Source organism: Amblyomma americanum, unplaced genomic scaffold, assembly GCF_052857255.1.
Source record: "Amblyomma americanum isolate KBUSLIRL-KWMA unplaced genomic scaffold, ASM5285725v1 scaffold_37, whole genome shotgun sequence".
Lineage (NCBI taxonomy): Eukaryota > Metazoa > Arthropoda > Arachnida > Ixodida > Ixodidae > Amblyomma > Amblyomma americanum.
The window spans coordinates 237,246-726,910 of NW_027526509.1; the positions used below are offsets into that span (position 1 = coordinate 237,246).

The following is a 489,665-nucleotide window of genomic DNA, read 5'->3' on the forward strand; positions in this document are numbered from 1 at the left end:
GGGCTTCGACGAACGTCTTGACCACAGCTCCAGATCGCTGTCATTTCCACTTCCTCTTTCTAAGGTGGCGCGTGCTTCAAATCAGCGCTAGGCGAAGATTCCGAATCGCGCGTGAATCAGGGAGATCACAGATCACTAGAAACATAAGCGGGCTTCGACGAACGTCTTGACCACAGCTCCAGATCGCTGTCATTTCCACTTCCTCTTTTTAAGGCGGCGCGTTCTTCAAGTCACCGCTAGGCGAACATTCGGAATCGCGCGTGAATCAGGGAGATCACAGATCACTAGAAACATCAGCGGGCTTCGACGAACGTCTTGACCACAGCTTCAGATCGCTGTCATTTCCACTTCCTCTTTTAAAGGCGGCGCGTGCTTCAAATCACCGCTAGGCGAAGATTCGGAATCGCGCGTGAATCAGGGAGATCATAGATCACTAGAAACATCAGCGGGCTTCGACGAACGTCTTGACCACAGCTCCAGATCGCTGTCATTTCCACTTCCTTTTTTAGGGCGGCGCGTGCTTCAAATCAACGCTGGGCGAAGATTCGGAATCGCGCGTAGATCACTAGAAACATCAGCGGGCTTCGACGAACGTCTTAACCACAGCTCCAGATCGCTGTCATTTCCACTTCCTCTTTTAAAGGCGGCGCGTGCTTCAAATCAGCGCTAGGCGAAGATTCGGAATCGCGCGTGAATCAGGGAGATCACAGATCACTAGAAACATCAGCGGGCTTCGGCGAACGTCTTGACCACAGCTCCAGATCGCTGTCATTTCCACTTCCTTTTTTTAAGGCGGCGCGTGCTTCAAATCAGCGCTAGGCGAAGATTCGAAATCGCGCGTGAATCAGGGAGATCACAGATAACTAGAAACATCAGCGGGCTTCGACGAACGTCTTGACCACAGCTACAGATCGCTGTAATTTCCACTTCCTCTTTTTAAGGTGGCGCGTGCTTCAAATCAGCGCTAGGCGAAGATTCGGAATCGCGCGTGAATCAGGGAGATCACAGATCACTAGAAACATCAGCGGGCTTCGACGAACGTTTTGACCACAGCCCCAGATCGCTGTCATTTCCACTTCCTCTTTTTAAGTCGGCGCGTGCTTCAAATCAGTGCTCGGCGAAGATTCGGAATCGCGCGTAGATCAGTAGAAACATCAGCGGGCTTCGACGAACGTCTTGACCACAGCTCCAGATCGCTGTCATTTCCACTTCCTCTTTTTAAGGTGGCGCGTGCTTCAAATCAGCGCTAGGCGAAGATTCGGAATCGTCTTTGAATCAGAGAGATCACAGATCACTAGAAACATCAGCGGGCTTCGACGAACGTCTTGACCACAATTCCAGATCGCTGTCATTTCCACTTCCATTTTTTTAGGGCGACACGTGCTTCAAATCAACGCTAGGCGAAGATTCGGAATCGCGCGTAGACCGGTAGAAACATCAGCGTGCTTCGACGAACGTCTTGACCACAGCTCCCGATCGCCGTCATTTCCCCTTCCTCTTTTTAAGGTGGCGCGTGCTTCAAATCAACGCTAGGCGAAGATTCTGAATCGCGCGTAGATCACTAGAAATATCAGCGGGCTTCGACGAACGTCTTGACCACAGCTCCAGATCGCTGTCATTTCCACTTCCTCTTTTTAAGGCGGCGCGTGCTTCAAATCAGCGCTAGGCGAAGATTCGGAATCGCGCGTAGATCACTAGGAACATCAGCGGACTTCGACGAACGTCTTGACCACAGCTCCAGATCGCTGTCATTTCCACTTCCTCTTTTTAAGGCGGCGCGTGCTTCAAATTAGCGCTAGGCGAAGATTCGGAATCGCGCGTGAATCAGGGAGATCACAGATGACTAGAAACATCAGCGGGCTTCGACGAACGTCTTGACCACAATTGCAGATCGCTGTCATTTCCACTTCCTTTTTTTAAGGCGGCGCCGGCTTCAAATCAACGCTAGGCGAAGATTCGGAATCGCGCGTAGATCACTAGAAACATCAGCGGGCTTCGACGAACGTCTTGACCACAGCTCCAGATCGCTGTCATTTCCACTTCCTTTTTTTAAGGCGGCGCGTGCTTCAAATCAGCGCTAGGCGAAGATTCGGGATCGCGCGTGAATCGGGGAGATCACAGATCACTAGAACCATCAGCGGGCTTCGACGAACGTCTTGACCACAGCTCCAGATCGCTGTCATTTCAACTTCCTCTTTTAAAGGCGGCGCGTAATTCAAATCAGCGCAAGGCGAAGATTCAGAATCTCGCGTGAATCAGGGAGATCACAGATCACTAGAAACATCAGCGGGCTTCGACGAACGTCTTGACCACAGCTCCAGATCGCTGTCATTTCCACTTCCTCTTTTTAAGGCGGCGCGTGCTTCAAATCAGCGCTAGGCAAAGATTCGGAATCGCGCGTGAATCAGGGAGATCACAGATCACTAGAAACATCAGCGGGCTTCGACGAACGTTTTGACCACAGCTCCAGATCGCTGTCATTTCCACTTCCTCTTTTTAAGGCGGCGCGTGCTTCAAATCAGCGCTCGGCGAAGATTCGGAATCGCGCGTAGATCAGTAGAAACATCAGCGGGCTTCGACGAACGTCTTGACCACAGCTCCAGATCGCTGTCATTTCCCCTTCCTCTTTTTAAGGTGGCGCGTGCTTCAAATCAACGCTAGGCGAAGATTCTGAATCGCGCGTAGATCACTAGAAATATCAGCGGGCTTCGACGAACGTCTTGACCACAGCTCCAGATCGCTGTCATTTCCACTTCCTCTTTTTAAGGCGGCGCGTGCTTCAAATCAGCGCTTGGCGAAGATTCGGAATCGCGCGTAGATCGGTAGAAACATCAGCGGGCTTCGACGAACGTCTTGAGCACAGCTCCAGATCGCTGTCATTTCCACTTCCTCTATTTAAGGCGGCGCGTGCTTCAAATCAGCGCTAGGCGAAGATTCGGAATCGCGCGTAGATCACTAGAAACATCAGCGGGCTTCGACGAACGTCTTGACCACAGCTCCAGATCGCTGTCATTTCCACTTCTTCTTTTTAAGGCGGCGCGTGCATCAAATCAGCGCTAGGCGAAGATTCGGAATCGCGCGTAGATCACTAGGAACATCAGCGGGCTTCGACGAACGTCTTGACCACAGCTCCAGATCGCTGTCATTTCCACTTCCTCTTTTTAAGGCGGCGCGTGCTTCAAATTAGCGCTAGGCGAAGATTCGGAATCGCGCGTGAATCAGGGAGATCACAGATCACTAGAAACATCAGCGGGCTTCGACGAACGTCTTGACCACAATTCCAGATCGCTGTCATTTCCACTTCCTTTTTTTAAGGCGGCGCGGGCTTCAAATCAACGCTAGGCGAAGATTCTGAATCGCGCGTAGATCACTAGAAACATCAGCGGGCTTCGACGAACGCCTTGACCGCAGCTACAGATCGCTGTCATTTCCACTTCCTTTATTTAGGGCGGCGCGTGCTTGAAATCAGCGCTAGGCGAAGATTCAGAATCGCGCGTAGATCACTAGAAACATCAGCGGGCTTCGACGAACGTCTTGACCACAGCTCCAGATCGCTGCCATTTCCACTTCCTTTTTTTAGGGCGGCGCGTGCTTCAAATCAACGCTAGGCGAAGATTCGGAATCGCGCGTAGATCACTAGACACATCAGCGGGCTTCGACGAACATCTTGACCACAGCTCCAGATCGCTGTCATTTCCACTTCCTCTTTTAAAGGCGGCCCGTGCTTCAAATCACCGCTAGGCGAAGATTCGGAATCGCGCGTGAATCAGGGAGATCACAGATCCCTAGAAACATCAGCGGGATTCGGCGAACGTCTTGACCAAAGCTCCAGAGCGCTGTCATTTACACTTCCTTTTTTAAGGCGGCGCGTAATTCAAATCAGCGCAAGGCGAAGATTCGGAATCTCGCGTGAACCAGGGAGATCACAGATAGAAACATCAGCGGGCTTCGACGAACGTCTTGACCACAGCTCCAGATCGCTGTCATTTCCACTTCCTCTTTCTAAGGTGGCGCGTGCTTCAAATCAGCGCTAGGCGAAGATTCCGAATCGCGCGTGAATCAGGGAGATCACAGATCACTAGAAACATAAGCGGGCTTCGACGAACGTCTTGACCACAGCTCCAGATCGCTGTCATTTCCACTTCCTCTTTTTAAGGCGGCGCGTTCTTCAAGTCACCGCTAGGCGAACATTCGGAATCGCGCGTGAATCAGGGAGATCACAGATCACTAGAAACATCAGCGGGCTTCGACGAACGTCTTGACCACAGCTTCAGATCGCTGTCATTTCCACTTCCTCTTTTAAAGGCGGCGCGTGCTTCAAATCACCGCTAGGCGAAGATTCGGAATCGCGCGTGAATCAGGGAGATCATAGATCACTAGAAACATCAGCGGGCTTCGACGAACGTCTTGACCACAGCTCCAGATCGCTGTCATTTCCACTTCCTTTTTTAGGGCGGCGCGTGCTTCAAATCAACGCTAGGCGAAGATTCGGAATCGCGCGTAGATCACTAGAAACATCAGCGGGCTTCGACGAACGTCTTAACCACAGCTCCAGATCGCTGTCATTTCCACTTCCTCTTTTAAAGGCGGCGCGTGCTTCAAATCAGCGCTAGGCGAAGATTCGGAATCGCGCGTGAATCAGGGAGATCACAGATCACTAGAAACATCAGCGGGCTTCGGCGAACGTCTTGACCACAGCTCCAGATCGCTGTCATTTCCACTTCCTTTTTTTAAGGCGGCGCGTGCTTCAAATCAGCGCTAGGCGAAGATTCGAAATCGCGCGTGAATCAGGGAGATCACAGATAACTAGAAACATCAGCGGGCTTCGACGAACGTCTTGACCACAGCTACAGATCGCTGTAATTTCCACTTCCTCTTTTTAAGGTGGCGCGTGCTTAAAATCAGCGCTAGGCGAAGATTCGGAATCGCGCGTGAATCAGGGAGATCACAGATCACTAGAAACATCAGCGGGCTTCGACGAACGTTTTGACCACAGCCCCAGATCGCTGTCATTTCCACTTCCTCTTTTTAAGTCGGCGCGTGCTTCAAATCAGTGCTCGGCGAAGATTCGGAATCGCGCGTAGATCAGTAGAAACATCAGCGGGCTTCGACGAACGTCTTGACCACAGCTCCAGATCGCTGTCATTTCCACTTCCTCTTTTTAAGGTGGCGCGTGCTTCAAATCAGCGCTAGGCGAAGATTCGGAATCGTCTTTGAATCAGAGAGATCACAGATCACTAGAAACATCAGCGGGCTTCGACGAACGTCTTGACCACAATTCCAGATCGCTGTCATTTCCACTTCCATTTTTTTAGGGCGACACGTGCTTCAAATCAACGCTAGGCGAAGATTCGGAATCGCGCGTAGACCGGTAGAAACATCAGCGGGCTTCGACGAACGTCTTGACCACAGCACCAGATCGCTGTCATTTCCACTTCCTCTTTTTAAGGCGGCGCGTGCTTCAAATCAGCGCTCGGCGAAGATTCGGAATCGCGCGTAGATCAGTAGAAACATCAGCGGGCTTCGACGAACGTCTTGACCACAGCTCCCGATCGCTGTCATTTCCCCTTCCTCTTTTTAAGGTGGCGCGTGCTTCAAATCAACGCTAGGCGAAGATTCTGAATCGCGCGTAGATCACTAGAAATATCAGCGGGCTTCGACGAACGTCTTGACCACAGCTCCAGATCGCTGTCATTTCCACTTCCTCTTTTTAAGGCGGCGCGTGCTTCAAATCAGCGCTAGGCGAAGATTCGGAATCGCGCGTAGATCACTAGGAACATCAGCGGACTTCGACGAACGTCTTGACCACAGCTCCAGATCGCTGTCATTTCCACTTCCTCTTTTTAAGGCGGCGCGTGCTTCAAATTAGCGCTAGGCGAAGATTCGGAATCGCGCGTGAATCAGGGAGATCACAGATGACTAGAAACATCAGCGGGCTTCGACGAACGTCTTGACCACAATTGCAGATCGCTGTCATTTCCACTTCCTTTTTTTAAGGCGGCGCCGGCTTCAAATCAACGCTAGGCGAAGATTCGGAATCGCGCGTAGATCACTAGAAACATCAGCGGGCTTCGACGAACGTCTTGACCACAGCTCCAGATCGCTGTCATTTCCACTTCCTTTTTTTAAGGCGGCGCGTGCTTCAAATCAGCGCTAGGCGAAGATTCGGGATCGCGCGTGAATCGGGGAGATCACAGATCACTAGAACCATCAGCGGGCTTCGACGAACGTCTTGACCACAGCTCCAGATCGCTGTCATTTCAACTTCCTCTTTTAAAGGCGGCGCGTAATTCAAATCAGCGCAAGGCGAAGATTCGGAATCTCGCGTGAATCAGGGAGATCACAGATCACTAGAAACATCAGCGGGCTTCGACGAACGTCTTGACCACAGCTCCAGATCGCTGTCATTTCCACTTCCTCTTTTTAAGGCGGCGCGTGCTTCAAATCAGCGCTAGGCAAAGATTCGGAATCGCGCGTGAATCAGGGAGATCACAGATCACTAGAAACATCAGCGGGCTTCGACGAACGTTTTGACCACAGCTCCAGATCGCTGTCATTTCCACTTCCTCTTTTTAAGGCGGCGCGTGCTTCAAATCAGCGCTCGGCGAAGATTCGGAATCGCGCGTAGATCAGTAGAAACATCAGCGGGCTTCGACGAACGTCTTGACCACAGCTCCAGATCGCTGTCATTTCCCCTTCCTCTTTTTAAGGTGGCGCGTGCTTCAAATCAACGCTAGGCGAAGATTCTGAATCGCGCGTAGATCACTAGAAATATCAGCGGGCTTCGACGAACGTCTTGACCACAGCTCCAGATCGCTGTCATTTCCACTTCCTCTTTTTAAGGCGGCGCGTGCTTCAAATCAGCGCTTGGCGAAGATTCGGAATCGCGCGTAGATCGGTAGAAACATCAGCGGGCTTCGACGAACGTCTTGAGCACAGCTCCAGATCGCTGTCATTTCCACTTCCTCTATTTAAGGCGGCGCGTGCTTCAAATCAGCGCTAGGCGAAGATTCGGAATCGCGCGTAGATCACTAGAAACATCAGCGGGCTTCGACGAACGTCTTGACCACAGCTCCAGATCGCTGTCATTTCCACTTCTTCTTTTTAAGGCGGCGCGTGCATCAAATCAGCGCTAGGCGAAGATTCGGAATCGCGCGTAGATCACTAGGAACATCAGCGGGCTTCGACGAACGTCTTGACCACAGCTCCAGATCGCTGTCATTTCCACTTCCTCTTTTTAAGGCGGCGCGTGCTTCAAATTAGCGCTAGGCGAAGATTCGGAATCGCGCGTGAATCAGGGAGATCACAGATCACTAGAAACATCAGCGGGCTTCGACGAACGTCTTGACCACAATTCCAGATCGCTGTCATTTCCACTTCCTTTTTTTAAGGCGGCGCGGGCTTCAAATCAACGCTAGGCGAAGATTCTGAATCGCGCGTAGATCACTAGAAACATCAGCGGGCTTCGACGAACGCCTTGACCGCAGCTACAGATCGCTGTCATTTCCACTTCCTTTATTTAGGGCGGCGCGTGCTTGAAATCAGCGCTAGGCGAAGATTCAGAATCGCGCGTAGATCACTAGAAACATCAGCGGGCTTCGACGAACGTCTTGACCACAGCTCCAGATCGCTGCCATTTCCACTTCCTTTTTTTAGGGCGGCGCGTGCTTCAAATCAACGCTAGGCGAAGATTCGGAATCGCGCGTAGATCACTAGACACATCAGCGGGCTTCGACGAACATCTTGACCACAGCTCCAGATCGCTGTCATTTCCACTTCCTCTTTTAAAGGCGGCCCGTGCTTCAAATCACCGCTAGGCGAAGATTCGGAATCGCGCGTGAATCAGGGAGATCACAGATCCCTAGAAACATCAGCGGGATTCGGCGAACGTCTTGACCAAAGCTCCAGAGCGCTGTCATTTACACTTCCTTTTTTAAGGCGGCGCGTAATTCAAATCAGCGCAAGGCGAAGATTCGGAATCTCGCGTGAACCAGGGAGATCACAGATAGAAACATCAGCGGGCTTCGACGAACGTCTTGACCACAGCTCCAGATCGCTGTCATTTCCACTTCCTCTTTCTAAGGTGGCGCGTGCTTCAAATCAGCGCTAGGCGAAGATTCCGAATCGCGCGTGAATCAGGGAGATCACAGATCACTAGAAACATAAGCGGGCTTCGACGAACGTCTTGACCACAGCTCCAGATCGCTGTCATTTCCACTTCCTCTTTTTAAGGCGGCGCGTTCTTCAAGTCACCGCTAGGCGAACATTCGGAATCGCGCGTGAATCAGGGAGATCACAGATCACTAGAAACATCAGCGGGCTTCGACGAACGTCTTGACCACAGCTTCAGATCGCTGTCATTTCCACTTCCTCTTTTAAAGGCGGCGCGTGCTTCAAATCACCGCTAGGCGAAGATTCGGAATCGCGCGTGAATCAGGGAGATCATAGATCACTAGAAACATCAGCGGGCTTCGACGAACGTCTTGACCACAGCTCCAGATCGCTGTCATTTCCACTTCCTTTTTTAGGGCGGCGCGTGCTTCAAATCAACGCTAGGCGAAGATTCGGAATCGCGCGTAGATCACTAGAAACATCAGCGGGCTTCGACGAACGTCTTAACCACAGCTCCAGATCGCTGTCATTTCCACTTCCTCTTTTAAAGGCGGCGCGTGCTTCAAATCAGCGCTAGGCGAAGATTCGGAATCGCGCGTGAATCAGGGAGATCACAGATCACTAGAAACATCAGCGGGCTTCGGCGAACGTCTTGACCACAGCTCCAGATCGCTGTCATTTCCACTTCCTTTTTTTAAGGCGGCGCGTGCTTCAAATCAGCGCTAGGCGAAGATTCGAAATCGCGCGTGAATCAGGGAGATCACAGATAACTAGAAACATCAGCGGGCTTCGACGAACGTCTTGACCACAGCTACAGATCGCTGTAATTTCCACTTCCTCTTTTTAAGGTGGCGCGTGCTTCAAATCAGCGCTAGGCGAAGATTCGGAATCGCGCGTGAATCAGGGAGATCACAGATCACTAGAAACATCAGCGGGCTTCGACGAACGTTTTGACCACAGCCCCAGATCGCTGTCATTTCCACTTCCTCTTTTTAAGTCGGCGCGTGCTTCAAATCAGTGCTCGGCGAAGATTCGGAATCGCGCGTAGATCAGTAGAAACATCAGCGGGCTTCGACGAACGTCTTGACCACAGCTCCAGATCGCTGTCATTTCCACTTCCTCTTTTTAAGGTGGCGCGTGCTTCAAATCAGCGCTAGGCGAAGATTCGGAATCGTCTTTGAATCAGAGAGATCACAGATCACTAGAAACATCAGCGGGCTTCGACGAACGTCTTGACCACAATTCCAGATCGCTGTCATTTCCACTTCCATTTTTTTAGGGCGACACGTGCTTCAAATCAACGCTAGGCGAAGATTCGGAATCGCGCGTAGACCGGTAGAAACATCAGCGGGCTTCGACGAACGTCTTGACCACAGCACCAGATCGCTGTCATTTCCACTTCCTCTTTTTAAGGCGGCGCGTGCTTCAAATCAGCGCTCGGCGAAGATTCGGAATCGCGCGTAGATCAGTAGAAACATCAGCGGGCTTCGACGAACGTCTTGACCACAGCTCCCGATCGCTGTCATTTCCCCTTCCTCTTTTTAAGGTGGCGCGTGCTTCAAATCAACGCTAGGCGAAGATTCTGAATCGCGCGTAGATCACTAGAAATATCAGCGGGCTTCGACGAACGTCTTGACCACAGCTCCAGATCGCTGTCATTTCCACTTCCTCTTTTTAAGGCGGCGCGTGCTTCAAATCAGCGCTAGGCGAAGATTCGGAATCGCGCGTAGATCACTAGGAACATCAGCGGACTTCGACGAACGTCTTGACCACAGCTCCAGATCGCTGTCATTTCCACTTCCTCTTTTTAAGGCGGCGCGTGCTTCAAATTAGCGCTAGGCGAAGATTCGGAATCGCGCGTGAATCAGGGAGATCACAGATGACTAGAAACATCAGCGGGCTTCGACGAACGTCTTGACCACAATTGCAGATCGCTGTCATTTCCACTTCCTTTTTTTAAGGCGGCGCCGGCTTCAAATCAACGCTAGGCGAAGATTCGGAATCGCGCGTAGATCACTAGAAACATCAGCGGGCTTCGACGAACGTCTTGACCACAGCTCCAGATCGCTGTCATTTCCACTTCCTTTTTTTAAGGCGGCGCGTGCTTCAAATCAGCGCTAGGCGAAGATTCGGAATCGCGCGTGAATCGGGGAGATCACAGATCACTAGAACCATCAGCGGGCTTCGACGAACGTCTTGACCACAGCTCCAGATCGCTGTCATTTCAACTTCCTCTTTTAAAGGCGGCGCGTAATTCAAATCAGCGCAAGGCGAAGATTCGGAATCTCGCGTGAATCAGGGAGATCACAGATCACTAGAAACATCAGCGGGCTTCCACGAACTTCTTGACCACAGCTCCAGATCGCTGTCATTTCCACTTCCTCTTTCTAAGGTGGCGCGTGCTTCAAATCAGCGACAGGCGAAGATTCGGAATCGCGCCTGAATCAGGGAGATCACAGATCACTAGAAACATCCGCGGGCTTCGACGGACGTCTTGACCACAGCTCCAGATCGCTGTCATTTCCACTTCCTCTTTTTAAGGCGGCGCGTGCTTCAAATAAGCTCTAGGCGAAGATTCAGAATCGCGCGTGAATCAGGGAGATCACAGGTCACTAGAAACATCAGCGGGCTTCGACGAACGTCTTGACCACAGCTACAGATCGCTGTAATTTCCACTTCCTCTTTTTAAGGTGGCGCGTGCTTCAAATCAGCGCTAGGCGAAGATTCGGAATCGCGCGTGAATCAGGGAGATCACAGATCACTAGTAGCATCAGCGGGCTTCGACGAACGTTTTGAGCACAGCTCCAGATCGCTGTCATTTCCACTTCCTCTTTTTAAGGCGGCGCGTGCTTCAAATCAGCGCTCGGCGAAGATTCGGAATCGCGCGTAGATCAGTAGAAACATCAGCGCGCTTCGATGAACGTCTTGACCACAGCTCCAGATCGCTGTCATTTCCACTTCCTCGTTTTAAGGTGGCGCGTGCTTCAAATCAGCGCTAGGGGAAGATTCAGAAGCGCGCGTAGATCACTAAAAACATCAGCAGGCTTAGACGAACGTCTTCACCACAGCTCCAGATCGCTGTCATTTCCACTTCCTCTTTTTAAGGCGGCGCGTGCTTCAAATCAGCGCTAGGCGAAGATTCAGAATCGCGCGTGAATCAGGGAGATCACAGATCACTAGAAACATCAGCGGGCTTCGACGAACGTCTTGACCACAGCTACAGATCGCTGTAATTTCCACTTCCTCTTTTTTGGTGGCGCGTGCTTCAAATCAGCGCTAGGCGAAGATTCGGAATCGCGCGTGAATCAGGGAGATCACAGATCACTAGTAGCATCAGCGGGCTTCGACGAACGTTTTGAGCACAGCTCCAGATCGCTGTCATTTCCACTTCCTCTTTTTAAGGCGGCGCGTGCTTCAAATCAGCGCGCGGCGAAGATTCGGAATCGCGCGTAGATCAGTAGAAACATCAGCGGGCTTCGACGAACGTCTTGACCACAGCTCCAGATCGCTGTCATTTCCACTTCCTCTTTTTAAGGTGGCGCGTGCTTCAAATCAGCGCTAGGCGAAGATTCGGAATCGCCTTTGAATCAGGGAGATCACAGATCACTAGAAACATCAGCGGGCTTCGACGAACGTCTTGACCACAGCTCCAGATCGCTGTCATTTCCACTTCCTCTTTTTAAGGTGGCGCGTGCTTCAAATCAGCGCTAGGGGAAGATTCAGAAGCGCGCGTAGATCACTAAAAACATCAGCAGGCTTAGACGAACGTCTTCACCACAGCTCCAGATCGCTGTCATTTCCACTTCCTTTTTTAGGGCGGCGCGTGCTTCAAATCAACGCTAGGCGAAGATTCGGAATCGCGCGTAGATCACTAGAAACATCAGCGGGCTTCGACGAACGTCTTGACCACAGCTCCAGATCGCTGTCATTTCCACTTCCTCTTTTAAAGGCGGCGCGTGCTTCAAATCAGCGCTAGGCGAAGATTCGGAATCGCGCGTGAATCAGGGAGATCACAGATCACTAGAAACATCAGCGGGCTTCGGCGAACGTCTTGTCCACAGCTCCAGATCGCTGTCATTTCCACTTCCTTTTTTTAAGGCGGCGCGTGCTTCAAATCATCGCTAGGCGAAGATTCGGAATCGCGCGTGAATCAGGGAGATCACAGATCACTAGAAACATCAGCGGGCTTCGACGAACGTCTTGACCACAGCTCCAGATCGCTGTCATTTCCACTTCCTCTTTTAAAGGTGGCGCGTGCTTCAAATCAGCGCTAGGCGAAGATTCGGAATCGCGCGTGAATCAGGGAGATCACAGATCACTAGTAGCATCAGCGGGCTTCAACGAACGTTTTGAGCACAGCTCCAGATCGCTGTCATTTCCACTTCCTCTTTTTAAGGCGGCGCGTGCTTTAAATCAGCGCTCGGCGAAGATTCGGAATCGCGCGTAGATCAGTAGAAACATCAGCGGGCTTCGACGAACGTCTTGACCACAGCTCCAGATCGCTGTCATTTCCACTTCCTCTTTTTAAGGTGGCGCGTGCTTCAAATCAGCGCTAGGGGAAGATTCAGAAGCGCGCGTAGATCACTAAAAACATCAGCAGGCTTAGACGAACGTCTTCACCACAGCTCCAGATCGCTGTCATTTCCACTTCCTCTTTTTAAGGCGGCGCGTGCTTCAAATCAGCGCTATGCGAAGATTCAGAATCGCGCGTGAATCAGGGAGATCACAGATCACTAGAAACATCAGCGGGCTTCGACGAACGTCTTGACCACAGCTACAGATCGCTGTAATTTCCACTTCCTCTTTTTTGGTGGCGCGTGCTTCAAATCAGCGCTAGGCGAAGATTCGGAATCGCGCGTGAATCAGGGAGATCACAGATCACTAGTAGCATCAGCGGGCTTCGACGAACGTTTTGAGCACAGCTCCATATCGCTGTCATTTCCACTTCCACTTTTTAAGGCGGCGCGTGCTTCAAATCAGCGCTCGGCGAAGATTCGGAATCGCGCGTAGATCAGTAGAAACATCAGCGGGCTTCGACGAACGTCTTGACCACAGCTCCAGATCGCTGTCATTTCCACTTCCTCTTTTTAAGGTGGCGCGTGCTTCAAATCAGCGCTAGGCGAAGATTCGGAATCGCCTTTGAATCAGGGAGATCACAGATCACTAGAAACATCAGCGGGCTTCGACGAACGTCTTGACCACAGCTCCAGATCGCTGTCATTTCCACTTCCTCTTTTTAAGGTGGCGCGTGCTTCAAATCAGCGCTAGGGGAAGATTCAGAAGCGCGCGTAGATCACTAAAAACATCAGCAGGCTTAGACGAACGTCTTCACCACAGCTCCAGATCGCTGTCATTTCCACTTCCTTTTTTAGAGCGGCGCGTGCTTCAAATCAACGCTAGGCGAAGATTCGGAATCGCGCGTAGATCACTAGAAACATCAGCGGGCTTCGACGAACGTCTTGACCACAGCTCCAGATCGCTGTCATTTCCACTTCCTCTTTTAAAGGCGGCGCGTGCTTCAAATCAGCGCTAGGCGAAGATTCGGAATCGCGCGTGAATCAGGGAGATCACAGATCACTAGAAACATCAGCGGGCTTCGGCGAACGTCTTGACCACAGCTCCAGATCGCTGTCATTTCCACTTCCTTTTTTTAAGGCGGCGCGTGCTTCAAATCAGCGCTAGGCGAAGATTCGGAATCGCGCGTGAATCAGGGAGATCACAGATCACTAGAAACATCAGCGGGCTTCGACGAACGTCTTGACCACAGCTCCAGATCGCTGTCATTTCCACTTCCTCTTTTAAAGGCGGCGCGTAATTCAAATCAGCGCAAGGCGAAGATTCGAAATCTCGCGTGAATCAGGGAGATCACAGATCACTAGAAACATCAGCGGGCTTCCACGAACTTCTTGACCACAGCTCCAGATCGCTGTCATTTCCACTTCCTCATTCTAAGGTGGCGCGTGCTTCAAATCAGCGCCAGGCGAAGATTCGGAATCGCGCCTGAATCAGGGAGATCACAGATCACTAGAAACATCCGCGGGCTTCGACGAACGTCTTGACCACAGCTCCAGATCGCTGTCATTTCCACTTCCTCTTTTTAAGGCGGCGCGTGCTTCAAATCAGCGCTAGGCGAAGATTCAGAATCGCGCGTGAATCAGGGAGATCACAGATCACTAGAAACATCAGCGGGCTTCGACGAACGTCTTGACCACAGCTACAGATCGCTGTAATTTCCACTTCCTCTTTTTAAGGTGGCGCGTGCTTCAAATCAGCGCTAGGCGAAGATTCGGAATCGCGCGTGAATCAGGGAGATCACAGATCACTAGTAGCATCAGCGGGCTTCAACGAACGTTTTGAGCACAGCTCCAGATCGCTGTCATTTCCACTTCCTCTTTTTAAGGCGGCGCGTGCTTCAAATCAGCGCTCGGCGAAGATTCGGAATCGCGCGTAGATCAGTAGAAACATCAGCGGGCTTCGACGAACGTCTTGACCACAGCTCCAGATCGCTGTCATTTCCACTTCCTCTTTTTAAGGTGGCGCGTGCTTCAAATCAGCGCTAGGCGAAGATTCGGAATCGCCTTTGAATCAGGGAGATCACAGATCACTAGAAACATCAGCGGGCTTCGACGAACGTCTTGACGACAATTCCAGGTCGCTGTCATTTCCACTTCCTTTTTTTAGGGCGGCGCGTGCTTCAAATCAGCGATAGTCGAAGATTCGGAATCGCGCGTAGATCACTAGGAACATCAGCGGGCTTCGACGAACGTCTTGACCACAGCTCCAGATCGCTGTCATTTCCACTTCCTCTTTTTAAGGCGGCACGTGCTTCAAATCAGCGCTAGGCGAAGATTCGGAATCGCGCGTAGATCACTAGAAACATCAGCGGGCTTCGACGAACGTCTTGACCACAGCTCCAGATCGCTGTCATTTCCACTTCCTCTTTTTAAGGCGGCGAGTGCATCAAATCAGCGCTAGGCGAAGATTCGGAATCGCGCGTAGATCACTAGGAACATCAGCGGGCTTCGACGAACGTCTTGACCACAGCTCCAGATCGCTTTCATTTCCACTTCCTCTTTTTAAGGCGGCGCGTGCTTCAAATTAGCGCTAGGCGAAGATTCCGAATCGCGCGTGAATCAGGGAGATCACAGATCACTAGAAACATCAGCGGGCTTCGACGAACGTCTTGACCACAATTGCAGATCGCTGTCATTTCCACTTCCTTTTTTTAAGGCGGCGCGGGCTTCAAATCAACGCTAGGCGAAGATTCTGAATCGCGCGTAGATCACTAGAAACATCAGCGGGCTTCGACGAACGTCTTGACCACAGCTACAGATCGCTGTCATTTCCACTTCCTTTTTTTAGGGCGGCGCGTGCTTCAAATCAGCGCTAGGCGAAGATTCAGAAGCGCGCGTAGACCACTAAAAACATCAGGAGTGCAAACTGCTGGGCTAGTTGGTTCATATTGCATAGAAAAGGAACCAGCGAAAATAGACGCAAGACAAGAACAAAGGAGGCACACACCACAACGCTGGACTTACAACTGATTTATTGCGATGAAAAACGCTCATTTTAAAAGGAATTTCCTGCCTGCGCACCCACCCTACAGACAATACACTTCGCGCACCACATGATGACATGCCTACTATAACGATAAAAACTTGTATTCCTTTTCAGTGATAATCACAGACGGCTCGCTGACGCATTTCTGCTTATTCTTTCTGATCATGAATGCCTCCAATAGCTCACGCCCACGTTTAGATTTCCCCCGCCCGATAATGCTGGCAATGTGAAAACTAGGAGAACATTTGCAGTCCTTTACATGTAAGGCTAGATTGCTGCCTGTGCCTGTGCCCAAAGTTGTGCGATGTTGCCTCAGGCGCTCATTCAAGCATGCTCCAGTTTGGCCTATGTAGATTTTCCCGCATGACAATGGGATTGAATACACCACGCCCACTGCGCATGTGGTGAACATAGTCTGGTGTTTTGTGTTGCAAACACCAGTTCTGCGCATGTCTGCAAAGGTTTGGGCGCACAAACCGGACAGTTTGCAAGGAGCAGAAAATGCCATAGTGACGCCAAACTTCTGAGCTACTTTTTTTAGACCATGTGAAGTCTTGTGGAAGTAAGGCATGACTTCCAACTTTCTTGTTGGCACTTCTACTGGCCTGGCATCCTTTGAAGATAACTTCAGTTTTTTCCCCAAGGATTCCGCCACCGCCATCAAAACCGAGGGAGGAAACCCAGAACATTGTAGCCGTTCAACCTGCTCCGCCAGACTTTGCTGCATCACATGAGGGCAACTCTTCTTTAAGGCATTCAATAAACATAAGTTTGCAATGCTGCGCTTCACTAACTTAGAATGGGCCGAATCATACGGCAACAGTGCCTTCTTAGACCTGGGCGCATATTTCCAGCACACGTGTTGATTGGGTAAAAAAGTCAATTCTAAATCCAGGAACCTAATGGTCTTGTCAGAAGGAATCTCATGCGTAAAAACCAAGTTCTTAGAACAAGTGCTAAAAATATTTAAAATCTGGTCTGCCACAAGGGTAAGCTGGTCAGTTTCGGTTAAGTTCAAAATTACTAAAAAATCGTCAACATATCTAAAAACCCTTACAACACGTGTGTCGTTTAGAGATCTTTGTAGCATCGAGTCAAATTTTGCTAAAAAAATGTTGCACAGCACCGGCGCAACACAGGAGCCGATACAGATTCCATGTTTTTGCACAACATACTCATCTTCATGCTGTGCTATCGTAGAATTCAAGTACACTTTTAAAAGTTCGAGAAAGGATTCTAAAGTGATGCCACACTTATTCTGGAAGGAAATTGTCCCAGATCTTTCAATGAATTCGCGCACAGCAATAAAAAGTTCGTCATGGGGCACAGAATAAAACAAGTCCACAATGTCCACCGAGAAGGCTGCATTAGCGTCGGGGAAACCGCGATTGAGGCACTCCACCAGGCTCATCGAACCCTGCACAACAAAAGGATCCGCAGGCACCAGGCCCTCGAAGGAACACTTTAGGTAGTTTGAAATCACTTTTTGCCATGAACCTTCTTCCGTGACGATCGCCCTGAAAGGGTTGTCAGGCTTATGTGTCTTTGCTGTGAAGAACACACGCAGGGAGTCTTGCTGGCATTTACGAACTTGCTTCTCAATGCTGCCCAAATTCAACCTATTGAGAAGCCTTAAGGCCAACGCCTTGGCCTTGCGCGGTTTTACTTCTGCCTTTTTGAAGTTCTTTTCCATAGCTTCGGCCGCTTTCGTCTTAAAAAGGGAAGAGGGAAGCACCGCGAACCCACCTTCCTTGTCAGCTTGAAGGAGACTGAGGCCTTCTTGTTGGCAGTGGGCGACCAAAGGGCGCAGATCCCTGCTTGGTTGACGTCGGCCCGTCCAGGTTCTCATGAGACAGTCAACACCCTCTGAGACGCAACGAGCTTTCTCCTCAAAAGGGGCCTTGTCAGCCACTCTGTGAACCACTGCCAAAAGCTCGTGCTTGCGGGACCTTGGTTCAAGGGAGAACTTAGGTCCGCGCTTCAGGATGTCGTCGAAAACTGAGGGAAGAGAGGCTTCGCCCAGGTACGTGACAGCTGTACCAGTTGCTTTTTGTATCCTTTTCCTGGGCAGAAATCGCCGAAAGTCATTCCAGTAGGCTTCAGTGAGTAGTGAAGCGAGACGAAGATGCTCCCGAAGCCTACTTGCAGCCGCCCAAGGTTTTCCGGCTTGAAGGCACATAAGTCGCATCCATTCCCTCAAGTGTCGGACCTGCCGGTAGAGCTCCGATTTCAAGATTTTGCAAACACGCTTCCAGTGTCCTGTAGAAGGTTGCAGAGGTCCGAAAAGCTGGCATACCACTAAAAACATCAGCGGGCTTAGACGAACGTCTTGACCACAGCTCCAGATCGCTGTCATTTCCACTTCCTTTTTTAGGGCGGCGCGTGCTTCAAATCAACGCTAGGCGAAGATTCGGAATGGCGCGTAGATCACTAGAAACATCAGCGGGCTTCGACGAACGTCTTAACCACAGCTCCAGATCGCTGTCATTTCCACTTCCTCTTTTAAAGGCGGCGCGTGCTTCAAATCAGCGCTAGGCGAAGATTCGGAATCGCGCGTGAATCAGGGAGATCACAGATCACTAGAAACATCAGCGGGCTTCGGCGAACGTCTTGACCACAGCTCCAGATCGCTGTCATTTCCACTTCCTTTTTTTAAGGCGGCGCGTGCTTCAAATCAGCGCTAGGCGAAGATTCGGAATCGCGCGTGAATCAGGGAGATCACAGATCACTAGAAACATCAGCGGGTTTCGACGAACGTCTTGACCACAACTACAGATCGCTGTAATTTCCACTTCCTCTTTTTAAGGTGGCGCGTGCTTCAAATCAGCGCTAGGCGAAGATTCGGAATCGCGCGTGAATCAGGGAGATCACAGATCACTAGAAACATCAGCGGGCTTCGACGAACGTTTTGACCACAGCCCCAGATCGCTGTCATTTCCACTTCCTCTTTTTAAGTCGGCGCGTGCTTCAAATCAGCGCTCGGCGAAGATTCGGAATCGCGCGTAGATCAGTAGAAACATCAGCGGGCTTCGACGAACGTCTTGACCACAGCTCCAGATCGCTGTCATTTCCACTTCCTCTTTTTAAGGTGGCGCTTGCTTCAAATCAGCGCTAGGCGAAGATTCGGAATCGTCTTTGAATCAGAGAGATCACAGATCACTGGAAACATCAGCGGGCTTCGACGAACGTCTTGACCACAATTCCAGATCGCTGTCATTTCCACTTCCATTTTTTTAGGGCGACACGTGCTTCAAATCAACGCTAGGCGAAGATTCGGAATCGCGCGTAGACAGGTTGAAACATCAGCGGGCTTCGACGAACGTCTTGACCACAGCACCAGATCGCTTTCATTTCCACTTCCTCTTTTTAAGGTGGCGCGTGCTTCAAATCAGCGCTAGTCGAAGATTCGGAATCGCGCGTAGATCACTAGAAACATCAGCGAGCTTCGACGAACGTTTTGACCACAGCTCCAGATCGCTGTCATTTCCACTTCCTCTTTTAGGGCGGAGCGTGCTTCAAATCAGCGCTAGGCGAAGATTCGGAATCGCGCGTAGATCACTAGAAACATCAGCGGGCTTCGACGAACGTCTTGACCACAGCTCCAGATCGCTGTCATTTCCACTTCCTCTTTTAAAGGCGGCGCGTGCTTCAAATCAGCGCTAGGCGAAGATTCGGAATCGCGCGTGAATCAGGGAGATCAGAGATCACTAGAAACATCAGCGGGCTTCGGCGAACGTCTTGACCACAGCTCCAGATCGCTGTCATTTCCACTTCCTTTTTTTAAGGCGGCGTGTGCTTCAAATCAGCGCTAGGCGAAGATTCGGGATCTCGCGTGAATCAGGGAGATCACAGATCACTAGAAACATCAGCGGGCGTCGACGAACGTCTTGGCCACAGCTCCAGATCGCTGTAATTTCCACTTCCTTTTTTTAAGGTGGCGCGTGCTTCAAATCAGCGCTAGGCGAAGATTCGGAATCGCGCGTGAATCAGGGAGATCACAGATCACTAGAAACATCAGCGGGCTTCGACGAACGTTTTGACCACAGCTCCAGATCGCTGTCATTTCCACTTCCTTTTTTTTAGGGCGGCGCGTGCTTCAAATCAACGCTAGGCGAAGATTCGGAATCGCGCGTAGATCGGTAGAAACATCAGCGGGTTTCGACGAACGTCTTGACCACAGCACCAGATCGCTTTCATTTCCACTTCCTCTTTTCAAGGTGGCGCGTGCTTCAAATCAGCGCTAGTCGAAGATTCGGAATCGCGCGTAGATCACTAGAAACATCAGCGGGCTTCGACGAACGTCTTGACCACAGCTCCAGATCGCTGTCATTTCCACTTCCTCTTTTTAAGGCGGCGCGTGCTTCAAATCAGCGCTTGGCGAAGATTCGGAATCGCGCGTAGATCACTAGAAACATCAGCGGGCTTCGACGAACGTCTTGACCACAGCTCCAGATCGCTGTCATTTCCACTTCCTCTTTTTAAGGCGGCGCGTGCATCAAATAAGCGCTAGGCGAAGATTCGGAATCGCGCGTAGATCACTAGGAACATCAGCGGGCTTCGACGAACGTCTTGACCACAGCTCCAGATCGCTGTCAGTTCCACTTCCTCTTTTTAAGGTGGCGCGTGCTTCAAATCAGCGCTAGGCGAAGATTCGGAATCGCGCGTGAATCAGGGAGATCACAGATCACTAGAAACATCAGCGGGCTTCGACTAACGTCTTGGCCACAGCTCCAGATCGCTGTAATTTCCACTTCCTCTTTTTAAGGTGGCGCGTGCTTCAAATCAGCGCTAGGCGAAGATTCGGAATCGCGCGTGAATCAGGGAGATCACAGATCACTAGAAACATCAGCGGGCTTCGACGAACGTTTTGACCACAGCTCCAGATCGCTGTCATTTTCACTTCCTCTTTTTAAGGTGGCGCGTGCTTCAAATCAGCGCTAGGCGAAGATTCGGAATCGCGCGTGAATCAGGGAGATCACAGATCACTAGAAACATCAGCGGACTTCGACGAACGTCTTGACCACAATTCCAGATCGCTGTCATTTCCACTTCCTTTTTTTTAGGGCGGCGCGTGCTTCAAATCAACGCTAGGCGAAGATTCGGAATCGCGCGTAGATCGGTAGAAACATCAGCGGGTTTCGACGAACGTCTTGACCACAGCACCAGATCGCTTTCATTTCCACTTCCTCTTTTTAAGGTGGCGCGTGCTTCAAATCAGCGCTAGTCGAAGATTCGGAATCGCGCGTAGATCACTAGAAACATCAGCGGGCTTCGACGAACGTCTTGACCACAGCTCCAGATCGCTGTCATTTCCACTTCCTCTTTTTAAGGCGGCGCGTGCTTCAAATCAGCGCTTGGCGAAGATTCGGAATCGCGCGTAGATCACTAGAAACATCAGCGGGCTTCGACGAACGTCTTGACCACAGCTCCAGATTGCTGTCATTTCCACTTCCTCTTTTTAAGGCGGCGCGTGCATCAAATAAGCGCTAGGCGAAGATTCGGAATCGCGCGTAGATCACTAGGAACATCAGCGGGCTTCGACGAACGTCTTGACCACAGCTCCAGATCGCTGTCAGTTCCACTTCCTCTTTTTAAGGTGGCGCGTGCTTCAAATCAGCGCTAGGCGAAGATTCGGAATCGCGCGTGAATCAGGGAGATCACAGATCACTAGAAACATCAGCGGGCTTCGACGAACGTTTTGACCACAGCTCCGGATCGCTGTCATTTCCACTTCCTCTTTTTAAGGCGGCGCGTGCTTCAAATCAGCGCTCGGCGAAGATTCGGAATCGCGCGTAGATCAGTAGAAACATCAGCGGGCTTCGACGAACGCATTGACCACAGCTCCAGATCGCTGTCATTTCCCCTTCCTCTTTTTAAGGTGGCGCGTGCTTCAAATCAGCGCTAGGCGAAGATTCGGAATCGCCTTTGAATCAGGGAGATCACAGATCACTAGAAACATCAGCGGGCTTCGACGAACGTCTTGACCACAATTCCAGACAGCTGTCATTTCCACTTCCTTTTTTTAGGGCGGCGCGTGCTTCAAATCAACGCTAGGCGAAGATTCTGAATCGCGCGTAGATCACTAGAAATATCAGCGGGCTTCGACGAACGTCTTGACCACAGCTCCAGATCGCTGTCATTTCCACTTCCTCTTTTTAAGGCGGCGCGTGCTTCAAATCAGCGCTTGGCGAAGATTCGGAATCGCGCGTAGATCGGTAGAAACATCAGCGGGCTTCGACGAACGTCTTGACCACAGCTCCAGATCGCTGTCATTTCCACTTCCTCTTTTAAAGGCGGAGCGTGCTTCAAATCAGCGCTAGGCGAAGATTAGGAATCGCGCGTGAATCAGGGAGATCACAGATCACTAGAAACATCAGCGGGCTTCGGCGAACGTCTTGACCACAGCTCCAGATCGCTGTCATTTCCACTTCCTTTTTTTAAGGCGGCGAGTGCTTCAAATCAGCGCTAGGCGAAGATTCGGAATCGGGCGTGAATCAGGGAGATCACAGATCACTAGAAACATCAGCGGGCTTCGACGAACGTCTTGACCACAGCTCCAGATCGCTATCATTTCCACTTCCTCTTTCTAAGGTGGCGCGTGCTTCAAATCAGCGCTAGGCGAAGATTAGGAATCGCGCGTGAATCAGGCAGATCACAGATCACTAGAAACATCAGCGGGCTTCGACGAACGTCTTGACCACAGCTACAGATCGCTGTAATTTCCACTTCCTTTTTTTAAGGTGGCGCGTGCTTCAAATCAGCGCTAGGCGAAGATTCGGAATCGCGCGTGAATCAGGGAGATCACAGATCACTAGAAACATCAGCGGGCTTCGACGAACGTCTTGACCACAGCTCCAGATCGCTGTCATTTCCACTTCCTCTTTTAAAGGCGCGCGTAATTCAAATCAGCGCTAGGCGAAGATTCGGAATCTCGCGTGAATCAGGGAGATCACAGATCACTAGAAACATCAGCGGGCTTCGACGAACGTCTTGACCACAGCTCCAGATCGCTGTCATTTCCACTTCCTCTTTTTAAGGCGGCGCGTGCTTCAAATCAGCGCTAGGCAAAGATTCGGAATCGCGCGTGAATCAGGGAGATCACAGATCACTAGAAACATCAGCGGGCTTCGACGAACGTTTTGACCACAGCTCCAGATCGCTGTCATTTCCACTTCCTCTTTTTAAGGCGGCGCGTGCTTCAAATCAGCGCTCGGCGAAGATTCGGAATCGCGCGTAGATCAGTAGAAACATCAGCGGGCTTCGACGAACGTCTTGAGCACCGCTCCAGATCGCTGTCATTTCCACTTCCTCTTTTTAAGGCGGCGCGTGCTTCAAATCAGCGCTAGGCGAAGATTCGGAATCGCGCGTAGATCACTAGAAACATCAGCGGGCTTCGACGAACGTCTTGACCACAGCTCCAGATCGCTGTCATTTCCACTTCCTTTTTTTAGGGCGGCGCGTGCTTCAAATCAGCGCTAGTCGAAGATTCGGAATCGCGCGTAGATCACTAGAAACATCAGCGAGCTTCGACGAACGTCTTGACCACAGCTCCAGATCGCTGTCATTTCCACTTCCTCTTTTAGGGCGGAGCGTGCTTCAAATCAGCGCTAGGCGAAGATTCGGAATCGCGCGAAGATCACTAGAAACATCAGCGGGCTTCGACGAACGTCTTGACCACAGCTCCAAATCGCTGTCATTTCCACTTCCTCTTTTTAAAGCGGCGCGTGCATCAAATCAGGGCTAGGCGAAGATTCGGAATCGCGCGTAGATCACTAGAAACATCAGCGGGCTTCGAAGAACGTCTTCACCATAGCTCCAGATCGCTGTCATTTCCACTTCCTCTTTTAAAGGCGGCGCGTGCTTCAAATCAGCGCTAGGCGAAGATTCGGAATCGCGCGTGAATCAGGGAGATCAGAGATCACTAGAAACATCAGCGGGCTTCGGCGAACGTCTTGACCACAGCTCCAGATCGCTGTCATTTCCACTTCCTTTTTTTAAGGCGGCGTGTGCTTCAAATCAGCGCTAGGCGAAGATTCGGGATCTCGCGTGAATCAGGGAGATCACAGATCACTAGAAACATCAGCGGGCTTCGACGAACGTCTTGGCCACAGCTCCAGATCGCTGTAATTTCCACTTCCTCTTTTTAAGGTGGCGCGTGCTTCAAATCAGCGCTAGGCGAAGATTCGGAATCGCGCGTGAATCAGGGAGATCACAGATCACTAGAAACATCAGCGGGCTTCGACGAACGTCTTGACCACAATTCCAGATCGCTGTCATTTCCACTTCCTTTTTTTTAGGGCGGCGCTTGCTTCAAATCAACGCTAGGCGAAGATTCGGAATCGCGCGTTGATCGGTAGAAACATCAGCGGGTTTCGACGAACGTCTTGACCACAGCACCAGATCGCTTTCATTTCCACTTCCTCTTTTTAAGGTGGCGCGTGCTTCAAATCAGCGCTAGTCGAAGATTCGGAATCGCGCGTAGATCACTAGAAACATTAGCGGGCTTCGACGAACGTCTTGACCACAGCTCCAGATCGCTGTCATTTCCACTTCCTCTTTTTAAGGCGGCGCGTGCTTCAAATCAGCGCTTGGCGAAGATTCGGAATCGCGCGTAGATCACTAGAAACATCAGCGGGCTTCGACGAACGACTTGACCACAGCTCCAGATCGCTGTCATTTCCACTTCCTCTTTTTAAGGCGGCGCGTGCATCAAATAAGCGCTAGGCGAAGATTCGGAATCGCGCGTAGATCACTAGGAACATCAGCGGGCTTCGACGAACGTCTTGACCACACCTCCAGATCGCTGTCAGTTCCACTTCCTCTTTTTAAGGTGGCGCGTGCTTCAAATCAGCACTAGGCGAAGATTCGGAATCGCGCGTGAATCAGGGAGATCACAGATCACTAGAAACATCAGCGGGCTTCGACGAACGTTTTGACCACAGCTCCAGATCGCTGTCATTTCCACTTCCTCTTTTTAAGGCGGCGCGTGCTTCAAATCAGCGCTCGGCGAAGATTCGGAATCGCGCGTAGATCAGTAGAAACATCAGCGGGCTTCGACGAACGTCTTGACCACAGCTCCAGATCGCTGTCATTTCCCCTTCCTCTTTTTAAGGTGGCGCGTGCTTCAAATCAGCGCTAGGCGAAGATTCGGAATCGCCTTTGAATCAGGGAGATCACAGATCACTAGAAACATCAGCGGGCTTCGACGAACGTCTTGACCACAATTCCAGACAGCTGTCATTTCCACTTCCTTTTTTTAGGGCGGCGCGTGCTTCAAATCAACGCTAGGCGAAGATTCTGAATCGCGCGTAGATCACTAGAAATATCAGCGGGCTTCGACGAACGTCTTGACCACAGCTCCAGATCGCTGTCATTTCCACTTCCTCTTTTAAGGCGGCGCGTGCTTCAAATCAGCGCTTGGCGAAGATTCGGAATCGCGCGTAGATCGGTAGAAACATCAGCGGGCTTCGACGAACGTCTTGACCACAGCTCCAGATCGCTGTCATTTCCACTTCCTCTTTTAAAGGCGGAGCGTGCTTCAAATCAGCGCTAGGCGAAGATTAGGAATCGCGCGTGAATCAGGGAGATCACAGATCACTAGAAACATCAGCGGGCTTCGGCGAACGTCTTGACCACAGCTCCAGATCGCTGTCATTTCCACTTCCTTTTTTTAAGGCGGCGAGTGCTTCAAATCAGCGCTAGGCGAAGATTCGGAATCGGGCGTGAATCAGGGAGATCACAGATCACTGGAAACATCAGCGGGCTTCGACGAACGTCTTGACCGCAGCTCCAGATCGCTGTCATTTCCACTTCCTCTTTCTAAGGTGGCGCGTGCTTCAAATCAGCGCTAGGCGAAGATTAGGAATCGCGCGTGAATCAGGCAGATCACAGATCACTAGAAACATCAGCGGGCTTCGACGAACGTCTTGACCACAGCTACAGATCGCTGTAATTTCCACTTCCTTTTTTTAAGGTGGCGCGTGCTTCAAATCAGCGCTAGGCGAAGATTCGGAATCGCGCGTGAATCAGGGAGATCACAGATCACTAGAAACATCAGCGGGCTTCGACGAACGTCTTGACCACAGCTCCAGATCGCTGTCATTTCCACTTCCTCTTTTAAAGGCGCGCGTAATTCAAATCAGCGCTAGGCGAAGATTCGGAATCTCGCGTGAATCAGGGAGATCACAGATCACTAGAAACATCAGCGGGCTTCGACGAACGTCTTGACCACAGCTCCAGATCGCTGTCATTTCCACTTCCTCTTTTTAAGGCGGCGCGTGCTTCAAATCAGCGCTAGGCAAAGATTCGGAATCGCGCGTGAATCAGGGAGATCACAGATCACTAGAAATATCAGCGGGCTTCGACGAACGTTTTGACCACAGCTCCAGATCGCTGTCATTTCCACTTCCTCTTTTTAAGGCGGCGCGTGCTTCAAATCAGCGCTCGGCGAAGATTCGGAATTGCGCGTAGATCAGTAGAAACATCAGCGGGCTTCGACGAACGTCTTGACCACAGCTCCAGATCGCTGTCATTTCCACTTCCTCTTTTTAAGGCGGCGCGTGCTTCAAATCAGCGCTAGGCGAAGATTCGGAATCGCGCGTGAATCAGGGAGATCACAGATCACTAGAAATATCAGCGGGCTTCGACGAACGTTTTGACCACAGCTCCAGATCGCTATCATTTCCACTTCCTCTTTTTAAGGCGGCGCGTGCTTCAAATCAGCGCTAGGCGAAGATTCGGAATCGCGCGTGAATCAGGGAGATCACAGATCACTAGAAACATCAGCGGACTTCGACGAACGTCTTCACCACAATTCCAGATCGCTGTCATTTCCACTTCCTTTTTTTTAGGGCGGCGCGTGCTTCAAATCAACGCTAGGCGAAGATTCGGAATCGCGCGTAGATCGGTAGAAACATCAGCGGGTTTCGACGAACGTCTTGACCACAGCACCAGATCGCTTTCATTTCCACTTCCTCTTTTTAAGGTGGCGCGTGCTTCAAATCAGCGCTAGTCGAAGATTCGGAATCGCGCGTAGATCACTAGAAACATTAGCGGGCTTCGACGAACGTCTTGACCACAGCTCCAGATCGCTGTCATTTCCACTTCCTCTTTTTAAGGCGGCGCGTGCTTCAAATCAGCGCTTGGCGAAGATTCGGAATCGCGCGTAGATCACTAGAAACATCAGCGGGCTTCGACGAACGACTTGACCACAGCTCCAGATCGCTGTCATTTCCACTTCCTCTTTTTAAGGCGGCGCGTGCATCAAATAAGCGCTAGGCGAAGATTCGGAATCGCGCGTAGATCACTAGGAACATCAGCGGGCTTCGACGAACGTCTTGACCACACCTCCAGATCGCTGTCAGTTCCACTTCCTCTTTTTAAGGTGGCGCGTGCTTCAAATCAGCACTAGGCGAAGATTCGGAATCGCGCGTGAATCAGGGAGATCACAGATCACTAGAAACATCAGCGGGCTTCGACGAACGTTTTGACCACAGCTCCAGATCGCTGTCATTTCCACTTCCTCTTTTTAAGGCGGCGCGTGCTTCAAATCAGCGCTCGGCGAAGATTCGGAATCGCGCGTAGATCAGTAGAAACATCAGCGGGCTTCGACGAACGTCTTGACCACAGCTCCAGATCGCTGTCATTTCCCCTTCCTCTTTTTAAGGTGGCGCGTGCTTCAAATCAGCGCTAGGCGAAGATTCGGAATCGCCTTTGAATCAGGGAGATCACAGATCACTAGAAACATCAGCGGGCTTCGACGAACGTCTTGACCACAATTCCAGACAGCTGTCATTTCCACTTCCTTTTTTTAGGGCGGCGCGTGCTTCAAATCAACGCTAGGCGAAGATTCTGAATCGCGCGTAGATCACTAGAAATATCAGCGGGCTTCGACGAACGTCTTGACCACAGCTCCAGATCGCTGTCATTTCCACTTCCTCTTTTTAAGGCGGCGCGTGCTTCAAATCAGCGCTTGGCGAAGATTCGGAATCGCGCGTAGATCGGTAGAAACATCAGCGGGCTTCGACGAACGTCTTGACCACAGCTCCAGATCGCTGTCATTTCCACTTCCTCTTTTAAAGGCGGAGCGTGCTTCAAATCAGCGCTAGGCGAAGATTAGGAATCGCGCGTGAATCAGGGAGATCACAGATCACTAGAAACATCAGCGGGCTTCGGCGAACGTCTTGACCACAGCTCCAGATCGCTGTCATTTCCACTTCCTTTTTTTAAGGCGGCGAGTGCTTCAAATCAGCGCTAGGCGAAGATTCGGAATCGGGCGTGAATCAGGGAGATCACAGATCACTGGAAACATCAGCGGGCTTCGACGAACGTCTTGACCGCAGCTCCAGATCGCTGTCATTTCCACTTCCTCTTTCTAAGGTGGCGCGTGCTTCAAATCAGCGCTAGGCGAAGATTAGGAATCGCGCGTGAATCAGGCAGATCACAGATCACTAGAAACATCAGCGGGCTTCGACGAACGTCTTGACCACAGCTACAGATCGCTGTAATTTCCACTTCCTTTTTTTAAGGTGGCGCGTGCTTCAAATCAGCGCTAGGCGAAGATTCGGAATCGCGCGTGAATCAGGGAGATCACAGATCACTAGAAACATCAGCGGGCTTCGACGAACGTCTTGACCACAGCTCCAGATCGCTGTCATTTCCACTTCCTCTTTTAAAGGCGCGCGTAATTCAAATCAGCGCTAGGCGAAGATTCGGAATCTCGCGTGAATCAGGGAGATCACAGATCACTAGAAACATCAGCGGGCTTCGACGAACGTCTTGACCACAGCTCCAGATCGCTGTCATTTCCACTTCCTCTTTTTAAGGCGGCGCGTGCTTCAAATCAGCGCTAGGCAAAGATTCGGAATCGCGCGTGAATCAGGGAGATCACAGATCACTAGAAATATCAGCGGGCTTCGACGAACGTTTTGACCACAGCTCCAGATCGCTGTCATTTCCACTTCCTCTTTTTAAGGCGGCGCGTGCTTCAAATCAGCGCTCGGCGAAGATTCGGAATTGCGCGTAGATCAGTAGAAACATCAGCGGGCTTCGACGAACGTCTTGACCACAGCTCCAGATCGCTGTCATTTCCACTTCCTCTTTTTAAGGCGGCGCGTGCTTCAAATCAGCGCTAGGCGAAGATTCGGAATCGCGCGTGAATCAGGGAGATCACAGATCACTAGAAATATCAGCGGGCTTCGACGAACGTTTTGACCACAGCTCCAGATCGCTATCATTTCCACTTCCTCTTTTTAAGGCGGCGCGTGCTTCAAATCAGCGCTAGGCGAAGATTCGGAATCGCGCGTGAATCAGGGAGATCACAGATCACTAGAAACATCAGCGGACTTCGACGAACGTCTTCACCACAATTCCAGATCGCTGTCATTTCCACTTCCTTTTTTTTAGGGCGGCGCGTGCTTCAAATCAACGCTAGGCGAAGATTCGGAATCGCGCGTAGATCGGTAGAAACATCAGCGGGTTTCGACGAACGTCTTGACCACAGCACCAGATCGCTTTCATTTCCACTTCCTCTTTTTAAGGTGGCGCGTGCTTCAAATCAGCGCTAGTCGAAGATTCGGAATCGCGCGTAGATCACTAGAAACATCAGCGGGCTTCGACGAACGTCTTGACCACAACTCCAGATCGCTGTCATTTCCACTTCCTCTTTTTAAGGCGGCGCGTGCTTCAAATCAGCGCTTGGCGAAGATTCGGAATCGCGCGTAGATCACTAGAAACATCAGCGGGCTTCGACGAACGTCTTGACCACAGCTCCAGATCGCTGTCATTTCCACTTCCTCTTTTTAAGGCGGCGCGTGCATCAAATAAGCGCTAGGCGAAGATTCGGAATCGCGCGTAGATCACTAGGAACATCAGCGGGCTTCGACGAACGTCTTGACCACAGCTCCAGATCGCTGTCAGTTCCACTTCGTCTTTTTAAGGTGGCGCGTGCTTCAAATCAGCGCTAGGCGAAGATTCGGAATCGCGCGTGAATCAGGGAGATCACAGATCACTAGAAACATCAGCGGGCTTCGACGAACGTCTTGGCCACAGCTCCAGATCGCTGTCATTTCCACTTCCTCTTTTTAAGGTGGCGCGTGCTTCATATCAGCGCTAGGCGAAGATTCGGAATCGCGCGTGAATCAGGGAGATCACAGATCACTAGAAACATCAGCGGACTTCGACGAACGTCTTGACCACAATTCCAGATCGCTGTCATTTCCACTTCCTTTTTTTTAGGGCGGCGCGTGCTTCAAATCAACGCTAGGCGAAGATTCGGAATCGCGCGTGAATCAGGGAGATCACAGATCACTAGAAACATCAGCGGGCTTCGACGAACGTTTTGACCACAGCTCCAGATCGCTGTCATTTCCACTTCCTCTTTTTAAGGTGGCGCGTGCTTCAAATCAGCGCTAGGCGAAGATTCGGAATCGCGCGTGAATCAGGGAGATCACAGATCACTAGAAACATCAGCGGACTTCGACGAACGTCTTGACCACAATTCCAGATCGCTGTCATTTCCACTTCCTTTTTTTTAGGGCGGCGCGTGCTTCAAATCAACGCTAGGCGAAGATTCGGAATCGTGCGTAGATCGGTAGAAACATCAGCGGGTTTCGACGAACGTCTTGACCACAGCACCAGATCGCTTTCATTTCCACTTCCTCTTTTTAAGGTGGCGCGTGCTTCAAATCAGCGCTAGTCGAAGATTCGGAATCGCGCGTAGATCACTAGAAACATCAGCGGGCTTCGACGAACGTCTTGACCACAGCTCCAGATCGCTGTCATTTCCACTTCCTCTTTTTAAGGCGGCACGTGCTTCAAATCAGCGCTTGGCGAAGATTCGGAATCGCGCGTAGATCACTAGAAACATCAGCGGGCTTCGACGAACGTCTTGACCACAGCTCCAGATCGCTGTCATTTCCACTTCCTCTTTTTAAGGCGGCGCGTGCATCAAATAAGCGCTAGGCGAAGATTCGGAATCGCGCGTAGATCACTAGGAACATCAGCGGGCTTCGACGAACGTCTTGACCACAGCTCCAGATCGCTGTCAGTTCCACTTCCTCTTTTTAAGGTGGCGCGTGCTTCAAATCAGCGCTAGGCGAAGATTCGGAATCGCGCGTGAATCAGGGAGATCACAGATCACTAGAAACATCAGCGGGCTTCGACGAACGTTTTGACCACAGCTCCAGATCGCTGTCATTTCCACTTCCTCTTTTTAAGGCGGCGCGTGCTTCAAATCAGCGCTTGGCGAAGATTCGGAATCGCGCGTAGATCAGTAGAAACATCAGCGGGCTTCGACGAACGTCTTGACCACAGCTCCAGATCGCTGTCATTTCCCCTTCCTCTTTTTAAGGCGGCGCGTGCTTCAAATCAGCGCTAGGCGAAGATTCGGAATCGCCTTTGAATCAGGGAGATCACAGATCACTAGAAACATCAGCGGGCTTCGACGAACGTCTTGACCACAATTCCAGACAGCTGTCATTTCCACTTCCTTTTTTTAGGGCGGCGCGTGCTTCAAATCAACGCTAGGCGAAGATTCTGAATCGCGCGTAGATCACTAGAAATATCAGCGGGCTTCGACGAACGTCTTGACCACAGCTCCAGATCGCTGTCATTTCCACTTCCTCTTTTTAAGGTGGCGCGTGCTTCAAATCAGCGCTTGGCGAAGATTCGGAATCGCGCGTAGATCGGTAGAAACATCAGCGGGCTTCGACGAACGTCTTGACCACAGCTCCAGATCGCTGTCATTTCCACTTCCTCTTTTAAAGGCGGAGCGTGCTTCAAATCAGCGCTAGGCGAAGATTAGGAATCGCGCGTGAATCAGGGAGATCACAGATCACTAGAAACATCAGCGGGCTTCGGCGAACGTCTTGACCACAGCTCCAGATCGCTGTCATTTCCACTTCCTTTTTTTAAGGCGGCGAGTGCTTCAAATCAGCGCTAGGCGAAGATTCGGAATCGGGCGTGAATCAGGGAGATCACAGATCACTAGAAACATCAGCGGGCTTCGACAAACGTCTTGACCACAGCTCCAGATCGCTGTCATTTCCACTTCCTCTTTCTAAGGTGGCGCGTGCTTCAAATCAGCGCTAGGCGAAGATTAGGAATCGCGCGTGAATCAGGCAGATCACAGATCACTAGAAACATCAGCGGGCTACGACGAACGTCTTGACCACAGCTACAGATCGCTGTAATTTCCACTTCCTTTTTTTAAGGTGGCGCGTGCTTCAAATCAGCGCTAGGCGAAGATTCGGAATCGCGCGTGAATCAGGGAGATCACAGATCACTAGAAACATCAGCGGGCTTCGACGAACGTCTTGACCACAGCTCCAGATCGCTGTCATTTCCACTTCCTCTTTTAAAGGCGCGCGTAATTCAAATCAGCGCTAGGCGAAGATTCGGAATCTCGCGTAAATCAGGGAGATCACAGATCACTAGAAACATCAGCGGGCTTCGACGAACGTCTTGACCACAGCTCCAGATCGCTGTCATTTCCACTTCCTCTTTTTAAGGCGGCGCGTGCTTCAAATCAGCGCTAGGCAAAGATTCGGAATCGCGCGTGAATCAGGGAGATCACAGATCACTAGAAACATCAGCGGGCTTCGACGAACGTTTTGACCACAGCTCCAGATCGCTGTCATTTCCACTTCCTCTTTTTAAGGTGGCGCGTGCTTCAAATCAGCGCTCGGCGAAGATTCGGAATCGCGCGTAGATCAGTAGAAACATCAGCGGGCTTCGACGAACGTCTTGACCACAGCTCCAGATCGCTGTCATTTCCACTTCCTCTTTTTAAGGCGGCGCGTGCTTCAAATCAGCGCTTGGCGAAGATTCGGAATCGCGCGTAGATCAGTAGAAACATCAGCGGGCTTCGACGAACGTCTTGAGCACAGCTCTAGATCGCTGTCATTTCCACTTCCTCTTTTTAAGGCGGCGCGTGCTTCAAATCAGCGCTAGGCGAAGATTCGGAATCGCGCGTAGATCACTAGAAACATCAGCGGGCTTCGACGAACGTCTTGACCACAGCTCCAGATCGCTGTCATTTCCACTTCTTCTTTTTAAGGCGGCGCGTGCATCAAATCAGCGCAAGGCGAAGATTCGGAATCGCGCGTAGATCACTAGGAACATCAGCGGGCTTCGACGAACGTCTTGACCACAGCTCCAGATCGCTGTCATTTCCACTTCCTCTTTTTAAGGCGGCGCGTGCTTCAAATTAGCGCTAGTCGAAGATTCGGAATCGCACGTGAATCAGGGAGATCACAGATCACTAGAAACATCAGCGGGCTTCGACGAATGTCTTGACCACAATTCCAGATCGCTGTCATTTCCACTTCCTTTTTTTAAGGCGGCGCGGGCTTCAAATCGACGCTAGGCGAAGATTCGGAATCGCGCGTAGATCACTAGAAACATCAGCGGGCTTCGACGAACATCTTGACCACAGCTCCAGATCGCTGTCATTTCCACTTCCTCTTTTAAAGGCGGCGCGTGCTTCAAATCACCGCTAGGCGAAGATTCGGAATCGCGCGTGAATCAGGGAGATCACAGATCCCTAGAAACATCAGCGGGCTTCGGCGAACGTCTTGACCACAGCTCCAGATCGCTGTCATTTCCACTTCCTTTTTTTAAGGCGGCGCGTTCTTCAAGTCACCGCTAGGCGAAGATTCGGAATCGCGCGTGAATCAGGGAGATCACAGATCACTAGAAACATCAGCGGGCTTCGACGAACGTCTTGACCACAGCTTCAGATCGCTGTCATTTCCACTTCCTCTTTTAAAGGCGGCGCGTGCTTCAAATCACCGCTAGGCGAAGATTCGGAATCGCGCGTGAATCAGGGAGATCACAGATCACTAGAAACATCAGCGGGCTTCGACGAACGTCTTGACCACAGCTCCAGATCGCTGTCATTTCCACTTCCTCTTTCTACTGGAATCTTTCAACCTCAAGAACGTTATCAATGTGCCCACTAGAATTACACAACACTCTGCAACAATTATTGATCACATCTTATGTAACCGTGATATGGATGCCTGTGCTGGTGTTTGTAACCAAAACATAGCTGATCACTGTTCAACTTTTCTGTTCTTGCCACGGTCGGGTATCAATTGTACTTGCCCTACCCATACCAATGTATTTTCACGGGTGGACTACGCGCATGTCAGGCTTTTGCTCGAATCTATTCATTTCGAAAATCTGTGTCACAGTGACGTTCACACTGAATTTGCTAACTTCGTATCTGCTGTTTCCGATGCAATTACTAAGTCTACGCTGAAATTTTCTCGGCGCAACTATAAACATGCCATATGTCCTTGGACTACTGAGGAAATACTCACAGTATTGAAAAAAAAGGATTCATACTACAATAAGCTCAAAAACAACAGAACAAATGCTTATTACTTGAAGCAGTTTAAGTATTACAGAAACAAATCCGTGGCGCTGATGAGAAAATCAAAGAAATTGTATTATACTAATTTGGTTAATCGTCAAGGAAATGACACTAAGCAAGTATGGAAGATTGTAGGAGAAGTTACGGGAACAGTTAAAAGAAAACAGATCGTTCCTGACAACTTGTCAATAGAGACTGCAGACCAGTTTAATCAGTTATTCACAACCTACGGTCAGAACAGTGCGCAACCTACTCCCTTAGCTTCAGTGACATCCGGCGTACCTCGATGTATTAATAATGAATTCAGTTTCTCGAACATTACTAGCGATGAAGTTGCAAGTGTAGTGGCGAACATGCCCACGAATAAAGCGGCCGGGCCAGACGGCATAATGGCTAAGGTAATCAAGGACAACATTGATTTGTTTTGTGTTCCTTTGTGCAGAATATTCAATCACGCGATACACTTTAGCTTATACCCCGATACTTTAAATGTTGCAAAAGATGTTCCGATATTTAAAACTGGTGACCCTAACAACCCGTCTAGTTACAGGCCAATATCTGTACTGAGTGTCGTCAATACCATTTTTGAAAAATTAATTGCTTTCCAACTGAAAACCTTTCTTGATGCTAATCATATTATTTGTCTTCAGCAACACGGATTTGTTTCTAGCAGGTCCACGTCCACGGCTGTAGTTACTCTATCACAGCTTATCCTATCTGCTCTTCATAATCATAATGTTGCTGTAAGCGTATTTATAGACATCAAAAAAGCTTTCGACACAGTCTCACACTTCATTCTTTTAATGAAACTGGAAGCATATGGTGTGCGTAGCGGGGCACTTGAATTCTTCAAAAGTTATCTTTCTTCACGACAGCAGCAAGTTGTCCTCAAACAGTTCAAGTCTGCATACCAAACTGTTACGTGTGGTGTACCCCAGGGGTCAGTTCTGGGACCGCTTTTATTTTCAATCTTTATTAATGACCTCCCCAATGCAATACATTTTTCTCAAATTTTGATGTATGCGGATGACACTGCACTTATCTTTACTGGCAACTCACTTGAGTCAATAGAAAATCCTATTAACAATGAACTCCAACGTATTTCGACCTGGTTTCGTAATAATCTTCTAACTTTAAACACTGAAAAAACTAAATATGTTATTTTTCGTTCAAAACAAAAGTGTATTGAATCAAGTGATTTTTCTATATGTGTTGACAACAATGTTATTGATAGTGTGTCTTCTTTTAAATATTTAGGGGTCATGTTTGACTACCACTTGTCTTGGAAGGAACAGGTGCACAATGTGTGTAAAAAGATTGCGTACGGTTGTTTTACCTTGGCTAAGGCACGGCGGCACTTTCCACCTGCTATTCTTAGATCACTGTATTTTTCATTATGTCACAGTCATCTCAGTTATTGCAGTGAATCATGGGGAATCACATACAAAACGTATTTAACACCATTGCTAAGACTACAAAAACGTGCCTTGAAAACCATGGGATTACCTTCTTCGAATAGTTCTAACAATAACATTTTTGACGCAATGCAAATCATGTCATTCACAACCCTACGCGATTACAAAATAGCTCTTATGGTTAATAATATTATAAATACCAACTACCCCTTACCTCTTGGGGCATTCAGTATTCCCGTCCGCAACACTAGACAAGCCAGCAATGGCAATTTTAACCTTCCAATTTGCCATAATGCGTACGGAGAAAGACGAATTGAATTTACAGGAGCGAAAATTTGGAACTCGTTGGCAATTGAAATAAAGCAAGCTAGGAATTTCAAACTGACATGCAAGAAACATTTTTTGGGAATGGAAGCAAGGCTACAAAGTTAGTTTTTCTTCAATGTGTTTGTGATTGCTGTCCTATATGTTATTTAGTATTGGACCGCTTACTAGCCTCATTGGCTATCGGTCCAAATATCTGTGTATACATTTTGTTTGTGTTACTCAATAAAGACTTCTTGACTCTTGACTCTTAGACAGGCAGAGCAGATCGATGGGTCTTAAAATTAACATGCAGAAAACCAAGATAATGTTCAACAGCCTAGCAAGGGAACAACAGTTCACAATCGGCAGCGAGAGCCTAGAAATTGTGACGGAATACGTCTACTTATGGCAGGTAGTGACAGCTGATCCGGATCATGAGAGGGAGATAACTAGAAGGATAAGAATGGGGTGGAGCGCATATGGCAAATTCTCGCAGATCATGAGTGGCAGTTAACCTATTTCCCTCAAGAGGAAAGTGTACAACAGCATAATCTTACCGGTACTCACCTACGGGGCAGAAACGTGGAGGCTAACGAAAAGAGTTCAGCTTAAGTTAAGGACAACGCAGCGAGCCATGGAAAGAAAAATGATAGGTGTAACGTTAAGAGATCGGAAGCGGGCAGAGTGGGTGAGGGAACAAACACGGGTTAATGACATCCTAGTCGAAATCAAGAGAAAGAAATGGGCTTGGGCAGAGCATGTAATGCGAAGGCAAGATAACCGCTGGTCCTTAAGGGTAACGGAGTGGATTCCAAGAGAAAGTAAGCGGAGCAGGGGGCGGCAGAAGGTTAGGTGGGCGGATGAGATTAAGAAGTTTGCAGGCAAAGGGTGGATGCAGCTGGCAAAGGATAGAGTTAATTGGAGAGACATGGGAGAGGCCTTTGCCCTGCAGTGGGTGTAGTAAGGCTGATGATGATGATGATGTACTTATTTGCATCATTTTATTTCCTTCCGTGCTTTAAAATTTTGTATCTTTATTTGTCGCATTTATGAGATCTCAAATCCTTTTCTAGACGAATAAAAAGAAAAATAGATAGTGGTTCGGATTTCTCTCTATATATTTCTTGGATTTCACAGCATCGCTAAACCCTTAATTTCGCAATTAATCTTTTGATTTTAATTGGGTTTATCGTCCGAATGCAATGCAGACTATAAGGGGCGCCATAGTAGGAGGTTCCAGATAATTGCAACCACTTGGAGTTCTTTAACGTGCTCTGACATCGCGCAGTACGCGGGCCTCTAAAGATTTGCCTTCACCGAAATGCGACCGCCGCAACCAGGATCGAACACGAGTCATTTGGGTCAGCAGCTGAGCACCATAACCACTGAGCCACCGCGGCGGCCTTTCTATTGTTAAGTATTTACCAAAAGAGAAATACGGCCAAATTAATTCATGTAATTGGTGTCTTCATGAAATTCCTGAAATGAAAGTCCTGTGGAAGATACTTAAGAAGAAGCCCATCGTCTTTTTGTATGCTTAGAGCTATGCTTTTCTGAGAGGAATACACAAAGTAAAGCAGTGTCGACCCTGCAGGATATAGAGCACTATCATCTGATATATATGTGTAGTAACTTTACATTTTTCGCAATTCTAGCCGACCATTCACATAGTCGATGTCACAGTGGATGTAAATTACATAGCTGAATTTATTATTTGGGTCAGAGCATTGTTTCTCAAAATGTAAAGGTACTTTATTAATCTCAATAAGCTCAACTGCGCTGCTAGATATTGAAGAGCCGTCGGGACTGCAACAGAATCATGGTTGCTCGGAATGAGTGATCAGCAGTAGCAGTGGTGGCGTCAAGGCTTTCAATGCCTTGAATTCCTCAGAGAAGCAGGCATTGACTTAGAATGGCATCGCGGTCAGTGCGCGTCTGCTATGCGGCCGGGCTGGCGCGAACGCATCGGGCATGGAGGAAGGCGCAGGGCCACCACAGCCAGTCTCGAGGGGGGCGCGCGTGCTCTCCCTTCGAGAGACCGGCCGTGACTGAGCGTCCGGTTAACGCGGCGAGTGCCACGAGGCGGCGCTGGCGACGTGGTCGCTGCTGGCGCCACCATACCAGCGCACGGAGCCCATATTCGTGACCAAAGAACCTTGACCTATATTCGTGACCAAACGAGCAAAAGCAGCGCGCTAATGCAGTCTTATTGCCGTTCAAGCAGTGCCGGCTACACTGGGACTATACTTGTGTTCACAGTAAATACACACAAAAAATGAAGAAAAAATCAGCGTTGCCAAGTCTAATGGAAACGTTTGGAACTACTTTGAATGCTGTCGACTGTATTCGAGACGGCCATGCCGGCGAGCAGACGATACAGCTGAGGAGGTGTGGCCTCTCGGTCGAAAATAACAGCGAACTGCAGTGTGGACCCGCATCGCTCTTTCACTTATTTCTGTGGTCTTATTGTGGTAGACAGCTTGGGAAGCGGTCTATTTTGGCGTTTAAATAGGTACGAAAGCCAGTGTATTGTAGTTTATAGAAGAGGTCGTGATCAAAACAAACGCTCCGACATGTCGAAGCCGCAGTCGCGCATAACACAAATATTTAAAATGGAAAATTTGCGACAGTTAAAATCACAGTTAAAATCCAGCCAAAGCACTAGTGCAATTAAAAGAATCACTGGATTAACTAATTCATAAAGGTGGCGGTGACGTCCGCTTTCAGGTTGTGTACTTTGCAGGCTTCGTACAGGGTACGAATACCAGTCACTCGGAATGCCTGTCTTTATGTCTGTTGTTTCCCTCTGCGCCTCCGTTTTCCCACCGCATTCGCAGTTGTGCACTTGAGCGACATGTCGCATCGACAAAGATACACCGCCACCTTCAAGCGACAAGCGATTCTTTCTTGCACAGAACTCGAACAGTTCCGCTCAGCGTGAATTCGACATAAATGAAGTTGATTAGGGGTTGGCGGAAACAGCGGGACCGACTGTTTGTTTGCAATGGGCGGCGTTGTGCTTTTCGCGGGCCAGCAACCGGGAGGAATGAAGCTCAAGAAAAGGAACTGAGGCTTTATGTGGAAGAGGAGCGTGTGAAGGGTCTCCAGGTGTCATGCGATGACATACAAACGAAGGCTTTCATGACCCAGACAACATCGCCACAATGAAAGTCATGCCAGTGTCTCAAGGTGCCGCAGGCATTCGTCGACTTCTGGGCCTCGTTAACTGCACTGGATGCTTCCTACCTCGTATATGAAAAGCAAAAGCACAGATCCGAGCTTTGCTGCTGATGGGAGTGGACTCAAAACCACGCTGAACAATCTGCCTTTGCCAAGCTTAAGAAACTGCTCTGCTCGTACTTGGTACTACACTGGGATCAAGACAAAAGTATCAGCCGAAGGCAGCTCCTTCGGCCTTGGTGCCATCCTGTAACTGAAGCAGCCTTCCCGTGAGTGTCAACCAGTTTTTCCATCACTCACAACAAGAAAACGTTGGCACAATCAGACAGAGACGGAGGCTCCGGCAGCAGGCTAGCCAGTGCTTCGCATTGATGAGTATGTCTGTGGTCTAAATTTCTTCCTTGAGAAGAACCACCAGCTACTACTGGCAATAATGGGAGCATGGATGTCTGCTTGCTACCTCCGCAGATTCAGCGGTTCTGTCTGAAGCTGATGCACTTCCAGTGCCAGGTGCCATATGTACCCAGCAAGCTGTTAGCCACTGTGGACATGCTCCGATGTGCACTACCGGATGGCACACTGCCCAGGCAAGCTGATCTTGTTGAGCTGCTGAAAGGACTCTTTGCACACTCGTAGGTTTTTCCTCCACTCGCTCCACTAAGACTAACGTGCAACCTTCTGCTCGAGTATTGCACCAAAGGTTGCGAGGCAAGAACGTGAAGGAGGGGAGGGAGGGGGCTGGGCGTATGGGGCTGTCTGGCCACACTGGGTTTGACCTTATAGTCTGGCAACACTCAAACCTGGCAACACTGAGAATTGTGTAGTCTGGCAGCACTACAACCTGGCAACATTGGAATAGCAGACGACGGGTACGACTCACGAAACCCTGCCTAGGCGGGCAGGCGACTTCTGCACAATCGCTTGAGTTGGCTGCCGCCGACAAGTACGCCCCGCATAGCCATTGCTAAACGCAACCAATGTGGCCTAGGGACTGTCAAGCTCTAGGTTCAATAAGTTGAGCAGCTAAAAACGCTAGGCTCAACGCGCTAGGGACACTAGAGGGCTGGTGTACCTAGGGTGTTCCGCAGAGAAGCGTTTGCGGGTCGGTAGGCTGGAAACGCCGATTGGTCGATGGGATGCCTGTCCACGTGACGTTTTTTTCGCTTCGCCCTCGTTCTCAACCGGATGTGGGGTCTCCGCGCCTCTCTCGGCCTGTCCCTAGAGGGCCTAGGGAATCGCTAGGGCCGGCCGGCCGGCCGCCGGGCGTGCGTGGTCCGCGGGCGTTCCCTTCGTGAGCCTAGGCGACGGCGCGCGCATTTCGGGAGCTGTCCAGGTATCGCTTTTTTGCGTGGTGCGCTCGTCGGCGACAGCCAGCTGAAATTTCTGTACAGTTCTCGCTTCCACGACATTACGACGACCCGCATAAAGGTACGCATTTTATCTCAAATTTCGCTTCATGTAGTGCTGTACCGCTTACCTACATGCCTTGCGCATTCCAGGACCTCGTTTTACTGCTGCAGGAGCACGTGGCTAGTGTCGTGCTGGTGTTCAAAGTTTTGCCACGCCATTACGACGACCCACATAAGGCGCGGTTTGAGTACCGCCGGCGCCGCCACCTGAACCGCCGTCTGCCAGTGCAGTGCAGCTTTGTTTAATTCCTTAGAGACTTCTCGCGCTTTGTTGAAATCGACGGCAGCCGTGAAAATTTACATATTGGACCTCGCTACGGCATTATCCCAGCGCAGAGCGCCTTTGTTAGAAGCGCGTTAGAAGCGCGCGCCGTCTCTCGCTTTGTCCAAGTCGGCTCTAAAACTCGCGCTAGGCCTCGTTGCCGGGTTTACAAAGTGCCTGGCTTTGTTCCTTTCAATGGCAAGCCTCTGCCACCACAGTCGGCGCCCTTAATTTTATGATCGCTGTCAGCTTCAACAGCAAGACCAAGAAAAGTTATGACGATCGCGCGGTGTGGAAATCGGCGGTAGAGACAAAAAACTCGTGCTTGTAGCTACAGACTTACCCAGCTCCAGTGCGCCTTTGTTTATTTCCGTAGCGACAATGCTGATTCTTGGGCTAGTTGGTACTGTTCTCTCTCTCTCGCTATCTCTCTCTCTCTCTCTCTCTCTCTCTCTCTCTCTCTCTATATATATATATATATATATATATATATATATATATATATATATATATATATATATATATATATATATATATATATATATATATATATATATACACACACTCTCTCTCTCTCTCTCTCTCTCTCTCTCTATATATATATATATATATATATATATATATATATATATATAGAGAGAGAGAGAGAGAGAGAGAGAGAGAGAGAGAGAGAGAGATTTAAGAGAAGTGGGCACTTCTACAGCGACACATTTATTTATCAACGTTTCGACCGCGGTGCGGTCTTTTTCAGGACTGCAGTGGTCTCGCGTCAAATGGACGTTTTAAGTTTGTGAGCTGCAGAGGAGGGCAAAAGGAGTGTAACAAGCAAATAGCAACAACAGTTCAAGAAATTGAACAGAAAAGTAAAAATATAAACATAGGGGTGCGGGGAGCAGACAGGGACAAAATTGGGGAGGAAGCAAAAAATAGAAAGAAAAGAAAAAAGGGGGACTATTATAGTAAGAAAGGATGGGGTAAAAAAAGGAGATGGCGAAACGAGAGAAAGGGAGAGGAAGACGGTGCCCGCGACATGGGCAGCGCGGCAACCACAGGCGTACGAAAGCAAAACGTGCAAACAAAAGACACAAACAAAATGCACAAACACAAAGATGGGCGCCGCTGCGCAAGCAGCAACGAACAGGCCAAACCAGGCGCCTTTTGGAGGTCTCACTAATTTCCGGTGAGCCGAGGGCTAGAACGTTAAGGAAGGAGTGGGCTACGTTAACGAGCACATGTGTAAGAACTTACTCAGGGGGTCTGGGTTTCACTGAACGGTGCACCCCTCTCCCTGGGCGGGTCGTCGAACCTACTTCGTCGGGAATACTTGTTTGTAGGTGTGGAGGGCTGGGCTAGCTGTGTACAAAGATTTCAAATGGTCGGAAAAAAGTAAGGAAAGAACGTCAAAGCTTATCAATACTGCACGAGGCAGGATAGTGTAAGTAAGGAGGGGTATGATTGCCTGGGATATACAGTAGGAGTTATAAAGGGTATATCTGAGTTAGCCAATTAACGAGAGGTGTAGTATTATTTTGTTTGGAGGTCGTGAATAAAAGAAAGGATACCAGGCTTTTCGTTAAGACCTTCTTGAATAGTATTACACTTGTGGATAAAATAGAATTCACGTTATTCACGTTTTGTCTGTTTTTGAAGCCCCCTTGAATAATTGTTACTTTTAGTTGGTCAAATGGGTGTCCTTCTGAGTTTACATGCTTGGATAGGGGAAGATTGGGGAGAGACTTGGTGTGTGCGCGGTGATTGTTAAATCGAATGCGGAATGCAGTGTTTGTCTGTCCTACGTATTGCTGGTTACACACAGTGCATTAAAGGAGGTAAATAATGTTTAATGAGTCGCAGTCAAACTTGCCGTTGATTGAATGCTGGAAAACTGACCTCGTACTAGTTGCGGAACACGTAGTCTTCATGTGCTTGCAAACTTTGCAGCGACCTTTACCACAGGACTGGCATCCATGTTTTGGGGTTTTGTGTTCCTTGGAGTGGACTAGATGGTTCTGAATGTTTTTGGCACGCCTGTAAATCACGCGGGGTGCGCATGTAAATATTTTCGATAGTCGTTGACTTTGCTGGAGAATATTAAAGTGCTTATTAAGAATTCTGTTTATGTTCGGCGCGTTACTGTTAAATGTGAGAATAAGGTTTGTAGTGTAATCATTTTGGTTATCTCTTCGGTGCCCCTGGAGTATTTGAGTACGGTTCAGATTTGAAGCTCTGCTTATGGCGTCATCAATAAAAGAACGTGGATAGCGCTGCGTTAAGAGCACGTAAACATTTTTAATGCTTTTTTATACGTATATGTAAACATTTTTTTCCTTGAAGTGCGTTTGTTGTGTAGTGCCATTTCAGAGGCGCTTGGGCCCAGTCAAGCTGCTTTTTAGCAGCTTTTAGCCCTTGCATCTCTCTAGGATGTAACTTACATTTTGTAAAAATGAAATGAAATTGCATTTGGAAGAGAAAGACAAGGTTTCATTTTGCAGTGTAAGCTTGCGTCTCTAGAATGAACAGAGAACGTTGCCTCACACTGCTTGGGCCTGTCGTTTGACCCCTCGTTGACCCCACGGAAAAAAAGGACGTCTCTAGGAAACTATTTGCGGGATCTTTCCTCTGCTTCAGGAGGGGTGGGGGAGGGGAAGGGGGTTGATGGCCTCCCCTTTGTCGGGTTCGCCGCGACACGCGACGCACGACGGACAAGACGACGAAAGGAAGCGGGCAAAGCTGCCTTTCCGAAATTAACCGCGACTTACAGGTGCCTATAGCTGTGTTTGGATTCCAGGGAAGTAGCAGCCGACCTCTGAACCCCCCTCGCCCATTCCCACGGGGCTCAGCGTGGCATGTCGCCATGTGCGGTGAAAAGAGCAGTGTGCAGAGTTTAAATGAAACAAGTATGAAGCTATACAATGAAGCCAATTACAGACAGCTAGAGGAATTTCAAGAGCATGCTGTGTGATGCTAGTTATCTCAGTGAAAACTAATGCAGCCAAATATTATTTCGTATTTTTTTTGACCCAACAGACATGAAAGGTCTGAAGATGAATTAATACCAAACACATCGGTGCATCAGTTGTGATGCCTGAAAAAAGTTGTGCCAACATATAAATGCCCATGTCGTGATAATCATTAATACCGAAGAATTAAGGAAATAAAAACATTTTTTGTTCGGGCTCACACACCTGCTACAAACATATTTATGCGTAGCGATTTAAATGACTCTCTAGGAAGCTTTTTTGGTAAAAAGTACAGTATGGCAGAAAGGAGTCTTTAGGAAATGCACTGTGTAGAAATAGCCATGCCAATTCCATGTCATCGTTCGATAAATTAACCAATACCATGCAAAGAAGCTTGCTGCATAGTATAGTTGCAAGTTACTGGTTGCAGACCGCTCTGAAGTCACTGGACTGTGATTGTGTATGCACTGCATGACAGTGCGTGGATTGCAGGACAGTTAACCAACAAAGAGCTGCTTGTTCATATCGTTTACCACACATATAAACATCATCAATGAAACAGGACGCTATGTGTAACTTTTTGACATGTTCCTTTTTGGCAGCCTCTAGAAATGTTTCCGCATAAATGAGCTAGCTTGGTTTGCAGCAATATAACCACGGAACTGCTGTAACTTGCCACATTTTCAAAGTGTGTGAAAATTATTGCATGTGAGGGGTCACAACTCTATCCTGTTTCTTGAAGGTCCCGTTGCTTCGTTGGCAATGCTTTGTCAGCTATGACCAGCTTTCTGCATTCATGCGCACAGGGTATGTCCATTACGTGCATGCCTTTCTACCTATTAATGGCTTACATTGCAAACAGACAAAAAAAACACATAGAGCACAAGTACAGATAGTGTTTGTAGTCCACACTCTTCTTCTTCTTCACCTCAGTAAATATGGCACATACCCACGCGGGGGGATTGGCCAAGGTACAGTGGAGATTTGCCAATGAAGTATTTGCACGGGGAAAAAAGACGTGAGCGGTGGCGTAGAAGACTGAATCAAGATAAAAATAGGGAAATTCAATTAAATTTAAGAAATATGAATTACCAGGAATAGAATCAAGCATTTTGAACATGAGACAGAATTTTGTATACAGCTAACAAGGTAACCGATCAGTTGCACTTATGTAATCATGAAGGTAGCCACAAACAATGCCAAACGGGAATTCCTTGGCGCTCGCACCGAAGGAGAGAAGAACTGGAAGAGACAGAGGGAGTCCTAACCTCGAAAGAGGGACCTCCAAATACTGCTTTCTCTGAACTGCGAACCGCCGGCAAGAGAGGAGAAAATGATCTAATGTTTCAACTTGCCCACATGAGACACAAAGGTTTGTCGCAGCGAACCCGCATTTGCGTAAGTACAAATTTAAGTGAGAATTTTGTATCGCATAAGTGTCATGGACACTTCACAACGCCTTGATTTACACCGCCGGACATTCCATGGGTACTCTAAATGGTGGAAATTCACAGTATTGAGCAACGGATCACTCAAGCTGGCTGAAATATTTTGGAAAAGCTGGAAACGTGAAGTTTCGAACAGAATGAGGTGAGGGACGGCATAGATTACAGGAGCGCTTAGAGCTAACCTTGCCAATAAATCAGCCACCTCGTTAAAATAGACACCCGAATGCTTCCTGGTACCCGAACAAAGCGGATCTCACGTACTTGGCACGGAACAAAAAACCTAAGCGATCGATTCAATAAAGATTTTCCGGAATTTTGGAGAGAGACTAGAACTGAAAGGCAGTCTGGAAGAATAAGAACCCGTGCTATATGCCTGGGAAGTTTGAGAAGAACCAAACCAATAGCCAAAAGCTCTACGAAGAATATAGGAGTATAATCAGGGATACGAACGGAATAGCTCCAAGCCAGATCTTGCGAATATATCCCAATCGCCGCCTTCTCACAGCTGCCGGAGGCATCAGTGGAGAGAACAGTATGGTGAAGAAAATTCTGTAGGGGTTCAGAAAGAAGACCGTTTAGGATATTTGCGGGCATATGTTTCGCATGGGACGGGCAAACATGGTCGTAATAGAAGACGGGGCTAGCCTGCGTATCAGCAACTAGTGGCAAGGAGATCAGATCAACCTGTAGCGGAGCTTGCGCGAACCTAACTTGTGGAAGCTGATAGCGTGGCCAGTGCTTCTTCTTCTTCTTCTTCTTCTTCTTCTTCTCCCCTGTGCCTTTCATGCCTACTGTCTTTTTCTTCCATGAATCATGACAGCATTCCGGCTCAACCCTTTCTCCATGCTTACACAGACATTTCTCACAATTAGCCTGAAAGCCGGCCGTAGTATGGAATGAGTTTGGGGAAAATTACCTTTTTAGTCGTTTTATCTGCACAGCTTAGAAGTATGTGAAAGGTACTTTGGCTGTGAGTGATTTGTCCTTTCTCTCTCATAGTCTTTTTGCGAACTGAAATGGTGAAATATATATTAACTTCTTCATTACATATTGTGCCATCATTGTCGCAATAACAAAAATTGGGCACATAGTAAATATCTGCAAGCATTGAGGATTTGTCTTTAAACTCTGACATCATTATGGATGAAATCAGTACAAAGTAGAAGAAAAAGTATAGTGCAGCACATATATGATTGAAAGTGAAAGACGAATGTTGTTGATATTGTTAGCCTATCAAAAGATGGCACATACCCACACTGGGGGATCGGCCAAGAATCCGGTGGCTATTCATCTGTACTCAATTAATAAAAAAGAAAACCACGGGGGAACGCAACACTGGCGGATGTGCTGAATTTCAGGAACAAACCGTTCAACAAGTAATAAAAATATTCCTAAATCAGATTTTACATTGCATAATGAACCATGACTGTACCAAAGCAATGAGACATAAGTGAAGCATTTCATTCCTTTCGTGACATAAATGAGTTATGAGGTTTGTTGAACAATTAAAAAAGTGATTTTTCATGGCAGCCAGCATGGGTCATTTCAAGTTATAGCTCAAGATTACAATCACATCTGATATAGATGACACGCATGCTATGAAAGCAAGATAATTTTTTTTCCTTTTTTTATGAGAAATGCACAGGCAGTTTCAAGGTTTGCTTCACAAAATTTAATTTCTGACGTATACACAAAGGCAGGCCTATAAATTATTCGTGCGTTACACCAGAACCAACACTACTTAAGTTTGTAGATCATGTTCATTACCTGTGTGTCATTAATAGCATACATATACTAATGCTGCTAATGTTATAGACGGACAAACCGCGGTTTTATGAAGACGTTAAGTAATACGTGATAGTGTTGTGTCCATCAGGTAATGAACTGTGCGGCAGTTTCAGTTTCTCTTTTCTTATTTTCAAATTCAATTCTTTTACTTTCAGTTTCTCTTCTTCAGAGTTTCAGTTTCAGTCACATGCATGTTGCTTGACACCACGTATACGTGACGCAGGAAAAGTAGAGGGGGGAGGGGGGGGGGGCGGTCGGAGGAAACTTGGCGTCAGCATGACATCGCTCGCTCCGGTGTGTCGTTCGATCTTGCATCTACAATACAACAACGTGCCGACGAGGTGAACCTTTACTATGAGTTTCACGGGATCTTACGCCCCCTCGTACATTCCTGGGAACCCCGGGCCAGCCACCAATACCATGGAACCAGTGGAAGGCACTGTTTTCTACCTACTTAGAGGCGTCTGGCGCCTGAGTTTCCTGCATCCCGGCGCAAAGCTATAGATGCCTCTGCATTCGCACGGCGTCTTAGGTCAGCGTCGTTCCGGAACGCCTCCCGCCATGAGCGCAATTTTAAAACGAAGGAGACCTTAATTAAGTGAAGTTACGAAACGCGAAGATGCGTCGAAGGTGCCTCCGACCGCCTTCCGTCGCGGAGACAAAAAGAGGGCTCCTTCGTAAAAACTGAGAGAGAGGGGAGACTAACAGAAAGAAAATGGGGAACGAAGGCGCGAAATCGCCCAAGTGTGCGTTATTGCAATGGGTTACTGCCCTATATGGAGCATCACGCTCTATTATCTGCAAAGCAGGAAAAAATAAATAAATAAAATATATAAAAAGTTGAGGGGGGAATAGGCGATATGCTTTGCTGTCACAACTGTTTTCTCTGGTCATGAGCAAGAAAGAATGGCAGGGAGAGGAGAAGGGAGGCATGTGGAAGCAAGCACGCAAATTGGCATGACCTCAGGCGATGCAGTTGGGGTGCTGTGAATTTCAGTAGGGCTAGGACACTGACCTCTGAAGTGTGGAGAGAGTACCAGTGTTCTCATTCATACCGGCCTGCACATTATTAAATTTATATATAAAGTATGATTCTTGTTGCTCACGCTCACGGGTACTTTGGAAGCCGCTCTGTAGCAGCGTAACTTTTAGTTTGTGAAAGTCGTGACCTTCCTGGGAAAGATGTTTCGACAGGGGGAGGAGAGAAAGAGATCTGGTGTGCGCGCGGTGGTTGTTGAATCTAATTCGGAAGGAATTCTCGGTTTGGCCAATGTATTGCATCTGACAATCGCCACACTCGAGCATGCATACTACGTTACTACTGTCACAGTTCAAGTTTTCACGGATGGAGTGTTTGAAGTTAGAGTGTGTGCTTTGAGCTAGTGTTGTTGTCCGCATGTGCTGGCAAACTTGACAGCGATTCTTCCTGCAAGGTAGGCAAACCACAGGCTTTCCCTTATTGACAGTAGAGTGAACTACATAATTCTGCATGTTTTTTGGTAGTCTGTAGGTAACCCGTAGAACTGTTGGAAAAATTTTCGACAGTCGATCGTTTTGTTCGATTATGTTGAAATGTTGTTTTTTTTAGAGTTTTGTGGACATTAGGAAGGTTGTTTGCAAAGGTTAAGACGAGATTAGAGCGGTGTTCATTTGCAGTTGCTCATGGGGGATCCCCAAACATTTCATTACGATCTGTTGCTTCCGCTTTCGTAACGGCATCATCAATAATAGAGGCCGGATAGCATTGGTCCCTCAGAACCTCTCGCATACAGCTAGAATTTTCTTCGAAGTCTTCTGGTCGTGAGCAGATCCGTTTGAATCTGATGGCTTGGGAATATGGAATTGAAGTTTTGCAGTGGCGTGGGTGGCAGCTCTTGTAATGAAGGTACTGTTGCCTATCCGTGGGCTTCCTATAGACACTGGTGATTAAGGTACCCTTCTCGATTCGAATTGAGACGTCCAAGAAATTAATTTGACTGGTGGAGTAAGGGTGTGTGAAACAGATGTTTGGTTGTACGTTTTTAAATGCTGAAATAAACTGGATGAATTGGTCCTCTGTTTTCGTCCATACCATGAATATGTTGTCTAGGAAGCGTTTGTAAAAAGCCGTTTTTGTTGGGTATGAGCGGATAAACTCCTATTCAATGCTATGCATATATATGTTGGCATAGTTTGACGCCATTTTCGTTCCCATAGCGGTACCACTCGTTTGTAGGTAAAAGGAGTTGTTGAATTAAAAAAAGTGGAGCTTGAGGACCAGATCAGTAAGTGCAGCGATGGTACTTTGGCTAGGAGCATCAGCGTTTTTGTGTTTTCCATAGGATGCGACCAGAGCTCGGATGCCATCATGCGGTATGTTGGTGTACAGAGACACTACATCAAGGGTAACTATATATATATATATATATATATATATATATATATATATATATATATATATATATATATATATATATATATATATATATATATATATATGCAAAGTTGAGAGACGCTTCATTTAGACAGGTTTATTTTGAGTCGACGTTTCGGACAGAGCCTGTCCTTTCTCAAGACTGAAGTTACAGCGATCTTCCTCCCGTTCTTGAGGAGTTGTAATTGGCACACATGTCCGCCACATGAAAATAGCAACAAGCAATCGGGTGCTGGAAAGAAGATGGACACAAAAGAAAAATACTAGAAAAGGGAGAAAGAGTAATAAATACAAAAGGAAAAACGCGCTGTCGCACCCGGTCCACCGAGAAGCCGCTGGAAGCGTGCAGAAAAAAAAGAGAAAGAAAAAAAGGAAAACGAGGAGCGGGAGGGGAGATTGGTCGCCCCTCAAGGCAGAGCGGCGGCGAGTACAGAAACAGACAGACGGTGGCGGATTCGCGGAGATGCGTGTACTCGCGTGCCGCCGGCCAAAACGAGTAAAAAAAAACAGAATAAAGCGCAGACATGGCAGGACACTTCCCTGGAGCCTCTTCGGCTGGAATAGTCAATGCGGAATCAGCGGCGCAGTTAGCTTAAGTAGAGACACGTGCACTGCGCATGCAAAAACAAACACACAAAATAAAAATAAAAAAGGCTACAAAACATCGGAGTTCGGGAAAGTGTCGTGGGGGAGGGGGGGGGGGGGGGGGGTAAACGTGAATGGCGGGAGCATTTAGGCAAGGGTTCTTCAACTGCACCCCGCTCGGCAAAGTGGTCGAACTGGGTGGGGTGGAGGTAAAGATGCGCTTTTTTATCCCGCGCACGCTGTCACAAACGTGGGGAATTCCAAGAAAACTCCAGGGAAAATGTGTCTGTCCCTAACCGGATATGACGCCATTAAAAATCACGTGACCATGACGTTACAGTCGTGACGTCACTTTTTTGGACCAATCAGCGTTTCCAGCCTACCGACCCGCAAACGCTTGTCTGGGGACCGCTGGCTGCCAGCAAGTATGCCCTGACAGTGGGCCTCTTCGATTTTCTACGCTCGGGCAGCCCGCTGGCTGCCAGCAAGTTAGCCCCTGACAGGAAAACGCGTCATGGTCACGTGAGCTGGCAGCCACCGGAAACCGTAAGGAAAGTTTCGAGCAGCCGGATAGCGCGTCGGCGTCGTCTGCTGCGTCGTCTGCTGATCACTTTCATCATGTCGAGCGAAGAGGTAGCCGCACTTGCTGCGCTCACCGATTCTGTTGACCGGAGTGAGACCGTTGACTGCAGCGAAGATGACGACGGTGACGAGTGCGTCGTGCTTGTCTTGGCGGCTCATGTAGAGAGGCAGGACCGCCACAGGGTCCCACTCTATGTGGAGCGAGTCGTTCCCACATATTTAGAATTTGAATTCCGGAAGCTCTTTCGTGTTTCGCGAAGCTTGTGCGCAGATATCACTGGCGAATTTGAGGCATCGGCCTTCTACCCGCAAGGATGTCGAGGACGGCGCCAGGTGTCTGCTCACAAGACAATGCTAATCGCCCTGACCTACATCGGAACTCAAACAACGATGTACCAGATCGCCGACAAATTTGATGTCAGTGAGTCGACGGTACACGCGGCAATAAGCCGCATCTTGGATTTCTTGTTTTCGATAAGCAAGAGGGAGATATGCTGGCCGGACCCCGACGAGCGACAGCGCAGCAAGGCAGCTTTCTGCCAGATCGGCCGTCGCGGACGAGTGCTGCCGGACGTCATCGGGGCCATCGACGGATGCCATGTCCGCATTACTCGACCCTCGGAGTCGGAGGAAAGCTATTATAATAGAAAAAAGTTTCATTCGATCATACTCCAGGGGGTCTGCAATGCTGACATGGTCTTCATTGACGTCTTCGTCGGCTTCCCCGGCAGCGCGCACGACTCCAGGGTTCTCCGCGAGAGCTTCCTTTTCAAAGACGGAGAGTCTAAATGCGAAGGTGAGTTAAAGAACTTCTTATTGTTACATCACTAATGCGTGTTTAATACATGCATTATGCGCGGAAGAGAGTTCAGAAAACTGAAAGCGGCGCGCGCATATATGCAAGAGATCGATCAATCGTCTCGATCGTTCCCGCTTGCTTAATTAATTTAACCAAGCTGAACTGCGAGCAACAGCTATAGATATATTGATGCTCGGAATTACGAGTTTGCAGATATCTACATATGCTACGGTCGGTCATATACGCCGGAGATTCTCGTTAATTTTTATTTCTTACGTACATATAATATATGTGAATTAATTCGCGCAGGAGGATACCTTTTGGGCGACGCTGCTTATCCGTTGCTGCCGTGGCTGCTGCCGCCGTACCGTACCGCCAGTCCACGACCAACTGGCAGCCTTGGATGACGGCATTTAACAATGCGCACAGTCGGCAGCGCGTTGTTGTGGAGGGCAGCTTGGGCCTGCTGAAGGCGCGGTTTCAGCGGCTCCTCTACATCGACGTCGCAAGGATAAGCCAGGCGGTGCACATTGTGCTGGCAGCTTGCGTGCTGCACAACAAGGCAAGAAGGCGCGGCGACGCGATGGAAATGCTGGAAGAGGTGGACAGCGGAACCAACGTGTCGCCAACCGAGCCTGCCGACGACGACGAAGAGTGTGCTGTCTCGGCAGGAACTTTGCGCGACAGCGTGGCTCAGAGACTGTAATCGTGAAGTATATATGCCTCCTGTGTATGCCTTCCTTCATTTGTTTTTTCATTGCTTGAGTTTATATTATAATGCATGCATTGTGAGCTTCCATCACTCTTTTACATTTAAAGATAAAATTAAGGCTGAAAGCATAGAAATTGAATTATTTGCTTTCAGCAAAAATATATGTTAGCGTTATGTATATATATGTTGTCTGTTGGGACTATAAATGAAGCAACGCAATTGGCACTGTGATGATTGACTTGCAGCCTTTCAATCTTTTCTTTAAATGTAATGGAGTGGTCTTCCAAGATTTTTTTGCCAAGAGTATTAAATTTTTGTCCTTTTCATTTCTGTACTTTTGTATTTGCATGCCATTTCTGTTTTTTTTACATTGAAATATTTTTAATATACACTGCAGATAGATGATGTGGTGAAGAATGGCGTATTGTTAATTGCAACTGCGCTTAAATTAAATGGCTGTGACCGTTCTTTCTTACTTTATATCAAAAGATATGGTTTTACCTCATCACAGTAATATCCCAGGTGTTGATTTGCTAATCGGAATTGCTTTTTCTGTGGTTTTATTTGTCCCAGAAGGAACAGTTTTTTTTTTAGTGTATATATGGTCCTAATAGGGCATCAGCTGATTTTGTGCTGGGCTCATCTTCTGGTCCGTACTGCGAACTTCTGGCTGAAGTGGGATTTGCTAGCTCCTGCTCAGAACTTTTTGTTGTTGAATTGTCAGCCTTTTCTGTCGTTGATGTTCCTGAACCGTGCACTAACAAAATTTTTTAGCTGAATCATGATTTTTCATGCAATAAATCGCATAAATAGTACTTAATTTGAAAAAAAACTGCTTATTTATTAACCATACTCCACTAACACCTGTGGCCTGCCCTTAATGAGGGAGTATATCATGAGCCCATGGTAAATGAATGTGAGCTGTATAAGTTTCTGATATATGTTGTGTGTATTGCAACGCTTTGTTGTTGGTGGACCTATGTTTGCTCTGTGTTCTCACTATAGGCAAATCTAGCTGTGTGGTCCTGCAGGATGACACATTTTAGTGTAGGTTAATTTTTTCTGTTCTCTTCAGTTCTTGGAGTATGCTACTGCCTGCCACCTGCTTAATGTAGCAAGAGATATTGGTACACAAAATGATGTTCATGTGTGATGCTTGTGAAATAAATTTTCGTGCGTAAATCATGCAGAGTAGCCTTTCAGTTTTGTCTCCATATATGCTTGCATTCTTCCCCCTGGACAGTAAATGACAAGAGGCAGTGTGTAAGCTAAACTGCTGGAATATGAGACCGGTGTGCGACAGAGAAATTTAAGACAGTTATGCTCTACAAGTAATCAGAATGTATATTCAACTAAACACCGAGATCTTATTACATATGGTTGCAGAAGATGAAGCATTAGGATTATTTTAAGTACACACATATTGAAATTCAATATAATTGAGGATAAAAGACTAATTTACAAGTGTGCGTATACACGTGCACTTGCAGCCAATTAGTGGAAATATATGGAACCATACAGGTTGAAGCATGCATACAAAAGCAATTAATGAAAGTTATAAAAAATGGCTACTGCTTACTAGACGGAATAAAAGAAAAACTATGCATTAGTTAGGAGGCTTGGAGAATGATGGGAGGAAGAGGTTCATCGCTCAATTGCTCCAACCACCCCATTAAGTGCTTCACTCCCCTAGTGAGCAGCAATCTTTCTTCAATGGCCATCCACTGCTTTGTGTGTTAGCTTCGGGCACCGTAAGATGGCTGACAACATGTTCAAATGTGCATTGTGTCCTCTGAACAGTAAATGACAACAATAATGAGAGCTAAACTGCTGGAAGGATGGTGTGTGCTAGAAAAATTTAGACAAGTATGCTCTGGAAATTTTGTTGCCATCCAATTTATTATCAGTACACACAGAAACAAGTGATCAGAATGTCATTGCATGAAACACGCATGCAGATCTCTTTTAGAGGGTTGTAAAATTTATTAAAGTATGTACACAATATGAAGTGCAACCACGAACGAGATGAATATACGTGTGTCTAAGTGTACACACGCACACACACATACTACCTCAATGAAAAGAAAGGCGAACAACCCGGCGCCAACACGCCCCACTGTTGGAATTTCTTTTCATCGCGCTTTTACCTGGGTAGTACGAAAAAGACGTTAGAGTTGTCCTAGAATGTATCATGAACGAGTCTAATGTGTTTTTGCTGTCAGCGAAGTAAAACTGCGGTGAAAATAAATTTAAACAGCGGAGCGTGTTTGCGCTGGGTTCGCGTTTCTTTCCATCGAGGTAGTGCATAGCAACTTAGCGGAAATATACGGAACTGAACACAAACATATAACCAATTATCAATGAAAATTAAATATAAAAAGCGCTGACTAGACAAAAAACGAAACATTAAAACTAAGCATTATAGTAAGGAGGGCTTGGAGAGCGGACTGGAGAACGGATTGGGGAATGAATTGGGGAATGAGCTGGGGCATGTATCGGAGAACAGAGTGAGACAAGCTCGCGCCGGTCAAGTGCTTCAGCCACCCGCTCAAGAGCTGCAGTCCTCCCCTCTTCAGCAGCAACCTTCCTCCCTTCAAGAGCCATGTGCTCCCTGTGCCGCTGCTGTCTTTTAGCTTCGGCCACCTCAAGATGGGCGACGGCACTCTCGAGCACTGCACCAGAGGTGTCTGTCCTGGGCCTCTTCCTGGCTGGGCCTGGTTGCTGTTGCAGGGGGCTAGGCTGCGCGGATGGGCTTGGGGGCTGCGAGTCGCCAGCAGTAGTGCTGCCCCTGCTCGTGCTTGGTTGCGAGCTGCCGGGAATTGGGCTCGCTGTGGCAGTTACCCTGCTGGGGCCAGGCTGGGGGCTGGCTGCAGGTTCAGCCTGGCTGCTGGTGGCAAAACAATGCGACATCATTATGCACTCCTTGCACTAAAGAACAGAGACTTTGTAGTGCATATGTGTTATCCCTACACAAAGGGCACTGTCATTCATTTTGTAGTCATTTAATTTCGTACATAATTCTGCTGGCAGCAAAAGTCAGCTGAGAAACTTTGGTTTGGAGCCTCTTTCACACCATTTACGAAACAGGAATTAAAATTATATCAAAGGCTTTTCAATTTCAGTTTAGCCAAATAAATTATTTAGCAGTGCAGGTTGTTTTGTCATTTTGTTCAAAAAGGTCTACCCTATGAAATTAATCTGTCAAATTTATTGTTGTGCTCTAAAGAGCCATTAAAAAAATATAGGAGGAACTTTGTAATGCGCACACCACAGTTTCATTTACAAATAAGCTAGAGCACAGAATTTTTCAAGAAGTGCAAAGTAATTTCAACAGCTCAATGTCATTTCAAACGTATCAAGGTCTATTTTCAAAAAATTAGACCATTTAATTCCCAGTAATTCTCGATTGCCGTCAGAGATGGCACAATATCGCTCAAAACATGAAGCCTTATATATGTGGTGCCATTATGTTCGTAATGTATTGGGCCACTATTTCACATGTTGGCCACATTAATCAAGAAAAACCACTCATTTGTAGACAAAGTAAATTTTTTCAATGCATGTGACCTTCCATGTGCCCTTAAACCAGCTGTTTATTGCCTGCCATATCATTCTGGGCGAGGTTCAGTGGCTTCCCTACACACACCCTTGTTTCTCTGAAGGCCCTTCCTTAATTTGTAGTGAATTTGTTTCATACCTAACTGGTGGATGTAACTACTAGGAATGTGGCTGAGAATGTGCCATATATTTGTGGCAGTCCAGTTATTTTATTACTAGGAAACACACAGATATATAAGTTTTTAATTGTGTCTTCAAGTGGCATGTAGGACTAGAAAGGCCCATGACTGCAACACTCATGACAAAGAGTGCCAACAATTGCTTCCCTTTAGACAAGTATACAAGTCATATATCAAGAGACAAAGGTAAGGAACAAGGACTGCATGAAATGTGTCCAGAAACGGCGCAGTAGCTCGGAATACTAATAAACCTTACAAGAAGAAATATCGCTGTCAGTCGCCTATCAAAGACTTGTTAAACTATGCAAAACACGCATCTTTGCTCTGAACTTAACAGATCGAGTCAGTAATTAAACACACACACCAAGAAGTCATGTGCATGCTCAACACTACGCACACGGGGAAGGTGTACATCAGAGCTTTGATATCAGCCGTGATGATTTCTTGATTGCTTTATAATTATTGAGTGAATAGTCGGACAATGCGAAGAGCCTGTGCTTGTACATATTTAACCAACTGTGTGTAGCAGCCATAAATTTTGCTACCTAGATGTTTCAGTGTCATGCAAATCATCACGGCTGATATTAAAGCTCTGATGTACACCTTCCACATGTGCGTAGTGTTCAGCATGCACATGACTTCTTGGTGTGTGTGTTTAATTACTGACTCGATCTGTTATGTTCAGAGCAAAGATGCGTGTTTTGCAGTTTAACAAGTCTTTGATAGGCGACTGACAGCGATATTTCTTCTTGTAAGGTTTATTAGTAGTCCGAGCTACGGCGCCGTTTCTGGACACATTTCATGCAGACCTTGTTCCTTACTTTTGTCTCTTGATATATGACTTGTATCCTTGTCTAAAGCGAAGCAATTGTTGGCACTCTTTGACATGAGTGTTGCAGTCACGAGCCTTTCTAGTCCTACGTGCCACATCAAGACACAATTAAAAACTGAAAAATGACTACCGCTACTCCCCTAGCTTCAACATTCCCCTGATTTTATACTTGGGGAAACCCCTGGTAGTGTTTGATTTCAAATATGTTTTGCACGACGTGCACTGTCTTTTTCAAAAGCAACCAAGCAACTGGATTGGTTCTTTCGGCATGTAATGGAGCACATTGCACCCCTTAAACTTTAAATCTTTAAGGAAAACATTCCTCACTATCTGAGGCCATTTGCTGTGTAGTGGTGCCATAAGGATTCCGCTATATGGCTAGGAGGCAAACCCAATTTACTAGTTCTTATTTCGGCAATGCCTGTGCTACAGTGCATGTAAATTCCCTGTCGCACTTGTCGTGTGCAGAAAAAAAAATGACCCACTCTTGGACGCTCCGGACGAGTCCTGGCCCCAGCAGGTAGGGTGGGTTGATGCTGTGAGCTTTTTCAAAAATTTCAGCGAGCTCCCTGAGGACAAAAAAAAATTATGATCCATTTGACACATATATATGACATCACTTAATATGTGTACAAACACATTATTTCATGCATAAAGCTTGACATATCTACTCAGCGACGCAAGACACATGTATAGCTAGCTTATAACCATGGCCGGCAAGCATAATGCCCGATAGTTGCCCAGCAGCAAAGCTGTTGACATGAGCACAAAGTCCGGGTTCATGCCTCTCAGCAGCTGTATGCAACTGACAAAAAGACAGTCAATTTATCTGCCCAAATGTTGCTGTGTAATCTATAACACCCTAAAATTACAACAGGAATTACATTATTTAGACAAAAGATGTCCAAAATTGGTACAGTTAATTATTCTGTCACAAAATCTACCTGCACCAAAAAAGTAAAAAATGCTGCAACATTCTTAATTCACAGGTTTGTGGAATGACTAAACTGCTCCAGGGGCAAAAGTCACGTATGTAGAATCAGGAAGACAAAGTTTTTCATTCAGTAGAAGTTAATTATCTCTACTGAGATCATGTTCTACGTATACTTACTCTTCAAACTCGCATGTTCTCCGGTCCGCCCCTGACTGGCTATTATGCTGTCGCACCATTTTATATTTTCTCTCTAGATTTCTCCACTTGTTCTCAATTTGCGAATGGGTCAAATGGCAACCGAATTTGGAATTCACTAAATCTGCCAAATTTTCCCTGAGTTGTCTTTTAGTTTTTAGGCGTTTAGAAGGGTCTGATTTGAAATTTTTATATTCTTGAATCAGGAAAAGAACTTTGGCCCGAGGCCTCGGGCTCGATGGTATGTGGGACGGGGGCTGCCGGCGCATTCAGCCAAACCTGCACGTTGTCTGCAACCAAAGGAGAGCATATATATGTTGCGCATTAAGTACTGATCAAATATTGCATATATACATACAAGCGAGAAAGGTACACGTACGTACGTACCTGCTGTCGCATAAAGGCGCTGGTTTCCGTGGACAATGGGTGCACCGGTGTCGTCGACTGCCTCAAAAATTTCTCTCTCCACACCTTCCAAGATGATTCCCAGAGGCGCGGCCATCTCCTCCAAAATGAACGTATGAAGTGAAAGCGTTGGAAAGGAGGTGACGTATAAATAAGGGCCGAAGAAGATGCAAAAGATAGCATGCAGAACGAATGACTCCTGCTAGACATACGTAAACCGCCAAAGAAACAGAATAAGATACTACCCGTAAGCTTACACGCGCACGCATGCATGTCGGCACCAAAGTGATGCCGCACGGGTGCCGAGCAGAGCTAGATGCCGAAGTGCTGTCCGAAACAGAACGATATCGCTCAACCTCTGCAAGAGACGAACCAAATTTAAGATATGTTGATACCAGAAGAGAGATATCGATATCGTAGACGCCACAAACTAAGAATTAGATACCACTTAAGCCAGCAGCAAAAAGCGCTACAACGCATGCACGCCGGCACATATGCTTGCATGCACATCAGAGGAGCGCGCCGACACGCGCGTACATGTGCTGCAATAAAACAAGACCGGAAACCAACCGCGTGGAGTTCACGAGATAACGGGTGCATATCGTATATGAGACGCCCGTGTCTCATATATACGATGCATCCGTTAATTATCTCGTGAACCGCGTCTCACGAGTGTGTACGGGACGCTCGGAGCGCGCATGCCGATACGATCGAGCCGAAACCCAGAGGTGCGAACGAAACAGGCGTCGTTAGTGGTCGCTGAGCCTGCAAGAGAAAAAAAGCAAATATATACAATACAGCTGTACCCGCCGCGCAAACGAAAAGATATAAGCGCGCTAACGAGTTTGAGAGAGATAACGGCGCGCCCGTCTGAGACGCCACGCAGAACTGCCGAAATTTGCGATATGATATCCGAAGCGCGGCCATCGTCGTTCGAAAAACAAATCGGGAGCGTCCGCTGAACCTGCAAGACACGCAACAAAGATAAATACGGCTGATTCAAGAATAGATATATCGTAGACGCCGCAAGAAGAGAAGGTTACCAGCTGCAAGCCAGCGTACAAGAGCACTCACGCATGCATGCAGTTTAGAGAGATGCCGACGTGAACATAGTAAAATAAAATACGACCGGAAACCAACCTATCTTCTCAAGTAATCAAGAGAGGAAACAACGCTTCGCGCGAGACGCCGCGCGGAGATGCCGAAATAGGAAGCGTCAGTTGAAACGAGTAAACAGGATGCGGCTCGGAGATTCCACTCGAAATAAGATACGGTTAGGAAAACAGCACAGATACGAACGCGAACGCCGTTTCTGCGCCCTAGCTATTAACCACCCAAGCTGTCGCGAATGCGCCTCCCTCCATTTTGCCGTCTGCTAGCCGCAAGAGCGGAGAGCTGTGGAACTAGCAGACGACGCTGCCAGCACAAAATCGTCCTGGCGAGTCTGGCTGCCAGCTGGCAGCCCGAAACCGCCCAGCCAGAGAAAATCGAACGCGTTCTGGGTAGCCACCGGAAGTGGGCGGAGCAGCCCGAGAAAATCGAGCGCCTGGCGGCGCGCTCTGGTAGCCCGCGGGCTGCCTGCGGGCTGCCAGAGGTGGATAATCGAAGAGGCCTAGTAAGTCGCGTCATGATCACGTGGACTGGCAGCCACCGGAGACCGTAGAGCAGCCGGCTCTTGCGTCCGCGTCGTCTGCTGATCACTTTCATCATGTCGAACGAAGAGGTAGCAGCTCTTGCTGCGCTCACCGATGCTGCTGACCGGAGTGAGCCCGTTGACAGCAAAGATGATGATGACGAGTCTGTCGTGCTTCTCCTGGCTTTAACTTTTTCCTCCCCAGGAGTCTCTGTTATGTCTTGGGCACCTGTTGATAATGCAACAATCAGTGATCATCTACCGATTAGTTTCAAGTTTGCGTGTAAATTAACTCTTCCTGAGCGACATCAGCGCACGTGAATATATTACAGTTGCTTTAAAGACACGCTAAAATCAGCCCTCCAAATCACTTCAGACACTTGCGCTCAGAAAAAATGCCGAAAGCAAGGCTGCACATCTATGTTCAGTACTGAACCATGCAAGGCAAAAGTCTGAATTTTTGGTTAAGAGAACCAAGGGTGTAATCGCGAACAATTGGTGGAATGCTGAGTGCACGCGTGCATATAGACGACGGAAAGCAGCTTGGAAGAAACTTCTCATCAATCAATGCCCAAAAAATTGGTTGGATTATAAGTATGTTGCAGCAACATTTAAGCGCACCGTCGCCCGTGCAAAGGAGGAGTATAATACAAATCATCACGATTTTCTTTCACAATCAGGAAATAAACGAGCTTTGTTTAATTTCATGAGGTGCAACAAGGTGATTCCACCGGCTGCCAACATTGAATCCTTCGTTGAGTCCCCTGCTGACATCGCAAAGGCCTTAGAGGATATTGCGTGTGGCTTAGAGCTTCGCTTTACATCTGCCTTACCTTCTCCTACTATATTCACATGCACCTCAAGTGATTTCACTGAGGTCTCTATGCCTGAGCTGTCGCAAATTGTTCTGCGCTTATCCCCAGCGGCTCCTGGCCCCGATAAGGTCACTTCATCTATGATCAAAATTTTGTTCAATGAATCTCCTGCAGACCTGTTGGCTCTAGTTAACCATTCTATTAAAGCTCCTTGGATACCGCATGAGTGGCGTCTTGCTGAAATAGTTCCACTGCTTAAAAAGCAAGGGGAGGGCTTAACTTCAGACAATATACGCCCTATTTCCTTATCATCGAACCTAGTGAAATTGGTGGAAAAGGTCCTACTCAGCCGTGGAATGTCATTCATTTCAGAAAATGCTATATTGAATCCATGTCAAATTGGTTTCAGGCCGGGTTGTTCAATTTGGTGTGCTCATACTGACCTAGAGAGTCGTATTAAATTAGCTCGCAATAGAAAACAGTTTGCTGCGCTTGTCACCTTGGATGTCAGTAAAGCATACGACAGCGTTGAGCACTCGACTCTTACTAAGATTACAGGAACTGAACTTCCGAAGCTATTTTGTAGCCTAGATTTCTGCTTTTTTGAAAAATAGAGAATTTTACTGCTGCCAAAATGGTGTTTCCTCAAGGAGATTTCCACAGACAAGAGGCGTACCGCAAGGATCAGTTCTCTCACCTGTTCTTTTTAACATTTTTCTAAGCTCAATTCCGTGCATTCAAAATGTGAAAACTTATGTGTACGCTGACGATATTGCATTTTTTGCAACAGCAGGTGACGTTCACACTCTTTATCGAAGCCTGCAAAATTACCTCAATGTTCTTGACAACTGGTTAGGTAGAATCCATCTGTCCCTTAATGTGAAGAAATGCGCATTGTTAGTATTTCCAGTTTCTGTTCCTGTAAATATCTGCCTGGTCTATAGAAATAACACAATACCTCAAGTTCAGACGGTGAAGTATCTCGGAGTAATATACGACTCTACTCTTTCCTGGCGGGCACACATTGAGCAACTTTCTGCAAAAGGAGTTCGGGCCATTGGCATCCTGCGTAGGCTTTGTAGTGCTAGCTCAGGCATGAGAAGGCATACACTTCTAATGATTTATAAAATGTACGTCAGCCCAATTTTGCAGTTCGGGTGTGTTTTATTCTCAGGAGCTCCTGCCTATAAACTTCGCCCTCTTGTGCTGTTGGAGCGTAAGGCGTTGCGCCTTTGTCTAGGGCTTCCAAAATATGTCGCCAATGCTGTTCTGCACCTTGAGGCGCGAATGCCATCGTTATCGGCTAGGTTTCGCCTTTTAACAGTTCAGACATTTTTAAAATTGTGCGACTCACCTCTTCACGCTTCCAGTATATTATTTCTTAGTCAACCTTCCGCCTTTTTTAGTGCTGCCTGGTCTCGTTTTCATACCCCGCAGATATGTTACGTGCAGTCCCTCCTTGATCCCATAAATATTCATTTCACAGATATCCGCCAATTGTATATCAACTCATCATCTGTCCAGATTGAATTCGATGACATTTTCCTATCGAATGCAAAGCTGCAGCCCTTCCCGCTTCTTCAGGGTCTGTTGCAGGACCACCTAAGGTCCTTTCCCTCTCATGTTCTTATTGCTACCGATGCCTCGCAGGATCACGAAACGGCAGGTGTGGGAATTTTTTCGCCTTCACTGGTTTGGTCTTTTTCTCTCCGTCTTCCTGACTTCACTCCCAATTTTCTGGCTGAATTATTAGCCGTAATCTTAGCCTTACGAAAATTAGAAACTACCGTTTCCCAGGTTGTGGTTATGACAGACTCTCTGTCCATTTGCTCTTCCTTATCCTCACCCACTGAGTGTCGGGCATTACACCTCTTTAAGTTCCTGATTCCGCTCCATCTAAATTCGGTAAGGTTGCTTAGGGTACCAGGCCACATGGGGTTTCACTTAAATGAGGTTGCAGATTCCTTAGCAAGAGCCTCTCTCTGTGGCCCAATTGGTGCTGTCCTGCCAACGTGTGCATATACAGCTGCGGTGAGGTTTCGCAGCTACACAATATTTCAGGAATTTGCTGCCTCGGCTCTTACATCATCTCCCGAATATCAGCATCTTCTGCATCCTTGGAGTAGAAAAGACTGGCGCTCACGCAGACTAGAGGTCTCTTTCACGCGCTTGCGTTGCCGGGTTCCCGTTCTAAATTTCTACCTTCACAGATCTGGCCTGGCGGCTTCCCCACTGTGCCCTTTTTGTGCCGAACCTGAGACAATAGATCACTTCCTGCTGTTCTGCCGCCGCTTTTCTCATTTGAGGAAGCGTCTTTTGCAAATTCCATTTCATCAACGGGGCTTGCCTGTGTCCTCCGCGGTTGTTCTTTCCATTGGCGCTTCTTTGCTTGGAAGAAGCGACAGGAGTGTGCGCTCTGCTGTGCAAAATTTTCTTCAAGAAACGCAGCGCCTCCCATTCTAATTTCTTCTTCCCGCTCTCAGTCAGTACGACATTGAAAAATTACAGACATTGTATACTATTTTGCACATTAAGCCATTGTCCCGTCTTCGATCTCCAAGTTAACAGGACCCATGTGCTTCCGTCTTCCAATCTATCAGGCTACATCCTATTACCATTCCTTTTCCTGTCAAAACTTTCCTGTAACCAGCAATTAACCGCCTGTGTCTTGGGCACTCCCCCGTAGTGGGTATGTGCCAGCAATGTCTGAGGTCTTCCTTCCTTTCTTCTCCTGGCGGCGCATGTAGAGAGGCAGGACGGTCACAGGGTCCCACTCTATATGGAGCGAGTCGTGCCCACATATTTGGAATTTGAATTCTGGAAACTGTTTCGTATTTCGAGAAACTTGTGCGCAGATCTCACTGGCGAATTTGAGGCGTCTGCCTTCTACCCGGAGGGATATGTCGAGGACGGCGCCAGATATCTGCCCAGAAGACGATGCTCATCGCCCTGACGTGTACTCAAACCACGATCGATGTACCAGATTGCCGACAAATTTGGCGTGAGTCGACGGTCCACGCTGCCGTATGTCCGGTATTAGATTTCTTGTTCTCGATAAGCGAGAGAGAGAGATATGCTAGCCGGACCACGACGAGCGACAGCGCAGCAAGACGGCTTTCTGCCAGCTCGGCCGTCGCGAACGAGTGCTGCCGGGCGTCATCGGGGCCATCGATGGATGCCATGTCCGCATTGCTCGACCCTCGGAGTCGCAGGAAAGTTATTATAATCGAAAGAAGTTTCATTCCATCATACCCCAAGGGGTCTGCAACGCTGACATGGTTTTCATAGACGTCTTCGGCGGCTTCCCCGGCAGCGCGCACGACTCCAGAGTTCTCCGCGACAGCTTCCTCTTCAAAGACGGAGAATCTAAATGCGAATGTGAGTTAAAGAACTTCTTATTGTTACATCACTAATGCGTGTTTAATACATGCATGATGCGCGGAAGAGAGTTCAGAAAACAAAGCGGCGCGTTAATTTTTATTTTTTACATATGTGAATTAAATCGCGCAGGAGGATACCTTTTGGGCGACGCTGCGTATCCGTTGCTGCCGTGGCTACTGCCCCCGTACCGCCTATCCACGACCAACTGGCAGCTTTGGATGGCAGCATTCAACAATGCGCACAGTCGGCAGCGCGTTGTGGAGGGCAGCTTCGGCCTGCTGAAGGCGCGATTTCAGCGGCTCCTCTACATCGACGTGGCCAGGATAAGCCAGGCGGTGCACATCCTGCTGGCAGCTTGCGTGCTGCACAACAAGGCAAGGAGGTGCGGCGACGCAATGGATATCTTGGAGGAGGTGGACAGCGGAACCAACGTGTCGCGAACCGAGCCTGCCGGCGACGAGGAAGAGAGTGCTGTTTTGGCAGGAACTTTACGCGACAGCGTGGCTCAGATACTTAATCGTGAAGTATATATATATGCCTCCCATGTATACCTGCCTTCATTTATTTTTCGTTGCTTGAGTTTTATGCACTGTGCGCTTCCATCACTCCATTACATTTAAAGCTGAAAGCAGAAAAATTAAATTATTTCCTTTCAGCAACAATATGTTACCTGTTGGGACTATAAATGAAGAACGCAATTGGCACGTACGATGATTGACTTGTAGCCTTTTCTATCTTTTCTTAGTTGAGTGGTCTTCCTAGATTTTTTGCCAAGAGTTTTTATTGTCCTTTTCATTTCTGTACTTTTGTATTTGCATGCAATTTTTCAGTTTTTTACATTGAAATATTTGTTATGTACATTGCAGATCGATATGTGGTGAAGAATGGTGCATTGTTAATTGCAACAGCGCTTTAATTAAATGGCTGTGACCGTCCTTTCTTACTTTATATCAAAAGATATGGTTTTACCTCATCATAATAATCTCTCAGGTGTTGATTTGCTAATGGGAATTCCTGTTTAGTGCGGTTTTATTTGTCCCAGAAGGAATAGGTTTTCTTTTAGTGTATATATGGTCCTAATAGGGCAGCTGGTTTTGTGCTGGGCTCATCTTCTGGTCCCTACTGGGAACTTCTGGTTCTGATGTGGGATCTGCTAGCTCCTGCTCAGAACTTTTTTTGTTGAATTGGCAGCCTTTTCTGTTGTGTGGTAATGGTGTTCCTGAACCGTGCACTAACAAAATTTTTTAGCTGAATCTTATGATTTTTCATGCAATAAATTGCATAAATAGTGCTTAAGTTTAATGAAAAACTTTGCTTAATTATTTATCATACTCCACTAACACCTGTGGCCTGCCCTTAATTAATGAGGGAGTATATCATTAACCCATGGTAAGAGTTTGAATGTGAGCTGTATAAGTTTCTCATATAAGTTGTGCATATTGTAACGCTTTGTTGTTGGTCTTGTTGACGCTGCTACATTTCAAGCTCTGTGTTCTATGGGCAAATCTAGCTGTGTGGTCCTGCAGGATGACACATTTTAGTGGAGGTTAATTCCTTCTTTTTTCCTTACTTCTTGAAGTATGCTACTGCCTGTCACATGCATAGATTGCTTAATGTAGCAAGGAATATTGGTACACAAAATGATGTTCATGTGTGATGTTCGTGAAATAAATTTTCGTGCGTAAATCGTAGAGAGTAGCCTTTCAGTTTTCTCTTCGTATATGCCTGCATTCTGCCCCCTGAACAGTAAACGACTAGAGGCAGTGTGTAAGCTAAACTGCTGGAATAAGGGTGTGCAATAGAGAAATTTTAGACAATTACGCTCTACAAGTAATCAGATGTATATTCAATGAAACACCGAGATCTTATTACGTATGCATGGTTGTAGAATATATGGAAAGGTGAAGCATTAGGATAATTTAAAGTACACACATATTGAAATGTAATAGAGGATAAGAGACAAATTTACAAGTGTGCGTATACACACACACACATGCAGGCAATTAGTGGAAATACGTGGAACTGAACAGAATGAAACATACAGAAGCAATTAATTAAAGTTATAAAAAATGTCAACTGCTGACTAGACGGAATAAGAGAAAGCATTAAAAACTATGCATCAGGAGGCTTGAAGAATGATGTGAGGAGAAGGTCCATTGCTCAAGTGCTGCAGCCACTCAATTAAGTGCTACACTCCTCTAGTCAGCAGCAATCTTCCTTCAATGGCCATCCACTGCTGTGTGTTAGCTTCAGTCACCATAAGATGGCTGACATGTTCAAATGTGCATTGTGTCCCCTGAATAGTAAATGGCAACAAGCATGCAAGCCAAACTGCTGGAAGGACGGTGTGTGCTAGAGAAATTTAGACAAGTATGCTCTGAAAATTTTGTTGCCATTCAATTTATTATCAGTACACACAGAAACAAGTCATCAGAATGTACATTACATGAAACATGCAGATCTCTTTTAGAGGGTTGTAAATTTTATTAAAGTATGTACACAATATGAAGTGCAACCAAGAACGAGGGGAATTTACATGTCTCTAAGTGTACACACGCACACACACATACATAGCAACTTAGCGGAATTATACAGAACTGAACACAAACATATAACAGCAATTATGAATGAAAATTATAAAAATAAGCGCTCACTAGACAAAAAACGAAACATTAAAATTAAGCCTTATAGTCAGGAGGGCTTGGATAGTGAATTGGAGAATGAATTGGGAAATGAGTTGGGGAATGAGTTTGGGCACGTATCGGAGAATAGAGTGAGGCAAGCGCCTGCCGTTCCAGTGCTGCAGCCACCCGCTCAAGAGCTACAGTCCTCCTCTCTTCAGCAGCAACCTTCCTCTCTTCAAGAGCCATGCGCTCCCTGTGCCGCTGCTGTCTGTTAGCTTCGGCCACCTCAAGATGGGCGACGGCACTCTCGGGCACTGCACGAGAGGTATCTGTCCTGGGCCTCTTCCTGGCTTTGCTTGGTTGCTGTTGAAGGGGGCTTGGCAGCGCGGATGGACTTGGGAGCTCCGAGTCTCCAGCAGTAGTGCTGCCCCTGCTCGTGCTCGGTTGCGAGCTGCCAGGAATTGGGCTCGCTGTGGCAGTTACCCTGCTGGGGCCAGGCTGGGGGCTGGCTGCTGGTGGCAAAATAATGCGACATCATTATGCATTCCTTGCACTAAAGAACAGAGACTGCAGTGCATATGTGTAATCCCTACACAAAGGGCACTGTCATTAATTTAGTCATTTAATTTCGTACATATAATTCTGCTGACAGCAAAAGTCAGCTTGGAGCATATCTTTCAAAACATTTAGGAAACAGGAATTAAATTGCTATCAAAGGCTTTTCAATTTCAGTTAGCCAAAAAAAATATTTCACACTGCAGATTGCTTTGTATTTTTGTTCAAAAAGGTCTACCCCATGGAATTAATCTGTCAAGTTTATTGTTGCGCCCTAAACAGCCATAGAAGGAACTTTATAATGCTCATACCACATTTACATTTATAAAGAAGCTAGAGCACAGAATTTTTCAAGAAGTGCAAACTAAATTTAACAGCTTTAATGTCCTTTCAAATGTATCAAGATCCATTTTCAAAAAGTTAGGGCATTTTATTGTCAGTAATTCTAGATTGCTGAGAGCGATGGCACAATATCGCTCAAAACATGAAGCCTTACATACGTACCATAATGTTCTTGATGTATTGGGCCACTATTTTACATGTTGGCCACATTAATCAAGAAAAACCACTAATTTGTAGACAAAGTCAAATTTTTCAATGCATATGGCCTTCCATGTGCCCTTAAGTTGTTTACTGCCTGCCACATATTCTGTGCGAGGTTCATTGCCTTCCCTACACACCCCCTTGTTTTTCTGAAGGCCCTTCCTTAAATGGTAGTGAATTTTTTTTTCATACCTAACTGGCGGATGTAACTGCTAGGAATGTGGCTGAGAACGCGCCATATATTTGTGGCAGTTCAGTTATTTTATTAGTAGGAAACACACAGATATACTCATGTCTTGGTTTATATTTCTTGATTAGTTTATAGTTATTGAATAAATAGTCGGAGTGTGCGAAAAGCCTTATACATATTCAACCTTGTGCTTGTACATATTCAACCAACTGTGTGTAGCAGCCATAAATTTTGATACCTAGATGTGTCAGTGTCATGCAAATCATCACGGCTGACATCCAAGCTCTGATGTACACCTTCCACGCGTGCGTACAGAGTTGAGCATGCACATGAGACTTCTTGGTGTGTGTGTTTAATTATTGACTCGGTATGTTATGTTCAGAGCAAAGATGCATGTTTTGCAGAGTTTTACAAGTCTCCGTTATGCGACTGGTGTTGAACAGAGATAGTTTTTTTTTTTGTAACGTTTACAGTAGTCCCGGCTACTGCACCGTTTTTGGACACATTTCATGTAGTCCTTGTTCCTTACTTTTTCTCTTGATAAATATGGCTGGTATCCTAGTCTAAAGCAAAGGAATTGTTGACACTCTGTCATCAGTGTAGTGCTGCAGTCATGGGCCTTTCTTGTCCTACGTTCCACATCAAGACACAATTCAAAACTGAAAAATAACTTCCGCTACTCCCTACTTCAACAACTTCCCCCTGATTTTATGCTTGGGGAAACCCCTGGTGATGTTTCAGTTCAAATATATTTTGCACGACATGCACTGTGTTTTCCAAAGGTAACCAAGCAACTGGGTTTGTTATTTAGGCATGTAATGGAGCACATGCATGTCACCCCTTAAACCTTAAATCTGTAAGGAGAACCATTCCTCACTATCTGAGGCCATTTGCTGTGTAGTGGTGCCATAAGAGCTCCACTATATAGCTGAGAGGCAAGCCCAATATACTAGTTACTTATTTCGGCAAAGCCTGTGCTAGCTACAATGCATGCAAATTCCCTGTCGCACTTCTCGTGTGCAGAAAAAAATGACTCACTCTTGGATGCTCCAGACAAGTCCTGGCCCCAGCAGGTAGGGTGGTTGATGCTGTGAGCTTTCTAAAAAATTTCAGCGAGCTCCCTGAGAACAAAAAAATATAGGATCCATTTGATACATATATATGACATCACTTAATATGTGTACAGCTCTTTGCAAACACACTATTTTATGCATGAAGCTTGACTTATCTATTCAGTGAGACAAGACACATGTAGAGCTACCCTATAACCACGGCACGCATAACGTCCGATAGTTGCCCAGCAGCAGAGCTGTTGACATGAGCACAAAGTCTGGGTTTATGCCTCTCAGCAACCGTATGCATTTCACAAAAAGAGGGTCAATTTAACCACCCAAATGTTTCTGTGCAATCTATAGCACCCTAAAATTACTACAGGAATTACATCATTTAGACAAGAGATGTCCAAAATTGGTACAGTTATTCTGTCACACAATCTACCTGGACCCAAAAAGTAAAAAATGCCGCAACATTCTTCACAGGTTTGTGGAATGACTTAACTGCTTCAGGGGCAAAAGTCACGTATGCATGATCAGGAAAACATAAGTTTTCCATTCAGTAGAAATTAATTTACTCTTCTGAGATCACGTTCTACGTATACAAGTAATACTTACTCTTCAAAGTCGCATGTTCTCCGGACCGCCCCTGATTGCCTGTTATGGTGTCACACCGTTTTACATTTTCTCTCCAGACCCCGCCACATTTTGTTCTCAATTTGCGAATGGGTCAAATGGCATCCGAATTTTGAATTCACCAAATCTGCCAAATTTTCCCAGAGTTGTCGTTTAGTTTTTAGGCGTTTAGAAGGGTCTGATTTGAAATTTTTATATTCTTCAATAAGGAACATAACTTTGGCCCGAGGCCACAACTCCTCAGGCCCGGTGGTAGATGGGACGGGGGCTGCCGGCGCATTCAGCCAAACCTGCACGTTGTCTGCAACCAAAGGAAAGCATATATGTTGCGCACTAAGTACTGCATGATCAAATATTGCATATACATACACAGCGAGAAAGCTATATACGTACGTACCTGCTGTCACACAAAGGCGCTGGTTTCCGTGGATAATGGGTGCGCCGGTGTCGTCGACTACCTCAAAAATTTCTCTCTCCACACCTTCCAAGATGATTCTCAGCGGCGCGGCCATCCTGTATCTCCTCCGAAATGAACGAATACGAAGTGAAAGCGTTGGAAGGGAGCTGACGTATAAATAAAGGACGAAGGAAGTGCAAAAGATAGCATGCAGAACGAGTGATTCCTGCTAATCCGTAAACCGCCAAAGAAACGGAATAAGATACTACCCGTAAGCTTGCACCAACACAGGCGCACGCATGCATGTCCGCACCAAAGAGATATATCGCACGGGTGCCGCGCAGAGCTGCCGAAGTGCTGTCAGACAGAACGGTATATATCGCTCAACCTCTGCAAGAGACGAACCAAAGATACGTTGATACCAGAAGAGAGCTACGGATATATCGTAGACGCCGCAAACTAAGAATTAGATCCCCCTTAAGCCAGCAGCAAAAAGCGCTACAACGCATGCACGACACATATGCGTGCATGTCAGATGGAGCGCGCCGACACGCGCCCGTATAGGCTGCAATAAAACAAGACCCGAAACCAACTCCGTGGAGTTCACGAGAGATAACGGATGCATATCGTGTCTCATATACGATGCATCCGTTATCTGCCGTGAACCGCGCGCGTCTCACGCATATACGAGGTCGACGCTCGGAGCGCGCGCGCGCATATGCCGATACGATCGAGCCGAAACCCGGAGGTGCGAACGAAACAGGCGTCGTCAGCGATCGCTGAGCCTGCAATAGAAAAAAGCAAAGATATACAATACAGCTATAGCTGATACCAGAGGCGATGATAGACGCCGCGCCCAAACGAAAAGATACAAGCGCGCTAACGAGTTTGAGAGAGAGATAACGGCCGGCGTGCCAGTTTGAGACGCCACGAACTGCCGAAATCGCAAAGCGCGGCCATCGTCGTCCGAAAAACAAATCGGGAGTGACCGCTGAACCTGCAAGACACGAAACAGATAAATACTGCTGATACACGAATAGAGATATCGTAGACGCTGCAAGAAGAGAAGATATATAGTACTGATGTCAGCCGATGCAGACAGGATTTGTGTTGACCTCTCTGAACTAAAGTTCGTGATGAGAGCGTCTCCAAATACCAACTGTAAAGCTGATCATAGGAAGCTTTCAGGAAGCCATCATGTTTTCAAAATTGGGTGCAAGCTCAGGATTTTGGTGCCGACTCCTCACCACCTTCAAACACCGCACAGCAGGTACCATTACCAAAGACTGCCCTGTGGTATAACCTCGACACCAGAAATTCTTCATAGGAAGTTCACGCAGATCTTGGAAGGAGTTTGATGGCGTTTTTAAGGCCGAACAAGACTTTCGCCTGCACTAGGTGCTAGGCTTCATCGTGAAGCGATGACGCTAAGCAAGGCAAAGTGCTGTTTTTCGGTCCAAGAAGTATTCTTCCTTGGCATGGTTTTTGGCACTGCGGGTGTGCAGCCACATCCTGAAAAAGTGTGGGCCATCACAGAATTTCCCCGACCACAGAACATAGCAGGCGTTCATTCTCTTCCGGGAATTATGAACCATTTCGCTAGTTTCCTACCAGATGCAGCAGCAATGAGTGCACCTCTACATAGCCTTCTATGCAAAGACCACAACAGGTCTTGAGGACCACAATAAGAGCAAGCATCCTGGTAGACCAAGGAAGCAATCAGCTTGGACAGGTGCCTCACCAAGTACCACCCCTGTTACGGCACAATAGTCTCGGCAGATGCTTCATCACATATATGGACGTCTTGGTGCTGTATTCCAGCTATCTGGGGAATGACGACCGGTTACATATGCCTCGAGATCGTTGACAAAGACGGAACAAAAATACTTTCAAATTTCACCACCTGGCCGGCGCACTGATGAGGGCAGCTGAATGTTTTTACGAGTTTTTGAAAGGTATCAAATTTTTTTCAAAATAGATCACAAGCCTCTAGTTCCGTTGCTAGGCTGTGATCCTCTGGACGCCGCCGCCACGGATCCAAAGGTTGAGAATTAATGCTTCACACCAGCACACGTTTTAGCCAAAAACATTGCAACTACAGACACCTTATCAAGACAACGACAGACCCGCGCTAATGATGTACTGGCACCTTGACTGAAGTTAACGTATCAGCTTTTGTCGACAGAAAGAAGGCATGCTTGACATCATTCGAGCCGAGCAACGAAAAGATCATCAGTGCTCATCATTGTTTAAACCCTGCAAGCAAGGGTGGCCATGAAAAGAAAAGCTACCAGCAGTTCTGGAACAGTCCTCTGGCCTGCCCGTGGTAACATTTCAGTTTGCAACGAACTATTGCTAAGGGATGCTTAGATTGTAGTTCCGTGAAGTATGTGAAAAAAAAATGATTGAACAAATACATCAAGGACACCAATGTATCATTCGATGCAGAACAAAAGCAAAGGAATTAGTTTGGTGGCCAGAGGCCGTATTACGGGACTGTAAAATAGTAAACTTGTCAAAAACGGGTCAATTAGCCACGCGACCGGCGGCCATATTGCGTTTTTGCGTCATGGGTGGTTGCAGATTACGTCACGGATGTGACAGAAGTGGTGATGTTGCACACCTAATTATGCAGGAGCAAATTGACAGTCTTTTGTGGCAGCCCCGAGGCGGTCAATTTGACCGTTGCGTTTGTGACAGAAAATGGCGGTGATGTACACGACGATACGAGGCAGCTGCGCCAGCGCGAGCAGTGGTGAAGGAGAGCACACGAAGACACGCGATGTTTGACTTGCCGGACAAGTTGTTTCGACGTTTTTTTTCGACTGGAGAAGCAGACTGTGAAGTGGCTGTGCGACGAAGTCGCCGATGAACTGGGAGGTGCGCGTGCGTTGTCGGTGCGGCGGCAGGTGTTGTGTGCACTGCGGTTATTTGCAATGGGCGGCTTTCAACCTGCCATTGGTAACGAGACGCACGTTGGCATCGCACAACCGATGGTAAGCAAATGCGTGCGGTAGGTGTCGGTGGCAATCTGCTAAATTATCACGCAGAAGGGATGGGCTCCTGCGGTCACCTCTGCGCCACAGCTACAAATAATTTAAAACACGCTTATGCTGGCAAAGCACTTTATTTTTCCCAGCAATCGCACTTCGTGGTCGTCTTCTGTTTCCCAAGGGAAAAGAAACAAACAACCGCACATCACATACGGCAACGTCTCACCTTTTGGCATTTTTGTCATTGATCGAAAGAGCCTAACAACACAGACTTCAACAAGTGGTCTTCGTCGATTTAGTTCCATGCGCTCCTTGCAAGTTCGCCCGGTAGGCACGTAGCCTCCACTGCATTCGTTCAAATTAATCTGCGCACTTCGGTCAACCGCACAGTAGCTTGATTTCAGACGCCACGTAAAAAACAATAACACGGCGTGGAATCGGCTGCTCTCATGCAAAGCGGCTTCACGTTTTACCGCCGTCAGCGCATCCCCGCGCAGCAAAAGTTATCCACCAGCAAATTCAAAAGTACATCTTCGAAGGCTTTTTGTTTTGCTTAATATTTTACAACTTTAAAGACAATGTTTTGGCAAAATAAAATATTAGTTACTTTTATTGCTGCGTATTTCTGAAGTCTATTTACAAAAATTTGGCAGACGGCCCCTTGCCGTGCAAATAAATGCTCTCAAGGTGCCGCCCTGCTGTAATTGGCTGATTCCTCGTTGCGTCAAGCGGTGACGTCTCTTCGTTTCGTCATTTTGACGTCACTGTCAATAACTTTTGACAGAATTTGTGACAGTTGCGTAATCCGGCCCCAAGTAAAAATAACGCCGGCCAACGCGTCCAACGATGGCTGTAGGTGGACGTGAAGAAGCGTAAAAGCAAACTTAAAAAGTAAAGAAAAATATGCTGCAAACGGTAAAAATGCAGTCTAAATGAAAGCTACAGTGTGCAAAGAAAACAGCCCTAAAAGACATTAACATAACCCACTTGAAATACCACGTCATAAATTAAGACGACGCTTTGTAATGTAGTCGCTCAATATAAGCGTTTTGTAACAAAGTTACAATAATATTAAATGTTGATCATACTAGTGTATTATTTTAGGGCAGTTTTCTAAATGTTTTTATTATTTAGTTTATTTTCAAACGTGAACCAGTTTAACGCTCTACTGTATTTACGATATGCTGACTAGCATTTCGCTTCGTTCCTGTGCATATAAGCTATCACCTAATCCAGAAATCTACACCAGCCTGTGAGAGCTGTGGTTGTGAGGAGACCATCGCTCATCTTCTCTGTGAGTGCCCTGCATTTGCGAGTGCAAGACATACACTGTGTTGTGCCCTGGACCGCCTCGATCCTCACCCATTATCAGAGCAAAAGATCCTCGGTCCGTGGCCACAGCAGTCGACTGCCCTCAAGGCATACAAGGCACTCTTTGCCTACTTGAGAGCGACTGGATTGAGGGACAAATTGTGACAGCATTGTGCGTGTGTGTATGTGTTATGCCTTTTTTTCCTTCTCTCTTCCTCCTTTTAGTCCCCTAATCCCTCTTCCCCAGTGCAGGGTAGCCAACCGGAACCCCTTTCTGGTTAATATCCCTTCCTTTCCCTCCTCCTCTTTATTTATCTATCTATCTATCTATCTATCTATCTATCTATCTATCTATCTATCTATCTATCTATCTATCTATCTATCTATCTATCTATCTATCTATCTATCTATCTATCTATCTATCCATCCATCTATCTATCTATCTATCTATCTATCTACACCAGCATGTGCGCCGTAAGGGTTTCAATTCTTTTACAAATGGCCCATAAAGCCCGCGTAACACAAGTTCGGCAGTTCTTTGGCCATTTCACGCTGGTACCTCTAAATATTTCGCGTTCACGTTTTAAATCTTTCACATGCTGTACCTCAAAGCCAATATTATATTTTTTTATTCAAATGAACATGTAAGCAGCAGTTGATAACTGAAAAGGTGCCTCTATACAGCGAGAGCTGTAATAGCTTTGTACAGGCCATTTAATAGAAGCAATTTATGTGCCGATCGAGTAATGCGTTATACGAAACACGTTGGCTGGACACCACCGCCACGTACTTTAAAGTTCGACTATGGTGTCCACTGATCCAGTGAGCCAGTTGTGCGCCTTTTCTTTCCTCAAAGCCAACGGCGGGCTTAGACTGCAAATAAGACAGCACTGGGAACTAGACTGTTTGCTTCGTGTAGGCGGGCCCTAGATTTGTGTGAAATGTGCCTGAAACGCGAAAGATCGAAGACCGCAAGCGGAAGAAGGCCGGGCATGCACATGAGCGTTAAGACACAAAAACAGGCCTCCGAGACGTGGGCGTGTGGGCGTGTGAACAGCATCGTGGCACGGTTGCTTGACAGCATGCGTTTGTTCATGCAGATAGCGGGATATCTTCAGATCTACGTGGCATCGACCGCTCCAACAGACACCGCATGGATTGCACCTGCACCTTATTGCTGTTATGCTTACCTGGCTTCATATGACCCGTCCTGGCAACCCTCTTGGACCGTGGCTCCTTCGCAGAAGTTCAGCTCATCGCCTACGACATCACCATTTCCTCTGGATATAAACGAACGCCAGCGGCCCGCGCCTTCCAGTGGGCGTGTGAACAGCATAGTGGCACGGTTGCTTGACAGCATGCGTTTGTTCATGCAGATAGCGGGATATCTTCAGATCTACGTGGCATCGACCGCTCCAACAGACACCGCATGGATTGCACCTGCACCTTATTGCTGTTATGCTTACCTGGCTTCATATGACCCGTCCTGGCAACCCTCTTGGACCGTGGCTCCTTCGCAGAAGTTCAGCTCATCGCCTACGACATCACCATTTCCTCTGGATATAAACGAACGCCAGCGGCCCGCGCCTTCCAGTGGGCGTGTGAACAGCATAGTGGCACGGTTGCTTGACAGCATGCGTTTGTTCATGCAGATAGCGGGATATCTTCAGATCTACGTGGCATCGACCGCTCCAACAGACACCGCATGGATTGCACCTGAACCTTATTGCTGTTATGCTGACCTGGCTTCATATGACCCGTCCTGCAACCCTCTTGGACCGTGGCTCCTTCGCAGAAGTTCAGCTCATCGCCTACGACATCACCATTTCCTCTGGATATAAACGAACGCCAGCGGCCCGCGCCTTCCAGTGGGCGTGTGAACAGCATCGTGGCACGGTTGCTTGACAGCATGCGTTTGTTCATGCAGATAGCGGGATATCTTCAGATCTACGTGGCATCGACCGCTCCAACAGACACCGCATGGATTGCACCTGAACCTTATTGCTGTTATGCTGACCTGGCTTCATATGACCCGTCCTGGCAACCCTCTTGGACCGTGGCTCCTTCGCAGAAGTTCAGCTCATCGCCTACATCACCATTTCCTCTGGATATAAACGAACGCCAGCGGCCCGCGCCTTCCAGTGGGCGTGTGAACAGCATAGTGGCACGGTTGCTTGACAGCATGCGTTTGTTCATGCAGATAGCGGGATATCTTCAGATCTACGTGGCATCGACCGCTCCAACAGACACCGCATGGATTGCACCTGAACCTTATTGCTGTTATGCTTACCTGGCTTCATATGACCCGTCCTGGCAACCCTCTTGGACCGTGGCTCCTTCGCAGAAGTTCAGCTCATCGCCTACGACATCACCATTTCCTCTGGATATAAACGAACGCCAGCGGCCCGCGCCTTCCAGTGGGCGTGTGAACAGCATAGTGGCACGGTTGCTTGACAGCATGCGTTTGTTCATGCAGATAGCGGGATATCTTCAGATCTACGTGGCATCGACCGCTCCAACAGACACCGCATGGATTGCACCTGAACCTTATTGCTGTTATGCTGATCTGGCTTCATATGACCCGTCCTGGCAACCCTCTTGGACCGTGGCTCCTTCGCAGAAGTTCAGCTCATCGCCTACATCACCATTTCCTCTGGATATAAACGAACGCCAGCGGCCCGCGCCTTCCAGTGGGCGTGTGAACAGCATAGTGGCACGGTTGCTTGACAGCATGCGTTTGTTCATGCAGATAGCGGGATATCTTCAGATCTACGTGGCATCGACCGCTCCAACAGACACCGCATGGATTGCACCTGCACCTTATTGCTGTTATGCTTACCTGGCTTCATATGACCCGTCCTGGCAACCCTCTTGGACCGTGGCTCCTTCGCAGAAGTTCAGCTCATCGCCTACGACATCACCATTTCCTCTGGATATAAACGAACGCCAGCGGCCCGCGCCTTCCAGTGGGCGTGTGAACAGCATAGTGGCACGGTTGCTTGACAGCATGCGTTTGTTCATGCAGATAGCGGGATATCTTCAGATCTACGTGGCATCGACCGCTCCAACAGACACCGCATGGATTGCACCTGAACCTTATTGCTGTTATGCTGACCTGGCTTCATATGACCCGTCCTGCAACCCTCTTGGACCGTGGCTCCTTCGCAGAAGTTCAGCTCATCGCCTACGACATCACCATTTCCTCTGGATATAAACGAACGCCAGCGGCCCGCGCCTTCCAGTGGGCGTGTGAACAGCATCGTGGCACGGTTGCTTGACAGCATGCGTTTGTTCATGCAGATAGCGGGATATCTTCAGATCTACGTGGCATCGACCGCTCCAACAGACACCGCATGGATTGCACCTGAACCTTATTGCTGTTATGCTGACCTGGCTTCATATGACCCGTCCTGGCAACCCTCTTGGACCGTGGCTCCTTCGCAGAAGTTCAGCTCATCGCCTACATCACCATTTCCTCTGGATATAAACGAACGCCAGCGGCCCGCGCCTTCCAGTGGGCGTGTGAACAGCATAGTGGCACGGTTGCTTGACAGCATGCGTTTGTTCATGCAGATAGCGGGATATCTTCAGATCTACGTGGCATCGACCGCTCCAACAGACACCGCATGGATTGCACCTGAACCTTATTGCTGTTATGCTGACCTGGCTTCATATGACCCGTCCTGGCAACCCTCTTGGACCGTGGCTCCTTCGCAGAAGTTCAGCTCATCGCCTACATCACCATTTCCTCTGGATATAAACGAACGCCAGCGGCCCGCGCCTTCCAGTGGGCGTGTGAACAGCATCGTGGCACGGTTGCTTGACAGCATGCGTTTGTTCATGCAGATAGCGGGATATCTTCAGATCTACGTGGCATCGACCGCTCCAACAGACACCGCATGGATTGCACCTGCACCTTATTGCTGTTATGCTGACCTGGCTTCATATGACCCGTCCTGGCAACCCTCTTGGACCGTGGCTCCTTCGCAGAAGTTCAGCTCATCGCCTACATCACCATTTCCTCTGGATATAAACGAACGCCAGCGGCCCGCGCCTTCCAGTGGGCGTGTGAACAGCATAGTGGCACGGTTGCTTGACAGCATGCGTTTGTTCATGCAGATAGCGGGATATCTTCAGATCTACGTGGCATCGACCGCTCCAACAGACACCGCATGGATTGCACCTGAACCTTATTGCTGTTATGCTTACCTGGCTTCATATGACCCGTCCTGGCAACCCTCTTGGACCGTGGCTCCTTCGCAGAAGTTCAGCTCATCGCCTACATCACCATTTCCTCTGGATATAAACGAACGCCAGCGGCCCGCGCCTTCCAGTGGGCGTGTGAACAGCATAGTGGCACGGTTGCTTGACAGCATGCGTTTGTTCATGCAGATAGCGGGATATCTTCAGATCTACGTGGCATCGACCGCTCCAACAGACACCGCATGGATTGCACCTGAACCTTATTGCTGTTATGCTGACCTGGCTTCATATGACCCGTCCTGCAACCCTCTTGGACCGTGGCTCCTTCGCAGAAGTTCAGCTCATCGCCTACGACATCACCATTTCCTCTGGATATAAACGAACGCCAGCGGCCCGCGCCTTCCAGTGGGCGTGTGAACAGCATCGTGGCACGGTTGCTTGACAGCATGCGTTTGTTCATGCAGGTTAGTAATGACGTTCCTATGTTTGCAAAGAAATCTAGCAATGTTTGTCTTGTGCTGTTCCCACGCCCACAAGTTCAGTTCAGTTCAGTTTCAGTGCTATTAGGTTTGCTTGTGCAGTCATTTGATGTGTGTGCTCAGCTGGTTCTGCAGTCGGGTGATGTCGAACTTAACCCTGGCCCTGGTACGCGTTCTAAGAACAGTGAAACGGATGACTCTGTACAGGAAAAGCTTAATGACGTGATAACTTTATTACAGAACGTTAACTCACGTACTGCTAGAATGGAAACCGAACAGTTACGCTTAATTGCTTCCATATCTGAAATAAAGGAAAATCAGGAATCTATGAAAAAGAATATCTCCGATATCGATGCGAGGCTGTGGGCAGTTGAACTTCAAGCTTCTGCTTCTGACGCAGCTCAACAAGAGCTGCTGACCCTGCGCGAACTCGCTGATAACCTGATTAGCGAGAATGCCAAATTGCGGCTTAGTCAGTCACAGCTTGAAGACAGGCAGCGAAGAGACAATCTATTGTTTTTTGGCTTACGTGACAGTCCAACGGAAACATGGGAAGGAACGGAAGACAAGGTTTTGAGCGTTATCTCTAACTGCTTCAGTCCGGCGCTTATGAAGGATGCGTTTGAACGTACCCATAGGATTGGTACATTTACGGATGATAAATGTCGCCCGGTCATCGTGAAGTTCTTCTCCTTTAAAACAAAGCAACAAATTCTATCCCAGTCAGCGAAACTTAAAGATGAAGGTATCACCGTAAGTGAAGATTACTCGTTGGAAACGCGTCAGGCCAGGAAAAAGCTGCTTCAATTCGCTAAGGGTCAGGACTCATTTTACAAGCTTAGGCACAACAAACTGTACATTAAGAACAAATGCTACAGTTATAACCCTGCTCGCGACTGCGTTTTCATGGAGGCTAATCTTCGGGTATCAGCAACTTCTCTTGATAGTAACTCAAGTCACGGTATCGCTGCTTCATCACATGCTGAGCCGACTGATCGATTGTCTCCTTCGCCAGTCCACAATCAGCAGTCAAATGACGGTACCTCTGGCTCGACCTACGCGCCGTAGGGCTGCGCGAGGGGCAGTGGGCCAGTGTCTGATACTGGCAACTCGCTTTCTTTTCTTTTTTCCAACATACGAAGCTTACTACCCAAGCGCGATGAACTTAATCCTATCATTGATTCGTGTGATGCTGATGTCGTCTTACTAACCGAAACATGGCTTTCTTCCAAGATAGCGGACATTGAACTATTTGACTGCAAAAAACGCTATAATGTGTTTAGATCTGACAGAAGTGAGAGATCTGGAGGAGGTGTTTTAATAGCTGTCGCCGATAATTTTGTAGCATCGCCTATTAATATTCCAACTAGCCTGGAACTGGTTTGGGTGGAACTTAGTGTACGTTTTAAGAGAATGATTTTGGGTATATGTTACCGTCCCCCGTCCTCGAGCCATACATTCGTTGATGAATTGCATGATTCCCTTAACATGATCACTGTACGATTTCCGAGTACACCTATTGTCTTAGCTGGTGACTTTAACTACCCTAGTATCGTGTGGACTAGTACATCACCTTATTTCAGCTCTTTTTCTACTGAGTGTAAAAAGTTTTTGTCAACTTGTATGGATTTCAATCTTTCGCAGTTAGTCTCTAAACCTACTCGAACTACTTTATCCTCATCGAATGTTTTAGATCTTGTTCTAACTAACGTGCCTGATCATATCCCTTCGATTTTTTACCTACCTGGTCTCAGTGATCATTCTTTGCTGCATTTTGATGTACAAATTCCTGTATCTATCCGAGTTAGTCAGACTAAACACATTAGAGATTATAAACGGGCTGACTTTAATGCTATTAACTGCGAACTAGCTAGTTTTTGAATGATTACTTACCAGGCTTTTCACAGCGTTCTCTTTACGCTAACTGGGATTTGTTCAAGGATATCGTTGAACATCTCATTAACACTTTTGTACCATTAAGATCTTTGATGTGCGATCGGGAATCACCTTGGTTTAATAATGTTTTAAAAAGACTCTCCAATAAAAAGAAGCGCTTGTTCAGCTCTGCGAAGTTGTTGAATTCTAAACAACGATGGGAGGCCTACTTTTCCGCAGCTGCAGAGTACAAAGGTGCGCTAAAAAACGCAAAGGACACATTTTTTAACCACACACTGCCTGCTATGCTGGTCAATAATCCAAAACAATTTTGGAATGTAGTTAACAAGAAAGACCCTTCCACAATACTACTTACTTCTTCTGATGGTGTTGCCTCTCCTCCATACGAATGTGCTTCTGTTCTAAACAATATATTTGCTGCGGCATTTTCTACCAATGTTTCTCCTTGTTCATCGCGTGTACCCTGTTTTTGATGCTCTTCCTATGGATCCAGTTATATTCGACGCGTCAGGCATCCAGTGCATCATAGAAAATCTTAAGGTTTCCTCTTCCTGCGGTGTTGACAACATTAATTCGAAGTTTTTAATTAATGCAAAGTACTATTGTTCCATAATTCTTACTAAATTGTTTGAGCAGTCTCTTGCAACAGGTTGTATTCCCAATGATTGGAAAATTGGGAAGGTGATTCCACTGCATAAGTCCGGAAGTAAACATTCTCCTGATAACTTTAGACCTATATCACTCACTAGTATTCCGTGCAAGATCATGGAACACGTCATATATTCTCATCTCATCTCTTTTTTAGAATCTAACTCCTTTTTCAGCATTGCCCAGCATGGTTTTCGTAAGTCTTTTTCATGCGAAACTCAGCTTATATGTTTCACACATGACCTTCATTGCATCCTTGACCACGGGTCTCAGGCAGATTGCATATTTTTGGACTTCTCGAAAGCGTTTGACACTGTTTCACATGAGCTTCTCTTTCTTAAATTAAGCAGCCTTAACATAGAACCTAATGTCCTTGCATGGCTACAATGCTTTCTTTCTAACCGTTCACAATTCGTAACAGCGAACAATATAAACTCTCATTCTTTGCCTGTCCGTTCCGGCGTGCCTCAGGGGTTAGTTCTTGGGCCCCTCCTTTTTCTCATCTATATAAATGACTTACCGGCTAACATTTCTTCTTCAATTAATCTTTTTGCCGATGATTGTGTTATTTACCGCGAAATTAAAGATGGTAATGATGTATCTTGTCTTCAATCCGATATTAACAAGGTTCTTGACTGGTGTTTTACTTGGAACATGCAACTAAACATTAATAAGTGTAAACATGTACGCATTTCTCGTCTCTCTAATGCCCCTTCTTCTTATCACATTAACAACGTGTCCCTCGAAACCGTGTCATGTTATAAATATCTGGGGTGTTTACGTTTCTTGTAACCTGTCTTGGGAAACTCACGTTGAATACATAATAAATAACGCTGATCGCACGCTTGGGTACCTTCGCAGAAATTTCTCACGTTCACCTACTTCAATAAAATTATTACTTTATAAAACATTGGTTCGGTCCAAGTTAGAATATGTTGCATCTGTCTGGAGCCCTGGCATCGATTCACTCGTTTCAGATTTGGAAGCTGTACAGAACCGCGCATGCCGTTTCATTCTTTCTAATTATCACCGAACAAGCAGTGTAACCGCCATGGAAATCAAGTTTGTCCCCTACCACTTCTTTCCCACCGCAGATCAATAGCCTCATTGTGTCTCTTTCATAAAATTTACCACAACACCTTTCTCAATCCTAAGTTACTGTCTAGACCATGTTACTTATCAGCACGCGTTGATCACCGTCATAAAGTTGGAATCCCATCTTGTCACACCAAATGTTTTCATGACTCATTCATACCCCGAACTTGTGTCAGCTGGAATAACCTTCCCCACGACATCGCAGGTATTTCCGATAACAATGCATTTCGTAAAGTCCTTAATGTTTCTTTCTGAGTATGTGTCGTTTATTACTGTATAAAAATTGCCTTTTTACTGTCTACACACTGTTTTTAATATATCCCCACTGCATTCTAATCTTATTGCCTTCCTGTGTTTTCACTTTTTATGTATTCCTGGTTTATTTTTGTTTTCCCTCCTTGTTGTTGCTGTTTAGGTTGAATTTTTATGTATTCCCCACTCCCCTCTGTAATGCCTTCGGGCCCTGAGGGTACAATAAATAAATAAATAAATAAACAGGGCAGACGCTTGGGAAACATCAAAATGAAGCCTACCACTTCAACCAGTCAGCTTTCGCTTATTATTGTTCTAGTTAGATCTCACAAATTTTTTATCCCAGTCCCTGTAAACATCACGGACGTGTCATGTAAATTGTATTGTGTATTCCGGCTGTGTTGTGTATCATGTTGAGTTCTTGTGTAATCCTTTTTTCTGCGAATAGAGGTTTACTCGTAATCAGAGCTATAATCACAATTACAGGGCTCATGGGCAAGGCGTCAGACTTCGAATTGGGGAGGGAGATCCTCCGCGCCATTCGGAGGTTGTCTACCAGCAAGGAGCTGAGAGTGTGAGGCGAATGGCTCCGCGATACTGCTGCTGTCGTGTGCTTGCGAACCACCGCTCACTTGCCACGACTTTATGGATTGGACAGCCCCCCAAAACAGTGCTTTGGAAGCTGTGGGAAGGAGTACTGTTGCATGCCGTATATGTGGCGCTACAAAAGAAACATCAGAAAAGACCTCCCACGGCTATCGGTGCTTCAAGGATAACATCAAACATAACAAAAGTGTGCTTATCTCTCATTCTCATTGGCCAGAGCAATATTTAAATTTTTTGTGATCACTATAAAAATAACACGTTTCTCTCATGTTCTGTGGAGCAACTATAGTAGGATATAACTTTAATGTAACAGCAGTTAACACTGGGGCACGATCCGCAGCATGCTGTATTACTTTGCTAGCCAGTCTCAAAAGTAAATGAAATCAGCCGTCTACTGTTTGACTTTATTAAACAAGCTAGATATCGAAACTCTACAGCTTATAACTTTTTTCTCATGATTAGCTTCTTGTTTAGTTGACAAGAGAAGTTTTAATAACTGACTACGGAATTCTGCAGAACAACGGGATTCTGTGCGGCGGGTCATAATGTTGGCGGAACTTCACTGCAGGCTTAAGTTGTATCCAATAAAAACACAACTAGCCTCTGCGCACTTAATGCAGAAACACAACGTGTTGAAGAACACACCGGAGTTAAGTTTACAGACCTAACCTTTCATGAAAATTGGTTCTTCAAGTCTCATAGATACCAAAAGTGCACTGAGATGTTCCTCTATGCCAACCAAGTGACACACTCAGAACAGACAAAGAAGTACGATTGCAGAGTAGAAAGCTTCTCTAACTGTTGCAGTCTCTGGATGGAGCGAGTTACTTCTGACGCTCTCGGTTTTATCAAAAACCAATATACGTGTACCAACTGTGAGGAATTACTGCATGTTTTCCAAGGCAGCTGCCATCCATCACGGATGTCCTATAAGGGGCTCTGAAACACCTTCCGAGGAGAGCACACTAACTCACTTAATCACTGCACTGTGTTGCCATGAAAACCAGAGCCAAATAATACTCTTCTACACGCAGCAGACGACCCGCAATAACGCGTCAAAGTTGGCGAGCCCTTCCCGGCGACTTTTTCATACTCGAACCCTCCTCCGTCCCCCGCATCTGCGCAGACAAGGTGAGAGGTGGCCCTTGGTTAGATTCTTTCAGACTTCAGACAGCTACCGTGAGCACGGCCAATAAGCCGCTTAGATCCGGCGGGTTCGGGAAGCTCCGCTCCCAGAGGGGGGTGGGCGAAGGAGCGCCTACCTTCCAGCGTGCAAAAAGTGACCAGAGGAGAGGGAAAAGAGCGAAGACGATGAAATTCAAATTTTAACTACCGATAACTCAGCTTCTACAAAGCGCATTTAAAAAAATTCTTGCTGGACACTATTCGTGAAGCGGCGTGCTTCAATATCCCACGCATGCCGCAACTTTATTAGAGCCCCCTTCACAGCCCCTTTAACTGCTGTGATTATAGAGCTATACTGGAAACGTGGCCATTTCTATAATTCATTCAGGCTTCAAGATCGTGGACGCGATCAGAAGCTAATCTTATTATCTTATACGAAACGAACTTCCACATTGAATTCCACTAAGTTTGTAGTTATATCTGTTGCAGATACAGTGAAATGTATTTGAAAATAAGGAACAAATATGGACGTCGACACACTTATGGTGGGACGAGTTAGTAGCTTTTTATGGTACTTCAGTAAAACACTCTCCGGGGCATGTTGGTTCATAGCTAACAAGAATAAAAGCGCAATAACACGACACAAAGAAGGAGGAAACCGACAGGACAGGCGCTAACTTGCAACACTTTACTGTCTTCATAAACCACCGCGTATATATCAACCACAGGGGGGTGGGGGGGGGGGGGGGGGTAAAGACAGATAGGGGGGATCACAGTTGAAAGCACGTGCGTAGAAAACTCGAATGGCATAACAGGAACAGGAGATTCCGCAGATACTATGCCATATCTAAAAACTGACATTCTTTTTTATGCATCACGATCGACGGGGTGCTAACACATGCACTCCCACTCTTACATATTCTGTGCGCTTCTATCAATTCGCGTGCGATCGTGTCTTTACTTTTGCAGATTACACTTGTTTCCAGAAGTTTTGCTCCACATGCTTTCTTTCTTCCTTCTTCTTTCCAGCAATCCTTACAGTGAATCGGTAGATTTGACCCGGTCCCATTCTTTAATGACAGACTGTGTTCTCTCAAACGGTCATTAATACATCGCCCCGTTTGGCCGATGTAAGTTTTACCACACGTCAGTGGGATGCTATACACAACTCCAACCGCACAATCTACAAAATGATTAGCATGTTTCGTTTGGCAAACTTTATTCTTGTCCTTATCCGGGTTAGTCATTCGGCACAATGCGGCGAGTTTCCTGGGAGCAGAAAAAACCACTGGCACCTTGTACTTGGAAGCAACATGCTTAAGATTATGTGCAACTTTATGCGAATACGGGATCACAACTGGTCTAAGTTTCTTTTCTGAGGTTCCACTTTCGTCTCTTTTTTCTTTTCGTACTTTCTTCACCTTTTTTAGTAAAGCTTCGCTGACTGAGCTCAAGACCGAAGGTGGAAAGCCCGCCTGTTTTAGCTTCTGAATCTGGGCGTAAAAGCTTTCCTGCGCTTTGTGGCAACACGACTTCTTTAGAGAGGATTCCAGGCACATCATGGCGACGGCGCGCTTTACCGTTTTCGAATGCGTAGATCCGTACGGCAACAGTTCCTTGCGGGCACGGGGGCAATACTTCCAGCATGCGCTTTCGTCAGTAATGGTGGTGTCAATATCTAAAAACTGCAAGCTATTTCCCTTCGGAAGCTCATAGGTAAAATCTAAGCATCCAGCGTGATTTTTAAAATCAGCTAAAACTTCTTCCACGACCCGCTGGTAGGACAAAGATGATTGTTTCCTTAATACAATTAAAAAGTCGTCAACGTACCTATAACTCTTCAAAACACTGCCGTCAACAAAAGCACCTGCCAAGGTTTTGTCAATACCCGCAAGAAAAATGTTGCACAGTACGGGTGCCACACACGAACCAATACATATTCCGTTCTTCTGCAAACAGACCCGATCCTGGAACGAGACAGTCGTGGATCCCAAATAAAATTCTAAAAGTGTCAGGAAGTTATCTACTGAAATGCCCGCGGAATTTTGGAAGGCAATCGGGCCATTTTCCGCAATGCAGAGCGAAACAGCCGCCAGCAATTCTGGTTGTGGAACGGAGTAAAAAAGATCAACAACGGCAACTGAAAAGATATATCCGACGAACTCGTTGTTACTCAAAAATTCACTAATATCAAGGCTGTATCAAGGATGATCCGTTCTTTGTAAGGAACAGCCTTGATATTAGTGAATTTTTGAGTAACAACGAGTTCCTCGGATATATCTTTTCAGTTGCCGTTGTTGATCTTTTTTACTCCGTTCCACAACCAGAATTGCTGGCGGCTGTTTCGCTCTGCATTGCGGAAAATGGCCCGATTGCCTTCCAAAATTCCGCGGGCATTTCAGTAGATAACTTCCTGACACTTTTAGAATTTTATTTGGGATCCACGACTGTCTCGTTCCAGGATCGGGTCTGTTTGCAGAAGAACGGAATATGTATTGGTTCGTGTGTGGCACCCGTACTGTGCAACATTTTTCTTGCGGGTATTGACAAAGCCTTGGCAGGTGCTTTTGTTGACTGCAGTGTTTTGAAGAGTTTTAGGTACGTTGACTTTTTAATTGTATTAAGGAAACAATCATCTTTGTCCTACCAGCGGGTCGTGGAAGAAGTTTTAGCTGATTTTAAAAATCACGCTGGATGCTTAGATTTTACCTATGAGCTTCCGAAGGGAAATAGCTTGCAGTTTTTAGATATTGACACCACCATTACTGACGAAAGCGCATGCTGGAAGTATTGCCCCCGTGCCCGCAAGGAACTGTTGTCGTACGGATCTACGCATTCGAAAACGGTAAAGCGCGCCGTCGCCATGATGTGCCTGGAATCCTCTCTAAAGAAGTCGTGTTGCCACAAAGCGCAGGAAAGCTTTTACGCCCAGATTCAGAAGCTAAAACAGGCGGGCTTTCCACCTTCGGTCTTGAGCTCAGTCAGCGAAGCTTTACTAAAAAAGGTGAAGAAAGTACGAAAAGAAAAAAGAGACGAAAGTGGAACCTCAGAAAAGAAACTTAGACCAGTTGTGATCCCGTATTCGCATAAAGTTGCACATAATCTTAAGCATGTTGCTTCCAAGTACAAGGTGCCAGTGGTTTTTTCTGCTCCCAGGAAACTCGCCGCATTGTGCCGAATGACTAACCCGGATAAGAACAAGAATAAAGTTTGCCAAACGAAACATGCTAATCATTTTGTAGATTGTGCGGTTGGAGTTGTGTATAGCATCCCACTGACGTGTGGTAAAACTTACATCGGCCAAACGGGGCGATGTATTAATGACCGTTTGAGAGAACACAGTCTGTCATTAAAGAATGGGACCGGGTCAAATCTACCGATTCACTGTAAGGATTGCTGGAAAGAAGAAGGAAGAAAGAAAGCATGTGGAGCAAAACTTCTGGAAACAAGTGTAATCTGCAAAAGTAAAGACACGATCGCACGCGAATTGATAGAAGCGCACAGAATATGTAAGAGTGGGAGTGCATGTGTTAGCACCCCGTCGATCGTGATGTATAAAAAAGAATGTCAGTTTTTAGATATGGCATAGTATCTGCGGAATCTCCTGTTCCTGTTATGCCATTCGAGTTTTCTACGCACGTGCTTTCAACTGTGATCCCCCCTATCTGTCTTTACCCCCCCCCCCCCCCCCCCCCCCCCCCCCTGTGGTTGATATATACGCGGTGGTTTATGAAGACAGTAAAGTGTTGCAAGTTAGCGCCTGTCCTGTCGGTTTCCTCCTTCTTTGTGTCGTGTTATTGCGCTTTTATTCTTGTTAGCTTTTTATGCGCACATTATGTTTTCAACTGCTTTTCACTGGTGCATTTTAACATACAAAATGTGGAATTGAGCTAAAGTGGAAACGACGCTCCAATTTTCAGTGACAAAAAAAAAGCGCTGCCATAAACTTCCAAAGTTTTGCTTCGATAATTGTGCACAATTTTACTGCCAGAAATCTCAAACATTTTCCTTGCCCTGATGTGCCGCTTACATGAGCAAGTACTGCACGCAAAGGCATGCAGCGCTGAAGCGGTATTTTATTTTATTTATAATTAGAAAACATTTCAAAGGCCTCTGGTATGGGGTATTACATAAGAAATAGCATTGTTACAACAAAAGAATAAATCAGTAGAATATCTTCTCAATGACCCCCTTAAAATGTTGCGGAATGGACACAGTGCCACTGGAGATCTCTGATTGTGTCAGCAGAAAACATGGTAAGCTAGATGATATTGGTTATTGCATTTATTTACTACTTCCAGAATCTTTCATCTATAGTCGGATGTAATTTAAGTCTGCAGTGAAGCTCCGCTCACATTCACGACCACCGCACAAGCTTCCTCCACTACAAAAAAGTGGTCCGTTGTTAAACCTTTCTTGTTATCTAAACAAAAAACCAATCACGAGAAAAATTATAAGCTATAAAATTTTAATACCTGGCTTGTTTAATAAAGTCAAATATTAAAAATTTGATATATTTTTATTATTGCGATTGGCCAGCGGAGTAACACAGTATGCCGCGGACCGTGGCCCAGTGTTAGGAACTGCTGTTTCTTTTTTTAAGTTGTACCTACTATGGGATATAAATGCTGGCAACTGCTTATTTTCGGCAACTCCCAGTACTTTGCTGGGAGTTTTGCAAGCAATATTTTTAATGTCGCTTTATCTCCTCGCAGAAGAACGAGGAAATAACTGGTGCGGCTCATTTTGTAGTTTTCTTCTGCTCCTTACAACAGTTCATTAGGAAAACTCAGATGCGAACAGAACTACAGATACAGGCACATTAGATTCCCTTGCCTTTCAGACTGATGTTACTAATAGCTTAGTCGTATGTACTCAAGGACCTCCAAAGAAGAGCGGCCTGTAGAGCAAAAAAAGCCCATAGATGGCTTCAAACCAGCCCCACAACGCTAAGCAGCTGCTGACAAATACAACGCATTATCAAGGAGGAAAACATTAGCCCAGGGATGTGAATGCGTCAAATGGACAATGGTGCAGACGTAAAGGCAGCACATCAAGGTGCCATGATCGATGCAGGAAATGCACTCTTTCTTGTCTCTTACAGACTCCTCAGCATGCATAAGTAGGCATACCAGACCACGTGATACACCACAAAACGCACAAGGTCACCGCTTAGCCAAGTCGAAAGAACGTGCCTCAATATCCTAGGGGCAGCATGTCTGACTCGCAAACCAAGCTTCATAGGCTCAATTAATTCCAAACTATGTACCCCATTTTCTTTTCAATGTAATTAATGTACATTACATCCTTACGTAGCACAATGAGATTTTAGTCATGCTATGACCACATACTCCAGTTTTAATCATTTTTATTCCACAGCGGAACGTTTGACGTCACAACTTTGTTGACCAGTCCTGAATTAGTGCAACAACGCACACGGTGTTTCCTCCAAGCATCCTCCCTAACCCTGTCGCTTTAATAACCTTTCCCAATTACATATCCTAGTACAGAAGTGGTTTGGTTTTATTTATAAGGTTTAACGTCACAAAGTGACATGCTCAGGCTATGAAAGACGCCGTAGTGGGAGGGCTGCTGATAATTTCGACCACCGGGGGTTGCTAACTTGCTCTGACATAGCGCAGCACCTGGGCATCTGAGGTGCCAACTCCAATGATCCTTCCCAGGCGTACGTGCCCAGCGTCAGAGCTCTTGGCGTACGCCAAAACGGGCGTCGAAGAGGCATGCATCTCCATATTCCTGGTGCAGGTTCGCTTCCCCTCTCGAGCCGACGGGGAGAATTTCAAGCTCTGAATTTTTTTTTTTTTTTTGGGGGGGGGGGCGATGAAAGGACAACTTAAACTGTGAAGAATAGTTCGAGGGACCTGAAAGAGCTTCAAGCCATACGAAGAGTCACCGCGAGCCTCGCGATCATCCGATTGTTGTAAACCGGAACCCGCTTCCGACACATACGTGAGCGCCCGTGAGCTCGCGCCGATATCTAGCACGGTTAGTTATCGGCGCCTCGCCAAGGTTTGCTCGCGTCTCCTGCAGTGCGCATGCGCAGAGTGGTTCTGGCGTACGCCGAGAGCGCCGACGCTGAGCGTGTATGCCCAAGAAGGGCCCTTGGAGTTGGCACTTAACGTTTTCCCTCGATTTAAATGCGTCTGTCGCGGCCGGGATCGAGCCTGTCTTTCGGGTCAGAAACCGAGCCACCGCTGCGGCCCCTAATAGAGAACTGTTCGCTAATGCATCGAAGTGGTATTCCTGAATGCGGTTTTAACCACATTTCGTGGCGGTTAGGGCACACGGCTACTGATCCGGAGTACCCGGGTTGAAACCCGGCCGCGTTTAGATGGAGGTGAAACGCAAAGGCATCCGTGTGCTGTGCGACGTCAGTGCACGTTAAAGATCCCCATGTAGTCGAAATCATTCCAGAGCCCTCCACTACAGCGCCTCTTCTTTCATTCCCTCGTTTATTCCTTCCCAGATGTGACAGATACAGCGCCATTTCCTTTCCCCAAAAACCAGTTTTCAATTTTTCATTTCATGAAAAAAAAGACGTTACGTGCCGCTGACCCACAATGGATTTTAAACATTAAGTCAACACACTACTAAAAAAAGATGTTCCCTTATAAAATTGGCATGCATTTCTCACCCACATGACAGCAATGAACAGCATGTGATTAAAAAAACACTGCTAACACTGTGGCTTAAAGGGGCTGTGAAGGAGACTCTAATAAAGTTGCGGCATGCCTGGGATACTGAAGCACACCGCTTCACGAATAGTGTCCAGCAAATATTTTTTAAATGCGCTTTGTAGAAGCTGAGTTATCTAGTTCAAATTTGAATTTCAGCGTCTTCGCACCTTTCCCTTTCCTCTCGTCACTTTTTGCACGCTGGAAGGTAGGTGCTCCTTCGCCGACCCCCCTCTGGGAGCGGAGCTTCCCGACCTGCCGGAGCTAAGCGGCTTATTGGACGCGGCCACGGTAGCTGTCCGACGTCTGCAAGAATCTAACCAATGGTCAGCTCTCACCTTGTCTACGCACATGCGGGGGACGAAGGAGTGTGCGAGCATGAAAAAGTCACCGGGAAGGGCTCGCCAACTTTGACGCGTGATTGTGAGTCGTCTGCTGCATGTAGAAGAGTGTTATTTGGCTCTGGTTTTCATGGCAACGCAGTGCAGTGATTGAGTTAATGTGCTCTCCTCGGAAGGCGTTTCAGAGCCCCTTTAAAACTAATGTTATATGCCACTCTATGACTTTTTACGAGTGCCTGGCATGGCTTATTAGAAGAGGAACATGCATTTATTATTCCCAAATTTTACAGAGAGCTTCCCATCGCACAATATTACATTGTAAGCACACAATTTTTTTCAGCAACACTTTGCCTCAAACACATTTAAAAAACGCGGATACGACAAGCAACAAGTTTTAACTCCCAGCTATCACTATCACTGATGTGCATACTAATGCAGCAGTGTCCCAGGTCTTTTTACTCGATACTTAATACTGAATGCGCATCTTCAAATGCTTAGGGCCCTTTGGTTTTGGCTAAAACCCGATTTTACCAAATTCCTGCACCACGAACAAATTTTTTAAAACTTGGTTTAAACCCGGTTTCTACCCGAAAATGTCTCTGCCAGAGAACATACAGAAGCAGAAAACATAGGGGTTCATTATGTGCATATGAAAGCACCTCGAGAACGTACGTTTTGCAGTACACAAAACTGAAGACACCGGGAAAAAATGGGTTCAATGTAGCGTTTATGCTTATGACGAGATTTCTTAGATGACTGTTGTCTGCAAATGCGGGCCCCAAAATTTTACACTTCTTGCAAACATGGCAAAATGCAGCATAGAAAAGTCCTTGGTGGAAGACATCTCCAAAAAAATTAACCCAACGCAATATGAAAAGGCAGCGAAGCTTGTTAATCAGTGCAATGCATGAAGGCAGTATACATGTGCGTCCCTGGATGCTTACAAACGAGGCAAGAGTTTAATGAAAGAGTGCAGCTTTTATTTAAATTTTTGTTTGCAAAGTGCCCTAAAGTAAATATTACAGAACTGCTCACTTCTTGTGGGTTTTCACATGCCTCTCTAGATTCCCCTTTTGCGCAAAAGCCTCGGGGCATAGGTTGCACTGGTATGGCCTCTCGCCTGTGTGGGTGCGAATGTGTGTCACCATATTCATCTTCCGGGGGAAGCTCTTGCTGCAATGAGGGCACTGGAATGGCTTGTCGCCTGTGTGGGTGCGAATGTGTGTAACCATATCGAACATCAGGTTGAAGCTCTTGCTGCAATGAGGGCACTGGAATGGCTTGTCGCCTGTGTGGGTGCGAATGTGTTTCGCCATATTGAACTGATCGGTGAAGCTCTTGCTGAAATGAGTGCACTGGAATGGTTTCTCGCCTGTGTGGATACGAATATGGCTGATCATATTACCCTTCCTGATGAAGCTCTTGCTGCAATGAGGGCACTGGAATGGCTTGTCGCCTGTGTGGGTGCGAAAGTGTTTCGCCATATTGGACTGATCGGTGAAGCTCTTGCTGCAACGAGTGCACTGGAATGGCTTCTCGCCTGTGTGGATACGAATATGGCTGATCATACTGCCTTCCTGATGAATCTCTTGCTGCAATGCACGCACTTAAATCGTCTCTCGCCTGCATGATCATGAAGGTGATCCACCAGCTGCCGCTTCCTAGTGAAGTTCTTGTTGCGAAGTCTACACTGGAAAGGGCGTGCCCCGGTGTGTGTTATCAGGTGGGTCTTGAAGTTGCTGTGAACCGCTGTGGAATAGTCGCACTCAGGGCACTCGAACCGTTGCTGGCCCGCTTGCGATTTCTTTGGATTGCTTGCACTCCCAGTGCCGACCGAGCCTGCACAATGTTTAAAACCATGTTTTATAAACAGGAATACACTTTACTGATTTGGTTGGGAGCACTTTAGAAGCTAGACAAATCAATGATGGAGGTCTTTCAAGCAGGTGTTCTAATATTTGACAAAAATGATACAGTCAGTGTATCAAAGCCAGACCATAAACAAATATGTTTTGAAGTCAGCATGTAGTTCACATGAGCATTAACTGTTGCAGACTATTATAGCAAAAAGATAGGTGATTGCATCGCAATATTTTCAACCCCTGCAAAATTTCTGATGACTACTGTTCACACGCAAACACATAAAAGAAATGAATATGGCAGAATATGCTCCACTTCCTCTAAAATCTTTATCTTGAACTAACAATATGTATTATAATCACATGGACCAGAAGGAAAAAAATTGAAAGGTAGGGCCAACAAATCATAAGGAGCAAAACAGCAAGCACTGGAAGATAAAGAACAATACAGTAAGCAAATAACTCAAGGAAAAGGTTTGATAACTGATGACAGATCATGTCTTGAAGCCTAATTTGCCCATAATTCAGAAGCTAAACACTGCGCACGAAAGCACATTTATAATGACAAGAAACTCCAGTATTCATAGTTCAGGACATATCAAGTAAACACTGCATACATGATGTAATTAACCTTTCAAAATGCTCGTTCAGGTATCCTCTCTATAAAGTTACTAAATAACTGTGAGCACACATAAGGTTTGGTTTATGGGGGTTTAACGTCCCAAAGCAACTCAGGCTATGAGGGACGCTGTAGTGTGTCTCTGGAAATTTTGACCACCTGGGGTTCTTTAACGTGCACTGACATCGCACAGTACACAGGCCTCTAGAATTTCGCCTCCATCGAAATTCGACCGCCGCGGCTGGGATCGAACCCGCGTCTTTTGGGCCAGCAGTCGAGAGCCGTAACCACTCAGCCACCGCGGCGGCTCTGAGCACACATAAGGAAATACCAAACAAATCAAGGCCAAGGTTTTGAAATACAGGCGGAAAATCTGTCGCACTGTCTGTGATGACGTAACGCACAAGCACTGTGGTTGCATGAAAATAATAAAGAAAAATGCATCCCAAGTTATTTAAAGAAACAGTGGTGATACAGCTTCTGGAAACATAAAAGTGCATTTTCAATTTTTTTGTTTTCGAGCTATAAATCGGCAAAAGGATGAGCCAGAAACTTTAAGGCTTCCTTTACCTCCCATAGCTTCACAGTAGAAGGAAGCGCCACAATTTGAAATTTGCTGCAGTCGTGAAAGTATAGCTAATTGTGCTCGTTTTTCGGCCACTTGGCATGCTTACATTCAGTTTCTACTAATTTTGCGTCTATATTTGGCGCTGGTATTGTTGGAACCGAAAGAAAAAGGCCTGCACATAATAAAAGAAGCAAATAGCAAACATACTATTTTTCGACAAAAATTGCCGTTTTTCTCCCCCCCCCCCCATCCCCTTACAACAACAGTTAATGAAGCAAGATACTTCATGAAGCCTTGGAGATCGCCGCTGACACATGTCATGCCCCTTAATTGCCGTTGCTGTAAAGCCACTCCTATCCTTCAGCCTCGCAACACTGTCGTTACTTTCTTCACATCTCTAAAGAACGAGTGAGACCTCATAGGTGCGGTGCTGTGGTGACAGTGTAGCCATACGATTCTAATAAACAGTAATGACACCAATACACATTCGAATTAATGGGCTATTTTACATGTAGACTTCAATGGAGCACAAATGAATTAAGTCATACAGTTTGAATTAATAAAGTCTCGAACTTTTCCTGTATGAGGTTCCATTGGGCGAAACACATAAAGGACAAGCCACGAGCGCTATGTGTGGTAATACATAAAATCTGAAAGTTCGCAAAATCCTCAATCCTTAAGTGCAAAATTGAACTGGTTTAGCTTTTTACAATGGTAAGCAGACATGCAAATACACATGACAGCAAATAGACACTCTTGAACACTGCGCTGCAGTGAAAAGTGAGGCAAGTAATGATTGCTTGGCCGAAAATAATTCAGACTGGTAGACCGCCATTTCATCGACTATGTCACAAAGGCTTACAATCTGAAAAAAAAAAAGTCATTTTGTATCACTGGCCAAGTGTTCCGTTCATTACTAGTTATGCACTTTTGTTTTAGATTTCACCCACAAACACAAAGAGAATTGTGACAAGGTCATACAGTGCTATGGAAACAAAAAATGCGTCAGCAAGTAACAAAGGAATTCTGAGATTTTCATAGGAATTGGAATTGGGACGCGTGATAAACCAGGATAACGAAAGAAACTGGATCATTGCAGTGCTTGTTGTTCAGTTCAGATACCAGGGCTGTGTAGACCCGCCCCAAGGCACTGGATCTATCTGAAAACTGCCCTTACAAGCAAATAATCTTATGCATGCCACTACAAGTTGAATACAAGCGACTAAACTAATCACTCCTCTGGCCCTTAAGGTGACAATTAAGACAAAGTTAATCTACCACTCCCAAATGCGTAACAGCTGAGGTAAGAATCAGAACACTTTTTGGAGCAGAAAAATTCAAAACTGGAGCAGGGCACTTGAAAAGAAAACTCCATTTTGAGCACCGAAGTCCACATTTGGAGCAGACGACGGGGAAAAAAAATTTTGATTTTGGAGAGCACCAGCACTGTAACAGGAAAGAAACCTTACTCTTAGAACAAAAAATGAAGAGATGTAAATATTAAGGCAGTTGTTCAAAATAAACTCCAGTAATGCGACGAAGCTACAAACCATAACAAAAAGTTTTTTTTTTCAGGTTCTAGCATAAAACAAAGTTCAGTACAAATGTATTAGTTTCAGTGGGCAAAGTCCTGCAAATCTGTGACCAATGAATTCTGCAGAAACCCACACGGCTGAGGTCAATTTGTGCAAACCTGCAAAACAGGTTAATCCAAAGCTTAGAATATTATATAAACAAGCAAGAGACAAAAATATAAGACAAGGTAGGTATAAATAGTGCAAATTTATATGCACTTGAAGACAAGTATGACTGAAGGACCTGACTAGACTAGACTAGAAGTGTCTGCGTAGGACTAGATCTGACCTTGACAACATACTTAACAAAACCAAGCCGCTTTTGCACAACTAAAACCTCACTAGCAGCGTTCATATATCTAGTACTGATGTCATTAACATGACATTAATGCTTTGCCTTCTTGGATATTAGCTTCTTGAGTTCCTTCAGTTCATTAAATGCCTGCTCAAGCTTGCATTTCCTGTTGCTAAAAGCATGCGGCCACTTTCTGCCTTTTTGCTTGATGCCCGAGTTGATCATTTCCTCGGCACTAGTGAGCAATGCCTTGCTGCTCACCACTTGGTCTTCAATTTTTCTTTTTTGTGCTTCAAGAGTAAGCTGCTTCGAGGGAACATCCTCCATTGTCTTCAGTTTGCCTGTTTTGTTCGGCACTCATCCTTTTTGCGTATATCACTCGAGACTGCTTCACACTCCTCCAAAGGTCAAGGCTGAGAGAAACCTTGCTAGCGACACCATCATAGAGCAGATGGAATCTTTTAACATGGCGTGTTCCATTAATACTAGCAATGCTCAGAGTGCTCCGTCCATCTGGGAGGTACTTGTTTTCGCTGAAGCCTCGTTCTAGGTTGGCATTGCCGTGGAGTGAAGAAAAAAGCGCTTTTAAAGGGGCTACCTCTGTCCACCTGCTATAGTCTTCAGGTGAAATAAACTTTCCTCGCAGTAATCCATGCTTTCTTCTATGTGCAGGGATCCGTCATCATCACACTTTAGCATGTGCCATTCATCCACGACAGACGGCACCTCATCATCAGCGAAAACTCGAGGCAGTTACCCCGTAACAGAGCGCAAGGACCGCACCTCTTGCTCAGAATTTTCATACTGTAAGGAAAGAACCCTTGCATGCTGGTCACTTTGTCAGTCAGATGGAGCTTCCGAAGCATTGCCTTTGAACAATCAAGGTAAAATAGCAGAGCTCCTAGGCTGAAATTTTTTTTCTCTGCGGAGTACGAGCTTTCCATTGTTTTCTCTGTGCCAAAGCCAATTTTTGGGTGCCCCTTCCAGATGGATGCATTGCTCAGGTTTCGTTAGGTCAGATCTTCTGCACTCTTATTACAGAACATATCACTTTGTAAAACACGGCTCAAAGCTTGTCATGAAGGACATGTCGGAGTGGCTGCTGCCTTTGAAAAAAGTTCTGCAACCCACTCAGGAGCTCTGCAGAATCTTAGAAACACCTTTGCGCAAAGGGTCTTGCTGCTAAAAGCTGAGTCAAGTCTGTTGTGTTGGATCTGGGCATCTGGTCGCTGTCTACCAGTGTTGTTATCTGAAAAAAAGGAGAGAGAAGGATTTCAGTGCAATGAACTGTGCTTGCATATGGGCTAGAGAGTTCTGTGATGTCAGGCAGCAGTTAAGAGACACGTCTGAGAAAAACTTGAGGCGCTGGTCCCAGTATTTCTAGGAGTTCCTTCAGGCACACACAGGATGATTAAAGTAGGGTGAATAGTAGACATTCCTCACAAGTTCCTGAACATCAGAGGAAAACAAATCCAAGCCCTTTGAAAATGCATTGTGCCCTCAACATCGACTAGATTTGGGTTAATATTTTGCTTAGGTTTCAACTTCACACTCTTCATGATGTTGGGGCCATCACTGACGAAACAAAGTAGCCCTTGTTTTGGTAGCTCCATTAGAGCATCCTCTATGCAGTCTACAGTTATATCTCCACTGTCTCTACCGAGGTTAAAAGAGTTGAAGTGTACAACTACAACCTGTTGCACACTCTCGGAGAAATATCTAACCACATCTGCTGCACACGCTGCTCTGGTTTTGCTGTTTTATCAATCATCAAAGGAAAAAAGATTTGCACGACACAACTGTGTCGCAATTTTCGATTTGAAGTCAGGCCCCAGGCCCAGATGACATAGGAAAGCTTTGTCCTTACAATGGTGAAATTCTTTGCCACATCTCTGTCAGGAAACATCTTTCGTTTATTAAATGCAAGTTGCCGTGTCGCCCCACGAGTAGGGAATGCCCTTTGAAACAACTGACATTGCAAATATGGCTAAGCTTCGCACACTTGATCCTTCAAAGAGGCACGTGGCTTCCCTGCAAAAGATCTATTGTAGTTTGTATAGTCTTGAGCGCTAGAAGTACACCGTTTGAATATCGCTTCTTTGCTGCTGCCTCCAGATGTTTTTTTCATGTTTGCATGGCGCTTGACAGCGGAAGGACCATGCTGAGCACAGGAAATTGTAACGTTGCGTAGAATGCAAAAAGCTTGTGTGTCCTCGACGCCTGGCCTGCACCAAAGGCTGACCACGTCCTTCCTGTAGTCCACTTCATTTAGCACTGATGTGCTGTAATTTTGTGCACTACCCTGCAAAGAATAAAATTACCAAGAAAAGGTCAAAAGCCAGTAATTTCGCTACTAATACAACCTAACTATACAGTCAAGGACTGATTTTTTCGGGATCCAATGAGACCGCTGGTCCCGACGTGTTTGTCTCTCTTTTGTCCCCGTATTTCGCGCCGTTTTCTTTGTGAATCATGAACCAACTAGCCCAAACTAGAGTTCTCCTTCAGGTTATACTGGCGCCAGTGCGATAGCCCTTAACTGGTGCACCTGCTGCACAATTCGACGAAGCAAACGTGATTCTATCGACGATACAACATAGTAACAACGTCTCGTCAAATGAATGGCGCAACAGAGTACCGGCAACTTCGAGGAGCCACATGAAAAAGACATGCGACACGTGCATTGAATGAAGCATTTGCGGCGCCTAAAACACGATTGTATCAGTAAAAAATACCACCCGCTAATTCATGCGCGTCTGTTCTGCCGCTTCAATTAGAGCAGTGCAAACGACGACACCGTCCATTTTCCTAGCCGATATACCCGCTCAAATGGACGCCGTCAGTGTTTGCAGCACCTGACAAATGCCCAATGTCTCTGTCGAACAAGCTGCTATCACTGACGTTTTGTGAACGAAGCTTCTGCTTTAAATGGACTCATCTTTGCCCATCTTGAATGCCCATGCACAGGAGGGTTTACAACCGGCGGGGAAAATCCGACCAAAACAATCTCTCACCACGCACAACAACGCATTTGCCTCCTTTCTTAAGCCGCTCTGCGACTGGATTGACATCCGATGAAAACTGCTGGTCGCCAATGGCTGGCGCTATTTCCAGGCCCTAATAGGCAGGAGCGTCTACTTGGAGCAAGAACCGATAGAGACACCAGCCCTCTAGCGCAGGAACCTAGTGCCTTATGGCCCCTAGGCATTTTAGGCGTTTCAGAAACCTCTAGGTTGCGATATTTACGTGTCAAAAAGTACCTGGTCATCTCGTTTTCCTTTCACGCGAGTTAACCCCGCGAACTTCGAGCGTGTGGCCAAATTGGCGGTTCTTTTCCTCTCGCTGTGCTAGCTGTCGCTTCCAGCGTTTCTTAGTGCCGATTTGCAGTGGCATTGCGCGGGGCACGCGTCAGCGACATCCAACTTAAGCGATTGTGCAGGTCCCGTCTGCGGTGTGTCTCGTCGGTGGAGACGTGCAGATTCAGCTTTGGTGGCTACGTACGACGTCGTGCGCATCAGACTACACCCTGCAGATTTCGCGATTTTGTATGTGGGGGGAAACGACTTGTCGAGGTCCAACGCGAGTGCGCAGTGTACCAGCGACAGCATCAAAGTATGCGGTTGTACAATGTGCCGAACATCGGAAAATTTATGTAATGAATTCTTATTTATAATTTTTTTACCACAGGCCGTCGTCTTGCATCTGCTGCGCGACGTGGCCCCTGTGGGGCTTATCTTTAGGATCTTGTCATCTTGCCCGCCCGGTTTGCCACGGCAGACGTTGAGGCGAGCCGTCGTTGGCTCGACCGCTATCGCTTGTTCAACCTCAAGTTGACGGCTACGACCCGGACGTAAGTACCCGTCTCATGTTTGTCTTTTTGTACGCCTTTCGAGTGAACAAGCACAAAAAGGCAAGTCAAAGGAAGACCAGTCGAACACAGCGCTAGCTTGCAACAACATTTGGGAATCGACATTTGTGCATGGCAAACAATTAACAGTCGAGGAAGAGTAGTTTATAAGGCCTGTTGGCGCGAACTGGCGTGCTCTCAGCCATCTCGACCTTGCCCAGCGGAACCGAACGTCTTTTGTTTGAACGACTGGTCGCCGCGCGATACTTTTCCGTCATGAATTTTCCTGACCAGATGGGTTTTCGTTGATATAGTCTTTGCCTTCTTCTGCAGTCACCTCAGCTTCCATACTTCGCTGCGTCTGGTCATCTTTGTTTCGGAGGGCGAAACAACCCACGAATTCAAGTGTGCGTCCACAGGTAATACAATGCAGTTGCCCTTCAAGGCTAGCTTTCACCATGATGGCACTCACACTCAACATTTCATAACAGAGTGGCTACTGTTGCAAGCATGCTAACTGCTTGATTGCTGCACGAGGAAGGACTGCAGTATACCACATAGTCTACACACATGAGAGACTTCAACTCATCATAGCACGCGGCAACATAGCTACTATGGGGAAGAAACATAGGGGCTAACAAAAAGGGTTCAACTTAAATTCAGGACAACGCAGTGAGCTATGGAAATGAAAGTGATAAATGTTACATTAAGAGACAAGAAGAAAGTAGAGTGGGTCAGGGAGCAAATGCAGGGTAACCACATACTAGTTGAAAACAAGAAATGGGCTTGGTAGGGCATGTAATGTGAAGGCAAGATAACCGCTGGTCCTTAAGGGTAAAGATAGGATTCCAAGGGAAGGGAAGCACTGTAAGGAGTGGCAGGAAGTTAGGTAGGCTGATGAGATTCGGAAGTCCGCGGGAAAACAGTGGCCGCAGCTGGCACAGGACAGTGTTAATTGGAGAGATGTGGGAGAAGCCCTTGTCTTGAAGTGGACATAGTCAGGCTGATGATGTTGATGGCCATATCATTAGAAGAGTTAACTGCTGGGCTAGTTGGTGATCATACATACTAAAAAGATTTTTGTGCCAAAACATCACACACAGGAAAGACGACGACACCACGGGCCAAATCGTAATTTGCATGTTCCCTGAATTTGGCCTATTTCTGAGCAAATTCTAGTTTCTTTTCAGCTTCATTTCTTGGGTGCAGCAAAAGCGCAGAAGAGGCAACTTTTTGCTGGTGACGGGTACGACCTGTCGGCAGGCAAGGGAATTGAGGAGCCAGCCAAGACCCTCATCAGAGGCCTGGCAAAGGTATACGTAGCAGGCATTCATGCACCTCCACCAGCCAGGCAGTTCCTTTAGCACTGCCATCACTGTGTTGCCAAGGGCCGCCAGCACGGGGATTCCTTTGAGTACAAGAGGCTGTAGAACCTGAACTACTCCCTTCATTGCTCATAGCAGTGGATACTGCAGTGACAGTGAGGCCTCTTTCTGATGTGTTTCCGAGCTTTATATACTGCTTGGAATTTGTTCACTTCACCTGGGGCTCCTTAACATGCAGTGGCATCACACAACACACAGGCATTTTTGCATTCGGCGAACCTGCCGGCATTTGTGGCCAAAATCAATCCGGAGCTCCCCACTCCAGCATCACATATAGCCCATGTGGACCTTTGGGACTACAGCCCATGTGACAAGGATTATTCCCAGTGACTGATGTTGTGCTGTCCTCCTTCAGAATTTCTACCAATGGCAAGTTAGAAATCTTGGGTGGGAAGAATAATTATGAAGGACATGAAGTGTGCGGACCTTTACTGCTCTGTAAGCTGCGTCCCTGCAAATGGCAAGGTTTTTTTAATTTATGGTGCAGCCATGTCTTTATTGTTTAGAAATAGCAGCACCCCACAGACTTGTAGCGCTGCGTGTTGGCACTAGTCGGATACTTTTCATGCAGCCATAGCACTCGCAGAGCTTTGTGGTGTCCCTTTGCCAACATCATCACCTCTGCGTGTGGAGTGGAGCCTTCCTGCTGGGCATTTTGTGTCAGTGCACTGGTATGAGTCCAGCCACGCACAGAGCGCTTTTCCTCGGTCGTCACCTTCGTCACAATCTGCATGGATCTTGGCCTGGCTCCCCGTTACATACAGTCTGAGTGAATCTGCAGGCCATCCTACTTGTATGAGCAGTCATAGTAACAGCCATGTCAATGCCCCTTTCAGCCTTGTTTGCTCAGGGTGATCAGTTCTGAAGTTTTCTTTTAACTGAGGGCAGCAGCAGATATAGCCATGTACCTCTGCTGAACTTTTAGTCCACCAAATCGCCTCAGCACAGTGAATGTGCCTCGTGCTATGAAGTAATCTTGCTGCTTAGCCATTTCCCAGTGTATGGCTCACATGCCTTTTGTCCAGGTCAGTCTTGATTGACTGACACTGTTTGCATCAGGTGCCATGGAGAGGGTTGCCTAGCATCTTGGTGCCTAATGAAACATTGCACGACAAACTGGTCCCGGAAAACATGTTCTACTGTGTTGGCCATGTGGGTGCTGTGAACATACAAAGAGATTCTGAAGTAGAGGCCTGCCGCTTGCATTGTGAATGCTGATGTACTCAGTCATTTACTGGTGACGTCGTCTCCAACTCTGGATTCTGTCCTGCAGAAGGGTTCATGCTAGAGGAGTCCTACCCAAGGGTGTTGCCTGCCTGTTCTCTGGTTGAGAGAACTGTAAATATGCAAGCCCTAGTGAAGCTTTTGGATGATTTTTGCCTATGCAGTGACTCGTTTGATACAGCTCTGAAGCAGTATGCATGGGCAACATAGCTGTGTTCATGAGAACTGCGTATTACTGTGTGCTAGTCAAAATTGCTCCATTTGTACAGCATGCCATCTTGCAGTTGAGTCACAAAAGACAACGTAGTGTCATTAAAATAATCTTACAGCTAAAGGCATATCGAGTGCTTTTCTGTCGATGAACATACCACTGTCACAGTCTATCACTGGCTATAGTATGTCAGGACCATCACAGACCGACGTTCCCTTAGCCATTTCCTTAGTAGCTGCACTTGTGCCTTCTTGCAGAATTTGCAGCACTTCTTACAGGTTGATATCACATTGTCATAGTGATTGGTTTTGCAAAAAGGCTTAAATATTTTCAAGCACACATTTGCCCATCAGAAGCCATAATATGAAGTCTATTTCATGTTCTCTAGTCATGGCTTGCCTGAATTCATTGCCTCTCACTGTGGTCCAGCATTTACTGCTGGTTTCAAGATATTTCTGCACCACTATGGACCACTGCATCATGCCTTCCTGCATAATGGTGTTGCTGCAGATTTGGTCCAAACACCTCAGTCCACACTCAGGAAAGTCACTGATAAAAATCAGCTAGCTCAGTCAGATACCGGTGAAATATGCGGCAAGTCTTTGACGCAACAGGGTTTTTATGTGCACAGCTGCTGGTGGACTGGAAATTGAAGGTAGCATTCATCGTGCTGCACCCGGGTCTCGTTTCGCTTGTCCTGCAGAAACAAGTGGTGACATGTGACATGTCTGGTTCCTCCTTCATGACGACATGAGGCAATTTTTGTCTGAAACCTCCGCCCAGGACCTTCCAGGTACATCATCATCATCAGCCTGACTATAATCACTGCATGACAAAGGCCTCTCCGTAATTTCCCCTATTAACCCAGTCCTGCACTAGTCGCAGTCACGTTATCCCTGCAAACTTCCTAATCTCATTTGCCCACCTTACTCTCAGTCACCTCCTGCTACGCTTGCCTCCTCTTAGAATTCATTCCGTTACCCTTAATGACCATCGGTTACCTTGCTTTGTTATTATATTCCCAGCCCATGCCATTTCTTCTTCATTTCGACTAGGATGACATTAACTCGCATTGTTCTCTGACCCACTTTCTTCTTATCTCTCAATGTCACACTTATCACTTTCCTTTCGATAGCTCGCTGCGTCACCCTCGATTTAAGTTGAACCCCTTTCATCGGCCTCCATGTTTCTGCTCCATAGGTTAGTACCGCTGGAATACAACTGTTGTATATTTTTCTCTTGAGGGATACTGGTAAACTGCCCTTCATGATCTGAAAATGCTTGCCAGATGCACCCCATCCCATTTTTATTCCTCTAGTTACTTCAGTTTCGTGGTCCGGATTTGTGGTTACTACCTGCCCCGGGGACATAAGTGACAGTAATTGATGCACAGAATATTTTAGGTGTCAAGCTGCTGGATAGTCAGTACTGTTACCTTGGTACCCAGCTTTGTTGGGAAACTAGGGGCCTGTGTCTGTAAAACCTTGGCCACCTTCGGATAGGGAGCCCGAGATAGGAGAATTTCTAGAGCTCAAAATGAATCAAGTTCAAAAGCATTGTCACGTGCACGTTCTGCTGTAGTGACTCGCATGTCACTGCCTGAATGGAGCTGCTCTTATAGGAGGCTGGTTGTGCAGCTGCTGATTGCATTTTATTGAAAGGAGAGGTGGATCACTTCACTCATTCTGACGTGCTAATGTGACGTATTATGATGTGATGTGTACTGAGTGAATTTGTATGCTAATTGAATTTCCTCTTTGACGGTTAGTTTCCTAGTGTTATGCGTGCATTGTAAATTTGGTTTGGTTTATAGGGGTTTAAAGTCCCAAAGCGACTCAGGCTATGATAGACGTCGTAGTGAAGGGCTCCGGAAATTTCGACCACCTGGGGTTCTTTAACGTGCACTGACATCGCACAGTACACGGGCCTCTAGAATTTCGCCTCCATCGAAATTCGACCGCCGCGGCCGGGATCGAACCTGCGTCAGCCGGCAGCTGAGCGCCATAACCACTCAGCCACCGCGGCGGCCATTGTAAATTTGGATAAGGCTTAAATAGTACAAGTGCTGTGGTATGCAGCTGTTACCATTTGTACAAAACATTTCAGCTCTGCACATTTGTTTCCCTATCCTCTGCTCGTGTGTTTTTTGTAGTGTAGAGATATGAACGGTAAATTAGCTGGGTACAAGTGGTGCTTATGGAATGGCAATATGGGTAGTGTTGGTTTAATGGTCCTACCTGTTGTGGCTGCATGCTCGTGTCTGTTCATCGAAATAAGCGACTAATTGGTTACTGTATATATTGGTTCTGTCTCTGTTCTGCTCCCGTTCCTTGCAGAGTGTCATCACAAGATAGTGCTGAGGAAGGTTGTTATCACATTCAACCGTTCTTTGTCCAGTGGACAGCCTTGTCACATTCCTGGTTCTGCCTGTGCGTTCTTAAAGGGAAACTGCATTGGAATTTCTACGTACCTAATTGCTCTGCATTAGCAGCAGAGCCGTGCACAAAGAGGTACTAGTGCACCCCCCAAGTGGCATGATGGAGAGGGCACAAATTTTGTCCCCCCATATGGAGAGAGCTGCACATGCTTATGGTTAGCATTTAGAGTAACCGCATGACTCACAGAGGTGTTTCTCGATGCCTTACCTCCTTGCATCTTTGGATTACAAAATTCTGCTTACAATGTAAACAGTCTAGTAAGCTTCTATGCTGTTAACTTTGGTGTGCCTCTTGTACCACCCTCGATTCTGGTTGTGCTGACTTCTGGGAAATGCCATTGGTTATCGGGAGACAAGGGACTGGAGCATGGCATCATCTGCTAATCATTGTCACACTTTCATACACTTCTGTATTTCTGCAGGCTTCTTTCAGCTTTGCAGTGAATCACCTTTTAAGTGGCTGGTATTGCATCGCAATTGCTTTTGCAATTGTACTTATACTGCAATCATGACTAATTATGCCATGGCAATGACTGCTCTTGTTTTTACCTGCCCACATTCTGACATGCTCTCATTGCAGTCATTTTGCGATCCAAACCCGTGTCCTCCATATGTCGCATACACTGCTGTACCAACCAAGCTATGCAGGGGACTATGTAACCTATGTTTAATACAGGAATGCATTTAAAAACAGTATTTCCATCTCTCTGCATGCAGATTTTGTCCATCTATCCATCAATCCACAGAATATCTGAAACGTGTGGTTCAAACATGTGCCTTTCTAGTAACAGCATGAGTAGTGGGGTCACAATGCGGCACACTGAGGCCATTTTCACCAAAGCGAGCCAACGCACTGCTCCTCTCGCCTGGCATGTAGATTACAGAAGCTTATGCAAATTACACTTGCTATTAGCTACCTTGCAATAAAATGCAGCAAGAACAACAGCGCTGCTAAAAGCTGATGTTAACTTTATGCTTAGCCAAGCACAAGCCAAAAACAAAGAGTTAAATCAGACACCGTAAGAGAAAATTTTATGCATTTGTGATTGCAGAGCGTCGCCATGAGATGACCAAAGAGAGATTCCCCAAAAAACATTGTACTTTTCTTACACCGAGAGCCACATATGCAACGCCTCCTGAAAAGCTGCAGGCTGTGCCTAAAACATTGTGCCATCTCAGTAGGATGCGCAGAAACACTTCAAAATGCTTTTAGCATGGCCCAGCATTCCAGGAAGTGTGAAGCAAAAGGTGCAGCATGGCTGCCTGGATAGGAGACATGGCAGCGCCTGCTAGCTGTGAGGCACAGCCGCACTACGTCTAATTCCCGATATCCTGGGCGAGTGTGCCAAAGGAAAGCAAAACGACGTGTGTGCACCAAGGCTTGTTTACTTCGTTTAAGCATTGCAAGTAAACATGCTGCAGTACTTACGAATGCATTCCCGAAGTGGAGTAGCCTAGGCGCAGCACAGACTAGACCTCAAAAATTTTTTGTGTATGTTCTGTGCAACCTAACATTGATAGTGCTCGCTCTCCATTCTCTTATCAGGAGAAAAACCAGTATTTTTGGTTGTGGTAGTCCTGCTGGCATAGGTAGCATAAAAGGGGTTTCACAGAGCTGCCGCCGTCCCCATTCGATCACGTCTTACTATGGTTTGGGGGTGGCACCGGTTTCACAAAATGTGCACAGCTCCAAAAAAGGCTCCCTGCATTTCCTTGCTACCAATCTGTAAAAATATTGTACTGAAAGCTTCACAACTCTGAACACTTAGGTATAATCTGCAGACCATAAGCAAGGTGCTGTCATAGCCACGCTTTGTGCTACAGTTCCTCTAGTGATTTGAATATATCTTTTCATCATCAACAGCTTGACTACGCCCACTAAGGACAAAAGCCTCTCCCATAACTCTCCAATTAACCCAGTCCTGTGCTAGCTGCGGCCATCTTGTCCCTACAATGCAACTTCCTAATCTCATTTCCCCACCTAACTTTCTGCTGCCTTATGCTGTAGTTGCCTTCTCTCTGAATAGAATCAGTTACCCATAATGACTATCAGTTATCTTGACTTTTCACTACATGCCGTGGCTATTATTATTATTTTTTGGAGACCGTTAGAACACAACTTAGTCAACATTCGCTCCCTACGTCTACAATATTTCGGACAGCCCCTACTTTAATCATTAGTCATTACACGTTTTCAGCATACCAGAGACGTACTGCCGGAGGCTTGTACAGGCCTACCTTACCTGGCCATACGCATGTCACTGCGCTTGCGTGGAAGACATCCGGTAAAGCGGTATACGTATCCGGTAGTATGTCTCTGGGTTCACTTGCAGCTGTCTCGTACAACATACGCAGTGCATAAATATACACGCAGGTGACACAGGCTAGAACGCTATGAACATGAATAAAAGTTTCATAAGAGCTGCAGGTCTACACTTTTTTATAAAAGAGCTAAAATAATTAGTGTAAAATAATGTGAATGTTTAACACAAAGGAACCATTATGTATTTCAGCAGCTGTAAGAACGAAAATTTTCTAGCAAGACGGGCACCATGCAGAACCTGTAGCACCACCGGATCTCGATTCACCTCTGAAATACTGCGCATTTGTGGAACCACAAAAATGGGCCAACTGGTCACTGCTTGTGGTGTCTATACAGAATTGTGCATCAAAAATTACACACACAACAGAGCAACAAAACACAAAGTTAAGCATTGGACTTAGATTCATTCCGAAGTGGCACTTTATATATGCAGGCACTATCAGTGAGCCCTCCAAATGAGTAGATAAGCATGAAAGCCGTGAAAGATCATTCAGCTGAGAACGATTCCTTCCACACTTCTATCTATTTCTCTTTGGCAAGACTGTGCCGTTGCTCTTTGGCAATACTGCCTTTTGAGTAAATCACAAGCTGAAGCCGACAATTTGCTCACGCTCTGCGTGTAAGTTGGAATGCACTCATATGTATACAGACGTGAGCTGACGTCTAGAGGGCTGCGATCTGGAGACCCAACACTTCATGCTATTGTCATTCTGCAGGGAGAATTTTAAACTAATATTTTTGCTATAAAAACCACTGAATCTATAAAACTTCCTTTTTGTTTTTGCTCTGCACAACACAGCGCGAATGCTTCAGACAAATCTCCTTGCCTGTACACAAGCCAACATATTCCTTCGTGCGTGCATGCACAAAGAAAAACTAAGAACACGTGATTCTTTCTCACCTGCAATGGAAGAGAACTGAACCGTGCTGCGTCTCGCCACAAAGCCATGCTCCTGCTCGTGGTGCTGCAACAGTTCACGACGGTGGAGAAAAGCATTACAACAGAGGTCACATGCGTAAGTTTTCTCACGAGCTGATGAGCTCGCAGCTTCGGGGTGCTTATTTCGCACCTGCCTACTTTGGGATTTCAGAAAAGCAGATTCAACTTTGCACACAGGGCACAGATACTCATCTCGTGCTGGTGACTCAGCAGGTGGCGAATTTGGTCCTTCCATTCCAATGAGGCCACGAGGCGGCAGGCACAATGCTCACAGCACTGAAAAGTAAACTTTAAACAAAGGACGCACAACTGCACTGAAAACAAAACATAAAACAAAGAATGCGCAACTGCGCAAACTGGCGAGTATAGAACGAGAGAGTGTGACCCAAACGCAATTAGCGTAACGGCTCGCAAACAATCCCGGTGCACCTCAAGCGCAATTAACGGCGATGTCCTAACCCATTCTCCTAACGTAGCCGAGGCAAGTAACGTGGCCGCTTAACGGCAGTGACAGCGTGTCTCTGCGGTCCGACAGATTCTAATCTGCGCCTGCGAAATAAATGTAGTCACGTGATTGGACACAACTAATACCAACGTATCAACAAATTCAATGCACATAGAAACAGAACGTAAAGAATGTGTTTATAAAATTCATAAGCTTTGTATTGCAATCATTCCAAAATTTTTATTTAAATGAGAAACAACACAAACAAATGTTGCTAGGGGCAGGAAATTCTAAGGAGGGTCCAGAGCTAGGGACTGGTGGGGACGGACTGAAGTAAACACAAAGAAAAAGGCCGGTTCCTGGCTCTGCCTAGACGCTTCGGGTAATGGGCAGTGACTGCTGGGTCAAAATAACGCAAGCGTTATTTCAACCCATGACGTCGCATCCGGTCTGAAGAAAAGACGTCACGTCCGGCAATTTTTTTGCTGTTTGGCCATGTTTGAGTCGAGCCGATCATTCCTTTCAGTAGCACTATGGCCGGTCGGGGGGAAGGGCGTGCGATTTGTTCGTTCTATCTTTTTGTATGCACATACTGAGCAATTGCCTGTTATCTGACACTCGGCATTCCGTTGTCAACTTCCTTGCGCCCGAATATTTTGTGCTAGCAGATAACACATGACTAGCACGGAGCCTGCTTGCCCGCCAGTGGACCCAAAGACCCGGAGGGAAAGACTCATCTGTTTTATCGTAAGTTCTGCTCAAAAGCTCTGTGCAGGTCTACGGAAAAGAGCAAGCGCTGAGAATGTTTTTATATCTTTTGTCAACCCAGCCCAACGTAACTTATGGTCATCTAAAACACGCATAATTACCAGCTTTTGCGTGCTCCCGAAAAAAGGTGGGAAACTTTTGACAACAGTCCAGTTGAACCACGACCGGCTTTATTACTAATAAAGACCGGCTTTATTAGTATAAAGCCGGTCGTGAGCTGAACTAACCGTTTATGCAATGAGTTTTGTACGCGGTCCGATTTTTTGTGGCCCCGCGGCTGGGAAAGTCTGTTGAGTGCTCACTTAATTGCACTTTACAATTGTGTGCTCCTGTTACAATTCGCTCTCTAAAACAGGTGCAAAAATTTCGGCGAGATCAGCGATTACGCTTTGGTGTCTGCGGAGCAAAACATGTTCTTCTTTTAAATTCATATTTAGTTCAGAAAAAAGCACTTGAAAAACTGGCAGGCAGTTTTCTGGTATGCACGGGCCTTCCCGATTCCTGCTTCGTGTCCGGCGTTGGCTTGCTGGCACAGAGGCTGAACAAATGGGACGTTAAAATGCTGAGGCAGCAAAGGCTTTAAGGCGCCACAAGGTGAGCCCTCCACCTTCTGAGATAATTTTAAAATGAGTGCTGTGCCACATCCACCGAACATCGGTTTTACGTGGGGAAGGTGTTTGGACTTAGGTGGCCAACTATCATGGAGGCAACTGGAAAAGCATGCTTCCTTTTAAAGCCTCTAATCTTAAGACCTTTTTACAGCTGATACTGTAAAGAGGCCTTAAAGAGATGAACACTGTGGACAATGTGCTTGATGTCCTTTTACTGTTTGGAAGCTTGTGAGGTGCATAAAGCTCACAAGGCACTGTTTCAGTGTGTGACAGGTCATTGTGGTGATATTAGAAGACATAGTACAGCACAATGGGACAGAGAAAAGGAGCACACGGGATAAGCGCTCGTCCTGTGTGCTCCTTTTCTTTGTTCCGTTGTGCTGTGATATGCCGTCTAATATGCTATACCAACAAGCCCAAACCAAGGCGGATTTATAGTGGTGGCGAAGGCTGGGCCGAAAAGTGGTTTAGCGCGACTGCAGCACAACCAGAGGATGGGGGGGGGGGGGGGGGGGGGCAAAACACTCATATAAATAAATGATAAAACTACAAAATTGGAATGTAATCTGCCAATAGAAAAGAAAAAATATATTAGCACCTTGTTTTATGAAAGAGGTAAGTCATTTTATTAAAACCTGGCAAATTTTGTATTTTTGCAACACTCTTGACCTGCCCCCTATTCATGAGTGTGCGGTGCATTACAGCGCGTCTTTGCAGGCCTTGTTTCGATACCCGGCTAACCCGGCCACAGTGGCGATTTCTTATCGCCAGCTGCCTGCGTAGGCGCGCCTGGTAAAGCGTATAAATTTAGCTCGCCGGTCTCAAAATGCTCCTTTTGCGAAGTTTTCGTCGTCCTTGCACGTCGCTTCTTTGTCACCGTTCGGTAAGATTTGCACCCCGCTGCACCGCTGCGGCAGTTTTCTCGGTTTTGTCGTTTCCTTCGGCGTGCGGCCAGTGCGCAGTCTTTTTCCGTCTTTGCACGCTTCGCGCTCTTCTTTTGAAGCGCTTAGCGCTTCATTTCAAGATGAGCTTGCGGCATGTGAAGAAGCGATGCTCCGTGGTACACCAAGGCGGTACACTGCGACAGCGTGGATAGTACCATTGGTGTCACGCTACACCGATTCCCGCTTGACTTCGATATGGTTTCGCCGGGCTGTTCGCTCGTGTTTCATAGCTGTAACCCGTTCGTGCGTACTTGGCTTCATGTCTTTTTCAATGTATGGTATTTGCTCCTACGTTGAGCACGTTTGAGGGTGCTAAAGCTGGCTTTAACATTGCCTTGCAGATGTAAACGCACCTGCTATATTCTTTCAGCTGAAGAAATTAAATGTGAAGAATAATCCCAGTGTGCTCTATGGTCTGTGTTGATGCGCCTACTTATGTCATGTTATGTTTGCTTCAATTGAAGCTGTCGTAGCATTGTTTTCTATACTTTTCAATTTCCTGACAACGTTCGTGCACTTCAGGGCTTTTTCCTATCTGCACTGTGACTATTGAGATGATTAGCCAACTTAAACAATACTGCTTGTGCTTGCCTGTGACATGTATTTTTTGTTTGTGTGCCAAGGGTGTGCTTTGTGACTGTATTTGTTTGGTTGCTGCAATAAACAATGAATATGAAACTATGAAAACCATACTTGCCGTACACTCTATTGCGAACTGTGCACTTGAGCCAGTGTTTTGTGCATCATACCTTGCTGTACTCAAAAGCTCTCAAAAGTACCAGCACCAGTATTTGCACTACGAATCATGCATGCTTCGCCAGTGTCTGGAAGTGTTGCTGCCTTTCTATGCTGCCCCTCCTTTACCAGTCACTTTCATTGCGTTCCCAATTGCACATTAACAAGGCCATAACTAGCAGGAACTCGAGCACATTTGACTGGCAAAGGTTGGGGCGCGCTGAAAGGCAGCAACCTTCGAGAGATACGGGCTCGAAAACGCGGTTTCTACAGAAAAACCGCTTTATAATTCGCGCCAAAAGCATACGTATGCGTGACGTCATTCTACGTCACGTTTGCGTAGTTTGCCCCCCAAAATCCAGGGGGCGCTGGAGTGCCCATGAGCCGCCATTTTTTGGACCAATGGGCGTCTATGGAGCCTTCGCTACCAGTATACATCTACCTTGCCCAAACTACCACTTCGATAAGATTGCGGTCATGATAGGTTTTTTTTATTTGGCTGCACTCTCAGCACTAGTTCTGTGAAGTTCCGCGGTGGTGCCGGCAGCGTGAGGGTCAGTTCAGACAGTTCAAATGCAGCCTGGCACTGGCTGCTTCCAAAACGAATGGTCGAGTGCAAGCCCAATTGTCTGATAGTCTTGCTGTCGTCACGAAATTGCAGCCAACTGCATGCCGCTGACACCAACGACCACCAAAATCCTGAAACACTTGGAAGAATTTTCAAGCAGCAAATCGCAATGAAGTCTTACCATGAACCTGCTCTAGGAAATCGTCGTTTCACAGAAAAAAAATCGTTGCATGTATACACACAGGTGACTTAAGAATTAGCGCTGAAATGCTGCCCATGCGACTCGACTTGACTGCTTAGGTTTTCATTATGACGCCTCAAACAGTCACTCAACTCCTCCATGTGTAGGACGAAGAAGCAGAGAAGGTATGGCACGTGTCATTTAAGGAAATGATGACAGTTATTTGCTGAAAGGTTATGGTTTATCAGGGTTTAACGTCCTAAAGCGACTCAGGCTATGAGGGACGCTGTAGTGAAGGGCTGCGGAAATTTTGACCACCTGGTGTTCTTTAAGAGCACTGCTGACGCGAAGGACATGGGTTCGATCCCAGTGGTGGGGGTCGAATTCTGATGGTGGCGAAATACTAGAGGCCCGTGTTCTTCATAGCCTGAGTCGCTTTGGGATGTTAAACCCCCATAAACCAAACCGATCTTTTTTGTAATGAGGTGTGAGGCATTATTATGCACAGATTACCACGTGGTATGCTCCTACGGCTACTAAATAATTTATAACTGAATTTCTTTCTCATGCTGTTTCAGTTTCAACAGCTGAACGATGACTCTGACCTTAAAAAGAGAGGTTGTAGTTCATGTGAGGCATGAAAAACTTCAATATAATTGGTGCTTCTACATTTGTTGTCATTCATCCTCTTGAGGAAGGCTGGCTTCAGCAGTGCAGTAAATTAAAACGATAAAGCAGCAATTATATCGCAGTTTTTCTATGCCTCTAATGACCTAAAACCTCTATTTGTCGTCACACCTCTCATTCGGCTGTTTAAACCAAAACAGCATGAGAGAAAAATTCGATTATAAATTATTTAGCGGTTGTAGGCGAATACCACATGGTAATTCATGCATTGTAGTGTCCTCCGCTTCATTATAAAGAAGAAAATATGCCACCATATTTAGGTCTCTATGCTCCCCTAACGTGCACTGACATCGCACAGTACACGGGCCCCTAGAATTTTGCCTCCATCAAAATTCTAGAGGCCCGTGTACTCTGATGTCAGTGCATGGTAAAGAACCCCAGGTGGTCGAAATTTGCAGAGCCCTTCACTATGGCGTCCCTCATAGCCTGAATCGCTTTGGGACGTGAAACCCCCATAAACCTTTTAACAAAGACCTGTCATCATTTCATTAAATAACTAGTGCCATACCTTCTCCACTTCTTCGACCTACACATGGGCACCGCCTTATTGCTGCACCGCAGCTGCGCTTCCATTTCGGCGAGTGCAAGCCAACCTAGAACTCGCGCTGCACTTGAACTAGTGCAGAAAGTGCAGCCAAATGGAGGAGACCTTATGATTATGTGGCTATTTCCTTTGCATTGGGTAGGCAACAGTTTTTTGTCCTAGCCATTACATAGAAAGAAGAAATAAAAAGGAAACGTGGAAACATTCACTATTAAGACCACAGCTTTCACCTACAGACCCCAAGTGACGTTTGTGCCCCTAGAGGCAAGCAGTGGCGAGAGACGAGAAGCCACAGACGAATGTAGGTAGGACAGCTAGCTGAACGAGGAAGTAGTTCCCATAATTGAAGAATACATGGAACGACAATGACAAGACATGTTTATGCTCTTCCTTCTGTGTTCGTCTTTTTGTTTTCACAATTTAGGAGTAGGTGTTTGTTGTAGTTTCACTTTTTGAAGAAAATGGGGAGGGGGTTGTTCATCTTGAGACATGCAGCCTAAAAGACAGAGCACAGGAGTGACTCATACAACATTAGTGTTTGCGTTTTGTCCCTTCTGATCTGTGTGCTTGCACCCCTTGCCCCCAAATGAGGCATTGACATGATCTTAAGTGGTGCTGTGCTGGTAAAGGATGTGTGCTGCATGCATATGGGTGTGTGGCATTCAGATTCAAGCACAAACACACTGCTTCTAGTGCAGTAGGAATTATGGGAGGAAAAAAACCTCAAGGATGTAGATGAATAGTTTAGCTCTTCAGTTTGCCTTTTCTGAAAAATTCTGTGGCAGGAGGTTTTATTACATGTCAGCCCACCCCTCATGTAATACTCCCTTATGGGCCTTTGAGGTACAAATAAATAAAAAAGTAGTGCCCTTTCAAACAGTATAATTTGCAGCTTTGGTGCAAGATTATCGGCGGCCGCTTCAGGGAGTGTTTGCCCGGAGCTTGTAGTGATTGCTTAATGGCACTTGGTCCCAAGAACCAGACAGTTAACCAATTGCCCTTGTTGCTCTTGATGAGAAAATGTGAGAGGTCAAAATGACAATTTACCATAGCTGTGAACAGTAATGAGCTCTATGTATTACCGAAGAGAACTGAGGTCATCTGCTTGACAGTGGTAAGAATTTTGGCTTGGTTAGAGCATAGATGGCTTAACATCATCTTCCATATCTTAATAGATGTGGCATTGTTGGCATGTGTAATTAAAAATTTGTTTCGATGTGTGTGGCTGGTGAGCTGTCAGCTCGGGCATGACGAAGTTGTAAGCTCAACCAGAAGTACATGTGCTGTTTGAGCTCAAGGCAAGAGCTTTGAGCGAGGCCACTGCACTACGTCCTTATACATTTGGCTTTCGTGGTGCTCCAACTTTCTCCTTCCCCCACCTCTGTTAGGAATGTCGCCATGGGGCCAAGCGAAAGTGGTGTGGTGTAATTAGAGCAGTGGCATGGCCATAAGGTCCATCCGAACAGCACTTTGTAAGGCTTGTTTGCTGGATTGGCCCCGCAGTCAGAACTGAGGTGAGTTATAAGTGAGCCACTGTGGAAAAAGACAGTATAGCAGCGGAAAACATGCCACGAATGGTGGAGAGCAATAGTTTAGAGGCAACATTTGATGCCTGTGTTGCGATTGTGGTCAAAGTTATCTGTGAGACCATCAAGGGCAGCACCTGTTCTGAACGCATCGCATAGAATAGATCAGAACTTCAATTTTATAGTTGGCTCATGGGCCTTGCTGCAGGAGGTGTATGAATCTGTTCAGATTTCCCATTGAGACGCATCAAATTCAGCAACCTTAGTACTCACAGGTACAGTAACACCTCGTTAAGGCGTACCTCGTGGCACTGCGGATAAACTATGTGCAAAGCGGCAATATTGTCATGAAGACGACGAAGCTGGCAGTGGTGCGGGAACGGAAAGGTCGCGTTATAGGCGAGTGGCCATTGAAGGGGCCATGACATGGTCGTTCTTCATATTGCAGTTTTCTGCTTCAGTAACTAATGCAAGAGCTTATGATTCAATTTCCGAAATTTGGCTGCCCTGGGTGCGCTGTATTTTCCAAAAAATACGATCGAAATTGAGACCGGGAGACTCCTCCCACTGGCAGCGACCGCCATATTGAAAGCTCTTGTGACGTCACTAGCACATGCACAGAGCAACGTCGTCTGCTCTCGTTGCTGCATTATGCGCAGCGAGGTCTCATTCCCCCCTGCACTTTCGCGGGCGATTGAAGTAGCAGTCGTCCCCCATATTGAATGACTGGTACCGCAAAAGCGATAATAACAGTAACGCAGTTTTTCTTCGGTATAAGTAAGGTCCGGTCACACTATAGGCCGATGCGACGGCAATCGACGGTCGGTGGGCTGATCGGTACGCAAATGTCGCTGACGCACTGGTCTGTCACGCTAGACCGACGACGACGCCAGCACGATCAACGGTTGCGTATCGTAGTAATGTTAAAGAGTCAGCTTAGTGGGAACCAGAAGAGACTGGTAGGGGACTAGTTGGTATGACATTCTATAAACTTAAGAATTTTAAAACTTATTGGACCTCATGCTAGCCACGGCGACATACGCTATGTGCGTGCATTAGCAAAGAAGTGCTTTCATTCGGTGCCTGCGCATAAAACTGATCGGCGAGGCAAGCGACACAGGCAGAAAACGCCGCACGACGGTGCCGCTCGCCGCCGTCGTCTGGGCTTGTGCGGCCGAGCGAAAGCATCACGCTTGGAGAAGCGACGGCCGGAAAAACTGCGCTTGTGTACCTTATCCGTATCGAAAAAAAGCGGCTACATATCATATCTTCACACTTTGTTACTAATCAGTGAGGAAATTTTGCCATATTCTTGAATTTCGGTTGACGGTGGACCGCCGGCCCCTTTCGTGACGAGGCCTAGCGAGTACGCAGGATTCGAGTGTGCGATTTCGGCGACTGCGGAGAGCGAATTCATAAGTTTTAGCTTCTGCAAATAGCTGTCAAGCGTAGTTTTGGCTACAGTGCCCTCAAAGCGACGACTGCCTACATCGCAGGACGCGAGTAAAATAAGGGGGAAGTGCCGATATGGACCTCCTTCACCCCGCGACGTCACGAAGATGCGGTGGCGCTGATGTTAGCAGCGACTTTCGCATGGTAGGCAAAACAGGTTCCGCTTGCCCGTGCCTACCGCAGCTGCCGCAGCTACCGGCGGCTGCTACAAGCCAGTGCACTGCAGAAGCAGCATGTATTGACCAGCTGCGTCACTGCTGGATCCGCGTAGCAGCATAAAAAATATTAAATTAGCCTCGACAGGTTTCTCGCGCATAAATGCCGCATTCGGAAACTGGCTAACAGGCATTGGGCCACTGTAGTAAAGCGCAAAGTCTGGGAGTCGATAGGCACTGCCACTCAATGCACTTAATAGCATGCAAGTTACTGCGTTCATTCACCTGAACTTCAGGATAGTAGGCTGATAATTGCTCAAGGAAAAAAAAGACATATGCAGCTGCACACGTACTTATCACCTTGAACCGGAGTGCACGGGGCACCGACAGGTTCACTCGCCCCCAAGGAATGCGTTCTTTTGTTAATAGCACACCATGTTTTAATGGCGCGTTTTATGACATTTAATATTTACTTGAAACTGTTTCTTGATATGACGACGTAATTATTTCATTCGAGTAGAAAGAAGTCTGGAAAGTTGTGTCAATCTTACGCGGTCGCGTTGGTGTGCTTAGAATAGCGTACCTTAAGTGTGCTAAACGCCATATGCTTTTTCACTGCATCATGCATGTGTCATGTTTCATGAGGTAGTGCATGATCGCGAAGCTTGTTTGGAAAGAAGCAGCCGCAGGCCTGCTACTAACAGACACGTGGCGAGATTGAGAGGGGACGCGGCAATGAAAAGTGTTTTCGTTATTCATGCATGCGATATGTAACTAAAATTGGTGCAAATGTGAAATTCCTACGCTAGTTTCAGTAATTCCTTTTATTTATAGCTATACCTGGTGCAGTTCTGGGTAATTATAATTAACACCGTCGTCAAGTCCCCCCAAGGTCTAAATAATTGAGTAGAGAGTGCGCAGTTTTTTTATGCCAGCATGTACATAAAGGCCTGTTCTGTACAATGACGCGATTAGTTCTTTTTCTATATGATCAGTATTTATGCACGCATAGTTACATGAAAACGTTTCTTACAAGAAATAACTAACACAGTACTGCACGTGTAGGGAATAAAATCGAGAGATTTATTACGCTGCTCAACGTCTCAGGAATAGTTTGCGACAAATGGAATCATTTTATTTTCATGCGAATTACGAAGGTGAGTGATCCAGTCGCAGAAAATGTGAGAGGTCGCAAAACGAACCTTAAAGTTTATTCCCTCGTTTATGGCATCTTCGCTTTCGCTTTGGTCAAAGAAATGCGGCACTGAAATCAAAGAAATTACCTCACAATTTTTGACGACCACACTTCTAAAAAGCGCAATTTATAAATTTGTACTCAATATTTTGCTATAATTTTTCGTCACGAAACTAGACTTCAGGGATATAGGAAAGAAAATAATTCTAGAAATCAACAATTTTCACCAAATCGACCAGCTTAACAAGAGGACAAGTTGGCCTGGCTGGTGCGTGGTCATGCGGCTAAAAACAGCGCTAAGCGAGACAGGAGATCAGGGACACGACGCTGTCCCCACTTTTCGCACAGCGCGACACGTACGTATGTCAGCAGACGATGAGCGCATGTCTGCTCCGACGAAACAACGCCAGCACTTCCCCTCACTATTGTCCCGAAGTAAAATCATTCCGGCTAGTGCAGAGTGTGAAAATTTGTTTTATTCAATGCCTAGCGCATAAATAAACGGCAGGAACGCTTTCTACACGTTTACTACTAACCATATATACAATACAGTGCAAACTATTTCTCTTTATAGGCCGCACGTGGCCAACGCGAGCTCGTGTACTTCAACAAATTACTAAATTGGAAGCATCGACCATTGCTATGATTCGCAGAAACTGGAAACGCGCCTACAAGCCTTGAAAACCTGCGCTCAACACCTATCCGCGACGCCAGACCCCGACCTTTTGCCTACCACGAGTCTTCACGATAAAAACGCACAATACTGTATGTGACCCAGTCTGCATAGCATATGTGCAGAAGGCAGCCGGCAACATCCGTCGGCGTCAACTGTGGACAACAAATCTGGCTGTTTTCATTAATTCCAGTAATGTCCGAATGTATTTTTAGCCAAAGCAATCTAAAATTAACTTTTGGTGGCATAAGAGAAAGCAGATACAACTAGCAGAAAGTGCCGGTATCCTATGCGAAACGTTTCCCAAGCAGGCGATATAGCATCATCGGCGCTTATTGCAGTGTTATCATGGTGTGTAAATGAGTAAAAGTGCAATTTGTGAGCAAGAGTATGTAATATTTAAAATAAGGAGAACCCACCTTGCGTTTTATGCCATGCAAACGAGCAGTGCTGTTTGCGCACTGCAGCCATGTAAACAACCTCAGCACAGGGCTGCAGTTGTGATCGTCGCACTCCTGGGGCACAATGCGCACGCAAAGCAATATGCTAAATGCTGTCCTATTATTTTGAAGCACTCATTTAGACGGCGGTGGCTATTCATCGATGTGGGCAGTGAAGGCACTCAAGTCGCGTAGGGTTTTGCAAGCGGCTTGGTTCCTAAAAAAGGGTTCTCGAAGGAAATGTATCTTCGACTTACAAACGCGTACATGCAGCGGGGAAGTCGTCGCACTCGGCACTTTTCTCTGCTCCTTCCGTGCCTCAAGGTTACTCTTGTGTCACCTTTTGATAATTTGAGTTTAATTATCGAGCCGATGAATAGCGGAGAAGACCTTGGTAGCTATAGCTACAAAATGCCGCAGCTTTCACGGTGCACATCGGCGAAGGCATGCACGGCACGTGCCGCTTTTCACATACGGGAGCACTTCTCAATAGAGACCACATTCATAACATACGAACATAATGCTTCTAAGCGTAAATAAAGCAGGGGTCCATCGATTTCTGTTTCCTCAACAATCGGAAAACGGGCGCCACCAGCAAGTCCGCTTTGTTAAGGATCACTCAGCTCACGTACTAAGTTGAAGGCTTCCCAAAAGAGAACACGAAAAATGCATTTTATTTTGCTAAGCTAAAAAAAACCTTTCCGAGCGACCGCTGTCTACGGTGTGCATGCAAGCACCTCAACAGCTCGCAGCAGACGACGTGGGGTGTGTATGCTCTCGTGACGTCAGCGATCAGAGGTTACCAGACCAGCAAGCAGTTCGCAGAAGAAACAAAAGAAATTCGTTTTAACAATATTTACCGCACAGAATCAACTGAAAATTCGGGGAATTGTAATTTAACCTGTTAGGAATTAAAGGCGATAAGCAGGGTATGTGTGAAAATAGGCTGTCATGGCCCCTTTAAGTGGCACATTAACGTCGATACCCAGCGTCGTCGATGTCCAGGAAAAATGGTCCACAACCCCCAGTGACATCATCAGCAAAGAGAAAAATTTCTTTCAAGGGCGCAGAGAATTGAACCAAGGGCCTTCAGATTGTGAGGCGATCGCGCAACCCATGGGCCACAAAACCGCGTTGATTCGTGGTGATGAATGATTCATTTAATGTATGTGTAGCCCTATGACTGTACGCTAATGAGTAGGTGTGTCACTAGAAAGGAAGGAAACACTAGAAATTAAAAAGTGAATGTTTTTCGCCTTCACAGCATGGGAGTAGTCTCTAGTGCCATCCGTAACTTATTCTTGCTTTGGGAGTCACCGCGGTGGCTCATTGGTTATATGGTGCTCGGCTGCTGACCCGAAAGACTGGTTTGATCCTGGCCGCCGTAGTCTCATTTCGGTGGAGGTGAAATACTATAGGCCCGTGTACCGTGTGATGTCAGTGCATGTTAAAGAACCCCAGGTGGTAAAAATTCCCGGAGCCCTTCACTATGGCGTCCCTCATAGCTTGAGCCGATTGCTTTGGGACGTTAAACCCCCATAAACGGCATCTTTGCTTTGTATATGCTCATCTCCACAAACGCGAGGCCAAAGCATGGCAGATACGAGAAGCATGGACTTAGTGTGCAGCAAAAGTAATATCGCTAATAATTAATTACTTTTCCGTGAAATTACTGCTTGAAAATAATGAATTACATTAGAAATAACCGATAAAAGTAATTTAATTACTGTAAGTTATTTACAGTAATTTAAATGCTGGCTAGTCTGCCACACACTGATTTCAAGGTGATTGCACACTACTTTTCAATGAATGCGAAATCCTGACATGATAGCGTCTGCAAATGGTACGAGACAAGGCTTTTGCATTTTTGAGACAAAGGTTTGTGCCACCTCCCCTTTTATTTTTTTGTCTCGACCCCCTTTCCCTCTTTTTTTGTGATGTTATGAATGCAGTGTTTTAGCAACAAGCTTGAATTAGCACCTTCGAAAAATTTGTTTGCTGGTCTGCACGTGATTGTCTCTATGTCCAGGTTTTGCGCAATTTCCTAGTCCCTGGTATTTATTGGCACTTTCACTTCATTGAAGCTTTTGTGAATGTGCTGGCACAAATTTTGGAAAGTTCCTTTTCTAGCGCTTGCAAGTTGTTTCCATATTTTCATTTTTCATGGGGCTGAAGTTTCATGGCACATCCAGTCCGTCAACTATTTCTTAGCATTCTTTGTCCCGTTACACTTGTGCATTGTGGAAGAGCCTCAGCTGTTCTTCAGATGCTTTGTTTCCTTGCCTTTGTGCAGAGCAGCAGCTATGTCTTCTCCGCAGTACTCAAGTGCATTTGGGCAAAGCATCCAAAAATGATGACTATAGCCTGGCTGGCATTTTGTCTTGGAAGTGAATGCATCGTATGATTAGAATTTGGCAAAATTATGGACATGTATACCAGGGAATCGTTTCAAGAAAGTTATCCAGGATTTGTATTGTTTTTTGGTTTTGTGATACTGCAGATTACACGAACCGAGAACAGAACAGCAAGGTTCTACTGTTCTTTGAAGGGCTGTGACGGTTTTAAAGGGTGTCTAGCAACCTAGAATTGTCAGAGGAATTTCGTTTACCTGGAAAAATCGGGGAATTGTGAGGGATACCATCAAAAAAGCGGCCAAGTCTGGGAAAAGGACGGACTGAAATTAATGTAAAGGGTCTGGCGCGAGTTTTAATGGCACTGTGAGTGTCCAGCACACGGTCCGTTCTCATTGGCATGACATATTTTTGCTTCTAACAGGTATTAGGCATGGCAGCCTGTCTGTTTCAGCTGTCTTTTTCTTGTCTTCAATTAAGTGAGCATTCTATATACTGGTTCTGTACAGGTTGGCACACTCCTCATTAAATTTGGGCTGGTGCGAATGAATAGACACAGCTACGTTCAAAAGTATTTTCTGTGGAAAAAGCCGTAGTCATAGTAATGTGTAGAGTTCATGCACTTTCAGTATGCTGATGCGAGGTACCACGCCACCCTAGCGTGGCATCAAAATCGATCTGTAAATCTTGCTCTCAGGCCTCGTCAATCTTGTAGGCTATTGCAGAAACAAATAGAGGCTAGTTTCTCTGCAATTCGAGCTGTGATTACAAGGTCATCAGAAGCTGTTCCTTTTTGTGAAAATCGCTTGGTACTTGTCCCGTGGCATCGCTGCTATCGAAAGGGATGCCAGAGTGTGCCTTCATTGGAAAGGCAGTAAAAGGCAGTGCTTCTCACTGACGAGCAAACCAACCTTTGTCAGCCCTCTTGTTCAAGGGTTCCTTCTTGAAAGCCTGAAATATTCTTTTGCAGTACAATGAGCAGTGCATGAAGCCCCTGAAAGCATGCAGAGTGTTCCATTTAGAAATTTTCCAGAATTTTCTCGAAGTAGAGTTTGCTTCTTCTGTGAAAGCACATGTAATGTCAGCACATATGGCCACCACTCTTATGAACCATTAAAAGAAAGCAAAAAACTTGTGAGCATAATTTTAACAAACTTCCAAATCTAAGAATCCGGATCAGTCAGGCACTTTTCGTCCAGTGAGAAGGGAAGCAGCTGCGGAAATTTCCGCACAGATTCCTTGCTGAAATGTGCCAGCATCTGTGGGTCCGTTACGGCCAGGGATTCTAGTGTGGTGAAACCCATACACAAGAGTTAAGCGGGCCATGTCCCGTCAAGAATGCTGCATCTGGGGCAGCATTCCACAGCTGGAGGTGTCACAAGGGAGTATGGAAGAGGTCGTCTTTTTAATGCTCTCACTCTTGTTGTATAGCTTAAGCTGCTGTTCATCGATTTTTTGTGTCATTAATGTTTCTCAACAATGCCACATCACGTCATACGACTTTTCAGTGTCTGAACTGTGACAAGAAGAGCATCTCCACCGCAGCCGTGGCCTCGTGCTTGAGTGCTCGCCTCGGCTACGGGAGGTCGTGGGTTCGATTCCTGCAGTCTCCGGTCCACCAGCCAGCTAATCCAATGGGAACAGGCGGTCCCCCAGCCTAGTGCTCGGCTCTCCAGGGGTGCACCGCGTGGGAGCGATAGCCTGCGCCTCAAAATTTCCGTCAAATGTGGGCACAAAACGACTCCACGTGGTTAAAACCCGCAGTCCAAAACTCTCGCCTTGTGCCAGTTACAAAACTCACAACGTTCATGAAACGTTCACTTCTCTAGCCTCACGAGAGATGTGCCATAGCACTCTCCGCTCACAAACGCCCTTCGAGCAAAGTGCAGCGGTATTTTCTCGCTACCTGTGTGGCTGGCTCACACGCATCGGCAGGTGTGCATGACGGGTTAAAAAAATTGGCAGTGGTTTAGCTTTGCTTAAACCTGTAGTGATGCGATAGCTACAGCTGGCCGCGTGGAACTTGGTCACGTGACGAACGACGTAATCAGCCACGGCGCCGCCACGCTGAAGGCCCGAAATGCTACCGTAATGTAGCTATCACTACAAAAAAAAAAGCGGATATAGGGTTGCTTGACGGCGGTACTTATCTCTGATCCGTCAAGGCAATGGTTTGGTCAAAGACCCTTTTCCCAAGCATCTCACCCCAGATGAGCCGAGCACCATGCTGGGGAATATCTTGTACCCATTAAAAAACCGGTGGCCACCCGCGTCACTGGGAATCGAACACAGCACCTCCTGAATGTGAGGCGGGTGCTCTACCACAAGGCAGCGCTTCGTTTTTTTTCTTTATTGCATGGAAGAACTTCTGTAGAAAGGAGGAAACTTCAATCAGACTAGTTCACGTCTCAAGTTACCGGGCTGCTTAATATGAGCCCCCCATAGCCCTAACTCACCACTGCATCCCCATCAAAACATCAAAATTCAGGGAGGCACACACAAGCATCTAGGCACGGCAGCCAGCTTGGAGGTTCGTCGCGAGCAGCATATACACTCCTCACCAACGCACACTGTTCCCGAAACACAGATTTGGACGATCTTGGTGGCTCGGCATGTCTGTCCATCATACGGCTTTTCCAAAGACTGAATAGTCCCATCAACACAAACACGTCATAAGGCACAACAGAGTTTTTGTCAACAGGCAGAAATCTAATAGTGTATGGTGCAATTTCAATGTCCTTCTTAAGAGTTCTTTGTAGTATGTCCCAAAAGAACATGGCATCACGGCACAGGATGAAGCAATGATCAATTGTCTCAGGCACGTTACACAGACGACAATTCACATTCCAGGGTACAAACATCCCCTTGTCATTAAGAAATGTCTTGACAGGCAGCGTCGCTGTGTGTAGTTTGAAAAAGAACGTTTTAGCGGCTGCCTGAATGCACATCCGCCTAACACGCTTTAGAACACTGATGTCCAAAGACCCCAGATAAGGCTGTCGATACAATGGTGTAGGGAACAAAGACTCAGTGAGAGCCTGGGTCATCTGCTTTCTCGAGAGGCTATACAGGTAATCTAAAGAGAAGCGCACAGTGAGAAAATTGAAAGTGTCAGCAACCTCCTTAAGAAATCCCCATAAAGTCCCCTCACGAGCCTGCACAGTCGGTGCGATTAAGTAAGGCAAATGAAAACTAAGCCGCCTAATGAGCACAGCTACCAGAAACGGGTCGTTTGCCGATTTGAAAAAGAAAAAACGGGAAACGAGTTGATGCACGAACAGGTGAACAAGGCCCACTCCACCACCCTCTAAGGGAAGGAACAAGTTGTCACGCCTCATCGGCTCCCATTGAGAGCGCCAAACGAATGCTGCAAATATTCTATGTATTGCTTGCACCTTCCTCCTCGCACAATGCAGGACTTGAAGGACATACGCGAGCTTTGCAAACAAAAAAATGTTACAGACCTGTGCCCTCGCAAACACTGAGAGTTCCCTACCCATCCAAGCCTGTGTTTGCCGCCGTAGATTTACAGTTTGTGAATCCCAGTAGGCTGTACTGTTGCGAACTTGGTGCAGCGGAACGCCTAGGTACTCAAGAGGGCTACAGTTCCAGCATATACCACCGAACTGGCTTGGCCTAGTTCCCCAATGACCCAACCAAAAGCCTTTGGATTTCTCTAAATTAAGAGCCGCGCCTGATACATCGCAGAACTGTTTAGTCAAGTTTAGAGCCTCGAGTACACTCTTTTTGTCAGAACAAAAGAGGGCGACATCATCAGCGTAAGCTAAAACTTTAACTTCACATTGAGCCAGAGAGAAACCGCGGATAGCTGCGCTGTTAATTATACTGAGACAGAGGGGTTCCAGATATAGGGCAAACAACAATGGAGACAGTGGACATCCTTGACGAACAGATGCTTCTAGTGGTACTGGTTTCGTTAGCTCCTGATTAACAATAACCCTTGTATAGGAGTTCTTATAGCACAGCCTTATGCCTTTGAGCAAGACGTCACCAATATTTGCATACTCCAAGACCGCGAACAAGAAATCGTGCCGAAATTTATCAAACGCCTTAGCCAAGTCAATTTGAATCAGAGCTACTTGGCCTATCTCATCTGATACTGTCTCTAATACTGAACGTGCAATATGGATATGTGTTTGAATACTGCGGCCTCTAATACCACAGACCTGATGCGGACCTATCAAGTCCATAATGACGAGCTGCAGACGACTGCTAAGAACCTTGGCAAAAAATTTTTAATCAACATTGCAAAGGGAAATTGGACGATATCTCTCAACAGTTTTCAACCGATTAGTATCTTTGCTTTTGGGAATTAATATTGTGTGCCCAGAATAAAAAGTGGGAGGCAGGACACCCACATCATAAGATGCTTTGAAAACTTCCATCAAAACAGGCACTAGGCAAGGCGAAAATGTTTTATAGAATTCGCTAGTAATACCATCTGGCCCAGGAGATTTCTGGCTCTGCAGGGCAGAAATGGCTGATTGAATTTCATCCAAAGTGATAGGTCCCTTCACTATAGCACACTACTCATCATCAAGTCGAGGGAAGTTTCCGAGCAAGGAACTGCAATCGAAACCCTGACTTGGATCTTCGCAACTGCCGAACAGCTTCCGATAATAGTCGAAGAAAGCAGCAAGAATACCAGGCGCATCACTGTATGTGCAATCACCATACTGAATTTTCAATATTTCCTTCGCAAGAGCATTCTCTCTTTCATCACTCAGGGCCCGACGAGAAGGTTGCTCATCAAGAAACCTTCGGGACCTAGATCGTATCAAGGCCCCCTTATATCTGTCTGTCGCAAATTGTTGAAGCTGTGCTTTTACGTTATTAATCTCTTCGAGATAGGCACCCGGGCTTACCCTCTCTAGCTCATGTAGCTCCGTTAGGGTGCGCCCAAGCTCACGAAGGTGGTGTCTCTTCAGGAAAGCGATTCTTGCTGAGGCCTCAATTGCCAAGTTTTTGATCTCCTGTTTAAACAAGTCCCACTTTTGAAAAATGGAAAGATCACGGCGTGACCATACGTCCTTCAAACAAGTAGGTACAGCACGCTGAAAGATTTCGTCTGAGAGCAGACAGTTATTCATCTTCCACAACTCCCATCGACGGTGAAGTACATGCCGAGTGTACTTTCCTATCTGAAGAGACACCATACAGTGGTCACTGAAGAAAATTGGCCGCACCCAGTAGCCAAACACACTTGCTAATGCGTCAACAGAAACGTAAATCCTGTCAAGGCGAGCATTAGAGGAAAACTGAAAATGAGTGAAATGTATACTGTCGCCTTTTTCCTGCCCCACATCCACAAGACTATATTCAGAAACCAAATCGGTAAGTAATGCAGCACTATGGTCGTATCTCTTACATACCACTGAACGGTCCTCATCCCTACAAACGCAATTAAAATCTCCCAACAATATAATTTTGCGGTCCGTGCACAAATGTTCAACTAATGACAGAAAAAAAAGCCTTCTATCGCGCTGCTTTGTGGGGGCATAAACACAAATAATCCGCCACTGTACACCTGAAATTGTGAGATCACAGCATATAAGTCGCCCCTCGTCATCTATGCAATAAGACATGGCTGTCATCTCTAGCGTGTTCGCCAGGAATAGCATACAACCTCCGGATAAGCCTCTCGCGTGGCTAACAATAATGCTGTATTCCGACAAAAAAGGCTCAAGAGCAGCGCTTCGGTGCTATGATCTTCGCCAAAAGGCCGAGAAGTGAACAGCTGTAATATTGCCTTTCGGCAGCTTACAAAGTCAAGCTGTCATGTGTTTTCCTGAACAAAGTTGTGGCTCAGTCAAATTGTACCATTCTACATGATTTCCCCTCATTCATCGCGATGCTGAATAAGCTTTAGGACGTGATAAATGATGAGGAGGAATAGAATATTTGTGTGAAATGCTTCTTTTCATCATTGCATTTTGTGGAAACATTTTTGTATTGTAATTTCAAATATGTGTTTTAATATTGTCACTGAGAAACGGTTGACGTAAGCAGGGCTGGTTTACTTGCTTTAATTAGACGCGCAAGACGTTGGAACGCGCAAGGCAGCAGGCAACACGAGAGATGAAGAAGAAGCATCTAGCCGCGAGATGGCTCAAGGCTTGCCAACTGCCAGGAAATGCAGTTTAGCCGCTGTATGGCGCCACTAGAGTAGTTAGTAGCGTAGCATTGCTCCCCCTCTCTTGAAGACACCGACACGGTGTGGTAGCACTTGCAGGCAGGACCACAAGGGTTGTCGCACGTGTCTGGCTTGTGGTGTAGACACGCCCGAGGGGCTAGCGGGCGTGATACGGCTTCATACGAGCGACATGGACAACTTCGGAGGTCGGCCGTCTAGAAGAGCGAACTGTTCCTTGGGGGAGAACTTCGTAGGTAACTTGACTGAGCTGGCGGAGCACCTCGTAGGGGCCAAAGTATCTGCGTAGAAGTCTCTCAGAGCGTCCCCTCATGCGGATTGGGCTCCACACCCAGACTTGTTCGCCGGGCAGGTAACGCACATTTCGGTGGCGGAGGTTGTATCGCTGAGCGTCGTGAACTTGCTGGTGCCGGATGCGCTGTCGAGCGAGTTGGCCTCAGCATAACGGACAAGTTGGGCAGCACCCATAAAAGAGGGGGTAGCGCTAGCTGGAAGCAGCACTGCATCCAGCATGGTTGTGGCTTCGCGACCATGTACTAAACGAAATGGAGTGAAGCGTGTCGTTTCCTGGACCGCAGTATTATAAGCAAAGGTGACGTAAGGGAGTATGTGTCACTATCTGTCGAGAACGTGAGTCAGAACCAGAGAGGTGTACGTCTCCAAAAACAAGATTTAATCAAACAATGCACATCAACTGCAAAACTGAATAATAAAAAGGTGGTTTACATCACATCGATAAGCATGCACAAATCAGTCAGAGTTTCCACGCGCAGGTGGTGGTAAGAATAACGCCAAATAGTTCTAATTAGAGTCTTTTGAGTCAATGTAGATTAATGAAAACAGTCCAATCGGTACTCAAAGTGGTTGGTGGTGAGGGATGTCGCTAGAGGAGACCTCGCCGGGCCTCCGGAGCGTAGCCGAAGGAGCGTCTCGACGGTCCGAATCGTTGCCGGGGTTGCGTCGGCACAGGAGGGCAGCCTCGGTGCGTGTTTCCTACACCGGCGTCAAAGCTCGAGTCCCTTTGTCTCAACACGGGGCGGCCGCACGGAGGGGATGCCGTTGCATACCGTTCTCCTCTCCCCGCGGGTGCGTTGCGCCCATGTATCTTCGCGGCCGTGGATTCGCACGCACTCGCGGTCTCCGGAGCTGTGCGCCCACGCCGTCTGCTTTTCCTCCGTCTTCACGTAAACGATTATTGCTTCCGCGCAGACGCGCGCACTTTGCACCGTCTGCTCCGTTCCCTCCCAGTGTCTATGTCGGTTTCGTCCGCTGCGTGCCGTGGTTTCTTTGGCGGTTTGACTTCTTGCCGCGGCGTCTTGCACTCACTCGTGACAAGTACCCCCCCATTTAAGAGTTTTTCCACGAGGAAAACTGCTCACTCGCGTAATATGCACAAACACGGACACACAAAAGTCACAGGAAACCGCACTGTTCATACAAAATACACACAAAGCATAGCAAAACACGTACACACATCGATATTTCTTTTCTGTGGGTACACAAGCATGCCACGCACGCTGAAAGCCAACCCTAGTTCAGCCTACTAAGGAAGTCTGCTCCCAAGTTTTCTCCCCCTTTTATGTATTCGACATGAAACTCGTACTCCTGGAGGGTTAAACTCCATCTCATCAATCTTCCGTTCGACCATTTGGTTTTTGTCAGGCACTGTAGGGGCTGGTGATCTGTTTGCACTCTAAAATGCGTTCCATACAGGTACAAATGAAACTTCTTTATTGCCCACACAAGTGCTAAGCACTCCTTTTCTACAGTCGAGTAGTTCGCATAAGCTAAGCTTCTTGCTAGCATAAGCCACAGGGTGAAGTATGCCATCTTCCTCCTGCATCAGCACTGCGCGCAGAGCTGTCCCTGATGCGTCTGTGCGTAAAACAAATTGCGTGTTGACATTAGGGGCCAGCAAGACGGGCGGTTGCGCCATGCTTTCTTTCAGTTTGTTGAATGCTTCCTGGTGCCGGTCACTCCAGTTTACTGTATTTGGCGCCCCTTTCTTTGTCGTCTCTACCAGTGGGAGAGCCATGTCTGCATAATGCGGAATGAATTCCCTGTAGAATCCAGTCAACCCCAAAAAGGACTGCACCTGTTTCTTGGTGGTTGGCCTTGGTGCCGCCTGTATTTTTTCTACAATATCGGGCTTCGTCGCTATCCGCCCCATCCCTATCTCGTGTCCGAGAAAGGACACAGATTCAAATCCGACCTCGCACTTTGTGGGCTTCACCGTCAGGTTTGCCTCACGAAGTCTCTCAAACAGGGTTTCGAGTGCCATCAAATGTTCCTCCCAAGTGTCTGTGGCAACCAGAATGTCGTCTATGTAGTGGTGCACCTGGTGAAGACCACCCAGTACCTGTCTCATTAGCTTTGTGAACGTGGCCGCTGCAGCCTTCAGGCCAAATGGCATGAATCGAAACTGAAATAGGCCGTTAGCACATGAAAAGGCTGTTTTTTCTTTGGAACTTTCCTCCATAGGTATCTGCCAATACCCTTTCGCGAGGTCGAACTTCGAGAAATATTTCTTTTGTGCGACGCTCGCAAACACCACATCGATTCTTGGAATGGGCTCGCTGTCAGGGATTAAGACGCTGTTGAGCCGCCTGAAATCGACACATAGTCGATTGGAGCCATCTGTCTTCTTGACGACTATGAGGGGTGAGTTATAGGCGGACTCCGTGCGCTCAATTATGCCCAGTCTAAGCATTTCCTCTACTTCTTTCTCAACTGATTTATGTGCTATCAGTGGCAAAGGGTACTGCCTGACGTGTACGGGCTGCTCGGTGGTCAGGCGCAGCTTGCACGCAATAATCTTCGTCTTTCCGGGCAGGTCTGAGAAAACAGTGCCGTACCGCTCGAGGAGACACTTGAGTTGCGCCGTCTGTTCTGCATCTAGGGTGGGGTTAAGCACCACGTCCTCTGGTCCCATTGTCTTCCTTGAATTGAAAGTGGGCACTTCCCCTGCATCCGACTCCTCACTGATGACCATGCAGGAGATCATCTGGTCGGCATTAGCAGTCCTCTCTTCATATCTCTTGAGCATATTTATGTGGAAGATCTTCTTCTTTCCGCTCACTAGCAGCTCGTAGTCTACTTCATTCTTCTTTCCTGTTACTGGAAATGGACCCTTCCACTGCATAGTGAGCTTGTTCTTGTCACTCGGCAGCAGAATCAAGGCCCTTTCTCCTGGCCTCAGCTGTCGATTCACCGACTTTCGGTTATAAAATTTCTTGTACCTCTCCTTGGAAGCATCAAGGTTGCGGTGTGCAATCTCGCAGGTTTCCTCCAACCTCTCTCTCAGTTCCAGCACGTAAGTGTACGTGGTCTTCTGATCGGTTTCCAATTTGTTATTTGACCAAAGCTCTCGAAGGATGGTAAGTGGTCCTCTGACGGCTCTACCGTACAACATTTCAAATGGCGAAAAGCCCAGACTTGACTGCGGGACTTCGCGATATGCAAATAGCAGTGCTGGGAGGTAACGATCCCAACCAGCGGGTCTTTCGTGGCACATTTTTTTCATCATGTGCTTGATTGTCCCGTTGAAGCGTTCAACCAAGCCATTACACATCGGGTGGTATGGGGTTGTCAGCAACTGCTTCAATGACATGAGTCGACTAACTTCTTTCATCAGGTCTGATGTGAAATTTGATCCCCGGTCTGTGAGCATTTCTTTCGGCACTCCGTAGCGCGAGAACATCTCTAGGAGCGCTTCTGCGACTTCAATTGTGTCAATAGTTTTGAGCGCAATGGCATCTGGGTACCTTGTCGCCACGTCTACCAGTGTGATGACGTAGCGATTTTCTTTCTTCGAGGAGGGGGTTATAGGTCCAATGATATCGACTGCCACTCTCTGGAATGGGATTTCAATGGTAGGCATAGTTCCAAGTGGCGCTTTCCCGACTTTTCCTTTCGGTATCGTCCTTTGGCATATGTCGCATGATCTGACATACCGCTTCACGTCGCTTTGGACGCCTGGCCAGTAGAATTCCTCATTTATTCTGTTGCCCGTGTTCTTCGCACCTTGGTGGCCAGCCATTATCGAATCATGGCCTAGACACATGACAGCTGGTCGCAATTCTTTCGGTATCACCAACTGCAGGACTTCCCTTCCTGAGCTGAAGGTACATTTCCTGTACAACAGGCCGTCTTGGACGAGAAACTGAAATGTAGTTCGGCATTTCTTTCTTCTTAGGATTTCCCCTACCTTCTTGAAACAATCCGCAAGTGAAGAGTCGTTTCTCTGCTCCTGCGCTAAACTCTCGGGAGTCACTTTCAGGAGCTCCGCCACAGGTACTTTCAGTTTGGTTGTCTTTCCCTGCGCTGCTTTTCCTGCTCTGGTCTGTACAGCTGACGACATCATGGGTGTTTCGTCCCTTTTTCCTTCCGCGGGCTCTAAACCGCCGTTGCCTTCGCGCGGAACTACGTTCGCACGGGTCTTTACAAGTGTTTCCTCTTCACTTCTCCCCTCCGGGCCTGCGCCTTGTTCCATACTGGGCTTCCAATCGGCATCGGGGTCGTCAACCTTTCTTACGCCCGTGATGTTTCCCAGCACCAAGTCATACAGGGGCTCATCTAGGCATTTTGCCACGACTGGTCCCGAGTAGTACGGGGTAGAAATGCAAATCATTGCCTCCGGGAGGTAGCGAACCGTGCTGTCAACCAGCAAGACTGACGCCAGCCGACCAGTAAGCTCCTTCTCTCCAACCAGGCTCCTTCTAACTAGGACCGTGTTTGTGCCACTGTCTCTCAACACGGTGACGCGCTGGCCATGAATTTCGCCCTCGACTACAGGCATCGCCAGCTCGCCGACAGCTGCGTGCCTGGCTGTTTGACCTTCCGTCATCTCACGTCCGGCCTTTGTGTCCGTCTTTCGGGTATCCTCCGCGCTCATGTCAGCTTTTCTGGGATGAACGACACACGCGGCCTTCTCTTGCGTCCGAAATCGGCATTCCTCTGCTCGATGGCCTCTCTTGCTGCAGTTTTGGCAGATTAACTGTGCCTGCCCTCTGCTTCCTCCAACCCTACAGTCCGCGGCGCGGTGTCCAATACGGTTGCACAAGAAACACCTCGAGGGCTGCTTAAATGTGCCACTTTGCACTCCTCGTTTTACCGCGTCTGCATCGCAACTTCTCCCGACGTCTTCTTTAACCTTGCCTAGGTTTATGTGGCCTTGAGCCTCCATGAACTGATCTGCATACTCTGTATAATCTTCCACTGTCTTCAACTTCCTCTCTTTTAGGAATACGGCCAACCTTGGGTGACAGCAGGACAAAAACTGCTCTCCAACCATGAGGTCTTTCACCCCTTCGTACGATTTTTCTACCTCGGCCATTTCCAGCCATCGTTCAAAGTAGTTCGACAATCTCGATGCGAACTGCTTAGCTGTTTCCGCATCATTGGGTTTGCCACCTCGAAACCTTTCACGGAAACCTTCTGCGGTTAAGCGGAACCTTTGTAGCAGCATTTTCTTCACCTTATCGTAGTCTGTCGACTCTGATGCGGGCATTCTCCCGAAAGCTGTTAAGGCCTCGCCCACCAGACAAAGGCTTAAAGCTGTTGCCCACTCGCTCTTATCCCATCTTTGTCCTACTGCTATTCTCTCAAAGCGATGCAAATAGGCATCCAAATCGTCACGCTTATCGTCAAAAGGAGCCATCAGCTTCCTTGGACACACAGCTGTTGGTCGTGGGGCTGTAGCACCCGACGCAAATCCTGTCGCCTCTGGTACGGCTTCAACACTAGCGTTAGCAAGACGCAACTTGAGCTCGAGCACTTCTTTCTCCTGTGCCATTCTCTTTCTTCTAATTCTGCCATTCGCTTAGCTCTCTCTTCAGCTTCAAGTGCCTCCTTTTGCGCCGACTCCCTTTCCTCTTTGTATCTCGTTTTCTCTTCTTCATAAAGAGACATCGTCTCCTCTTTCGTGAACCCGAGCTTTTCGGCTCTCAACATAATCTTGTGGAGGTCCATCTCTCTGGTTTTAGCACGAACACAAGCGTGTTGACATTAACGTTAAGACAGCATGACGCAAGTGGATCCTGGCAGGCTCGCCATTAATTTTGTCACTATCTGTCGAGAACGTGAGTCAGAACCAGAGAGGTGTACGTCTCCAAAAACAAGATTTAATCAAACAATGCACATCAACTGCAAAACTGAATAATAAAAAGGTGGTTTACATCACATCGATAAGCATGCACAAATCAGTCAGAGTTTCCACGCGCAGGTGGTGGTAAGAATAACGCCAAATAGTTCTAATTAGAGTATTTTGAGTCAATGTAGATTAATGAAAACAGTCCAATCGGTACTCAAAGTGGTTGGTGGTGAGGGATGTCGCTAGAGGAGACCTCGCCGGGGCCTCCGGAGCGTAGCCGAAGGAGCGTCTCGACGGTCCGGATCGTTGCCGGGGTTGCGTCGGCCCAGGAAAGCAGCCTCGGTGCGTGTTTCCTACACCGGCGTCAAAGCTCGAGTCCCTTTGTCTCAACACGGGGCGGCCGCACGGAGGGGATGCCGTTGCATACCGTTCTCCTCTCCCCGCGGGTGCGTTGCGCCCATGTATCTTCGCGGCCGTGGATTCGCACGCACTCGCGGTCTCCGGAGCTGTGCGCCCACGCCGTCTGCTTTTCCTCCATCTTCACGTAAACGATTATTGCTTCCGCGCAGACGCGCGCACTTTGCACCGTCTGCTCCGTTCCCTCCCAGTGTCTATGTCGGTTTCGTCCGCTGCGTGCCGTGGTTTCTTTGGCGGTTTGACTTCTTGCCGCGGCGTCTTGCACTCACTCGTGACAGTATGGCGTCCCAGTTCCGGTGGTCCGCGTCGACATACATAGAAATCATGTCGCCGATTGTCTTGTTGAGCCGTTCGGTGAGGCCGTTCGTTTGAGGGTGGTAAGCGGTTGTTTTGCGGTGACTGGTGCCGCTTATGCGCATAACCTCCTGCGTAAGGGCCGAGGTGAACGCTGTTCCCCTGTCAGTTAAAACGATGGTGGGTGCACCGTGACGGAGCACGATGTTAGAATGCGTGACGGAGCACGATGTTTTGAATGAAAAAGTTCGCAATTTCGTCAGCAGTACCACGGGGAAGAGCTTTAGTCTCACAGTATCGGCTGAGGTAGTCGGTGGCGACCACAATGTAGCGGTTACCCAGAGAGGACTCCGGAAATGGGCCGAGTATGTCCATGCCAACTTTATGGAAAGGAACCTGAGGCGGATCAATAGGCTGGAGTAGGCCGGCTGGCTTAGTCGGCGGCGTCTTGCGACGCAGGCACTTGCGGCAAGTTCTTACGTAACGTTTCACAACTGCAGCAACCCTTGGCCAGTAGTATTTTTGCCGTATTCGTGCCAAAGTTCGACAAAAACCCAGGTGACAAGAAGATGGGTAATCATGGCTCGCCTGCAGGACTTCGTCGCGAAGGGCCGTAGGCACGACGAGTAGATAGACAGCTTCTGTTGGACTGTAGTTTTTCTTATACAGGATGCCGTCACGTAAACAGAACGACGACAGCCCGCGCGAAAAGATTCGCGGGGAAGGCTGAGTGCTTCCTTCTAGATACTCAATGAGGGGCCGTAGTTCGCTGTCGTCCCTTTGGTGTTGAATGAGGATGGACGTCGAGATGGCACCAAGAAAAATAGAATCGTCGTCGGGGTCAGCTCGGTTGTTCTCGATAGGAGCACGAGACAAACAGTCGGCATCACTGTGCTTCCTACCAGACTTATAGACGATGGTGACATCGAATTCCTGAAGTCGAAGGCTTCAGCGTGCAAGCCGTCCCGAGGGATCTTTGAGGTTCGCCAGCCAACACAGCGAGTGGTGGTTGCTGACGACCCTGAAAGGGCGGCCATATAAGTACGGGCGAAATTTTGTTACTGCCCACACAATGGCCAGGCATTCTTTTTCGGTGGTGGAATAGTTCGCCTCAGATCTTGACAAGGTGCGGCTCGCGAATGCGATTACGCGTTCGAGACCATCCTGCCTCTGCACAAGGACCGCACCGAGGCCGATGTTGCTGGCGTCTGTGTGTAGTTCAGTGCCGGCTGACTCGTCGAAGTGTCCAAGGATGGGTGTACTTTGAAGACGAGTGCGGAGGTCTTCAAAGGCTTGCTGTTGCTCCAGGCCCCAGAAGAATGGTTCGGAATCTTTCGTGAGTCGCGTGAGGGGCTCAGCGATCTGGGAGAAGTTCTGCACAAAACGCCGATAATAGGCGCAGAGACCCAGAAAGCGGCGCACACTGCGCTTATCGGTGGGCACAGGAAAAGCAGCCACGGCAGCAGTTTTATCGGGGTCTGGGCTAACCCCTTTAGCGCTCACGATGTGGCCCAGAAACTTCAACTCTTCGAAAGCGAAGTGACACTTTTCGGGCTTCAGGGAAAGACCGGCCGACCGAATTGCTTCGAACACAGCGCGCAGGCGTCTCAGGTGCTCTTCGAACGTGTCAGAAAAGATGACAACTTCATCCAAGTACACGAGACAGGACTGCCATTTAAGATCGGCAAGAACGGTGTCCATCATCCTCTGAAATGTTGCAGGAGCCGAGCACAGGCCGAAAGGGAGCACCCGGAATTCGTACAGACCGTCCGGTGTAATAAAGGCGGTCTTTTCCCGGTCGCGTTCGTCCACCTCGATTTGCCAATAGCCACTGCGTAAATCTAGTGACGAGAAGTACGAGGCGTGGCGTAACCGGTCCAGGGAGTCATCAATGCGTGGCAGAGGATAAACGTCTTTTTTGGTGACTGTTTAGACGCCTGTAATCAACACAGAACCGTAGGGTTCCATATTTCTTCGCCACTAGAACAACAGGCGATGCGATGCCCACGGGTTCATCGACGGTTGTATCACGTCGTCTTGGAGCATTTCTTGAACTTGTCGGCGAATGGCATTCCGTTCCTTCAAAGAGATCCGATAAGGCGGCTGGCATAACGGTCGCTGGTTTGCGTCAACTATAATGCGGTGCTTTATGAGCGGAGTCTGCCCAACCTTGGAGGTTGAGGCAAAACAGTCGCGGAAAGATTCGATAATGCTCTCGAGGCAGCGTTTCTGATTAGATGGGAGGTTCGGGTTCACGTCGATTTTTATGGGAGTGGTCGGTGCCTCCACTGATGCCAGGATTTCGGACAGCGCGTGCTGTCCCGCGAATTCGCTAAGTTCTTCGAAATACGCTATAGCTGTTTTGCCAGGCAAACACTGTGGTTCAGAACCAAAATTGGACACTAAAAGTTCGGTTCGCCCACCGTTCAATTCAATAATTCCGCCAGGTACACAGACTTGCCGACCAAGGAGCAGCGACATGTTGGTTTCAGCGATGCCACGAATTTTGGTGCTGTTATCGCACTCTACAGTAACAAACATGCTTGATCTTGATGGGATCAAAACGTGGTCGTCCCAGACGCATAACTTAGCCCTGCGTGGCTCGGTATCGTCGTCGACAGGACCTTCGGTGGAAAACGACACGATTAGCTCCTGGAGGTTGATAACGGCACCGTACTCTTGAAAGAAATCCAAACCGAGTATGAGGTCTTTGAAGCACTCGGGTAACACAGCAAAGCAACCAGGGAAAGTAACACCGCGGATCTGGATTCGCGAAGTGCAGACACCGATCGGAGTTACCACGTGGCCACCAGCTGTCCGGATCTGCGGCCCAGACCAAGGGGTCAGAACCTTCCTCAAGACCGTGGCTAACCGTCTGCTCATTACCGAAAAATCGGCGCCGGTATCCACGAGTGCGGTAACGTCGTGGTTGTCGGCGGATACCGGAATTTCGGCGGAGGTCAGTCGGTCGCAGCGCGTCGTCGAGGTCGTCGGGTCAGGTCGTCGTCGGTCGGAGCGTCGCGGCGAATCGTCGGGTGGAGGCTCTTGACTCGGTCCAGTAGCGGCAGCCCTACCCCTGGAGGACGCCGTCTTCAGTTTTCCCGACGTGGGGACGTACCTCTGAACTGGCCAGAGGATGACGGGCGGCCGGGCGAAGAGAACCGCCTTGGGGATGGCGATCGGGACTGGCGTCGCTGCGAGGTCGAAGATTGCACGTTATCAGCCAAGTACTGTTCGATGTCCCGTGGTCTTTCACCGTAGCGTGGTCGAGGTGCGTCAGGTGAAAACCCCCTTAAACCCATCCTGCGGTAGGGGCAGTGGCGGAGAATGTGGCCGGGCTCTCCGCAGTGGTAACAGAGCGGCCGATTGTTTGGCGTACGCCAAACTTGCGCTTTGCTCACGGGGGGCCTGAACTCCTGCGGCATGGAGGGTGCTGTTGCGATTGGCTCCTGCAGGTATTGCACAGGAGCGATGGGGGAAAAGGCTCGCATCGCTGGCCCGGGACTTCGTAGCGCATCGCTGTATGTAATAACGGAGGACGCCGGGTGTGGAGCTGTGGGTGGCTGCACAACTCGTCGGATTTCTTCGCGGACCACGTCCGTAACGGCAGCGACGCTGACCTGTGGAGCTTCAAAGCGAAGTTTCGCCAGTTCCTCGCGCACAAGGCTTCTTACAAGCTCCCGAAGGTCCTCGGCGGGCAGCGACGTAGGCGTGTACTGGGACTGGGAAGCGGCTGCTACAGTAGCATGACGTCCGTAGTGGGCGCCCCGTTCCTGTAAAGAGCGCTCGATACCCATTGCCTCCTTGGCAAACTCGGACACTGTTCGTGGCGGGTCACGGACCAGTCCGGCAAACAGCTGCTCTTTTACGCCACGCATTAAGAGGCGTACCTTCTGGGCTTCGGGCATAGCAAGGTCGGCCCGATTCAACAGTCGAGTCATGTCCTCGATGAACATCGCGACGCCCTCGTTCGGCTGCTGTGATCTCGAGCGCAGGGAGATTTCAGCTTTCTCTTTTCTTTCGCTGCTGGTAAATGTCGCTAGCAGCTCTCGACGAAAAGCCTCCAAGGTGGTAAAGGAAGCTTCGTGGTTCTCAAACCACGTTTTGGCCGAGTCCTGCAGCGCAAAGTAGACGTTGCGCAGCTTGCGCTCGCCGTCCCACTCATTGAAACCCGCCACTCGGTCAAAGCTGGCCAACCAGTCTTCGACGTCCTCGAAACTGTCCCCGTGGAACGGTGGCGGCGATCGAGGTGCGTGAAGGACAAATGGCGGGGCATTCCCGGAGTGCTGACTTGTCTGGCTAGCCGCGGTGGATGTCATGGCCCTTACCGGCGCTGTCAGTTGGCCGAACTCGGGTTGTAGGCCTCGCAGGCGGCGGCTCGCCTTGTGGACTGGCGTTGTAGCCACGCGTTGAGAGCTGACGTCAAAGGTGTCCTCTAGGTCCGCGTACATGGGCCGTTACCCCGCACCTCCACCAAATATGTCACTGAGAAACGGTTGACGTAAGCAGGGCTGGTTTACTTGCTTTAATTAGACGCGCAACACGTTGGACCGCGCAAGGCAGCAGGCAGCACGAGACTATGAAGACGAAGCATCTAGCCGCGAGATGGCTCAAGGCTTGCCAACTGCCAGAAAATGCAGTTTAGCCGCTGTATGGCGCCACTAGAGTAGTTAGTAGCGTAGCAATATTTAAACTACTCGAAAATAAAGCATATCGCAGTACTGGCCGGCATTTTGAAAGGCCCTGGTATGCACAGCATGGTGTACGAGAGCAGGCGATGCAGCGGTCCCTCTGGCACTACTTTTGGAGCCCACATATGACCAGGGTTGTTGCTCTTCCTCGGAAGTGACGTCATAACGCACCCTGACACTTGGAAACCAAAATCGCTCAGTATAAATAATGCAATAATATTTAGTGTGCATATTTGAATCGCGGAGCACTTATCACGCGCCTGGTGCGAGTATGCAATGTTTGAAACTAAGAACACTCTAACCAAAAATTTGATCTCTCCGCCCCTTTAAGGTTTTGGGTTTAGCATATGGAGCTTGTGACCTCCTGTGTGCCAGCGTGAGAAGCCTTTCAGAAACCCTTTCATTGTTTGTCTTGACTATTTTCATTCATTCTTGGTCTCTGCCTTGTACACACTTCTTTTTGTGTGTGGTTTCTCCAGCACATCTTGAACAATGTTCTTTTTATCCTTTTTTTTAGGATCTTTCTAATGTCCACACGCAAAGCCGCTACAGGAGTGCGTGGGCTGCTGCTATTGTCTGTTGGGAGATGTCCTTTTCTTTTTTCTCTCACATGCATTCCATTTTTGTGTATTTGTTTGTGGGTTTCTCTTAGTGGTTTATTAGTTGAATTTTATTGTTCTGCATTTGCATACTTTTTTCTCTTTTCATGGCATCCAACCGTGTATGACTGACACTAGAGGAGGGACGCAGCAGCCGACCTTGCATGGTGCGGCATTCTCTGGTCCCAGGCACCTATTCCCCGTTCCAGGCTACTGGCTCAAGATGTGCCCACATGTCTGCACCTTGGCCTACAAGCAGAGTCGCATTATACCCACGTTGGCCAGGACTTCCGTGCCAAATAAAGTATTCCTACCGACACACCTTGTCAGTAATTAATGAAGCGTATGAATAAATGAGTAACAACTTCGTTGGCCCTGTAGGAAAACCGTGTTATAAACCAGTTTTTTTTAAGACCGTACCCAGCCACCACATTGTTTCCTCTGAGTAACCTACTCCTCTTTGCGGTAAGTGCTTGCCGCGTGTCGCATCAGTCTGAAGTGTTGCTGCAGAACCGCATATTGCCTTCCTGTTTATGCCATTGCAGGAGAAAATGCTCCACAAAGCTAATGAGGAAACGAAATTTCACCAACATGCTGCTTTGAGGCAACTGCTAAAATGTTGCTGAAGCCCACTGAAAATGTAAATCAGGGAATGAACAGGATGATTGTGGGCACTGCACATGCCTACTTTTAATGCATAGGAGGGGCCAGTTTCAACTTCTTTACAGGTGGGCAGTTCCTTTTCTAATTGCATCACCACTGAGTGTGGGATGGTTGTACCCATACCCCCACCTCACTCAGCACTTGAGCATTGACAGTGCTATGGAAGCTCTTGCTGAACATTGTAATCAAGGCCCTTTGAATTGAGTGTTCCTTGTAGGTATTTTGCGAAGGCAAGGTAACTGTCCTAGCAGTGCTACTGGGATTGAAACGCGCTGCAAACGAGGTCGATTCTGTAGCACTGGGCCCTTGCTGGCAGTTTGTGAAATTGGTATTACCTAAAACTGCACTGTAAAAGAATAAAGAAAATGGTCTTCCACAGTAATTCATGCCATGCAACATGACATGGAAACCATCACATGGCCAGTTTATCCATTGCCTTAGGGTTCAAGACATCTGCCAGTTTCTATACGGTAGCTTCAGACTTGGACTGGAAAACTACATTTCTCTTGAAGGCACTTTTTGAGCAGGAATTGGGTTTAACCTGGTTTTCATATTTTATGCTTTGGGTACAAACTGGGTATATCAGGCTTTAACTGCTAACAAAAGGCCCTAAATATTTCCTAAATTTGATTTAATTATAGTCTTACTGTTGTGACATATCTTTCCTCAAGCAGAACAGTGGCCTGAGCTAGGTGTCTGAGGGATTAATTTGCGTCATCTCTTAATGTCAGATTAATTTTTCTCTTGGTTCTAACTTTTCTCAGCTGCTGAGGGCCATTATTGCCAGAGAGGTATGTAATGTGCGTACTGTACGCAGACAGGGAAATCGCTTAATTCAAACCTGCGGTATTTACAAACTGGCACTTCACTCCCATCAAAATCGCGTATTTCAGTGCGACAAAGCTGGCGGTAATATAAGCGCACGCAACGGCCTTGCAGCTTATTACCTGCCCTGACCGATGAAGCATGGCAATGCAGCGTGCTGCATGCGGCCATTGTGGAGAACCACTGGTCTACTACCCCTGCCACACGGTGCTTTCGAAGTGCAGTTTCTCTCCCCATATGCGCTCCCGTTCCTGCCACGACGTAGGACCAGTTTATTTTAGCACATGCGGGGCCGATCGAGTGGAATCTATGAGGCGCCGCTATTAATGCTGTCAGTGCTGATAAGCGGTCGCATAAGAATGAAAAGACTCGTACCAACCCATCGTCGGGCTCTCAAATTTATTGCGAACTGGCTAAAGAACTATTTTTCGGTCCCCTTACCCTTCGTTTCTAATCAACATAGTCTGAACAAATTGTCGGTCGCTTAGTAGTTTGAAGTACCGAGGCGTCGAATGCCTGACCATTGGTACGTGGTCATATTGCCACCTGGTGTTCTCAGGTGGCGCTGAAGTGTCTTCGAAGACGTTGAAGTGTCTCTCGCTTGCTGGCTGGCTGCTTGCTGTATTCTGCTGGTTAGCGACCTGTCTCCCTGTTTTCCGTTACATATTTTGGTGGAGGCGCTGGGTAAAGATCCCTGTATATGTCTCATACTCCTCCGGATACCCTGGGCTCCAGTCCTTCGCTAGTGGACACCCCCGTGCACCGTGCTAGCCGGAGAAATCAAGGCCTACCTCCCGAACACGGGCTTTTGGAGTCTGCCAGAGCACCCACCCATCGACCTGTCATGCCAGCTGCTGCCTACTACACCTTGCAGAATCCGCGACTGCCCAAACCATTCCACGGCAGTCAGCTCGAAGATGTAGAGGACTGGCTTCTCGAGTTTGAACGCGTGGCCTCATTCAACCAGTGGGACGACGCCGCTAAACTTCGAAACGTCTTCTTTAGTCTCGAGGATGGTGCACGTACCTGGTACGAAAACCGAGAAGACGCCCTAACATCATGGCACGAGTTCCGCCGACGCCTGCTGGAGACCTACACCAGCACGGATCGTCGAGAACGGGCTGAACGGGCTTTGCAGTCTCGCATTCAGATGCCGAATGAGACTGTAAGCATGTACGTGGAGGATATGACTCGGCTCTTCCGGCGAGCTGACCCGGCCATGCCCGAAGATAAAAAGGTGCGCCATCTCATGCGCGGCGTTAAAGAGCAACTTTTCGCTGGCCTCGTGCGCAGTCCACCTGGGACTGTTGCTGAGTTTCTCTCGGAGGCGGTCACGATGGAGAAGATGCTCTTGCGGCGGTCTACCACCTACGACCGGCCGGTACTCGCCGCTTCACTTACAGAGCCGCTTCCTGCCTTCGGGGCTAACCCTGGTCTTCTCCGCGACCTGATCCGCTCCGTTGTGCGCGAAGAGCTCCAGGCGCTTTTCGGTGCTCCCCTGCCGACGGCCGGCTCTCTCGCCAGCCTGGTCCGCGAAGAGGTTCAAGCCTTGAGACCTTCGTTCCCGTCCGTTGACCCGCCGCCTTTACCAACGGAGTGCCGTCGTCCAACGTACGCTGAAGCCTTGCAACGTCCTGCGCCCTCTTCGGCGCAGTTTCCTCCGTCCAATCAAGGCTCGCTGTTTTCCGCACACCCCGACACGTACTACATCGACAATCGACGATCACCCCAGCGGAAGACGGACCTGTGGCGTGCTCCGGATCGGCGGCGTCTCTGCTTTCACTGCGGGGAACCCGGTCATCTGTATCGCCAGTGCCCGTATCGACAGCTTGGGCTGCAGGGGTTCCCTATCGACATGCCCCGTCCACCAAGAGGTCAACGACCCCGGGAGATCGAGGACTACGTAGCCCAGCAGCGCATGGCGACAATTCCCCAGCGGCAGTCTCGGTCTCCATCACCACGCCGACCTTCGCCACAGCCCCAAAGCTCCTCCTGGATGGCGCAGAGACGGTCGCCAAGTCCCCGCCGGGAAAACTAAAGAGAGCGACCTCAGGGGGCGAGGCCGCTGGCAATCGATACGAACAAGACCCCCCGACAACGCGAACAGCGACCGACCGCGATTTAAAGGCAACGACTGCAGTACCTGAACTCGGAGATCGATTCTCGTTGGATATACCCGTGCTTCTCGATGGCTATAAGGTTAGTGCTTTGGTGGACACTGGCGCTGATTTCTCGATTTTAAGCGGAAAGCTAGCGGCGCTTCTTAAAAAAGTAATGACACCATGGTCCGGCACGCAGATTCGCACGGCTGGCGGACATGTCGTAACTCCGCTTGGCCTATGCACAGCAAGAGTCCAAATTCGCAGCTCCACATTTGTTGTCAGCTGCCTAGTTCTACCGAACTGCTCCCGTGACTGTATCCTTGGCGTTGATTTTCTCCGAGAGTATGGAGCTATTATTGACCTCCGAAAGCGCACTGTCACATTTTCTACCGAGAAAGCTGATGTTTACTCCGAGGACTGTCCACGCCGCGCCGCCCTTAGAATATCCGCCGAGAGCGTTTGGATTCCGCCACGCGCCAGCGTTTTTGTGAGTGTTCACTGCGACGGACTACGTGAAGGGACAGCGGTCGCAGAGGGCAACCTGTCCCTTTTGCTCACCCACGGCATCTGCTCAGCGCGAGGTCTCATCCATCTCCGCGACGGCTGCTCTGAGCTCCTGGTGACTAACTTCTCTAACGAGCCCCGGCACCTTTTTCGTGCTACTGCCATCGCATTCGCCGACCCCTTAGCGGAGGTTTCTGAATGTTTCGCGTTCGAAGCTGTTAGACCTGTGCGCCCATCCCTTGACATCAGCCCGGACCTTTCGGTGACTCAACAGCGAGAACTACGTGCCCTCCTACTTGAATACTCCTCCTGTTTCGCTTCTTCGTCGAAAGTCCGGCAAACGGCTCTTCTCAAGCACCGCATCATTACGCCCGACGATGCCCGCCCCATCCATCAGCAGCCGTCCGGTATCTCACCGAAGGAGCGTGAGGCGATCCAAACGCAGGTGAAGGAGATGCTTTCAGATGGAATCATTCAAACTTCCAGCAGCCCCTGGTCTTCACCTGTCGTGCTGGTGAAGAAAAAGGATGGGACACTCCGCTTCTGCGTGGATTATCGGAAACTGAACAACATCACCAAAAAAGACGTCTACCCGCTGCCTCGTATCGACGACTCGCTCGACAGACTTCGTCGCGCCCAGTACTTCTCCTCCATTGATTTAAAGAGTGGGTACTGGCAGATAGAGGTCGACGAGCGGGACCGCGAAAAAACGGCGTTCGTGACACCCGACGGACTGTACGAATTTAAAGTGCTACCTTTTGGGCTATGTTCAGCGCCGGCAACTTTCCAGCGGATGATGGATACCGTTCTCGCTGGACTAAAATGGCAAACTTGTTTGGTTTATCTCGATGATGTCGTCGTATTTTCCGAAACCTTTGCCGAACACCTTGAACGCCTGAGGACAGTATTAGATGCCCTCCGATCGGCCGACTTAACGCTAAAGCCCGAGAAGTGCCACTTTGGGTACAAAGAGTTGAAGTTTCTCGGTCACCTCGTGAGTGCCGATGGCGTTAAGCCCGACCCCGAGAAAACTGCTGCCGTCGCCAACTTTCCTGTTCCTGCAACAAAGAAAAGTGTGCAACGTTTTTTGGGTCTGTGCGCATATTACCGCCGCTTCATCGCCGACTTTTCAAAGATTGCCGCACCCCTGTACCACCTCACGCGCAATGATACACAGTTCGTGTGGGCTGCCGAGCAGCAGGAGGCTTTTGCCGAGCTGCGCAGACGACTGCTAACATCCGCTGTTCTTGCGCACTTTGATGAGGCTGAAACCGAAGTCCACACCGACGCGAGCAACGTCGGCCTCGGCGCCGTACTCGTCCAACACCAAGGTGGCGTGGAAAGGGTCATCGCGTATGCAAGCCGCACGCTTTCTCGCGCTGAAACAAACTATTCGACCACAGAAAAAGAATGCCTTGCGGTTATGTGGGCAACCATGAAATTTCGTCCGTACCTCTACGGCCGCCCGTTCAAAGTAGTTACCGACCACCATTCGTTGTGCTGGCTTGCAAATCTTCGCGACCCATCGGGGCGCCTAGCCCGATGGAGCCTCCGCCTCCAAGAATTCGATTACACCATTGTGCACAAATCTGGCCAGACGCACGAAGACGCTGACGCACTCTCTCGCGCGCCCGTCGGGTTAGCGGATGATAGCATAGAGGACGAGAGTGGTTTTATTGGAGTTGTCAGCGCCTTAGACCTAATGACCCGCCAGCGAGCTGACCCAGACCTGCGACCTATCATTGATTATCTGGAGGGCCGAGCTTCTGTCGTACCCCGACAATTTTCTAGAAACCTGCCGGCCTTCTGTCTCCGGAACGGCATTTTGTTTAAGAAAAACTCCAGCACTGTTGACCGAACGCACCTCCTCGTCGTTCCGGCAGATCTCCACAACGATATCCTTCTTGCTTGTCACGATGAGCCGACCTCCGGCCACTTGGGCTTTGCCCGCACACTTGCACGCGTGCGCCAGGCGTATTATTGGCCCAAACTTTCTCACGCCGTCCAGCGTTACGTCAGAGGCTGCCGCGATTGCCAACGTCGTAAGGCGCCTCCTCTCAAGCCAGCGGGCTTGCTCCAACCTATTGAACCCCCTCGGACGCCTTTTGATCAAGTCGGCATCGATCTTCTGGGCCCATTCCCTGTGTCATCGGCCGGTCATAAATGGATCATAGTCGCGACCGACTATTTAACAAGGTATGCGGAAACTAAAGCGGTGCAGCGCGGTACGTCATCTGAGATCGCCCAGTTTTTTATGCAACAAATCGTGCTGCGTCATGGCGCACCGTCCCACGTAATCACTGATCGAGGTACGGCGTTTACGGCACAGCTCATGCGCGACGTGTTCGAGCTCAGTCACACGAACCATCGCAAAACTACTGCCTATCACCCACAGACGAACGGGCTCACAGAGAGACTCAACAGAACGATCGCCGACATGATCGCAATGTACATAGACTCGCAGCACAAAACCTGGGACGAGATTCTCCCGTACGTCACATACGCTTACAACACGGCCACCCAGGAGACGACCCGATTTCCACCATTTCGTCTGGTCTACGGACGTGACGTTCAGACGATGCTGGATGCAATGCTTCCATGCAGCACTGATGACCACCCACTCACGCCAGACGCCGAGCAGTTCGCTCAGCGCGCCGAGGAAGCACGTCAACTTGCCCGTCTTCACATTCAGCGGCAGCAGGGCACGGATGCACGCCGCTACAACCTCCGTCATCGGCACGTCGAATACCATCCGGGAGACCAAGTTTGGGTGTGGACCCCGGTACGCCGCCCAGGCTTGTCTGAAAAACTGATGTGCCGTTACTTTGGACCGTACCGAGTTTTGCGCCGCGTCACCGAAGTGACCTACGAAGTTCTTCCTGACGGGACTGTGCAGCCTCAGCGTCGTCCACCCCGCTCTGAGGTTGTGCACGTTGTCCGCATGAAACCCTACTTCACGCGGTAATGGATAGTACGCTCAGTGTTCTGCTAGTTTTCGCGTGGGACACCTTCGCCCACCTCCCTTGTACATTTTTGTGTGCTTGTGCTGTTTTTTTTTTCCTCTTTCCACTGCCCATACTGCAACCCCGCTTTTGTTTTTCTTTTTTTTTTTGGAGGGGGAGTAATGCCACCTGGTGTTCTCAGGTGGCGCTGAAGTGTCTTCGAAGACGTTGAAGTGTCTCTCGCTGGCTGGCTGGCTGCTTGCTGTATTCTGCTGGTTAGTGACCTGTCTCCCTGTTTTCCGTTACAATATGTATATTTCCCATCCATGGCGCGAGCACAATTTGTCCCTAAACGTAATGACGCTTGGATATATTGTCTTCATCTTCAAAAGACTTGTCGCAAATCTCACAAGTTTATTATAGCGACAAATTTATATATAAGACTGCTCAAAGGGAGCACGGCTACAAAACCACCGCCGCACACACGCGGCCACTCTTGGCGCCCTTAATTCACTTCCAATAGATTGACCGAAAGTTTGAGCTATATAAAAGAGAACACGAAACAACGAGAGTTCACTGGGTGAGCGTGTGTTTGAGGAAGGATCGCGCATAAAGGGTTTTACCACTAAACGCACTGATCATATGGTGCTTGCATGCGGCACAGCGAAACGGTGATTAGATACGGGATGGAATTCCGCAGCTGGCTTTTCTAGCCCTAGCAATGAAAAGAGGCAGGATTGATTTTTCCCGTTGCAGAACAAACATCCAGTAGAACTGTTGTCCACTTGTTGCCGTGCCGGAGCCACCACAAGCAGTAATAAGTACGACTCCGGAGAGCAAGATACGAACACGTTTTACTGGAACGCCATGTTGTTTTCTTCCCCCCTGTGTCCCTACATCAGTTGCCAGACGAGTTTTCTACGTCTGCCAACAAGAACCACGCTTTTACGTTCGCGGTTGCCGAGTTTTTCCCGGTGCTACGTTGTTTTTTTTTTCATATGAGCCAGATAGCCCAGCTGCCACAGAAGCCCCTACAACAGAAACTCGATCGCCTATATCTGTTACATAATGCAATTGTTGCATAATTCCCTTGTCGTACGTCGCGAAAGTCATCTCACGATGGTAGTTTACACCGTCCCGGAATTCGTTCAATGCGCGCGTAATGGGTCAGAAAAAAGCGAGATATACACGTACTCTATGTAGGCGCTTCTTTTTTGTTTGCCGCTGCGTTCGGCGACTTCTGGAAGGAAGCACCCAGGCCAACGCCAACACACTTACAGACCATATGATTTTTTGTGCGTCTGGCCAGTTACATCACCGCTGCGACGCTAACGCGAACGACAGCACAAAAACTGAACTATGCCGCGGCAGACGGCACAAACTCGGCGCTGTACGAAATGCGCTTGCGTGGGTTGGCTCCGAAAATTTTGTTTCTGCCATCCGCTTTATTCTTGTCGCCTGCACCTTAAAATACACAATTTCTAGATTCCAATATAGGCGATGATTCTATGGGATTAATGCGGCCACCGCGATAGCAGCAAAGAAGCGCACGCGTACCGCATCTTCGCACGCTCCAGGCATGCTCCCTCTTCACAGCTAAATGTCTTCCACAGACAGCTGCTCAGGCTAACCGAGACTCGTCGCAGTGCGTTTCTGAAGCTTTGCACATATGCAGAACAATCGTGAGAACCACACACTAATTCCAGAGGAGCATATGGTGCATATGTCACAATAATAAAAACTGCAGGCAGCGCTGCACAATTTTTTTCACGCTAAACATTCGACTACTACGTTTCCTGGCTGTTCTGTTTTTCTTTTCGCGGTCCCATGAAAAACGCGATGGTAATGTTCCGTTGCATTCAACGCTTTGGTGCATTTAACAATTATATATGAACACGAGTGCACACTCAACTCTCACCTCAAGTTGTACATGCCGGCCAAAAATTGAACTTCATATTGTCTCTGGAACTTTAAATAAAATAAGTACTGTTTTGCTGTATATCTAATGAGATCCAATCATCTTTGGAATACCAAATTTAATCTATTGATTCAGCACATTAACATACCAAAAAATTATATATTTAGATCAGGTCCACATGGCCCATAGGGCCATCCTCTCCCAGATGCACACAAATCACGTACATCACCACCTGGACGATATGACCACAGATGTCACACATGCCCAAGAATGCTGATTCCATGACTGCAACTAAGGCTTTCGGCCAGAAGATGGGTAACAGGGTGAGCTGATGCAGACTGATCGCTTGCAACAGAGAAATAATCACTACAGAAATGCACCCCTGTATGTGCACTCACAACTGCAGCTGAACTAGTTTTTATTGCTATGTGAAATATGTAGTAGTTATGGAAGAGGAAAATAAGTAAGGCATGTATTGCACAATACAAAAAAATAAATGCCATTCAGCAGGTGCATGTGAGTTTTCATTTGCAAGGTATATATATGCCGAGTCTAATTTACCTTCTAGAAGGTACCCTACATGCTATAATCACTCAAAAATTGATAGTTTACAGTGTGTTTCTCCGAAGATGTGATGATTTTAAATAGATTTTTTTGTGTTAAAAGAGTGCGTCAAAATAAATTAACATGAGTTATTTAACCAGCAGGCTGGTAATCTAATATATAAGATTTAATTTTTTACCAATTACAGTAATGTGCCCTATTTATTGAAAGGTTAATTATAGCTGACCATAATATCCACATCAGTTTTTAGATTTTTCAAAATATGATTCTCGTTGTGGCTGCAGCGCAATGAGTTTACGGTGCCCAAATGGGCAAAATCACATGGGCCAGAAGGGCTTGCAGCCATGCCTACAAGTGCGTACCCAGCTATCTCCTCTAGCAGTTCCCGCCATGGGCACTAAAGTGTATATACACTTTATTCCCTGTTACTGTTTTTCCAAGTTCAGCCGGTGTCAAAGAGATCTCTTTAAGAGCTATTCCTTATAAAAAAGAACAAATCAAAACTAGGCCACATCTCGCACACGAAGATTACAGCTGAAGCCTTAACACAGCTGCAATGCATGCCTGCAGGCTTTCGACTGGTACCGACTAAAAATGTGGACAGTTTAATCATACATATCTGAGCTGAGGCCACATAGAACCCTGTGGTTTCCATAGCTAGAGACCATTGGAAATCTGCCATGCTTATGAAGTTAACCTACTGTTGGTCCAAGACAGAAGCATTTAGCTTCTATTAAGTCATTAACTGGAACTATTTGCCGTTATGTTTCAGGTGAAGCTGTTTTGATTATAGTTTCACTTAGTTCTAACTGGAACAATGCTTTGGAAGACAAGGTGTGCCATCACATATATGCAAACAACTATTATTTTTTGTTTAAAACTGTGGCCAACAGGTTTCTGGTTGAGACTCTTGGTTCATATGAGCTGCAACTATGCCAAATTCTAAATTTAAGATGTTTCCCTTGTCTGTATGTAAATCCAGATGGCAATTACCCAGTGAAGGCAAATTATATTTCACCTTAACTAGCTGATATATCTTCTCGACCCCAGAAAAAAAATAGGGTTAAAGCTCCAAGTAAGTGCTGTAGCAAAATAAGACCCATTTAATCTTCAATGAAAGGTATGAAATTCTTATCAAGCAGAAAGATACAGTAGTGATTAAACTGTAATGCGGGACATAGGTCATATGATTACTTGGGCATCACAAAGCTGAACTTTCTCATTAAATAGAAGTAGAAATAATTTGCTTATTATTAAGATGTCAGGTTGAAAGCTCTTGACATTTGTTGTTATCAAAGCTGCCGAGACAAGAAAACTATGTAAAGCATGCATTGTACCCTATTAAAGGTGAAGCATCGATGAGCCTGTGCTCAGTGCAAAAATGATGCAGACAGCATAAAAAGTGCCAGCAGCCCCTGTAGAAAAATTTAAATGCCCAGATTGCAGTATAAATCAATCATAAATCAATATGTTCGGAACAATGCTTGAGTCAGATAAGGTAGACTATATAATTATTGCAACAGGAAGCAAAAGAAGAATCAAAAGAAGCAAAGCTACCATAAACAATTATCCCAGGCACAACAAATACAGTTTTTTGTTTCTTTTTGAAACGTTGTAGTCACTTATCATAGTGCACTCACAGTGGGAATGTGATTTTGCAAGAAGTGTGCTATAAAGTAGAATTGCTTTTACATGACATGGATTTTATTGTGCCGTGGTTAAACATTTTCAGTCACACCTTATCTATGCTCTTTCCGAAGATGCCGTCTGGGAAAGGCACTTTCATTTACCTTCCACACACACATGCACACAGACAACAGCGACTTTTTCACTGCCAGAAGACTGCGAGTGGTAATGCAGTAAAACGTGGAAAATTAATATAGCAATTTCACTTGCACCTTCAGGCTGTGCACAGATGTCACAGTAAAGAGCTCATCGGGTGACCCATCAAAGTTGTCAGGTACATATGAGCCAGCGTGTTGCCTTCCTGTGCATAGTTAAACTTTGCAGTTCCGCAACTTTCGATGAGAAGTAGATTTTTTTAAGAAGTTTGATTTCTAAAAGTGCTGATGAGTAACTGTTTGTAAAAAAGACAATGAAAAGATGTAAGACCTAGAAACAGGAAAATGTGAGCAATTGATGACATAAGATAGATATTAAAAACACATTTCAAACATTCTTCAAGCTATATTGTCCACATGGCAATATCAACATGAAGGACATGAAACAAATATTGTAATACCTTATCTAAGAGTGCTATGTCTCAATTTTTGCATTCTCTTTCATGGATACTGGCCAAAGTCTTCACATTAAAGAGTGTGGGGTTTGAATGGGGAGATAAGTACGTTCTCTCCACTCAATCACGGCTGCAAGGTTCGAAGCCGCCCGGACCCCACCCCGTGATCGCGTACGCTACCGAGCGCACGCCAACCACGGCGGGCCATGCTCTGAGGGAACAAAGGAACGACACATTGGCTGACACAAACAGGCATTTATTGCTACAGCAGCAATAACGCCAGCTAGCAACAAGGTGCGCTAATGAATCGAGGTCGTCCGACTCACCAGCAAGGTTCCGAGCGAATGTTCGCCCGCGCTAGGGCAAGGGATATATACTCCGAAGGCCGGACGGGACGAGTACGGGAGCCTGTCTCCCCGTCGCTTCCTCGCCCCGCCGGCGAAGAGCGGAGCCGCGAGCGATACGTCCGAACGCGCCGACGATCCTAGCCCAAGCCCCCCCTGCCCCCTCTCCCGCGCGCGGGCTTTGGCAGTCTCCGCGCAGCGATGCTGCCGCCCTCTCTTGCCAGTTAAGGTAACTCACAAGGGAATCCGCTCAGCCTCGAGGTGAGACCGCCGCTGCACGGTGCCTCGCGGGAAAGCAAACTCAGGGGGCTGCAGGGCAAGTCCCTACATCCCCCCAACCTTAAATAGACCCACGCGCCTGAAAGTACATGCTATGGAGGAGTCTCCTGGTCTTCATGTCCTTGAGGCACGTCTTGCAGCGGAGGTCACGCCGACAGCGTCCACGCAGACTTCCGCGGTATTCCGACGCGAGGGGGCGCACTTCCGAGGGGGCGGCACGAGGGGGCGGTATTCCGCGGCGTGAAGGTCTGCTGGGACGACTCGTATGGCCCGCGGACTACCGTGTCCGCAGGCCCGCGAATCGAAGGCCGGTGGGAAAACTGCAGGCCAGGATCCTGCAGTAGTCGCCAGGGCAGCAGCAGCCGGAGGTGACTGCTGACTGGTCTCGCCACAGCTGCCCCGGATGGATGCGGCGAACAGGATACAGGCCGCTCCGTCGCAGCAGGTGGCAGCGAGACGATGTGCACCGGTCAGCAAGCCTGGGTGGCTCCACCGGATCTGCAAAATTGCCGAAACGCTCTCGGCGTGCCTTTAACGTAGGTCACGGGAGGGGAAACGGCATCCGCAAGGGCCTCGTGGCACAATGCCTAACTCGCTAGCAAAACGTGTCGGCGGCTGTGCAAACGCAAAGTTCGAGTGAACAAAGCCCTTTCTTGAGTTGAACGAGACTGCTCAGTTCGTGTGAGGTTACAAACAAAAAAAAAACGGGCGGGCAGCAAAGTGCGCCCCCTCTCAACGACACGGTCCGGTGGTCGCGTCTCGTGGTGCAGGCAGCTCTGAAAAGCCTCAGGCCGGACTACCACTGACAACGACCGTGACCGCCACAAAGACCCGAAACGGGTTATGTGCGCGCAGCCGCGAGGAGACGTCAGCTTTGTGGGGTGGTCCTACCCCGCTCACTGCACAAAGCAGCTTCTGAGCGGTCGGCGCCCACCGTATCGGACGGTGTCGGAGCGATCGGTGCCGAGCTGCAATACCAGCGAGCTCGTAGCGGCACCCGTGGCCCCAGGCCACCCGGCTCCCGGAGCCGCGACTCCCAGAGTCGAAAAAGATACAGTAGAGAAAATATATACAGAAACTCGGACCACCCACGCGGCTTCCGTACTCACTCGCTTCGGGCTCGGCGACTCCGCGGGCGCTAGGCCTCGCGCTCCCTCGATGCGGACCAAGTGATTCTCGCGAAGAATCTCCAGGGAAAAAAATGTGCTGAGCATGTCGAAAAGTTCAAACATGCTGCAGCGCAGTACACCTCGCACTAAAGAAAGCATGCCGCAGGTCCTAGCGATCAAAATTCACTCTAGGCCTAGCACTTGTCAAGTCCGGACAAAGAGCGTTCCTCGAACCGAACCGAACCGATCGACAGTCGTCCAATGTTCCAAGAGCAGGCCCCACGTTGGGCTGCCAGATATGGTGGTTGAATTGGGGGGAACGGCGCAGCCGCGCGCACTCGGGAGACCGAGACGGGGAGCAAGAGGCCGAACGTCATGGTGCGGGAGGCCAAGCCTACGTAGAGAAGCAGCTGATCAGTGGAAGCGTGGCGCGGCCGTCAACTGATGCACCGGCTGGAGCCGAAGAACTTCCAACCTCGATCCCTGGATGGCGGAGAAGATCAAGTAATGTTGCCCCTGTTTCTGTGTTCGGGAGGCTTCTTGGAGGGGAGGATGTATCGCCTGGTATCGCCTCCTCGTCCCCCGCGCCAGCGGCGACCCTGACTTACACGGGCGCGCTGGCCACCAGGAATGTGGAGAGAAGGCACCCCGCGACTCTGCTCATTTCCGCCCCAGCACTGACGTGACGTCACGGCAGCGCGCTGCCATCTGCGGAGAGGGTAGCACGCCTAAGCTTGACGGTAACGATTTGCTGCCAGGGAGGCAATGCCCGAAGGGATAAAAGGGGGGATCGCACGGCGGGAAGGGAGAGTCTCGCTGCCGGACCTTACCTAACTGCCCCACGGACCCCTTCCGCTGCCCGCCGGCCCCCGAACACCAACGCCGGTCGACGTCAACGACTTGGTGAGGTACTGAACATCTATTTTACGGATAGAACATTCTTCCGCAGTGTGCTTTACCTCGCGTTAGGATAATAAACTATTTCCTAGCGTGCCCTGCCGTTGCCTATTTCGTCCGGACCTGCCGTGGCTGCGACTCTGCGCCACGGGTTGGGGAAACGTGTTGCGTACTCGAATAACGCCTGCGTGTAGCTTGCACGGAAGCTCGCCTTCCCGGCCGGCTGGACGCAGTGACCCCTTATGAGCAACCATGGAATCTTCCGTAATGTGATGCAAACACAAATGAAGTGGTCACATCATAATAAACCACTTCTATAGTATCAAAGAATACGCCAGGATATTTGATTCAGTTCACATGTTCTATTGGTATACAGCTGCAGGAGGAGAGAACCATGGCTATGTAAAAATACCACTCTATGTATAAACCTTCCTGAAACAGATCGTTTTCTTGTGTGTTAACTGAAATTCCATTGTCAGAAGACTATTTAATCACACAATTTACGTTCTCCTGTGACTAATGCATTGCTGTCTCAAAGTGTGCTTGATCTGAGAGCAAAACTGCTCTCCATGCACTAGAAGACCAAGCACCTTAAGTTATCGAGCTGAAACTATTAGTGATTAAATTTTTTAAAAGAATACGGACGGTGAAATAGAATCCAGTGGTTTACCAGCCTCTATATATTGGCAGTTTATCACCAGGTTTGGTTTGGTTATTTAATCTAATAATAAACGATCATGCAAAAAATTCTTAAGGATAGTGAAAAGGGACCTTAAAAGCCATGTGAGTACAGTTTTCTTCGTAAAATCTCATAGCTCACCGCATCAATGATTTTCTGAACACTGAGAAAGCGCAGTTAACCAATTTCTCAAATAACGAATACAGCGCATCTGCAAATTTGCCAAGAATTAATGCAATGCCCCTTCCTGTAATATAGCCATACTGACAATTCGAAAGAATAGAGAATGTGAAAAAATTTTGTCATGGATTCAATTAGGAATTTTTCTAGTATTTGTGATGGAATCAATAACAGCTAGGTAAATTTATTAGTTGTACTCAATGCATTATTTTGCCTTCCCTTGAATAGTGACCCACATAGAAGCTTTGCAGATCATATTACAGCATTTTCCTGAACCTCATCAATCACAAATATCACAATGTTTGCAAAACACGATTTTATGGTAACAGTGAAGCAGGCTTATTTCACCAGAAACTGCACTCACCTGGCCAGATTCCCTTTCGAGAGCCTCAGAAGATATGTTAAAGCAGGTAAAGGTTTTTTTTAGTGTGCAGATGTTGAGTTAATCCCATTCCCGCTGCAAGCCTGAAATATTGACTGAAATTATCAGCTTTTTATGCAGGATCATGCAGCAAACCATCGGTGCAAGGCGAGACTCTATCTCTTCCGTGAAGGAGCTAATGAGTGACATCATTGCAGGGTTTTTTCAATTAATAATAATAGTAACAATAATAATATTGCCTTATAAGTATTAAAGCAATGTTATGTCTAAGAAAGGCTTCTAAAATACTGCAGATGCAACTGCAGCACAAGCACCCATATTCACATAAAGCAGACACAAAATAACAGTCTTGTGGCAACATGAGAGGATCTCTTTTGTAGCCTTCCTGTTCCAGACAAACCTCTCACTGCCCCCCAACTTCGTATTCTTCAGTGCATCCTTTTTAAGATACACCTCCCACCCCTGGCCATTGTTTCACCGCAGGGCCTTACCTGCATGCCCCATTAGCACCAATCCCTATGCTAACCTGGAACGTTCCCTTCCTCCTGCCCCGCTGCCTTTCAATTACAGCATTACTCACAGCCTCGGACAAGCTGATATTGAACAGTTGGGTTTGGTGACTCTGACACAAGATATCCATGCCGCTTCGTGTTGCGTCATAATAAAGCTGTTTCTCTTTCACACACACACACACGCGGCTGCTGCAGCATCCGTCCATGCATGTCTTCCTTAAATGGAATGTGGATGCTTGCGCTGCAGTTACATCCAAAGTATCAAAACAACTTGCCTAAAACATCGTTTTCCTCCTAATATATTTTGTTTACTGGTGATTATATTGGAGTGCTTGTCTATTTTTTGGCTTGGTGGGTGCCATCTATCAAGCTTTCCTCCCTCTGTATAAATCAAATGGATGATTTTTTGCTTTGTATGATGTCTTTAAATAATGCTGCTCATTCACCTACTTCTTTTTTTGTACCATATATAGGACAGTTGACCACTTGCTTTTGTTCTGCTGTTCAATATGCAAGCAATGAGCATGTGTGCAGTTTATGTCCAAGTTGAACGAGCCCACGCTTGTCTGTGGTTTGGCTTTATGGGGTTTATCATCCCAAAGCGACTCGGGGTGTGAGGGATGCTATGGTGGTGGGCTCCAGATAATTTCAATCACCTGGGGTTGTTTATGACTTATTGCACAACAAAGGCCTGTAGCATTCCATCTTCATTGAAATGAGGCCAACAGGGACAGGATCAAACCTATGTCTTTCAAGTAAGCAGCTGAGCACCGTAATCACTAAGCCACCTTGGCGGCTTGCCCATGCTTTTAATTTAGTGCTCTGGTGTATACATTGCATTCGTCATCACCTTTTGAGTCACCTCATCAAGCCACTAAGAGCAATAGCTTTTTGTGGCTGCTCCCTCCTTGCACAAGAAGAAAATTCAATTTGAATTTGAAAAAATTATGTATTAAAATATTTTGTTTCATCACCTTACTTATTTACTCTCAAGGGCATTAAGAGAAATGGGTGAACAGAACAAATTATTAACACAACAAATCAGTTTCTTTAAGGTGATGTTATTGACGATCACAGCAATGAAGGCAAAAAAGGTGCTTGCAATCGTTACTTGTGTGTTGAAAAAATGAAATGGAATATATATTGGTATGACATGAGAGAACACAGTCATTAAACATGTGATCATTATGTGATGAAATGTAGGGCTCATTGTAGTGCTCATGAAAAACTGAACATCAGTGGACAAGTGGAAATAAGTAAATGTTGTAAAACAGAAAACAAGACTGACTGTAGTGTTCAAAAGTGAATGGTAAAAAAAAAGAAAACAGGCTAAAATTTATAGTAAACCAAAAGAAATATCAATATTCAGTCATGACAAATTTGGCGTCAAAGGACATTTGTAATGTTTAAAACATTTTGGCACCCTAATATCTCTTCCAAATTTCATCAAGAATTGTGGACAATTTTAGAATGTGTAGTAAAATAATTATTTTGATCCAAGTTTAATATTAGTCTTTGCTGCTTTGCCAATGCCAAAGACTGATAAAATTTTTCTCAAAATTTGTAATATCTATAAGTACAGTTTGAAACACTTTACGTATAACATGACCATACCTCTGAATTGTCAAGTTGAGATTTTAGGGCATCGTCAAAGGTATCTACCACTCATATTAATAAGAGAGCAAGAGCTGCATTACAACTACCCAACATTAAAATAATAATTAAACTGCAAAATCAAATGGCCCCAGTTGAAGGATGCATTGTGCTTCTGTAAGTTCCAGTAGTTCCTGTTAAGCTGGTCCCAAGACTTGATCCCGGCTCTTTTAACAGCACTTCAACAAACCTTAACAGAAGCACAAAGTTAGTGCCATGAAAGTGTGGCTGGCCATGTGCATGTCAAGAACCCCATTCCAATAGCAAGTACCATACATAAATATCGACACAGTAGGAAGATTTTTTAAAGTAAACGAAAGCTTTTCCTTGATGCCAACCAATATGAATTTGCCAATTTTGAGTCTCTTTGTGACACTTACGGAAAACTGAAACGTGCCTTCACAATTACTTCTGCTTATATGCATTTCTTACAATGCGACTTATTATTGAGAAAGTTGGTTTAGATCTGAAGAAAGCATATCAGTCTGTGCAGTTAAGACACACAAACAAGGAAAGAAAATATGATAAATAAGCTGCAACAAACCAATTTATATCATACTGAGACTGGGCACTTATGTCTTGTGGTGTTCCTATGTGGTGTTGTTCCCTTGTCTCTATAGAATCTAGCACTCCCCAGTCTCAGTATGCACAACCAACTGGCCCCCTAAAAAGATTTACTGGCAATTTATTTCCTGCTCATATTATTACGCTATTATACTCAGTATCCTAATCTCTTAAAAGACGTTCAGTCTCAGGCAAGTGAATGTGCTTTAAGGGTGGGAGGGGGCATACTCTATTGAAATGCCATCTAACATGACCTATTAACAGAAGTATGCCCACAGAACACCACTGCAGCACATCAATTGTCTGGAATGTTTTTTTTTCTGCCACCCGTGCTTTCTGGCAACACAAAAAGTGCGTGGATTCAGGCAGGACAGCTTAAGAGAAGTGGTACAAAATGGATTCCGAACCTACTTTTTGACGTCTGTTGTGGAATATATTATGGGAGCAGGGCACAACTGCTGTTAGCTTAGGTGCATATGGCACACTTTGTCGCGGAGTTCCCATTTTGCGTTAAAGGTAGAATGACACTTGGGTCACTGACCATGCCGAACACATTGATTTACATTCCGGAAGCCTTACAGGTTTCTTGTTCACAATGAAGGACCGATCATGAGAGAAGAAGCTTATGTAGCCTTAACTAATCGGCGCAATGACTTTGCATAGGCCTGGTGAAGGCTTCCCTTTGTTCTGTTGAGTGTATTCAGCGTGGTCTGTATAATTAAGGATTCCCGGTACAGCCACGCTTACGAATTTCTTTCAGTGGCAACGATTTCCACATTATCGCAAGCAATTTCACGCCCTGTTTGCGTATGTTCTGCCACAGCACTTGAGGCTGTTTGATTCCTGCCGAAATCATTGCAGTGTTCTTAGATGCCTTGGTAGATTTCCTCTCTCCCCGATGTAGACTGAGTTACAACTGTCACAGGGTATCTTGTAAACGGTTCCAGGAACTTTGAATGAGGCAGAGCATCTTTAACATTTACAAGATCCCCGCGCAATTTAATAGTTAGCACGTGGGCAATATTCACCTAGTGCCTTTCGAAGACTTGTGCCCTTCGCTTATGTCTAGAATGTACAGGGCCGTCCACCCTTGGTACGAGTGGTTCAAGCCACCTAGCCATGAGTTGTGAAATTTTACTCTTGCCTTGATTTTAGCTATCAGCCAGATAACTTTCACTTGGTTACTTTTACCCGCTTAAAATCTACTTTTCCTTCACTGTCCTTAAACACCAATGCTTTGAGTCAGCCCCACTGCTTTCCACTGCAGGGTGAAGCTCTTTACAGAGAAGTATCAAGTGTTCAGACGTTTCCTTCTCTCCGCACACAATGCACAACATTTCTATCACATGGTACCTGACTCTATATGTCTTAGTCCGCAAAACTCCCGTCCTGGCCTCAAACAACAAAGAACTTCCCCAACAATTATCATAGATATTTTCTTTGGCAATTGGCTGCTCAAAAATTCTGTATGTTCCCAGTGCCGATTTCATCAGCATCCGTGTTTTCCACAGAGCTCTGTCTGTTTCTTTAACCTTTTTCCTAACCGATAATTGCTGATTTGCCCCCCCGACTGTTGTCCAGATATGTGCTTGTCAATTTTCTAGTTCGCTTTCTCCATTTTGTGTCAACATTCTTTATATACAGGTATCTGAAAACTTTCCTAGCCCACTGCTTCTCCTCCATCTTTCTCAATCGCTCCTCAAATGCTATCTTACTGCTAGCCTCTCTGCTCTCGAAAGACGCCCATCCCATATCACCCTGTACCCCCTGATCTGGTGTATTGCCATGTGCTTCCAAAGCTAGCCTCCCTACGGCGCGTTGTTCGATTTCGAACCTTGCTTGAACATCTGGTCTCATGCATAGGACTGCATTGCCGAAAGCCAGGCCAGGAACCATCACCCCTTTCCAGATCCCTCTAACCACTTCATACCTATTGTAATTCCATAGAGCCCTATGTTTTATGACAGCTGCATTCCTACTCGTTTTATTCATTGCATGTTTTTCATGCTCTGTCAGATACTCAGCACCGTTATTTATCCACACCCCAAGATACGTATACTCATCCACCACTTCTAGTGTGAAGTCCTGTATTCTATGCTCGCCGCCCTCATGAAATATGACTGCAGATTTTTGCTTACTAAACTTAAAACCTAATCTATCTCCCTCAGCACCAAAAATGTCTATCAACTTCTGCAAATCTTGTTGTCGGCCATTAGCACTATATCATCCGCGTACATCAGTCTCGGTAATGACTGTTTAATCCATTCTCCATGCTTGAAAAAAGAAGAGTTCAAGCCTAGTCCGCTCCTCTCTAGTTTGGTCTCTAACCCTTGCTGGTACAACATGAACAAAGGAGAGAGAGGACATTCTTGCCTAAGCCCCCGCTGCATCTCTATAGGCCCTGATACATTTTTTTTCGGATTTTAGAAGCACTCTGCTACCTTAGCATATACCTTTTAAAAGATTAATTACTCCATCTTCCTCATCCAATATGCCCAGTATGTCCCACAAATCCTCTTAAATAACGTTGCTGTAGGCTCCCGATATCCAGAAATGCTAGCCATAGGGGCCTGTGTTCCTTTTCGCTTTATTTTTCCAGAATGAAAGACAAAGGACACATGCAAACCAGAATGCACATATCACATGTTAACATTGCGGAAATACAAAGATGCTTACAGATAATATTCTTATAGTGTTCACAGACTAAATTTTTGTACTGAAAACCTGCTGAAGTTAGTTTCTTTATCATGGGGCTGCATGATGCAACATTTGTCACCCAAGCTCTGTAAGGCTGAAGCAAAGGCACCAATATACTTGTTTTCAAAATTTTTATCTTGTGCCGAGGTTGGCTTGCGTGGAGACAGTTGAAAGATATGTGGTCACGGTGAGAAAATTGCAGCATGTAATTTTGATTTTTGGTAGGTTACCTTGAATAGTACTTCCTAAGGCAAAGGAACAGTAGTTTTCCTGTACGAAAACATTGAAAACAGGGTCACAATTGGGCTTTATCGCACAAAGCAGATTTAAGTTTTGGGATAGCAGAATGAATCACCGGCCTGTTGAAATTTTCTGGTCAAAGACTCTTTTCCAAAGAGTCTTGACGCCATAAAAGCTGAAAACAAGGCCTGTGAAATACCCAGCAGCACTGGGTATTGAACCCAGCACCGTCCGCATGCAAGGCACATGCTCAAATTTCTAGGCCGCTGCCTGGCAATTATTAGGTAGTCTAAAAAGTTTATCTGTTAGGGTAATTGATAACTCAAGCAATGTACTTTTGAAGGAAAAAAATTTGTACTACTTCCTTTAATACAGTAACATACATGAACATTCCACTTCTTGTGAAGGACATGTAGATGTCGTAGTAGCGGTGGTGTTGTTAAGAGGGAGGCAAGATTAGTCTTCCTTTAAAAATTGCAGAATTGGTGCACCTGTATTGAATAGCCTCTGGAAAAAACTGGAAAGCTTCCGAGAGGCCGAGAACACCAAATTTACACCAAATTTCTGGGAAACTTTTTTCAGCCCATGCGAAATTCCATGGTAGTAGGGGATCACCTCAAAGTTTCTTGTCCTATCTATTGGGCGCTCTGTATTGGCAGGAGGATCCTTCATTTTTTCCCCCAAATTTTCACAGTTTCAACAGCAACGAGGAAGGAAAACCAGAAGCCTATAGTCGGACCACCCGCTCGGCAAGGCTCTGCTGCATACACATAAATAACAGCGCGACAGACGGGACAACCAACTGGCCCGGCTAATTCCACTCTTGGGTCTGCTGCATAGCATGCGGGCAACTTTTTTCTCAGCACACTTTTTAGACCAAGGAGCATACTTACAGCAAACATGTTCGTCAGCAAGACTTGAGCACCAAATCTAGAAACCTAATGGCATTGTCAGAGGGTAAATCATTGGTGAAGACAGTGTTATTGGAAAAGGCACTAAAAACATTTAAAATCTGGTCTGCCACAGGGGGTTAGCTGGTCTGTGTGTCTGCTCCTGGTTTTGCCTTTTTTCTCTTGATCCCATTTAGTTCGCCTCACAGGCTATATATGCCGACGTTGCTATCACCCTTAGATTTGTACAGAATTCAAGACGATCACTGTTCATGGTACCACCGTGTTTTGTCCCAGTGATCCCATCAGCGTTTCCTGCAGCTGCAGGCCATTCTTCACTGTGCTCTGCAAAGACGAGGCAGCATAGTGGGCAGTGACAGCATGCTGGCCATAGATTTAAGCTGTTTAAACGACTTCCAGAACACCTTTGCCTTCAGTAAGCATGGGAGGAGTGCACGCAGCAGCATGACTCAGTTGTCTTTTGCTCGCTCCACAGGCTAGACTCGAAAGCGGCTCAGAGACTGATCCGTGCGTACCGTAATGATGCTTATGAAGTTTCAAAGGAGGGCTGACTTCTAACACTGACGCGTTCGGCTTCCCACGGGTTGGTTAGGAGCTTTCATTTTTTTTTTTTACAAAGCCGGGCAATAGATTATAGGTGAGCGAATTACGCAAGTAAATAATTTTGTTTGCATCCAACTAGCAAGGGTATGCCTCAACTTAAACTCCCCCAAACAGTATGTCAACCTAATTCAACATTCAAGCTACACACAAGAGAGGTTATGCTTAAGACAGAAAAAAAAGCACAGCCCACCAATAATGGCACACTCAATGCATTGTGAAGTCATGCCGAGAGTCACATCATGTTCATGCACACCACTGATTTGTTTGTGTTGCGATGTGGTGCTTTTTGACATTACTACGTAGTCACTAAGGTTAGAGCATGCGTTTTGCCTTTGTCTCACTACTTCTTGTGGAGCCAATTAGAAACCAAGTTGCACTATGAATGCTTCATCACAAACATATTCTTTGCTGTCTCATAAAACCAGCACTTGCTGAAAGAAAGCGACGTTCTAGAGCACCCCACATCTCCTATGACCTCTGCTGAGTAGTGTCCAAAAAGGAAGGAGGCATCACAAGGTAACAAAGCAAAAGAAAATGCCCATTTATTGTTGCCCATTGAGGGGCCGTGAGCATCATTGTTCTGTGGCCTAGAAACAAGTATAGCTCCCCGTGCTGAGTGGTGGCAGCTGCTGCTTAACATCAGCTCGATGACATGAGGTCCTCCTGCTGGGCAGACAGGGCTTGAGCAATCAGCTCACTCACATCCACGTCAGGAAAGTTCTGTACAAAGAAAACGCTTCATTAAATCAGAGTAGAATATAAACCTCCTGCAGTGGCACAAAAGAGTAGGTACCAAACAGTGCAACAACACTATGTGACCAGCATTCCAAACCCCTGTCATTCAGCATGAACCTCTCATTTTTCAGACTCCTAACCTTAGCTAAAGAGATAGAGATGATCAGACGGGCAAGAACATATAGAGTGATCTTTTTATGTTTACAGAGTTTTATTTATTTTAAAAACCGTGCGAGGTACGTCAGTGCAGTCTGTGCACGTACTATCAGCAAAAAATGAAATGTGAATAAACAATTTGAATGGAAACGTAAGAACAAACACATTAGCTCGTGGAGAGGAAATACTAGCAAGGTTGACTAACACTTCTGAAGTAGTCTTTGCACTTTCGAAGTGAAGCTGATCTACACTACTAATTAGTTTCCCTGCCAAAGACTGTCATTTTGCTGTTTGTGTTCAAACTGCGCTGTGTTGGGTTTATTGGCACATAGGTAGCTAAGGCCACCATGCGCCAAGCTCAAGGTATAGAATTGGTTTTCTCTGGAATTTCAAAAAATGTGGAAAGTGATCGGTGGTGCAAAGGGCCTGAAAAGTTAGTACTACCTAGTAATAACAGAGGAAAAGACATTTAGAAATGGCTAATGGTAAAAGCTTTAAAAAAGGTCAGGTAGCCTCAGCGACTATCCTTGGCTGAGCAAGGATCTAGAGGCTCCCAACCAATCAAATAAAAACCTCAGCCTTTTTCTCAGGAATGAGAAAGTCGCTGAGGTGCATCAGGCAAAGCATTGGGTCATGATTTCCATTTCTTGAAGAAAACCTGCTTCTGTTAAAAAAACTCAAAACATAAAACAGGTCTACAATTGCATTATCACCTAAAAGCAGTGCTGGGTGAAAAGGGATGCATTGATTATAAGACGGAAAAAAGCACTTTTTCCTTAGCTTTTCGAGTTTCGAGCATGAAAATAAAATACGATTTACTGTAAGTTCATCTCCGCATGTACAAACTGGTTTGTCTTGTTTCGTCGGCAGAAAGTTGAGTGTAAGGTGTGTGTGGCCTATACGGAGACGGCGCATAAGGGCTTCCTGAAACATTCCTGGTGCACACACGACTTCCATTCACCTGAAACTGCTTCTACCAAGTGTAATTTGTTATTTATTTCGTTGTTCCAAGCAGACTGCCATTTTTTCCTTGCTTTACTATGACCTAAGTTCATGCAATCTTCATAGGGCATATTTACCTTTTTAATTTGCTTGCCACAAGCTTGAGCAGAGCACAAATTTTCTCTTTTGTTGCCTTTTATGCCGACATGACTAGGTACCCAGCAGAGTTTTATGTTTTGACCTTGATCTGTGGCTCATACTATGTTGTGCATGATGTCAGCATGTATAGCAGTGATTGCTTTTCTAGAGTGGAGAGCAGTAAGTAAACTTAAGGGGTCTGTGTAAATAAAACTGTTTGTGAGGTTCTCGTTTACTATTTTTTTCTACGGCTACACAGATGGCGTAACATTCAGCAGTGAAGATGGATGCACGCTGTGGAAGTTTTACTATTTTATTCCAATTCCCTTGTACCACTGAGCTTCCAATGTAAACATCTGTTTTTGAACCATCTGTATAAAAAGCTGTGAAAGTACTGTACTTTTCCTCGAGTGTAAGAAAGTCTCGCATTATATTTTGCGGAGTGTTTTTTACAGAACTGTGTAAGAGTGAAACCACAGATTGCAGGGAAATTGTATTATGGCGCCAGTGGACCTCATCTTCGAGCAGTGCTTGGCAATGTGTCTAGTAAGCAAAGGTTTTGGCACATCTCTTCAAATCGGAAGAGCAGTGGCCGTGTAGCTTGCGGTTTGTAGTTAAAGTGTGTCCTAGATAGCCACTTTGTAGCGATGGGGTAACATATATGCTACCGCAGTGAACGAATTTTCAGAACTCACGAGCATGTGAGCAAGGCTCTTCTGTCTGTAAGTGATGGTTCATTAGTTTCTACATACACTGTTTATGGGTGATGTCCTGTATGCACCAGTGGAAAGACGCAAGCTTAAATTATGTACTGGATCCAGTCATTCAAGGTATGATGGTCTCGCTGACCCATAAACTATGCATCCATAATCTAAGGTAGAGCATACTACACAGCGATAAATTTCTAAAAGACAAGTCCTATCAGAACCCCAGTGGTTTCGTGACAGTACTTTTAGTACATTCAGGGATCGAGAAGGTTTCTTTCTGAGGGTGTTTATGTGTGGCAGGAATGTGTTCCTTGTCCAAAAGTTATTCCTAAAAATTTGTGATCAGCTTTTACTGGTAGTGTGACTTCATTCAAATAAAGGGTAGGATCAGTATGCAGTACTCTTCTGAACAAGAACAGAACGGCTACTGACTTTTGCGTGGAAAACTTGAACCCATTTCTGTCTGCCAATGTAGTTAGTTTGTTTCCTGCCAGCCGTATTTGCCTCTCACATGATGTAACGCTAGAGGATGTGCAAGCAATCTGGAGATCATCGTCATAGACTGAATACATGATGGACTTTGGAATTATTTTTGCTACGGAATTCATTTTTACTATGAAGAGTATAGTACTTAAAATGCATCCTTGAAGCACACTGTTCTCTTGAGTGAAGTTCTTAGAAAGAGTGGCACCCAGATGTACTTGAAATGAACGGTTGGACAAAAAGTCACCCAAGGTCCCGTAGAACGCCAAACCTCCATAAGGTGTCATAGGCTTTCTCTAACTAAAAAAGGACCACAAGGCAGTGTTGACTGTGTATAAATGCTTCTCGAACAGTGCCCTCAAGGCAGACAAGATGGTCGGTTGTAGAGCATGCTTTCTAAATCTACACTGATGGATGTCAAGAAGTTCACGGGATTCAAATACAAACAATAACCTAATGTTCGGGGCACTTTCAAAAGATTTGGCAAACACGCTTGTCAGGGGTAATTGCCATGGGAGGTAAGTACCTCTCCCGGCTTCAACTATGGTACAATAACGGCTTTTCTCCAAGCCTCCGGTATCTCTCCTGATACCCATATTTTGTTAAAAATTTCAGAAGAGAGTCTACAGTGGGTTCGGACAGATTGGTGAGCATTTCGTAATGAATATCATCTGGTCCTGCTGCAGTCCATTTACTGAAAGTACTGTGAATTTCTTGTAGTGTAATTGATCTATTATAAGCTTTGTGAGCAATGCCCGATATCAGCACTCTGTTTTTTGACTGTGTTTTTATATTTTAAAATGATTTTGTATAGTGAGAGGAACTAAATACAGTGGAAAAATGTGCACCTAATATGTCTGCTTGTTCTTTTATATTTGTCTGTACACCAGGGGCTGTCAAAAGAGGAACTGTGAACGGGGAGTAGCGACCATCTAGTTTGTGTACTGCCTCCCAATTTTTTTCGATGAGACTTGGCTGTTTATCGAGGAAATGAAACTCTGCCAAGATATTTTTCGGCATCGTGACGTACGTAACGAGCTTTAGTTTTTGCTTTTTTGAAGTTTATAAGGTTCTCCTGCATTGGGTATCTGCGAAATATACCCCAAGCTTTATTTTGTTCTTTTTTTTTGCTTCTTTGCAATCTCATGTCCACCATACTTTATGGTTTTTATCGTAATACTCTTGAAGACTGTGGGATAGCCAAGTGTGCAACAGCAAGCATACAATATGTGAACTTTTCATTTATTTCACTGACGTTCGGATTTTTTTAAACAATTTTTTCTAAAGTGGCTTCTGCTGTAAAAAGTTGCCAGTCTGCTAAATGAAGCTTCCAACATCGTGGTTCTGTCAGGGTGACTGATGGTGGGGATGACAGGCTGATTTCAACAGGCAGACGATCGCTTCCATATGGGTTGTCTAAAACATTCCATTTAAAATCGCTGAAAACTGATGGAGAGCTAAAAGAAATCTAAAACGCTCATTTTCCCTGAACTGGAAGAGCAATAAGTAGGTCTACCGGTGTTCAGTAACCAAATCTAATGGTTTTGTAAGTAACCAAGGTGGCTGCTACTCCAAACTGCACAGTCATAGCTACGCCTCCAGAGAGTCTGTTTGCCTTTTTTCGGTCACAGCAGAAGACAGTATATTTCTTTAGCACCTTTGCGTGCTGAGGACCTAAACTGGTTTCCTGCACACATAAAGTAAAAGGAGAAATTGTTTAAAACGTCTTTTATGTCACAGTTACTCATGAGTTTTCGGCAGTTCCAGTGTATTATGAAAGCCATCGTAATATTATGTCTATGACGTGAAAACTAGATTAACTTGATTTTGGCCCGGTGACTCTGAGCCTCAAATTTTTTTATTGATCCAAGATGGCCCGCCGTTCGTCCGATGTAGACGACACGGGGCTGTCTTGAGTCGTGTCCATCACCTTTACAGAGGCAATGGATGACAAACGGGACGCTGCATAAATCATACATTAAGAGAACAATCATGAAAGATCCTTGTCTGATTAAAAGCTTTTATATCTGCCAAAGCATTGTCTTGAGTGTAAATCGTGTGAGCCAATGACACGACCATTTTGGCAACACTTAAAGGGCAACTGCATAGGTTTTAGAAATCGGCAAACTTAAAGGAGTGCAATCTGTGAAATTTGCAGGTAAAGCATGCAAAGTCATTTTCGGCTATCATTTGAAATGGTGACGTAATTGCCGATCAAAATCGTGATGGCCTTCAAGTTTCTCCGCAGCGTACAGCACCAAGTGGGCCCATGACGACGTCATCGAAGGTACTGATTTATTTCCAAGGCATAAACGCTTTCTTTGAAGGAAAAAAACAATGCCACCAAAGCAAAAGCTCGCTGAGCATTGTTTGGGAGCCTCCAACGATGCACAGCAGGGTGTTGCTGACGGCAGTGGTAATTTGAAATCTTACCTTCAGCGATGTCACATCGAACTTCCCCGCACTGCTCCGTTGCATTGAGGAGAAGCGCAAAAGTTAATCATTGATTACGTCACTATTTCGAATGCTAGCACAAGAACACTTGGCATGCTTTACCTGCAGCTTCAAAAAGTAGTGCAGTTGCCCTTTAAGGATAGGTGCATATGCGAAATGATTGAGGCTTTCCACATAGCAAAGAAGGGCGTGATTGTAAAAATAAGCCTTCGATTATATTGCTTAAGAACTTCAGTTCCTTGCCACCTCGCATCTGTAACTTTTTTCTAATTTACGGCCTGATTAGACTTTGCTTTCATCAGTTTTTTTCTTGCGGTTCCTGCTTTGAACTTTGTTGGTTGCTTTTTGGCAGGGCATAAAAGTGCGCTTTTTCAATGAAGTAATTTAGAGCTTGTGCCATCATCTTCCTTCCTTCTTGCCGTCGTCTGGTTCGCGCTTCCCTATTGAGACATCCAAAATATGCCTGGGTCATTCCATGCAAACACACCTGAGTTTGCACTCGACCCTCACCGATTTCTTTTAGAAAACCTATGGATTTTTGTCGCAGTGTAGAAAGTAATTTTCCTCAATATTCATGGGAAAAAAATTCGCCCTTTTAATTTTCCGCACAAGTGCAAAACTAGGAGTCATGAAAATTTATGAAAAATCAGTTCTTTTGCACTGAAAATTTTTCCTGAACAATGTAGAAGCATTGCACTTTAGTACCGGCCAAGAATGAACAGCCAGCAGAGAATTTTTACACATTTTTCATTCAGCCCATATAGCACCAATGTTTACTATTTTTTCAGAAAATGTACGCAACATTTGTGAGCAATACAAAAATGCTCCCTCAGCTGTCTGAGACATTTACTACTTGGCAAAAATGTTTGTACTTGAATATAGGAAAATAAGTTGCTGAAAAAAAAAATCCAAAGTTGCAAAAAAGTGCGATTTGCCATGTATTTGGGCTTAACTTCCATAGTGAGGTGGTTCAAGAAAAAAATACAAAAATGCAGCTCATTACATAGCAAATATAATTGTAAATAAGCTGTTATTTTTGATGAAGTCTTTTGTTTTAGGCAAGAAAAAATTTTTGAAGTTGAACGCCATCGCTGCTGGTGATTGTGTAATGCCACTGAGATGCTCAAAATCCTAACGGGCCATGTACTCACATTCAGGCATTCATGCTCCCACACCCTGATCGCAGCCATCAGCGCTTCTGACATGCTATGGTTGTGTAGCGAAAGCTACACAAGGCTAGTCAGCAGCGCATTTCAGGGGGTCCGCGCTAGTCACTACTGCGTATGCACCGTAACCACGGCAACCAGCTACGCCCAGTCGCAGGTGTTCGGTGCGCACTGTCGCCTCGCCGATCTTTGCATACCGCTGCGCATGACGTGATCACTTAGCTATGCGTCTCACTGTGCATGCGCGGTGCTCCGAGCCGCGCACCATCACCTCGCCAGTCTCCGTGCAGCGCCGCGCGTGACGTCATCATTTAGCCATGCGCTATGCTCTGAGCGGCTGCACCGCAGTGGAGAATATAAGCCACGGAGCGGCCACACACCTTGAGAGAAGGCGCAATCGAAGAAGAAGACGCGGCTGGTGGAATGAGAAGACACTTGGCAAGAGGGTCTTCACGTACCTCGGGTATCTCCGACACACGCTTAGCTCTCCACGCTTCATTCTTACGTAGACGGGCAGCCTCACGCCAGGCAGTGATTTCGGGGTTGGTAGAAGCAGCTTCCCGTAGGCTCTGAAGATGCCGCTTGCGATAAACGCGGCCACAAGCCGTGTCTTATTCCATTGCGCCTTCTCCCAAGGCGAGCGGCCGCTCCGCGGTGCAGTTGCTAAGAGCAGAGCGTGTCTTCTTCCATTGCGCCTTCTTTCGAGGCGAGCAGCCGCTAAGAGCATAGTGCATGCGCCCTTCCTTTCTTCAAAATCATCGGCGTCTAGAACATTGTCAATGCCAACTAACACAATGAACGTGGACAGCTCTCGCTTTGTATGCCCTGGATTGGCTGAGCTAATCCACATTCATTTTTTAGGAGCCACTTTGCCTTCTCTTCCTCTCGACCAGAGCAGACAAGTTTCACCAGGTCCTCGAAGTAACAGCCGCCTAATACAGCAGGTGCAATACAGTCCTTATCTCATATACAGAATAAGGCATTTTGCCATAATAGTGGAGCACCCAGCACTATCAAGCGAATGAGTAATTGTTCACTAGAGGACTATAGACTTCAAGTTTTTGCTTGCATGTTTTCTCATTTCAAATAATGCGTTAGACAATAATTTATGATTGTGTTGGGTTTTATGGCACATAGGCAACTGAGGCCATCATGCACCAAGCTCAAGGTACAGCAAATGTTTTCTGCAGTTTTATAGAAATCTGAAAAATCATTGGTGGTGTAGAAGACCTAAAACATTAGTACTACATGGTGATGACAAAGGAAAGTAATTTTAGAAATGGCTACTAATAAAAGCTTTAAAGAGGGTCGGATAACCTCAGCGGCCTTCCTTGTCTGGGCAAGGATCTCAAGGCTCCCAACCAACCAAATAAAGACCTCAGCCTTCTTCTCAGGAGCGAGAAAGTGGCTGAGGTGTATTATAGAATCAAGCCAAGCACTGGGTAAGAATTCACGTTTGAAGAAAACATGCTTCTCTTAAAAAGCTAAAAACATAAGACATGTCAACAATTGCATTACCACTTAAGAGCAGCACAGTGTTGAAAAGGGGTGCATTGTTTATAAAACTCAGTAAAACACTTTTTTCTAAGTTCTGAGTTTTGATATGAGAATAAAATACGATTCACTGTGAGTTCATCTCCACACTTTTCAAATAGAGCTTTGTCTTGTTTTGCAACAGAAAATTATGTGTCAGGTGAGTGTGCCCAATGCGAAGTCGACATAAGATTACTTCTATGAAACGTTCCTGATGCCTCTACTGTATTTCCATTCTCCTAAGATGGGCTTAATGAACCAGTTTGTTGTTTACTTTGCTTTACCAAGCTGCTTGCCATTTATCTTTCAACTTGGTGTGTATTAACTTCATGCAGTCTCCATGGGGCATGTTAACTTCCTTCATTTCACCGCTGCAAGCTCGTGAAGCGAATGTGTCTGCTCTCTCATTTCCCTCTATCTCAACGTGGCTCGGCACCCAGCGGAACCTTATGTTCTGAATTTTTCTACGTTGTGTATATTATGCTTCCAACAATACGGCTCAACTACATATCTAGAATGGAGTGCATGGAGTAAACTTTCTAATGTATAAAGATGTATGTTTCTTAATCTTCCACTGTATATGCCTTGTAAATAGGGGGCTCGAAGCTCGTCAAGTGGAAACTTCCACTTTTTCATCGAGCCCTCCTCGTCCTCCGCTAATCTTTTTGTGAGAAAGAAAAAATAAATTATTGATATTGATGATATTGATATTGACACTCAGTGAATCAGTGTAAGTTATGCTGTTTTCAATATTGTAATTCATTATTCTGCCCACAGCGACACACACAGTATAACATTCAGCAGTGAAAATTGATGCAAAATTCGGCAGTCTTACTATTTCTCCCACTTTCCTTGTACTGCAGCACACCTGACATATTCTTCACATTTTGAGCCATCTGTGTAAAACTGTATAAATTGAATATTTTTCTTTAAGAACCAGATATTCCTATAGTACGTGTTCATGCGGCATTTGTTTTTTGCCAAGGTGTGTTAATGTGAAGCCACACATAAAAGGTAGGCTCTACCACGGCAACAATAAATTGTGTCTTGGGGCAATTTCAAGTAGAAAAATGAAAATAAAAATTGGTTTGTGAGGAATGGAAATGGCACAGTAACTGTCGCACATATCTCGGTGGACGCCCAAACCGCGGGCGCCATAGGGAAGGGATAAAGGAGAGAGTGAAAGGCTTTCGTAAAAGATATTCCACAATAGATCATATCCACACTATCAGTCAGGTGATAGAGAAATGCGCAGAATATAACAAACCAATATATATAGCCTTCATTGATTACGAGAAAGCATTCGACTCAGTGGAAACCTCAGCAGTCATACAGGCATTGCATAATCAGAGGGTAGAAGAGCCTTATGTCAAAATACTGTAAGATATATATAGCAACTGCACAGCTATTACAGAAGATCCTGATGAAAACAGTGAGTCCTTAGAACAGATTTTTAATGAAGACATTGCTAAAAATATCCTTAAAATTCAACCTGTCGCCATTGAACGCATACATAGGTTGGGAAAGCCTTCAGCTGAAAAAACCAGGCCTGTAATACTAAAACTTCTTGACTATCGCGAAAAGACTCTTGTGCTAAAAAACTGTAGTAAACTTAAAGGTAGTGAATATGCGATCAGTGAAGATTTTTCAGCCCGAGTACGCGACGTAAGGAAAAAGTTGTGGATTAGTGCGAAAGCATTGAAAGATTCCGGGGCAAAGGTTGCACTAGTGTTCGACAAAATACGCATAAACGGTGAAATGTTCCAATGGGATGAAGAAAACAACTGCCGAGTACCCGCAGACACAGACAAACGCGACAACTAACTCATGTCCCGAGACAAATGCGAGTACAAGCCAAAAAAAAAAACATGGTAAAGCACCAAACCTACGCTCCCGTCATCCCACAAAACGAAACAGATAGCTTTTGCAAATGTAAATGCGCGAAGTATACTTAATAAACTTGAGTCACTAGAATCTCTTCTTATCGGCCTCGAACCTGACTTCATAGCGATTACAGAAACTTGGCTCACTGGCGATATCAGTGACAAAGAAATTGCCCCACCAAACTATGCTATCGTGCGCAAAGACAGGATAACACGTGGAGGAGGAGTGGCTATACTAATAAACAAAAAAATTCCCTTCGAAATCTTACCAGAAGTTGAGGGTGCCGAGGCACTCTTTTGTAAGTTGTTATTTGGAACGAACACTGTCACTGTAGGTTGTGTTTACCACAGTCCTTCGGCAGATCAGCCTGCATTGGTCTCGCTGTATGAATATATGCAACAATATGTTCAAAAATCCAGACTGATCCTTCTTGGGGACTTCAACCTACCAGATATAGATTGGCAAAGCATGTCGTACCACTCACCGTGTTCTGAAACTCTTTTTGATATTATGTTTAGTTTTGACTTGTTCCAAGTTATCAACGAGCCTACACGTGTTCAAGGTAGTGCATCTAACATTCTTGACCTCATCTTCCTCAGCAATCACTTTGCGATCGATCAAACCAACTTAGCAGTCCTCGATGGCATATCAGATCATAAGCTAACATTGTGCACCACACCCATTCAAGCAACAGCAGCTCGTACTATCTCGAAAACTACTTACCCAGACTTCACAAACGCTGATGATTCAAGCATACTTAATTACCTAATTTCGGAGTACGAATCGTTTGAAGAACTCGCTAATTACCAAGGTACAAATATAGATACGCTGTGGGGAAGCTTCAAGGCCATTGTATCGCACTGCATCAGGTCGCACTGGTCTCAGGGATGAAGTCCGTACGAAGGCGATAGGGATACTTTCACGTATACGCAAGTCTGACCCTGTGTGCCCTCTGTCCTCAGAAGAGCGGAAGTCACTAGAAAGGCTACGCAGTAACCGCAGGATTGCGATACTACCAGCCGACAAAGGAAACGTCACAGTTATTCTTGACCGTGAGTCTTATAAAGCCAAAATTGAAGATTTGCTTCAGGACCCGGAAACTTACAGCCGCCTACCCAAAGACCCCACTTCTAAAGTCCAGAGGGACCTTCAAAAGCTACTGTCAACGATTTTTCAGTTCCTTCCACCGTCAAAAAGAAGCCTATATTACAAGCTACTCTGCACAAACGGATCGGCGCCAGCTATCTACGGGCTGCCGAAAGTTCATAAGGAAGGTGTTCCGTTGCGTCCTATTGTGGATTTTACAAGGTCTCCACTCCAAAGTTTGTCTCGCTACCTGCACAAGATTTTATCTCCTCTAGTTGGCAAGACCGAGACGCATATACGGAATACAGTGGACTTCATTAACAAAGTGAAGAACGTCGCACTTGAAAGTGGTGAAGTGATGGTTTCCTTCGATGTTTGTTCCCTTTTCACGTGCGTTCCGGTTGACCTGGCTGTGGAAACCTGCAAGCTTCGTTTGAACGAGGACTCGTCTCTTGAAGAGCGCACACCTTTCGACGTACCCGACCTATGTAAGCTTCTTTCCTTTTGCCTTGCCAACACATATTTCTCGTACGGTGGCAATTACTATCGACAGACCTTCGGCACAGCCATGGGAGCATCAATTTCCGTGACGGCGGCTAACCTCACAATGGAAGCCATCGAGACGAAAGCCCTAGAAACATTCGAGCCACGCCATAAATTATTCGTCAGGTACGTGGATGATTGTTTTTGCATCTTAAAGAAACAATACGTCCAACGGTTCTTAAACCACCTCAACGGCATAGAAGCCTCAATCAAGTTCACTGTGGAAGAGGAGGCGAATGGCTGCATCTCTTTTCTGGACACCCGTGTGACGCAAAAACCCACGAGCCTGGAGTTCACCGTGTACAGAAAGCCTACGCACACAGGCCGTTATCTTGACTTTTATTCTGTCCACCCGATGGCACACAAGCGCTCTGTCGTCTGCTCTTTAGTCGAAAGAGCAATAAACACGTGCTCGAACGAGCAGTCCCTGAAGGAAGAGCTAAAGACTGTTGAAAGGGAGTTGGCGAGAAATGGCTATCCAAGAAGTTTTGTGGCAAACACAAGAAAGAAACTACTGGAGCGACCGCCACCTTCTGACGTCGCCAATGCTTCTAAGCCAAAACGCGCATCCATCCCCTACATGCCACATATCAGTGAAGCACTTGGTCGGGTATTCCGAAAGTACGGCGTGCAAGTTGCCCACGTTCCAACAAGCAAGCTTAGAAACGAGCTCGTCAATGTGAAAGACCCGCTTCCCCCTGACAGATATCCTGGGGTCGTGTACAAGATTCCGTGTGAAGATTGCGACCGGAATTATATCGGGGAATCCGGAAACTGGTGCAGACGGATCCAGCAGCACAAAAATGACGTGGCGAAAGGACGCAGTGCTGCTAACGCTCTGGCCGAACACGTGCAAGAGACTGGACATGTCATCAATTGGGACGGGGCACGTGTGCTTGCCAGAGAACGAATCACTTCTAGACGCCTGTATCTAGAGTCTGTATCTAGAGTCTCTGAACTGGCCAGAGGATGACGGGCGGCCGGGCGAAGAGAACCGCCTTGGGGATGGCGATCGGGACTGGCGTCGCTGCGAGGTCGAAGATTGCACGTTATTGGCTCCTGCAGGTATTGCACAGGAGCGATGGGGGAAAAGGCTCGCATCGCTGGCCCGGGACTTCGTAGCGCATCGCTGTATGTAATAACGGAGGACGCCGGGTGTGGAGCTGTGGGTGGCTGCACAACTCGTCGGATTTCTTCGCGGACCACGTCCGTAACGGCAGCGACGCTGACCTGTGGAGCTTCAAAGCGAAGTTTCGCCAGTTCCTCGCGCACAAGGCTTCTTACAAGCTCCCGAAGGTCCTCGGCGGGCAGCGACGTAGGCGTGTACTGGGACTGGGAAGCGGCTGCTACAGTAGCATGACGTCCGTAGTGGGCGCCCCGTTCCTGTAAAGAGCGCTCGATACCCATTGCCTCCTTGGCAAACTCGGACACTGTTCGTGGCGGGTCACGGACCAGTCCGGCAAACAGCTGCTCTTTTACGCCACGCATTAAGAGGCGTACCTTCTGGGCTTCGGGCATAGCAAGGTCGGCCCGATTCAACAGTCGAGTCATGTCCTCGATGAACATCGCGACGCCCTCGTTCGGCTGCTGTGATCTCGAGCGCAGGGAGATTTCAGCTTTCTCTTTTCTTTCGCTGCTGGTAAATGTCGCTAGCAGCTCTCGACGAAAAGCCTCCAAGGTGGTAAAGGAAGCTTCGTGGTTCTCAAACCACGTTTTGGCCGAGTCCTGCAGCGCAAAGTAGACGTTGCGCAGCTTGCGCTCGCCGTCCCACTCATTGAAACCCGCCACTCGGTCAAAGCTGGCCAACCAGTCTTCGACGTCCTCGAAACTGTCCCCGTGGAACGGTGGCGGCGATCGAGGTGCGTGAAGGACAAATGGCGGGGCATTCCCGGAGTGCTGACTTGTCTGGCTAGCCGCGGTGGATGTCATGGCTCTTACCGGCGCTGTCAGTTGGCCGAACTCGGGTTGTAGGCCTCGCAGGCGGCGGCTCGCCTTGTGGACTGGCGTTGTAGCCACGCGTTGAGAGCTGACGTCAAAGGTGTCCTCTAGGTCCGCGTACATGGGCCGTTACCCCGCACTTCCACCAAATATGTCACTGAGAAACGGTTGACGTAAGCAGGGCTGGTTTACTTGCTTTAATTAGACGCGCAACACGTTGGACCGCGCAAGGCAGCAGGCAGCACGAGACTATGAAGACGAAGCATCTAGCCGCGAGATGGCTCAAGGCTTGCCAACTGCCAGAAAATGCAGTTTAGCCGCTGTATGGCGCCACTAGAGTAGTTAGTAGCGTAGCAATATTTAAACTACTCGAAAATAAAGCATATCGCAGTACTGGCCGGCATTTTGAAAGGCCCTGGTATGCACAGCATGGTGTACGAGAGCAGGCGATGCAGCGGTCCCTCTGGCACTACTTTTGGAGCCCACATATGACCAGGGTTGTTGCTCTTCCTCGGAAGTGACGTCATAACGCACCCTGACACTTGGTAACCAAAATCGCTCAGTATAAATAATGCAATAATATTTAGTGTGCATATTTGAATCGCGGAGCACTTATCACGCGCCTGGTGCGAGTATGCAATGTTTGAAACTAAGAACACTCTAACCAAAAATTTGATCTCTCCGCCCCTTTAAGGTTTTGGGTTTAGCATATGGAGCTTGTGACCTCCTGTGTGCCAGCGTCAGAAGCCTTTCAGAAACCCTTTCATTGTTTGTCTTGACTATTTTCATTCATTCTTGGTCTCTGCCTTGTACACACTTCTTTTTGTGTGTGGTTTCTCCAGCACATCTTGAACAATGTTCTTTTTATCCTTTTTTTTAGGATCTTTCTAATGTCCATACGCAAAGCCACTACAGGAGTGCGTGGGCTGCTGCTATTGTCTGTTGGGAGATGTCCTTTTCTTTTTTCTCTCACATGCATTCCATTTTTATGTATTTGTTTGTGGGTTTCTCTTAGTGGTTTATTAGTTGAATTTTATTGTTCTGCATTTGCATACTTTTTTCTCTTTTCATGGCATCCAACCGTGTATGACTGACACTAGAGGAGGGACGCAGCAGCCGACCTTGCATGGTGCGGCATTCTCTGGTCCCAGGCACCTATTCCCCGTTCCAGGCTACTGGCTCAAGATGTGCCCACATGTCTGCACCTTGGCCTACAAGCAGAGTCGCATTATACCCACGTTGGCCAGGACTTCCGTGCCAAATAAAGTATTCCTACCGACACACCTTGTCAGTAATTAATGAAGCGTATGAATAAATGAGTAACAACTTCGTTGGCCCTGTAGGAAAACCGTGTTATAAACCAGTTTTTTTTAAGACCGTACCCAGCCACCACATTGTTTCCTCTGAGTAACCTACTCCTCTTTGCGGTAAGTGCTTGCCGCGTGTCGCATCAGTCTGAAGTGTTGCTGCAGAACCGCATATTGCCTTCCTGTTTATGCCATTGCAGGAGAAAATGCTCCACAAAGCTAATGAGGAAACGAAATTTCACCAACATGCTGCTTTGAGGCAACTGCTAAAATGTTGCTGAAGCCCACTGAAAATGTAAATCAGGGAATGAACAGGATGATTGTGGGCACTGCACATGCCTACTTTTAATGCATAGGAGGGGCCAGTTTCAACTTCTTTACAGGTGGGCAGTTCCTTTTCTAATTGCATCACCACTGAGTGTGGGATGCTTGTACCCATACCCCCACCTCACTCAGCACTTGAGCATTGACAGTGCTATGGAAGCTCTTGCTGAACATTGTAATCAAGGCCCTTTGAATTGAGTGTTCCTTGTAGGTATTTTGCGAAGGCAAGGTAACTGTCCTAGCAGTGCTACTGGGATTGAAACGCGCTGCAAACGAGGTCGATTCTGTAGCACTGGGCCCTTGCTGGCAGTTTGTGAAATTGGTATTACCTGAAACTGCACTGTAAAAGAATAAAGAAAATGGTCTTCCACAGTAATTCATGCCATGCAACATGACATGGAAACCATCACATGGCCAGTTTATCCATTGCCTTAGGGTTCAAGACATCTGCCAGTTTCTATACGGTAGCTTCAGACTTGGACTGGAAAACTACATTTCTCTTGAAGGCACTTTTTGAGCAGGAATTGGGTTTAACCTGGTTTTCATATTTTATGCTTTGGGTACAAACTGGGTATATCAGGCTTTAACTGCTAACAAAAGGCCCTAAATATTTCCTAAATTTGATTTAATTATAGTCTTACTGTTGTGACATATCTTTCCTCAAGCAGAACAGTGGCCTGAGCTAGGTGTCTGAGGGATTAATTTGCGTCATCTCTTAATGTCAGATTAATTTTTCTCTTGGTTCTAACTTTTCTCAGCTGCTGAGGGCCATTATTGCCAGAGAGGTATGTAATGTGCGTACTGTACGCAGACAGGGAAATCGCTTAATTCAAACCTGCGGTATTTACAAACTGGCACTTCACTCCCATCAAAATCGCGTATTTCAGTGCGACAAAGCTGGCGGTAATATAAGCGCACGCAACGGCCTTGCAGCTTATTACCTGCCCTGACCGATGAAGCATGGCAATGCAGCGTGCTGCATGCGGCCATTGTGGAGAACCACTGGTCTACTACCCCTGCCACACGGTGCTTTCGAAGTGCAGTTTCTCTCCCCATATGCGCTCCCGTTCCTGCCACGACGTAGGACCAGTTTATTTTAGCACATGTGGGGCCGATCGAGTGGAATCTATGAGGCGCCGCTATTAATGCTGTCAGTGCTGATAAGCGGTCGCATAAGAATGAAAAGACTCGTACCAACCCATCGTCGGGCTCTCAAATTTATTGCGAACTGGCTAAAGAACTATTTTTCGGTCCCCTTACCCTTCGTTTCTAATCAACATAGTCTGAACAAATTGTCGGTCGCTTAGTAGTTTGAAGTACCGAGGCGTCGAATGCCTGACCATTGGTACGTGGTCATATGTATATTTCCCATCCATGGCGCGAGCACAATTTGTCCCTAAACGTAATGACGCTTGGATATATTGTCTTCATCTTCAAAAGACTTGTCGCAAATCTCACAAGTTTATTATAGCGACAAATTTATATATAAGACTGCTCAAAGGGAGCACGGCTACAAAACCACCGCCGCACACACGCGGCCACTCTTGGCGCCCTTAATTCACTTCCAATAGATTGACCGAAAGTTTGAGCTATATAAAAGAGAACACGAAACAACGAGAGTTCACTGGGTGAGCGTGTGTTTGAGGAAGGATCGCGCATAAAGGGTTTTACCACTAAACGCACTGATCATATGGTGCTTGCATGCGGCACAGCGAAACGGTGATTAGATACGGGATGGAATTCCGCAGCTGGCTTTTCTAGCCCTAGCAATGAAAAGAGGCAGGACTGATTTTTCCCGTTGCAGAACAAACATCCAGTAGAACTGTTGTCCACTTGTTGCCGTGCCGGAGCCACCACAAGCAGTAATAAGTACGACTCCGGAGAGCAAGATACGAACACGTTTTACTGGAACGCCATGTTGTTTTCTTCCCCCCTGTGTCCCTACATCAGTTGCCAGACGAGTTTTCTACGTCTGCCAACAAGAACCACGCTTTTACGTTCGCGGTTGCCGAGTTTTTCCCGGTGCTACGTTGTTTTTTTTTTTTCATATGAGCCAGATAGCCCAGCTGCCACAGAAGCCCCTACAACAGAAACTCGATCGCCTATATCTGTTACATAATGCAATTGTTGCATAATTCCCTTGTCGTACGTCGCGAAAGTCATCTCACGATGGTAGTTTACACCGTCCCGGAATTCGTTCAATGCGCGCGTAATGGGTCAGAAAAAAAGCGAGATATACACGTACTCTATGTAGGCGCTTCTTTTTTGTTTGCCGCTGCGTTCGGCGACTTCTGGAAGGAAGCACCCAGGCCAACGCCAACACACTTACAGACCATATGATTTTTTGTGCGTCTGGCCAGTTACATCACCGCTGCGACGCTAACGCGAACGACAGCACAAAAACTGAACTATGCCGCGCAGACGGCACAAACGCGGCGCTGTACGAAATGCGCTTGCGTGGGTTGGCTCCGAAAATTTTGTTTCTGCCATCCGCTTTATTCTTGTCGCCTGCACCTTAAAATACACAATTTCTAGATTCCAATATAGGCGATGATTCTATGGGATTAATGCGGCCACCGCGATAGCAGCAAAGAAGCGCACGCGTACCGCATCTTCGCACGCTCCAGGCATGCTCCCTCTTCACAGCTAAATTTCTTCCACAGACAGCTGCTCAGGCTAACCGAGACTCGTCGCAGTGCGTTTCTGAAGCTTTGCACATATGCAGAACAATCGTGAGAACCACACACTAATTCCAGAGGAGCATATGGTGCATATGTCACAATAATAAAAACTGCAGGCAGCGCTGCACAATTTTTTTCACGCTAAACATTCGACTACTACGTTTCCTGGCTGTTCTGTTTTTCTTTTCGCGGTCCCATGAAAAACGCGATGGTAATGTTCTGTTGCATTCAACGCTTTGGTGCATTTAACAATTATATATGAACACGAGTGCACACTCAACTCTCACCTCAGGTTGTACATGCCGGCCAAAAATTGAACTTCATATTGTCTCTGGAACTTTAAATAAAATAAGTACTGTTTTGCTGTATATCTAATGAGATCCAATCATCTTTGGAATACCAAATTTAATCTATTGATTCAGCACATTAACATACCAAAAAATCATATATTTAGATCAGGTCCACATGGCCCATAGGGCCATCCTCTCCCAGATGCACACAAATCACGTACATCACCACCTGGACGATATGACCACAGATGTCACACATGCCCAAGAATGCTGATTCCATGACTGCAACTAAGGCTTTCGGCCAGAAGATGGGTAACAGGGTGAGCTGATGCAGACTGATCGCTTGCAACAGAGAAATAATCACTACAGAAATGCACCCCTGTATGTGCACTCACAACTGCAGCTGAACTAGTTTTTATTGCTATGTGAAATATGTAGTAGTTATGGAAGAGGAAAATAAGTAAGGCATGTATTGCACAATACAAAAAAATAAATGCCATTCAGCAGGTGCATGTGAGTTTTCATTTGCAAGGTATATATATGCCGAGTCTAATTTACCTTCTAGAAGGTACCCTACATGCTATAATCACTCAAAAATTGATAGTTTACAGTGTGTTTCTCCGAAGATGTGATGATTTTAAATAGATTTTTTTGTGTTAAAAGAGTGCGTCAAAATAAATTAACATGAGTTATTTAACCAGCAGGCTGGTAATCTAATATATAAGATTTAATTTTTTACCAATTACAGTAATGTGCCCTATTTATTGAAAGGTTAATTATAGCTGACCATAATATCCACACCAGTTTTTAGATTTTTTCAAAATATGATTCTCGTTGTGGCTGCAGCGCAATGAGTTTACGGTGCCCAAATGGGCAAAATCACATGGGCCAGAAGGGCTTGCAGCCATGCCTACAAGTGCGTACCCAGCTATCTCCTCTAGCAGTTCCCGCCATGGGCACTAAAGTGTATATACACTTTATTCCCTGTTACTGTTTTTCCAAGTTCAGCCGGTGTCAAAGAGATCTCTTTAAGAGCTATTCCTTATAAAAAAGAACAAATCAAAACTAGGCCACATCTCGCACACGAAGATTACAGCTGAAGCCTTAACACAGCTGCAATGCATGCCTGCAGGCTTTCGACTGGTACCGACTAAAAATGTGGACAGTTTAATCATACATATCTGAGCTGAGGCCACATAGAACCCTGTGGTTTCCATAGCTAGAGACCATTGGAAATCTGCCATGCTTATGAAGTTGACCTACTGTTGGTCCAAGACAGAAGCATTTAGCTTCTATTAAGTCATTAACTGGAACTATTTGCCGTTATGTTTCAGGTGAAGCTGTTTTGATTATAGTTTCACTTAGTTCTAACTGGAACAATGCTTTGGAAGACAAGGTGTGCCATCACATATATGCAAACAACTATTATTTTTTGTTTAAAACTGTGGCCAACAGGTTTCTGGTTGAGACTCTTGGTTCATATGAGCTGCAACTATGCCAAATTCTAAATTTAGGATGTTTCCCTTGTCTGTATGTAAATCCAGATGGCAATTACCCAGTGAAGGCAAATTATATTTCACCTTAACTAGCTGATATATCTTCGCGACCCCAGAAAAAAATAGGGTTAAAGCTCCAAGTGCTGTAGCAAAATAAGACCCATTTAATCTTCAATGAAAGGTATGAAATTCTTATCAAGCAGAAAGATACAGTAGTGATTAAACTGTAATGCGGGACATAGGTCATATGATTACTTGGGCATCACAAAGCTGAACTTTCTCATTAAATAGAAGTAGAAATAATTTGCTTATTATTAAGATGTCAGGTTGAAAGCTCTTGACATTTGTTGTTATCAAAGCTGCCGAGACAAGAAAACTATGTAAAGCATGCATTGTACTCTATTAAAGGTGAAGCATCGATGAGCCTGTGCTCAGTGCAAAAATGATGCAGACAGCACAAAAAGTGCCAGCAGCCCCTGTAGAAAAATTTAAATGCCCAGATTGCAGTATAAATCAATCATAAATCAATATGTTCGGAACAATGCTTGAGTCAGATAAGGTAGACTATATAATTATTGCAACAGGAAGCAAAAGAAGAATCAAAAGAAGCAAAGCTACCATAAACAATTATCCCAGGCACAACAAATACAGTTTTTTGTTTCTTTTTGAAACGTTGTAGTCACTTATCATAGTGCACTCACAGTGGGAATGTGATTTTGCAAGAAGTGTGCTATAAAGTAGAATTGCTTTTACATGACATGGATTTTATTGTGCCGTGGTTAAACATTTTCAGTCACACCTTATCTATGCTCTTTCCGAAGATGCCGTCTGGGAAAGGCACTTTCATTTACCTTCCACACACACATGCACACAGACAACAGCGACTTTTTCACTGCCAGAAGACTGCGAGTGGTAATGCAGTAAAACGTGGAAAATTAATATAGCAATTTCACTTGCACCTTCAGGCTGTGCACAGATGTCACAGTAAAGAGCTCATCGGGTGACCCATCAAAGTTGTCAGGTACATATGAGCCAGCGTGTTGCCTTCCTGTGCATAGTTAAACTTTGCAGTTCCGCAACTTTCGATGAGAAGTAGATTTTTTTAAGAAGTTTGATTTCTAAAAGTGCTGATGAGTAACTGTTTGTAAAAAAGACAATGAAAAGATGTAAGACCTAGAAACAGGAAAATGTGAGCAATTGATGACATAAGATAGATATTAAAAACACATTTCAAACATTCTTCAAGCTATATTGTCCACATGGCAATATCAACATGAAGGACATGAAACAAATATTGTAATACCTTGTCTAAGAGTGCTATGTCTCAATTTTTGCATTCTCTTTCATGGATACTGGCCAATGTCTTCACATTAAAGAGTGTGGGGTTTGAATGGGGAGATAAGTACGTTCTCTCCACTCAATCACGGCTGCAAGGTTCGAAGCCGCCCGGACCCCACCCCGTGATCGCGTACGCTACCGAGCGCACGCCAACCACGGCGGGCCATGCTCTGAGGGAACAAAGGAACGACACATTGGCTGACACAAACAGGCATTTATTGCTACAGCAGCAATAACGCCAGCTAGCAACAAGGTGCGCTAATGAATCGAGGTCGTCCGACTCACCAGCAAGGTTCCGAGCGAATGTTCGCCCGCGCTAGGGCAAGGGATATATACTCCGAAGGCCGGACGGGACGAGTACGGGAGCCTGTCTCCCCGTCGCTTCCTCGCCCCGCCGGCGAAGAGCGGAGCCGCGAGCGATACGTCCGCACGCGCCGACGATCCTAGCCCAAGCCCCCCCTGCCCCCTCTCCCGCGCGCGGGCTTTGGCAGTCTCCGCGCAGCGATGCTGCCGCCCTCTCTTGCCAGTTAAGGTAACTCACAAGGGAATCCGCTCAGCCTCGAGGTGAGACCGCCGCTGCACGGTGCCTCGCGGGAAAGCAAACTCAGGGGGCTGCAGGGCAAGTCCCTACATCCCCCCAACCTTAAATAGACCCACGCGCCTGAAAGTACATGCTATGGAGGAGTCTCCTGGTCTTCATCTCCTTGAGGCACGTCTTGCAGCGGAGGTCACGCCGACAGCGTCCACGCAGACTTCCGCGGTATTCCGACGCGAGGGGGCGCACTTCCGAGGGGGCGGCACGAGGGGGCGGTATTCCGCGGCGTGAAGGTCTGCTGGGACGACTCGTATGGCCCGCGGACTACCGTGTCCGCAGGCCCGCGAATCGAAGGCCGGTGGGAAAACTGCAGGCCAGGATCCTGCAGTAGTCGCCAGGGCAGCAGCAGCCGGAGGTGACTGCTGACTGGTCTCGCCACAGCTGCCCCGGATGGATGCGGCGAACAGGATACAGGCCGCTCCGTCGCAGCAGGTGGCAGCGAGACGATGTGCACCGGTCAGCAAGCCTGGGTGGCTCCACCGGATCTGCAAAATTGCCGAAACGCTCTCGGCGTGCCTTTAACGTAGGTCACGGGAGGGGAAACGGCATCCGCAAGGGCCTCGTGGCACAATGCCTAACTCGCTAGCAAAACGTGTCGGCGGCTGTGCAAACGCAAAGTTCGAGTGAACAAAGCCCTTTCTTGAGTTGAACGAGACTGCTCAGTTCGTGTGAGGTTACAAACAAAAAAAAAACGGGCGGGCAGCAAAGTGCGCCCCCTCTCAACGACACGGTCCGGTGGTCGCGTCTCGTGGTGCAGGCAGCTCTGAAAAGCCTCAGGCCGGACTACCACTGACAACGACCGTGACCGCCACAAAGACCCGAAACGGGTTATGTGCGCGCAGCCGCGAGGAGACGTCAGCTTTGTGGGGTGGTCCTACCCCGCTCACTGCACAAAGCAGCTTCTGAGCGGTCGGCGCCCACCGTATCGGACGGTGTCGGAGCGCCCGGTGCCGAGCTGCAATACCAGCGAGCTCGTAGCGGCACCCGTGGCCCCAGGCCACCCGGCTCCCGGAGCCGCGACTCCCAGAGTCGAAAAAGATACAGTAGAGAAAATATATACAGAAACTCGGACCACCCACGCGGCTTCCGTACTCACTCGCTTCGGGTTCGGCGACTCCGCGGGCGCTAGGCCTCGCGCTCCCTCGATGCGGACCAAGTGATTCTCGCGAAGAATCTCCAGGGAAAAAAATGTGCTGAGCATGTCGAAAAGTTCAAACATGCTGCAGCGCAGTACACCTCGCACTAAAGAAAGCATGCCGCAGGTCCTAGCGATCAAAATTCACTCTAGGCCTAGCACTTGTCAAGTCCGGACAAAGAGCGTTCCTCGAACCGAACCGAACCGATCGACAGTCGTCCAATGTTCCAAGAGCAGGCCCCACGTTGGGCTGCCAGATATGGTGGTTGAATTGGGGGGAACGGCGCAGCCGCGCGCACTCGGGAGACCGAGACGGGGAGCAAGAGGCCGAACGTCATGGTGCGGGAGGCCAAGCCTACGTAGAGAAGCAGCTGATCAGTGGAAGCGTGGCGCGGCCGTCAACTGATGCACCGGCTGGAGCCGAAGAACTTCCAACCTCGATCCCTGGATGGCGGAGAAGATCAAGTAATGTTGCCCCTGTTTCTGTGTTCGGGAGGCTTCTTGGAGGGGAGGATGTATCGCCTGGTATCGCCTCCTCGTCCCCCGCGCCAGCGGCGACCCTGACTTACACGGGCGCGCTGGCCACCAGGAATGTGGAGAGAAGGCACCCCGCGACTCTGCTCATTTCCGCCCCAGCACTGACGTGACGTCACGGCAGCGCGCTGCCATCTGCGGAGAGGGTAGCACGCATAAGCTTGACGGTAACGATTTGCTGCCAGGGAGGCAATGCCCGAAGGGATAAAAGGGGGGATCGCACGGCGGGAAGGGAGAGTCTCGCTGCCGGACCTTACCTAACTGCCCCACGGACCCCTTCCGCTGCCCGCCGGCCCCCGAACACCAACGCCGGTCGACGTCAACGACTTGGTGAGGTACTGAACATCTATTTTACGGATAGAACATTCTTCCGCAGTGTGCTTTACCTCGCGTTAGGATAATAAACTATTTCCTAGCGTGCCCTGCCGTTGCCTATTTCGTCCGGACCTGCCGTGGCTGCGACTCTGCGCCACGGGTTGGGGAAACGTGTTGCGTACTCGAATAACGCCTGCGTGTAGCTTGCACGGAAGCTCGCCTTCCCGGCCGGCTGGACGCAGTGACCCCTTATGAGCAACCATGGAATCTTCCGTAATGTGATGCAAACACAAATGAAGTGGTCACATCATAATAAACTACTTCTATAGTATCAAAGAATACGCCAGGATATTTGATTCAGTTCACATGTTCTATTGGTATACAGCTGCAGGAGGAGAGAACCATGGCTATGTAAAAATACCACTCTATGTATAAACCTTCCTGAAACAGATCGTTTTCTTGTGTGTTAACTGAAATTCCATTGTCAGAAGACTATTTAATCACACAATTTACGTTCTCCTGCGACTAATGCATTGCTGTCTCAAAGTGTGCTTGATCTGAGAGCAAAACTGCTCTCCATGCACTAGAAGACCAAGCACCTTAAGTTATCGAGCTGAAACTATTAGTGATTAAATTTTTTAAAAGAATACGGACGGTGAAATAGAATCCAGTGGTTTACCAGCCTCTATATATTGGCAGTTTATCACCAGGTTTGGTTTGGTTATTTAATCTAATAATAAACGATCATGCAAAAAATTCTTAAGGATAGTGAAAAGGGACCTTAAAAGCCATGTGAGTACAGTTTTCTTCGTAAAATCTCATAGCTCACCGCATCAATGATTTTCTGAACACTGAGAAAGCGCAGTTAACCAATTTCTCAAATAACGAATACAGCGCATCTGCAAATTTGCCAAGAATTAATGCAATGCCCCTTCCTGTAATATAGCCATATTGACAATTCGAAAGAATAGAGAATGTGAAAAAATTTTGTCATGGATTCAATTAGGAATTTTTCTAGTATTTGTGATGGAATCAATAACAGCTAGGTAAATTTATTAGTTGTACTCAATGCATTATTTTGCCTTCCCTTGAATAGTGACCCACATAGAAGCTTTGCAGATCATATTACAGCATTTTCCTGAACCTCATCAATCAAAAATATCACAATGTTTGCAAAACACGATTTTATGGTAACAGTGAAGCAGGCTTATTTCACCAGAAACTGCACTCACCTGGCCAGATTCCCTTTCGAGAGCCTCAGAAGATATGTTAAAGCAGGTAAAGGTTTTTTTTAGTGTGCAGATGTTGAGTTAATCCCATTCCCGCTGCAAGCCTGAAATATTGACTGAAATTATCAGCTTTTTATGCAGGATCATGCAGCAAACCATCGGTGCAAGGTGAGACTCTATCTCTTCCGTGAAAGAGCTAATGAGTGACATCATTGCAGGGTTTTTTCAATTAATAATAATAGTAACAATAATAATATTGCCTTATAAGTATTAAAGCAATGTTATGTCTAAGAAAGGCTTCTAAAATACTGCAGATGCAACTGCAGCACAAGCACCCATATTCACATAAAGCAGACACAAAATAACAGTCTTGTGGCAACATGAGAGGATCTCTTTTGTAGCCTTCCTGTTCCAGACAAACCTCTCACTGCCCCCCAACTTCGTATTCTTCAGTGCATCCTTTTTAAGATACACCTCCCACCCCTGGCCATTGTTTCACCGCAGGGCCTTCCCTGCATGCCCCATTAGCACCAATCCCTATGCTAACCTGGAACGTTCCCTTCCTCCTGCCCCGCTGCCTTTCAATTACAGCATTACTCACAGCCTCGGACAAGCTGATATTGAACAGTTGGGTTTGGTGACTCTGACACAAGATATCCATGCCGCTTCGTGTTGCGTCATAATAAAGCTGTTTCTCTTTCACACACACACACACACGGCTGCTGCAGCATCCGTCCATGCATGTCTTCCTTAAATGGAATGTGGATGCTTGCGCTGCAGTTACATCCAAAGTATCAAAACAACTTGCCTAAAACATCGTTTTCCTCCTAATATATTTTGTTTACTGGTGATTATATTGGAGTGCTTGTCTATTTTTTGGCTTGGTGGGTGCCATCTATCAAACTTTCCTCCCTCTGTATAAATCAAATGGATGATTTTTTGCTTTGTATGATGTCTTTAAATAATGCTGCTCATTCACCTACTTCTTTTTTTGTACCATATATAGGACAGTTGACCACTTGCTTTTGTTCTGCTGTTCAATATGCAAGCAATGAGCATGTGTGCAGTTTATGTCCAAGTTGAACGAGCCCACGCTTGTCTGTGGTTTGGCTTTATGGGGTTTATCATCCCAAAGCGACTCGGGGTGTGAGGGATGCTATGGTGGTGGGCTCCAGATAATTTCAATCACCTGGGGTTGTTTATGACTTATTGCACAACAAAGGCCTGTAGCATTCCATCTTCATTGAAATGAGGCCAACAGGGACAGGATCAAACCTATGTCTTTCAAGTAAGCAGCTGAGCACCGTAATCACTAAGCCACCTTGGCGGCTTGCCCATGCTTTTAATTTAGTGCTCTGGTGTATACATTGCATTCGTCATCACCTTTTGAGTCACCTCATCAAGCCACTAAGAGCAATAGCTTTTTGTGGCTGCTCCCTCCTTGCACAAGAAGAAAATTCAATTTGAATTTGAAAAAATTATGTATTAAAATATTTTGTTTCATCACCTTACTTATTTACTCTCAAGGGCATTAAGAGAAATGGGTGAACAGAACAAATTATTAACACAACAAATCAGTTTCTTTAAGGTGATGTTATTGACGATCACAGCAATGAAGGCAAAAAAGGTGCTTGCAATCGTTACTTGTGTGTTGAAAAAATGAAATGGAATATATATTGGTATGACATGAGAGAACACAGTCATTAAACATGTGATCATTATGTGATGAAATGTAGGGCTCATTGTAGTGCTCATGAAAAACTGAACATCAGTGGACAAGTGGAAATAAGTAAATGTTGTAAAACAGAAAACAAGACTGACTGTAGTGTTCAAAAGTGAATGGTAAAAAAAAAAAGAAAACAGGCTAAAATTTATAGTAAACCAAAAGAAATATCAATATTCAGTCATGACAAATTTGGCGTCAAAGGACATTTGTAATGTTTAAAACATTTTGGCACCCTAATATCTCTTCCAAATTTCATCAAGAATTGTGGACAATTTTAGAATGTGTAGTAAAATAATTATTTTGATCCAAGTTTAATATTAGTCTTTGCTGCTTTGCCAATGCCAAAGATTGATAAAATTTTTCTCAAAATTTGTAATATCTATAAGTACAGTTTGAAACACTTTACGTATAACATGACCATACCTCTGAATTGTCAAGTTGAGATTTTAGGGCATCGTCAAAGGTATCTACCACTCATATTAATAAGAGAGCAAGAGCTGCATTACAACTACCCAACATTAAAATAATAATTAAACTGCAAAATCAAATGGCCCCAGTTGAAGGATGCATTGTGCTTCTGTAAGTTCCAGTAGTTCCTGTTAAGCTGGTCCCAAGACTTGATCCCGGCTCTTTTAACAGCACTTCAACAAACCTTAACAGAAGCACAAAGTTAGTGCCATGAAAGTGTGGCTGGCCATGTGCATGTCAAGAACCCCATTCCAATAGCAAGTACCATACATAAATATCGACACAGTAGGAAGATTTTTTAAAGTAAACGAAAGCTTTTCCTTGATGCCAACCAATATGAATTTGCCAATTTTGAGTCTCTTTGTGACACTTACGGAAAACTGAAACGTGCCTTCACAATTACTTCTGCTTATATGCATTTCTTACAATGCGACTTATTATTGAGAAAGTTGGTTTAGATCTGAAGAAAGCATATCAGTCTGTGCAGTTAAGACACACAAACAAGGAAAGAAAATATGATAAATAAGCTGCAACAAACCAATTTATATCATACTGAGACTGGGCACTTATGTCTTGTGGTGTTCCTATGTGGTGTTGTTCCCTTGTCTCTATAGAATCTAGCACTCCCCAGTCTCAGTATGCACAACCAACTGGCCCCCTAAAAAGATTTACTGGCAATTTATTTCCTGCTCATATTATTACGCTATTATACTCAGTATCCTAATCTCTTAAAAGACGTTCAGTCTCAGGCAAGTGAATGTGCTTTAAGGGTGGGAGGGGGCATACTCTATTGAAATGCCATCTAACATGACCTATTAACAGAAGTATGCCCACAGAACACCACTGCAGCACATCAATTGTCTGGAATGTTTTTTTTTTCTGCCACCCGTGCTTTCTGGCAACACAAAAAGTGCGTGGATTCAGGCAGGACAGCTTAAGAGAAGTGGTACAAAATGGATTCCGAACCTACTTTTTGACGTCTGTTGTGGAATATATTATGGGAGCAGGGCACAACTGCTGTTAGCTTAGGTGCATATGGCACACTTTGTCGCGGAGTTCCCATTTTGCGTTAAAGGTAGAATGACACTTGGGTCACTGACCATGCCGAACACATTGATTTACATTCCGGAAGCCTTACAGGTTTCTTGTTCACAATGAAGGACCGATCATGAGAGAAGAAGCTTATGTAGCCTTAACTATTCGGCGCAATGACTTTGCATAGGCCTGGTGAAGGCTTCCCTTTGTTCTGTTGAGTGTATTCAGCGTGGTCTGTATAATTAAGGATTCCCGGTACAGCCACGCTTACGAATTTCTTTCAGTGGCAACGATTTCCACATTATCGCAAGCAATTTCACGCCCTGTTTGCGTATGTTCTGCCACAGCACTTGAGGCTGTTTGATTCCTGCCGAAATCATTGCAGTGTTCTTAGATGCCTTGGTAGATTTCCTCTCTCCCCGATGTAGACTGAGTTACAACTGTCACAGGGTATCTTGTAAACGGTTCCAGGAACTTTGAATGAGGCAGAGCATCTTTAACATTTACAAGATCCCCGCGCAATTTAATAGTTAGCACGTGGGCAATATTCACCTAGTGCCTTTCGAAGACTTGTGCCCTTCGCTTATGTCTAGAATGTACAGGGCCGTCCACCCTTGGTACGAGTGGTTCAAGCCACCTAGCCATGAGTTGTGAAATTTTACTCTTGCCTTGATTTTAGCTATCAGCCAGATAACTTTCACTTGGTTACTTTTACCCGCTTAAAATCTACTTTTCCTTCACTGTCCTTAAACACCAATGCTTTGAGTCAGCCCCACTGCTTTCCACTGCAGGGTGAAGCTCTTTACAGAGAAGTATCAAGTGTTCAGACGTTTCCTTCTCTCCGCACACAATGCACAACATTTCTATCACATGGTACCTGACTCTATATGTCTTAGTCCGCAAAACTCCCGTCCTGGCCTCAAACAACAAAGAACTTCCCCAACAATTATCATAGATATTTTCTTTGGCAATTGGCTGCTCAAAAATTCTGTATGTTCCCAGTGCCGATTTCATCAGCATCCGTGTTTTCCACAGAGCTCTGTCTGTTTCTTTAACCTTTTTCCTAACCGATAATTGCTGATTTGCCCCCCCGACTGTTGTCCAGATATGTGCTTGTCAATTTTCTAGTTCGCTTTCTCCATTTTGTGTCAACATTCTTTATATACAGGTATCTGAAAACTTTCCTAGCCCACTGCTTCTCCTCCATCTTTCTCAATCGCTCCTCAAATGCTATCTTACTGCTAGCCTCTCTGCTCTCGAAAGACGCCCATCCCATATCACCCTGTACCCCCTGATCTGGTGTATTGCCATGTGTTTCCAAAGCTAGCCTCCCTACGGCGCGTTGTTCGATTTCGAACCTTGCTTGAACATCTGGTCTCATGCATAGGACTGCATTGCCGAAAGCCAGGCCAGGAACCATCACCCCTTTCCAGATCCCTCTAACCACTTCATACCTATTGTAATTCCATAGAGCCCTATTTTTTATGACAGCTGCATTCCTACTCGTTTTATTCATTGCATGTTTTTCATGCTCTGTCAGATACTCAGCACCGTTATTTATCCACACCCCAAGATACGTATACTCATCCACCACTTCTAGTGTGAAGTCCTGTATTCTATGCTCGCCGCCCTCATGAAATATGACTGCAGATTTTTGCTTACTAAACTTAAAACCTAATCTATCTCCCTCAGCACCAAAAATGTCTATCAACTTCTGCAAATCTTGTTGTCGGCCATTAGCACTATATCATCCGCGTACATCAGTCTCGGTAATGACTGTTTAATCCATTCTCCATGCTTGAAAAAAGAAGAGTTCAAGCCTAGTCCGCTCCTCTCTAGTTTGGTCTCTAACCCTTGCTGGTACAACATGAACAAAGGAGAGAGAGGACATTCTTGCCTAAGCCCCCGCTGCATCTCTATAGGCCCTGATACATTTTTTTTCGGATTTTAGAAGCACTCTGCTACCTTAGCATATACCTTTTAAAAGATTAATTACTCCATCTTCCTCATCCAATATGCCCAGTATGTCCCACAAATCCTCTTAAATAACGTTGCTGTAGGCTCCCGATATCCAGAAATGCTAGCCATAGGGGCCTGTGTTCCTTTTCGCTTTATTTTTCCAGAATGAAAGACAAAGGACACATGCAAACCAGAATGCACATATCACATGTTAACATTGCGGAAATACAAAGATGCTTACAGATAATATTCTTATAGTGTTCACAGACTAAATTTTTGTACTGAAAACCTGCTGAAGTTAGTTTCTTTATCATGGGGCTGCATGATGCAACATTTGTCACCCAAGCTCTGTAAGGCTGAAGCAAAGGCACCAATATACTTGTTTTCAAAATTTTTATCTTGTGCCGAGGTTGGCTTGCGTGGAGACAGTTGAAAGATATGTGGTCACGGTGAGAAAATTGCAGCATGTAATTTTGATTTTTGGTAGGTTACCTTGAATAGTACTTCCTAAGGCAAAGGAACAGTAGTTTTCCTGTACGAAAACATTGAAAACAGGGTCACAATTGGGCTTTATCGCACAAAGCAGATTTAAGTTTTGGGATAGCAGAATGAATCACCGGCCTGTTGAAATTTTCTGGTCAAAGACTCTTTTCCAAAGAGTCTTGACGCCATAAAAGCTGAAAACAAGGCCTGTGAAATACCCAGCAGCACTGGGTATTGAACCCAGCACCGTCCGCATGCAAGGCACATGCTCAAATTTCTAGGCCGCTGCCTGGCAATTATTAGGTAGTCTAAAAAGTTTATCTGTTAGGGTAATTGATAACTCAAGCAATGTACTTTTGAAGGAAAAAAATTTGTACTACTTCCTTTAATACAGTAACATACATGAACATTCCACTTCTTGTGAAGGACATGTAGATGTCGTAGTAGCGGTGGTGTTGTTAAGAGGGAGGCAAGATTAGTCTTCCTTTAAAAATTGCAGAATTGGTGCACCTGTATTGAATAGCCTCTGGAAAAAACTGGAAAGCTTCCGAGAGGCCGAGAACACCAAATTTACACCAAATTTCTGGGAAACTTTTTTCAGCCCATGCGAAATTCCATGGTAGTAGGGGATCACCTCAAAGTTTCTTGTCCTATCTATTGGGCGCTCTGTATTGGCAGGAGGATCCTTCATTTTTTCCCCCAAATTTTCACAGTTTCAACAGCAACGAGGAAGGAAAACCAGAAGCCTATAGTCGGACCACCCGCTCGGCAAGGCTCTGCTGCATACACATAAATAACAGCGCGACAGACGGGACAACCAACTGGCCCGGCTAATTCCACTCTTGGGTCTGCTGCATAGCATGCGGGCAACTTTTTTCTCAGCACACTTTTTAGACCAAGGAGCATACTTACAGCAAACATGTTCGTCAGCAAGACTTGAGCACCAAATCTAGAAACCTAATGGCATTGTCAGAGGGTAAATCATTGGTGAAGACAGTGTTATTGGAAAAGGCACTAAAAACATTTAAAATCTGGTCTGCCACAGGGGGTTAGCTGGTCTGTGTGTCTGCTCCTGGTTTTGCCTTTTTTCTCTTGATCCCATTTAGTTCGCCTCACAGGCTATATATGCCGACGTTGCTATCACCCTTAGATTTGTACAGAATTCAAGACGATCACTGTTCATGGTACCACCGTGTTTTGTCCCAGTGATCCCATCAGCGTTTCCTGCAGCTGCAGGCCATTCTTCACTGTGCTCTGCAAAGACGAGGCAGCATAGTGGGCAGTGACAGCATGCTGGCCATAGATTTAAGCTGTTTAAACGACTTCCAGAACACCTTTGCCTTCAGTAAGCATGGGAGGAGTGCACGCAGCAGCATGACTCAGTTGTCTTTTGCTCGCTCCACAGGCTAGACTCGAAAGCGGCTCAGAGACTGATCCGTGCGTACCGTAATGATGCTTATGAAGTTTCAAAGGAGGGCTGACTTCTAACACTGACGCGTTCGGCTTCCCACGGGTTGGTTAGGAGCTTTCATTTTTTTTTTTTTACAAAGCCGGGCAATAGATTATAGGTGAGCGAATTACGCAAGTAAATAATTTTGTTTGCATCCAACTAGCAAGGGTATGCCTCAACTTAAACTCCCCCAAACAGTATGTCAACCTAATTCAACATTCAAGCTACACACAAGAGAGGTTATGCTTAAGACAGAAAAAAAAGCACAGCCCACCAATAATGGCACACTCAATGCATTGTGAAGTCATGCCGAGAGTCACATCATGTTCATGCACACCACTGATTTGTTTGTGTTGCGATGTGGTGCTTTTTGACATTACTACGTAGTCACTAAGGTTAGAGCATGCTTTTTGCCTTTGTCTCACTACTTCTTGTGGAGCCAATTAGAAACCAAGTTGCACTATGAATGCTTCATCACAAACATATTCTTTGCTGTCTCATAAAACCAGCACTTGCTGAAAGAAAGCGACGTTCTAGAGCACCCCACATCTCCTATGACCTCTGCTGAGTAGTGTCCAAAAAGGAAGGAGGCATCACAAGGTAACAAAGCAAAAGAAAATGCCCATTTATTGTTGCCCATTGAGGGGCCGTGAGCATCACTGTTCTGTGGCCTAGAAACAAGTATAGCTCCCCGTGCTGAGTGGTGGCAGCTGCTGCTTAACATCAGCTCGATGACATGAGGTCCTCCTGCTGGGCAGACAGGGCTTGAGCAATCAGCTCACTCACATCCACGTCAGGAAAGTTCTGTACAAAGAAAACGCTTCATTAAATCAGAGTAGAATATAAACCTCCTGCAGTGGCACAAAAGAGTAGGTACCAAACAGTGCAACAACACTATGTGACCAGCATTCCAAACCCCTGTCATTCAGCATGAACCTCTCATTTTTCAGACTCCTAACCTTAGCTAAAGAGATAGAGATGATCAGACGGGCAAGAACATATAGAGTGATCTTTTTATGTTTACAGAGTTTTATTTATTTTAAAAACCGTGCGAGGTACGTCAGTGCAGTCTGTGCACGTACTATCAGCAAAAAATGAAATGTGAATAAACAATTTGAATGGAAACGTAAGAACAAACACATTAGCTCGTGGAGAGGAAATACTAGCAAGGTTGACTAACACTTCTGAAGTAGTCTTTGCACTTTCGAAGTGAAGCTGATCTACACTACTAATTAGTTTCCCTGCCAAAGACTGTCATTTTGCTGTTTGTGTTCAAACTGCGCTGTGTTGGGTTTATTGGCACATAGGTAGCTAAGGCCACCATGCGCCAAGCTCAAGGTATAGAATTGGTTTTCTCTGGAATTTCAAAAAATGTGGAAAGTGATCGGTGGTGCAAAGGGCCTGAAAAGTTAGTACTACCTAGTAATAACAGAGGAAAAGACATTTAGAAATGGCTAATGGTAAAAGCTTTAAAAAAGGTCAGGTAGCCTCAGCGACTATCCTTGGCTGAGCAAGGATCTAGAGGCTCCCAACCAATCAAATAAAAACCTCAGCCTTTTTCTCAGGAATGAGAAAGTCGCTGAGGTGCATCAGGCAAAGCATTGGGTCATGATTTCCATTTCTTGAAGAAAACCTGCTTCTGTTAAAAAAACTCAAAACATAAAACAGGTCTACAATTGCATTATCACCTAAAAGCAGTGCTGGGTGAAAAGGGATGCATTGATTATAAGACGGAAAAAAGCACTTTTTCCTTAGCTTTTCGAGTTTCGAGCATGAAAATAAAATACGATTTACTGTAAGTTCATCTCCGCATGTACAAACTGGTTTGTCTTGTTTCGTCGGCAGAAAGTTGAGTGTAAGGTGTGTGTGGCCTATACGGAGACGGCGCATAAGGGCTTCCTGAAACATTCCTGGTGCACACACGACTTCCATTCACCTGAAACTGCTTCTACCAAGTGTAATTTGTTATTTATTTCGTTGTTCCAAGCAGACTGCCATTTTTTCCTTGCTTTACTATGACCTAAGTTCATGCAATCTTCATAGGGCATATTTACCTTTTTAATTTGCTTGCCACAAGCTTGAGCAGAGCACAAATTTTCTCTTTTGTTGCCTTTTATGCCGACATGACTAGGTACCCAGCAGAGTTTTATGTTTTGACCTTGATCTGTGGCTCATACTATGTTGTGCATGATGTCAGCATGTATAGCAGTGATTGCTTTTCTAGAGTGGAGAGCAGTAAGTAAACTTAAGGGGTCTGTGTAAATAAAACTGTTTGTGAGGTTCTCGTTTACTATTTTTTTCTACGGCTACACAGATGGCGTAACATTCAGCAGTGAAGATGGATGCACGCTGTGGAAGTTTTACTATTTTATTCCAATTCCCTTGTACCACTGAGCTTCCAATGTAAACATCTGTTTTTGAACCATCTGTATAAAAAGCTGTGAAAGTACTGTACTTTTCCTCGAGTGTAAGAAAGTCTCGCATTATATTTTGCGGAGTGTTTTTTACAGAACTGTGTAAGAGTGAAACCACAGATTGCAGGGAAATTGTATTATGGCGCCAGTGGACCTCATCTTCGAGCAGTGCTTGGCAATGTGTCTAGTAAGCAAAGGTTTTGGCACATCTCTTCAAATCGGAAGAGCAGTGGCCGTGTAGCTTGCGGTTTGTAGTTAAAGTGTGTCCTAGATAGCCACTTTGTAGCGATGGGGTAACATATATGCTACCGCAGTGAACGAATTTTCAGAACTCACGAGCATGTGAGCAAGGCTCTTCTGTCTGTAAGTGATGGTTCATTAGTTTCTACATACACTGTTTATGGGTGATGTCCTGTATGCACCAGTGGAAAGACGCAAGCTTAAATTATGTACTGGATCCAGTCATTCAAGGTATGATGGTCTCGCTGACCCATAAACTATGCATCCATAATCTAAGGTAGAGCATACTACACAGCGATAAATTTCTAAAAGACAAGTCCTATCAGAACCCCAGTGGTTTCGTGACAGTACTTTTAGTACATTCAGGGATCGAGAAGGTTTCTTTCTGAGGGTGTTTATGTGTGGCAGGAATGTGTTCCTTGTCCAAAAGTTATTCCTAAAAATTTGTGATCAGCTTTTACTGGTAGTGTGACTTCATTCAAATAAAGGGTAGGATCAGTATGCAGTACTCTTCTGAACAAGAACAGAACGGCTACTGACTTTTGCGTGGAAAACTTGAACCCATTTCTGTCTGCCAATGTAGTTAGTTTGTTTCCTGCCAGCCGTATTTGCCTCTCACATGATGTAACGCTAGAGGATGTGCAAGCAATCTGGAGATCATCGTCATAGACTGAATACATGATGGACTTTGGAATTATTTTTGCTACGGAATTCATTTTTACTATGAAGAGTATAGTACTTAAAATGCATCCTTGAAGCACACTGTTCTCTTGAGTGAAGTTCTTAGAAAGAGTGGCACCCAGATGTACTTGAAATGAACGGTTGGACAAAAAGTCACCCAAGGTCCCGTAGAACGCCAAACCTCCATAAGGTGTCATAGGCTTTCTCTAACTAAAAAAGGACCACAAGGCAGTGTTGACTGTGTATAAATGCTTCTCGAACAGTGCCCTCAAGGCAGACAAGATGGTCGGTTGTAGAGCATGCTTTCTAAATCTACACTGATGGATGTCAAGAAGTTCACGGGATTCAAATACAAACAATAACCTAATGTTCGGGGCACTTTCAAAAGATTTGGCAAACACGCTTGTCAGGGGTAATTGCCATGGGAGGTAAGTACCTCTCCCGGCTTCAACTATGGTACAATAACGGCTTTTCTCCAAGCCTCCGGTATCTCTCCTGATACCCATATTTTGTTAAAAATTTCAGAAGAGAGTCTACAGTGGGTTCGGACAGATTGGTGAGCATTTCGTAATGAATATCATCTGGTCCTGCTGCAGTCCATTTACTGAAAGTACTGTGAATTTCTTGTAGTGTAATTGATCTATTATAAGCTTTGTGAGCAATGCCCGATATCAGCACTCTGTTTTTTGACTGTGTTTTTATATTTTAAAATGATTTTGTATAGTGAGAGGAACTAAATACAGTGGAAAAATGTGCACCTAATATGTCTGCTTGTTCTTTTATATTTGTCTGTACACCAGGGGCTGTCAAAAGAGGAACTGTGAACGGGGAGTAGCGACCATCTAGTTTGTGTACTGCCTCCCAATTTTTTTCGATGAGACTTGGCTGTTTATCGAGGAAATGAAACTCTGCCAAGATATTTTTTCGGCATCGTGACGTACGTAACGAGCTTTAGTTTTTGCTTTTTTGAAGTTTATAAGGTTCTCCTGCATTGGGTATCTGCGAAATATACCCCAAGCTTTATTTTGTTCTTTTTTTTTGCTTCTTTGCAATCTCATGTCCACCATACTTTATGGTTTTTATCGTAATACTCTTGAAGACTGTGGGATAGCCAAGTGTGCAACAGCAAGCATACAATTTGTGAACTTTTCATTTATTTCACTGACGTTCGGATTTTTTAAAACAATTTTTTCTAAAGTGGCTTCTGCTGTAAAAAGTTGCCAGTCTGCTAAATGAAGCTTCCAACATCGTGGTTCTGTCAGGGTGACTGATGGTGGGGATGACAGGCTGATTTCAACAGGCAGACGATCGCTTCCATATGGGTTGTCTAAAACATTCCATTTAAAATCGCTGAAAACTGATGGAGAGCTAAAAGAAATCTAAAACGCTCATTTTCCCTGAACTGGAAGAGCAATAAGTAGGTCTACCGGTGTTCAGTAACCAAATCTAATGGTTTTGTAAGTAACCAAGGTGGCTGCTACTCCAAACTGCACAGTCATAGCTACGCCTTCAGAGAGTCTGTTTGCCTTTTTTCGGTCACAGCAGAAGACAGTATATTTCTTTAGCACCTTTGCGTGCTGAGGACCTAAACTGGTTTCCTGCACACATAAAGTAAAAGGAGAAATTGTTTAAAACGTCTTTTATGTCACAGTTACTCATGAGTTTTCGGCAGTTCCAGTGTATTATGAAAGCCATCGTAATATTATGTCTATGACGTGAAAACTAGATTAACTTGATTTTGGCCCTGTGACTCTGAGCCTCAAATTTTTTTATTGATCCAAGATGGCCCGCCGTTCGTCCGATGTAGACGACACGGGGCTGTCTTGAGTCGTGTCCATCACCTTTACAGAGGCAATGGATGACAAACGGGACGCTGCATAAATCATACATTAAGAGAACAATCATGAAAGATCCTTGTCTGATTAAAAGCTTTTATATCTGCCAAAGCATTGTCTTGAGTGTAAATCGTGTGAGCCAATGACACGACCATTTTGGCAACACTTAAAGGGCAACTGCATAGGTTTTAGAAATCGGCAAACTTAAAGGAGTGCAATCTGTGAAATTTGCAGGTAAAGCATGCAAAGTCATTTTCGGCTATCATTTGAAATGGTGACGTAATTGCCGATCAAAATCGTGATGGCCTTCAAGTTTCTCCGCAGCGTACAGCACCAAGTGGGCCCATGACGACGTCATCGAAGGTACTGATTTATTTCCAAGGCATAAACGCTTTCTTTGAAGGAAAAAAACAATGCCACCAAAGCAAAAGCTCGCTGAGCATTGTTTGGGAGCCTCCAACGATGCACAGCAGGGTGTTGCTGACGGCAGTGGTAATTTGAAATCTTACCTTCAGCGATGTCACATCGAACTTCCCCGCACTGCTCCGTTGCATTGAGGAGAAGCGCAAAAGTTAATCATTGATTACGTCACTATTTCGAATGCTAGCACAAGAACACTTGGCATGCTTTACCTGCAGCTTCAAAAAGTAGTGCAGTTGCCCTTTAAGGATAGGTGCATATGCGAAATGATTGAGGCTTTCCACATAGCAAAGAAGGGCGTGATTGTAAAAATAAGCCTTCGATTATATTGCTTAAGAACTTCAGTTCCTTGCCACCTCGCATCTGTAACTTTTTTCTAATTTACGGCCTGATTAGACTTTGCTTTCATCAGTTTTTTTCTTGCGGTTCCTGCTTTGAACTTTGTTGGTTGCTTTTTGGCAGGGCATAAAAGTGCGCTTTTTCAATGAAGTAATTTAGAGCTTGTGCCATCATCTTCCTTCCTTCTTGCCGTCGTCTGGTTCGCGCTTCCCTTTTGAGACATCCAAAATATGCCTGGGTCATTCCATGCAAACACACCTGAGTTTGCACTCGACCCTCACCGATTTCTTTTAGAAAACTTATGGATTTTTGTCGCAGTGTAGAAAGTAATTTTCCTCAATATTCATGGGAAAAAAATTCGCCCTTTTAATTTTCCGCACAAGTGCAAAACTAGGAGTCATGAAAATTTATGAAAAATCAGTTCTTTTGCACTGAAAATTTTTCCTGAACAATGTAGAAGCATTGCACTTTAGTACCGGCCAAGAATGAACAGCCAGCAGAGAATTTTTACACATTTTTCATTCAGCCCATATAGCACCAATGTTTACTATTTTTTCAGAAAATGTACGCAACATTTGTGAGCAATACAAAAATGCTCCCTCAGCTGTCTGAGACATTTACTACTTGGCAAAAATGTTTGTACTTGAATATAGGAAAATAAGTTGCTGAAAAAAAAAATCCAAAGTTGCAAAAAAGTGCGATTTGCCATGTATTTGGGCTTAACTTCCATAGTGAGGTGGTTCAAGAAAAAAATACAAAAATGCAGCTCATTACATAGCAAATATAATTGTAAATAAGCTGTTATTTTTGATGAAGTCTTTTGTTTTAGGCAAGAAAAAATTTTTGAAGTTGAACGCCATCGCTGCTGGTGATTGTGTAATGCCACTGAGATGCTCAAAATCCTAACGGGCCATGTACTCACATTCAGGCATTCATGCTCCCACACCCTGATCGCAGCCATCAGCGCTTCTGACATGCTATGGTTGTGTAGCGAAAGCTACACAATGCTAGTCAGCAGCGCATTTCAGGGGGTCCGCGCTAGTCACTACTGCGTATGCACCGTAAACACGGCAACCAGCTACGCCCAGTCGCAGGTGTTCGGTGCGCACTGTCGCCTCGCCGATCTTTGCATACCGCTGCGCATGACGTGATCACTTAGCTATGCGTCTCACTGTGCATGCGCGGTGCTCCGAGCCGCGCACCATCACCTCGCCAGTCTCCGTGCAGCGCCGCGCGTGACGTCATCATTTAGCCATGCGCTATGCTCTGAGCGGCTGCACCGCAGTGGAGAATATAAGCCACGGAGCGGCCACACACCTTGAGAGAAGGCGCAATCGAAGAAGAAGACGCGGCTGGTGGAATGAGAAGACACTTGGCAAGAGGGTCTTCACGTACCTCGGGTATCTCCAACACACGCTTAGCTCTCCACGCTTCATTCTTACGTAGACGGGCAGCCTCACGCCAGGCAGTGATTTCGGGGTTGGTAGAAGCAGCTTCCCGTAGGCTCTGAAGATGCCGCTTGCGATAAACGCGGCCACAAGCCGTGTCTTATTCCATTGCGCCTTCTCCCAAGGCGAGCGGCCGCTCCGCGGTGCAGTTGCTAAGAGCAGAGTGTGTCTTCTTCCATTGCGCCTTCTTTCGAGGCGAGCAGCCGCTAAGAGCATAGTGCATGCGCCCTTCCTTTCTTCAAAATCATCGGCGTCTAGAACATTGTCAATGCCAACTAACACAATGAACGTGGACAGCTCTCGCTTTGTATGCCCTGGATTGGCTGAGCTAATCCACATTCATTTTTTAGGAGCCACTTTGCCTTCTCTTCCTCTCGACCAGAGCAGACAAGTTTCACCAGGTCCTCGAAGTAACAGCCGCCTAATACAGCAGGTGCAATACAGTCCTTATCTCATATACAGAATAAGGCATTTTGCCATAATAGTGGAGCACCCAGCACTATCAAGCGAATGAGTAATTGTTCACTAGAGGACTATAGACTTCAAGTTTTTGCTTGCATGTTTTCTCATTTCAAATAATGCGTTAGACAATAATTTATGATTGTGTTGGGTTTTATGGCACATAGGCAACTAAGGCCATCATGCACCAAGCTCAAGGTACAGCAAATGTTTTCTGCAGTTTTATAGAAATCTGAAAAATCATTGGTGGTGTAGAAGACCTAAAACATTAGTACTACATGGTGATGACAAAGGAAAGTAATTTTAGAAATGGCTACTAATAAAAGCTTTAAAGAGGGTCGGATAACCTCAGCGGCCTTCCTTGTCTGGGCAAGGATCTCAAGGCTCCCAACCAACCAAATAAAGACCTCAGCCTTCTTCTCAGGAGCGAGAAAGTGGCTGAGGTGTATTATAGAATCAAGCCAAGCACTGGGTAAGAATTCACGTTTGAAGAAAACATGCTTCTCTTAAAAAGCTAAAAACATAAGACATGTCAACAATTGCATTACCACTTAAGAGCAGCACAGTGTTGAAAAGGGGTGCATTGTTTATAAAACTCAGTAAAACACTTTTTTCTAAGTTCTGAGTTTTGATATGAGAATAAAATACGATTCACTGTGAGTTCACCTCCACACTTTTCAAATAGAGCTTTGTCTTGTTTTGCAACAGAAAATTATGTGTCAGGTGAGTGTGCCCAATGCGAAGTCGACATAAGATTACTTCTATGAAACGTTCCTGATGCCTCTACTGTATTTCCATTCTCCTAAGATGGGCTTAATGAACCAGTTTGTTGTTTACTTTGCTTTACCAAGCTGCTTGCCATTTATCTTTCAACTTGGTGTGTATTAACTTCATGCAGTCTCCATGGGGCATGTTAACTTCCTTCATTTCACCGCTGCAAGCTCGTGAAGCGAATGTGTCTGCTCTCTCATTTCCCTCTATCTCAACGTGGCTCGGCACCCAGCGGAACCTTATGTTCTGAATTTTTCTACGTTGTGTATATTATGCTTCCAACAATACGGCTCAACTACATATCTAGAATGGAGTGCATGGAGTAAACTTTCTAATGTATAAAGATGTATGTTTCTTAATCTTCCACTGTATATGCCTTGTAAATAGGGGGCTCGAAGCTCGTCAAGTGGAAACTTCCACTTTTTCTTCGAGCCCTCCTCGTCCTCCGCTAATCTTTTTGTGAGAAAGAAAAAATAAATTATTGATATTGATGATATTGATATTGACACTCAGTGAATCAGTGTAAGTTATGCTGTTTTCAATATTGTAATTCATTATTCTGCCCACAGCGACACACACAGTATAACATTCAGCAGTGAAAATTGATGCAAAATTCGGCAGTCTTACTATTTCTCCCACTTTCCTTGTACTGCAGCACACCTGACATATTCTTCACATTTTGAGCCATCTGTGTAAAACTGTATAAATTGAATATTTTTCTTTAAGAACCAGATATTCCTATAGTACGTGTTCATGCGGCATTTGTTTTTTGCCAAGGTGTGTTAATGTGAAGCCACACATAAAAGGTAGGCTCTACCACGGCAACAATAAATTGTGTCTTGGGGCAATTTCAAGTAGAAAAATGAAAATAAAAATTGGTTTGTGAGGAATGGAAATGGCACAGTAACTGTCGCACATATCTCGGTGGACGCCCAAACCGCGGGCGCCATAGGGAAGGGATAAAGGAGAGAGTGAAAGGCTTTCGTAAAAGATATTCCACAATAGATCATATCCACACTATCAGTCAGGTGATAGAGAAATGCGCAGAATATAACAAACCAATATATATAGCCTTCATTGATTACGAGAAAGCATTCGACTCAGTGGAAACCTCAGCAGTCATACAGGCATTGCGTAATCAGAGGGTAGAAGAGCCTTATGTCAAAATACTGTAAGATATATATAGCAACTGCACAGCTATTACAGAAGATCCTGATGAAAACAGTGAGTCCTTAGAACAGATTTTTAATGAAGACATTGCTAAAAATATCCTTAAAATTCAACCTGTCGCCATTGAACGCATACATAGGTTGGGAAAGCCTTCAGCTGAAAAAACCAGGCCTGTAATACTAAAACTTCTTGACTATCGCGAAAAGACTCTTGTGCTAAAAAACTGTAGTAAACTTAAAGGTAGTGAATATGCGATCAGTGAAGATTTTTCAGCCCGAGTACGCGACGTAAGGAAAAAGTTGTGGATTAGTGCGAAAGCATTGAAAGATTCCGGGGCAAAGGTTGCACTAGTGTTCGACAAAATACGCATAAACGGTGAAATGTTCCAATGGGATGAAGAAAACAACTGCCGAGTACCCGCAAAGACACAGACAAACGCGACAACTAACTCATGTCCCGAGACAAATGCGAGTACAAGCCAAAAAAAAGAACATGGCAAAGCACCAAACCTACGCTCCCGTCATCCCACAAAACGAAACAGATAGCTTTTGCAAATGTAAATGCGCGAAGTATACTTAATAAACTTGAGTCACTAGAATCTCTTCTTATCGGCCTCGAACCTGACTTCATAGCGATTACAGAAACTTGGCTCACTGGCGATATCAGTGACAAAGAAATTGCCCCACCAAACTATGCTATCGTGCGCAAAGACAGGATAACACGTGGAGGAGGAGTGGCTATACTAATAAACAAAAAAATTCCCTTCGAAATCTTACCAGAAGTTGAGGGTGCCGAGGCACTCTTTTGTAAGTTGTTATTTGGAACGAACACTGTCACTGTAGGTTGTGTTTACCACAGTCCTTCGGCAGATCAGCCTGCATTGGTCTCGCTGTATGAATATATGCAACAATATGTTCAAAAATCCAGACTGATCCTTCTTGGGGACTTCAACCTACCAGATATAGATTGGCAAAGCATGTCGTACCACTCACCGTGTTCTGAAACTCTTTTTGATATTATGTTTAGTTTTGACTTGTTCCAAGTTATCAACGAGCCTACACGTGTTCAAGGTAGTGCATCTAACATTCTTGACCTCATCTTCCTCAGCAATCACTTTGCGATCGATCAAACCAACTTAGCAGTCCTCGATGGCATATCAGATCATAAGCTAACATTGTGCACCACACCCATTCAAGCAACAGCAGCTCGTACTATCTCGAAAACTACTTACCCAGACTTCACAAACGCTGATGATTCAAGCATACTTAATTACCTAATTTCGGAGTACGAATCGTTTGAAGAACTCGCTAATTACCAAGGTACAAATATAGATACGCTGTGGGGAAGCTTCAAGGCCATTGTATCGCACTGCATCAGGTCGCACTGGTCTCAGGGATGAAGTCCGTACGAAGGCGATAGGGATACTTTCACGTATACGCAAGTCTGACCCTGTGTGCCCTCTGTCCTCAGAAGAGCGGAAGTCACTAGAAAGGCTACGCAGTAACCGCAGGATTGCGATACTACCAGCCGACAAAGGAAACGTCACAGTTATTCTTGACCGTGAGTCTTATAAAGCCAAAATTGAAGATTTGCTTCAGGACCCGGAAACTTACAGCCGCCTACCCAAAGACCCCACTTCTAAAGTCCAGAGGGACCTTCAAAAGCTACTGTCAACGATTTTTCAGTTCCTTCCACCGTCAAAAAGAAGCCTATATTACAAGCTACTCTGCACAAACGGATCGGCGCCAGCTATCTACGGGCTGCCGAAAGTTCATAAGGAAGGTGTTCCGTTGCGTCCTATTGTGGATTTTACAAGGTCTCCACTCCAAAGTTTGTCTCGCTACCTGCACAAGATTTTATCTCCTCTAGTTGGCAAGACCGAGACGCATATACGGAATACAGTGGACTTCATTAACAAAGTGAAGAACGTCGCACTTGAAAGTGGTGAAGTGATGGTTTCCTTCGATGTTTGTTCCCTTTTCACGTGCGTTCCGGTTGACCTGGCTGTGGAAACCTGCAAGCTTCGTTTGAACGAGGACTCGTCTCTTGAAGAGCGCACACCTTTCGACGTACCCGACCTATGTAAGCTTCTTTCCTTTTGCCTTGCCAACACATATTTCTCGTACGGTGGCAATTACTATCGACAGACCTTCGGCACAGCCATGGGAGCATCAATTTCCGTGACGGCGGCTAACCTCACAATGGAAGCCATCGAGACGAAAGCCCTAGAAACATTCGAGCCACGCCCTAAATTATTCGTCAGGTACGTGGATGATTGTTTTTGCATCTTAAAGAAACAATACGTCCAACGGTTCTTAAACCACCTCAACGGCATAGAAGCCTCAATCAAGTTCACTGTGGAAGAGGAGGCGAATGGCTGCATCTCTTTTCTGGACACCCGTGTGACGCAAAAACCCACGAGCCTGGAGTTCACCGTGTACAGAAAGCCTACGCACACAGGCCGTTATCTTGACTTTTATTCTGTCCACCCGATGGCACACAAGCGCTCTGTCGTCTGCTCTTTAGTCGAAAGAGCAATAAACACGTGCTCGAACGAGCAGTCCCTGAAGGAAGAGCTAAAGACTGTTGAAAGGGATTTGGCGAGAAATGGCTATCCAAGAAGTTTTGTGGCAAACACAAAAAAGAAACTACTGGAGCGACCGCCACCTTCTGACGTCGCCAATGCTTCTAAGCCAAAACGCGCATCCATCCCCTACATGCCACATATCAGTGAAGCACTTGGTCGGGTATTCCGAAAGTACGGCGTGCAAGTTGCCCACGTTCCAACAAGCAAGCTTAGAAACGAGCTCGTCAATGTGAAAGACCCGCTTCCCCCTGACAGATATCCTGGGGTCGTGTACAAGATTCCGTGTGAAGATTGCGACCGGAATTATATCGGGGAATCCGGAAACTGGTGCAGACGGATCCAGCAGCACAAAAATGACGTGGCGAAAGGACGCAGTGCTGCTAACGCTCTGGCCGAACACGTGCAAGAGACTGGACATGTCATCAATTGGGACGGGGCACGTGTGCTTGCCAGAGAACGAATCACTTCTAGACGCCTGTATCTAGAGTCCTTGATGATACAAACCACTCCCGGTACACTAAATCGGACGCAAGGAAATCTGCCTGCTGACTATGCAAGATCATTACGACGCATTTTTGAATAAGATATAAACGCATGCTTTTGCCTGGTTTCACCCATTGTGAACAAGGAAGCCGTAGGGCTTCCGAAACGTCAATACGTTTCTTTAAAAATTTTGACTTGGTCAGAGACCCTGTTTTTATTATTGAAGACCAAACGAACAAATACGCGTAACCCTTGGATAACACGCGATATCATTCATGGGAAACGCAAAGTAAAACGACTAAGGAAATCACTAAAATCAAAAAATGACTCTCAGGTAAAACATAAGCTCGCGAACGCCATCCGTGAAATGAAAGCAAAAATTATGGCAGCGAAAACAAACTACTTCTCAGTTACGCTTCCTAATTTTTTAAAACACTCCCCTGGAAAATTTTGGAAATACCTCAGCCCCAAAACACAAGAAGACACCTTCAATTGGCAAGGACAAAATCAAAATTTTGCAAATTCCTTAAATACATACTTCCAATCTGTGTTCACAGTTGACGATGGCTGCACACCGGAGAGTATTCAGCGCATTCAAACACCGCTAGACATGCCAACAATAACTGAGACAGGCGTGCTCAACCTACTATTATCAATAGACACAAAAAAAGCAAATGGTCCTGATAATATTCCAAACACTTTTTTGCAAAGATATGCTGAAGTCAACGCGAAATATTTACATTTATTGTTCAATAAATCTTTATCAACCTGTAGTCTAGCTAATGAATGGAAAATAGCGAAAGTTATTCCTATACACAAAACAGGAAGCAAAAATGACGTTTCAAATTATAGACCAATATCACTAACGTGCACGGTAGGAAAATTATTGGAACACATTATACTAAAGCATATCACCAGTTATGTTAAGCAAGAAAACATTTTATCGCCTGTTCAACATGGTTTTCGAAGGGGACTTTCAACTATCACCCAATTACTCGAACTAACACATGATTTGTTCCAGAGCATTGATAACCAAAAGCAAGTTGACTTGATTGCACTTGATTTCTCTAAGGCGTTTGACAGAGTAAGCCATAAAAAACTAATTAGCAAACTTAGATCAACTTTAGGTAACGGCCCTATTATCAACTGGATCGAGGACTACTTAACTAACCGATCTCAGTATGTTGTAGTTAACAATGAAATTTCTTCTACTGCGCTCGTTACGTCGGGAGTACCCCAAGGGTGCGTCCTTGCTCCACTTTTATTTCTTATCTTCATTAATGATCTGCCCTCTAACATACAAGTTAAAATTAAACTTTTTGCCGATGACTGCATACTTTACAACGAAATTAACACTGTAAATGACCACGATGATTTAAACAGCGCCCTTCATGAAGTGGTAATATGGTGTCACAAATGGCAAATGGAATTGAACATTAAAAAAACAGCCTTCTTATGTGTAACCCGTAAAAAACAAAGGTCCGAATATGTGTACAGCATCAATAACATACCGCTCACCCGAGTTCACGAACACAAATACCTTGGAATAATCATTTCACATGATCTAAGATGGGAATCACATATTAACAGTATAGTATCATCTGCTTTAAAACGATTGTTCTTCCTTAGAAGACGGCTTCGAGAAGCGCCACCGGAGACCAAACTGTTAGCATATAACACATTTATACGATCAGTTCTCGAATATGGAAACACGATTTGGTTTCCCTACACACAACAGCTCATTAACAAACTAGAAGGAGTACAGAGAAAGGCAATTAGATTTATCTTTAACAAATACAGGACCAGTGATTCACCATCCCAACTACTAAACCAAGCATGTATTCTTACTTTACAGAAACGCGCCAGACTAGCACGACTAAAATTATTGTTCCAATTAGTTCATAACTCGTTAAACATAGATACTTCGTTATATATATCTGTAGATGAATCGAGACCATCCCGGCATAAGCACCCATTAACCCTTAGAGAGTATGCATTCCGAACCGACTGTTTCAGATATTGATTTTTTCCGCTTGCCATAAAAGATTGGAATAGTTTGAACCCCTCTATCACTACTAATACATCTTTGCAGAAATTTGTAACTCTGGTAGAAGAACAGTTGCGCGATAATTAAAATAGATAAATAAATAATAATTATACAAGTACAACAGACCGCTCGTATCACTGCATATAACAGCATCTGTATGAACATACTACTTACAATGTATAAAATCGCACCCTTTTCTGTGAAATATACTCTTTCGTTATGTGTTTTATTTTCTACTATCTGTGTTTTTTTTCCCATACTCATGTAATTACTTGCAAACAACAGTGTTCTTAATATATACCATTCCATTTGTATTCGCTTTGTACCTTCTTACTATGTGCCCATCCTGTAAAAATCCCAATGGGATTGACAGTATCTGAAATAAATAAATAAATAAATAAATAAATAAATAAATAAATAAAGTCAGCAATAAAATCCCAATAAGGAAGGGCGTCAGGCATGGAGACACGATCTCGCCAATGCTATTCATCGCCTGTTTACAGGAGGTATTCCGAGTCATGAATTGGTAACAGTTGGGTATAAGAGTAAATGGAGAATGCCTAAGTAATTTGCGAATCACTGAGGCTGGCAAAGGAAGGTTGCATGGTTCAATATTGAAGTAAGTTTTGTTTTAAAACCGATAATGCACTTTTATCGCACAAGGAAGGCAGACAAAAGTCAACCTGAATGTTGGAAGCAAAGAAAACCGATGCTTGGCGGCCAGGAGAGTTTTGATTTGTTATGGCGCTTCGCGTTTATGAGCTTTGCGTGCCCCGTGGTTTTGTTTTTGACGCACCTCGATATACAAGCGCCAAACAGCAGAGGAACTCCAAGTGCCGTTTCAAGTGCTAGTTAACCTTTGAAGGAGCCTGTTAAGGCTGGTCAGATGATCGCCACGGTCAATGAAAAACTATGATGGCACGATGGTTGGTGATTGTACAAGGCAGTTCGCAGTATAAAGAGCACTTGTGTCTTCGCAAGCTCGCCAGCTAAACATTCCCGGCTGTGCCAGTCAACTTCAAACTACTTAATGGAAGTCGTTTATTAGGGACGGGAGACAAGGTACAAGGCAGTTAAGAAAAATTGCTGATGGCCTAGCTCTGTTAGGCCAGGATATACGTAGAGAAAGTGCGGAGATTTCTGCATCGAAAGAGTGCATTCACCAGATGCGCCTTTATTGATGGTTATACCATGAGCCGTCGTGGCAGAGTGGTAGTGTCTCCGCCTCAAACGTCAAAAGCCCTGGTTCGATTCCGAGCCTCGGCACAGGATTTTTTTTTTTTATTCGGTTAGTGGGCGGGGGGTTTCAGTGGCTCCCATAGATGCCGCCACCGAATACGTTGGTTAGCAATTAACCGCAGGCTCTGTTAAGGCGCGTTTATGCTCCAACTGCACTTGACCGCCGAGCGTTCGGCGGCTTCTGTGCACTGGCAGAGACTTGGAGCATGTCTCTATTTCGCGCCGAGTGCGCCAGCCACTGCCGGCCTGGCCAGACTGATTCGGCTCCGCGGCGAGGTGCGCGTTGTGACGTCATTCAATAGCTTCGGCAGTTGGTCGGAGCTGTTCTTTTCGAGCTCTCAGCTAATTTAATCCATTCAAAGTACACATCTGAAGGTACATGCAAGTAGGCAAGAGAGTCCGATCCAGTGGACCCGTTGGATCTACCAGAAGCCATTGAAGCGTCATGCGTTGGCTTTACTTTCAAGCCGCCAACTTTAAACGCGACCGCCCTTGAGCACCCCTCCATTTTTTGTGGCAAAAAAATAAATAAAAAACTTGGCCCTTGCAATCGTGGGAGACCTCGACGCCGCCTGCTGCACCGCGCAACCGCGCTGTTCAAGGAATCACAATCCGTTGGCCCCAAAGCAACGGCCAACCTCCGATGGGCGCAACGCGCCGACCTTGTTCTGGCCCCTCGCGACTCCCCGCACTGGGGTTATGGTATCTGATTACGAACGGCTGTTCACTGAGGAAGGGGGAAACGACCCGCTGGCGCCTAACCTAACCGTGCTCCCTCAAAAGCATCGCACGCTCTGTGGGGCTGAGGTCGCTGAAATGCAGGCCGGAGCTTTCGCGAGAACTTCGTCGTCGGGTTCGGGAACGGGAGTCATCATAACGCTGGCAAGACGCCGGTGCAAGCGTAAACGAAGCTACGGTAGCGACCCCCGATAGATGCCTTCAACGTGCGGCGGCGGTAGCTTTCATTTCGGCAGCTGCTAGACCGCACCGCTAGCTACCAGAAATCACGGAGTCTGCGTTTACATCACGTTTCACATCACTCCGTCCTATGACGTCATAGAGTTCGCCGTGACGTCATAAGAGCTCTCGAGTTTGAATCGGAGCGGCGGGAAAAACTTTTCCAACTTCGAATCCAAATTTCTTCGAAATAAATGCATCTTTCGCCCCCGGACAAGCGTCAACAAAGCCATGAAATGCCGAACTATCAGAGTTTGCTAACAAAAAAAATTTGATAGAGCTCTCCTCAGTGTCCCTTTAAGGGTAACAGAGGGGATTCCAAGAGAAAGAAAGCGTAGCAGGGGGCGGCAGAAGGTTAGGTGGGCGAATGAGATTAAGAAGTTTGCAGGCAAAGGGTGGATGCAGCTGGCAAAGGACAGGGTTAATTGCAGAGACATGGGAGAGGCCTTTGCCCTGCAGTGGGAGTAGTAAGGCTGATGATGATGATGATAAAAGAAGAACTAGACGGCTGTACTAGATGGCTCCGGAATAATTTCGACCCGTGCACTGACATTGCACAGCACACGGGCATCTTTTGCGTTTGATTTGTAAATTGTTTGATTGTTTTGGGTTGATTTGTAGAAGACATGTTCTATCGGATCCCCAGTGTTTTTGCGAAAGTGCGTTGAGTATGTTCAAGGACTGTGAGGCCTTCTTTTTGAGTGCGTTTATGTGAAGTAGAAATGTGAGTTTTCTGTCAAATGAAATGCCTAGAAATTTATATTCATTTTTTACAGGCAATTCGCTTCCATCCAGGGGTAAGGTGGGGTTGGCTTGTAGGTCTCGTTTGACCGAAAACAGAACTACCGCTGTTTCCTGTGTGGAATACTGACTATCTGCCCATGTCACTAGTTTTGTCAATTGTATTTGCCTCTCGCATGTTGCTGCATTTGATGATGTGCAGACTATTCGAAGATCATCAACATAGACTGAATACATAGTGGACTTCAGGATTATTTTAGTTATGGAATTCATCTTTATAATAAATTCATTTTTATAATAAAGAGTGTCGTGCTACATATACACCCCTGAGGTACTCGCTTTTCCTGAATGAAGTTCCTTGAGAGGGTTGAGCCTAAATGTATATGAAAAGAACGGTTGGACAGGAAGTTATTCAGGCAGTTCAACATCCTATCATGGATGCCAAGGTACCCTGGGTCGCGGAGGATCCCAAACCTCGAAGTTGTGTCATATGCTTTCTCCATGTCGAAGAACACGGCGAGACAGTGCTGTTTGTGTATAAAAGCTTCTCGGATTGTATTTTTCAGGTGAACTAGATGGTCAGTTGTTTTAAAACTGCATTGATGGATGTCAAAATGTTCGCGGAATTCAAGAACAAATGTTAGTCTTATATTCAGGACACTTTCAAATGATTTGGCGAGACAGCTTGTGAGGGCTACTGGCCTATAGCTACTAGGGGAAGTTGGTGGTTTTTCAGGTTTCAGGAATGGCACTATAACAGCTCCTTTCCACTGCTTAGGCATTTTTCCTTCTATGAATATTTTGTTAAAGAAATGCAAGAGCGCCTCTACAGGAGGCTGGGAAAGATGGGCAAGCATTTCATAGTGTATCTGGCCGGGTCCTGGAGCAGTTTTTTGCCGGCAGACAGTACTTTATTTATTTCTTGGAGAGTAATTAAATTGTTGTATTGTTCGTTTTCACCTCCGCTTGTTGGACGTCTGTTTATTGGCTATATTTTTAAATTTTACAAATGACGGCATATAGCGTGACAAACTAGGAAACTGCACTGAAGTGTTCTCCCAATATGCCTGCCTGTTCCCCTATGCCTTTTAGTGTGCCAGGTGTTGTGAAAAGAGGAATTGTCAATGGAGAGAAGCTGCCATTTAATTTTCAAACCTCCTCCGACATTTTTTTATGTGATTTGACTGTTTATAGATGAGAGACAACTTCACCACGATGCTTTCTCGGCACTGTGACGGACATACTGAGCTTTAGCTTTTGCCTTTTTAAAATTTACGACGTTCTCCTGTGTCGGGTACCTGAAAAATATACCCCAAGCTTTATTTGTTGTTTTTTTTTGCTTCCCAGCAGCCTTGTGTCCAACACAATTTGTGGTTTTGTCGTACCACTCCTGAAGACTGAGCCAAGTGTGCGGCAGTTACGATACATTCGTGAACTTTTCATTTATCTGATTGATGCTGAGACTTTCTAAAACTTTTTTCTAAAGTGGCTCTTGCTCTAAAAAGTTGCCAGTCTGCTAAATGAAGCTTCCAACGTCGCGGTTTCATTGGGATTATTTCCGGCGCAGATGTTAAACTGATTAGTACAGGGAGGTGACCGCTGCCATATGGGTTGTTGATGACATTCCATTTAAAATCGCTAAAAACAGACTGCGAACTAAAAGACAAATATAAACAGCTCATTTTCTCCGAGGTTGGGGAGCAGTATGTAGTTTTTACCAGAGTTCAACAAACAAATATTACTTCTCAGAATAAAGACCTCTATAATTTGACCCCTGGTATCTGTTTTTTTCAGTTCCCTAGAAAGAGGAATGTGCGTTAAAATTGCCAACTACCGCATAATGCTCTGGTAGTTGCGCTAAAAGAATTTCCAACTCTATGTGGGTTACTTTCAGGTGTGCCTCAAGGCATACAGAGCACACTGTAATAGTTTTATATGTAAGCAGAGTGGCTGCTACAGCCTCTAATTTGGTTGTAAGTTTCACTGCACGGGCTGCTATACCACTTTGCACGACGATGGCTGACCCTCCTGATAGCCTGCTTGCATGCTCTCGATCATGGCGGAATACCTTATATTTTTTTAGTACAGTCGTGAGCAAAAGTGGAGAGACCACGGCTCCAGGCGCCGGAGCAGCTGCAGGGCTGCACTGCGATGCTGCTATCTCGCGCGGCACGCCCGCTGCGTGTGATGACAAACTTACCCTCGCTCTTGTGCGGGTGCCGCTTGATAAATTTCTGGTGTGGCGTTCGGATACTCTGCACATGACGGTCGCTACGAAGAGGAGTGTGCATCGCAAAGCGCCTAGGTCTCTGAAGGAAAAGTAGCGCGAACTGCTCCCCTCCTTGTCCGTTTTCGGCGCGCCATGACGGTTACATGTCGATGCCATGTCTGTATCAGCATGCTGTTGGAAGGCATGCGCGGCTTCCACTCGACTCCCTAATCACTTGGCAGAGACGAATACATCGAGGCGTACAATTCAAGGCACTGTGGATCCTCGCTTCGAACACCCCTTCCAAATAAGCATTAAAAATGTGTGGCACTCACTGGCTCTTTATTGCCATGAGAAATAAACAACCTGAACGCAGCAATCAACTAATACTTAGTGAAGTTGCCATTAACGGCAATTACACCAGTAGCTTGGCACGACATCAAACCATACAGCGATGACACAACGTCGGGGCGAGCACAAAGAGTCAGCCAAACTTGTTTTACGGCAGTCCACAGTTGATCATCTGTAGCCATGTGGAAATTCTGGGTCGCAATTTGCTTCTTGATCAGCCCTCACACGTTTTTGATGGGGTTCAGATCTCCACCTACTGGCGGCCACTCCAGTGTGCGGATGTCCAGCTCTTCCAGCAGTGTGCCCACGAGGCGAGCGGTTATATTGCCTTCGCATTACATGCCCTGCCCAAGACCATTTCTTCCTCTCGATTTCAACTAGGAAGCCATTAACCCGCGTTTGTTCCCTCACCCAGTCTGTCCGCTTCCGGTCTCTTAACGTTACACCTATTATTTTTCTTTTCATGGCTCGCTGCATTGTCCTTCACAGTTTAAGTGAAGGACAATGCCCCATAGGCGAGTACCGGTAAGATACAGCTGTTGTATACTTTTCTCTTGAGGGATATTGGTAGATTGCCATTCATGATCTGAGAGAACCTGCCATATGCGCTCCACCCCATTCTTATTCTTCTAGTTATTTCCCTCTCATGATGTGTATCAGCTGTCACTACCTGCCCTAAGTGGACATATTCCTTTATAGCCTCCAGGCTCTTTATACTGCTCTTTATACTGCGAACTGCCTTGTACGATCACCGACCATCGTGCCATCATAGCTTTTCATCGACCGTGGCGATCATCTGACCAGCCTTAACAGGCTCCTTCAAAGGTTAACTAGCACTTGAAGCAGCACTTGGAGTTCCTCTGCTGTTTGGCGCTTGTATATCGAGGCGCGTCAAAAACAAAACCATGGGGCACGCAAAGCTCATAGACGCGAAGCGCCATAACAAATCGAAATCCTCCTGGCCGCCTGTGGCGCCGCCAAGCATCAGTTTTCTTTGCTTCCAACATTCAGGTTGTCTTTTGTCTGCCTTCCTTGTGTGATAAAAGTGCACTATCGGTTTTAAAAAAAAACTTATTTCAATATTGAACCGCGCAACTTTCCTTTGTCAGCCTCAGAGATTCGCGGCTCCATGTATGATGAAAAATTCCTCCAAGGTGGCGTCTCTTGTCATATGACGTCACTACGCTTGTACTTGCGAGATTGGCCTGTGGCGGCGATACCTATATTTTGGTTCTCACTGTTTTCTACCTTACAAGACTGTTTTCAGTAAGAGCGGCGTTTTTGTGATTAGGAGCTGGTATTCTATCGATACAAGCCAACTTAAATTTCTCCTCAGTGTCCCTTTAAGGACCAGCAGTTATCTTGCCTTCGCATTACATGCTCTGCCCAAGCCTATTTCTTCCTCTTCATTTTGACTAGGAAGTCATTAACTCGCGTTCGTCCCCTCACCCACTTTGCCCGCTTCCGGTCTCTTAACGTTGCACCTATCATTTTTCTTTCCATAGCTCGCTGCGTTGTTCTTAACTTAAGCTGAACTCTTTTCGTTAGCCTCCACGTTTCTGCCCCGTAGGTGAGTGCTGGTAAGATACAGCTGTTGTACTCTTTTGTCTTGAAGGAAATTGGTAAACTGCCACTCATGATCTGAGAGTACCTGCCACATGTGCTCCATTCCATTCTTATCCTTCTAGTTATTTCCCTCTCATGATCCGGATCAGCTGTCACTACCTGCCCTAAGTAGACCTTTACAACTTCCAGGCTCTCGCTGCCAATTGTGAACTGCTGTTCCCTTGCTAGTCTGTTGAACATTACCTTGGTTTTCTGCATGTTCATTTTTAGACCCAGCGTTCTGCTCTGCCTGTCTAACCCATTGATCATGATTTGCAGTTCACCGCCTCACTGACTCAGCAAGGCAACGTCATCAGCAAATCGCAGATTATTTAGGTATTCTCCATTTATTCTTATTCCCAACTGTTCCCAATTCAGTCCTCGGAATACCTTCTGTAAACATGCGGTGAATAGCATTGGCGAGATCGTGTCACCCTGCCTGACGCCCTTTCCTTATTGGCATTTTGTTGCTGACTTTATGGAGGACTATGGTAGCTGTGCAGTTGCTATATATATCTTACAGTATTTTGACATAAGGTGCTTCTATACCCTGATTATGCAATGTCTGTATGACTATGACTAGTCACTTCCCAAGCATTTCACCCTAAAAGGCCAAGCACCAGGCAGGGGAAAGCTTGTACCCACTGCATCACCGGTGGGTACCCGGCGGCACTGGGGATCGAACCCCACACTTCCAGCATGCAAGGCGGATGCTCGAATGACTAGGTCACTGCTGCAGTTGGCCATGTAAACAGAGAAGCAGCAGCAACTGCGCAGCAACACCCAAAGATAACATTAAACAGTGCCCCCAACAACATTGGAAGACGCCAAGACAGGACGCTGCACAGGGCATTCCTAACACCTCATGAGTGAGCAGTTCTGTGAGAGCATCACTAACAACCGAGAGAGGGCAAACAGCTCAATTTAAAACAAATGGTGATTTTATGCTGTTCTGATTAACATTAGTGCTGAGGTACCTGACAACTTTGGAATATGAATATGTGAATCAGATATGAAATACCACGTTAAATGCAGTAATCAAATTTTAAATGAAACAGTTCCAGAACAATAGCCAAAACACTTCCACTATAACAAAACATGACCACAGATTCGATTCTCCTATGCTGTAGCAAGGTCCGAATTTCAAAGACTTGTCGATGCTTCAAAGCTCATTTTGGAGCCGATCTTATCACTGAAAATACTGATGTTTCAATTTTTCACTGCACCTGGGGATGCGTAGGTGTGCATCAATTATGAAGGAAACTGATATGCTGTGCAATCACAGAGAGAAACTTCACAAAAGAGGACATGAAAATATGAGGAAGTCATTTTATGTATAGGGTCTTGTATTAATGGAATGTCCATTTTGTTGATAGTGGTTTGTAAGACATCCTGTATTAAACATGCGCACATGGGAGAATAACTATAGTATTCCCTAGTTCCCTTGTGTTATTATCCAAAAGGCTCATTTCTACTTTTTATAAATGCGATCTAAGCTGAAAGAGTACATCAGTATGACTCTGCTTTCTTTTTTACTGACACAGCAAATTATATCAAATAATATAAAAATTGGGGAGCAAGCCAGTACTGTACTATTGAAATTTTGCAGGAAAATGCTTCCGGGCAACGTTACACTGTGGTGGCACACACTCTAGTCACCGTTTACCTCCAGAGAGAAAGAGAACAAAATTGTTACAATCAAGCATGTCCAATCCCAGGACACACATACTGTGGAGGAGAACTACTCACCTGAAGCAGCTTAATGTTGGATGGGAAGTCACCCATCATAAGCTTGTCCCGGAGCTTCCTGCGAGAGGAACAAGCAGCAGAGATGAGCCCACTTTTCATTTTAGCTGAAGAAAACAGCCGAACGTAACATGATTCTTCTGTGAGCGCACAGCATGGAAAAAAAGGACGACTGTTTTATGTTTTGCCGACGCGAGATTCTTTCCGCTTCTTCTCATCGTATTGAATGTTAAAACTTCTTGTGCACATTAATGAACTCTCTATGATTTTAGGTACTTGTCAACTATTTAAAATTCAATAAGCCATCAAAAACTGAACATTTCCGAACCTCATACCGACTAGTTGAAATACAGCTCTTTCCTGCACACTATGCAAATTTTTAACTCTTTTCTTTGCCCTACTCACGTTCTGCCTTTGAAATAGTTTTTAGGCTTGGTTTATGGGGGTTTAACGTCCCAAAGCGCTTCAGGCTATGAGGAATGCCGTAGCGAAGGTCTCTGGAAATTTCGACCACCTGGGGTTCTTTAACGTGCACTCACATCGCACAGTACACGGGCCTCTAGAATTTCACCTCCAATCGAAATTCATCCGCCATGGTCAGGACCGAACCTGCATCTTTCGGGTCAGCAGCCGAGCGCCATAACCATCGAGCCACCGCTGTGGCCCCAAAATAGATTTTAGATTCTACGATTCGCAACTGATATGTTTTTGCTTTATGTTTCCTTGTGTTTCAATACACATCTCATAAGCTACCATTTGCTAGAGAATTTTTTATCTCCCATAGCCTCATGTGAAATTGCAGTATTTGAAAATAAATAAGTGGTCCACCATTCCTGGTGGGCCGCACTCTTGTTGCATTAAAACTGAATACACTTTACACTGTGCCATGTAAACCCTAAATTTGAGCCAGGGTTTCCAGAATTTAATTTTAGTTCATCACTCTAGAGCTTGCAAACGAAACCAGAAGCTGCATTTTCAGTAGCTGCTCACTTAATACAGTTTCATAAAGAAAAATGCTAACAGAAAAACACCTCCTCTATACCCCCATATTCAGGCACAACTGCTGAGGGCTACACAAAGAAATAGAATGGCTCCAACGAAAGAACTCAAAAATGGCAACTCCCAGAAAACTGCTAATGTACGCTGAAAGACTGTGCCGGTTTATGAGAAATCAACAAATGTCCAGCCTTACTGCCAGGTGCCAGCAGGAATGGCTATCAAAGAGTGTAAAACTCATCAGAATACAACTATCAGGTAAGTAAATGAACACTTTTTGGTGACGAAAGAATGCAAACACTCCATGCTTAAATCAGCTAATGCATGATTGTATGATGAATAAGGCCCTCATGTGCCAAACACAAACTTCAATATGCCAGCTTGGTGGGAGGAAGTTACTGAAATATTAGAACTGGTTTAGAAGCTTTGCTTCTTTAAGAATGAAACACAGGAAATATCGATGAGTGCATCATCGAGTGAGTCGGGTGTTCATCATAAAACTGCGAAAAATGTTACTTACGTACATGAAGATCAAATGAGGCTTGAGCTGACCACCTCTCCACAAAATTTGCATGTAGGTTAATCTCGTTTTCCGAGAAGAAAATTGTGTGTTAAGAGAGTGTGTCTGATTTTTAGAATGTATGGGCATGTAAGCATGGCTCTTCAGTCTGCAAGTGGCAGTTCACTTGTTTCTACATTCATTGCTGCATCCTGTATGTACCAGTTGAAAGACGCAAACCTCAATTATGTACTGGCTCCAGTGAAGGCGGTTCTCTTGAACGTTGAGTGTTTTCGTGAGAGTACCTTAAGTATGTTCAGAGATCTGGAGGCTCTCTTTTCTTTAGGATGTTTATATGAAGAAAGAATGCGAGTTTTTTGTCAAATGTTAAACTTAAAAATTTGTGCTTGTGTTTTACTGGTAATGTGATTTCATTCAGGTAAAGGGAGGGATCAGCATGCAGCACTTGTCTAAGTGATTGGTTTGGTTTGATGGGGTTTAACGTCCCAAAGCAACTAAGGCTATTAGAGACGCCATAGTGAAGGGCTCCGGAAATTTTGACCGCCTGGGGTTCTTCAACGTGCATTGACATCGCACAGTAAACGGGCCTCTAGAATTTCGCCTCCACCAAAATTCGGCCGCCGTGGCCAGGATTGAGCCCGCGTCTTTCTGGCCAGCAGCCGAGTGCCATAACCACTCAGAAGTGATTTTTGTGTGGAAAACTTGAACCTATTTCTATCTGCCCATGTCGCTAGTTTATTTACAGTCAGCTGTATTTGTCTCTTGCACAGTGATATGGTCAAGGATGTGCACTTAATTTGGACATGCTGACATAAACTGAACACATGATAGACTTTGGAATTATGTTTGCAATTTGCAAGTAATTTTTATTACAAAGAGTGCTGCACTTAAAATGCGCCCCTCAGGCACACAGTTTTTTGGACAAAGCTCCTCGAAAGGGTGGCACCGCGGCATATACTTGAAATGAAGGGCTGGGCAGAAAGTTGCTTAAGCATTTCAGCATCGATCCTGTCACAGATGCCAAAGTATCCCATAAGACCGCAAAGCAGTATTGTGTTGTGTAATGCTTCTTGAACTGTATTTTCAAGGTGGAAAAGATGGTCAGTTGTTGAGCATGCTTTCTCAAAACAGCATTGGTGGACCTCAAGAGTTCATGGAATTCGAGGAAAAACATTAGCCTAATATTCAGGACACTTTCGAAAGATGTAGTTTAGACAGCTCGTCTGGGCCTATAACTGCTAGGAGAGGCTTGTGGTTTTCTTGGCTTCAGAAAGGCTACAATAATGGCTTTTTCCAAGCCTCTGGTATTATTCCGAATGCCCATATTTAGTTAAAAGATTCCAAAAGTGCTTCCACATTCCAAAAGTGCTTCCACATCGGGCTCAGAAATATGAACCAGCAGTTCGTAATGTACTTCATACAGCCCTGGTGAGTTCTGTTTCACAAACAAGCTAGTGAACAGGAAGTCTATTAACGAGTTAGCGGTAAAAGGGAAAATAGAAGAATTCAGGATATCGCTGCAGAACAGATTTTCAGCTTTAACTGAGGAATATGATCTTAATGTTCATACAATGAACGATAATCCGGCAGCTATCATTATGAAGTGCATAGTAGAAGTAGGCTGTAGGACGGTTTGACAGGTGACCGGCAAGCTATCTCAGGAGACTAAAGATCTGATTAAGAAGCCTCAAAGCATGAGGGTGCCTAACCTGACAAACAGAACAGAACTAGCAGAGCTATCGAAGTTAATAAATAAGCGCAAAGTAGCTGACACAAGGAAATTTAATACGGAGAGAATTGAACATGCTCGAAAGAACGGAGGTTGCCTAACAGCGGTAGAGAGGAAGCTAGGCATAGGTAAAAGCCAGATGTATGCATGAACGGACAAGGAGGGCAATGTCACTAGCAATATGGATAAGATAGTTAAAGTAACCGAAACATTCTACACAAATCTGTACAGAAGCCAATGTAATCAGAACGTTAATGAGAGAGACAGTAGCGCAGAGCAATCGGACATCCCGCCAGTAACAAAAGAGGAAGAAAGCCTCAAGAGCAATGAAAAGGGGAAAAGCAGCTGGGGAGGATCAGGTAACAGCTGATCTGTTGAAGGACGGAGGGGAGATTGTGCTAGAAAAACTAGCCACTCTGTATATGCAATGCCTTATGACCATGACCGTACCAGAAGCTTGGAAGAGCGTGAACATTATCTTAATTCATAAGAAAGGAGACTCCAAGGATTTGAAAAAGGTAATCGCTAATAGAGTCAGGGCAACCTTAGAGTTTAATCAACCAAATCATCAGGCAGGCTTTCGTAAAGGATACTCCACAATAGATCATATTCACAATATCAATCAGGTGAAAGAGAAATGCACAGAATATAACCAACCCCTATATATAGCCTTCATTGATTACGAGAAAGAATTTGACTCAGTGGAAACCTTGGCAGTCATACAGGCATTGCGGAATCAGGGTGTAGAAGAGCCTTATGTCAAAATACTGGAAGACACATATATAAGCAACTGCACAGCTACCATAGTCCTCCATAAGGTCAGCAATAAAGTTCCAATAAGCAAGGGCATCAGGAAGGGAGACACGATCTCACCAGTGCTATTCACCGCCTGTTTACAGGAGGTATTCCGAGGACTGAACTGGGAACAGTTAGGGTTAAGAGTTAATGGAGAATACCTAAATAATGTGCAATTTGCTGATAACATTGCCCTCCTTAGTCACTCAGGAGATGAACTGTGAAGCAAGATCAATGAGTTAGACAGGCAGAGCAGAACGGTGGGTCTAAATATTAGCATGCAGAAAACCAACGCAATGTTTTAACAGCTGCAAGGGAACAGCAGTTCACAATTGGCAGCGAAGTGCTGGAAGTGGTAAATTAATACGTCGACATTACAGCTGATCCGGATCTGGAGAGGGAAATAACCAGAAGAATAAGAATCGGGTGGAGCGCATTTAGAAGCTTCTCTCAGATTGAAAGGCAGTTTACAAATGCCCCTCAGGAGAAAAGTGTACAACAGCTGTATCTTACCGGTAATCACCTATGGGGCAGGAACATGGAGGCTAACGAAAAGGGTTCAGCTTAAGTGAAGGACAGCGCAGCGTGCCATGGAAAGAAAAATGATAGGTGTAACGTTAAGAGAGCGGAAGCAGGCAGAGTAGGTGAGGGAACGGATGCGGGTTAATGACATCCTAGTCGAAAAATCAAGAGGAAGAAATGGGCTTAGGCAGGGCATATAAGATGGCAAGATAACTGCTGGTCCTTGAGGGTAATGGAGTGGATTCCAAGAGAAGACGAGCGTAGCAGGGGACGGCAGACAGTTAGGTGGGCAGATGAGATTAAGAAGTTTGCGGGCATAGGGTGGGCGCAGGTGGCAAAGGACAGGGTTAAATGGAGAGACATGGGAGGAGCCTTTACCCTGCAGTGGGTGTAGACAGGCTGATGATGAGTTTTGTTTGCCAGCAAACTCTATCTCTTCAAGTGCAATTAAACTAATAAAAAGTTTGTCAGTGCTCCCAATTGTTGCAAGTCTGTTTTTTGGCTGTGTTTTTGTACTTCAAGAACGACTGTGTGTAGTGTGAGGAACTAGAAACTACAATGAAATGTTTTGATAATATGTCTGCCTGTTCCTCTATACTGCTTGTTTAAATGTCAGGTGCTGTCAAGAGAGAGATTGTGAATGGGCAGTACCTGCTATTTAGTTTATGAACCTGTTCCCACATTTTTTTCGATGTGGTTGAGCGGTTAATCGACGACACAGTTTTGCAAAGATTTTGTTTGGCATTGCAACGGATACACCATGCTTTTGCCCTTGCCTTCGAGATGATGCACAGAAATGACGTAAACGCCTGCACTGTTTGGTTGGAAGCTGCCTGTGTCTGCATTCGAGATTACGGTAGCTGACTTCGCAAGCATTCTGCACCTGCTGCACAGGAGTGCAAGTTACACTGCTGTTGCAAATAGGTAGGCCCATGCTGCTAATATATTTGTGATCCCTTACTACATTTACCAGTAAGAGGCAAAGCGCAACAACAGAGACCGTCATTTTTTATTTGAATCACAACAGTACCTATAACTGCAATTTATAACCAGCTTCGCTTTTTTGTAACTGAAGTAGTCTGAAGCACGTTATTTTACCAGATTTTGTAATAGTTGCAGCAGTGAAAGGAAGATAGGAAAAGGGAGAAAGAGATTTTCATTTCGACATGTTTACATTGAGTTAAGTGCAAGAACATGCAAGTCAGTATAATAAAAATGACAAATTTGGCCTGACTGGAAATATCATCCCAGCTACCTGGAAATGGCCTTTGAACGACCAGAGTAGTAATGAGAATTTGTGCATGAGCAATAACAAGAGCTTTGTAGTTACGCTAACAAATGTTTTAAAACGTTCAGATGAGAAAAGGCACTTTCCAAATTTGGAAACCAACCACAACGAAAGCAGTGTATTCTGATGCACTCTTTACGTGTCTGATGCTTAACATTGCCATGTATGCATGTGCGAGACCAGGTGGCATAATTCTTACACCACAGTGATATTCTGTGATGAGCACTTATCACAATAATTTAAACTGTTTATTATTTCACACCCAGCATTTAGATAAATAGGTAGGCAGACACTCCTAATGAAGTGCTATATAAGACTAAAGACAAGTGAACAAGAAAATTACAAATATATTAATATGTTTATATTAATTTCTAGCAGACATGAACTTTCTGAAAGTGGAGAAAAACAACTGGTACTGACATTGCCTCTTCACCCTTAGCGGTGTCTCAGTGCAACAAGGGCATCGTGCTTTCGAATAGGGTGCACTCAATGACCAGCCTTTTGCCCTCCAGCTATTATCATCTTTTGCTCTGCAGTTAAAATTTTTATTGATCACGAAGGTATGCCAATTGATGCCTTATTTTATTCTTGAGGATTTCTTCCCTCGTAGTTTCATTTCTTTTACAGAATTTTTAGCAACGCTATGCTTTTTCATTTATAGCTAGCAGTTATCACTGTTCTGATAGTGTGTTTTCAACGATGCAGCTAAAAAGGACCGCCATCTATGCCCCCCCCTCCTCTGCTGGAGCTGCCCGGGAAGCAATTGAAAGAACTCATTCAGCAGGCTCCAAGAAGTCCTCGTACATGCGTGCGAAATACATGACACAGAGTTTCAGGAGACAAACTGAGTTTGTGGCACCCGACATACTCTAGAATGGCACAGATGTCAGAAGGGCCCTCCGAGTGCAAGTATTGCACATACTTGTACAATCCACACAAAGCTCTTTCTTCGTGCTGAATTCACAGCCAGCATTTATCCATGCCTTACTCATATCCTGAGAAGCAAACCTGTTTGCACCCTAGCCATAGTTGCTTGAGCCTTGAAAGATAGCAATGCATCTGCTTCATGGCAAGAGATAAAGCCAAGGACTTGACACGTGCAAAAAAAGGTATCACTTCACACCAGTTCCGTTTCAGTGGGTGCTCTTCTGATGGCATTTTCCGCTTCTCAAGCAAGTGCAGAGAGATGCTTTATAGACCATGTGTCCAATGAAGCTGCAAAATTTCTTTAAAAATTATCAAGCATTACTTGTACAGCAGCAGGTGATGCAGATCGCCTTAACACGATACAAGAAGGGCACTTTGAGTTTTGCAGTTAAGATTATTTTTGCTGTATGGGCACTATGAGGCCACTGCATTCGAGACATTGAAAGACTTGATTGCAGAAATGTGCACGGCACAAGTCATGCTACAGTTCGTTAAGAAAGTAAGGTGTTGAGCATTGCTAGCAGACAAAATCTTTCAGACAAGTAGTTCATAAACTATTAAACAGCCCCTCACCTTCCTGCGGCTTAGTAAAGCATACTTCCACATTGGTAAATGCTAAATAAATTGTACATTAAGGCTACACTCCACATAGAGTTAAATCTGTACAGCATACAGTGGAATGCCACCAGAATGAATGCCGATTTATCAGTTTCACATTTCCTAGAACCGCACGTTCATCACGCACTATGCCTGATGCACTTTGGCTGGGTTTCATAACAACAGAACGACTTATGCTGTCAAGAAGGATTCATGCCACTTTATGAAAGCCTATTACATTATTGCCACCCACATTTCATACCTCATTTAGATAATTAGCCCATTGCTTTCAAACCAGTTGCTGTTTCTTCTCTGTAGCTTGGCAACAATTCATGTGAACAATGTTTTTGTATACATACTCTGGAATTTATTCACTAGAGGCTTCATTGTGCGTGGATGTTCACCAGTGTTGTGAGAATATTGCTGATGGAGACTGGTTTGCATTTTCAACACCGGGCTACAATAAGGCAATAAGGTTTTGCAAGTGAATGTGTGTAATTGCTGTGAAGTAGTGATTGGTTGAAACAGGTGAGTACCATATGATGGCAGTGTCATTTTTCAACAATTAATGCCATTTCGCACTTAGCGTGAACAGTAGTGTCATTCATTTATTTACTTTAATGTTTGATGAGAATGACATCTTCGACACTGAATGGTACTGTGTTCCCTCCTTGCTGAAAACTAGGAGGGGGCGACAGTGTTTTCGACACAGTTGTTTGAAGTGAAAACTAGTGTGTCATTCTTCTGTGCTTTATAATAAAAATATTCCATGCATAGTGTCTTTGTGAGAATGCTTATTCATGGAAAAACAGCACAGCGCAAGCTCAATGAATTGAATTTTCAGTGTTTATAGCAGTGTTCTCCTGCCTCAACCACAGCAATGTTATAGATGTCAGGGCTGAGGAACGAGAACACTGCTGTAAAAACTGAAAATTCAAAGATAACACTGATGTGTACGTCAACTCGAAGTGAAGGTATAAGGCATGAAGTGAAGCTCCATGGATGGTGCGAACACTATATGGGTACACAGCAGCCAATAGCTATGTTAATGGCCTTGTCTGTGTGCGGTGAAGTTTTACATTTGATGTAGGCGTGTGTGAATATTGAAATTTTCGAATATGAATATGAAAAAAAAATGGCTTAGAATATCAAATCGAATATCGAATATCTGTTCAGTATGAAAAAAATTTTCAGAAAATGATAAACAAGCAAATGTTGTTGCCCTTATCTTTTTCAAAATAGTGCATGGTCTTTGCAACTAAAACAAAACTAGGCTGCCTCAGTACCATATAAAAAACATGATGTGCATAGAAATGTATACTACCCTATAAACTCGTGTAAGGGCCGCACCCGTGTATGGGCCGCACCCTGTTTTCCAGAAGGAAATATTAGTAAAAAATAATATCCATTTAAGGGCCGCACCCAAACTTTCCACAGGACCCACGCGGGAATAGCCTTCGAAATGTGTGCGCCGTGGCCTCCGCGATTAGCTCCGGCTGCGAGCAACTGCGCGCTTGATCGCGGAGGCGACACATGTGCGCAGATATCGGCATCAGTATCACCAGCTCCGGCGTTTTGTGGCTGTCAAATGGTCCGTTCAATTCGCCTGCACTTCCTGCACCAGTTCTGTAAAGTTCCGTGGCGGTGCCGCGAGCGTGCAGCGCCAGTTCCTGCAGTTCAAATGCTGCAACTGGCACTGGCTACTTCCAAAACGAATGGTCGAGTGCAGGCCTAGACTACCCTATAAACTCGTGTAAGGGCCGCACCCGTGTATGGGCCGCACCCTGTTTTCCAGAAGGAAATATTAGTAAAAAATAATATCCATTTAAGGGCTGCACCCAAACTTTCCACAGGAGCCACGCGGGAAAAGCCTTCGAAATGTGTGCGCCGTGGCCTCCACGATTACCTCCGGCTGCGAGCAACTGCGGGCTTGATCGCGGAGGCGACACATGTGCGCAGATATCGGCATCAGTATCACCAGCTCCGGCGTTTTGTGGCTGTCAAATGGTCCGTTCGATTCGCCTGCACTTCCTGCACCAGTTCTGTAAAGTTCCGCGGCGGTGCCGCGAGCGTGCAGCGCCAGTTCCTGCAGTTCAAATGCTGCAACTGGCACTGGCTACTTCCAAAACGAATGGTCGAGTGCAGGCCTAGTCGTCTGCTAGCCTTGGCGTCGCCACCAAATTGCAGCCAGCAGCGTGGCGCCCAAATCAACAACCGCCAACATCCCGAACCGCGTGAAGAATTTTCAAACAGCACATCGCAGAGAAGTGTTGCCATGAATCAGCCTCGATGCAACCTCGCGGCAGCTAAGCGAAATGCACGTGTGTTCTTTTACTGAACACGACTGAGGTGTGCGCGCCGACTTGCATGCTAAGCGTTTTTTTTGCAACAACGTGCATCATGCGCTGCATGCACGTGTTTACTTTTTAGTTAACATAACCGGCTTCGAGTACTAATATAACATTATTAGTAGAAAGAAAAGACGCTGGTTACGGGTCCAACGAGAGCACGATGGTCGAGAGATAGAAGGTGCCGGCGAGGGCCGTCCCCCCCCCTCCTCCGTCGCCGCCTTCTCGGGTGGCCCCTCATGTTCCACGAGAGTCGGCGGGCCCGTGTGAGGCAGTTATCATCGACGAGTGGAATAATTTGAGTATATCCGCCGTTTATTGCCAAGCGCAAGTCATCGTCGCGCAAGCCGTCGTCTGCTTCCATGGCGGCTGCAGCTGCACCATTTCGGCACTGACCATTGAGGAGGTGCAGCTTTCCTGCACTTTCCTGAACTAGACCTGCACAACATCTGCACATTTTTGAAACGAATGGCGTCATGCAGACGGCGCCATCTTGCACCGCTGAAACGAATGGCGAAGTGCAGCACCACGAGAACCAGTTCATGTAGTGCAGGCGAATCGAACGGACCTAAAGGTACGAGAGTTGTGGTTCGTCGTAGTTGTGGCTTTCACGTGCTGCCGCCGATCTTTGCAGTTTTAGAAGTTTTAGCACGATGGGCAAGCACCTTAATTGCTACACAGCTGGGAGTTTGCTGTCGAACACGGCAAGCACGCGGCGGGCAGGAAATTCGACGTGGCCGAGAACTGCGTCCGACAATGGTGTAACCAAAAGGATGCATTGAGGAACACAAGCTGCAAAAAGTGCGCTTTCCGAGGCAAGCCGTGCAAGTTTCCCGAACTGGAAGAAGAGCTGCTCTGTTAAGTGATGGAAGTGCGAAACTAAGGCTACACGTTGACAGCGGACGTGCTGCGTGACTTTTTGTGGGATGAGCGTGCACCGGAGCACACCATCTCGGTGTCGTTATACACCGCGAGTGGCGACTGAACGTAGTATAACGTAGCATAAAAATGAAAAACAAATCGACACTTTGGTAAGCAACGGCAATAAGCTTAAGGAAACAAAATTCAGGATAGCACGTGACTACTCGATCGATGTGCGCGATAAGCGTCGAAAACTTGGGCAGTTCTCGAAGTCGATAAAGAAGGAGAGTGACTGTCCCCGTCTTGTCTTCAACAAGCTGTTTATAAACGATAATATTTATGTCTGGGACACGGATGCCAACTGCGCAGTTCGTCTGGAAACGTCAGGAAATGATGCGCCACAAGTAGAAGCTCGAACCCCGGGAAGTACCGATGACTGGCCCAGTCACCTACCTGCCTTACCCCATTCAAGTAACTGTTCCTTGCCGCCACTTGATAAGCATAGTCGTGATAACGCGTTATGTTTTTTTATACAAATGTGAGAAGTATCCTCTCGAAAGCCATTCCTATTTCCTCGCTCATCGACTCATGCTCTGCATCATTAATCGCGCTCACGGAAACGTGGCTCACGGACAACGTTCCTGACGACAAAATTTTTTTTACTCAAGCAACGTTCAATATATTTCGCTGCGACAGGGCGAATTGGAGAGGCGGCGGTGTTCTGTTGGCAATAAAAAAAAAAGACTTACCCTGTGTGCCCATCATAGTTTCTACGTTTCTTGAATGTGTATGGGCTTTGCTAAAATGCAGTACTAGAAACATACTTATTGGTGTTTTTTATCGGCCCCCAGATTCGGGCAGTGTTTTCGCTGACGAATTTTATCGCATTCTGAGTGAAGTGTGCAACCGGTTTCCCAATTGTGCTTTATTGATATTTGGCGACTTTAATTACCCCCATATTAATTGGGCTACACTATCTGTCGCGGCGAGTGAAAGAGAATCGGAATGCATTTCTTCAGTCATGTTTAGATTTTTCTTTATCTCAACTCATCATGGAACCGACACAGCGCACTCCCACATGCTCCAGCATACTTGATCTAATACTTACTAATATTCCTGACATTTGCACCAACATCAGTTATATTGATGGGCTCTCCGATCATGACATCATTACTAGAAACATTGTTTTTCAGAGAGAGGTGGGAAAGTGACTAATAAGAAAATTAAATCCTATAGCAAAGCTAACTTCGATGGAATAAAAGCTGAACTATCTCTCTTTGCTGACGTTTTTCTTACTAGCTTCTCATCCCGCACAGTTGACGAAAACTGGATTGCGTTCAAAAACGTGTTCTCCACCCTTGTTGATAAGTATATACCCACCATAACAATTAGGAGTAACAGTTCTGCACCATGGTGGAACAAACAACTTCGACGTTTAAACAACAAAAAAAAAAGCGATTATACAGGCAAGCCGTCGAGAGCAATCATATATCATCGTCGCTTAAATACAAGCAGTGCGACAAAGAATACCAGGCCTTACTTAAATCCTCTTGTCGACACTTTTTTAACCATGACCTAGCATCTATGCTGACTAACAACCCTCGAGAATTTTGGCAAGTAATAAGCCCCAGCAGTCATAATGAAATTACGCTTACTGATCACACAGATGCCACTGTTCCCGAATCAGGGTGCACAGAGATATTAAACAACACATTTTCATCTGTGTTCACTTGCGAGGACGTCTCTTTAAGGCCAAACATAGGTACACTTTCAGATATGATTATGCAACAGATTACTAAGCATTTCGATAATCTTATGCGCACTTTTTTCAGTCATTGTCATCCAGCCGGATTCCTAATGATTGGCGCACAGCCGAGGCCATACCAATTTTTAAATCTAGCGATTGCACATCCACTCTTAGCTACCGACCCATTTCATTAACTAGTACCGTCTGTAAACTACTGGAGCACATCATACATTCGCAAATCATAACATACCTAGAAGAGCATAACGAAATCTTCAAATACCAGCATGGCTTCCGCAAGGGATATTTATGCGATGGGCAGTTAGCGGGATTTACTAATGACTTGCTATCCTGTGTTGACGTCGGCAACCAGGTGGATGCCATATTCCTGGATTTTTCCAAAACTTTTGACCGGGTTCCTCACCACAGGCTACTAACGAAACTAAAACATCTTAACATTGACACACAAGTCATTTTATGGATAAAAGATTTTTTGTCATTCCGAACATAGTTCACCACTGCAATTCCTCTTTTATTCGTCACGTCTGGCGTTCCACAAGAGAGCGTGCTTGGTCCATTGCTTTTTCTAATATATATTAATGATTTGCCTAACTGCATCTCCTCCCATTTAAGACTGGTGGCCGATGACTATGTTATTTACCGTAAAATTACTACTGAAACTGACCAGCAAGCGTTGCAATCACACCTAAACGCGATTAATGTGTGGTGTTCTGACTGGCAAATGACCCTAAACCATACCAAAACTAAGTGCATGTCATTTACACGTTCCTCTTCCCGCATTCTAACCTCATATTTTATAGACAACAATATTGTCGAGCTTGCTACCACATACAAATACCTAGGAGTAAATTCTCAAACGGATCTAACATGGCATCGTCACATCAACGTTGCTCTTGCAACTGCAAATCACTCACTCGGAATCATGAAACACAGACTAAGGCAAGCACCCTCACACTTAAAAAAGCTAGCATACACCGCTTTAATCAGACCTAAAATTGAATATGCATGAGCAATCTGGGACCCGAGCCAACATTACATCCTACGTAACATTGAATCCCTGGAAAACCGTGCTGTTCGCTTCATTTTTTCGGACTGTTCTCTGTACACCAGTGCTACATCTTTCAAAAATCGTGCCGAATTAGATCCAATATCACTACAACGAAAAACATGCTTGACTATCTCTGTTTCACAAGCTTTATCACCACGACGTTTTGCATGATGACTTCTTTCAGCCACGTTGCCACATCTTCCCTCACCGTGATCATCCTTACAAAGTCAATCGCCCAGTCTGTCAGTCATCACTTTATGCGCAATCATTCACACCTAGAACCATAAGGGACTGGAATAACCTACCATCAGATATTGCTACCGAAGTTCACCCAGACAAATTTCACAAAATGCTGCACACTCACATACCTGTGCACCACTTTACTTCTATAGAGTTAGTAATCCTTCTTTTGTGCTCCCTCGAATACCACTACCTTCTTCCAGATGTTTCTTTTCCATTCTTTATTTTTCTTTCTGCATTGTTTTTGTACTCTTAATCCCAGCCGTTTGAATTTTCACCCTTTCTATTTGCGCTACAGTGTTGTTGCTATTGTTTATTACTGTACTTCAAAATGATGTCTATTTTTTTTCTCTCTCTTTTCTGCTTCGAGCAAAGTGTTGTCAAAGTGCTTTGTGTGTCCCCCCTATGTAATACCCTCCCCGGAGGGCCTTTAGTGTATTTGAATAAATAAATAAAATGCTGCTTACTTCCTGATTGGTGTGTTTCTACTTAAAAAATTTTTTTTCGCAAATCGCGTGTATGGGCTGCACCGCGAAAATTGACCCTCAAATCTGGAAAAACAAGTGCGGCCCTTACTCGCGTTTATACGGTACTTGATTAGACAACATAACAGCATCCAAACTGTAATGAGGTCATGCCAAACACAATCCATAAAATGACAAGTGGCAACAAAAAATAACATGATGACTAGTAAAACCTCATTCATTAGGTGTTTAAGGGGCCGGAAGAAATGCCCAGTTCATCCGAAGGCCTCGGTTTATAAAATTAACCCCCCCCCCCCCCCCCCCCACCGAAAAAAAAAAAACTGCCAAAAATGCGAAGATGCAGTAAGGTCTTGTGAGGCGGCTCCACCATGCTAACACCTGTAAGGCCGTAACGAACCTCCCATTTTGGAGTGCTGGAAGAAGAACACAAATGCAAGCAAGGGGCCGGGGAACACACACTGGCATCGGAACGGCAAGACTGTTTCTAAAAAGGAAAAAGAAATAACCTACGACGCATCAGTCGGCGTGCGAAAGCCACGCGGAGCTGGGATTGGACTACCAGTGAATGCGTGGGCCGACAGCTGCAGTTGCCGCAGGGCAGCGGCGAAGCTCAGAAACTGAAACTACACGGCCAGGCTATTTTTTTTTTTTACTTAGCGACAGGGGCCTTTTGATCGTTGTCACGCCTGCCGTTACGCCCACTAAAGAGGTGCGCAGGTTACAATGCACCATGCAATAGGTGAGATTTTAAGAGCGTTGGCTCTTACTCATCACGTTTAGTGATTTCGTGGGGTCTGCTAACACCCTTGATCACAGCGCCATCTGTGGCAGCAACTACTCATCTCGTTTCGAGATTTCGTGAGGTCTCCTACCACCCTGAGATTAAAGCGCCATCTGTGGCTGCAACTAGAGAAAACCGCATCTCGCATTGCAACTTTCTTGATTCATATTGCAGCGAAGAAGCACACACACACAGAGAAGGAACACGCAAAAAACACGGACGAACGCTGCACTCACAACTGTGTTTTTTGCGTGTTCCTTCTCTGTGTGTGTGTGCTTCTTCGCTGCAATATGAATCAAGAATGTTACCAACTTGCCCAAAAACATGTTTTACTCAAGCATTGCAACTTGTAGCGCCATCTAATATAGCATTGTAGAAACAACCACCTGCAGCATGCCAATGATGACGTCACGGTCCAATATGGTGTACAGAGGTGGAACTATGTGAATATGATGTCAGGGGATGAAATGGCGGCATAGTTTCGGCTTCTCGAATCCATAATGGTGGCCATTAAAATTGGTTGTGCCCTCTCATCCCTTTCTCCTCCTCACCAAAAAATATCCTAAAACGGGTAGAAAAACTGCCCCATTACGGGGGCCACTATACATGTATACATTTGTTTCACTATATATACCCCGACAACAACGGGCACCCATGCGGGGACAGTTGTATGCCAAATTTGGTAGGCAAATAAAACTCTATGGGTTGTGGTATAGAAATATTCTACAATTAAATAATAGGTAAACATTTTATGCATGCAATTACTAATTGAAGCGTTACCATATCTGACAGCAAGCTGAATTCTAGGCCCACCTTGACCCACAAACGAAGCAAATTGATGATAATGATTAAAGGTTGTTATGGCGCAAGGGCATCTATGGCCGAAGAGCGTCATGACACAAGATATTTTCGACTTCTAAAGGTGGGGTCAAAGACCCATTTCTCAAGCATTTTCACCCTAAATTGGCCGAGCACAACACAAGGGGAAAGCATGTACCCACTGCATCACCGGTGGTACTCGGCGGCACTGGGGATCGAACCCCGCACCTCCCGCATGCGAGGCGGATCCACCGCTGCGGTTTGAAGCGAATTCCGTTTGGGACATATCTTGAGGGGGTGCAACTCGACAATGGGTAGACGTGCATCGTAATTTCTCTGATAGATGACGCCAGGCGGCGATCGTTCCGCTAGGCGGCGTGCATGCACGCGTAGCCGAGCATAGTGGCAATCTACCCCGTTTTGAAAGGGTATTGCATTCCGTTTCTCGAGACGAGCAGCGTGTTCTTCTTTGCTTTCTTCATCTAGTAAACCAAACAGCTAATGCTCATGAATTCAACATCTTCCAGTTGGTGGCGGCCTTTTCTACAGGATCGCTTGCCCTATTGTGACAACTCGACGCATCACTTCAGGAGGCTCCAGCAACATTCCACAAGTAGGCTTTCCCGCATAGCATAGTTTACAAAACGGGATGGCAGAGCTCACGCTTGGAGAGTTACGAAGGCGACAGGACAGATTCTTCGGATGTGGGCATCAAATATGTAAGGTATTATGGAAGGAATAAAAAAAAAGCACGATTTCGGGTTGCGATTGTTCGAAGCGGGCCGTTGGCCATCTTGTTCGCAGCACGTGCAATATGTGGGAAAGCCCACTTGCGGAATTTCTCACGAAGCCTACGGGCGTCGGAATGCGATCGGTCCCCATGATAAACGACGTAGAAGGAAGGGAATAGGATCTCTGTTTTGTTTTTCTGGAATTTTTTAACTCGATCATCGGCTAATTTGCCCAGATATTGTGGTTTTGCCACGACCGAATTTATGAAAGTCTGCGCAGTATACAATCGCTGGCGAGTATTCGAGAATTTTCCAATATTCGAAAATTTTCGAATATCGATTTCTCGAATACGAATTGAATATCAAACATTCGATTCATATTCAAAATTTCGAATATTCGCACACCCCTAATTTGATGTAAACTACATTGTAGAGCAAGCCATAACACATGCTTGTGTGTTATGCTGCATGTCTCTGATATCCTGTATTTTTTTTCCCTCATCATGCCATTTTATTATTCTGCATAACTCAAACATTGCAACCCTTGATACTGTTGCCTACCAAAATATAACTTCACCAGCGAAAGTATGAAAACCCCACGAGAAGAAGAACACAGGACAACGCTGGACTAACAACTGATGTTTAATCGAGAGACGGCTAACCTAGGTCGCCAAAACACGCATGCGTATCAGACGCACTAAAAACAACACATATGCGGAAAATCACCAAAGAACAGATACACGCTCAAGATCTGGCAAACAACAAAAGGCACCTATTTTGCCTATCAACTTTACACGTGCACATTTCTGCTTAGGAAATTAAACTCCTCATTCGTGAGTAGCAAAGATGGTGCACTGACTTCTTCCTCACACTGGCCTTCGCAATTCTCAAGCATAAACCAGACATCTTACAAGGTGCAGAGAAGACTGCCGTCATGCCATGCTGTTGAGCCACTTTCTTAAGGTCATGCGAGACACTGTGAAGATAGGGCACTACTTCAACTTTCTTACTCTCCAGTCTCACATCTCTCACCTCCCGTGTGTTCTGTTTGTAAATTTTCTGCAGAATCGACTCGCCAACTGCAGTCAGCACGTCAGCCGGAAAATCCGTGTCACTTAGGCGTAGGACTTGCTGGTGAAAGAAAAGCTGTCATTCATGGCATGTGGTTAGTGTTATGAACGGGATCCACACCGGCGATTAAAGCGAAGATTCATCGACTGAGATGACCATGTGGCAGTGGCAATTTCGTCAGATCAGTGACCCCACGAGGACCCCACAAAAAAAAAGATGTGCTGGGTATCCGCCCGTGGAATATTTCCCACGCTCCGGAAGCGGGGGAGATGACCTTCCCTTTGTCTGCCGTTCCTCGCAGGACACAACCGACGGTGGTCAGACGACAGGGGAAGAAGGAAACTGCGCATCCCCGAAATTAACCGTGACAAACAGTTTCGGACGAAGTAGCAGTGGACCTCCGAATCCTCCTCGCCCATTCCCCCGGGGCTCCGCATGCTATGTGTGGCGACTCTTCCGATCTGTGTCTCGTGTGGTGAAAGGGGCGGAGCCTCAGCGTATTTATACAAACAATCGCTCTGGGCCTCGGCGACAAGGCTCATCCAATCTCTCGACGCTAAGCACTCTTAATTCTTGACTGTTCATTCTTTCTTTCGTAAAACATGTAAATAAGTTTCCATAAGTGCCAGTAAACCGCTTGTGTTTTTCGTTTCCCAACCTTCAAGTTCCATTTTTCCTCAGCCAGGCTCGGACACGCTGCCCGAAGGAGCCCGGGTTGGAGTGAACCCCTTCGCCACAACAGTAGCTCTTCTGCAAGCCACTGCTTAGGCAAAGGCAGCTTGGAGTGCGATGAAACATATGGCAATAGCACTTTCTTAGTTCTAGGTGAGTGGCTCCAGCAGATGTGGCCTTTGTTAAACGTTAGCATTAAATCTACGAACCAAATGGCATTGTCATTAGGCTTGGTTTGGTTTAGGTTTATGGGGGTTTAACGTCCCAAAGCGACTCAGGCTATGAGGGACGCTGTAGTGAAGGGCTCCGGAAATTTCGACCACCTGGGGTCTTTAACGTGCACCGACATCGCACAGTACACGGGCCTCTAGAATTTCGCCTCCATCGAAATTCGACTGCCGCGGCCGGGATCAAACCCGCGTCTTTTGGGTCAGCAGCTGAGCACCATAACCACTGAGCCACCGCGGCGGCTGTCGTTGTCATTAGGCACTTCATGAGTAAAATTCAGTGCACTATCACAGTCATGAAAAACACTCAGCACATTGCTGACGATGGTTGGAAGCGAGTGACCAAGCGCAAGCTTAAGAATGATAACAAAATCATTCTTAAGCTTAAGACTGATAAGAAAATCATTAACTAATTAAACTAATTGACTCCAAGGAAAAAAAGGTCACAGAGTGCGAGTAAAAGATTGGCCTCCTGCAACCCAGTTGAGTGAGTGCCTTGGTACACTGGAAAGTAGATAAGAATGTGGAAGGTGATAGGAATGCGCATGCGAGTTTGTTTCTGTGTGTGTGTGTCCATGTGTGACGAGATCATCAGCAGCTGCGCCGCCATCGGGAATTGCTTGATATGCATGTTCTATTTGCGGTCCTCATAAAACTGCCACTGAACCTTCCATACAAGCTTATCTTGTACAGTTCACAACTTCTGTTTTTAAAGTAGCAGTTGAACTCTTCAAGGCAGTAGCACAGGCAAATGTCTTTGCTATATTCAAAATTTTGTCTACTTTCGGCTCGCTTTGAGCAGTTGGAAGCTTGATGGGTGCCCCCCAGATCATGGTTGTCAGCACTAGGTAGGACCTTCGCGGCACTCTGAATTTTATCCAGAGGGCGGCACCTCTGCACATGTATATACCATATATACTCAATGAACGAGCCCCCCCCACCCACCCCTGATTTCCCTCCGCACTTTTATTGGCCAAAATTTACTTTTTTTTTCAGCCTTTAGCTTCTTTGTAGTGGGTTCCTCAGTTTTCGCGCCGTCTGGAGCACAGAAATTAGCAGCGCGACAAGATGATGCCCTCTGCCAAAAACATCACCCCTTGTTTATCTTTTGAGGAGAGCTCCTGCCACAGGGGTGCGGAAGAAGAGGGGGTGGGGGGGGAGCAGCCCACCGAGTGAACTTGCACCAAGTCAAGAGGTTGTGTGCTGTAAGCTATAGGACTTAAACATTTGCACACACTCCTCACGGTCTTGTGTGTTTTTTTTTAAACATCGTGTAAAATAAACGCGCGCCTGGCCTGATCTTCAGGGCTGGTGTTTAGCACGTCCACATTATCTCGCCATGATTGGCCGGCGCCGTTGGCTACCACAAAATTGTCGGATGGATCGCGTCAAAGTGAACGATGCTAAACACCAGCGGCACAAATGCGTCTGACCGCATCCGATGACAGAAAGACAGACGGAGGTATGATATGAAATTTCGACCCTTCGGAAAAAGATCTCAACTTTTTCCCCACGTAATGAACCCTCCCCCCAAACTGACGTCAACATTTTTGGAAAAAAAGTGGGTCCATTATGCGAGTATATACGGTATATACTCTGCCTATGGGCAGCAATAAAGCTTTTGTTGTCATTCCTAAGTCAGGGGCACGGGAGTAGCTCGTTTTGTCACTTGAACCGAACAGAGCCGAGCACAGACGTGAGCAGGCCTCTGCACAACTAACAAAGGGAGTCTGAACAACCGCCTTCCTTTCTCGTTTGCGGGGAATCATCATTCCGGTTAACCTCGAGACCAGACGCCGGCTTGCCCTTTGAGAGTAGTCAGTTCGCGGCATTTCGTTGGTTTGACAACACGCACCGCGAACCCCACCAGTTCCAAGGTTGTGTGACCTCCGCCCAGAGGGGTGGGAGCCTCTTTCCTCACATTCTGGCGACTCTGGCTAGGCAGTGGGGTGGGTTATGGTTTTGAAATAGGTTCTGATATCAAAGGGCAGGTTGCATTTGTCAGTTTGTTTGTTGCTGCACTGTTCGCCTCAGTGCGTTAGATACGCAACAAACATGGAGGTGGGAGGGTTATGAGAGTAGCTTGGCCTCTCACCTGGATCCGCCATTGGTTACGAACCTAATGAACGAAGGCCTAGTATTGAATACCTTTTTCTCTACCACATTATTTTTCTTGAAAAAAGCTAAAAAAATATTTGTAATAAAAAAATTCAGTTCTTACAATTACACCAGTTCATATTCAACACCCTTAGAAACAACTTTTTTTGACACAATCCAAATGAGAAATGAAAAAGAAAGGCATTCACTCACGAAAGCATCGCATAGCAGATGTAGATGAGGAAGTTGAACCTCTTCGTATCAGCAAACAGGGAATCCCAAATGCGCAGCACATCTGCGTGAGATGGAGAAAGACAGTTACCGCTAAAACTCAAGCTTTAAAGATTGTAAGTCATATCTGCACAGCTGTCAGCTTAGCTGAGAAAGTGTAAAAAGAATAAAATCAGCACACAAGACTCATAAAAATAAACTAGAATGCATGTGGTGTCTGTGTTTCCCCCATTCCCAAGGCCTTCCATTTTAGAATGGCAATGGGTATTCTGCATGTAGCCAATATGCCACAGAGTGTTGTAGGATGCTTCACACTGAGAACACTGAGCTTTAAAGAATACAAAGCAAATGGGCAATTCCTGTAATAGGTGAGGGCAGCACAGTTTCATTTAGAGGAACAGTTTCATGTGAGGTAGATTTGCACCTCCAAGTGGTCACTAGTGTAAATAAGCCATGCAATCTTATTGGCACCAGGCTGTCCCTCAGGCTAAATAAACAGCAGCTGGGTGAAGCTTCAGGCAGCAGGAGTGGAGGCAAGCAGATTTCTGGTACCAGGCAACCCTGCAAGGTACGCTGAGCTATAGTGCTAAAAAACTGTGTTGAGTTTGGTTTTATGGCACATAGGCAGCTAAGGCCATCATGCGCCATGCTCAAGGTATAGAATTGGCTGTCTGTAGAATGTTTAGGAATATGAAAAATCGTCGATGGTGTAGATGGCCTAAAAATATTGAACTGGCTAGTAAAAAACAGAGAAGAAATCTGGAAATAGCTAAGGGTAAAAGCCCCAGAGAAGGTCAGGTAGCCTCAGCACCTATCCTTGGCTGGGCAAGGATCCTGACACCCCCAACCAATCAAATAAAAAGCCTCAGCCTTCTTCTCAGGAATAAGAAAGTGGCTGAGGTGTATCATGTAATAAAGCGAACCAGTGGTTCAAAATTTAGTTTTTCAAGTACGCCTGCTTCTTTTAAAAAGCTAGAAACAGAAGGTATGCTAACAATGGCATTATCATCTAAGAGCAGTGCTGGATGAAAAAGAACGCATTCATTATAAAATTGAGTAAAATACTTTTTTCTTAGTGTCTCAAGTTTCACACATGAAAATAAAATGTGATTAACAGTAAGATCATCTCCGAAATTTGCAAACAGGTTTATCTTGTTTTGTTAGCAGGAAGTTGTGCGTAAGGTGCGTGTGGCCTATCCGGAGAAGACATAAAATCACTTCATTAAAACGTTCCTGGTGAACACATGATTTAAAATCACCTAAAACCGGTTTTACCAAGTGTAGCTTATTATTCACTACACCGTTCCATGCCGACTGCCATTTTTCCCTTAATTTATGCTCTACTAAGTTTATGCAATCCTTAAAAGGTATATTTACTTTTTTTATTTCCTTGCCACGAGCTTTAGCAGCGCAGAAATCTGCCCTCTCGTTGCCTCTTATTCTGACATGACTGGGAACCCAGCAGAATTTTATGTTTTGTCCTCGAGCTGTGGCTGTTACTATCTTGTGTATGATGTCACCAAGAATAGGACTGACTGCATTTCTAGAGTTCAGAGCTGCAAGTATACTGAGGGAATCTGTGTAAATAATACTGCTGGTGAGGTTTTCATTTTCTATTTTTTTGTACGACCACACAGACTACGTAACATTCTGCAGTAAAGATGGATGAGCACTGTGGAAGTTGTACTGTTTTCTTAGACTTCCCTCGGACCACTGGGCTCCCTATGTAAACGTTAGTTTTTGAACAATCTGTATAAAACTGCGTAAATCTACTGTATTTTTCTTCGAGTGCAAGGAATTCTTGTACTATATGTTGTTGCGGAGTTTGTTTTTATGGAACTGTGTAAGAGTGAGATCACAGATTGCAGGAAAATTGTACCATGGAGGCAGTGGATCTCTTCTCCGAGCAATGTCAGGTAATGTATCTAGTACGCCGAGGTTTTGGCACATCTCTTCAAAACGCAGGAGGAGTGGCCTGATAGCGAGCGGTTTATTGTTAAACAATGTTCTAGATGGGCACTTTGTGAATACAGTGGAGCCCTGTTCATATGTTTTTCACCGGACCGCGAAAAAAAAAACCGTAACAGCCGGGAAAACGCAACAGTGAGGAAAGGTCCGAAAATTAATGAAAACAGTGCAGCTTTGCCTTGAAACAATTTATTTCGACATCAAGTGAGCTTAGGTCTTAAAAAAATTGCCGTTTTTTCCGCTCGCTGGAAAACACCACGCGTTTCTCGATGACCTGGAAAGCCGCATTGCTCTCAGCGTCGCTTTGAGGTTCGAGGTACCTGCGGAGGAGGTCCAGAGCCGCGACGGCTTCTCCAAAGCTCGGGTCCGCCAACACCCCGGAATTATGCGGCTCGTGCTCCTCGTCGTCCTCACAGTCTGAGGCTTCACTCGCGACCGAGTCTGCAACGATCTCGGCGATACTCTGACACTCGGACATCACGACAGCAGCATCCACGGCGACGTAGTCGTCATACGTGACTCCCGTGGCACCCAGCGCATTCAAAGCTTCACTCAGCTCTTGATCATGAGAGGCTGCTTCTGTCTCTTCAGCTTCCGTGGCAGTTTCCTCTCCGCCGTCCATGCGAAAGCCACACCGCGCGAAGCAGTGCTGTGCAGTTGACGCGCTCACTGCAGTCCACGCTGAAGCGACGTAGTGCATAGCGTCCAGTATTGACTCTTTCCGCGCTGGCTGCCTGTCGACTGCGTTGAGAACATCCAGCTTTTCCTCGAGGGAAAGCGCCTTGCGCTTGCACGACGCCATCAAAGGACGACAAATCGCTCGCGGTGCTAGCGAGGCCCGACGAGGCGTAGGCAGCGTAGGTGTTGACGGGAGGACACGGACGACTCGGATGGGTTGAACCGCACAAACAAGAAAGACTGGATTAGCGAGGCCTGACGAGGCGTAGGCAGCGTAGCTGTTGACGGAAGGACACGGACGACTCGGATGGGTTGAACCGCACAAACAAGAAAGACTGGATTGCTGCGGGCCCGCGGGTTTTACTCGCTTCGGCTGACAAGGCAGTGGCCATCTAGTGGAAATCTCTCCAACTCGCGTGCAGCTTTTTATGGCCTCCGAGATTACCCACACGCATGAAAGGGGGTGATCTCGGAGGCCATGGTCTTGTAGCCAATTCCGTAGCCAAGCCTGGCCAAGACTCGTCAAAATGGCGGTTGGCGCGCGTTACCCGGCCGGGTTCGGGGTGCCAGGTTGCGACGTATCATGCAGGAACGTTTTCACAGCTGCAACGTAACAGCGGGGTACCCAATACATTGGATCCTATGGGAGCTATGCCGGAACCGGACGAAAATGACGTAACAGCCGAGAAAACGCAGCAGTGAGGAACGTAACAGCGGGGTTCTACTGTATTGGGTAACATAGGTGTTTGGGCAGTGAACGGATTTTTAAAAAGTATGAGCATGTGAGCATGGTTCTTCTATCTGTAAGTGACGGTTCGTTGATTTCTACATAAAGACTATTTATGGGAGACGTCCTGTAAGCACCAGAGGAAAGACGCAAACCTAAATTATGTATTGGATATAGTCGTCTCCGGTGCGAAGGTCTCGCTGACCCGTAAACTATACATCCGTATTCTAAGGTAGAGCGTACCACGGAGCGATAAATTTGTAAAAGACATGTCCTGTCAGCACACCAACGTTTACGTGACAGTACTTTGAGTATATTTAGGGATCCGGAGACTTCTTTTTCAGTGCGTTTATATGAGGCAGGAAATTGAGTTTCTTGTCAAAAGTTATCCCTAGAAATTTGTGCTCATTTTTGACGGGCATCTGAGTTCCGTTCAGGTGTATGCATGGGTCGGCTTGTATGCCTCGTTTCAGCGAGAAAAGAATGACGACTGTTTTCTGTGCGGAAAACTGAAAACCGTTCTGATCTGCCCATGTCACTAATTTGTTCATTGTCAACTGTATTTGTCTCTCGCATGTAGCTACGTTTGAGGATGTGCAGGCTATTTGAAGATCATCAACGTACACTGAATACAGGATGGACTTTGGGATTATTTTACTTATGGAATTCATGTTTACAATAAAAAGTGTTGTGCTTAAAATACACCCCTGAGGAACCCCGTTCTCTTGAACGAAGCTCCAGGACAGGGTTGATCCCAGGCGTACTTGAAATTACTTGAAATGAGCGGTCGGAAAGAAAGTCATTGAGGCAGTTTAACATCCTACCGCGGATACCTAGGTCGCCCGGGTCGCAGAGGGTCCCTAACCTCCAGGTTGTATCATACGCTTTCTCCATACCGAAGAAAACGGCAAGACAGTGCTGTTTATGTATAAAAGCTTCTCTTATTGTGTTTTCGAGGCGAACTAAATGGTCTTTTGTTGAGCATCCCTTTTTATACCCGCATTGGTGGGCGTCAAGAAGTTCGCGGGATTTAAGGACAAATGTTAATCTTAAATTAAGGACACTTTCAAAAGATTTCGCGAGACAGCTTGTGAGGGCTATCGGCCTATAGCTACTTGGGGAAGTTGGTGGTTTTCCAGGTTTCAGGAATGGCACTATGATGGCTTTCTTCCACTCTTTAGGAATTTTTCCTTCTGTGAATATTTTAAAGAAATTCAAGAGTGCCTCTATGGCAGACTGAGAAAGATGGGCAAGCATTTGATAGTGTATCTGGTCAGGTACTGGAGCAGTTTTTTTGCCGGCAGACAGTACAGTATTGATTTCAGGGAAAGTGATTAAATTGTTGTATTGTTAGTTTGCACCCCTACTTGTTGGAAGTCTTTAAACTGCAGCGAAGTGTTGTTCCCCCAAAATGTCTGCCTGTTCCCTTATGCTTGTTGTATGCCAGGTGTTGTCAAAAGAGGAATCGTGAACAGTGAGAAGTTGCCATATAATTTCCGAACCTGTTCCCACATTTTTTTTTTGTTATTTGAAAGCTTATAGATGAAACGTAACTCTTCCATGAGGCCTTCTCGGCACTGCGACGGACGTACCGAGCTTTTGCCCTTGCCTTTTTAAAACATACGAGGTTCTCAAGTGTAGCGTACCTGCGAAACTTGCTCCAAACTTTATTTTGTTTTTTTTTTGCTTCCTTGAATTCCTTTGTCCACCACACTTTGTGCTTTTGCCGCACCACTCCTGAAAACTGAGGAATAGCTAAGTGTGCGGCATTGATGATACAATTAGTGAACATTTCGTTTCTCTCATCGATGCTGAGGTTTTCTAAAACTATGTCTTCTAAATTGGCTTGTGCTCTAAAAATTTCTCTTTCTGCTAAATGCAGCTTCCAACGTTGAGGTTTAGTTTGGATGATTTCTGGTGCGGATGTCAAACTTATTAACACAGGAAGGTGATCACTGCCATATGGGTTGTTGATAACATCCCATTTAAAATAGTTAAAAACAGATGGTGAACTAAAAGACAAATCTAAACAGCTCATATTGCCCGAGGTTGGAGAACAGTATGTGGCCTTTCCCGTGTTTAAAAGACATATATTGTTTGTGAGAATAAAATCTTGGATGGTTTGCTCCCTAGAGGCGCAGCGCTCGCTTCCCCAAAAAAGGGAGTAGGCGTTAAAATCCCCAACTACCAGATATGGCTCTGGAAATTCATCTATCAGTTCTTGTAGATCATAGACTGTTAATGTAAAGTGTGGAGGAATGTATACGGAACAGATTGTTAGTGTTTTGTAGCTGACGATGCTGACTGCAACCGCCTCAAGTTTTGTTTTGAGCTTGATTCCTTGAGCAGGTACGCCACTTTTAACGACAATCGCGACACCTCGCAAGAGTCGCTTTGCCTGCTCTCGATCGCATCTAAAAGTTTTATAATGTTTCGGGATATGCACATGTTGTGGACCAATATTTGTCTCCTGAAGACATAAAACTATGGGTAACATTGACCCTAAAATATGTGTTATGTCACTGTAATTCGGCATAAGAACTCTCCAATTCCATTGAATTAAAAAAGCCATGTTTATGTTTTTGAGAGGAAATGAAAGGGGATTTACTTATATGGTGGGCCCGTTATGAGGGGCCTGTCTTTTTTTCACTCAAGAGAGCTGTTCCGCCTCTGTAATGGAGGTGGAGTGGCTGTGTATCCATCACCTCAACCGAGGTGCTGGAGGACCACGGAGGGGCCGCGGTTGTGTTAGTTTCAAGCCTCTCCCAAAGGGGGTAGGTCCAGCGGGATGCCGACCCATGGACTGGCGCTCCCTGCTTTGAGGGTGGCAGAGCAGCCATGGCTGGTCCTGCCTGGGGAGTGGATGGCCCTGCCATAGGCTCTGTGAAAGCGGCCTTGGCAGGTGCTGAAGTGCAGTGTGGTGCTACGCCCCTGCGCACCACATCAGCGAAGTTTTGTTTTGCAGTGAAGGAGAATGTGTTTGTAAGTGCAAAACGCCTTATCGCTTCTTTAAATGAAATGTTTTCCTTTGTCTTTGGTGATTATCTCTTTTTCTTTCTTCCAGGACGGACATGCCGTGGAGTATGCAGCATGGTCTTCTTCACGGTTTGCACAGGACGGGGCTGCGTCACATCCATCAGACTGGTGATCATTCGAAGCACATTTTGCGCAAGTTTTGCGACCGCGGCAACTATGAGCCGTGGCCGAACCTTTGACAACTGAAACATCTGCGAGGGTTGGCTATGTATGGTCTTGCATTGACCTTCAAATATCGCATGTCGATTGTGTCGTGCATTTTGCTGGTGTTGAATGTGAGGATCAAGTGTTTTGTGTCCTTAGCCTTCTTCTGAGGAAATGAGAAAGTGGCTGAGGTGTATGAGAACAAGTGAGGCGCTGGGTTACGGTTAATCAAGAAAACCAGCTTCTCTTCAAAAGCTAAAACCATAAGGTATGTCAACAATTGCATTATCATCCAAGAGTAACAATGGATGAAAAGGAATGTGTTCATTATAAAATTGAGTAAAATACTTTTTTCTTAGTTGTCCCGAGTTGTGAGCACGACAGTAAAATATGGGTTAGTGTGAGCTCGTCTCCACATCTTTCACAAAGAGGTTTGTCTTGTTTCGTCGGAAGTTATGTATCAGGTGTGTGTGTCCCATGTGGAGACAACATAAAATAACTTGTATAAAACATTGCTGGTTATGTCTTCCATTCCCCCCACGGAAAGCTTTACAAAATGCAGCTTGTTTATTTGATTATCCCAAGCTGCCTGCCATTTTGCCTTCAAGCTGCTATGTATTAATTTCATGCAGTCTATGGGGCATGCCAACTTTCTTGATTTCATGACTGCGAGCTTCTGCAGCACACAGGTCGGCTCTTTCATTTCCATCAATTCCAATATGGCTTGGAACGCAAGAGAAGTTTAACATATGCCCGTGTGTGGCGACTTTTTCTACGTAGTGTATTATGTTTCCTACTGAGGGTTCAACTGCATTCCTGGAGTGTTAGTTAGTTAGTTATATTGATTTTAATGGCGCAAAAGCAACTGAGGCTATGATACGCCAAACACACGGTTAGAGCTTTTGTTAAAGGTTATGCTTTTTATATCTAAAGTTTGTTTAAAACATTGGCTTCTCCGAGAAACTTAAAAATGCTTGAAAAATCAACCAGTGCTTGATCTCCTAAATGTAACATGGGGTGTAGTGGGATGTATTCATTGTAGAATGTTCTGAAGTACTTTTTCCTTAGTTGTTCCAGTTTTGTGCATACAATTTAATTGTGGTTTACCGTGAGTTCATCGCCCCACATTTCACACACAGGTTTGTCTTTTTTTGCCAGTAAGAAGTTGTGTGTAAGGTGTGTGTGTCCAATGCGAAGTCGACACAAAATAACTTCTGTAAAACGCTCCTGATGTTTACATGATCTCCATTCTCCCAAAACGGGTTTTATAGAATGTAGTTTGTTGTTTGTCTGTTCGTCCCATGAAAATCTGCCACTTATTCCTGAGTTTACTGTGCAGTAATTTAGAAAAATCTCTCTTTGGTATGTTAACTTGTTTTATATGACCAATTCGAGTTTGTGCTGCGCAAGCATCTGCTCTCTCATTACCTAAAATTCCAACATGGCTAGGAACCCAGCAGAATATAATGTTATGTTTTTGCTTTGTGATTTTAACTATGTTATGTTGATTCTTCCTATTATGGGTTCAGCAGCATTTGTAGGGTGCAGCGCTTTGAGCATACTCAGTGAATCGGCGTAAATGATGCTATTTTTTGTTTTGTTTTACTATTTGTTCTACGGCTACGAGGATGGCATAACACTCCGCAGTAAATACCGATGCATACTGTGGCAATCGTGTCATTTTTTTCGTTTCTTCTCTTGAATTACTGCACTTCCGACATGACTTTCTGTTTCTGAGCCATCAGTGTAAAATTCAGTGTAGGTGTCATATTTTTCTTGTAGTGCAAAGAACTCTTGCAGTATGTGCTCATGTGGCATTTCCTCTTTGTTTACGTGTGTCAGTGTGAAGTCACACACCGAAGGGAGGCTGTACCATGGTTGCAGATATTCATGTCTTTGTGCAATATTCAGTGGGGCGTCCAGCACTGCTAATTCTTCACATTTATCTTCAAAGCGCATTATTAGTGGCCTGATAAAATGTGGTTTATTATTGAATAATCTTCTAGATGGGCACTTGGTAACAATGGGATAGCAGAGATGTTTAGGAAGAGAACGGGTTTTTAGGATGTACGTGCACGCAAGTGTGACTCTTCTATCCTCTAGTGTGGGCTCATTAGCTTCAACATAAAGACTATTTACCGGGGATGTTCTATATGCTCCAGTTGATAGGCGCAAACCAAGAATATGAACAGGGTCCAGTCATTTCAAGTAGGATGTTCTTGCCGAACCATATACCACACACCCGTAGTCCAGCTTGGAGCGCACCAAAGAGCGATATATTTGCAGTAGGCATGCTCTATCGGACCCCCACCGTTTTCGCGAGAGTACCTTCAATACATTGAGGGCTTGGGATGCTTTCTTTTTCAGGTTGTTAATGTGTGACAGAAATGTAAGTTTCTTGTCAAAAGTGACGCCTATTTGACGCCTCTTTGACTGGCAGTGTGGTTTGATTCAAGCACAGATTGGGATCGACCTGTAGGCCTCGTCGCAATGAGAACAGAACAGCTACTGTTTTCTGAGGAGAGAACTTGAACCCATTTTTCTCTGCCCAAGCAGCCAGTTTATTTAGTGTGATTTGTATTTGTCTCTCGCAGGACAGTATGCTGGAAGAAGTGTATGCTATCTCTAAGTCATCCACATAAACTGAACACATTACGGACTTGGGTATTACTTGGCTAAAGAATTCATATTTACTATGAAGAGTGTCATACTTAAAATGCATGCCTGGGGTACGCCATTCTCTTGGGTGAATGTCATTGACAGAGTTGCTCCTAGACGGACTCTGAATGTGCGGTTAGTCAAGAAGTCATTCAAGCAGTTCAGCATCCTGCTGCGGATCCCTAGCTCTGCTAGGTCATGTAGGATGCCGAGTGGTATCTTAGGCCTTCTCCAAATCGAAGAAGACCCCGATACTGTGCTGTTTGTGGATGAACGCCTCCCGGATGGTGTTTTCTAGGCGGACAAGGTGATCAGTGGTCGAGCATGCTTTCTTAAATCCACATTGATGTACATCCAAGAGTCGACGAGATTCAAGTGTGAAGGTCAGTCTAATGTTTATTATGCTTTCGAAAGATTTAGCAATGCAGCTGGTGAGGGCTATTGGTCTGTAATTGTTAGGACTTGTTGGTGGTTTTCCGGGTTTCAGAAAAGGTACTATTGTTGCTTTCTTCCACTCCTCAGGTATATTCCCAGTTGTCCATATTTTGTTACAGAACTTCAACAATGCCTGCACGGCAGCCTCAGAGAGATGGGCGAGCATAGTGTAATGTACATTATCTGGGCCTGGTGCTGTCTTTTTACCAGAAGATAATACCCTACTCAATTCCTGGAGTGTGATGGGTTGATTGTAGTCCTCGTGCATACCTGCTGCAAATGGAAGTTTTTGTTTTTCTGCTATTGCTTTGTGCTTCTGGAACGTGTTTCTGTAATTGGACGAACTGGAAACTTCAGAAAAATGCTCACCCAGTATGTTGGCCTGTTCTTCTAATGATGTTTGTGTCCCGGGTGTAGTCAATAGAGGAAGTGTGAAAGGGGTATGGTCACTGCTGAATCTACGAACCTTTTCCCACATTTTTTTTGAAGCTATTGAGCTGTTTATTGAGGACACATATTTCTGCCACAAGGATTTCTCGGCATTTCTCCGAACGAACCGCGCTCTGGCCTTGGCCCTCTTAAAGGCAATGAAGTTCTCCGCTGTGGGATACCGACGCAGAGAGCCCCAAGCTTTATTTTATTGTTTTTTTGCCAATGTGCATTCTTGTGTCCACCATACTTTATGTTTTTTGTGTACGAGTCCTGTTGTTTGTGGTATGGCTAGTGTAGCGGCCGATATTATGCATGTAGTAAATTTTCCATTAATTTCGTCTATGCTGAGATCTTCACAAAATTCTTTTTCTAGTGTGGCACTTGCTGTAAAAAGTGACCAGTCGGCGAGGTGAAGTTTCCAGCGCCGTGGTCTTGTGGGGAAGACTGCAGTAGACGATGAGAGGCTGATGATAATAGGTAGGTGATCACTTCCCAGGGGGTCATTTAAAACATCCCATTTAAAATCGTTAAAAAGCGATGGTGATGCGAAAGCTAAATTGAGAAAGCTCATTTTTGCCGAGCTTGGGCAACAATAAGTTGCTTTTCCTGTATTTAAAAGACAGATGTTATTTGAGAGGATAAAATCTTCGATTGTTTGCCCCCTAGAGTCGCAGCGCTCGTTTCCCCAAAAAGGGGAGTGAGCGTTAAAATCCCCAACTACCAGATATGGCTCTGGAAGTTCATCTATCAATTCTTCTAGATCATGGACTGTTAGTGTAAAATGTGGAGGAATGTATACGGAACAGATTGTTAGTGTTTTATAGCTGACGATGCTGACTGCAACCGCCTCAAGTTTTGTATTGAGCTTGATTTCTCGAGCAGGGACGCCGCTTTGGACGACAATTGCAACGCCTCCTGAAAGTCGATTTGCCTGCTCGCGATCGCGTCTAAAAGTTTGATAATGTTTCAGGATATGTACATGTTGTGGACCAAGATTGGTCTCCTGAAGACATAAAACTATGGGTAACATTGACCCTAAAATATGTGTTATGTCACTATAATTCCGCATAAGTCCTCTGCAATTCCACTGAATTAAAAAAGCCATGTTTGTTAGGAAATGAAGCAGGGTTTACTTATGTGGTGGGCCCGTAATGAGGGGCCTGTCTTTTTTCCGCTCAAGAGAGCTGTTCCGCCTCCGTAGTGGAGGCGGAGTGGGTGTTGTATCCATCACCTTAACAGAGGTGCTGGAGGACCGCGGAGGGGCCGCGGTTTTGTTTTCAGGCCTCTCCCGACGGGGGGAAGTCCTGCGGATGCCGACCCATGGACCAGCGCTCCCTGCTTTGGCAATGACAGGGCAGCTTTCGCTGGCCCTGCCTGGGGCGTGGATGGCCCTGCCATAGGCTCGGTGGAAGCGGCCTTGGCAGGTGCCGGAGTGCTGTGTGGTGCTACGCCCCTGCGCACCACGTCAGCGAAGTTTTGTTTTGCAGTGAAGGAGAATGTGTTTGTAAGCGCAAAATGCCTTCTCGCTTCTTTAAATGAAATGTTTTCCTTTGTCTTTATGGTGATTATCTCTTTATCTTTCTTCCAGGATGGACACGTCCTGGAGTATGCAGCATGTTCTCCTTCACAGTTTGCACAGCACAGGGCTGCGTCACATACACCAGACTGGTGATCATTCGAAGCACAATTTGCGCAAGTTCTGCGACCGCGGCAGCTCTGTGAGCCGTGGCCGAACCTTTGGCAGTTGAAACATCTGCGAGGGTTTGGTATGTATGGTCTTACATTGATTTTCAAATATCCCACAACGATTGTGTCGGGCAGGGTTCTGGTGTTGAAAGTCAGGATCATGTGTTTTGTGTCTATTTCCTTATTGTCCTTCCGGATTTTGATTCGGTGGACATCTATGACGTCTTGGTCGATGAGCCCTTCGAGCATTTCTTTTTCAGTTATGTGAACAAAATCATTTTCCGATATTACGCCTCGGACAGTGTTAAGTGAGCGATGAGAAGTCTCGGAGACAAGGATTTCCCCTATGTACGTAAGGTTGGAGAGCTTATAGAGTTGGACACTGTCACACAGTTCAAGCAATAAGTCGCCACTGGCCATTTTTGACAGCTTATAGCCAATGCCTAAGATTTCAGTCAAGCACTTTGACACAAGGAAGGGGTATATTATTCTTGCCTGTTTATATTGTTGTTCACTGTGGATCACGTGATAATTGGGGAAAGTTACTTTTCTTTTTTGAAAGAAGTTGTCTGCCTCATTCCGCCCTCTTTTGAGAGAGCGATCAGGCTTTGAAAGTAGGGGAGCCATAAAAAAAATGTTTTTCGGTCATGGTGCCAGCCACCCACCATGGAGTCCAACAAGGGGATGGGACAGGAACTTGATAGCAAGTCCTGCCCACGCCAGCTGTACACCTCAACTATAACCAAATATGATGCAATTCAGGGTAGTTGGTCACACAAGGTTAACCCTCGCCACCAGGAAAGAAGGAAAAATCAAGAAGTGAGTAGGAGATAGGAGAGTTTTGAGAAAGAGATAGGAAAGTGAAAGATGGAGGGGAGGATAGGAAAAGGCGACTGCCAATTTCCCCTGGTCGGGTCAGGCCGGAGGTGCCGTCTACAGAAAGCTGAGGCCAAAGTGGTGTGTTGCCTCCGCCAAGAGGCCTTAAGGATCCAAACGCTCGGCATCGGCTCAACCACCAGGATCCCCTTTTCCCCGGACACAGCGATGCCACGCACGGCGAGGCGTGGGTGCTCGGGTCCGTGGTTATGCACCGTTCATCATCATCCCCCTGCGGGCATGTCCCTGCGGATGCTCGGGAACCCGTGGTGCCGCCACTCACCAACGCCTGCAAGCTGCAGACGCCCCCCTGCGGGGAATTCCTGGAGTGTTATGCCTTGAGCAGGCTAAGCGAATCTGTGTAGATTATGCTGTTTTCAAGGTTTTCAATGCTGTTATTTATTAATCTGCTTACAGCTACAAAGACTGCCCAACATTAGGCAGTAAAAATGGATGTGCAGTTTGCCAGCCTCGCTATATTTTGCCCGTTTCCTTGTACTCCAGCACTTCTTACAATCTGCTGTTTTTGAGCCATCAGTGTGAAATTCTGTGCAGTTCACATATTCTTTTTTGTAGTGTCAAGTATTCCTGTAATATATGTTCGTGTGGTGTTTGTTTTTTTCAAATGTGCGTTAATGCAAAGTCTGTGGGGACCTGCCCTGCAGCCTTCTGAGTTTGCTTTCCCACGAGGCACCGTGCAGCGGCAGTCTCACCTCGAGGCTGAGCGCATTCCCTTGTCAGTTACATTAACTGGCAAGAGTGGGCGCCAGCATCGCTGCGTGGGAGAAGGGGCTTCGGGTGGGATCGTCGGCGCGGGCGGACGTGTCGCTCGCGGCTCCGCTCTTCGCCGGCGGGGCGAGGAAGCGACGGGGAGACCCGTACTCGTCCCGTCCGGCCTTCGGAGTATATATCCCTTGCCCTAGCGCGGGCGAACATTCGCTCGGAACCTTGCTGGTGAGTCGGACGACCTTGATTCATTAGCGTACCTTATTGCTAGCTGGCATTATTGTTGCCGTAGCAATAAATGCCTGTTTGTGTCAGCCAATGTGTCGTTCCTTTGTTCCCCCAGAGCAAGGCCCGCCGTGGTCGGCGAGCGCTTGGTAGCGTACGCGATCACGGGGTGGGGTTCGGGCGGTTTTGAACCGTGTCAGCCGCAATTGAGTGGGGAGAACGTATTTATCTCCCCATTCAAACCCCACATCTGGCGCCCAACGTGGGGCCTGCTCTTGGAACATTGGACGACTGTCGGTTCGGTTCGAGGAACGTTCTTTGTCCGGACTTGACAAGTGCTAGGCCTAGAGTGAATTTTGATCGCTAGGACCTGCGGCATGCTTTCTTGAGTGCGAGGTGTATTGCGCTGCAGCATGTTTGAACTTTTCGACATGCTCAGCACATTTTTAATTAAGATTTCCCTGGAGTTTCATCATGAGAATCACTTGGTCCGCATCGAGGGAGCGTGAGGCCTAGCGCCCGCGGAGACGCCGAGCCCGAAGCGAGTGAGTACGGAAGCCGCGTGGGTGGTCCGAGTTTCTGTATATACTTTCTCTACTGTCTCTTTTTCGACTCTGGGAGTCGCGGCTCCGGGAGCCGGGTGACCTGGGGCCACGGGTGCCGCTACGAGCTCGCTGGTATTGCAGCTCGGCACCGGGTGCTCCGACACCGTCCGATGCGGTGGGCGCCGACCCCTCAGAAGCTGCTTTGTGCAGTGAGCGGGGTAGGACCACCCCACAAAGCTGACGTCTCCTCACAGCTGCGCGCACATAACCCGTTTAGGGTCTTTGTTGTGGTTACGGTCGTTGTCGGAGTGGTAGTTAGGCCTGAGGCTTTTCGGAGCTGCCTGCACCACGTTAAAAGAGACACGACCACCGGACCGTGTCGTTGAGAGGGGGCGCACTTTGCTGCCCACCCGTTTTTTTTTTTGTAACCTCCCACGAACTGAGCAGTCTCGTTCAACTCAAGAAAGGGCTTTGTTCACTCGAACATTGCGTTTGCACAACCGCCGACACGTTTTGCTAGCGAGTTAGGCATTGTGCCACGAGACCCTTGCGGATGCCGTTTCCGCTCCAGTGACCTACGTTAAAGGCACGCCGAGAGCGTTTCGGCAATTTTGCAGATCCGGTGGAGCCACCCAGGCTTGCTGTCCAGTGCACATCGTCTTGCTGCCACCTGCTGCGACGGAGCGGCCTGTATCCTGTTCGCCGCATCCATCCGGGGCAGCTGTGGCGAGACCAGTCAGCAGTCACCTCCGGCTGCTGCTGCCCTGGCGACTACTGCAGGATCCTGGCCTGCAGTTTTACCAACGGCCTTTGATTCGCGGGCCTGCGGACACGGTAGTCCGCGGGCCATGCGAGTCGTCGAAGCGGAGACCTTCACGCCACCTTCGGAATACCGCGGAAGTCTGCGTGGACGCTGTCGGTGACCTCTGCTGAAAGACGTGCCTCAAGAACATGAAGACCAGGAGACTGCTCCATAGCATGTACTTTCAGGCGCGTGGGTCTATTTAAGGTTGGGGGGATGTGGGGACCTGCCCTGCAGCCCCCTGAGTTTGCTTTCCCGCGAGGCACCGTGCAGCGGCAGTCTCACCTCGAGGCTGAGCGCATTCCCTTGTCAGTTACATTAACTGGCAAGAGAGGGCGCCAGCACCGCTGCGCAGGAGACTGCGAAAGCCCGCGCGCGGGCATGGGGGCTTCGGCTGGGATCGTCGGCGCGGGCGGACGTGTCGCTCGCGGCTCTGCTCTTCGCCGGCGGGGCGAGGATGCGACGGGGAGACAGGCTCCCGTACTCGTCCCGTCCGGCCTTCGGAGTATATATCCCTTGCCCTAGCGCGGGCGAACATTCGCTCGGAACCTTGCTGGTGAGTCGGACGACCTTGATTCATTAGCGTACCTTGTTGCTAGCTGGCGTTATTGTTTCTGTGGCAATAAATGGCTGTTTGTGTCAGCCTATGTGTCGTTCCTTTGTTCCCCCAGAGCAAGGCCCGCCGTTGTCGGCGAGCGCTCGGTAGCGTACGCGATCACGGGGTGGGGTTCGGGCGGCTCTGAACCGTGTCAGCCGCGATTGAGTGAGGAGAACGTATTTATCTCCCCATTCAAACCCCACAAGTCACATAAAGTGGGAAGGCTGTACCATGGAGGGAATGGGTCGTGCACATCAGGAAGGGTATCCAGTATTTCCAAGTTTTGGCAAATATCTTCAGAGCAGAGAAGCAGAGGTCTGATTGACTGAGATTTGTTGCTGAACATTGTTCTGGAGGTGCACTTCGTAACTATGGGATAACAGAAGTGTTTTGGCAGGGAACAGATTTTCAGCACATATGTGCATGTGAGGATATTCTTCTGTCTGTAAAGGGACGGTTCATTGATTTCGACATAGAGACTATTTATGGTGGACATACTGTGTGCACCAGTTGAGAGACGTAAACCAAGGTTATGCACGGGGCCTAGTCGTTTTAGGTATGATGGTCTCACAGACCCAAACACGATGCACCCATAATCTAGGCAGGATCATACTAGAGCACGAGAAATGCGTGAAAGGCATGTCCTATCGAACCCCTACTGTTTTTGTAAAAGCATCCTTAGGACATTCAAGGATCGAGAACCATTCTTTCTCACGTTATTTATGTGTGGAAGGAATGCGACCTCTTTATCGAAAATTATACCTAGAAGTTTGAGTAACTCTTACAGGTAATTCAGTTTCCCATAGGTGGAAGGTGGGATTGTTCTGAAAGCCTCGTTTGAGAGAGAACATGACGGCCACTGTTTTATGAGAGAACTGAAATTTGTTTCTGTCTGCCCTTGTCACTAGTTTAGGTTTATTTATTGTCAGTTGTACTTGTCTCCCATATGTTGATATGTTCGTTGATGTGTTGGCTATCTGACGATCATCAACATAAACTGAGAAGAACTGAGGATTGGGTGAGTTGGTTGTGATCCATCGCATTAAGAACCAGCGCTAAAAACACACACAGACGAGACGAGACACACGAAGGCGCTGAACTTACAACTCAACCAACCGCAAAGCGCCTTAAGATCCCGTGGGCAGGTATTATAGCGGCAATGCCAAGACGCAGTGTGCGCTCTGCATATGCATACGGCTATGAGTGGTGACAGCCCAGCTGGGTTTGAAAGGTCCAGGTTGCAACACATAAAAGAAGCCCAGGTACAAGTGATGAACTGTAGAAGAACTGACGATTGGGCGAGTTGGTTGTGATCCATCGCATTAAGAACCAGCGCTAAAAACACACACACAGAGGACGAGACGAGACACACGAAGGCACTGAACTTACAACTCAACCAACCGCAAAGCGCCTGAAGATCCCGTGGGCAGGTATATTATAGCGGCAATGCCAATACATAGTGCGCGCTCTGCATATGCATACGGGGCTATGAGTGGTGACAGCACAGCTGGGTTTGAAAGGTCCTGGTTGCAACACATAAAAGAAGCCCAGGTACAAGAGATGAACTGTAGAAGAACTGACGATTGGGCGAGTTGGTTGTGATCCATCGCATTAAGAACCAGCGCTAAAAACACACAGACGAGACGAGACACACGAAGGCGCTGAACTTACAACTCAACCAACCGCAAAGCGCCTTAAGATCCCGTGGGCAGGTATTATAGCGGCAATGCCAAGACGCAGTGTGCGCTCTGCATATGCATACGGCTATGAGTGGTGACAGCACAGCTGGGTTTGAAAGGTCCAGGTTGCAACACATAAAAGAAGCCCAGGTACAAGAGATGAACTGTAGAAGAACTGACGATTGGGCGAGTTGGTTGTGATCCATCGCATTAAGAACCAGCGCTAAAAACACACACAGACGAGACGAGACACACGAAGGCGCTGAACTTACAACTCAACCAACCGCAAAGCGCCTTAAGATCCCGTGGGCAGGTATTATAGCGGCAATGCCAAGACGCAGTGTGCGCTCTGCATATGCATACGGCTATGAGTGGTGACAGCCCAGCTGGGTTTGAAAGCTCCAGGTTGCAACACATAAAAGAAGCCCAGGTACAAGTGATGAACTGTAGAAGAACTGACGATTGGGCGAGTTGGTTGTGATCCATCGCATTAAGAACCAGCGCTAAAAACACACACAGACGAGACGAGACACACGAAGGCGCTGAACTTACAACTCAACCAACCGCAAAGCGCCTTAAGATCCCGTGGGCAGGTATTATAGCGGCAATGCCAAGACGCAGTGTGCGCTCTGCATATGCATACGGCTATGAGTGGTGACAGCCCAGCTGGGTTTGAAAGCTCCAGGTTGCAACACATAAAAGAAGCCCAGGTACAAGTGATGAACTGTAGAAGAACTGACGATTGGGCGAGTTGGTTGTGATCCATCACATTAAGAACCAGCGCTAAAAACACACACAGACGAGACGAGACACACGAAGGCGCTGAACTTACAACTCAACCAACCGCAAAGCGCCTTAAGATCCCGTGGGCAGGTATTACAGCGGCAATGCCAAGACGCAGTGTGCGCTCTGCATATGCATACGGCTATGAGTGGTGACAGCCCAGCTGGGTTTGAAAGCTCCAGGTTGTAACACATAAAAGAAGCCCAGGTACAAGTGATGAACTGTAGAAGAACTGACGATTGGGCAAGTTGGTTGTCATCCATCGCATTAAGAACCAACGCTAAAAACACACATAGACGAGACGAGACACACGAAGGCGCTGAACTTACAACTCAACCAACCGCAAAGCGCCTTAAGATCCCGTGGGCAGGTATTATAGCGGCAATGCCAAGACGCAGTGTGCGCTCTGCATATGCATACGGCTATGAGTGGTGACAGCCCAGCTGGGTTTGAAAGCTCCAGGTTGCAACACATAAAAGAAGCCCAGGTACAAGTGATGAACTGTAGAAGAACCGACGATTGGGCGAGTTGGTTGTGATCCATCGCATTAAGAACCAGCGCTAAAAACACACAGACGAGACGAGACACACGAAGGCGCTGAACTTACAACTCAACCAACCGCAAAGCGCCTTAAGATCCCGTGGGCAGGTATTATAGCGGCAATGCCAAGACGCAGTGTGCGCTCTGCATATGCATACGGCTATGAGTGGTGACAGCCCAGCTGGGTTTGAAAGCTCCAGGTTGCAACACATAAAAGAAGCCCAGGTACAAGTGATGAACTGTAGAAGAACTGACGATTGGGCGAGTTGGTTGTGATCCATCACATTAAGAACCAGCGCTAAAAACACACACAGACGAGACGAGACACACGAAGGCGCTGAACTTACAACTCAACCAACCGCAAAGCGCCTTAAGATCCCGTGGGCAGGTATTATAGCGGCAATGCCAAGACGCAGTGTGCGCTCTGCATATGCATACGGCTATGAGTGGTGACAGCCCAGCTGGGTTTGAAAGCTCCAGGTTGCAACACATAAAAGAAGCCCAGGTACAAGTGATGAACTGTAGAAGAACTGACGATTGGGCGAGTTGGTTGTGATCCATCACATTAAGAACCAGCGCTAAAAACACACACAGACGAGACGAGACACACGAAGGCGCTGAACTTACAACTCAACCAACCGCAAAGCGCCTTAAGATCCCGTGGGCAGGTATTATAGCGGCAATGCCAAGACGCAGTGTGCGCTCTGCATATGCATACGGCTATGAGTGGTGACAGCCCAGCTGGGTTTGAAAGCTCCAGGTTGCAACACATAAAAGAAGCCCAGGTACAAGTGATGAACTGTAGAAGAACTGACGATTGGGCGAGTTGGTTGTGATCCATCACATTAAGAACCAGCGCTAAAAACACACACACAGAGGACGAGACAAGACACACGAAGGTGCTTCATCGCCTTCGTGTTATTATTTTGGCTAAGGAAAACACATCCCTGAGGTACCCCATTCTCCTGAACAAGGTTCTCTGAGAGGGTTGAATTTAGGCGTACATGAAAGGAACGGTTGGATAGGAAGTCATTTACGCAGTTCAACAGCCTTCCCCGGATGCCAAATGCTGCTAGGCCACAGAGTATCCCCAACCTCTGTAGTAGCACTAGTAACCATACTAAAAACCACTAACTATCAGAGGACGCCACCCTTCTGTATTGTTCCTGTGTGCGTGTATATAAAAGGTGCAAAAAATAGTGCCAAGCACTTCTTTGTGGGCCGAAGAGTGGAGCCTCGTCCGTCATCTCTCTACATGATGCTAGAAGTGGTTTTCACATTTTCACTTCGACCCGGCCATGCCTCTGAATGACGCAGCAGGTAGCAAGCCAGATGAGGAAGCCGACAAGAAAGGGTCTGTCAAAGAAGTCGCAGTGGTTGCTGCACTGAACTTGCGGCCGCTGCCCCAGTTCGATTTTGGGAATCGCATGCTGTAAGATTATCTTTGAAAATTGTATGTTTGTATCCCCCCTGCAATTATGCCTTCACGGTGCTGCAGGAAATGCGAATGCGAATAAATAAATAAACATGGAAACGGTGGTGTCAGCAGTTCGACGACTACCGTTTTGTACCCGGCCTAAATGCAGCAAGTGACGAAGTTCACGTTCGAACGCAGCTGTACAGGTTAGGTGCGCTTTCTGATTCAGCGCAAAGGATCATGGGAAAGTCGTCTGCTATCGCTACTTCCGGTTCAAAATTTCTCCCCCTTCTCGCTGGCTTCACAGAAGTCGCTGTATTAATATCGCTCCTTACACTAATTCATTTGCACTGCAACACCACTTATTGTATTGCATCATCGCAAGACCAACGTAACATCGACTCTGCTATGCTTCGTTGTGTTTTTTCGCATGAAATGCAACCAAAATAATGTAAATGGTAGGAGGCTTTCTAAGCGTATGCAGTGCGATGTGTTGAGATGGGCTGTGCGCACTAAGGCATGTATGGATGGCTTGCAGCTCTTGCATGCTGTGAGGAAAATACATCTATCGCCTGCTAAACTGAGCATGTTTCAGCCCTTCGCTGCCATCGTAGTGCGGCGAAAAAAAAACAAATATATAATGACCAACGCGTTAAACCAGTTCAACTGACTGCCGAGCATACTCAAAGCGGGCAGCCTACTCAGGCATATTATAACCCCGGCAAAACACAGCTACCTTTAATTACTGTCAATTTCTGCGCTCAGGACGCGTTTATACGCTGCACACGCCGATCTTACGGTGCTGCTGTGCAATAAGCGGTGTCGCAGCACAAATAAATGAGTGAATGCATGCATGCAAGGCAATTGCTATGCAAAAGGCAGTGTGTACAAGAAATTTGGAACCGGAAGTAGCTGGCAGACAACTTTCCCATGGTTCTTTGCGTCCACTTCGGAAACGCACCTCACCTATTGCATGAGACCCAAGACATGCGACATCTTACGCTCATTGCAAGTCCAAGACGAAGACTTCACCAAGTACAGCATCATCGTTGGGAAACTGAATGGATTTGTTGTTGTTAGCCTATCAAAACATGGCACATACCCACACTGGGGGATCGGCCAAGAATCGGGTGGCGTTCAACAGGCAGGTGAGTCAGCTGATGTGTCGTTTACATCTCTTGGGAACATGGTGAAGCGCTGCAACTATTCTTCGCGGAACACGAAAAAGCAACTGGTCCATGACCACTTTCTTGTTGGCCTTCGCGACACCAAGCTGTCGGATAAGCTGTGCCACAACCTGAAGCTAATACTCGAACAGGCGCAGAAGATGATAAAAAAGAACAGGCACTTCTTTTAGCGTGTGGGCCAGCAGCGATAATGGAACCAGGCGTGATAAACATTGATGCAGTGAAGGCTGCGCAGAAACGCCCACCACAGCATGTGCGAATGTTGCTACCACGGCCACAAGTTCAACCTCGCTGTGTGGATTCGGCGGATGCTCTCCTCATCGACCCTCAGAATGCCCAGCACACTGCGCAAGTTGCAATAAGTGTGGAAAAAAGGGTCACTTCGTAGCAGTTCGCCATTCGAGCAAGCAGTTGTCGCCAATTCAGCCGAGTGCAGTTGGTTTGGGCCGCGGCATACGGGCGAAGTTTGTGGATGTCAAGGCGGACGGAATGCCTCTCCGCTTTAAAGTCGACAGCGGTGCCAAAACAACTGTTGTCCCCACTACATTTTCTGGGATTCCAGCGCATCTCGAGGTGCCAGAAGGAGAGCTAACAGGGCCAGCGGGGCAACCCTTGGACGTGCTCGGAACGTTCGCCGCCTGCTTGGAGTGGAAAAACAAGTAAGGCAAAAACTGTACATTGTTTGCTCGCAGGTCGTTCCACTTCTGGGGTTCCTGCAATTCAGGAACTTGCTGTTGTCAAGTTTGTAAACCCTGTTAACCACACAGAACGCAGGGGCGCAGCGCCGGACCAGCTGTTCTGTGGCTTGGGCGTACTCCGTGAGGCTTACACCATTTGCCTAAAGCCGGACGCAGTCCCTTTCTCATTGCGAGTACCTAGGAGGGTGCCCATCCCGTTGCAAGGCGTCGTAAAGATGGAACTGGACAAGCTCGATGCTGAGGACGTAATTCGGCGGGTAACAAGACCTACACCGTGGTGCGCAGGAATGGTCGTTACACCGAAGGCGTCGGGCTCTTACCACATCTGCATCAACCTTACCAAGCTCAACAAGGTTGTTCTGCACGAGCGTCGCATTTTGCCGTCCGTTGATCAAGTTTTGGGACTTCTTGGGGACGTGCAAGTGTTTTCGAAGCTTGATGCAATATCGAGTTTCCATCAAGTGAAACTAGCACAAGAGTCTCGAGAGCTGACGACCTTTATAATGCCATTTGCTCGCTAACTGCTTCTGCAGGTTGCCTTTCAGAATAACGTCGGCGCTGGAATACTTTCAGTGGCAAATGTGCTACACTCTGGAAGGCCAAGACGGTGTTGTAAACATGATTGATGACTTGATCTTTGGCAGAAACCGTGCAGAGCATGACAGACTGGAAGAAATCCTAAGCCGCTTCAGGAAGGCTGGGCTGGCCCTCAACAAGTCAAAATGCAAGTTCGCCATCACAAGCGTGAACTTCCTTGGCATGGTTATCAGCGGTGCCAGTATCTCGCCCGACCCAGAGAAGGTTGCAGCCGTCAAGTGCATGGAACCTCTGGCCGATGTCGGCGAAGTAAGCAGACTTCTAGGACTGGTTAACTACGTGGGAAGGTTTCTACTGCATCTGTCCGAGGCTACAGCACCCATCCGTGAACTGCTTAACAAGAGAAGCAAGTGGACGTAGAGGCGGCAGACTGGTAGAGGCGGGGCCAAAAGAAGCGATAACGCATGCGGACTTAAGTACACGAGACACCCATATGTCCAGCAGTGGGGAGGTCATCGAGCTCATAGAGGGCAACAGTGCGAAGGTGCTTGGGCACAACGAGCAGGAGGTCAGGGCCGGCGGGGTTTAGGCTTCCACTGTATAAAGTGTCATTATGCAGCACAAACTGGCGCAGAGTAGTCAGATGAGGAGGAGCTGAGGCGGTCAATAATGGAGCATAACTCGGCATCTCGTCGCTGTTCATCGCCAACGTGAGCAATAGCAGAGAGCGAGAACAGGTCGGTGTCGCAGACAGCAGACAGTGCCAGGATGGTCAGAGGGTTCAACGGGATATCGGGAGAGGCAATCGGCATCTGTGTGTAGCCGACCGGACTTACAGACCATGGTGTAATCGTAGTCTTGTAGGCATAAAGCCCAGCCAGCTGCAATATGCTCCCCCACCTTTCTTTATTCATATCATTAATTTACCAAGCTTAGTTTTTTCCCACTAAAACATGGAAGACCTTTTGTGAAAAGCTGCCATCACATGTGTCTGAGCATTCAACACACGAGAATCCATAAGCTCCCAACATGAAATTGCCATGTCGAAAAAAGGGCCAACCTTGTCTGGCTTAAATCATTAGACAACCCCAAATTTAGTAAATTACCGCTCACTCAATGTAATTCACAGGGGACGAAGCAAAAGCCTCACGCAGCATTTTTTGCCACTGAACATACCAAACAATAAGGAAACAACAGAAAATTTATTTTCAAGCAAGTTCCTTTTGCTTAAAAGCCTGTCTGCCACATTGGCAGAACAAAGGCGGCTCTCAGATCACACCAGTGGGGAAACTCCGCTTCAAAACTAACTAGCCCCAGGGGCCACTTTTCAGGAGGGTGGATGAATGGATGGATAGATGTTAGGACATTAGGAGTGTCCCCTTTGCAACAGAGTGGTAGCAGGTGCCACCATGCTCAGTATAACCTTTTTTTTTACACATCTCTAAACCAATTTGCCAAAATTAGCTGTTATCTAAAATTCAACATTTTTCTTTAAATACAACATTCATTGACCTTTACATATGTCCAATTTTTAATCCTGAACTTGAATTCTTACGTCACCACCCTGCATTTGAGCCATCAATCTTCCAATCGCTTTTTGCTAACATCTACAGCAGTTTCATTCACATTACCTTTGCTATCTCTAAACCCAAGAGCCTCGAGGAGATTGACTGTGCCTGTAATGACATCCAGATGACGATCACATTCGAGTAAAATATGTTCAATTGTTTCCATGGATTTATTACAGAGTGCATACGTGTCACCTTCTTGGTTAAATTTGTCTTTGTTCAAATGTTTAGGGGAATCCCCCAAGGTGGTTTTGTCTTTTTCAATTTGTCTTTTTCGCTCTCGCCCTACCATGAGCTTGCCGTCCTGGTTAGCTCAATTGGTCCAGGACGAATTTTTCTTTAACTATAAAGCTTCTGAGAAAGCTGTATAGCTTTCCTCTGTAGCCATATGGCTGCGCTCGGTTGGATGTCAATGAGTAATTACTCCCTTATTATAAATTTGCCTTTGTAGCTTCATGTTCCGAGACACCTTGATCTCGCTTCAAAGAGTAGGACACTGCCTCTTGAGTTATCAAAGAATGAATTCTTTCTCATTTGTCTTTTTCATTTTCTATAAGAATCTCAAATCTACTTTTTTTCCACTAAATTAATAGAGTTCTTTCCCTCCGCATATTTTACCTGCAATTTAAGGGGGTACGAGGGTCTTAAAAACGTGTGTTTTATTTGTCGATCTCGCTTGTTGAAACTTGTCACGCAGGTGTACCACAGAATGCTGATTTCAAATATCCTTTAGACTTCAAATATCTCATCCGGAAGAAAATCTATGACAGAATAACATCCCAATTAGACCATTTCTTATGAGCCTTTAGAGTAATTTATCAGTTAAAGAAAGCTTCTTAAAGAAAATGTAGGCATTACCAAAGGCCCACTGCACATACTAAAGCTTTCGTTCATCCTTTAAACAAGATAGACTAGCAATTAGGCCAAGTGTAGGCCAATTACTGCCACATTGTTTTTTCTTTGCAACTTTGTTATTTGTCATCAACAAAATGACTTTATAGCTATTTTGTTAGCTTTACGATGTGCTGTGGGCCTTTGCACGTGTCTGCTTATTCTTAAAAAAGCTTTAATTGATATATTACTATGAAGGCCTGCAAGAAATGACCTAATCATGGTAACTTATTTTGCCATATATTTCCTTCCAGGAGCGATATTTGATGTCTTAATGCATATTCTAAATCACCATTCTATGATATACCTGCAAGCTAAGTTTCTTTTGTTTTTTTGTTTTATGGCACATAGGCGGCTAAGGCCATCATGCGCCAAATGCAAGGTATATAAAATTGTCTTGTGCTGGATTTTATATAACAGAAATGAAGCAGAGGTGTAAAGGACCTAAAATGTTATTTCACACCATCTAGTGAAGGTAAAAGGCAGAATTTTTCGTAATGGCCGATGGTAAAAGCTTTAAAAAAGGTCAGGTAACGTCAGCGGCGATCCTTTGCACAGGAAGGATGTGGAGACCCCCAACCAATGAAATATACACCTCAGCCTTCTTCTCAGTAATGAGAAAGTGGCTGAGGTGTATCACATATAACTGAGCCATACACAGTTCATTAAGACAACCAACCTCTCGTAAAAAGTTAAAAACATAAGAAATGTCAACAATTGCATTATTACTCAAGAGTAGTGCTGGGTGAAATGGAATGCATTGATTATAAAATTGACTAAAATACGCCTTTCTCAGCTTTTCTAGGTTTGAACATGTAAATAAGATATGGTTTAGATATGGTTTAGATATGGTTTAGATATGGTTAAGATACGGGCTTGGCTTCTTTTGTAAGTAAGTAGTTGTGTGTCAAGTGTGTGTGTCCTATGCAAAGTCGACATAAGATTACTTCAGTGAAACGTCCCTGGTGTCTGCATGACTTCCATTCCCCCAAGGTGGCCTTTATAAAGTGTAGTTTGTTGTTCAGTTCATTATCCCACTCTTTCTGCCATTTGTTCTTTAATTTGTTATATATGAAATTCATGCAGTCTTTAAAAGGTATGTTCACATTTTTGATTTCGCCATTTTGAGCTCTTACTGATGTTGTGTCTGCTCTCTCGTTACCCTCTATGCCGACGTGGCTTGGGACCCAGCAGAACCTTATCATATGTCCTTGTGTTGTTAATTTTTGCTGTGTTGTGTATGATGCTGCCTACTAATGATTAAACTGCATTTCTTGACTGGAGCGCTGTGAGTAAGTAGGCTGAGAGAATCTGTGTATATTATACTGTTTTCGATGTTCTCATGTACTATTTCGTCCAAAGGCATACACACTGCGTAACATTCGGCAGTAAAGATTGATTAATAACTTGGCAATCTTACTATTTTTTACCATTTCCCCTGTACTACGGCACTTCCAACGTGCATCGCTGTTTCAGAGTCATCCGCGTAAAACTCCATGTAGCTCGAATATTTCTCTTTCAAAGCCAAGTATTCTTGTAGTAGGTGTTCATGTGGTGTTTGTTCTTTACGAAACCGTGTAAGCGTGAAGTCAGATGCGGTGGGAAGGCAGTACCATGGCGGCAATGGATCGTGTCTCGGGGCAATTTTAGGTAGAGCATCTAGTATTCCCAGTTCGTGACATGCATCTTCAAAGCGTAATATAATAACAGCGGTCTGATTGATTTTGGTTTATTATTCAACAGTCTTCTAGATGTGCACTTGGTAACTATGGGGTAACAAAGGTGTTTTGGTAAGGATCTTATTTTCAGTACATATGCACAGGTAAGTATTGCTCTTCTGTTTGCAAGAGAGGGTTCATTTGTTTCTACATATAGACTGTTTATGGGGGATGTTCTGCATGCACCAGTTGATAGACGAAGACCCAGGGTATGTACGGGATCCAGTTTTTTGAGGTATGACGGTCTTGCAGACCCATACACAATGCATCCGTAGTCCAAAGTGGACCGTACTACGGAGCGGTAGATCTGTAAAAGGCATAACCTATTGGACCCCAAGTGTTTCCGTGAGAGTACCTTCAGTATATTTAGAGATCGAGAAGCTTTCTTTTTGAGGGTGTTTATGTGGGGTAAGAATGTGAGCTTTCTGTCAAAAGTTATGCCTAGGAATTTATGCTCTTGTTTTACTTGTAGAACAGCTTCATTCAAGTGCACGGTGGGATAAATCTGCGTGCCTCTTTTCAGTGAGAAAAGGACGACAACTGTTTTTTGTGGAGAGAACTTAAATCCATTTTGGTCTGCCCAAGTCACTAGTTTGTTCAGTGTAAGCTGTATCTGTCTTTCGCATGTTGATAAACTGGAAGATGTGCATGAAATTTGAAGGTCGTCAACATATACGGAATACATGACGGACTTTGGAATTATTTGCCATATTGAGTTGATTTTTACAACAGAGTATGGTACTTAGAATACACCCCTGCAGTGCGCCATTTTCTTGGATGATTTTTTTCGAAAGCGTGCAACCTAAATGTACACGAAAGGAGCGGTCAGAGAGGAAGTCTTTTAAACACTTTAGCATCCTTCCACGGATACCTAGATCCGCGAGGTCACGAAGAATCCCAAGCCACCAGGTGGTATCATAAGCTTTTTCCAAGTCAAAAAATATTGCCAGACAGTGCTGTTTGTGTATGAATGCTTCACGGACTGTGTTTTCAAGACGGACGAGATGGTCATTTGTACACCATGTTTCTTTTAAATCCACGTTGGTGGATATCAAGAAGTTTGCACGATTCAAGGATGAACATTAACCTAATATTTAGCACACTTTCAAAACATTCAGCAAGACAACTCTTAAGTGCTATTGGCCTGTAACTACCAGCCGAAATTGGCGGTTTTCCAGATTTCAGGAATGGCACAACCAAGGCGTTTTTCCACGCCCCTGGCATTTTTCCGGACTCCCATATTTTATTGCATAATTTTAGAAGAGCTTCTACAGCATCTTCGGAGAGGTGAGCAAGCATTTCATAATGTATTTCTTCTAGGCCTGGTGCTGTCTGTTTGCCGGCCGAAAGTACTGTACGGATTTCTTGTAGTGTAATTAATTTATTGTAACGTTCATTTGCACTGCCACTTGTCGGCAGTCGTTGTTTTTCTGTTGTGCTCTTGTACTTCAAAAATGATTGTGTGTAGTGCGAGGAGCTAGAAACTGTGGCGAAGTATTCCCCTAGTTTGTCGCCCTGTTCGCTAATGCTTGTTTGTAGATCCAGAGCTGTTAGAAAAGGAATTGTGAAAGGAGTAAAGCTGCCATTAAGTTTGCGGACTTGCTCCCACATTTGTTTCGATGTAACTGAACTATTTATGGACGATACGTAGTTTTTCCATGAAGCTTTCTCAGCATTGCGATGTATGTACCGTGCTTTTGCTCTCGCCTTTTTAAAATTTATGAGGTTGTCGTGAGTGGGGTACCTTCGGAAAGTTCCCCCAGGCTTTGTTTTGTTTCTTTTTTGCTTCTCTGCACTCCTGTGTGTACCAGGGCTTATTATTTTGCCGTACAACTCCTGACGATTGAGGAATGGCTAGATGTGCAGCCGCAATGATACATGTTATAAAATTTTCATTTAGTTCGTCAACGCTAAGATCATCAGAAAAAAATTTTTCCAGACACGCCTTTTCTTGAAATAGTGCCCAGTCCGCTAAGTGCAGCATCCAACGGCGTGGTTTTGTTCGGATTATTGGTGGTGGTGATGCACAGTTAATTACCACTGGAAAGTGACCACTTCAGTATGGGTTATCAAGAATATCCCACTTAAAATCGGTAAAAACAGATGGAGAGCTAAAAGACAAGTCTATGCAACTCATTTTACCTGAGGATGAAGAGCAATATGTGGGTTTGCCTGTATTGAGCAAGCAGACGTTGTTGCACAGAATAAAATCTTCTAAAATCCGACCTCTACTGTCTGTCTGTTCACTCCCCCAAAACGAGGAATGCGCCTTAAAATCTCCGACTACCAGATATGGCTCCGGTAGCTCCCTAAAAAGCTCCTCTAGACCTTGTAGTGTAACAGTGAGATGTGGTGGAAGATATATAGAGCATACGGTAATTGTTTTAAAGCTTAGGACGGTGACTGCAACGGCTTCATAATTCATCTGGAGGTTTATTTCATGGGTTGCAACGCTGCTCTGAACTACAACAGCAACGCCTCCAGAGAACTTATTTACCTGCTCACGGTCACGGCGAAAGACTTTATACTTTTTAAAAATATTTTTATGAGAAGGTCCCAAGTTGGTCTCCTGCAGACACAGTGCTACAGGAGATAGAAAATCCAGGATATCTGTTGCGTCACTATAGTTATTTAGAATTCCACGGCAGTTCCAGTGGATAACGAATGCCATGATGATTTTGGGGGTGACTGTATTGAGACCTTAGGTCCCTCCTTGCTGAGGGCCTGTTGTTAAGGTTTTTTCTTCTTTGTGATCAAGAGAGTTCCGCCTCCGCAGCGGCGGAGGTGAGCTCTGACTTGTGTCCATCGCCTCACTGGAGGCGTTGGAGTTCCGCGGGGAGCCCGCGGGCAGGGAGGTTGTGGGCTTCTCCCGAACGGGGGAAGCCTTGCGGGCTGCTGACTTGGTGGCCGGCGGGCCCTTTTTCGGGGATAGCATAGCAGCTTTCGCTGGATCTGCCAGAGGTGCGGATGGCCCTGCCTCAGCCTCACTAGGCGTGAGCTGGGCAGGTGCCGAAGGCCGCTGTGGTGTGCCGTGCCCATGCACCACATCGGCGAAGTTTGTACATGCAGTGAAAAAGAATGTGCCCTGAGTCGTCGTGTAACACTGTCTTGTCTCTTAAATGTTATATTTTCTTTGGTCTTTATGGTAATTATTTCCTTTTCTTTTTTCCATGCAGGGCACGACCTTGAATAAGCGGCGTGGTCGCCTTCGCAGTTTGCGCAGCGCGGCGCAGCATCGCAGTCGTTTGATTGATAATCATTGAAGGCACATTTGGCGCAGGTATCGCGGCCGCGTTGTGAGTAAGGTGTGTGTGTCCAATGCGTAGTCGACACAAAATAACTTCTATGAAACGCTCCTGATGTGTACATGATCTCCATTCTCCCAAAACAGGTTTTATAGAATGTAGTTTGTTGTTTGTTTGTTCGTCCCATGAAATCTGCCACTTATTCCTGAGTTTACTGTGCAGTAATTTAGAAAAATCCCTCTGTGGTATGTTAACTTGTTTTATATGGCCAATTCTAGCTTGTGCTGCGCAAGCATCTGCTCTCTCATTACCTAAAATTCCAACATGGCTAGGGACCCAGCAGAATATAATGTTATGTTTTTGCTTTGTAATTTTAACTATGTTATGTATGATTTTTCCTATTATGGGGTCAGCAACGTTTGTAGAATGCAGCGCTTTTAGCATACTGAGTGAATTGGTGTAAATGATGCTATTTTTTATGTTTTGTTTTACTATTTGTTCTACAGCTACAAAGATGGCATAACACTCCGCAGTAAATACCGATGCATACTGTGGCAGTCGTATCATTTTTTCATTTGTTCCTTGAATTACTGCACTTCCGACATGACTTTCTGTTTTTGAGCCATCAGTGTAAAATTCGGTGTAAGTGTCATATTTTTCTTGTAGTGCAAAGAACTCTTGCAGTATGTGCTCGTGTGGTATTTTCTCTTTGTTTACGTGTGTCAATGTGAAGTCACACACTGAAGGAAGGCTGTACCATGGTGGTAGATATTCATGTCTTTGTGCAATATTAGGTAGGGCGTCCAGCACTGCTAAGTCTTCACATTTATCTTCAAAGCGCATTATTAGTGGCCTGATAAAATGTGGTTTATTATTGAATAATCTCCTAGATGGGCACTTGGTAACAATGGGATAGCAGAAATGTTTAGGGAGAGAACGGGTTTTTAGGATGTACGTGCATGTTAGTGTGACTCTTCTATCCTCTAGTGTGGGCTCATTAGCTTGAACGTAGACTCTTTACCGGGGATGTTCTATAAGCTCCAGTTGATAGGCGCAAGCCAAGATTATGAACAGGGTCCAGTCGTTTCAAGTAGGATGCTCTTGCCGAACCATATACCACGCACCCGTAGTACAGCTTGGAGCGCACCAAAGAGCGATATATTTGCAATAGGCATGCTCTATCGGACCCCCCCCCCCGTTTTCGCGAGAGTACCTTTAATACATTGAGAGCTTGGGATGCTTTCTTTTTCAGGTTGTTAATGTGTGACAGAAATGTAAGTTTCTTGTCAAAAGTGACGCCTAAAAATTTATGTTCCTCTTTGACTGGCAGTGTGGTTTGATTCAAGCACAGATTGGGATCGACCTGTAGGCCTCGTCGTAATGAGAATAAAACAGCTACTGTTTTTTGAGGGGAGAACTTGAATCCATTTTTCTCTGCCCAAGCAGCCAGTTTATTTAGTGTGATTTGTATTTGTCTCTCGCAGGACAGTATGTTGGAAGAAGTGTATGCTATCTGTATGTCATCTACATAAACTGAATACATTACGGACTTAGGTATTACATTGGCCAAAGAATTCATTTTTACTATAAAGAGTGTCGTACTTAAAATGCATCCCTGGGGTACGCCATTCTCTTGGGCGAATGTCGTTGATAGAGTTGCTCCCAGACGGACTCTGAATGTGCGGTTAGTCAGGAAGTCGTTCAAGCAGTTCAGCATCCTGCCGCGGATCCCTAGATCTGCTAGGTCATGGAGGATGCCGAACTTCCACGCGGTATCATATGCCTTCTCCAAATCGAAGAAGACACCGATACAGTGCTGTTTGTGGATGAACGCCTCTCGGATGGTGTTTTCTAGGCGGACAAGGTGATCAGTGGTCGAGCATGCTTTCTTAAATCCACACTGATGTAAATCTAAGAGTCGACGAGATTCAAGTGTGCAGGTCAGTCTAATGTTTACTATGCTTTCGAAAGATTTAGCGATGCAGCTGGTGAGGGCTATTGGTCTGTAATTGTTAGGACTTGTTGGTGGTTTTCCGGGTTTCAGAAAAGGTACTATTGTTGCTTTCTTCCACTCCTCAGGTATATTCCCAGTTGTCCATATTTTGTTACAGAACTTCAACAATGCCTGCACGGCAGCCTCAGAGAGATGGGCGAGCATAGTGTAATGTACATTATCTGGGCCTGGTGCTGTCTTTTTACCAGAAGATAATACCCTACTCAATTCCTGGAGTGTGATGGGTTGATTGTAGTCCTCGTGCATACCTGCTGCAAATGGAAGTTTTTGTTTTTCTGCTATTGCTTTGTGCTTCTGGAACGTGTTTGTGTAATTGGACGAACTGGAAACTTCAGAAAAATGCTCACCCAGTATGTTGGCCTGTTCTTCTAATGATGTTTGTGTCCCGGGTGTAGTCAATAGAGGAAGTGTGAAAGGGGTATGGTCACTGCTGAATCTACGAACCTTTTCCCACATTTTTTTTGAAGCTATTGAGCTGTTTATTGAGGACACATATTTCTGCCACGAGGATTTCTCGGCATTTCTCCGAACGAACCGCGCTCTGGCCTTGGCCCTCTTAAAGGCAATGAAGTTCTCCGCTGTGGGATACCGACGCAGAGAGCCCCAAGCTTTATTTTATTGTTTTTTTGCCAATGTGCATTCTTGTGTCCACCATACTTTATGTTTTTTGTGTACGAGTCCTGTTGTTTGTGGTATGGCTAGTGTAGCGGCCGATATTATGCATGTAGTAAATTTTCCATTAATTTCGTCTATGCTGAGATCTTCACAAAATTCTTTTTCTAGTGTGGCACTTGCTGTAAAAAGTGACCAGTTGGCGAGGTGAAGTTTCCAGCGCCGTGGTCTTGTGGGGATGACTGCAGTAGACGATGAGAGGCTGATGATAATAGGTAGGTGATCACTTCCCAGGGGGTCATTTAAAACATCCCATTTAAAATCGTTAAAAAGCGATGGTGATGCGAAAGCTAAATTGAGAAAGCTCATTTTTGCCGAGCTTGGGCAACAATAAGTTGCTTTTCCTGTATTTAAAAGACAGATGTTATTTGAGAGGATAAAATCTTCGATTGTTTGCCCCCTAGAGTCGCAGCGCTCGCTTCCCCAAAAAGGGGAGTGAGCGTTAAAATCCCCAACTACCAGATATGGCTCTGGAAGTTCATCTATCAATTCTTCTAGATCATGGACTGTTAGTGTAAAATGTGGAGGAATGTATACGGAACAGATTGTTAGTGTTTTATAGCTGACGATGCTGACTGCAACCGCCTCAAGTTTTGTATTGAGCTTGATTTCTCGAGCAGGGACGCCGCTTTGGACGACAATTGCAACGCCTCCTGAAAGTCGATTTGCCTGCTCGCGATCGCGTCTAAAAGTTTGATAATGTTTCAGGATATGTACATGTTGTGGACCAAGATTGGTCTCCTGAAGACATAAAACTATGGGTAACATTGACCCTAAAATATGTGTTATGTCACTATAATTCCGCATAAGTCCTCTGCAATTCCATTGAATTAAAAAAGCCATGCTTGTGTTTTTGAGTGAAAATGAAAGGAGATTTACTTATATGGTGGGCCCGTTATGAGGGGCCTGTCTTTTTTCGACTCAAGAGAGCTGTTCCGCCTCTGTAGTGGAGGCGGAGTGGGTGCTGTATCCATCACCTCAACCGAGGTGCTGGAGAACCGCGGAGGGCCCGCGGTTGTGTTAGTTTCAGGCCTCTCCCGACGGGGGGAGGTCCTGCGGGATGCCGACCCATGGACCGGCGCTCCCTGCTTTGAGGGTGGCAGAGCAGCCTTCGCTGTCCCTGCCTGGGGCGTGGATGGCCCTGCCACTGGCTCTGTGAAAGCAGCCTCGGCAGGTGCCGTAGAGCTGTGTGGTGCTACGCCCCCGCGCACCACATCAGCGAAGTTGGGTTTTGCTGTGAAAGAGAATGTGTTCGTAAGCGCAAAACGCCTCCTTGCTTCTTTGAATGAAATGTTTTCTTTTGTCTTTATGGTAATTATTTCCATTTCTTTTTTCCAGGACGGACATGCCCTGGAGTACGCTGCATGGTCTCCTTCGATGTTTGCGCAGCGCAGTGCTGCGTCACATTCCTCAGAATGCTGGTCTTTCGAAGCGCATTTCGCGCAGGTTTTGCGGCCGCGGCAACTTTGTGAGCCGTGGCCAAACTTTTGACAGTTGAAACATCGGCGGGGATTGGGTATATAATGTCTGACATTGACTTTCAAGTATCCAACTTCGATTGTTTCGGGCAAGGTACTAGTATTAAATGTGAGGACCATGTGTTTGGTATCTATTTCTTTGTTATCCCTGCGGATCTTGATTCGGTGAACGTCGATTACATTCTGGTCGGTAAGCCCTTCAAGCATTTCATCTTCTGTGATGAAAAGTCTGATTCAGAGATTACACCTCGGACTGTGTTTAGAGATCGGTGGGGGTTACAGAGACAGCGATGTCCCCTATAGACGCAATGTTGGAGAGTTTGGAACACTGGATGCTGTCGCGCAGCTCAAGAAGTAAGTCGCCACTAGACATTTTTGAGACCGTGTAGCCAGGGCCCAAGGTATCGGTTAAGCATTTTGACACAAGGAATGGGGACATTATTCTTGCCTGTATTCCGTCACTTTCACTGTGGATTACGTGGAACTTTGAAAATGTTTGTCTCTTTTTTGAGAAAAAATCAGCTGCTTCGTTCCGCCCTCTTTTTAGAGAGCGATCAGGTTTGGATAAGGGTGGAGCCATGAAAAAATTTAGTTTTTCGGTCATGGTGCCAGCCACCCACCACAGAGTCCAACAAGGGGACGGGACAGGAACTTGAAAGCAAGTCCTGCCCACGCCAGCTGTACACCTTAACTATAACCAAATATGACTCAACTCAGGGTAGTTGGTCACACAAGGTTAACCCTCGCCGCCAGGAAAACAGGAAAAACCAAGAACTGAGTAGGATATAGGAGAGTTGTGAGATAGAGATAGGAAAGTGAAAGATGGAGAGGAAGATAGGAAAAGGCGACTGCCGATTCCTCCCGGTCGGGTCAGGCCGGAGGTGCCGTCTGCAGGAAGCTGGGGCCAAAGTGATGTGTTGCCTCCGCCAAGGGGCCTTAAAGGTCCAAACGCTCGGCATCAGCTCAACCACCAGGATCCCCTTTTCCCCGGACACGGCGATGCCACGCACGGCGAGGTGCGGGTGCTCGGGTCCGTGGTGATGCACAGTTCACCATCATCCCCTTGCGGGGATGTCCCTGCGGATGCTCGGGAACCCGCGGTGTCGCCAATCACCGTCGCGACGCCTGCAAGCTGCAGGCGCCCCCCTGCGGGGGAAATCTGAATGATATCGACCAGTTCGAGCAAAAGGTCACCACTAGCTAGATTTGTCACTTTATACTTAGGGCCAGGGAATCTGTGAGAACTTTGGATACTAGAAACAGGAATATAAGTCTGGCTGGCTTTTCTTTTTTCTCGCTATGAACGATGTGGTACTTTGGGAAGGTAGTTTTCTTTTTGCTGAAAAACTGAGAGGTGACATCGGTCCGCCCTCTTTTCAGAGAGTGATCATTTGAAAGGACAGAGGTAGCCATAAAAAAGTGTGTTCTTCGGCCATGGTGCCAGCCACCCACCATGGAGCCCAACAAGGGGACTGGACATGAACTTGTAAGTCCTGCCCACATCAGCTGTACACTACTGCTATAACCATATATGGGCAACTCAGGGTAGTTACGCCACACAAAGTTAACCCTTGCCGCCTATGAAATATGTAAGAGAAAAACGGGAAGAGAGGAGGAGACACGAGAGTTGTGAGAAAGATTATAGGAAAGTAAAAGATGAGAGGAGGACAGGAAAAGGCGACTGCTGATTTCCCCCCGTCGGGTCAGGCTGGAGGTGCCATCTACAGGAAGCTGGGGCCAAAGTGGTGTGTTGCCTCCGCCGAGGGGCCTTGAATTTCCAAACGCTCGGCATCGGCTCAACCACCAGAATCCCCTTTTCCCCGGACACGGCGATGCCACGCACGGCGAAGCGCGGATGCTCGGGTCCGTGGTGATGCACCGTTCACCATCATCCCCCTGCGGGGATGTCCCTGCAGATGCTCGGGAACCCGTGGTGTTGCCACTCACCAACGCCTGCAAGCTGTAGGCGCCCCCCTGCGGGGAGCAAGCCAAGTTTCAGCAAGATATGTTAACATGTTAAAAAAAAATTTTTTAAGACCCTCATCCCCCCCTTAAAGCTCTTTATTTATCTGTCCTAGTTTCCTGCACACTTACTGGTCAGTTTTCTAGTCCTTTTCCGCAACTGTGAGTAAGCGCTTCTTCTGTACAAGTACAGTCGAGCCTGGACATAATGAACCCAGATATATAGAATTATTCTTTATGTAGAACACTGAAAACATCCCCTTGAAACTCCTATGCAAAGGTATACCACTACTGTTCGCATATACCAAACTCGCGTTCAGCGGAACATTCGATATATCGAACTGCATATTGTGCCCCTTAAAGCAGTGCTCTTTGAGCCCTTTTCATGCACGGAGATGGGTCGACTGAGTAGCCTTGGGCAGCTGCTGGCAATGCTGGCACTGTGAAACTACGTGGCAAGATGAACATGAGGATGACCTGTGGTCTCTTGTCCACACACTTGTCTAGAGCACTCGAGCAGCACGCTCTGTTGCGCACTTATGAAATCATCGCAGCCTGGCGGGCCAAATATAGCATTTAAAGACAAAAGGTGACATAATTTTTGTTTGGTGGGCTAAATGTTCATTTTGCTTTCTTTCATACTGTACTTCGCCTCCTGCTTGGGCCTACCATGTGAATTTTTGGCACAAATCTTTGCAGTGTTCAATTGGCTATTTTTTGCTGAAATCCATGTATGTGCAGCCCTTTGTTTCCCTTTTAAATGGTGTCCTAAATATTGAGTTCGCATTTTTTTCATGTTGTACTTCCCTTCCTGCTTGGGCCTACCAAGGCTGGCAGTATTGTATAAATAAATAAATGAAGTTGAAATTTATTTCCTTACTTACAAAAGAGGAGCCGGGACTAAAAGCTGTGGCAACAGCTCGACAAAAGGTCCTGGCTCCTTTAATAAATAAATAAATAAATAAATAAATAAATAAATAAATAAATAAATAAATAAATAAATAAATAAATAAATAAATAAATATAACACGATCCATGTGAATGTGGAAGCAAAATAAGGTCTTGTTTCGGGCCCTATGCCACTCGTAAATGAAAACATCTCTGGTGCGTCGCTTGAGGGCTCTAGACAGGTGTGTGGACAACATAGGTCGGAGAACTCACCCATGAGTGGACTCAGGCTCACCCAGGCTCATTTCAGATCATGATCTCAGTCACTGATCCGAGTCGTGAGTAAGCCTGGACTAACATTAAGATCATGATCTGAGTTGTGAGTGAGTCCTGATTCACGTTCAGATCATGATCTGAGTCGTGAGTCAGTCCTGATTCACGTTCAGATCATTATCTGAGTCGTGGTGAGTCCAGGCCCACATTCAGATCATGATCTGAGTCACAGTCAGTACGGTTGAGTTTCCTGTGCACTTGTTATACTTAATACGGCTCTGGTCGAAATGATGATGCAAAGCAATTTCATTGTTTCTTGATATGTAATTTCTGTGGCTGTAGCACTCTTGGAGATTATTACAATGCGTGAAAATTTGCTGGTTGCAATGTTTCGTCTCGTTGGATATTACCTCTGGCTGGCTGTAACGCAGTTGCTATAGTTATTCCTTTGCTGTTTTTCAACTGGTTGCAGAACACATGCAGCGGCCTCAGATTTTTGCGTCCTGCGAGCGGCAACTACAGGCCTCTAGGCCTCTCAGCCAGGCCTGCCTACAGGCTAGCTCGAGTTCAGAGCTCATCACATCACAGTGCTTTAACACTTTTTTTTTTGGCATTTTAAAGTAACACATTAGGCCTGAGTGAGACCCAATGACGCATTACCCATTTTTGTTACCCCCAGAACCATATTTTTTACCTTTCTTTTTTTATGCGTACAATGTCCCAAAATATACTCAATGTGGACCCATGGCCAGAGACCCAAACCTTATCTGGCAGAAAGGAATTCAGACATGCTAGGGTTGAAACTAAATGTGGATTTCTTTTTTTTTTTTGTTCAAATATGTCGCACAAAAACGTAGTAATGGAAACGCAAAAATCAGCCTTACATTTACAGCACGGCACAAGATCAACCAAACCCTCAATTAAATGGAGAAAGACGACATTAAGACAAGCACTCCGAGCTTCCTGCGCATCAAATGATGCCCAGCCCATGTCCCTGGTGCTTACAGATGGCAGAGCCATCTGGAAGCGGTCAATAAAAGCTGCCATCATATGTCTCCACTATTTTCTGAAAAGCATGTCTTCTTGCTTTTTTTACCTTTTGATTTATCTGTCAGACTGTTATATCTATAAATTTTTGCCAATGCATCTGTATCACTGATCTTGTTGCCAGACAGTTGTATGTTTATCGAAAATTTCTTAACTTGAACATAATTTACGTTACTGACCACGGGTCTCGCGTGGCTAATTTCAACTTACACGGACTGCTTTTTTTAGACGCATGGACCCCATGGGAAGTTGTGCAACTGGTAATATCGAAGAATTCTGGCAAAAGGTGCCTAGAAGTTCCCCCAGCCTAAGAGCAGAATGGGACTCCGCTAGTGACGATACTAATCATGTGCCATTATGAATGACAACCTGGCTATTTAAGGGAAGACACTGGTCTTAAAATTAAAATTTTTATTATTAGAGATATTGTAACGAAATTAGGTATGCATATGTATTTCTTCCTCCTGTTTTCAAGAATATAATTAGTTTCAGCCTATCTCAATTAGTTCTCTACTTATGGAAAAATAAGTGAAGCCTAATTAGGGAATTTCTTGCGGGTCATTAAGACACTTTCCCTCAACATTGTTTGGTTCCGATTAAAATGTAGCCGCTGCCAAAGCTCCGTAAGGCTAGTGACGTTGGCAAAAAACATGAAGCTGGGAAAATCGCATTTAAAGTTTTGACGCTGACTACAGAAATTTTGGGAGGAATCTTCAACAACGGATTTTATTTAGATGTTCCCTATCTATTTCCCTACAAAGCAAAACAAAAAGTGTCTTATTCCATTCAAGGAAAAGTGTCTTATTCCATTCAAGGAAACATTAATAAAAAAATGTCGATGGTGTAAGTGTGAAGTTGTAAAAAAAATGATTTCTCATGAAGGTATTGGTACATTTTTTTTTAGACAATGGAGTGCAGGGCTAGGGTGCTGAGCTCTAAAGACAATATTTTGAATCCTGAAAGCTGTTTTTTGAGAGACCTAGCGGTCCGGAGCCAAGGAGATCCGAGCCTCCACCATGGCAAGCAGTTGGGTGGTCCTGAAAAGGACCGTTGGGTGCGACGCTCGACACGTCTCCTACTCTGTCTTTGAGAAGAATCGCCTGGATGTTAGGCAGCACGCTCCCCTGTGCTGCTGGAGAACGTCTTCATAGCAGTCCAAGACTGTAGTTGCTCCCGTTTTGTGCCGCCTTGTCAGTCTCTCTTTCGTATTAGTGCTCCATTTGCCTTGCGCAAACGCAGGGCGTCTTTTTCTAGGCTTCGGCGAACCAGGCAGCCACCAGCAGCATAGCCCAGACTTGCAGTGATGGATTCATTAGTTGCCCTCCTTCCTTGGTTGTAGATGGCAACAGCCTCAGCAGCAGCCCGCTTCACACTTTCCAAAGAAGCATTCCCATTCTTTGAAGCTTGCATCCAAATAAGAGAGTGTAGGCTCTCACTCGCATTCTGAGTCTTTCCTTCACTGCACCGTGCCAACAGGTTCTCATCGCTGAGCCTTGCAAACACTGGCTCCAGAGCAGCCCCAACACAAGCCGGGAGGGCACTCTTGTGTGGAGGTGGAAGTTCACCATTGGCCAAGGCTCTGTTGAATTTGTACCAAGAGTCAGCACCCTCAGGACACTTGGAGTGGTTCGGGACATCATCTGTAGAAGTCATGTGCAGGAGTGTAGCTTCCACTGCCTTCTTCATGCCTGGAACGTCATTACTGTTGCTCCTCAGGGCATAGCCGTAGTAGTTGGTGATCTTCTTGATCTTTTCCTGCGTCAGCTTGCCTCTTCCGCCAAGAGATTCACCTTGAGCCTTCTTTCTATCAACCAGGTTCCGCAGAGCAGTCCCCATTCGCTTATGAACGTGGTTGATGCAATCCCCCTTGTCAATCTTTATGAATCCGTACACTTTTGCTTCTGACAAAGCATGAGAAGTCCGGCTGTCTCCATCAGAGAGGACGGTCGTGTAGCGCAGACCATACTTGGCCAGAGACCTCTGAAACATGGTCAGGGCAGCCTCCACTTCCATGCGGCCAGACTTACAATCGATGTTTCGCTGGCACTCGTGGGTGGCAAGGCAGTCACTGTAGCCTTTATCCTGTGGCTGTGGTCCCAAGGCACATCCGCGACAAAAGTTCGAGTAAACAATGTGGTCGATCACAAGACCAGTGTACAGCTCAGCAATGCAGCCCACACTGATCACTGATGTGAGAGCTACGACCTCGGGTCATCCACGAACCATCAAAAGTAAGTCAATGTTCCCAACTGGATTCAAGAAGTCTCTATAGAGATCCTTGATGAATGCCACACTGGCAGCTTTGCTTGCAGTCGCTATGCTTTCGCAGGCTTTCACAAAAGTTTTCAGGTGTCCCTGAAAGGTCTTGTGGTGCAGACCTTGGTGTGACAGGTTCATACAGCCGCAAAAGTCTGCAAGGGCAGTCACGCCTTTGCCTATCGTCTGTATTCCCTTCATGGCCTTCATGTTGACCTCGAAGAGAGTTATGGTGGCAGTTCCACTTACTCGTGGAGAAGAAAATTGCTTCCTCTCGAAGTTGCAGCTGCCACAGACGAGCTGGAGCTTTACAGCTAAGCCATACTCCTTGTCTGTTGTCTTGCTCAAAGTCAGACTTCCTGCGCCGCATGTTCCGCCCTTCACTTGCGCAAAAAGGTTGTTTAAAATTTTCATGTCCACAATCACGAACTCGGTACCAGCATCACCGGTCTGGCACTCCGCACTGACGACAAGAACGTCAAACTTGCGCTGGGTCGGTGAGTTTTTTGACAGAGCGGACTTCGCGTGCGCCGATCGCTCAACAATCTGCGCCTGCTCCGTCGCGGAGTAGTATGCGGCATCAATACGAACTGTACCGTGATCCGGGATGCAATTCGTGCTGGAACTCGGTCCCGCAGTGTCGTCAGCGAGCAGTGTGGTTGACGTTCCCGGCAGGTCCAGCGAGTCCGGCACCGGCTCCAACGAAGGTCCCGATGGCGCGCTTGTGGCTGACGCCTTCGGCTTTTTGTTTCACGCCCGTTTCTTATGACCTTCAAAAGCTCATTGCGTGCACGGTTGAAGTCGACTGTCCCCTGTCATCTTGATCGCATGGAAAAACTTCCGGCACAAAGCAGAAACACGGCGCGTCGAGAAAAAAGCGCAGAAGCAGATGCGCATGAAGTGGCAGTGATGCTGGTGAACGCAAAGAGAAAGAAAAAAAAAATGGCGTGCTGGTCACGCCAGCCAATGGCAGGTGCGGAACGGCGCGCTTTTTGCGCGAGCCAATCAGCGACCCGGAAACAGTCTTCGGAAAACCGGCCAGGGCAGTCGCTTTGCTTGAGCGACGCATTTTGAGATATCGCGATTTGTGCACAAAGAAAACAGCTTCAAACCAAGCCCAAGATGGCGCCAATTGGCCGGCTGCAGCGTCCGTGGCGCACGCGGGAAGTTCGAACAAATTTTGCCTTTTGGGGGGAATTTCGTGGCTGCCGTGGTATATTGAAAGCATATTTTATCGCATTTCCCAACCGAATTCATCGTTAATAATTTGAGAATAGGTGCTCGACGGGTCAAACATTCCGAAAATGAGTTTTGCTCAAAATCGATTTTTTGACCATTTTTGACTGTTCTAAGAACCACGTCTCCCCTTAATAAAAGCAAATGGGCTGGGAAATACCACACCAATCAAGTTCACTCAACGGGCAATAAAAAGGTGCCAGAAATGCCCCTCCACGCTTACCAGGCAGCGGGAAGTCCTGCGACAGCAGAAGCATGATCCAGCGGAAGCTGTAATACTGAGGCTCCACTTGCAGCTGCTTCAGATGCCCATACAGCCGGTCGTCCCTGCGTCGCAACAGCTGCATGAGGCGTTCCATCATGGCACCAATGCCCGAGGATGACTCATCCAGTGTCTTGATGAAGAAGTCCCGAATCTCCGACATCAGGCTTGTAAAGCAAAAGAAGCAGTCTGCCTCTGCATACTCTGCAAAGGTATGGGAAACCAGCATGTGAGAGTAAAACATGCACATATGTTCCAATATTCACTACAAACTGCACTTCTTACTTAGCAGGGCATGCTGCCTCCTTGATGGCCACTTGTGGCACTGAGTGCAGCTACAGCTGTCAACACAGCACTTTTACAGGTCTGCTCACACTGCCTCTTCATATGCTCAACTGATTGAGCAATGCCAGGTTTACTGAATTGACAACAACAATAGTTTACTTGCTGCTCATGCCATGATGTGCTTGTGTGTGGCACAGGCAGCCAGTGGCCCACTTGCTGTTGCATGAACACACAGGTGCCCACAAAAGCTTTTGGAACAGAGAAGCCATGAAAAAAGCCTTACTTATTGGCAGTCTAAGCACGCAGCCACGAAACGAAGGTTGTCCCCTCTGCTTCCACGCGTACCCTGTGCACCACACCTCCAAGTGACCCAGAAATTGAGCAACACAATGAAGTATACAACACACAAAACCCCAAAAACGTTCATCACAGCAACATTTAGTGCCATCTCGCAGTATGGTAAGTGGGGTTAAACACCTTGAAACTGTACATGGGCTGAGGGATGCCACGGTGGATGGCTCCAGATTAACTTTGACCAATTGGGGTCCCTCAACTCGCACATCACTTCTACCAAGATGTGGCCTCCGGAGCTGCAAATTGATCCTGCGACCTTGGGCCTCACAATAAAGCCATCACACCAGGTAGGGCCACTTCTCAGTGGCAATCAGGTACAAAGAAAAGGCCTAGAGTGTGTCTGTATTGTGAGCCGTCTTGTTGCGTTTTGCCAGCAGTGCCTTGCGCCTTGCCCCTGACCACCTTAAAATGCTTCATGGCAGCATTCGCTAAACTCCTTTAACATTTGAGCATTAACTCCTAATCAAGGGTTCGACAAAAGTTTGTCTCGTCAGGCATGTGATCAAGTGAATCACAGTCACTGACCAAGCCTGAAGAAGTAATTGATGTTTTGGAACCACACAAGGGTTTCTTGTTTGCTGAGTTCGACAAGGAATCGTCGTCACTTACCGTATTTACACAATTGTAGTTTGACCTATTTATTGAAATTTGAAAATCCGAAGTGGGGGGGTCCAATTACAATTGAAACCAAAGCATGGCAACTTAAATAAAGGAGAGACAAACAAGACATCAGGGATGCTAAAGCATGGTTGCATTTTTGCTGCGCAGCTCCGTCGCATCGCACATCCCGCGCCTCCCATCCCCACGTGTGGCTGCCGATTGCAGCTCTTGATAAGCGCCGGCAGCTGGATAACGCTATCGGGCTCTACTCTTAAAGGGGCCCCGAAACACTTTTTTTTTTAAGCGAAATTTATTGCACCAGGGCATCAATGATGGGTGAAGGTATGATGAATGATATGGTGTGATGAAAGGTGTGATAAGGTGTGATGAAAGATGTAGTAGTGATTAAATGAATGGAAAAGGGCTAGCTGATTTGATGAAGTCCAGTAGAGAACGATGGTATGGTCCCTGCGTCCAGACAATGTATGAAGCAGGGTTGCTTGGTGAAAGACCCGCTACCTTCAGGTGCCGGATCCTTGTAGGCTTGAGAGCTGGGTAGTCCCACAGTAAGTGATGAATGTTGGCCTCGATGTCCTCGTGTTTACATATCGGACACCCTGGCCGAGGAAACAATTCTCGGTACTGAGGCCACTTCCGAGTGATGGCTGGTGTGAGGGCAACCCCGAACCAGATCCTCCTAAGCGCAACCTCCTCTGCACGTGTAAGACCACGGGGCAGGGTTACCGCACACGGAGGGATGAGAGCACGTGTGCGGCGCCGGAGGAGTTCCTTTCTTGCTGAAAGGAGGGTAAAATTGCCCAAATGGAAGGAGCCGAGGCGGTGATGAGTTTGGATTCGCAAGGCAGGTCGCTAAATCTGCCTGGCTTTGATAAGTCAGCAGATCCCGTGGGACCCACTTAATACGTACTGGCTGCGGGATGCGTGCCGCGAGCCGGTGGATGTCCTGACATATCGTTGGACAGCGGCTAACACGTCGTAGCAACCAGACAACTTGAAGGGCATCAGTGCGGATGACAACGCGGGCCGCAGGGAGCATAGTTATGTCGGCCACAGAGCAGAGTGCTTCTTGAACTGCAACGAGCTCAGCACAAAAGGACAAAGGGGGTTCCGTAAGCTGAAACCAAGAGGTTTGATTCAGGGCAGGTCTGCACGGGCAGTAGATAGCTGTCGTTGCTTCGCAGGCTTGTATGCTTGCGTCTACGTAGACAACAATGGATCCTTCAGGCAGGCAAGCATCTTGTTCCTCAAATTTCTGGCGAAGCAATGATGCCGAATGAGTAGATGTTGGCCGGCGATTATCTGTTGGCTTGTTGTCGATGAGCTGTACAAACTTCCATGGGGGAAGAGCTGGCGTTGGCGGCTGAAGAATGGAGTGTGACGTTGCATAAGTCCTCAGTGCATGCGTGGAGTGCGATAGACTGGCCTTAAGGCTGCGCGCTTCACGGCGCTGCTGCACCAGCTCATCAATGGTATTGAGCTGCGCATTCTCTTGTAAAGCTATGACCGGTGTGATGCGTGGAAGGCACGTAATGGTCCTCATAGCCTCTCGGTGAACGGCTGCAAGGCGATCCCATTGGGCTCTTGTAAGATGTTGAAACTGGGCTTGATAAACAATACGTGGCTGCAGAACTGCCCTCACCAATTGCCGTGCAACGAACGAGCCTGCCCACCAGTTTAGGGGCAATTCTTCTAATCAAACCCAAAGTCTGAATAGCTTGCCCTTTTGCCTGAGAAAGCCATGCAGTCGCTGATCCTGATTGGTGAACCATTAAGCCAAGGATTTTTACACTCGGACTTTCCTGTAGTGGGGTGCCTGATAGACAAAGACGGATTGGACTTGCAGAAAGTTTACGGCGTCCCCAGCGGTTGGCGACTGAGGTGTATGTTGTTTTATGCACGGATAGCTGAAGTCCGATGGATGATGCGTAATTACAGGTAACATCCAAGGCAGATTGAAGGGCAGCCTCCTGAGTACGGAGATCTTGGTGAGTACTCCACACCGTGATGTCGTCAGCGTACTGAAGAACACATTTTCAGTGCATTGCTTTGCCTGTTGGTTGCATAGAATACGTAAGTTATAGTGATGCTATTAGCATCAGTTGTACCTCGTATACTGTGGGTTTTAATATCTTAATTAGCTTGCAAAAACAAGTTCGTGGCGCTGATGGCGTCACCATAAGAGGCGGTTTTTAGCAGCGGATATGACATTACTTTGTGCGAGCTTGATGATTGGGCAAAGTGTAAATATACTGCAAATTGGGTTAATAACTAGAGATACGTTTTGTCAAGTTTTTGTGTTTTATGTTACATTAACAAAACCAGCTTGTTTGCCCTAGATAAAAGCACTGTAAATCAAATAAAACAAAAACACGCCACCAGAGGCACTGGCTACCTTTTGCATCGAAGGACTTTGCGCCTCTCTGTAAACATCCTACGACCTAGCACTAAACACTTATGGCTACTCTCTATGTATCTGAGAGCGGCTTTGCGGAATCGATCCGATCTAGCCATTGCCCTCTATAAGCATTCGTTTCGGTCCCAAGGAAGGATGCGTTCGTTTCACATTTAGCAGGCAGTGTGCATCGTCAGCTTGTGGAGGATCACCGGAAGACGAAACCTCTAGCCCCTCGAGTGCGCAAGGCATGGCAAGTCCCCTCTAAAACAGTTCGGCCGCGGTATGGCGCCACTGGATTGATTGGGACTGTGGCATTACTCCTCCTCTCTGAAGGGCAACGACTCGGTGCCGCAACAACGAGAAGCAGGAAGGCAAGGGACGGCGAATGTTCCGGCGGCTGGTGTAGACACGCCTGAAGCGCTAGCGGGCGTGGTAAGGCTTCATCCGTGCGACATGGATGACTTCGGGGGTCGGCCGTCTAGAGGAGCGAACTGTTCCCTGGGGGAGAACTTCATAGTTCACCTCACTGACTGGTGGAGTACCTCGTAGGGGCCAAAATATCGGCGCAGAAGCTTTTCGGAGCGCCCACGCATGCAGATTGGGCTCCAAACGCAGACTTGTTCGCCGGGCTGGTAACTAACAGCTCGGCAGCGGAGGTTATAGCGGCGAGCGTCGAGGGCTTGTTGGTGCCGGATGCGCTGTCGGGCGAGTTGGCGGGCGGCCTCGGCGTGACGAACGAATTGGGCAGCACCCATAACAGATGAGCTACTACTAGTCGGAAGCAACATGGCGTCCAGCATGGTTGTGGCTTCGCGACCATGCACTAAACGAAATGGAGTGAAGCGTGTCATTTCTTGTAGAGCAGTGTTATAGGCAAATGTGACGTAAGGGAGTATGGCGTCCCAGTTGCAGTGGTCTGCATCGACATACATAGAAATCATGTCGGCGATCGTCTTGTTGAGCCGTTCGGTTAGTCCGTTCATTTGAGGGTGGTAAACTGTTGTTTTGCGGTGACTTGTGCCGCTAAGCTGCATAACCTCCTGCGTAAGGGCCGAGGTGAACGCCGTTCCTCTGCCAGTTACAACGAGGATGGGTGCACCGTGACGAAGCACAATATCTTGAACGAAAAAGTTCGCAATTTCGTCAGCGGTACCACAAGGGAGAGCTTTAGTTTCACAGTACCGGCTGAGGTAGTCGGTGGCGACCACAATGTAGCGGTTACCCAGTGAGGACTCCGGAAATGGGCAGAGCAAGTCCATGCCGACTTGATGGAAGGGGACTTGTGACGAATCAATAGGCTGCAGTAGTCCGGCTGGCTTTGTCGGCGGCGTCTTGCGATATTGGCACTCGCAGCAAGTTCTGACGTAACGCTGGACAATTGTAACAACCCTGGGCCAGTAGTACTTTTGGTGTATCCGCGCCAAAGTGCGGGAAAAACCCAGGTGACCAGAAGATGGGTCATCATGGCACGCCTGCAGGACTTCATCGCGCAAGACCGCAGGTACGACGAGCAGATAGGCAGCTTCCATCGGGTTGTAGTTTTTCTTATACAGAACGCCATCGCGCAAACAGAATGATGACAGTCCACGTGAGAAGATTCGCAGGGGCGACGCAGCGCTTCCTTCAAGATACTCAATGAGAGGCCGTAGTTCACTGTCATCCCTTTGGTGTTGAGTGAGGACGAACGTGGAGATGGCGCCGAGAAAAATAGAATCGTCGTCGGGATCACCTTGGTTATACTCGATAGGAGCACGAGACAAACAGTCGGCATCACTGTGCTTCCTACCGGACTTATAAACGATGGTGACATCGAACTCTTGAAGGCGAAGGCTCCAGCGTGCAAGCCGTCCCGAGGGATCTTTGAGGTTCGCCAGCCAACAAAGCGAATGGTGATCACTGACGACTTTAAAAGGGCGGCCGTATAAATACGGGCGAAATTTGGTCACTGCCCACAGAATTGCCAGGCATTCTTTTTCAGTAGTGGAATAGTTCGCCTCCGAGCGTGACAAGGTGCGGCTTGCGTATGCGATGACACGTTCGATACCATCCTGCCACTGCACAAGGACCGCACCAAGGCCGATGTTGCTGGCGTCGGTGTGCAGTCAGTGTCGGCTGACTCATCGAAGTGGCCAAGCATGGGCGTACTCTGGAGACGAGTGCAGAGGTCTTCGAAGGCCTGTTGTTGCTCCTGGCCCCAGAGGAACGGTTCGGCATCTTTCATGAGGCGGGGGAGAGGCTCAGCGATCTGGGAGAAGTTCGGTACAAAACGCCGATAATAGACGCAGAGACCCAGAAAGCGGCGCACACTGTGCTTATCGGTTGGCACGGGAAAAGCAGCGACGGCGGCTGTCTTATCGGGGTCAGGGCTGACTCCCTTAGCGCTCACGATGTGACCGAGAAACTTCAACTCCTGGAAAGCGAAGTGACACTTTTCGGGCTTGAGGGAAAGACCGGCCGAACGAATTGCTGCGAACACAGCGCGCAGGTGCCTCAGGTGCTCTCCTAACGTGGCGGAGAAGATGACTACGTCATCCAGGTACACTAGGCAGGACTGCCATTTTAGATCGGCAAGCACGGTGTCCATCATCCGCTGAAAGGTAGCAGGAGTCGAGCACAGGCCGAAAGGAAGCACTCGGAATTTGTACAGACCATCCGGTGTAATAAATGCGGTCTTTTCCCGGTCGTGTTCGTCCACCTCGATTTGCCAATAGCCACTGCGTAAATCTAGTGACGAGAAGTACGAGGCGTGGCGTAACCGGTCCAGGGAGTCATCAATGCGTGTTGAGTTGTGTTGGGTTTAATGGCACATAAGCAGCTAAGGCTATCATGCGCCAGGCTCAAGGTATATGAACACTTTTCTGTAGGTGGGAGGAAACATGGTTGTGTAGAGCACTTAAATTGCTATTTCGTTCTGGTAGTAATAAGAGAAAAAAGAAATTTTATAAATGGCTAAAAATAAACGGTTTCAAGAAAGTCAGATAACCTCAGTAGCCATCCTTGGCTGGGCAAGGATCCTGAGGCTTCCAACCATTCAAATAACCACCTCAGCCCTTTTCTCATGGAATGAGAAAATGGCTGAAATGAATCATATTATAAATCAAAGCTGTGGATCAAAGTTTACAGTTTCTGAAGAACACCTGCTTCTTTCAAAAAGCTAAAAACGGAAGATATGTTAACAATGGCATTTTCGCCTAAAAGCAGCGCTGGGTGTAAAGGAATGTATTCATTATAAAACTTCGTAAAGTGCTTATTTCTTAGTTTTTCGAGTTTTGCACAAGAGAATAAAATATGGTTTATTGTTAGTTCGTCTCCACATCTTTCACAACGAGGTTTGTCTTGTTTCGTTAGTAAGAAATTATGTGTAATGTGTGTATGTCCAATGCGGAGACGACATAAAATTACTTCAATAAATCGTTCCTGGTGCCTACAGGTCTTCCATTTACCCAGGACAGGTTTTACAAAGTGCAGCTTGTTGTTAACCTCGTTGTCCCAAGAGGCCTGCCATTTTTCTCTCAATTTATTCTGGACTGACCTGATGCAGTCCTTATGCGGTATGTTTACTGGTTTTATTTTTGCGTTAAGGGCAAGTGCGGCGCTTGCATCAGCCCTCTCATTTCCGCTGATGCCCACGTGACTGGGAACCCAGCAAAACTTTATTGTATGTCCTTGTGAATCAGCTCGTATTACATTATGTATTATGTTTCCTATTAAGGGTTCAGTTGCATTTCTGGGGTTTATTGCTGTAATTACGCTGAGGGAGTCACTGTAGATAACACTGTTCTGTATGTTTTTCTTCAATATTTGTTCTACAGCTAGAGCAATGGCGTAGCATTCTGCTGTAAATATTGAAGCGCACTGAGGCAGCCTGACTACTTTTTCCCATTTCCCTTGCACTATCGCGCTCCCTACATAGAGTGCTGTCTTAGATCCATCTGTGTAGAAATCTGAGCAATTCTTGTATTTTTCACTCACTCCAAGAAACTCTTGCTGTATATGTTCCAGTGGGGTATGTCTTTTTTGAATGTGTGTCAGTGCGAAATCGCATACACCAGGAAACAAGTACCAAGGTGGCAACCTATTGGGTCTCTGGGCAACATCAGGAAGTGCATCTAGTATGTTTATTTCTTGGCATATTTCTTCAAAGCGGAGGAGCAATGGTTTTACAGCTTGAGGTTTGTTGGTGAACAGTGTTCTGGATGGGCATTTTGTAACTATGGTGTAACAAAGATGTTTCAGTAGCGACCTTATTTTCAGTACGTATGCACAGGTAAGCATTGTTCTCCTGTTGGTGAGGGTCGGTTCATTTGCTTCTACGTGAAGGCTATTTATGGGTGATGTTCTGTAAGCACCAGTTGAAAGGCGCAACACGAGGTTTTGTACTGGATCTAGCGTTTTAAGGTATGATGGCCTCGCAGACCCATACACTATGGATCCATAGTCTAACGAAGAGCGTACTAGAGAGCGATAGATGCGCAATAGGCACCTCCTGTCGGATCCCCAACGCTTCCGTGTGAGTACTTTGAGTATATTCAGGGATTGGGTGGCTTTCTTTTTTAGGGCGTTTATATGTGGTAGAAATGTTAGCTTTTTGTCAAAAGTTAAGCCTAAAAATTTGTGTTCTTGTTTTACTGGAAGTGTGGTGTCGTTCAAATGGAGGGTGGGATCATTCTGCAGTCCTCCCTGCAGCGAGAAAAGAACCGCAACAGTTTTCTGTGGAGAAAACCTAAATCCATTTCTGTCTGCCGAAAGTGCTAATTTGTTTATTGTGAGTTGTAGTTGTCTCTCACAAGTTGCCAGGCTAGAAGATGTGCACGCAATTTGAAGGTCATCAACGTAGACCGAGTACATAATGAACTGTGGAATTATACTGGTTAACGAATTCATTTTTACTATGAACAATGTAGTACTTAAAATGCATCCCTGAGGAACGCCGTTTTCCTGAGTAAAATTATTTGAGAGGGTTGCGCCGAGACGAACTTGGAAAGAGCGGTTGGATAAAAAGTTGCTCAAATATTTCAGCATCCTCCCGCGGATACCAAGCTCTGCCAGGTCGCGAAGAATCCCGAACCTCCAGGTCGTGTCATATGCCTTCTCCATATCGAAAAAAACTGAAAGGCAGTGTTGCCTGTGTATAAAGGCCTCTCGGATTGTGTTTTCCAGGCGGACTAAATGGTCGACTGTGGAACATGTTTTTTTAAAACCACATTGGTGGACATCAAGAAGCTCTCGGGATTATAGAATAAACATTAATCTAATATTTATAACACTCTCAAAAGATTTGGCAAGACAGCTTGTAAGTGTTATAGGCCTGTAACTGTTAGGGGAGGTTGGTGGCTTTCCTGGTTTTCGAAATGGAACAATAACGGCTTCTTTCCAAGCAGCTGGTATTCTCCCTACTACCCATATTTTGTTAAAAAATTTTAACAGAACTTCTACAGATTGCTCAGATAGATGGGACAGCATTTCATAATGAATTTCGTCGGGGCCTGGTGCAGTTTGTTTACCTATAGACAGCACTCTCTGTATTTCTTGAAGTGTAATCAAATTATTGTAAGGCTCGTCTGTGCTGCCTGCCGTAGGGAGCCTTTGTTTTTCGGTTCTGTTTTTGTATTTTAAGAATGACTGTGTATAGTGGGAAGAACTAGAGACTTTAAAAAAATGTTGCCCCAAAATGTCTGCTTGTTCTTTAATACTTGTCTGAATACCAGGATCCGTCAGCAGAGGAAGAGTGAATGGGGAATAGCTGCCATTTACTTTTCTGACCTGCTCCCACAGTTTTTTTGATGTTACCGAGCTGTTTATTGAAGACACATAATTTTGCCAAGACATTTTTTCCGCGTTCCGCCGTATATATCGGGCTTTAGCTTTTGCCTTTTTGAAAACTATTAGATTTTCGTGAGTAGGATACCTACGAAATACACCCCAGGCCTTATTTTGTTGTTTTTTGGCTTCCCAACATTCTCGCGTCCACCATGCCTTGTGGTTCTGGCGCACCACGCCTGTGGACAGGGGAATAGCTAGCCGTGCAGCATCGATGATACAGTTTGTGAGAATTTCATTCATTTCATCTATGCTAAGTGTTTCTGAGTAAATGTCCTCTAATCTGGCCTTTTCTCTAAACAACACCCAATCAGCTAGATGTAGCTTCCATCGCCGAGGTTTGGTTGGGATGACTGCAGGTGAGGATGATAGGCTTATAAAAACTGGTAGGTGATCACTCCCAAACGGGTTGTCTAAAACGTCCCACTTGAAATCGCTAAAAACAGAAGGTGAACAAAAAGACAGGTCTAAACTGCTCATTTTCCCAGACGTTGGGGAACAGTATGTGGCCTTTTTTGTATTTAAAAGACATACATTCTTCGTCAGGATAAAATCTTCGATTATTTGACCTCTAGCGTCACAGCGTTCGCTTCCCCACAGGGAGGAGTGAGCATTAAAATCCCCAAGTAACAGATATGGCTCCGGAAGTTCTCTGATCAGTTGCTGTAGATCATGGAGTGTTAACGCAAAATGCGAAGGAAAATATACGGAACTGATTGTTAGTGTTTTGTAGCTTACGATACTGACTGCAACCGCCTCAAGTTTTGTTTTGAGTTTAATTTCTTGAGCAGGGACGCCGCTTTGAACGACTATCGCGACGCCTCCCGATAGCCGATTTGCCTGCTCTCGATCGCGTCTAAAAGTTTTATAATGTTTCAGGATATGTACATGTTGTGGACCAAGATTGGTCTCCTGAAGACATAAAGATGTGGGTAACATTGACCCTAAAATATGTGTTATGTCGCTGTATGTCGCTGTCCTCTACAATTCCAATGGATTAAAAAAGCCATGTTTATGTTTTTGAGAGGAAATGAAAGGGGATTTACTTATTAAGTAGTGGGCCCGTTATTAGGGGCCTGTCTTTTTTTCATTCAAGAGAGCTGTTCCGCCGCTCCAAAGCAGGCGGAGTGGCAGTTGTATCCATCGCCGCACGAGAGGCGCTGGAGGACCGCGGGGAAGCCGCGGGTTTGTGGGTTTCAGTCCTCCCCCGGTAGGGGGAAGTCCTGCGGGATGCCGATGCATGGACCGGCGCTCCCTGCTTTGACACTGCCAGGGCAGCTTTCACTGACCCTGCCTGGGGCGTGAATGGCCCTGCCATTGGCTCGATGGAAGTGGCCTCGGCAGGCACCGGGGTGCTGTGTGGTGCACCGCCCCTGCGCACCACATCAGCAAAGCTGGATTTTGCTGTGAAGGAGAACTGGTTGGTAACGGCAAATCGCCTTCTTGCTTCTCTAAATGAAATGTTTTCCTTGGTTTTTATCGTGATAATCTCTTTTTCCTTCTTCCAGGACGGACAGGCCCTGGAGTATGCTGCATGTTCTCCTTCGCAGTTAGCGCAGCGCAGGGCTGCGTCACATTCCTCAGAAACGTGATCCTTGGAAGCACATTTTGTGCACGTTTTGCGGCCCCGGCAGCTCTGTAAGCCGTGGCCAAACCTTTGACAGTTGAGGCATCTTCGTGGGTTTGGAATGTAGTGCCTGACATTTACTTTTAAGTATCCTACATCGATGGTTTCTGGTAATGTACTTGTATTGAATGTTAGCACCAAGTGTTTTGTCTCTATTTTTTTATTGTCTTTCCGGATTTTGATTCTGTACACATCTGTGGCATTTTCGTCAGACAGGCCTTCCAGCAATTCTTTTTCGGTCAGGTGTATGAAGTCATTTTCAGAGATGACACCACGGACTGAGTTTAGGGATCGGTGCGCTGTTATGGAAACTGGGATTTCTCCGATGGATGCAATGTTTGCGATTTTCGAGTTCTGGGTATTGTCAAGGAGTTTTAACAATAAGTCTCCGCTGGCCATTTTAGACACCTTGTAGCCAGGGCCCAGGGTATCTGTTAGGCATTTAGATACAAGGAACGGAGAAATTATTCTTGCTTGTTTTTCATTACTTTCGCTGTGGATAACATAGAACTTGGTGAATGCCAATGTCGGTTTCTTTTTTGAAAAAAAGTCTGCTGCTTCGTTCCGCCCTCTCTTGAGAGAGCGATCGGGTTTTGAAAGTTGGGGAGCCATAAAAAAATTTTGTTTTTCGGCCATGGCGCCAGCCACCCACCACGGAGTCCAACAAGGGGACGGGACAAGAACTTGATAGCAAGTCCAGCCCACGCCAGCTGTACACCTCAACTATAACCAAATATGACGCAACTCAGGGTAGTTGGTCACACAAGGTTAACCCTCGCCGCCAGGAAAAAAGGAAAAACCAAGAAGTGAGTAGGAGATAGGAGAGTTGTGAGACAGAGATAGGAAAGTGTAAGATGGAGAGGAGGAGTCAGGTCAGGCCGGAGGTGCCGTCTGCAGGAAGCTGGGGCCAAAGTGGTGTGTTGCCTCCGCCAAGGGGCCTTAAGGGTCCAAACGCTCGGCATCGGCTCAACCACCAGGATCCCCTTTTCCCCGGACACGGCGATGCCACGCACGGCAAGGCGCGGGTATTCGGGTCCGTGGTGATGCAGAGTTCACCATCATCACCTTGCGGGGATGTCCCTGCGGAAGCTCGGGAACCCGCGGTCTCACCGTCGCGACGCCTGCAAGCTACAGGCACCGCATCAATGCGTGGTAGAGGATAAACGTCTTTTTTGGTGACTGTTTAGACGCCTGTAATCAACACAGAACCGTAGGGTTCCATCTTTCTTCGCCACTAGAACAACAGGCGATGAGCCCGTGGGCTCATGGACAGTTGTATCACGTCGTCTTGGAGCATTTCTTGAACTTGTCGGCAACTGGCATTCCGTTCTTTCAAAGAGATCCGATAAGGCGGCTGGCATAACGGTCGTTGGTTTGCGTCAACTATAATGCGGTGCTTTATGAGCGGAGTCTGCCCATCCTTGGAGGTCAAGGCAAAACAGTCGCGGAAAGATTCGATAATGCTCTCGAGGCAGCGTTTCTGATTAGATGGGAGGTTCGGGTTCACATCGATTTTTATGGGAGTGGTTGGTGCCTCCACTGATGCCAGGATTTCGGACAGCGCGTGCTGTCCCGTGAATTCGCTAAGTTCTTCGAAATACGCTATAGCTGTTTTGCCAGGCAAACACTGCGGTTCAGAACCAAAATTGGACACTAAAAAGTTCAGTTCGCCCACTGTTCAATTCAATAATTCCGCGAGCTACACAGACTTGCCGACCCAGGAGCAGCGACATGTTGGTTTCAGCGATGCCACGAATTTTGGTGCTGTTATCGCACTCTACAGTAACAAACATGCTTGATCTTGATGGGATCAAAACGTGGTCGTCCCAGACGCATAACTTAGCCCTGCGTGGCTCGGTATCGTTGTCGACAGGACCTTGGGTGGAAAACGACACGATTCGCTCCTGTAGGTTGATAACGGCACCGTACTCTTGAAGGAAATCCAAACCGAGTATGAGGTCTTTGGAGAACTCGGGTAACACAGCAAAGCAACCAGGGAAAGTAACACCACGGATCTGGATTCGCGAAGTGCAGACACCGATCGGAGTTACCACGTGGCCACCAGCTGTCCGGATCTGTGGCCCAGACCAAGGTGTCAGAACCTTCCTCAAGGCCGTGGCTAACCGTCTGCTCACTGCAGAAAAATCGGCGCCGGTATCCATGAGTGCGGTAACGTCATGGTTGTCGGCGGATACCGGTATTTCGGTGGAGACCAGTCGGTCGCAGCGCCTCATCGAGGTCGTCGGGTCAGGTCGTCGTCGGTCGGAGCGTCGCGGCGAATCGTCGGGCGGAGGCTCTTGACTCGGTCCTGCAGCGGCAGCCCTACCCCCGGAGGACATCAGGACGTACCTCTGAACTGGCCAGAGGATGACGGGCGGCCGGGCGAAGAGAACCGCCTTGGGGATGGCGATCCGGACTGCCGTAGCGACAGAGGTCGAAGATTGCACGTTATCAGCCAAGTACTGTTCGATATCCCGTGGTCTTTCACCGTAGCCTGGTCGAGGTGCGTCAGGTGAAAACCCCTTTAAACCCATTCTGCGGTAGGGGCAGTGGCGGAGGATGTGGCCGGGCTCCCCGCAGTGGTAACAGAGCGGCCGATTGTTTGGCGTACGCCAAACGTGCGCTTTGCTCACAGGTGGCCTAAACTCCTGCGGCATAGAGGGTTCAGTTGCGACTGGCTCCTGCACATATGGCACAGGAGCGACGGGGGAAAAGGCTCGCATCGCTGGCCTGGGACTTCGTAGCGCCTTGCTGTACGTCATAACGGAGGGCACCGGGTGTGGAGCTGGCAGAGGCTGCACAACTCGTCGGATTTCTTCGCAGACCACGTCTGTTACGGCAGCGACGCTGACCTGTGGAGCTTTAAAGCGAAGTTTCACCAGTTCCTCGCGCACAAGGCTTCTTACAAGCTCCCGAAGCTCCTTGGTGGGCAGCGACATAGGCGTGTACTGGGAAGCGGCTACTACAGTAGCCTGACGTCCGTAGTGGGGAGCCCCGTTCCTGCAGAGAGCGCTCGATACCCATTACCTCCTTGGTGAAGTCGGACACTGTTCGTGGCGGGTCACGGACCAGTCCGGTAAATAGCTGCTCTTTTACGCCACGCATTAAGTGGCGTACCTTCTGGGCTTCGGGCATAGCAGGGTCGGCCCGATTGAACAGTCGAGTCATGTCCTCTATGAACATCGCGACGCCCTCGTTCGGCTGCTGTGCTCTTGAGCGCAGGGCGATTTCAGCCTTCTCTTTTCTTTCGCTGCTGGTAAATGTCGTTAGCAGCTCTCGACGAAAAGCCTCCAAGGTAGTAAAGGAAGCTTCATGGTTCTCAAACCACGTTTTGGCTGAGTCCTGCAGGGCAAAGTAGACGTTGCGCAGCTTGCGCTCGCCGTCCCACTCATTGAAGCCCGCCACTCGGTCAAAGCTGGCCAACCAGTCTTCGACGTCCTCAAACCTCTCACCGTGGAATGATGGGGGCGACCGAGGCGTATGGAGGACGAATGGCAAGGCATTCCCGGAATGCTGACTTGTCTGGCTAGCCGTAGCGGACGTCATGGCCCTTGCTGGTCTTGCGAGTTGGCTGAACTCTGGCTATAGGCCTCGCAGGCGGCGGCTCGCCTTGTGGACTGGTGTTGTAGCCACGCGTCGAGAACTGACGTCAAGAGTGTTGTCCTCGAGGTCAGCGTACATGGACCGTTACCCAGCATCTCCACCAAATATGTCACCGACAAACGGTCGAAGCACTCAAACCAGGTTTAATTAGACGTGCTGGGAGTGCAAGACAGCAGGGAGCTCGAGCGAGGAAGAAAACGAAACCTCTAGCCCCTCGAGTGCGCAAGGCATGGCAAGTCCCATCTAAAACAGATCGGCTGCGGTATGGCACCACTGGATTGCTTGGTACTGTGGCAATATCCTTCTCAGTTTTGTAGACAAAATGTCTAGGGTACCCATTGCAGGTTAGCTCATGGTGGATCGTTCTTAATTTGCTTTTCAAAGCATCGTCATCTGAAGAGAGGCGTGCGGTGCGTGTCACATATATTAAGGAGCCTAAATTAAATTTTAAAGGAAAAAGGTGTGAAGAAGACGACGCGAATTAACCGAAGAATAAAGAAGAGGAAGAAGAAGCATTCGTTGAGGTGGAGAGAGATGATTGGTAGAGAAGCATTCGGTGAGGTGGGGAGAGATGATTGATGGGTCCACACCGAGGATATAAAAGGGCGAGTGAGAGCGAGGCCCGAGGGGGGAACAGCAGAGAAGCAGAGGCTCCGGCGGGTCAGGGACACTTCGGTTGGAAGAGAGCGATGCCGGCTACTACTTCGGTGAGCTCGTGTTCTGCGACATCGCATCGTGGACTTCCTGCCGTGCCTGAGCCCGTTCCGGGGAGTCAACGGAGGACGCTACCACCTGCTACGGCCAAGGGTATCTCCAGCACTGTTGCCACCCATACGGGTGGTGCCCCCAATGCCAACAACACCGGCATCATCTCCACGGGCGCTTGGACCTGGAGCTTGTACGACGCAGCTAGCGACGCCAGCCCAAGCGCGTCGAATGGCGCCAGCAACGCCAGCCCAAGCACGCCGAACGCCGCCTCGACGCCAGCTACGGGATCCATACAACGCCACAGCCACACCGAACCAACCGTGAGCACGAATGCCGACCGCTATTAGTAGAACACTACTAGTAGACGCTAGTAGCAGTGTACCCGGGTCGTGTGTATTTATAGTCTTTGTGTTTTGTGTTAGTTTTGTTAGTTTTGTGTTCTAGTGTGTATGTCACGTAGAGTGTATTAAATGTGCGTTTGTGTGGGTACACCCGTCGCCTAGTCCATTCTTTCGGTCTGAGTGTTCTCCGGGGAGATCTGTGACAAAGATAAGTGTCGAGCCTGTGCCAGGATACATTTCCTTTTTCTTTTTTGCTTTGTCTCGGATTTTTCCGATCTCTCGACGGCAGAAAGTATGGACTTGGCAAAAACGTTAGAGCTGGCACTCAAGCTAGGGTTAAGCAAGGAAGAAGCGATGCATCTCTATGAGGAGGAGGGAAAGAGGCAGAGAGAGGAAAGGGCGCAAGCACGCGCTGACGCTCGTGAAACAGAAGAACGCGAGGCGAAAAGAGCTCGCGAGGCAGAGAGAAGAGCTCGCGAGGCAGAAGAACAGGAGAAAAGAAGGATAGAACGGGAGAAGGAGTTTATTTTGTGGAAACAGGCGCATGTCGCGGGAGGATATGAGGAGATCACGGACAATGATCAGCGTTCCTTAGTGGGTACAGAATCTTCTAGACCGGCCAGAGTTTGTCCAAGGAAGCTGATGGCTCCTTTCGATGACAAAAGAGATGATTTGGATGCATACCTGCAACGATTCGAGCGGAGAGCTTTGGGGCAATGCTGGGGGCGCAGTGAATGGGCCACGGCATTGAGCATGTGTTTAGTCGGAGAAGCGCTGAATGTGTTTGGAAGGATGCCTGCTGCTGATTCCATGGACTACGAGAAAGTCAAAAAGGCACTCCTCCAAAGATTCAGGCTTACGGCAGAGGGTTTTCGTGAGAGATTTCGCACCCCGAGACCTGAGGATTCGGAAACCGCTAAGCAGTTTTCCTGCAGGCTGACCAACTATTTTGATAGGTGGCTTGATATGTTAAACACAGAAAGGAGTTTTGAAGGGGTGCGTGACAATTAAGCTGGCCACAGAGCAATTTTTAGCGTGTTGCAGCTCAAAAGCTGGCGCTATTCCTGAAAGAAAGTTGTGTTCGTTGGAAGAGTTCGCCGACACTGCAGACCAATTCCTCGAGGCTCAAGGGCTAAGAAATTTGAGTAAGGCAAAGGAGGAAACCCAAAAGACCCTAGAGACAGATGCGGCAAAACCAAGATCATATGGCGGTGCATCTAAGGCGCCAGTAAGGTGTTTTCTCTGCGGCAAGGTGGGACACTGTGCAGCTGACTGTCAGACTAGAAGCGCTGCCCAGAAAACACAGGTTGTGTGTCAAGGTTGTAAGAGGAGGGGTCATATTCTGGATGAGTGCCGATACAGAACTCAGGACCGAGCTGCATGCGTTGTCGACTCAAGGGTAGAACTTGTCACGCCACCCGAAGTTCCACAGCTGAAAGGAGAGCAAACGCCGCTGGAAAATGAGGCAGTGAGTGGAACACCCAAGTCGAAAGCAGCAATGCCAGTGGTGGTTGGGCAAATACGAGACCGTCCTATATTGGTGTTTAGAGACAGCGAAGCCAACACAGTCTTGGTTGTAGAAGCCTGGTGAAGGACGAGGATCTTACAGGGGAAGCGTCGGCCGTCACTCTTGTAGATAGCACAGTGAGGTACCTTCCTGAAGCAAGGATTCTAGTGTCCACACCATATTATACTGGGCAGGTAATGGGCAAAATGCGTAGACCAACCCATCTACGATCTCATCTTGGGGAACATTACAGGTGCAAGAGGTGTCGAAAACCCCGATCCCGAGTGGAGGATGCTCGATGTTGAAGAACATTCAAAGGAGGAAAGGCCTGCGACAGCTCAGACGGGTGCAGTCAGTTTCTCGTCGGCAGTGGAGACAAGAGCTCAAGCGACAGCCCGAGCAACGCAGCGTCCGCTCTCTACTCCTGTTACGATGTGCCTGAGCGTAACACCGGGCGAAATTGCAATTAGGCAAAAAGAATACCCGAGCCTGAAGACCTGCTTCGAAAGAGTCGGGGAAAAAGCGAAAAGAAAGAAGAGTCGTACGTCCTTCGAATATCAATTGATGAATGGTCTTCTGCACAGGGAGTGCATATTTAGTTCAGGAAGGCGCGTCCAACAGCTGGTGTTACCGAGAGATATGCGAGAGACCGTGTTGCGCTTAGGACACGACGTCATTATGGCCGGACACCAGGGTGTTCAAAAAACGGTGTCTAGGATCACCGAGGAGTTCTTTTGGCCGGGTGTTCAGAGTGACGTTAAGCGCTTTGTTCGCTCATGTGACGTGTGCCAGAGCACAGTTCCGAAGGGAAGAGTTGGTCCTGTACCTCTGGGCAAGATGCCAGCCGTCGACCTACCGTTTCAGCGAGTGGCGATTGACATTGTGGGGCCAATCTCTCCAGTATCCGCCAAAGGCAATAGATATGTACTTACTCTGGTTGACGTGGCCACTCGTTATCCTGACACTATTCTACTGAGAACTATTGACAGTATCCAAGTGGCGGAGGGTCTTGTGGAAATGTTTTCGCGTTATGGGTTCGAGGGAAATTTTGAGTGACCGGGGCTCGAACTTCACATCGGAGCTAATGAAGGAGGTTAACCGCCTTTTGTGAGTGAGGCAGTTACTGATGACGCCTTACCATCCCATGTGTAATGGGCATGTAGAGCGGTTCAACAACACCCTCAAAAACATGATAAAGAAAATGTGCCAGGAGAGACCTACTGATTGGGATAGATATCTCCCAGCTCTTTTGTTCGCTTACCGCGAAGTACCACAAACGAGTATTGGTTTCTCGCCTTTCGAGATGTTATATGGGAGAACCGTTAGAGGTCCACTTACAGTACTCAAGGAGCTGTGGGCTAATAAGGAGATTGCATCAGATCGCAAGACAACATACACATACGTTCTTGAGTTGAGGGACAAGTTGGAAGAAACATGCAGGCTTGCACATCAAAGCCTGGAAAAGGCGCGTGAACGCCATAAGGGATATTATGAAAATAAAGCCATTCACAGAAATCTGAATCCGGGCGACAGGGTTCTAGTGTTGCTACCCATGGATCATGATAAGTTAATGATGCAGTGGAAGGGCCCTTACCTTGTGACGCAAAAGAAAAAGGACATGGATTATGAGGTATTGATAGATGGCACTAAGAGGGTTTTTCATGTAAATATGTTGAAGAAATATGAAGAAAGAGGTCCCGTACGGTACGCCCCCAAGGTAGCATGTGCGGTAGTGGCCGATGAGACAGGTGATATTTCCGAGGTGCCCACGTGCAGTGGGAAGAAAAATGCATGAGAGGATGAGGTACTAATGAAGCCCAATGTAAATGAAGACAGACGATCACAGCTCTACTCCAACTCAAAGAGAGACGTTTTCGGATGGGCCAGGCAAAATGGAGGTCAGATGTTACAAATTAGACTTGTATAGAAATAGAGCTAACTGAACAGCTCTAGGTATCTCTGGGATGTATCTTGTTATTGCTGTTGTTGGTGTTGTGATCATATAAGAGAATGTGTTGTGGACACGAACATGTTTATTAAGGACTCTGTGCGGACAGCGGCAGTGGTGTGTTAGTGTTCTGGAAACGCAGTTTGGGGTGCTGTGTTAGTGATGTGCGTTTGGTGTGTGCTGGACATCTTCGGTGTGGTGTGTGCTGGGTCCAGAATCACCACAGAAGATGGTCGGCTGGCTGGATGGCTTGAAGATGAGGATGACGTGAGCAGTTTTTCATGGAAAAACTCTTGAGAGAGGGGGCCTTTGTCACATATATTAAGGAGCCTAAATTAAATTTTAAAAGAAAAAGGTGTGAAGAAGACGATGCGAATTAACCTGCGAATTAACCGAAGAATAAAGAAGAGTAAGAAGAAGCATTCGTTGAGGTGGAGAGAGATGATTGGTGGAGAAGCATTCGGTTAGGTGGAGAGAGATGATTGGTGGAGAAGAGAAGAAGACGATGACAAGGCATACGTGGACTAACACCGAGGCTATAAAAGGGTGAGTGAGAGCGAGGGACTGGGGGGAACAGCAGAGAAGTGGAGGCTCCAGGTGGGTCAGGGACACTTCGGTTGGAAGAGAGAGACTCCGGCTACTGCTTCGGTGAGCTCGCGTTCTACGACATCGCATCGTGGACTTCCTGCCGTGCCTGAGCCTGTTCCGGGGAGTCAACGGAGGACGCTACTACCTGCTACGGCCAGGGGTATCTCCAGCGCTGTTGCCACCCATCCGGGTGGTGCCCCCAACACCAACAACACCGGCATCATCTCCACGGGCGCTTGGACCTGGAGCTTGTACGACGCAGCTAGCGACGCCAGCCCAAGCGCGTCGAATGGCGCCAGCAACGCCAGCCCAAGCACGGCGAACGCCGCCTCGACGCCGCCTATGGGATCCATACAACGCCGCAGCCACACCGAACCAACCGTGAGCACGAACGCCGACCGCTATTAGTAGAACACTAGTAGTAGACGCTAGTAGCAGTGTACCCGGGTCGTGTGTATTTATAGTCTTTGTGTTTTGTGTTAGTTTTGTTAGTTTTGTGTTCTAGTGTGTGTGCCACGTAGGGTGTATTAAATGTGCGTTTGTGTGGGTACACCCGTCGCCTAGTCCATTCTTTCGGTCCGAGTGTTCTCCGGGGAGATCCGTGACAGTGCGCATTATCAAGGACGACACTACGGACATCTTGTGGCCGACTGGATGACAAGAAGCAAAGTTAAGATAACGACCTGTGTGTACGGGCTTCGTGTATATTTGGAAGGAGAGAGCACCCTCACCCTGGTGAACCACTACATTGAAGAAAGGTAGCAAGTCGTCTCTCGAGTTCCACAGTGAACTGTATATGCGCATTCTGGGCATTCAAACTATCCAGGAAGCGTAGGACATCTTGCTTCTTCAAAATGCAGAAACAGTTGTTCACATAGCGATAAAAAACTTTTGGCGCCTGAGTGAAGGTCGCCAGTACCTTTTTCTCCAAGGCTTCCATTACTAGATTTGCAGCGGTGACCTACATTGACGCTCCCATTGCCGTGCCATGTGCCTTCTGGTAGAGGTTGTCACCATAAGAAAAGTACGTATTGCTCAGACAAAATCCCAGCAGCTCGCCGAGTTCACTGACGTCGAAAGGGGTGCGACCATGAAGACCACTGTCAGCTTTTAGGGCTTCTTCGCACATGGCTGCTGCCAAATCACTCGGCGTGATGTGCTTTAGCTTCGCTACAAATGTGGATGACTTTTCGACATGTGTCGGGGTCTTAATAGCTGAGGCGCTCAACACCTGGTGAAGGTAGCCCGACAGTCGGTAGAGCGATCTCATGAAGTCGACGATAGGCCGAAGTGGAACGCCAGGCTTGTGTACTTTAGGCAGGCTGCAGATTGCAAGGGCTGAGCCTTTCGTGCAGAGCAATCGGTAGTAGAGGCCATAGTAGAGGGTAGTAGAGGGTAATAGATGCACTGATTCCCATCAAGTGTACATTGGCGAAACAGGAAAGTTTTCAGGACGGCTCAAGGAGCACGAACGTGATGTCAGAAATCAGTCACATGACGAACGCGATTGCCAAGCATGCACATGAACATACAGGATTGACTCAGAAGATTGATCGTAGCCAAGGAAAAGAATGTGTCATCCCGGCGGCTGCTAGAATCATTAATAATTGAGTCAACACCAGCTACGATGAACCGGACAGAAGGAACTATGCCGGCCATTTACGCACGCCCATTACGTCACGTGCTGGCTACATAGGTAAGTGACGACGATTCCTTGTCCAACTCAGTGAACAAGGAACCCGTACGCAGTTACGAAACGTCAATTACTTCTTCAGGCTTGGTCAGTGACCATGATTCACTATTCATTATTTAAGTCCAAATATCACACTAGTCTTTTTCATTGAACTCAATTATGTTAATCAAACAACTGTAAAAAAGGCATTAGTCAATAAAATACAGCTTATTACTGTTACTACTACATGGTTCCTCCTCCCTTATTTAATTTATTTAGTGCCTGACAAGGCCTTACAGGAATACTAAATTATGCTGATGATATGCGAAAACAAAATTTTTTTGCAATGTCTCTGTTTCTTTGCATAGATACGTTTCGCAGAAAGGCATTAGTCTGAACTACCTGCACTGATATTTGAAACTATTCGATTCGCAAGCCCCTAGTTTTTTTTCTTTGTCCTGTCCCGAGCCACGACACATGCACAAAAAGACACTTCAAAGAAAAAAAAATATAGCAGCCAACTTACTCCTCCATTCTGGGTTTGGATCAGCCACCAAAGTGTAGTAAATGGGGCCAATAATCTCATTCATGCCCTGCGCAAGCGAATAAGAAAAAAAGAACTTAAGCACACTTTTAGTTCCTAATGGTCTTACTTGAAAGATGAAAAACCACCACACTCAACTGTTCATTTCAACTGCCCTGCATAATCAACAACAAAGAGACAGAAGTGAGACTAGGCTTGTCATGACAAACAAGTACAAAAATGATTAGAGTTGGTCAGAGTAAACGGGGCTGTTAAGGTATTAGATAAGTTGTTGGGCAAGTTGGTGATGATATTCCATGACTGCAGCACGACAAACGAGACATAGAAGAAGGAAACAAGCAGGGACACAACACCCTGCGCGTTTCTTCTATGTGCTGCAGTCGTGGATTGGCATTTATGAGTACTTCATTAAGTGTGCACACTGGCCTTAATCAGTCCAGGCAGACAACAAGCACAAACAACTGCGACACAGACAAACCCTCCCCAAGGATGGCAGAAAAGAAAAAAAAAACGTTCACAACCATGGAACCAATGCAAAAGCAACACGATACTGTACTACACTTTGGCCACTTAAGCTGGCGGTTCTTTGCTAGTGGCAACGTGGCCTGAAGCACATACAGCTTATCATACATATACTACATAGATTCCAAAATGTGATAAGCAGCTATGAATAGTTGTCAGAACTGAACTAAAATTGAAGAGGAAGCGCCTTTGTTACCACTTGAAAGAAACACAAGATCTCAGATCTTAAGATATAGCACCATGAGACTAAGAGTGTGCTTCCAATTGCATCACACCACAACTGTGCAGAATTAGAAATAGCATGAGCTCATCTGTGGCCAAACCCCGAAGCTGCTCATATGAAAAGGAAATTGTGACTGGCCAGCACCTTGCCACGACTGGCCATCACGTAGGCTCTGGCCGTATGTCTATACAGTCTTAGTGACCTCGGCGTCCAATGAGCTGGTTACAAGCTTCAACATCTGCAATGGTGAATTCTTTTAGAGAGACAGCAGCTGAGACGACAACTATGTCCAGTAACTGCAAAAAACTGCAGATGAAGTGGAGGCAGCACTTGGACAAAGACCATCCCAACCACGACTGAATCCACATAATCTGAACTCAATGCTTGCTGTGATCGCAAAAGCGCAAACTAAATGGAGCCCAATTGGAATAAGGAGCTGACACATTGCACTGCACACTAACCAACCAGATTGGAGTTGTGCACTAAGCCAGGTATGTGGCCAATCAGCATCAAGGGCAAGTGATGGATCTGCACTAGACTTGGACCGAGGAAATTCCACTGTATCAGCAAAAAAAACCCAAGATGTTTCAAGAGACATTCTTCTGTGGTACAATATTATTATCCTTATTATTATTATTATTCGTGACACTAAAGGTGTCACAAGGCATAAAACGTGATGTCAGTAACGAACATTATGAAATGTTACAAAAAAGCATGAAGTCTGGTTATGTGTGAAAAGTCACATAAGCTTCGAGGGTAAATGTTGTTCATCAACCACAAGTGGAAATTCGGGCCATTATTTGAAGACAGACCTGCCTCTTGAAGAACACGAGCGTGCACCAGCGAAGTTCCTGGGCATGTCCACAGTAGGTGGTGGACAGTGGTGGTGTCGGAAGCGAGTGCTTCGCAGTGAGGGCATTTTTCCGGCACAGGAATCTTCTCACTTCACCACTGGTTGCAGGGCCACTCCGACCCGCAGCCACCTCAGAAAGACCTCCTCCACCCGTGACAGGTCGAGGGGAAGGGGGTAGGTACAGGGGGGAATAAGAGCATGTGTACGCTGCATGAGGGAGGCTGCAGATGTTAGATGCGTCAGAAGTGGATCTGGTGGCAGAGGTCCAGGGGGAGTTTGTGGGACATCTGTGCTAACTTGAACCCAGTGGATGAGTATAGGCACTGGGTAGGATTGACAAGCTGCATGTATGGCATGGGAAACCCGAAGGGTGCCACGGACTTTCTTTATGTGCTTCAGAGCTTCTTGTGAAGGAGTAAATAGGCGCACCCTTAGAGGGTCAGCAGGTAAAGCTGCTATGGCATTTAAAATTGCTTGCAGTTCCAAGGGAAGAGGTTATGAAGTGTCAGTACAATAGGATTGGCGGCTGTAGAGGTGAGGGTGTATTGGGCTTATAAAAGCAGTTGATTCCCCCGTTGGGTTATGGCGACATCTGTGTAAAGGATACAGCCATCATGTTTCGTAGAAAAAGCTGGTGGTAACGGCTGAGAGGAGTATTCTGACTTATCATGGCAAGCAGGCTTGTTTGAAGTAATGTGACAGTACATCAATGGAGGTGGTTGAGGCACAAACGTGGGACGAAGGGAAACTTTCCATGCTCGGTTGGCTTGTTGCTGAGTAATAATTAAACCTGCCAGTGTGTTGAGAGCTGCACAGACTTCTGTAGCGGACAAATAGGAGTTGCTCAAGGTAGGCCAGTAATAACTCGCATAGCTTCGTGGTTGCGTGCTTCAAGTGTGGACCAGTGTCGTTTCATAAGTTGTTGAAACTGAGCCTGGTAAAGGAACCGAGGTTGAAAGACAGCACGAACAAGTTGGAGAGCTGTACATTTATCTGAGCAGGCACCTTCAGAACGATTTGCTATTCTGCAGATGAAGCCAAGTGTGTTTATAGCACTTTTGCGCATAGCTGACAAACCAAGCCGTGCCTTTGCTTCAAGCAAGAACGTGCAGGCCAAAAACATTGGCATGTTCCACTTCAGGAAGTGGTGCATTGTAGATAGTGAGTATGAACGGAGTGGCTTAGAAAATACGGCGGCCAGCTTTATTGCCCACACGGAGATAGCAGGATTTGGAGAGGTTGAGGGAAAGGCCAGTGTTGGCAAGAAATTTGTGAAGAAAATTGAGGGCATTTTGCAGGGAGCCTTGCTGCATCTGAGCCGAGCAGTTTGTGGACCAGAGACTGATGTCATCTGCATATGCTAGAACTTGAACATTAGGAAGGGCGGAAAGACTGTGCATCAGTGGAATGAATGCGACGTTAAACAGAGCTAGGGCTAAAGCTGAGCCCTGCGGTACTCAGCGATAAGAAATGAAGCGTCCTATGGGTGTGCCATTAACGCGGATATCAAATGTTCGTTTTGAATGAAAAGCATGAATTGCTGGACAAAGCTGCAAATCATGTCAAGTGATGGCATAGTGTTGAGAATGGCTGTGTGGAGAATGTTGTCATAGGCCTTCGTGATATCTATTGTTAGGACTGTGCGAACAAGATGGCTGTGAGGTGAGCGATGTATTACGTCGTTGGAAAAGCGGTCAAGACCATTCTCGGATCCGTATTCTGGTCGGAAACCAATTTGGGAGGACGAATATTTCTGATGATGGTCGAGCCACCAGGATAGTTGAGTGGCAAGCAGTTTTTCATACAGCTTACAGATAGTTGGGGTAAGAGAAATCGGACATAGTGCCCCAAGAGTTCCGGGTGATTTGCCAGGCTTTGGTATCGGAACTACCACTGAATGGTTCCAATTGGATGGCACTTCACTGGATGTCCAGACTTCGTAAAAATTCTGAGAAGTGTAGTCAATGCTTCACCGTGTAGATTTCGGATTAGGGCATAAGGTACACCATCGTGGCCAGGTGCAGAGTTAGGGCGGATGTCTTCAATGCCAGCTATAAGCTCAGCCATGGTGAACGGGCGCATATGATCTTATCTTCTGTGTCATGTTTGAGACTGATTAGAACAGATGCAGGTAGGCAGTTATAATTCGGAAAGAACTGAAGGGCCGTTTGCAAGTGAATGCATCTTGAGAAAGATGAAGGGCAAGGCAAATACTCTCGGCGTAGTCTTTGACAGACGGCTTGCATTCCATGGAATGAAATGCACACCACAGGTGGTGGCTGCCGACAGGAGCCCTGAGGTGAGAACACCACTTTGTGCAGTGCTTGTGCAGAAGCAGTTTAGAATACTGACGGGCTTTAGTGGTTACTCTATGACGTTCCGTTTGTGCATTCTGATCTGACGAATGCTGAGTGGCGTATACGTCCAGTTGTTTGCGCCTTACCCAGAGATTAAGCAGGTGAAGGTCAGGATTTGATTGGTTTTCATTGACAGTGGAAGAAATTGTGTTCTGAGTTAGGACAAGCATGAATGTAGAAAGGGCTGCGGCAGGAGTTATTGAGATGAGGCGGCCATCTGTGCGGAGACTGTCCCAAGAAGTGACATGAATCTTGCGGCGAACTTTATGTAATGTACTTGAGGCAAAATCAATTAGAATGGGGAAATGACCACTGCCCCAGGTGTCTACTTTGTAAGAACAGTGAGGATTGCCGGGACCCAGCCACCACATACGGTCTGCAGTCGATGGAGAAGCACGCAGGCGGCTATAATTGGAGGAATTGTTGAGAAGTGTAAACAACTGGTTGAAAAACGTGTCGTAAATTTGATGTCCACGTTTAGAGTCATGAGTGTATCCCGAGGCTGTGTGTGGCCCATTAAAATCTCCTCCAACTAGTATGGGCACACCTGGGTAAGAGGTGCGCAGATGTGTGATCCATCCAAAGTCGAGTACAGATGTATTGGGCCGACCATAAAATGAGACCATTAGAACAGGAGTGCACTGAGGCTTAGTGAGAATGGCAATTACTTCTTGACGGGTGTTGCACCGAGATAGGTCGATGGGAGAATGTGGTGTCGAACAATGAACATATATAACTGCTTTACCAGGAGCAAGACCACTGTGGCGGTCGGGTATTGACGGATACTGATATGCGCAATAACCAGAGAGAGGAAAGATGGCATTATGCTCCTGTAGAAGGAAAGCCCCGATACAATAGGTTTTTATGTACTGTTCATTTTGTAAACAAAAATGTGCATCTGTTAAAAAAAATTCAAAGGTACTGGATCACATACCGTATATATTCTCATATATACTCGTGTAATGAATCCACTCGCATAATGAACCTGCCCCCACTTTTGTTGGCCCTTCGAAACGCTAATATGCTGCCTGCCGCTGATAACATCACCACTTGTTCATTTATCTTTTGAGGAGGGCTCCTGCTAGAGGGGTGGGTGAAAAGAGGGGGGGGGGGGGGGGGGGGCGATAACATTGCCACTTGTATATCTTTTGAGGAGAGCTCCTGCCAGAGGGGTGGAGGGGGAGGGGGGGGGGGGGGGGGCGCGGTGCGCTCAGGGAACTTGACAGAGCGCCAAGATGTTGCGTGCTCTAAGCTAAGGCTTAAGCATTCACATTGCATACTCGTCACCGCCCTGTGTGTTTTTTTTTAACCTCGTGTAAAAAATGCACGCCTGACCTTGATGATGATTATGGATTTTTACCATACTCACTCACTCACTTGGCCACTCAACCACTTGGCCACAGCTTCAGTGCCTGACCTTCAGGGCCGGTGTTCAGCATGTTCGCGTTATCTCGCCTCGTTGAAACTATGAAAGCCGTTGAAATCTGTTGCAACTTTTTCCCGCATAATGAACCCTCCCCCAAACTGATGTCAACTTTTCTGAAAAAAAAAAAAAAAAACTGGGTTCATTACGCGAGTATATACGGTATTCATTGCTCAAGAAGTACATTTGCATCATCTGGTCAGAATATTCAAGTGGTGAGAAAACACATTTTTAATTTTGTTGACAACTGCACAGCGCAACCATTTGGCTTAAATTTTTACCACTGACCACAACTATACTAGTGATTAAAAACCTCAAAGTCCATTACTGGGCCTGTCTTCTGGGGAACACAGTCCTTTGTGTTGACAACAGCACAGTCCTACAGCACTGACCTTTCTGTAGCAGTCAACATGCTGGCAAATGCCTCGAAAGAAATTCAACCTACAACAATCGGCAACTTTTTCAGGAATGCTGAATTTTGTATTAATGAAAGCATTACCGATGACACAGAGGCAAACTGCCACATCTCCGATTGCAGGCAGTAGCAAGGAGCTAATCACTGACCTGTGCAAGAATGGAATAAACATTCCAGCTGACACCATGTTTCATAACTTCACTGAAGTGGACAAGAGGTTTGAGATGTGCATGAACCTCACATATGATGAAATAATGCACCAAGCACCTCAGCCTGAAAGTGAGTCTGACTACGACAACAACTCCAGCAGCCTACCACAAGCACCGATTGCAGAAATTGCAAATGCTGTGATCTTACTGTTAACTGTGTGCAATAAAAGCATGATTCTGGCACAAACAGAGCAAAATATTGTTGCTCATAAACAAAACATGGCACAAGAAAGATTTAGCCAATTTTTTAAGCCGATTTCATCTCTAACTGAAGTGCTCTTCCAGTAGGTCACATTAGCCAGACTGCTTGATTCTTTAGACCATCTCTTTGGCTACACTGAACCATAGAAAATGATCTGCGGCAGTAGCAGTGCTATCTGCCAGTGGCTTATGGCCAGTCTGTGCAAAGCTGCAAGCTGGAAGACACTTGCTCTGTGTAACCAAAAAGTATTGCTGTGTGCCTTGCTTGTGCAGCACGCATGCTGTAATGGACCCTGCAGCCAAAACGTGAAGCCCCAATTGGAGCACTGACCCCATGCTGTACCCTGCTGGCTCTCTGCAAGGACCGAAGAAGAGCAGCACTCACCTGAACATATCCCAGGCCTGGGTTCAGCTTGGCGTAGAGGAAAAGAATGCGCTCCACCACCTCCCAGTGGGCCTCCTGCCCTTCACCCAGCTGCTCCAGGGGCTCATGCAGGGGACGTGCTCGTACACAGGCTGATATCTGTGGGGCATTACAACCAAGTGCACAGAGCTGCAACATATTTCTCTCGCATAAGGCTCATTGTAATCCTCCTAGTCCTCACCACACTGAATCCTGGATGCCCTCCCTTCATGCCAATACAGACGTGCTCGTAGGGAAGTGGCTGCAGGGGGTCCAGGGTGCCACACATCCAAGAGTCCAGTCAGTTACTGGCTCCAATGAGTCCATTGTAAGCAATGTTAAAGGTTTGGATTTACATCTGGGACCTTCACAGGGCCAGCCAATCTAGAATGATGATACTGCAATCCAGCTGAGCGAGTGCAGCACATCAGGCTCATCAATGAGGCAAGTGCTCTTCTGTGACACTCTCCCTTCATGAGAGGCTCAAGGCCAGCAAAAGTGAGCTTAGGAAGAAAGCAGAGTACACAGCTGCCACTGACAAGTACTGCCTTCTCAGCAAACACAGCCATCTTTAGTCAATGGCAACCTCATTCATAAAAGGCCTCACTGTCACAGAGCAGTTCAACTATTTGAAGCTCTTCTTGAAAGGAGATGCTGCTTCAGCTAAAGCAGGCCTCCATATATGACTGAAGACTGCTAGGTAGGTGCTAGTGAAATGCTGAAGGCATGCTCTGGCAGCAGGACGTGCCTAGAGCAAGGACATTTCACCAGGCTGTGCATGCTGACAAGCAGCCATTCATCGAACGATGGCAATACTGCTCTGCAAGCTTCATGAGCCAATCCTCATCCACACACAAGGGACTGTGACTCTTTTACTGTCTGCGATATCGTGCTCCAGGCACTGCCACTGGCCTCCCGAACACAAGTTCCTTGTGATTCAGAGCTCCAGTAGAACGATTTCAATGGCCAACCAGGACACACCACAAGCTATTGCAAACGAACCAACACCTTCAGTCCTTTATAGCCACTCTCCAAAGGTTACTGATAGCCACACTTTTTGCAGGATGCACGAGTATTTAACCAAATCCTCTACAGCAGAAGAAACAAGTGCTGTCCAACCAAACATGATGCTTCCGCTGGCACAGGACTGACATGAAAGGATTACCTGCTTCATTAGCAAGTGTCATCATAGTATGTGCAACATGAAGAGCCAAAATGCATGGCAAAGTGGGGAATATGCACGTGCCAACACGAGAGCCAGCACAACGTGAATGCACTGAACAAGCGTATCTAGCTTCAATCCTCGGAGGTAAGTGATTACAAATGCCCGTATATTAAAGAAATTTTAAATGCTGCTGTTGTTCTGTTGGGTTTAATGGTGCTCAAGACGTAGGAAAATTGTTTGGAATCCCGTGAAGCCATGGGCATACGAGTGGTAGGCATCTCCCTGTTGGAAGAGACATTGTGGGCTCCCCACTCGAAGGTCGAAGGGCCCTCTTTCGTAGTTGGCGGGGCAGCTTTCACTGCCTCTGTGAGTGGGGTGGATTGCCCTGCCAGGGCCCCGCTCTGTGAGGCCTGGGTAGGCGCTGAAGACCAGCGTGGTGGACAACTCCATCGCACTGCATAGGCGAATTTTGTGTTTGAAACAAGGAAAAACTTGCCCACTTTGATTTGTTCTCTTGCCTCCTTAAATGAACTGTCTTCATTTGTTTTCAGTGCAATGATTGCCTTCTCTATTTTCCATGATCGGCATGACCGTGATCCCCGCCACAGTTGGAACAGTGAAGTGGAACACAGAAGTTTGAAGGTTCGGGCTAGTGGGTAGTCAACATGAGGATCCATAGCGCACACAATTGAGGGGACACAACACGAGCGCTAATTGCTCGCTAATAGCGCACGTGTTGTGTCCCCTCAATTGTGTGCGCTATGGATCCTCACGAGATGGAACAGAGCATTTTTCCGAGATTTGATCGTTGGCGGAGCATTTCCCACATGTTTCCTGACCACAGCACCTGAAGCATCGGTGGGGGTTGAGGATGTACCTACGGACAGATATTTTTATGTATCCTACGTCTATTGAGTCAGGCAGTGTGCCGAAGGCAAACGTGAGGACAATGTGCTCTGTGGGGATTTTCTTGTCTATTAGGATTTTTACCCTGTGTACGTTGGTTATGTTTTGTTCTTTGAGTCCTTCTAATATTTCTTCTTCTGTGAAATAGATGAGGACATTGTTGGATATCACACTACACAACAGTATTCAGGGACCGGTGGGGTGTGACAGTTACTGGGAATTCTCCGAACGAGACAATGTTTGAGAGTTTGGGCAGTTGGGTTTTGTCGTGGATTTCAAGCAATAGATCACCACTGGCCAACTTCCTTGCCTTGTAGCCAGGGCCCAAAGCTTCTGTGAGAGACCTTTCAACAAGGAAGGATGACATCATTCTGGCTGTCTTTTCTTTTGATTCACTGCGGATTATGTGAAATTTGGCCAAAGGTGGAGAGAAATTCAAGAGTTACATCGGTCCGCCTTTTTTTTTTTTTAGGATGGCAATTGTTCTGTGAAGGGGCCATAAAATATGTGTTGAATTTAGCCGTGGTGCCAGCCACCCACCATAGAGCCCAACAAGGGGAGAGAACAGGAACATCAAAAAATGTCCTGCCACCGTCACCTGTACACCGCCACTATAACCCAGCATGAAGTAACTCTGGTTAGCTACTCACACAGGGTTAACCCTCGCCGCCAGGAAGAAGGAAAAATAAGAGAGGAAAAGACAGGACAGTTATGAGAAAGAAGAAAGGAAAATGAAAGATAAAGGGGAGGACAGAAAAAGGCCACTGCCAATTTCCCCTGGTCGGGTCAGGCCGGAGGTGCCGTCTACAGGAAGCTGGGGCCAAAGTGGTGTGTTGCCTCCGCCGAGGGGGTCCAAACGCTCGGCATCGGCTCAACCACCAGGATCCCCTTTTCCCCGGACACGGCGATGCCACGCACGGCGAGGCGCGGGTGCTCGGGTCCGTGGTGACGCACTGTTCACCATCATCCCCCTGTGGGGATGTCCCTGCGGATGCTCGGGATCCTGCGGTGTCGCCACTCCCCAGCGCCTGCAAGCTGCAGACGCCCCCCCTGCTGGGAAAAAATTTTAAATGATGGCAGCTAGCGCACCCTCATAACAGAACTTTTGAGACACCTCAAGTGCATGATCACCGTTGCCCTCAACACACTGGGCAACATTTTGCACCAGAAGGCCAAGAAATGACACCTAATAAAAGAGTGGCTCAAAACCCAGTGCTGTGACATGAAGTAATTTTGTGTGCAGTTGGAATTACTCACATTGCCAAAGTATAGAAAGCACACCTTCCGATTTGTCCTTTGTGGCATCGTTTAAGAAGCACAGAAAGAACAGTGAAGACAAACTAGAGCAAAATTTCGTAATTTGATATTCATTATTCGGAAATCTGGATAATTCGGACTGCAGATGGGGTCCTGCCCAATACAAATGTAAGGCTCTAGCATAGGGCGCTCATTAATTCGTACGCTGCTCAGCTTATACTGATTAATTTGGACAAGCTTTTGAAAGGGCTCTATGTACAGGTACGGCCAGTTCAGCGAGAACTTTTCCAAACATCTTCCTTCAAGTATCAACTGCACAGTACATTGCTCCCTGCGCACCTCTGATATTTGCAAAACAGCAGGTGTGAAGATAGTCACGAGGCCCCTGTCTGAGAAATAGTCCAGCTGTGTAGTTTCAGTTCTGGAGCTTAGACGCCTGGGGGGGATGGCAGCACATCAGTCAATCAGCTGAGCTCAGTTATGCACCATTTAGGCTGCCGATTAACTTCGCTGGTGTTTTCATTTCCTTTTTTCATGGCAACTTGGCACTCTGGGGCTAATGCATGTTCCCATCCCTTCTGTCTGCCTGGTTCTTCAATCTTCTAGTATTCTTCTCACGTGCTCACCACGTGCTGCTGATGTTCCGTGTGGTGAAATCTACTGACATGTGACACCACCGTATGTGAGGAGGCTTCACTGCTACTGCATCGCACTGTGAAAGAGGCCGCAGAGGCCCTAGCCATTATGAAGCAGTTTTGCTTCCTACATTCCCGATAGCTTTTACAGAAAAAAGCATTTGACGGAAATGTGAAAAACTGTAGCAGTGCAGTTTGCATCTCAAAAGCAGATGGCCACGGCAGTTTTTCACCAAATAAATTTTTTACATGAGAGCAGTTTTTGTAGATTTTACACTGAAAGCTGTAATAGCTTTGTATAGGCCATTTAGTAGAAGCAATCTGGAAGTACAACAGCAGCTGTGTAAAGTGTTATGCGTAACACATTAGGTGGACGTCACCGCCACATGCCTCAAAGTGCAACTAAGGTGCCCAGTGACCCAGGAAGCCAGTTATGCGCCTTTCCTTTCCTCAATACCAACAGAGGGTTAAGACAGCGAATAAGACAACACTGGGAATTAGACCATGTTTCATACAAGCGGGCCCTCGAGTCCATAAGTGACTGGGAAAGCGATCGACCGAAGACCGCAAGAGGAAGAAGGCCGAGTATGCATGTGAGCGTAAAGAGCCCAAAACGGGCCTGTGAGATGCCTAAATGGGCTGCCACCTGTGAAACATGAAAATGGGCCTGCCATTCCAGGATGCTCAGCCGCTAATGACAACCAAGCCAGTAAGCTTACATCCAATTTTTTTTGGAGGGCCAGTCGATACTTCGACCATTGAAATATTCTCTTTTTTTTTTTCTAGCCCCTTAAATCCAAATTAATAAGATATTACTATACTATATCCCGTAGTCATTGCACAAGGTGGCATAAGCAAGGACGATTACTGCAAGCAGTTTCCAGGTGCACCACAGATCAGATGCTAATGGCAATAAACTTGAAGCTCGGATCAAGATACAACATACTGAAAGAGCCACTTCAGGTTTATGTTCTGAACATGCACACAAAAGACAGCAATGGCTTACTCCCCTCATTTTTTAAAATGGAAAGCTTGAGGATCCTATTGACAACAATCACTCAGTCAGCATGGCCGTGCAAAGGTTTCAAGATGAAAGAAGTGAAGTGGACACCCGCAGGTTCGCATCATCACCAGAGCAATATAGACATTTGTTCCCCTGGGGCAAGGGGCATGGAATTTCTGTTGCTGCACCATGTGCTTGTGGGGGAGCAGCCATACGCAGACTCTAAGATTCTGGGCACCATTGCTGACAAAGGTTGCACAGCCTATTATATGGCCCATCCAAGAGTTGAGTCCTTTTAAACAACCATTGTGACAAAGAAGGCAGTAGCAGCAGCTTTCTGCTCTTCTTTGGTGGGGTGTAGAGCCCAACAAGCAGAGAACAGAATTCTTGCCAAATCTGCACATTTAGATGTGGCTACAGTGGTGGTGCATGCCTCCTAGAGAAAGCAACAAGCACTCTGTGCGCATTTCTCACTGCATATCAAGCTCTTGTTCAAGCAACTGTGCATTACACATCAACAAAAGTGTGCTGGTCATTCTGTTCAGTACCACGATATGAATGATCTCAGACAAAAGAAACAACAAAAAAAGAATCTGCAAGTGAATTTGTATGCAGGTATACACTGCTTACGTTTGTAATGCCCTGGCGGGAGCGAGTGACATTGGCAGCATGCAGCATGCTGCGCTGCACACGCTCCCGCAGCCCCTGCACCCGGGGGTCAGCGGCAATGCGGGTGCAGGGGTGCTCGGTGCGCCGCTGGAAGAAGCACATGTCGGGGCAGAGGCGCCTCACATCCTTGTCGATCTGCAGCAGGACCTCGTTGTCCCGAAAGTACGCCTGCCATCTGCTGCTCGGGCTCATGCTCAGAGGCTGCGCACACACACAACAGCGCCACTCTAGTCGGGCCACTGGCATCTGGTAGTTTGGCAGCAGTGCACATCTTGACACAGTCACTAACGTTTCCTGCACTTTGCAGCTACAAATCCGGCATTTCATCGACCCAAGTTCCCGGGATCAGCTGTTCGCCGTAACCGGACACGCGCCAGATCTGACACGCGCCAGATCACCGCCCTGAAGGATCGCGGACCTATCGGTAGCTCCTGCGCCTGCGCCAACTGCTGACCCGCCACCTGGATCACCGTTAAATAGCTGCAGCACGTCGTACGGCACCGTAGTTTGGCAGCAGTGCACATCTTGACACAGTCACTAACGTTTCCTGCACTTTGCAGGTAAGCTGAATCTTTCTAGGCACTCTGTCCGTGGTTTTTGCATGTTTGCACTGCTGCCAAATAGTTTCATGCTCTGCACGTATTTCTTTGTACAATCGTAAACCATCTTAGCGCGAGAGTAGTGTATTTTTCATTGGTGCTTCCAAGTGTGCATCGTTTTCTTTTTTCTTTTTTTTTTTTCTCGTCATCTGCTGTGAACCATGCCTAGCGAACTTGAGAAATTACGGGATGAATTAAGGAAAGAACTTGCGAAGGACATTGCGGCATTGCGAAGCGTTCTTGAACGTGACTTGAGGAAGGAGCTGCGAGAAGTTTCACAGAGTATAGATTACTGTAGCAAGCAATACGATGACATGGTCAATGAGTGTGCTGCGCTGAAGGCAGAAAACAAATCCTTAAGGGCTGAAAATGTCGCGTTGACCTCTGACCGTAATGCGCTACAAAGTCAAGTGTCTGACTGTGAACTAAGGCTCAACAGCTTGGAACAATATTCCAGGAACCGAAACGTAGAGATCACTGGCCTGCCGGTAACCGAGAAGGAAAACCTTCCTGAGGTTATTGAGAGGATCGGGGAGGTTTTGAATGTACCCGTGACATCCGACGACATTGAAGTGTGCCACCGTGTGCCTACTAAAACCTCTTCGTGCCAGAACATAGTGCTACAGTTTCAGAAACGCTCAAAACGCGACGCCTTCCTTGAAAAAGCCAGAAAACAAAGAATTACCACAAGCGATCTTGGGCACCCTGATGAAGATGCAAATCCTGTCTATATAAATGAGCACCTGTGCCCTTCACTCAAGAAGCTGATGGGACTCACTGTTGCTCGTAAGAAAGATAAGCAATGGAAGTTTGCGTGGACGAGGAATGGCCGCATCTTTGCTAAGAAGGATGTAACTTCGTCAGTGGTCCGGATCGATTGCGTCAATGACCTGGAAAAGATAGTCTAAAGATTTCGTGCGCCTACTGAGATTTCCCTTTTGATTAGGCATGGCTTCCCAGTTCTTTCTACCTGCAGATATCAATAGCCTTTTTGCAAAAAACAAAAAAGTAACATCATTCTTTCATCTTAACGCACAATCTCTGCGCAGTAAAGAGGATGAAATAATCGCATTTCTTGGCTTGTTTGATTTCGAGTTTGACATAATATTTTTCACTGAGACCTGGTACCGAACTGATCATGAAGCCCTTATCATGCCGCATTATAACTCATACGTGCTAAACCGCCCAAACAAAAAAGGCGGTGGAGTAATGATAGCTGCAAAGGAATCCGTTCGGTGTTCAGTTCTTCCTGACTTTACTAAATCATGTGAAGATTTTGAAATACTTTCTCTAAAGGCTGGGCAGAACATTTTTTCTGTTTTGTACAGACCTCCATGTGGTAGCATCCCAAACTTTCTTTCATTTCTTGACACTTTTTTAACATGGATAACAGAAAACAGGTTTTACTTAGTCCTTGGCGGCGACATCAACATAGACTTTTCTACACCCTCAACTCAGCAGCGTCAAATAAATAACCTGTTAGACTGTAACGGTTTCATTAATGCCATCATTGATCCAACACGCCTGTCCACATTGACTGCAACTTCAATAGATGCTTTCATTACAAATTTGCATGACAAGTCAATCGTGTCTGGCGTTATCTCTGGCCAGGTTAGTGATCACCTACCGATTTTTTACTTCATAGATAGTCGTATAACAAAGTCCAATAAAACTACTCCGCAACAGCGACAGTTAGTGAATAAGGATACCTTGACACGCTTTCGGTCTAGACTTGAGCAAATAGACTGGAGTCCAGTTTATGAGGTTACAGATCCTGACAAAGCATATGATATATTTATAAGCATCATAAAACCGGTATATATTGAATGCTTCCCATATCGAAGCACCAGAAAACCACAGAGTGCTCGTAAGCCATGGATAAACAAAGAATGCTTAAAGATGATAAAACACAAAAACTACCTTTATAATTGTTTCATTAAGAATAGAAGCACTGATGACTTTCTTATATTTAAGGCGTACAGAAACAGGGTGACATCATTTCTGCGTCAGGCAAAGAAAGAGTACTTCCATAATCTATTCAACAAGGATGTTCTGAAGCGAAGTGATAAGGTATGGAAACAACTTAATACCATTATTAACCCATCCAAGAGCATTAATGAACTGGAAGTCATGATAGATGATGAGACGTTATCAGGAAAAAAGCTGGCTGATTCTTTTAACGATTTCTTTGTGTCTGTTGCGCATACTATTCATGACCCTACCTGCATGAGATATCTTGGTCAATCAAACTCGTTTACCGCTTTCCTGGCTCCAACAGACCAAAACGAGATTATGCGATGCTTTATTAGCCTCAAAAATAGCAAGTCGAAGGACGTGGATGGGTTCCAGATCCTACCGTTCAAACATGCAATTGATGTCCTTTGTCCTATCTTAGACCATGTCTTTAACTGCTGTTTCGCCCAGGGCACCTTTCCTAGTAGGATGCAAACTGCAAGGGTCATCGTAATTCATAAAGGAGGGGATACTAACAATTTATCCAATTACCGTCCGATATCTATACTCCCGTTATTTTCCAAATGTTTAGAAAAGCTGTTACATAGCAGGATTCTAGGTTTTTGCGAAAAGCATAAGTTGATCACACCCAGTCAGCATGGATTTAGGAAATTACACTCCACTGAGACCGCTCTTCTTACACAGAAGGAGCTGATTTTAGAATCTTTCGAACACAAAGAACTAACACTAGGCATTTTTATAGATTTTTCTAAGGCGTTCGATCGCGTTAATCACGAAACCTTATTACTAAAACTAGACAGATATGGCTTCCGAGGTTGTTTTTATAGTATCATTAAATCATATTTAGAGGCCCGTTTTCAGCAGGTTGTGATTGATAACACACTATCTGACCCCAAGCATATTGCTGCCGGCGTACCCCAGGGTAGCATACTCGGACCGCTACTTTTTAATCTCTACATTAATGATATTGTAAACATTGACCCTAACACAACTTTTGTTATCTACGCTGATGGCACCAGCCTATTTTTCAGGGCACCATGTGTATCGAGTCTGGAAGTAAATGCTACGAGGTGCCTACGTTCGCTACACCACTGGTCACTTTCCAATTCGCTGAATATCAATATAAGCAAAACAAAAGCTGTGCTTTTTAGACCCCGTAATAAGTCTGTTTCTGAGTTAACGTTATCGATCGGTTCATCAAAAATACACGTCTCCTCTTCCGTTAAAAGCCTTGGTGTCACATTCCACGAGAACTTATCTTGAGATGTTCATGTTGATAATACAGTTGCCAAAATTTCAAGAGTAGTAGGTATCCTGTCCAAGTTTCGGTACTACTTTCCACAATGCATAAAAAAACTTTTGTACGACTCTTTGTTCACCAGTGTTATAACTTATTGTTTCTTAGTCTGGGGTACAACCACTGTCTCCAATATTACAAAACTCCATGCACTACAGAAAAAAGCAGTTCGTGCAATTAACAACATCCCAAATGATGTACACACCAAACCTGTCTTTGAGGCATTACACATTGTACCTATTGTGCAATTGTACTCTGTCATGCTCCGCAAAAAGTACACATCAAATATTAATCAAGGAACTGCATTTCTCGCTGATTTGTCTCGACTAACATGCAGAGAACGCCCCTACAATACGCGCATCGAAGACAACTGGTATTTACCGCGAACGCGAACTAACTACGGCAGACAAATGCTGTCCTATAATATCCCGTCCATTTTAAACAATTTGTGAAAAACTGTAATTAGTGAAGAGTAACAGCATATAGTTTCTTTAGTGTACTAACTCAGCCTGCTTTTATGCCTTCCCTCTTTACGTGATATGTTTGATGGTTAAGTGTTTTTTGATGCCCTGAACGTGTTTTATTTTCGATGCAATGTGCTTTTGTTTTAAATATGTCACAGGCATAACATATAATGTACCGTTGTGTGATTGTGGGTTTTTGTGCACAATGTAGTTGCTGTAGGGGGCGGGGACCTCCGTCAAGCCTCTATAGGCTTTTTGTCCCCGCTCCCCACATCCTTGATGTGAAATAAACCTGATTGATGTAGAGCCCAAGCAAAGTGGGAAAGAAGGAAATGCTAACACTGTCCACATTCTCAGACTTCTGCTGGCTCCAGTGTGCTACTTTGATACACTGCCTGGCTCTTTCAAACATTGGTGCCACTCATATTCTTTCACTGCCATTTCCCATTATCAAATACCCATGGTTAAGAAGCATCAAAAAAGACAAGGAAGAAGAAGGGCAGGGACGACACAAGTGCTTATTTTCAACTAAAGTTTGCCCTCCAGTGCTTCGGTTTTTTATGAATGATGCCTTCTAACCACGGTGCCCGAAGGCATCGTTCGCAGCTGGTGGAGCACTCGGCCCGCAGCGGGGTTTACGGAGCTTCTCCCAAGCGAACACCCCAAAGGAAGCCGAGTGCCAGGCCGGGGGCCGCTTGTACCCATTTCTACCGGTGGGTGTCCGGCGGTGGGTTTTGAACCAACCACCTCCCGCAGCCGTGACGGGCGCCCAACCAACTAGGCCACGGACTCGGTTAGAAGACATATTATTTGAGAGGATAAAATCTTCGGTTATTTGTCCCCTTGAGTCACATCGCTCGCTTCCCCAAAAGGGGGAGTGAGCGTTAAAATCCCCAACTACCAGATATGGCTCTGGAAGTTTATCTATCAGTTCTAGTAGGTCATGGACTTTTAAAGTAAAGTGTGGAAGAATGTACATGGAACAGATTGTTAGTGTTTTGTAGCTGACAATGCTGACTGCTACAGCCTCAAGTTTTGTTTTGAGCTTGATTTCTTGAGCAGGGATGCCACGTTGGACAACAATCGCGACGCCTCCCGAGAGTCGCTTTGCCTGCTCTCGATCACGTCTATAAGTTTTATGTTTTAGGATATGCACAGGTTGTGGACCAAGATTCGTCTCTTGAAGACATAAAACTGTAGGTAACAGTGACCCTAAAATATGTGTTATGTCACTGTAATTCCGCATAAGTCCTCTGCAATTCCACTGAATTAAAAAAGCCATGTTTGTTAGGAAATGAAGCAGGGTTTACTTATGTGGTGGGCCCGTAATGAGGGGCCTGTCTTTTTTCCGCTCAAGAGAGCTGTTCCGCCTCCGTAGTGGAGGCGGAGTGGGTGTTGTATCCATCACCTTAACAGAGGTGCTGGAGGACCGCGGAGGGGCCGCGGTTTTGTTTTCAGGCCTCTCCCGACGGGGGGAAGTCCTGCGGATGCCGACCCATGGACCAGCGCTCCCTGCTTTGGCAATGACAGGGCAGCTTTCGCTGGCCCTGCCTGGGGCGTGGATGGCCCTGCCATAGGCTCGGTGGAAGCGGCTTTGGCAGGTGCCGGAGTGCTGCGTGGTGCTACGCCCCTGCGCACCACGTCAGAGAAGTTTTGTTTTGCAGTGAAGGAGAATGTGTTTGTAAGCGCAAAACGCCTTCTCGCTTCTTTAAATGAAATGTTTTCCTTTGTCTTTATGGTGATTATCTCTTTTTCTTTCTTACAGGACGGACACGCCCTGGAGTATGCAGCATGTTCTCCTTCACAGTTTGCACAGCGCAGGGCTGCGTCACATACATCAGACTGGTGATCATTCGAAGCACATTTCGCGCAAGTTTTGCGACCGCAGCAGCTCTGTGAGCCGTGGCCAAACCTTTGGCAGTTGAAACATCTGCGAGGGTTTGGTATGTATGGTCTTACATTAATTTTCAAATATCCCACGTCGATTGTGTCGGGCAGAGTGCTGGTGTTGAAAGTCAGGATCATGTGCTTTGTGTCTATTTCCTTATTGTCCTTCCGGATTTTCATTCGGTGGACATCTATGATGTCTTGGTCGATGAGCCCTTCAAGCATTTCTTTTTCAGTTATGTGAACAAAATCATTTTCCGATATTACGCCTCGGACAGTGTTAAGTGAGCGATGAGAAGTCACGGAGACCGGGATTTCCCCTATGGACGAAAGGTTGGAGAGCTTAGAGTGTTGGACATTGTCACACAGTTCGAGCAATAAGTCGCCGCTGGCCATTTTTGACAGCTTATAGCCAATGCCTATGGTTTCAGTCAAGCACTTTGACACAAGGAAGGGGGACAATATTCTTGCCTGTTCATCTTGTTGTTCACTGTGGATCACGTGATATTTAGGGAAAGTTACTTCTCTTTTTTGAAAGAAGTTGTCTGCCTCGTTCCGCCCTCTTTTGAGAGAGCGATCAGGTTTTGAAAGTAGAAGAGCCATAAAAAAATTGTTTTTCGGCCATGGTGCCAGCCACCCACCACGGAGTCCAACAAGGGGACGGGACAGGAACTTGATAGCAAGTCCTGCCCACGCCAGCTGTACACCTCAACTATAACCAAATATGACGCAACTCAGGGTAGTTGGTCACACAAGGTTAACCCTCGCCGCCAGGAAAACAGGAAAAACCAAGAAGTGAGTAGGAGATAGGATAGTTGTGAGAAAGAAGATAGGAAAGTGAAAGACCGAGGGGAGGACAGGAAAAGGCGACTGCCGATTTCCCCCGGTCGGGTCAGGCCGGAGGTGCCGTCTACAGGAAGCTGGGGTCAAAGTGGTGTGTTGCCTCCGCCGAGGGGCCTTAAAGGTCCAAACGCTCGGCATCGGATCAACCACCAGGATCCCCTTTTCCCCGGCCACGGCGATGCCACGCACAGCTAGGCGCATGTGCTCGGGTCCGTGGTGATGCACTGTTCACCATCATCCCCCTGCGGATGCTCGGGAACCCGTGGTGTCGCCACTCACCAGCGCCTGCAAGCTGCAGACGGCCCCGTGCGGGGACCAAAGGCTAGTGAGAGGTCCGACAGAAAAAATACAATGCAGGCAACAATAATATAGCAAAAGACATGACAACTCAAACTAAAACAATTGGTCAGTTTTTTAGCACCAAACTAAGGCTATAGTGCAACAGGACAAAGCAAAGCAAAAAAAAAATGGCAAAATGTTTTTTTTTTTTCCTACAAACAAGGAACACAAATCATCAAATTAGTGGTAAATTTTCCTGCATGTGTGAATGAAAATGTGGGATGTGGGGTCGTGCATAAGATAAGAAAGGAAAGAATTAAGAATTGTAAAAAATGGTCTCTGTTCAAAAATGGTACTAGACAGCAAAATGGCATTGTCATCAAGACAGCAACAAACAGTCATCTGTGATGTTGGTGCAAAGGATAAATAATACATCTGAAGTTTCTAATCTGTGATGTGCGAATGAAGAAAAAGATTTACGGGAGGGAAAGTAAGTGGAGATAATGTTTTTTAAGTTGCTTGGAAGTGTTTTTTGCAAGTGGCTGATCCTATGAGAGATTAAACTGCCTAAATATTTCAAATTTTTAATTTTATCGATTATTCTATATATGATGCACACATTATTCAGTAAGCGAACAGTGAATTTCGTTTTGTCACCACCTGTGCTGTAATTGACCTGTTCTTGAAAACGCTGCCTCTGCCGCGACATCGTTTATAATTTTTTCTCCGGCAATATTTGAGGAGATAAAATTATAAACGATGTCGTGGCAGAGGCAGCGTTTTCAAGCACAGGTCAATTTTGCAAATTTGCTATGACTTAAGAATCTAGATAAGAAAGCCATGATGGGTATATTTTTCGTGTTAAATGTACAGGTGAGAAGGAAAATGTTGGGCTTACTTCCACCATTTTGAGGAAGTTTTCGCTGACTGGAAAAAATTTCCAAAAAGTCAGTTAGTTATATTGATTTTAATGGCGCAAAAGCAACTTAGGCTATGATGCGCCAAACACACGGTTAGAGCTTTTGTTAAAGGTTACGCTTTTTATATCTAAAGTTTGTATAAAACATTGGCTTCTCTGAGAAATTTAAAAATGCTAGAAAAATCAACCAGTGCTTGATCTCCTAAAAGTAACATGGGGTGTAGTGGGATGTATTCATTGTACAATGTTGTGAAATATTTTTTCCTCAGTTGTTCCAGTTTTTTGCATACAATTAAAATGTGGTTTACTGTGAGTTCATCGCCACACATTTCGCAGAGAGGTTTGCCTTTTTTTGTCAGTAAGAAGTTGTGAGTAAAGTGTGTGTCCAATGCGTAGTCGACACAAAATAACTTCTATGAAACGCTCCTGATGTGTACATGATCTCCATTCTCCCAAAACAGGTTTTATAGAATGTAGTTTGTTGTTTGTTTGTTCGTCCCATGCAATCTGCCACTTATTCCTGAGTTTACTGTGCAGTAATTTAGAAAAATCCCTCTGTGGTATGTTAACTTGTTTTATATGGCCAATTCTAGCTTGTGCTGCGCAAGCATCTGCTCTCTCATTACCTAAAATTCCAACATGGCTAGGGACCCAGCAGAATATAATGTTGTGTTTTTGCTTTGTAATTTTAACTATGTTATGTATGATTTTTCCTATTATGGGTTCAGCAGCGTTTGTAGAATGCAGCGCTTTTAGCATACTGAGTGAATCGGTGTAAATGATGCTATTTTTTATGTCTTGTTTTACTATTTGTTCTACAGCTACAAAGATGGCATAACACTCCGCAGTAAATACCGATGCATACTGTGGCAATCGTATCATTTTTTCATTTGTTCCTTGAATTACTGCACTTCCGACATGACTTTCTGTTTTTGAGCCATCAGTGTAAAATTCGGTGTAAGTGTCATATTTTTCTTGTAGTGCAAAGAACTCTTGCAGTATGTGCTCGTGTGGTATTTTCTCTTTGTTTAAGTGTGTCAATGTGAAGTCACACACTGAAGGAAGGCTGTACCATGGTGGTAGATATTCATGTCTTTGTGCAATATTAGGTAGGGCGTCCAGCACTACTAAGTCTTCACATTTATCTTCAAAGCGCATTATTAGTGGCCTGATAAAATGTGGTTTATTCTTGAATAATCTCCTAGATGGGCACTTGGTAACAATGGGATAGCAGAGATGTTTAAGGAGAGAACGGGTTTTTAGGATGTACGTGCATGTTAGTGTGACTCTTCTATCCTCTAGTGTGGGCTCATTAGCTTCAACGTAAAGACTCTTTACCGGGGATGTTCTATAAGCTCCAGTTGATAGGCGCAAACCAAGATTATGAACAGGGTCCAGTCGTTTCAAGTAGGATGTTCTTGCCGAATCATATACCACACACCCGTAGTCCAGCTTGGAGCGCACCAAAGAGCGATATATTTGCAGTAGGCATGCTCTATCGGACCCCCACCGTTTTCGCGAGAGTACCTTCAATACATTGAGGGCTTGGGATGCTTTCTTTTTCAGGTTGTTAATGTGTGACAGAAATGTAAGTTTCTTGTCAAAAGTGACGCCTAAAAATTTATGTTCCTGTTTGACTGGCAGTGTGGTTTGATTCAAGCACAGATTGGGATCGACCTGTAGGCCTCGTCGTAATGAGAATAAAACAGCTACTGTTTTTTGAGGGGAGAACTTGAATCCATTTTTCTCTGCCCAAGCAGCCAGTTTATTTAGTGTAATTTGTATTTGTCTCTCGCAGGACAGTATGTTGGAAGAAGTGTATGCTATCTGTATGTCGTCTACATAAACTGAATACATTACGGACTTAGGTATTACTTTGGCCAAAGAATTCATTTTCACTATAAAGAGTGTCGTACTTAAAATGCATCCCTGGGGTACGCCGTTCTCTTGGGTGAATGTCGTTGATAGAGTTGCTCCCAGACGGACTCTGAATGTGCGGTTAGTCAGGAAATCGTTCAAGCAGTTCAGCATCCTGCCGCGGATCCCTAGGTCTGCTAGGTCATGGAGGATGCCGAACTTCCACGCGGTATCATATGCCTTCTCCAAATCGAAGAAGACACCGATACAGTGCTGTTTGTGGATGAACGCCTCTCGGATGGTGTTTTCTAGGCGGACAAGGTGATCAGTGGTCGAGCATGCTTTCTTAAATCCACATTGATGTAAATCTAAGAGTCGGCGAGATGCAAGTGTGAAGGTCAGTCTAGTGTTTATTATACTTTCGAAAGATTTAGCGATGCAGCTGGTGAGGGCTATCGGTCTGTAATTGTTAGGACTTGTTGGTTGTTTTCCGGGTTTCAGAAAAGGTACTATTATTGCTTTCTTCCACTCCTCAGGTATATTCCCAGTTGTCCATATTTTGTTACAGAATTTCAACAATGCCTGCACGGCAGCCTCAGAGAGATGGGCAAGCATTGCGTAATGCACATTATCTGGGCCTGGTGCTGTCTTTTTACCAGAAGATAATACCCTACTCAATTCCTGGAGTGTGATGGGTTGATTGTAGTCCTCGTGCATACCTGCTGCAAATGGAAGTTTTTGTTTTTCTGCTATTGCTTTGTGCTTCTGGAACGTGTTTGTGTAGTTGGACAAACTTGAAACTTCAGCAAAATGCTCACCCAGTATGTTGGCCTGTTCTTCTAATGATGTTTGTGTCCCGGGTGTAGTCAACAGAGGAAGTGTGAAAGGGGTATGGTCACTGCTGAATCTTCGAACTTTTTCCCACATTTTTTTTGAGGTTATTGAGCTGTTTATAGAGGACACATATTTCTGCCACGAGGATTTCTCGGCATTTCTCCGAACGAATCGCGCTCTGGCCTTGGCCCTCTTAAAGGCAATCAAGTTCTCCGCTGTGGGATACCGACGCAGAGAGCCCCAAGCTTTATTTTGTTGTTTTTTTGCTAATGTGCATTCTTGTGTCCACCATACTTTATCTTTTTTGTGTACGAGTCCTGTTGTTTGTGGTATGGCTAGTGTAGCGGCCGATATTATGCATGTATTAAATTTTCCATTAATTTCGTCTATGCCGAGATCTTCACAAAATTCTTTTTCTAGTGTGGCACTTGCTGTAAAAAGTGACCAGTCGGCGAGGTGAAGTTTCCAGCGCCGTGGTCTTGTGGGGATGACTGCAGTAGACGATGAGAGGCTGATGATAATAGGTAGGTGATCACTTCCCAGAGGGTCATTTAAAACATCCCATTTAAAATCTGTAAAAAGCGATGGTGATGCGAAAGCTAAATCGAGAAAGCTCATTTTTGCCGAGCTTGGGCAACAATACGTTGCTTTTCCTGTATTTAAAAGACAGATGTTATTTGAGAGGATAAAATCTTCGATTGTTTGCCCCCTAGAGTCGCAGCGCTCGCTTCCCCAAAAAGGGGAGTGAGCGTTAAAATCCCCAACTACCAGATATGGCTCTGGAAGTTCATCTATCAATTCTTCTAGATCATGGACTGTTAGTGTAAAATGTGGAGGAATGTATACGGAACAGATTGTTAGTGTTTTATAGCTGACGATGCTGACTGCAACCGCCTCTAGTTTTGTATTGAGCTTTATTTCTCGAGCAGGGACGCCGCTTTGGACGACAATTGCGACGCCTCCTGAGAGTCGATTTGCCTGCTCGCGATCGCGTCTAAAAGTTTGATAATGTTTCAGGATATGTACATGTTGTGGACCAAGATTGGTCTCCTGAAGACATAAAACTATGGGTAACATTGACCCTAAAATATGTGTTATGTCACTATAATTCCGCATAAGTCCTCTACAATTCCACTGAATTAAAAAAGCCATGCTTGTGTTTTTAAAAGAAAATGAAAGGAGATTTACTTATGAGGTGGGCCCGTTATGAGGGGCCTGTCTTTTTTTCGCTCAAGAGAGCTGTTCCGCCGCTGTAATGGAGGCGGAGTGGGTGTTGTATCCATCACCTCAACAGAGGTGCTGGAGGACCGCGCAGCCGCGGTTGTGTTAGTTTCAGGCCTCTCCCGACGGGGGGAGGTCCTGCGGGATGCCGACCCATGGACCGGCGGTCCCTGCTTTGGCAGTGACAGGGCAGCTTTCGCTGACCCTGCCTGGGGCGTGGATGGCCCTGCCATAGGCTCGGTGGGAGCAGCCTTGGCAGGTGCCGGAGTGCTGTGCGGTGCTACGCCCCTGCGCACCACATCAGCGAAGTTTTGTTTTGCTGTGAAGGAGAATGTGTTTGTAAGCGCAAAACGCCTTCTCGCTTCTTTAAAAGAAATGTTTTCTTTGGTCTTTATGGTGATAATTTCTTTTTCTTTCTTCCAGGACGGACACGCCCTGGAGTATGCAGCATGTTCTCCTTCACAGTTTGGACAGCACAGGGCTGCGTCACATACATCAGACTGGTGATCCTTAGAGGCACATTTTGCGCAAGTTTTACGACCGCGGCAGCTCTGTGAGCCGTGGCCGAACCTTTGGCAGTTGAAACACCTGCGAGGGTTTGGTATGTATGGTCGTACATTGATTTTCAAATATCCCACGTCGATTGTGTCGGGCAGGGTGCTGGTGTTGAACGTCAGGATCATGTGTTTTGTGTCTATTTCCTTGTTGTCCTTCCGAATTATGATTCGGTGGACATCTATGACGTCTTGGTCGATGAGCCCTTCGAGCATTTCTTTTTCAGTTATGTGAAGAAAATCATTTTCCGATATTACGCCTCGGACAGTGTTTAGTGAGCGATGAGGAGTCACGGAGACCGGGATTTCCCCTATGGACGTTAGGTTGGAGAGCTTAGAATGTTGGACATTGTCACACAGTTCGAGCAATAAGTCGCCGCTGGCCATTTTTGACAGCTTATAGCCAATGCCTAGGGTTTCAGTCAAGCACTTTGACACAAGGAAGGGGGATATTATTCTTGCCTGTTTATCTTGTTGTTCACTGTGGATCACATGATATTTGGGGAATGTTACTTTTCTTTTCTGAAAGAAGTTGTCTGCCTCGTTCCGCCCTCTTTTGAGAGAGCGATCGGGTTTTGAAAGTTGGGGAGCCATAAAAAAACCTTGTTTTTCGGTCATGGTGCCAGCCACCCACCACGGAGTCCAACAAGGGGACGGGACAGGAACTTGATAGCAAGTCCTGCCCACGCCAGCTGTACACCTCAACTATAACCAAATATGACGCAACTCAGGGTAGTTGGTCACACAAGGTTAACCCTCGCCGCCAGGAAAAAAGGAAAAACCAAGAAGTGAGTAGGATATAGGAGAGTTGTGAGACAGAGATACGAAAGTTAAAGATGAAGAGGAGGATAGGAAAAGGCGACTGCCGATTCCCCCCGGTCGGGTCAGGCCGGAGGTGCCGTCTGCAGGAAGCTGGGGCCAAAGTGGTGTGTTGCTTCCGCCAAGGGGCCTTAAGGGTCCAAACGTTCGGCATCGGCTCAACCACCAGGATCCCCTTTTCCCCGGACACGGCGATGCCACGCACGGCGAGGCGCGGGTGCTCGGGTCCGTGGTGATGCACAGTTCACCATCATCCCCTTGCGGAGATCTCCCTGCGGATGCTCGGGAACCCGCGGTGTCGCCACACACCGTCGCGACGCCTGCAAGCTGCAGGCACCCCCCTGCGGGGGAAAATTTCCAAAAAGGCACAAGTCTTAAAGGAGGCTATAACTAAGAATTTTTTGCTCTACGAATATAAAGAGCATCTCCTTTAAATGTGCACAATAGATAAGCATCGAGGTGGTACAAGCTTTCTTGTTTATATAATACAGGCAAGCACAAAAAGTACCGCCCTAAATCTGGTATTTTTTAATGTAGTACCTAAAGTTTTTCAAAAATCAAAGAAAAACAAACCCCATTCCAAAGTTTTCTTAAAACTACTGAAACAAGTCTCTAGAACGAGGTGAAAAAGAATACGAAAGAACATGCTGCATTATTTTGTTTCCAACAATCTTATCCAAGCTCAAACTTGTAGCTTTTTGAGCATCCGCAGGAGCGCCTAAATGAGGGGGCAGAAGCAGAAAACATGCCCTCCGCTGCTCTAAATTTTCCCTAGATCCCAAACTGAGACCTTTTCCATCAAGAGAGAGCATACCCAATTATTTTTTGTGGACAAACACCGATATGTGACATAAGCAGGATTCTGCGGCGCTGCTATACCCGAATGACCGGTTTTTTTTCCTTTGATCTTTGAAAAACACTACTATATTAAAAATGCCAGATTTAGAGCATTATTTATTGTACTTCCCTAAATTATATAATAATGAAAGTCGGCAACTCTTTCAGCACTTCAATGTTTATCTGAAGGATATGTGTTTTATATTTGCGGAGTAAAAACATTCTTGAAAATAGCCTCATTTGAGATGTCATTTTTGGAAATTTTTTTCTAGTAAGCGACAACTTCTTCACAATGGTGGAAATAAGCCGGACATATTCTTTCTTTCCTCCACTTTTAGTAAGCAAAATATATCCATCATGGCTTTCATATTTTGAATTACATCATTCCAAATCCGCAAAATTGAGCTCTGCGTGAAAACGCAGCCTTTGCCATGACGTCGTTGACATTTTTTTTTCTCCTGAAACATCAGCATTTTCACGAAACAGAATTTACTGTTGGCCTGCTGAATAACTTGTGCACAACATATAAAATCAAGAATATTAAAAATTTGAAATATTTGGGCAGTTTGATCTCTCGCAGAATCACCCTGGTGGTATATTGCTCCTATTTTTACACCAGCAAATTATAGTAGTACCCTTTGACCATAAATATTACTACTCGAAGGAAGGTTAAAATTACCTAATATGGAATTTCTAGTGGGGCGGGCAGAGGCATGAAACAAAGTAGCTAGAAACGAATAGTTGATCATCACTGCATTGTATACACACTCTGCCATCCTTAAGTCGCGTAGTTGATCAAAAGGTAAAATTTTGAGCTGAGAAAACGACTTGCTTGAAACAGTGTAAGTAGAATTAAACATTTTTCTAACAGCGCGTTTCTGCAATATTTTAATGGGATCAGTCTATGTTTTGAATGTGCATCCCCAAGTTTTGACACAGTATAGTAAATGACAGTGAACGAGGACATAATAGACAATTTGTAATGTATCGAATTCCAAGTAGTTTCATGTCTGCAAGAAAACATAGCATCCAGATGCTATTTTGTTGCAAACAGCGTTCATAGTGGAGCGATTGGTTTGAACATGACGGGAGGCCGCACGAGTGGCACCCTTGCCACTGGCGCCGAGCCATGCACGTCGGAGGTAGTGGCAATCGGAGGCGCCTGGAGTGGCAGAGCCGCCGGGAGGGTCTGGGCTGCTGGGAGGGCCGGGGCCATCGGGAGGGCCGGAGCTGTCGGGATGGCCGTGGGCACCGGGAGAGCCGAGGCCGCCCCGAGAGGGCCGTGGGCATCGGGAGAGCCGAGGCCGCCGAGAGGGCCATGGGCACCGGGAGAGCCGAGACCGCTGAGAGGGCTGTGGGCACCAGGTGTGCCGAGGCTGCCAGGAGGGCAGGAGACGCCGGCGGGCGCCGGGGCCTTCGAGATGCCAAGGGTTGGTGGGAGGACAGGCATCGGTTCAGAGTCGTTGTTAGGCAGGAGTGGCGGGGAGGCGGCCAGGGGTTGCCGAGGTGGGCAGGGTTCCGACGAAGGGTGCGTGAGCGAGAGCGGGGCTGGGACAGCTGCTGGCAGCAGCGACAGCAGGTGTGCAGCGTTGTAGAGTGGCAGCGGGCAGTAGGAGACGCCGAAGTCCACCAGAATGGCAGTGCGCAGCTCGTTGTACGGTCAGCTGCCCAAGGCAGGGCAGGCGATCCGGCGCAGCAGGTCGGGCGGGTATTGTATTGTATTGGGTTTTATGGTGCATAAGCAACTCAGGCTATCATGCGCCAAACACATGGTATAATTTATTTCAAGAATTGGGTGTCCTCACCGAAAGACCTTGTCCGGAGAAGGACTCCAAGGAGCCCAGCTAATCGAATGTAGACCTCAGCCTTCTTCTCAGGCCTGAGAAAATGGATGAGGTGTATCATAAAATGCGTCAAAGCACAGGGTAAGAATTTTTAGAAACAATAGTTCTGCGATATTATATTTGTTGTGTTGTGTTGTGTTGGGTTTAATGGCACATAAGCAGCTAAGGCTATCATGCGCCAGGCTCAAGGTATATGAACACTTTTCTGTAGGTGGGAGGAAACATGGTTGTGTAGAGCACTTAAATTGCTATTTCGTTCTGGTAGTAATAAGAGAAAGAAGAAATTTTATAAATGGCTAAAAATAAACGCTTTCAAGAAGGTCAGATAACCTCAGTAGCCATCCTTGGCTGGGCAAGGATCCTGAGGCTCCCAACCATTTAAATAACCACCTCAGCCCTCTTCTCATGGAATGAGAAAATGGTTGAAATGCATCCCATTTTAAAGCAAAGCTGTGGATCAAAGTTTACAGTTTCTGAAGAAAATCTGCTTCTTTTAAAAAGCTAAAAACGGAAGATATGTTAACAATGGCATTTTCGCCTAAAAGCAGCGCTGGGTGTAAAGGAATGTATTCATTATAAAACTTCGTAAAGTGCTTATTTCTTAGTTTTTCGAGTTTTGCACAGGAGAATAAAATATGGTTTATTGTTAGTTCGTCTCCACATCTTTCACAACGAGGTTTATCTTGTTTCGTTAGTAAGAAATTATGTGTAATGTGTGTATGTCCAATGCGGAGACGACATAAAATTACTTCAATAAATCGTTCCTGGTGCCTACAGGTCTTCCATTCACCCAGGACAGGTTTTACAAAGTGCAGCTTGTTGTTAACCTCGTTGTCCCAAGAGGCCTGCCATTTTTCTCTCAATTTATTCTGGACTGACCTGATGCAGTCCTTATGCGGTATGTTTACTGGTTTTATTTTTGCGTTAAGGGCAAGTGCGGCGCTTGCATCAGCCCTCTCATTTCCGCTGATGCCCACGTGACTGGGAACCCAGCAAAACTTTATTGTATGTCCTTGTGAATCAGCTCGTATTACATTATGTATTATGTTTCCTATTAAGGGTTCAGTTGCATTTCTGGGGTTTATTGCTGTAATTACGCTGAGGGAGTCACTGTAGATAACACTGTTCTGTATGTTTTTCTTCAATATTTGTTCTACAGCTAGAGCAATGGCGTAGCATTCTGCTGTAAATATTGAAGCGCACTGAGGCAGCCTGACTACTTTTTCCCATTTCCCTTGCACTATCGCGCTCCCTACATAGAGTGCTGTCTTAGATCCATCTGTGTAGAAATCTGAGCAATTCTTGTATTTTTCACTCACTCCAAGAAACTCTTGCTGTATATGTTCCAGTGGGGTATGTCTTTTTTGAATGTGTGTCAGTGCGAAATCGCATACACCAGGAAACAAGTACCAAGGTGGCAACCTATCGGGTCTCTGGGCAACATCAGGAAGTGCATCTAGTATGTTTATTTCTTGGCATATTTCTTCAAAGCGGAGGAGCAATGGTTTTACAGCTTGAGGTTTGTTGGTGAACAGTGTTCTGGATGGGAATTTTGTAACTATGGTGTAACAAAGATGTTTCAGTAGCGACCTTATTTTCAGTACGTATGCACAGGTAAGCATTGTTCTCCTGTTGGTGAGGGTCGGTTCATTTGCTTCTACGTGAAGGCTATTTATGGGTGATGTTCTGTAAGCACCAGTTGAAAGGCGCAACCCGAGGTTTTGTACTGGATCTAGCTTTTTAAGGTATGATGACCTCGCAGACCCATACACTATGGATCCATAGTCTAACGAAGAGCGTACTAGAGAGCGATAGATGTGCAATAGGCACCTCCTATCGGATCCCCAACGCTTCCGAGAGAGTACTTTAAGTATATTCAGGGATTGGGTGGCTTTCTTTTTTAGGGTGTTTATATGTGGTAGAAACGTTAGCTTTTTGTCAAAAGTTAAGCCTAAAAATTTGTGTTCTTGTTTTACTGGAAGTGTGATGTCGTTCAAGTGGAGGGTGGGATCAATCTGCAGTCCTCCCTGCAGCGAGAAAAGAACCGCAACAGTTTTCTGTGGAGAAAACCTAAATCCATTTCTGTCTGCCCAAAGTGCTAATTTGTTTATTGTGAGTTGTAGTTGTCTCCCACAAGTTGCCAGGCTAGAGATGTGCACGCAATTTGAAGGTCATCAACGTAGACCGAGTACATAATGGACTGTGGAATTATACTGGTTAAAGAATTCATTTTTACTATGAACAATGTAGTACTTAAAATGCATCCCTGAGGAACGCCGTTTTCCTGAGTAAAATTATTTGAGAGGGTTACGCCGAGACGAACTTGGAAAGAACGGTTGGATAAAAAGTCGCTCAAATATTTCAGCATCCTCCCGCGGATACCAAGCTCTGCCAGGTCGCGAAGAATCCCGAACCTCCAGGTCGTGTCATATGCCTTCTCCATATCGAAAAAAACTGAAAGGCAGTGTTGTCTGTGTATAAAGGCCTCTCGGATTGTGTTTTCCAGGCGGATTAAATGGTCGACTGTGGAACATGTTTTTTTAAAACCACATTGGTGGACATCAAGAAGCTCTCGGGATTCTAGAATAAACATTAATCTAATATTTATAACACTCTCAAAAGATTTGGCAAGACAGCTTGTAAGGGTTATAGGCCTGTAACTGTTAGGGGAGGTTGGTGGCTTTCCTGGTTTTAGAAATGGAACAATAATGGCTTTTTTCCAAGCAGCTGGTATTTTCCCTACTACCCATATTTTGTTAAAAAATTTTAACAGAACTTCTACAGATTGCTCAGATAGATGGGATAGCATTTCATAATGAATTTCGCCGGGGCCTGGTGCAGTTTGTTTACCTATAGACAGTACTCTCTGTATTTCTTGAAGTGTAATCAAATTATTGTAAGGCTCGTTTGTGCTGCCTGCCGTAGGGAGTCTTTGTTTTTCGGTTGTGTTTTTGTATTTTAAGAATGACTGTGTATAGTGGGAAGAACTAGAAAGTATAAAAAAATGTTGCCCCAAAATGTCTGCTTGTTCTTTAATACTTGTCTGAATTCCAGGATCCGTCAGCAGAGGGAGGGTGAATGGGGAATAGCTGCCATTTACTTTTCTGACCTGCTCCCACAGTTTTTTTGATGTTACCGAGCTGTTTATGGACGACACATAATTTTGCCAAGACATTTTTTCCGCGTTCCGCCGTATATATCGGGCTTTAGCTTTTGCCTTTTTGAAAGTTATTAGATTTTCGTGAGTAGGATACCTACGAAATACACCCCAGGCCTTATTTTGTTGTTTTTTGGCTTCCCAACATTCTCGCGTCCACCATACCTTGTGGTTCTGGCGCACCACGCCTGTGGACATGGGAATAGCTAGCCGTGCAGCATCGATGATACGCTTTGTAAGAATTTCATTGATTTCATCTATGCTAAGTGTTTCTGAGTAAATGTCCTCTAATCTGGCCTTTTCTCTAAACAACGCCCAATCAGCTAGATGTAGCTTCCATCGCCGTGGTTTGGTCGGGATGACTGCAGGTGAGGATGATAGGCTTATAAAAACTGGTAGGTGATCACTCCCAAACGGGTTGTCTAAAACGTCCCACTTAAAATCACTAAAAACAGAAGGTGAACAAAAAGACAGGTCTAAACTGCTCATTTTCCCAGACGTTGGGGAACAGTAGGTGGCCTTTTTCGAATTTAAAAGACATACATTATTCGTCAGGATAAAATCTTCGATTATTTGACCTCTAGCGTCACAGCGTTCGCTTCCCCACAGGGAGGAGTGAGCATTAAAATCCCCAAGTAACAGATATGGCTCCGGAAGTTCTCTGATCAGTTGCTGTAGATCATGGAGTGTTAACGTAAAATGTGGAGGAATGTATACGGAACAGATTGTTAGTGTTTTGTAGCTTACGATACTGACTGCAACCGCCTCAAGTTTTGTTTTGAGTTTAATTTCTTGAGCAGGGACACCGCTTTGAACGACTATCGCGACGCCTCCCGATAGCCGATTTGCCTGCTCTCGATCGCGTCTAAAAGTTTTATAATGTTTCAGGATATGTACATGTTGTGGACCAAGATTGGTCTCCTGAAGACATAAAGCTGTGGGTAACATTGACCCTAAAATATGTGTTATGTCGCTGTAATTCCGCATAAGTCCTCTACAATTCCAATGGATTAAAAAAGCCATGTTTATGTTTTTGAGAGGAAATAAAAGGGGATTTACTTAAGTAGTGGTCCCGTTATTAGGGGCCTGTCTTTTTTCCGCTCAAGAGAGCTGTTCCGCCTCTGTAGTGGAGGCGGAGTGGCAGTTATATCCATCGCCTCACGAGAGGCGCTGGAGGACCGCGGGGAAGCCGCGGGTTTGTGGGTTTCAGTCCTCCCCCGGTAGGGGGAAGTCCTGCGGGATGCCGACGCATGGACCGGCGCTCCCTGCTTTGACACTGGCAGGGCAGCTTTCGCTGACCCTGCCTGGGGCGTGAATGGTCCTGCCACTGGCTCGATGGAAGTGGCCTCGGCAGCGACCGGGGTGCTGTGTGGTGCACCGCCCCTGCGCACCACATCAGCAAAGCTGGATTTTGCTGTGAAGGAGAACTGGTTGGTAACGGCAAATCGCCTTCTTGCTTCTCTAAATGAAATGTTTTCTTTGGTTTTTATCGTGATAATCTCTTTTTCCTTCTTCCAGGACGGACAGGCCCTGGAGTATGCTGCATGTTCTCCTTCGCAGTTAGCGCAGCGCAGGGCTGCGTCACATTCCTCAGAAACGTGATCCTTGGAAGCACATTTTGCGCACGTTTTGCGGCCGCGGCAGCTCTGTGAGCCGTGGCCAAACCTTTGACAGTTGAAGCATCTTCGTGGGTTTGGAATGTAGTGTCTGACATTTACTTTCAAGTATCCTACATCGATGGTTTCTGGTAATGTACTTGTATTGAATGTTAGAACCAAGTGTTTTGTCTCTATTTCTTTATTGTCTTTCCGGATTTTGATTCTGTATACATCTGTGACATTTTGGTCAGACAGGCCTTCCAGCAATTCTTTCTCGGTTAGGTGTATGAAGTCGTTTTCAGAGATGACACCACGAACTGAGTTTAGGGATCGGTGCGCTGTTATTGAAACTGGGATTTCTCCGATGGATGCAATGTTTGCGATTTTCGAGTTCTGGGTATTGTCAAGGAGTTTTAACAATAAGTCTCCGCTGGCCATTTTAGACACCTTGTAGCCAGGGCCCAGGGTATCTGTTAGGCATTTAGATACAAGGAACGGAGAAATTATTCTTGCTTGTTTTTCATTACTTTCGCTGTGGATAACATAGAACTTGGTGAATGTCAAGGTCGGTTTCTTTTTTGAAAAAAAGTCTGCTGCTTCGTTCCGCCCTCTCTTGAGAGAGCGATCGGGTTTTGAAAGTGGGGGAGCCATAAAAAAATTTTGTTTTTCGGCCATGGTGCCAGCCACCCACCACGGAGTCCAACAAGGGGACGGGACAAGAACTTGATAGCAAGTCCAGCCCACGCCAGCTGTACACCTCAACTATAACCAAATATGACGCAACTCAGGGTAGTTGGTCACACAAGGTTAACCCTCGCCGCCAGGAAAAAAGGAAAAACCAAGAAGTGAGTAGGAGATAGGAGAGTTGTGAGACAGAGATAGGAAAGTGTAAGATGGAGAGGAGGAGTCAGGTCAGGCCGGAGGTGCCGTCTGCAGGAAGCTGGGGCCAAAGTGGTGTGTTGCCTCCGCCAAGGGGCCTTAAGGGTCCAAACGCTCGGCATCGGCTCAACCACCAGGATCCCCTTTTCCCCGGACACGGCGATGCCACGCACGGCGAGGCGCGGGTGCTCGGGTCCGTGGTGATGCACAGTTCACCATCATCCCCTTGCGGGGATGTCCCTGCAGATGCTCGGGAACCCGCGGTGTCGCCACTCACCGTCGCGACGCCTACAAGCTGCAGGCGCCCCCCTGCGGGGGATATTATATTTGTCTAAAATCGCTGAGTCTTTTAGAAAACTAAAAAAGATGAAGTTCTTACAAGTGGATTATCTTCTAAATGTAAATTGAGGTGGAAGGGAATGCGTTCTTTGTAAAATGCCGTAAAATATATTTTCCTTAGCCGTTCGAGTTGTGTGCACGAGAATAGGATGTGATTTACTGTGAGCTCATCTCCAAATTTCTCACATAAAGGTCTCTCTTGTTTTGTCATTAGAAAGTTATGTGTTAAGTGTGTGTGTCCAATACGGAGATGGCATAAAATAACTTCGATGAAACATTTTTGGTGCGAGCATGACTTCCATTCTTCTATTATGGGTTCTACTAAGTGTAGCTTATTATTTCTTTCAGTGTTCCATTGGGACTGCCATTTATATCTGATTTTACACTGTACCAGCTTCATGCCATCTTTGTATGGAATGTTTACGTTCTTTATTTCTTTGTTCCGAGCCTTTGCAGCACATGCATCCGCCCACTCATTGCCTGTGATTCCGATGTGGCTTGGCACCCAGCAAAATTTTATGTCTTGTCCCTGTGTTGTGGCTCTTCTTATGTTATGAATGATGTCACCAATTAGTGGTGTAACTGTATTTCTATGGTGAAGTGAGGTGAGTACGATCAGAGAATCAGTGTAAATGATACTATTCACAATGTTCTCATTTATAATTTTTTCTACAGCCACAGAGACTGCGTAACACTCTGCCGTGAAAATGGATGTGCACTCAGGCAGCCGTACTGTTTTTTCCCAATTATTTTGAACCACAGCACTTCCGACGTAGTGTGCAGATTTTGATCCATCAGTATAAAATGCTGTGTATTCTCTGTATTTTTCGTTTAGGGTTAAATATTCTTGTAATATATGCTCATGTGGTGTTTGTTTTTTCTGAAACTGTGTTAATGTGAAGTCGCACATAGAGGGCAGGCAGTACGAAGGCGGGAGTGGGTCAGGTTTGAGGGCAATGTTAGGCAATGTGTCCATGACATTTATTTCTTGGCATTTCTCTTCAAAGCGCAGAAGAAGTGGTCTGATTGCCAGAGGTTTGTTCGTAAACAGTGCTCGAGATGGGCACTTTGTAACTATTGGGTAGCATATGTGTTTTGACATGGAACGAATTTTAAGAATGTATGAGCATGTGAGCATAGTTTTGTCTGTGAGTGATGGTTCGTTAGTTTCAACATAAAGGATATTTATGGGCGATGTTCTGTAAGCACCAGTTGAAAGACGTAAACCTAAGTTTTGCACTGGGTCGAGTCATTTTATGTATGATGGCCTTGTTGAACCATATACTATATTGCCATAGTCTAAGCAGGATCGTACCGCAGAGCGGAAAATTTTTAGAAGGCTTGCCCTGTCAGAACCCCAGTGTTTATGTGAAAGCACTTTGATTATGTTCAGTGATCGGGAAGTTTTCTTTTTAAGTGCATTAATATGAGGCAAAAAAGTGAGCTTTCTGTCAAATGTTATACCTAAAAATTTGTTATTTTTTACGGGCAACTCGGTTTCTTTCAGATGTAGGGTCAGATCTTAACCCTCGTTTGAGTGAGAAAATAATGGCTACTGTTTTCTGTGCAGAAAACCGGAAGCCATTTCTGTTGGCCCATGATGCTAGTTTGTTAATTGTGTTTGTCTTTCACATGTTGATATGTTGGGGAATGTGCAAGCTATATGGAGGTCGTCTACATAATGTGAATACATAACAGACCTCGGTATTATTTTGCTAAGAGAATTCATTTTTACAATAAAGAGAATAGTGCTTAAGATACAGCCTTGAGGTACTCCAAAATTCCTTGAAAGTGTTGAGCCCAGGCGGACATTACATGAACGGTTAGACAAAATGTCTTTAAGGGAGTTCAGCATTCTGCCACGGATGCCGAGCTCAGCTAAGTCCTGAAAAATCCCGAACCCCCATGTTGTATCATATGTTATGGAACATGGTACCAGCGCAAGAAACAAGGACGAAGGGAGAAGAAAGACAACACGAACGCATGACTTCCACTGAAATTTATTGCACACTTGCGGGACTTTTATATGGAGAGAAGCACCACTATCGCCACCAACCGTTCACAGCTATCAACACACGCCGGACCACCAATGAGGAAAGCATCTGAACTAAACAAAGACAAATCAACCAACTGCGTACAAGAGCACATCGCAGACTTTTTTGTTTTCTTTTTTCTTATTTTACCTGCCTGAACCTACAATCACATTTGCCTGCAAATAATCAATTTCCTTTTTTCCGAGCGCGACAGATAGGGCACTGACGCACTTATCTTTTTCATTCAATGAAAAAGATAAGTGGTACCACGTTCCATAACAATCAAATCAAATCTTTATTTTCCATCAGGTGCTACAGATGGAGGGGCTACGGAAAAAAAGCTGCCTCTTGGCAGCTTGACGAGTCCGCAGACCCATATATAAGGCAGCGTCTAGACAGCACCAGAGCATAAAAAGCCATAAACAAATCAAGACACTTGATCAAAGCAAAAAAAAAGAAAAAATACTGAGCCAGATCAATCAAACACCATCAGTACAAAAGAACCATGTTCCATAATGTTCCATAATAATGCAAACCAACTAGCCCAGCTGTCTACCCTTAGTGTATCATATGCTTTTTCTAAACCGAAAAAGACTGTAAGACAGTGTTGTTTGTGGGTAAAACCTTCTCTGACAGTATTTTTGAGACGGACTAGGTGATCTGTTGTGGAGCATCCCTTTTTAAAACCACATTGATGGATATCTAGAAGTTCGCAGGAATAAAGGACAAAAGTTAATCTTATATTCAGGACACTCTCAAAGTATTTGGCGAGGCAACTACTAAGGGTTATGGGTCTATAACTGCTAGGAGAGGTTGGGGTTTATTAGGTTTAAGAAACGGTATAATAATAGCTTTTTTCCAGGCTTCAGGTATCTTCCCTGATATCCAAACTGTGTTAAAGAATCTTAAAAGTGCTTCTACGGCAAGCTCAGAAAGATGGGCAGGCATTTCATAGTGTATGTGGTCGGGTCCTGGAGCAACTTTTTTTTCCAGTAGACAGTACTCTGTTTACTTCTTGGAGAGTAATTAAATTGTTGTATTGTTCTTTTCCATCCCCACTGATTGGAAGTCTTGGTTTTTCAGTTATATTGTGTTTTATAAATGCGTATATTGCGATGAACTGGAAACTGCAGTGAAGTGTTCACCCACCAAAATGTCTGACTGTTCCCTTATGCTTGTTTCTGTGCCAGGTGTTGTCAGAAGAGGAATTGTGAACGGTGAGAAGTCGCCGTTTAATTTTCGAACCTGCTCCCACATTTTTTTACATGTGATTTGACTGTTTATAGATGAAACATAACTCTGCCATGAAGCTGTCTCGGCAATATGACGGATGTACTGAGCTTTAGCTCTTGCCTTTTAAAATTTACGAGATTTTCATGTGTCGGATACCTGCGAAATTTACCCCAAGCTCTATATTGTTGTTTTTTTGCTACCTTGCAGTCTTTTGTCCACCAAACTTTGTGATTTGGTCGAACTACTCCAGAAGACTGCGTAATAGCTAATTCTGCAGCAGTTAAGATACAGTTGGTGAACTTTTCGTTTATCTGATCAATGCTCAGGTTTTCTAAATCTATATTTTGTAAAGTGGCTTTTGCTCTAAAAAGTTCCTGGTCTGCTAGATGCAGCTTCCATCGTCGCAGTTTTGTGGGGATTATTTCTGGTAGAGAAGAACTGATTAGTATAGGGAGGTTATCGCTACCATATGGGTTGTCGATGACATCCCATTTAAAATCGTTAAAAAGAGAAGGTGAAGTAAACGACAAATCTAAACAGGTCATTTTCCCCAAGCTAGGGGAGCAGCATGTGGCCTTTTCCGTATTTAAGAGACATACATTATTTGCGAGGATAAAATGTTCGATTATTTGGCTCCTAGAGTCACAATGCTCGCTTCCCCAAAAGAGGAGTGAGCGTTGAAATCCCCAACTACTAGATATGGCTCTGGAAGCTCATGGATGAGTTCTTGTAGGTCATGAACTGTTACTGTAAGATGTGGAGGAATATATACAGAACAGATAGTAATTGTTTTATAGATGACGAGGCTGACCGCAACGGCTTCAAGTTTTGTTTTGATTTCTCGAACAGGGATGCCGCTTTGAATGACAATCGCGACGCCTCCCGAGAGTCGACTTGCCTGCTCGTGATTGCGTCTAAAAGTTTTATAATGTTTCAGGATATTCATATGTTGTGGACCTGGATTGGTTTCCTGAAGACACTAATTTACAGGCAACATTGACCCTAAAATATCTGTTATGCCACAGTAATTTCTCAACAGGCCTATACAGTTCCACTGAACTAAAAAAGCCACGTTTGTGTTTTGGGGTGTGAACTTTATGGGGTTTACTTATGCTCTGGACCCGTTATGATGGGTCTGTCTTTTTTTTGCTCGAGAGAGCTGTTCAGCCTCTGTAAAGCAGCCGGAGTGGGAGTTGTATCCATCACCTCACCAGAGGTGCTGGAGGACCACGGAGAGGCCGCGGTTGTGTTAGTTTCAGGCCTCCCCTGACGGGGGGAAGTCCTGCGGAATGCCGACCCATGGACTGGCGCTCCCTGCTTTGAGGGTGGCAGAGCAGCCTTCGCTGTCCCTGCCTGGGGCGTGGATGGCCCTGCCATCGGCTCGGTGGAAGCGGCCTCGGCAGGTGACGGAGTGCTGTGTGGTGCTACGCCCCTGCACACCACATCAGCAAAGTTGGGTTTCGCTGTGAAGGCGAATGTATTGGTGAGGGCAAATCGCTTCCTCGCTTCTTTAAATGAAATATTTGCTTTGGTCTTTATGCTGATTATTTACTTTTCCTTTTTCCAGGACGGACACGCCCTGGAGTGCGTAGCGTGGTCTCCCGTCGCAGTTTGCGCAGCCTAGTGCTGCGCCACATTCCTCAGTATGGGGGCCCTTCGAAGCGCATTTCGCGCAAGTTTTTCAGCCGCGGCAACTTTGAAAGCTGTGGTCAAATTTTTGACAAATGAACATCGGTGGGGATTTGGCATGTAGTGTCTGACGTTGACCTTCAGATATCCAACTTCGATAGTTTCGGGCAAGGGGCTGGTGTTAAATGCAAGGACCATGTGTTTAGTATCTATTTCCTTGTTGTCCTTGCGGATTTTGATTCTGTGAACGTCAATTACATTTTGGTCAGATAGCGAAGCATTTTGGCTTCTGTCAGATGGATAAAGTCAGTTTCAGAGATTACACCTCGGACTGTGTTGAGAAATCGGTGGGGGGTCACGGAGACAGAGATGTCCCCTATAGACGCAATGTTTGAGAGTTTGGAACACTGGATGCTGTCACGTAATTCAAGCAGTAAGTCACCGCTGGCCATTTTGGAGACCTTGCAGCCGGGGCCCAAGGTATTGTTACGTGGTCCAGGCGGGAACGACGCGAGAACGCCCGGGCACAGCACACAGGTCAAGAGCACAGGGCGGCCCGCACAGAGCACCAGGCACAGAGCACAGAATCCCAGAGCATGCGCGCCTCAGATAGTCTTCATTCATCTCTTCTTCTATCCGTTGCATGGCCCCCGGTCGCAAAAAAACACCGTCTCAATGGAAATTAGGGCGGGGCAAGGGATTGCGACACGTAGGGCTTGAGGCGAGAGACGTGGACAACGTCACTCTGAGATGCACCGGAGGTGGTCTCCGGAAAGGCCGGGGCAATTTCGTAGGTGACGGCGGTGACCTGGCGGACCACACGGTATGGGCCAACATAGCGGGACATTAGTTTTTCGCAAAGCCCGACACGGCGTGTGGGCGACCAAAGCAAGACGAGGGCTCCAGGGGAAAAAGTTACCATGCGGTGGCGGCGGTCGTAGTAGTCCTGCTGTGAGGCCTGCTAGGCTTGTAGGCGGGAGCGAGCCAGCTGGCGGGCGTGGTCGGCGCGGGCAATAGCGTCGTGGGCATATTCAGAAGGCGGGGAAGGAGATGTCGGAAGCAGCGTGTCCAAAGGTAATTGGGGTTCACGACCGTACAACAGATGGAACGGGGAGTATCCGGCAGTGTCATGACGAGAAGAATTGTAGGCGAAGGTCACGTATGGAAGGGCAATGTCCCAGTCCCGATGGTCCGGGGAAACGTACATTTATTTATTTATTTATTTATTTATTTATTTATTTCTGATACCCTCATGGCCCACAGGGCATTATTGAGGGGAGTGGTACATAGATATAAAATGAAACTCTTACAAAAAGGGGGTTAACGCATACATAGGCATGCCTACAAAAAAGAAAAAAAAAGAAGCTAGCTGCAAGAAAATACATGACTCAAAAAAGCGAAACAATACAATAATTAGGAATACCAACACCAAAACGAATAAATTCACAAAAACAGTCAAAAAACATTTCATGTAAACACAAAGATATGAACTAGAACATCACCCTTCGTAGAAACATTGAACGGGTACGATGGCAGAAGGCTATTAACAGAACAAAGTGCATGCGAGAAAAAAAGAAAAAAAAAGGAACAGGGCTAAATACACAATATACAAAACGAAGTGAACCAACTGAGGCTATGGTAAACCATAATGTAATGACAACAGTGCCCTAAACTCATCAACGTCCTTTGCAGCTACAATATGTGGTGGTAGGTGGTTCCACTCCGACGATGTTTTTGGAATAAAGGAATTTATGCAGGATGTTGTCCGGCAACGAGGAACGCCAACTTTCCGTGAGTGATCGATGTGAGATGAAACATATGTTGGTGTTGTGATCAATGCTTCTTTCAGAGTAGAGTTCATGCTGTAAATTTTAAAAAACAGACACAGACGGGACACTTTTCTGCGCAGAGCAAGAGGGGTTAACGATAAACTATTTTTTATTTCTGTGACACTGAAAGCACGATCATAGTTGCGCACAATAAAATGCGCTGCTCTATTCTGCACAGCTTCTAGAGCGTCGATGAGTGTGCTAGTGAAAGGGTCCCATACAGAGTTAGCGTATTCTAATTTTGAGCGCACAAGCGACTTATACAGAAGAAGCTTGACAGGGGTTGGTGCTAAGTAAAAATTGCGCTTAAGGTATCCAAGCATGCGGTTAGCGGAAGCTATGATAGAGCTGACGTGTGCTTTCCAAGTTAGATATCCGTGAGAGTGCGGTTGAGGCGCTCTGTAAGACCGTTGGTTTGGGGATGATAGGCGGTGGTCAGCTTATGTTTTGTTGAGCAGGAATGGAAATGTCGTCGACAACTTTAGAGAGAAAACAACGGCCGCGGTCGGTGAGAAGTTGGCGGGGTGCACCATGAAGGAGTCGTAGAGGAGAAAATCGGCCACGTCGGTAGCAGTACTGGTGGGGAGGGCCCGCGTGATGGCATAGCGAGTAACATAATCTGTCGCAACGGCAATCCATTTGTTTCCGGAGGTGGACTCCGGAAACGGGCCCAAAAGATCCAAGCCAACACGATAGAATGGTTCAGGGGGCACATCAACAGGCTGGAGCAAACCCGCGGAGAGCGTGGCGGGACGTTTCCGGCACTGGCACTGGTCGCAGGCACGAACATAGCGGCGGACGGACTGGTAGAGACGGGGCCAAAAGAAGCGACGACGCACGCGGGCGTAAGTACGCGAGACACCCAGATGTCCAGCAGTGGGGAGGTCATAGAGCTCGTGGAGGACGTCGTTGCGCAGATGCTTCGGGACAACGAGCAGTAGGTCTGGGCCGGCGGGGTTCAGGCTTCTGCGGTAGAGTGTGTCATGATGAAGTACAAACCGGCGCAGGGCAGGGTCAGATGGAGAGGATTTGAGGCGGGAAATAATAGAGCGGAGCTCGATATCTCGTCGCTGCTCATCGCCAAGGTGAGTAAGAGCAGAGAGCGAGAAGAGGTCAGCGGCGGAGTCACTGCCAGAATGATCAGAAGAGTCAACGGGATATCGGGAGAGGCAATCAGCATCAGTGTGTAGCCTACCGGACTTATATACCACGGTATAGTCGTAGTCTTGGAGGTGTAAAGCTTAGCGACCTAGGCGGCCAGTAGGATCTTTCAGTGATGAGAGCCAGCAGAGCGCATGGTGGTCGGTGACAACCGTAAAAGGGCGGCCGTACAAATATGGGCGGAATTTCCCAACCGCCCAGACAAGGGCTAAGCACTCACGTTCGGTAATTGAGTAATTGCGCTCCGGGGCGGAGAGGAGGCGGCTGGCGTAGGCGATGACACGGTGCTGTCCGGATTGCCTCTGAGAAAGAATAGCGCCGATGCCATAGCCACTGGCGTCTGTGCAGACTTCAGTGGGAGCTGTCACATCGAAGTGGGCCAGAACTGGCGTGGTAGTAAGCTTCAATATCAAGGTGGAAAATGCGTGTGCTTGGTCGGGTCCCCAGATGAAGGTGGCGTCCTTTTTCAGGAGGTCGGTGAGGGGGCGGTTGATGTCGGCGAAGCCTTCAACAAATCGACGAAAGTAGGAGCACAGCCCTAAGAAGCTGCGGGCGTCGTTACAGGAACGTGGCTGAGGAAAGTCTTTAACGGCTCGGATCTTATCAGGGTCAGGGTGCACCCCCGTGTCGTCGACGACATGACCCAAGATGGCGAGTTGACGGCGCGCGAAACGGCACTTAGACGAGTTGAGCTGCAGGCCAGCATGACGAAAGAGAGAAAGGATCTGAGAAAGGTCAGTGAGGTGAGAGGAAAACGAGGGCGAAAAGACAATGACGTCATCGAGATAGCACAGGCAGGTGGACCACTTAAAGCCTTGCAAAAGAGCATCCATCATGCGTTCAAATGTGGCTGGTGCATTGCATAATCCGAAAGGCATAACTTTAAATTGATAAAGGCCATCAGGAGTCACAAAAGCGGTTTTCTCACGGTCCTGTTCATCTACAGCAATTTGCTATAGCCGGAGCGAAGATCTATGGACGAGAAGAATTTGGCACCATGGAGGCAGTCAAGCGCGTCATCGATACGCGGCAGGGGGTACACGTCCTTTTTAGTGATCTTATTCAGGTGGCGATAATCAATGCAAAAATGCCATGAGTCATCCTTTTTCCTGACAAGGACGACGGGTGAGGCCCAGGGACTGTGTGAGGGTTCGATAATGTTTTTTTCTAGCATTTTAGTAACTTCCGCATTGATTACTTGACGCTCGGCGTGAGAGACCCGGTAAGGGCGGCGGCGGATGGGAGGGGCATCACCTGTTTCAATGCGGTGCCTGCCGGCGAGAGTTTGACCCAGCGCGGTGTTGTTCACGTCAAAAATATCCGAAAAAGATTCGAGAAGGGCACGAAGCTTGGCAGTTTGATCGGGATGGAGGTCGGTAGCCATCATGGTTGTGAAGGTGTCGGTCGACAGAAGAGACTGCCGGCGCGGTGCGGCGGTTTCTGGAACTGGGGTAGCGGGCAACGTAGCCACGTGGCAAGGAGCGAGAGGGGATAGCGTAGCGACGCAGATGCCGGACGGTAGCACTTGAGAAGTGAGGCCGAAGTTGAGGAAAGGCAGAGAGAGGGCGTTGGCTTGGATGGTGGCAATGGTATGAGGTAGGGCAACGTTACGGGTCAGGAGGAGGTCAAGATTGGGAGTAACGAGATAGTCGCCATCGGAAACTGGGCGAGATGGAGTCAATGGAACAAAAGAGGCGGTTCGGGATGACAGGCGAGCATATGCGGTACTGAACAGTCGCAGTGATACATCAAGTGGGTCTGAATCCAGCATTGGAAGGGCGAGGTGTAGAACACCCTCTGAGCAGTCAATGAGGGCGGAATGGTCAGTCAAAAAATCTAAGCCGAGGATAAGGTCATGGGCACAGGTGGTCAACACGGTGAACTGAACTGGTATACTCTGGCCGGCAATAGTAACGCGTGCGGTACACATACCGTGCACAGCAGGCGTGCCACCATCCGCGACACACACACGGGACGTTGCAGGCGTGATGACTTATCGGAGGCGACGGCGGAGGGCAGCACTCATCACTGATACATGAGCACCAGTGTCAATCAGGGCGCGCACAGGAACACGGTCGATAGTGACGTTCAGAAGATTAGGTCGAGTGGTCGAGAGAGGACTTGTAGTCCGGGTCGTTGATGCAGCGTCACCTCCGGGAGCTGCATCACTTAGTTTTCCAATTGGGAGCGGCTGCGAGAAGGCGACTGGGCGGAACGAGAGCGGCGGCCCTGCGGGGACGGAGAGCGGGAGAATCGGCGTGGAGGGGGTACGGCTGGTGCAGACGGTTCGAACGGGGCGCGGGTCGAGAAGTTGTGGGATGAGGCGGGACTGTAGAAGGAGGGGAAGACGTTGCGGGGCGTTGAAGACCATGGACTGCAGCAATGACGGGCGATGTGGCCAATGCGAGAGCACCGGAAGCAAATGGGACGGTCGTCCGCCGTGCGCCAGTCATTGGGATTGAACGGGGCAGAGAATAATAGGTGCGACGAAAAGCACAGGGAGGGGGCTGGGGGGTGTCCGGGCTTCTGATGGCGCACACTGCCGCAGCGAGGTTCAGATGAGCGAGTTCCTGCCGCACGACGGCCTGAATCAGCGACACAGCGGGCAGGGTTGTATCAGGGACGGAGGGCGGGGATATCACAGGTGCGAGGGCCTCCTGTTCATGTCGGACGATCCGGGTGACTGAATCGGTGACGGCAGGGGCGTCCGAGGGCGTGTGGGATGGTGATCGGTGGTCCTCACAGAAAGATGTCGCGGCCGTGTTGGGAAGGCGAGAAAACGACGGCGAAATGCGGCGGCCTTTGACTTGCTCAAATCGACGGCACTCATTTATGATGGAGTCAATTGAGGTACAGTCTTTGCAAACAAGCAAGTGGAACGCATCGTCGGCAATGCCTTTGAGCACGTGGCCCACTTTATCGGTCTCACTCATTGCGGCGTCGACCTTGTGACAAAGCGCCAAGATGTCCTGAATGTAGGCCACGTAGCTCTCGGTAGAAGATTGTGCTCGAGTAGCCAGCTGTTTCTTGGCGGCGAGCTGGCGGTCATCAGGTCTACCGAATAGCGTCTTCAACTTTTCCTTAAAGGTGTCCCAACTTGTTAGCTCTTCCTCATGGGTCTCGTACCATACGCGCGCCGTGCCATTGAGGTAAAAGATGACGTTCGCGAGCATTAGCGTAGGGTCCCACCTGTAGTAGTTGCTGACGCGCTCGTAGATGTTAATCCAGTCTTCGACGTCCGAGCCATCTGTGCCGGAAAACGTGCCGGGGTCGCGAGGAGGAGCCATGATGACGAAAGGAGTGGTAGTGGGGGTAGTGGGGCTCCTTGACCGGCCGGGTGGAGCCATGGTGGTAGTCCCGGCCTGACGAGTACTACGAAGCTGCGTGGTGTGCAGAGCGTAAAATCCGCACCTCCACCAAAGATGTTACAAGGTCCAGGCGGGAACGACGCGAGAACGCCCGGGCACAGCACACAGGTCAAGAGCACAGGGCGGCCCGCACAGAGCAGCAGGCACAGAGCACAGAATCCCAGAGCATGCGCGCCTCCGAGAGTCTTCATTCATCTCTTCTTCTATCCGTTGCAGTATTGGTTAAGCATTTGGACACGAGAAATAGGGATATTATACGAGCTTGCTGTTTTTTCACATTGACTGTGTATGACATGGAACTTTGAGAATGTAGGTTTCTTTTTAGAGAAAAAATCTTCTGCTTCGTTCCACCCTCTTTTCAGAAATCGATCAGGTTTTTAAAGTGGGGGAGCCATATAAAATTAAGTTTTTCGGTCATGGTGCCAGCCACCCAACATGGAGCCCAACTAGGGGATGGGACAGGAACTTGAAAGGAAAGCCTGTCCATGCCAGCTGTACACCTTAACTATAACTCAATATGACACAACTCGGGGTAGTTGGCCACACAAGGTTAACCCTCGCCGCCAGGGAAAAAAAAAAACGAAGAAGCGAGTAGGAGACAGGATAGTTGTGAGAAAGGGTAGCAAAGTGAAAGATAGAGGGGAGGATAAGAAAAGGCGACTGCCGATTTCCCCCGGTCGGGTCAAGCCGGAGGTGCCGTCTACAGGAAGTTGGGGCCAAAGTGTTGTGTTGCCTCCGCTGAGGGGCCTTAAAAAGGTCCGAACGCTCAGCCTCGGCTCAACCACCAGGATCCCCTTTTCTCCAGACATGGCGATGCCACGCACGGCGAAGCGCGGGTGCTCGGGTCCGTGGTGATGCACCGTTCACCATCATCCCCCTGCGGGGATGTCCCTGCGGATGCTCGGGAACCCGTGGTGTCGCCACTCACTAACGCCTGCAAGCTGCAGACGCCCCCTGCGGGAAGCAGGTCGGGCGGGAGGATATTGCAGAGGACTGTATGTTTGAACGGCTGGATGGTGATGCCGTTCAGGTACATCGCAGCATCGAACTGAGCGAACCACCCGCCGATGCCTTGAGGCCGGAACGCCGGAAGCGGCGGGTCGTGGGCTGAGTCCTGCCAGTAAGCCATCCAGGAACGCAGCTGAGGGAGAAGGTCCGGCTCGACGGGTCACCAGATTTGGGAAGTCATTGGATGCTGAAGGACGGCGATGCGTTATTGTCCGTTGTCCGGGTCACCAGATGTGGGATGTCATTTCTACCGAAGGACGAATCCCAACATAAAATGTAACAACAGTTTATTAGCAACAGCAGCGGACGAGCATACCCACGCTATGCTCGTCTCGGTAGCGGAAGGAAAACAGCCGCTCTTCCCAACCGGGCAGCCTGTTTTTGTAGCCACCGTTGGTGGTGCATGCCTCGGGTGAGGTAGCAGTGGTGCTGTGTTTATCGGTAACGCTGTCCAGCACGTGGCAGTGTTACGCTGGGCCGGATGATACCAAGGCAGAGGCTGCGCGGAAATGTGCGCACAGTATGTCGCCACAGCTCTTAGACCTCTTCGTCACAAGCTTTAATTCAGGAAGCCTAAAATCCGGTACAATCGCTCGCGCTATTAGCGATCCTTTGCCAATATTTATATCTGTCAATATGAGTCTCAATTCTAAGTGACAACTAGAACGATCATCTTCACGACTTATAAGTGATCACACATTATGTGAGCTTAAGCAGCGCTTATCTATCATTAGCTGGGAAGAGGTCTTTTCAGAAAGTGACCCTGATGAAGCATATAAAAACTTCTTAGAAAAATTCTGTGAGATCTACTTTATTTCTTTCCCTCTGAAGAAATTTACACAATCAAAGAAAAGTAAGAAACCATGGATCGACAAAGAAATGCTGCAGTTGATAAAGAAACGAGATAAACTTTACAGGCTATTTTTGGGAAGCAGGTGTCCTGAAACGTTGAAAAAGTTCAAGAAATTTAGGAGCTTTGTCACTAAACAACTTCGCGTTGCTAAAACGCAATATATTTTTAACGCTTTATTTCAACTGAGGGGCGGTCTGAAAATGCCTGGAAGGTGTTAAAGTCGATGTAAGCAACTCTCTGGAACTAACAGTGCAAATTATGTAAGATGGGAATGAGTTAAAGGGTGCCGAGTTAGCGAATGCTTTCAACGACAACTTTATTTCTTTTGCTAACTCATCAGATAGTGACGCAGATTTGTCCTATATGATTGGCCAAAACAGTGAAACAATATTTTTAGAACCGGTTACAATAAATGAAGTAGTTACAACCTGCTTATCACTGAATAGCAGTAAGGCTACAGACACGTCAGGTTTGCAGATCCATCCCATAAAGTTTGTTATCGATTTTCTTGTGCCTTGCCTTTCCCATATCTTTAATCTGTGTTTGCTGTCTGGCATTTTTCTCGTCTTATGTAGGCAGGGAAAGTTATAGTAGCGTTTAAAAAAGGAAACAAAAATGAATTGGGAAACTATCGCCCTATATCTATCTTGCCTGTTTTTTATAAAGGTTTGAAAAAAATTATTCTAAAACGGCTGTCGTCTTTCACTGATAGATATAACATTGTTACTACTGCTCAGTATGGCTTTTACAAAAACAAATGGATAGAATTAGTTCTTCTTGCTCAGAAAGAGTTCAGATTGCAAAACTGAGTCAAAAAATCTGGTACTCGGATTATTTTTAGATTTCTCAAAAGCATTTGATTTAGTTAATCATTCTGTTTTGCTTGAAAAATTGGATTTATATGGCATTAGAGGCAAAGCCCACTTTTTAATTTCTTTGTATTTGCGACATAGGTCCCAGTTCGTTAGCATAGCTGGTGAATGTTCCCAGCTGAAACCGGTAGTTTCTGGCATTCCACAAGGGAGTACTTTGGGCCCCTTTCTTTTTGTTCTCTATGTTAATGACACTGTCCACTGATAGAACTGCCAAGTACATAATTTATGCTGACGACACTAGTCTGTTTTTTTATGGTACTTCAACTGTTGACCTTGGCAACCAAGCAAACAAAACCTTGGGAGCAATAAATGCTTGGGCATTTAACAGTCACTTACAAATTAATGTTAATAAATCTAAAGCGGTCATGTTTCACCCGCGTCGTAAACACTTCGCATTTCCTCTGATTGAATTAAATAATACCAGAGTAGATTTCGTACAGTCTGTAAAAACATTGGGCATCTACTTTGCAGATATGTCATGGACTGACCCCATTAACTACATAGTTAACAAGCTTTCCAAAACAGTCGGTATCATGCGCCGTCATTGCTTTAATTTTCCTACAGCGGTTAACATGTTACTCTACAACTCTATTCTCTTCTGTACTTAACTACAGACGCCTCGTGTGGGCAACAACAGCAGAAAATCTTAATAAGCTTACAGTCTTACAGAAGCGAATTGTACGCATTGTAATTAAAGTGCCATATTTTTTCATACTGCAAATCTTTTCCGAAAACACAACATTATACCAATAAAATGCATATATGACTATAGGCTGTGTCATAAATATAAACTCGCAATAATGAAAAACGATGATGCGTTGATTAATCTGGCTAGTTAAGAGAAAAACAAAACAGTGCATGATATGTGCAGCATAGAGCCTTCGAATGTTAAGACATATCGTACTAATTATGGCCATCAGATGTAGGAATACACTTTACCCAAGTTATTGAACCAGCTGCACTGCGTGATAATCTTGACTTGTCCGACGTTCCTCTACAAGAATTGCGACAAAGATTCATGTAGGTTTATGTTGCTATTGTCGTGAGCACCCCCCCTCCCCCCCCCCCCCCCCTTCCTGTAGCCTTTTTTTTTCTGCGTGCTGCTTTCTGACATTTATTTTTTATTTACAAGTATATATGTATTATGTGATGCATATGCTTTCATGATGTTCCCATTTTTCCCTTTATCTGTTCTTTGTTCTCATGCTTCTGCCACCATCAATGCTGCTGTGTAAAAGGGAGGTCAGGATCCCTCAAGCTGTTTATACAGCTTTTTCCCTGGCTTTCCTCGCAACACTTTGTTGCAAAATAAACTTCAACTGAGTATCGCATCCATCCATGCATCCATCCATCCTTCCATTACCCATCCAAATACTTTTATTACAACATCGAGGATGTTGGGAGTGTACCCAAAAAGCCTATGACTGGCTCGACAGAGGGAGACACCCCTACATACTGATAAAATGGCAGAAACAGTGCACGGACTGCACGGACTGCACGGACGGACTGCCATCAACAACAAAAGAACGATTGTACATATCTACAGATTCCCTTGTAAGTCATAACAGGTCAGGATGGTAACAAATTCATAACGGTGAATAAAACATGAAAAAAAAATGCATGAACATAGGAAATAAAAAACAAAATAAGTACAAAAAGTACATAATCTTTGGAGGACATGCACAGCATGCTAAACTGCATAATCAGTTGCTCGAGACTCCCAATGCGAATTAAGCAGGTTTGGAATAATATACCCGAGCATTTGCCGTAGTTCGTGCGAAAGAATGAGACGTACCAGATGCCAGTGTTACGTGCTCAGTATTGATTAGTTTTGGGCTGTAAGTTAGCTAGGTCATCAAAGAATGTGTCATGATTTTTCCTTTTTTTTTTCATAGCATTGCTTTAACAATAGACTGCAGAGGTCACTCACTGAGTGGTGTTATTTCAGTGATATGAGAAGAGGTTGAGTATGAGCCTTAAATGGAGCATTACCAATAATACGAATCACTTTTTTTTTGTATTTTCTGTAACCTAGCAGTGTTTGGCCATGTTGTCGTGCCCCACACAAGGTGACAGTTGGAAAGGTTTGATAGGAATGGTGCACTATAAATTAGAAGCCTAACACAAAGTGGTATTATGAAACGAACCTTGCATAAGATGCCTGTGCTTTTGGAAAGTTTGCTAACAAGGTTATCGATATGTAGGTCCCTTGACAAAGTACTAGTTGATGGTTTACAAAAACGACTCAGGCTATGAGGGACACTGTAGTGAAAGGCTCTGGAAATTTCGACCGCCTGTGGTTCTTTAATGTGCACTGACATCGCACAGTACACGGGCCTCTAGAATTTCGTCCCAATGAAATTAGACAATGGCAAATTACTCTGCATTATCACACCCACGCACTTCACCGAAGGAGCTGTTTCAATACATTGTGAACTAATCGTAAGATTAGGTAATGGTTCTAACACTCCGTCCGACCCACCCGCCCGCCCGCCCGCTTGCCCGTCCCCCCGCCCGTCCGCCACAACGCGCAATTATCACAACACACAAGCCATTAACGCATAAGCCATCATCTGCTTCAATGGCAGCTGCAGCTGCATGATTCCTGCACTGACCACTGAGGAGGTGCCCAGTTTTTCTGAACTAGAGCTGCACAATGCCTGCACTTTTTAGAAATGAATGGCATCCTGCAGAGGGCGTCATGTTGCACTGCTGAAACGAATGGCAAAGTGCAACACTGAGAGAACCAGTTCCTGTAGTGCAGGCGAATCAAATGAACCTGCCATTTTGAAGTCAATAGAGGTGCAGCATCCCAAAAATAAATGTTGGCACAAGCATTTTACTCGCAAGATCGGCTGGCAATGATGACAACTGTACTTCATTTTTTGGTCTTTGCCAACCTTTTCAGCGAGAGTGGGCTCTTTGTGTAATATTAGAATATGCATTTGTCCTCAGTGTCCCTTTCACATGTGGCGACCACTGCAGAATGAAATCGTGACGCATTCGAAAACTTATGACCGAAGCAAACGCACAGCCGACATCAGCGAAAGCTCCTAGTCTTTTGTTTCACCAGTGCCAACGATGATGCAATGCGCTTGATTCGCTGTAGTGGCACTGGTTTACAACAAAACAGAAAGCTACTGAACTATTTGACCACACCACTGACAAACAAAAGTCAGTTGCAAGTCTCAGAGGCCACACAGCTAGCTGCTGCCCTCCTCTGCCTCCAGCCTTTTTACCTTCCCGCATCGCCCTTGAAGAGGTGGCCCAGCCTCGAAAGTGCATTGCTACATTGCCGATGTACCCAGGCTTGGTGGCGCATGCTGTTCAAACTATCGGTGGTGGAACCATTTCATGTTCAAATTAACCGGCTGATTTACACCATCATGTTGGTAATAGGTATCCACACTGTTACAAACATGATCAGGAACAAGCCCACCTCACTGCACTTCTGATTTAAACATAGACTTAAATAGAGCCTGAATAGACCGAGCCGTAGAGTTCGAATTATCCAAAAATTCAAATTAATGAAGTACAAATTAAACAGCTTCGATTGTACTAAGAGCAACACACATACCCTTGTAAGATAGCTGGGTGCCCCTCCGCACCCCTGCCTGACCTGAGGGATAGTTTGGTTGAATAACCTCTGGGCAGTCACAGCTGGTGTGCAAGGAAATACAGCAAAACCGGTCAGCTCTCTGAGTAAAAACTAGCAAGCTTGAGTTCAACTGTGTTGAAAACTGTACTGAGAAAAGGGCTGAATCAAAAAAATACTGAGTCAAAGGCTGATACCAAAAATATGATTGTTGTTCAAGGTATAAAGGCATAGCTATCGAGCATATAAAAAATATTGTGAAGGTTCTCGAAAGCAACCCAAGAGAAAATTCCGGTATGAACACACGGATTTGAAAGGGTTAGCTATTGCCTGCTCCTTCTAATGCAGGGCAGTGTATAGCAAATCATGAAGTTGAGCCAACATTAGAACGTGCTAAGAGGGGGAAAGAAAAAATATGTTTGCTCTCTCAGTGTTCTCTCAATGAGGATAAAAAACTTAATCAATGCCTGAAAAATTAGATGCCATTATGCAGAGTAAAGGGGCAAACGAGACAATATCTATTTTTGTTGCAAAATTGTCTGCAGTTATTAATACATGACAAAGAATGACATGTGTCTGATATACTTAACACGAAGAGCTGGGGTAGTATTGCCTCAAGCAAGACAAAAAACACCTCAAAATGTTAAGCATGTGACAAGGGAAGAGACAATGAGTGCTGGGTGGATAACAACTAAAAGCATTATTTATCAGAAATGGATCAAGATGACCTAAACCCAGCAATTTGGTGAGTTTGTGTCCAACATTTGTGAACAAAGCATACAGTTAAGGAAGTGACAGCCATCACTGTCACTTCTCTACCTCTAAAAGGGAGAGTAAAATGTCTGGCAGCCACTTTATTTTTTTTTTTTTTTCAGGATGCGATCACATGTCGTTTGCTCACGATTTAAATGTAAATACTAGCTTAAATCCAGTTTCACAAGCCCAAGGATTCAGATCCATTAACTGACACTGAGGATTCAGTAGCAGTTGTGTTCACCCGAGAACAACAGGCTGAACTGAATCACCTCTGAACCCAACAGTGAATGGTATGGCTGCATTCAATCACTCAGCCACGTTTCCTACTGCCATTTGTCCCCTTGTCATAGCTAGCTTTGCCTATGGGTTGTGACATAAGCAGATGCTATCATAAATTAAAAAATAGAGGAAACGGGTACAGACTTACATGGTCGTCTGGCTCCGTGGGGCTGGTACCACCTTCTTGATTGGAAACTATCATGTCGTCTACAAACTGCTCATACAGGCTCCTGCAGGCAAGAAAAGCATATTTAAAACCTTTTGTCCCTTCCAAGAATGCACAAAAAAACCTAAATTCTCCACAACTAATAAACAACTAATAACCACAACTGCAATGCTTGTGATAAACTTGCACAGAACTTGCTCACAGAAGAAACATCTTGTAACTTGCAGGTCAGTGGTGTCCTCTAACACAAGAAAGGTTTCAGGTTACAAGACGAAATATCTTAACCTTCGTTTTACAAAGAAACTGCGTACCTTGTATGTTCTGCAGCTAGCCACCCTGCTCAGTTCTCAGTGTTTCCTTATCTGTGGTACCCAAAGTGCAGCACAGACTGCCAGAGAAAAAGTACCGTGGCACAAGTTAACATGACACTACAGATTCCCAGGTCTTAACCCTCTGACACACCATTTTTTGTTTCCATCAAAAAGATTTGGTTTGGTTTATGAGCGTTGTCCCAAAGCGACTCGAGCTACGAGGGATGCCATAGTGGCGGGTTCCGGAACATTTTGACCACCTGGGGTTCTCTAATGTGCATTGACATCGCATAGTACATGAGCATCTAGCATTTTGCCCCCATCGAAATGCGACTGCCACAATTGGGATCGAACCCACGTCTTTCGGGTCAGCAGCCGAGCATCATACCCACTCAGCCACCGCAGCGGCCAAACAAAAAGAAATATTTTCCTGCCTAAATAGTATATTCAGGCATTAAGAAAGACAATTTGCTAGTTTTCCAGAACAAAATACTAGCAGTTGAGTTTTTGCAGGGATGTGCAAAATTTCGCACTAAGTGTCATAAGAGATGAAAAAAGCAACTTCGAAATGCTGCAACTTAACAAGTAAGCACCCGAAGGCTTGTCAAAATAACTTCTATTTCGAAGGTGCACATTACGCTTGCAAGGAAAATATTACTACTGATGACAAATTATGTCTGTACAAACATGACAGATGACGTGTTACCCATTCACTCTTTCATTACATGCTATAAAAACCACTCTGTTTCCGACATGAAGGATGAGAAATCCATCTCGCACAAAGAAATCACTGCTAGTTGTAGCCCACTATCAGAAAAAAGTTCACTTTGTACACACAGCATGTCAAAGAGGGAAACAAACTCAACCTTAGAATACATAATGCTGTTATTTATCTCCAGATCTGGCCAGCTTTGAAAAATGTTTCCTCTACCAAGAAGGTTACCAATTTGCACCCCAGTGGCTGAATTTGCAACTTTATGATGACATAGTAGGCATGCAAACCATAAAGCAAAATACTCTAGTTTCCAAAGTCAAACACTGCATTGCCCAAGAACCAAGCTTTATTGTAGTGCTTATGCTTAAAAGATGCTTAAAAGGGTGTGGGAATATTCCGAGATTTCAAATAGTATGTTTGTCATTCGGTTCGAGAAACATATATTCCCGAATTTCCGAATGTTTAAAAAGCAAATTGAACACGACGTCAACTTTCATCAATCCGACCAAGGCAAAATCACAATATCTGGGTACATTATCCGAAGATCGAGTTTAAAGTGTCTGGAAAACAGTACAATGGCATCCTCTTCACTTTCTTCTAAGTTGTTTATCGAGTGGACTGATCACATTCTGGAGCTGCTCGGCAAGTGGGTTTTCCCACATACCACACACACAATGTAAACAAGATGGCCGACCATAAGTTTCGAACTATCACAACGCGAAAGCACGTGGTCTTGATCCTGCCATAATGTACTACGTGCTTAAGGGCAACTCCAGAGGCTTTTCGAATGCTTTAAATTGAAAGTCGCATCACATTCTCCATCCCAACAAACCGTTTTTCAACATACCAAGTGGAAATATTTTAAAGCAACAAAAACAACCCACCAAAAACAAATCTCAGTCCGTGGCCAAGGACAATGGTTCATGTGACAGAGCGATGACATCACTAACATTACCAGAAAAAACTCATACACGTGTTGAATGGGTGAAGTAGCAACTGAAAACAATGAGTCCCTTCATAAAATGCATGGGTGCAACAGCTGAAGTAGGATTTGAGCAATTTTTGGAGCAGGCAAATCTTAGTTTTTGGAGCACAAAAATCCAAATTTGGAGCAGTTCAACGGAGAAGGAAGCTTACTTTTCAGTGACTGACATTTATGCCTTAGAACAGGCTGTTCATTGAATTGTTTTTGTTGATGTCTTGCCTTGTACTTTTTGTTTTCTGCTTATTGTACCCCTCCTGCCAGGGCCCTTCATTGGGCCTGCAGTATGCTTTAAATAAATAGATAAATAAAAACGAAGACTAAATTAACACAAGCAATGTGATAAAGCTACAAACCATACAACTAAGGAGGTTAAAATTGTTTTTTAAACTCCTTACATAAAACTAACTTCAGTGCAGGCATGCTTTAGATATGGTGGACAAGGTGCTTTAAGCCTATGACCAATGAATTCTGCAGATGGCTTATGGGGGTTTAATGTCCCAAAGCGACTCAGGCTATGAGGGATGCCGTAGTGGAGGGCTCCGGAAATTTCAACTGCCTGTGGTTTCACCAACCCCTGAGCCATCGCGGTGGCTGCAAGGTAGAGGTTAATTGTACAAACCTAAAAAGCAGATTGATCCAAAGTTTGCTGCACAACAATAACCTCACTAGCAGCTTATGCATGTCTAGTGCAGATGTCATTAACATGACATCATGCTTGGCAATTTTTCGGCGCAAGAGAATACCGGCAACTTTGAGGAGCTGCATAAAAAGCCATGTGACATGTGCATTAAAAGCATGTGGTGCTTAAACATGATCACATTAGTAAAAAAAATTAATATACTATCTCGTCATTGAGAGTAGATGTAAGCATGAAACACACTGCAGGAAAAGTGTACCATATTCTAGGATGACTGATAGACACTGATAGCCACACAGAAGTCTTTGGGAGCATCTCTTATCAGCCACTGTTCTTTCCTCCTTCAGGAACGCCAGTGTGCCTGGCTTTCTTTGCCACTTCTTCGCGCTACCAGCGCTCGCCACATGCCGAAGTTGGGATGTTGTTGTGTTGTGTTTTATGGCACATAGGCAACTAAGGCCATCATGCGTCAAGCACGAGGTATAAGAAAAGTTTTTTGCTGAATTTTATAGAAATGTGAAAAATCATCCGTGGTACAGAGGGCCTCAAAAGTTAGTACTACCTAGTGAACACAATGAAAAATTTTTAGAAATGGCTGCTAGTAAAAGCTTTAAGGAGGGTTGGGTAACCTCAGCAGCTATCCTTGGCTTGGCAAGGATCTCGAGGCTCTCAACGACCAAAATAAAGACCTCAGCCTCCTTCTCAAGGGTGAGAAAGTGGATGAGGTGGTCTTAAAATTCAAACAGACCAGTGGGTAAAAAATTTAGTTTCTTGAAAAATCCCGCTTCACTAAAACAGCTAAAAACACATGAGATATCAATAATTGCATTATCTCCTAAAAGCAGTGTAGGATGAAAACGAATGTATTCATTTGAATTGAGTAAAGTACGGTTTCCTTTGTTTTTCCACTTTCACACAAGAGAATAAAATACGGTTAACCATAAGTTCATCTCTGCATTTTTCATGAACAGGTTTATCTTGTTTTATCAGTAGGAAATTGCATATAAGATGTGTGTGTACTATACGAAGACGGCAGATGATCCCTTCCTTGAAACGTTCCTGATGGGTGCAGGACTTCCATTCACCTAAAACTGGTTTCACCATGTGCAGTTTGTTATTTGCTTCGTTGTTCCACGTGGACTGCCATTTCTTTCTTATGTTACGATGAACTAAGTTAATAAAACCTTTAAACGGTAGATTTACTTTTTTTATTTCTTTGTCACGAGCTTGAGCAGCACAGAAGTCTGTTCTTTCGTTGCCTTTGATTCTGAGATGACTCGGTACCCAGTAGAGTTTTGTTTTATCCTTGAGCTGTGGCTTTTACTATGTTGTGTATGTAGTCACCAAGTATAGGAGTGATTGCATTTGACGACGTTCACTGGTTGCTGACCAAGGTCAAGCACAAAAATGACGTTTCGGGAGCCGTAGCGCTCCCAAAACGTCCTTTTTGTGTTTAACCTTGGTCAGTGACCAGTGAATCTCAAGCCATGATTCCTGACCAGACGGTATGCCGTCGAACCATCGACTACATCAGCGATTGCATTTCTAGAGTGGAGAGCAGTAAGTAAACTTAAGGCGTCTGTCTAAATAACACTGTTTGTGAGGTTCTCGTTTACTATTTTTTCTACGGTTACACAGATGGCGTAACACTCAGCAGTGAAGATTGATGCACACTGCGGAAGCCTTACTATTTGATTGCAATTCCCTTGTACCACTGCACTTCCAACGTAAACATCTGTTTTCAAGCCATCTGTATAAAAAACTGTGAAAGTACTGTATTTTTCCTCAAGTGCAAAAAATTCTTGTACAATATGTTGCTGTGAAGTTTGTTGTTTACGGAACTGCATAAGACTAGAATCACAGACTGTAGGCAAATGATACCATGGAGGCAGTGGATCTCGTCTACGAGTAATGTCAGAGTAATGTCCAGTAGGTCGAAGTTTTGGCACGTCTTCAAAACCTAAGAGCAGTGGCCTAGTAGTCTGCGGTTCGTTGTTAGTGTTCTAGATGGGCACTTCGTGGCTATTTAGTGACAGATGTGTTTAGGTAGTGAACAGATTTTTAGAATGTACTATGAACACGTGAGCACCGTTCTTCTGTCTGCAAGCGATGGCTCGTTAGTTCCTACATAGACTGTTTATGGACGACGTCCTGTATGCACCAGTGGAAAAACGCAAATCTAAATTGTGTAGTGGGTCCAGTCGTTTAAGGTACGATGGCCTCGCTGACCCATACACAATGCACCCATAATCCAGGGTAGAGCGTACCACAGAGCAGTCAATTTGTAAGAGACAAGTTCTATCGGTCCCCCAGTGTTTTCGCGACAGCAATTTGAGTACGTTCAGGGATCAAGAGGCTTTCTTTTTCAACGCGTTCATGTGAGGCAGGAAAGTGAGCTTTCTGTCAAATGTTATACCCAGAAATATATGTTCATTTTTCACGGGTAACTATTTCTATCAGGTGTAGGGTGGGATCTATCTGTATGCCTTGTGTGAATGAGAAAAGAATGGCCGCCGATATCTGTGGATTAAAACGGAAGCCATTTCTTTTCTGTCTGCCCAAGTTGCCGGTTTATTTATTGCTAACTGGACTTGTCTTTCACAAGTTGATGAGTTGGAGGATGTGCAAGCTATCTGAAGATCATCTACATAGACAGAATACACAACAGACCTTGGAATTATTTTCTTAAGAGAATTCATATTACAATAAAGAGAGTTGTGCTTAAAATACACCCCTAAGGTATCTTATTTTCCTGAATAAAATTCCTCGAAAGGGTAGAGCCTACGTGGACATTAAATGAACAGTTAGACAAAAAGTCTTTAAGGCAGTTCAACATCCTGCCGCGGATGCCCAGTTCAGCCAGGTCCTGAATAATCCCAAATCTCAACGTTGTGTCATATGCCTTCTCTAAATCGAAAAATACAGCAATGCAGTGTTGTCTGTGTATGAAAGATTCTCGGACAGTATTTTCAAGACGAACCAGGTGGTCGGCAGTGAATCATGCCCTTTTAAAAGCACATTGGCGGACATCGAGAAGCCCACGTTCTTCTAACACGAAGGTTAGTCTGATATTCAATACACTTTCAAAGGATTTCACTAGACAGCTGGTCACGGCTATGGGCCTACGGCTGCTAGGGAGTGTAGTTGGCTTTCCAGGTTTTAAAAATGGGACAATAATGGCCTTCTTCCAGGCTTCGGGTATTCTCCCCGAAACCCAAACTTCGTTAAAATTTTGAAAAGTGCCTCTACAGCCAGTTCAGAGAGATAGGCTAGCATTTGATAATGTATTTTTTCAGGGCCAGGTGCAGTCTGCTTACCGGCGGACAGTACTTTATTAATTTTTTGAACTGTAAGTAAATTATTATAAGAATTATTTGTATTGCCACTTGTCGGCAATCTTTGTTTTTCAGCTGTGTTTTTGTATTTTAGGAATGATTCTGTGTAGTGAGATGCACTGGAGACTGCCGAAAAATATTCACCCCAAATGTCTGCCTGCTCTTCTATATCTGTATAACAGGAGCTGACAAACAGAAAGGTGTATGGTGAGTAGGTCCCATTTATCTTTTAAATATGTTTTTTCTGGTATTTAAAAGGCAGACGTTATTGCTTAGAATAAAATCTTCTAAAATACGACCTCTTGCATCACTGCGTGCACTTCCCCAAAAACAGGAGTGGGCATTAAAAACACCAACTAGTAGATATGGCGCTGGTAGCTGTTCTAAAAGAGTTTCTAAATTATGAAGTGTTACTGTTAGGTGTGGCTCAAGATATGTGGTACATATTGTGATGGTTTTAAAAAGAAGGATGGTGACTGCAACAGCTTCGTATTTCGTTTGAAGTTTGATTTCGCGGGTTGCAATACCAGTCTGGATGACAACAGCAATGCCTCCAGACTGTTTGCTCACTTGCTCTCGGTCACACCGAAAGACATCATACTTGTTTAAATTTTTTTTTTTTAGGACCTAAGTTGGGCTCCTGTAATCATACACCCAATGGGGACAATGTGTTTAAAAGCTCTTTTATGTCACTGTAATTATTTATTAGTCCTCGGCAGTTCCACTGTATAATGAATGCCATGTTGGATATTCCTGGGAGTGTGGTTAAAAACTTAAGATACCGGTTTTGGGGGTGCCATTAGTGGGGTCTTTTCTTTTTCACTCAAGGAAGCTGTGCCGCCGCTGCAGCCAAGGTGAGTTCTGTGTTGCATCCATCGCCTCACTAGAGGCTCTGGAGGCCCACGGGTGTGCGGTTTGTGCCTCTCCCGACTGGGGGAAGCAAGGCGGCCGACTGAGGGGCCAGCAAGCACTTTTTCAAAGGTGGTGGTCGATGCCGGTGTGGCGTGCCACCTTTGCGCACCACATCGGCGAAATTTGTTTTTGCTGTGAACTGGAAAGTTGATGGGAGTCGTTTTCGTGCCTCTTGATACGTTATGTTTCCCTTCGTTTTTATTGTTATTTCTTTCTTCCTCTTCCAGGTCGGTCATGACCTTGAGTACGCGGGGTGGTCCCCTTCACAGTTCGTGCACAACGGTGCAGAGTTGCAGCCCACGGATTCATGATCATTTGATGAACATTTGGCACACGTTTGGCGGTCGCGACAGCTCTGGGAGCCATGGCCGAACCTTTGACACTTGAAGCACTGTTTGGGATTTGGGATATATGGTCTCACAGTTATTTTAAGTTACCCTACTTCTATGGATTCGGGGAGTTGGCTGGAGGCAAAGGTCAGGACTATGAGTTCTGTCGGTGTTTCTTTGTCATCTTTTCAGATTTTGATACGATGGAGATCGGTGACGTTCTGGTCTTTCAGACCCTCCAACATTTGTTCTTCTGAGAGGCTGAGAAAATCGTTTTCAGATATTACGCCTTTCACTGTGTTTAATGATCGGTGAGTAGTGACAGATACTGGTATGTCTCCAAAGGAAACTATGGTGGGGATTTTGGAATATTGCTTCTTGTCATGGATTTAGAGCAGCAGGTCGCCACTGGCTAGCGTTGTCCTAAGCAAGGCCCAAGACATCAGTCAGGGATTTGGAAACAATGAAAGATGTTTTTTCAGCTGGCTGGTCAGCATCTTCACTGTGTACCATAAGGTACCTACGGAAATGTTCTTTTGCTTTTTGCAGGAATACTGCTGTTATATCGGTCCGCACTCTTTTTTGAGGGCGATCATTTTGTGGGAGAGGAGAAGACATGATAAGTATGCTTTTTACGGCCATGGTGCCAGCCACCCACCAAGGAGCCCAACGAGGGGACGGGGCAGGAACCTGCAAGCAAGTTGTGCCCATGTCGGCTGTACACCCCAACTATATAACCAGATATGACGCAACTCAGGGTAGTTGGTCACACAATGTTAACCCTAGCCGCCTATGAAAAGTGAAAAAAAACCAAGAAGGGAGGAGGAGAAAGGAAAGTTGCAAGAAAGAGATAGGAAAGTGAAAGATGAAGTGGAGGACAGGAAAAGGCGACTGCCGATTTCCCCCGGTCGGGTCAGGCCGGAGGTGCCGTCTACAGGAAGCTGGGGCCAAAGTGGTGTGTTGCCTCCGCCGAGGGGCCTTAGAGGCCCAAACGCTCAGCATCGGCTCAACCACCAGGATCCCATTTTCCCCGGACACGGTTGAGCCACGCATGGCTTAGCGCGGGTGCTCGGGTCCGTGGTGACGCACTGCTCACCAACATCCCCCTGCGGGGATGTCCCTGTGGATGCTCAGGAACCCGTGGTGTCGCCACTCACCAAAGTCTGCATGAAGCAGATGCCCCCTTGCAGCGAAGAAGAGGGAATGGTGCCACCACGTGCCACACAGCATGCTGGGACATTCACCGCAGTAGCCGTCACCACCTCCGCCGAACACCACTTCGAAGAACAAAAAATTAAGAGCTGGTTACTGGCCGTGCCTCCAGAATTGCGCATGCGCCTCTCGGGCTGCAGGACCGAACTTGGGCTCCTTTGTGCCGTGATTGCTTTGCTGTTCATGCATGCGCTGCTCCGGCGGAAATGCAGCACATTAGCACCATGGTGAACTGAAAGTTTTGCCATAGTTCGTTAGAGTTTGCGTCCATTTTCTCCCTCCAGCCCAGCATCAAGGTCACCCACAGCGCGCCGACAGCGGGAGCTAAAAGCATTTCATGCTTAGGTATGACCAACTAATTCATGTGCGTCTGCTCTGTCGCTGAAAACTTTTGCGCCTAGTCGGGGAATTATGACTCAGCGTGGTGCAATTTTAACAAATATCATGCTTTTGCCGCAGCTTGGCACAGAAATATGCAACTGTATCAAAATAGCGCAATTGTCGCAGCTATTGCACCCCTGTAAAATGCCTGGGGCTATAAGCCTCAAAGAATTGCTATTGAATAGGGAGTGATGGAATCTTTGTGACCTTGAAAATGCAGTGTTGCAGATAGATATCATATGAACAGAGGCCACAGAAACAGCACTTTAATATTGATTTGAGCTGGAATGAAATGTCGCATGGCTGGCAAACTTGGTGGAAGCTATCAGGAACAAGAGAAGCACATATAGTTCAAGTTTCAGTAGAATAAGACCACAGCAATGGCCGAGTGGTTGAGCATCCGCCTCTCATGCAGCAGGTGCGGGGTTCGATCCCCAGTGCCGGCGGGTACCCACCGGTGACACAGTGGGTACAAGCTTTCCCCTGGCCCGGTGCTCGGCTTATCATAAGTGAAATGCTTGGGAAATGGGTCTTTGCCCACTTTGGGTAATCGAAAATACCTTGTGCCATGAAGCTCTTTGGCCATAGATGCCCTTGAGCCATGAAAATCCATAACCATCAGAATAAGGTGACCTCGAAAAACCTCCAGATCTGCTTGCCCACACCAGTGACAGTCGTTCCATCGCCTTTTGCTAAGCCATGTCGGTTTGGTCAACTATGAACCCACTCGCGGAATTGTGCATGGGGCCCCTGAAGAGGGGCCAGGTCGAGATGTCCCTGGCAGAGCAAGCAATTGTGTGAAAATCTCGATTAGCACTGCAACTTGCGCATCTCTAATGTGTACGTAACGGAAGGCAACTATCGCTAAGCCAGAAAATAGCCTTGCCACGCAGTTCCGTTTCCCAAGGTTTTCCGCCAGCCAGCAGCGATGGCAGTGGTCGATCGGCGCTATCACCGGTCGTTCGACCACAGCTGCGTGCTGCTTTCGGACACTGTCTGGCGCATTGCTGGTCATTTTTCTCCTTTTAGAAGCAGTCTTTCCGTTCCAACGCCAGTGTGCGCGTCCCTCGCGTCCGCGTCCTCCTTCCACCACGCCGAAACTCCGAGCACGTCACGGGCGAAACTGTGCGATGAAGCCTGTGCACAAGACTTCAATGCATTTTTTTCATTTTCAGAAAAAAAAAATTGAAAATTGGTTTTTGAGGAAAGGAAATGGCACAGTAACTGTCTCACATCTCGGTGGACACTTGAACCAAGTGGTAAAAGAGTATAGACATCTAATTTTGGGTGTGTGTTTTTTCTTTGTAATGATGCGTAAAGCATTATTATACATGGATTACCAGACAGTATTCTCCTACGACCATTAAGTAATTTATAATCGAATTTCTTTCTCTTGCAGATTCAGTTTGAACAGCTGAATGATTACTGATGTCAAAGTGTGGTTGTAGGTCATGTGAGGCATGAAAAAACTGCAATATCATCGCTGCTTCTACTTTCATTGTCATTCTAAGAAGGCTGGCTTCAACACTGTAGTCAATTAAAATGATGAAGCAGCAATTATATCGCAGATTTTCCATGCCTCATGTGACATATAACCACACTGACGTCACAGCCATCGTTCGGCTGTTGGAACCAAAACAGCAAGACAGAAAAATTCAATTATAAATAATTTAGCGGTCGTAGGTGAATGCCACATGGTGATTCATGCATAGTGTGCCTTCCGCATCACTGAAAACAAGAAAACATGCCACCGAAATTAGGTGTCTATAAGTGGTGCTCAAACTACGGCAGACACTGCGTCACGTTGAAGCTTTGTCACGAATTTCGACTTCCGGGTCGTTCTAATGGTTTCGTTTGTGTAGGCAATGCTTGCAGACGTGCAGTTTTTAGCTTTTTTTTTCCCTTAATACTAACACTAATACTTAACTAGCTCACATCACTCAAAAACGGCTGTTGTGCACTACCTCAAATTGCAGCAACTTCTAAGCAACAGGATGAAACATGTTCCAAGTGCCGTCAAGTAGTGAGCAGCGAAAACAGTACGCCGTTGCGATCTGCTGGCAGACTGCCTGCGACGTGCTCCACCGATTCTGTAGGCTTTGCTCCAAGCGTTTTGTTAGTGATAAATGTTTAAGAACGTTGCGGAGGTTAGAGAATTTGGTAAAGTATGTTGTTTTCTTCTTTGAGCACCAAATTTTTGCTCGGACAACTTCGTTTATGCGCCACATGAAACAGAATAAAGCTGGCAAAAACTTTTTTTCTTTTTCAATTTCACACCTAAGATTTCAGTGCTGGGAGCTCCTAAACTCAGCGCCATCCTCCTTCCTTTTTATTTGAATTTATAGTCGGGCAAGCAGCCGGCGAACGTGATCGCTTAGGGACCGATTTATGGCAGCGACAGCAGTTCTCGCATGACGACGGCAGCAGTGCCCGGTCATAGGTTTGCAGAGGTGGTCCAGTCATTTCAAGCTCTGGAGCAATTTTTGGAGCAGAAAAATATCCATTTTGCAGCACCTTTGTATTAGAACGATAATCCTGTATCAACCCGAGAGCAGCGTGAACGAAATAAAGGAGTCACAAAGAAGAGTTTGTTCCTAATGAGACTAGGTTCAGCCATATGTAGCTTGGATGATAAACAAGACAGAAGAAAGGAGTTCACAAAGAACAGCGAGAAAACATTTTATTAATGCTGACACTGCCTAGCACGCAAGTTCAGCCAGGCATGCTTGACCAAACGTCCAAACAACACGTTCGCTATAACCATTCTTTTTTTCATGTCGGCACTGCAGTTAAACCTGGTCATTACAAAATTTTAAAAAAGCAAGATTTTTCGCTACATCCAGGTTATCAATACATGCAATTTTTGCGACGAGAGTCAAATTACACTGCAAAACAAAGACCAAAATAAGAAATAAATGTACATGCAATCACCTTGAAAACGTTTACAGAAAACAGCATTACTCGAGGTCATAAAAGCAGAAATGTTTCGCGATCGCGGTGATAGTGCGACTGCAGCCGCAGCCACCACCACTTTCGCCGCGGGTTGCGCAACACCGCCACGAGTAAGGTGGGGAGTGTGGGGGAGGTAGCGGGCACCGCAGCTGAGCTACAGGGGATCGCGTGCGGCCGCGCCACCGCCATGAACCGACCACGGAGGCACATGCTTCTTCCCGATGTTCCCTCCCTCACTCTTCCCCTCGCAGTTGCCCCAGGAACAGACTCACCTTGCGTCGCCGGCGCTCTTTGCCGTTCCCACTCCTGATGCGCGAGAGCTATCAGTGCCGAAATCACGCGAGCAACCATGCGGCAGTGATGGCCGCGCACTGCTCATGGCGTTTCTTTTTTTTTTGCTATGCCCTATTATTTTCCGACAAGGTAAGTTGTTGGGCGAGTTGGTTTCTATATTCCATAACTACAGTGCAACGAACAGGACGTAGTCCCTGTCTGTGTCCTTCTTCTACGTCCCATTCGTTGCGCTGTAGTTATGGACTATTATTTTTCACTGCTTTTGAACATGAAAATAAATAGCATCCTCCTCCCCAGTGCAGGGTAGCCAACCAGGACAGCCTTCTGGTTAACATCCCTACCTTCCTTCTTCCTCTTTACCTCACTCTCTCTTGAGCATGAACTGTTGTAATGCCACGTGGTATGACGTTCCAAAAAGAAAGCCCCGAAGATGCGCGAACGGCGCTACAGCATGGCACATTGTGTCAACTGCAGCTATTCATTGCGATCGGCATTCCTCTCATGTCAGTTCGTGCTTTATCGTCACGAAACTTTTGCCCGGTTCTGCTAAATTTTGACTGGCTCAGCACTAACAGACAGATGGCCTAGCAAATTCGTCCCATCAAGGTCAACTGCCACAACACCTTCGCTACATGGAGGTCTTAGATACGCGTGCTTCAATAGGGGCAGTGCTGGGGAATTCAGAAACATCGTAATATTGAGGAATTCGCTATATGAACGTTCGTTACACCCAGGTTTAACAATTTCGACCCTCTTGGAATTTTTTACAAATCTATCAAGCTCGCTAAGTGAATCAGCAAGGCCGAAATTAGCTTGTTCCAACAAAGCTTTACCTTGTTGGACCTGTTCCAAGCTTTTGTTCTTTAACCCAGAAGGTACTTCAGCACCCTTTAGGGTCGACCGACTTGATGCAGCCTTTTGGTGCAACCGACATGATGCATGAACATGGAGGAAGGAAAACTCGGGAGAGGCCTTCGCTATCCGAGTTGCACGCCAAAAAGTGTGCAGGAAGTCACGCGGTTTGCAAGAACTATTGGGAGTCTTTGGCTGACAGCGCAGCCAATAGTAACGCTAGGCACAGCGTCGTCGTCTGCTATAATGCCTGCTGTGCATGCGAAAGCACGCTGAGAAGGCGGCCAAGTAGGAAGGGAGCAGGGGGGAGCCATCTTCAAAAAATGTGACGTAACCGCCTCTCCTGAGCTCAATCCTTCCTCTATGGTGCAAATAAACTGGCTGCTAAATTGTACCATGAGCCAGCCCACCAGCGCGATAGGTTGCCAACTAAGGAAACGTTTTAGTGGGTTGCCAACTGAAAGCCTGAATGGTTCCAAAAATAGTTGTTTTGCCATGACCGCGTCTTATTTTTAGCGCAGCTAAGGCACAATATTGATCAATTTGCTGCTTTTGGAGCAGACTGGAGCAGCAAAATGTAAATGTATCAGAATGGTGCAAATAGCAGCGCAACTGGAGCACCACTGGGTTTGCAAATATGTGTATTCACCCCGTCACTACAGAGTGACAAGATGTCAAAGACTAAACAATTTATTTTTCAGGCATTTGTGCTGCATGCGAGTTGATCGAATCCAGAGCCAACATATAAGGCCTATGTGGTCACTATCATCAGCTGCCGAAACGGAAACATCGGCCGGGGGGGGGGGGGGGGTCTCGTTGATTGTACGCAGGTTGTAGGTCGCAATGTCACGTACGTTTATGAGCACTTGTTGGATTTATAAATTCTTATGTGGACTTTTTGCTAACCGCATGGCCAACTTGAAACAAGTTTCCACCAGCAGACCAACGGCATGAGCATGCAGCAAGTGTGGAGAAATTACAGGCAAGGCGTGACATTAATAGTTCCCTGTTTGTGTGTACGTACTCGCATGGTGCAGTTATGCTTCTTCGTGTCTTGTGTGCGGGGAGGGAGGATGATGGACAAGGTGATTGCATTAGAAAGTGACAAGAATTGTTTACCACAATTCTTTTCATAACGAGTTAGTCAGTTACGATAAACTTCACTTCAACTCAGGGCAACATATAACTTAAAGTAGCAGCCAACAAAGTCTAGCTGTTTTTCACTTTTAATTTTACATCTGAGACAAATAATCTAAAAGTGAATTCTTGCTGTGCAGTAAAGCATCACTTGCAAACTGCTAGGTGCTGAATTGCATGAAGTAAATGTCTACATCTGTAGTTCACATGTGATGCATTGCATGTTTGTATACAGGTAAATTGCACTGAATGTTTTCAAAGTTTTTGTCATTTCAAAGATCTCCTGGATGCGATTCAGGAGGAAAACCAGATGCTGGCAGAATGGGGCTTTCTTCATCATGAAGTGTCTTATATTCATCATGCCTCCCTTCATACTTGCAAGGCAGCAGCTTTTATAAATGGAGGTGATATACTTCAAAAACATGTTGCCATCCAGAATCATCACTGAGAGGGTCGTTGGCGGTTTCAAGAAGTGCCAGGTGTTGCAAAGAATGCAAAGGCTGGTCTAATGGCTGCTGGGTCCATAAGCATGTAAAGTAATAACTATGCTATAACACTGCTAGTTTTAAAAGGCCAAGAAACACACTTTCTTCACAGACATCCCAGACGTTTTGGTATCACCAAAGTCTTAGGAATGGTTTACCAAAGTCTTTAACACATATTCTATGCCACAGTCCTAACTCCAAAACTAAAACCGGATGGGAATGCCTTTGGTTGAACACTCTGCAAGACTTAGTCAAAGGAACTTGTAAAATATGCTGAAATCAACTTGGATCAAGCTTCTGTGTGCTAGAAAAGCTGATGCAAAATTTTTGTATGCTCTACCATACTATTTATAATTTACTGTTCCTCAGACCTCCTGCATTGAACTCATTTATTACATGACAAAAAATTTGCTGCAAACGTTTTTGCGAGAAAAACACAGCAACAACACAACAAGAAAAGTTTTCCATTAGCTGCTGAACAACTTGCTCCTTTCACAGTTCAGCAATAAAGCTGCAAATGTCAAGAGCAAGTTCTGCTTTCGGCTGTGGTCTGCCTTGTCCTTGTGCCTGACTGTGTTTGTTGTGGTACCTCTAGCAAAGCTGGGCAGCAGGATTTGGTGCTTTGTTTTGACTTGAGGTTTTCATTAGGAAAAACACAAGGCAAGCTCATCTTTTGAGTAGCTGTTAGTGTTATTATTTAACTATGTTACTGTGAAAACTTTGCATACAATGCATTTCCACATTTCTCTGGATCTGCATTAACAGCTGATATGCCAACCATTAAGGACATCTGTCCCTACACGGGTTGTTTGTTCTCTTTCGACTAGACTCCCAGCACCAAGTACACGACAGCAAAATGGCTACACAACCTCCTCTGCCTTGATGGGAAGCAACATTGATTTTACATTCTGAATCTACTGAAAATTTCAAGAGGCACCATAAAACGAAGCATTTATTTTAGCACTTTCTTTTTCATGTACATAATGCAGTTTATTATAAGTCTTCAAACAAAAACCAGACAGGCGAATCTGTCAAAATATTTAGTTTTCAATAATGTAGCAACCAGCACTGGAAAATCAAGGACAAGAATTCTTAACATTCAGAGCTGCAACAGATATGTAAATGGCATGTAATGTCCTGCACCACCAAGTAGACTCTGCAATGCACTGCAGTGCATATTTATGTTTGGTTCATTCTATGCGTGTGAGCAGGTCCTCTCGCATGCACCAAAGCCTCAGTAAATAGACATTTGCATAGTTGCTGTGTCACTTGCCCATCGAGGCCCTGGACTCACATTAGTAGAGGTTTTCAGTCACATAGTCTTGGTGCATGCTTGCTGAGGCATAATTCGTGCAAGCAGAAAGAAAACAGTAGCACTGAAAATGCAACACATTTGTCATGCAGTTGCATTTTTGCATTACAGCCTAACTGAAATTTAGTTGCTTGAAACAGTTGTTTAGCATGCAAGTTTCTGCAGCAATTATTTATTTATTTATTTAAAGATACTGTCAACACTGGGAATTTTAGCAGGAAGGGCATTCGGAACAAAGTAATACATACCGTATTTTCTGGTGTATAAGTCGCACCCCCGTCCAAACAGCTGTTTATCCAAGAAAAACCATATACAGTGCTGTGCGTTTTTATCGTGAACACTTGAAAAAATTTCCCCGCCTCAACCGCTGGCTCATTTGCCGTGAAACTGTACACAGAGCTTGCGTATTATGGTAACTTTTGTATCGTAGCAAGTTTGACAACGGTACTTACTTAGTTGAGCCGTGCATGATGCGAAAACATATTCGTCTACGTAGAGACCGGCAACCAAAACCCGCAGACGATGCTTTTTCGCTGAAGGGCGGCAGTGGCGCCATCTGTTTTCGGCAGTGGAAAGCGTTACGACAAGGCCGCCGAGACGAGCGTTGTAAACAATATTCTTTGAAAGGTAAAGCCTCGTTAAATCAGCTGTTCTGATTTTTTCTCCTCTCAGTTAGCCGAAAATGTTGTAAGCGCTTCAGTTGAAGGAGACGAAACGGCCGGAACGGCATATTCAAAGGGCCCGCGCTTCTTGCAACGCTCGCCTCGGCGGCCTTGTCGTGATGCTTTCGACTGCCGAAAAAAGATGGCGCCACTGCCGCCCTTCAGCAAAAAAGCGTCTGCGGGTTTTGGTTGCCGGTCTCTACGTAGACGATTATGTTTTCGCATCATGCACGGCTCAACTAAGTAAGTACCGTTGTCAAACTTGTTAAACTTGCTACGATAAAAAAGTTACCATAATTTATTTTTTTATTTATTTAACAATACTGTCAACCCTCAAGCGAGGGTCCTTACAGGGAGGGTATGAAAACTTCGAAAAAAATAGAATTATTCACAATCACTAAATACATCAGCAGAAGACAGTACATTCATTCAAGCATCAAATAGCACTTTCAAGCAGATGGTCATCCAGAGATCGCTCAAATTCATGCAGATCATTCTGTTCTACAACACTCATTGGCAAGTCATTCCACATTTCAATTACATGGGGGAAGAAGGAATTTCTGAAAGCTTCACTATGGGCGTAGTACGGCTGAATTATCCGACTATGATTTGTTCTAGAACTCCGTTTGCCTGGCGCTTGTATGTATGTTTCCTTTTGAATGTTTACCTGTCCTTGGAGCATCTGGAATAGTAGCTTTAGGCGATTTTTTTCTCTACGTATTTCTAATGAATCCAGGTTACAGGAAGAAAGCATATCTGTAACTGAGTCTGTCCTTCGATATCGGCAGCAAATAAAGCGTACTGCGTACCTCTGAATTCTTTCTAATTGTTTCCTTAAATAATTCTGTTTATATGCAAAAGCTTTATATGCAATTAGTCTTACATCTCGTGTAGCATTCTCCAATTTTTTTCTCAAAAAACATAACCTCTGGTGTGCTTTAGAGCACACCTCTTCTATATGTGTGCCCCAATTTAAATTTTGTGTTATTGTCATTCCTAGATACTTAAACTGAGTTACGTTTACCAAACACTTGTCACCAATGAAATATGGGAACGAAAGAACAGACTCCTTCGTTGTAATGTGCATGTACGTTGATTTCGAATAATTTATTTCCATGTTCCATTTTTTGCACCATTCGCTTAATGCCTGTAAAGAGTTGTTAATTCTAAGCTGGTCTTCCGTGTTTCTAACTGTGGAATAAATTAAACAGTCATCTGCGAATAGCTTCAGTCGTACATTTGGTTCCATGACAGCAGAGATATCATTAATATACACCAAAAATAACAACGGTCCCAGAACAGAACCCTGTGGAACTCCTGAAAGAACTGCTAGTGAGGCGGACACATGACCATCCATTTTGACCACCTGGTTACGATTTCTTAAGTACGCTTTAATCCATTTTACAATATTCATATTAATTCCAGCTCTTTCCAGTTTAAAAACTAATTTATTGTGTGGCACCTTATCAAAAGCTTTGGCAAAGTCTACAGCGATTATGTCAATTTGCTGCTTCGCATCAATCGTCATTGCCAAATCGTGAATTGTCTCTACAAGTTGTGTAGTGGTGGAAAGGCCTGCTCGGAATCCGTGTTGTTGAGGGTAAAGTAAACAGCTCGTTTCTAGGTAATGAAAGATATGCTTCGCTATAATATGTTCCATAAGTTTACAAGAAATCGATGTAAGAGATATTGGGCGGTAGTTATTTACAAGAGTTCGGTTGCCTCCTTTAAACACAGGAAATACTAGTGCATTGCACCAATCTTGTGGTACACAATGGGTGTGCAAGGATTTTTGAAAAATAAGTTTAAGGTATCGTGAGGCCCACTCGGCATATCTTCGGAGAAACTGGGTTGGTATGTTGTCTGGTCCATTGGCCTTTTTAACATCCAAATTGAGGAGCTACTGAAATACGCCCTCCTGCGAAATTATGACGTCATTCATTCGGCTAGGCAACAAGCGTTCTGAACTAAGGTCTATGTCATCTTTGGTTGCGGTGAATACGGACTGGAAAAAGTGATTAAAATGATCTACTATATGCTCCTTTTTTATCAGTACCTGATTTTCGTGCTAAATCTCCTGTATTCTCTCCTTCCTATCACTAAAGTATCGCCAGAACTTCTGCGGTGACGTTTTGAGGAAGCGGCTAAGCGTTTCATCGAAAAACTTTTTTTTAGCTTCTTTCAGCGCCTGCTTCAGCTCAGCACGGTCGCAAAACATGAATACGTTTATTTTTCTTTTTACGTAGTCTTTTTATTTTACAATTCATATGAATTATGTCCCTGGTGATCCAGGGGCTTCGGTGCTTCGTCTTTTTAACACGAGTTGGGATATACCTGTCAACGCAGTGTTGTATAATTTTCTTAAATTGCTGCCACAGCTCTTCTGCTGTTTTGGAATCATAGTCAATTTCAAAATCATCAAAGGCAGATTCCAGGTAGTCAAGAATGGAGGTGTCGTCCGCACGCTCATAATCCTTAACGCGCACAGGGATATAAGGCTTTGAACACTCGCTGATTCTAAGCGGTAAGGAAATAATAATCATCTTGTGGTCAGAGACACCATCTTCAACGTTAACGGTGTGTTCTTTTATATTATTTGACAGGAACACCAAGTCCAACAATGACTGCGAATCGGGCGTTATTCTTGTATCCTCTTGAACAATTTGTTTTAGGTTATACGCGAACATAATTTCTAACAGTTTCTCTCCGTTAGACGAATCAGGACCAACAGAACATAGGCGTTGCCAATTTATGTGTGGTATGTTAAAATCGCCAGTCATTATTAGTCTCGTGTTCTTTTTCACATTCGCACATAAAAAAGTGTTTACTTCATCAAAGAACTCGGGTGAAGCAGAGGGCGCGCGGTACACAGCTCCAATCATGTAAGCAACGTTGTAAAACTTTATCTTGCACCAAACTGTTTCAGCAACATTACAATCCATCACTACTGCAGATAAAGAGTTTTTTACTATGAAATCTAAGGTTCGACGAAATCTCGTCTGGTCGGGTGAATACATTGGCGAAAATAATGAAGCGCCGACCAAAAGGTGTTGTCAAGATGGAAGGACGTTTCGACTTCCACACGGAAGTCTTGTTCACTGATGGAAAAATTTCGCACACAAAGCTTAAGTACGTTGTGCTAATCGTCGCAGGCATCTAGCGTACGAGGGCGGTAGATTGCCGATGTTACGGTTGAGCGTCTGATCTGTTGTCTGGATAAACAGAGACTCCAGATATTGGCGTGACATCCAGTTTTTCTCACGCCCGATAATTGCCGCTTCTTCCCAAGCGATATCATGCTTCGTGTTTTCAACGAGTTTTTTACTATGTGTTTTTTACTATGATACACGTTTTTTACTACTATGATACAACGTGTTTTTTACTATGATACAAACGCCCCCACCACGTGTGTCCCGGTCTTTTCTAAACATTATATAGTCCGGAGGAACAATGCAGTCAGAAGAAATATTGTTATTCAACCAGGTTTCTGTTATTATTACAACATGCGGACTTTGTGAAAGCAGCAAGTATTCTAACTCTGTAGTCTTATTTACAATGCTACGCGCATTCAGACTTAAAAGGTGTAGCTATATCTGCGATGACGTGTCCGACGTCGCACTCTTGATTGAGGAATCAAGGTCATCTGGGCTGCCTGGCTCATCTGACTGATGCTGTTTGAAATTATCAGCCTTATCTCCGCGGCCTGTAGACAGCAGACAGCGTTCGTTTCGGCTGTGATCCCAGATATAGGTTTGGTTGTTTACGCGAAGTTTATCATGGATAAGGAAGACCTTTGCCTTCTTAGCCCTGTCTGCTGCCGCACTGTTCCATAGTTTTCGGCCTACTTCTAGTTTCTTTGGCATAGTCAGGGCTAATACGCCAAGAAGTCCCTTTCAGCTTTGTGCCTTTCTTCAGGAGACTCTCCTTTTCTCTGGAATCGTAGAATTTAAGAATAATTGGCCTACATTTCTGTGGTTGGGCTTTACCAAGGCGATGAATTCGCTCCACTGTGTCAACCTGCACGCCCATAGTTTTCCGAAATATATTCTCTACAACACGTTCCTTCAGTTTTGATTCTGTTTCCGTATCAGTGTCTGTCTCAGTTTCAGTGACGCCAAATACTAGTAAATTGTTACGTCGGCTTCGGTTCTCATAATCGATAAGCTTTGCAGCCTGCTGTTGGACTATTTCTTCTAACTTACAAATCCTGTTATTCATCGCGTCAAATGCATCAAGAAGGCCCTGTACGTTGTCGGTTTTTGCGCTTACTACAGCAATTTCACTTTTGATGTCATCCATCTTACGCGCGAACGCAGCTTGGTTCTCAAGAATTTCTTCCAACTTCTCAGTTACTTTTGGCCCAGGATTCTGTTCAAAGTCACCCGACATAAGCAATAAAAGAAGCATTGACCAGCAGTCGTACAAAATTTCACAACACTTGCGAGGGCACGGCAAGACTATCAAGAAGCGATTGTCACTAGAATGAGCAATAGTATTGCTCGGAACACTTGCCTGCAAAAGCAGTAGCGGAGGCTTAGACATGTTGCTTGACAGCCAAGTGCCGTACCCTCTAAAGCAGTGGTCGCTGCGGTGCTCCTTATGTACAGCATCGAGTGATGACATCACAGATGGCGTACGGTAATCGAAGATCAGGCTTTCCACGGTATCATTGTCACGAGGCACTCGGAAGAAGGCCAGTCGTTGATCGTTGCTGGTTGTTGTAGCGGTGAAAATCCACGGCAGAATCTGCAAAAGCAGTAGCGGAGGCTTAGACATGTTGCTTGACAGCCAAGTGCCGCACCCTCTGAAGCAGTGGTCGCTGCGGTGCTCCTTATGTACAGCGTCGAGTGATGACGTCACAGATGGCGTACGGTAATCGAAGATCAGGCTTTCCACGGTATCATTGTCACGAGGCACTCGGAAGAAGGCCAGTCGTTGATCGTTGCTGGTTGTTGTAGCGGTGAAAATCCACGGCAGAATCTGCAAAAGCAGTAGCGGAGGCTTAGACATGTTGCTTGACAGCCAAGTGCCGTACCCTCTGAAGCAGTGGTCGCTGCGGTGCTCCTTATGTACAGCGTCGAGTGATGACGTCACAGATGGCGTACGGTAATCGAAGATCAGGCTTTCCACGGTATCATTGTCACGAGGCACTCGGAAGAAGGCCAGTCGTTGATCGTTGCTGGTTGTTGTAGCGGTGAAAATCCACGGCAGAATCTGCAAAAGCAGTAGCGGAGGCTTAGACATGTTGCTTGACAGCCAAGTGCCATACCCTCTGAAGCAGTGGTCGCTGCGGTGCTCCTTATGTACAGCGTCGAGTGATGACGTCACAGATGGCGTACGGTAATCGAAGATCAGGCTTTCCACGGTATCATTGTCACGAGGCACTCGGAAGAAGGCCAGTCGTTGATTTTTGCTGGTTGTTGTAGCGGTGAAAATCCACGGCAGAATCTGCAAAAGCAGTAGCGGAGGCTTAGACATGTTGCTTGACAGCCAAGTGCCGTACCCTCTCCGCAAGCTCTGTGTGCAGTTTCACGGCAAATGAGCCAGCGGTTGAGGCGGGGAAATTTTTTTAAGTATTCGCGATAAAAACGCACAATACTGTATAAGTCGCACCGTTGTATTTGTATAAGACGCACCTGTTCACTCGGTAGAAAATTCGTTCCGCGGACCACGCAAATCGCGGCCAAAATTGTGGCAGCTGATATACGATCTAAAAAATAGACAGTACTTTTCAAAAATGTTTATTTCAATGCATACGGACGGTATGTAAAGGCGCAGTCAAAAGTAAATAAAATGCACGAGTGTAAAACTGCATCCGTCATACCCTTATCTTGTGCGTCCGGCGATCGTCGTCGTCGGCTCAAAAGAGTGCACGCTATTTTCAAAGTACAGTACGAGGATTTTGTCCGGCGCTTGCTACGATGCGTATAAAGAGCGGTTCGCGCAATTAACTGGTGTACCCCGCGACACGACGTAACAACAGCACTGTATGGCCGAACACTGAAGTCGCGGTCACTGGTGTCACTATGCATGCGCTCGCTGCTGGGCATACCAGAGGCCGGGCGGTAGTTGCTGACTCCTAACTGCGCGAACCGCTCTTAATACGCATCGTAGCTAGCGCCTGAATAAAACCCTCATAATGTAAGTACTTTGAAAATAGCGTGCACTCATTTGAGCCGCCGAAGACGACGAGCGCCGGACGCACAAGATAAGGGTATGACGGATGCAGTTATCCACTCGCTCGACCAACACACTTACTTTTAACTGCGCTTAGAGAAAACCATCGAAGCCTTCTTCCTCCGAGTCGCTAACAAATAACTAGGCGACTTCAGGTGGCAGTTCCGCAGCCGCATCACTGTCGTCTTCCGACTCGCTGATGTCTACTTCGCCACCTTCACCACTCGCGAACGGAATCAATCTTGCCTTTTTGAAACCAGTTACAACAGTCTTTGCTGAAACTGAGTCCCAGGCGTCAGAGACCCATTTGGCGACTTCTCCAAACGTCGCGCGTCTCATGCGACCTGTTTTTGTGAAGCTGTGGTCCCCGTCTGACATCCACGACTCCCACAAACGTCGCAGAACTGCTTTAAAGCTGCGGTTGACAGAAATGTAAAGTGGCTGGAGCATCTTCGTCATGCCGCCGGGGATGACCACTGGGATGCAGTTCTTAGTACTAATCTTTTTTTTAATGAAATCCGTTATGTGCGCCCGCATGCTGTCCATCACGAGCATACCCTTTTTCACGTGGAAAAATCCGTCAGGTCGACGCGAAAAACAACGGTCGAGCCACGCGCTCATCATGTCTTGGTCCATCCATCCTTTTGCATTTGCCTGCACCACCACAGCCGGAGGGAATGCGTCCTTGGGAAGCGTCTTCCGCTTGAAGATTAACATCGGAGGCAACTTTGTACCGTCCGCGCAACAGGCGAGAACAACGGTAAAGTGCGACTTTTCGTGACCGGTTGTCCTCACTGTTAGTTTTCTCTCCTTTCTCGGCGACGCTCCTCCCGAGGGGAATATCAAATGTCAGCGGGACTTCGTCCATGTTCACAATGTGGCTAGCGTCGATTTCACTGCTCACAATTTCTTTACTCACAAACGCACTGAAATTCTCTAGCTGTTCTTGAAAGTCACTCGGGAGCTGCTGGCACATGGTCGTCCGAGCTCGTATTACCAACTTGTTACGCCGCATGAAGCGGAAGCACCATGACGGACCGCCCTTCAATCCAACAACGTCCATCTCTGTTGCAAGGGTCTTCGCTTTCAGACGGAGCTGCACTGTTGACAGCCCCCTGCCTTCGGCTCGAGGACCCACGCACGTAGACGACCCTCGAGCTCAGGCCAGCGTGCCTTCTTGCCGCAGTTGGCCTTCTTTGTTGACCTCATTGTTTGAAGCACACTGGTGGCTTTACGCCAGTCCCTAATCATTTTTTCCCTGACATCAAACTGTCGTCCTGCAGCCCGATTGCCGTGCTCCTGAGCAAATTCAACAGCACGCAGCTTGAATTTTGCGTCATAACTTTTTCGCCTCGCAGTAGGTGTCATGGCTAGCGGAACGACAGATGCGAAGCACGCCTCAATCAAGACCTCGTAGACCACGCCGCAACTACCAGAGAAAGAATCGAAAAGAAAAGACGATCCCATTGCAGCGATGGCAGACGGAAGTCCGGAGTGACGCGCACAGAAGCGGCTTGAAAATAAAATTGTTATTGACAAGCTCCCATTGACATTATTGACAAGCTCCCAAAAGATCGACACATTTAACTCCTTAACTAAGATCATAGAAATGTATAAGCTGCATTTCGTTTTTGCAAGCCAGTCTGATGTTACTTTGAGAGTTTCTTCCAAAATGTAGTTACTGTGCGCGGCAGAAGGTGGCGCGGTTGTGCCTCGTAAAGGGCTTCACCCTACAGTGGAAGGCAGCGGGGCTGACTTACCCAAGGCATTGGGGTTTAGGGATAGTGAAGGGAAAGTGGATTTTAAGAGGTTAGAAGTAACCAAGCGAAGGTTATCAGATTAGTGGCTAAAAGCAAGACAGGAGTAAAATTTCACAAGACATGGCTAGGTGGCTTGAGCCACCGCCCGATGTAAAGGGTTCAGCCGTATCCATCTATTTTAAGAGGTTAGAAGTAACCAAGCGAAGGTTATCTGATTAGTGGCTAAAAGCAAGACAGGAGTAAAATTTCACAAGACATGGCTAGGTGGCTTGAGCCACCGCCCGATGTAAAGGGTTCAGCCGTATCCATCTATTTTAAGAGGTTAGAAGTAACCAAGCGAAGGTTATCTGATTGGTGGCTAAAAGCAAGACAGGAGTAAAATTTCACAAGACATGGCTAGGTGGCTTGAGCCACCGCCCGATGTAAAGGGTTCAGCCGTATCCATCCACCCATTGAGGCTAATCGGGTAATTAGGCTATCGAGTCGACGACTAAGATACGAGGTGATGGAGGTCAACAGGGAAGTGTACGAGGTTAGGTCCCACCATTTTGCACAGGATGGCACCACTGGCAAGAAGGTGGGTAGTAGGATAGGACGCCAGGCAACAGCTTTTTTGGGGGGACCCAGAGCTCTGAAGGAACCAGTGTAGAGAAGGAAGAATTAAGATCAAACGGACAATGGAACCATAGGGGAAGAAAGAGACGCAAGCGCCAGGGCCAAGTTAATTCAGATATAGGTTTCATTAACATGCAAGGTGGCAGAAATAGACTGAAATGGGAGGAAATAGAAGAACAGTTAAGACAGGAGGAATTAATGGTATATGGTTTAGTGGAAACACATCTTAGAGACATGGAGCAACCACCCTGTAACCCAGACTACGCATGGGAATATTGCAATAGAACAGAGGGCAGCAGAAAGGGAGGTGGAATTGGGGCATTCATTCATAAAAGTATAAATTTTCAGAGGGTTAGACTGGGATGCAGGGAACGTTTATGGCTAAAAGGAACAGTGGCAGGCAAGCAAACACTCCTTGGCTTTGTATACCTGTGGACAGGGGTTAATGCCAAAGAGGAAAACAGGAAAATGTTAGAATGTATTGCAAGCGACATTGATGTGCTAGGAGGACAGGGCAAGATAATTATATTAGGCAACATGAATGCACACATAGAAGACCTGGATGGGTACACGGATTCGACAGGAAGCATGCTGCAGGACATGTGTGACAGGCATGATTTAGTTGTATGCAACAGCACCGAGAAGTGTGAAGGGCTCATAACATGGGAGGCGGGGAGTCTGCACTCGACGATAGATTATGCACTAATGTCACAGAGGATGTATAACAGATTAGGGGTAATGAGCATAGATGAAGATGGTTCCAGAAGTCTAGGTAGTGACCACAAGCGTATCAAGTTGAGCTTCAGAAGAAAAAGCAATGTAGGACTGAAGCAAGATGAACAATCAGGGGGAAATTTTTACTCAGAAAAGCAATTGGAAGCAGCAGCCAAACAAATCGAGAAAGTAATTTTTGAGGATAGTGAAACAGAATGGACTTATACCAAATCAACTCGATTACTGGAGCTAGAGCTAGCTAAGGTGCGAGTAAAGCTAAAAGGGAAAAGATGCAAACCCAAGAGTTGGTGGGATGAGGAGGTCAAGAGGGCAATAGAAAAGCGCCAGGAAGCGTCCAGGGAGCACAGATATTCCAAGAAGAGGGGGGAACCAAAACCCGAAGTAGACAGAAAATGGGATACCTTCATAAAGTGTAGAAGGGAGGCATCCTATTTGATTAATGAGAAAATTAGAAGAAAGGGTGCCCAATGGATGTCAAAAGTAAATAGAAAGGATAGAAAAAAAGCCCAAAAATTCTGGAAACATCTAAATGCAATGAGTAATAAAACTAGGCTAGAACAAAGGTTTATTGTTACAGATGAGAGTATTCGACTAGAAGGGGATGAAGCAATAAAACACATAGGAACAAGGATGACAGAAAAATTTTCAGCAAAGCACGTGGTACATAATTTATCGAAGGAGGATAGACCGGTTACAGCAATAGCTTCACTTGATCAAGGAGAGTGGGAAAGGGCAGAGAAGAAGGTTCCTAGTGGCACATCAACAGGACCAGATGGTATCCCGATTATGTTGATAAAGAAGTTAGGACCAAAATCCAAGCAAACATTAATACAGGTAGTGAACAAAATGATAGTGGATGAGAAAGTCCCCGATGAATGGCGATTAAGTAGAATGAACATGATATATAAGGGAAAGGGGGACAAAGCAGACGTAAGTAACTATCGCCCCATAACAGTGACGTCTGTGGTTTACAGGGTGGTGATGCAAATTATAAAGGATAGACTGCAGGCTTGGGTGGAGAACGAGGGGGTGTTAGGGGAACTACAGAATGGGTTCCGGAAACAAAGGAGGTTGGAGGACAATCTATTTTCATTGACACAGTGTATAGAAATTGTGGAAAAGGAACATAGGCCCTTATGGCTAGCATTTCTGGATATTAGGGGAGCCTATGACAACGTTACTCAGGAGCATTTGTGGGACATACTGGGCACATTGGATGTGGAAAATGGAGTAATTAATCTTTTAAAAGATATATATAGAGGTAACAGAGTGCTCATAAAATGGGAAAAAAATGTATCAGGGCCTGTAGAGATACAGCGGGGGCTTAGACAAGGATGTCCTCTGTCCCCTTTGTTGTTCATGTTGTACCTGCAAGGGTTGGAGACCAAGCTAGAGGGGAGCGGACTAGGCTTCAAACTATCTTTTTTCAAGCAAGGGGAATTGATTAAACAGACATTACCGGGACTAATATACGCGGACGATATAGTGATAATGGCTGACAACAAGGAAGACCTGCAGAAGTTGTTAGACATATGCAGTACAGAGGGAGATAGATTAGGCTTCAAGTATAGTAAGGAAAAATCTGCAGTCATGATATTTAATGAAGAAGGCGGCGAGCATAGAATACAGGAGTTCGTGCTAAAAGTAGTGAATGCGTACAAGTATCTTGGGGTGTGGATAAATAACAGTGTTGAGTATCTGACAGAGCATGAAAAATATGTAATGAATAAAGCTAGTAGGAATGCAGCTGTCATGAAAAATAGGGCACTGTGGAATCACAATAGGTATGAGGTGGTAAGAGGGATCTGGAAAGGGGTGATGGTCCCTAGCCTGACCTTCGGTAATGCGGTCCTGCGTATGAGGCCAGATGTTCAAGCAAGGCTGGAAATTAGGCAACGGGGAGTAGGGAGGCTAGCTTTGGGAGCACATAGCAATACACCAAATCAGGGGGTACAGGGTGATATGGGATGGGCGTCTTTCGAGAGCAGAGAGGCTAGCAGTAAGATAGCATTTGAGGAACGATTGAGAAAGATGGAGGAAAAGCGGTGGGCTAGGAAAGTTTTCAGATACCTGTTTATAAAGAATGTTGACACAAAATGGAGAAAGCGAGCTAGAAAATTGACAAGCAAATATCTGGACAGCAGTAAGGGGGCAAATCAGCAATTATCGGTTAAGAAAAAGGTTAAAGAAACAGAGAGAGCTTTGTGGAAAACAGGGATGCTGACGAAATTGGCACTGGAAACATACCGGACCTTTAAACAGGAAATTGTCAAAGAAAATATCTATGATAATTGTAGGGGAAGTTCTTTGTTGTTTGAGGCCAGGACTGGAGTTTTGCGGACTAAGACGTATAGAGTCAGGTACCAGGAAATAGACACTTTGTTGCTTGCGTGCGGAGAGGAGTAAACGGCTGAACACTTGATACTCTCCTGTAGAGGGCTTCACCCTACAGTGGAAGGCAGCGGGGCTGACTTACCCAAGGCATCGGGGTTTAGGGATAGTGAAGGGAAAGTGGATTTAAGAGGTTAGAAGGTAACCAAGCGAAGGTTATCTGATTGGTGGCTAAAAGCAAGACAGGAGTAAAATTTCACAAGACATGGCTAGGTGGCTTGAGCCACCGCCCGATGTAAGGGGTTCAGCCGTATCCATCCATCCATCGTATGCAGTACAGAGGGAGATAGATTAGGCTTCAAGTATAGTAAGGAAAAATCTGCAGTCATGATATTTAATGAAGAGGGCGGCGAGCATAGAATACAGGAGTTCGTGCTAAAAGTAGTGAATGAGTACAAGTATCTTAGGGTGTGGATAAATAACGGTGCTGAGTATCTGACAGAGCATGAAAAATATGTAATGAATAAAGCTAGTAGGAATGATGCAGCTGTCATGAAAAATAGGGCACTGTGGAATTACAATAGGTATGAGGTGGTAAGAGGGATCTGGAAAGGGGTGATGGTCCCTAGCCTGACCTTCGGTAATGCGGTCCTGCGTATGAGGCCAGATGTTCAAGCAAGGCTGGAAATTAGGCAACGGGGAGTAGGGAGGTTAGCTTTGGGAGCACGTGGCAATACACCAAATCAGGGGGTACAGGGTGATATGGGATGGGCGTCTTTCGAGAGCAGAGAGGCTAGCAGTAAGATAGCATTTGAGGAACGATTGAGAAAGATGGAGGAAAAGCGGTGGGCTAGGAAAGTTTTCAGATACCTGTTTATAAAGAATGTTGACACAAAATGGAGAAAGCGAGCTAGAAAATTGACAAGCAAATATCTGGACAGCAGTAAGGGGGCAAATCAGCAATTATCGGTTAAGAAAAAGGTTAAAGAAACAGAGAGAGCTTTGTGGAAAACAGGGATGCTGACGAAATTGGCACTGGAAACATACCGGACCTTTAAACAGGAAATTGTCAAAGAAAATATCTATGATAATTGTAGGGGAAGTTCTTTGTTGTTTGAGGCCAGGACTGGAGTTTTGCGGACTAAGACGTATAGAGTCAGGTACCAGGAGATAGACACTTTGTGCATTGCGTGCGAAGAGGAGGAGGAAACGGCTGAACACTTGATACTCTCCTGTAAAGGGCTTCACCCTACAGTGGAAGGCAGCGGGGCTGACTTACCCAAGGCATTGGGGTTTAGGGATAGTGAAGGGAAAGTGGATTTTAAGAGGTTAGAAGTAACCAAGCGAAGGTTATCTGATTGGTGGCTAAAAGCAAGACAGGAGTAAAATTTCACAAGACATGGCTAGGTGGCTTGAGCCACCGCCCGATGTAAAGGGTTCAGCCGTATCCATCCATCCATCCATTTTCCTGGCCTTGGCGCATGCCCTACGCCCACCGATCTCTTGCAGTTTAATAATTGCAAGTTGCAGGATTTAACATCCAAAAGTGACATATAGACTATAAGGGACGCGGTAGTCGTAGGCTATGGATTTAGACTGCCTGGCTGCCGTGATATCGCGCAGCACACCCTTAGCAGCAAGCAAGCACCTTTTCGCGCGGCCGCTGCGGCCCGCATTTATTCGATATATAAGTCGCACTGGTGTATAAGACGCAGCGAAGAAAATTGTGAAAAAAACCAGCGACTTATACACCGGAAAATACGGTAGTAAAAACCACAATAATGTTAATTATTGAAACAAAAAGTAATCGAAAAGAAGGGTAGAAGGGCAATATAAAGAGACTACAGTGCCGCACTTTATTAAGATTCAATACATAGAGTACAGTCATGCTATAATATAAATATAAATAAATATAAATAAAGGTGATACAGCAACAGGATTGTCAGAATGTACAGTTAGTTGCAGACACGATCACATGTTCAATATGTGGGACATATGTGTATATAGGAATTAGAATTATGCCATAAGCCATAGCAAATATTGCAAATAAAGCAGTTCTGACAGGGGCATGTACAGACAAAAAAGCATTGTGTGCCTAGGTAAGGTTGTGAAGCTGGTAAAGTACACAAACTTTCTAGAGGACGAACTCAACATGCCGCATGTGTCAATTTTAGCACAGCAACTAAAACGCGTCTAAAACGCGTTCTACCTTGCTTCCAAGCAACGGTATCTCACATGCTGCCGCGCGGCAAGGAACTCTAAGAAACTCCGATGCAGTGCAGATTAAAGCTTTGCAAAGACTAGAAAAAATACGAAAAATTGTAATTCGTGGGGTACGTGCCGGTGCGACACAATATCTGTGAGGGACGCCGTAGTGAAGGGCTCTGGATTAATTTCGACCACCTGGGAATTTGACATTTCACAGCACTCTTGCTTTTCAGGCTTTGCCTTCGTTGAAACGCACAGCCGCGGTATTGAACCTGATGATGATGATCATTTTTATGGCGCAAGGGCATCTATGTCCAAAGAGCGCCATGGCACAAGGTATGTTCAGCTTCTCAAGGTGGGGTCAAAGACCCATTTCCCAAGCATTTCACCCCAAATAAGCCGAGCACCAGACCAGGGGAAAGCTTGTACCCATTGCATCACCGGTGGGTACCCAGCGGCACTGGGGATTGAACCCTGCACTCCCTGCATGCGAGGCGGATGCTCAACCACTAGGCCACCGCTGCGGTGCGGTACTGAACCTGAGTCGTCTGCTCAGTTCCTGCGCACTCCAACCACTGAACTGGCGCAACAGGCCCCGCATGCGAGGCGGATGCTCAGCCACTAGGCCACCGCTGCGGTGCGGTATTGAACCTGAGTCGTCGGTTCAGTTGCCGAGCGCTCCAACCACTGAACTGGCGTAACAGGTGTTGAAAAGAGTACCGAAATTCCTCCGAGGATGTGCATGATATAAGCTCTCTTCGCAGCCATTCTGCTACAAAGAGCGCTCGTACGCAGTGCTGGGCTGCGGTTGCTAGTAGATCAAATATTCAGCTCCCGATAGCGAGAAACGTCAAGGAAATTTTTACTCTAATATATGTTAGCGAAAAATGTAGCAGCCACACTGTAACAATAACAACGCACCAACAGGCAGGGAGTGAATGAAGCATCCTAAACCATTGCCCAAGTTTCAGCATGAACAGACGACGCACGCTGAAAAGTTCACACTTGTATGGCTTTTTTGCCCTTTATTCGAATACTAAACGTCGAACACGGACATAATAATGCACGTAGAGCATGCTGATTTTTTTTACAACTTGACTCGCACGTATCAACACAGCAAGTAGTAGCAATAAGTGGTTTTATTAAAATAATTATAAAAAGGAAGGAAAAGATTTCTGCTAATTCCAGCATCTGCCATCGCTACGGTGGAGGCACCTGAGCTGGGGCAGCGGAAATAAAGAATAGCAGGCAGAAGAGAGAAATGAAATGAAAGAGGTGAGGGGACATGGAGAGGATAGAGGGGACAGGTAATATACACAAAAACTATTTACATAAAAAATATATGCCGGATGCACGCGTGATATGTTCATGATAAAGAGATTAAAAACACGCGCACAAAACTATATACACTACAGCTGGAGTGGGGCGCCCCGTGGGGCGTCCAGCTGTTAATCGTCTAAGGTAGCACACGCGGAGCGTTTGGTCACTGCGTGTAACTACCTCGCGGAGAACAGGCGGGACGTCAAGCCTGTCTGTTCGAGGAATGCACAGAGGAACACAGAAAGAGCTGAATTCAAGCTTGGCAGCACCCCATTGCAAGCAGAGCGCCGTACAAGTGCATCTCGCCGAACGACCCGGAAATGCCCAGCATGCCTTGCTGGGCTCGTTCAGATTGAGCACCACGGTGTGAAACATGGAGCGAAAGGAGAAAGGAATACAGAGGTGCTGTAGGGGTGGGCTCCGGAATAATTTCGACCACCTGGGAATCTTTAAGTGCACTGACATCGCACAGCACATGGGTACCTTTTGAGTTTTGCCTCCATCAAAACGGGACCGCCGTGGTCGGATTCGAAATCGGGAATTTTTCATGCATTTTTCCATTTCTAGCCACCCTCCCTGCTTGTAAGGATCTCTTCCTACGGTACACACGCAGTGTTCATTTTGGCTTTATTCCAACCCCATACACGGAGCTGGCTAGACATGTCTGCACACAACCAAACCAACCTGCCAACTGGTGCCGATCCCGCTACCACACACTCAGCTATGACGCATGGTTGCATGATGTCACACACAACATCGACCAATCAGTGAATTTTATGACATCTACCACATCTGTCACATTCTTGGTGGTGAATGAATGAATACGAATCATCCCTTCGCCACCAAGAGTGCAATAGATGTGACAGCCTTTTAAAAAAGCAGATGGACTTTGGGTTTTTCTTTTCTACTGATGTTGAACATTTATTCTATATTGTATGACATGCAGACCTGTTTGAGGCAGTACGCAGTTCAGAATTCAGCAGGTATTAGAAAGTCTCCTCTCGCTTTTAGAGTTTTACCTTCACTCCACTGTTATTTCTGTTGAAACAGGCATGTTTGTGCAAAAAAAAGGCATTTGCATAGGACTTTGTTGGCCCAGGGCTATGCAATATATTTTCATCTTCCACTGACCATGCCTTAGCATCTTCTGTTGACAACAGCTCCGTCGTGCAAATTTTTAGATGTTGAAGATTTTTTGGTGATTTTAACCATACATTGACACATGCCAGTACTGTACAAGGGATCTTATGCCTGTTTAGACAACTAGGGAAAGGCCTTGCTTTTACTTATGAACTACCGGACAACAATTGTTTGCAGTTTTTAGAAATTAACATAAAGTATTCAGGAGGGCATGCCTGCTGGATGTATTTCCCCAGAGCAAAGTTTTGACACATTCCAAGACGGTCAAAAGGGTCATCGCTTCTCTGTTTGGAAGCTACGCTGATCAAGTCCTGTGCTCCCATGGTTGAGGACAGTTTTAACAATCAGCTCAACAGACTTCAAAAGGTGGGCTTCCCATGCTCTGTTGTGTCGGCAGTAGCAGAGACCCTATTACAAAAAATGAAAGGGAAGAAAAGTGCCAGAGCCAAGCCACGACAAGGGAGACCACAAGTGGTCCCTTATACGCACCGTGTGGCCCACAGCCTAAAAAAGGTTGCTGTCAGGTATTACGGGCCTGTTGTGTTCTCAGCTCCGAGAAAGCTGAGTGGCTTGTGCGCAGACATCGGACGAAGGAAGACGCCCCAGTGCGAAAAGAGGCAAGGCAATCCCTTTGCGGAATGTGCAGTTGGTGTTGTATATGAAACACCACTGACTTGCGGCAGGGTCCATATAAGCCAAATAGGTCGTTGTATTAACAACAGAGCATGGGAGCACTCTAAATCGCTAGAAAGAGAAATGGGTCCAATTTTCCCCTTCATTGCAAGGAGTGCAAATGTGAGCCGGTGCTTGACGGTATCAAAATTCTCGGCACGAGTCGCAATAAGACAGCGCGGGAAGTTCTAGAGGCCAGTAAAGCTTTGTAGGGGGCTAGTCGGTCGTGCATACTGAGACTCGTGCCTCGTGGTGTTCCTATGTGGTGTTGTCTTGTCTAGAATCTAGCGCTCCCCAGTCTCAGTTCTAGAGGCCTTTCTAATTGCAAAGAAAGGAGATGCTTGCTATAGTGATTGTTCTGTTGCCCTTAGGAGTAAGGAAATCACATTCATAAAATCTGTTTCATAATCACATGGCCTTGATAGAGAATGTGTGTGTTCCAAGATTAAAAAATTCCGTTCTGTACATTTTTTATTGTTCTTTGATACTTATGCACTGAAAGTGTTCCATATTTTCCTCGTTTTACTGCGTGTGACTGTTTTTTGCAATATAATTATTCTGACACTGCTTTTGCAAAGATGATTTTTTGTACTAGAAGTACTCAACGGTAACTGGGAGGTCATTTGTAAGATAGAAGGTGTTGCAGTCATTGTAATTTTTTTTTTTCCACTTCGGAAGGTTGATGTGATAGCGATTGTGAGAGGGTCATGTGACTGGGTGCCCTGTATATATTTGAGCCCCATACTTTCTAATAAAAAGTTGGTAGTCCAGCCCCTTTCCTATCTGCTTCTGTTTTCCTGCGTGTGTCTTTTGCTTCATTTATTTTTTCTCAGTTTCAAGGTTTGTTATGAGTCTCTGACTAGAAGCTGCATATTTATGCTTGCTGCTTGCGCGAAAGCTTCTATGAGGTTAAGCACAACTACGTGTTCCGAACATCCCGTGCTTACGAAAGGAACACTGAAATTGTGTTCTACATAGACTTTTTTAAAGTAATTTTTTGGTAACATTTGCTCAGCAGTCACTGCATTTTTATTGATCAATTCAGCGCCTAATGTTCTTTGTGGACCATATAAATCACTATCAAACTGCACACATGGAAACCGCAGTATAGCCAGCAAGCTTGCGTTACATGGCTCAGTATTTTTTCCGAAAGGAAGAATACTGTTTACAGACTTAAGAATGTTCAACGCTTAGAATTAGCACTGTATACATGAATTACGACTGAATGTGCATACACGTGTCATCACCAGATGATTACAAAGATATCATTTCATCCTCCACTATCGTTATGGCTTCCAAAGGAAGACTGCGCACATCATTCAGAGGTCGGTTAAACCGTTTGCTTAAAGTGCTCACCTCTGCTCCGGTGAAAGTAAGACTGAAAACTGCACCAGAGTTTAAGACCTGCAGATGAAGTCGGCAGGAATCAGCTCAAGTATACAAAATCATTTCATCGGAAATTTCCCCACTATCTCTAGCATATGCGTAGTTCTGAAACTATTCAATGTATTGGGTCATTGTCCTTGAGAGTGAGCATATGGTTACAGGCATGCACACAATGACCTGCTTTCTCCGCACGATGACATCACTGTGAATGTGTCTGCACAAATCATCACAAGATTCTTTTTAACACCCTACAACAATAATGCAGTGAAAATATGCTGGTGTAGTATTACTGCTGTGATTAAGACCACCAGCTTGGTCTTGCAGCAAATTCCAGTGCTGAAAGAAGGTTTAGGCTGGGGTTTGTGATATTAGTGTAAAGGCACTATTCCGAAAGGATAAACCCCAAGCAAGATCTTGCGATGTACGTGGGTTCCTGCCAAATAAATAAAGAAATAAAAATAAAATAAATATTGCCGCGACTGTTCCGAAACCGCAGCAGCGTGAACAGATCAGCTTCGCTGGCCTGTGCACGAGAGCACTATGCTATTGCCACAGTCGATCAAGCCTCATGCTAAACTGCAACACACTGACGTGCTATGCATTGAACGTCGTCGTCTTCATCAACTAATATTACTATCGAACTAATATCGCCAGATGTGCAAACGACTCGGCAAAGCAAAACCATGAGTCAACCAGGCTAAACTCGTGCTTCTCTGTTTAACTGCTGAAACGCTACAGCTTTTTTTGGTCATTTTTTTTTCAACACAGTAACCTGCAGATGTTACGCTTCCACTGAAATCAGGATATGAGGAGTTTCCAAGACAACTCTAAGAAAAATTCAATTCAATTCAATTCAATTCCATTTATTTTCCAGAAAATTCTGGCGGCTGCCTGGACTAAAAGCTGTAGGTATACAGCTTGACGAGGCCCAGGCAGCCGTTTCAAGGCATAGAAGCAGACTTTGTTGAGAACTTTTACATACACACAAAAAAAAAAAAACGAACACATAGTCAGGTTACAGTTTTCACAAAAAAAACAGGACAGCCAGAAAGCACAAAACCATCAATAAATTACAATAGGGAAATACAGAAAACATATTTACATAAGATACAAGGGAGCAGCTGTACTTGGGCGCGAATTATACATCAGGGATTATTTTTGAAGAAATAATTCACGCAATGCTTTCTTAGTAGGGTTATTTATGTCTTTATATCTATTTAAAATTACTGGAAGATTGTGCTGTAGTGCTTGGAACTTATAGTCAGTGCGAAAATGGGGAACTAACCAAGTGTCTGTGTTGCGAGTATTAACTGTGTGATCGTTCTGTTTCAGTAGTGCAGTGCCCTCTATCATAGACCTAAAGGATGACGACAGATGAAATGAAAGCAATATTCGGAATTCATACATACTTTGAATTTTTAACACACTGAATGTTTCAAAAGCTTGCCGTGTGTGGCTTAGGTAATCAAGATTGGCAATGTGACGTATAGCTTTCTTTTGCAGAAGGTAAATTTTTTCTAGGTTGGTCTTAGTTGTTGTCAACCAGACTAATGAGCAATAGCTTATTTGCGAGACAAATAATGCATTATATATTTGTAGCTTTATTTTACCAGGAAGGAACGAGCGGCAACGAGCAATTGCACTTGTTACCAACGAGAGGTTTTTTATTATCTTCTCAACATGCGAATCCCATGTCATCATCATCATCATCAGCCCTACTACACCCACTGCAGGGCAAAGGCCTCTCCCATGTCTCTCCAATTAACCCTATCCTTTGCCAGCTGCATCCACCCTTTGCCTGCAAACTTCTTAATCTCATCCGCCCATCTAACCTTCTGCCGCCCCCTGCTACGCTTACTTTCTCTTGGAACCCACTCCGTTACCCTTAAAGACCAGCGGTTATCTTGCCTTCGCATTACATGCCCTGCCCAAGCCCATTTCTTTCTCTTGATTTCGACTAGGATGTCATTAACCCGTGTTTGTTCCCTCATCCACTCTGCCCGCTTCCGATCTCTTAACGTTACACCTATCATTTTTCTTTCCATGGCTCGCTGCGTTGTCCTTAACTTAAGCTGAACTCTTTTCGTCAGCCTCCACGTTTCTGCCCCGTAGGTGAGTACCGGTAAGATTATGCTGTTGTACACTTTCCTCTTGAGGGAAATTGGTAAACTGCCACTCATGATCTGCGAGAATTTGCCATATGCGCTCCACCCCATTCTTATCCTTCTAGTTATCTCCCTCTCATGATCCGGATCAGCTGTCACTACCTGCCCTAAGTAGACGTATTCCGGCACAATTTCTAGGCTCTCGCTGCCAATTGTGAACTGTTGTTCCCTTGCTAGGCTGTTGAACATTACCTTGGTTTTCTGCATGTTAATTTTTAGACCCATCGATCTGCTCTGCCTGTCTAACTCGTTGATCATGATTTGCAGTTCACCTCCTGAGTGACTCAGCAAGGCAATGTTATCAGCAAATCGCAGATTATTTAGGTATTGTCCATTTATTCTTATTCCCAACTGTTCCCAATTCAGGCCTCGAAATACCTCCTGCAAACATGCGGTGAACAGCATTGGCGAGATCGTGTCTCCTTGCCTGACGCCCTTCCTTATTGGAATTTTATTGCTGACTTTATGGAGGACTATAGTGGCTGTGCAGTTGCTATATATATTTTCCAGTATTTTGACATAAGGCTCTTCTACCCCCTGATTACGCAATGCCTGTATGACTGCTGAGGTTTCCACTGAGTCGAATGCTTTCTCGTAATCAATGAAAGCTATATATAGAGGTTGGTTATATTCTGCGCATTTCTCTATCACCTGATTGATGGTGTGAATATGATCTATTGTAGAATATCCTTTACGAAAGCCTGCCTGATCATTTGGTTGATTGAAGTCTAACGTTGCCCTGACTCTATTAGCGATTACCTTAGTAAATACTTTGTAGGCAACGGATAGTAAGCTGATCGGCCTGTAATTTTTCAAGTCCTTGGCGTCTCCCTTCTTATGAATTAAGATAATGTTTGCATTCTTCCAAGCTTCTGGTACAGTCGAGGTCATAAGGCATTGCGTATACAGGGTGGCTAGTTTTTCTAGCACGATGTCCCCTCCATCCTTCAACAGATCTGCTGTTACCTGATCCTCCCCAGCTGCTTTTCCCCTTTTCATTGCTTCTAAGGCTTTCTTTACTTCATCTTTCGTTACTGGCGGGATGACGCATTGCTGTGCACTGCTGTCTTTCTCATTAGCGTTCTGATTACATTGGCTACTGTACAGGTCTGTGTAGAACTCTTCGGCTACGTTAACTATCTTATCCATATTGCTAATGACATTGCCCTGCTTGTCTCTTAATGCATACATCTGGTTTTTACCTATGCCTAGTTTCCTCTTCACTGTTTTTAGGCTACCTCCGTTCTTTAGAGCATGCTCGATTCTCTCCATATTAAACTTCCTTATGTCAGCTACCTTGCGCTTATTTATTAACTTTGATAGCTCCGTTAGTTCTATTCTATCGGTAGTGTTAGATGCCTTCATGTTTTGGCGCTTCTTATTCAGATCTTTCGTCACCTGAGATAGCTTCCCGGTATCTTTTCGAACTGTCCTACCGCCTACTTCTACTGTGCACTCCGTAATTATTGATGTCAGGTTATCGTGCATTGAATGAACATCAAGATCATCTTCCTCAGTTAAAGCCGAGTATCTGTTTTGCAGCGCTATCCTAAACTCCTGTGCTTTCCCTCTTACGGCTAACTCGTTAATGGTCTTCTTCTTCGCTAGCTTCTTCCGTTCCCTCTTCAAGTCTAGGCTAATTCTAGACCTTACCATTCTATGGTCGCTGCAACGCACCCTTCCGAGGACGGCCACATCCTGAATGATGCCAGGTTTAGCGCATAGTATGAAGTCTATTTCATTTTTAATCTCACCATTGGGGCTCTTCCAGGTCCACTTCCTGTTTTCTCGTTTGCGGAAGAATGTATTCATGATCCGTAAATTATTTCTATCCGCGAATTCGACCAATAGCTCTCCCCTGCTATTTCTAGAGCCTATCCCATAGTCACCTACCGCGTGGTCGTCAGCCTGCTTCTTGCCCACCTTCGCATTGAAGTCGCCCATCAGTACAGTGTACTGCGATTTTACTCTATTCATTGCTGATTCTACGTCCTCATAGAAGCTTTCAACGGTCTGGTCATCATGGCTGGATGTGGGTGCGTAGGCCTGCACCACTTTCAGCTTGTACCTCCTATTCAGCCTAATTACTATAGCTGCTACCCTCTCGTTAATACTGTAGAACTCCTCTACGTTGCCAGCTATATCCTTATTAATGAGGAAACCCACACCTAGTTCTCGTCTACCCTCTAACCCGCGATAGCACAGTATGTGTCCGTCCTTTAGTACTGTATACGCCTCACCTGTCCTCCTAACTTCGCTAAGCCCTATCACATCCCATTTAATTCCCGCTAGTTCCTCGAACAGCACTGCTAGGCTAGCCTCACTAGCTAAAGTTCTAGCGTTAAACGTTGCCAGGTTCAGATTCCAATGGCGGCCTGTCCGGAGCCAGAGATTCTTAGCACCCTCCGCTGCGTCACAGGTCTGACCGCCGCCGTGGTCAGTTGCTCTGCAGCCGCTGGGGACTGAGGGCCGAGGGTTAATTGGTTTGATCATAGAAGGTTGTGGCCAAGCTACACCAGGGTGGCCAAATCCTGCTCTGGTGAGAGAGTGCGTTGTCGGTTCTGGTCACCGAGATAAGGCCGCACTCCAGGCCTGGTTATGCAATTCCATCGACACGCGGATTTTTTTTTTTTTTTTAAACCCGGTGGAGAATTGCGCGGCACCAGGATTTGAACCCTGGTCCTCTTGCACGCGAGGCGGATGTTCTACCTCTACGCCATCGCTGCATCCTGAATCCCATGTAAGGTGTGAAGAAAATGTTACACCTAGTATGGTGTGTTCGTGAACAATTTCAATTTCTTCACCACCACAAATGATCTTTTTTTCTAGACGAAAATTTTTGTTTCTTGCACAAAATAACATAACTTTCGTTTTTGCAGGATTAATTTTTAGTAGATTAATATCAGACCATTCACGAAGCCGATTAAGAAGTTGATTACACTTGGTGACTAGTTCATTCACATCAGGACCAGAGAACAAAATCGTGCAGTCATCAGCGTAAATAATGAATTTTAAACCTTGGTCAATGTTCACAATACTGTTTAAATAGACATTAAATAGCAGAGGGCCTAGTACACTTCCCTGAGGTACGCCTCTGATTATAGGTAGTAGAGATGATTGGTGGTTTCGAATATGTACACACTGTTGCCTGTCAGCTAAGTAAGATTTTATTAAAGATAAAGGGTTGCCACGAATCCCATAGACTGAGAGTTTATGAGTTAGGATACCATGATCCAGGGAATCAAAAGCCTTACTAAAGTCTATAAAGAGGCCAAGGGTTATTAGTTTCAATTGTATATTTTGCAGCACGTGTTCCTTTAACCCCAATAAAGCAAGCTCAGTTGAACGTCCTTTCCTGAAGCCGAATTGTGCATCAGAAATGAGATGATTCCTCTCAAAGAATTGGTTAAAACGATAGTGCAATATCTTTTCGAAACCTTTAGCAAACGTAGGTATTATTGATATTAGACGATAATTTTTTGGTAAGTTTTTATCGCCACCTTTATATATAACTGACACTCTAGACTTCTTCTTTGCAGCGGGAAATTCTCCCGATTCAATAGATAGGTTGAAAATATATGTAAGTGGAGCAGTTATGTGCTCTAAAATATACTTAATGTGTTTAATTTGGATATTATCAATATCAAGCGCTTTACTATTGTTCAGGGACATAAACGTTCTGTATACTTCTGCCTGATCTGTTGGCTGAAGAAATATACTTTCAGCCCGTGAGTGTCCTATATCTTCGCTAGTTATGTAACTGCTAGCGTGTGCAGAAGATCCGATGAAATGTTTATTGAAAAAGTCGGCAAGAGCACGACCAGTAACTGGGTGGTTTCTATAAATCATTTGATCAGGGAGTGCATCTTTTTTATCTCTTCCTAGTGCACTATTTATTACTCTCCACGCTGCAGCTGGTTTGTGTCTATAGATGTTTACAAAAAGTTTTTCATAGTAAGCAACCTTTGCTCGTCGGAGTTCAGCATTTAATTTATTTCTGGCAGTTTTGAATTTTTTTAGCGCATCAGGACTTCGCATTTTCAGAAATGTATGAAAAAGAGCATTTTTCTGCTTTATAGCTTTTAAATGATTATGGGTCACCCAAGGTTTTCTTATCTTTTTTGATACCTTAAAGGTTTTTATTGGGAAGTGTTTGGAATAGATTTGAGAAAAAATTTCAAGAAATCTTAAATACGCCTCACTGGCATTCGCTTTGCTATACACCGAGGACCAGTTTTGTTGGCTAATGTCATGCTGAAACGCCCTCAGGGAATCCTCAGTCATATGCTGGACAGTTATCTCCTCAGAGGTACTTTTCACTTTCATTACAGGGTCACAAAACATAAAAATTGGGCAATAATAATAATAATAATAGAGATTTATTCATCACAACGATGAAAAGGGCCGAGGAAAAAAGCCAGCAAGGCTTGACGAGCCCTCGGCCCCTACATATACAAAGGCATCAGCGGAACAAAGAATACATATTGTGCAACAGTATCACAATAACAAAATTAGTACTACAAACTTTTGATGCAAACACTGAATAAAAAGGAAAAATGAAAAGATTATAAAAGCAGACTAATTTTTGAAACACAGGAAATGTTTACAAAGGTCACGGATCGGCGTACTAATTATGTCAATATTTTTATGATGTAACGTGTTTAGGTGTTTAGGCAACTGGAAGGCAATCATTTGTAATCCGTAGTTTGTTCTTGGAGTTTTAGTCTGCCACGGGGAGTGTTGTCTAGTGTTATACAGCTTCTCGCTCGGCGTTAGGGAGGCCAGTCTCCCCAAATAATCAGTATGACGAAGTAGCTCCTTCTTATATCTCGAAAGCAGTTGAAAACTATAGATGTCAAAAATTTTCATAATACATGCATCTTCAAAGTACTGGTTTGTATGCTGGTTGAAACTAAGCTGGAATATGCACCTTATCGCTTTCTTTTGAAGTAGATAAATTTTGTCTAGATTATTCAGAGTGGTCATGCCCCAGACAAGGTGACAATAATTTAAATGGGACAAAAACAACGATTTGTATATGAGCTCCTTAATCCTCGAAGGAAGCATTGTTTTCAGGCGATATAGGTGTCCTACGACTCGAGCGAGTTTAGGCAAGATAGTATCTACATGATGGTCCCATGACATTGTTTCGTGAAAGACGACTCCAAGTGTTTTAAATTTTTCTACTATCTCAATCTCCTCTGAATTAAGTAGTAGCTTTTTATTTGTATGCAGAAGTTTATTCCTTGGTCGGAAGATAACAGCCTTGCTTTTATTCACATTTATTTTTAACCCATTTAGTTCTGTCCAGGTGTTTAGTTGGCATAAAATATTGTTTCCTTTGTCTATCAGGGAATCGCAGTCATTCGTTGAGAGGAAAATACTTGTGTCGTCTGCATAAATAAAAAACGATGCTTGGTCGGTGATGTTTACTATGTCGTTAATAAATAAGTTGAAGAGCAAAGGCCCCAATATGCTACCCTGCGGCACTCCACATTTTATATTCTTTAAAGAAGACTCAATACCATTAATGGTTGTATATTGTGCACGATTAGAAAGATAAGAGTTTAAAAGTTGCAGAGGAAGACCTCTAATTCCATACATTTCAAGCTTTCTAATCAGCAGTTCGTGATTTAGAGAATCAAATGCTTTTTTGAAATCTACGAAGGTAGCTAGCACGATATGTTTCTTTTCAAAACTGTTTAGGATATATTCTTTCTCGTGAAGAAGCGCAAGCTCAGTGGATTTATTCTTCCGAAATCCAAACTGCCATCCTGTTATAATATCATTTTTTTCTATGAATTTTTGCAGTCGAGAGAAGATAAGCTTTTCTAAGCCTTTAGAAAAGACAGGGAGCAAAGAAATAGGTCTGTAATTTCCAAGGGAGTTCTTGTCACCTTTCTTGTAAATAACTACTACTTTAGCCACCTGCATTTTATTTGGAAATATGCCCTTTAAAAAACATAAGTTGAATAAATAACTTAGTGGCGATGATAATATGTCTATAACAAACTTAATTGGCTTGACCTGGATATCGTCCGCATCACAGGCCGAACTATTAGAAAGTTCCAAAAATGCCGACACAACCTCAGCCTCAGAAACAGAATGAAGGAACAAGCTATTTTCTAAGCGATCATTAATGTAGGGGTAGTCAGTATTGTCACAAGGCATGCTTGTGACATCTGTGAAAAAGCTGTTAAAAGCGTTCGACATAGCGGCACCCGTGAGGACATTATCGCCACATGTTATGGTTTCAATAGCGCCTTCCTTTCTCGAGGGCTTCAACAGCGAATTAAGTTTTTTCCATAGCAGGTCTGAATTATTACTACATCCTTCAAAATATTCACATAAATATCGATCTCTAGCAAGCCTAATATCTTTGTTTAGCTTATTTCGATAGGCTTTAAATGTTGAAAACACTGCAGGATCTCTACATTTGATAAAGTTATTGTATATTTTGTGTTTTTCCTTTATTCGCTTTAATAAATCACGTGTAATCCATGGTTTTCTTATACGTGTCGATTGCCTTTTGGTTACATATGGAAAATGCTTTGCGTACACTTTTTTCACAGTATCAATAAACAATTCATAGGCGACGTTGCAGTCTTCCATAGAATACAGCTCAGAGAAATCTGCGTTGCTAATATCATCGCGGAACATTTCTAAGCTTTTTTCAGAGACGAACTGGGTAGCGTGACATGACTTTGTTTTTTTATGGCGGTTAGTCTTTTCAACACCCATAAATATACCAAGGTGGTCACTAATGTCACATAGCAGTACTTCTGATTCAACACATGAGGTGTCATAATTTGTAATAAAGAGATCAAGTAAAGTTTCAGTAGAACAAGTAACACGAGTTGGTTTAGAAATGACATTTTCACAGTTATTGCTCTTAACCACAACATTGAAACATCGCGTATGAATATTGTCACACATCATGTCTAAATTCAGGTCACCACCAAGTATTATCTTTAACTTTTTTTCATTTATAAAGGCAAGAAAGTGGTCAATGAAATTAATGAAGTTCGAAATGTTTCCGTCTGGTGGTCGGTAGATTACAGAGAGAACCATGTCGCCGGTAATTACAGTCAATATCTCATAGTCATCACTGCAAACACAATATTGATCAAGCGTGTCAGATTTCAGTTCGTTGCTTACAAGCAAAGACACGCCGCCGCCACGACGACTGCTGCGGTTAATGATCACTGATGTCAGATGTTACTGTGCCAGCACTGTGAATCGAGGTTTCAGAGTTGACAATGAACAAATCCAGTGCAGATGAAGTGGATAAAGTGACACGGGTTGGTGTATTAATCACGCTTATGAAACCCAGAGAATGAATACGAGTTGTAAAGTCAACAACATTTGGAGTATTAAGCAAAGTATTTATATTGAAGTCTCCTCCACAAGTTAACTGAAAGTTATTGCTTCGAACATACTCCAGGAGCCGATCAAAGAATTCAAAAAACGATACCAAGTTTCCTTCTGGTGGACGATAAATAACAGTTATAATTTCAAAGTTATTTTTTACAGTGAGAAACTCATATTCATTCGTAACCTTGCAAAATTCCGGAAGAAGTTCACACTTTGTACACAACTGTACATAAATCGCAACACCACCACCACGTCGAATTTCACGATTCATGAAAAAATTATTATACCCGTCAAGATGAAGCATATCGCAGCCTTCATAGTACCAGGTTTCAGTCATCATGATTATGCTGAATTTAAAAGAAAACTGACTTAATAAACAAATAATGTCATCGTGCTTTCCATGAGCAGAACGAGCATTAAAGTGTAACACTGTTTTTAGAGAACGTTGCTGTGGTCGAATGCGTTCTGGTAGGACGAAGCTGTGATACTCCATTTTGATTTGATTAAAGTGTGTCTAGGCAATAACAACAAAATCACGGATTTGACTCAATCTTTTCAAGGTCAGCCTCACAAGTTATTTGTATAGCATCTGAGGTGTCTGACTGCTTAGCAAAGATTTTCCCATTGAAAGTCCACACTGACTTCCAGTTGTGAGCATACTTCTTCTTTACAGCCATACCCAGAAGTCTTTTCAGGGCCGGACAAAGGTGCTCATTAATGTATATTGGTGCCGTGTTTTTAATCCCAATGTCCTCATTTGTTAGACGGGCCTTTTTCCCTTTCCTCAGTGCGCTATCACGTTTTGCTCGAGACTTGAACTGAACAACAAGTATACTCTTGTCAGGATTTTTAGTAGGAACTCTGTGGCAACATTCAATGTCATTTTCAATGATTGGCTCATCAATCTTCTCTCCAATTTTAGTGACAATCTGCAACACATTCTCATCATCATGTTTCTCAACACCATGAATTTCTATGTTCGTGTTTCTAGAGTATTGCTCCATGAGGACCATGCGTTTCACAAGTTCATCTTGATTTTTCTCTAGTGATGTGCACCTCGCGTGAAGCTCCCGATTCTGTTCTTCAAGCTTAACATTTTTCAAAATTTCAGCCTCAAGTTTCTTCTTTAGCTCATCTAAAGAGTCATGGGCAAAGTCAAGGCTTTTTGTCATGTTTCGTTGTTCAGTCTTTAGATCTCTGATTTCATTTCGAAGCTCTCTTTCGATACGCTCCCGTGAAGCTTTCACTTCCTGTTTGTACTCTTCCTTCATCTTGGCTAGTTCAGCCTTCAGTTCCTCTTTAAGTTTGGCTATGTCTTTCGCCATGTGGTTGAAGACAAGTCAATGCGAACACGCGCAAACACAAAATGAACGGGAACAAAGCGCACCAACTGGCAGCAGCGACGATGTCAGAAAAGAAGCACAGGCAAATTAAAATTGATACAGTTTTTACACTAACCTGCAGCAAAACGAGAGACACAGTACATTGGTGCTCGCCGTTTATCGTCGCCGCTGCCAAGTAAGGCCGAAGGCGATGGGTCGCTGTCTTTATAGCTTGCGTCCGGTGACGTCAGGAGTCAGGTGAAACCGCCGCCGATAGCCGCAACCGCTGAAGGAAACCGCCCCTTTTAGCCGGTAAGGGCAAGACAACGCTTGCCAGGCTCGTGCAGTCCGCTCACTGGTTTAGGGCGCAAAGTTCAGACGGTGGAAGGCAATCTGCAGCAAAACGAGAGACACAGTAAGTTGGTGCTCGCCGTTTATCGTCGCCGCTGCCAAGTAAGGCCGAAGGCGATGGGTCGCTGTCTTTATAGCTTGCGTCCGGTGACGTCAGGAGTCAGGTGAAACTGCCGCCGATAGCCGCAACCGCTGAAGGAAACCGCCCCTTTTAGCCGGTAAGGGCAAGACAACGCTTGCCAGGCTCGTGCAGTCCGCTCGCTGGTTTAGGGCGCAAAGTTCAGACGGTGGAAGGCAATCTGCAGCAAAACGAGAGACACAGTAAGTTGGTGCTCGCCGTTTATCGTCGCCGCTGCCAAGTGGCCTGTGCCAGGGCCTATGCCCGATACGTAAACGGCGTCCTCAATTTTTCTGCCAGTCAACCACAGGAACATTAACTCCACTTCCCTGCACATTTCTTCGAAAATACACTTGGCATCCACACCAAAGCAGTGGTGTTAAAAATGCACTTGAAATTCGTACAAAAGCTATGGAGCAGCGGTTCAAACTGCACGCCAATGCTGATAATAGCAGCTCCGAAGGCCAGAAATGACGACCATCCTAGTGGCTCCACCTGTTGGGCACAGTGTGAACTGCTCTCTGTATGTAGTCGCAGGTTCGTCCCTAACACACATTTGCTGACGGCTATCTTTGTAGCACGAGCTTGAAATGCACTTGAGTGAACTTTAAGGTGCTAAAGGAAATAGTTCACTTAACTGAAAGTTCACTAAACTGAATATCCTATGGAATATGGAACAGCATACATTGATTCAAAATTGTGAAATGCAATTTATTGAGTTATATACATCCATATATACAAAGTGCACAACAGTTGCGTTGCTCTCTTTCTCATTTTGTAAAAAATTCTAATTTTCTTTTGCACTGCTACTCTTAAAGTGCAAGAGGCGACAAAGCTGTCCAGAGAATCTGTTTTTGTACACTTCCTCTAGCACAGCTTGTTGCTAAGACACAAAGTCTAGCAACTTACCAAGGCATCCTACAGCTTTGGCTAGAGCTACAGGGTTGGAATCTGGCTGTGCCGTTGCCACTTTTTCCTCACACTCTTCCTTCTTCGGGACAAACACGGGAAACAATTTCCAGGTCTGCTAGATCAGCACAGGTAATAAGTTCACTGTCATACTGCACATAGTCTTCAAATGAAGTGTTGCTGTCAACATCCAGCTGGTGACAGATCTCTGCCCACATCCCGGGGTCGATCACCTTGTCGCACTGTTCCTCTTGCCTGCTTTCACTGCATAGAGGGGAAAGGCCGAATTTCTGCCAGCAATTCTTAACTGTGGCTGGCGTTACTATCCACCAGGAGCCTGTAACCATCTCAGGCGGCTGCCTGACATTGACGGGGACATTGTGTTAATTAAAATCCGCTGAATAAGCCGTCGTTGGTACTTGACTTTCAAGTCTGGAATGGTGCCCAAGTTGAGAAGTTATGGCACACCAGTGCTGTTTGGTGGGAAGTACTCAACACGCACACTGCTTTAAAAGGACATAGACAAGGTGTACCGACCAACTGTCCACAATCGAAAGAATGTTTCTTTTCGCCGTCCTCATTTTTTCGTTCACGCTCAGGAACCATTTGCTGAAAATATCCTGATCATCCATGCTTTTCTGTTATTTTTATAGGTGCACGGCAGGGAAGGGACACCTATAAACATTGTGGTCTCACGCAATTTCCTACCACTAGCGCCTTGAGTTTGTGGCTGCCACAACTCTTACTTTTGATTGCTTCTCCCCTTTGCAGCTGCCATTTTTTAACGCCGCTGTCTTGTTTGGAAGAAATTAAGAAACCAATGAATAACTGCGCAAAAACGATGGGACAAGAGAGAAGAACCACGAGACAAGCGCAGACTAACTGGTTTATTGAACCAACGCCTCCTTCCTTCGCCAACAAAGCGCATGCGCATCAACCACAAAGACAAAAGCCATAATCATAAATTATGCTTCGGCTCATTCGAAGGTAGGGAAGCGCGGCATTGTGATGAACAGCCTGCGTGCGGCTCTGCAGAAGTCGTGCCCGCATAACATGGAAGCCAGTCTGCAAGAGCAGGTTGACCGTTTGGACAAGGCGGACTACCCTCTAGAATCGGTTAATGCGGTGGTCGAAGCTTTACTACGGGAGCTTGGTGGTGCCAAAGTGAAGGCAGGTGAAGAAAGGCTTAAGCGGCGGGTCGCAATCCCGTACGTCCACAGTCTATCCCACCGCCCCAAAAAAGTTGCCCAGAAGTGTGGTGTTGGTGTTCTGTTGACAGCCCCTGAAAAGCTGGTAAGATTATGTTCAGCAGTCACAGAAACGAAGAAGCCGTGTTGCAGCAAAAAGCACCAATTGAAGTTTGTAACCTGCCGAACGGGAGTGGTGTACACCATTCCACTTGCCTGTGGCAAGGTATATATAGGCCAGACCGGAAGGTGTGTCAACGACAGGATTAGAGAGCATAGAAGGGATGTTTCGTCACAGGCCGGTGGAGCTGAATTGGTGAAGCATTGCAGAAGTTGTAAAGGCTGTATCCCAGTATATGACGCTACGTCTGTGATGCATGTGGGAGCCGACAAAAAAGAAAGGGAAATTATCGAAGCCTTTCGTATTCAAGAAGCGGGCGACATGTGTGTAAGCACTCCCTCCCTGGCGTTGGCAGAAAAAGAGATTGTTTATCTGCGCAACCGTATGCCTTGCAGGAGAGGGGAGGGCGTAGTTAGACCTGATGCGGATGACGAGGCACCTGCGTGTGCTCAGTGATACATATTTATGTCGTACAAGTGTCCAGTAAAGACAGTTGAAGTCTAGCGGGTGTCCGTGTGTGTGTAGCTTGGTGTTGTGTCTGTTTCTTACCGCTAAGAATATGATTCCTTTAAGCCAACAGAGGTGGTCAGGATCATCAAAAAATAATTTTAAATATAAGAATTGCAAACAAGAGTTATCAGGAAGTTCAAAATTAAAACTGGCAAAAGCGGACTGACTTGAAAGATGCTAGAACCTCCATCGCCACCTGTGTCAAGTTATTGTTGCAGTCAGTATTTAAAAGGACTAAAAAGTTGTCAACGTTTCGGAACACCCAAACAATATGGTCGTCAGAAAGTACGCGATAGCGAGCGGTCAATTTCAGCTAAAAGGATCTCAGATAAAACAGGAGCTACACACGACCCAATACAAATGACGCGTTTCTACATATAAAATTTATCCTGAAAACTCACAATCGTCGAAGTAAGATATACCTTAAGCAATTCCAAAACACCTCCCACAGAAATACCACACGCATTCTGGAAGACACAGCACCAGATTGTTCGATACAGTTCCGGACTGCACAGAACAGGTCATCATGGGGAAGGGAGTAGGATAACTCTTCGATGTCAACTGAGAAGCCAGAGTTAACAGCAGAAAAGCTATCCCGTAACACTTCTGCCACTCAGTCCGAGCTGCTGACCTTGTACGGATCATTGGGCGCCAGACTTCCCAGAATGCGCTGAAGGTACTGACTGACCACAGCTTGCCAGGATCCAGTTTCTGTAGCATGTTACGGAAACTGGAATTAGCAGTCTTTCTTCACAATCTGCACGCCAACCTCCACTTGATGATGACGGTGATGATGATGAATTTTTATGGCACAAGGGCATCTATGGCCAAAGAGCGCCATGGCACAAGGTATTTGACTTCTCAAGGTGGGGTCGAAAACCCATTTCCCAAGCATTTCACACTGAATAAGCCGAGCACCAGACTAGGAGAAAACTTGTACCCACTGTATCACCGGTGGGTACCCGGCGGCACTGGGGATCGAACCCTACACCTCCCGCATGCGGGGCGGATGCTCAACCACTTGGCCACCGCTGCAGTCAACCTCGACTTGAATACCCAGACTGACGCCATTTTTTTTAATTAAAAGACTTTGCTAAAGCATTCAACAAAGTTTCCCATCAACATTTGTTATTAAAACTTTCGCAGCTGAACTTGCACCCTAACATCTACAAACAAAACCCCGAGATTTCTGAAGCGCTATTTATGTCACGCAACAAAAAAGGTCAAATTACTCGCTTAGGTATACATCATTGGTAAGGCCAAAATTAAAATACGCATTCCCCATTTGTAGCCCCCAGCAAGCATATCTAATCGATGCACTTGAAGGCGCCCAAATTGCACCGCTCATTTCATTCACTCCCAATATTCATACGACGTGAGTGTGTCATCCCTGAAATCACAGTCCAACTTACGAAGTCCTTCTTGCCGTTGTCGCTTCGCAACCCTGTCTCTTTTTCATAAATTTTATTACAGCTCACTCGGCCGTGAACCATACATCTGCTCACCTCCGCCTCGCATATCCCATCGCACAGGTCACCCCCTTCAAGTTACTTGTCCACATGCCTGTACCGTAAATTTTTCCACCTCCTTCTTTTCACAACCCGCATCAGACTGGAACGGCCTCTCCCACTCCTGCTATCACCTGCCCATCATTCGTCAACGTCAACACTGAAATTCTTGTATCATCATGACAAAATGTAACAAAGCTTTTGGTTACCTCATCCCTTATGTAATACCCCGAAAGGGGCCTTTAAGGCAAATAACTGAAATGAAATGAGATCTTATGGCATCACCTGGAATGCTGTATGACAAACGGTTGTGTCACAATTTTGGTATGGATGTCGGGAAAACTGGCGTCGGCCAGTAGCTAGTATATATAAATGAACGTCATGTATAGGATTGTCTGAAGTGACTGCTCGGCTTGCTAAGTGCATCATATGGGCGCTTGATAACATCACCCTGTTTCTTGCATTTTTCTTGCCATCGCTGGGATTTCCTGTACCATTTGTGAGTACACACACGGCCGGCTTTTCTAGCAATGGGACTGCTTTCACATCTAAAAAATCTGCTTAAGACGAACTGTTTTCTGTCGTGTGCTTCGATTAAGACGAACTTTTGCAGTGACTGCAAACCACAGCAAGCCCTTGCAATGGTACTTGTGGGGCGCCTACACGGCTCTCTCAAGGTAAAAGAACCTATACAAAACACTTCCACGCAAAAAACACACTCCCACAAGATAGCTTCTGCACACCTTCGCATCAAAGTGCGGGAAAGCTGCCTTGTGGGAGCACTTTCTTGAAGGGAGGGGGGGCTCTTTTTGTCAGTGCGGCAGAGGCAGGGCACATTGGCGCCTGCCTCAACTCAGCGCAGAGATCTGACATGGCCAGCTCTCACCATTGCAAGCATCACGTGCAGCGCGTTGCCTCCAGCACACGAAAAGGCACACAGGTGGGGAGTGCACCAGCTCTGACTTAGGGCTTCAAATTTTGACGCCGAATCTTCAACTGCCATGGCGTCGCAACATGCTAATGCAGTGCAGAGATGGCCAGATATTGGCACTGTGTATGCACTGTGTAGCCACCTGCTCCTGCTCCCCTACTCTTAGAGTTGACAGCTACAATGGAAACGGTGTGAGACACACACAGATACCAAACTGGGCACCTTCAATAAGGGTGTGGTTGCGGGCTAGTTGGTATAACATTGGTGAAAAGGTACAACACCAGCGCCTGTGTCGTACATTCCTCTCTTCGTACTGTGTTCGCGCTGTTCCCTTTTCAGCACCTTCAATAAGCTTAGAGCTGGAGTGAAACCAAAAATCAGAAGAAAAACAAAAGAACAAATGTTGGTTGGGAGAAAAGAAATAATACTGAACAAAAAAAGTATTCAAATAGTATAATGCGATTCTTCAGCTCAGTTCATGCCTAGTGCAATAAATGCTCCATATGCAATTATCCTCTTGCTGGAAGGCCATTTTATTCAATGTTTTCATGTAACATATATTTGGACACATCTAGCATGCCCGTGTTCTTTTCTAAGAGGTACTTCTGCTGGCATGAACTTCTGATAAAACAAATTTCCATGGTCCCTTTAAGCTCATCTTAAAGGTGGATTCCATGTAGGAATGAAAGAATTCAGGAGAGGGCCTCCCCCCTGCTCCACCCCCCTACTTGGCTGCCATCTCGGCGCGCTTGTGCATGCGCAGCAGGCATTGTAGCAGACGACACCGCTGCGCCGGCGGTCAAAGACTCCCAATAGCCCTTGTGAAGACGCGTGACTTCCGGCACACTTTTTGCTGTGCAGCTCGGATAGCAAGAGCCTCTCCTGAATTTTCCTTCCTCCACGGTGGATGTGCACGATGGACATGATCGCAGACCAATAGATCACATGACATCTGACATCTGGTCTGCCCATCCATAGAGAGCACTCCCACGACGGAAGAAAATAGCAAATAACAGTGTGGACCGATTCTCACTCCTAGCCTTGCACAGGTGCGATGCTGTCCTGGGTAGACACAAATATGGACGCCAGGCAAAAGAGCGGTGGCTAGGTGCTGCTTGTAGTGGAAGAAACAAAGGTGATCAGACGGTGGTGCAAGGCGCGGCCTGTTAGTGAGACTTTTACACAGAGCGTGGCCGGCAAGAGGCAGCACCAGTACCGAAGGCCTTGCTTGTCGCTCCTTTTTCTGGCGCTGCTATGAGCGTGCCTGGCGCAGGCGCTTAATTTTGATGCATATATGACACTCGCCCGCTTGAACAGACTCTTCTTGGTTGGAGGGACATCCCTTCATATCTCTGCCCACATTCCAAAATATAATTCAACACGAGACCACGTGACTGATCACTTAATTGAATGTGCAACAGCTGTCTTCTCAGCACATAGCTGTGCAGATGTAGCGGGCATCACGTTTACGTGACAAAATTGAGAACACAAGTAAACACAGTTCTACTATATCAAATTATATAACTTAGAAGAGTTGCGACGTGAACGAACCATGTCTGATTGTGATGCTGCCAGGGGAGAAGACTGATATGTTCAGCCGAGACCACTGTGATTCGTTCAGCCAGCGCCTCTGGCGGTGGCTGCACCCAATCAAAGAGCTGCTGGAAGATTAGCACTAGATGCCCACGGCAAAACCACAAATGAGACAGTACAGGGGGAAATGGGCTGGAGGGACATCTTCGCATCATATGCAACAAGCCTCACGACTTTCATTCCGCTCCCCTTTTCCGTGATCTTAGAACCCTGCCACTTCCCGCCTTATTGAATCACCACCTGGTTTTATCCTAAAGTAAAGACACAAAGAATAGAATAGGTAATCTTTGCTCTCTCTCTAATCGCACAAAACGCATTTCCCCCTACACTACTCGAGCTCCGGAGACTTGGTGTGTTCCTCATCCGCGAACTAATTATGGTCAACAAATGTTAAGCGACAGGTTGCTGAAGTTACTGAGTGACCTAACTGAATGTAACATCGATGTGCTCACTTGCTCTTTAAGACACCTGCTTGAAATATTTTGTAGGCATGACTGTGTTTCTGTAATAAGCTGTGCAAGGCGTTTTTCCTTTGTTTTTTTTCGTTTACTGTTTGAATTGTATCTTTTTGGGTTTCTTGTTTTGCCCTTGCTTTAACTCTAGTCTATTCATAATCCTTCTCTCTGCCCTGCTGCAGCCACTGTAGCGATACTTGGGGCCAGTCAAGCTGCCCCGGGTGTTCAGAGTGATGTTAAGTGCTTTGTTCGCTCATGTGACGTGTGCCAGTGCACAGTTCCGAAGGGAAGAGTTGGTCCCGTACCTCTGGGAAAGATGCCAGCCATCGACCTACCATTTCAGCAAGTGGCTATTGACATTGTGGGGCCAATCTCTCCAGTATCCGCCAAAGGCAATAGATATGTGCTGACTCTAGTTGACGTGGCCACTCATTATCCTGACGCTATTCCACTGAGAACTATTGACAGTATCCAAGTGGTGGAGGGTCTCGTGGAAATGCTTTCGCGTTATGGGTTCCCGAGGGAAGTTTTGAGTGACCGGGGCTCGAACTTCACATCGGAACTAATGAAGGAGGTTAACCACCTTTTGTCAGTGAGGCAGTTACTGACGACGCCTTACCATCCCATGTGTAATGGGCTTGTAGAGCGGTTCAACGGCACCCTCAAAAATATGATAAAAAAAATGTGCCAGGAGAGACCTACTGATTGGGATAGATATCTCCCAGCTCTTTTGTTCGCTTACCGCGAAGTACCACAAGCGAGTCTTGGTTTCTCGCCCTTCGAGATGTTGTATGGGAGAACCGTTAGAGGTCCACTTACAATACTCAAGGAGCTGTGGGCTAATAATGAGATTGCATCAGATCTCAAGAAAACATACACATACGTTCTTGAGGCTTGCACATCAAGGCCTGGAAAGGGCGCCTGAATGCTATAAGGGCTACTATGACAAGAGAAGCCACTCACAGGAGATTGAGTCTGGGCGACAAGGTTCTCATCCTGCTACCCACGGATCATAATAAGTTACTGATGCAGTGGAAGGGCCCTTACCTTGTGACGCAGAAGAAAAACGACATGGATTATGAGTTATTGATAAATAACACCAAGAAGGTTTTCCATGCAAACATGTTGAAAAAGTACGAAGAAAGAGTTCCCATACAGTGCGCCCCCGAGGTAGTATGCTCGGTAGTAGCCGAGGAGACAGATGATGTTGTCGAGATGCCCACATGCAGTGGGAAGAAAACGGTAGGTTGGGATAAGGTGCTAATAAACCCCAATTTGAATGAAGCCCGAAGCTCACAGGTAAAGGCCCTACTCCAAAGCAAAGCGGGTGTGTTTTCAGATGTGCCGGGCAAAACGGATATCATATGTTGCAGACTAGATCTTTCTATAGATAGACCAATCAGCGTGAAGCAATGCCCACTACCTTTAGCAGTTCAAGAATAGAAAAGGAGGTGTGGGATATGTTGGAGCTTGGTGTGATTGAGAGGTCGTGGTCAGCATACAAAGCGCCTCTCGTGGTTGTCAAAAAACCCGATGGTACTAACCGACTGTGTGTAGATTTTCGTCGGCAAAATGACATCATAGTACCTGATGCAGAACCCATACCAAGAGCAGACGTGGTGTTCGCTAAGGTGGCTCACAAAAGTTTTTTTTCTAAATTCGACTTAGCTAAAGGGTATTGGCAAATACCAATGGAAGATTCTTCTAAAGAGAAGACTGCCTTTTCGTGCTCGGCGGGTTTATTCCAGTTTAAATTCATGCCTTTTGGTTTGAAGACAGCGTCTGCAATATTCACGAAGCTGATGAGGAAGGTTTTGGATGGGGATTCGCGGCCACAAGCAGCATTTACTGAGTTGTGCGTTTTCCTGTCATAGGTTGACTCGTGCTTGCCGCCGTGTGCTGCCTGGCCGCCCATCATCTGAAACTGAGGCTCTGCATCACCTGAGCCTTATCTTGGTTCCGCAGCGAACTTCACTGAGTCTGCGTCGCTGGTATCGGAAGCAGCGCCACCTGGACCTATAAAAGGACCAGCACTGCAGCAACTCGTTGGGATTCGCGGCCACAAGCAGCATTTACTGAGTTGTGCGTTTTCCTGTCATAGGTAGGCCATAATTTTGAGTTGTTCGTTAGCCCTAGGTGATTTTTGTTTTGGCCGTTGATCCCCCGTGTATGTGCCTTTTTTTGATGTTCAAATGGGTGTGGATCTGTGCACATACCGCGCACGCATTGGTTCGTTTGCATGCCGCAGTCACAGTGGGGTTGAACCTTTACGTGACAGCTCGTGCTTTACTCGCACGCTTAGCCCCAGACCCTCATTGACATTGCTGTGCATTTGTCTCGCTCTGCTCTTGCTTCGAGCTGGAGACGTGGAGAGTAATCCTGGGCCCAAAATTGAGGACGTACTGTCCTTTCTGAAAGAGTTTCGTGAAGAAATTTCATCCGATTTAAAACAAGTTAACGACCAAATTCTAAGCTTAAATACCCGGGTCACTGCCATTGAAAAAAAGATTAGTAGCGTACCGGAAATCAAAAAGCACTTTGACGCTGTCAAAAATTCTGTTCAGGAAGTTAAGACAAACATATCTAAAGCAAATGAAGAACTCGTCGATGTTGTGGACGACATAAGTAACAGAATGAGGCGCAACAACCTTATAATCAAGGGCATACCCGAAGAGGGCCATGAAGGATACGCCGAATCCGAAGCCATAGTGAAGAAATTTTGTTCCACTCACTTGAAGGTCAACGTTGGAGACATTGAGCGTGCTCACCGTATTGGTCAGCGCCATCACGGTTTTCACCGTCCTATTATAATTAAATTCCTCAACTTTAAATCTAAAACAGAAGTCCTACAAAATGCCCATAAACTGAAAAATCTCGAGTTCCCTAAAGTGTGGATAGAAGAAGACTTTTCGCCTAAGGCACAGTTGGCTCGTAGGAAGTTGCGTGAGTTTGCTAAGAGCAATCGTGAGGGAAACGAACGTTTTTCTATTCGTTATATATCTCTACATTTTAAAGATTCTGTTTACCGGTTTGATTCAGTCACTAATAATGTTGTACAGATTGCTGCAAGGAACCAACATTCCAGTAATTGACGGAAAACAACTGAGAGGCGTAAGCTCACGCCCGTACACGCAGTCTCGTTGCACTTGGCAAATTTCCGCAGCCTTTTTCATAAAATTGATGCACTGAAAACGCTCATACATACTTGCACCACAGATATAGTAATAGGTACGGAAACGTGGCTTTCCAGTGACATCACTAATAGCGAACTTGCACTTGACCCATCTTTTGTAATCTTTCGAAAGGACCGGGAAGGCTTCCAAGGAGGCGGAGTTATTGTGGCCATTAAAGATGACTATCAACCGTCTCTAGTGATAATCGACTCTCCTCTTGAAATAGTGTGGGTCTCTGCATGTATCGGACATGCGCAATGTGTCATTGGTGCATGCTATCGTCCACCCGATAGCCGTTTGGAATTTGTTCATTTTTTCAATGATGCTTTACAACAGGTCTTATCCCAGTTTCCAAAATGCATACTAATATTAGGCGGTGATTTTAATTACCCAGGTATCGAGTGGTCAACTTCTTCCTTAAAGGAAAATTGCAACAGATCTGAGTGTCTTCATTTTCTACAAACCTTGTATTTTCATCACTTAACTCAAGTCGTGCGCGAACCAACTCGGGGTGAACACATACTAGATATTATTTTAACAAATCATCCAGACCTTGCTGCGACACATGTGCTAGAACCATTAAGTGATCACAGGGTGGTGCAATGTTCCTTTTCATTGAAATCTGCCAAGAAATATACAGCGAAAAAATACATTCTCAACTACGCACGCGCCGACACTGGCAGAATAATTGATATGTTAGCCACATTTACAGCAGACTTTGCAAACAATTTTCAAAACAGAACGGTACATGATAACTGGAGCTTGTTCCGCGATAAACTCAAAGAAGTTGAAACTACATGCATACCAAGAATGACCATCAGCTCAAGGCAGAACGATCCGTGGTTTAACCGCGAAGTGAAGAAGTGTATAAACAAGAAGAAAAGAGCGTTCAGAAAAGCTGCGCGAACAAACGCTCCAGAAGACTGGCAAAATTACAAAACCATAGCACACCATACAGAAACAACAATTATCGAAGCTAAACACAAGTTTTTTAATTGCACCCTTCCCAATATGATAAAATTGATCCGAAAAAGTTTTGGCAAGTAGTTAACCCAAAAGCAGATCACACTGCTCCCTTACTACTTTCCGAAAACGGAGCAGTGCTCAACACAAAAGATAGCACTGAGCTATTTAACAAATGCTTCTCTGCAGTTTTCACTAACGAACTGCCACTTGATAACACTCACATACTTGAACAACCATCTGTTCGATTCCCTTTTTCATCCATCATAATAACGAAACATGGTGTTTCTCGTGCCATTGACAGGCTTCCTCATAAAACCAGCCCAGGTCCTGACGGTATAAGTGCTAAACTTCTAAAATTAACCTCGCACTACTCTTCAGTTTTGTTATCTCTAATATTTCAGCAATCACTCGATACAGGGTGCCTACCGGAAGATTGGAAATCAGCATTGGTGATACCGGTATTTAAATCTGGTAATACAACAGACCCTAATAATTACAGACCTATATCACTGACATCTATCTGCTGCAAATTACTGGAACACATCCTATACTCTCACATTATAGCCTATCTTAACGATAATAACCTGCTCCTCAATAACCAACATGGCTTTCGCCAAAATCGCTCATGTCAGACGCAACTTTATGAACTTGTAACAGATATTCACATTTCTTTGCATAGATTTATTAGTACAGACGCCATTTTTATTGACTTTTCTAAAGCTTTCGACCGAGTACCTCATAATCGACTAAAACTGAAAGTTAGAAACCTACAGCTTAACTACAACACGACGCGATGGATTGAGGAGTTCCTAACGAACCGATTTCAAGTAATCAGTCTCAACAACTGCTTTTCCAACCGCACTCACGTCACTTCGGGAGTTCCTCAAGGATCCGTCCTTGGGCCACTGCTATTTTTAATATACATAAATGACATCGCAACTAATATTACCTCACAAATACGTCTCTTCGCAGATGACTGCGTCTTGTATAATGAAATAAGCTGCCCTGCCGACATCTCTGTGTTGCAGTCTGATTTATCAAAACTAACTGACTGGTGTGACACAAGGCAGATGGAAATTAACATAGCCAAAACTAAACACGTAAAATTTGCTTCGATACCTCGACCTACCTCTGACCAATATGCAATACGCGGTATTACTGTTGACTCAGTATCTTCAATCAAGTACTTGGGTGTCCTGTTCACCTCCAATTTAAGCTGGAATGCTCACATTGAACACATCACCACAAAAGCATGCAAAAAACTTGGTTACCTGAAACGTCACTTACACCTTGCTAACACAGATACCAGACTTCGAGCATACAGTTCTCTTATCAGGCCTCCTTTAGAATATGCGTCAATAATTTGGCACCCCCATCACTCTAATCTCACGAACCTACTCGAATCAGTTCAAAATAAAGCTGCGCGGTTCATCTTAACTTCATACTCGCGATATCAAAGTGTGTCCGCCTTAAAGAAATTACTTAATCTCCCTCCACTTGACATGCGCAGGAAATTTTCACGGTTGATCTTCTTCCATAGCCTTTACCACAGCAACACTACATTCGCTCGAGCCCATATTCTTCCCGCTCCCCACATCTCTACCCGCACAGACCATGTTCATAAAGTAAAACCTATATTTGCCAGGACTAACGCTTATCAAAATTCGCCTCTAGTTTTATCTGTTGCCGAATGGAACTCGCTACCTGCAAACACTGTCTCGCTTACGGAATCATCATCATTTCATGCAGCACTGCTAACCTTTTTAGAGTGTGTCAACCTGTCCGAAACCACATTTCCTTGATTATTTACTTAAACAGTGTTTTCAAGTGCTTGGCATTGTGTAAAATTCATTCCGCTTCATCTGATATGTATCTGTGTAGGCTGTTTATCTAAATGTTTATTTGATTGTATCCTTAAACTCGTGTTCCGATGGGTACTGATTGTTTGCTTCACATTTTAGGTTCTTATGTGTGTTTCACGCTACTAAACATTGTATAAACTTCGTTACTCTTTCCTTTCTTTCTTTCTTTCTTTGTTTGCTTCTGCTAGATGTTTTTTATGGTTCCTAATGCCTTCATATATTTACATTGTACAGATTTCACTCATGCTTGAACTTTTTCGTCCCCCCCTATGTAATGCCCTAATGGGCCCTTAGGGTACTCAAATAAATAAATAAATAAAATATTGATGACATCCTGGTGGCAACAGATACGTGGGAAGAGCATGTAATTACGCTGGAAAAACTATTTGATAGAATTCAGCAAGCCAGGTTGACCATAAAACCGGCAAAATGTGAGGTGGGCTTTGAAGCCATTCCTTTTCTCAGACACAAGCTGGGGATGGGCCGTATCGCGACAAAAGACGACATCTTGGACAAAATACAGCAGGCCCAGACACCGACAACCAAGAAAGAGGTACAGCCGTTCCTGGGCTTAACGGGATACTACAGGGACATTATTCCCAATTATGCCCACATAGCCGACCCGCTTGTCGAACTAACTAAGAAGGGGGGCAAGCAATAAGCTGAATTGGACTGCTGAACATGAAAATGCATTCGTGATGTTAAAAGGGCATATGGCAAGACCACCCGTTCTGCTTGCTCCGAATATGAATAAAGAGTTTGTGCTTCGCACTGATGCATCAGACCGAGCTTTAGGAGCCGTACTCTTGCAAGAAGAGTATCGCGTGCTACATCCGGTATTTTTTGCAAGCAAGAGATTATCGGCTAGTGAACGCAACTACTCCACCGTTGAAAAGGAATGTTTGGCGGTGGTGTGGGCGGTAAAGAAATTCCACATTTATCTGTATGGGAGACATCTCAGGATTCAGGCAGATCATCAGCCGCTTGAATATTTAACAAAGGCCAAAATGAACAATAGTAAAGTTATGAGATGGAGTTTGGCCTTGCAAGAATACTCATTTCAGGTTGAATATATTAAAGGCAGAGATAACGTTGGAGCGGACTTCATGAGTAGAGCCAACTGAACAGCTTTAGGCATCTCTGGCATGTATCTTGTTGTTGTTGTTGTTGTGTTAATGTATCTCTGGGATTTATCTTGTTGTTGTTGTTGCTGCTGTTGGTGTTATGTGATTATACAAGGGAGTGTGTTGTGGACACGAACATGTTTATTAAGGACTCTGTGCGGACAGCGGCAGTGGTGTGTTAGTGTTCTGAAAACGCAGTTTGGGGTGCTGTGTTAGTGGTGTGCGTTTGGTGTGTGCTGGACCTCTGCAGTGTGGTGTGTGCTGGGTCCAGAATAGCCACAGAAGATAGTCGGTTGGCATGGATGGCTTGAAGAGGAGTATGACGTGAGCAGTTTTTCATAGAAAAACTCTAGAGAGGGGGGGGGGGCCCTTGTCACATATATTAAGGAGTCTAAATTAAATTTTAAAGGAAAATGGTGTGAAGAAGACGAGGCCAATTAACCGAAGAATAAAGAAGAGGAAGAAGAAGCATTCGGTGAGGTGGAGAGAGATGATTGGTGGAGAAGCATTTGGTGAGGTGGAGAGAGGTGACTGGTGCAGAACAGAAGGAGACGATGACAAGGCTTACAAGGCTTATGTGGGCTAACACCGAGGCTATAAAAGGGCGAGTGAGAGCGAGGGACTGGGGGGAACAGCAGAGAAGCGGAGGCTCCGGCGGGTCAGGGACACATCGGCTGGAAGAGAGCGACGCCGGCTACTGCTCCGGTGAGCTCGCGTTCTACAACTCCACATCGTGGACTTCCTGCCGTGCCTGAGCCCGTTCCGGGGAGTCAACAGAGGACGCTACCACCTGCTACGGCCAGGGGTGTCTCCAGCGCTGTTGCCACCCATCCGGGTGGTGCCCCCACGCCAACGACACCGGCTTCACCTCCACGGGCGCTTGGACCTGGAGCTTGTACGACGCAGCCAGCGACGCCAGCCCAAGCGCGTCGAACGCCGCCAGCGACACCATCCCAAGCACGGCGAACGCCGCCTCGTCGCCGGCTACGGGATCCATACAACGCCGCAGCCACACCGAACCAACCGTGAGCACGAACGCCGACCGCTAATAGTAGAACACTAGTAGTAGACGCTAGTAGCAGTGTGCCCGGGTCGTGTGTATTTCTAGTCTTTGTGCTTTGTGTTAGTTTTGTGTCTAGTGTGTGTGCCACGTAGGGTGTATTAAATGTGCGTTTGTGTGGGTACACCCGTCGCCTAGTCCATTCTTTCGGTCCGAGTGTTCTCCAGGGAGATCCGTGACAGGGTTGGTGAGCGCAACGAAGTGGCAGCAACAGGGATAAGAGGCATGGCACGGTCGGGCATTTCAGGGGGCAGCGGATCTTCAATGATTTAAGGCGGTCAATTGACATGGAATCGTGGCGACCGTGTAAATGAAACGTGTAGAGCTTGTTACTGTGCTTGATGATGTGATACGGGCCATCGTAAGGGCGCTGCAAAGGAAAGCGCTGGTCTCTTTTCTCTTCCAGCGTGTTGCTGACAGCGATGGTGCTGCTACAGCTGCATTAGACTAACCTTGAAGTTTATGAGAAACATGGTTAATATGATGGCATTAATTGAAAGCACTCAAATGAGCACTATGTAACATGCATTCCGAGGGGTATGAGAGCACTACAGGGTTCATGCTCGTCTTGAGCTGCAGGCCTTTCAAGAACTCAACATTTTTTCAAGGTTGAACAAACAACGGCTTATCAAAACATTATTTTCTATGCATCACAAATGTAACTTTTACTCCACAAAAAATTTCTACCAATGAAACCACACAAGCTAAGTTTATTTTCAGCTGCAGCTCTCAAGAAAGCTCAACTCACTATTTTCCAGCCAAATGTTTATGCTGAGAATATCTTACGCTTTCTCATTAACATTTCTCAAACCGTTAATCTTTATCAATCACGTCAGGTCGTTCGTAGCTTCTGCTTTGCTACTGAAGCCACTAAACTATCCAACTCTGAAAAGCTGCTTGCAACTTTTTTTTGGTTGTCAAAAATTTTTTCCAAAACAACGCTTTTTTATGTTTCTGCTTGTTTGCACTTTTTGCCTCCTGCTTTTTTTCTAGCTTCCAAAAAAAGCACAGTAATGATGCCTTGAAAAGGTCATGGCCGGCCACAATTCCTTTGTGATCTGCAGATTAAGAATGCTATCTGCTCTGTACACAGCATCACAGGCTGTGATATGAAAGAAATTCCTTTAAAATTTTTCATGCTAAATTGCTAATTCATGCTGAATTCCTACTCCCATGCCCTCTGGCTCAGAATGAGCAACAGTTGAACTCTTGACAGCTCTCAGTACACAGAACTTATCGTCAGGAGTTCATAATCATTTGCTGAGCAGAGGCAGATTTCACTGGAACTCCTATGGATCTGACGCCACTACTGCCGGATTGGCCAAGCCAAGTTCGCTGTTTTCAGCACAATTTGAAACATCACTGGATAACCCTAGGGGTTTATTTAAGGGGCAACAGACGCGGGTCTTGAAATGAACATTTTTATTGTTAAAGACATCACAAGGAAATTAGGTGTGCATATGTGTTTCTTCTTCCCGTTTTCAAAAATATAATTAGTTCCAGTACATCCCAATTAGTTCCCATATCATAAGAAAATAACTAAAGCCTAATTAGTTAAATTCTTACGGGTCATTAGGGCACACTATACTTTTTTTGGCTTCAATTGAAATGGGGCTGTAGCCAAAGACCTGCCATCTGGAGCTACGCTATTTATATTGTTGCTGAAGTACATCACATAAAAATGTTGAATTTTGTCCAAGCACCATAATTAAGAACTACAGTTAGGTGATATTATGGTTCACAAAATTCGAAATGTTTGACTCAGCCAAACAAAAACAGCATAGCTCCACAGTTTAGTTCTTTCTGAATTCAACGATATAAGAATAACTGAAACTGCAAAATAAAAACTTAATAAAAGCTTTCGGAAAGGTAGTCATGTAGGCAAAAAGCACGAAGCTGAGAAACTCGCATTTGAAGTGTGTGCACCAGCCATTCAGAGGTCATTGTAGAGGCCTCAAAAAACAGCGGAATGCGGATGCTCCGAAAATATTTCACAGTAGTGAGTAATACCAGGTAGTGCAGAAAGGGTTCAGCTTTCAAATAAAACCAAGATGGCAGCCATCAGGGACACAGTTGTGGGAAGCGACGGGCACGAAGTCCTGCCGCATTTCACTCCGAAATAACCATTTCCAGGCTTCGTAGGCGCAAAATATATAGATATTTTAGTAGTTGGAGGCCAAATTTAGACGTTGAAACGTTTTAGGGAGGAACTTTAGAGTGTATTCATCTCGAATATGCCAATTTTGCAGAATCTAAGTTTTCGCATTTTTTCATCATTTCAAGACCCGCATCCCCCCTGTGGGGACCTGCCCTGCAGCCCCCTGAGTTTGCTTTCCCGCGAGGCACCGTGCAGCAGCAGTCGTACCCCGAGGATGAGCGCGTTCCCTTGCCAGTTACATTAACTGGCAAGAGAGGGCGCCAGCGTCGCTGCGCGGGAGACTGCTGAAGCCTGCCCGCGGGAGATGGGGTCTCTTGGGCCGGGATAATCGCCGCGATCGGACGCGTCGCTCGCTGCTCCGCTCTTCGCCGACGGGGCGAAGAAGCGACGGGGAGACAGGCTCCCGTACTCGTCCCGTCCGGCCTGCGGAGTTTATATCCCTTGCCCTTGCGCGGGCGAACATTCGCTCGGAACCTTGCTGGTGAGTCGGACGTCCTTGATTCATTAGCGTACCTTGTTGCTAGCTGGCGTTATTGTTTCTGTAGCAATAAATGCCTGTTTGTGTCAGCCAATGTGTCGTTCCTTTGTTCCCCCAGAGCAAGGCCCGCCGTGGTCGGCGAGCGCTCGGTAGCGTACGCGATCACGGGGTGGGGTCCGGGCGGCTTTGAACCGTGTCAGCCGCGATTGAGTGGGGAGAAAGTACTTATCTCCCCATTGTCAACCCCACATCTGGCGCCCAACGTGGGGCCTGCTCTTGGAACATTGGACGACTGTCGGTTCGGTTCGAGGAACGCTCTTTGTCCGGACTTGACAAGTGCTAGGCCTAGAGTGAATTTTGATCGCTAGGACCTGCGGCATGCTTTCTTGAGTGCGAGGTGTATTGCGCTGCAGCATGTTTGAACTTTTCGACATGCTCAGCACATTTTTTTTCCCTGGAGTTTCTTCGTGAGAATGACTTGGTCCGCATCGAGGGAGTTCGAGGCCTAGCGCCCGCGGAGTCGCCGAGCCCGAAGCGAGTGAGTACGGAAGCCGCGTGGGTGGTCCGAGTTTCTGTACATATTTTCTCTACTATCTCTTTTTCGACTCTGGGAGTCACGGCTCCGGGAGCCGGGTGGCCTGGGGCCACGGGTGCCGCTACGAGCTCGCTGGTATTGCAGCTCGGCACCGGGCGCTCCCGACACCGTCCGATACGGTGGGCGCCGACCGCTCAGAAGCTGCTTTGTGCAGTGAGCGGGGTAGGACCACCCCACAAAGCTGACGTCTCCTCGCGGCTGCGCGCACAAAACCCGTTTCGGGTCTTTGGTGTGGTCACGGTCGTTGTAGGAGTGGTCGTTAGGCCTGAGGCTTTTCGGAGCTGCCTGCACCACATTAAGAGACATGACCACCGGACCGTGACGTTGAGAGGGGGCGCACTTTGCTGCCCGTCCGTTTTTTTTTGTAACCTCGCACGAACTGAGCAGTCTCGTTCAACTCAAGAAAGGGCTTTGTTCACTCGAACTTTGCGTTTGCACAGCCGCCGACACGTTTTGCTAGCAAGTTAGGCATTGTGCCACGAGGCCCTTGCGGATGCCGTTTCCCCTCCCGTGACCTACGTTAAAGGCACGCCGAGAGCGTTTCGACAATTTTGCAGATCCGGTGGAGCCACCCAGGCTTGCTGACCGGTGCACATCGTCTCGCTGCCACCTGCTGCGACGGAGCGGCCTGTATCCTGTTCGCCGCATCCATCCGGGGCAGCTGTGACGAGACCAGTCAGCAGTCACCTCCGGCTGCTGCTGCCCTGGCGACTACTGCAGGATCCTGGCCTGCAGTTTTCCCACCGGCCTTCGATTCGCGGGCCTGCGGACACGGTAGTCCGCGGGCCATACGAGTCGTCCCAGCGGAGACCTTCACGCCGCCTTCGGAATACCGCGGAAGTCTGCGTGGACGCTGTCGGCGTGACCTCCGCTGCAAGACGTGCCTCAAAGACATGAAGACCAGGAGACTCCTCCATAGCATGTACTTTCAGGCGCGTGGGTCTATTTAAGGTTGGGGGGATGTGGGGACCTGCCCTGCAGCCCCCTGAGTTTGCTTTCCCGCGAGGCACCGTGCAGCAGCAGTCGTACCCCGAGGATGAGCGCGTTCCCTTGCCAGTTACATTAACTGGCAAGAGAGGGCGCCAGCGTCGCTGCGCGGGAGACTGCTGAAGCCTGCCCGCGGGAGATGGGGTCTCTTGGGCCGGGATAATCGCCGCGATCGGACGCGTCGCTCGCTGCTCCGCTCTTCGCCGACGGGGCGAAGAAGCGACGGGGAGACAGGCTCCCGTACTCGTCCCGTCCGGCCTGCGGAGTTTATATCCCTTGCCCTTGCGCGGGCGAACATTCGCTCGGAACCTTGCTGGTGAGTCGGACGTCCTTGATTCATTAGCGTACCTTGTTGCTAGCTGGCGTTATTGTTTCTGTAGCAATAAATGCCTGTTTGTGTCAGCCAATGTGTCGTTCCTTTGTTCCCCCAGAGCAAGGCCCGCCGTGGTCGGCGAGCGCTCGGTAGCGTACGCGATCACGGGGTGGGGTCCGGGCGGCTTTGAACCGTGTCAGCCGCGATTGAGTGGGGAGAAAGTACTTATCTCCCCATTGTCAACCCCACACCCCTTAAGTTTCTATTGATAGGGTGTCATCAAATTGGGTAGTTATGCTCACTTTGATCAATTTGGATAGCAGTTCAAGTAGGTCAGAGGGCAGCAGCAGCAAGGATGATGAAACGCAAGTACCCTACTAGACTTGTATTAAAGGAATGTTTGCTGAACCTTCTCACGAATGGCTGAAAATCATAAGCTACATCGACAAAACTTGTTGTTGGGCTAGTTGGTAGGCCATGATCTCAGAGGAACCAGCGCAAAGAGACCAACCAACAAGAAACAAGGAGGCCGACACGGACAGAAGTGCTTCTGTCCGTGTCGGCCTCCTTGTTTCTTGTCCGTTGTTCTTTTTGCGCTGGTTCCTCTGAGAACATCGACAATGCAGCACATAAATGTTTGTGCAAAGAGTACATATGTGTACTTGTATTCATTCCCAGTGCTGGGCCACTCAGTGGTGGATTCAGTCACTGTGGCATGGATTTGGCACCTTGCTTGGATCCAGCAGTGCAATTCTCACAACAAACGTATTTTTACACACACAAAAAAAGTGTTCTTTTGTAGCTGCATTCTTGATATCAGCACTCTGTAGTGACCTATATGAACTGATGGACGACGTCCACAAGTATAACTACATCCAATGCATGACAAACGCCTCTCCCACATCCCTCCAATTAGCCCTGTCCTATGCCAGCTGCAGCCACCTTATCACCGTAAACTTCTCAATCACATTTGCCCAACTGACTTTCTGCCACCCTTGCTCTTGGAATTTATTTTGTTATCTCGAAAGTTCATTGGTTATCTTCTCTGCTCATTACATGCCCTCTCCGTACCCTTTTTTTCCTTCTCAAATTCAGCTCAACTATCATGAACTCTCATTTGTTACTCCTGCTCTCTTCCTGTCTCTTAATATTAAATTTATCATTTAAAAAATTACACACTGTTTAATACATTAGAAATTCAAGGGTTTTCAAGGTGACTCACATAGAACCTGCACTAAGCCTACACAGCTGTCGGGTGTCTCATGTTACGGCACCACAAGTTGGCAGCTGCAACAATCAATTTCTGAACTGTATATGCGATGTAATGACTGGAGGAAACTTTGTAGTCGCTATTTGTTATTTTATTGCAAGCAAAGCAATGTCAAATAATGTCAATTAGCAGTCCACTGATATAATTAAAATATAAATGGCAGCCATCTACTTAAATGCTTAAGGCAAAATATCAAATATAGAAAAGCTTGAAGCGAAACAAAAAACAAACAGCCCGGGATGTGTTTGGCTTGTTTAGCCGATGCACATATACACTGCGACAAGCTTGGGACACATCAATGATCAGCGAGTATATGCCATAGATTCTAAAAAAGCTACTCCGCAGCTGTTCGATTTTGCATTACCATGTGCTGCTGGACACTTGAAGCCTCATAAAATCCGCAGGAGATGGGCCTCCACTCAATCATTCGATGGTCGGCTGCTTGTACCACGATCAAAACATTCACATTTGACGCTTCAGCACCAAGAACAGTAGCCCCGTGAGCTTTCTCAAATTGTGCAATTTGATACAGGCAGATCTTTTAACCACGACAGCGTAGTACTCCCATGTCGGAAAAAATTGTCTGGCATCAACGGCGTTAATGACCATTTGAAGCCTCGCAGCTGTAGCCGCCAGAACAACCAGCCACTCCGGCCGCTCAGAATTTACATTGGAAATCAGTAGTTTGATCATTTCAATGTAAAGTTAAGGTGTCAACGGTGACAAGTAACAACTTCCGACATTTTATGATAAGCAGTGGAGTTCCAAAGCACTTTCGGTACGGCGCGGCAGCTTCAGTGCGCAGCACATTAGGCCTAGCAACATCGAGCAAGCAGCACGCAACAATCCGCCATTGCCCAGCATGCCAGCAGGGCGACAACAAAAAAGAGGGGGAAAAAACAAGATCTTTTTTTCCTTTTGGTCTACTTAATATAGCAAATGCTGTGTAAATGACAGAGGCTCTAGGCGCAGTCTCAGCAGAAAGTCAAGTCGCCAGTATGTTCATAAAATGCCTGACGCAAAGCATCTTCGAAGAATCAGAGCAACTACATACCTGGCATTTCGTCCAAAGCATTGAATTCAATGCACATGTGACCCCTATGTAACACAGTGACGTGAGCACACACGACTCGTCCACGTCAAACTGCCCCGAGGCAGCGTGATCTCAGCATGACTCTCTCAGGACAAAGGCAGGGGCAGTTTTAAACGCTTGCGAAAAAAAATTTGTCTGATAGCTAGTGTAGCGGGTGCATTAATTACACAAGTATGTGCACTGCCAGAGATTTCTGAAATACCGCGAAAATTCGCCACAGCGCTGATTTCGAAAAAGATCAACACTGACACATTTTTAGAAACAAATATTGCTCATGGACTTTCCAGTCCAATCTTGCAAAGCTTTGGTTCTATTTCACAACAGCGAAATAGTGAAACTTTTCGCAGGTCGTGTGAATTTCGTTGCAGTGTGATTAGACTGTACACCTGTCAGCTGAGCTGCCAATCACACCAACATTACTAGAACTGAACCAATTTCGCAGCTTCCCATGCTGGCCAGCAACGGAAAGTGGCCCCAGTGGCAATCACGAGAACAAACAGTGCTGCAGTCGAGCCATGCTTCCGGTCGAGCTCTGTCTGCTACAGCCATAGCAAAACACAGGAATGAGAGCTGAAGTAGCCATGCTTGCGGGACGTTTTCTTTTCTAGTTTTTCATTTAGCTCACTTCTAATGAACCTTGAAGTGATATGTTTAAATTGTAACTATTTGCTCTCAGCTCTGGAACATGTGCATGAAAGAACTGCTACTGTAGTGGTTTTAAAAAAGTGCGCTCAATGTATGCACGCGGCGTGTATAGCTCTTTGTGCTTCTTACTAAACTGTATGAGTGTTCTGATTCCGTGGCACGCGTTAACAGGTCGCAAACACAAGGAAAATTAAAACTTTATCTTGCATTTACAAACTTGTAAAAACGCGGTGCTGCCACAGTCGTGCAGCGCGGTTGAAACAGCGAATGAGTCACGAGTCCCCTGACATGAAAACTCCGGGAGAGGGAGCACTTAAGAGGGAGAAAGAACGCAGGCGAGAGTGAAGGTGCACGGGGAGAAGGAAGAAGCAGAGGGAAGAAGAGAGGAGTCCAGTGTTCGCAGATGAAGCCGGCGCCTGGGCAGGAAATTCGAAAACGAACTCGGGACAGCACACTCCCCGTCTGGTTATACATATAACCACTATATGATGTTTTTAGTCCTCACAAGGAATAAGCAGGACTGTCTAAGTCACAGGACGGAGAAACGTCTTGCACACTCCCCGTGTTGCCGTCTTGATCTCGACCTTTTGCACCTTGCCGTCGGCACTCGCGATAGCGTTCACAATGAGTCCCATAGGTCACTCGTTGCGATGAAAATGGCTGTATCTCAGGGGAACGAGGTCACCTGCCTTGAGACTTCGAGTTGGGCCCTGCCACTTACGACTCTGCAGGGTGGTAAGGAACTTGCGTCGCCAGCGGCACCAAAAGGCGTCGGCCAGCCACTGAACCTGCCACCACTGTCGCCGATATATATCTTTGTCATTTAAGACTGGTGCCGCTGTGTTGCCGCCGACCTTCTGGGACAGAAGCGTTGCAGGAGTTAGCACTTCCCAGCACTCGGGGTCCGTTGAGACAGGAACGATGGGACGCGAATTTATGATCCCTGAGACTTCTGCCAAGAGGGTTACAATGACTTCGTGAGTAAGGCGACGAGAGATACTCTCAAGAAGCATGGAGTCCAAAATTCGCCGTGTGATTCCTACCATTCTTTCCCGCACTCCTCCCATGTGACAAGCATGAGGGGGATTGAATAGCCAAGTGCATCCACGGTCTGACAGGAATGTTCCTAGCTTCTCGTGGTCTGGGCCACTGGTGCTCACTTTTAGTTCGGAGCATGCCCCAATAAAATTTGTCCCGCAATCAGACCTCAGTTGCTTTGCCGGGCCCCTTATGGCAAAGAATCTCCGGAGCGCATTAATAAAACTTGAGGTATCCATGCTCTCGATTACTTCGATATCAACCGCGCGGATACTCATGCAAGTGAAGAGTACGGCCCACCGTTTGCTGTTGGCCTCACCGCCTCTGGTGCGACGAGACGCGACTTGCCATGGGCCAAATACATCTAGTCCGACATAAGCGAAAGATGGCTCGGTGCTTAGTCTTTCTGCGGGCAGGTCTGCCATCTTCTGCTGTAGCTGCCTTCCTCTGAGCTTACAACACGTAACACAGCTGTGTATGTATGAGGCGATGCTACGCTTAGCTCCGAAGATCCAGAACCCAGCTGCCCTGACTGCTCCCTCAGTGAAGTGGCATCCTTGATGTTTGACCTGTCCGTGATAATGCCGCACAATCAGGGTGGTGACATGGTGTCGCCCTGGCATGATGATGGGTTTCTGCTCTTGCTGGTCGAAATGGTTGGCTCTGCCTAGTCGGCCACCAATTCTCAAAAGGCCGTCGGAATGAACCCATGGATCCAGTCTCCACAGAGGGCTTGACTTCGGTAGTCGCTTCCCTCATTGCAAGGTTTTCAACTCCTCTGAAAAGGCTTCCTTCTGGACAGATAGCATAATGGCTGCTTTTGCTCGGGCTAGGTGATCTGCAGAAGGTCGCAGTTGGTGAGATGAGCTGTTATGCGGGGAGTTTGACACGTTTTCGGAAGTGCCCTGAATTTTGTCCACTAGCCGTATGAGCATTGCAACTGCGCGAGTCAGCCTAACCCAACTTGATAAGCGCTCAAACCGCTTGCTGCCGAGTTGTTTCACGTCTACACTGGTTGCGAGAACGTTTGCCTGGGGCCGCACCTCCGTGTCGGAATCCGCATCGACCAAGTCGAACTTGCCCTTTAATACCTGCGAGCAGTGATCTTGACGATACAGAAAGTCCGGGCCAGTCAGCTAGGGCGATCCTGCCATTTGGGCTGCTGGCACAGACCAGGTTCCGGGATCCGCAGGGTTCATGTCAGAAGGAACATAGTGCCATTGCTTTGGCCATGCAGAGCTCCTGATGCATTCCACCCTGTTGCTGACATACACAAAAAACATTCGCGTCTCATTATGTATATAGCCTAGGACGACTTTGCTGTCAGTATGGAAGTTTACAGCATCAAGTTCCATATCTATTTCACGACTGATAAGCTCTACTAGGTCCACTGCCAACACAGCGCCGCACAGTTCAAGCCTTGGGATGGTGTGTTCCGGATGCGGTGCTAGCTTAGCCTTTCCTATGACGAACCCGACATGACACGCACCATCTGGATATGTCACTCTGAGGTAAGCCACTGCAGCCACAGCTTTGGTTGATGCGTCAGAGAATATGTGCAGTTCCTTGCACTCTGCAGTAGTGAGTGAGGCAGGGGCATAGGTGCGAGGTATGTCCAGCTGCTCGAGTACTTGCAAGAAGTCTTTCCACGTCTCCCAGGCGGCTCTCTTGTCGTCAGGAAGTGGGCAGTCCCAGTCGCATGTCTCAGCGACTAGCTCTCGGAGGAGGGACTTCCCTTGAATGATGACTGGAGCAACAAACCCAAGTGGATCATACAGGCTATTCACCACTGACAAGACACCATGCCGAATGAATGGCTTTTCTTGGATTGGAGTCGTAAATGTGAAGACATCCTTCTTCAGATTCCAAGAAACTCCCAGACTGCGTTGGATCGGCTGTGAGCCATTACACAAGTCAAGATCTTTCAAATCCTTGGCACGGTCTTCTTCTGGAAACGCTTCTAACACTGTAGGGGAGTTAGAGGCTATCTTGTGGAGCTTAAGGTTTGATGCGGCCAACATCTGTTGCGAGCGGCGTATTAGGCTGATGGCGTCCTTGTCTTTGGAGAGAGACTTCAAACCATTGTCAACATAGAAATCCCTCTCAATGAACTGCCTGATGTCGCTGCCAAATTCTTCCTCTCCTTCTCGTGCTGTTCTCCGCTGCCCGTACGTTGCTACTGCAGGTGAAGGGCTATTTCCAAACACATGTACCTTCATTCGATACTCTACCACGTCACTGTAGATGTCGTTGTTGCGGAACCACAGAAATCTTAGATAGTTTCGGTGGTCGTCTCGTACCAGGAAGCAATAGAACATGTGCTTAATGTCCACAGTTATGGCCACAGGTTCCTTTCGGAATCGGATGAGCACTCCTAGCAGCCTGTTGATCAAGTCTGGACCGGTAAGCAGCACACCGTTTAGAGACACACCCTTAAACTGTGCACTGGAGTCAAACACGACTCGTGTTTCCCCAGGCTTTCGTGGGTGGCAAACGCCGAACATGGGGAGGTACCAACATTCTTCTCCTTCTCGAACCGGTGGAGCTTCCTCGGCATGGCCATTCTTGAACATCTTGTCCATGAAGCTCGCGAATTGTTCCCCGAGTTCTGGCTTTCTCTTCAAGGGCCGTTGGACAGCAGTGAGGCGTGACTCGGCCAAGCATTTGTTATTTGGAAGCCAAGGTGTTGGAGAACAAAAGGGAAGAGGCGCTACCCAACTGTTGGATTCGTCCCATGAGAACTCTAAGTCCATCAGCTTCAAGAACTTCCTGTCCTCAACAGAAAGGGAAGGTCTGTTGTCATCCTCCGTTGTCTGGAACAGCGTTTCAGCAATCCCATCATCATAGCTGTCTTTCCTAGCAGCGTGCTGAGCTGGTTGGAACCAGTGTGTCGACCCTTGCGTGCCAGCGAGCTTCTCTTTGACCAGAAAATGACTCTGATATGGCTCGAAAAGGGAGGGACGTCCATTCTCAAGGACGTTTGTTTTGACGTTGCTGACACAGTCCGGTGTGCGACTTCGACTTATGCAGACATTTCCTACGATGACCCATCCCAGATCCAGTCTCTGAGCAAATGGAGCATCAGCCGGTCCGTTGCGCTGTTGTCGCACCTTGTGTAGTCTGAGGATGTCTCTCCCGAGGAGAAGTAGAATCTTGGCCTCCGGGTCCAAACGAGGAATGAATTTAGCTACAGCTCTGAGATGAGGGTGATGCGATGCCACTTCCGGTGTTGGAATCTCGTTCCTGTTGTTAGGCATCTCGTTGCACTCGATGAGTGTTGGCAAGGGTAGCTTCACAGAGCCATGAATGTCTTCAATGAGAAAGCCGGATGCCCTTCTTCCTGTCGCCTCGGTAGTTCCAGCACATGTCCTTAGCGTGTAGGGGAAACTGTCACCATTGAGCCCGAAAATGTTGAACTCTCTTCTTGCAAGGTGCCTGTTGCTCTGGTCGTCTAAGATGGCATACATTTTTTCATTGTTGTGAGGCTTAGTCGGATGACTGACTTTCACCAAGCAGACCTTAGAGCAGGATTCGCCACCGCTGCTTTGACCGCAGACCTCTGTACACTTAGATGACACTTCAAGTGCGGAATCTTGGTCTAGACTTGCATCTTCAGAGCCGTTATGAGTTACAGGAGACTTATGGCTGACATTTCCGGCATGAAGTGCTGTGGCATGCCTATCGCTACCACAATCGTCACATTTGAGAACTGTTTTGCAGTCTTTTGCAAAGTGGTCTGTGGAAGCGCAGCACCTGAAGCCTATCCCATAATTTTTCAGCAGAGATTTTCGTTCATCCAGCGGTTTTTCTCTGAAGGCACGGCACTTCCGGAGGGGGTGAGGTTTCCTGTGCAGAGGACAATACTTGGCTGTATCATGCCACTTTGGTGCGTTTGAGGGCAGATGGTCAGTGCTGGCCTCCACGTCCGCCAGTTGCACTGAGATGGGTGTTCTTCTCATGCTGTCATTCGTTGCCCATCTGCCTGCACTTGGGAGCCTTGAAGGGGTGCTACTTGCGGAGTTAAGTTTGAAGCTAGGATCGCTTTTCGTTTTCGCTTGGTCCCTGATAAAGCTGGCAAAGAACGAGAAAGGGGGAAAGGCGACCTGATGATTTTGTTTGTATTTCGAGCCTTTCGCGATCCACGTGTCTTGCAAGCGCTGGGGCAGCTTTTCTACAATGGGGTTTACCCCTCTTGCGGTGTCTAGAAAAGAAAGCCCAGTCAGGTGAGGGTCACATTTTGCAGCCTCAACTTCAAGACGCAGGTCTCCCAGCTCTCTCAGTTTCTGGGTGTCTTTCTCGGACAGTCTCGGGAAACTTGAAATTCTCCTGAAGATGGCCTCTTCTACAATTTCCGGGCGACCATAGCATTCCTCAAGTCTTTCCCAAACTACCTTTAACCCGGCCTCGGCGTTGTCGATGTGCACGGAACGCAGCCGCTTTGCATAGCTTGACGACTCGGTCCCGAGCCATTTCACAAGAAGGTCAAGTTCTTCGCTTGCCGTGACTTCGAGAGTCCGTGTCATTCCCTTGAACGTAGCTTTCCACGACCGGTAGTTTTCAGGGCAGTCGTCGAACTTCGTAAGCGAGGTACTCACAAGGTCGCGTCGAGTCAAATACTTTGCCATAGCGGTCAGTTCGGGGGCGTTCGCTTCATCTCCCTGCTGACGAGCAATGTTCTGCGCGATCCCTTGGATGCGAGCGCTTGGTGTACATGCAGCGTGGTCTTCAGGTGCTTCATCCACGTTCTGAAAGACGCAATGCTCTCCGCCATCATGCTGCTGCGATTGCTGGCGCGGGCCGAGTCGCACGTGAGCCTGGTCAAGCACGTAGTCAAATGTACGTTGAGCGCGGTCTTCGGATGCCTCGGAGACAGTCCGATAGATGTGATGCTCCCCTCCGTGCTCATCTACGGCAGCCTCCAGGATCTCTGCTTGTGCTTCCGCGGCTGCTGCTTCTCTTTCCAACTGCATCACATGCAACTCAGTGTCGAGCTCCACTTTCTTGCGTTCGATTTCCGCAGCCGCATTTTTTTCTTGTTCTTCCAGTTTGGCCTTTTCCAGTTTCACCGCGGCTTCTTTCTTCGTAAGAGAAGCCTGTAGTTGCGCTGCGGCGGCTTCCGCTCTTGCTCTGACGGCGAGCATGCTTGGCGTTGTCGAGACGGTCGAACGCTCCGAACGAGCTGAGCGCGACGAATGCCGTGACTGCACAGAGCTTGCCATTGTCTCAAAGCACGCGAGCTGAGATTATTCCGGACTCACTTGAGCGGCGGGCGACTTGCGGTCTTGCGACGCCATTCCGTCCGTGGCTGCGATGCGAAAACGGAACTTCTGAAGAGCGGAACCAGCCAGCGGAGCCGCCGAAGCCTAGGTGCTTCCGAAGAGCGCGTGAGACACCAACTCGACGTTCATCGCGTTTTTACTGTTCTGATTCCGTGGCACGCGTTGGGACTGCGGCCACTCCTCAGATAGTTAACAGGTCGCAAACACAAAGAAAATTAAAACTTTATCTTGCATTTACAAACTTGTAAAAATGCGGTGCTGCCACAGTCGTGCAGCGCGGTTGAAACAACGAATGAGTCACGAGTCCCCTGACATGAAAACTCCGGGAGAGGGAGCACTTAAGAGGGAGAAAGAACGCAGGCGAGAGTGAAGGCGCACGGGGAGAAGGAAGAAGCAGAGGGAAGAAGAGAGGAGTCCAGTGTTGGCAGATGAAGCCAGCGCCTGGGCGGGAAATTCGAAAACGAACTAGGGACAGCACAATGAGCTTCCATGTGGATCCGTACAAAAGCATTACTCGTGCACGTATAGATTAGCCTAGTGCAAAGATACCTACCAAAAGCTCCCAGGCCAACGAGCCCATGGCAGAAGCCTGTTGGCAGGAGTCCAATGGCGGCTATAGGCGTATGTTGTCACGATAACTTCGGTAAACTGTTTGCATGAACAAATGAGCAACAGTGGAACTCCTCCTTGACACTTCCATTCCCAAAAACAGCTGGTGCCAGAGATTGAGTGTCCTGTACGGTGCACACCTGACTGGAGCTTAAGCCACTGTACTTGGCGACCCACTCCCACAAGGCCATATCTACTTCTTCTATGCCAACTTTGTGACCATTAGGGTGCAAGACAAAATCTATTCTGATACCTTCTGTTTCTCTAAATGCCTGAAATTAACTGTAATAATAATCTTCTGAAATGCCACAAGTAAAACTGTGCCGCAAATTCACGCTGCATAGTTTTGTTCTTTCTCAGATCTCACCTAGGCAGCCGATATCTATTTCAACATAGTGCTAAACAGGTGAAGGAAGGAAGCTGTTATAGCTGCTTAAAATCAGAACAAGTAGCAACCGTCACAAGAGTTCTTCACACTGCCTTTTGTGCTAAGTGTCAATTTCCGACCATACGAGCTGAAACTTTCAAGAATTCATACTGAACATGGAGTATTGCTTCTGCGTGCCTCTCTCGATGGTTTGTGAGTGAAAATTAACTTATGACTGGAGATAACAGCAGACATCTGGCACCAAGTATGGAAACACATCTTTACACTATTATATATTCTAATCAAAATAAATGCCCCTATCTAAAGCTAGACGCCGGCTTTCCAAGTAAATATATATTGCGTAGCACTATCGGAAAAGCACGGTAGCAGAGATTAGCTACAGCATTAAGAGATACAGGTGCGCACAAAAATAAACAGAGCATGCTATTACCTTCAAACCTTCTTCAAGAGTTGCCTAATTGAAATTGCCAGCTAACTGTATATGCATGCTGGTAGTGGACGTTCGTGCGCTTTCTCATGGACAAACAATGTTTCTTCATTTCTAGTAGGAAAGGTGTGATTACACTTGGAACAGTGTAGCACGGTCCGCTCACTTACGCCCTTAACTGTATAACTTGCCAACGTAAAATTTATCTGAAGTGTTAAATCCACGCAACAGACTCCTTATAGGGTGTGTGCACTTTCGAGAGGAACTTTAAACATTTTTAGTAAATAAACAATGACCGCATATCGACTGCTTTCTGAATAACATTCCATTCGCTTTTCGCACCTCGACCGTGCCTCAGGGGTAGAGTGGAGGGACTCGGTCAGTCTCGAAAGCCATCGTCCATGCGCTGCGCCGGCAACTGAGCAATGCATGTGAGCCAGCACACGTGCCTAATACCCAGCTCTGTGGCTTCAGTGCCTTCTCCTAAATCACATTTCTGTGCACTTCTCAGGTCGTCCAGCCATTCGCAAGGAAAAAATGAATGTGTCATGCAAATGCTCGCAAGCGCCGGAAAGAAATATGCAATCGAAATCAACAAAGGTAGTCAGTTTAGGGTACAGAAGCGTGAATTGTTGGGCGAGTTGGTACATGCTGACGTGAAAAAAACTAGCGAGCAAAGACGCAAGACCAGAGGAAGACGACGCACACAGACTGTCGCCGGACTTTCAACACACTTTCGAGCTGAAAGTCCGGCGACAGTCTGTGTGCATCTTACTCTGGTCTTGCGTCTTTTCTCGCTGGTTTTTTTCACGTCAATCAGTTTAGGGTAAACCTACTCTGATAAGGTGCTCTGCTGCAGTTTATATTAACGAAACAATCGAACAAAATGCATGAGATTAGTTCTCTCCTTCATCCTTGTATCCTTAAAACTCCCCTTTTTCAGGAGAATGAAGGACTGTCTTACCAGAAAAACAAATTATTGCTTCTCGCTGGCCGTCATGAATGCAATCAACTACAAGTTGTTCGCAGAACAATGCACGTGGAAAAGAGGACACTGTAGCAGTTTCGCTGCACTTGTGTTAATCTGAGCACATTATTATCGCATCTTATTATTGCATCACAGATGCATGAACAAGCAGTTGTGACTTGCCTGCCTCATTCCAAAGAGCAGTGGTGTCACAAATAAAGCACATGTGCGCACAACCTCTTCTGCAGCATCATCAGTTCGCATGACCACCACTGGGGCCACATTTCTGGTGTTGCTAAAAAACTACCATAAAAACCGGACTATAGGTCGGACCGGAATATAGGTCGACCCCCTAACTAACCAATTCTAAAAATGAAAAAGATCTTTTTCAATGGGAAAAGTACCGAAAGACATCCTTACTTTGAAACAAATGCGACTCGAGAGGTTGCACAATGGTGACAGTATTTAATTTCATTTAAATGCTGCTTGTATGTACACCCGGCAAATTTTTTAACAATATCGCGCACCAATCGGCCCGCGTGTTTGTTTCTGGAACAGGCAAGTACGGCGCCGTAGAGCAAAGCCCTCCTCTTCATGAATCGCCGCAACCAGGATGGCGAGCCTTTGAATTGCGCCCTCGTGAGTCTAGAGGCACGCGCGATCTCTGCCGCTTTCACGCGGATGCATTCGGCAGTCACAGGCAGCGATCTTGCTCGCAGCGCAACGTTTCCTTCCTATTCTCGATACACTACGGTCTGCCCACGAAATGATGTTTTCTTCTGGTTGCTGCAAGTTGTAATACGCAGCTTCTGCCTCCGCCAGTACTGAATGCTCTTTTCGGATACTCCAAATTCGCGCTGTGCCGCCAGATTCCCGTGAGCTTCCTCGTACTCGATCGTGTTTTTTTTGAAGGCGACGGTAAATTGCCGTTAGCTTCCGCTTTGCATCTACTGAAACGCAAAATGGCGGCACTGCTGCTGATGGCGATGGTGATGGAGGCTGTTGACTTCAGCCACCCAATGTTGCAAGACTTCCGTATTTTTTCCGCCAATGACCGGTATATAAGACGGGGGTCGACTTTTCACCATGGTTTTTTGAAAAAAAGTTCGACCTATATTCCGGTTTTTACGGTAGTTTGTTCTAGTAACATTGGATCACACAACCGGGGATCGCTATTGGTCACGCAGAGTCCTGAAACAGCTCTTTAATTGGCCAGACGAGACAACAAATTGCTGGATGCACCTGCGGTGCATGCTCCAAGGCAGTGAGTGCCTCGTGTCATCTGCCACCTTTCTTCTTCCTACTCAGAGTTACACATTTAAACAATCAAAACAGGCATAAGTTGGGGTTGTCTCTGAATGCTGACTGACATGGCAAATTTTTTCGTGCACGTGCTGACCTTAGCAGTGATGCTCACTTCCAGTCACACTAAGTGGCTGCTCTCTCGCCACAGTGCAGCTGCACCGTCAGAGCACCTGTCTTTTTTTCCAGTGTGCTACTGCTGCTACTGCTGCGCTGTTTTGACAAAGCTTTGCCGTCCTAGCTGTTGTGTTTGGCGTGACAGAAGACAATTCTCAGAGTCTCTACGGTGCAAGCAATCGCACTTGCTCCAGCGAAAACTACATAAACATGCTATGTTCAACCCTTGGACGAAAACCACTCGGCTAGCTGCCCCCATGATCCCAGTACACCTCAAAAGCCAAACCTTATACAACTAACATGTGTGTGCATTAAAATGGCACAGGAAAGCAAAAAATGGTTTCAAGCAACTGCCTTATAGAGCCGCAAAGCTCACGCATCAGGTGTCGCATAGTAGTGAAAAGCTCTCACGGTAGTTTATATGCAGCCCACATGGGATGAAAACACTGCAGGAAAGCGAGATAAAACGGCTTTAAATAATGGACTAGCGCAACTGCAAAATAAGCAACTGCCGCACAATACTGACGAGCTCCTGCATTCTTCACCTGAATGTAGGTAACAGACGTACCGCTGTAATGCGAACATCGTACTACCCTCTCCGATAGGTTTCCGTACATTTTCCTTTTGTATCCTGCCAGCATGTGTTTATAGCACTGATCGTGACCTACTGTATTCCCGAGATGTAAGTAAACCCCCCCCCCCCCTTATGTAATGCCCTGCCACACAGGGGTCTTTAAGGGTCAATAAATGACGATGATGATGATAAACTAATTGGGATACAGAACAAGTGCACTTTGCGGCTGTACAAGTGAGTCCCTTAAAGCTGTTTCATGCTTTCGTCCAGTGTTTAAGTGGCATCAGGTAGCACCTGTGCATGGTATGGCAGAAAACTTTCCACAAAAGAAAAAAGAAGAAAGTGTCATTTGTGAAGGAAATGAACTGAGAAAAGGTCTCCTAGCCACATCACAAAAAGCTGCTCATGGATCGAGTCAGAGCAGTGGAAATCGGTGACGCAGGGTTGCGTCCCTGTGGTTTGGTCCACCGTGTGAATCCACCACAAAGGGATTCCACTGTACTGTAGTCAACACGAGCGCTGATTCACAGTACTTACCTCTGCTTAGCAAGAACAGCTGGCCACTCCGAACGGTTTGGTGGTAGAAAGCCAAGCAAAAGCTGGAAGACAAAAAAAAAAACCTTCATGACACTCCACCTGGCATTCAACAGTTACGTCATGACCATACAAAACATACTTGTGATATAAAAACTATGTTACACTTAGGTGAAGTAATTAAAGAGGGAGATTTACGCACTCTGAAACAAAATTTAAAGGAGTATAAACACCTAATTTTTAAGTGCATATTTCCTTCTTTGTAAAAATGCATAAGGCATACCGTAAAATTCCGAACAAGCGCCTTCACCCGTGCAAGGGCCCTTTTTAACTTCACTGTTAATTTCATATTTCCGCGCTATTCCTGCTATTTCTTTGTCAAATGAATCCCAGAAGCAGCAAAATGTCCAATTAGGGTTCTTGCAGGTTTTCAAATTTTCTTTGAGTTTTTTATTTGTCATAACTGTCGGACATGGACATAGTTGTCACACTGTGAAAATGCACAAAGTTGGAATTCAGCGCTGTGTCCATTTGCGTGCACTGTTAGTGATATTGTTTCTGCACCATAGTCAATTGGTTGTGCTCGCATTTACTCTTGCTCACAAGATCCTCCCATCCAAGAAATATGCATAAGAATGCCATATTTACACAAATATAATGCGAAGAGAGAGTATGAGACCTCACGAAAATGTAAAAATAGACATATTACAATTATAACATGATCTCGGAGTATTCCAGCGAACTAGAGCCCTTGGCTCGGAAAAAATGAAGACTGCATGCAAAAATACGGAAGCAACGGATATGCTGATATTACTTGAGGCATAATCATCATCATCATCAGCCTGACTACACCCACTGCAGGGCAAAGGCCTCTCCCATGTATCTCCAATTAACCCTTTCCTTTGCCAGCTGCACCCATCCTATGCCTGCAAACTTCCTAATCTCATCCGCCCACCTAACCTTCTGCCGTCCCCTGCTACGCTTAATTTTTCTTGGAATCCACTCCGTTACCCTTAAAGACCAGCGGTTATCTTGCCTTCGCATTACATGCCCTGCCCAAGCCCATTTCTTCCTCTTGATTTCGACTAGCACATCATTAACCCGCATTTGTTCCCTCACCCATTCTGCCCACTTCTGGTCTCTTAACATTACACCTATCATTTTCCTTTCCACAGCTCATTGCGTTGTTCTTAAGCTGAACCCTTTTCGTCAGTCTCCACATTTCTGCCCATAGGTGAGTACCGGTAAGATACAACTGTTGTACACTTTTCTCTTGAGGGAAATTGGTAAACTGCCATTCATGATCTGAGAGTACCTGCCATACGCACTCCACCCCATTCTTATCCTCCACAACGAAGGTAATGAGCTGCTAGGAGAAACCAATTTTTCGACAACCTTGCGACGCATGGGCAAAGGAGAGAGTGATGGCATGGGAGACTGCATGCATGAACTCTTCAGAGGCTTTTCTGTGCTTGACAGTGTTGGACTAGGGAACCAACCCTGTGAATGAAGATGGAAGACGCCGTCTGAAGCCGCGAAGATCTCTTTTCTAGAGCTCAATAAATGTTTTTCCGATCCGATCCTTTTATTTCATTTCATTTCATTTATTAAGTCCTCAAAGGCCCCATTTAAGGGGTATTACATGAGGGGTGGGCGGGGAGTACGGCAGTTATGACAAAAAAAAATGATTTTCGATGGCAGTCTTGAATTGTTGAAGATCTTCAAGGGAAGCGATATGGCCGGGAAGGTCGTTCCAGTCCAGGGCAGTACGGAGGAAAAATGATTTTTGGAACGTTGTGGTATGGGCGCGCTGGGGGTAGACTGCTTTGAGATGGCTGTGACGGGATAAACGATGGGCTGGGCGGATGAGTGCGTTGTTCGGTGGCAAGCTGTGAAAAAATGTATGATAAAGAGAAAGGCGAGCTAGTTGACGACGGGATGCTAGGGTACGAAGTTCAAGTCGAGATTTTAGTCCAGTTACACTAGCGCGATATGAGTACTCTGAAAGAATAAATCACGAAGCGCGATTTTGAATAGATTCCAGTAAATTCGACAGGTTGGTTTGGTGAGGATCGAATATAGAACTGGCGTACTCTAGTTTAGGTCGGACAAGTGATATATAGGCAATTAGTTTGACGGAAGGGGGTGCTACGGAAAAGTTACGCCGTAAGTAGCCAAGGACGCGATTGGCTGAGTTAGCTATATTAGTAACATGACTGTGCCAGGATAGGTAACTGGAGATATGGACACCTAGGTACTTAATATTGTCGGTTTGAGTTATGGGACAACCGTAAAGGAGGTAGTTGGGAAGTGAGTAGTTACGTCGGCGGTGAAAAGAGACTAAAAAGGTTTTATTGACATTTAGTTTCATGAGCCAGGTATCGCACCACTCTTGCACTTTAACGAGGTCGTTCTGTAGGACGGCAACATCTGATTGGTTATTTATGGAGCGGTAAATCCTGATAAGCGGTATGATCCTGATAAGCTGTCACTACCTGCCCTAAGTAGACTTATTCTTTACTATTTCCAGCCCCTTGCTGTCAACTGTGAACTGCTGTTCCCTTGCTCGACTGTTGAACATTACTTTGGTTTTCTGCATGTTAATTTTTAGCCCCAGCATTCTGCTCTGCCTGTCCAACTCGCTGATCTTGCTTCACAGTTCATCTCCTGAGTGACTCAGCAAGGCAATGTAATCAGGGAGTCGCATATTATTTAGGTATTGTCTATTTACTCTTATTCCCAACTGTTTCCAATTCAGGCCTCGGAATACCTCCTGTAAACAGGCGGTGAATAGCATTGGCGAGATCGTGTCTCCCTGCCTGATGCTCTTCCTTATTGGAATTTTATTGGAGACTTTATGGAGGACTATGGTAGCTGTGCAGTTCCTATATATATCTTCCAGTATTTTGACATAAGGCTCTTCTACACCCTTATTCCGCAATGTCTGTACGACTGCTGAGGTTTCCACTGAGTCAAATGCTTTCTCGTAATCAATGAAAGCTATATATAGGGGTTGGTTATATTCTGCACATTTCTCTATCACCTGGTTGATAGCGTGAATATGATGTATTGTGGAATATCCTTTACAAAAGCCTGCCTGAACATTTGGTTGATTCAAGTCTTAGACTTGAGAGGCAATAAAGGCCACGTTTGGGTGAGTTGGTTTTCCATGCTGAACGTAAAAGCGCAAGAAACAAGAACATAGAATAAGACAGACAACACGAGTGCTCGCGTTGTCTGTCTTATTCTATGTCCTTGTTTCTTGCGCTTTTACGTTCAGCATTGAGAGGCAACAATTGAGAAGTGCGTGCAACACTGTCAAGCACAGAAAAGCCTGCATGCAGTCTCCCATGCCATCAATCTCTCCTTTGCCCATGCGTTGCAAGGTTGTCGAAAAATTGGTTTCTCCTAGCAGCTCGTTACCTTGGTTGTGGAGGTCACTGTAGCTAGCGAGAAAAGAAAGAACGGTTACGAGTGTGTAATGCGAATGTTTGATCATTAGCTGTGGTGTGACAACAAAGAATTTCAAAATCAGACAGCCGAATCCAGACTTGCACTTTTTTCTAAAGAAGGCTTACAGCAGTGACCCCACAAAAAGTTAGCGCACAAACTTGAACCCCCGTGTGAACACGCTGACACGAACCACCTTTGCATGCAGGCTGAAGTGTACCAAACTGGGTTTGCCCCAAAAGAGCGGAACGAGCTTTGCGAAGCCTCTTCCAAGCACACACCCCTAAGAAATCTGGGCACCGAGTAGGGGGATACTTGCGTCCATCCTTGTCCGCTGGTGGGCTTCAAACCAACTACCTCCTGCAGTTGAGGCGGATGCCCCTTCCACCCTGTTCTCTCGCCCATAAAGGTGTTTTCCCTCCATCCACTCTGCCATCCGTTGCGTCCCACCCTCTCCCCCACATTTCTGTCCCACTTTCCCAGTGAAAATTTCCAACTGGGAATCTGCTGGTATTTGTTGATTTCAGTTGGTCCCAACAGGAACCTTGCTGGCTTCGTACAGAGAAAGCTGTTCCTAGAAGCAGAGGTTGCCAGTTTTCTACTGGCCCAACCGGTTCCAGCAAGAATCTTACTGGTTTTTGTACTGGGCCAAGTGGCTCCAGACGAAACATGCTGGCTTCAACTGGGTGCTTCCTGCTTCTGAACTGGGATCTGCTGGTTCAAGCTGAGGACTTTTTGTTGTTCAATTTGTAGAACTCTCTCCATTGCTTGGATCGAAATGATATTCTTTAATAAAAAATTTTCAGAAAAATCTCTTGGATTGTGCCTGCTATAACTTGTATAAAGAGTGGAAAATCTGATGGGAAAACTTTGCTCATTAACCATTTCTCACGGACACCTCTGATACACTTAGCGAGGGCGTATATACCATATAAACTCGTGCAAGGACCACACTTTTTCAAATCCATATGTGAATTTTGAAGGTGCAGACATTACAAGAATAAAAAGCAAAAGTATTTCTTTCTCATTTAGTCCAAAACAGGGGGTGCGGCCCTTACACGGGATAACAGTATTATATTAAAAGCTCGTTAATTCGAACTTCAAGGGACCAGGAAAAATGGTTCAATTATCCAGAAGTTGAAATTGTTGAGTGACCCCGAAAAAAAAAAAAAGAAAACTCAGGAATTGCTGGCAGCATGGTAAATATATTTGGTGAATGGTAGCCTCATTTTAAGATAAGAACAGCATGGTAATGACTGCTTTATCACGTTTCCATCAATGCTTTAGTCTGTACATCAAAGAAGAACTGCTCTAAAGTCGTAAGGGCCTCCCGCATCCTTCACGTTGCAATGTAGTGGAGCACCACCGCTACTACGTCACACACATCACAAGCAGCACCATGGCGTAAGAGGAGGATACACTGCATGAACAGCGAGCGGCACGCGACGTTTTGGTGCACTGGAAGAACAAAACCATATGGACACAAGCGAAAGAAACGGCGCTGAAGTGGCAAGAAAGAAAAAAAAGGAGGGCAGGGGTGGCAGAAAAACACACTAGCAACGTGCCAAAATGGTGCTCAGCTGGGCCAGATTGCCTAGTTGATGCTAGCAGGTCGAACCACTGTCACTGCAGGCTGGCGCGAAGCTCAGAAAAGCAAAACCGGAACTATTCTCAAAGACTGGTCATCTGTTTTTCATCATGCCTGCCATTGCGCGCAAGTCAGAGGCATGAGTGACTCTGCAGCATGGAAGTCAAGTTTTAAGTAAATCTATTTTGATGACCTCCTGCAGCACCAGTCATACCTGGAAGCAGCTTTTTTTGGGGAGCCCATTCAAGTCAACCAGTGCGAGACCCACAGCATTCAAATCAGCGACCATCTGACACCATAGACTTACATGGACATTGGCTGGGACCAAACCAACAGTTCAATTTATTTGGATTTCTGAATTAACGGAGGTTCAATTAACGAGCCTTCACTTTGTATGGTATGAGGCCATGATATTAGCTTGAAACTGAGTGTGCAAGACCTACATGAAAGTTGTGTGCATTCTAGTTTGCTGTTCCTCTTGAAACTGTACCTCTGCTTTCACTATAGGCAGATCAGCAAGGTCCAGCAGGGTCGCGAGCATTTTCCACAATTTTCTGTGCACACATATCATTTAGAAACTGTTACTTTATTTTTTTTAATTACACATACTGCAATCCCGTGGAGGGATTTTAGTAAGGTGCGAAAGCATAAAAAAAAAATACATTTCAAGGGAGGGGATAAATGAAAACAACTGCATGTTTCAACAGTGCAATCAAGAAAAAAGCACTAAAACATGTCATGACAAAAACTTACTGCAAACCTTCAGGTGACATTCAAACAATTTCAAAGATGGCTGAAGAACTTCATTGTTGGTAAGTAAATTCCAAACACTGACACTTCTTGAGAAAATTGAGTACTTAGAGGGGTAGAGGCACCAAATTTTTGGTTGGCGTGTTCTTCGTTTCAAACGCTGCGAATTGCCCCAGGACACGTGATACACGCTGCGCAATTCATATGTGTGTGTTAAATAATTTTTTATTGCATTATTTATGCTGAGCGATTTCGGTTTCGGTTTCTGAGCGCCGGGGTGTGCTGCAACGTCACGATCAGGGAAGTGCAGCAACCCTGGTCACATGGGCCCCAAAAGTTGTGACGCACGCATTGCTGCATCATCTGCTCTCGTACACATGCTGTGCATAGCAGCGCCTTTCAAAATCATGTGCCGACAAACTTGGTCGGTACTGCGATATGCTGAGAAAAGCTAAGCAAGCGAGGAACGACACTGAGTCCTGAAACCAAGCGGCTCGCTTCGGCCGATCTCAATCGCCAAACCGCATATGCCAACGTGGTTTCAGCGTTGTATTTCGCTTTGCCACGCCAACGCCGATGCTCGGCGGACGTCTGCATCGGTGGCCCATGGCTGACCCTGGTCTCATTACAGCGACACAATGCCTCACTTTTCCTACCGACCAATACCTGTCTGTTAAGCTTCGCGCCGCCCGCGCAGCCACACTGCGAGACTACTCAGGTTCCCGTGCCTGCTGATTACGATATCTGCTGCTAGTTTAGCAAACAGTCCATGTATTCGCTAAATGAATGCTTCCAGGCAATTGTACAGGACTCAGCATTTACCGCACGGGTACGTAACTCCCCCAGGAAGGCGCCCATGACGATGACTGCATCTCAGCGCTACTTTTGTTTACGTATACTATATTTGCATCTGTATATACAGGTAGAAATTGCACGTTAGTTTGGCATGAATTGCAAGCTGCGTTCCACTTAGGTTAAGCAAGCTCATCTCTTTTTCTCTTTTGCATCAGCTGTGGGTTTACTTGTTTGCGCAATGCGATAACTTTGCAAGAATCGCTGAAGAATGCGAGCACCAGCCTGGGGAATGCTTCATAGCCAGGTTGTTGACAACGCGTAGGACCGGTGCTTCTGACTCGTAACTGCTTTTTTGCTTTTTCCGATGTGTCCAGTACTTGAATTTAAATTGGTTTATCTAGAAGTATGTTCGGCACCCATTTGAGAATGGCTTAATCCGTTTCAAAATGGCTTAATTTGTTTCCCTCAAGCGACGCCGACGGCTGTAGCTGCCGCCGCGGGCGCCTGCATCATTGACCGAGAGAGTGGGTCAGACCGTCTAGCAGCGGCGCTTTCCGCTTGAAGTACTTGCGTCCTAAGGTGTAAACAATCCTCGATTTCAGGTCACTGTTGTCAAAACTACGCTCAATGACCATTTGTATTCGCTAAAACTTGCGAACTCACTCTCCACAATTGCCGACATTGCACATACGAACCCGGTGGACTCGCTAGGCCTATTCGTATTGCAGGCGAGCCGAAGGGTGAACATATAATGTCGCTCGTTTCACTTATTCGTATTACGGAGAAGGTCCAAACGAAAGAGTCATAGTCTTATCGACGTGAAGGTTTCGCTTGGCCGCCGATATGAGGTCCCGGCTGGTGCGTCAGCGACGGCATATACGCCGATCTGCACACCGACCGCTGAGTCGCTGAAGCAGCGCTTCGCGCGTCGCCATTCAAATACGTCACATTACTGTGCTGTGATGTCACTGCTCCTCACTGATATCGTTCCCTGGGCTCTACGTCACCCCCTATAAGCCTCGATGGGCCTCGATCGTGAGAAAGAGCACTTAGAGACTCTTTGGAGCTCAATTTGGACCTCTGCGACTCTCAAGTGTGAATGAGCCCTACGAGTCGCAGAGGTCGTGCGACCAGCAGTCGTCTGCGACTACACCGCAGTTCGACAACACCGACGTTCACACTTCCAAGGGCGACCTGCGGGCCGCCTTCTCGTTCGATTCTCGTTTGAAATGAGAACTCTTAGAAATGACAACGTTCACGTGCTTTCGAGAGTTTCGACTGCTTTGGCCGTGTCTCCTGCGCTCGCGCTTGGCCCTCAAAAGTGCTCTGGGCACTCGATATTAGCAATGTGCTGCGACGACCTGAGCGAAGAGGAAGATATAGCGGCAATGTGCACCACGGCCGTACAAGCGGCCTGCCAGCCAGCCTGGATGCCGGCCGCTAGAGCCAGAAAAATGCGCTAGTATGTTGTTTGTTTGCTTTCATACCATGCTCTGGGAAGTTGAAATTCAAAAATGAATCAGTTTTGAGGGTCGTTGGCCAATACCGAGCTGCTGGATACAAGCAAACTTCTTCTCATAGCCGCTTTGCTGCTGTTGCCCAAAGCAGCTCGATCGCCTGGCATCTGTTTCTCTGCTGCTGAAGGTGTCGCAGAAATCGAGCATATTTTCATTTTATCATGAGACGGGGTTCACAATAAAGGCGTAACGAAAGTAGCATCTTGGATACAGTGCTGGTCAGTTCTGAAACGCCCTCAGCTGCGGCATCGATGTGAAACCGGCTAGGCTTAGCGACGATTACAGCAGCCAAGGAGCAGATAGCGCAGCTCGGCGCACCCGCAAGCGGCGTCATTGCCGAAAGCTCAGCTCGCTCGCTGATTGGTTCAGCGGTTTGCAACTCGCAGTCGCGAGGCTGCAAAATCGAGCAGCGAGCAACTGGCCCACGACTGTCGCTTTTCGACCAAAACAGTCGCGCGACCTCTGCGACTCTAAAGTGTGGCCCTTTAAATTGCGTGGTATGATCGGAGCATTTCCATTGGCTAAGAGGATTCCAACGCACGGCGGCCGGACGCAGATGCTCTTTCTTCATTCTGCCGCCACCGAGATGTGAACCAAAGCTTCTGCCCGGGTTTTTCTCCTTTCTACGCCATGGATATGACCAATAAACGAGATTTTTTCATTCACGCAAGTTCCTGACGAGGCATCAATATAAAGACACCCCTAGCACAAGCGTAGAGCTCCGGTGACGGGAGGTTCGTCTGGTGTTAGGCCTAACCGCGGCAACAGCGATGCACCCGATTTGGATCATTCAAGCTTCTTGCGGAGCATCGATGACTTCGTAAGTGCATCTGAGCAAAAGTTAAAGATGTTCGATGACCATAACAAGTGTGAAAACGAGCGCAGAAGCACATCAGTGAGATCGGCATGTTGCACGGCCTCGTCAGCGGCGCGGCGTGCCCCGCCTGTGGACGATGAGAGAATCGACCGCAAAACGGAAAGGAATCGCATCGTTCTTGGAACTCTACTGCCAAAATGACGCGTGTCCAACAACTGTTGTTTCATCAACATATTCTTCGAGCCGCGTACTCAATTGTGCAACGGCAGTGATGAGGCATCCGCCCGCGGCAATGCACGGGATACCTTCACCGTGAACGTGAAGTGCGTGGTCACTGCACGCGCGATCGGCGTCGGACATGAACAGCTTTTACAGTTTTGTGCGATGATGGGTTTTGCGAAACCGGTGCACCACAGGAATTTTGCTGCTATTGGCAAAAAAGTGCATGCTGCCACCACGAAAGCGGCCGCCGAAAACCTTCAACAAGCCAGACAGCTGACTTCAGCCGAGGCAGGATCCACAAACATTGCAGTTATGTTCGACTGAACGTGGCAGAAAAGAGGCCACAAAAGCCACAATGGTGTGGGCACAGCCATCTCTTTTCTGACAGGGCTGTGCCTAGACTTTGAAGTTCTTTCCAACTACTGCCTTAGCTGTAGCAGGCACAAGGCACTAGAGGATGAAGAACAAATCTGGCAGGTCTTTCACACACCTGTGTGTGAGAAAAACGCAACCTGCTCGGCACACGCGATGGAGACTGAGGCTGCCCTAAGAATCTGGAAGAGGACAGACCTGTATGCCACACCTCTCAAGTATACAACGTTCCTGTCGGACGGGGACCGCAAAGCCTATGCTGCCGTGGCAGAGCTGGACATCTACGGGAGTGTTCCTGTGCAAAAAGAAGACTGCACAAACCACGTCGCAAAGAAACTTGGCACTGCACTCCGGAAGGCAAAGTTCCCAGGAGGAGAGAAGCTCAAAGATAAAACAATTGCCAAACTGCAAGGCTATTTCCAAGTTGCTATCACCAGCAACAGAGGAAACGTAAGGGATATGTACTGTGCTGCCTGGGCGTCCTACTTCCATTCCTGTTCAAGGGATGGTGCCAGCAGCCACAAATTTTGCCCAGATGGAGAGATGTCTTGGTGCAAGCACAAGCAGGCACTAGCTTTGGGTCAGCCAGCACCAGTCCACACTCCCATCCTGAGTGTTTCCCAAGGGAAGGCTGTGCTGCCAATCTATAAGAGGTTGACTGATGAGAAGCTGCTGCAGCGCTGTGTGAAAGGACAAACACAAAATGCAGCCGAGTCGCTCAATAGCAAAATCTGGCTGCTGTGCCCCAAGACGAAATTCGCAACACGAACTGTGGTTGAGACAGCGACGGCAATTGCCGTCCTTTGGTTCAATAAAGGGCACACAGGCTTCGAGGAGGTGCTACAGGAGCTTGGCATTCTACCATCAAAAGCACTGCTTTCTCTAAGCAAGGAGGTGGACAAGAGGCGCATATCAAGCATGTCCACAAAGGCAACTGCAGAGGCTAGGGCCCATCACCGCAACGTAACGAAGAAGGCCCGTCTGGAGGAGCCGGCCCGCAGAGACTGTGAGGGGCCAACGTATGGGGCTGGTGCCTTCTAGCTTTGTGCCCTCTTCTGAGACAGTCTTGCTAATGCTCTGTGCAAATTTCATCAACACTGAATGAATAGTACACTAGTAAAGGGGGCACGACACCGCTTTCAACATGAAGCACTCACCGTTCGTGTTCTTCCAGGTTTTCCTGGTTCTTCAGTTCCCATGGAATACACCGACTGCAGATTCACTGCAACTTTGGACGCTGCCAAACGCGACCAGACCCGACAGCTGGACGAAACCACCCTTCCTGGACGAGATTGTCAAGTTCGGCTGGCAACCGGAGCCATATACATCCGCCCACCCCGCTATCAGCGGTGGAAGCGCGGGATATAATCTGCAACCGGACAGCGTTTTCTTGGGGCACGACACCGCTTTCAACATGAAGCACTCACCGTTCGTGTTCTTCCAGGTTTTCCTGGTTCTTCAGTTCCCATGGAATACACCGACTGCGGATTCACTGCAACTTTGGACGCTGCCAAACGCGACCAGACCCGACAGCTGGACGAAACCACCCTTCCTGGACGAGATTGTCAAGTTCGGCTGGCAACCGGAGCCATATACATCCGCCCACCCCGCTATCAGCGTTGGAAGCGCGGGATATAATCTGCAACCGGACAGCGTTTTCTTGGGGCACGACACCGCTTTCAACATGAAGCACTCACCGTTCGTGTTCTTCCAGGTTAGTTACAATGATGACCCTTTATCTGCTAAAACCTCGAATCGTTTTTGGTTCGTGGTGTCGTGCCCCAGACACTGGTTGCATGTTCTTACGGGTTGTAAGACTAGAATGGCACTCTGTATTAGCAGCATCCTGTTAGCGCTCTCTGGAGACGTAGAGTCAAATCCCGGTCCGCCTGGCACCGATCAAGAAAGCGTCCTGGCAACTGTACTCGAGACAGTCCAGAGAATTGAATCTGGCCAGGATGGTATCAGGAATGACCTACGCGCCCTAAAACAATGGCAGGCATCAGTGGATGTTGAACTAAAACAGCTATCTGCCAGAATTCGCACAATCGAGGTCGAAATGGTAAAAATGAAATCTACCATTTCTACGCCATCCACAGAACTGTCTACAATAGGTCCCTCAAATATAACCGAGCAATTAAAGATAATTACCTCACGATGTGACGACACAGAAAACAGACTTCGCCGCTCTAACCTACTTTTCTTTGGTATACCTGACAACGAGTCCGAAACATGGTCTAGCTCAGAAACAAAGGTGTTGGAGCTGTGTACGGAACACCTTGGCTGCACACTTGAGCCAACACAAATTGAAAGGGCTCATCGGCTTGGTCGATACCAACCAGAGAAGTGTAGGCCGATCATCGTCAAGTTTGCTCACTACAAGGACAAACAGCAGATCATAGATAAAGGTCACAAGTTTAAAGACACACAGTATGTCGTTCGCGAAGATTTTTCTTTCCCAACACGCCTGGCCAGGAAAAAACATAGATTTCGCAAAGTCGGAGGGCGGATCGTTTAAGCTTAGGGTCGATAAACTGCGCATGAACGACACTGTATATATGTACGACGCTGCTTCTGACACTGTCAAACAATGTACCCGATAGCAAAAACGAAGAGCGGTTGTACACAATTCTGACTATCAGCCACAACCTTCATACGGCGGCACTGACCACCCTTCGCTTTCCATATCTTTCACTAACATACGTAGCATCCTTCCAAAGCGCACCGAACTTTACTCATATCTTGAAGATAGTAACTCTGACATATTAACTTTAACAGAAACGTGGCTGCACTCGGATATAACTGACGACGAAATCTTACCTGACTCTCGTGATTTTGTTATTTACCGGAATGACAGACCTAATAAAAGAGGAGGTGGCGTGATGATCGCCATAAAAAAACACATTCCTTCCTTTCGTGTTAACATTTCGTCCCCTCTAGAAATTTTATGGGTTTGCATCATGTCCTCATCGCTTAAGTCTCTTCTTGGCATATGTTACCGACCACCAGATAGTTCAGACTCTTTCGTAACAAATTTGCATGCCAACCTCTTAGATATAAGAAGTAACTTCCCAAAGGCCGACATTTATTTATTCGGTGACTTTAATTACCCGAATATCAACTGGAATACCTTAACTGCATCGGCACAGGACTCACTTAATTTCGTTGAACTAACATTAGACTTTTCTTTAACTCAGCTAGTTTCTCAACCTACGCGCGACCTTAACATATTAGACCTTGTTCTCACATCGGCTCCAGACAATATAAGCCCGATCTCCCTCACGGATGGTTTCAGTGATCACAAGCTGCTCCATTTCACTCTGAAAATGCCGTCACACCAACGCAGACCACCTCAGAAATATATCTTCGACTATAACAGAGCGAACTACGATGCCATTAACCTCGGCTTACAAACATTCTGTGATTCCTTTCTGCAATCCTTTCCTAATCAATCTGTTAACGAAAACTGGCGTCACTTTAAAGATAAGCTCACGCAGTTAATGAACACCTATATACCCCGCATATCTTTCCGTGCTAACTCATCTAAGCCGTGGTACCACAGGAACCTGCGTACGTTGATGAACAAAAAAAAACGACTTTTTAAAACAGCTAAACGGCTCAAAACACCCGCATCATGGGAAAAACATAAAAACGCTGATAAAGAATACTGCGCGGCCATACGGAAAGCTAGGCATAAGTTCATGGCTCATGATCTGCAATCCCTCCTTAAGCACAATCCAAAAAAATTTTGGAAAACATTATCACCTTCCGAAACTTCTTCAGATTTTACGTTGATTGATGAGGCTGGAGACCCCATTGCTCAAGACGAACGCCCTCAGACTTTCAATAACTTTTTCGCCAATACGTTCACGAAGGAAGACTATTCCAATATTCCATCGCCATCAGAATATGACTATGACTACATGAGCCCAATAGACGTTACTGTTGATGGCGTTGCGACATTGATTAACAATCTGAAATTAAGTACTTCATGTGGTATTGACGGGATTAATTCGAAAATTTTGAAACATACCGTGGCTCATTCCAGCGTCATACTCACTCATATATTTCGGCAATCACTTTCAACAGGCGAGATACCATACAAGTGGAAAATTGGAAAAGTTATTCCAATTTTCAAATCCGGAGACCGAACTGACGTTGCTAGCTATCGCCCAATATCTCTGACATGTATATCTTGCAAACTTCTCGAACACATCATTGCATCTAACACGGCATTACATTTAGAAGGCAACGGTTTCTTCTTTTCAAAACAACATGGGTTCAGAAAAGGGTTATCATGTGAAACACAACTACTCGAATTTACTAATGAGCTTTTTCACGGTATGGACGAAAATCTTCAAATCGACTGTATATTCCTAGACTATGCTAAAGCCTTTGACCGCGTTCCACACTGTCGTTTAATAGCGAAACTCTCATCACTGCGCCTCGATTCATTAACAATTTCTTGGATAAGAAACTTTTTATCATTTCGAAAACAATTCACTTCTATTGATAACCATTCATCCCATTTAATTGATGTAACATCAGACGTACCGCAAGGTAGTGTAATAGGCCCGTTACTTTTTCTGATTTACATCAATGACCTCCCATTAGGCATTACCTCAACACTCAGAATGTTTGCAGACGATTGCGTTATTTATCGCAAAATCCGCTCCTTTAATGACCACATCGCCCTTCAAGAAGATCTACATCGCATTAATAACTGGTGCTCATCATGGCTAATGTCCCTTAACACTGATAAATGCCAGTTAATAACATTTAGCCGTAAACGGTCTAATTACCTTTTTACTTACTCGCTTAACAACAGTCCAGTCACTCTTGCGTCATCGTACAAGTACCTTGGCGTTCACTTTTTATCTAATCTCTCATGGAAAACCCACATAGAAAAAATTGCTGCCAAAGCTAGCCGTACATTAGGTTATTTAAAGCGTAACCTCAGAGGTGCGCCTTCTTCCACACGCCAGCTCGCATATCAGACATTCGTCCGCCCTCAAATTGAATACGCATCTTCCATTTGGTCACCTCACCAACAGTACCTAATTAATTCCCTAGAGCGCGTACAAAATCGTGCCGCTCGCTTCATTTCTCGCAACTATTGCCGACATTCTAGTATAACTAACATTAAGGCTTCGTTATCCCTTCCATCCTTAGAATCTCGCAGAACAATAGCACTTATCTGCCTCTTCCATAAAATTGTTTACAGCCATCATTCCTTCACACTACCCCTTACAAAACCGGCCCGCACATCTCACCGATTGCATAATCACCTCAGTTTTAAGCGCCTTTCGGGAAGGACCACTGCATTCAACTCATCAGCCCTGCCCCGTGCAATCATTTATTGGAATAGTCTTCCTGATAACATTGTTCACATCTCAGATCATGTTATTTTCAAAGAAAAAATAAGTAGCATTTTCTTCTGAAGTGTGTTCTGTAGTGCGTTTTTCAATTTAGTTCTATTTTCTGGTTGGTTGCTTGTTCTTTGTATAACAATGTTAAAACAACCATGTTCTACTTGCTTCTTTTTCCCACCCCAGTTATGTAACCCCCCTCACATAATACTCCAGTCGGAGCCCGTGAGGTATTCGAATAAATAAATAAATAAATTTTTTAACTTTCAAACGTGTTTTACTCTGTTCCTCATTTTGTCCCATTTTTAGAGTTTGTGCACTAAACTTTGAGCACTTTTTGTAGTCCAGTCACAACGAAAATTGGTATGGTTATGCTTTAGCATGCTCTGAATACAATGAAACTACTTTCAAAGCTTTTACCAAATATATTCAGTAAGATAATTTCAAAAGTTTCTTTGTTGGGAATGGTAAAACTGGAACTTCAAATTTGAAATTTTTTCAAGAAGAGAACAGTAATGGAACACTGTATTTTTATGCTTTATTGAATTCTACTGTTCATTGGGGGCAATATGAGCTACTTTTTAGTGTTCTGTTGTGCTTCCTGTAATTACCGAAGTGTGCACAAACATGCATTGTTTCTAGCATTGTATGGTGTGCAAGAAATGAACCAAATGAGCTATCGAAAAACTATGAGCATATTTGAAAAGAGCAGCTCAAACTCTTTGGTACAAGTTTCATTGAGCTGCGACAAAAATTAAAGAAAAAGTTCTTCCGAGTGGAATCTCCCCTTAATATGTTTTGGTCGCAGGAGTACTGGAATTCTAAAGTTATTTTTTTGCAAGTTAGTTTCATATAGTTTTCTCAAAATCAACAGGCATTTTCCAAGAGTCACACCAAGCGATAACTTTACCGAATGCATTATTTATAACTATTTGGTCAGTAGCACTTTTAACTTCAGAATAAAGAACGCAGTCATCAGCATACAATTTAAACAGGAAGCCTTGCACGATATCGTTACTATATAAAAGAAATAAAAGGGGTACACAATCCAAGCCCTGGGGAACGCCAGAGTCAACCAAAAGTGCATTAGAGTTTTTTATTGAATGCAACGAACTGGTGGAGATCGTGAATGTAGGTAGATATCCAATGTATGAGCTGAAAATTTCAGCAATCGATCCAACCTGAATAGTAGTTTTTTGTAAGAAACCTTGTCGAATCCTTTGGAGAAGAAATCCATGAAAATAGTGTCTGTTTGGTTCCTAATCATCATCAGCCTTACTACACCCACTGCAAGGCAAAGGCCTCTCCCATGCATCTCCATTAACCCCTTCCTTTGCCAGCTGCGCCCAACCTATGCCTGCAAACTTCCTAATCTCATCCGTTCACCTAACCTTCTGCCACCCCCTGCTATGTTTGCCTTCTCTTGGAATCTACTCCGTTACCCTTAAGGGCCAGGGGTTATCTTGCCTTCGAATTACATGCCCTGCCCAAGCCCATTTCTTCCTCTTCATTTCGACTAGCACATCATTAACCCGCATTTGTTCCCTCACCCACTCTGCCCACTTCTGGTCTCTTAACATTACACCTATCATTTTCCTTTCCACAGCTCATTGCGTTGTTCTTAAGCTGAACCCTTTTAGTCAGTCTCCACATTTCTGCCCGTAGGTGAGTAACTGTAAGATACAGCAGTTGTACAGTTCTTTTGAGGGATATTGGTAAACTGCCATTTATGATCGGAGAGAACCTGCCATATGTGCTCCACCTCATTCTTATCCTTCTAGTTATTTCCCTCTTATGATCCGGATCAGCAGCCACTACCTCCAGCACCTCGCTACCGATTGAAAACTGCTGTTCCCTTGCGAGACTGTGGAATGTTACTTTGGTTTTCTTCGCGTTAATTTAAGACGTACCATTCACTCTGCCTGCTACTTCTTTATTATTATTTAGTTTGTTTGTTTGTTATTTATTGAACTAGCAAAATCACGCACTGTTCAGACTAATTGTGTGCATGTTGAATAGCCTCTCCTAAATCAGTGTTGAAATTCAGTCAGCCCATGATACTTACCTAAATGTATGTATAATATGCTCCAGCATTTTGTAAAGTGTAGAAGTTAGTAAAATCGGACAGCAATTAACAATGAGGTTTTTCTTTCCATTTTTATGAAGTGCCTTGACTCTGGCAGTCCTCCAGTCCCTCGGAATTTGGCCATCAAGCAGTGATTTAGAAAACAGAATTTAGCTACCCACTCTGCTACCCCTTCAGAAAAGTGTAGGGGATTTGATCAGAACCAGAAGATTTTTTAGTATTCATGTTCAAAAGCATATTGAAAATTCCCTGTTCGCTACTTAAACGTCTGGTATCAACGGTAAGGCACTTCATTGTAATATTTCAGAAATATACAATAAAGTCAAGTCAACGGAATTGTTAATCCAAACGTGGTCATTATTATTTTGGTGCTACCAGGGCACCTGCTGGTTCCAACAGCTATTGGTCCAGCAGACGTTGGAACGAACAGATTCCCCATTAGGAAATTTTCATCTGGGTTCCCTGGGCTCTCCCTGAAAGGGTCACTACCCTTTCTCCACTTTGCCTACTTCCAACCGAAGCAGGCTGGAGGTAGCAGGTGCTGCAGATGTCGAATGAGCTAACAAGAGCTAACGCTCTGAAATCATAGCATTAATATTTCTACCTTGGTTTCGAATACCAGGCAAGATGTGTTGATCAATTGAAGAAAAGAACTTGTGCTACATTCGGTTAAATGCAGTATTTTACAGCAGAGAAGCACCAGAAGTTATATGCCATATGCGCATTAAAGTAAAAACGATTTCTGCAAAAAAAACTTACCAGCACATGCTTTAATAAGTAGGGCCACACAGTTACTACCACACATTTTCTTTTTCACGTACTAGTATGTATCAACATGTCTGGATTACAACACCACCATATACAGTCCAGTGCTGACTTGAAAAGCCATGTCTTAATCATTTCTTTGTGTGACCCAGCCTGCTTTGAGCAGCTTACTTGATGAATGCATTACTGCAGGTGACATCAGCATGCCTATCATTGACTGAACAAGATCTGCAGCTACTGGGTTGCTGGCGCTTCCAGCAGGCTTCCAAGAGTGCATGACCACACTAGCCACCGCGCTGCACCAACGAGGCAAGCCAGCCTTGCTACTTGTTAGACCTCCCTTTTCCCAAGTCAAGGCTCAAACATCGCTACTCTTGATAAGACACAGCCTTTATACCATAATGCTACTCCCTCAAGAGCCAAGTGCACCATAACCACTACTTCACCCCCTTTCCACTGCTCCACTCAGCCAACTCGCTCCATTAAAAGCAAATAAACTTTCTTTTCTCTCTGCATGCCAACTGTGGCATGGTCTTGAACATACAAATTTGTCATGTTAAGCCAAGGACTGCACCATCCATTATAGTGTTGGTGTAGCCAGCAAAATAAATTCACTAGAGCAAATTATTTCCTTACAATGGCCAGAAAATTTTCACTATCCTCCGAATTTTATTTAGGTGGAGAAGGGTGGACAGAGCAGCACTATTCCCCTTAATACGGACATCTCGTAATAACATACACTGTGGATGAACAGAATTCTGAGAGGCACAAGGAATACCAGAAGCAGTTCTCACCCGCCAACATAGAGGTCGCAAACCACTGTCATCAGGAATGCCTGTCATAAGACGAGAACATTTTCAAACAAAATGTAAGAAGCATTATATATCAAACATTGATTTGCAAATGCATCCCCGTAAACACCATGCCCATGCCCTTACTCGCACCACAAGAATAAATGCCCCAGAACCAGCAGCAACAGTGCCTCCTTACAAAAGCTGGCCGACGAAAACAGGCTGTACAAGTCCAGCAGGCTCTGGCATTTAATTTAGCACAAAATTAGCATACAACAGCAGCAGACTACCTTACAAGCCCTAGATGCCAATTTCCAAACACACTTGGCACTGTGCCTCAGAATTTGTTTACGCATCCACACTCAGCATTCAGTTCATGCTTCCATGAGCACTATCGTATACACTGCCTGCTCACACAGATGAGTACAAGCTCTTTTGTGGCAAGTTAGCTGCAATGTTCATGCGACTTTGAGAGTGGATATATAGTCAGGATTTCCCACAAAAAAAAAATGCACACTGTACGAGTACAAATATCTCAAGTTACACTGCAAGAGCAAAAAACACACCTGTACACTAAGGTGGCAGTCTGGGCATGTTGGTGATTCATGATGGAAATGTACAGCGCAAATAAAACCGAGGACACAAAGAAGACACATGGAACACACGAGCGCTGACTTGCAACAGTTTATTTCGAACCTCGGACCAGTATACATAGCTGAAAAACCAGGCAGTTATCACACATGCGCAGTAGGTGACCGATTCATATGTTGGCGCAAATGCATATAGCAGTTCCTTACCAGTAAGAGCAATAGATGGCTTGGCCATGCAGGACCCACCCAACCGGTCTATCATTTCAGCTTCTATTATCTCACGAGTGAGTTGGCAACGGTTTTTGGCGATAACAGAGCAATCTTGGTAAGCGGGCTGACACACAAACTCTTCATCTGAATCTCTATCATTTTCATATTTACCGTTTTTCTTACATTTCCTATGTAAGCCAGCTATGTAGGACAAAGCGGTAGATGTTTGAACGACCACCTCCGAGAGCATTGCAATAATGTGTCTGAACGGCGAGGAGGGTTTCTGGACGCACACTGCAGGAAATGTAAGAAAAACGGTAAAGATGAAAATGATAGCGATTCAGATGGAGAGTTTGCGTGTCAGCCTGCTTACCACGATTGCTCTGTTATCACCAAAAACCATTGCAAACTCATTCGAGAGATAATAGAGGATGAAATGATAGACCTGCTGGGTGGGTCTTGCATGGCCAAGCCATCTACTGCTCTTACTAGTAAAGAGCTGTTATATTTGTGCCAACATATGAATGGGTCACCTACTGCGCATGTGTGATAATTGCCTGGCTTTTCAGCTATAAATGCTGGTCAGAGTTTCGAAATAAACTGTTGCAAGTCAGCGCTCATGTGTTCCATGTGTCTTCCATGTGTCCTCGTCCTTATTTGCGCTGCACATTTCCAACACCTGTACATTATAAGAAAAAAGCTAACGAATAAATGACACTTGCAAGCAGACAGTGCCTAAGCAGTAATGCTGTGATTAATCAAAGACACATACTTTATTGTGCCACTATGTCATCAGGACAACAGTACTTTTTATGTGCGGATGGGTGAAAGGTTAAAAAATAGTTTTAATTAACCTCACCATGTTTCATACCCAAAAAATTCGCAGGTGATCAATGCAATTGATGCGGAGGGAAATACATTAGCAAGTGGGTTCTGATTTTATGACTGCATTGACTTGTGGCACCCTCTTTGTGCAGTCACGCAACCTAGGACATGTGCCAAGGATTTGTGGCACTTTGTACGCAGCTGCGCTAACTGGCCTCACAGTGCAAGAGGCTGGCAGGAGGAAGGCTGCTTGTCATGGTTTCAAATTTATAAAATCATTTCAGATATTGTCTACTTTGCAGAAATTAGACATCAAGTTGCATCAAGCATTTGATCAAGTGTAATCAAGCATAGGCCAGACACACATTCTAACTTGGGCTGACACATGCATGTGGCCACATTCTCTTGCATTTTTTTTTATTCGAGAAGTGTGCCATGAGGCATAGGTTGAGAAACGGGGAATGGAATGCAGGAGATATAAAGTTATAGGAAGGAGTGAAGTCCAGTTTCGCTGAGGTGGTCGCAGAGGTTGCCGGTGCAGTCATTGTCCACTGTCCACGTCTCATAATCACATTCGCAGTTCCACCGCAGGCCCACCTCCCTGAGGAGCCGTTTTCTAACAGGAGCAGTTGCAGGGCACGTCCACAACAAGTGCTGCACATCACAAATGTCTGGTGCAGCGCCACAGTAAGGGCACCTGTCAGCTGCTGGCAGATCTTTTTCACGCCACCGATGACGGACAGATGGTGTCAGAGCTGCCCCTGCCCGATTCCGGCGCACGGATACCTCCTCCTGCTGAGTAAGACTAGGGGAGAGGGTGCAAACACGGAGGAATTAGAGCGCCTGTTTGCAGGCGCAGAACTTGGGAATCGGAAACATGGGACAGGAACGGATCAAGGGGAAGAGGGGAAAGTGGCGGGTCGTCCGATGTGCCAAGGCGTGTCATAGCATCCGCCTGAATGTTATGGGGATCATAAGCATGGCTGCGAATACAGTTTATGTGCACAGGACATGGGTACTTTGCGCAGAGCAAATGAATTGATTGTGTAATCTAGAATATGCGTCGAACAGCCTTACGCTGTTTAAGGGCGGCAAGGAAATCGGTGTAAAGATGAACTGTATAGAATGTGGGAACAAGCAGAAGGGAAGCAATGGCATTGTAAATGGCTTGAAGTTCCAAAAGTTCCAGGGGGGTGCATGTATCCATGGTATATGTCACGCGAGAGTCAAGATGCAGATGGGAGGGACTATACACAGCAGTAGCTTCCCACTCTGCAGTATGTGATGCATCAGCATACAATATGCACCTTTCAGGCAGATACACAGCTGATACCAACGGGAAAACAGTGGGGCGATTGTCTGTGAGCAGACAGTACAACCACGGAGAAAGTGTCTTTAAACTATGAAGCTGCAGAGACTGTTAGCAAACTCTGCCATCCGTTCCTCGATGAGTTCACTGGGTGTATTAAATTGGGCGAACTCCTGTAGCACAGGTATGGGTGTTAAACGAGGCAGATATGTTATGGCACGCATAGCCTCACGAGTGATAGCTTCAAGGGAGTCCCACTGTATGCGGGTGAGACGTTGAAAGTGTGCCTGATATACTATCCGTGGCTGAAGGATAGAGCGCACAAGCTGGCGGGCCGTATGAGCACGCGCGCCACTAGAACGCATAGCTATGCGACAAATCAGACCTAGAGTAGCGTGAGCCCACTTACGGGTGGCTGTCATCCATGGTGTGCCAATCCCAGATTTATGAAGGAGAAGGCCAAGAATACGAACAGTTTCTACCTGAGAAATCGGAGAATTATCTATAATAAAATTTAAAGGGGGGGCTTTCAGTAAGCGAGCTTTATTTCCAATGCGAATGAAACATGATTTAGTAGGCGAGAGGGTTAAACTGAGAAGTGGGAGGAGAGATGCGCTGGAGGACCAACAGACGGATACACGCATCTGGGTGACAGCACCACAAGGTTATATTATCTGCGTACGCAAGCACACGGATAGAAGGGATGGTCTCGATGGGGCTCGAACAAGAGGAATAAAGGCCACATTAAATAACGTGGGGCCAAGAACCCCGGGGCACTCCTATGTTGGAAGTGAAGTTACCAAAGGGCTTTCCGTGGACACGTACACTAAAGGTTCGCTTTATTAAAAAGGTGTGAATTGAGAGGAGCAACTGGTGAGCGAAACCAAGAACGGCAGGGAGAAGGATGTTATCATATGCCTTTGTTAAGTCTGTAGCAATCACGGTTCGAGCAAGGCAACTCTGGGGAGAGTGGTGAAGCACGTCAGCAGCCAAAATGGCAAGACCATCCTCCGTTCCACTTTGTGGGCAGAAACTGACTTGAGATTCTGGGTAACAATCACAGGATTCCAACCACCACGAAAAGCGAGCAGCAAGAACGTTTTTATAAAGCTTGCACATTGTAGGCGTGAGGGAAACTCCCGGCATAACAGAATGCCACACTTCGTTGAAAGTGTCAAGTAAGGTTTGCAATGCAGTCCCTTCCAAGTTACTAAATAAGGAGTTAGGTATGCCATCGTGCCCGGGAGTAGTATTAGTTTTGAGGCGTTCAATGCAGGCCAGCAGCTCTGCCATGGTTAGGTCAAAAGTAATCTCATCGGTGGGCTCTGTAACTGATAAGCCAGGAGATGTAGAGGTGCAGTCATGGTGTGGAGAAAACTGACGGGCTACTTGTTGTGCAAATGTAACCTCATCCACATCAGCGCGAGGCGAATGCTGTGTAATCTGCAACCTGAGAAGGGTGCTCCATGGCGTGAAACACTCTCCAAAGATGTCAACTGCCCTGCATAGAGGACAGGTGGGCACACCATGCAGCCCAGTGTTGCCTGCCAAGTCTTTTTGCATAGCGGCGCCGTGCACAAGTGGTAGCCCAGTTTAGAGCGGGAAAAGCCGCGGGATCATCAGGGTGACAAGAAGCATAATGATCCGCCTAGCGACGGAGAGCCCACAGATTTGGGAGGTATATGTCTGGGCTTGGCTCGTCTTCATTTACAGTAGTGGCAATAGTGTGAGTCGCGAGAACAGCAGAGTACACAGTGCTAAAGATAGGTTGAGCGTAGATCAACGATTGTCTGCACGTACTGAGTCCCATGATGTTATGCATATGCTGTGACATATTTTTTGTAGACGGGAAGGAGTGAGAGAGATAAAAATAGGGCTGTGATCGCTACCCCAAGTATCAGAATCAACAGCCCAACGAAGGTTGCCGGGGCCTAACCACCAAGTCAAGTCAAGTGAATACGGGCCACCTCGTGGGCAGGTAGAGGTATGCGGGTGATTTAAAAGTTGAAGGGAATGATCTGAAAAGCTTCCTTGGAAGTGTGCATCCCTGGAGGAATCCGATGGGTAACACCACAAAGTGTGTGCACCGCTGAAGTCTCCACCAACTAGAATAGGGATACCAGAGTCGGTAGAATGGAGAAAACGAACCTATCCAAGATTGTGAGATGCGGAGCCAGAACGGCCATAAAAAGGAACTAGAATAAGGGGGGTGCGTGCAGATTTAACAAGGGCAATGGCCTCTTGACGTGTGTTGCACCGCCATGAAAGTTAGAGCCGCGTATGGCAAACTGAACTGTGAATGTAAATTGCAGATTTAGCTGGCCTGAAGGAGGAGGCGATGCAATGGTGATCAGGGATAGAAGGTGAATGGTATGCACAGAATCCTGAAAGGCGAGGAGGGGAATTATGCTCTTGCAATAGGAACGCCCATGTTTTTCGCTTTCAGTCACGAAGGTGGATGTTCACTTCAGAGGTCTTATTAGCAAAGCCTCGACAGTTCCACTGCACCACCATAGATTATGCACTACCCATGGTGAGGCCAAAGAGCATCTACGATGAGGGAGGTCATCTGCTTCATGAACGCTAATATTTTATCCACTGTCGGGGTAGCAACGGTTAACGGGTGGCCGGCGCCTGATTGTGATCCAGTGCTTATTGGAGGAGATTCCTGTGAAGACTGCTTCCAAGTTATTAGAATCCTTCAAGAGGAATAAAAGCAACGCTGTTCCCGGCACTGGGTAAGTTAGTCTAGATGGCCCCAAGCCTCTGCGATGGCGTTTTCTAAAGCTGTGTCTTCATTTGTGAAATCCGCATGTGATGGATGCACTGGTCGTGTTGGTGTACTATTTGCTCCACGAAGGTGGGCCACTTGTGCTTATTAACGCTGCTGAGAAAACATATGGTGAGCAGGGAGGTCAGGCAAAGGAAGTTCAGGGAAGTCGTCGTCACATGCGAGAGCAGTAAAGTGATTACTTGTAAGAATACCCAGTTTTGCAGATGGCTTGTGCAACTTCTTCGATGCTTGTCTGGACAAGCAGGGCAGCAAATGACATGGTTCGGTGATTTGCATAGGGCACAAAGAACTGTTGGTTCATTCATGTTGGTCACAGCTACAGGATTACGGCAGGTATTTCGCGTATGTCCTTCTTTATGATAATGATAACAAATCAAACGATGAGGTCGGAAGGGCTGTGGTTTGATGATCGCACCGCAGTAGGTAAGGTACTCCGGCAGAGTCAATGGGCCTTGCAGGAGGAGCAGGTATGAGCCCCGACGCCCCATAGGCTGTGCATGCAGCACTAAGTGAATGTTTGTGCAGATCCTCAGGAGAACTTGTGCTGTCGGCATGATAAACCATGAGGGTGTCAGGGTCAGACGCAAAACATATTTGCACTGGGACATGCTCGCTGTCGTCCACCAAAGATGTCAAGTTCACCATGGCAAGACTCGGCTCACAGGAGACATCCGTGGAGGCGGCAGGGGCTCAGATGCTGTTGTCACCCTTTCAAGGGAATACTAAACCGGTGCAACGGGCACAGTTCCTTGAGGGAGTGCCGCAGGCAAGCAGGTGGTGGAGCAATCCATGGCACAGGCCAAAGTCATTGCATCCGAAGACTGTGCAGGCTGGAAGCCCGTAGGCGCTGAAGATTGTGTGGACGTGGAGGCTGCATCAGCTGGCAACACAGCATCCACCCGCGTAGCTGTCGTCGATGACGCAGAATCCATGCAGGCATGTAGCACACCCTTGCTCAGCAGCGCTGAGCTAAGCCTAGCATGCGCCTGAGGGTTCCGGTTGAGTATTCTCACTTAAATATGAGCCCACCTTGCTGGGAATCTCTCCACAGGGGAGTCTTCAGCACTCGTTCTCCAAGAAGGCACTCTCCCACCCATACAACACGAGAGAAAACAAGCAAAACAAGGTGAAAACACAGAACTAAAAGCAAACACATATCAGCTCGAGTCCTTTTTTCTCTTTCACGTTTGCTCGGACTGTTTCATGCATGGAAAAAATGGATGAAGAACACAACTTCCAAATCACAGCACGAGAGGCTAGAAGTTCAACTAACAGAGAGTAAGCCTGCAGCGTTGGCCAAGTGGCCTAAAGCAGCAGCCAGCAAAGCTGATCTCTTCACAACAACATAGAGTCTAGTCCCACTTGAGGCCATAAGTATGGCAAGTTTCTTTTCTGCTCCACACTCTGTTGGACGTGCATCAGATGCTGGATTTTCACTCAGACAACCATTCTAATGCTAGCACATTAACAACCAATCAAGCACCCTAAGAAGCATTTATGATGCTGCCAAGTTTTACAGTGTGATGGTATGGTAGCAGTCTTCCGCCCTGCTTCCACTCCACTCCACAGGTGCAGCGTATTCACCCCACTAACCATGGAGGGGCTCATGCTCGATCGGAACAAAGGGAGGGACGACAAGGCACGATCACTCATATGCTATTTATTACACTCGCAAATAATACACAGAATAGGCCAGCTGTTATATCGTGGTTTCAGTTTCGTGACCAAATATTACTCGCCTCAGGGGGCGCTGTATTGGTGGCGCTGAGTCTATTTAAGGCGCCGCACTCTGAATAAAAAAGGCTCTCAACATTGGTCCGCGTCTGCGTCTGTCTCTCTCTCTTCAGGCCACTGTCCCGGCGTGCCCCAACGTGCTTCGGTGTGACGTTCACGGCGGCCACGCTGACAACATTTTGGCGACGAGGATGCACGTGCATCGTGCCTATACATAAGTGAGGAGATTCTACTTACTTCTCGACTACACTTACTACTTCTGCTGCCCTATCTTCAAGCAGCATTTTTGCACTTTGCTATTTTTAGACGCAACTGAGGCGTCAGCTTTTTGACGCGACTGCAATGTCGTCTGCCTGACCTATCAACGCTACTGCGGTGTCTTCTGCACGGCTGTCCTGACCCCCTGGTTCCACTTTGAACATGGCAATACCTTCACCACCTTTCTTGTCATGCCCAGGAGTACTGGCTATTAATTGGCTTAAATGGCGATGCGTTTTCCAGGCTTCCGTCGACGACGCCGCCAAGACCGCTACGCCGGACCACAAGAAAGCGCTTCTGCTCAACACACTGGGGGCAGAAGGCATCAGTAGCTACTGCAGCCTCGTCGAAGAAGAGACGCAGGCTAGAACCGACGTGGGGACAAGTGACTCCGAGGCACCAGACGTATACAAATCAGTGCTTCAAGTGTTAGACAAGCCCTTTCATGAAGAAGAAAATTAATATTATAGCCGCATACATTTCAAATGCAGAGTGCAGAGTTCTCCTGAGCCAACTACCAAATACATTCGAGATGTCCAACTGCTCGCCAAATCTTGCAAGTTTGGCACCACTACCGTCATCATGATGCAAAATCAAATCCTTTGTGGCTTGCAGTCGCATCAACTTCACCGCCAGTTCATGCAACTCTGCGAGAATTTTACCACCAAGAAGGCAATGGAGGTTGCTCAGAAAAAGGAATGCACCGATAAAATAATGCAGCAGCTCGGCGTTCTACAAGTAGACGCAGTTTCACAGCGTCGGCAGCCACAAGATGACGGACACGACCAGCCTTGTCCACGGCAATACTTTCAAGATGGTGGCCTTTCCCATCCGGTTCCAGTGTCTCCTTCCCCGCCCGGCTTCACTTCACGATGGCAGCCAACAGACCGGCGTTCCCCCCTGACCAGGTAGCGATAGCGGACGCCGAGAGCGAGGAGGTCAGCCTCCTCGTCAGGAAAGGAGGCAACCAGGCACCTTCGCGCCGTCGGCTTGACCTGGCGGCTGTTTTTGCTGTGGCTCGTCAGATCACTGGGCGAATTTTCTGGGTTGTCCTGCTCCTCACAAATATTTCCAGACATGTGGAAAAAAGAGACATTTCTTCCAACTGTGCCGTTCACCAGAAGATAGAGCGAGAACTGCCACCGAACTGGAAACTCAAGATGGTGCCATTACAAATACGTTGACTGTCCTCAATGTCGAAGACAGTGTCAATGCCCTGTCACTTATGCGCCTTCCCATTCAAGTTAATGATGTGACCCTCCCCTTGATGATCGACACCGGGGCAGTCGTCTCTCTCGGGAATGTTCGGGACTACGAGACGTACTTATATCCGCCTACTTCGATCACATTTAATCATCCAGAACTACTCTGAGCAAGTGGTGACGAACTTGGGATTTTTCTCCACAACCGTCAAGTTCGTCAATGAGTCGGCTGTGGTAAACTTCTATGTCACGGAACGCGGTTCATCACTTCTGGGACTTGACGCTATTAAGGCATTGAGACTCATCATCATCGGTGAAACGCTGTCCTGTGCACAGATCACTCCGTCTGCAGTTCCGCCCAATGCGTCGTTGGAATTCAGTCATCTCTTCACACCGGACTTGGGTCTGGTAAAAGGCAACGTGCATCAGGTGACTCGACGACCGGATGTGAAACCTGTGGCATCCAAGCTGCGTCGACTTCCATTACTGCTCCGCCAGAAAGTGGCAGACGAGCTTTTTTGTTTGGAGACTTCCAGAGTCATCGAAAGAGTCAACGCTTCTGACTGGGTGTCACCAATGGTGGTGGTAAAGAAGAAGGTCGAGTCCATTTGACTGTGCGTGGACCTCCGTGAGCCGGACAAGGCCATTGTGGTGGACACTTTTCCCCTTCCCCACATCGAGGAACTGCTTCACCAGTTATCAGGTGCTAATTGTTTTTCTAAACTTGATCTTGCTTCCGCGTATCACAAGGTTGAGTTGGCGGAAGAGAGCAGAGATTTAACTACATTTATCACTCATGAAGGGCTATTTCGTTTTCGCAGAGTGTGTTTCAGGCTGGCATCTGCCTCTTCTGTTTTCCAGAAAATGATGTCTTAGGTGTTGAAAGGTTATCAGGATGATATTTTGGTCTGGGATAAAGAACAAGCGGAACACGATGCAAACTTGAAAACTGCCTTAAGCCGGATTGATGCTACCGTTATGAAACTGAACCAGAAATGTGTTTTCACTGCGAACGAAATGCATTTTCTTGGTCATTGTATTAATGCCCAAGGGTTATCCCCACTGGAATCAAAAGTACATGCTATTTGCAATGCTCCTCCCACTGATAGACACTGCAGTCATTTCTTGGTCTAGCAGGCTATTATGCAAAGTTTGTACCACATTATGCTGATGTTGTTGAACCACTGCGCCATTACTCCGGCAAGGCTAGACCTTCGAATGATCTGAAGAAGCTCATGCTAGTTTCAATAACACAAAAGCTCCTTGCAAATAACCCGGTAATTCACATATTTGATGAAAGCCTTCCTATCACAATTACTACTTCTGATAGCGCGACCCTGTGTGTGACGTCATCATGGTCTTGGAAGAACCACGATTCCGTGCTGCGTTATAACACCTCTCAGGCCTATATATTCCTGCGTGCTGTTGAATAAACGTTCTTCATTCGTCGTCCACGTCTGGCGTCAGTCATATCATCTGGCGACGAGGCACTTCGGCCATGCGCGGAGCTAGCTCGGAGCTAGCTCGGCACTGCGGAAGCAGCGTTCTATGCGGAAAGACCAGCCAGAGCAGCCAGCATGTTCATCAAAAGTTGACTAATACCCCTGTCACACGGACACTGTAAAGGTACTTTGAACTAATGCTCCATTACTCTAAGGACAAATGCGCGCTGCCACACGGACGCGCCAAAGGACACCTAGCTCAAAGGAGCTTCGAAGCAAGGCAGCTCGAGTTCGTCCTTTGAGGCTTCAAGGGAGTACTCTCTCTCCCAGTGAGTTAACAGCATAAATAAATTAAGAAAAGAAACGTTCAATTTTCATTTTATAATTTCACTTCATAAGATCAGTGGTGTTTTAAAATATAAGATCATTTCTTTTGTGGCAGTCTCACCACACTATACTCTCGTTCCAGATATACGAGCGTCACCGTAGCCACGGTAAATATGCCGCCATGTCGGCCATGTTGTTTGTTTGTAGCGAGTAGCGACGGAGAGCAGCTCGTCACATCTGCGGTGCTGTTGCCACTAGACTCAGGTCGCCACTGCTCGCCCACGATTATCGCACGGCGAGACTGCACTGCTCGTTTTTTTATACAGTTTCGTGCTTGTTGTGTGTGTGTGTGTGTGTGTGTGTGTGTGTGTGTGTGTGTGTGTGTGTGTGTGTGTGTGTGTGTGTGTGTGTGTGTGTGTGTGTGTGTGTGTGTGTGTGTGTGTGTGTGTGTGTGTGTGTGTGTGTGTGTGTGTGTGTGTGTGTGTGTGTGTGTGTGTGTGTGTGTGTGTGTGTGTGTGTGTGTGTGTGTGTGTGTGTGTGTGTGTGTGTGTGTGTGTGTGTGTGTGTGTGTGTGTGTGTGTGTGTGTGTGTGTGTGTGTGTGTGTGTGTGTGTGTGTGTGTGTGTGTGTGTGTGTGTGTGTGTGTGTGTGTGTGTGTGTGTGTGTGTGTGTGTGTGTGTGTGTGTGTGTGTGTGTGTGTGTGTGTGTGTGTGTGTGTGTGTGTGTGTGTGTGTGTGTGTGTGTGTGTGTGTGTGTGTGTGTGTGTGTGTGTGTGTGTGTGTGTGTGTGTGTGTGTGTGTGTGTGTGTGTGTGTGTGTGTGTGTGTGTGTGTGTGTGTGTGTGTGTGTGTGTGTGTGTGTGTGTGTGTGTGTGTGTGTGTGTGTGTGTGTGTGTGTGTGTGTGTGTGTGTGTGTGTGTGTGTGTGTGTGTGTGTGTGTGTGTGTGTGTGTGTGTGTGTGTGTGTGTGTGTGTGTGTGTGTGTGTGTGTGTGTGTGTGTGTGTGTGTGTGTGTGTGTGTGTGTGTGTGTGTGTGTGTGTGTGTGTGTGTGTGTGTGTGTGTGTGTGTGTGTGTGTGTGTGTGTGTGTGTGTGTCGACAAAATGAGTGGCGGTGAGCCTGCGGCGTCTGGCAGTGCAAAACCGATAAAACCAACGCCTTGCATATAGCCAGTGCTATAAGCAAGCCGTTATTCGCTAAGAGACGCCGCCTTATTTCACGCACATTTCGCCTTGATAGCGCAAGGTCCACGGACGACGACAAAACCACACTCATTGCAAGCGGAATTTCAAATTTTCTCTGGTCGTCGCGTGGATCGTCACTCATTTTGATGGAGACCGCCGAACACAAGGCACACCAGAAAAACGTAACCACAAAAACAACGATCGCAGGGGCAAAAGAACCAAGGGGAACAACCGAAGAACGAAGCTGTGCCTGAGCCAGACTGAGCGAGTTGCGCTCAGTGTGGCAGAGCACTGTGATGATATGCTCTGTACTTGGAAAATCATGTCATTATTACAGCTAAAATTGCGTTGCTTTAACATAATACGGTTATAAAACTAAGTTACCAAAAAAATATGATATTTCTGTATTTACATGTGCAGTGAGGTTTGCAATTTTAATAACGCTTTTCGCCGATGAGGGCGCTAACAACTTCTTGCGAAGGTCGTTCCGCGACCGTGTAGCACGGACGAACTCCCTTGAAGTAGTGCTCCTTTGGAAGCGTAAAGGAGCATTAGTTCAAAGTGCCTTTAGAGTGCCCGTGTGACAGGGGTATAAGCTGTACATGTTCAAGGAGCACGACAGCGAACGGAGGCGTCGACTGAAGTCCAGCAGGAGTACTGACGGAGGGAAGTACTACTACGGACGCAATGTGTGACGAGTACTGTAAAATGCCTTCTTACGGGAAGATAGGGGGGTTTGATGCAAAACCTCCAGAACTTCGAATCATACGTGGAACGTTTTGAACTTTTTGTCGGCGTGAACAAAATCGCTGAGGGAAAAAAGACTATTTTTGACTGTTATTGGCACAGAAACTTATGAGGTGCTGAAAAATCTGAGTGTTCCGAAAGCGCCCGCCGAACAAATGTATGCTGAGGTAAAGCGGTTGCTTCAAACCCATTACTGCCCGAAAAGCTCTGTGATTGCCGAACGTTGCAAGTTCAATTGCCGCGTACAACTAGATCATGAAGGTGTGGAAGAGTTTATTGTTGAACTAAAACACTAGGGCAGGAAGTGCGACTTTGGAACATTCTTGCAAGATGCGTTCTGGGACAGATTGGTTGCAGGCTTCTGGAATGAGGAAAGCCAGCGCGCATTGTTCGCTGCAGAGAACTTAACGTTTGAGGGGGCATGCTTCGACAAGTTCCACACAGTGACTGGAAAACGCCAGTTGTAGTGGTGCAGAAGAAAGATGGTAGCCTGCGGTTATGCAGAGATTATAAAGTTACGGTAAACCCAGTGTTGAAAACCAAACACTACCCGCTACCAAGATCAGAGGACTTGTAGAGGACTAGCAGGTGGAAAGATATTTTGTGTGCTCGACCTTCTTGCTGCATACCAGCAAGTGCCGCGCGCTCCAGAAGACAGACCACTTTTGACCATCAACACTAGTTTGGGGCTTTTTAAATTTCAACGCCTTCCGTACAGTGCGGCGAGCGCTCCAGCCATTTTCCAAGCCCTAATGGATGAAGTGTTGAAAGGCATTCCGAGAGTTCACTGCTACATTGATGACGTCATTGTGGCAGGGTCGGACATGGATGACTGTCAAAAGATGCTTGAGCGTGTCTTGCAGAGATTGTGTGCCTGCAACATCACACTGAAAGTCGACAAGTGTCGTTTCTTCCAAGACTCGGTGACTTATTTGGGTCACAAAGTGACTGCGGAGGGCATTTACCCTATGGACGCCAAAATAAAGGCAATTCTGGAAGCGCCTGAGCTAAGTTCAGTTTCCGAACTGAAGGCGTATCTGGGGATGTTGCATTTTTATTCAAAATTTTTAGATAATGTGTCCACTGTAGCACAGCCGCTTTACCAGCTTCTAAAAAAAGATCAAGAGTGGCCATGGTCTAAAGAATGCAGCGACTCGTTCCGATCCACCAAAAAGTTGCTGACAAGCAGCAAAGTTAACCTTTTATGATGTCAATAAGCCTATCGGTATGCTTTGCGATGCCTTATATTATAGCCTGGGCACTGTTATTTTTCATGAGATGCCATACGGCAGCGAACGTCCCACAGCTTTTGCCTCTCGAACGCTGACAGCTGCGGAAAGGAAGTACCCGCAATGTGAGCGCGAAGCCTTGGCTTTAGTTTTTGGGTTGAAGAAATTCCATCGATATTTATACGGCCGGGAATTTACACTTTACACCGACCATTAGCCATTGCTGGGAATCCTTGGCCAGGACAAACCAACGCCTACTTTGGCCACAGTGCGCATGCAGCGTTGGGCCATGATGCTTGTTGCCTACAGTTATCGGCTTAAGTACCGCAAAGGCAAGAACCTGGAAGTAGCGGACGCGCTCTCCAGACTAGCACAGGCTGAGAAGGAAACTGATGTCGCAGAGGAATGCTTGGCAGTGTTCGAGAGCCTGCCGTTATATGCTGCGAATGTTGGTAAGGCCACAAAGCAGAACTTGACTGAGTCGTGTATCTGAATATACACTGAATGGTTGGCCAAACCAATACCCTGAAGAAATGAACGCATATCACGTGCGCCATTATGAATTGTCCCTTGAGCAAGGATGCCTAACATGGGGTAATCGGGTAGTAATACCGGATCAGTTGAGAGAACACGTGTTAAACTTGCTTCATGACGAACATCCTGGCAGCACTCGCATGAAAATGCTAGCCAGAAGCTTTGTATGGTGGCCGGGTATGGATCAAGCCATCAAGATGTACGTCAGGAAATGCAAAATCTGCCAGGCAGTCCAACCAGCTGCCCAACCCGTGCCACTCTATCCGTGGAGCTACCCGTCAAAGTGTTGGGCACGAGTTCACGTTGATTCTTTTTCTAAATGGGTGGAAGTTTGGCCGATGTACTCAACGTCTACCACGAAGACGGTTGATAGACTAAGGAATGCCTTTGCAGCCTACGGGCTGCGAGAAACGTTAGTCAGCGACAACGGGCCTCAGTTCACGTCTGTTGAGTTCTCGGACTTCTTGGAGCGCAATGGTGTGAAGCATGTCTGTACCCTGCCATATCACCCCGCACCCAATGGTGCGGCGGAGCGCACTGTGCAGACAATAAAATGGGCGCTGTTAAAGCAAGTCATGGAGCGTGATGTCACTCGTGTGTGGTCGCTTCAGGAGTGTTTACAATTTTCTTATCGCCTACAGAAATACACCAAGCAGCGCGACGTGGCAAACACCGGCACAATCAAGCAAAAATAAGCGTGATGTGTCTTGTGATGCCGATCGCGTGTTTCGCGAAGGTGATCGTGTGCATGTGAAGAAGGTGCGAGGGGAACATGCCTCTTAAGAGGCAGGTATGGTTCACCAAGTTGTGAGTGCTGTGATGTACGTTGCAGAAGTGCACGGGCAACTTCGATTCACCCACGCCGACCATCTACGCCTGCACCATGCTGATCCAGCAGCAGCCCCAGAGCGACCAGTTGCAACAGAACCATCACATGGTCGGCCTCCACTCAGCGGTCCGTTGCCTAATGAAAGGGCCCAATCAGCACGAGTGCCAGAAGAAGAGTCCGACCACTCTTCAACCTCCTCTAGTGGATGACGTAGTGCCGACCTCTGCTAGTGCAGACCTGACACCACAGCAAAGCCCAGGGCAGCTGCAAGCGTCAGAGCCAACGCCACCTATGGGGGAAGAACCAATCCTTCACAGAAGCAATCGTTTGTGCAAGCAACCGGACTGGTTCAGACACGAGAACTTTAAGTAGAGCCTGTGGGGGGGGGGGGGCGTGACACAGTGTGTGACGTCATTGCGGTCTTGGAAGAACCATGATTCCGTGCTGCGTCATCACACCTCTCAGGCCTATATATTCCGGCGTGCTGTTGAACAAACATTCTTCGTTCATTGTCCACGTCTGGTATCAGTCGCATTTAAAGATGGTGTGATCGACTCATATTATAATTTCACTGTACAATATTGCAAATATTGCAAAGGATCAAGCAATGTCATAGCGGATGCCTTGTTCAGGTTACCTCTTCAGCTTCCTGCAGCTGAACAGCTGGAGGAGGAAACCATCTCCCTAGTGACTCCATGCATCAGTAAAGCTGACTTGCAAGTAGCTACCTCACAGTGCACTTCTTTGCAGCAGGTCACCAAGTTCATTGCTGATGGATGGCCCATAAAGACTATGCCTTCTGAATTAGTACCGTATTTGCAGTTAAGGATGAATTCTCTTACGTGGCAGGTCTGGTTTTTCGTGATGAACGCATGACTATCCCAGAATCCTTAAGAAACAAGCTCATACAGCTTGCTCATGAAAATCATCCAGGGATAGTTCGAATTAAACAGCAACATAGAGAAAGGTATTGGTGGCCTTGTTTAGACAAACACGTGGAAAATGCAGTCCGAAATTGTTACATTTGTCAGGCCGCCGACAAGTCGGCCAAACCGATCTTTGCTCCGCTCCAATCAGTTCCTCTTCCTGAATCCGCACGGAAAAAGTTAGGTATGGGCATAGCCGGTCCTTTGACTCATGCTCCACTTGACTGCGGATTTGCAATTACATTAGTTGATTATTATTCCAAGTGGCCTGAAGTCTGTTTCACTCGCGAGGTGACTTCTGATGCTGTTACACCTTTTCTCTCAGCAATTTTCAGCCGAGAGGGTTTCCCCCCAATCGATCGTAATGGACAGTGGTCCACAGTTTAAATCTCAGCAGTTTTATATCTTCCTTACAGAACGAGGAATTAAATATCTATGTTCACCTAACCATTATCCACAAGCTAATGGGCAGGTAGAGCGGTTCAACAGGGCGCTCAAGGAGCAAATTCATCTGGCACAGCTCGAGCAACGCCCATTGAAGAAAGCCATTACACAATACTTAGGTACGTACAGGATGACAGCACAGGTGACTACAGGGTTATCTCCACAGGGTTATCTCAACAACCTCGCTCCTCCATTGATATAACTGACCTTCAACTAGCTCCTTCAAACCCCTATTGCAGTCCTCCTGTTGTAAGAACTAGGGTGTTCCGTAGACAGCAGTATGTGAAACAACACGTGGATGTAAAGAGGGGAGCAAAGCCTCCATGCATACAAATTGGGAATAGAGTAAGGGTACACATTCCAGATAAACGTCTTAAGTACTGAGGTCCTTTTACAGTACTGTCCAAGGTATCACATAATGCATTTAAGCTGAGTGATATAAATATTTGGAATGCTTCCAGATTAGTCCTTGTGCATGCAGAGAGCAACAATTATGGTAACCAAAACACACAGTCCTCCGACAATGCTCCTTTGTTACAGCAAAGCTCTCAGTCCTTTTCACATGAGATTCCTACCATGGTAGCTATCCCCATTCCCGCAGTAAGATAGTCTTCAGCCGGAAAGAAAGATGATCAGGTATGCATTCAAATTCTGACTGACGTGCCCAATCAAAATGCTACGCACTAACAGCACCAATTCCTGAGCGCTTCATAAGATCTGAGGATTGTATTCAGGCGCCAGTTCTACATCCGGCTGCGATGCCCAGCCAACATGAAGATCTTCTTTCACCTGATAGGCGTGTAACAACCTAATGGTTCAATACAGGCACCTTCACAGCGCATGAATGACGTGCTGTCCCCATGCTTTCTCTGAAACACCTAACGCTCATGTCTCTGAGCCTTCGTGCTAACATGCAGTTCTTCACAAGTCTTCGCTCCCTGCTGTGCCTGAGGGGCGCGCCACTGAATCTTCGGACTCGTCTGAATCTTGTTCTTCGTCTTCAAAGTCGCCTGAGGAGCGCTTCAGTGAGCTGGGAAGCTCAGATGTCAAGCCGCTATCTCCGCCCCCAGTATTGCCTGGTGGGTGCTTAACTGAGCAGCAAAGTTCAAAAGCAACTTCGCAGCCATTGCTGGCACCTATAGAGGGTACACACCTTCATGTACTGCAGTTGCCTTGGCAGTCAAAAAGGCGGCGCCAGAAACACGCCACCTAAAGAATTTTGTTCCATAATTATGTGCCATGTGTTCATACTTTTCATGTGTTCATATTACTTGCATTTCCATGTGCCACACCTAGACAGGTGTTCAGATATGTTGTGGGCTGGCAGTCCACTATGTACATTTTTTTGTTTTACTGAAAGCTCTATTTTGTGCTTTTTGTTCCACAAGGGGGGGAATATTTCAGACATAACTTCACCAGCGAAAGCACGAGACACCAAGAGAAGAAGAACACAGGAAAGGTCCTGTGTTCTTCTTCTCCTGGTGTCTCGTGCTTTCGCGGGGGGTGAGAGCTGGCAACTACAATGTCAAAGGAATGTATATCATTAATAGATGTATAAGGATGTTGCTTACCCGACCTCCTGTTAAAAAAAAAACATACTATTGTATAACTTATTCCATTAACAAATGTATAAGGTTGCTACTTCCACAATTATTTTCAAAAAAGAGGGGGATGATGTTATATCGTGGTTTAAGTTTTGAGACCAAAGATTGCTCGCCTCAGGGGGTGCTGTATTATCGGTGCTGAGTCTATTTAAGGCGCCGTGCTCTGAATAAAGGGGGCTCTCAACAGCGGTCCGCGTCTGCGTCCGTGTCTCTCTCTCTCTTAAGGCCGCCGTCCCGGCTTGCCTCAACGTGCTTCGGCGTGGCGTTCGTGGCGGCCACGCCGAAACAACACCAGCCAACTAAAAGACATTAACCAGGCAATTTTCAGAAGCAGAAGGCTATGAAGAAGGGCTTCTGACTTACCGGCTGGGGTGGGGGGTGCACGCCAAGAATGGCGGCCGGGTCTTCCCATACGCATAACATTCTTGGGGCAAAGCCATTCCCGGGCGTGTGCCGCGAGAGGTGGTGAGAGCGTGTGTTTGCTCTGTTCACTTTGCTGCCCGGGAACCAGAGATCCAGCAGCAGGGCACGATGGATCTTCCCATGCGTGTGCAGCAGGAAGCGACAAGAACGTGCGGCCACAGCCGCTCGCGACGCTCGCCGGATCCCGAAGAGTCCCACCGGCTCCATAGAATTCCGCGTAGCCGTCAAGGTGGCACTTCCACTGCCGCGTCCGCTTCCCCCATGAGGGAGCTTACCCCTTCGGGCAAAGCCATTCCCGGGCGTGTGGCGTGGGAGGTGGCGAGAGCGTGTGTTTGCTCTGTTCACTTTGCTGCCCGGGAACCAGAGATCCAGCGGCAGGGCACGATGGATCTTCCCATGCGTGTGCAGCAGGAAGCGACAAGAACGTGCGGCCACAGCCGCTCGCGACGCTCGCCGGATCCCGAAGAGTCCCACCGGCTCCATGGAATTCCGCGTAGCCGTCAAGGTGGTACTTCCACTGCTGCGCACGCTTCCCCCATGAGGGAGCTTACCCCTTTGCCCAGTCAGTGCTGTCCCGACGCATGATGGTAGGGAAAACGGCTTCCACATCCCTCCCTCTTTAAACTACATCTCAGTTTCCTTGCAGCACTATAGAAGATAGAGATCTCCTCAGTCAATCAGGAGAATGTATTGAACGTGTTCCTGCACACCTCGTCGTCTGCTCGCAGCATACACAGATAAAGTAAGAAACGCTGTCTACATACCATAAAGATATGCACGCGTAAATACTCTAAGCACAAGTATTTTGCGGGACATTACACCATTTGACATTCACACATAGTTCAGTATATATGCAAACGGAGATGCAATGGAAAGCTCAGCCTTGTGGTGCCATCTGGTTTTAGAACATGAACCATATTAGTCAACAAACCGACTTTTTCTTTAGGCCCAGAAACGGCAGAATCATCACTCTAAATAAAAAAATAAAGCAAATTTGTCTCATACGTTTGTTATAAGCGAGATGAGATAAAACCTAAGACCGGTACCTCATTTATTGCCAGTGAACGTACTGAAAACAGCAACAATATAGACAATGCCCGAAGCAAGGGCTCCAGCTTTGAAGAACGCCACAATTTTGGGAACGATATCTTAGCGTACGCTAGAACAGTGGCAAGAGCGACACACGCTGAACTCTGCAAATAGCGTACAAACTGTAAGCATACCGTTACGCTCGATTTGAAATAGTGTTTGGCACATGTACACTATGAAGCACGCTATTTTTTTAGCATATGCTATTCCATGCCCATTTTATACTGGCACTACACTCTGCAGCGTCAGAACATTGCCTCTGCACCCATCGCAGCTTTGGCTGTGCTGCAAGGAACTACTGCGATGGAGTTAGATGTTAGCCTACGGATGATGGACGACTTCTCCATCGATGTCATCGACGAAGTGTACACGAGCATTGCTATTATAGTGTACAGTACACAACAGCTGCGATAACTACAGGGCAGCTCCTACAGGCGGGGCCATCAGGATGAGCAGTAAGGTCACAGGGCAGCCGTCGTTGTCCAGCAACAGGTCCCCAAAGTCAGCCTGCCAGTGGGGCGTTCGCGCTGACGTGCCTTTGTTGGAAGGCAGGGGGGTGGCCTCCCCTCTCATGGCTGCTGAAAACTGCTGTGCCCAAGACTGCAATTTATGACGACTCATGGCCATAGGGTAGCAGGCAGGAATGTAGACAATGACAGCAGGTCAGGGTGGCTTCACTAGAGCTCTGCATATCATTCCTATGATTTGAACGAAAACATGCTCGACGGAAGTCCATCTGGTTGGGTTCTTGAGATAGTTTAGAGAAAACTGACTCCAAGCAATACTTTTAACTTTACCCAACGTTTAGGGACCAACTCTGTCCCTTCCTCAGGGGTAAAGTTAAAAATATTGCAATACAGGAAAGGATCTGTTCAAAGAGACAAGTACATTGACAAGGGATCAGTTGTTTCATCCATTTGGAAGAAAACGGCCGAAACATTCACTCAACTATTCACTGTAAACTGTCTTGAGGTGCGACTTCATCAGACTTGTCCTGTTGGGGTGGTTTTGTCCAGTTCACTTAGAAATGAAATCACTGAATGATCCAGCTTGTGAAAGGGAATGTTAGTTGTCGCTCTTTTCTAGATCATACCATCCTTTGCCGTGATGATTCAGATACTTCATACAGTATCCACATCTCATCATGCGTCTGTCTTAGGTTCCAATACGTTCGTTTTCCCATTCTTTCAATCGTGCTTGCTGAGATGCCATAGCAACCTCTGTCTTGCACATGCAAGTGCAGAAGCAAATCCTTTCAAAATGAAGCCCTCATTCAAGCAAAAAGACGGGAGAACGGGTTCAACGTGCTTCACTTCCAGGGCACACTTTACACTAATTAAGGTAGCTGCTGTGCCTGTCTATAGAGTGTCATTCACCACAAGCCAGAGTTGCCACAGGAGGGAGCAGGAAGGAAAAACAAGATTTTGAGAGTTGGCAAACTGATGCAAGTGTAAAACTGCATCAGTCTGCTGTAAACAAGCTGCCCGATACTGTCAACCATCTCTAGGTCACTTTCACAAGCTCCGCGCCATCTTCTAGATTGAGGCAGATGACTGTATTTGGCGACAAGCGAATGATCAGAAAAAGATACTAATTTGTTTCTTCCAGTGTTACCCTGAGGGTACAGGTTGCCTCAAGAATCGCGCTTCTGCAGCAGCAAGCACGCATGGCTCGCGCACTCTAAAAGTGTTCAGCATTGGCGAGATGAGCTCCTCGCTTCCTTCTGATACAAATATATTACCCGTGGCTTAAAAGTGCTTTGGTATACTAGTGTCTGTAACGACACATTTCAGAGAAAATCTGGACAACCAGGACAATCTAATTTTTCGGGACACGCAGTGTAAAGCCGGGAGGATTCGGGACAAGAAAGCTAAACAGAATGAAGTGCAAATAGCTTGGTAGGTGTCCACTAGTACCTAGAGTTATGATCGGGACACTTCAAAATCGGAACGACCCGAAAATCTCAGCTCTAGTCATTACACAGAAAGGGGTGAAGTTACCTTATGTGGCAGTCTTTGGCTACCAAAACCACACTTGGCCCCTGGTACCAAGGGCAGCAGGAAAACGCACAAAGCTTCCATCATACAATAAGGAACAACTTTCTGTGGCTATGCAGCAGGGGCTATGAGCTCACACAACCGTACTGTTCTCACAAGTCAACAGCACAGCACTGCTCTGGAAGCTGACAGCTCATACTCCTAGCTTACACTGCATAATCACAGGAAGCCTTTGAGTAAAGTACTGGCCTGCATAAGAAACATGCAGTTTTAAGAAAGTAGCACATTTGAAAGTAAAGCAGGTCAGAAAAAAAAAACATGGCCACATCAGGACACTAGAGAAACAACCACAAATGACACGTATTAAAGGCCCTTATATGGGTGCTAATGTATTCTCCTACTGCCCAGGTCAAAATTGCTAAAAGAGAAAGTGAATAATGTGTTAAACAATATATGCATGCAAAGTGCTAGTGACCCTAATATGTGAAGAGGCCTTTCATTATAATAACTACTCCATGCTTCAACCCTTCAATGACTAATAATGACAGTCAATAAAAGTGATCATGTTTATTAACTAAAACGCTATGACACATCTGTCTCTTTCGTGCCAGTTAACAAGTTAAGTACACACTGCAGAAAACCAAACTTTTGGGGAAAAAAAGAACACTTACCTTGAAAACAGAGCTCCCGAAGTCGTTTCATGTCAATCTGTTCAGACTCCAGGAGCCGCTGCAAATCATGGACCCTGAAAGCATATTTACAGATGCTGAGAGACTACTAACGTGACACGTCACGTCACCTGCAACACAAGGGTACTTGAAATTTTTGATCCCGTTAGTAAAATAACCAGATGTCGAGAAGGCAGTCAAATTGCAGCACCAATGGTAAAAGTAAAAATATGTAGGTCTCAGACCTTCATTGCAACCATGGGTTTTGTGATACAAATCATTTTGAGACTATGGCCAAGGTAGCCTAATGTATAACATCAAGCAGTTTCATTTAAAATTAAAACACAGTTTCACCCCCCCCCACAGGATGGGCATTGTGCCACAGCTACTTAATGCCAAGCAACTGACCACAGCATGACTAAAGGAAATGGATATCATAGCAGCATGCAGTGAAGGCCACAACAAAGACAAAAGCTGGCCAAAGCACAAGTAACAACTTCCCACCGCCATTCCTTGTAAAACAGCACGAACTACGATGGACAAGAACAAGAAGGACACGGGACAGCAAGGTTTCACCCTTGAAAGAAGTCGAGACGAAGAAGCAAGCCGTTGCTCTTCTCAACCGCCTGGGCCTTGAACGGCTGTGCACATAGGTCGACAAGTGCAAGGAATTTCACCTGGAGATATTTGTCAGAGCAAAAACCCATAAGGTGGACGTCCATTTGGGGCTACTGTCTCAGGGAGGAGCACGTGGCAACAGCAAGTGTCATTTTTTTGCAATGACACCTTTCATCCCTGACAGCGCTCGTCCAGTGTCCTTGCTCTTGTCCGTCGTAGTTCACGCTGTTTTACAGGAATGCATCTGTAGCAACTCGCCCAACTGAGCATTCTGCTTCGCCCTTCTAATTCCATCAACTCCAAATGAGACTAGCATATGAAAGAGGCAAACCAGAGAGGCAGCCACACAAGAAAAACCTTTATTATAGCTTGGAAACAAGAAACTAACATGCGGAGTAAAAAAAAGATTGCCAACTTGGCACAAATCTTCGCAAGGTCACGAGAGAAATGTAATGATCATGTAAAAGACATTAAAGGCATTTATGATGGAGATTAGAAGCAGGGTGGAGAAATGAGCAGTTCTCAATAATGCAGTTTGAGACATTGGTCACAAGCTCGAGCAGCAAACAAGAAAAGAAATACCTGGAGATGTCTTGTGAGAAGGAATTAACTGACTCCAGGATGACGACTGTCACCCAGTTTGCCATTCCTAGACTTCCAACGCCTACTACAAACTGCTCTGCTAGCAATCACATGGCAATAGAATCACGTTCACATGTTCATGGTTGACACCTCGGCCATAGCTGGTGTGGTCATCATGTCCTTTTATTTCTGGCACAACTACTGGTCCTCCCACAAACACTGCGGACAAATTTTTACTTATTAGGCAGGTGCACTATGACTCAAGTATTACACAAATCATTTTGACAGCAGCTTTCTCATCACAACATGAGCACGATTTCAAATCAATTTTTATATTATCTGCTTCACTTCCCCTTGTTTTTACACCCACTTACCTCTCACCTTTAGATAGTAAGTGGCCGTCAGGCGGTAGTATCGATATTCTGGTGCATACATATCATGAGTGCACGCGTTTTCTGCACTGTGGTTTACACTTTTTTTTTAATTCACATGCACCCTGCCAGGATTGCAAAACACGCACACAAACACACATTGTGTGCTTGATGCTTAGCTGATGTAAGCTAACCTAAATAGGCTTGTTCCTACAATTTATGCATTACAACGCCTCTTACAGCCTCACGTGCAGCTTTGGGACGTTAAACCCTCCATGCCATACCATACCATCTTTACAATGACATGAAGGTCAGACGCTGCATTTTTATGAATACATTTTGTTCTTTTAGCACTTTTTTCCGATTGCTCTGGGTGGAACACACTTTGACAATGAACCTGCATACAGATGGCTTGTGACACCCCATGCCATGATGGGCCATACCACAGATCATAGCTTCCACAGTGCAGGCCAGAGCAGGTGCCGATAAGCAGATAGAAAAATGTGCAGCTTCCCGCCGTACTTCTGGACTCAACCATGGCAGCCGCTATGACATCAACGCAACCTATGTATACATTTCACAAATTTGGCTGGTTTAGTTTTTTTTTCATCTGAGCCCCATTCTTTTACCCACCCTGTGTTCGTGTAATAGCATGAAAGTCCATAAGTACCTTTGACAAGCCTGTTTGCATCATGTACTATCTCACTCAATATGAGCTGCAACGCACAAGCTGTGGCAGGAGCTCAGTTCACAAAGCATCTATGGTGCTGAAAATTTATTTATTTAGCCATCAATGCAAAGAAAGGGTACAGTGAATGGTTGTGCAAGCTGGATGCTCTATGTGAAGGTGCACCGATTTAATATAAAGCAAAAAAAACTATGTTTACCCCCTTTGGTTGCATTGCAAGTAATACTAGTGCAATAGTACATTTGCATGCCAGTTTTCTTGTTGTGCTTTTCTTCACTTATGCATGTACATCCTTCCAATTTTAATACAAAAGCACAAGCGTCGACCAGAGTCGGTAAGCACTGTATCACTGAGCACAGCGGCAAAATGTACGAGAATACACACGTGCACGCAATGAACCCTCCAGTGCAAGCGTCCTCTGCTAGGTTGTTCCAGAAAATGGACTCAACCCCCATTTCTATGAGCGCCGTATAGTCTCTTTTTTTCTATGAATGGTCAAACAAAAAGCCACATGGTAGCAACGACACATGATTGCATTATTTGGCTTCACACTGGAAGGAAGGCGGTGCCTTTTCCAATCTCTTCCCATGCAGAGAACAGAGAATGCTATAACGGACTCAAGAGCAAGTGGAGTTGGGTAGAGGGCAGACCAGGGTTGCCAGGTTTGGCTACTCTGAGCCAAACTGGCTACTTTTGGAAGCTCTTGGCTGCAAAAATTTCAGCTTGATTTCCTGGTTACTTTTGAAATCTGAACCAGACCCAAAAAATTGAATAATTTCTCTCTTTCCACCAATAGAGCACACTGAATACTCCAGCATGCCATCTACGAACACCATTATCCTGTTGTACCCGCCCTGCTGTCGAAAAATTACATGCAATCATGCCCTTGACGAAACTTGATGAAATACTTCTTGCTCGTGTGTTCAATAAATGTTCACCGGACCTGTCCTTGCTGGTGAAACTCCAAAATCGCCTCCTCCGTTATGCAATCCTACAACAGAACTAGCAATAAAGCATGCTGCATCGCCATTCACTCAAAAATAACTCAGCAATGTAAGGAAGTTTCTTGCTACTCGGTAAGTATGCCTTGATTCCTCCGTACACTATTGGTCCAAAGCGCGTTGAGCAATGATCTATGGCACAAGCCAGCCTAACAAACCAGTTGTGTAGCGGTGGGAACAAGAGCGTTGGTTAATATTTTTCTGGCATTGTGCACTGGCGCCCTTGAAAACTAAAAGGCTTTGAAAGGTGATAACAAAAGCTCTCCTTATTTTACAGAGATGAAGAACTTCAGGACAGCCATAAGTGCCCCAGTGCGCAGCTGAAAAGCATTGACCAAGGCTGTCAATGCCTTGAAAGCCTAAATTGACAAGGTCGGAATTGACAATTCTGACACCTTGAATATTGCCCCTTGGCAAAAAGCCAGTTTTTACAATTGAAAGCAGCAAAACCAAAGTGATCACAGGAGAAAAGAAAGCAAAAGCAATATGTGTATCAAATCATATCCTTATTTACAGAGCACTGAACAAATTTCATGCAAAAAAGCAGCACCATGCATGTGGGGGTTCAAATTACTATGACTGTCGAACACAGTCTTTTTGCTCTGGCGAGGACATAACATCTTCTGGTTACTTTTCAACTCTCTTCATAAATGCCTCAAGCATTTCCGTGCTTCTGTCCAGTAGTCTTAATTTATTACTCCATCAGCAATCCTCTTACCCTTTCAAGTAACTGACAAGCAGGGTGGACGTTCATGGCTACTTTGCACCAAATTGGCCCCTTTACAACCTCATCTGGCAATGAAAACTACAGGTTGGCTCCTTGGCTAATTTCTGGCTACTTTTAGCTTTCATTCTGGCAAGTTTACTAGCCATTTCTTTTAATCACACCATCCCCGTCAGTGGGGATGGTGCATATCATAGGCCCCCTATACATGGCTAGGGTATGTAGAGAGCTTACACGTGTGCACGGCAAGACTCCAAAAAAAGGTGACATTTCAGAGAGATTTCACTAGACCAAGCAGCAGTGAGAGAACGCTGCTTCCAGTTCTTGAAGCAAAGGTGATACAACTCCTAAAGCAGCTTCCAAATGACTTGTATGTACTTCAGAGGCATGCCATCAACCCGGATGACATAGAGCGAAGAGCTGTGAAGGCATACTAAACTGCTGCTGCTTTTTTGGATGTTACTGGATCAAGCTGGAGCCAGACATAAAGCAGCCGTAAATAATTAACATTCACTTGATCACACGTTTGAGTTTATGACACGCAGCGGCATTGTACAATGACATTTGCGCCAAATGCCCTTTTTACCATACCTGGCGCAAGGTACACTGAAAATTTCGGCACTTCAAGTTTCTAATGCTGATGCTAAGCGCGTGTTCTCTTGTGTAAACTTGACAAAAAACAGATGCGCAAGAAAATGAAGCTGGACTCGTTAAAGGCAATTCCACGAATCAAGTTCGGTCTCAGTCTTCAAGGCAAAACAGCTTTAAGATCCTACTGAGTTGTTGGCTAAAATGTGACCAAATTACTCTTGCAGGATCACTATCTACACGTACTGAGCATTTAATAATTCACTTATTTGCAACATACTTTTAGCTTGAAGACCAAGCAAAAGTGGCAAAATTTTGTGCAGATTCAAAATTTCAAAAATTTGTGCATTGATTAGAAATACTATTATTTACTGCTCTTTAATAGCAACTATATTCATTATTATTTCTATTCTATTTGGGTACAAATCTGGTGTGGCTACTTTTAGCTTGAGTTTTGGCTCCTTTTAAAATGTGCCCAACGGCAACCCTGCTCACAGACACACCCCAATCCTACAATTCAAGTGTAAATTTCTGATAACGTTTCGGCTTCAGATGACGTTTTTTGCGGTTCCCTGGTGCCATTTTTGGCTACTTTTGAGATCTTGGCTGCAGGTTGGCTACCTTTACGATTTTCATGGCTATTTCTTGAGCTTAGGACCAGGTGAAGGTCACTTCCATTGGACTGTTCACTGCGTGCACACGCGTATTCTCGTACATTTCGCCACTGTGCTCCATGACACAGTGCTTATAGACTTGGCAGTCGATGCTCACATATTCATGTTAAAAAAAACTGAAAGGGTGCACCTATATGACAGTCAACCTATTCAACCATTTTTCACACATCGCTAGTAAGCAATGTTACACAAACGCTCACACCGGACATGTCAGCCGGAAGGGAACCATGGCATGATTTGAATGAAAAAAAGCACCTTGGCCAGACTATGCTTAATGCTGTCTACATGCCAGTGTTCACCTCTAATACTGCCACACTACAGTGTTTTGAATAGAGAACATGCCCCCCCCCCCCCCCCTCGCCCCCTAGTTTTGTGCTCATTGTACCACTTGTCCAGTGTGTCGTGTCCACTTGAGTAAAGTAATATGCACGAGTTCAGCGGTAGTTTGCAGGTACTCGCTATGCATTGAGCAAAAGGGTTGAAATGCGGGCCAGTTGGTTCATAGTAACTTGAAAAAAACCAGTCACAAAAGACAAGGGACAAGAGAAGGAGTGTACACGCCACAACGACTGGACTGTCAACTTTTTTTTTTTTTTACAGTCCAGTCGTTGTGGCGTGTACACTCCTTCTCTTGTCCCTTGTCTTTTGTGACTGGTTTTTTTCAAGTTGCATTGAGCAACACAGGCAGCCAGGACAACAAAGTCGAGCAACAAAGGAAAGGGCAGCGATCCAACACGACGCGATCCAACAGTAAATCTTGATTTGGATTCAGAGGTTTAGCCCTGGGGGCTAAGCGAACCGACAAGGATTGCTGCGAAACTGACCACAATAATTATCGCAACACCATACATGCACTTCATGGCATAAAAACCACTTTCGAAGCTGGAAAAACAAAAGGCGGTTGACTGACCCGCCACGAGAAAAGCGCGCGCGCCTTATGGGGGCGTCCACTACGACTGCGACGACGCCCCCCCAGTTTATCTCAACTTCACAGTCTCGGATGCTGCGATACAAGATACAACTGGAGCAGAGTTTTTCTCTGCTCAGTTTACATGCCTTGTCCGGTACGTGGACATGTCTTCGCACGGCGCCCGATGTTAGTCACATCGCCGGCTCACTCGCACACGGGCCCACCGCAGTCGTCACAGATTTACGTGTCCGCTCCGCTAGCACTACAGCTTGCAGGCGTCCACCGGCGCAGGCACGCGATGCCCGCTGCAGCCACACATTTTATCAACACTCACGCGTGGACACCTGCCCAGCCGGCTGATAGTCGCTGCGTTCGCTGTTGTAGTCTCACATCGTCGGCCGGCCGATGACCATGATAATGATGATGATCAGAGGCCAGCCATTTGTATCGCAAACACAAAAGCTCCGGAAGAGTAAAAAAAACTATATATATATATATATATATATATATATATATATATATATATATATATATATATATATATATATATATATATATATATATATATATATATATATATATATATATATATATATATATATATATATATATATATACAGTATTGTGCGTTTTTATCGCTGACATTTTCAAAAATTTCCCCGCCTCTACCGCTGGCTCGTTTGCGGTGAAACTGCACACAGAGCTTGCGTATTATGGTAACTTTTGTATCGTAGCAAGTTTGACAATGGTACTTACTTAGTTCAGGCGCACATGATGCGAAAACGTAAGCGTCTACGAGAGATCGGCGAGCCAAAACCCGCAGACGACGCTTTTTCGCTAAAAACCGGCAGTGGCGCCATCTGTTTTCGGCAGCGGAAAGCGTCAGGACTAGGCCGCCGAGGCGAGCGTTGCAAGGAGCGCGGGCAAATGATGAGATACGCCTGGAATTGGTTTGTTTTTCAGTGCTATAATTTGAAAATACTTAAGATGAAGCAAATGCCGAACGGCATATTCAAAGGGCCTGCGCTCCTTGCAACGCTCGCCTCGGCGGCCTAGTCGGGACGCTTTCTGCTGCCGAAAACAGATGGCGCAACGGCCGGTTCTCAGCGAAAAAGCGTCGTCTGCGGGATTTGGCTCGCCGATCTCTCGTAGACGCTTACGTTTTCGCATCATGTGCGCCTGAACTAAGTAAGTACCATTGTCAAACTTGCTACGATGCAAAAGTTACCATAATACGCAAGCTCTGTGTGCAGTTTCACCGCAAACGAGCCAGCGGTTGAGGCGGGGAAATTTTTGAAAGTGTCAGCGATAAAAACGCAAAATACTGTATATATATTAGCAGACAAGGTAAAGGGAATGCGGGGCTCGTTTGACAAACATATTAAGGAAGCCAACAGTCACCGAAACCAAGATGCATAGGGGAATGTTTTTAGTTTTTTTTTTTAATTTGTAGTGCCACTCAATCGGTTTAAAGAAAATTGCTTATAAAGCAGCAGAAAAAACAACCATGCCACCGGTGGGATCCGAAGGCGTTTGTCACCCGCGAGTTGTCGAGTGAGGGGGGGCATAGCCTCCTCTATTTTAGGATAGATGGATGGATGGATACGGATGAACCCTTTAAATCGGGCGGTGGCTCAAGCCACCTAGCCGTGCCTTGTGAAATTTTACTCCTGGCTTGCTTTTAGCCACCAATCGTATAACCTTCGCTTGGTAACTTCTAACCTCTTAAAATCCACTTTCCCTTCACTATCCCTAAACCCCGATGCCTTGGGTAAGTCAGCCCCGCTGCTTTCCACTGTAGGGTGAAGCCCATTACAGAAAAGTATCAGCTGTTCAGCCGTCTCCTCCCCCTCTCCGCAACTAACGCACAACGTGTCTATCTCGTGGTGCCTGACTATATACAAGCGTTTCGGTGCAGGTGGGCTGGAAACGCTGATTGGTCAAACAAAATGTGACGTCACGCCTAAAACGTCACGTGACGTCATGGTCACGTGACTTTTAATGACGTCGTGTCCGGTTGGGAAGAGACATATTTTCCCTAGGTTTTTCTCGGAATTCCCCACGTTTTTGACAGCGCGCGCGGGTTCAAAAAGCGCACCCGATGCGCCGCGCTTTCACACACTGCATGCGCGTTTCTATATTTTTATTATATATGATATCCTTGAACTGCTGGTGTATTATTTTAGTGCGCTCGAACGGCGCGCTTCGTTGTGCATTTATTATAATCGCCACTGCCTGGCGGATCCGATACAGCTTTTGCAGACCTGAGAGGTTAAACACGTACTATCCATGCAAAGCCACGCAAATGCGCCTACAGGTGACCACGCCCGTCTATCAGCGCTCCGTCGAGTGCCTGCATTTACAATCGAGTGCTGTAGGACTATGAACCTGACCTAGAGCATACATATTATAATTTTTCCTTGTATTCTACATTCTCTACATGCAGGAGACTACACTCATAGCTTTCGTTAGTGCAGAAATTTCGTACAACCGTGTCAAAATTTGGCGGTCCGGTTTTTTTCTGCACGACGTTTTGGAGGAGAAAAGCATTGGGTCTTTGAAGGACGACAGTCTATATAAACTCTTATTCACTGTGTCGTCGTACCTATCGTAATTAATGACGACATATAAAGGCTTTTGATACAACTCTCGTGATTTAAAACAAAACTGTTCGTTAGCACTAACCCGCGAAAAAATATTGCGCGCAATCATTCGCCACAGCCCGTTGCTGCGTAATTTTTGTTTTGTGCGGATTTTCTTTTATAATATGACAGCTGCACGCGATAGCTTATATATATAGTTGCGCAGGCGACCACTGCAGGTACCAGTAAACACGTACCTCGTTTAGAATGAATTTAAAAACGCGGTCGGGAGTTGGAATTATTTGTCCGGGACGCTGCGGTCAAAGTTCGCAGTTTTGAAAATTGAAACACGGAAATTTTTGCTCATAGCTAGTCACTCTTGCATAAGTAAATATCTTATTCCTACCCATCATCCCCTTGTCAAAACACATATATTAATGAGAAAAACGACCCATTTGATGCAATTAAGTTCACAGTCCTACAGGGTGGGTTCCACAACAAAGAGAGCAACGGGAGTCGTACTTTATTTACAAATTTGTAACAATTCCTCACGGCATTAATGAAAGTCCGGGTTTATTGACCTCCATCGCCCCTTTCAGAGCCAGTGCTGACCTTAGGAGTGCCGGCGCGTCAAACCTCGGTCGTTTGCCGCCAGCGGCATCTTTTTCAAGCTTCGCTGCCCGTCCGCTTACACAAAGCTCATAATTCATCCCCCACCCCTGTCTTCCCAGTTCGACGTACCACCTTGTCGAGCGGGGTGCAATTGAAGAACCAAGAACCCTTGATTAAATGCTCCTGCCATTCACCTTTACCCCCCCACAGGACACTTTCGCGAACTCGTATGTTTTGCCGCCTTTTTTCTTTTTCCTTTGTGTGTGTGTTTCATGCACAGTGCACGTGTGTGTAGTTAAGCTAACTGCGCCGCTGATTCCGCCTTCACTATTCGTACCGAAGACGCTCCTGGAACGTCTCCTGCCCTGTCTGAATTTATTGTTTATTTGTTTCTTTCTCCTTTATTTCTTTCTCCTTTTTCTAGTATTTTTCTTTTGTGCCCATCAAGGGTTCTTGGTTCTTCAATTGCACCCCGCTCGGCAAGGTGGTGCGTCGAACTGGCAAGACAGGGGTGGGGGATGAATTCAGAGCTTTGTGTAAGCGGGCAGCGAAGCTTGAAAAAGATGCCGCTGGCGACAAACGACCGAGGTTTGTCGCGCCGGAATTCCTAAGGTCAGCATTGGCTCTGCAAGGGGCGATGGAGGTCAATACACCCGGACTTTCATTAATGCCTTGAGGAATTGTTATTAAATTTGTAAATAAAGTACGACTCGCGTTGCTCGAGATCTCTTTGTTGTGGAACCCACCCTGTAGGACTGTTAACTTAATTGCATCAAATGGGTCGTTTTTCTCATTAATATATGTGTTTTAACAAGGGGAGGTAGGGATAAAATATGCGCGCGGTGGTTATTAAAGCGAATTCGTATAAAGTTAACGGTCTGCCCAATGTACTGCGTACTGCACACACTGCATCCTAGGAGGTATATTACGTTGCAGAAATCCCAATCAGAGTTGTCATTAATTTTCCATTTGAATCCTGAAGCTGTGCTTATTTCACAGCTTGATGTTTGTAATGTGTTTGCAGACCTGGAATCTACTTTTTCCACAAGGTCGACACCCCAAAACCGGCTCTTTATGTGACTGAGTGTATAAGAATGTTTCGAATGTTTTTCGGTCGTCTGTAGACTGCATGAGGGAGAGCAGTGAAAATTTTGGCGAGGCGCTAGCTCGCTTTGTTTGAGAATGTTGAAATGTTTTTTTGAAGATTTTGTTTACGTACGTTAGGCGGCTGGTTACTGGTGAAGGGGAGTACGAGATTTGCCTGATGGTCTGTTTGCTCGCTGTATCGACGTCACTCCAGTATTTGCTCTCGGTTGGGTTTAGATGTCCTTTGAATGGCATCGTCGGCAATGGCGACGGGTATCGCTGCTTAATGAGGACTTCTTGCATGCGTTTGGAATTTTTTACGAAGTCTTCATCTTGGGAACATATTCCTTTAGATCGATGTGCCTGAGAGTATGGGATGCTTGTTTTAGAGTGACGAGGATGGCAGCTTTGGAAGTGTACGTATTGTTGACGGTCCGTCGGTTTACTGGTGGTGAGTGAGCTTTCGTTTACCAAAATCTCAACATCTAGGAAGTTAATTGTGGTGTGGGCGCACGTGTAAGTGAAAGATATGTTGGGGTGGACGAGGTGTGTCAGTCCAAATTAAAAAGATGCCATCCAAGTAGCGTTTGTATAGGGTGGGCTTAATGGGACAATCTTTCAAAAATTTACTTATTACTATGCATGAAGATGTTGACGTAGGTGTGGGCCATCCGTGTACCCATGGCTGTGCCGTTAATTTGTGAATAGTGTTGATTGATGAATTCGAAGTTGTTATATTCGAGTACGATTTTCGACAGTATTTATAAAACACGTGGAGCAGGGGAGCATCAAATCACTGATCGAAGCGTATGAACGAAACAGAAAGGAGGAATCCCCTGCTGCACGTGCATTAGATATGTTGTTCACAGCAACATCTTGCATGAAGCTGCAGGGAAGAGAAAACTCGATGAGACGTAGCCAGTTGTACTTGAGCCGTCTACATCGAAGGATTCACCACCGATCCTCTCACCAGGTTTCGTGAAGCTTGCGCTTTATCGTGCCGGTTTACCACTGTCCTTCTTGCTAGTGAAGCGATTATTTTTTTAATGTTCTCTTTTTGCCCCATTTGCCATCTGCCATTTTTGATCGTGCCATCTTCTGGGCAAGTACTACGTTTGAGGTTCGAAAAAGATGC

General features: G+C 46.2%; 4 protein-coding genes and 2 long non-coding RNA genes across 11 annotated transcripts; 3 read left to right on the plus strand and 3 right to left on the minus strand.

Annotated features, from left to right (window-relative positions):
- The first annotated feature begins 50,281 nt into the window (after positions 1-50,281).
- On the plus strand, positions 50,282-53,196 carry LOC144112054 (uncharacterized). The gene is made up of 2 exons (XM_077645132.1): positions 50,282-51,192; positions 51,505-53,196. The coding sequence occupies exons 1-2, from the start codon at positions 51,185-51,187 to the stop codon at positions 51,899-51,901; spliced, it is 405 nt and encodes a 134-aa protein (XP_077501258.1). The 5' UTR covers positions 50,282-51,184; the 3' UTR covers positions 51,902-53,196.
- Positions 53,197-53,839: 643 nt separating this feature from the next.
- Positions 53,840-59,590, minus strand: LOC144112048 (uncharacterized). Of its 2 annotated transcripts, XM_077645122.1 has the most exons (5): positions 58,456-59,589; positions 57,993-58,368; positions 57,588-57,895; positions 56,962-57,045; positions 53,840-54,794 (listed from the first exon to the last, which is right to left on the minus strand). In XM_077645122.1, exons 3-5 carry the CDS (start codon positions 57,872-57,874, stop codon positions 54,320-54,322), a joined length of 846 nt encoding a protein of 281 aa, XP_077501248.1. In that variant the 5' UTR covers positions 57,875-57,895; positions 57,993-58,368; positions 58,456-59,589; the 3' UTR covers positions 53,840-54,319. The 2 variants fall into 2 exon arrangements, with proteins under 2 accessions (XP_077501248.1, XP_077501249.1); XM_077645123.1 differs by having other exon boundaries at positions 53,857-54,791; positions 57,993-59,590.
- A 6,685-nt stretch (positions 59,591-66,275) lies between these two features.
- LOC144112052 (uncharacterized) lies at positions 66,276-70,372 on the minus strand. The gene is made up of 4 exons (XR_013310183.1): positions 69,837-70,372; positions 69,422-69,740; positions 68,790-68,872; positions 66,276-66,972 (listed from the first exon to the last, which is right to left on the minus strand). It is a non-coding gene; the product is annotated as an uncharacterized LOC144112052 (long non-coding RNA).
- Positions 70,373-195,836: 125,464 nt separating this feature from the next.
- On the minus strand, positions 195,837-484,632 carry LOC144112053 (TBC1 domain family member 13). 5 transcript variants are annotated; one of them, XM_077645126.1, is made up of 13 exons: positions 484,397-484,624; positions 478,098-478,171; positions 455,738-455,778; positions 437,216-437,277; positions 356,837-356,918; positions 350,647-350,829; positions 315,830-316,069; positions 310,216-310,353; positions 303,610-303,676; positions 281,576-281,818; positions 239,710-239,791; positions 218,981-219,038; positions 195,837-196,039 (listed from the first exon to the last, which is right to left on the minus strand). In XM_077645126.1, exons 1-13 carry the CDS (start codon positions 484,414-484,416, stop codon positions 195,959-195,961), a joined length of 1,371 nt encoding a protein of 456 aa, XP_077501252.1. In that variant the 5' UTR covers positions 484,417-484,624; the 3' UTR covers positions 195,837-195,958. The 5 variants fall into 5 exon arrangements, with proteins under 5 accessions (XP_077501252.1, XP_077501253.1, XP_077501255.1 ...); XM_077645127.1 differs by having other exon boundaries at positions 455,738-458,164; positions 484,397-484,595; XM_077645129.1 differs by lacking the exon at positions 350,647-350,829 and having other exon boundaries at positions 484,397-484,632.
- On the plus strand, positions 251,398-274,037 carry LOC144112050 (uncharacterized). The gene is made up of 4 exons (XR_013310182.1): positions 251,398-251,571; positions 269,458-269,586; positions 272,324-272,427; positions 273,551-274,037. It is a non-coding gene; the product is annotated as an uncharacterized LOC144112050 (long non-coding RNA).
- Positions 446,487-449,389, plus strand: LOC144112049 (uncharacterized). Its single transcript, XM_077645124.1, has one exon. It carries the CDS (start codon positions 446,880-446,882, stop codon positions 447,762-447,764), a length of 885 nt encoding a protein of 294 aa, XP_077501250.1. The 5' UTR covers positions 446,487-446,879; the 3' UTR covers positions 447,765-449,389.
- Positions 484,633-489,665: the final 5,033 nt, after the last annotated feature.

Excerpts from the sequence above, each read along its gene's own strand:
- LOC144112048 (XM_077645122.1), bottom strand. The coding sequence starts at position 57,874 with ATGCGCCGGCAGCCCCCGTCCCACATACCATCGAGCCCGAGGCCTCGG. Across the intron at positions 57,046-57,587 it reads AGAACATGCGAGTTTGAAGA|GGAGCTCGCTGAAATTTTTG; the intron begins GTAAGTATACGT and ends TTTTGTCCTCAG. Across the intron at positions 54,795-56,961 it reads CTCGTCCGGAGCGTCCAAGA|CAGCCAGGCTGAACCTGCAG; the intron begins GTGGGTCATTTT and ends TTTTGCCACCAG.
- LOC144112049 (XM_077645124.1), top strand. The coding sequence starts at position 446,880 with ATGGAGACTGAGGCTGCCCTAAGAATCTGGAAGAGGACAGACCTGTAT.
- LOC144112053 (XM_077645126.1), bottom strand. The coding sequence starts at position 484,416 with ATGTCCACGTACCGGACAAG. Across the intron at positions 478,172-484,396 it reads ATGTCCACGTACCGGACAAG|GGTCCATGATTTGCAGCGGC; the intron begins GCATGTAAACTG and ends ATATGCTTTCAG. Across the intron at positions 350,830-356,836 it reads CCACGGAGCCAGACGACCAT|CCTCTGCCTTGGTATCATCC; the intron begins GTAAGTCTGTAC and ends ATTTCCGCGCAG.